General features: G+C 54.2%; 22 protein-coding genes, 2 long non-coding RNA genes, 1 other non-coding gene and 2 pseudogenes across 41 annotated transcripts; 15 read left to right on the top strand and 12 right to left on the bottom strand.

The window, feature by feature from the left end:
• Positions 1-10,445: 10,445 nt before the first annotated feature.
• Positions 10,446-11,166, bottom strand: LOC119248635 (40S ribosomal protein S3-like; annotated as a pseudogene).
• Positions 11,167-27,019: 15,853 nt separating this feature from the next.
• LOC119248634 (interferon lambda-3-like) lies at positions 27,020-29,111 on the bottom strand. Its single transcript, XM_037515507.1, has 7 exons — positions 29,054-29,111; positions 28,372-28,599; positions 28,072-28,313; positions 27,755-27,832; positions 27,377-27,520; positions 27,201-27,284; positions 27,020-27,118 (listed from the first exon to the last, which is right to left on the bottom strand). Exons 1-7 carry the CDS (start codon positions 29,109-29,111, stop codon positions 27,020-27,022), a joined length of 933 nt encoding a protein of 310 aa, XP_037371404.1.
• Positions 29,112-36,331: 7,220 nt separating this feature from the next.
• Positions 36,332-38,505, top strand: LOC119248633 (interferon lambda-4-like). The gene is made up of 6 exons (XM_037515506.2): positions 36,332-36,398; positions 36,602-36,777; positions 37,207-37,278; positions 37,374-37,523; positions 37,753-37,827; positions 37,938-38,505. The coding sequence occupies exons 1-6, from the start codon at positions 36,332-36,334 to the stop codon at positions 38,034-38,036; spliced, it is 639 nt and encodes a 212-aa protein (XP_037371403.1). The 3' UTR covers positions 38,037-38,505.
• A 662-nt stretch (positions 38,506-39,167) lies between these two features.
• On the top strand, positions 39,168-41,260 carry LOC119248632 (interferon lambda-3-like). The gene is made up of 7 exons (XM_037515505.1): positions 39,168-39,225; positions 39,680-39,907; positions 39,966-40,210; positions 40,449-40,526; positions 40,760-40,903; positions 40,996-41,079; positions 41,162-41,260. Exons 1-7 carry the CDS (start codon positions 39,168-39,170, stop codon positions 41,258-41,260), a joined length of 936 nt encoding a protein of 311 aa, XP_037371402.1.
• A 16,766-nt stretch (positions 41,261-58,026) lies between these two features.
• Positions 58,027-59,442, top strand: SYCN (syncollin). The gene is made up of 2 exons (XM_037518149.1): positions 58,027-58,427; positions 59,270-59,442. The coding sequence occupies exons 1-2, from the start codon at positions 58,033-58,035 to the stop codon at positions 59,277-59,279; spliced, it is 405 nt and encodes a 134-aa protein (XP_037374046.1). The 5' UTR covers positions 58,027-58,032; the 3' UTR covers positions 59,280-59,442.
• A 737-nt stretch (positions 59,443-60,179) lies between these two features.
• On the bottom strand, positions 60,180-63,057 carry NCCRP1 (NCCRP1, F-box associated domain containing). Its single transcript, XM_037515504.1, has 6 exons — positions 62,760-63,057; positions 62,235-62,297; positions 62,105-62,156; positions 61,497-61,592; positions 60,845-60,983; positions 60,180-60,718 (listed from the first exon to the last, which is right to left on the bottom strand). Exons 1-6 carry the CDS (start codon positions 63,055-63,057, stop codon positions 60,578-60,580), a joined length of 789 nt encoding a protein of 262 aa, XP_037371401.1. The 3' UTR covers positions 60,180-60,577.
• A 12,348-nt stretch (positions 63,058-75,405) lies between these two features.
• PAK4 (p21 (RAC1) activated kinase 4) lies at positions 75,406-118,064 on the bottom strand. 4 transcript variants are annotated; one of them, XM_037516527.2, is made up of 10 exons: positions 117,925-118,064; positions 87,143-87,216; positions 85,671-85,929; positions 82,588-83,043; positions 81,940-82,377; positions 80,672-80,805; positions 80,313-80,439; positions 78,639-78,764; positions 77,965-78,099; positions 75,406-77,498 (listed from the first exon to the last, which is right to left on the bottom strand). In XM_037516527.2, the coding sequence occupies exons 3-10, from the start codon at positions 85,872-85,874 to the stop codon at positions 77,343-77,345; spliced, it is 1,776 nt and encodes a 591-aa protein (XP_037372424.1). In that variant the 5' UTR covers positions 85,875-85,929; positions 87,143-87,216; positions 117,925-118,064; the 3' UTR covers positions 75,406-77,342. The 4 variants fall into 4 exon arrangements, with proteins under 4 accessions (XP_037372424.1, XP_054553141.1, XP_037372425.1 ...); XM_054697166.1 differs by lacking the exon at positions 117,925-118,064 and adding an exon at positions 117,035-117,555; XM_037516528.2 differs by lacking the exon at positions 117,925-118,064 and adding an exon at positions 95,227-95,419.
• A 7,206-nt stretch (positions 118,065-125,270) lies between these two features.
• On the bottom strand, positions 125,271-248,930 carry ACP7 (acid phosphatase 7, tartrate resistant (putative)). 2 transcript variants are annotated; one of them, XM_037516520.2, is made up of 14 exons: positions 248,893-248,930; positions 234,585-234,769; positions 142,247-142,539; positions 135,150-135,350; positions 134,717-134,899; positions 133,731-133,854; positions 133,433-133,495; positions 133,212-133,326; positions 133,005-133,112; positions 132,865-132,922; positions 132,717-132,784; positions 132,515-132,586; positions 128,450-128,587; positions 125,271-127,025 (listed from the first exon to the last, which is right to left on the bottom strand). In XM_037516520.2, the coding sequence occupies exons 3-14, from the start codon at positions 142,365-142,367 to the stop codon at positions 126,960-126,962; spliced, it is 1,317 nt and encodes a 438-aa protein (XP_037372417.1). In that variant the 5' UTR covers positions 142,368-142,539; positions 234,585-234,769; positions 248,893-248,930; the 3' UTR covers positions 125,271-126,959. The 2 variants fall into 2 exon arrangements, with proteins under 2 accessions (XP_037372417.1, XP_054553139.1); XM_054697164.1 differs by lacking the exon at positions 248,893-248,930 and adding an exon at positions 237,830-238,124.
• FBXO27 (F-box protein 27) lies at positions 175,670-181,922 on the top strand. The gene is made up of 5 exons (XM_037516522.2): positions 175,670-176,021; positions 176,146-176,257; positions 176,337-176,432; positions 180,301-180,436; positions 181,120-181,922. Exons 1-5 carry the CDS (start codon positions 175,670-175,672, stop codon positions 181,321-181,323), a joined length of 900 nt encoding a protein of 299 aa, XP_037372419.1. The 3' UTR covers positions 181,324-181,922.
• On the bottom strand, positions 233,153-233,259 carry LOC119250580 (U6 spliceosomal RNA). Its single transcript, XR_005126321.1, has one exon. It is a non-coding gene; the product is annotated as a U6 spliceosomal RNA (small nuclear RNA).
• FBXO17 (F-box protein 17) lies at positions 234,347-245,793 on the top strand. Its single transcript, XM_054697165.1, has 7 exons — positions 234,347-234,401; positions 234,686-234,800; positions 239,613-239,978; positions 240,486-240,597; positions 242,456-242,551; positions 243,408-243,543; positions 244,904-245,793. Exons 3-7 carry the CDS (start codon positions 239,630-239,632, stop codon positions 245,045-245,047), a joined length of 837 nt encoding a protein of 278 aa, XP_054553140.1. The 5' UTR covers positions 234,347-234,401; positions 234,686-234,800; positions 239,613-239,629; the 3' UTR covers positions 245,048-245,793.
• Positions 243,840-249,732, bottom strand: MRPS12 (mitochondrial ribosomal protein S12). Of its 2 annotated transcripts, XM_037516526.2 has the most exons (4): positions 249,662-249,732; positions 249,416-249,564; positions 248,893-248,960; positions 243,840-247,203 (listed from the first exon to the last, which is right to left on the bottom strand). In XM_037516526.2, the coding sequence occupies exons 3-4, from the start codon at positions 248,939-248,941 to the stop codon at positions 246,833-246,835; spliced, it is 420 nt and encodes a 139-aa protein (XP_037372423.1). In that variant the 5' UTR covers positions 248,942-248,960; positions 249,416-249,564; positions 249,662-249,732; the 3' UTR covers positions 243,840-246,832. The 2 variants fall into 2 exon arrangements, with proteins under 2 accessions (XP_037372423.1, XP_037372422.1); XM_037516525.2 differs by lacking the exons at positions 249,416-249,564; positions 249,662-249,732 and adding an exon at positions 249,243-249,406.
• SARS2 (seryl-tRNA synthetase 2, mitochondrial) lies at positions 249,438-257,134 on the top strand. 2 transcript variants are annotated; one of them, XM_037516518.2, is made up of 16 exons: positions 249,439-249,757; positions 250,923-251,018; positions 251,777-251,806; positions 252,349-252,489; positions 252,569-252,623; positions 253,129-253,192; positions 253,421-253,526; positions 254,194-254,241; positions 254,484-254,592; positions 254,892-254,937; positions 255,013-255,100; positions 255,182-255,291; positions 256,029-256,122; positions 256,222-256,314; positions 256,398-256,463; positions 256,549-257,134. In XM_037516518.2, the coding sequence occupies exons 1-16, from the start codon at positions 249,494-249,496 to the stop codon at positions 256,684-256,686; spliced, it is 1,548 nt and encodes a 515-aa protein (XP_037372415.1). In that variant the 5' UTR covers positions 249,439-249,493; the 3' UTR covers positions 256,687-257,134. The 2 variants fall into 2 exon arrangements, with proteins under 2 accessions (XP_037372416.1, XP_037372415.1); XM_037516519.2 differs by lacking the exon at positions 254,194-254,241 and having other exon boundaries at positions 249,438-249,757.
• Positions 257,135-258,834: 1,700 nt separating this feature from the next.
• On the top strand, positions 258,835-260,951 carry CCER2 (coiled-coil glutamate rich protein 2). Its single transcript, XM_037515502.1, has 5 exons — positions 258,835-258,910; positions 259,140-259,180; positions 259,329-259,416; positions 259,736-260,232; positions 260,862-260,951. The coding sequence occupies exons 1-5, from the start codon at positions 258,835-258,837 to the stop codon at positions 260,949-260,951; spliced, it is 792 nt and encodes a 263-aa protein (XP_037371399.1).
• Positions 260,952-261,239: 288 nt separating this feature from the next.
• On the bottom strand, positions 261,240-269,233 carry NFKBIB (NFKB inhibitor beta). The gene is made up of 6 exons (XM_037516517.2): positions 268,997-269,233; positions 263,551-263,656; positions 263,118-263,469; positions 262,412-262,500; positions 262,058-262,318; positions 261,240-261,407 (listed from the first exon to the last, which is right to left on the bottom strand). Exons 1-6 carry the CDS (start codon positions 269,173-269,175, stop codon positions 261,312-261,314), a joined length of 1,083 nt encoding a protein of 360 aa, XP_037372414.1. The 5' UTR covers positions 269,176-269,233; the 3' UTR covers positions 261,240-261,311.
• Positions 269,234-269,512: 279 nt separating this feature from the next.
• On the top strand, positions 269,513-285,625 carry SIRT2 (sirtuin 2). 2 transcript variants are annotated; one of them, XM_037516515.2, is made up of 16 exons: positions 269,552-269,619; positions 270,429-270,475; positions 273,094-273,142; positions 273,403-273,516; positions 275,794-275,835; positions 275,979-276,085; positions 276,202-276,258; positions 276,700-276,768; positions 281,368-281,497; positions 283,272-283,331; positions 283,599-283,654; positions 283,779-283,855; positions 283,932-283,983; positions 284,545-284,615; positions 284,758-284,824; positions 284,917-285,625. In XM_037516515.2, the coding sequence occupies exons 1-16, from the start codon at positions 269,604-269,606 to the stop codon at positions 285,070-285,072; spliced, it is 1,170 nt and encodes a 389-aa protein (XP_037372412.1). In that variant the 5' UTR covers positions 269,552-269,603; the 3' UTR covers positions 285,073-285,625. The 2 variants fall into 2 exon arrangements, with proteins under 2 accessions (XP_037372413.1, XP_037372412.1); XM_037516516.2 differs by lacking the exon at positions 270,429-270,475 and having other exon boundaries at positions 269,513-269,619.
• On the bottom strand, positions 279,196-309,343 carry LOC119249289 (uncharacterized). Its single transcript, XR_005126124.2, has 3 exons — positions 309,154-309,343; positions 304,074-304,152; positions 279,196-279,576 (listed from the first exon to the last, which is right to left on the bottom strand). It is a non-coding gene; the product is annotated as an uncharacterized LOC119249289 (long non-coding RNA).
• Positions 285,974-293,302, top strand: RINL (Ras and Rab interactor like). The gene is made up of 12 exons (XM_037516514.2): positions 285,974-285,980; positions 287,909-287,997; positions 288,201-288,360; positions 290,305-290,407; positions 290,754-290,826; positions 290,911-290,975; positions 291,187-291,339; positions 291,425-291,826; positions 292,161-292,478; positions 292,697-292,828; positions 292,949-293,112; positions 293,194-293,302. Exons 2-12 carry the CDS (start codon positions 287,948-287,950, stop codon positions 293,248-293,250), a joined length of 1,677 nt encoding a protein of 558 aa, XP_037372411.1. The 5' UTR covers positions 285,974-285,980; positions 287,909-287,947; the 3' UTR covers positions 293,251-293,302.
• Positions 297,423-298,082, top strand: LOC119249287 (dr1-associated corepressor-like; annotated as a pseudogene).
• On the top strand, positions 307,734-321,317 carry HNRNPL (heterogeneous nuclear ribonucleoprotein L). 7 transcript variants are annotated; one of them, XM_054697144.1, is made up of 13 exons: positions 309,898-310,167; positions 312,130-312,248; positions 312,758-312,995; positions 313,123-313,210; positions 313,723-313,817; positions 313,898-313,970; positions 317,163-317,234; positions 317,346-317,626; positions 318,668-318,789; positions 319,012-319,213; positions 319,801-319,858; positions 319,950-320,045; positions 320,612-321,316. In XM_054697144.1, the coding sequence occupies exons 1-13, from the start codon at positions 309,913-309,915 to the stop codon at positions 320,668-320,670; spliced, it is 1,758 nt and encodes a 585-aa protein (XP_054553119.1). In that variant the 5' UTR covers positions 309,898-309,912; the 3' UTR covers positions 320,671-321,316. The 7 variants fall into 7 exon arrangements, with proteins under 7 accessions (XP_054553125.1, XP_054553119.1, XP_054553118.1 ...); XM_054697150.1 differs by lacking the exon at positions 309,898-310,167 and adding an exon at positions 307,734-307,791 and having other exon boundaries at positions 317,163-317,626; positions 320,612-321,315; XM_054697143.1 differs by having other exon boundaries at positions 317,163-317,626; positions 320,612-321,317.
• Positions 321,318-323,102: 1,785 nt separating this feature from the next.
• On the top strand, positions 323,103-331,507 carry ECH1 (enoyl-CoA hydratase 1). The gene is made up of 10 exons (XM_037516508.2): positions 323,103-323,227; positions 323,605-323,812; positions 323,969-324,057; positions 329,425-329,549; positions 329,632-329,680; positions 329,854-329,918; positions 330,460-330,530; positions 330,620-330,691; positions 330,916-331,066; positions 331,188-331,507. The coding sequence occupies exons 1-10, from the start codon at positions 323,176-323,178 to the stop codon at positions 331,290-331,292; spliced, it is 987 nt and encodes a 328-aa protein (XP_037372405.1). The 5' UTR covers positions 323,103-323,175; the 3' UTR covers positions 331,293-331,507.
• A 1,021-nt stretch (positions 331,508-332,528) lies between these two features.
• On the top strand, positions 332,529-337,070 carry LGALS4 (galectin 4). The gene is made up of 9 exons (XM_037518147.1): positions 332,529-332,573; positions 332,848-332,936; positions 333,740-333,944; positions 334,332-334,466; positions 335,954-336,007; positions 336,171-336,200; positions 336,458-336,546; positions 336,680-336,845; positions 336,924-337,070. The coding sequence occupies exons 1-9, from the start codon at positions 332,529-332,531 to the stop codon at positions 337,068-337,070; spliced, it is 960 nt and encodes a 319-aa protein (XP_037374044.1).
• A 21,999-nt stretch (positions 337,071-359,069) lies between these two features.
• On the bottom strand, positions 359,070-366,775 carry LOC119250421 (uncharacterized). The gene is made up of 3 exons (XR_005126288.2): positions 366,740-366,775; positions 361,623-361,830; positions 359,070-360,231 (listed from the first exon to the last, which is right to left on the bottom strand). It is a non-coding gene; the product is annotated as an uncharacterized LOC119250421 (long non-coding RNA).
• LOC119250420 (galectin-7-like) lies at positions 363,787-365,829 on the top strand. Its single transcript, XM_037518146.1, has 4 exons — positions 363,787-363,806; positions 364,175-364,263; positions 364,977-365,178; positions 365,716-365,829. The coding sequence occupies exons 1-4, from the start codon at positions 363,792-363,794 to the stop codon at positions 365,827-365,829; spliced, it is 420 nt and encodes a 139-aa protein (XP_037374043.1). The 5' UTR covers positions 363,787-363,791.
• Positions 366,776-372,808: 6,033 nt separating the features above from the next.
• CAPN12 (calpain 12) lies at positions 372,809-383,260 on the top strand. The gene is given in 24 exon segments (XM_037518145.2): positions 372,809-373,045; positions 373,578-373,647; positions 373,821-373,939; positions 374,082-374,215; positions 374,925-375,096; positions 375,804-375,878; positions 375,953-376,038; positions 376,110-376,184; positions 376,797-376,960; positions 377,042-377,250; positions 378,421-378,432; positions 378,644-378,659; positions 378,662-378,685; positions 378,688-378,756; positions 378,759-378,849; positions 379,070-379,112; positions 379,208-379,267; positions 379,729-379,786; positions 380,110-380,180; positions 380,264-380,326; positions 380,538-380,616; positions 382,826-382,942; positions 383,033-383,091; positions 383,180-383,260. Coding segments are annotated over 24 exon segments (2,130 nt in total). The 3' UTR covers positions 383,207-383,260.
• Positions 383,261-383,684: 424 nt separating this feature from the next.
• Positions 383,685-450,639, bottom strand: ACTN4 (actinin alpha 4). Of its 4 annotated transcripts, XM_054697142.1 has the most exons (22): positions 450,404-450,639; positions 409,066-409,180; positions 408,755-408,874; positions 406,881-406,967; positions 405,786-405,873; positions 404,107-404,185; positions 402,991-403,072; positions 402,165-402,250; positions 397,668-397,760; positions 396,249-396,479; positions 395,619-395,766; positions 392,096-392,246; positions 389,600-389,708; positions 389,354-389,494; positions 389,097-389,279; positions 388,870-389,004; positions 387,887-388,066; positions 387,050-387,196; positions 386,091-386,171; positions 385,748-385,813; positions 385,040-385,198; positions 383,685-384,930 (listed from the first exon to the last, which is right to left on the bottom strand). In XM_054697142.1, exons 1-22 carry the CDS (start codon positions 450,563-450,565, stop codon positions 384,772-384,774), a joined length of 2,802 nt encoding a protein of 933 aa, XP_054553117.1. In that variant the 5' UTR covers positions 450,566-450,639; the 3' UTR covers positions 383,685-384,771. The 4 variants fall into 4 exon arrangements, with proteins under 4 accessions (XP_054553117.1, XP_054553114.1, XP_054553115.1 ...); XM_054697139.1 differs by lacking the exon at positions 385,748-385,813; XM_054697140.1 differs by lacking the exons at positions 385,748-385,813; positions 402,165-402,250 and adding an exon at positions 401,065-401,150 and having other exon boundaries at positions 450,404-450,638.
• A 5,404-nt stretch (positions 450,640-456,043) lies between these two features.
• Positions 456,044-465,766, bottom strand: EIF3K (eukaryotic translation initiation factor 3 subunit K). Its single transcript, XM_037517999.1, has 8 exons — positions 465,605-465,766; positions 464,454-464,552; positions 462,698-462,818; positions 461,385-461,459; positions 458,664-458,730; positions 458,484-458,561; positions 457,207-457,332; positions 456,044-456,112 (listed from the first exon to the last, which is right to left on the bottom strand). Exons 1-8 carry the CDS (start codon positions 465,661-465,663, stop codon positions 456,081-456,083), a joined length of 657 nt encoding a protein of 218 aa, XP_037373896.1. The 5' UTR covers positions 465,664-465,766; the 3' UTR covers positions 456,044-456,080.
• Between the last annotated feature and the right edge of the window lie 1,021 nt (positions 465,767-466,787).

The following is a 466,787-nucleotide window of genomic DNA, read 5'->3' as shown; positions in this document are numbered from 1 at the left end:
TGGGGAGCCCCTGATTGAGGTGGAGGCAGTGGAGGTATAGGAAGAGGCTGGACTACTATCAGAGGGGCGCAGGAGTCTGGCGGTGTTGGGGGGGTGGAGTGGGGGTGGCGAGGCTGTGTGCCTGGCAGAGGGGAAACTTCCCCTATAGGTTTAAGCACATTCCATGAACTCATTTTATGTCAAACATTCCCTTGAGTACTTCTTTTTTGATGATCCCCATTTTATTTACTTTATTTATTGCAGAAAGCAGTTTCCTGGTTTTATTAACAACACACACACACACACACACACACACACACACACACACACACACACGAGCTGGCTATTCGTTCTCTTTGCTACACAGCCTGGCGTTGGGTCTGGGGGAGGGTCGCGGGGTTGGGGGGGCTGGCGGCTCCCTCCACAAAGGCCTTGGAGGAGACCGTGCGTGATGTCTGCGGACTAAGGTTTGTTGCACACCAGCCGCACTTCCAGCTCCTTGACACGATGCACCAGGAACTTTGGGAAGCCACGGGGCTTTTTTCTAGTTGCTCCCATAACCAATGTTAGGCTTCAAGATCTGGTGCTTGAACCTTCTGCGCATCCATCGATCCACGGATGCCTCTGGGTTTCCACCAGCTATGCTTGATTTTGATGAGTCGGTCTGACTGGTGCTGAATGACTTGGCCCTCTTTTTGATGATCTGGGGCTTCCTGAAGGGTCCGAGGACAACCTGTGATGCCGAATGGGAGACGACTGTGCCGAGGTTCATCATTCCCATTTTCCCAGGGGGAAACTGAGGCACAGGAAGTCAAGGTGAGCTGCCTGAGGTCCCATAGCTGGTTAAAGGCAGAGCTGGGGTTTGAACAGATTCCCTGGCATTTACTCCACATTCTATACACAGTCAAAGGAGAAGCGGGGGCCTCTGGCAACCCTAGGCATCTAGTTCTGAGGGGCTGCCCGGGGATTCAGCAGTGAGGAAAGCTTCCAGAAGCAGGCAGAGTCGGTCTGGGTGGTGCCATCGCCCTCTGCAGTAGCGCCAGCTGTGTAGCAGGATGGAAGTAACGTGCAGGCACTTCATATTTCCACACCTTTCTTGTTTTCTTGGTCTTTATTACATTTTAGAAAGACAGGTTTATAAGAAAAAAGAGAAAGGAAAAGAGGCAACTGCAGTCACAGGCGGGCAGGAGAGCTCCTTCTTGGTGCTTAGGTGCAGAAAATGATCAATCACATTGTGCAGATCGTAACACAGAATCACAAGTGGGCCGTGAAAGACGCTCTAAGGTTTGACCCTGCACCTCCAAGCTGAACCCCATGCCTCCCTCACGGGAAGCCACTTTCATGCATTTGCTGTATCACAACAAAGATGGAGCTTTATAATTTGTGATTTTGTGTGTATACATGTGTTGCCAATTTACATAAATGGGATTGTGCTATAAATCAACTCTATTTCTTCTGCTTGTTAAAACAATACTATTTCTTTTTCTTTTAAAGATTTATTTATGCATACAAGAGCTGGGGTGCAGGCCAGAGGTGTGGGGTGTGAGAGGATGCACCAGAGACAGAGCTGGGAACAGAACAGGCAGATCTACTGAAACACACTGCTGAGGGGAGCAGGGGCTAGACAGGAGAGGTCTGCTGTGCCATGTGGGTTGTTCCCTGGTGGGGGATCAAATTTGTACTGCAGTAGCTGTGGACAGATTCTTAGTGCTGAGACTTAACCCCTTGTGCCACCAGGAAGGCCCAAAACGATGCTCTTTTATAAGATCTCTCCACAGAGTGGTGGACGTCAAGTTCTCTTTTTTACCCACTGCATTGTATTCCTGGTGTGCACAGCATTTTTACTTAGCTGTTCCCCACGAGGTAGACCAGAGGTTGCCTCCAGCTCCCCCACCACAAGGCTCATATGTGTGCTCTGAGGGAGGTTGTCCGGGCTCTACAATGGCATAGCTGCCAGCGCGCCCACCGTACCCCTCGGCTCATCTTCCCCGCTCCCTCACAGACATGTTGAACAGTTCCCATACACGACCATAGCTTCCCCGCCCCCTCATGTCTGTATCTTTCCGCTTCTTCTTCTGAGGTCTTTCTTCTGCCTGCTTGCAAAACAGACCAGAAGCACTGGGATTAATTCCTGCGGGGCAATTCTCTACCAACAAAGGTCAGGAGCCGGGGAATAAATACAACTGCTTCCCCTTTCCTCAGTGGGTTGGTTTGAGTTGCAGTCTACGTGATTCCTAGAGTTTCCAAAGGGTCCCATCCAGTGAACGCTAGTTGGCCGAAGCAGTAACTCTTTGTGGGGGGAGGTGGTGGTGTAGGGTGTAGGGTGAAGAATTGCCAGATGCCTAGGGTGCAAAAAATCAGGTGGTGCTCGCTCTCAGGTTTGGCCAGGTGCCTGGGGTACCTCATTGGTCTCACTCTAGGCCATACTCTGCAAACTTTACTGGGTCTTTTTTCTTCCAGTTTGCATTTCCCCACTCATTTGTACTTCTTGGGGACATCTTCACTGACCACCTGTGCCCTTGCTTCAGAGACATGCTTTTGGGGACCCCAAGTAAGATGTATGTGCAGGAGTAGGATTTTGGGGTCACAGGGTAGATCTGTACTTATAATATTGCCTAATCAGTGTTCTTTGCCAGAACTTTCCTCATTGATGGACATGTTCTGTATCTGTGCCATCCGAGGTAGAAATCCCCTCTTATCTGTGGGGGAGATGTTCCAACATCCCCAGTGGATGCCTGAAACCACAGATGCTACTGACCCCAATATGCTCTCTACTTTTCCTAGATGTACACATCTATGATAAAGTTGCATGTATAAATTAGGCACAACAAGGGATGAACAACAACTAACAATAGAACAATTGTAGCCATGTACCATTATAAGAGTTAGGTGCTTGTGGGCTCTCAAATTTTTACTGTACTAAAAATTTCTACCTATTATGGTTGATCATGGGTGACTAAAACCACAGAAAATGAAAGTGTGGCCAAGCCGTGGACTATCTAGCAACCACGAGTCACGTGGTGGTTAAGCGCTTAGAATTTGGTTAGTGCAATGGAGGAACGAATTCTCAGTTTCTTTCACTTTAAATACGGCAGCTGTATGTGTTTGGTGGTGCAGGTCTAAATACTCATCTACTGTTCTCCTAAACAGTCGCACCCGCTTCCCATCCTCTCGAAGTACCCAGAATTCCCACCTCTGCAATAGGGTGACTGCCTCAATCCTAGATCTGATTGAGATGAGGTCCTCAACCTTGACTGTGCCCCAACACAAATAGATGAGACTTTTGAGGCTCTGGAAAAGGCAAGCAAATTTTGCATATGCAAGGAATGTAAATACTTTGGGGCCAGAGGGAAACTACCCCCAACAATACTAAATGCGTATGCCAGGGTCATCCTGGTGGCGCAGGGGTTAAGGCTCAGCATTATAAGCTATTGCCAGCCACTGCAGCGTGAGCTCGATTCCCCAACCAGGGAGCTAACCCACATGGCATAGCAGACCTCTCCTGTCTCGCCCGCTGCTCCCTTCAGCAGTGTATTTCAGTAGATCCACATGTTCTGCTCTCCTCTCTGTCTCTGGTAAATCCTCTTACCCCACACGCCTCTGGCCTAAACCCCAGCTCTTGTATGCATTAATAAATAAAATAAATCTCTAAATGTGTATGTACCAAAGAGCAGAACTTAAAAATACATCAACCCAAAACCAGTTGAACAGAAAGGAGAAATAGAAAAATGCAAGTTATAGTGGGTAGTTCAATATCCCTCTTCAGAATAACTAGACAAAAAATCAGCAAGAATTTTTTGTATACTAAACAATACCATCAACCGAGAGAATCTAATTGACATTTTCAGAACATCCCACAGAATAGCTATAGAGTTTACATTTTTTCTCAAGGACACATAGAACATTCAACAGATAGGCCACATTCTGGGTTACAAAACTAACTGCAACAAATTAAAAAAAAATTAAAATGATATGGAAAATATTCTCTGACCACAATGGAATCAAACTAGAAATCAGTAACAGAAGGGTAATAAGAAAATCTCCAGGCATTTGGAATTCAACAATGTACTCTTGAATACCCAATGGTTCAGAGAAGGCTCAGGGCAAATGAAAATTACATTGAGCTGAATGAAAATGAAATCATGACATTTAAGAATTTGTGAGATATAGCTAAAGCAGTGTTTAGAGAGAAACTTATAGCACTAAATGCTTCTATTGCAAAAGGAGAAAGGTCTCAAATCAACAGTATAAGAATTCACTTCAAGAGATCAGAAAATGAAGAGTAAAATAAACCCAAAGTCAATAGAAGGCAAGATTAAAAAAAAAGAGTAGAAATCAATGAAATAAAAAACAGAAGAACAATAAAAACATTTAATAAAATCAAAAGCTGGTTCTTTGAAAATATCAATGAACTTTTTGCAAGACTGAAGAATTTTAAAAAAGGAAGACATAATGACCATGAGCAGAAAGAGAAGCCATCATTACAGAGCTCACAGATGTTGAAATAATGAAGGAATATCACAGGCCTCCCTGGGGGTGTAAGGGGTTAAGATGCAACCTATGAAGCTATTTGAAGCCACTGCAGTATGAGTTTGATCCCCAGTCTGCCAGGGAGGTACCCACATGGCGCAGCAACCTCTCCTGACTCGCCAACTGCTCCCCTCAGCAGCGTATTTCAGTCAATCTGCCTGTTCTGTTCCCCACTCTGTCTCTGGTGCATCCTTTCACCTCCCTGCACCTCTGGCCTGTACCCCAGTTATTGTATGCATAAATAAATCTTTAAAAAAAAGGAATATCACAAACAAGTCTATGCACATGCATCTAAGAACTTAGGCAAAATAGACACACAATGGAATACTACTCAGTGGTCAAAAATGATAAATTCATGCCATTTGTGACAACATGGAGGGAGCTGGAATGAGTCAGAAGGAAAAAAAGATTACTATAGGATGGTTTCACTTTGCAGAATATAGAGAAACTAAACAGAGGGTCAAAAGACAAAACTTGGGCCTCCCCGGTGGCGCAGTGGTTGAGCGCTGGATTGCGAAGCTGCCCGCAGCCTCTGCAGCACTGGTTCGATCCCCGGCCACTGGACGAGGGTCCCACATGGCGAGCAGACCTCTCCTGCTGCCCACTGCTCCCCTCAGCAGTGTACTTTGTCAGTCTGCCTGTTCTGTTCCCCGCTCTGGCTCTGGTGAATTCTCTCACCCTCCCGTGCTTCTGACTGTACCCAAAGCTTGTATAAATAAATAAATAAATCTTTAAAAAAAAAAAAAAGACAAAACCTGCAAGCTGACCATACATCTGAGGCACACAGCAGAGAGGAGGGCGGGGGAGGGGGTTAAAATGGGAGGGAAGCGCACTAATGACTTTGGTGATGGATAATGCAACTGCATTAAGGGGAGAGTCCAAAAATCAACAACAATGTAAGAACATAAATTAATTCATTAAAAACAACCCCACAAACTAGCAAAGCCCACCTAAGATGTTATCTATAATCTATATTATATATTATAAATTAGACTAAATTAATAAATTAGATTACATATTATAGAGAATCAAATATATTTGATTCTAAATGTGTATGCACCAAATCGTTATCAAATTAATAATGGGAACAATCTCATTAATTATTTCAAAGATTTAATCTGCAATTAGAAAGCTACTAGAAAGAAATCTTCAGGCCCAGATGGTTTCACTGTAGAATTCTACCACACATTTAGAGAAGAATTAACACCACTTTTTCACGACCTCTTCTAGAAATAAGAGGCAGCACATTCCAATTCACTTAATGAAGCCAGAGTAACCCTCATTCCAGCACCAAAGAACAAAAAAAGTAAAGAAAAAAAGGAAACTGTAAACCAATCTCCCTCATAAATATAAGCAAAATAAAAAAACCTTAAAAATTAGCAAACTGTAGCCAGCAATAAAATTACATATACAAAGTCATTATATATGCAGGAGAACTAAAAACAGGGGTTCTAAATGGGGCCTGCAGGCCTCCCTGGTGGCGCAAGGGGTTAAGCACAGCACTGTGAAGCTATCCACAGCCTTTGTAGCACGAGTTCCATCCCCAGCCAGGGAGGTGACCCACATGGCGCAGCAGACCTCTCCTGTCTCCCCCACTGCTCCCCTCAGCAGTACATTTCAGTCAATCTGCCTGCTCTGCTCCCCACTCTGTCTCAGGTGAATCCTCGCATGCCCCGCACCTCCAGCCTATGCCCAGTTCTTCTACACAAAATAAAAATAAATCTTAAAAAAAAAAAAGCTAGATACGAAAGGACAAATACTGTATGCGTCCACTTACAGGAAATATCTATAGGGAAATTCATGCAGACAGAATGTAGAAAAGCTGGTGCCCAGGGCTGGGGGGGATGAAAAAGGGGGAGTTATCACTTCACGTGTACAAAATTTCAGGTTGGGTGTTGAAAAGTTTTGGAAACAGATGGTGAGATGGTTATACAATATTGTGCATATACTTAATGCCACTGAAGGGTACTTTTAAAAATGGCTAAATGGCAAATTTTATGTTATCTATATTTTAAACAAAATTAAGGGGAAGAATGGTAGGCTAAAGTGAATAAAGATGTTTTAAATTTAAAAAATCATATACCATGACTGAGTGGAGATTTAGTCTATTCATACACCACCAGTTCAATATTTGAAAGTCTGTGGGTGGAACCCACTGTATTAACAGGTTAATGAAGAAAAATCACAGGATCATATCAAAGCAGAAAAGGCACCTGACAAATCTAAATCCATTTCTGATCAAAAAACTCAAAAACCAGGAAAATATTTGCAAATCACATCCCCGACAAAGACCAGTACCTAGAATGTATTTAACCCTCTCAAAACTCATCAAAACAAAACAAAAATACCCGGGCCTCCCTGATGGCATAAAGGGTTAAGTTGCAGCACTATGAAGCTATTCGCAGTCACTGCAGCACAAGTTTGATCTCCAGGCAGGAAGGTGACCCACATGGCACAGCAGACCTTTCCTGACTCACCCGCTGCTCCCCTCAGCAGTGTATTTCAGTCAGTCTGCCTGTTCTGTTCCCCACTCTCTCTCTGGTAAATCCTCTCACCCCCTGCACCTCTGGCCTGTCCCCCAGCTCTTGTATATATAAATAAATAAATCTTAAAAAAAAAGTTAAAAAAGAAACCTAACTCCAAACAATCCAAGGAGAAAATGGCCAGCAGGGACAGGCATTTCCCCAAAGCTTCTTAACAATTGGCAAATGGACACAAGAAAAGTTGTCCTTAATGAAATGCAAATTAAAATGATGATATACCATTGCCCACCGATTGGAATGACTAATACTAATACTAATCCTGATAGAATAAAATGCTGGTGAGGATGCAAAGAACACTGCACTCTCAGACACTGCTGGCAGGGACATAAGATGGTACAGCCCCTCTAGATAAGTTGATGGTTTCTTAAAAAATTAGATGCACACATCTACCATTTATACTGTCAACTAAAGATAATCTCAACAATAATTAGACCAAAAGCTTATTAGAAAACCAAAGTGACGATTTGAACCCGGAAGCAATCCAATAGATTTACTCTGTGAGAACTATTCAGTAAACACGTTTGAATTTAGTTAAATAGGCAGGAGTGAGTCATTGATGTTGCAAATACGATTATGCTTGATAAGAGGGGCTTCTCGTTCTAAATTGTCTTGACCTCAAGGTGTACAAATGTTAGCCAGAACAGAGTGCAGAATTTATTTTTTTTTTCCTTGCTGATGAATATACTGCAGAGAGGCAAAAGCTGGTGCTGTTAAATCTTTTTCTTTTTAATCTGAAAAAACTGACTTTACCTTCAAGTTACAGATTCCTGCATTCAGGAGGGAGCCTGTGAAGATAGCTTTGCCTGCTAGATCAGAGGTAGAGTCCCCAGGAAATTTCACAATATGTTTACATGACTCAACAATCGCACTCCTGGGCATTTACCCTTGAGAAATAAAAATGTATGTTCACACAAAAAATGTGCTATGAATGTTCACGGTGGTTTTAATCGCCTATTGAACTATTTAATGGGAAGTGACGTAACATTAGCAGCCCCAAACTAGAATTTATCGATAGGTTCATCAACCTGTGAATCGTGAAAGGTTCCCCACTGGCACCTCCATCCAAGGGAATATTACTCAACAAGTAGGAATGAACTAGCGATACACACCACTTGGTTGGATTTTAAGCGCATTGTGCTGAATGGTGAAAAAAAATCTCAAAAGGTTAAATACTATGTGATTCCATTTCTGTAACACCCTTAAAATGACAAAATTATAGAGTTAGAGAACAGATTAGTAGTTGTCAAGGGTAACGAAAGAAGAGGGAGGGTGTGATTCAAGGGGCGTTTCTTAGTGACGAGGAAACAATTCCGTATCGTGATTGTGGTATTTATACATGTGATAAAATGTCACCGAATTATACACAAAGACCCACGAAAAGAAATGAGTGTGTGTGGAAGTTGGCGAAGTCCCAGAAAGGTCTGTAGTCGAGCTAATTGTATTGTGACAACGTCAATTTCCTAGTTTCCAGAATGTGTTCTAGTTACGTAATAAGGGTTACGAGGAAACTCTAGTATTTCTGTGACTTCTTGTAAATCTATGATATTTTAAAATAAAACTTTAAGTGAATAAAAATGTACCAAAAGAAACCAAAGATCCATGCATGCACATTTTTCCATTCAGCTTGTAGACTCCCGCCTTTTCCCCTTACCGAGCCCCCACCTCTTTCTCATCCTAGCCTTCTTAGCTAGCCTTGGTTCACTCACAGCTTTCTCCACACACTTACATCACATGCAGATTCTTAGCACATACTCTTGTTGGTTTTACAAAAGTGGCCTCAAATCATATAGAATAGGGGCCTCCCTGGTGGCTCAATGGGTTAAGTCTCAGCACTATGAAGCTATGCTCAGCCACTGAGCCGTGAGTTCGATTCCCGGCCAGGGAGCTACCCACATGGCGCAGCAGACCTCTCCTGGCTTGCCCACTGCTCCCCTCAGGCATGTACTTGAGTCAATCTGCCTGTTCTGCTCCCCACTCTGTCTCTGGTGAATCCTCTCACCCCCCACACCTCTGGCCTGTACCCCAGTTCTTGTATGCATCAATAAATCTTTTTTAAAAATCATTCAGAATACATTTCCCTGCACTTTGGTTTTCTCACTTTGCAATGCTCATGGAAAAAGACCCAACTAGTACTGGGTGGACTGGGTGAGTCCAGGAGAAGGGATACAGGGTACAGGGTGCCATTTGGGGGATGAAGGAGCCAAGGCAGGGGACCTTTGAGCGGACCCTTGCTTGGCCCCCTTCCACCACCCACCCTTCCCTCTGGGCCTGCTGTACCATTCTGAACTCTCCCCTGTGTCTCCCAGGACCCCACTGCAGGGGTGCAGGCATCTCAGGGGCACTCCTTATCCTCAAGAGCAGAGTATGGGGTTGGTGGGCACAAGGGGGCACTTATTTCAGTTGGGGGTAGAGGAGGTAGACTGGCTGTACCTGCTTGTCCAGCAGAATCTTGGGTCCCACACCCAGATCCTAGCGCCAATGGCCCCCCATCTCCCACACAGCCTTCTCTGATGCGCCTCCCCACACCCTGCCTATTGCTTCCCAGCAGGTCTGGGTCATCCTGCTGCCCCTTTACCTTGTCAGCTACGGGTCCACAGCCCCACTGCTACAGAAGGCTGGGCGGCTGGACGGACAGACAGGCGTGGCTCAGGGATGGTGGCTGGCCTCACCTAATGTTGCCTCTTAACTTCTGGCTGTGGAAATTGTTAATGCTTCTCTGCAAGTCTCTGTCTTCAACATTGGGTAACTCTGCTTCAGGTTTTGATTTCACCTTTTTTTTTTTGTTTTTTTTTTTTTAATTTTTTTATAGAGGCATGTTTTATTTATTTATTTGTTTGTTTCTTTGTTTGTTTATACATGCACTGGGTACAGTCAGAAGCGCGGGAGGGTGAGAGAATTCACCAGAGCCAGAGCGGGGAGCAGAGCAGGCAGAAGGACCGAAGTACACTGCTGAGGGGAGCAGCGGGCGGCAGGAGAGGTCTGCGCGCCATGTGGGACCCTCCTCAGGTGGCCAGGGAGCAGCCGGGGATTGAACCGGCACCGCAGAGGCCGCGGGCAGCTTCGCAACCCAGCGCTCAACCGCTGCGCCACCTGGGAGGCCCTTTTTTTTTTTTGTCTTTTAAAAAGAGTTTATGAGGGCCTCCCCGGTGGCACAGCGGTTGAGCGCTGGGTTACGAAGGTGCCCGCAGCCTCTGCAGCACCGGCCACCGGTGAGGGTCCCACATGGCGCGCAGACCTCTCCTGCCGCCCGCTGCTCCCCTCAGCAGTGTACTTTGGTCCTTCTGCCTGCTCTGCTCCCCGCTATGGCTCTGGTGAATTCTCTCACCCTCCTGCGCTTCTGATGTACCCGGTGCTTTATAAATAAATAAGTCTTAAAAAAATAATAAAAAGATTTTATGAAAGTTCCTTATAGAGCAACATCCAGTTTCCACATGCAGCTGCCAGGGAGCCCCTGTTATGCTGTGGGTACTGGCCGCGGGCACTGAGGGAAGTGAGGAGCAGCTTCTCATCTTTGGGCTCTACGAGGCTCATGTGGCAGGGCAGGTTCTTCAGGACCAACCTCACCACTTGGGTCCGAGGTGGCATAACCTCTGCTCTGATGCCCAGCATAGCAGTCTCAGCAGCTCGTGGCACCCGGAGGGGTCCGGGTAGTAGTTCGCAGGCGCCCCACTGGGGTCATCAGAACACCCACAAACTTCATGGACTTAGCCTCTGGCCTTGGAGTTCCCCCAACACCACGACCTCGCAGCCTTTGGCCTGGCTCACCATGCTGAACCCCAGTAGGTGCCCCCAAAGCAAGGCCTCCTAGGAGTTGGTAATGCAGGGACTCTGCCTGGGCAATGGCACAGAGACCTCCCGTGGCCACCTTCTCAGCAGAAAGCTCAACAGGCCCTCAGGGAAGCCAAGCCTCTTCTGACCCACGGCTATGAATTCCAGAATCCCGGCCTTTCTCACCAAGAACATTCTGAGTCTTGGTGGCTAAGATAATGATGTCTGTCCTGGTTGGTGTAAATCGATTCAGCTCCAGAGTAGCGGGAGTGAGAAAATTGTTCAGCTCAGCTTTGAAGATGCCACCATCAAGAAACTTCTCCTCCTGGGGAATCTGCGCCGCCATCTTGCGGCTGCGCCTTGAGAGGAAAAGGCTGTCTTGGCCTTTTATTGCTCTCAGCTGTTCTTTGTCTGCTCCCTATTTGGTGTCTCATATACATTCTGGTCTGTTTCCATCCTTTTATCCACATCCCTATGGCGCCTGGGTCCCAAGGGGCTGGCTTAACTTTGCTCAGTGTTGCCCAGATTTGGCAATTAGGGACACCTGGGCAGGGGGTGCTAGTTTAACAAAAAAATAACAAGACTTCATTGAGTGGGAATTATGTCCCAGGCACTGTTATACTTATGTGGGCTCATTTAATCCTTCCTATGACCTTGGGAGGTAGATATTAAATCTATTATCCCCATTTTACAGATGTGGTAACTAAGTCGTCAAGAAGATGCTTCCAAATCTCCTAGTCAATGGTAGGCAGAGCTAGGAGTGACCCAACTTCCTTAATCTTTAACATATCACTTGGGGATATTATTAATATGCAGATTTATGGCACAGTAGGTAGGGGGCAGGGCCTGAGATCCTGCATTTCTCACTTCCCAAGGTGATGCCAATGGCCTGTGGATCACTTTGAGGAGCCAGAGTTTTCGCCAAGTTACTACTGCTTGACGTTGAGCAGTGGTTCTCAAAGTGCAGTCCTTGGGCCAGCTGCATCAGCTTTACCTGGAAACTTGTTAGAAATGCAAATTCTCAGTCACACAATCAGAAATCTGGGGGTAAGACCTAACAATCTTATGTTTTAGGAAGATCTCCACCTGAATCTGGTGCAGATAAAATTTTTGAACCTCTGATAGAATGCAATGATTAAAACCAATGAAATAACTGGGATGGCAGTCCAGACATCAGTATCGTTAGACTTCCCTAGGTGTTTGTAAAACAAGCAAGGGCCATAAGCCAGGGGATGGGCGGTAGGGGCGTCTCAGCAGCTGATGTAAGCAGAGGAAGTACAGCCCTTGAATTTGGAATTTGCTAGTAGGGCTGAAGCAGGGCTTTAAAACTCCAGGTAGGGACCTCCCCTGGTGGCGCAGTGGTTGAGTGCTGGGCTGCAGAGCTGCCCGCAGCCTCTGCAGTGCCGGTTCGATCCACTGGTGAGGGTCCCACATAGCACGGAAACCTTTCCTGCTGCGCCTGCTGCTCCCCTCAGCAGTGTATTTTGTCAGTCTGCCTGTTCTGTTTCTGGCTCTGGTGAATTCTCTCACCTTCCCGTGCTTCTGACTATACCCAGTGATTGTATAAATAAATAAATAAATCTTAAAAAAAAAAAAAACCAGGTAGGCAGTGACCAGGATATGACACATGGAAAATGAATCTGAAAGAGAAACAGAAAAGGCCAGATCAGGGAGCCTGGACTCTTTTAGAAATAGCCTTCTGGACTGGCAAGTTCCAAGAACCCTTGGAATGGTGGGAAGGGAGGAAGTGAGTCACTCCTATTTCTTAGAGAAGGTGAGGGCCACAAAATAAGGGGGAAGATATTTTTAAGAAATTGGGGCATGGTGGAGGTTTTCTTGGAACTTTAGGAAACACAGGTAGGATTTTTTTTTTCTGGTGCCAAACAAAGTAGATGGGTTTGGATGAATTGTCTCAAGCACACCCCATAAAAAAGAATAACGGCCTCGGTACATGATCGGTGCTAAGTGCTTTATACCCACGATTACATAGCTGTAGGGTAAAGAAAATATCAGGCTTTTCTGCCCTTCCGCCATCAGGATAGATGATGGATCCTTGTCCTGAATGCATGCCTGATGGCGGGCACCTGGAGTAGGGTGTGGGCATAGGAAGATGGGATTCAGCTGAGCTAAGACTGTGCTTTTAAGGGCGGCGTCACGGGGGGACGCCAGCAGCAGCAGCAGAAGCAGCAGCAGTAGTAGAAGCCGAAGCCGAAGCCGAAGCCGAAAGAGAAGCAGAGAAGCAGCAGAACGAACGCTAGAGAGCCCAGATAGAGTGAAGACTTGCTGGGGGCTGGGAGGACAGCCAGCCTCCCGGCCCCCCAGCACCCCTGCCTGCCATATGCCTGGTGAACCCCAATAAAAGACCTGCAAAAACCACTGAGGACTCTGACTCCTCCTTTACCCGGTCTGCATGGGATCAGAAAACCTGCACTGTGTCCGGTCCGGCCTCTACAATAGCCTCCCCTGATCTCCCTATGCAATAAGTATTCCTCTTTTCCTGATGGTGCAATTGAGGCTTTTTGTAACCATCAAGTCACCCTTGACTTCTCTCTCTTACTGCTTCTGTCGGTCTCACATACACACCCACAGTATTTTTTAAAAAAAGATTTATTTATTTATGCACACAAGAACCGGGGCACAGGCCAGAGGTGTGGGGGGTGAGAGGACTCACCAGAGACAGAGTGGGGAACAGAACAGGCAGACTGACTGAAATACACTGCTGAGGGGAGCAGCAGGTGAGCCAGGAGAGGTCTGCTGCGTCATGTGGGTAGCTCCCTGGCTAGGGATTGAACTCGGTGCTGCAGTGGCCACAGACAGCTTCATAGTGCTGCGCCTTAACCCCTTATGCTACCAGGGAGGCCCCACCCATGCTATTTTTCAATTCATCAGCAAACCCTGTTTTCAAGCATTTCCAAACCCACTCACTTCTCTCCCTCTGCACGCTCTCCATCCTAGTCCTGTCTACCACTTGCTGCCTAGAGGATCCCAGGCTTCATTCTTGGTTGCCCGGAACTCACCTGCCCTCATCTCTTTCTGATAGAGCCAGAGATCATATTCAAATGATCTCCACTGTTCAAATCCCTCTCAAGGCTCCCATCTCGCTCAGAATAAAAGCCAAACTTCCTGCCATGTCTTTTGAAATCTGACCCCTCCAGGCCTTCTCAACCCATCTCCTTCTTGGCTCCCCCTCCTCTACCACATAGCCTCCTTGCCATCTCTTGAACAAGCCCCTTCCTGCCTGGATCCATCAGGGCTCTTAGTTGCAAACCACAGAATCCACACTGGATGGTTTGAACAGTGAAAACATCACGTTAAAGGCTTTAGGAAGCTCAGCGATTACCAGAGAGGGCAGAGGATGAAGCTAACAACCTGGAATAATCCCCAACCATAACACAAGGCACTTCTGGGGGACGGAGAACCCGTAACCTTGCTTAGAATCTCAGATTGTCAGGTTTGAATTCCAGAAATCTGATTCTGAGGCTGGAGCCTTCCAGCCTCCCAAAGAACCAGAGACTTTTATTGCCATGGTCACCGAATGACTCTCCATTTTTTTGTGGCCTCCTCCTCTTGCGACTCACATTTTTTTAAAACATCAATCCTAATATTTACTGCATATTTATTATCCCCCAGTTCTGTCCTTCATGTTATTTAATTTCCACAATTAGCCAATGAAATATTATCCCAATTTTACAGATGAGGACATGGAGGATCAACAAGGTAAAGTGATGTCAAGGTCAAATGATTTGTAAGTGGCAAAGCCAGATGTCACGTTCCTTCTCTGCATCCTTACTTGACATTAGAATGCATATTTTGTGGTAACAGGTTTATTGAGATATATTTCACATACCATACAATTCACACATTTAAAGTGTAAAATTCAATGGATTTTTACATATTCGCAAAGTTGTGAAGCCATCCACATAATCAATTTTAGAACATTCATCACCCCAAAGAGAAGTCCCGTATGCTTTATCAGTCACCCCCATTTCCTTCCACCCCACCCCTACGCCCTTGGCAACCACATCTTTCTGTCTCAATGATTTTGCCTACTCTACACATTTTCTACAAATTGGATAAATACAGTCTGTGGTCTATGGGGTCTGCTTTCTTTCACATAGTGTAAAGCTGTCAGGGCTCATGAGCGAGGTAGCCTCTGTCAGTACATCATTTCCTTTCATGCCTGATAAAATTTCACCGTATGGATTTATGACAGTTTGTTTAGCCATTCATGATTTGGTGAGCTTTGGGTCTGTTTCTACTGTTTCAGCTTAACAGTGAGCCAGAGACTATGCAGCTCAGCAGGAAACAGCAATTATAGGCCCCAGCAGGAATGCAGCATCCACAGGGCTGAGGAAAGAGGTAACACCTATAGGACCAAGGAGAGATTCAGAATCTATAGACCCGGCCACCCCTGGTGGCGCAGCAGTTGAGCGCTGGGCTGCAAAGCTGCCCGCAGCCTCTGCAGCGCAGGTTCCATCCCCGGCCACCAGCAAGTGTCCCACATGGCACGCAGACCTCTCCTGCCGTGCCCACTGCTCCTCTCAGCAGTGTATTTCATCAGTCTGCCTGTTCTGTTTCCTGATCTGGCTCTGGTGAATCCTCTCACCCTCCCGCGCTTCTGACTGTACCCAGTGCTTGTATAAATAAATAAATAAATCTTTTTTTTTTTTTTTTTAAAAAAAAAAAGAATCTATAGACCTCGGAGGGAAGCCAGTATCTATAAGGCCAGCAGGGAGCCGGCACCTCTAGATCCCAGCAGGGAGTCAAGCCCTGGAGCGCTCAGCCAGGAACCTAGGCCTGTGGGGCTCAGTAGGGAGGCAGTGTGTATACAGCTCAGCAGACAGCCAGCACCTCCAGAGCTCAATAGGAAGGGAGCGCCTATAGAGGGAAGCAGGGCAAAGCAATAATAATAGGACCCAGCAGGATTCAGAAGCCACAGGCTCAAGAGTGAGCTATCAATTACAGGCCCAAGGAAGGACTCAGACTCTATAGCTCTGAAGGTCGCCAGCACCTATAGTGGTCAGCAGGGACCCTGCAAATATATAGCCCAGGAAGGAGCCAACACCTATAAGCCCTAGTTGGGAGCCAGCACCTTTAGCGCTCGGCAGGGAGCCAGCACCTATGGATCTGAGCTGGCATCCAGCACCTATAGGGCCCAGCAGGGAGCCAGCACCTATAGGGCCCAGCAGGGATCCAGCACCTATAGTGCTCAGCAGGGAGCCAGCACCTGTGGATCGACAGGGACCCAGCACCTATAGGGCCAAGCGGGGGGGCCAGCAATGTTGAACTATGCAGGCACCCTGCACCTAAGAGCAGAACAGGGAGCCAGCACTTACTTACATAGCTCTGCAGGGAGCCCACACATATAGAGCCAAGCAGGGAGCCAACGCCTTTGGAGCTCAGCAGTAATGTTGGGATAATACTTCATGAGCTAATTGTGGGAATTAAATAACATGAAGGACAGAATGGGAGACAATATACATCCAATAAATATTGGGATTGGTGAGTCACAAGAGGAGTCACAAGAGGAGGCCACAAAAAATGGAGTCTTTTGGTGACCATGGCAATACAAGGGAATTTTGCTCCCGGCTAGCAGTGGAGAGCTGAACCCCCTCCCCAGTTTGTCCTTCCTCAGAGCCTTCTCCTCAGTCCTAGGTTACCTTTACTAACCTCCCCATCTTCATAGTTACTCTCCTAGGAGAGTAACTCATAGGTACTCTTGCCTAGTATTTTTTATATTAAAGAAGGATATAAAAAGGGTATTAAATGCATCAATATCTTAATATTCCTTTATATCAGACTTCCCTGCTTAGTTTTCTGGGAGGTCTCCATCTCCTGTGTGCACCCAGGCTGATACAGCAACCAATACAGGCTGATCAGACAGAGATGACACATGTCCTCTTCCGGCTCCTGCCACCTGAAATGGCCTTTCTCCAAGTGTTGGCACGGCTTACTACTTAATCTCATGCTCTGCTCAAAGGGTGCCCCAAGTTAGTGCTTGCACCACGCTATTACTTTTCCCTGCTTCGTTTCCTGTATAGCTCTACTCAGCACTTGAAAATCATATATTTATTTGTATGTCTGTTTATTTTCTCTCCCAACCCACATAGAAGTGAGCTCTGTGAGAGCAGGGACCGAGTTCATCTTGATCTAGTTGAATTCCCAGAATCTAAAACCATGTCTGAGATTTTAAACCATAATTCCAGATCTTATTTCAACAGAGATGAGTTTTTTTTCCTGTTATCACACGGATTTCTGAGACTTTTTTTTACAATGTTATCAAATATTTCAAGTCAGGGTTCTATCAGAGAAACAGAGATACCAGGATTCTATCTGTCTGTCTGTCTGTCTATCTAGAGATGGATATATTACAAGTAATTGGCAGATGTTGGAGCGATGGTACAGTCCAAGAATTTCTGCCCCCTTAGATTTGCTCTTAAGACTTTTTATCCAGATTTTCTGGAATAATCTACAACTGATTTGTAGACTTTAACTGCATTGACAGAATACCTTCACAGAAACATCTAGATTTGTGTTTAACTGAATAATTGGAAACTATACTCTAGTCAAGTTGATACATAAAAGTAACCGTCACCTCAAGGTCTAATTTACACATTTCTCACACACTGCTGATGAGTCTTAACATCTGTATATACTTGCGTTTTTCCTTCCCTGGGCATCGTGAGATCTTCTTTCTGTCATTACAGATTAATTTGCATTTTCTTTTTTCAAAAATTTTTTAAAAATATTTATTTATTTATGCATACAAGAGCTGGGGTATAGGCCAGAGGTGTGGGGATGGTGAGAGGATTCACCAGAGACAGAGTAGGGAACAGAACAGGCAGACTGTCTAAAGTGCACTGCTGAGGGGAGCAGCGGGTGAATCAGGAGAGGTCTGCTGCTCCATGTGGGAAGCTCCCCGGCTGGGGATCGAACTTGTGCTGCAGCGGCTGCGGATAGCTTCATGGGTTACGTCTTAACCCCTTGCGCCACCAGGGAGGCCCTAATTTGCATTTTCTAGGAAATTATAATAGTAATTTTGGATGAATGATGATGCACAGTGAAGTGAAATCACTTGCCAAGATCACACAGCTAGGAAGTGACGATGCTGAGATTCAAATCCATACCTGCGATCAGTCCAGTAATGTATCCTATAATCACCCATGGGGAGGAATTGTTTGGGACCAGAGAAAGTCAACTCCTTGAGGACAGGGGCTATCTCTTCCTCAGATATTCTGATTTCACTCTCCCCTGCCCCTCAGCCCTATATGACATGGGGGCTTTAACAAATGCTAAAGCTTTTAATTATCTCTACTCTGTATGTTTCCCATGTCTCTGTCTGCCTGTTTCCATTATATACTGATTCTTGACAAGTGACTCCAAATAACACTATTCATTATTTGTTTAGATTCTAAGATGTGGTGAGTCATTCTCTTGGGCTCTGCTGTGTGGACTCAGCAGGCTGTAGTCCGTTGTGGGCTGACTGGGCATTAGGGCGGCTGGGTGCTCTTAGGGCTGGGTCTACCTCTCCTGGTAGCCTTTCCTCAGTCAGCATCTTGCCACCATAGGGTGGCAAGCGCACCTCCAAGAGCCCAAGCCCCAGTGCACAAGCACTCAGCAAGCTTCTGTGTTAATGCCCCATTGGCCAGAGCCTGTCACGTGGTCAGTCACAGTGTGGGAGGGGCTTTTGGGAGGTGTGGTTCATCCTGGCTACTAGGTAAATCCACCCCCCTGCTCTGGGGCGCCCTCTTTCTGTGAGGCAGTGTAGTTTGCTGAAGCCAGATGTCCTGGCTCATAACTTGAGTCCTTCACTTCTTTGCAATGTGACCTTGGCCAAATGACTTAACTGCTCTGTGCCTCAGAGTCCTCACCTGTAAAATGGGTTAATACTAATGTCGTTAATAAGATTTGAGGATTAACTAAGTGTATGTATTCAAAATACTTGAATCAGGGCCTCCCTGGTGTTGCAAGGGGTTAAGACACAACCTATGAAACTATCTGAAGCCACTGCAGCATGAATTCGATCCCCGGCCAGGGAGCTACCCACATGGAGCAGCAGACCTCTCCTGACCCATCCACTGCTCCCCTCAGCAGTGTTATTTCAGTAGATCCACCTCTTCTGTTACCCACTTTGTCTCTGGTGAATCAATCCTCTCACACCCCACAACTCTGGCCTGTACTCCAGTTCTTGTGTGCATAAATAAATAAACCCTTTTTTCAAAATACTTAAATCAAAGTGCTGTGAGATAGCACTCAATAAACCTGCCATCATTTTCATTTTCCCTCTCACTGCTGCTGCTCCTGTGTCCTTTGTGAGTTACAGTTTGATTCTCAGATCGGAGACTAGCTACAAGACAGAGGTTTATTTCTCTCCTGTTTAAAACAAATCCAGAGGCAGGACCAGTGTTACAGCTCCCCAGGGTGGTGATGGATGTCTAGGCTCCTTTGAACCTTCTGCTCTGCCAGTCCTAGGATATGGAGTCCATGCTCATGGTTATCTTGTAGCTCACGGTGGCTGTGGAGCCCAAGCATATTCAAAGCAGAAATCACACAGAGAAATCACACAGAGAGGCCTCCCTGATGGCGCAAGGGGTTAAGACACAGCACTATGAAGCTACCTTCAGTCATTGCAGCACGAGTTTGATCCCCAGGCAGGGAGCTAACCACATGGCGCAGCAGACCTCTCCTTACTTGCCTGCTGCTCCCCTCAGCAGTGTATTTCAGTAGATCCACCTGTTCTGCTCCCCACTCTGTCTCTGGTGAATCCTCTCACTCCGCCCATCTCTGGCCTGTACCCCAGTTCTTGCATGCACGAATAAATAAATCTTAAAAAAAAATCATAGGGAAGGAGTGATGGGTAAACAGGGCATCTGTCCACTTTCTACTTTCTTTAGTAAACTTTCCTGGAAGCCCCACCCACTAACCTAGACTTTTTTTGGGTCTTAGCTAGCCTCACTGCAAGGGAGGTTGGTAAATATCTTCCCCACCCAAATGATCTGTTTGAAATCAGAATTAAAAGTACTTTGACAGTGGTGAAATGTATGTTTATTCTGTTACTCATGATCAGTTGTAAAACCAACCTAGGACAAATTACCAGAAACGTTTGATACCATTTCCTCAAGCCTGGGGCTTTTGATGACTTCAAATGTGGGGAATGGATTTATGCCTGCTTTGCTTAAACTTAAAAAGCTCCCTGTCCAGCTCTTGCTGATCCTCTGCACCAGCATCTACAGGTCTGCCAGATGGCTGTCACTTGGTTCTGCAGCCTCTCCTATTGTCCACAAAGATTTTCTGTACAGGATCAAGTTTCTTAGTAAATGACACTGCTGCAGCACCCAAGTTCCCCCTGAAATGGACTGAGATTGCAGACTGAATGAGAGAGGAATCTGAAGAGTCTCTGAACATCGGGGTGATTCTATTACTTGCACTCAGCCCGGAGATGCCAAAGCCGCTGCACCACTGTTCAGCTTCCCTGGTAAATCCCTTTTATCTGGGCAACTTGCCACCTGCCATTAAATCAGAGATCTGTTACTAAAGTAGCAGAGAATGGATATATCCCAGGCTTCCTACACTCTTTGCCATACTCCTAGCTAGATGGTGAGGGTAAGGGTGTGGAGAATAACAGATATGTCAGATTGAGAAGCATTTCCCACTCTAATGTAAGTTCTATGCGAGCAAGGATTTCTGTGTGTTTTTGTTCACCGCTTCCCGAGTGCCTCGCACAATGCCTAGCACACAATAAGCACTCAGTAAGTGCTGAATGAATGTGTTTCTGGCTAGCACTCCAAGGAGCAGAAGAAAACTTATAATTGCTTGGAACACGGTAAAGTTTTCAAAAGAAATACTTGTTGTTTCCTCTGATTTTTTATTTTGAAAAATTTCACTGTTAACAGAAAAATTATAATAGCACTCATCTACCCTTCACCTAGATTCACCAGTGTTCACATTTTGCTTCTCTGTCTCGCCCACTTAAAGTAAGTTGCAGATGTCTCAATACCTCATACCTAAAGCGTTCCTATGAATCTCCTAAAAACAAGGACATCCTCCCACTTAATCACAATTCCTAAAAATGTTTACATGAAAGTAACATTACCAACACTATATGACCCTGTATGCATTCCATTTCCAAAAGTATCCAGTCAGTAGCTTTGTTATTTAAGTGCATATACATATTCAAATCCAGGTTCCAGTACAATCAAGGTCTCTGCCTTGCATTTATCTGTCAATGTCATGTCTATTTCTTTTTTTTTATTTTGCATGGAAAAACTGGGGTGTAGGTTAGAGGTGTGGGGGGTGAGAGGATTCACCAGAGACAGGGTGGGGAGAAGAACAGGCAGATCTACTGAAATACACTGCTGAGGGGAGCAGCGGGCGAGACAGGAGAGGTCTGCCGCACCAGGCCACAGTGGTGACAGCATCAAGATGTCATGTCTCTCTCTGTTCTTCAATCTTGGAACAGTTCCACAGCCTTTTTATTTTATGTTCTTCTTTCATGATATTAATGTTTTTTGAAGAGTCCAAGTTAGTTGTTCTATAAAATACGTTGGCTTGGTTGTTTTAATTCTTCCTTCATGATCTAAATTCGGGTTAAATGCTTTTGCCAAGAATAATGCACAGATGATGTAAGATGCGGTGGCCTCAGTGCATCACATCAAGAGGAACAGGATGTCAGTTTGTCTCCTTTTTGGTGACTGGGTTAAGGTGGAGTCTGCCAGATTTCTCACTGTAAAAGTTTCTTTCCTTCCTTGTATTATTAAGTCACCTCTGGGGTGATACTGGCACTATGTGAGCATCTTGCTCTCCAACTACTTTTCACCCAAACGATTTAGCATCCCTTGATGGTCCTTATCTGAATGAATTGTTCCATTGGTGGCTATAAAATGTCTCGATGATATGGAAATACCAATTATGGTTCTAGTATAAACAGCCCAGATTTTCCATCAAGATAGAAAAATCTTCAGCGTTCTTGACAACAGTGTAGAAATAAATTTCTCTTGCTTCTTTCTTGAAATCTTTTTGTACTTAAATTCCCCCACAGTCTGAATCTGTCTGTATGTTACCTTTTTTCTCCCTATTGCTTTCTCTCTCTTGGCTCAGAATTCCTTGCAAAAACTGGCCAGGAGTCCACATATCCCACTGTTTGAAGAAATTTTTAAGCTCAAGTCGACAATGACACTTCAGGACCACAGATAGCTGCTGATGATATTATGATAATGCTAGTTAGCATCTATTGAGCACTGATGATGTGCCAAGAATAGTCTAAGTGATTTACGTGTATTAAATAACTTTATCTTTCAATAACCTTATGATCTATTTTTATCCTTATCCATATTTTAAAGTGAGATACAGAAATGTTAGATGGTTTGATCAAGGTCACTTGCATATAAATAAATTTAGGTATATATATATATATATATATATATATATATATATATAATGCAGTAGGGGGTTGGGAAGGATTCCACTGCACGAATATTCTTCCTCACCTTATCAAATAAAAGTCTCCCCAGACTTTGCTACTGGCAGTAGTAATGGATCAGTGAAGCTGGGTACCAGATTGTAGGCGTTAAGCAAAGGATTCAAGTGAAACGTAGGAGATTGAGAAGCAAAGGTAAATTTGTATGTCAGTTATACCTCAATAAAGGCATACATGAAAAACAGACAAGTTTAAGAAATGAAAAGACAAAGCCACAGGCAGGGAGAAAACATTTGCAAAACAATGATAAAGACTTTTTTTGTCCCGAATATATTTTTTTAAACTTGCAACTTGACAGTAAGACTAATGATCCAATGAAAAATTGGCAACAGTTTTAAACAGACACTTCACCAAAGGAGATATGTGGATTGCAGATAACAATATGAAATCCTGTTCAATCAAATTCACCCAAGAATGATGGAGGGGAAGGACCCCATCAAGAATGCCATGAGAAATTTTTGTTAGGTTTCAAAAACTGGGTCTCTTTTATCTATTTTAGAGATAGGGCATTAGGGTAAAGCTTCCTCTCTAATGTGACAGACCACATGTTAGAATTTTTTTTAAAAAGTGATGATGCAATGATTTAATATTGAGTCCTTACCCTGTGCAGGGACTGTGCCTTAACATTTGACATGATCGGGGCCTCCCTGGTGGTGAGGGGTTAAAGACAGTGCTATCGAGTTATCCGCAGCCTCTGCAGCATGAGTTCAATCCCGGGGCCGGCCAGGGAGCTACCTACATGGCACAGTAGACCTTTCCTGTCTTGCCTGCTGCTCCCCTCAGCAGTGTATTTCAGCCAGTCTGCCTATTCTGTTCCCCACTCTGTTTCTGGTGAATCCTCTCACCCCCTGCACCTCTGGCCTGTACCCCTCTTGTATGCATAAATAAATAAAACTTAAGGGAAAAAATCTTTAAAAAAACCACAAAAAACATTTGACGTGATTGAATACATTGAACAAACACAACCATCCCACAAGGATATAATAATATACTATATGCTATACTATATATACTATCATATGTTATTTGTACTATTATATAGCTATTATATTGATTGAAAATGACTTAAATGACTTGTTCAAGATCACAAAGTAAATGAGAAGTTGTGATTCTAAGACTTCTCTGATTTCAGAGCTCACTGTTTTTTGTGCATAGAAGAACTGGGGTGCAAGCCAGAGGTGCAGGGGGTGAGAGGACTCACCAGAGACAGAATGGGGAGCAGAACAGGTGGATCCACTGAAATACACTGCTGAGGGGAGCAGTGGGGAGACAGGAGAGGTCTGCTGCACCATGTGGGTAGCTCCCTGGCTGGGGATCAAGTTCGCGCTGTAGTGGTGATAATGCTGTACCTTAAAACCTAGGCCACAAGTGCTCACATTTTCAACCACTGTGACCGTATGGTCTCTTCCATTATGTGCTAATTGCTTGGCATATATTACTTCTAATCCACAAAAGAACCTCTGGATATACTTAGGTATCACCATCATCTCTGACCTTTGAGATGACAACTCTCCCTCAACATGCAACTAGACGCCCTGATACCCTCCCACGCACTTCAGCCCATGCTCCTTTTACGAGGCCTTAACTTCTAGAAACGTAAGCATGGAGCTATGGCTTCCTCACTTAAAGCCCTACAACCACACCTTCTGTATCCTTCAGCAAAATCCAAGAGCTTTAAAGATCTGACAGGCACCAGAGGGACTGGCCCCTGCCTGCTTGGCAGTCTCGCCCCAGCCACTCCTCTCTGGATTTCTGGAATCCAGCACACACCTCCCTTCTTCAAATGCTGGCGATCAGCTCCCTCCCCAGTGTGAAGTTCCCTGAAGGCAGACACCTGTGGGTCTGTAGCCCCAGCACCTGGCAAATGGCAGAAAATACCCTGCCAGGTAAAGCGAGGGCATGAAAGGGTGCGTGGGTGGATGGATGGATGTACTTTCCAAAGAGAGGCATCACTAAGTCATTTTTAGTAGAGAAAACGAAAGTCCAGAAGGGCAAGTCTATTCCTAAAAGTCACCAGACACATAAATGCTCCATCTAAGTCTCAAATTCAGGTGTGAGTCCAAAGTTGGGCTTCCCCCACTTCACCCTGCCTGGAATGACTGCTCGTGCTCGCAAGTGTAACACCACTTAATAAATAAAACACATTCACACCAGGAGGAACAGAATAACACCACAGGCACACAGCTTACAAATAAGAGGGCACATTAATAACAGGGTCCAAAAATATCACAATAACTGGGAACTTTTGACATTTGTGGTCCCCAGAGGCTCAGAGGCTGAGATCTGCTCAGATCAGGACAAAAGCAGATTCATAGAATCCAAAAGAGGCTTGAGGTTTAAAATCAGAGGCTCAGCCCTGTTGTGCTCAGAGGAACACAGGTAATGTCACAAATAAAACTGGCCGGAGGTGGCGTGAGAATCGCTGGCCGATCAAGCATCAAGGCTCTTCCGTAGGTATTTTAGGGTAATGGCTCCTATGGAAATATTATTGCTCCCCAGGTGTGGAAAAAATACACACACCTCTGTACCCAGAGCAGGAGGGTCTAAGTGCAGCCAATGTGGGCAAGATTCTCCCAAAACTCAGCACCTAGGTCCTCCCTGGTGGTGCAGGTGTTGAAGACACAGCTCTATCAAGCTATCACCAGCCACTGCAGCACGAGTTTGATCCCCAGCCAGGGAGGTGACCCACATGGCACAGCAGAGCTCTCCTGTCTTGCCTGCTGCTCCCCTCAGCAATGTATGCAGTAGATCTGCCTGTTCTGCTCCCCACTTTCTCTGGGGAATCCTCTCACCACCCCATACCTCTGACTTACACCCCAGTTCTTGTGTGCATAAAAATAAGTCTTAAAAAAAAAAAGACTCAGCACCCTTGGGACCTGCCTCGGGCAGAGCTTCAGGTCCCGGGAGGACTGAGTGGGATCACAGACCTTCTCCAAGCCCCTAGCAGCCTCAGGTCCCAAGGGAGCAGGCGCCGGAGATTGAAGGTGACTGTGGTTTTGGGGCATCCTGGTGAGTCTGAACCCTGGCAGGAGGCAGGCAGGGCTGAGGCAGGAATGTTCTGTCTCAGAACGGCGCAGGTGCAATGACAGTCTATGGACTCGAACAAGGAGAGTATTATTCAGCATCCTAGCGGCATGATGTAAATACAGGAGGTGTAAAAAGCACAGCTATTTCTCCTGCCGGAGGCAGAAGAGAGATTTGCAGAAGTCAGAACGACTTCGAGCATGAGAAGGAAGGACCTCACTTGCTGAACCTGACACATGGGGTCACACACGCAAGGACCAGAATGAGACCTTCAAGAACAAAGGACGGAACTCTCAAGCAGCCTCGAAGAGGGACCTCAATCCCACCACTGCAGGCTACTGAACCCCCACCCCACAAAAAAAGTTCTCAATGAATTGGAAGCAGATTCTTCCAGAGCCTCCCAATAATAACCCAGCCAGGGGGCCACCCTGGTGCGCAAGGGGTTGAGACGCAGCCTGTGAAGCTGTGCTTAGCCACCGCAGGATGAGTTCGATTCCCCGGCCTGAGAGGTGACCCATGTGGCGCAGCAGACCTCTCCTGCCTCGCCCGCTGCTCCCCTCAGCAGTGTATTTCGATCAGTCTGCCTGTTCTGCTCCCCACTCTGTCTCTGGTGAATCTTCTCACCCCCATACCTCTGGCCTGTACCCCAGTTCTTATATGCATAAATAAATACATCTTTAAACAAACAAAGAAAACCAAGGGGAAACAGTTTCTAAGGCCACAGGGCCGGCTTTCTTACCCACAGTGTCCAGAAGTCCCAAACAAAAAGCTGCTCATTCAAGATGGCGCCGTCCCGTCAACGAGGCCTGGAGCTCCTGGCTCCGGAGAGCAGGAGGCTGGACTCCAACTCACAGCAGCTGGAGGTGCTCACAGGTGTGGCTGAGATGACACTGGCAGCCGTAGTCAGGGGGCGCAAGGCTAAATGTTGCTTGCTCCAGACAGGCACCCTTGCTCTGTACCCCCAGTGGGGCTGCTTGCCTGGGGTGAAGTGGTGGGGGGACCACCCACAACCATCACTCAGGGCCCTGTCAGCAGCCTGAGCACAGTAGGGCCTCCCTTGGAGGGCGGGGAAAATGCCTGCCATGGGCTGCCCATTGTGGCCTCCAAGCAGCTTCTGGGGCCTCCAAGCAGCTTCTGGGGACCGGTACTGGAGCCCTGAGGGGGTGCTCAGGTGCTCAAACCCCACTAGTGCTGGCAGGCAGTCTACCTGGCGCCCAGCTGGGCCTGCAGAGAGGTCCTACAGGCCACAGGATAAGATGGTGCCCCCCGGAGGCAGCGAGTGGGGTGGTCGCCGGAAACCCCTGCTCCGGCTGCCCACAGGCAGCCACAGGCCAATCCAGACGGGGCGGGAAGCCGTCCCTGCTCTCACAGCACCCCCCACCCCCAGCTCAGCCTTGGAAAGAGCAGGCTGGTGCCGCTCTGCGAATCACTCCCCCGCCAGCCCCGGGCCCGCTGCACCCGGGGGGGAGAATGAGAGAAGCAGGACGGGCTGCTTTGCAAAAGAAACGGAACACAAGCACCACCTGAGCGTCCTGCCCACTCTTTATTGGCACATTTTTACAAAAGTAGAAAAATAAACATTTTCTGTTTTGAGGGTGAGCGCGATCATAAATACATAAATAGTGATCCGAGGCAATAAATAAGAAGATAACGGGGCGTCAGTGACGTCCAGGGGCGCCCGGGGCGCGCGGGGTCTCGGCTAGACGCACAGGTCCCCGCTGGCCACGCACGGCAGGTCCCGGCTGAGCAGGCGGAAGAGGTTGAAGGTCACGGAGGCCTCCAGGCAGCCCGCGGACTCCTGAGGAGACAGGGCTGGTGAGGGGGGCCCCGCCTGGGCTCCCCGGCCCCGCCCCGGGCAGCAGCACCCTCGGGCGCGTCACCTTCCTCCGGGCCTCCCGGAGCCGCTGCAGCCAGTGGTGGAGGCGGCCTCGGGGCCGGGCGCCCGCCGCGGGCTGAGCCGAGAGCTGCGGGCACAGGAGGGGGCGTGAGGTGGGGCCGCGCCAGGACGGGGTCCCCCGCCCCAGAGGCAGAGCCAGGCCCGGGCCCCGGCACTCACGCAGGCCCGCAGCTCCGCGTGGACGTGGCGCAGCGTGCCCAGGGGCTGGTCCAGGGCGGCCCCCGGGGAGGAGCTGGCCAGGCCGCCCAGGACCTCCAGGGTCAGGGCCACCTCGGCCTCCAGGGCCACGGGGCGCTCCCACACCTGACCGGGGACACAAGCGGGTGGGGGGTGAGGGCAGGGCCCAGGTTGCAGGACAGGGCGCGGGGCAGTGGGGGGGAAGTCGGGGGACAGCTGAGAGGGCTCGGCCATGGGCGGGTGAGGGGCGGGGGTGCAGGGCGGGCAGGCAGAGGGCCCGGAGGGAAGGCCGGGTTCGGGGCACCAAGGAGCCAGGGTAGGGGCCAGGCGAGGGCGGGGCGCCCGGCTCTCCCAGCTCACCTGCAGCTGCCTCAGGTCCCTGGTCCTGGGGAAGGGGCGGGAGCCGCAGCTGCAGTCCCTCAGCAGCAGCCTCTCTTCCTGCAGAGCCAGGGCCAGGTCAGCCCAGGAGGAGGGTTTGGGGGGCCCCCTGGGGCTGGGAGGGGCCGCCCACAGCAGGAGGGAGGGGGCTCCCCCCAGGGGGCAGGGCCCTGCCTGCAGCCGGCACCCGAGGCAGCCCAGGAGGCAGGGTGGGGGGGGCAGGGCGCACCCCCTGCCCAGCACTGGGGACCCCCCCAGGGAGGGGTGCCGAGCCCGCAGCAGGGGCCGGGCACGCTCACCAGGGCATCCTTGGCCCTCCTGAAGGCCTGCAGCTCTCCTGGGGACAGCGACCTGAACTGGGCCATGTGGCAGCCCCTGGCTCCCGGCTCGGCCCCCGAGGCCTTGGGGACGGGCCCCGCCGCCGTCCCGGGCAGCTCGGGGCCCGGCGGCGGCAGCAGCAGCAGCAGCAAGCTGGCCACGGCCGCGTCTGTGCGGCGGGAGGAGAGACACGAGGGGGTCAGCGTCAGGGCTGAGGGGGCGCCTGGGGGGCGGAGGGGTGTCGGGGACACCACGGGGGGCTCACCGAGCTTCATGCTGGCGGCCGGGCTCTGGGGCGCAGCGGTTGGGTGCTGGGGCTCCTCGAGGCCGCCGGCGGGGTCCGGGGGCGTCTGTGTCGGGCTCGGCGGGCGCCTCCTGCCTCGGGCTCCGGCCCCGGCTCTGGCGAGGAGGCGGCTCTGCCCGCGTCTGGGCGCTGGACTCCGCGGCCCGAGGATGGCCGCCCGGGCTCCATGCCGCGGCTTTTAGCTCGGGCCCGGGGACAGTCCGCGCTGAGGTAGGAAAAGGGAAAACAGACACGTGCTCACCTGCTCGGGGCGCCCCGGCCGGGAGAGGCCCGAGCCGCGGAAGGGAAAGCGAAACTGCGAGGACTCACACCTGCGTGGGGCGCACCCGAGAGGCCAGAGGCTGCCCGGGCCCCCGGGGGGTCTCGGTGTCTTGAGGGGCTGGTCCGGGAGGCGGGTGGGAGGGGCCCGGGACCCCCCTGAGTGTGTGTCTGCATCCAGAGAGGGGATGAATGTCAGGGGCCTTGCCGTCCCTCGACCCCAACCCAAGCCCTTCTTCCTCCATCACTCTCCGCAGAGGGAAGACAAAGGTCCTGCGCTGCGAGCACCCTCGGCCTCGCACACACAGAAGCGTTGCCGCGCCAGGGGCCTGAGATGCCCGGGCACCCGGCAGCCCAGATCGCTCTGTGCCCGCGCGGGGCCTGAACTGGGGGCAGGTCACATGGCATCAGCGGTGCCCCGGGGCCATTGACAATCACCTCGGAATTCCGAAGCCTCATGTTGGGTTTCCTTACAGTTTAGTGGGGTGGTTAAGAGCAGGGGCTCTGGTGGTGCAAGGGGTTAAGTCGCAAAGGGGGTCTCAGTGTCTTGTGGGGCTGGTCCAGGAGGCGGGGTGGGAGGGGCACAAGACATGCCTGAGTGTCTTTTCTTTCTCCTTTTTTTAAAATTAATTTATTTTATACAAGCACTGGGTACAGTCAGAAGCGCGGGAGAGTGAGAGGATTCACCAGAGCCAGAGCGGGGAACAGAACAGACAGACCGACGAAGTACACTGCTGAGGGGAGCAGGGGGCACAGCAGGAGAGGTCTGCTCGCCATGTGGGACCCTCACCAGTGGCTGGGGATCGAACTGGCGCTGCAGAGGCTGTGGGCAGTTTCACAGCCCAGCGCTCAACTGCTGCGCCCGGGGAGGCCCTTTTCTTTCTCCTTTTAAGATTTATTTTATTTATTTATGCATAGAAGAACTGGACTGCAGGCCAGAGGTGCAGGAGGTGAGAGGTGCTCTTTTCACGAGCAATTCCTCCCAGTTTGGAGCCAGGCTGTGTACACCTCGGTGGCCTGCTTTTTAAGTCTTGCCATTGTCTCTCATTTACGTTTCTCCACATCTTTAATTATACTGTATCAGTGAGGGCCCCAGCAGGAAACAGATGGCCAATCAATTTAGGGTAATTTGAAGTTGGTTTTAATTTTGGGAGTACTTACAAAGGACTTGGATAGTAAAGGGAAAGAACAAGAGGTAGTGCAGGCCTTGGGTCCTGAATGGGGGGGGTCCGTGAATCCAGGGCCTGAAGGAAGAGGAGCAGGGAAGGAGGGGTTACTTGACCTGGAAGGACAGTCAGTACCGGGTCCAGGAAGCAAGTTTTGATGGCCCTGCAGTTTGGGGAGAAATACCCTGACTTACTCTCCTTCCCACTCCCCAGCCCTCCTGCCAGGCTCCCAGCAGAGGTCAAAGGTCGGGCTCCTGCGGCCCAAAGCAGGGTGGAGAAGCAGGAAGAATCTGGAAGGGCAGATGGAAGACATCCTACAGGTACCGCTATTAAGACTTCCATTCTAACTGTATCATTTACTAACCAATCCCTTATTGGCACATACGGTGTTATTTCCAGTGTTTTCTTAAAGTCATGGTTCTCAAAGCTGGGGTGGAAAGGGTGGGAGCAATTTTTTTTTTTATTCTCATAACAACAAAATGAACATTGAACTGAAGGTTTTCTTTGGAATAAGTCCAACTCATCAGCTTTTGGGTTTTTTCTTTCATGGGTCATGCTTTTGGTGTATCTAAAGAGTCATCACCAAGCCCAGTCCTCTAGATTGTAGAATATGTTCCAAGAGTTTCATATTTTTCACTTTCCATTTGACTTCCATGAAACATACAAGTCTGTGTCTAGATGCAAGTGAATGTCTAGTTATCTCAATACCTGTGATCGTAAAGATGATCCCGACTTGCCTTTGTTCCTTTCTCAGTGATCAGTTGACTCTCTTTGTGTGGTTCCATTGCCCTGCTTCTTTTATTTGTCTGTCTCTTTGCCAGTACCACACTGCTTTGATTACTGTAGCTCTATAGTTTAGTTTCAAAGTCAGATAGTGTTGACCCTGTAATTTTGTTCTACTTTAGTATTGCATTAACTACTCATATTCTTTTGAATCTCTTTATAAACTTCCAACTTGTCAGTATCCACAAAAAAATAACTTGCTGGAATTTTAGCTGGCTTGCATTGGGTCGATGCATTAAGTTAGGAATAACTGGTGTCTTGATAACATTGAGTCTTCTTATCCGTGTCCCTGGAATATCTCCATTTTTAGATCTTTGATTTCTCTCATCAAAGTCACATCATTTTCCTCATATAAATCTTGTTTCTATTTTGTTAGATTTGTACCTAGGTATTTCTCTTGGGGAGGGGGACTCTAATAAAAATAGTATTTTAAGGGGCCTCCCTGGTGGCGCAGCGGTTGAGCGCTGGGTTGCGAAGCTGCCCGTGGCCTCTGCGACGCCGGTTCGATCCCCGGCTGCTCCCCGGCCACCAGAGGAGGGTCCCACATGGCGCGCAGACCTCTCCTGCCGCCCGCTGCTCCCCTCAGCAGTGTACTTCGGTCCTTCTGCCTGCTCTGCTCCCCGCTCTGGCTCTGGTGAATTCTCTCACCCTCCCACGCTTCTGACTGTACCCAGTGCATGTATAAAAACAAAACAAACAAACAAACAAATAAATAAAAACATGCCTCTATAAAAAAAAAAAAATAGTATTTTAAAATTAATTTCAAATTGCTTGCTGCTGCTGTACAAGAATGCAAATGACTTTTGTATACTAACCAGGTATCCTGCAATCTATCTTGCTGCAATCACTTATGTGTTCACAAATGTGTTCTTGAATGCATAACATAGAATACATAGTCCCATGAAGAAAACTGATTGTATTGAAACAGTTACCGAAACATAAAAATAGTTTCACACAGGGCCTCCCTGGTGGTGCAGCGGTTGAGCGCTGGGTTGCGAAGCTGCCCGCAGCCTCTGCAGCACCGGTTCGATCCCCGGCTGCTCCCCGGCCACCGGAGGAGGGTCCCACATGGCGCGCAGACCTCTCCTGCCGCCCGCTGCTCCTCTCAGCAGTGTACTTCGGTCCTTCTGCCTGCTCTGCTCCCCGCTCTGGCTCTGGTGAATTCTCTCACCCTCCCGCGCTTCTGACTGTACCCAGTGCTTGTATAAATAAATAAATAAATAAATAAAAATAAATCTTAAAAAAAAATAGTTTCACACAAAGTAATATATACGTCTCTTTACTAATGCTTTAAGTAATAAGATATAGCAATTGGGCTTTTTTTAAGATTTATTTATTTATGTATATAAGAACTAGGGTGCAAGCCTAGTGGGGGTGAGAGGAATCACCAGAGACAAAGTGGGGAGCAGAACAGGCGGATCTACTGAAATACACTGCTGAGGGGAGCAGTGAGCAAGGCTGGAGAGGTCTGCTGCACCATGTGGGTTGCTCCCTGGCCAAGGGGTTCAAACTTGTGCCGCAGTGGCTGGCAATAGCTTGATAGCACTGTCTTTAACCCCTGCGCCACCAGGGAGGCCCAGAAATCAGCTTAATAATTACTCTTCTTTGGAGGTAACAATGCGAATCAATGGTATTTCCAGACGCATACCACATCTGTAAATGCTATGAAAATCTGTGCCTTCTTTTAGTGACAGGTTCTGTGGACTGTCATGGCTGTTGCTGACATTCACAATGGAATGAAATGCTAAATTTCAGTTAGAGGTGGATGAGGATAAAGATGTATCTTTTCCCTATGCAAGTCCACCTGCCCCTGTATCTTTTTTTTTTTTTAAGATTTATTTATTTATTTATACAAGAACCAGGGTACAGGTAAGATTCGCGGGAGGGTGAGAGGATTCACCAGAGCCAGAGTGGGGAACAGAACAGGCAGACTGACGAAATACACTGCTGAGGAGAGCAGCGGGCGAGAAAGGAGAAGTCTGCCACGCCATGTGGAACCCTCGCCGGCAGGCCAGGAATCGAACACGCCGCAGAGGCTGCGGCGCTTCACAGTGTGGTGCTCAACCACCTGCGCCACCAGGGAGGCCCCTGCCCCTGAATCTTATTGTGACACTAGCCGATGAACCCTCGATTAAACTCGACCTGCAACAGTTACATGAATTGTATTGACACAGGAAAATATGTAGAAAGAGCAATACACGTGGTGGAGTGCATTCACATTTAGAAGTACTCACATCAACAGCAATTCAATGGAGAAAAATTGCCTTTTCAACAAACGGTGCAGGGGTAATTGGACATCCATCAACCTTCTTTTAAGTCTCACACCCAAAATAAAAAGTAATTCAAAATGAATCACAGGTTCAAATGATGAGTAGAAAACCATAAACCTTTCAGAAAAAAATATGAGGGGCCTCCCTGGTGGCACAGGGATTAAGTCTTAGCACTATCAAGCTATAGCCTGCCACTGTGGCATGAGTTTGATCCCTGGCTAGGGAGCTACCCACATGGCGCAGCAGACCTCTCCTGTCTCGCCCGCTGCTCCCCTCAGCAGTGTATTTCAGTGGATCTGCTTGTTCTGTTCCCCACTCTGTCTCTGGTGAATCCTCTCACCCCGCCCCCACCTCTGGCCTATACCCCAGCTCTTGTATGCATAAATGAATAAAATACATGAGAGAGGGCCTCCCCGGTGGCGCAGCGGTTGAGCGCTGGGTTGCGAAGCTGCCCGCGGCCTCTGCAGTGCCAGTTCGATCCCCGGCTGCTCCCCGGCCACCGGAGGAGGGTCCCACATGGCGCGCAGACCTCTCCTGCCGCCCGCTGCTCCCCTCAGCAGTGTACTTCGGTCCTTCTGCCTGCTCTGCTCCCCGCTCTGGCTCTGGTGAATTCTCTCACCCTCCCGTGCTTCTGACTGTACCCAGTGCATGTATAAACAAAACAAACAAACAAACAAACAAACAAATAAATAAAAGCATGCCTCTATAAAAAAAAAAAAATACATGTGAGAACATTTTCAGGACCTAGGGGTAGGGAGAGTTCTTAGGCTTGACAGCAGTGTTCAGTCCATAAAAGGAAAGGTTGATCAGCTGGACTTAATAAAAAAACATTTGCTCTGTGAAGGCCCACACGTTCAAATGGAAAGATGAACTAAAGAATGTGCGAGATTATTTGCAAACCACCTATCTGATAAAGTATTAGTATCTTGAAAAAAAGAGCTCTCAAAACTCAACAGTAAAATATTAAACAATCCAATTGGAAAACAGATAAAAGACGCAAAGAGACATTTCAGAAGAGAGACGCATAGATGGGAAGTAAGCACATGAAAATATGTTCAACACCGTAAACCATGATAGGCAGGTTGGATTACAACCACGATGAGCTATCACTCCACGATGATCAGAAGGGCTAAAATTTGAAAAATTAATTTTTTAATTAAATGGGGGTAAAATGCAGAGAAATTTTGGTTATGGCTGACATGAATGGTATGAATGTCGAGAGGTACAGACACTCTGGGAAATTGTTTTCAGTTTCTTAAAAAATTGAACGCACAACTATGCTATTCCCTAGTAATTGCACTCCTAGGTATTTATTCCACAGAAATGAAGACTTCCATTCGCACAAAGATTTATTTTTATTTATTTATGCATTCAAGAGCTGGAGTATAGGCCAGAGGTGTGGGGGCGGTGAGAGGATTCACCAGAGACAGAGTGGGGAGCAGAACAGGCAGATCCACTGAAATACACTGCTGAGGAGAACAGTGGGCGAGACAGGAGAGGTCTGCTGTGCCATGTGGGTAGCTCCCTGGCCAGGGATGGAACTCCTGCTGCAGTAGCTGCGGACAGCTTCACAGTGCTGAGACTTAACTCACTGCGCCACCAGGGAGGCACCCAAAAAAGAATAAATTCTTGATACACCCAATCATCTGGGTAAATCACCAAAGAATTATGCTAAGTGAAAAAAGCCTAGTCCAAAGGTTATGTACCCTGTGATCCCATTTATATAATACCTGAGATGATGAAAATATAGAAAGGGAAAGAGAGAGCAGATTAGTGGCTGGCAAGGGTTAAGGAGGGAGTGGGCTTGGCCATCGACAACGTCATGGGGAACTTTGTAGTTTGTAGTGATGGGGTTTTCTGTATCTTGACTGTATCCTGTTAATATCCGAACAAAATGATGTCAAATGAAAGTTTAGTCGACACAACTATGCACCTTGGGAGCTATAGATCTATCACAACATATTTTATAAGGCAGACAAAAACACATCCCTAATTGATTTATAATGGGGTATCTCTGGCGAGAGCATGGGAAGCAAAAGAATAATCATTGGGATAAGTAATTTTATCACTAGTATTTTAATTTCTTACGAGGAGAAGGAATTAGACCCAAGTGATTAAAAATTAAAACAACGAACTAATTAGATAAGGGGAAATACTAACACTTTTTTTTTTTTAATTGAAATCAGTGGTAAATTTATTTTTTTTAATATTTTATTTTATATAATTCTTACATCATTTTTCATTTTTGCACAATGTATATATTATCCTTTTGGTTATATTCCCCATACAGTTGCACCCCCCCTTATTTTGACCCTAGTCCTTCCTCTCCCCTTCCCTCCCCCTCCCCCCCGTGGTGTGTCTCTGGTTTATAGTTGCTTGTTGATTTTGATTTTCACTTTCTTAATTATTCTTTTTCCTGGTCCCTTATTTAAGTTTTCTAGATCCCTGCTATGAGTGAGACCATCCGGTATTTTTCTTTTTCTTTCTGGCTTATTTCGCTGAGCATGATCCCTTCCAGCGCCATCCATGTTGCTGCAAATTGCATGTGTTTATCTTTTTTGAATGCTGAGTAATATTCCATGGTGTATATGTACCACATCTTCTTGATCCAGTCATCTATTTTTGGGCATTTGGGTTGTTTCCAAAGCTTAGCTATTGTAAACAGTGCTGCTATAAACATAGGAGTGCAGGTGCTCTTTGGAATTGATGTTTCTGTGTCCTGTGGGTAAATACCTAGGAGTGGAATTGCTGGATCCTATGGAAGCTCTATGTTTAGTAGGTCCAGAAATCTCCACACAGCTCTCCACAGTGGTTGGACCAGTTTGCACTCCCACCAGCAGTGCAGGAGAGTTCCTTTTTCTCCACACCCTCACCAACATTTGTTGTTGCTGAAATACTAACAGTCTTATAACTGGTATGGTAAAATACATATATATATTATATATATAGATACACACACACACACACATATATAGATTTAATAATAGACGAAGGTATTCAGAGAGCTTGACAAAGACCCAGATGATGAAACACAGAAGGAAGAAGGGGGGAGGGGAGAAAATCAAGCCGAGAAGGAAAGCTAATGACAGTCAGATAAATATGAACAGACTGACATGTGATAACAAGAAAGTGCTGAAAGAGAGGGTCGGAACAGGCTTTATGAACCCACAGGGCACACACTTGTGTGGCACCTCTGCCAGTTTTATTGCAAGAAAAGGAGAAAAAAAAAAAAAGTGTGTTTCTCATTCATTCCTGGAGAGTAAAAGGAGACAAACAGAAAGACAAACATGTGTCAACAGATGCAAGGCTTGGCTCGGAGCGAGGCCTGGAGCGGAGCCCTGGCTGGCCGGTGCCAGGTAAAGTCCTCTGGCCGGGCCAGTGGTGACGTTTGGAAAGGAAGACCAAGGCAGGGTAGTCCCGCCACTCCCCATTTCTTACCAGGCACAAAATAAAAGCCACCATGGAGGGTGTAGGCCCCACTGTGGAGGTGGACCCCACTCCGGACACCACAGGGACAGTGGAAGCAGGTGCTGCCGCAGCACGGGACATCAGGGAACAGCACAGGTGAGGAGAGAGGACAGAGGGGTGAGGGGGAGCGGCTGGGGCCCAGGCTGGGTCCCCTGCGGGTGCTCAGCACTCTGAGCCACAGTCTCTGTGGAGTATAAACTGAGGCTGGGGTTGGAATGGGGGGTCTTCCCCTTGGCCCCCTTGAGATCCGTGCCTCCCGCAGGTGCAAAAATGGGGAGCAGTGGTGGAGCAGTGCTGACCTTGGGTGTGTGCGTGTTGGTGATGGTGGGCCTGGAGGCAGACCCCAACTTGCAGGCGCCCAGGCACTGCCTCCTGTCCCACTACCGCTGGCTGGACCCCTCGGCAGTGGCAGCCGTCAAGGCGCTGAAGGACCACTATGTAAGTGGTGACCACGCCCTCGGCACCCACCCACCCCTTCCGCCGCCCACGCCCTGCCCCTGGGCCCTCCTGGTGCAGACACTGGGCCGGGTCCTGAGCGACCCTTGCTTCCAGGCATCCGGCAGGCCCCGCTCAGTCTCAGGGCTCATAACTGATTGGAGGAGAATTTCCCTCCGGGCAGCTACCTCCCAAGGCCGCCCACACCCGGCCTTTGTGCCATCTAAGGAAGCCAGTCTCGGGTTCCACTGCCTGCGGGCGTGGGGCATAGCAAGGAGGGCTAGGGGTGCATTGCATCCCCCTTTCGGGCGGCGCCCCGGGAGCCCCCTGGGGCAGTGCACCACAAGCACAACTGCCCCGGCTGGTTCTGCACGTCGTGCCCGCGCTCCAGCGCCCGGCCCAGCGCCCCAGCCTCACAGCCCTGTCCCGCAGGAGGCGGAGATGCTGAGCAACGCGCCCCGCAACTGCTCCTTGCGCTCCAGGAGGACTCCTCCCCCGCCCTCGGTGAGCCTGCGACCTGGCGGGAGGAGGGGGGTGGGGGGTGAAGGGTGGGGGACGCGGGAAGCGGGGTGCCCTCTAACTCCCGCCGGTCCCCGCAGTCGTGCGCGCGGCTCCGCCTGGTGGCCCGGGGCATCGCCGACGCCCAGGCAGTGCTGAGCAGCTTGCGGAGCTCGAGCTGGGAGCCGTTCCCGGGCACCGGCCCCACGCTGCAGCTGCTGGCCGCGGTCCGGAGGGACGTGTCTGCCTGCGTGAGTGCCCGCTGCACCCCGCAGGGCCCCCAAATCCGCCGGCTGGGTCGGTGCCCTGGGGGTCCTGCCTGCCGGGGACTCGGCCTTCTGTGACCCCGGGGAAAGCAGATCCCATGGCAGCTGGCGTCCCTCGTGCCCACCACCTGGACTGTGGTCTGCGGCTGGGGGGCCCGGCGCATGGGGGAGACCAGGTTCGTTCTTCCTCACTGACCTCGAGTTTCCCCTCCAGCTCGAGCTGGGCCGTCCCGGCTCCTCCAGGAAGTTCCTGAGGACATCGAGGAGGAAAACGAGAAGGGGCAGAGCCGTGAGTGGCGGAGCGGGCAAGCCCTTCACAGCAGGGGGCGCTGAGTGGGAGGGACAGGTCCGCGGAGCTCAGCCTGACTCACCCTGCGCCCCATCCTTTTCGGTTTCCAGGAGTCACGGGGATGTCAGGAAGCCACAGTCATCTTCAGCCTCCTGCGCCTGCTCACGTGGGACCTGAAGCTGGTGGCCCATTCCGGGCCCTGCCTCTGACACCCCTCCCGGCCAACTCCCTCGGCAAACCCCGGCACTGAAGCCCTGCAGGCAGGAGGGAGAGGCCGGCCCTCAGCTGCCTCGTGCCCAGGCAGGTGTTTCCACCTCCTCTGAGGAGCCCACAGGACTGCAGCCCTGCGGCACTTCCACTGGCCCCTTGGGCGTGGAGGACTCCCTGCGGAAGGAGGTCTCTGTGGGGAGCACTGGCAGCAAGAGGCTCTCTGAAGCCCTCCCCTGACAGGTGCCCTGGGTTTGACCCTCCCCTGCCTCTTGGCTATTCCGTGAATCTGTGTGATTTGGGAGCTTCCCTCTGGGGCAGCCTCCTTCCATGGAAAGAGTCAAATGTGACTTGACTTCTTTGGATTCTGTTACTTGACTTCTTTGTATTATTGTTGTTATCATCATCGTCATCATCACCATTATTATTATTATTGTATTTGTGAAATTCCTGTGTATAATTGCATTTGTGTTCTGGTGTTAATTTATTTTATTATTAAATATTATTGCATTTTCTTGGGTTGTTTCCTGTGTGATGTTTTGGGGTAGCTCTCATCCAAAACTGCTGACAGGGACATCAGGGGGGCTGATGTCACTTCTGAACCTGCTGCCACTTCATGGAAGCCTCCATGCGCACTGACTTCGGAGCTTGGGGTCCTCTGCAGTGATAGCACCTGGCTCCCCCGGCCCAGGGATGGCAGGTGGGGTGTTCCTCCAGCCAGTCGAGGCCGGAGCGCTCCTCAACCTGGTGTCCAGGCAATGACCACACCATAGTCGCACCAGCACCGTCTCATTTCCACGCAGATCTGTGAGCCCCTCACCTGCCCGCCTCTCTCCACCATGACAGGCCTAGGAGGGGCGGAGCCACATGGGACCCCAAAGGTTTGGGCTCCAGAGCCCCTGCTCTTTTTTTTTTTTAATTTTTTTTTTATGAATACAAGAACTGGGGTATAGGCCAGAGGTGGGAAGGGGTGAGAGGACTCACCAGAGACAGAGTGGGGAACAGAACAGGTAGATCCACTGATATACTGCTGAGGGGAGCAGCAGCCGAGAGAGGAGAGGTCTGTTGCGCCATGTGGGTAGCTCCCTGGCCAGGCATTGAATTCATGCTGCAGAGGCTGCGGACAGCCCAACATGAGGCTTCGGAATTCCGAGGTGATTGTCAATGGCCCCGGGGCACCGCTGATGCCATGTGACCTGCCCCCAGTTCAGGCCCCGCGCGGGCACAGAGCGATCTGGGCTGCCGGGTGCCCGGGCATCTCAGGCCCCTGGCGCGGCAACGCTTCTGTGTGTGCGAGGCCGAGGGTGCTCGCAGCGCAGGACCTTTGTCTTCCCTCTGCGGAGAGTGATGGAGGAAGAAGGGCTTGGGTTGGGGTCGAGGGACGGCAAGGCCCCTGACATTCATCCCCTCTCTGGATGCAGACACACACTCAGGGGGGTCCCGGGCCCCTCCCACCCGCCTCCCGGACCAGCCCCTCAAGACACCGAGACCCCCCGGGGGCCCGGGCAGCCTCTGGCCTCTCGGGTGCGCCCCACGCAGGTGTGAGTCCTCGCAGTTTCGCTTTCCCTTCCGCGGCTCGGGCCTCTCCCGGCCGGGGCGCCCCGAGCAGGTGAGCACGTGTCTGTTTTCCCTTTTCCTACCTCAGCGCGGACTGTCCCCGGGCCCGAGCTAAAAGCCGCGGCATGGAGCCCGGGCGGCCATCCTCGGGCCGCGGAGTCCAGCGCCCAGACGCGGGCAGAGCCGCCTCCTCGCCAGAGCCGGGGCCGGAGCCCGAGGCAGGAGGCGCCCGCCGAGCCCGACACAGACGCCCCCGGACCCCGCCGGCGGCCTCGAGGAGCCCCAGCACCCAACCGCTGCGCCCCAGAGCCCGGCCGCCAGCATGAAGCTCGGTGAGCCCCCCGTGGTGTCCCCGACACCCCTCCGCCCCCCAGGCGCCCCCTCAGCCCTGACGCTGACCCCCTCGTGTCTCTCCTCCCGCCGCACAGACGCGGCCGTGGCCAGCTTGCTGCTGCTGCTGCTGCTGCCGCCGCCGGGCCCCGAGCTGCCCGGGACGGCGGCGGGGCCCGTCCCCAAGGCCTCGGGGGCCGAGCCGGGAGCCAGGGGCTGCCACATGGCCCAGTTCAGGTCGCTGTCCCCAGGAGAGCTGCAGGCCTTCAGGAGGGCCAAGGATGCCCTGGTGAGCGTGCCCGGCCCCTGCTGCGGGCTCGGCACCCCTCCCTGGGGGGTCCCCAGTGCTGGGCAGGGGGTGCGCCCTGCCCCCCCCACCCTGCCTCCTGGGCTGCCTCGGGTGCCGGCTGCAGGCAGGGCCCTGCCCCCTGGGGGGAGCCCCCTCCCTCCTGCTGTGGGCGGCCCCTCCCAGCCCCAGGGGGCCCCCCAAACCCTCCTGCTGGGCTGACCTGGCCCTGGCTCTGCAGGAAGAGAGGCTGCTGCTGAGGGACTGCAGCTGCGGCTCCCGCCCCTTCCCCAGGACCAGGGACCTGAGGCAGCTGCAGGTGAGCTGGGAGAGCCGGGCGCCCCGCCCTCGCCTGGCCCCTACCCTGGCTCCTTGGTGCCCCTGACCGGGCCTTCCCTCCGGGCCCTCTGCCTGCCCGCCCTGCACCCCCGCCCCTCACCCGCCCATGGCCGAGCCCTCTCAGCTGTCCCCCGACTTCCCCCCACTGCCCCGCGCCCTGTCCTGCAACCTGGGCCCTGCCCTCACCCCCCACCCGCTTGTGTCCCCGGTCAGGTGTGGGAGCGCCCCGTGGCCCTGGAGGCCGAGGTGGCCCTGACCCTGGAGGTCCTGGGCGGCCTGGCCGGCTCCTCCCCGGGGGCCGCCCTGGACCAGCCCCTGGGCACGCTGCGCCACGTCCACGCGGAGCTGCGGGCCTGCGTGAGTGCCGGGGCCCGGGCCTGGCTCTGCCTCTGGGGCGGGGGACCCCGTCCCGGCGCGGCCCCACCTCACGCCCCCTCCTGTGCCCGCAGCTCTCGGCTCAGCCCGCGGCGGGCGCCCGGCCCCGAGGCCGCCTCCACCACTGGCTGCAGCGGCTCCGGGAGGCCCGGAGGAAGGTGACGCGCCCGAGGGTGCTGCTGCCCGGGGCGGGGCCGGGGAGCCCAGGCGGGGCCCCCCTCACCAGCCCTGTCTCCTCAGGAGTCCGCGGGCTGCCTGGAGGCCTCCGTGACCTTCAACCTCTTCCGCCTGCTCAGCCGGGACCTGCCGTGCGTGGCCAGCGGGGACCTGTGCGTCTAGCCGAGACCCCGCGCGCCCCGGGTGCCCCTGGACGTCACTGACGCCCCGTTATCTTCTTATTTATTGCCTCTGATCACTATTTATGTATTTATGATCGCGCTCACCCTCAAAACAGAAAATGTTTATTTTTCTACTTTTTGTAAAAATGTGCCAATAAAGAGTGTGGACAAGACGCTCAGGTGGTTGGGGTCCTGTATGTTGTCTGCGTTCCTTTTCTTTCTCTCTCTTTTCTTTAAAGATTTATGTATTGGGGCCTCCCCGGTGGCGCAGCAGTTGAGCGCTGGGTTGCAAAGCTGCCCGGCGGCCTCTGCGGCGCCGGTTCAATCCCCAGCTGCTCCCCGGCCACCGGAGGAGGGTCCCACATGGCGCGCAGACCTCTCCTGCCGCCCGCTGCTCCCCTCAGCAGTGTGCTTCAGTCCTTCTGCCTGCTCTGCTCCCCACTCTGGCTCTGGTGAATTCTCTCACCCTCCCACACTTCTGACTGTACCCAGTGCATGTATAAACAAACAAACAAACAAACAAATAAATAAATAAAACATGCCTCTATAAAAAAAAAAATAAAGATTTATGTATGCATACAAGAACTGGGGTACAGGCCAGAGGTACAGAGGGTGAGAGGATTCACCAGAGAGAGTGGGGAGCAGAACAGACAGATCTACTGAAACACACTGCTGAGGGGAGCAGCGGGTGAGTCAGGAGAGGTCTGCCGCGCCATGTGGGTAGCTCCCTGGCTGGGGATCGAACTCGTGCTGCAGTGGCTGGCAGTAGCTTGATAGCGCTGTCCTTAACCCCTGTGCCACCGGAGAGGTCCAGTCTACTTCTTGAAACATTTTCTTTACTCACCCACCCACAGTGCAAACTGCCACCTCTTCCACGCCGTGACTGCTGTAAATATTGCTGCAATGAACGTGCGGCAGGAGATTCTTTCCCAGGGAGTGTTTTCATTCCTCAGGTACTCAGAAGCGCAATTGCTGGATCAGATGGTAGTTTTGTTTGAAATGATCAGGGAGTCTCTATGCTATTTTCCACAGTGGCTGCACCCTTTCCGTTTCTGGAAAGAAACCCCTAAATTGTATAGGCTCAAGCCCCATTAATCCCGGATCCCCCCTCGTAAGTGGGAACAACTGGAATCCATCATTCCGTGCTAAGCAGAGTTTGAATAAAGTCTGGGCAGTTGTTACAAAGAGAGGCTTAAAGTAACTGGATTAAGAGACTCTTCCGCTGCCTGAGGTCCTGGCCTGTCCGCCCCACACCAGCTTGGCAGGGGGCCCTTAAACTTTCATCCAGGACCCCTCTTTTTGCGCCACATGCCCAAGGGCAGGCATTTTTTTTAAAAAAGATTTATTTATTTATGCATACAAGAACTGGGGTACAGGCCAGAGGTGTGGGGGGTGAGAGGATTCACCAGAGACAGAGTGGGGAGCAGAACAGGCAGAATGACTGAAATACACTGCTGAGGGAAGCAGCAGGTGAGACAGGAGAGGTCTGCTGCGCCATGTGGGTAGCTCCCTGGCTGGGGATTGAACTAGTGCTACAGTGGCTGTGGACAGCTTCATACTGCTGAGACTTAACCCCTTGTGCCACCTGGGAGACCTCAAGAGCGGGCATTCTTAACAATTTTCATGGCAGCCTTGCAAAGCTTCTCTGAATAAAAGAAAATACCTAGAACAAAGGAATCCAATTTTTATTGTAATAGTTATCAAAATATTTTTAAAACTCTGATAGAGTAATTTATGGGCTTCTTCATTAATGCATTAAATAAAAAGTCACTCGTGGCAGCTTTAATAGCTATGAAAACTTAAGAGTAGAGAGGAGCATAAATGATATTTCAAGATGTCTGTGAGAAAATAACATGATATGAAAATACTTGTGCTGTATTTCAGGACAAAGTCACAAGGGTTGCTAATACTCCTGCGCTCTGCTGCCTGCGTTTGTAACACATGTGTGGTAGACGGCATAATGTCCCCCAAAGGTGTTCCTGTCCCCTTCCAGGAGACTTTGTGGGTATGATTAAGTGAAGGATCTTGAGATAGGGAGATTTTTTTAAAAAAAGATTTATTTATTTATGCATCCAAGAACTGGGGTACAGGCCAGAGGTGTGTGGGGGAGTGAGAGGATTCACCAGAGACAGAGTGGGGAGCAGAACAGGCAGATTCACCGAAGTACACTGCTGAGGGGAGCAGCGGGCGAGCCAGGAGAGGTCTGCTGCGCCATGTGGGTCACCTCCCTGGCTGGGGATCGAACTTGTGCTGCAGAGGATAGCTTCACAGTGCTGTGCTTAGCCCCTTAGCCATCAGGGAGGCCCTGACACTGGAAGATTATCCTGAGTCTTCCAAACACATTCTGTGTAATGACGTCGGTCTTAAAAGGATGGTGGTCTGTGGGGGAGGTGGCAGCACCAGGAGCAGAAGCTGGAACAGCAGCTGAGGAATGCAGGTGGCCTCCAGAAGACAACACAATGTATTCTCTGAGTGTGAGTGCTCCAGAAGGAACCAGACCTGCAGACACCTCGATTTTAGATTCCTGATCTCCAGAAGGTCAGAGTACAAATTTGTGGAACATTTTTATTTTGTAATTTAAAATTTGTAATTGTGAAAAATCAACATAAAGTGTACCACCTTAGCCACTTTTGCTGTACAGTTCCGGTATATTCACGTTGCTGTTTAAGTCACCTCCTCCAACATTTTCTCATCTTGCAAAACTGAAACTCAGTGCCCATTGCACAATTCCCCATCTCCTCTCTCCCCCCAGCCTCCAGCAACCACCGTTCACTTTCTGTGTCCAAGAATCTGCCTTCTCTAGCTCATCTGGTATTTGTCTATTTTGCAAGTGAATTATTGCCCTCCACATACTGTCCTAAGGCTCATTTATACTGCAGCATGGGTCAGAATTTCCTTTCTTTTTAAGGCTGCATAATATTCCACGGCATGGGCATACCACAGCTTAAGCATCCATCACAGGAAATGGAAAATGTGGGTTGTTTTAAGCTACTAAATGTGTGCTACTTTGTTCCAGGAGTCATAAGAAAATAATCTATGGGGGGAAATGTCCAATTTCAGGTAAAGTTTAGTAAAAGTGAAGATGATTTTTTTTTTTTTTTTTTGGTCCTGACAAGTTCATTTCCTGCCCTGAAATCTTATGCTGGCACCCTCATCTGCACAGGGGAGCCTACAGCTCACACACCTAGGATCCTGTTTTTGGGGAAGGCAAGAGGCCAGTGTTATCCACCCAGTATTGAAGGCCTGGATCTCAGTGAGGCTGTTGTCATCTGACCACAGGTGCACAGAGGATGCAGGAAATGTAGCCCAAAGCAGTCTCCACCTTGGGTTCTGAGGAAGGAGGAGCAAAAATGATTTTGGTGGCTAAGGCAAGCCAGCCGCCAGATTCCCTCAGGGGACTCCTGAGGTGGGCGGGTGAGACCACAGAGAACTCAGCAAGTTTCCTGGAGAAGCTTAAGACCCCTGAGGCAGGTGGTGGGGGGTTCAGTCGTGGGTGTCAGGCAATGCAGTCTGGCCTCGGCATGATTTTGCTGTGTAAACTTGGCAAGTGTCTTAACCTCTCTGAGCAATGGCTTCTTGGTTTTCAGGGTGAGAAAGAGCATGGTGACACACTGGCTCCCGTGTGGGGAGCCTCCAGGACAGGGAGGTGCTGGGGGGGCATCGTCCCTGTGCTCACTTTGCAGTGGCTGTTCCCACTCCTTGGAATGCTGTTCCCGGAGGTCCTCAGGGTCCCCTCTCTCCCTCCTTCAGATCTTCGATCAGATGTCAGCTTCTCTTCCGGCCTCACAGCGTACAACCCCTCCTGCCCTCCCTCCAACTCTGTCTTCTCCAAAAAACTTAATTGCTGACGTCATATCTAATGACACACATTTAATGCTCCAGCGGGTGGACTGGCAGTGCCACGAGGGGCAGGGAGGTGGGTGGGCTCTTTTCCACAGCAACGCGGCAACTGCTCAGCAAATATTAATACATTCTCGAGCCAATGATTGACTAACTGAATAAATAAATACGGGAATTCATTGGTCACACTTAGTGGGTTCCTTTGAGAACCTCACCTGTCCCCAGAATCCTAAGCAGGCACGTGCCTTCTCGTCCCAAACTGGTGTGTGTTGGGGTGCGGGGGTCACCTGCTCTTTCTTTACATTCTGCTGTCTCCGCCTCACTGACCACCTCTCCCCAGCCCACAGCGGCCTCTCCCCGGCTGGTTCCCTCCCCTAAAGCAGTCTCTTCCTGGAAATGCTTCCTGGGTATCTCCTCACTACTTGGGTAGCCTGCAGAAAGGTGAGCCCCCATCTTCAAGCCCACCCCATCCTGGCACTTGTGACACTCCCCCTTGTGGGGCTGAAGCGGCTCCAGCCCTGAGAATTGCCCTAATTGGAGGGAGGCATCAGTTTCCCTCCTCCAGGCTCACCTGGCCCGGCCCGCACAGCTCCCCCGAGCTGGCACTTCCCCTTGCATCGCTGTCAGTCAGCCATGCCCGCCTGCCTCGCCCAGCCGCCTGTCTGTCCAGCCTGAATATTGCACGCGGAGCAGAGGCAAGAATATATCCAAGATGGAGCAGGAAATTCAGACACAGTTGCCGACAGAGCGGCGGACCCGGGCCGGGGGTGGGGGAGGGTGGAGACGGGTACCAGAGGGTCAGACAGACAAGACTGAGCAAGAGCCTTCGCACCAGGCCCAGCAGGTGCCACATCCTCCTGCAGTGAAAGAGGCTCCAGCCAGGAGCCTGAGGAGGGTGAAGGACACCTACGTGCGCCCCCACTGTGGCTGCTGGAAGCCTCCGTGACCTTCAACCTCTTCGGCCTCCTCAGCCGGGACCTGACACGCGTGGCCAGCAGAGACCTGTGTGTCTGAGCTGAGACCGTCGCCCCTGTGCTGCCTCTGAGACATCATTTACGCCCCAACTGCCTTTCCTGGATTATTGCATACCAATAAGCCCCCCAAAGATGCTTCATCTTGTGCTTTTTGTACAGTGTGTGAAAATAAGCAACTGGGGACACTGACCCTGCCGGTGTGTGGCTGCCTAAGGGACTGGCCCCTGAGGGTGTGGATGTGCGAGGAGGGGAGAGACGGGTGGAGGGAGAGGCTAGACGGGTAAAGGGAGAGGCTAGGTGCGCTTTCAGCTGCAAGTCCCAGAATTTTCATGGCAAGGCTTTGAACAGCACAGACATCATGCCAAGTTGCAAGATGTCCAGAGGGAGGTCGTGTCAGGTCAGCGGGAAGACGGCTTTATATGCATCTAGGGTCTGTGTCTGCAAGTATTTTTAAGAATATATATCAGGGGCCTCCCTGGTGGCACAGGGGTTAAAATCAGTGCTATCAAACTCTCGGGGCAGCCACTGCAGCAGGAGTTCAATCCCCGGGCAGGGAGCTACCCACATGGCGCAGCAGACCTCTCCCGTCTTGCCCGCTGCTCCCCTCAGCAGTGTATTTCAGTCAGTCTGTCTGTTCTGCTCCCCGCTCTGTGTCTGGTGAATCCTCTCACCACCCCCCCCATACCTCTGGCCTGCACCCCAGCTCTTTTGTGCATAAATAAGTAAATCCTTAAAAAAAAGAATATGTCTCAGACTCGTGTCTGCGCTTTATCCACTTAACTTCCTGTTGTCTACACCTGGGATGACTATTGTCCAGACACGGGACAGGGAGAGAAGAATTAGAACACAGCACCAAAAAGGCTTGACCAAGGAAGTAGAAGGAAAATCGGGCAAGCTGGGGCCAGTGAAGGAAGTTCTATGGAAGAGGAGAGAGAGTTGTCTGGGTCAACTACTGCTGGTAGACCAGACAGCATCAGGCTGAGAGCTGACCAAGAGGATGTGCTGTCCGGAACTGTGGTAGCCACTTTGTGACCATGAGGAAAAAACTAGTGTGAGGACAGCAGGTCTGAAAGATGAGATGAACCTGGATCACTGATATCATTAGTGTGATTTTCTGAATCTGCCAATTCCTGATCAATCTTCCCTGATTATAATATGAGATTAAAATTCCTGACTGTTTAAGCAAGTTGAGTTGGGGTTTTCCTAATGTTTAAGCAAAGAAAATGCCGATTAATGTATTTACATCTCATACACAATAAGAGGATACTATATGTGCTCAACTCTACATGAGGTGACAATATTTTACATACACAAGTACTACAAGTACTGAGAAAGTTAGCAAGCATACACCAAAGTCCCAGGGATGGAAAAGAAACCACTTTTCTAGCAGGTTCTCAGAACCATGGAGAGCAGCCCAGGGGCCCTGCCTGCTCAGCATTGTAATCTGGGTCTTATGGGGGTTCCATCTGGCAAGCCCTTTCTGTGAGTGGTGTGATGTGTGTCATTTTGGGACCATCACCTGAAGGACTCATGCATGCCTCACCTGCCCTTTCTTGTCATCAGAGACTGGCAAAAATCCAGCACTGGCTGCTTTGTCGACCTGGGTGAGGACAGTGACATGCAGAGCCCCAAACTGACCTGTGATGAGCGTGTGGAATGAGAAATAAACCTCTCTGGGTATAAACCCCTGAGATTTTGGATTATCTGTTACCACAGCAAAATACAGCCTGGCTTGATTGATAGGTTCCTTGTCACCACCCTTTTGAGAGTCTATGAAAGGTTCAAAAAGGGGTAGTAGCTGTGATAGGTATTATTTTTATTATTGCTACTGTTACTATTTTATGACTATAGTTGCTGGGCAAAGTCACTGGGGGCCTACCTGGTGGCGCAGGGGTTCAAGTCTCCGTGCTATCAAGCTATTGCCAACCATTGTATCACAAGTTCGATCCCCAGCCAGGGAGCTACTCACATGGTGCAGCAGATATGTGCTCCTGCCTCACCCGCTGCTCCCCTCAGCAGTGTATTTCAGTCAGTCTGCCTGTTCTGCTCCCCACTCTGTCTCTGGTGAACCCTCTCACCCCCCCACACCTCTGGCCTACAGCCCAGCTCTTGAATGCATAAATAAACACATGTTTTAACAAAAAGTTATTAAAAACGGTCACTGGGTCAGAACCTCTCTCACTGCTTTGGGATGGGGCCATTGCTACAGCAGAAGAGGGGAAATAAACAATCCTAAACAACAGAGTAGAAGGAGAGGAAGAACTAGCCGTGGAGAGGGAGGAGGAGAAGGCCAGCTACTGAAGGATGGAATGAGGTGGATCTGCAGTCACTGGAGCTGGCAGGTGCAGCAGCCACTACTGAAGTTGGGGGCCCCAATACTACTTTGTGGGCAGAATAATGGTCCTCCACCCATGGCGGGGGGCAAAGCCTGCTGCCAGCTGGCCAAAGAGCTACCTGCCACAGCAGCTTCAGTGGCAGAAGAGAGAAAAAACCCACATGCATTGCTCCTCTTTAAAGGCTCACAGCTGAGTCCCACCCCCTCCCCGGTGGCCCCCTGGCTACCAGGGCAGAGTTCAGAGGCACAGCCCAGGCATATTCCCCTCCAGTGCAGGTGGTTCTGAAAGTCAGGGGGCAGTTAAAAATTGGCTTTTTGGGGTCTCCCTGGTGGTGCAGTGGTTGAGTGCTGGGCTGCAAAGCTGCCCGCAGCCTCTGCAGCACAGGTTCGATCCCCGGCTGCCTGCGAGGGTCCCACATGGCGCGCAGACCTCTCCTGCCGCCCGCTGCTCCCCTCGGCAGTGTGCTTCGGTCCTTCTGCCTGCTCTGCTCCCCGCTCTGGCTCTGGTGAATTCTCTCACCCTCCCGCGCTTCTGACTGTACCCAGTGCTTGTATAAATAAGTAAATAAATGTTAAAAAAAAAAAAATTGGGCTTTTACCTCCCCAGTGGCGCAGCGGGTTGAGCGCCGCCCTGTGAAGCTGTCTACAGCCTCCATAGCGCTGGTTCGATTCCCAGCTGGCCAGGCAGATTCCCACATGGCGCAGCAGACCTCTCCTAACTCGCCCGCTGCTCCCCTCAGCAGTGTATTTCAGTCGATCCACCTGTTCTGCTCCCCAATCTGTCTCTGGTGAATCCTCTCACCCTCCCGCAACTCTGGCCTGGACCCCAGCTCTTGTGTAAATAAAAATAAATCTTTAAAAAAAAATTGGCCTTTTATTGCTCTGGCCATCTGGAGGGCCTGGGGGTGCAAAGCCCAGTTGCCCTGGGCTGCTCCACACCCTGATTTTAGAGTATATCGACACTAGTCAATCTAATTCATCCCTTACCTTCTGGAAGTTCTCACCCCAACTTCTTCATAATCACCTTGGTTCCCTGGAAGCCTCCAGGCAATGCCTAGTCGCAGGGATCTGTTCCCATAGTTCCATCTCCTAGGGAATATTGGAGACATTAGGGTAAGTCATTATTTTCATTTCTTATTTTACTGTAACAAATTACTACAAGCCCTGATTGGTAAAATAACATGCCATAAAATTTACTACCTTACTTACTAAGTGTGCAGTTCAGTGCTGATGCATTCACTTTGTTGTGCAACCATCACTAACATCCACCCCATAACTCCTTTTTTTTAAGATTTATTTATTTATGCATATAAGAACTGGGGTACAGGCCAGAGATGCAGGGGGGTGAGAGGATTCACCAGAGACAGAGTGGGGAACAGAACAGGCAGACTGATGAAATATACTGCTGAGGGGAGCAGCAGGTGATACAGGAGAGGTCTGCTTGCCATGTGGGTAGCTCTCTGGCTGGTCGGGGATTGAACTCATGCTACTGAGGCTGCAGATTACTTCACAGTGTGGTGCCTTAACCCCTTCCACCACCAGGGAGGCCCACACCCTACAATTCTTTCCATCTTGTCCAGATGAAACTCTATACCCATTAAATAATAACTCTTGTTCTCCCCTCCCTATGCCCAGCCCCTGGCAACCACCATTCTACATTCTGTCTTTATAATTTTGATGACTGTGAACACCTCATACAAGTGAAACCAGACAGTATTTGTCTTTTTGTGATTGACTTCATTCACTTAGCATGCTGTCCTCTAGATTCATCTGTGTTGTAGCTTGTTGCAGAACTGCCTTCCTTTTAATGGCTGTATAATATTCCACTGCATGCATGAACCACATTCTACTTTTCTATTCATCTGCTGATAGACACTAGGTGGTTTCCATGTTTTAGCTACTGTGAATAATGCTGCTATGGCTGTATAATATAGATGGTATCTGGGCCCTCACACCATGGAGCCTGACGGCTTGGGAAGCCACCACTTCACATAAGAGAGAACACTCTTCATTTGTAGTAAAACCCAATACTACTTTGTGGGCAGAATACTGGTCCTCCAAAGATGTCCATGACTAGTTCCTAGTCCCTGTGAATGTGTTATACAATAAGGTGAGGGGCGGATAAGACTGCAGGTGGACTAAAAGCCCTTAATCAGCTAGCATTAAAATTTGGATGTGATTCTGGAGTATCTGGGTGCTCCTTTAAAGTGGGTGAAGGGGCCTCCCTGGTAGCACAAGGGGTTAAGACACAACCTATGAAGCTATCCACAGCCACTGCAGCACGAGTTCGATCCCAGGCCAGGGAGCTACCCACATGGTGCAGCAGAACTCTCCTGCCTTGCCCGCTGCTCCCCTTAGTAGTGTATTTCGGTCAGTTTGCCTGTTCTGTTCCCCACTCTGTCTCTGGTGAATTCTCTCGCCCCCCCCACACCTCTGGCCTGTACCCCAGTTCTTGTATGCATAAATAAATAAATCTTTAAAAAAATATAAAGTGGGTGAAGGGGTAGGAGAGGAGGCCTACCCGGAGTCAGAGGGGGTGATTTGAAGATGCTGTCGTGCTGATTTTGAAAAAGGAAAGGGCCAGGAGCCAAGAAAGCAAATAGGGCCTTGAAACTAGACAATGTAAGGACATAGCTTCTCCCCAGAGCCCCCAGAAGGAAGGCAACCTTGCCAACATCAAGTTTTAGCTCCGTGAGACCCACTTCAGGCTTCTGACCTCAGATCTGTCAAATAATAAATCTGTGTTGTTGGTTGCTAGAAACTACTAAGTTTTTTTTTTTTTTTAAAGATTTATTTTATTTATTTATACAAGCACTGGGTACAGTCAGAAGTGCGGGAGGGTGAGAGAATTCACCAGAGCCAGAGTGGGGAGCAGAGCAGGCAGAAGGACCAAAGTACACTGCTGAGGGGAGCAGCGGGCGGCAGGAGAGGTCTGCGCGCCATGTGGGACCCTCCTCTGGTGGCCGGGGAGCAGCCGGGGATCGAACCGGCGCTGCGGAGGAAGTGGGCAGCTTCGCAACCCAGCGCTCAACCGCTGCGCCACCAGGGAGGCCCGAAACTACTAAGTTTTTAATCATCTGTTATGACAGCAATAGAAAATGAATACCCAGTAGATCCAGGCTTCTCCTCAATCATTCTGTCTTTAAGGTCCCTGATTAATAACAATAATCAAAACCAATACCGACAGTAATAGTCCACAACGAGAGCAGTTTCCACATGTCGGACACAGTCTCGAGCACAAGACACTTATTACCTGATTAATATAGGTGTTAATTATGAAATAAGTAAGCCACACAAAGAAGGTGAAAAACAACTACAAACGTGGGAAAAGAAAAAAAAAGGCTGAAAATTAGCAAGCCAAACATCTATGTCAAGTGTTAGGACAAAGACAGGACCATAAGCTCAAAGAAAGCAGAATGAAGAAATAAAAGCTAAAGGCACAATAGAAACGAATACTACTAATCATCACAAGTATAATAAGATCAAGTTAAAAAAAAGAAATATACAATAGAGAGGTTCTGAATGTCAGTAATTTGAAAAGATGAATAAAATGGTTGCAATTATTACTCAAAGCTAGCATAGAAACAAAGTATCAAACCATCCAAAGGAGGAAATCCTGCCATTTGTGACAGCACGGATGGAACTTGGGGAGCACTGTGCTAAGTGGAATGAGCCAGACAGAGAAAGACTATATATTCTCACTTAGATGTGGAATCTGGGCCTCCTTGGTGGCTCAAGGGCTTAAGCATAGCACTGTGAAGCTATCCGCAGCCGATCCCCGGGCAGGGAGCTACCCACATGGCACAGCAGACCTCTCCTGTCTCGCCCGCTGCTCCCCTCAGCAGTGGATTTCAGTAGATCCGCCTGTTCTGCTCCCACTCTGTCTCTGGTGAATCCTCTCACGTGCCGCACCTCTGGCATGCATAAATAAATAATCTTTAAAAAAAAAGATGTGGAATCTGAAAACAACAACCCAACTCATAGAAACAGTAGACTGATGGGGGGAGGGATGAGTAACTGGGTGAAGGGGGTGTCCAAAGGTAAAACTATCCAGCTATAAGAGAAGCCACTTACAGCATGGTGCCTCTATATAGTTAATAACACCCAACTGTGTGTGTATATATATATATATATATATATATATATATATATTAAGATTTATCTATTTATGCATACAAGAACTGGGTGAGAGGATTCACCAGAGACAGAGTGGGGAGCAGAACAGGCAGACTGACTGAAATACACTGCTGAGGGGAGCAGCGGGCAATAGGAGAGGTCTGCTGCACCACATGGGTCGCCTCCCTGGCCCCAGATCGAACTCGTGCCGCAGTGGCTGTCGACAGCCTCATAGGTTGCGTCTTAACCCCTTGCACCACCAGGGAGGCCCATTACAAGAAAATTTCAATTTTCTTACAATTTCCCATTACAAGAAAAAAAGTAACCTGTGAGGTGACGGATGTTGATGAGACGTGTGGTAATCACTTGCCATACATGCAACTATCAAATTATGATGTGAGACTTAGCACCTGAAATGAAACAAGGCTGGAAAGCTGTATAAACGTAGGCAAAAGTTTGCATAAACTTTCTAAAACTTGAGGGAAAAAGGAAGAAAAAGTGAATTTAGCATTGACCAAACCAGGCATTAAAAGGAAACGTCCTCCAGACAAGCGTCCAAACCAGAAAGCAAAACTCGGTCTGCAGGTACCAGCCCCTCCTGACGAGGAAGGTGACGTAAGCAGCGGTTGCGTCACTTGCCAAAGTCCGCACGTCACCGGCGGGGCGGAGCTGGGATTTGAACCCTCAACTCACGCACCTGCTCAGTGACTCTCTGCGCTGTGGCGCCACCTCGCGAGCCCCTGCAGGCTCCCGGCACCTCAGCTGCCAGCAAATCCTGGCCCCACGCCCGGCTCAGTTTCGGGTTTCCTCAGAGACCCTGCTTCCACCCTGGCCTCCCTCTGACATTTTGCTCGAGTTTCTCTTTCAGTCCCCCTCTTCCCCTGCGCCTCCCTGGCCGGCTCACCTCCACCAAAGTCCCGCCACCAGCTCCAGGTGGCAGCCAGTTTGGAGTTTCTCGCTTTCTGCCCATGGGAGGATTGGGTGGGTGGGGAAGGGCCTCCCGCTGGCCTCCAGCTGTGGGACTTCCCCCTGGAGCTCCAGGGAGGCGGAGGCTAAGTCTCCCCTGGAAATGCAGGCGAGGGATCTGCTGTTTAACGGGACCCTTCCTCCCCGCTGCTCCCTGCCCGAGGCAGGGGTGTTTGTGGCTGGTGAAGGCCCAGTAGCTGGAACCTAGAACCTTCCAGAGGAGGCACTTCACCTGGGGCAGGTGTGTCTGGGAACATGATCTTCAGTCCTGTCCTTGGCTCCATGCTGACTGACTTGTCTGTGTTGGAGAAGGTTCCAGTTCCTGCCGGGCATCTGGGTTTCACACATTGTCTTGGGAAGCTCCATTTGGCATCCCAGAGATGTTCCTTTTTATTGCACTTGCATTTTTTTTAAAAGATTTATTTATTTATGCAGGCAAGAACTGGGGTATAAGCCAGAGGTGCGGGGGGTGAGAGGATTCACTAGAGACAGAGAGGGGAGCAGAACAGGCAGATCTACTGACATACACTGCTGAGGGGAGCAGCAGGCAAGACAGGAGAGGTCTGCTGCACCATGTGGGTAGCTCCCTGGCTGGTGGCAGGGATTGAATTTGTGCTGCAGTGGCTGGCGATAGCTTGATTGCACTGTCTTTAACCCCTGTGCCACTAGGGAGGCCACAGATTTTTTTTTTTTAATTAGAAGTTATAGGAAATACACTTGACAGCCACTGAGCAAACTGGAATATCAATACAGAAAATTCTAGATGTAAAGAACTACCAGCGACACAGGCAGTCTTAAAGATCAAAGTCCTTAGTAGTGGTTCCCAAATCTCAGGGGGCACCAGAATCACAGGCTGGTGTTCAACGTTCTGGTGGGTTCTACCCTTAATGGAACTGCGGGGGCTGGGGTGGAGCCGAGAAGGTACATTTCTAATAAGCTCCCAGGGGTTGTTGGTGCTGTTGTTCTGGGGACCATCCTTTGAGAACCACTGTTCCCAAGCCTCCTGGTTTGGGCTGTTTTGGAGGGTCAGGTTAGCTCTTAAGAATTATGGACGAGGGCCTCCCCGGTGGTGCAGCGGTTGAGCGCCGGGTTGCGAAGCTGCCTGCAGCCTCTTCAGCGCCGGTTCGATCCCCAGCTGCTCCCCGGCCACCGGAGGAGGGTCCCACGTGGTGCGCAGACCTCTCCTGCCGCCCGCTGCTCCCCTCAGCAGTGTACTTCGGTCCTTCTGCCTGCTCTGCTCCCCGCTCTGGCTCTGGTGAATTCTCTCACCCTCCCGTGCTTCTGACTGTACCCAGTGCTCGAATAAATAAATAAATAAATCTTAAAAAAAAAAAAAAAAAAAAAAAAGAATTATGGACGAGGGCCTCCCTGGTGGCCCAGGGAGTCTCAGTGCTATCAAGCTATCACCAGCCACTGTGACATGGGTTCGATCCCCAGCCAGGGAGCTACCCACATGGCGCAGCAGACCTCTCTGTCTCCCCACTGCTCCCCTCAGCAGTGTATTTTAGTAGATCCTCCTGTTCTGCTCCCCACTGTCTCTGGTGAATCCTCTCACCCCCTCCCTGCACCTCTGGCCTACACCCCAGTTCTTGTATGCATAAATAAATAAAAATAAATCTCAAAAAAAAAGAATTATGCGCTAATGATCCCATTCCGTGACAGTATTCCACACGGTTAAGGAACTCTGCTGCAGGGTGCAGTTCGTGCTGATCTGAATTTTCCTGGTTTTATGCAACAGACAGCGTTTCGTTTAAATTATGTGCCGCCGGTAATGTCTTTATGTTCAGGGACCTACCCTGATTGAGAAAAACACCCCCTTTTTTCTTCTAGTGGCACTTCCATGAGTTGACCAACCTCTTTGTGGCCTGGTGAAAAAATGTGGAATCAAGGTGGTGCACTTTAAGGAGAGGACATTTTTCTTGTTATACAAATCAGAATCTATCAGCGTATATATTTTAAAAAATCCCTGCCCTTCCTTCCACTTCCTTCCCAGCGTCCTTTGCACTGGCCCTGTTAGCACTCCTTCGGGTTCTGTTTGAATTATTGATTTGCTGTCTGCCTTTCTCCAGGGCTCACGCGTTCCTCAAGGGCAGGACATGGAAGAAAGGGCAGCTATTTGAAGGAAAAAATATGTGTAATAAGATGTTTATTTTTTTTACTATTTGTTGAGTTTGTGTTAATAGCTGTTTCTGGATGAGGATGCCAGGGTGTGTGTGTGTGCGTGTGTGTGTGTGAGACAAACATGTCATATGGGGCCTAGGGTTTGCATGTGTGAAGTTTCGTAGGGTGTGATTGCAGTGGTTGAGGACTTGGGGCTGGTGGGTGCTGGGCTGTGTGTGATTGTCTTGGGGGGCATGTCTGAGGCTGCATGTCACACTGTCTCCACTCTGTACAGTTCTTTGGGGTTCGCCAGTGGGCATCAGTGCCCGGAGGTAACTGACTTGGAGGGGTGTCCCCAACCCCTTCCCAGTGTGTACCTGGGATTGTGGACACTGTGCTGCCACCCTGGGCCCTGCTGGGTTCTCTCTGATGCCAGCAGTGCCCTGAGGTCCCATGGGCTCCCCTTCCTGTCCCTGGCTCTGCCTCCCCATTCCATGTCACTGTCTGTGTCTGCAGCTCATCGCCCTCCTGGGGGGTGGGGCCCTAGGTGACTGCCCCTGATCAGCTGACCTGTCTTTGTCTGGGGGCCCTTGCAGAGCTGGAAGGGAGAGGCTGGTGTCCCTGAGGTCAAGGAGGCCCTCTGGGAAGTCAGCGGCTGGAGATTAGATATCACAGGGTCAAGAGAGGAAAGGAGAGAGATCTAGGTGTGCTCTGGAGCAGAGCCTGGCTTAGAATCCTTACAGGAGTCAGAACAGCACCTGTTTGTGCAGCACCTGCCGTGTGCTGGTTCTGAATGTCATGCTCTGTATGTTTACATCGTGGGTACTCAGTAGTGTATATAAAGTACTTACATTTGTAAACTAGCAACCATGTAGATTGTATTATGAAAGCCATTGTATGATGTTAGTTACCCTTTATAGAATAAAGCCATTTTCTATTATCCTCTTGAAGGCTGGAGGAAACTGAAGCTCAGAAAGGTGAGTTCACTTGCCCATCGTCACTCAGCAAGCAAGGTGAACCTCCTCTCAAGTGTTTCCAGCCTTGAGTCTTACCCACTGCCGGGTGCCTGGCCACAGAGAAGGGTGGCATCTGGGGGGGGGGGACCGGGAGGGAGTAGGGTTAGCTGAGTGCAGCCTTGTGAAGGGGCTTCCATAATGACAACGCTGCAAACGCTGGCATGCACTTAGCAAGGGGCCTCGCTCCGAGCTGCTACTGGATTATCTCATTTGCTTTTTATACCAGCATCCAGCGCTGAGTACCTCCGTTGTGGCCACGTGGCTGAGAGGTGAAATCCTTTACAAAAGCTCACGGAGGAGCTAGGATTTGGCCCCAGGCAGTCCGGCTCCTTCTGCTGTTTCTTGATCCCCGAATATCCTTTGTAATCTTCACAACAATCCTGGAGTGTAGGAAGACTTGAACACTTGTCAATCTGAGCAGCTCATCCACTCTTGACCTCGATCTTGTCTGGCAGGAGGCCAGAAGCTCCCCGCGGGGTGCCCACCAGCCTGGGGCTGCACCCTCTGCCCTTCCTCTGGCTTGTTTAATTTCTCTTTGCTGATTAGTAAGTGCTGGTTGCAGGTCACAGGAATTGTCTGTTGTTACCCAGATGAGTTTTGGAGTTGTTTGGGGTTGTTTTGTTTTGTTGTTGACGATACAAAAGTTTTAAGTCTCGTGCAGTTCAACAGGTCTTCTGTTTATTTCATAGACGGAAGATTTACAGCCCTGATTTAAGAAAAATCTCCTGGACCCTAGTGAGTGCGAGGTGGGGGCTGGAAACCTCCTTTCTCTTCGGCTCCCACTCTTAGGCCGCTCCTCTGAGAGGGGGAGGGTTGCCTGAACTCTTGTCCATTTGCAAGCACTCTTTATATATTACAGTTGTGAACTCTGTTCTCCCAAGTGTTGCAAAATCTACATGTCCCCGGCTCCCCCTCCTTTTGTACATCGCCTTGCACAGGTGTTATGCAAAGAAGTCTTGTATTTAACAGATTGGGGGGGCACAGCGTCCCTCCCCATTTCTGCCCCCCCCCCTTTCCTTATCTCCAGCTTCTTCATTCCCAAGGTCCTGCATCCGGCAGGCAAGGGAACCAGCCCAACCTCCCTCCCCCTTCGCGCCCCGCAGCCTCCCCTCATTTGCAAGGCGAGTGGTTCCCGTCCTAGTCAAATGCCTGCCTGCACCTGTTGCCCCCACGCGCGCTCCAGAACGCGCGGCACCTGGCGCCAGGCCCATCCCGCTGAGTTGCCCTGAAAGCTGACTCAGTTGCATGCAAACCCCGCCAGGGCGCTGGGCTCCCCAGCTCGCCAGGAAGGTCTCCCCGCTCGCTCGTGGGGCGGGCGGCCCGCTCCCCCGCCCCCTCCCCGTCCGTCCGTCCTTATCTCGCAGCTTCTCGCTTCCCACGGACGGGCGCATAAAGGCGCGCGGGGGCAGGGCCCGGCAGTGCCGCCATGTCCCCGCTGGGCCCACTGCTGCTGGCCCTGGCCTTGGCCGCCGTGCCCGGCGTCCGAGGCGGCTGCCCCGCGGCCGCCGACCTCAAGCACGCGGACGGCACGCGGACGTGCGCGCTGCTCTTCGACAAGAGCGACCCCTACTACGAGAACTGCTGCGGGGGCGCGCAGCTGGCGGTGGAGCCCGGCGCCGACCTGCCCTTCCTGCCCTCCGACTGGGCCAACACGGCCTCCTCGCTCGTGGTGGGGCCGCGCTGCGAGCTCACCGTGTGGTCCCGGCGCGGCAAGGGCGGCAAGACGCGCAAGTTCTCGGCGGGCGCCCACCCGCGCCTGGAGGAGTACCGCCGCGGCGTCTTCGGGGACTGGGCCGACTCCATCTCCTCGCTCTACTGCAGGTGCCCGCGCGCGCCCCCGCCCCGCCCCGGCCCCGGCCCACCCACCCTGGGCTCACGCTGGCCCAGACTCCCCAGCCCCCGACCCAAGCTGGGAGTTCTGGCCGTCCCCTTCCTCTCACCGGCACCCCCTCTCGCAAGCACCCCCGGCCCCCAGGCTCCTTGGATCCCACAGACCCACCTCTGCCATTGCCCAACCCCAACTCCAGCGCCTCCTCTGAGATGGCTCCTCTCCAGCCGCCCTGAGCCCCCGGCTGCTTGCCCACCCACTGGTGCACTTCCCAGCCGGGCCAGACTAACTCTGGGTGGCCCGGCCTGCCTTGGAGATGGGAGTCATCCACCCCCTCACCTTTGGGCCCCCAGAAGCAAAGCCAGCCCTATCCTACATCTGAAATCATCAGATTCCAGCACTTCAGGCCTCAAGATCCCAGACCCAGTTCTGGGAACCCCCTATCTAGCCCTCTGCGCCCCCCACCCCCACCCCCCAGTCCCTCTAGATCAATCTCCATCTCAGCCCCAGAAACCACCTTCAGAGCCCTTGTTAAAGTTCTGGAGCCCCAGGCCCCAACCTTGGTGGGCCTGAGCCTACTCTGTGCACACATATCTACGCTCACACACCCCGGGATCCTAGATCTTGCCAAAGCACCCCTCAAAATCACCCCACTTACCCCATTTCTCCCAAGAGCTCTAAAAGCCCCAGCCCAAGCTCCCAGGCAGGATGCCTACCTAGCTCCTGACCTTGGAGCCCAGCCCCAGCCCCCTGCCCCATCTCAGACTTCTAGAACCTCCCACACTCTGGATCTCTGAGCCCCTGGCACTCCCTGATACTTTTTATTTTGTTGCAGATGCTACTGATGCCTTAGAGCGCCCTCATCTGTCCCCCCCAGAGTGCTGAGCCCCTGGGGGCTGCTGGAGTCCCCGAAGCCCAGGAGCGCCTTTCTGTCTGTTTTCCCCACTGCCTCCCCTGCAATACAGCCTTTGTAAAGTTGTCCCTGTCTGCCATCTGCTTGTGATTGGGACCAAGTCCACACAGAACCGGGCCAGAAGGGATGAGGACACGGTGGCCGGTCCCGGGATTCTGCGTGGGGTTAGGTGTGCCCCAAGACACCCCCACAGTCACGTGGGACTTGCAGTGGTGTCCTGGGTGACTGTGAAGCACTGAAATGCTTCCCACCCCTTTTGGTAGCCCTTCCCTGCCTGCCCTCCAGCTGCTCTGGCCTGCCAGGGACAGACCACCTCTGCCTTCATGCAGGGGAGAGCAGGAGGCCTTCAAACACCAGACCAGATTCGGGCCTGAGCCTGCGGTGTGATCTGCCCAGAGCCCAGGGCTCACGGGCTGTTAAATACTTTCAATCTCCCCAATTGGCACGTTTCTGAAACTGAATTTGCAATCTGCCCACTGCTCCCCCCCCCCCACTTCCAGGCTGATGTCTCCTGATGGACGCCTCGGGCTGGGGCCTCTGGAGGAGTTAGAGAAATGAGGGGACTAGCTCAGGAGGATGACAGCTTGGGGATAGAGGGGGGAGAGGAATTCAGGGCGATTCTGAGAGTTAAGAGATGTGGGAGAAGAGGTCAGCAGAGATGCCAAGAGGCCGTACATTAGGTTATGTGAAGAGATCAGCGGTCAAGGAAGTGCAAAGGCCCCGGGGTTGCGAGGCGCTGGAGAATCAAGGACTGGAAAATGTGCCCAATGGAAATGCACAGAGTGAAGTTCTAAAGACTGGAGACCAGGGAAATACTCAGCATCCTCGGGCACTTGTATTCAGTCAGTTCTTAAAGATTTATTGAGCACCTACTTAGCACTGACTTAGGAAGAAGAGGCTACTGCCCTCCCAGAGCTTGGAGATGGCAGGGCAAGTGGCAGAGTCATTCAGTGATATGTGAAGATGTCAAAGTCACCAAGGGCCAGGCAGGGTTATACGGGGCCTCGAAGGTGGTGAGGGATCTAGGAACAGCAGGAACGGGGAGGCACTGAGGGAGCACAGCAGAGGCAAAGGCTCAAGGAGGTACTATGGGCTCAGGGGTGCTTAGGGAACAGGGAGGTGCTAAGGGTTCAGGGAGGTGCTAAAAGTCACGGAGTTCTCAGGAAAGAGGGGTGCTAAGGATTCGGGGGGCCGTCAAGGGGTGGGTAGAGGGGACGAGCGGCCAGCCAGTCACTCCCTGAGCTGCACAGACACCGAGGAGTTTGTCGCCCTTGTCCGCAGCAGCCCAGCAGGCTCCATCCGGTTCTTGGTCTTGTGCAGGAAGTGGACGAAGCGCACGCCGGAGCCATACTGGCGGAACACGTGGGACACCTAGGGCAGCACCCGGGGTTCGAAAGAAGCCCTTATCAGGGGTCCTGGGCCCCACTGGCCTCCAGCCTCCCGCTGTGAGCTCCTGGGACGTGGACACAAGTCTGGGCCCTGGGCTGGGAGTCTCACCTGGAGCCAGCAGCCCTGGGGGTCTCGCCCAGAGGTCCGAGGGGCCACGTGGTGCTGGGCGATGATGGAGCGGCGGTCAGCGGCCAGCAGCCACACGTGCAGCTCGTAGACGCAGACGTCCAGGTGGCTGTTCTCATACCTGGGTGGGTCCAGGCCTTCAGCTGCCAATATCCCGGGCCCGACCCCGGGCCCCAATCACCTGACTGGCATCTACTCTGTGCCCCTGGGCTGGGGAGTGCTGGCAACACAGCAGTGACTGGGACAGCCCCACGCCTGCCCTCCCGGGGTTCAGAAACCAGTGTGTATGGGGGAGACAGGTCACTGGGCTGTGGGAATGGTCAGGATGGGGAGGGGAGTCCGCAGCCTGGAGCGTATGGAATCTGACCTAGCAGGTAGTCAGGGAAGGCTTCCAGGTGGAGGCCGCGTGTAACTGGCTCTTAGAGGACAAGGAGGGAGTCCTCCCTAGAGCACAGAGGGGCAAGTGCGCCTGAGGAAAAAGAATGGCTTAAGCCCGGCACACCTCAAAGCCGAAAGGCTCAGAGATTCAGAGAGAAGGGGCCAGAGCGGGTGGGGGGCCTGGTTCCCAGGGAGCAGGTGCCCCTGGGGAGGAGCTCAGTCTAAGACAAGCTTTGCACGCTGGGGAGGCACCTACCAGTCCATGACCGTGATGTCCGGCTGCTCATCGTCCAGCAGCTCCTCCCACAGGCCCTCGGCCAGGAGGTTGATGCACTGCTGCTTCACCGTCCAGCTGTGAGGGGCGTGGGGAGGCGGGTCTGGGGCCTGCTGGGATTGCAGGGCTTCTCCCAGGTCCTCCCGGCCGCGGGCTGCCGTGTAGGACTCAGCTGCCGCCCGCCCCTCTGAAGAGCTGCACTCTGAACCCCGTGTTGCAGGGGAAACCAGGTTCAAGAAGGAAAGCGACTTGCCTGACCAGGTCAAGCAGCAAAGAGGTGGCAGAGCCTCCATCCCAATGGGGCACGGGTGGCTCTGAGCCCGAGGGACACCGCCTCCCCGCCGAGCAGCAGCAGGGCTGTTAATGCTGGTGGCGGGGTGACCCCTCCCGAGGAAGAGTCGAGAAATGGGAACAGCAGCTGCTGTTGCCTGGACACCTACTATGTGCAAGCCAGGACCTACACTGTGTGTTTCCTGAACATTCTGGCTCACGACCAACCATTCACAGAGCAGAACACCGAGGCCCAGCGGGGCAAAGTCAGATTCCCAGGTCCCCCAGCGAGGCAGGCCACAGGGGTCCCCGCCACGCACCTGAGGTTCTGCTGGAGGTCCTCCGTGCCAATATACCAGCCCTGGAAATTGCCTGCGGGCGCGGGAGCAAGGGGTGAGGACAGGCCGGTCTCCTCCCCCCTCCCCTCGGGGGCCTGCGCCCGGGGCTTACCCAGGCTCTCCAGAGGCTGCTGGGTGGGGCCGGTAGGGGGCGCCGGCTCATAAATGTTGATGCCTGAAGTGACGGGGGGGCGGGGGGGTAGCATCAGCTCCACAGGTGGGTGCCCCCTGCACCTCCCCAGCCCCGCCCCGGGGCGCGCGCTGGAAAGGCAGGAGCCCGCGCTCTACCGACCGGGCCGGACCAGCCGGGCAGGGCTGCATGAGTCAGGCGGGGAGGGAGCCCCGGGGGCGCAGAGGGACGGCGCGCACGGGGGGAGGCACCGCGGTGAGACAGGCCGGGAGAGGCGCCGGCGGAGACGAGACTACGCGGGCAGCAGGAGGGGCAGCAGGAGGGGCAGCAGGGGGGGCAGCGAGATGGCCAGCCGGGCTGACAGGGGGAGACAGGGCCGCGGCGGAGACAGGGAGCGGCAGGGGGGAGGCGGGCTGGGGGGCGGGCAGCGAGAGCCACAGGGGGCGCGAGCCTGGGGAGGGACCGGAGCCGGCGTCTGGCGTCTGGGCCGGCCGGGCCGGGCCGCACCTTCGGGGTTGGGCGAGCGCAGCAGGTTGCGGTACAGCGGCCGCCGCAGGTAGAGCAGCTTCCAGGTGAGGCGCGGGGGCAGCTCCAGGCCCTCGCTCGGCGGCCCCCACTCCTCCAGCAGCAGCTGCCGCGCGTAGGCCTCCGACGGCGGCTCGGGCTGGGGGAGCGCGGGGGGCTCCGGGGTCATGGGCGACGGCGGGGGCGGCGGCGTGGGCGGCAGGGGGGGCTCCTGGAGCCCCGCCAGCTCGCCGGCCTGCCCCCCGCCGCCGCGCGCCGGTCCCTCCTGCGCCGCCGCCATCCCTCGGGTCTGGGTGAGGATCCGGCTCCTCCGCGGGGCTCGGGGTTCACCGGGGCGGGGCGCGCGGCCCGGCCTTTAAGAGAGGGGTGTGCTGGGGGCAGGATCGGCTCCCAGGCCCGCCTCCCTCGCGCCCAGGAGGCCAGGTCCTCTCCTTCCCGCAGGAATCTGGGGCCCCCAGCTCCCGCCTCCCTCAGTCCCCTCCTCTCCCCAGAAGGCAGGAATCCAGGCCCCAGCCCCTCCTGGTTCCCAAGCCGCCCGCCCCAATTTCCCCAGGGCCACCTGAGGACCCGGCGCTGGCCCTGGAGCGGGGTGTGACAGATGAGCTAATGCCAGGGCTCCCGCTGGTAATGAGGCCCGTCCACCTCATTAAGACTCGGCATGGCAGGATTAAAAGGTTAACTAATGAAGGCCTCTCCTGCCAGCGCCCCCACCTTCCCCCCAACTCTGGCCGTGACTGTGAGCAGTAGAGGGGAGAGGTCCCGCCTGGCCACTTCCTCCTCCTCCCCACATCAAGGAGACACACCCTCAGGACCCTGGCATTTCCTGTCCTGGAAACCAGGCTGCCGGGACAGACCCGAAGCCAGAGATGGGGAGCCCCAGAGAAACACTGAGACAGCAGCAGGGAGGGAAGTGGCAACGCCCTCTTGCTTTCCAGGGGGCCCTGCACCCCTTCCGGGAGCTGGGGACACCGATGTCGGGACTCCTCCTAGGTCATAGGGAGTTAGGAGTGAGGGGTGAAGCAATGTGGAGGCAGGAACTAGGGGTGCAGAGGAAGTGGGGTGGCGGAGGAACCTGTAGGGTTAGATGCCCATGGCCACATCCCGCTGTGCCTCACACCGGCCAGGTGAGCACAGGTGACAGCGCCCCGGCAGCGCTTCCTGCCTGCGCGGTGTGGCTGAGGGCGCCCACAGGTTCACTTGTCCCCTAATGACTGCATGGAGGCAGCTGCTATTACTGGCATTTTATAGGTAAAGAAGAAAATGACAGTACAAGGCCGTGGAGCGTGCGCCGTCCCGTGCACTCCGGGACCCATCTGGCCTCGCTCACCCACCCCGAGTGCTGCTGCCGTTACCCGGCTCCCAGGGGCCCAGCCACAGGCTTGCACGGTGCGTCCTGCCCCGGATTCCTGCAAGACACACACTCAGAGCCCGGCTCACACCTGGACGGGGTGCCCGTGCCGCGGAGGGCTGCCTGCGTGCCAGGCGTTGCTCTGCCCTCTTAAGCGGAGTCGCTCACTCCCTTCACGAAGCCTCTGCACGCTCCCTGGAGAGCAGACATTCCTGTTATACCCATTTAGCAGATAAGGAAACTGAGGCACAGAGCGGTCTAGTTACTCACCTGAGGTTGCACAGCTGGTAAGTTCGATGAGATGCACAGACAGGGGTGCAGATGCAGATGGCCCGGAGAGAAACACGGACGCACAGAAGTGGACAGAGGACGAGACTCTTTTTTGATCCGTGTTAGCTCGTTGAAACGCACGGTCACCCTAGGAAGTGGCACACAGAGCAGAAGCTGGCTCCCCAAGTCCCTGACGCCCTGGAGGCTCCAAACTAGCGCTCACAGAGCCCAGGACACCCCTAGGGCTAGAGCCCTTCCCTGGCTACCCCAGCTCGCAGCCCCGGGCCCATGAGGGGTCACCTGAGCCCCTAGCCCCACGGGAGAAGGAGGGGGGAGGGCAGCCCGGGCCAGAATCCAGGGCAGGGAGTGGCCTGAACCACGCTGTGGATGAGGAGCAGCGCCCCTACCTGCCCCGGCCTGCCAAGATGCACGCATCCTCTTCCTGGCCGCCCCCTTTCTCTCTCTCTCTCTCTCCCCCCAATCTCTCTCTCCCCACCCCACGCAACCCCCCTCTCTCTCTTGCTGCGAGCGCGCGCGCGCGCACACACACACACACACACGCAGCCAAAGGCGTCTCATGAGAGCCCAAAACCAGCCCGTCACTCCCCCACTTGAACCTGCCATAGCTCCCCTGTGCCCCAGGAGGGCAACCCCAGCTCTAGCCGGCATGGAGACCCTGGATTTCCAGGCCCGGCCTCCAGGACTGCCCACCCCCCCGCCCCTTGCTGGGATTCTGCTCATGAACCTCTTACTGCCTGGAACGCCCCCCCTTCACCCCATCTCCACACCCAGGTTCCCATGTCGGTGTCCCCAGGGGCTTTTTTTTTTTAAGATTCTAAGTCATTTCATTTTAATCGCTCTTTTTTTTTTTTTTAAGATTTATTTATACATGCAAGAGCTGGGGTACAGGCCAGAGATGCAGGGGAGTGAGAGGACTCACCAGAGACAGTGGGGAACAGAACAGGCAGACTGACTGAAATACACTGCTGAGGGGAGCAGCAGGTGAGACAGGAGAGGTCTGCTGCGCCATGTGGGTAGCTCCCTGGCGGGGGATCAAACTGGTGCTGCAGAAGCTGCGGACAGCTTCATAGTGCTGTCTTAACCCCTTGCGCCACCAGGGAGGACCCCCCCAGGGGCTTTTTTTTAAAAATGTGCATCTTCAAGTCCCTCTCCCAGGAGTCTGATTCAGTTCCTCTGAGATGGCTTTGGGAGCTAGAGTTTGGGGCACACCCGTGCCCGCACCCCACTCTGTGAGAAATACTTCTGTGCGAATCTGAGTCATCAGGGTCACAGCCTGGGCTCTGCAAAGCCAAGTGGCTTCAACCTTGGAGCTCAAATTTCTTTTCTCTTCCTTCCAAGAAGCAAAGGCCCTAGAGACGGACAGTCTCTGACAGGCAGCTCTCCACACAGGCCACGACCTGGGTGACAACACAGCGCCCCGCCCCCGCCCCCACGAGCCAGCTCTCTGCTGTCACCAGCGGTGGTGACTGCACTTTGGGACCAGGGTAGCAAGTTCTTATAAAACCAAGCACACGCCCACCTCCCGGCCAGCGACCCCACCCCATTAGCCATGAGGAATGACAGCGGCCTCTGTCAGCACCTGAGCTGGGCACAGCAGGTTGCTCCGCACCCAGGGCAGCCGCATGCCTACAGCAGGCGGTGGAAAAACCGGGATGCGCACACGCAGCCAGCAGAAGGTGAGGACTGTGGAAATAAGCCACTACCTGGAAGAACCAAGAATCCCACCGTCAAAAACCAGGCCAAAAAGAGTGCAGATGAGGGCTTCGTGTCCACAAAATCCTGGAAAAGGCAGGAGGAATCTGGACTCAGAGAGCAGGCCGCTGGAGGCTGGCACTGGGGCGCACGGCGGAGCGGCCTCTGGGGTGACAGAGGGGACTTCGGCACTGCGTGATCTCTGTCAAAGCACAGGAAAGGGTACATTTCACATGGGTGTATTTCACTGTATTGTAGAAAAAAGAAAAAGTGCAGGGCGACGCTACATTCTAATAAGGAACTCACTACAAGCTTATTAAGCAAAAAGAGCAGGAGGTAGGACAGTGCAAAAACAAGGATCCAGGGCCTCCCCGGTGGCGCAGCGGTTGAGCGCTGCATAGCGAAGCTGCCTGCAGCCTCTGCAGCGCCAGTTCGATCCCGGCCGCCGGCGAGGGTCCCACATGGCATGACAGACCTCTCCTGCCGCCCGCTGCTCCCCTCAGCAGTGTATTTCGTCAGTCTGTCTGTTCTGCTCCCCGCTCTGGCTCTGGTGAATTCTCTCACCCTCCCGCACTTCTGACTGTACCCAGTGCTTGTATAAATAAATAAATAAATCTTTAAAAAAAATAAAACAAGGATCCGTAGCTCCCCGATGCCCTTTCACCTCTTTCTCTTTAACAAATACTTATTAAACATCTACAGCGGCCAAACCCTGTGCACTGAGGACCTAATGGTGAAAGGTCAGAGTCCCCCCTGTGGCTTCTGGCCTTGTGTGTGTGGGGGGAGAGGGGTTGGCCTCAGTGAGGCAACAACTAACTAGTTAATTGGCAAACAGCTCTAAGTGCTTTGTAGGTGAAGAACAGGCTGTGATGACAGAGAAGGGCAGTGGGTGGGAAGTCTCTTTTAGCTGGGGTGGTCAAGGAGGGCTTCTTGGAGGAGGTGACCTGAAGGAGGAGAGACCTGAAGGAGGTGAAAGCGCTGGCTATGTAAAGGGCTGGGGGCACAAGCCCTGAGGTGGGATTAGTGGAGTGTGTTTGGGGACCAGCAGGCAAGCCAGTGTGACTGGAGAGAAGGGAATGAGAGATCAGAATGAGGATGGAAGGATTTATGCATGTACGTGTAATAAAGTCTAAGTGAAACAACATAACTGATCTCTCACTGAATGAGGGGAGGGGCAGGGAAACAGTAAGGATGGAGATGAAGAAGGATGGGACTGGGCAGGAGGGATGGGGTGGTTAGTGCAAGACAGAATCAGAGAGGAAAGACTTGACTGACTTTGAAGATTTAAGCGATGGGCAGAGGTGACACTATTTGCAGAAAGGGGAAGAAGAGGCCAGAACAGATGGGGGTGGGAAGGAGGCAGGAAATCAAATACTCTATCACATATGTGTTAAGTCCTGGGCATCCAAAGGGCCGATGCCAGCGGACATCTGGATGTGTGAGGCATCTGGGTGCTGAGGGGTCAGGGCTGAGACACAAATCTGAGCGGCCTCGCCACACTGACAGCTGAGGACTGAGATGATACAAACCAATACTAGCAAGCATGGAGTGTGAATGTGTATTAGCCAAATGCACCCTCTAAAGTAGGTGTTATCGTTAAACCCACCTTACAGAAGAAAGAAATAAGGCACAGAGAGGTGAAGTGACTTGCCCAAGGTCACACAGCCAGGATAAAGCAGAGCTGGGATTTGAACCCAGGCCAAGTGGCTTCAGAGATTATGTCTCCAGGAAGGATGGTCCAGGTTAGGGTCTAAGCGCCTCATGCTTGTATCTGGTTCCTGGGTGAGGCGTCTCACCAGCTGACTCTCACCAGCCACCTGACCACAGCCCTAAGATCCTTCCCACTACCAGAGGCCTCGGATTAGGTTCTAGTTTGTAGTCATATTTTCAAGTCATTGGGTTGGTCCTGATCTACCTCAACATAGTTCTGCCCCCTTTACATCCCAGCAGCTCCAAAATCCATTCATGATTACAGGTTGCCAGGAAGAGAAGAGCCGAAGCTGGTGCCAGGTACCTGCCAGCTGAGACTTCACACTTGTCCATTGGGCCATCTGCCCTACTACACTGGGCATTGGTGTCCCAGGGCTGCCACAACAATTTGGCCAAACTGGGTGGCTTACAACAACAGAACGGGGTTCCCTTATAGCTCTGGAGGCCAAAGGTCCCAAATCCAGATGTCGTCACTCCCTGTGGAGGCTTGAAGGGAGAATCTTCCTGACCTCTCCCACTGTAGGTGGCTGCCAGCATGCTGTGGCTGGGGGCCGCAGCACTCCCATATCTGCTTCCAATGACACTTGCCCTTGAATTTGGGGCCCACCTGGATTATCTCAAATCCCCAACCTAATTGTACCTACCAAGACCCTTTTTCCACACAAAGTCACATTCACAGGTTCAGGGAATTGGATGTGGACATAGCCTTTTGGGGACCACTGTTCAAACCACTCCCTCTTAGTGAGCAGGAGTAAGCTTGGGGGGGAGGGCAGGAGGCCCTTTGGTGGTTCTCAACTTTGAGTGAATCAGATTGTCATGGAGGGTTTGCTGGATACGCAGACCATGAGCTCTGAGTTCCTGGAAGTTCTGGGATATGAGCCAAGAAGTGATATTGATGCTGCCACAGACCTGGGGCCCACACTAAGAACCACTGCCCAGTGGTTAGGAGCATAAGGCCACCGAGTTCTACAGTCACCACCCTGACTTCCCTTCTTCAGGCCTGTTTCTCATCTATAAACTGGGGCTAGAGCTTCCCACAAGGCCACCTGAGGTGGCTCACACCCTCCACCTCACTCATGGTGCCCCATATTTTTTTTTTTTTTTTATAGAGGCATGTTTCATTTATTTATTTATTTATTTTGTTTGTCAGAAGCGCAGGAGGGTGAGAGAATTCACCAGAGCCAGAGTGGGGAGCAGAGCAGGCAGAAGGACTGAAGTACACTGCTGAGGGGAGCAGCGGGCGGCAGGAGAGGTCTGCGCACCATGTGGGACCCTCCTCTGGTGGCCGGGGAGCAGCCGGGGATCGAACCGGCGCCGCAGAGGCCGCGGGCAGCTTCGCAACCCAGCGCTCAACCGCTGCGCCACCAGGGAGGCCCTGGTGCCCCATATTTTTGCTGGTCTTTGAGCCTCCAATTTCCTTCCCACCGCAGGGCCTTTGCACATGCTGTCCCTTGTGCCCACAAGGCCCTCCACTCCATGCTTCCATGGCTGCCTTCATCTCCATTCCTTCACAACATACTCACTCTTCTGGCTTTGTTCTACCTCAAAATAGATGTTGGTGATTGTCCCTTATGGGTACCTAAACAGCCCCACAGCCCCATCCCCACCCCTCACCCCTCATCATGGTGAATTTCCCACCCCCTGCTGGTCTCTCACACCGCACCCAATTCTTTCTGCTGTGCCTCAGGATGGTTTGCAAATACCTGTGAGTGCGTGGATGTGCTCACTTGTCATGGGTGGTGTCACCCCGTGGGAATGTCGGCCTCAGCAGGGCAGGGCTGGGGTGGGTCTGTTTACTGTTTGTGCCCAGTTCGGGTTGATAGACTGACAGCTCTGTTTGCTGAGGGAAGGCGGGTTCCCAGCCCGACCAGGCTTTGTGTGGCCAAGGACTCACATCACTTTTGTACCTGCCGCCCCACCAGGGTCACAGCCAGGAGGGTCCAGTCCTGCTGGTGGGGCGGGCCCCGGAGCTCTCCCCATGAGGGCTGTGGGGTTTGGGAACCCAGCCAGGTCAGGAGGGGCTGGTGGCTGGGTAAATGCGAGCTGAGGGGTGCTGCCTAAACCACAAGGATCCTGAGGAGGTGTCTTACCCTACAGGGGGGGACTGCAGCAGCAGCCATGAGTTGGGGTAGAATGAGGAAAATGAGGGGCAGAGAGAGATATAAAAGAGAAAGGGGAAGATGGGGGGCAAAGAGAAGCAGAGAATGGAGAGGCTGAGGCATTGAGATAGAGACTCAGAGACTGGGGTGGGGTTGACCTGAGCCAGGGGAGGTCCAGAGGGTCAGAGGTGTCCAGACACCCAGAGGTGTTCACCTGGGCAGAGGGCAGGTGGTGTCCAGAGGTAGGTGGGGAAGAGGCACAGCAGACGCCTGGCACATGCATTAGCTCCTGTGCCCGTGTAAAGTGTGTGGGTAAAAGCTGTGTTAAGTAGAAAAAGCCAGGCGTGGAAGGGTGTGTGCATGATGCTAATGTGTGCGAAGCAGGACACACATCTGTAGGTGCGTGAGGTATTTCCTGGTGCATGTAGAAATTTCTGGAAGGTGGTAACAAGAAACTTACACTGGTGGCTGCCTCTGCGGAGGGGAACAGGGAGGTTGGGAATGTGGACGGTGGGAGACTGACTTTGTATTTACCCCTTGGGAATCTTGCAATTCCCCTTGGGAATCTTTTAGATTTTGTATCATGCTCTGGGGCTACCTGTTTCAATAATTAGTAAGATTAAAAGGTAGGATGAAAGAGAGACAGGATAAAGGTGCAGGAAGGAGGCGGGGGAGGAAGGGAGAGAGAGCGACTCTAACCCAGCAGTCGCCAAACTTCTGTAGATGCTTTTGGTTTCTGGGAAAGATCCAAACCCCGGGTGGGACCCTATTAGCGGCACCATCTTCTCCTTGAACAGCCATCTCCCCTCTAGAAGGGGAGGCCGCCTGGCCTGGTGACCCCCAGCAGCGACGACCAGGCAACCCTCCCACCACCTCCGGTCTTCGGCATGAAGCAGGATAGCCAGCACCTGCCAACTCCCCACAGCTGACGAGAAGGGCCTGGTCACAGCTGCCTTCACCTCACAGAATCAGAGATGAGCTCACGGAAGGAGAGGCCTGCGCGGGTCACCCGGCCAGGGAGGGCCAGGCCTCAGTCCCCGGTGGCTCACCGGCTGTGGGGAGTTGACAGGTGTTGGCAGGTGCTGGAGAGGTACTTGCTTCCTCAGAGGGCTGCTGGGAGGGTTGATTTTTATCTTTTCTCCACAGCCGTGTAAGCTGAAGTCCAAACATGTGGGTCTCAGCAGGGCCGTGCTCCCTCTGAGAGCTTTGGGGGAGTCCTTGGCCTCGTCCAGCCCCGGGTACTGCAGGCCTTTCCTGGCTCGTGGGCACATCCCCCCACTCTGCCTCTCCTCCACAGGCCGCCTTCTTTCTGGGGGTCTCGAGCCTCGCTCGCCTTTGTGCACACCTGCCACTGTGCTTACGGCTTTCTCGGGTACACCAGGCGCTCTCGCCTCAGGGCCTTCACCAAGTCACACCTGCGAAGACCCTTGCCCCAAATAAAGTCACCTTCACGGATTTCTTAGGACGTATCTCTTTTTTCTTTTGGTGGGTTCTGGGGGCATCCAACCTACTACTGGTCCAACGAGGTAAAACTAGGAGTTTTTGTAGTAAAACCCCCAGCACAGTAAGATTTTTATGTTAATCAAGACCTTGATTTTGCTTGGACCACAAGATACTGAATGAGTTGCCCATCTTTAAGCCTCGAGAGCTTTCCCATGAAAGTGAGTAATTCTCCAGGAAAAAGCCCAGAACACTGGCATCACAGGAGCTATCTCCTGCAAGGCCTGAGTGGCAGCTGCCCTTCCGAGAGGCCGGCGCCCACACTGCCCCGCCCGCACCAAGCCAGAGGCCTGCCAGCCGGCCAGTGAGCCACCGGGGACTGAGGCCTGGCCCTCCCCGGCCGGATGACCCGGGCAGGCCCCTCCTTCCGTGAACTCATCTCTGACTCTGTGAGGTGAAGGCAGCTGTGAGCGGGCCCTTCTCTTCAGCTGTGGGCAGTTGGCAGGCGTTGAAGCTTGAGGTCAACAAGACTCAGCGTGGACATCTCTGCCATTCTCTCTCCGCCTGCCTGGCTGCTCGTTAGAACGACCTGAGTGAATTTTTGAAAACACCTGCGGCCAGGCCCCAATCTACAGCCTTTGCTTTTTGAACAGGTCTCAACCCTCCCTCCCCAGGCCCCTGTCCCTTCATTCATTCCCATTCCCTGTCTCTCCCTCCCCTATACGGTTTGCTATGAAAACAGTCTCTCGGTCCTGCACCCAGGGGCTCCTGACCACCATCTGTCATGCACACACCTGGGTTGGCGTCAGTGCTTCAGTCTCCTTTTTCCAGGTGTCCCTGTGGAGGGGGTTGGCTCCCCCTCCACAGGCACACGCAGCTGCACTGGCCGTGGCTGCACCACCCCTCACCACCCCCACCCTCCCCACACCTCCCCCCACCCCCCGCCTCCCAACCCCTCCGCTCTGCTTACTGCTGGCTCCTGGCTGGAGGCCCTGGCTGCCTCCTAGGCTGTGGGGCCCTGGCAGCCACTCCAAGGACCACATCTCCGAGTCTGTGAAGGAAAGGAGGGCGTGGGAGCCGTGGCTCCCAGGGCCTCCCACACAGACACCCCAGCACAGCAGCCGTGCCGGCCGCCTGTGTGTTTCTCACAAACCTTTTCCCTCTGCAAAGCAGCAGCGGCAGCTCCTACCCACCTGTGACCACGCAGATGCTTGTCTTTTTCTTTCTCCATTTCCTAACAAGGCTGTCCTAAAATATACAAAAAATAAACACCTCAGCTGTGAGCACCCCATGCAGGCGCCCTCGTGGTCCCGAGTGAGCACTTCTTGGGAAGTCGCCCTGGTGCGAAATTATTGGGAGGAACACGTGCGCAGGAAGTCACCTCACTGAGTCAGGCTTAGGATTTGGACCAGACTCAGTGCCGAGATGACAGCGCCACGGAATTTCCGAGCTGGCAGGCCGTGCTCACCCGTTGCCTCCGGGGCTTTTCCTTCTGTACGTCACCTATTTAAATCCATTTTCCTGTGAGAGTTGCTCTTTTTCTGCTTTAAAAAAAAAACAACCAGGGCCTCCCCCGTGACACAGCGGTTGAGCACTGGGTTGCGAGGCTGCCCGCAGCCTCTGCGGCGCTGGTTCGATCCCCGGCTGCTCCCCGGCCACCGGAGGAGGATCCCACATGGCGCGCAGACCTCCCCTGCCTCCCGCTGCTCCCCTCAGCAGTGTACTTCAGTCCTTCTGCCTGCTCTGCTCCCCACTTTGGCTCTGATGAATTCTCTCACCCTCCCGCGCTTCTGACCGTACCCAGTGCTTGTATAAATAAATAAATAAATAAATAAACCAACTCATTGGTGCTTCACTTTCCGAATATGTTCTCCCATTCTGAAATCTATGACATTTGCCCATGATGGCCTTATTCAAAAACAAGTTTTCATATAATTTTCTTTCTTTATAATTTTGGGGTTTTGAGAAGTCCTTCTCTGGGGCCTCCCTCATGGTGCAGTGGGTTGAGCACTGCGCTGTGAAGTTGTCCACAGCCTCTGCAGCGCAGGTTCAATTCCCAGCCAGCCAGGGCGATACCCACATGGCACGGCAGAACTCTCCTGCCTCGCCTGCTGCTCCCCTCAGCAGTGTCCTCGGTCCATCTGCCTGTTCTGTTCCCTACTCTGTCTCTGGTGAATTCTTTCACCCTCCTGGGCCTCTGACTGTACCCCTGTTCTTGCATAAATAAAATCTTTAAAAAAAAAAAAGTCCTTCTCTGCCCTCTAGGTCATCAAGCACTTTCTTCTATCAAGCTAGCAGCTTATCTTTCTTTTCAGTCATTTTTATTTTTTTAAAGATTTATTTTTGTTTATTTATTTTTTTTTTAGAGGCATGTATTTTTATTTATTTGTTTGTTTATTTGTTTATACATGCACTGGGTACAGTCAGAAGCGCGGGAGGGTGAGAGAACTCACCAGAGCCAGAGCGGGGAGCAGAGCAGGCAGAAGGACCGAAGTACACTGCTGAGGGGAGCAGCGGGCGGCAGGAGAGGTCTGCGTGCCATGTGGGACCCTCCTCCAGTGGCCGGGGAGCAGCCGGATCGAACCCGCGCCTCAGAGGCCGTGGGCAGCCTTGCAACCCAGCCCTCAACCGCTGCGCCACCGGGGAGGCCCTATTTTTGTTTATTTATGCATACAAGAACTGGGGTGTGGGCCAGAGGTGCAGAGGGTGAGAGGATCCACCAGAGAGTGGGGAGCAGAACAGGCAGATCTACTGAAATACACTGCTGAGGGGAGCAGCGGGCGCGACAGGAGAGGTCTGCTGTGCCATGTGGGTAGCTCCCTGGCCAGGGGTCAAACTCAGCACTGAGACTTTAAGCCCCACGCTGTCAGGGAGGCCCCCACAGTCATTTTTAATCCATTGAGAGAAACGCTGCCTGGCAGAGCTGGAAGAAAGGGAAGGTTTCACATCTTTCTGGTAGCCAAGGGCCCAGGGTGGCAGCTGACTGCAGGAGATGCAGCCAGTGCAACCGCAGGACCTTTATTTTTGATTTTAATTTAAATAACCGTACGTACCAAGTGGCAACTGCCCTGGCCAGCACAGATCGAGGGCTCCCTTTTGTTGCGGTCACACGTGGGATTCAGTTTCATTTTCTCAGTAAAAGGAACCAATTTCCCCAGCGCCATTATTAAACAACCTATTTCACGCCGCTGCTCTGTGGCGCCGTCCTCGCCATCTATTAAGCTCCTGCATGTGCTTGGGCCGGCCTCTGGGTCTCTGCTCGTTGCCTTTCAGTCAGACTATCCTGGGAAAAGCCAGTGACTCCAGTGAACAGCAGGGGTGGAGAACCATGATTCTATAGGAGCAGAATTTTTAGCTAGACTTTTCAGTCACCCATAATAATGATATTTCCCAGCCTCCCTTGCTGCTGGGTGTGGCCACATCACTGAGCTCTGGCCAATGAGGCAATGGCGCAACCTCTGGGTCAGGCCCTTACAAGGAAGGGCGATGCCTCGAGTCCCATCCTTGTCTAGTGGAGGCGGCAAATCCCTTGGGCTACGTGGTGGGGGCCAGAGTCCTCAAAGCAAGATGGAAGGAGGCTGGGTCCCTGCTGACGGGGAAGGGCAGCCTCCCACATTCCTCGGCCTTCTACACGAGGGCGACCGTGGAGATAAAGGCAGCATTAGACTCACCTGGAAGCTTGCTAAACTCCAGCTCGCAGGGACTTCCCCAGGGTTTGAACCTGCCTGGGCTGGGGCCTGGGGATTTGCATTTCCGGCCAGTCACCAGGGCTGCTGCAATCCTGGCTCCGCTTGGGGAGAAGCCCCGCAGGACCTGTGCAGTGTGGTCTCTGGAAGCACTTGCTGTGGCTCTGCAGCTCAGGCCCCCCGCCCCAACACCTCCTGCTGCCATGGAGCCGGCAGTCACCGCGGAGCACCCAGATGGTGCACGAGCTCCGGGTGGAGCACATCCTCTGGTGCCACCTCCCTGGGTGCAGCTGCCCTGCCACACTCACCCTAGAGCTGCCATGGAGGCTGGGAGCCCGAAGCACCTCCAGGCCCGGGCTCCCTGGCCAGCTGCGACCCTCAAGTCCTGCCAGCGTTGGCCATCAAGGGGGCGTCCTGGGTGAGGCTGGAGGAAGCCCCTCTGCCAGCCCGCAGCAGAGCTGGTGGACTTGGGCACTCAGGCAGCAGTGCCACTGCCACTGACCAGCCCCTGGGGAGAGGCTGCCTCCTGTCATCACTTCTGTCCGCGTCCCCAGCCTCTGGCTCCTACGACCTTGCCGCCTCAGAAACCAAGCCAGGGATCAAGTCTCTTGTTTGAAACAACCTGAGGGTTTGGTCCCCGGGGAAGCCCTTCTGTGAGGGCAGCAGCTGCGGGAGGGGCACTCCCAAAGGGGTGTGACGGTGACTGAAGGCAACACCAACAGCCCAGTCGCTGTGGAGCGCTGGCTGTCACTGCTGATCCGGCCTGGAGGCGTGGGCTCCGAAAGAGTCGGTGGCTCCATTTTCCTATCACCTTGAGCAATCTGTACAAGGGAGGAATCCCGCGATCCTTCGGTCTGTGGAAGTCAAGCTCAGAGCTTTTTGTTGGGGGGTCATTTGGGTCTCCCTGGTTTTCCATTTCTCCTTAAGCCGACGTTAGCATGTATTATCTGAGCGCATTCACCCAGGCCTCGAATGCGCTCAGAGGTTCAGGTACAGGCGGATGCTCGACCCGGCAGGCTCAAGTCTGAATCTCCATCCAGATCCCTGCGCCTCCCACGCACCTCCTGCTGCACACCAGGCCAGGGGGCGCGGACCACCTCTCCAGCTGGGCCCTGAAGAGCCCCCCGGCTAGTGTGCCACACTGCCAATTCATCAATATCCACTCCCCAGGGCAGCTTCTCCCCAAGCACTGCACCCAAGATAAGCCACTGCCGCTGGAGCCCACCGCGGTCAACTGGTGGTCGGGCCGCGTGGGCGCTGCTGGGCTGGCTCTCTCCAAGCCGAGGCGGCCTCTTCCTGCCCACAGGTGAGGTGTGACTGGCTGGATCTGAACTCCCCCAGGGACCCCCCACATCGGCACCAGCCCTAAGCAGGCTGGAGTCCCGCAGTAAGTCAGGACTCACTTGCCCAACCCTAGGCCTCTTGCCCCTAATTCTCACCCCCAGATGGTTGGGACAGGGGCCTCTACACACAGCACACACACAAAACAAGAAAATGTTTTAATTGTAAAACTAACTTGAGGGAGGGGAGGGCGGGGCCACACCGAGGGGGCAGGAACCTGATTCTTCAAGCAGTGGCTCTGTCCCTGGTGCCACCCTGCCGGGCAGGGACCATCTGTCCCCCAGTGAGGACAGAGGCTCGAGTGTTACAAAATGACAATATAAATAGACTTCTAGAAAAGAGGAGGCTGTCCAGGTGCAGTAGTCATTTTCTGTAGAGGCTGGGGGGTGGGTGGGGAGCCCCAACACCTGTGTCCCCATCCAGCCACAGAAAGGGGGTACAGGCTAAGGGAAAAGGCCACTCTTCAGACATTCATGATTGACCCCCACAATGGCTCAGGGGAGGGGGGCTGTCATTAGGTAAGGTCGCAGAGACACCCACTTGCAAACGGGAGGATAAGGGAGCTGGATCTTCCGCGCGGGCTCACGCACAGGCTCACGCACACACACATACACACAGGCGGGGACACAGGCACACAATCTCTTTCGTAGTGTTCTCTTGGCCCCGGGTGGCCCCACACGGATTTCCAGTGACGGGAGGACCTCCTGCCCTTTCTGGAGACAGAAAACACAGGGGCTGGCCTCTCCGGAGGGTGGGGGTCCCGGGAGCCTCACTTGCTCCCATGAGTCCTTGTGTTTCAGTCACAAGGTCAAGCCCGGAGTTCAGTAGTAGGGTCCGCAGGCCCCCAGCAGGGAGGGTGGTGCCACACGGAGTGTGGTGGGGGCGGGGGCCTCCTACTGGCCTCCGGCAGGGCGAGGGTGACCCCAGGGGCTCTTTGGTTCAGGATGGGCGCTGGGCCTCATCTGGTGCGGTTCTGGCGCATGAGGGGCACGATGCTGGCGGGCGGGCCTGCTTTGGCCAGGAACGGGTGCTTCAGCAGCTCAGCCGCCGTGGCCCGTTGCGCCGGGTCGCGCACCAGCAGGCGGTCCAGGAAGCCCTTCAGGGATGGCGATACCTGTGGGGGTGGCGGGGTCAGAACAGAGTGCCGGCTCTGGGCTGAGTGCCAGCCCGTTTGCTCCTCTGTCAGAAGGCGCATCCGCTGCCCAGGCTGGGACGGCGGGTCTGCCTGGAGCCCGGCTGCGGGTCTGGCTGCCCGCACATGTTCAGGTCTGCAAGGAGCTGGCGGCACCGTGGCCCTGAGCAGCCCTTTCTCACTGGGAAACCCTTCCTCCAGGAAGGCCCTTTCCTGGACCTGCGACGTGCGTGTGGATGGCCTGGCAGCATAAGCACCACCTCTGGGGGAGGCTGTGGGCACAAGGCCCTGTTTACAGACACTTGAGGCTGGGTGGTAGGGGGAAGAGCCATCAACACCCCATTCCTGCCTATGCCTTGTGCTCTGCCGGGGCGCCAGGCCGGATGGCACCCAGCACCCTGCCTAATGTGTGTTGTTTCCCTCACACCAGCTGCCCGCAGGGGCGCACCTTGTGCAGGTTCTTCAGTCGGGGTGGCAGGTTGTCCCGAATCATCTTCATGGCTTTGAGAGGGGGCTCATTGAAGTAGGGGGGCTCCCCATCCACCATCTCGATCACCATCACCCCCAGAGACCAGATGTCCACCTGTGGTGGGAGAGGGGCAGTGAGGCTGAGCTGCTTGGGGCCCAGGGCGGGCAAGCCTGGGGAGGCCGGCTCTCAGCTCTGGAGGCCCTGGGGCCGGAACACCCTGGCGCCCACGCTGCCACAGACCCCACCCTCCTCGCCCTTTCCTGAAGCACAGGCTCCGACACCGCCCAATGTGCGGTAGGAATTTGGCCTCCAGGTGGTCAGATCTCCTGGTTTTCCAACAGAGTACAGAAGTGGGGGGTTTTGTGCCAGTCCCCATTTTCAAAACGCTTCTGTGGGAACACCATCAGCTGCACGGGCCGGGAGCCTGCCAGTCTGTGACATCCACACCAGGTCCAGGGCATCTGTGCTGGGCCTGCTCTCTGTTCCTCTTGCGGAGCGCTGGCCCGGCTCAGAACTACCACCAGAACGGAGCAGCGACTGCGTGCACACTGTTCCTCTTCCTCGCCCACAGAGTGGTCCATGGTACCCCATTCCCCTTGCTGAGCCACCCAGTACTCGAGTTGCCCCTGCCCTCAGGGCTGCCCCTGGCTCACCTCTGGCCCATACGGGAGGCGGGAGATGAGCTCTGGGGCCATCCAGTAGGGCGTGCCGACCAGTGACTTCCTCCGGGGCACCTCCTTGCTCACCTGGGCGCAGAACCCAAAGTCTGACAGCTTCACCTGGGGGAGGGTGCAGGCAGCAGGGTCAGAGGTGCCTGTGGGCAGGGGGGGGAGCAGGCAGCAGAGGCGTCCACCCATTTAAGTCCTTGGCTTTGGACATGCTGGGTTGCCACTGTGCAGCCCAGAGGTCACACTCAAACTACCCGGAGCTCCATCACCTCCTGGCAGGGGCCCTCGGGCATGTCACCCCCCAAGACCACACCAAACGCCTTCTTGACAGGACTGCTCCAGAGATCCTGGGGGAAGGGGCCGCGTTCTGGAGGGACCACAGGCTGGGCAGGGTTAGGCTAGGGCTGGCTCCCTGGGCCATGGAGGATGCGCGTCAGGTGACAGATGTCAGGGGACACAACGCCGCCCTGAGTGTCTGAAGGGGACAAAGCCATCCTGAGTCTCTGGAGGGCACAAGGCCCCTCTGGCCAGAACCAAGGAGTTATACCTTTTTGGAACCGTGGGCCCCTTTTGGATTCTAGCTCTGGATCTCCCTGCCCCTCCACCCTGAGGTAGCTCAGCTGCAGGAGTGCCCATGATCCCACGCGCTCACGGGTGCCCCCCAAACATAGTTGAGTCACCTTGAAGAGCTCACGAGCCCCCAGAGAAACAGAGCCCCTCTCTGTACCTGCTGACTTAACTGTCCTGAGGAGGAGCGAGTGAACCCCAACAAGAATTTGGTGAGATGAGGCTTCTAAGGTAAAAGGGAGGGAGGGCGAGGGTGAAAGGGGCACAAGGGGTAGTGGTGGGGAAGAATAAACTTCTACGCTAGATCTAGGGATCAGGGAAATAAAGGCATTTGATTCATTAAAAAACAGAGAGATGGTGGTGACATGGACTTGGGCGACGGCGGTGGAGGCAAAGGAGAAACGGGCTGACTGCAAAGATACGTAGGGTCCCAGACCGCTGGGACTCAGAGCTGAGGAGCTGTGAGAACCAGGCAAAGTGGGGGCGTCACAGACCCAACGATTATTGGGGAGACTGTGCTCATGCACTGCGGTCGAGGACTCTGGGGGGACACAGGCTGGGCGCGGAGGACGCCTCCTGCCCAGTGACTGAGGACTCGCCATGCGCCGGGCCCCGGGGAGCTGGCCACAGAACCCTGCTCATGGAGCTGGCATTCGGAGGGGGCAGAATTTGGTGAGAGTCAAGGGACCCCCCCACACTAAAAGTCCTGTCGACTTCTGGAACACAAATGCAGGTTCTGGGCACGTGAGGCTTCAGTCGAGAAGACAGAGACAGGAGCGGAGCCCACGGCCCACTCGGGCGGTCGCCAGGAGCAGGCGTCACGGAGGGAAGCGTGTGGCCAGAGCTGCGGCCGGTGCCCAGGTGCCCTCGCCCGATGCTGGGCCCAGGGCTCCCAGTGTGCTGTGCCCGGAGCAGCGCCCCCACAGCTGGGCTACCCAGTGACTGGGTGAGTGGCCCCCACTGACCTGGACCCGACTCTGGACTGTGGTGTGGGAAACAAAAACCTACAGCTCCCCAAGCCACTGAATTGGGGGTCAGAGTCTAGCAGCAGAGGGGAGGCTGGAGTGGCACCCAAGTCACCCCACATCTCACCCTGCCATCGTGGGTAAGCAGGATGGAGTCGCTCTTGATGTCCCGGTGGATGACGCCCTGGGCGTGCAGCACGGACAGGGCCTGCAGCACCGCCAGGCACACGGCGGCAATCTGCTCCTCGTTCATCCTGCGGGGTACCAGGTAGAGGCGTCGCCCTGGGCCCTGGGGGACAGCCCCGCCCTGGGGGACACAGTCCCGCCCCTGAGTGTTTGAGGGGGACAAACCCACTCTGGGTATCTGAAGGGCACAAGGCCTTGCCCCTGGGGCTTGAGGGGGACACAGTCCCCTCCTGGGGGGCTGGAGGGGGCTTTATCCTGTCAGTCGGTTGGAGGAGCCTGGGGGTCCGGCTGCTGAAGTACCTGGTGTGGGTAACGATGTCAGTGAGGGCACCTCCCTCCAGGAACTCCATCACCACCCAGAGCTCGTCGCCCACCAGGTAGCTGTTGTACATCTCCACCACATTCTCGTGCTGGTAGTCCCTCATGATCACCACCTGCGCACAGGCCGGTCAGTGTGGACGAGGACGGGGAGCGCCAGCCGCCCTCCTCCGGGCCTGGGCCCCGCCACACGGCTTACCAGGGGCACCTCCACTCCCCCCACTCCTGCTGACTGCCGTCCTGGATGGCCTCCCCCACTGCACTGCCAAAGCCAACAGACCTCAAAGATGGCGCAAGGCCTGACACCTCCCATCTGGGAGTGCTCCCCACCCCAGGCACACACATCTTCTGATCCTGAACTCTGGCCAGCCCTGAGCTGGTCTCTGAGTGGTCCTGGGGCTGGACGGGTGTTGGGAAGGCGTGTCTAAGCACAGGGCGGGGATCAGGCCAGCAGTAGCCAGGCCTAGAGCAGGTGTGGGAAGGAGGGTTCCCTGGGCAGGAAGGTCTAGCAAGGCCCTCAGGCCCATGTTAGAAGTTCATGGGGCAGCTGGAGAACTATAATATTGGGGGACAGGGTGTGAGCTATGGGGTGCAATTGAGTGCTGAGACTGGGAGGCACGAGCCAGAGTCTGGCCCTCAGGAGTGACATCCTCCCAGGATTCCTGTGTCTGGAGGGGGCTCTCTACAGGTATTCCCCTCCGGACAGTGAGGGAGTTGGCCTCTATGGCCTGCATCCGGCAGAGAAGCTGCTGAGAGCCAAAATCAGGGTGGACAGAACCCAGGGGCCTGGCCTTTATCCGAAGGCACCAGGGGGCGCTGTAGGGACGAGTCAAGGGGGGTGTGGGAGGCCAGCAAGGCACTCTCCTGGCTGCCACTGGGGATCTCAGAGGGGCGGCCAGGGCTGCCCAGGCAAGAAGAAGTGACAGGCTGGCGTGAGGCTCAGGGAGGGTCCGCGGCTCTGGGCTGGGCTGGTGGGGCATCTGTGAGACAGGAACCCAGAGGAGAGGTGGGTTTGGGATACTTGATGGGGTGACAGGCACAGGGCGGGGATGAAGGGAATGAGGGCCGAGGAGCTGGACAGAGATGTGGCCCTGGGTCACTCGGGGACAGAGAGACCGCCTGGTGTGAGGACCAGCCTTGGGAACCCCAGCCCTGGAGTGCTCTTTCCTGTCCCCGGCCCAACGGGCCAGAATCTGGTGGAGGGACAGCGGAGGCCGAGGCGGGGGTGAGGGGAGGTGCATGGGGCGCACCTCGTTGAAGAGCAGCTCGCGCCTCTGCTGCTTGCGCAGGTCCATCTTCTTGACGGCCACCAGCCTGCCCGAGCTGCGCACGGTGGCGATGCACACGATGCCGGTGGAGCCCTCGCCGATCTTGATGAAGTTGTCCAGGTAGGAGCGGGGGTCACCGGGGTCCACCACCAGCTGCAGGGCCGCCCGGAACTGCTCGTGCGACACTCGCTGGGGTTCCCGCTGTGGTGAGCGGGGGCCGGGAGGGCCAGGGGCAGGGGGGCCGGTGGGGGCGGTGAGGATGCGGGCTGGAGGGGCCAACTGGGGCTCAGAGGCGTGGGGACCCAGCACTCCAGGGCTGGGGGGGCCGCGGGCTCGGGTGGGGGGCCGGGAGGAGGAAGACTGGGGGACAGCCAGGCTCCCTGCGGATGGCCCATTGGGGGTCATGTTGTGAGGCTCCCCCTGCAACAGAAAACAGAGGTGACTGTCAGTGGCGGGGCGGGGGGCCAGCTCGGCTGCCTGAGCAGGAGGGGCCCCGGCTGTGGGACAGACACACGGTGGGTAGGATGGAGATGGACAGTGGGCGGGGAACAGGGTGGAGGTGGTGGGTGGAGCTGAGGAAAGTCTTGGGCGAGCGGGCAGTGCGGGTCCTGGGGCAGGGAGATCGGTTACCTGCGTGCCCCGGGACGGGTGGTCCGTGTCAGCCCGCGGGTACGTGTTAAAGGGCCGGCCAGCCACCACTTTGGCCCCGCTGGCCAGACCGGCAGGCTGGGCGGTGCCGACGTCAGGCCCTGAGACTGGGCGTTTGTCCCGGGAGGACTCCTGGGGCCCTCCTGCGCCCTCCCTGGAGGACTTGGGCCTCTTCTCCGGCCCGACTCGCCGCCGGTCACCACCGCCACCGCCCCCCTCGCTGTGGCCAGGGGCCCGGTTGTGGCCGCCGGCCTTCTCTGGGCCTCCTCTGACCACGGCGGCCTGCTCCGCGGACATCCCGTTTTCCTGGCGGGCGCGGGCGGGCGGCGGGCTGTCTCTCCGCAGGGAGTTGGAGCGCGTCACCGACATGTTCTCAAACTCGCCGAGCAACAGCGTGAGGGCCCCGTCCTTGGCACCTTTGCTGCCCCGCACGATGGTCTGGGGTCCAGGACAGTGGCCAGGTGGGGGTGGGGCAAGGAGGGGGGGACACAGGACGTGCGGCCGACACAGACGGACGAAACAACATAACACACACACAGAGACAAGACAGAGACGAATGAAGAAATGCCATGGGGTGATGCTGGGGCTGGATGGCCCCTGGAGAAGCGTGTCCCCCCCACCCCTGTCTTTCTCCTGCTCTCCAGGTTAGTGGGGAACGTCCCTGCTCTTTGGGGTGGGAGGGAAGGAGAAGAGAGATCACACCACCCATCGTCAGCCCTGGAGAGATGCAAATTAAAGGGTGCTGGGGCCAGGGCTTGGCTTGGCACTTCCTTTCCTGCAGCCTGCCAGGGTTAACCCCCAAACCACGCTCTCTGTTCCCCTGGAGGCCAAGGGTGGGGTACAGGGAGAGTCAGAAAGGACTGGGCCCAAAGTAGAGGGTACCAGGAATGGGGCCAGGTAGTGGGTCAAGTGTGGCCACATCAGCCAGGTCTCACCCTCCGCAGCCATCACCCTGAACCAGGTCACGCTGCGACTTCCCTCCCTGACGCCCTGAGCACTGAGGCGCAGCCGCCAGGTTGCCCTGCTTCCCGCTCAGCGCCTGGCCCCCTCACTGCTGTTCAAACGCACCGGGCCTGCTCCCACCGCAGGGCCTCTGCACTGGCTGGCTGTGGGGCTGGAACATGGCCCCTTCTGGCTTGCTCCTGCCCGTCCTCCCTCCTTCCGATATTTGCTCTAAACTCAGTTTCTCAGAACGAAGCTTTAGCTTCACTTTGACCCCCTGAAGTCTAAAACACAGACCCTAACACCTTCAATTCCCCTCCCCCCTTCTTTATCTCTAGAGCATTTAAAACCAGCTGCAGAGAGCACACAGCTGTCTGCTTCCTGCAGCAATGTTCTCGATGCAGGATGGTTTCCTCCTGTCTATCTGTGCTCCAGCTACATCTCAGCACCCAGAACAGCAGCGTCTGGTGCGCAGCAGGTGCTCAGTACACATTTCTGAGCCAGTGAGTGAGTGAGGTGGGCTGGGGAGGGCTGTGCGAGCAGGGACCATGTCCCACCTTCTGCTGTCAATCCTGGGCATGAAGGGACACCGAGCCCGGGCTGTCTCTGATGTGCAGAAAACAGGGATCCCATGAAATCCACCCACAGGTCATGGTGGCCACGGGGGCCTGGCCCCTGCTTCTCCTGGGCCTCTGCTGTCGGCCCAGGGCCCAGTGAAACAAGCCACACACCTGGTGGGACTGGGAGCTGCAGTAAGAGGCTGAGAGGTCCCGTGGGCTAGGGGAGCCCTTGGAAAGACTGGAGAGAGTCCCAGCCAAGGGCTGTGAACATGAGTGCCCACAGGAGGCCCAGGACAGTGCCAGCCACATGGCAGCTCTCTGAGAACTAGGACCAGAGGCGCCCTCCTTCTGGTGGACACGGACAACCAGGGTTCAAGCTGGCAGCCAAGCAGGGTCATGGCAGCAGTCGCGCCAGGGAGGCCTACCCAGCAAGCCAGCAGGGGTGGAGCCGTGTGGGCTGGGTGGGGCTCGAGGGCCCAGGAGAGCCAGCGTCTTGTCTGGGGAGGCTGCTGCCCCTCAGTTTCAGCTGATTAGTCAGGACAAGCCAAAAATACAGGTTTGGATGCAAAGTCTCTGCTCTTTCAGGCTGTATGCAAAAGCGCCTTGCATGGGACACACGGCAGCTCAGGGGGCAGCCAGATGGAGACCCTGGTGGGAGGGCATGCACACTTCTGTCTGTGCCCACCTCCTGACCAGAAGAGGATGAGTCAGCCAAGGCCCGGCCTCAGGCGCTGAGCACGCTGCCTGCCACGCCCCTCTCCACCCCTGGGAACCACCCAGGCTCCACTCCCTGGCCAGTGACCCTCCCGGGTTCCCAGTGCCTGTGGGATAAAGTCCACACTCCCAGGCTGACCACATAGGCTGGGTGTGGCCTCACCCCACAGGCCACGCCTGGGCGCCGGGACCACAGACACAGGAAAGGGGTTAAGAGCATGGGCCTTGCAAAGAGACCTTGTTTAAATCCCAACTCTGCCATTTTGCTCAAATTGGCAGGAAAAACACCCTTTCCCAGCCCCAAATTCTTCATGTGGGCCGACTCCTTCACTTCCTGTGGGCACTCATGGTCACAGCCCCTCCCTACCCTGCCTCAATGACTCCTACTTGGCCCTCAGAGCTCAGCTCAGGTATCACCAGCTCTAAAAAGCCAGTCGTGGTCTGGGCTGGGTCAGCTCCCCCTCTGGCCTCCCCCAGCCCAGCATGCACCATCTGGGTAAGGACGGCGCCCCCACTGCAGCGGGGGCACTGTAGAGGCCCCAGGACAAGGGCATGGTGCTGGGGACAGGAGGCACGAGGCCCCGGGAGAGGGGACCATCAGAGGGCTGGGCTAAGTGTGGGCCTCTCAGGACCAGCACTACTGTGGAGAGGCCAGGGAGGGGGTCACTGGCTGCAGAGATGAGTGAAAGGCCAGCATCAGGGTGAGGAATATGGTGGAGAGTTGGGGTGTCTGGAGATCAGTAAGAGGAGAGGTCGGTGAGGAGGTGCTGGCTGCAGGGTCAGGTGAGGTTAAGGGCTGGGTCACTCTGGTCAGTCTGGTCCAGAGCAAGCAACAGGGTGCGGACATACCTTGGGGACCCCTGGCTGGATGGAGGTGATACAGGCAGGGTCAACGAGGGGCTTGGGCCGGCGAGCTGACTCCTCGATGAGGCTCTGCCACTGGCGGGGCAGCCCCGTGAACTTCTGCTCATGCTGGTCAAAGCCCGTATGCACGCGGTGCTCGAAGTTGGATGGCGCTGAGATTTCTACCCGCTTCTTCTTCTTCCCAAACATGGCGCTGAGGCTCCGAGCACCGTGAGGGCGCAGACTTGGGTTCTCACCAGCGGGCCTACAGGAGGGGAACACTCACTAGAACCTGCCTATTCCTCCCTACTCCTTTGGTACTGTCCCTGTCTCCACCACGCTTCCTTCCTCCCTGGATCCCCTGCTCCCCGGGCACACTCCTAACACCTGGGTTGGTAGCTCCCTCCCCTGCTCAGAGTCCTCCTGTGGCTCCTTGCAGAGGAGAGCTGACTACTCCCCATGGCCACCCCCTCCAGTGACCCACCCCAGGCCCCACTACGTCTCTGCTCTCATGACCCCTTCCCTCGCACTGGCTTTCATGCCCCAGGGCCTTTGCACTGGCTGTTCCCTCTGCCTCGAACAACCTTGCCCAGTTTCCACACATGGCTGCCTCCCCTCCTCCAAGTCCCACAGCCACTGGTAAGTCCCTTCCTGACTATCCCGAGAAAAAGGGCCCCCACACCCGACTGTCCTCCCACAACACCAGCGCCACAGCATGTCTAGCTTCTGGGCCTTATGCAGCTCACCCTCGCATCTGTGAGGGCAGCAGCTCCACCCCCTCACTAGGTGTCAGTGCCACAGGTCCGGTTTTCCCATCCCCCCACGCCCAGCATGGAGCCTGACAGTTGGTGACTGGTTCCTGAAGGCCTGGCATAGCCTGCCTGATCTCCCAGCCTGGCAGCTGGGCGGGGAACACCGCACACCTTCAGGGCAGCCTTCAACGCTGGCTGCTGAGCCCCTGTCCCATGTGTGACCCCCCGGGGAAGCCCCAATGCTAAGGCTGCTTTACAGATGCGGAGGGAGCCCAGGCTCTGAGGAGGGCAGCTCCTCCTGGAGGCCACTTCGGGAAAAGCCACTCCTAGCAGGCCCTAGTGGACACACTCCATCTGGAGGGCTGTGGTCTTAGCTGGGTACTCAGGACAGATGAGTGTGACACTCAGTGAGTGTCAGTCACAGAGCAAAGGGGCTGAAGGGGGGCCACGCTGCCGGTGGTGTCCCTGGGGAGGGCCGGAACGGGGTGGGCAGGGAGCCAGACAGCCAGAGAGCAAATCTCTGCTGCTCACTCCCTGGGAAAGCGCCTTCACCTCTCTGTGCCTTGGTCAGCCCCCACGGGGTGGTTGGGAGGGCTGAGCTGGCCGGGCACAGCGGGAGGGCGGTGGAAGTCTGCCATTCTAATGAGTAGGATTCCTCCAGCAGTGTCCGGTAGGGCCCAGGCCCCCCATCCCTGCCCCCCCCCACAGGCCTTGAGTCCCACAGACCTGGTCTGATGCTGGCTATGCTAGAAATGCCCTTGGGCAGGTGACGTCTCCTCGAGGGGCTTCGGGTCACTCATCTGTAAAACAGAGAAAACCCGCCATCAGTACTCACGCACTCCTGGGTGCCTAGTCTGTGCGGGTGGCGGGGACAGAGAAGTAGCCCAGGCAGCCTCTGGCCCCTGGGGCAGCCAGTCCAGAGGGGCAGACAGCCCTGGCCCTAGGCCGTGAGGGAGCGCCAGGCCCAGCCTGGAGGGACGGGTGAGGGAGGGACGAGACTGAAGGGCGGTCGGGCAAACGCAGGGTGGAGGTTTCTGTCTGGTTCACGGCTGGCTCCCAGCGCCTGGCACCATACCCAGCGGCACAGGGCGAGCCCCACCTAGCAAGGATGCTCACAGGCGCGTCTGGGATGTGGCCCCTCCAGCCCCCGCTTCTCCATCCAGACTCCTTTCCGGTGGGAGCAGCTCAGGAGGGAGGCCGAGGAGCAGGGGGCTGGCCCAGAGGCAGGACCGTAGTGGGCAGCCGTCCAGGAGAACCGGTCTGGCAGCAGGAGCCCAGTGGGAGGCGGGCGGGGACTTAGCAGCCAACCTGTCTCAACTGGTCCAGGCCTCTCGGCCACCAGGTGGCCAGAGCCAGGTCCGGCTCAAGCTGGCGAGGGCTCCCCCAGAGGACGTCCTGGACCCTGGCTACTGGAAGGCCCTGTTGTCTCTGCCTCTTTTCTGACCCCAACCAAGCCAGAGGCCCCCTCGGTGTCTGTGCCCCATTTCAGTCCCCTGAATGTTCCCTCCCCCCTCCCTCCCTCCCAGACTCCCGCAGCTGGCTGGCTGCACTGTTAGTTCTGCCCTACCCTGTTCCTGTTTTCTCCATGCCCTCGCATCTGTCTCACCCTACGCCCCCAAACCCCATCTTCCCTGATCTGTCACCCTAGATCTGAGCCCGTGTCCTCCCAGATGAACCCCTTGGCCAGGGCTCAGCCTCATTCCTCCCACTCAGTTCTACCCAAACTCCTTCCCAAGGGGGGGCACCAAGGGAGCCTCCAGACCCCAGGAGAGAGGCAGGCCGGGGTAGGGGGGAGCTCCAGGTTAAGATGGTACGGGCGGGAGGCAGCCTAAAGATGGGGCAGCGGACCCAGAACTCCCACCCATAAGCCCCCTGGATACCTCTGCAGAGTTGCCAGCACCGGGTCCCTGCAGGGGAGGGGGTGGAGGGGCACACCTCCGGATATCTGCGGGGGCCGCCCCTTCCCTCTGGGCACTGCATGGCGGGCAGGACAAACAGAGGAACTGACCATGTTTATAAATGATCAGGCGGGCGCCCCGCCCTGGGGCAGCTCCCAAGCCCCAGCCGGCGCCCTTTCCCACCAAGGCCCTAGGCTCCTCCTGGGGGCCACAGAGGGGAAGGGAGAGGAGCTGCTCCAAAAGGAAGGCGCCTGGGCAGGCAGGGGGCGGGGCGGAGAGGAGCCGCGGTTCCCAGGCAGGCCCAGAACTTGGGAGCCAGAGAGCCCAGTGCCGGAAGGCAACCCTGCCGCCCCTCCCAGTGCCACCTCACTTTCTGCATCCCGGAGGGGGAGAAAGACAGCCCCGCCGGGAAGCTCAGGGCACCACTCTGCCACTCTGGGCCTCGGTTTCCTTCTCTGGTGCGAGGGCGGGCGCGGCACTTGCTCCCTGGAGTCCTCGGCAGCAGTGAGAGGAGCCAGGGCGTCCAGAGCCGGCCCGTGGCCTCCACACAGCAAGGCGACGCGCAGGATGGCCGGGTGCCCAGTCACAGGCCACACTTCCTGCGCCCTAATGCGCGGCGACCCTCTTCGGAGTACGCCACCCAGAGCCCCTCACTGGATCCGCACACCTGACCCAGGAGGAAAGGGCCGTGACAGGACGTGTGTGGACAAGGAAAAGGAGGCACAGAGAGCGCACCCTACCTGCCCAGCTCACACAGCCTGGTAGCAGGGTGGCTGGGAGACGCCGGGCCTGTGGCAGAGCCAGGGAGGCTGAGAGCCGCGTCCTTGGAGAGTCGTGTGTACCGGGCCCTGACGGTGCCCGCGTCTGAGCCCAGCTTTCCCTCACCATCACTTGTGAAACAGGTGCTCTCATTACCCCAATTCACACACGGGGAGACTGAGGCCCAGAGGGGGGAACCCCTTATCCAGGACACTCAGGATTCGAACCAGGGAGTTGTGGCCCAAAGTCCTTCATGCAGCAGCGGGGCGATTGTGTTGTCATCCTTGTCACCCCAAGGCCAGTCCTGGCCTCCTGCTTTCTACCCTGTCTTACCATCTCTCTGTCCACACCCAGACCTTGCCCTTCCTCCTGCCCTGCCTCCTCCTGGGGTCCTCACCTCTGTCCAATCTGTCCCAGCCTCAGGGAGGCAGGAGGCAGCACGGAGTGGGCCCCCGCCCTCCGCAGTGGCTCCTTATCCACCTCCACAGCCTTTGACGTGACTGTCTGCAGTGGAAAAGATACACAAACACCACTCCGCTCCACAAATGCAGCTCACCCCCAGTACTGACCGCCGCCACCAATGCCGCCACCTCCTTGAGGGGACCCCAGGGTTCCAATGCTGAGTCACTCCCTATGGCTTCAGTGGAATGGGCCTTCTCACGTCTGTTTTGCAGATATGGAAACTGAGGCTCACCAAAGGACATCAAATAGAGCCGGGCCAGGAAGAGTATCCAATCCACTCCAGGGTTTACATCCTAAGGCCTTTGCTGCTGCCCAAGATTGCCCCAGTGGCCCACCAGGCCCGTCACCGCCTGCCTGTCGTCTGCCTGTTGCATCTCTGCCCTCCGCCCCTCTCTCACACGGGCCTCACGCTTGGCTTTCAAACCCTAGATATGGCCCCACTTCAGGGCCTCTGCACTGGCTGGAGCCCCACCAGCTAGAACTCTCCTCTCACCGATGTCCATGGGGCTTCCTCCTGCCTCCATCCTCTCTGCTCCTGTCCAGCCCCTCCCTACGCCCCTTCTGCACCATGGCACTCACCATATACATGCCTTGCTTCCCCGCACCTCACAGACTCTGCAGGCTTGTTTCTGTGCCTTAACAAGTACAGATCTGTGGCAGCCCAGCAGTGCAGGTCGTCGGCACCTTTCCCCCGTAGCACGCGCTCACCTCCTGTCTGCCGTGTTTAATTCAAGTATATACAGTGCCTTTTGGACACAACGCCCCTGCGCTCCCAGCTGACTGCCATGTGCAGTCAGTGTAACTTCACATGCACGGGAAAGCAGTGAGGGTGTCGCATGGCACGCTGTGCTGCCGTGTGGACTTTATCGGGGTGGCCTGGACTTGAACCCGTAGGATCACGGAGGTGAGCCTGTCTAGGTGTGTTAGCTCCTCAGTGTCTACCTCTCCCACGAGAATGGCAGCAGAGCCAGGGCGGGGCCGGGCACACATTAGCAGGTCCCTCCCTCCCCCCAGACCCTAATGTCCATGGCATGGCCCACGGCAGGCACTCAGGGATATTGGCGCAGAGCCAGGACACCTGCAGCTGCTACGCTCAGCCACTGCCCAGCACCTGGGAGCCCTGGGGGTTCTTATGGAAACTGGGGGGAAACACTTAAAGGGGGTGAACAGTGACCCCAGAGAGACAGCACACAGCCGGCAGCCACCAGTTGGGATACAGACACCTCCGAGTTAAATCCCCAAAGCAGGCCATCTGCATCCGACTCGAAAGCATTTGTTTCCATTTAAAAAAAAAAAAAAAAAGGACACCTTTTGAATTATTTAATATATGGGACAGGCAGTTTCCAACCTGTCCCGGCTAAAGCTTCAGATTTTCCAGTCAGTCCTGCGCTCACTTGTCTAGCCTCTGCCGATCCACGAGAGAAAACAGTGGCCTGCCAAGGAACAGTCCAGGCGGATGGCAGAGGTGCCTGCGACACAGCTGGAGCCAGGGACCCGAAGACGGGGCCAGAGGCCTTTCATACTCGCCACCATGGAACTCTCTCTCGGCCAGCAAGGGTTACGGCGGGCATGTGTCCCCGGCCACACGCCAGGCTCCTGCCGCTGGCTCTGCTGGCCCTTATGCCATCAACCTCACCTCCCAGCTATTGAAGTCCCCTCCCTGCCTCAGTTTACCTCTACCTCCTTGGACTGTGCCTGATGATGGAGGGGGAGTCTGGCTAACCTTCTTGCCCTATAGGAGGCGTCTGGCTGACCCCTCCAACACCCCTCGCCACTCCCCCCACACCTTCTCTGCTCCTGCTGTCCACCCGCATGACCTCACTCTCCTATTCAAATCTCTCTTCAGGCCTCCACACCTAGTTCCTCCAAGGCACCCCAAGGGGCCCGGTTTCAACTTCTGACGGATACATGCTCAAGCCCCCTCCCTAGCAAACATCTGCTCTACCCACAAATGACCCATCACCCCTATGTCTACCCACTAACGCTGCTGAGGGCTGGTCTCTGCCAAACCCAGGGCTAGGGCCACAGTAGCGACCAAAACAGCCAGGAATGTCCCTGCCTGCGGAGCTCCCATCCTAGGGGAGGGCGACAGCCCATAAATGAGACACAACAGAAACAGATCTAGTGAGTCAGGGCAGTGCTGAGGAGAAAAGCAAAGCAGAGATCATAACAGTCTTGAGGCTAAGGGGAGCCCAGAACTGTGCATGAGGTGGGCAGGGAAGGCCTGCTGAGAAGGGAACTCAGGCAGGGATCTGAGGGGCCGGGGAAGGGTAGCCCACGATGCCTGGGGAAGAACGCTGGGTGTCGGGAAAGGCCAGCGCAAATGTCTTGAGGAACAAGCTTGATGTGGGGGTTAAAGAGAGACAACAGGCCCCAAATGGAGTTCCCTGTGCTAAGCCCCATGTAAACAGCGCCTTAATAGCTAACTTCAGTCTCCCCCAAAATGGAACCCCTAACTGAGCAAACTGGAATGATCTGGTCAGCACCTGCTGCCTGACTTGGGAATAGCACGATGACAATTTGACCTTTAACGTACTGTTGCATCTCTGTTGTTTCACACGGTCAGAGAGCAGAGAGGCGCAGAGCGGCTGGGACAGCATGGGGCGGCGTGTGACAGGAGAGCAGAAAGGTGACAGGCAGATCATTTGGGGACATGGGGCCACTTGCGGGAACCCTGTTTAACCCCGGTGAGAGGGAAGCACAGGCGGTGGCCTCAGCTGTATGTGCCCCCACCATGAGAGGGGGTGGGAGGGAGTAGGGAGGTGGTGGAGGCGACCCCAGCAGGTGAGCAGTGAGGGTGGGACCAAGTGGGGGCCGAGGAAGCAGCGGCAGGCTCTGGGCTGGCTACAAAGGTTGAGGACCAGCACTTCTTTTTTAAGAGCTGTAGCCTGAGCTCCCCAGGAGCCGGGCTTGGTCTGGACTTGCCCTTGACCACATCCGCAGCGTCTGGCACATTCTGGTACTCGGTCCATTCTCTCCCGGCCCTGAGCCATCACCTACCATGCTACACAGTTAGGGGTGTGTCCCCCGCTGCCCCCCACGGAGTTGGCGGCTGGGCACAGGCAGGAACCACAGTTTGGCTGGGCACGCTGGATCCCAGCAGGTCACCCCTGGGCGGCAGCCAAGTGGATGGAGGGGGCCGCACGTTTCCACTGACTCTGGCCCAAGCCTTTACCAGGCACGCAAACCAGGCCACGCTGACCCTGCAAACAGTCCTCGGGTGGGTGGGTGGGTGGGTGGAGAATCCTCTTCCTTCCTGTTTCCCAAACCAGGAAACTGAGGCGCAGAGAGGGGAAGTCACTGCCTAGGGCCTCCCAGCGTTGGGCTACATAAGTGCCCACCCTGACCCACAGCGGCCTTGTCGACGCTCCCTCAGCCTCCTGCTTCCTGGCACCTTTGCCTCCAGCCAACACTTCTGTCTGGAAAGAGGACCCCAAAGGTCTGTGAGATAAGAACAAGGACAGAGCCAGCTCACCGCGATGGTCAGAAGCAAGCTCGGAAAGACCGCCTTGGTTCAAAGGGAACTGGATGAAATGTTAAGCATAGAAAGCCTCCAAGGGTTTCCCAGTCCATGCAACTCCCCAATGGGGCTTCACAGGTGCTGCCTGGTGGGCCGAGCCCTCTGCAGAGCCTCGGCTCCTCCCTCCCTCCACTCCAGCTACGGCTGCCTTCTTTATAGTCCTGGACACATCCAGACTGTTGCAGCCTCAGGGCCTTTGCACCAACCATTCCTTCTGCCCAGAGCTGCCTGGTTCACTTTTTCTTGATACTCAGTTCTTAATGCAAATAAAGCCTCAGAGATGTCTTCTCTGAGCTCCTCACAAAATTTGCAGCTCTGCTCTTTATTTCTCTGGCATTTCCTACCTCTGGGCATCAGAGACCAGTGACTGTCAGGTCCCTGCTGCCCGTCCTCCACGAGCTTCTCCGCTCCCAGAGAGGAGGGGCCTCTGTCTGTCTTGTCCTTGCTGTACCGCTGTCAGGCACACAGTAGGCATCCATAAGTATCTGTGGTACATGCCATTACAAAATGATGAATCTGGACCCTGAGGGGACAAGAGGGCAGAGGGGAGGGGAGACAGAGCCCCCAGGCCCAGCCCGCTCAGTCTCAGAAGCCTGACCATGAAACCTGGGCCCAAGTCTTGAGGCTAAAATGATGAGTTAGTGACCAGTCTGATGTGTCCCTTACACAGTGGCATCCCACTGTGAGCCTGTCCCCAGGCTCCCCACCATGGGAGACCACCCCTGGGAATCTGAGCAAGTGGGAGCATATCCGGTCTTACAGGCATGGGGCAAGGCAGAGGGGGTGGTGGTGGTCGTCGTAGTGGGGGACTCCCACAAGGAGACACGGACCTCCAATCCCCTGGCCTTGGGAAGCAGGGCTGGCCATTGGGGGTGAGGACCTGTCCTGCTGTCCAGGTTCCAGCCAGAGGCGGCTCTTCCCTCCCCCCGCCAGGCCTCTGCACACACAACGTCTGTGCCAGGACCTGGCAGGCAGGTGGTGGTGAAGGGCAGGCTGCCTGGCCTCAAGGACTGGCTCCCCCACGCCTAAGTTGGGTGCCCTTGAACCGGTGACTCCGCCTCTCTGGCCCCTTGTCCCCAACTGCAACCTGGGGGTAGTGATAAGGGCACTGCTGGGCTCCTCGCCTCCTAGAGATGCACAAGGTGGGGGCGGCCACCACGGGGTCCCGGGAAATGAGACTGAACTTCATTCATTCCTCCTGAGGCAGGGTGGGAAGCAAAGAGGGGAGGCGGGGCAAAGAGGCTCTGGAGCCCCCTCAGGTCCCTGGAACCCAAGCCCAGGGATGGACGCACATGAGCACCAGCCGCAGAAGCACCCAAAGGCACACAGGCTCCAAGGCACACGCACACGGCCACGCAGAAACTCCACGCAGCAGCCCCCCAAACCCGGCAGCACCCGGGAACACGGCAAGGCGGGCAGGAGGAGAACATCCTGTTTTGAGCCTCAGTTTTCGCCTCTAGAATGTGGGTCCAGCAGCATGTGCCCAGCAGCATGTGCCAGGGGAAGCAGTGGGAGGGAGTCCTCAGAATGAAGGGCCGGACACTCAGGCAGTCCACAGATGGCTCCCAGAAGAAGCCAGGTCCCGAACCCCTGTCCGCACACTGCAAAGACCCAACCCACGCACCCCAGAACGGGGACTCCGACGGAGACCCCCAGTCCAAAGACACACGACGCAGACCTCAGCCCCCACCTAGAAACGCAGGCACACGAGTGCACATGCGCGGCCCCACACAGACTCACCTGGAAAGGTGCGCCCCAGCAGCCCCTACGCACGGGAGGAACACTCCCTGACAGGGTTAGCCACAAGGTTCCAGAGCCACACTCTGGAACAGCGAGGGCCCACGGCACACCCAGGCCCACCACGGCAACTTCAGGGTCACTCAGAGTGCCCCAGGGAGGCACCTCAGCACCAGCCCACGCAGACTGGCCCCCCAGGAATGCGCGCCCACTGATGCTCAGGGGCCTGCGCCAACACCGGCAAGCCCAGCAGACACCTGCCACGGGACACACAGAAACAGAGCCACCGCCTCTGGCCCCAAGAGGGTGTGGCCCCTCGCACACGTGCTCCTACTGGCTCCAGTGACCAGGAGCCCTGCGGCAGGACAGCCCTCCCCCACGCCAAGCACAGCCCCACCCCCTGCCGCCTGCGGGCCGCCAGCTTGCCAGCTCACCGCCACCATTCTCTTCCCTCAGTCCTGGGCCCTTCCCTCGGTGGGGAGGGCGGGTGGAGGCTTCAGCTGGGAGAGCAGGGAGTGGGGATCAAGACGCTCGATGTGGGTGATGTGGGCACCCACTGAGGAGAGCTGGCTGGGCTCTGTGCCCCGGCCTCTGGCAGCCGAGTGGTGGTGACGCGGCCCTGCCCTGGCAGGAGTTGAGCTTGGAGTTGGCTCTAGTCCCCGGAGGGCGGAGGGCGGAGGGCGGGCGGAGGGCAGGGCAGGCAGGAGGGACAGAAGAGGCGGGGCTGGGCAGGGAACTCCAACCGCAGCCCTTGCCTAGGCTTGGTCAGCCCCCACCAGCGCTGGCCATGCCTGCGCACCTCACCCTGGAGTCAGGCTGGGGCCCAGGGGCCAGGCAAGCAGTGGAGACTGGGGCGAGCGGAGCAGATGCTAAGAGTGGCTGGCAGGCAGGTTTGAGACAACAGGTGGGCTGGGTGGTGGCGGAGGTGGGTAGGGAGGATGGGTGGACAGGTGACAGGCTGACAGGTGGCTAGAGATCTGGAGCTGGCTGTGCTCCCTTCTCTACAGCTCCCTCCCCAAGGCTGTGATTCCAGCAAGGGCTCGGAGAGGGTGCCCACGCACCCACTGGAACCAATCTGAGACTTGCACCCTAGCCAGGTAGGGGGGCAGGATGGTGGCGATGTCAGTGAAAGCATCAACTCTAGGTGTGTGAATGGGGCTGGGAGATGTGGAAGGATCGTGGGGAGTGAAAGGTGGGGTGCACAGGCTCTGTCTTGCCAGGATGCAACAAACCTTCAGAAAATAAGTGGCTCAACTCTAGTCTGGGCCACGTCCTTCTCTGAGCAATGACACCCATGAAGTCACTGACCTCACCAGTGCCCTGACGGGACAGGCACTTTATCAGGCCCATTTTTTTTTTTTTTTAAGATTTCTTTGCAGTTTCTTTGTACTAGAATATTTCTCACTCGGGTGTGGAGCTGAGGTACTGTGTTCCAAGATTAATTTCTTCTTTTTTAATTTTATATATTTTTTTACATCATTTTTCATTTTTGCACAATGTATGCATTTTCTTTTCTTTTTTAGATTTTTTTTTTAAAAAAGACTTATTTATTTATTTATTTATACATATAAACACTGAGTACAGTCAGAAGCGCGGGTGAGAGAATTCACCAGAGCCAGAGCGGGGAGCAGAGCAGGCAGAAGGACCGAAGTACACTGCTGAGGGGAGCAGCGGGCGGCAGGAGAGGTCTGCCACCATGTGGGACCCTCGCCTGGCGGCCGGGGATCGAACTGGCGCTGCAGAGGCTGCGGGCAGCTTTGCAACCCAGCGCTCAACCGCTGCGCCACCGGGGAGGCCCACAATGTATGCATTTTCATCCTGGTTCTAGTCCCCATACGATTCCCATCCCCCCTTATCAGGCCCATTTTTAAGGGAAGAAAGTGAGGCCCAGAGAGGTTGAGTGATCCACCCTAAGTGCCCAGCAGGGAGGTCAGGGGCCCGGCTTTCAAAAAGATAATCTGAACCAATGCCTATGCCCTTAACCAGTAGTTCTGAACTGGAGGCTAGCTTGCTCAGGACCCCCATTCCAGAACAGAAGCAGCAGCTCAGAGAGAGAGAATCTATAAGGGGTGTGCTGGCCCCACCCCACCTTCACGTCACACCTCCCTTCCCTTCAGACCTCACTTCCTCTGAGAAGCCTTCACTGGCCCAGTTCCCTGGGTGAAATCTGTTTCTTTCTTTCTTTCTGTCTTCCCCACAGCTGGGAGTCTTGGGGGGTGGGGGGCAGGAAAGAGGGGCTGCCTGGTTCATCCCTGTTCACCCTATAGGACCTACCCCAGACACCATCTCCTGTAGGAAGCCCTCCCTGACACCCCTCTGGCTTCACCCCAATGCTTACCCCCTCACCCCCAACCCAGGGCTCTCCACAGGGACCACGGGGACTGCAGGGTCTAAGGGCCTGGAAATCCCAGCTACCTCCATGCTGTCACCACCTGCCCCCACAAGCTGGGCTCCCATTGGGGCAGGTCTAGGTGACCCCAGAAATCCTTAATCCCAAGCACCCCTCCCCCACCGGGTGGAGCACCTGTTGGGCTACAGCCCACAGCAAGCCAAGTAGGGCGGGCTCCCCAAACCGGACAGGCTGGTTTGGGCTCCAGTGGGGAAGACCAGCAGGATTGGGCAGTTCTGGCCAGTTGTGGAGAAACTAGGTCCCAAAGGGAGGGACAGGGAGAAGAAGGGAGAGGGAGAAGGGAGGGTACACCCCTTCTCCAGAAGTCTCCTTGGGGTCCTCCGGGCGACAGGCCTCAGGGACAGGAAGAGGTCAGCCCAGGATCCTGTCATGTGGGAACCAATCTTTATTATAAGACTTAAATCTAAACGCTCCCCAGAGACGAAAGCAGCGCGCTCCTGTGAGATGCAGCACTCAAACCTCAACCACACACCGCACCGACGCGCCAGCTCCCCTTCCCTCCCAGCCTCTGTCTCCGTCCCTGTCTCCAGAATAGAGCCAGCGGCGCCAGAGGGTAAGCAGTGACAGGCTGACCTCCTGCCCTGCCCCAGCTTAGCCTCAAGTTTTGGGCTTTCCCCTTGTGAGAGTCAGGCACGTGTGTGCGCGCACACGAGCGCACACTTTAGAAAGCAACCACACATGGCAGCACGCCGCACACGCACTACTTTGCACCTTGCTGTTTTCAGGAACATGCCTTGGCACTAGGGCTCGCCTGGCCCAGGGAGGAGCCCGGCAGCCTGCAGCGGAGATTTGGATGCCCACTGGGCCTGGCCGGAGCGCTCCTGGGGGCACACTGAGCACACAGGGGCCGAGGGCCCAGGGCATGTGCAGAAGGAGCATGTGCAGTTGGAACTGGCCAGATGCGGTCACAGCACAAATGCCGCCCATGGGGGGGGTGGGGGGATGAGGACGCGAGGATCACACAACGCTGAGAACAGTGACCCGCGGGTCCACGTGGACGAGCATCCAAAATGATGTTACACAGAAGGAGCCAAACGTAAAATACAACTCATTTGTTGAGATGAAGTTTAAAAGCAGACAAAAAGAAGTTAATGCTGTTTAGGGGTGCATGTGAGAGAAACGCCAGGCAGCGACTGTCCCCTATGCTTCGGAGGAGCAGCGTGTGATTTCCCTTATGTGGGGACCTGGGATGGACAGAAAACAGATTCAAGGTTACCAGGGGCCAGGGAAAGAGGATGGGGGCGGGGGCGGGACCTACTGTCAGGAGAGGGGGCTGCCTCTGGGATAGAAAGGGGCTGGGGGGGTGTCCTGGGGATGATACCATGGTCTCTTCACTTGGAGGGGCCACATGGCTCCCCAAGAGTGGCTGACTGCTGCATATTCATGCTGGATGCAGTTTTCGGGGTGAAAACTGACCAGCTGACCAGTGAGGCTATGACTCTGAAGACCAAGGGAAAAAGGCAGATCCACGTCTTAGTGACCTCTCCAGGCCTTCTTGATCTTTGCGAAGCACTGCCCCGCCGTTTCAGCGGCTGCCTGGAAGGGCTGTGAGGCCTTAAACCAGCTCCCCGAGGGCCTGATCGCTGGTTTCCAGCCTTTTGCTCTGACAAACGGTGCAGCGATGACAGAGGGCGCGGATGTCATTTCACAGATGTGCCAGCCTGTCTGGGCCCAATGCCTAGAAGAACCGCCAGGTGAAGCTCGGCGGCAAAGGTGCTTGAGAGGCGGCAGCCCCCAAAGTCCGGGGATTGTCAAACTGGGCCATCACAGCCCAACTTGCCCTGGCATTTTTCTACTTAGCCAGCGGGCACCCTCTCCTATTTGTAAAAGCTGTCAGAATTCCTTCTCTGCCAGGGGCCTCTGCAGAGCCTTTGGCTATCTGCAGGGTTGGGGAGACCTCTGTAAACCTCGCCTGACTGTCCCTTTCCTGCTGAAAGCCACCTCTGTGCCAGGCTCTTGTGCCAATCTGGCCTCATTACCCCCAGGCATCCCCTTTCCCAGCTCCAGCAACTTCCTGGCCACATCGACAGACTCTTTAACAGGATGCCAAGGCAGGTCCCTCGTGGGATGCCTGGGCCAGGGCAGGGATGCATGGGTTGTTGGAGCCAGGCCACAGGCCCGCCGGGGGAGCAGAGGCAGGCCCTGTGCACAGGCAGCAACTGGAAGTCGTAACTCTGGCTGCCCTGTTGGAAGATGAGCGGGAGTAGGGACAGGTGACGAGTGACAAGACAGCAGCGCTGCTCCAGGCGATGACGGAGGCAGCCAGGAGGGCTGGGCACCGAGGCAGGGGGCAGACTGGAACTCTAGCTGCCAAGAAACAGCATCACTTGTTGATGAATGAGACACAGGGGTGAGGACGAGGCAATGCCAAGGGGGAGCTCGCAGCTGGGTGAACCACTTTGCACACGAGAGCCCGAGACAAACTCCCTGAATGCCAGATCCCAGGCTCCAGAATAGTTCAATTTTGAAAAAGCAGCAGCCAGTGGGAAGACCCTCTCTGCCCCCGGAAGAAGATCATCAGTAGTTACAGGATTAGGACAGGGGGGTGAACGCAGGTCGGTGAGCTGGGCAGGGCGTCCGGAAAGAGACCCAAGCTGGTTTTTATAACACGGACATTTCCCTCCATCGTGGTAAAATACACACCCTATTTATCATTTTCACTATCTGAAAAGCAGGCAGTAGCATTAGATATATTTACAATGTTGCATAACCATCTTCACTATCTATACCCCGAAGTTTTTCATCCCCCCAACAGAGACTGTACCCATGAACAAGACGTCCCCCTGCCCTCCCTCCATGGCCCCTGGTAACCTTGACTCTGTTTTCTGTCCATTCCAGGTCCCACAGAGTGAAATCACACAGTCTAGCTTCTTTCACTAAGCTTGACATGCTCGCACTCCAGCCACCCTGTAGCACGTATCCAAGGTTCATTCTTTTCATGGCTGAGTAATACTCCACCGCTGTATGCACATTTGTTTATCCACTCCTCGTCTGCCGAGGAGGAATCCTGCAGTTGTTTCTGTCTTTTAGCTCTTGTGAATGATGCAACTATGAACCTTGGTGTATAAATAACTGTTCAAGTCTCTCCATTCTTTTGGGCATCCATCTAGGAGAAGGCTCGCAGGTCACACGGTAGTGCTATGTCTAACCTTTTGAGAAACTACTGAGCTGTTTTCCACAGCCACTGTACCATTTTACACGCCCACCAGTAAGGCATGAGGGTTCCAATTCCTCTACCACCTCACCAATGCTTATTTTCCATTTCCCCCCCCATTTAAAATTTTTTTTTAACTTTAAAATTAAAATTTTTAAATTATATATATATATATATTTTACATCGTTCTTCCTTTTTGTGCAATGCATGCTTTCTCCTATCAGGTGTAGTCCCCGCAAAAGTCCCACCACCAAGTCACCCGTGCCCCATCACTACAGTCCCTTGTGTGAGAACACATTCCCTGCCCTGTTTTGATCCTTCTCCCTCCCCCTCCCCACCGTGGGTCTCTGATTAATAGTTACCTGTTAATTTTGTTTTCTAATTTATTATAATTATTTCTTTTTCCTGGTCCCTTATTTGGTTTCCCTACATTCCTCCTAGAAGTGAAACCATCTGATATTTTTCTTTTTCTTTCTGGCTTATTTCGCGGAGCATAATCCCTTCCTTCTCCACCCATGTTGCTGCAAATGGCATGAGTTGATCTTTTTCATTGCTGAGTAGTATTCCTCTCCCCATTTTTATAGTATTCATTCTAGTAGGTATCAGGTGGCACCTCACCGTGGTAACTTATGAGCTATTGCTCTTATTGAGGTCATACTGGTTGACAACCCTGTACACGATTTAGCGGAATAGGTTCTCATGCTTCAGACATGTCACGTGGTGATTTATTCTTAACAAAGAAGCATAAACAATTCAATGAAGGAGAGAGCCATTTTCAAGAAATGGCGCTGGAACAACCAGACATCCATCGGTGAAAGGAGAACCTTGATCTAAACCTCATGCTTTGCATAAAATATAAACTCATACAGTGCACAGACGAAAATGCATAGTTTTAAAACTTTTAGAAAACAAAAAAACACCTTTGGGATTTGGGGGTAGGCACAGCATTTGTAAGACTCAACGCCAAGCATGACCCACAAAAGGGAAACTTAATAAAGCAGACCTCACCAAAATCAAAAAGTTCAGCTCTGCCACACAGGGCTCATGAAGACAGAAAGACAGCTGCCGGCCGGGAGGAGATAGCTGCAGCCCGCATCTGACAAAGGACTAGTATCTAGAAGAGCTACAGAACTCTCAAATCTCAAGAGTAAAAAAAAAAAAAAATACCACCCCAAACAATCAAATTAGAAAATGGGCAGAAGACATGAAGAGACATTTCACCAGAGAGGATTCACAGATGGCAGATAAGTACATGAAAGGATGTTCAACATCATTAGCCATTAGAGAAATGCAAATTAGAACCACAGTGAGTTATCATTACAGGCCCATTAGAATAGCTAAAATAAAAAATAGTGACGACACCGAATGCTGACGAGCATGCAGAGAAACTGGATGGTTCGCGCTGCTGGTGGGAACGGCAAGCGGGGCGGCCGCTCTGGAAGACACCGTGGTGGTTCTTTACACAGGCAACTTCGCTGCTGCCTGGCAAGTGCACTTCTGGGGTGTTTGTCCCAGAGAAATGGAAATTGATGTTCACCCTGGATGCGAATGTTTATAGTAACTTTATCACAGCCCCAGACTGGGAACCCCCCAGAAGCCCTTCAGTGGGGGACAGGGCAGACGAGCTGAGGGACGGCCATGCTGGGAAAGCCTATCAGCAACGAAGAGGGAAGAACTAGAGACACGGCAGTCGCCTGGATGGATCTCCGCAGAATTATGCTGAGTGAAAAAAAGTCAACCTCCAAAATACGGTATGATTCCATTTGTATAACATTCTGACAATGACACTATAAATATGGGGAACAGAAAGGTGAGTGGGGCCTCCCTCGTGGTGCAAGGGGTTAAGCATCGCACTATGAAGCAATCCACAGCCTCTGCAGCATGAGTTCGATTCCCGGCAGGCCAGGGAGTAACCCACATGGCGCAACAGACCTCTCCTGACTTGCATGCTGCTCCCCTCAGCAGTCTGCCTGTTCTGTTCCCCATTGTTTCTGGTGAATCCTCTGACCCCCTGCATCTCTGGCCCGTACCCCAGCTCTTGCATGCGTAAATAAATCTTTAAAAAATAATAAAAAAAAAAAAGGTGAGTGGTTGCTGGGAGTCAGGCCGGGCCAGTGAGGGGGTGTGGCTGGGCTGCATAAAGGGTTCAGGAGGGACCCTGAGCTGACTTGTTCCTTACGGTGACCACATCAAGGGCAGTGTCCCGGGCTGCTCTTGTACTAACTATAGTTTTATAAGACGGTACTACTGGGGCAACTGGGTAAAAGGGTACAGGGGGCTCTCTCTTTATTATTTCTTATAATTGCAAATGAATCTATAATTATCTAAAAAGAAAATGTTTAATTAAAATATTAATAATTTATTTAAAATGCCAGACCCCGTCCCACCTTTTAGCCCTTGGATATGCGGTTCACGTTCCTTGGAATACCGTTTCATACACTAACTCCTGCTCTTCTTCCAGCCCTCAGTTCAGATGTCTTCTCTTCCGGGAAGCCTTCCCCGATTTCCTAGGCTGGTGCCAGGGCCTCCCACAGTCCACTGGATTTCCCCTATTTCAGCTGTGACACTCTGGCCTGTGCTCGCCCAAGGATACTCTGGGCTGAGGCCTCTGGGTGCTGAGTCTGTCTCTCACTGATCTGCAGGTGCCATGATAGCAGTGATCACCAGCTTGTCCTAGGTATTGGCCAGCACAGGGCTGGACTCAGAGGAGTTATGCAGTGACTATCTACAGAACGAATGAATGAATGGCCACAATTGCAAGAAACACTGCCAGCTACCAGTCATTAAGGTTTTGATGTGCCAGCTCTCTTTTGAGCGCTTTACATGAATGAAATAACCTTCATACAATCCCATCTTACAAATGAAGAAGCTGAGGCCAATGGGGAGAGGGAGCGGTCAACATGTCCAAGTTCCCCCAGCTAGCAGGTGAAAGCTGGGAGGCAAACCCAGACCACCCTCGGGGATTAGAGCCTTTGATGCCATCTTCTCCCCAGACCCTCTCTGGCTACCAGGGCCTCAGGGAAGCAGAGCTAAGGGGCAGGAAAGAGGAGCTCCTTGGCGACCCAGTCCCCAATCCATTCCCATGTGTGTCTGTGGGGTTGGGGGAGGCTTACCTTCCTCCAGCAATGTCCCTCTATGACAAAGACAGACAGGGACGGCACCAGACACCCCCCCCCCACCCCGACAATACGTGCTCAGGAAGGCCCCTTACTCCTCAAGGGCCTGATGCTGAACCCCACGTGGCCACCAGCAGGGATCCCCTAGGACAGGGAATGCCATTTCCATTCCAGACAGTGCTCCAACCCACTGGGGCAGGGCTGCCTTCATCTGGATGGAGCGGGAGCTGGGGGCTGGCTGACCCATGCTGGGGAGCACCCCTATTGGCACAGGACTTCATATGTCCACCCAGATAAATCTCAAGAGCAAAATACTGAGCGCGGGCTGCAGCCGAGCGCTGGCGATGTGGTACCATTTGGCGTTCTAAGACCTGCAGGGCACATGGGACACTACGGAGGAGGCGGCCTGGGTCCCGCAGGAGAGCACCAGAGCTTTAACCCGGGCAGCAGTGCTCGCTCGCTCTCTCTCTCTCTAGCTGGGCATCAGGGACATCATCGGGGGAGTCTCTATCCCTTTGAGGGCATCTGGAATCTCTCCTGATTCATAACAAGAGGCAATAATTAAGCAGAAGAAAAGAAGGCTGAATTGATTTGACAAGGCTGGAAAGCGCACACGAAGGCGGGGGCTTTCAGGAGCCAGGCGGCTTGCCTTCCTGGCCTGGGTGCTGGCTACAGGGCATCTGCTTGGTAATTATCTGCGGGACCTCAACACGGAGGTTTCAAGTACTTTTCTATACACGTCATATTTTTTTTTATACATAAAAAAATTATTTAAACAGAATATTCATTTTCACTGTATTCTATTACATCATATCAATATGCACATTGTTTTATATTTTAATATTGATACATTTATTGTGCCACATGAAAATACCTTTCTAGAAGTAGAATTTCTAGGTATATTTTATTTTATTTTTTTAATTTAAATTTTATTTTTATATTCCCCATACAATTACAACCCCCTTATTTTGACCCCAATCCCTCCCTTCCCCGCCCTGCGCACGTCATATTTTACACTACGAGGCAGGGAGCGCCAGGGATAGCAATTCTGACAGCTGGATACTTCCTCTGACACCTGAGAGTGCCTGCCCACTATCTCTCTCCCCGCCCCCCTCCAAATCTGTCCATCTCTTGAAGCTGCCCCCCACCCCCCAAGCTGGCTACCATAATCAGAGCAGCCACCCTCATGGTCCCCTGCAGCTCTTGGCCTGTTACCTGCAAGGAAGACAAAGACCTGGAAGCAGCCAGCCCTGCAACCCTGACTCAGGCACAACCCCCAGGTCTCTCCACATCCGGGGCACGCCAGGCTCCTGCGTGAATCACATTTCCCCGGGGAGCTTTCTGGCCACAGGACCATCCCCCTCCACAGCGTCCCTGCCCTGGCCCGCAGTGTCCCTGCAGGGCACACACACAGCAGGATCCGGTTCTGGATGCCCAGGCAGGACATACTCGGCTGTGCCTTGCGCTGGAGACACAGGTGAGGTCAGCTACAATGGCTTACGTGCTGGCACCAGGCTATGTAAATCAAGGCAGTGAGCTAGGTGCTATTAAGGCCCCAGAGTTGTCAAGGAGGAAGTGAGGCTCAGAGAGGGGAGGTGCCAGCCCAAGCTCACACAGCATTTATCAGGGTCCCAGGCAGGTCTGACCCTGGTCAAAGTTCACTCACTTAACTCCTGTTTGTTCTCTGATGTGTTCACACCCAACTGTCCTTTATCATGCGCTCCATGTGCACCAGACACTGGTTTAGGCACTGGCAACCCAGCAGTGAGTAAGACAGCCGAGTGGGGAAGACAACACGCATGTACACATAAAAGCACATGATGAGTGGGAAAGTGACGGGGCAGCTCTGAAGGGGTGACATATGAGCAAGCCCAGGGGGGAAGTGAGGGAGCCAAGTGGGGACTTAGGGAAGAGCATTTAAGGTGGTGGAACAGACACTGCAAAGGCCCCCGGGATCGGAGTCTGCCTAGTTCCAGGATGTTGGAGGTCTGCGGCAGGGAGGCTGGTGCGGCTGAGGTCGAAGAGACCTACACGAAAATGCAGAGAGCAGCAGCAAGAACCACGCCCTTTCTGCGCGTTCCTGCAGAGTCTGACCACAGCCCTTGAGTCAGTCCCAACCGACAGTCCCAACGTGCTAGGGAGGAGGAAGCAGGCGGGAGCGATGGGAAAGCTTCCCGGGGCAGCCCAGCGGGCCCAGGGCAGAGCTGGGGCAGGAGTCCAGCCTTGCGCCCAGGGCAGGCTGAAAGGGGCAGAGTGGAGGAGGGATGTGGGGCCTCAGGCCTAGCAAAGCAGGAGCCTAAACCCTGCAATTGTGACAAAGCTTCCCTGCGGTCTGGGGACTAACAGCCCCCTGTTCATAGGCTGTTCCAGAACCTCTATCCTGCCCACTTCTGCTCTGTCTGGGGAGCAGACTAATTGGCATAACTGAAGAATTTTTTTCAACCTACTCACTTTTTCAATTCAGGTAGAATGATTTTCAGTCCCCCGGATACTGTTGTTGGCCCGATGCTCGGGTGAAGCACCACCTATGGGAGCAATGGATCCTGGATATGAAGGAGCCTCGAGATGCAGGCGCCAGTTTGCAGGATGCACGGGGGACAGAGGAACACATGACAAGACACCATGAGGCCGCACCGGCCAGTCCAGACTGCAGAAAACTCGAGAGGCCCGAAGACCAGGGCCTTTCATAAACCACCCAGAGAGCAAGCACCTCTGCGCTGAAGGTGGGCACCCTACAGCCCACAGGGGACCCGGGGCCAGCAACCAGAGGAAAGCTTGGGCCTTGTCTGGATTCCAAATCAAAGGAGCAACTGAAAACGGTGCCGGCCAGCTGGGGAAATAGGACATTAGGGAACCGTCGTGTCTTTCCCTGTGACAATGAGATCCTTCTCTCGCGCAGGAGAAATGTGAACTATCTGTAAGCACGTATGTGGGGACTGCTTCAAAGGAATCAGGGAGACAGGGGTGGGGTACAGACTAAAAAGCGTGGTCACGACTGCCAAAAGGGGGTACAGGGGCGGACGGGGACGTGGGGTGGGCACGTCAGATGGTTGTGAGGACGGGTGAATGTTTCCATCACACAAAGGTTTTCTACCTTTTACAAAAGGAAACGCAACCTAGTCAGAAGAGCAAAGAATTCGGGATGGCTCACTCGGTGAATCTTAATTACTAAATGCAAACTGCTCCCGATAACTGCGCCCGCGCCCAGACGACACGGAGACGGCTGCTCTGCTCCGCGTCACCCTGCCACACCGCCACGCTCGCACACTGACTCAGGCATCCTCGGGGAGGCGGCAAGAACCCTCCTCCTGCTGCTCCAGAGGTGGGAACCGGGAGAGCTCTCTGGGGCTCGGGCCTGCCCTGAGGTCACAGAGGAAGCTGTGTCCTGGCCTAGTGAAGGTGGGGGGACGGGAGGCGGGTTCTGACAAGGCAATACTCACATGTCCGCATAAATCTTTGCTTCAATGAAACCACCGGCCACCCCAAAGGAGCCCGAAATGTTAACTGGCAACAGAATGCACCACCAGATTTGGGGACCCATGGAGGGGCCTGGGGCCCCGGCATCCGTCAGGGACTGCCTGCCTGGACAGTCTTTCCCACAGAGGTACGCCGCCCCCTCCCCCACGCCAGGTGCAGTGACGTCAGCATCCTTCCCGTCCTTGTCCTCGGCCTGTAGAAACCATCTCCCCTCTGCGGCTTCAGCGGGATCTTGGCTCAAAAGAGGGAAGCCAGGGAAACTTCTGCCAGAGGCGGAGGGAAGCTGAAACTGAGGGCGGGAGAGAGGGAAAGAAAAGAGGCACAGGAAGAGAAGAGAGAAGAAAGGGCAGCGGGGGACAGAGATGGCCACGCAGGCGAGGCCTGGCGGCCCCGGAAGACAAGACCATGACAGAGGCGGCAGGCCCGTCAGAGGCCTTCCCTGAGTCTCAGCTGCCTCATGTGAAAGAAGAATGAGCCGTAACTTCCCACAGGCCCCATCTACTTCTGGGGGACACGGCTCCCCCCATGTCAGAGGCCCACAGAGTGCCATGAACACCACGTGCGCAGAGGCTCTGACTGGCTCCCCATCACACCAGTGCCATGCAGGGCCCCGCAGCCAGAGGTTGAGATTTCGAAGGTCTGGGCCATGCATCCCCCCACCCCCAGGTGATTCCAACGTGCAGTCAGGGTGAACATGGGATGGGGGGAGTCAAACACAGTCCCAGACCTGAACTCGGGGCCAGGAGGTGGAGGGGTGCAGGGTGTGGTAGTGAACTGGACTGATGAGGCAGGGGCGGGAGGGAGGGGCAGGGTTGGCGCCCAGAAGGTCCCTTGCTGCCTGCCCACCCTCCCCCACCTCAGGCCCCTGGGAGTCTGGGGACTGCTGAGGAATGCGAGGAATGAAGCCATCCCTGGCACCGCCATCTCCGGGTTCTGCCTTACACACTCCCAGAAGCCCATTCTCCATCCAAATCCTGAGAGGCCTCAGCCATCATCAGTCCTCCTGATGCAACACCCACCGTGGAACGCCAGTCCCAAACCCCTTTCCCCTAGGATCCCCCGCCACGCAAATGCTGAAGCATGGGGCTCAGCCCACGGGTTCCCCTCACAAAGAAACAGTTATGCACAGTGGAACAAGGGCTGGCAGCGCTTGTCACCTGCTCTGGTGGAAAGGGCAGTCTGAGAAGGCTTCCTGGAGGTGGTGCCCATGATCCAAACAGTACATGACGTGAGCTCTGAATCAAGGCCAACCAGAAGGGCAGCAGGCAAGCCAAAGGGTGCAGGTCCGGTCACCAGAGGAGGGACTGTGCCTGGGCCTAGCACTGGGTAGGGGGAGTCAAGGGAGGATTTCAAGTTGGAATGGGTCTGCTCTAACTTTGCTGGCACTTACTGCCCCTCAGTCCAGCTGGCCCACAGGAGGGTACTGGGAGGGCTCCAGATCCTACTACCCCCACAGGGTGGGAAGGGGCCCTGGCCCTGCCTGCCATGCTATGAGGAGACCCCACTGGAGCTGCTTCCCACATCCCTGAGCTGTTCCCTGATAATTAAACCGTAAGCTGATTAGTCAAGGAAAACCTTTAATTAGCCCTTGAAATCGGTCAGGAAAATTACAACCTCTTCTCAGGCGCCCTGCCCGTCCTCTGCCAGGGCCCAGGGGCGGTGCCAGGAGGAAGCAGGGAATGGGGGAGGTGGGTTCCTGCCTCTACTGCGAGAGCCCCACCAGCAAGGCCAAACTGAGGGTGTAAGGAGGGGGTGGGGGAGAGGGGGGCTGACTGCCCCTGCCTCATTAGGGCCCCAGGAGGCAGGCAAGGCTTTTGCTGGAAAAATCTGATGCTTTTCTGAGACATCAGAGGAGACGTAAATAAGTGGAGCACTGCACCGTGCATGCGGACGGGGCGGCGCAGTGCCACGTCTGAGCGTGATAAGAGACTTGTCTAATATTTACGTGGAAATTCGAAAGCCCCAGGGGCCAAGATGCCAAGGACTTGTTCTCCCCACGACCGACCGAGACTAACAACGGCAGAAAAGAGGATCAGGCGGTGCTGATGCAGGACCAGGCAACAGAGCAAGAGAGGAGAGAGCTGGGGTCTACCGGGGGTGGGGGGAGCAGGCACTGAGGGGAGTCAGCCTGGCTTTTAATGAATGGGATTTGGAAGACAGTGGGGTCCAGGTAAAAATATGCAACTGGATGCCTACCTTCCCCTCACACACACACTACTGCAGAAGCAGTGATGGCTAAGTGTGAAAAGCAAAACTATATGACTATATAGAAAATGAATGAGAAATTTCGCTACCTTAAAAATCAAGTACTTCGGTTCACCAGGGACAAAACAAAATGAAACAAAACGAAGACAAGCCACAGACGGGAGGAGACCATCTTCAGAAACAAAGGCTTTCGCCCAGAATTTAGGGTTTGACTGAGGACTCTAGAGTGAACAGGTGCTGGGCCCAAAGGGAAAAATGGCAAGGGGCTTGACCTGCCGCTTCACAGAGGCGCCCTCCCCAACCCCCCCAGTGAGGCACTGGCTGGAGCTGCACCACTTGATGGGTCGCCAGGGAAATGTAAAGGAAGCCGTGGCTCTGCAGGGCACCTGCTTGCCGGCCCTCCCTGCGGGTGCCACTCTCATCCTCCTCTGTGAAACAGGTCGGGTGGAACAGCCAGAGCTGCCTCCAGGGGGTCCAGGAAGGCCTGGGCAGAAGCGTGGGAGCACTGAGTGGGGCATTGGGCCTGGCACGCGCAAACCCTCAATTAGTCTCCCTATTATCCATGGAAGGAGTAAGGACTCTGAGGGCCCCAGGTCACTTCAGGCCTCTCCTGCTCTAAGCAGGGGTGTCCCAGAAAGCTGAAAGAGTCCAAGAGACAGGCTCCAAGTGGGTAGCAACTGGGCCTGTTTATCGCCCACTGGGAGCCTGGAGGTCACAAAGGGCCAGGCAACCGGGAGTCTTGGTGGGGGATGGGGGGACAATCATATTGCTACTTCTATGCCAGACCTGGGATAAATACTTAGGAGTAAAACTTGTGAGATGTGCTCGACATCCTCAATTCTACAGAGGAAGAAACTGAGGCATCGAGAGGACTGAGTGGCTGTCAAGTCAATTCCAGGCCAACTGGAGAACTGAACCCTCTTCTTCAGGTCCTCAAAGGCCCAGCACTCGCCCACCGCCTCTGCCGATCTTGTTCATCCGCCAAGTGGCATTTCCTCCTCAGGCAAGCCTGCTCTGTGCCCAGCCTCACTCCATCATACACTCCAGCAAGAATCCCACGTTCATTCTCATTCAGTCATTCACTCATTCATCAGACAGATGAGGACACGATCCCATTTATGTAACGTTCAGAAGCAGGCAAGCTGGCTTCATCCGGGGTGCCACCCGGCAAAAGCTACCTGGAAAAGCAGGACCTTGGTGACCCCAAGGTCAGAGAAGCAGTCTCTAGAGGGGTCATGATCACAGAGTGAGGGGCTTCTGGGTACGTGTGCTGTCACACAGACCCATGTGACTTTCCTGCAGCACATCAGCCTTCGCCATGACGGTGGCATGCACACAAATCTGCATATCTACACACACACACACACACACACACGCACACGCACATGCAGGTGGCATTTCAGTCAGATAATCTGGGGCCAGGCTGCTGTGGGAGATTTGATGGGTGGAGGCAGGGCTGGGGAGGGCCCTGCGGACAGCAGAAGAGGGTCCCCAGGGAGAGAGGGAGCAGGACTGCTTGGGCGCAGGGGAGCCCTCCCGCAATGTCCTACTTTCTCCTCATTCCTTCCAGGCTGCTGAGGGCAGGAGGGGGGGGAGGCGGCCCAGGATGGCTGCGCTTCCCTGGGAGTGGGCGTGGCTGAAACTGGCCTGGGGAAGCAAGCCCGAAACCTCCACACAAAGCCACTCTCTATCAGGAGCTTCCAGGGCCAGGCAGGGATGGGGGCAGGGGGAGCCTGGAGCCATCCACCTACCAAGGTGTTCCCCTCAAAACTTCTGCTGCCGCCTACCTCTAATGAAGACATGGGAGTGGGGTGGGAGAGGGGGGAGCTTATAATCCCTGGGCTTTAGTGATGGGGTACAGAGGGCATGTGTCATAGGGGTTAGCAGCCCAGGTCCAAACCGCAGCCCTGCTGGCTCTGTGATCCCAGGCAAGTCTCCCAAGTTCTCAATTTCCTCCCCCATGAAAGGGGTGATAGTAAGAGCCGTGTCTTGGGGCTGCTGGGAGAACAATGCCTGCTGATCACCAGACAGCATGCACCGGGCTGGCACTAGCCATGCACGGTCTGGGAACACTCAGTACTGTGTGTTCTGCCTGATGGTTATGTATTTACAGGCTCAAAACAACCAGATGAGGGGGGACCATCATCACCCTCATTTTACAGATGAGACATCAAGGCACAGAGAGGTGAAGGGGCTGGTCTGGGGTCACACAGCTAAGCGTGGCCAAGCTGGCTCCAGAGTCCCTGCGGGCAACCTCGATGGTGTCACACAGGTTAAGAGCCCCAGACTGGAGCCGGCCGGGCCCGGGTTCCAGCACCAGAGCTGTCACTTCTTGGGGTTTCCCATCCTGTGCTCAGTTTCCGCTTCTCAGAGAAAGTAAAATTACCACAAATAACTCCCCCACCCAAGGAGACCCGGATGACTTTAAAGTTGACTCACATGAAAATCAGAACCCTGGCGGCGGTGAAGGCACCAGGGAGCACCTGTCCACGGCTGAGCACGTGAGGACACCCCGGCACCACAGACACCGGGTGGCACGTCAACGAGCACAGCTCTCTAGGCGGGAGGGCTCGTGCACCGCTAACGGGGTACACACCCCAGAGCCCGGGGTCCTGGGGACCCTGCTCGGAGGAGGGGCCTGCAGGCTATCCTCGGGCGCCCGTGCCAGAGGCTCCTATGTCCTGACACCACCAAGGGTAAAAGACTCCAGGGCGGGCCGGGGAGTCCAGCTCCATCCAGTAAAAACGACGGCAGGAGCACGAGCAGGAACAAATGTCACCAGCAGAAAGGGGCCACCTCAGGCAAGCGGCTGGGCGGGCGAGATGCCCTTCCGTGCTGTGCACGGCTTTTCAACGATTATTTAGGGAAGGAAGGTAATACCTGCAGAGGGAGCAAAAATGTGCCTTCTTAAAATTAAAACATTAAGGAAAGAGAAATGAGGCTAATAACACCTCCTCCCGGGGGTCTCTGGGCAGAGCCGGGTGAGGAGGCACATAAAGCACACAGCTGGCGCGGCAGCTGGCCCTGAGGGGCAGGGGCAGGAGCCGGAACCGCTCAATGATTAAGTTCCTGCAGACCAGGAGTCTGCTGGTGCCAGGCGACCGTGCTAAGCACCTCACAGAGGGACCCCGCCCATCCTGCCAGCGGCCCCCAAGGGAGGTACGATCACCCCCACTTTTAGGTGAGGAACGGCAGGCCCAGAGAGCCTTCCCCAGGGGCGCCCAGCTAGGGGGGCAGGCTGAGGCGTGTGTGGGCCGTGTCCCATCAGGAAATCTGCCCTGGCACCTGAGGACGGCAGCAGATCACCTTATGCCCCGGGAAGGGCAGGGCAGGGCTACAAGGCCCCAGGAGACAAGCAGCTGTGAGTGGTGGCCACAGGTGTTCCCCTGGGACCTGGGGAAACGCTCGTCTGACCACCCCGCACCCCCTCCTTGCCTTCCTGTGCTAGCTGGCAGACAACGGGCCCCAGCCCCGGATGGGAGGCTGAGGTGGGAAGGGTCCGTTTCCCTGGCTGTTACTGGGAAGGAGTCTGCTTCCTGCTGGCAGCATCTGTGGCCGCCCGGGCTTGCGTGATGGGAGAAACAGCTGCTGGGGACACCCCGGCCGGCGTCTGGCCAGGAAGTCTGGTTCACTGCGAGCCGACGGGACAAGGAGGGTGGAGGCAGAGGACAAGAAAGAGAAGAGGGGCCCTGGGGGGGGGGCCCTGAGGGAGACAGAGACCCACCCAGCTTGAACAGGTCCCCAAGGAGCTCCCATCCAAAGAGGAGCCTGGGTCAGAAGCCTTCCAATCTCTCGCATTCCCCGGCGGGAGCCTCAGCAAGCACTGACTGCAGCCCGAAGGCCTGGAGGTCAAGTCCTGCCTCTGCTCCTCGCCTGCAGTGTGACCTGAGGCAAGCCACACACCGTGCTGGGTCTCGGTTTTCTCAACTCTTCCATGGGGATCACAGTACAAGCTGGGCAGGCTGTTGTGGGCATCCCATGAGTTAATACGGGTGAATACTCACCATCGCAGCCGGCACGCAGGACCTGCTTCCATCACCGCCACCCCCATCCCGTCAACCTTCTTTTCCTGCCTGCCTATCACCGCAGCTTCCCCATGATCTGTTCCCCACATGGCAGCCTGAGTAATCTTTGTAAGAGGGAAACCAGATGTCGCTTATAGTGCTCCAAAGACTGCCCACTGTCACACTCCCTCCTCATCCATCAGCCCCTGCGGTGTCTGTCACATCCTCCCGACCGCCCGCCCTGACCTCACTGCCGATGCTGCCATTCGGGTCTCCTGGATGGCAGCGGGGACTGTCCCAAGTTTACTGAGACCCCAGGGCCCTTGCATTTTCCACTCACTACCTGTTCTATTCTTTCTGTTACAGGGCAGGGGGAGGGGCAGCCCAAACCCCGCAAACCTGCCTATTCTACATGGGTTCTGCCATCCGCCGCATCAACACAAAACATAGGAGACTTTAATGGGAAGGAACTTTAATTAAACTAGGAAACAATACAGGTAAGGCAAAGAGTCTAGTTTCTAAATGAAGCACCCAAAGTGACCCGTCCCCTCGTGGGTAAAAGTCCATCCATATGGGATCGGTCCAGAACAAGGCCCCAAAGCCTGCCCCAAGTCTAAAGCATCTTCCAGTGGGGACCCACAGAAAAGGGTCACAAACAACCAGACAAGCCCGGAAGGAAAAGAGCAAAATCAACACCAAGATAAAAGCTGCCATGGTCACCTCCCCACGGGTCTCACCCACATCTGTGTCACCCAGTCCATGACCAAAAGACAAGCACAGTTTCTTCACGTGTCTCCTGGCTCCATCCTGCTTCCTTCCTCAGTCTCTTCTGCAGCTTCTCCTCTCCCTGCTCAGCTCCACCCTCCCTTGGTGGGGCAGGGAACCTGGAAGTTCCCCCTTTCCTGGGGACCACCCTGTTACATTTCCACCTCCTTTTTAGGCCTGGCTCACTCTGTCTTATCACTCAGATGTCCCCTTCTCCAAGAAGCCCTCGCTGACTCCACAGGCTGGGTCAGGTGCCTCCTGCTCATTCCCAGTGTCTGTGCCTCCCCATCCCTGAATAGACCCTCTGCTTGTACCTCCCCAGGCCAGCCCAACCCCGTGGGCCGTCACTGTCTGGGGACAGGTCTGTCTCCTTTCTGGATTTTAATCCATGACGGGAGGACAGAGCTGTGTGGGTCACCACTAAGGGCAAGGTTTTGCCTGTCCCTCTGCTTCACCTCCTTCCTCAGTGGGCTTGAGTCCGTACACTTGCCCTTCCCAACTGTCAGTCCCAGGAGCGGCCCCACAGGGAGTCTGGTCAGAGTTGCAGCCACAGCCCCAGATGCCCTGGGGAACAGCCCCGGATGCCCTGGGGAACAGAGGCCAATGCCCCGAGGAACAGAGATAGTCACCTTCCTCAATCTGCCTCCCACTGAGTGTGGGGGTTCAGTGGGTGTCAGACCTCAGCTAAACCTGATTCAAGAACCAGGTCCCCAGCTTTCCCAGACCGCCTTGTTGGGGAGGCGGCCCACCATCTCATGGCTGAGTAAATCATTTCAGCAAGAACCACAAACTCGCCCAAAGCCGGACGCAGAGCGAAGGGAACCCCTGGCCCACCAGGAAGCATGAGGAGGCTACTTCAGTGACTTCTAGGAAAGACGGGGGCCAGCATTTCCACCACCCGGCATGCCCAGGAGATTCTGGACACAGGGAAACATGTTCTAGAATAGTCAGTGCAGCACTGTTTGTCGAAGTCCCATTGGGGAGCCACTAAATGGCCCCAAAAGTGAACAGGTAACTCCTATGAGGCTTAGCACAAAGAGCTCATGCTCAACAGCAGGGAAAGCAAATGATCTGTCCTCGACCTGGACTCATCTGCGTGGAGAAACAGCCAACTCTGATGTTGAGCAAGAAAAGCAGGTCATTTACCGTGATACCATTTACCTGCAAACACTGGGGTAAACACTGGGGTCAACCCTGGCGGGCCCCCAACCACATGCACCAGGTCTACAAGCCTGGGAAGCAATACTTCCAAAAGTTCCCAGGACGTCTGACCGCCAAGGGTGGGCAGTGCTGAGCACTCTGCTGTATGGCTGGCGGTGCGTTCACGGGGAGGAGCAGCGGGCCCGCAGGAAAGGGGCCCCCCCGATCCAGCAGGGCACGGCAGGCCCCTCACTGTGTCCGCAAAGCGTCCTGACCCAGGCAGGATGCTGGAGGCGTGGGGTTCTGCTATAAATGAAAGCTCTGCTTTTCCACTAGTCTAAAAGGTATCACGAGGAACAAAGTTGGCAAAGAAGCAACCACTGGCCCAAGGTCCCACAGCTGGTGAGTGAAGACCCAGCAAGTACCTGAATGTGGGTCCAAAGGCCCTCCCCTTCGGATCTGTGCACAGCCCTGAGATGCAGGGCTAGCTGGGCTGGGCTGCCTGGCAGTGTGCCCACTCACTGACCCTGCAGAGCCAGGTGGGGGTGCAGCAGCCAGTAAAAGCCAGGCAGTGGGGGAGAGGTCCCTCCCCCACCTCTGAGGCCCTCCCCAGGTAACCAGAGGAGGCAAGCTTACACTTTGCCTCCACACAGCCATTCTGAGGTAGCTACCATCATTATTCCCACTTTGCAGAGGAGGAAACAGGTCCAGAAGAGTTCAGCAACTTGGCCACAGTCACCAAGCCTGTGCGGGATGGAGCTGGGTGCAAAGCAGGCATCCCTGCAGTACCACTGCTCTCCGAACTGCTCCCTAGGACCGCCTCACAGCAGCAGGCACAGCCAGCTCATCTGCCCCTCCACCCAGCTGGGTACCCTAGGGGTCTCACTGACCTCTCACAGGTTACATGTTGCCTACCGACCCCCAATTCTGCACCCATCCCCTGGCCTCCACTTGTGTGCAGGGCCTTTGCACACACTGCCCCTTCTGCATACACTGTGCCTCTTTTCCCATTCTCCCTACTTGCTTGGGGGACTTTCCCAGGGATAGAGCCCCCAGCCCAGGTCCTGGCTCCCTGACATGTCCTCACAGGCTACGTGCCATTGGCTGGGGGTTTGCTTGTAGTCAGCTCCTGCCAAGGGACACTGAGACCTGGCAGAGGCCTGGGGCTGTGTCCTGTCTACTGCTGCAGCCCCGGCATCCAGCAAGATGCCCAGCATTCACCCGTACCCCCCAAGCATCCACTGTAGGCCAGGCAGAGCTTCATGTGGGGGTTCAGGGAAGGAAGAAGCCAGAGAAATTCCTGCCCCCTTGGGTCCCACATTCTAGTGGGCCCACTGGGCCCTGAGAAATGAGCAAGGGCAGGGCACCGGGCTGGGGAGAAAACAAGTAAGATAAGAGTGTCAGAGGGCAGTGCGAGCTAGCATGGTCCTGGTCTGGCTGCAGGCGAGTGACTGACTGGTGAGTGAGGGAGGCGGGGTGTGGAAGGATTCCTGGCAGAGGCAACAGGAAGGTCAAAGACTTGGTGGGAGGCAAAAGCACACAGAGTTGAACAGCAAACAGGTCTGCGTGGTTGGACCTTTGAGGGGATGGGGGGAGCAGTAGGAAAAGAGGCGGGAGCCTCTGAGGACCATGATTGGCGCCCAGGGGCTTTACTACAGAAAGACACCCTCTCCAGCCCGTAGCCCACCAGATTCACTTGGCCTCTGGGCCACCCACAAACACCCCATTCCACAGGCCTAAGGAACCACTCCTACCAGATCACACCCTCTCAAGTCAGACAATCTGTTCCTGCCCTGGGAGTGGCTCAGCCTTGCCCTGCTTCCAGGAACAAACCTCAGATCTACAAAGTAGCAATTCAGGGCTGGAGCTCTGGAATCATTCAGACCCAGCTTGAAATCTGCCTCAGCCACTGAGCCAAGTTCTCCAAGTCTCCCTTTCTCTGCCTGTAAATTGGGTCTATGTAGTACCCACCTCACCAGGTCGTAGACCAAGCGCACAGGGCGCTGAGCACAGTCAACCGCCACTGAAGATCACATGACGACGATTTGAGAGGCAACAGCACAGCAGGACTCGGGGCACAGAACTTCCGACCTGGAATCCCTGTCCCACAACCTAAGAGATGATCCTGGGCAAATCACTGAATCTCTTCTTAGCACCAACTCTCTGAGGTTGTCGTGAGGAGTAAGTCGACATAAAGCATTTAGAACGGGGCCTGGCACATAGTCAGAGCTTTATGAGTGTTTGCTGTTACTGCCGTGATTTGTGGGAGCAGGCTCCCCTCGTCCCCACCAAGAAGCACCTTTGACCTCTCTCTGGGGCGTCCCCGCCCCTCCTCCTCCGTAAGAGGCCCCACGTGGGTGGTAACTTTAAACCCTTGGGGACCTCATCAGTCTGCCACCAGAGTCTGACCTTCGCCCCCTTTGGCCACGACCCACCTTGGATTCCACGGAAGATGCCCCCCCAACCGAAATCTCATTCATCTGCTCCGCTGGCGGCCTCAAACCTCCCCCGCGCAGCCCCACGGCCGTGACCTTTCACTCCCACAGGCGCCCCCTCCCTTCGACGTATTACTGTTGACCCCCCCTCTTCGGACACTCGTCCCGACCCCGCTCCACCAAGTCCCCACTTCAAATTTCCAACTTTGCAGTCCCCGTCGCCACGCCCCCACCTCAGCAATTTGACCTCTGACCTCCGCCATGCCTCCCTCCCCCCCGTTAGGGGTGACCCCCGACCCCTCCGACGCGACCCTTCCCCCTTAGGTGAACTTTGACCCCAGCGGCCCCGCCCCCAACGTGCGTAAACGGTCTCCCAACACCCTCGCCCGGCCCACCCCAATCCTCCGGCCAGCCCGCTGGTCCTACCAGCTCGGTGCCGCAGTCGCTCGCGACCTAGCTGCTCGGCGCGGAACTCGGAACCCTCGCGGCGCCCTCAGCTCTCTTGCGCCGCCGCCACCGCGGCCACTGCCGCCGCCATGTTGAATCCCCAACGAACATCCGGGGCTTTCCCCCCTCGCCGCCCACCAGTCCCCATAGCAACAGGACTGACCGGGCCGGGGGCAGGGCCCGCTCGGGGGCGGGGCTGGGTGCCAGATAGCGCCCGCTCCAGCCGCTGATTGGTGCAGATTGTCCAATCGGAGGCCTTCGCACGGAAAATGCCAAGCCGGGATTGGGAAATTTGGAAAGGGTGCCGGGAAGCTGGCGCTCGCCCGGGCGCGCTCGGGTTCTTAAAGAGGAAATGACTCTTCTGGAACATCCTCCCCACCTTGCCGCGGAGCGGGCTAGGGGGTGGGGGGCAGACACTGGTGACAATGGCCCAGAGCAGTTCTTAAGCACTTACTGTGTGCCACATGCGTGGCCAAGGGCTTCCCCAGCCCTGTCTCGCTGAATACTCAGTACAACCCTATTGTATTTTTTTTTAGAGATTTATTTATTTATGCATGCAAGAACTGGGGTACAGGCCAGAGGTGCGGGGGTGTGTGTGAGAGGATTCACCAGAGACAGAGTGGGGAGCAGAACAGGTGGATCCACTGAAATACACTGCTGAGGGGAGCAGCGGGCGAGACAGGAGAGGTCTGCTGCGCCATGTGGGTAGCTCCCTGGCCGGGGATCGAGCTCGTGCTGCAGAGGCTGCGGACAGCTTCATCGGTTGCATCTTAACCTCTTGCGCCCACAACCCTATTGTATTATTAATGCCCATTTTACGGATAAAGAAACCGAGACCCAATGGGGCCAACTAGTTGGCTCAGGCACACGGGAAATAGTTTTGAACGATGAGTCCAGACCAAGACACTATTTGTTTTTATTCGTTTCCGTGGTTTTTAAAAAGCAATTAATTAGTCAACAACACAAAAAAGCAACAAGAGCCTCATAAACGAAACTCGGACTTCACTCTGAACTCCAGCCAACTAGCTAGCTCTTCCAGAAAAATATCAGCAGCTCTTCCACATCAAGGTCTTTGCAGCGGTGGTTCATTCGGTCTGGAATACTCTCCCGCCCTGGGATTCTGGCTCCTCCCTCCCCTTCTGGAGAGTTTTACTCAGCTGCCACCCACCAGTGGGATTATTGCTGCCTTCCCTAAGGAAAGCAGCAAACATCTCTCACACATGCTTCCAACCACCCTCCCCCCCGTTGGCTTTTTCTTAATTTCCATTGCTCTAATCACCTTTAACATACTAGATAATCAGCTAATTGTGTAGGTACAGGTTTGGGGGTGTCTCCCCTGCTGGAACGTGGGCTCCAGGAGATCATGGATTTGGGTGTTTTCTTCACTGTGCTACCCAGTGTCCTGGCATTATTATCAGAGGCTCAGTAAACATGTGTTAAACGATGGGCCAGAGGCATAATAATTCCACCTGCTTAGAGATACTCTTAAATATTTGGTGTGTACTTTCAGTTGCAGTACATCGAATTGCACATAGTAGGTATTTAATTAATGTCTGCAGAAGCAAATGAATGATTACGCGATGAGTCTTTTTTTGTTTATTTACTGACTTTAAAAAAACAAAACAGTAATGCATTTATAAAGACTTTTATATCTTTGGAAAACAAGATTATAAACATCACCAGTATCTTTCCATGTCATTAAGTATTCTTCAAGAACATTAATTTTGATGGCTGCGTAAGATGCCATCCTACCAATGAACTCTAATTTGTTTAACCTCTCTTTCTTGTTGAACAGCTGAACTGTGATAAATATTTTGCTATTATAAATAGTTCCCGGCTAGAAAATCCAAGCAGCTAAGTGTTCGGGCACATCGCTAATTATTTCCTTTGAAGATTACCAGAAATGAAACTGCTGGGTCAAAGGAAATGTACATCTTTGAGATTTAATAATAGTAACTGTTTCCATGTTTCCAGCATTTCTATGCACCGTGCATGGTGCTACGCCGCGTAATTTGAACAGGGGCTATGATTGTCCCTGGTTTCCAGAGGAGGAAACAAGCTTCAAGGCATAACTTCATGGACTCAAAGTCACACTCGAGGATGGGGTAGAGGCGGGACTAGTACCCAAGTTGTGACCCGGGGCAGGGCGCTCGCTGACTGCCCTCTGCTGCCTCCCCGCGGCCTGGGACGCGCATTGCCTAACTGTGCTACTGGGTTCCCATCCGCACTGCCTCCAGCGGTGAGGGGAACAGGCCCTTTGAAGTACCCTCGACAGCATTGCACATTCTTGTTTTTGTGCTCTTTTGAAATTATCTTGGCTTACAGAGTCTCTGTGTTCAAAATAAAGACCAATAGCTGAGATGACAGCACTTTATTTCAGGTCACAGTGATGGGAAGGGTCAGATGCAGCTTTTGCCTCTTTAGACCCTGCACAAACTTCAGAGCATGAGACTCCAGAAGCCCCTTGCAGCTTAGTCGGATAGACCAGAAGGGTAAATCTAATTCTAATCAAAGAGCAAACCCTTGGAACAAGCCTGGTGATAAACTTGCACCCAGGATTTCCTCAGGACTGACAACCAGGCACCCTCCTACTTTCCATGCCTGGGACAAGAGAAATCAGTCCCCAAAGAACCTCTTATGGAAGAGGGTAGAAGGCCACGACCCTTGAAAGATGGAAACTGGGGGTGAAGATGAGTAGTTTTGGGCCTCATACAAGGATAAATTTCAGTACATCAAGGGAAAAGATAAATGGGTCTATATAGATGGCAAGCAAAGCTTTTTGTCCTTCATATGTAAAGAACCTCTACAAATCAACATGAAAGGTGAACATACAGTAGAAAATGGCCAATAAACATGAAAAAACTTAAAAATGTAGTGAAGGAGAAAAATGGAGTTGGTGAACAAGAAATTAATGAAGTGGAGATTATTATACAGATCCCAGTTTTTTTCCCCTTGGACTCTCAAAAAAACATTTTTTAAAACATTATAATCCAGGGCCTCCCCGGTGGCGCAGCGGTTGAGCGCTGGGTTCTGAAGCTGCCCACGGCCTCTGCGGCGCTGGTTCGATCCCCGGCTGCTCCCCGGCCACCGGAGGAGGATCCCACATGGCGCGCAGACCTCTCCTGCCACCCACTGATCCCCTCAGCAGTGTACTTCGGTCCTTCTGCCTGCTCTGCTCCCTGCCCTGGCTCTGGTGAATTCTCTCACCCTCCTCCTGTACCCAGTTCATGTATAAACAAAAACAAACAAGCAAATAAAATAAATAAAACATGCCTCTATAAAAAAAAAAAACATAATCCATGCTCATGAGACGACAAGGGAAAAGTCATTCTCATGCCCCACTTGTAGCAGTATGATCTGGGGCCAGGTTTTCACAACACCCATCAAGAGACTTAACCCTTTGATGCAGCAATTCTATTCTATGAATCGTTCTTTAAGGAAAAGGAAGCCATAGTCAATGTATAGATGGGAAGATATTTATCATTAATGTCATTTTAGTCAATTTTTTTATCTTGTGTTTATTTTTTTTTAAAGATTTATTTATTTATACAAGCACTAGGTACAGTCAGAAGTGCGGGAGGGTAAGAGAATTCACCAGAGCCAGAGCGGGGAGCAGAGCAGGCAGAAGGACCGAAGTACACTGCTGAGGGGAGCAGCGGGCGGCAGGAGAGGTCTGCGTGCCATGTGGGACCCTCCTCTGTGGCCGGGGAGCAGCCAGGGATTGAACGGGCGCTGCAGAGGCTGTGGGCAGCTTCGCAACCCAGCGCTCAACCGCTGCGCCACCAGGGAGGCCCTCATCTTGTTTTCAAACGATTGATGTGTCATATTTAACAAATTGTTGCACATTTAGGTTGCTTCCAGATTTTGCATTGCTTGCTATGGAGGACTCGCTCTGAACACTTTACCTATCCCTAATCTCACCTAATCCTCCCCCCTTCTCTATTAGATGGGTCCTTAGTCCCCAGGCACAGCCCCATCCCCAACAGAGGAGGAAACTGAAGCAGGCAGGGAAGTGGAACCAAGTTCTACCATCCATAAGCAGCTTTGCTGGAATTTGAACTAGGACATCTGACTTCAAAGCTGATGTATTTAAAGGCTGTTCAACTTCATTTAATAAATATACTCACTGAATGCCATCTGTGTGCCAAGCCTGTTGACTGATGATAATTGCAAACATTTATTGAGCCTTTTCTATCCAACAGATCCTACTAAGCCCTTTACACATACAACCTCTTTTTAAACCCCCCAACAATCCTATGTACAATTGTCCTCCCCCTTCTACAGATGTGCAGACTGAGGCCCAGAGAGGTTAAGTAATTTCTCCAAAGCCACACAGGCAGCCTAACTTCAGGGTCTACGCTCCAAAACATTCTACTTCCTTTTCAGAGATAATAAACACATGAATAAGTAAATACATAGAATAAGATGATGAGCAGAGTTCAAAATGTGTCAGAGATACGCCCATGCCACCATCAAAGGAATGTGGAAGACATAGGACCCAGCAATCCCACTCCTAGGTATTTACTCACAGGAAATGAAAACATATATTCACACAATGACTGGGCCAGGGATGTTCACAGCCGTCATTTTCTTAATTGTCCCAAACTGGAAACAACCCAAAATGTTCATCGACTGGAGAACAGATAAATAACTTGCTGTGTATCCTTTTCCTGGAAACATACTTGGCAATAAAAAAAAAAAAAAAGGGGAATGCCTGATCTGCAGGATGGCACCGATGGATTTGCAAATGCATTAGCATCAGCAAGAGAAGCCAGTCTCAAAAGGCTATATACTCTCGCGCAGCATTCTGGGAAGGCAAATCTAATTTAAGGTAACTGAGAGCCGGTTTGTTGTTTATGTTTCTCACATAAATTCAGTCCTGCCTCAGGGCCTTTGAACCTGCTGATCCTTTTGCCTGGATGGCTCATTTAGGTCTTTTTTTTTAAGAATTTATTTATGCATACAAGAATTGGGGTGTAGGCCAGAGGTGCGCGGAGTGAGGGATTCACCAGAGACAGAGTGTGGAGCAGAACAGGCAGAATGACTGAAACACACTGCTGAGGGGAGCAGTGGGCAAGACAGGAGAGGTCCTTTGCACCATGTGGGTTGCTCCCTGGCTGGCCGGGGACCGAACTCGTGCTGCAGTGGCTGGCAATAGCTTGATAGCACTGTCTTTGATCCCTGTGCCACCAGGGAAGCTCTCTTCTAGGTCTTTACCTAAAACTCCTTTGGTTGCAATATCAAAAGACGCCTTCGTCGGCGACGCCTTCCTGCACACATCTATATTACCATTTACTGTCCTACACTTCAAGCGTATTTTCTTCACAGCGCCCATGGTGACTTCTCTCCCTTCTCCAGCAGAATCAAGCTTCAAAATTCAAAAACAGAAACGTCCTCTTGGCCCCCATGTTATCTCCAATGTGTGGTTCCCAGAAGGTGCAAAGTTCCTTCGTGGTTTCTAGTTGCAATCAACAGAAGCCGCTCCTGGCTGATTTGAGCAATGAAGCACTTTCAGAAAGAAGCATTTGGTGCTGAAAGATTCCACAGCCCTGCTGCTCTCCTGACCACCGTCTTACTCCCTCCCCAGCCCACCAGGCCAGTGTTAGCAGGGCCTACCTCAGCCTCGCCTCCCAGAAGCCTCAGCGTCTCCAGGCCCCGCCAGCTGCCCCTTCCGGTGCTTGTCACTTATCACAATGTCGCAATCAGCCCTTTGTGCCCGTCTCCTGTGTGCCCGGCAGTGGGAGCCACAAGGGCTGAGCCTTCACACGATTCACCCAAATCACAGTCATCCCTGCTATTTGTTCCCGGCTCCCTCGGCGTCAGGTGCTGTGCTGAGCATTTTACCTGTATGGTTCCTTCCTTCCGCCATGCCTTGTTCACTGAGCAACTGCTATGTTACGGGGTGACTGGGTTCTGGGGCTGCAGGGAGAACAGAGCCAGCAGATGCACCTGGGAGCTCACATTCTGAGGGAGATAAAGGCTAAGTGATGGAGCACGTAGCCATCCAGTAGGCCGCCGCGTCCGAGGGACTGAAGGAGGACAGAGGGGGAAAGCGGGTGAGGGAAGAAGTGGGGGTGCTGTCTTAACAAGGTGGTCAGGATAGGGGAGATTAGAGCAAAGACCTGAAGGAGGGGGAAAGGGAGCCACGTGGGTACCAGGGGTGAGGGCCCGGTCAGTGGGGTGTGGGGGGACAGTGGGGTATGGGGGTCCTGCTGTCTGAGGCCAGTGTGACTGCAGCGGAGCGGACAAGGGGTGAGTTGTGGGCGATGAGGGCAGGAGGGAGGCGGGCGGATCGTGTGGGGTGGACATTGGGAGGACACTGGGTTTTAGCCCAGGGAGATGAGGCACTGGAGGGTTCAGGCAGGGGAGGGACCCGAGGGGACAGGACCCTTCGGCTGCATTTGGGGAGCAGACTGGGGGAGGGGAGGGCAGAGACCAAGCAGGGGGTGAGAAACGGCGGGGACAGGACCAGGGTGGGGGCCGTGGTGGTGGGGGAAGGAGACAAACTCTAGGTGGATTTTCAAGGCAATGTCAACAGAATTTACCAGCTAATTGAATATGGGACACGAAAAGGAAAAGAGTCAAGGACAACACCCAGGATTTCCACCTCATTTAATGCCAAGGCCACCTCACAAAGTATCCACCATCATTCTTCTGTTACAGAGGAAGAAGCGGGGGTCCTGAGAGGACCAGCGACTTGAGTCTCATAGGACGAGCCATTTGCTAACCGCTCTCTGAGCGTCAGTGTTGGTCGACTGGAGAGCAGGGAAGAAACAGGTGCTGTGCCGAGCCTCCCCCCTCCCTCTCCTTATTTCCCTCCCCTCCCCCTTCCCATTTAATTGAGCAACTACTATGTTACTGGATTACCAGGTACTGAGGCTGCAGGGTGCACAGAACCAGCAGCAGCACTAGGACCTCACATTCTGATGCCAGAGCTGAGATTTGTGCCCACAGGCTGGCTGGCCCCAGTGCTTAGTTCCAGTGCACTCCGTGGAACCCACCCCGGGATGTTCAGTCTCCCCCACAACCTCGGGCAGAACGAGCTGCCCTCTTGGCTACCAGCTGTCTCTGCCTGCAGTGTGCACTGGGCGGCCCCCAGCTGGAGACTCCAGGGGCTCCGAGCATCCTTCCAGGGCATTCCCACATCGCTTGTCATTATGTTGGGTAACCGTGTTCCCTGCCTCCCATGGGGCATGGCCAGAGCTGAGTCATCGCTGTTCTGAGTTGCCCAGCTGGAGCCTGGCATGTACCGGCCTCCATTAAGGCAACAAATATTTATTAAGCATCTGTCTTGTGCTGGGGCGGGCCCTGGGCACCGCCCTCCTGGGTTGACAATCCGGTGGGGGAGACAGACCCACCTCCCGATGGTGATGGCCCAGAATGGGCAGGGGGTGGGGGATGGGATGGGGAGAGCCCAGGGCCCCCACCCAGCCAGGGGAAGGGATCTGGCGGTGACGGACTCATGAATGAACAAGGTGGCCTTGGACTCCCCGCCCTGGGGACAGGCCACCCTGAACAACTTAATAAGAAAAGTAATGAAAGAATTGCAGCAACTAAGAGCTAGAAATGAAGCTAAATAGGATGGGGTGGAGCGACTGTGGCCATGTTAGCTGCTCAGGGAAGGCTGAGGCCTGAGGTGAACAAGGAGCCAGCCCAAATGGCCTCAGAGACAAACACGCCTGCTGTGAGAAAGCAGCTTTTAGAAACTCAAGGAGCAGAGAACCTTGGGCTGAAAGGGGGGGGTATGTGTGGGAACAAGCTGTGAGGAGGCCGAAGCTGGACAGCAACAGAGGTGATGTCAGCCATAGGGCTGAGACCCCCAGGCTTCCCTGAGGGAGGACCCCTCAGTCCTGGGGCCAGAGCTTGACCTTTGCCTAGAACTCCTAGGATCACATCACGTGTGTCACCTGTGCAAAGCACTCCTGTGGCTCCATCTCAGCCATGGTAAAGACACGGCCCACTCTCCAAGAGGCCCTATGCCATCTGCCCCATCACCTGCCTGCCCTCACCTGCCTGTGCTCACCTGTCTGCTCCAGCCACACCGGTCCCCTCATTGATATTGCAACAGGGCAGGCACGTTCCTGTCCCAGGGCCTTTGCACTGGCTGTTCCTCTGCCTGGAAGGCTCTGCCCACGGAGCTCCTCCCTCAGGCCCCTTCAGATCAGAAGCCACCTTCTCAGTGAGGTCTCCCTGGCCACCCTGGCCCCTTCCTGTCCCCTTCCTGTCCCCTGCTTTTTCTGAGCACTTATCAGTATTTACCCTTTGTGTACTTTACTGATTGATTGGGTTTGCTGGCTGACGCCCAGGTAGAATGTCAACCCCATGCGGAAAGAGATCTCGGTCTTGTTCACAGCAGTACACGGAGGGGCCCAATGAATAAAGGCTGAATAAATGAAGAGGGAAGGAGAGGAAGGAGGAAACCGGCAGACTTGTGAGCTCTTCGGGCTATTCAGCTGCCCCATCCAGATAAGTCAGTGCCAGGCTGGGAAACTGAGGCACGAAGGGACACAGGTGACATACGTTGGGTTATGGGGACCACTGGCCTAGGGCCAGCCCAGGGTGAGAAAGTCACTGACGCCCCCTGCTGGACAGTGGCGTCATGGCAGCTCAGCCCCCGCTGCGTGATTCGGCACTGGTGATGCTTCTCACATCTCCCCACAAGGTCCGGGGGTACACAGGAGGCATCCCCAGTAGAAGTGCAGAGTCCACGGAGCCGTAACTAGAAGCCTCTTTATTCCTGAGGCCGTGGGCACCCGGCCCAGTCGCTGCTATGCAGGAGGGCAGGGCTGTGCACCCAGGACCTAGCCCGCCTCACTCTGTGCCAGCACACCTGTCCTCCCAGCACAGTCAGCCAGAGGTCCACCTCTCCAGGAGGGGAAAGCTGCCCCACGCAAAGGGGGCGGGGCTCAGGAAGGCGGGGGAGTCAAGGCCTGCCCTGACTCCCCAAAGAGCAGTGTCTGGGCATACCAACCAAGGCAGCAAGACCTGGTTTCTAATAAGGACTGCCCCCGTCCCTAGAGGTACATCATCCGGCCGAGCAAGGGTCTCACCACCCAGATGTCATCCACAATCTTCCCATCCTACAAGGAATGAAACCAGAGAAAGTCATGAGGACTAAAAGCCCAGAATGTGGGGTAAGAGCTCAAACCCCAGCTCTACCTCTCTCTGATGGGCTGTGTGGCCTTGGGCCAGCTGTCAGACCTCTCTCAGTTCTCATCTGAGCGGTGGTAATGGCAGTAACAGTCCCTACCTCTCAGATGGTGTGGGGATTAAATGGAATGTTTGGAAAGGCTGAAAGGGAAGGCAGCAAATGGCAAGGATTGTGTGAGTGTAGGGCCCTACTATTTTATTTTTTTTTTTTTTGTGGGACCCTCGCCGGCAGCCAGGAAATGAACCAGTGCTGCAGAGGCTGCAGGCAGCCTCGCAGCCCAGTGCTCAACAGCTGCACCACCAGGGGAGGCCCCACAATCCTACTATTTTAGAGCAAACCCCAGAGTCAGGTGGAACCTTGCTTAATATCCCAGCACAGCCACTCCCCATGGGGCCTTATGCATGTGATCAGAGACTCTAACCCTAACTTCCATATTCCATAAACCAGGGAGAATATTCCACAAACCAGGGGGAACTGAATGAAATAATGAGTAAGAAAAGCCTGCCCTGGTGTGTGTCCCACTCTGCAAATGGTTACATGTCATAAAAATAACCTAGTCTTGGGCCTCCCTGGTGGTGCAGCGGTTGAGTGCTGGGTTGCGAAGCTGCCCACAGCCTCTGCAGCACCGGCTCGATCCCTGGCCTCCGGGCGAGGGTCCCACATAGCATCACCCTCCCACGCTTCTGACTGTACCCAGTGCTTGCATAAATAAATAAATAAATAAATCTTTAAAAAAATAATAATAACCTAGTCTTTGGGGTGAGATCCCAGCTTTGCCAGCCTTTGGCTGTGTGACCCCGGGAAAATTACTTGCCCTCTCTGAACCTCAGCTCTCTCATTTGCAAATGGAAAGATAATCGACACCTACAGGATTGTTGTGTCAGTTCTAATAAAGTGTCGAATCCAGCATCTGGTACATAGCAAGTGATCAATAAATCATAGCTATCATTATCTTAAAATTAAATGGCAATAATAAAGAAAAGTGAGGCCTGATTATTTGGGGCCATCTAACCTTAAATCACCCGTCCCCCACACACACATTATACCACCCTCTTTTTTCTTCCCCTCCTTCATGCTGATAAATACCTTGAAAATTTATGTGTTTCCAAAACTGTTCTAAGCACGTTACATATACTAAGTCATCCACCCCCTATATCATCCTGTGAGACAGAAACTACTGTCATCCCCATTTCACAGATGGGGAAACTGTGGCTCAATGAGGTTCAATGGGTAGCGTGAGGTCATCCAGCTGGTAAGAAGCAGAGGCAGAATTGGAACCCAGGATTTCCTGTTCCAGGGTCCACATTTTAACCATGAGGCCCCAACACCTTGGTGCCACCCCTGCTGACCTACCTGGTCATCTGACACCTGCTGGATGTGGACGTGGGTCCCGTTGAGGATGTGGAGCCGCGTGTACCCATACTCTCTCACCCGCACGGCGCTCCAGGGCCTCGGGAAGAGGGTGAAGGGGGTCAGCAGCTCCTCGCAGCCCTGCCGGAGACAACTGCTCAGACCCGGGCCTGGGGCAGGCAGAGGACCCGCAGGAAGGCAGAAGAGTCTTCGTTCAATGAGTATGTATTCTAAAATGAAGACTGCTGGGTCAGCCCTGCTGCCCCCGAGGAAGACAGTTGGTTTAGATTTGGCCTCGATGAGGCTCACAATTGAGTGTTTTGACCCAGCTGGGCTGACTGTGCCCCTGCCTTTGAGGTCTGGATGAGATTTCATTGTAGAAGTTTCTGTAAAAGCCTTGAGCTGGAAGCCACCCAAGAGCCCATCAATGAGAGTCAGTTAAATAAATTATAGAATAGGGTCTCCCTGGTGGCACAAGGGGTTAAGTCTCAGCACTATGAAGCTATCAGCAGCCACTGGGGCATGAGCGCGATCCCCAGCCAGGGAGCTACCCACATAGCGCAGCAGACCTCTCCTGTCTCACCCACTGCTCCCCTCAGCAGTGTATTTCGGTCAGTCTGCCTGTTCTGCTCCCCACTCTGTCTCTGGTGAATCCTCTGACCCCCTCACACCTCTGGTTTACACCCTAGTTCCTGTATGCATAAATAAATAAATCTTTTATAAATAAACATATAGATTATAGAATGGCCAGCACAAAGCAGGGTAATGCAGAAAGATGGCCAAGATGGACTGTTAAGGGGAAATGACAACTCACAGGCTAGAGGAAATAAGTGGGTCAGAATGCTTTTAAAAATCACCCACGCCTGCAGGACAGGGGCTACTCATTAGCGTGGTAGAAAGTTAGGCCAAATGAGCAGAGAAGACGAGGGAGCTGGGAAAAAAACACCAAACTGATAGAAGCAAGAATCATCGGTGGATGGTAAGACAAGGGGTGAAAGCTGGCGGGAGGACAAGATATTTACATAGTCTCAGAGTAGCTTTCCAGGAGACACGTGCTAATTACAAAAAGGATCTGAACAAGTATCTTGTCAACTACAAAGCAGAAAAGAGAAACTCTGGTGGAGAGTGGCCAGACACCCCTCTAACCAGCTGATCAAAGTGGACATTATGAGTAATGAGACAGGTCAACACCTCGTGCGCACAAGGGGAAACTGAAGCTTCCGGGGCACACGGCTACAGGTGCATGGAGAAGAACACGGTATCACTTCTGTGGATTCTTACCAAAATGCGTAACTTCGATCTAATCACAAGCAAATATCAGGCCAAATTGAGGGCTCGTCTACAAAGCCACTTTGCTGTACTCTTCAAGTGTTTCAAGGTCAGGATAAATGAAACAAGAGTGGGGAAATGTTTCTGATGAAAGGAAGCTAAAGAGACAAGACACCCGAATAGAACCTGTATTCTTAGACTCACATCTGGGCCAAGAAAAGAAGTCCTTGCTTTGATTGAAAGGACATGAACGGGGCGCTGGTTAAATGTGAGGTTTGTAGATTAGGTGACGCCATGTGAGCAATGTTAACTACTGGCTTTAGATTTTACACTGTAAGAATCACCCTGCAGGGGCCTCTCTGGCGGCGCAAGGGGTTTAGGTGCAGCACTATGAAGACTTCTGTGGCCACTGCAGCACGAGTTTGATCCCCGGCCAGGGAGCTATCCACATGACTCAGCAGACCTCTCCTGTCTCCCTGCTGCTCCCCTCAGCAGTGTATAGTGCCTGTTCTGCTCCCCACTCTGTCTCTGGTGGATCCTCTCACCCCCCACACCTCTGGCCTCTGGCCTGTACTCCAGTTCTTGTGTGCATAATAAATACATCTTTAAAAAAAAATTACCCTGCAACTTACTCTTCTTTGATCTGAAAATAATAATAGTAACAATAATAATATATTTACCTAGAAGCAGAGGTGAGAGAATCAGAGATTAAACCAAATGTGGTTAAATGTCCACATTTGGGAAATCCTGGTAAAGAAGAGATGGAAAGCCTTTGTATTCCTTTTGCAGCTTTTCTGTCCATTGAGATAATTTCAAAATTCAAAAAAAAAAAAATACAAAAAACCTAATCCGTGCTGAGAAAGGTCAGAATAGCACTCACCTATGTGCTAGAGGCATCATCTGGGGCGGGTGACATTCTACTCCTGCCCCCAGTGTTGGCTGCACAGAGACAGGCAATGCCAGGGGTCACCCTCAGAGACCCCAGTGTTTGGAGTTTTCATTGGAGTTGGAGGCACTGGAGTTTTCAAGCCTCCCCAGGTAATGCTAACACGCCCCAAGATTGAGACACACCAGGCTCTGAATCATGATCCAAATTGCTTTTACCAGCAGGCAATGCAGCCACACATCTCCATCAAGACAGCGGCTCCCTGGTAGCTGCACAAAACATTTTTTAAAGGCCACTCAAGAGGCAGGACACTGGAGAATGGGGCCATGAAGAGGTGCAGACAGCTGGTGTTCACCTTCTCCCTCTGTACAGTCTGATTTTTTTTTAGATTTCTCTATTTCTGCATACAAGAACTGGGGTGTAGGCCAGAAGTGCGGGGGGTGAGAGGATTCACCAGCGACAGAGTGGGGAGAACAGGTGGATCTACTGAAATACAGTGTTGAGGGGAGCAGCAGGAGAGTCAGGAGAGGTCTGCTGCGCCATGTGGGTATCTCCCTGGCTGGGGATTGAACTCAGGCTTTATCGGTGATAGCACTGAGACCTAACCTGTAGGCCACCAGGGAGGTCCTGTACAGTTTGAATTTTGATCACAAGTGGTTCTGACTAATTTGTAAGACTGAGCTTAAAAAATTAGCCCTCTCCCCTTGTCGAAGGGACAGATGCCAAGGCTGGGGCAGGGCAAATACAAAATGCTCCTGGGGACCCTGACAACGTGGCACATTGAGAGGACACAGGAGCCAGCCCGGAGAGTTCTGGGGACCCTAGTGGAGCAATTGATCAGCAGAGCAGTGACAGTAGTACTGAATTCTAACCCATAGGATGAAATTAATTAGCCATGCATTCACATAGGCCTGAGTCAATAACCAACTGACCAAAGAAATGGGGTGCAAGGGAGAACTCATCGGCACAGGAGGCAGCTAGTGAATAGATCTAGCAGGGATGATGGCAATAGGAGTTCCCAGAAGACAAGACCCACTGTGCGATTCAAACATTACTGACTGAAAGTGTGAGGAAAAAGAGGACATGAGCGAGACCTGAAAGTCTCTCCCCCAAGATATTTATACATTAAAAAGAGCCTATAGGGGTCTCCCCTGTGGTGCAGCGGGTTGAGCATAGTGCTGTCAAGCTGTCTGCAGTCTCTGCAGCACGGTTTCAATTCCCGGCCAGCCAGGGAGATTCCCACATGGTGCTGCAGACCTCTTCTGCCTTGCCTGCTGCTCCTCTCAGCAATGCTTTCAGTCCGTCTGCCTGTTCTTTTCCCTGCTCTGTCTCTGGTAAATCCTCTCATTCTCCCGCGCCTCTAAATAAATCTTTAAAAAAAAAGAGAGAGCCTATAATAATTGCACCCTCTGGCACTGAGGCCATGGCACCCTGCAGCTGTCTGGCCCAGTACGCATGAGGTGAATCTTAGTGTGAGACAATGCACAAAAGCCGGATCGAGGGGCCTTCTGCAAACACCACTGGCCAGGCGTCTTCAAATGTATCAAGGATAAAAGACAAGGAACTACACAGCCAGTGAGAGATTATAAATACCTTGTGGATTCCTATGACAGCTAAGTCGTTTCTGTAGCGTCTGCTTGGGGCTGTAATGATATAAACCCTGTGCTCTGGGCCTGTCAGCAGACCAGGCCAGCCCCCACCCCACCCCACCATTCAGTGCCCTTGTGACTTTGATGAGTTATCTGCGATCTGAGCCTCTGTTTCTGCATCTGTGCAATGGGCACGTGACCAAGCACCTGACCTCCCGGGTGGAGACTTAGTGCTGGTGACAGTATAAACCTCCAGCTGGCACCAGGTCTCCCTCAGCAGAGAGCCAGAGAAGAGAAGCCAGGGTCCCGTCCCAGGCTGCTTACAGCAGATCCTGTGATGATGTGGACAGGACCTCGGGGGTGGGTGTAGGGTGTCTCCCAGCTGCCGTTAAACACCTGAAGAAGGGACAGGGGTGGGTTACGGTCAAGGTCAGGGTTAGGAGTGGTCACATCTATCATGCCAGGGGGCCTGACCAGGGTCGACTGACCCCAGTCGTGCAGGCCCTCGGGCCATCCTGCACCTCACCTGGTAGTTGTAGATCGGCCACAGTCGCTCATACGAGTGCTCGTGAGCCCACAGCTGCAGGTCGACCCCTGAGACAGAGCAAGAGCGGGGGGTAAGGCCCCTGGATCCCCAAGGGCCGGGGGGCAGGCCTGGGCTGGGGGTCACTCACCATACTTGTAGAAAAGGTCCTCCAGCCCAAAGAACTTGCCTTGGAGGCCTTTGCGCACCTGGGCAGGAAGCAGAGAACGGGAGGGGTGACTGGGCTGCCTGCAGGCCAGGCTCTCAGCGCCACCCCAGGAGGGTCCTCACCTTGCTTTCGTGCCGGGTACAGTCGTCCAGGTCAGCATTGGAACAGTACATGGGCCTGTGCCCCATGGTGATGATCCACGGCCGGCTGGCCCTGTTCTTGTTGGCTTTCTAGAGAGAGCGCCTGAGTGACCGACTGGAGGGAAGTGAGGAAGGCAGGAGCCGGGGTGGGGAGGCAGGCCCCAGGGGCTACAGGGGACCCGAGTTTACCTGCAGGTCACTCTCCAGCCAGTGGAACTGTCTCTCTACCAGGTGGCGGCCGTAATGGAGGAAGAAATAGACCTCAGTGGAGAAGGAGATGATGTGCGCGGGGCCCACATCCCAACTGGGGGGGGGGAGGCAAAGGGCAGGGGTCAGAGAGGGGCCTCCTCAGCATCCCCTGTCCTTAAGGGGCAGGAAGCCAATTCCCCAAGCCCCTGCTTTAGCATTACCTGTACCACAGCCCTTCGTTGTTCCCTGGCATGCTGAAGCGAGCCTTGTAGTTGGAGAAGTTGCTGGATAAAAAGAAGAAAAATGGTTGGAGGGGAGGGTCTGGGTGCCCCCCATCTTCCCTCCATCAGACCCCGAGTCTGGCTCCTCCCTCCTCTCTTTTCTCACCACCACAAAGGACCATGCATTGTGAGGAACTAAGGTAGGACTCTAATAGGAAGGACAAGTCCATTGCCACTGACTGGCCCGCCCCTGAGGTCCCTGAGGCCCCGCCCCCAAACCCCAGGCCCCGCCCCTCACTAGCGCTCCTCGTGGTTCCCAGGACAGGTCATGTAGGGCAGGCTGGCGGCCACGGGTTCGATGAGTCGCATGAACCTGTCCCCGACGCGAGCATTGTCCTGATCCATGTTGTAGGCAAAGTCTCCTGGGGCATGGGGAGTGGCCGGGGAGGGGCAGGGAGAGAGTGAGCACCCAGAATTGAGAGACCTGGTGGCTCAGGTGTGAGCTGAGCACACCTTGGCCTCTGGGCCCTCAGGTTCTCAGATCCCTACCTCACACCCACGTGGATGTACACTTGGAATCATTTCCTGAAACTCTGGTCACCGGGACCCATGCAGCAGCATGCTAGGGCCCTGGGCCCTGACCACAGCAACGCCCACCTCTGCCCCCCACCCAGCCCCCTCCCAGAACAGCTGCATAAGGTGGGACTGGTTTGGTACCAGGCACCAACTGCTCTCCATGTTTAATCACCTGGACCTTCAAATCACCCTCCGACATGGGCCTCATCTTATCCCCACGACAGATGGGGAAACTGAGGTCCAGCGGGGTAAAGTGCTCACCAGAGGTCACAGGGCTGGTGAATGAAGACCGGAAATCAAAGTCTGGGAGTCCCGAGTTTTTGAACCATGGGTGCCCCCACGGCCATCTCTATGCACCGTCTCATTCCCTGTCCCCTCAACTCACAACAGCAGCACCAGTCACAACTCACACTCACGTAGCGCTCACAACACCCCAGGCTGTGCCGACCGATTTCTCCACAACTGTCCTAGGAATTCTGAGGGAGCAGCAGCTTGAACCGTATTAATCCCCAGGAGAAAAGCAGCGTGAGGGGTTCTAAGCATCCAAATCAGGATTTTGGCTTGACCAGACACCATCCGAGCTATTCTCATCACCTCACACCAGCACCCCCACCCCTTCATAACCACACTGGCCCGAACCCCCATCCTCCTGTGCGGCCTCCACCCGCCCCCTGGGTTCCTTTAGGTGCACCCTCGCCAGTGGCTCACCCACATGGAGAACAGCATCGTACATTCCCTGCTGAGCATCCCTGCGCAGCCGGGGCAGGGCCTTTGGGTTGTCAGCCCCCAGGTCCCCAAACACAGCCAGTCGGGGGCTCCAGTGGGGCCCATTCTTCAGGGCCCTGAAGCGAAAGCGCCGGCTCCAGCCCTGAGGACTGCCGCAGCGGTAAACTAGGGGGGAAGGTCATGATCAGCAGGGTGTGCGCAGGGCCTCCCCTCCACCCCACTTCCACTGGTGGGGCAGTCAGTGACCTGACCTGGACCCCTGTCCTGTCCGCCTCACCCCAGGTACCCACCTCCTTCCACTGCCTTATTTTCATCCCAGGGGCTCATCACCAGCCCCGCCTGAGCCTCCCAGGGGTAGTAGCTTCTAGTCCATTTCTCTTCCTGTCCCCCCCACCTCAACCCGGGACCCTCTCACCATACTGGACCCCGGGCAGCAGCCCCCGCAGCGTGACTCGGTGCATGTAGAGCTTCCGCCGGAGGATGCCCCCATCCACGAATGGACTGACGGCGCCCTGGGCCCGGAAGGGCAGGGGTCCTGACGGCTGCAGCCCGAACTGCACTTCTGAGTGGGCTGGGACCCAGGTGGTCCAGGTCACAGTCATGGAGCCTGGCTCCCCTGGGGAGAAAGAGACGGAGGGGACCGGGCATTGAGGCTGGGCAGGGGCAGAGGGAGGGCAATACCTCGAGAGTGAGAGACTCGGGAATATTCGGTAGTTAAGGACCCAGGTTCTGGAGCTACTCAAGTTTGACCCCCCCCCCCCCCCCCCCCCCCGCCACCACCACCACTTCCACTTTCCTTGGACAAGAAGTGGCTTTGCCTAACTGATCCTCAGCTTCCTTATCTGGAAAGTGGAATAATAATAGTGTTTACCCTATAGTGTTGCCACGAGGCTTAACTGAATCAATACAAGAAAAACACTTGAGGCCTCCCTGGTGATGCAAGGGGTTAAGCACCGCATTGTGAAGCTGTCCACAGCCTCTGCAGCACAAGTTTGATTCCCGGCCAGTGGGCTACCCACATGGTGCAGCAGACCTCTCCTGTCTCGCCCGCTGCTCCCTTCAGCAGTGTATTTCAGTCAGTCTGCCTGCTCTGTTCCCCGCTCTGTCTCTGGTGAATCCTCTCACCCCCTGCACCTTTGGCCTGTATGCATAAATAAATAAATCTTAAAAATAAAGAAAAAAAAACCACTTGAAACAGTGCCTCGCACAGTCCTGCCTTGCTTAATGATGCTTCAGTCAATGACAGACCACAGATACGCAGCAGTCCCAGCAGGTGATACCATCCAGCCTAGATGTGGGGTACCCTGCACCATCCAGGTTTGTGTGATTACACTCTGTGACAGCCACACAATAAAGAAATTGTCAGATGAACAAGATTGTCTCCCTGAACAATGATAGTGAGGGTTATAGAAGAGAATGGATACTATTATTAATATCATTATTTATTGTGTGCAGGCCTTGTGGCAAACATTTTTTATATACATGATATCATTGAGGGGTTGTAAACTCAGGTGTCTAGAGGCCAGTTAGGTAATAGAAACAGGGACAAAGTTCATTTGTAAGGAGTGAGGCAGCAGGGAGTGGTGGAATGTGTGGCAAACAGTAGCCTCTGTAGAATCTAAAAGGGGCAGTCACCTATTCAGTGATAGCTGCCACTATCTGTCAATTTCCATTCTTTTTTTTTAAAAGATTTATTTATACAAGAACCGGGGTACAGGCCAGATGCACGGGAGGGTGAGAGGGTTCACCAGAGACAGAGTGGGGAGCAGAACAGGCAGACTGAGGAAATACACTGCTGAGGGGAGCAGCGGGCGAGACAGGAGAGGTCTGCTGCACCATGTGGGATTCTCACGGCCGTCCGGGATCGAACCCGCGCTGCAGAGGCTGCAGACAGCTTCACAGCACGGTGCTCAACCACCTGCGCCACCAGGGAGGCCCTCAACTTCCATTCTTTATGTGGTGTTTTTGAATCCCAGGATATAGGTAGACAAATCCATACTTTCAAGAGATAGCTTCAGAGTCATAAGTGTTAGCAACCAAATCAAGGTTTTAAAAATACCCTGTGGTACAGTGTAATGTTAAGAGCATAAGTGCTTACTCCAGCAATGGGCCAATGCATCCACATAAGGTTGTCCCTTGCAGCAATGTGTGTGACTGCAAAATGCAGAAACCAAACCGAAACGTCCACACATGGGAGGGAATGGATGGATAAACGGCATCATACCCATTGTGCGGAGTACTATGCAGCTGTCAAAAAGAGGACAAGATCTTGGCACTTATATGGAATGTCCAGACCATACTGCTAAGAAAAAAGCAAAGTACAGGGTCCTCCCTGGTGGCACAGGGGGTTGGGATGCAGCACTATGAAAAAAGCAAAGTACAGGGTCCTCCCTGGTGGCACAGGGGGTTGGAATGCAGCACTATGAAGCTATCAGCACTGTGAAACTGTGCACAGCCACTGCAGCACGAGTTCACTTCCCAACCAGGGCGCTGGCCCACATGGCGCAGCAGACCTCTCCTGTCTCACCCACTGCTCCTCTCAGCAGTGTATTTCTGTCAGCCCACCTGTTCTGCTCCCCACTCTGTCTCTGGTGAATCCTCTCATACCCCACACCTCTGGCCTGTACCCCAGTTTTTGTTTGCATAAATAAATATATCTTTTAAAAAAAGAAAGACAAAAACAAAGTACAGGAGAGCATCTCTTGTCAGCCACTCTTCATGGGGGAGGATATAAGAAAAGACCCAGATATGTGCTCATTTGTAAAAACTGGGTACTGAAACTGAAGAGATGGATTGTGTAGCTGGGGTGGGCAGGAAAGGGTTAGTAAGAGGGGTAGGAAGGGAGTTGGAGGAATGAGGAGGACCCTTATCTGAGTCTCTCTGACTGCTATTACTAAAGTAATGCTGCTGACTTCCTTCACACTCCCTCAAAATAAATTAACAATTAAAACCACCCAGGATATATGTGTGTGGCAGTGGGGAGGGAAGTGGCGTGGAGTATAAACACTAACAAATTACATAAATATACTAAAAAATGAACAAGGTGGTCACATTGACAGGGGTGGGGAGAAAGTCACTGTGGGAAATAATGATGCGGTAAGACTCCAAAGAGGAAGGACAGAAGCGCCACTGTTGAGTCTGCACTTCTCACGGGGATGCTGGTAGGCGACTCTAAAACCATTTGATGCCTCTCCTAGCACTGAATGAAGTCCATTGTGAGACAGGAGTGAGGCTTCTCAATACTGGAGGAAAAAGTTACTGCCTTGAAGGACTGACATCAGAGGCCCAAGTAGGAACTCACAGATACAGAAATACAGGTGAGTGAGGCATATCAGCAGCACCCATGGGAGGTCTTGATGGACAGTAGTTAGGATTCAGGGCTCTCTCTCTCGACACATACACAGAACCCATCTGTGTCTGTGAGCAAGGCTGGAAGCTCTCACGCCTCAGTAGCTACAAGCACACCCAGCGCTCGGATCATAGCTTCTTTTTTCTTGGTTTGTTTTTTTACATTTTGAAAGGACAGCCTTATTAGGAAAAGGAGAAAGAAAAAGAGGCACCTGCCAGTCTCAGGTGGGCAGGAGCCTTGTATCTTGCCAGAGCAGAAATTATATTGATTCAGATCTAAGTTTCTAAATCCCCATTCTCTGATGGAAAGAACCAAGCTTCTTGGAAAAGTGAATGATTCCAGATATGGAACAGGAAATACACAAGATAAGCCTGGAATAACGTGTGGTACCTGCAGGTGAGGCAGAGCTCAAGAAATGATGGTTGAAGAACCCAAATCCAAAGACCAAATCCAGGATCATTTGAGCCACAAGATAAAAAATGATAACCCAGGGCCTTCCTTGTGGCACAAGGGGTTAAGCACTGCACTATGAAGCAATCTTCAGCCTCTGCAGCACGAGTTGGATCCCCGACCGGCCAGGGAGCTACCCACATGGCGCAGCAGACCTCTCCTGTCTCACCCGCTGCTCCCCTCAGCAGTGTACTTCAGTCAGTCCGCCTGTTCTGCTCCCCACTCTGTCTCTGGTGAATCCTTTCACTCCCCACATCTCTGGCCTGTACCCCAGCTCTTGTTTGCATAAATAAATAAATCTTTTTAAAAAAATGATAACCCAGGGAATAAAATCCATGGAGTCTAGACCTATGGAAACATACAATAAACAAACAAATAAATGGTGGGAGGAGAGTCAGCCCTTCCTTAGAAGGGCTTCCTTAAAATTTCAATTAGATGGAGAGAGGAAATTAGGAAATGTAAAAGTCATAATTAGGCGAACACCACACTAGTTGTGGCAGACAAGATCCACTTACAGATGCTGAAATTAGTGGGCACAAGTTCCGGGAGAAATATAATGTGCAAGATATTCACTAACCACATAGTCTTAGTATCAATAAAAACTTTGGTTGTAATAATAATTTTTTTGTTGTTGCTCATAACCACTGCTTTAAAACTACTCTTAGTATTTTTTTATTAAATTTATTTATTTATGCATACAAGAACTGGGGTACAGGCCAGAAGTGTGGGGGGTGGTGAGAGAATTCACCAGAGACAGAGCGGGGAACAGAAGAGGCAGATTGAGTGAAATACACTGCTGAGGGGAGCAGCGGGCGAGTCAAGAGAGGTCTGCTGCGCCATGTGGTAGCTCCCTGGCCAGGGATCGAACTCACGCTGCAGTGGCTGCCGATAGCTTCATAGGTTGCGTCTTAACCCCTCGAGCCACCAGGGAGGCCCTACTCTTAGTATTTTTATAGAATGAATGAGGTCAACTAAAATGTAACATCCACTGTACATTTTTTTTTGTTTTTAAAAGTATTGTATTTTTAGTAGCCCACTATACCTTTATATTAAAAATTAATGGACTTAAAAAAATTTACTAGCTACAAAGGAAAGCATAAAAACTGCACCGTGGAGAAACTCATCAGTCTTCTCCTTGAACCTCACTATGAAGGTCAACATCACCGACCACGCCCACACTGATCGACCACACCCACATCGAGAACCCTCTGCCGCCAGACAGCAACACGGACTCACCGTCACCCCTGTGATGTCTTATGTAATCCAATCCTGAGAAAATCTCAGACAAACCCCAAGTGAGGGACATTCAACAAAATAAGTACTCAGAAGCACTCAAAAATATCAAGGTCATGGCGAAAGACAAGACTAAGGAGACAGGATGACTGAATGCAGTTGGTGGGGGGGGGGGGTCTGTACTGGATCCTGGCACAGAAAAAGGACATTCCAGAAAAACTGGTAAAAGTCAAACGAGGTCTGCGATCTAGTACTAGGATACAGTCACATCCTTGTACCAAGATAATAGGAGACGGCAACATTAGGAGGAACTGGGGAAGGAAGATAAAGAAACTCTAATATTTTTGCAAATTTTCTGTGAAGTCTAAAATTGGCAGGAAGGTTTGAATTGTAAATCAAATATCATGGGCTCTTGAGCCGCCTGTCAGGGTTCAGATTCCAGACTCTGGGACCTGGGGTCACACAGTTCATCTGTCTGAACCTCAGTTTACTCTCCTGCAAAATGGGAATGCCGATAGTAGCTACAGCTAAAGGTCCAACCGGAGGTTAGATGAGTTATCCAGCTGAAGCTCTCGGGGAGAAAATATAGTAAGGAACACAAGCTCCTCATCATCCCATTTTACAGAGTCCACGTTCACCTGGCCAGCAAAGGCCAAAGCCAGTTCATTCATTCCATGGCAGATTCCACATGGCAACTAACCTTTAAGAAATGACCTTCTTTTAAAGTGTGAAGGACACCAAAGAACTAAGAAAGACTGAGGAATTGTCATGATAGGGAGGCACATGGCGATGAGATGCGATCTGGGATCCTAGATTAGGATAAAGACATTAATGGGAAAATGGGTAAAATCCAAATAAAGTCCACAGTGTTCAGTTAGTGATATGATACCAGGGTCAATTTCTTAGCTTTGACCTTGGATGCATGAGATTAACAATCGGGAAGCTGAGTGAAGGGTGTACAGAGACTCTACCATCTGTCGACTCTTCAGTCAATCCTAAATTATTTCAAAATAAAAAAGCTGGGCCTCCCTGGTGGCGCAAGGGGTTAAGACGCAACCTATGAAGCTGCCCTCAGCCTCTGCAGCACGAGTTCGATCCCTGGCCGGGGAGCTACCCACCTGGCGTAGCAGACCTCTCCTGACTCCCCACTGCTCCCCTCAGCAGTGTATTTCAGTCAATCCACCTGTTCTGTTCCCCACTCTGTCTCTGGTGAGTCCTCTCACCTCCTGCACCTCTGGCCTGTACCCCAGCTCTTGTATGCACAAATAAATAAATCTTTTTAAAAAAAACACTATGAAATTCTATGTAAAAAGTCTTCCTTTTTCAACCAACATGGTCTGCATTCAACCAAATTTTCTTTCTATACATCATCCAAAGCACAACATCAAGGCAGACCGGAGCCGAAGCAGACACACTCTGGCAGTCTCCCGTTAAGCCAGACATCGAAGATATTTAAAAAGATGTAAATCACTGTCATTCTCTTCACTCAGTTTCTCTTGTAAAATGTAGGGTTTTTTCCCCTGAAAAATGACATTTCCCTTACAACAGAATGGATTTATTGTGAATAATTTTAAGAGACTTAATAAATATTCTTAACTGTCTCAGTTTTACTTTCTAATGTGGCAAATATGGTGGCTATAACTCACATGACTTTGAGGTTCTTAATAATTCTGGGTACTGCTCAGGAGTCCTGAGATAAAAGCATGGAAATTGATGGTAGGTACGTTGTAAAAACATACATTTGTAGAGATTTGAACCTGGGACTATACAGTGGTGTAAACCAACTTTACCCCACGGAACCCAATTGTAGGAAAAGCCAAACCAAACCCAAAACAAGTGCACATGGTACCTCAAACTAAGCTCTCTTTTCCCACTTGCCAGGTAAAATCACATTTACTCCTCACCATGAGGTCACACTAATACTTCCCTGATTTCTAGACAAAGAGGTGAGACCAGAGAGGTTAATTCACCTGTCCTATGACACACAGCAAGTAGCAAAGCTGCGAGTCAAACCCAGGCAGTGTAGGGGCAGAGGAAGCAGAGACCCAGATCTTCCCATCACGGTGCCTCCCCACTGCCTGACCAATGCTCAGGAGGCAGCCTTGTCGGGAGGAGGTGGCAAGGGCTGAAGGAAGGGTTGAGCAATCTAGTTCTGACATCAGTGACTTGGTTGGTTTCTGCCACAACTGATTTTGGAGCTTACTGTCCACCAGTGGTCAGGTCCTGGGGACACAGAGAGCGACACAACTCGCAAGGACAACAGCAGACCCCTTTAGAGAGCGCACATTACAGGCCGGGCACCAGAGTCATTTCCAGCATAGCCACATGCACTGCTGCTTGTGATCCCCACTTCACAGAGGCGGACCGCTGAGGCTCGGGACCACAAGCTTGACCTCGGGTCTCACGGAAATGTGGGTTCCTGAGCTCCCAGCCAACTAGGCCTCGCTAGGAAGTCACAGGGAGGGGTGACAGACACTTACCTGGGTAAGACAGATGAACTTGTTCAGGGACAGCACTGGGAGGCTCTGGGGCTCCCCTGACGCCCAGGGAGAGAAGGAGGAGCAGACAGCAGCAGGACCAGCAAGGATGAAGGGGATACATGGTAGGGGGAAGGTGGGGGGCAAAGCGGGGGGAAGGGGAAGGGTCCAGAATAGGTTGGAGTCTCAGAGCCACAGCAGGAGGCAGCTGGGAGGATGGGGTGGAGGGGGTCAGGCAGGGTCACAGGGAGGTTGGCAGGACTGGAGGGAGGTCTTCGAGAGGCGGCTGTGCAGAGCTACAGAGCAAACAAAAACAATGACCAGTGCTTGGCCTTGTGGGTTAAGTCTTTTGCATAGATTAAGTCATCAGAGCCTCACTACATTCCTATGCGCAGAAGCTACCCTCAGCATCGCCCCATATCGCACATGAGGAGGGTGAGCAACCGGGTGATTCAGTCGCACAGTGAGGATGGGATGAGGCTGGCTTTCAAGCCAGGGTCCCCTGGGGGCTGCTCGCTCTGGGTGCACGAGGCTTGGGAGGGTGGATGCTCTCAGCTTCGGAAGCTGCCTTGGCAAACCCATTTTCAGCTGATGTTAGCACAGCCCTCGTTTTTCTGCCCTTCTCCCTAGATCTCTAACCTCCGCCCAGCTCGCTGGGACCTCACTCTCTCCTTCCATTGCGGTCCCAGCGAACCCCATGCCCCCGTCCACAGATTCCTCAGAATTCCACCCTATCTGAAGAGGTGCCCCATTCCCTGGCTCCCCTCCCCAGCATCCCATCCTGCCTTTGGTGACCCCAATCCTCCCACTCCATCTCCACCTGCGCTCCAGCTGTCTCCCCCGGTCCTGCCCGGCCTACCCACCCCACCCCCCTTCTCCCCTGTTCCTGCCTGGCCAGCTCCAGTTCAGCTCTGGCAAGACCTGCCCCGGCAGAGCCAGGCTGGACTCTCAGTCTGGAGGCCAGTCCAGGGTGGGGGCGCCCTCCCGGACCCCAGCTCACCCTCGGGGGCGCCAGCTGCCGGCGCGCGGCTCGGGCCAGCACAGTGCTGGCGGTATTTATGAGTGTGAAGGCGCGGAGGCCTCCCGCCGCCCACAGCCGTCCCAGCCCCGGAAGAGCCTGCTGTCTAGAAGTGACGGCCTCCCCAGACAGCCGGGGCCCCGGGTCCCACAGGTCCGGCCGGTCCGGGGTGCCCCACGCCCACCCACCCCCGGGGCGGGGCAGGAGGTTGGAAGGGGGACCCGGGAAGGCCTGGTACGCAGCCACCACCTCCACCTCCGAGCTGGCCACCAGGTGAGCATCGGGACAGGTAAGGCTGCGCGCCTCTCAGAGCGCCCCACCCTGCCGCTTTGGAGCCCCCGGGGCATGGACAGCGGCCCCCACTCGCTGCGCAGCCAGATCCACGCAGGTGTGCCGGCACCTGCGCCCTGGACCCAGGGGATTCCCCCCATCGCGCGTCCTCTTTTCGCTCCATCTTGCTCCTTCCTCCCTCTCCAAGCTTAGCCCCAGGACTCCGTCAAACCGAAAACAAAATTAAAGCCACAAAGGACAGCGCCCTGAGGGTGAAGGGTGGGGGAGAGGAACTGATCCACCGCCCCGGGCCTCGGTTTCCCCACCAGTGAGTAAAATGAAGGGGGTGATCGTGCAGACCCCATGGATTCTGAGGCTTAAACGCGTTGACACAGGGCATTTCACGCTAAGAACACGGCCTGGCCCAGGGCAAGGACAGAAGAGCCAGCTGTTCTTATCGGCAATGCCTGAACTCGGGAAATTGCCCTGAGGTCCAGGTGAGAGCCAGAGAGAACTTTGCCGTAAACCTTTGTGATCCATTTGAAGGCTGTGAGTGGCTGGCCTCAAATTATGCTGGGGGTGGGGGGGCTAGGGGAGGGGGGGCTGTGCATTCATGGAGCAGCAGGAAAGTCTGAGGGGCCACAGTTTTCAGCTGTTCCCCCTTCCTGTTTGCAGAGAGAAAGGCCCCCATCTTGGCTTTGTAATTCAAAAATAGCAGTGTCTGCAGGTTGGGGAAACAGATTTCAGAGACTGAGAATGGGGGTTTCGAGGTATTGCACAGCGAGGATTCCCCCTCCCTACCTTCTGGAGTCTGATTACAGCTTAAATTAAAATAAATAGAGGCTGCAAGTCAGACTCAAATACCCTTAACCCCCTCCCTCCCATCCCTGCCAATTGTACCCTCTCTCTAGGTTGAGTTTTCTGGTGGTCTTGCCTTTGCTGTTCTTAACCTACTTTGTGCTAAATGTCCCTACGGGCAGGCTGGCCAATCCTGGCTCAGAGGCACACTTTTGCATGCATAAAATAAATACACCCAGTTACAAAGGAAGCCCATGCTGTTGAATTATAGATCTGCAAATTTTTTTCAAGATTTGTGATGCAGTAACGCATGTGCCGCTATTCATGTCTTAAACTGCAAGATCCCTTGGCAGGCCCCAAAACAGTGGTAACCTAGAAGTTTGGATGAGTGTGCAGATGTCAACAGCCATGGGCTTTCCTCAAGATAAAGCCAGGAGTCTGCTTATAGTCCCGCAGTTGGCCCCCCGACTCTGCCTGCCACCCCCCGACAGAAGGACCTGCTATATTTCAATTACACCAGCAATTCTTAAACTATACCCTTTTAAAAATTATGTGGTCACCCAAAGACCTTTTTGGATACGTGGGTGAAAGCTATTAATATTTACCACCTAACAAAAGAAAGCTGAGTTTTTAAAGGATTAGAATACGCATGCACGCCTACCATTAGTCATCATAGGGCAGTGAACCTTTGGAGAGTAAGAAGGACAAACACATCTCTGTATTATAAAAAACAGTTTTGACCTCATTAACCCCCCTGAAAAAGGTCTTGGGAACTTTCAATGGTTTCCAAACTGTATTTTGACTTAAAAGTTTGTAAAAGCAAAGAGGCAATTGTTTTTTCCCCCGTTCATGTAGCCCTTAACTTCCATCCACCAACTCAGGTTGAAAAAGCACTGGAGAGGCCTCCTTGGTGGCACAAGGGGTTAAGTCTCAGCACTATGAAGCAATCCGCAGCCAATGCAGCCAAGTTCTATCCCTGGCCAGGGAGCTGAACCACAGGGTGCAGCAGACCTCTCCTGACTCACCTGCTTTTCCCCTCAGCAGTGTATTTCAGTCAGTCTGCCTGTTCTGCTCCCCACTCTGTCTCTGGTGAATCCTCTCACCCCTGTCCCCCCCACAGCTCTGGCCTATACCCCAGTTCTTGTACGCATAAATAAATAAATCTTAAAAAAAAAAAAGAAAAGAAAAGAAAAATAAAAAGCACTGGAGTCTCCGGGTCCTGATGCAGTGGGTGAGGCCCTCCAGTGCCAGGTTACATATCCACCCCTGCTCATACACACGCCCTCCTCTCAGCATGGCCACAGAAATATTTCTAGTTTCTCCTTTTAGATACCTTTGCATTTTGGGAAATATACATCTACTCTATTTCTTATTCTACTTCTCAGAGAAAACAGCATCTACTCTGGGGTCAGGTTACCTGCAGTGAGATCTAACTTGAGCATTGACCAGCTTAGGCAAGTTATTTAACCTCACTGTTCTCAGTTTCCCCATCTGTTTAATGGGGATAATAATACAATCATCATGGCTTAACAAGAGGGATTCTGAGAAACGAGTATTAGGTGATTTCGAGGTTGTACGATTGCCATGGAGTATAATCACACAAACCAAGATGGCAGCACCTACTTCACCCAGAGGCTACCTGGTGGAGCCAATAGAAACCACCCCTATCTATGTGTCCGTTGTTGACTGAAATGTCATTAAGTGATGCATGACTGACTAGTTACTACATCATGCAGTTGTTGTGAATGGAGATAAGTCACAAAGAACAAAACTCAGCATAGAACACGTGCCATATGCATCCCTTCCAGTCATTATACCCAAGACATCTGGTCTACCCACAATGTAAGGTAAGGCTATAGGCACTCACTTCTCCAAATCATTTTCAAATTATTTAATCCTTTTCCATTATAAAATACCACACACACATATATATATATAGACAAGTACCTGAAACATAAATATTTCACTTAACAAATTATGACAAAGGGAACACAGCTGCTTAATAATCACCAAGGTAAAAAAGTCAATCTTAACTCGCTCTCTACAAGCAATCTCCTGCCTCCTCCCAGACACCAATTTCTCCTCCCCTCACTCTGTGAAGGCACCCACTGTACTGACTTTTACTTGCTTTAGGTTTTACCACCTAAGCGTGCCACCCTGGATCTTGGTCTTTAACATTCTAGAGTAATTTTTGTTCTAGTACATTCATAACATAGGGTGAACATGTAAACACAATTTTCTTGAGTAGAATGGCTGGGCCAAAGGGGATATATATGTTTATCTTTAGTAGATCTTACCAAAGAGTTTTCCAAAGTGCTTCCCAAAGTGCTGGGAATAATTTCTTCTCTTCCCTCCAGCCATATTGTAGCCTTTCCATTGCTCCACATCCTTCTGACTATCGGCATTGTCAGGTGTTCTATTTTTAGCCATTCTGATGGATGTGCAGTGGTAGTTCATTGTAGTTTTAATTTGCATTTCCCCAATGAGTAATAAAATTGAACATTTTTCCATCTGCATATGGGTCTGTTGGATATTCTTTTTCATAATGTGCTGTTCAAGTGTCTTACCTGATTTTCTGTTGGGTTGTCCATTTTTCAATGAATTTGTCCTTTCTATGTTCTGGACCATTTGTTAGTTGTCCCTACTGTAAATATTTCCTGCTCACTTTTTTCATTCCCTTACTGTCACTTTTAAATGAAGGTCTTAATTTTAGCACAGTCTAAGTTCTCAATCCCTTACTTATGGTTATTTTTACATTATTTTAAATAAATACTTCCATACCTCCAAAGCATGCTAATATTCTCTTGTATCATTTTCCAAAAGCATGACCATTTTGTACTACATTTAGGTTGGCAATCTATCTGGAGCTGATTTTTATATATGGTGTGAGGTAGGGTTTTTCATTTGATGAAAATAATACTCATGGCCAATAAAATAAATGGGTCTACTTTCTTAAGGAGACCTTTTTTTAATATTTAATGTTTAAAATAATATCATTATGAAAATAATATCATTTTATTACTGAAAAATAAGCAAGTTAAAAGAAGCGGAGAGGTTTAATGGTTCAGGGAACTGACAAGCTTGGATTTGAATCCTGACTTGGATTTGAATCCTGGCTTGGATTTGAATCCTGGCTCTGCCACTTCTTGGCTGGGTAACCTTGGGCAAGTCCTACTCTGCTCTTAGCTTCTTTGTCCTAATCTCTAAAGTGCATATAGCAGCGCCTACCTCACCAGTGCTTGGGAAGATACAGCATGTAAAGCCTGTAATACAGGGTGGGGCACAAAGAAAGAGCTCAATTAATAATTGCTGGAATTATCAACAAAGGACTTCTCATAATTATTCTGTATTCATTTATCCCTAAACTTCCTCTGATCAAAGTGGGTACCCCTTCTTGGAGCATTTTTTCCTTGACCCAAGATCTGGATTGAATCATGGTCATACTATGGTCCAGTGTTATTTCAATGTTTTATTCTAAACATTCTTTTACACTGGCTGCATAATATTCCATTATGTTGTATACTTCAACCTTCCTGAGAAGAGAAATGGTATTAATGGGTAAAAGCCAGAGCTTTGGAGCCAAATGGCCCCGGCTTAAACCCAGCTCCACCCTTTAGTAGCTATAAGTTCTTTGCTTCAATTTTCTCAAATGCAAAATGGAAATGATATGCCATACTTCATAGTTGACATATTTTAGAGAGTTGCTATGAGAATAGATGAGTGGATATATGTAATCATGAACTAAGTAAGAACTGTGCTAAAAATAGCATGGTGTAAATTGAGTCTTTGGAAATCTTTTTTTTTTTTTTTAATTTTCTAGAGGCATGTCTTATTTATTTATTTATTTGTTTATTTGTTTTTGTTTATACATGCACTGGGTACAGTCAGAAGCGCGGGAGGGTGAGAGAATTCACCAGAGCCAGAGCGGGGAGCAGAGCAGGCAGAAGGACCGAAGCACACTGCTGAGGGGAGCAGCGGGCGGCAGGAGAGGTCTGCTCGCCATGTGGGACCCTCCTCCGGTGGCCGGGGAGCAGCCGGGGATCGAACCAGCTGCAGAGGCTGCAGGCAGCTTCGCAACCCAGGGCTCAACCGCTGCGCCACCGGGGAGGCCCTGGAAATCTTGATTAGAAAGATTTCAGGGTTCATCATAAAAGATAAATTGATTGATGAATAGCTAGAGGAATCGATAGGTATGTGATACAGCAAGAACAGTAACATGTCCGAGATAGATTCCAGGTGATGGAGATAGGTGTGTTCTTTGTAAAATTCTTTCAATTTTCCCTTGCATTTGAATTTTTTCATAATAAAATATTGGGGAAATTATTTGAGGGGATCCATGTAGCTGTCATTCATGGTCATGGTGAAAATAAAGCAGAAACTGATTCCTGAGCCCTTGGTTAGTTTCGACACACACTGTACGTGCAATACTTCACTTAACGGCCCTGGCAATCTATAATGCGGACTTTGGGGAGGCCATTTTACAGACGCTGAAACTGAGGCTTACCAAGGCCTTGACACTAGCGGAAGGGCAGAAAAGGAGGGATCCAGAGGAGGTGAGTGGTAGAAAGGCCAGAGAGTGGCACACACCTTAGAGACAGCAACCTGGGCCTACAAGTCTTTGGGTCTCACCTGGGCAATGAGCCTCATTATCACAGCTGCCTTGTATGGAGGGAACACTCCCCTTGTGAGATCTCATGGATCCTGCACCCCTGATAATAACCACATTTCATAATGGAAAAACCAAAGCTAAGAGATATTGAGCAAATTAGTTAATATCACACAGCCTCTAAGCTGGGGCTAGGCCCCCAGTATGTCTGATTTGAAAATCTGGGATGTGGGCATTTTTTGGAGATTTTTCTCCAGTTAGAATATCATCTATCCAGAAATACTGTCAGCTCCCCCTTCAAATCTATCCAGAATCTGCCTACTCCCCTGCTTTCTCCAGCCTCTGCCCACCATCTTCCTGGAGTATCTCAGCAACCTGCTCCTTGGTTTTCCTGCTCCCCTCCTGTCCGGTCTTCCCAAATGCAGAGGGAGTTTGCCAATATCTGAGTCAGATTTCATCCCTTCTCCAGGGTTGTCCCGTGGTTCCACGTCACTCAGGATAGAGCCTGATGAAAGTCTCCGTCTCCCCACCCCCCACCCCCACCAAGGCCTACAACACACAATCTGCCACAGCCTTGCTTGCTCTGCTGTAGACACAGGGGCTTCCTCACTGTTCTAAAACACAGCAGACTCATTCCTACCTCAGGACCTTTGCAATGGGGGCTCCCTCCACCAGAAACAGTCTTTCCCAGAGGCCCAGGTGCCTTCCTCCTTCCTGCTTTACCCAAAAGTCACTTCCTCAGTGTGTCTCTCCTTGACTTTCTAACACAACGATCTACCTCCACTTAACGCTCCTAACCCCCTGCACCAGGGATCTGCAAACTTTTTCTGTAAAGGTCAAGCTACTAAAGAGCTTAGGCTTTGTGGACCATGTGATCTCCAGCACCGCGACTCAAATCTGTGGTTATGACACAAAAACAACCACAGACAATACATGACCCAGGGAGCCTGGCTGTGTTCCATAAAAACTTCATTTATGAACACTGAAATGTGAATTTCATGTAAATTTCACGTCACCAAGTCTTCTCTTGATTTTCTTTTCCCAATCATTAAAAATAAACAAAAGAGGGCCTCCCCTGGTGGCGCAGCGGTTGAGCGCTGGGCTGCAAAGCTGCCCGCAGTCTCTGCAGCGCCGGTTCGATCCCTGGCTGCTGGCGAGGGTCCCACATGGCCCGCAGACCTCTCCTGCCGTGCCCGCTGCTCCCCTCAGCAGTGTATTTTGTCTGTCTGCCTGTTCTGCTCCCAGCTCTGGCTCTGGTGAATTCTCTCATCCTCCTGCGCTTCTGACTGTAACCAGTGCTTGTATAAATAAATAAATCTTTAAAAAAAAAAACAAAAACAAAAAAAGTGAAAGACAAAATAAATTAATAAATAAAAAGCATTCTTAGCTTGGGAACCATACAAAAACAAACATAAGCTGATTGTGCCAAGCCCTGCCCTAAGCTTACCCTTCCTGATATTTGCACATGACATTCGTCACCTAACAGACTGGAATAGTTACCTATGTGATAGGTTGGTTGTCTAGGTTCTGCACTAGACCGTCAGCTTCAGGAAAACGGGGATTTTGTCTGTCTGGCATATGGCGGCTGCACAGGAAAGTTGTGTTCAATGATTGCATGCATGACCGAATCCCACCGACAACTGGAAACATGAGTCTGCCCTTTTCTGCCACACCACCTTCTCTCCAGGGGTTACCATCGCCAGCAGCCACAGAGGACCCTGCTCCTGCGGGAGGAAACTGACTAAGTGCTGAGGCCAAGAATTTGAGACTGAGAGGAAAAGGCAAGAGGACACTTCCTTTGATCCCTGCCTTTCAGCTCCATGAGTTCATTCTGACTGTGATGTCACAGGTCAGGCGACCTGTGAGCCACTGCATGTGAGGAGCGTGCCTGGGGCACAGCTCACTTCCTGAGAGAAGCCACCGGCCCGGCATTACGGCAGGAAGGAAGGGTGACTCGCCTTCTTGGATATAGAAGCTTCCCATGACGGACCCAGGGCAGCTTCCTGGACACTCAGTCTCCCACCCACCTGCACTTCGTCCTCGTCATCATGGCTGCTGTTGGTTGTGTGCTCACCATGTGTCAGGGGCCTCGAGTGTGACAGCGCAGACTCCACGCCCTTCCTTAGAGCCCCATCTTCTAGAAGAAGAAGCTAAGGCTCAGCGAGGTGAACCTGCTTACCCGTGGAGGTCACTCACGCTGAGGAAGCAGAGCTGGGTTCACGCCGGAGCTCTCTGCCTCCCCGGGCTGCACCACCGGGCTCACTGCTTAATGCGCCCCTCTGCCCAGAGACATCCCCCATCACTGCCTTGATTTCAGGCCTCAAACTCAGTGGCAACTGCCAATCACAGGGTGGGAATGACAACTTCATAGACCTGGAGCAGAATAAACCAAAAAAAATAGGAGCACTCATCACCCAACTATTTACTACACCTTCGCTTGGGTACATTTTCCACTGGAGTTGCATCAAAGGGTGGAGGCAGATTTTAAAGCCAATGCATAAGGGATAAAAGCCGATGTTACTTAAAATAATCTTCATAAAAATTCTTCAGATGTCTTTTTTAAAAAACACATTTCTAAAGTACTCACTAGACCCCAGCACGCTCTTCTTTTTTTTTTTTTAAATATTTATTTATTTATTTATACAAGAACTGGGTACAGTCAGAAGTGCGGGAGCAGGAGCAGAACAGGCAGGCTGACGAAATACACTGCTGAGGGGAGCAGCAGGTGGCAGGAGAGGTCTGCGTGCCATGTGGGACCCTTGCTGGCGGCTGGGGATCGAACCAGCACTGCAGAGGCTGGATCGAACCGGCACTGCAGAAGCTGCAGGCAGCTTCGCAACCTAGCGCTTAACCACTGTGCCACCAGGAGGGCCCCCCCCCAGCACACTCTTCTAAGCGCCTTGTGCATCGGGGAACAGGGCTGTGAGGTCGGGGTTTTATTGCACCTATTTCACAGATGAGGAAAGCCGAGCACAAAGCTCCTGTCACCGAGTCAGCCACCACACAGACCTTTTATTTTGTACCAAACATGGGAACTGATCATTGAACTGTGATTTGGATAAAGCTTGAGTTGAGATTAAATTCTAAGAACAGGGCCTCCCTAGTGGGGTAGGGATTAAAGTCTCAGCACTATCAAGCTATCAGCAGCCACAGGGGCCTGGGTTGGATCCCCGGCTAGGGAGCTACCCTCATGGCACAGCAGACCTCTCCTGTCTCCCCTGCTGCTCCCCTCATCAGTGTATTTCAGTAGATCCGCTTTTTCTGCTCCCCACACTGTCTCTGGTGAATCATCTCACCCCATCCCCCACACCTCTGGCCTGCACCCCAGCTCTTGTATACATAAATAAAAATAAATCTTTAAAAATAAAAAAAGAAGGTGATTCATGGTCATCCACAGTCACTCCTCAGGGCAAAAATCAAAACAAGGGCCTCCCTAGTGGCGCAAGGGGTTAAGACACAACCTATGAAGCTATCCACAGTTACTGCAGCACAAGTTCAATCCCTGGTCAGGAAGATGACCCACATGGTGCAGCAGACCTCTCCTGACTCTCCCGCTGCTCTCCTCAGCAGTATATTTCAGTGGATCCACCTGTTCTGCTCCCCACTCTGTCTCTGGTGAATCTTCTCACCCCTCACACCTCTAGCCTGTACCCCAGTTCTTGTATGCATAAATAAATCTTTTTTTTTTAAAAAATCAAAGCACAACATCCCAGTGGCAGTTGACATGTTAGTGGATGACACAGCCACAAGTATCCCTTGAGTCAGAGGGTCCTATTTGGACTGGCTGCCTCCCAACCCTGTAAGCCAGCTCACATCTGGATGGAGATTTCCATCATCCTGGGGATTTCCCTCATGGGTGTCCCGTGTCAGCTCTCTTATATCCCTGATCTCAATTCTTCCTCTTAGTAATGTTTGAGTTGTTGGAGCACAGCCTATACCTTTTTGGGGAAGGTTTCTTGGGAGATAAAAATTTCAAAGTTTGCAGATCTAAAAATGTCATCAACTGGGCCTCCCCGGTGGCGCAGCGGTTGAGCGCTGGGTTGCAAAGCTGCCCGCAGCCTCTGCAATGCCGGTTCGATCCCCAACTGCTCCCCGGCCACCGGAGGAGGGTCCCACATGGCGCACAGACCTCTCCTGCCACCTGCTGCTCCCCTCAGCAGTGCACTTCGGTCCTTCTGCCTGCTCTGCTCCCCGCTCTGGCTCTGGTGAATTCTCTCACCCTCCCGCGCTTCTGACTGTACCCAGTGCTTGAATAAATAAATAAATAAATAAATAAATAAATCTTTAAAAAAAAAATGTCATCAACTTCCCCGCTTTGTTGACAGTTTGGCAAACTACAGAATTCAGGAACAGAAAGTATTAATAGTTTTCTTCCAAATTCAGAAGGTGTTGATCCTTGTCGTCTGGTTTGTAGTATTGCTCTTGAGAAGCCTGAAACCCATTCTGTTTCTTGATCCTTCAAAGATGAGCAGGAGGAGGTGGATAACTATCACCTCTCCCCATCCCTAAAGCTTATTAAATCTTACTATTGGGGCCTCCCTGGTGGTGCAAGGGGTTAAGTCTCAGCACTGTGAAGCTATCCACAGCCACAGCTGCATGAATTAGATCCCTGGCCAGGGAGGTGACCCACAGGGCACAGCAGACCTCTCCTGTCTCGCCCGCTGCTCCCCTCAGCAGTGTATTTCAGTGGATCCACCTGTTCTGCTCCCCACTCTGTCTCTGGTGAATCCTCTCACCCCCGACCCCCAACACACACACCTCGGGCCTGTATCCAAGTTCTTGTATGCATAAATAAATAAATCTTTTTTAAAAAGTTTATCACCAGGGTTCTGAAATTTCCCAGTAACATGTCCTGGGAAGGGTTTCCTTCTTATCAGTGCTGGTGGGCACAAGGAGGGCACAGTAGAAGCAGGGATATCAGTGAGGAGGTTGCAGAGAAGGTCCAGGAAGGAGACAAGGGTGGACAGGACCAGGTATGACGGGAGCGTAGAGATCATAAGAAAGTGATCATGTTCTGGATGGATTTTGAAGGTAGAACTGATAGATTTTTGATGTTAGATTAAATGGAGAATGAGAGACAGACAGGGACAAGTCCAAGGCTTTTGTCTTGAGCCCCTGGAAGGAGAAGTTGCCTTTCACTGAGATAAGGAAGACAGGAAGATTTGGGTGAGGAATTCAGGAATTTGGTTTCCAAGATACTAATTTTGAGATCCTATTAGTCATCTAAATGGAGATGCCAAGTAGATGGATAGAGAGTCTGGAGTTCAGGGGAGACACCAGACTGGGGAGAGAAATTTGGGCACCAAGAGCTTATCAATGGTATTTAAGGCTATGAGACGGAACGTGAGCACCAGCTCGAAGAGGGGAGCACAGACGATCAGTCTTGAAAGACCGAAGAGGAGCAGCCAGTGGACAAGGTGTCCTGAAAGATATGGGGGATAGGAGGGAAGGAGTCCTGAGCCATGCCGGACACTGCCGGTGGACCAAGGACACTGTAAGCAAGAATTAAACTTTGCAGGGGCCTCCCTGGTGGCACAACGGGTTAAGACGCAACCTATGGAGCTGTCCATAGCCTCTGCAGTATGAGTTCGGTCCCCGGCCAGGGAGCTACCCACATGGTGCAGCAGACCTCTCCTGTCTCACCTGCTGCGCCCTTCAGCAGTGTTCTTTGGTTGATCTGCCTGATCTGTTCCCCACTCTGTCTCTGGTGAGTCCTCTCACCTCCCACACCTCTGGTCTCTACCCCAGCTCTTGCATGTACAAATAAATAAATCTTTTAAAAAAAGGAATTAAACTTTGTATTTCCCAATGTGGAGGCTATGACTGGTGACCTTGGCAGGTTACTGATTCATTCTTAATGGCTGTACGTGATGCTATGTTGAGGATACCTTGTTTTTTTTTTTTTTTTTTACTTAAGATTAATTTTTATTTATTTATGCATACAAGAATTGGGTGTAGGCTAGAGGTGGAGGGAGGGGGTGAGAGGATTCACCAGAGACAGAGTGGGGAACAGAACAGGCAGATCCACTGAAATACACTGCTGAGGGGAACAGCAGGCGAGTCAGGAGAGGTCTGCTGTGCCATGTGGGTAGCTCCCTGGCAGGGATCGAACTCGTGCTGCAGTGGCTCATAGTGGCCTCATAGTGCTGTGACTTTAACCCCTGCATCACCAGGGAGGCCCTGCATTTCTAATTCTGACAGGTGGAACCAATTGACACCCCTACCAACCATGTGCACCACCCTCCCAGGGTCTTGCCAAAACAAGGTGGTATCCATCTTTTTGTTTTACCAGTTTGCTTTATTCAAAAATGGAACCCTGGTGGTGCTTTCATCTACATTTATTTTGCTTCAAGTCAGGCCTGCTACCTTCTTATATATTTAAGAGCTATTTTTATTTCCTTTCTGGGAACTATCTGTTCACATTCTTTGTGCATTTTCTCCCTAAGGAAATGTTAGGAAAATTCCCCCCTTTGTGTGTCAGACAATTTGTATTTTTCCATTTTGTTAGTGTTCATGCTGAACTGATAAAATTATCTATTAACTCCTGACTTTGAAACATGAAGATCTGGGTTTTCTATCCCAATACCCTTTCTCTGCCTTGCATGTCATCTAGAATGAAAACTAATGCCACTGTTAGTTCATCTAATGCTCCTGCAAACACAGGCTCCTGACCAGCAAGTTTCCCAGGTAAAACCAGGATGATCTAATCACATCTGATAATGCTACTGGAAAAGAATAAAAAATGATCAAGAAAATGAGGGGCTTCCCTGGTGGTGCAAGGGGTTAAGTCTCAGCACTATGAAGCTATCAGCAGCCACTAGGCACTAGTTCAATCCCTGGCCAGGGAGGTAACACACATGGTGCAGTAGACCTCTCCTGGTTCACTCGCTGCTCCCCTCAGCAGCATATTTCCGTAGACCTGCCTGTTCTGCTCCCTACTCTGTCTCTGGTGAGTGCGCTCACCCCTTGTACCTCTGGCCTATACCCCAGTTCTTGTATGCATAAATAATAAAATCTTAAAGAAAACTACACGAAGGCAAATTTGCCTCCACCCCATCAGTGAAACCTTTGCCCTGAGTGGGTCTGACCTCAAAAGATGGGCAAGGACCTTCGAAAGTCTGACTTCCTATTGTACAGTGTGTTTGGAGCTTTTTTTTTTACTACTTTTCAGAATAAGTAATGCATTCCCAGGGCCTCCCTGGTGGCACAAGGGGTTAAGCACTGCACCATAGCCTCTGCAGCAAGAGTTCGATCCCCGGCTAGGAAGCTACTCACATGGCACAGCAGACCTCTTCTGTCTCCCCTGTTGCTCCCCTCAGCAGTGTATTTCGATCAGTCTGCCTGTTCTGCTCCCCACTCTGTCTCTGGTGAATCTTCTCACCCCCTGCACCTCTGGCCTACACCCCAGCTCTTGTATGCATAAATAAATAAATCTTTAAAAAGAAAAAAGAAATGCATTCCCCTCTCAGCCCAGCATGCATGCATAGCTGTGTCACTATTATATAATTGAAAATCTTATATAACATATACAAGATTCACAAAGCAGTGAACGCGGCAGTGTGGCTGAGATTGTATATTCTACTAGGTCTCTCTTTTGTTTTTAAATCCCTGCCCCCAAAGTCCATTTAATTGATTTCAAGGTCTTACTAGATCCAATGCCTCCCTTCTATGACAAAGACATATTTAAACATTTTCTATACAGGCATTTTTAAATGACTGCTTTATTCAGCCCGAGTGAGGTGTGATTTATGTTGCAATTATAATGAAATGCGCCCACTTCAAATGTGAGATTCGATGAGTTTTGACAGTTGTATACCACCCCAGTCAAGGTAGAGAACATTTCTGTCACTCCAGGAAGTTCCTTTGTGCCCTTTCCAGTCAATTCTCACCACCCACCACCCACCCCCTGGGGGAACTGCTGTTCTGATTTTTTTCACCATAGATTAGTGTTATAATAAATATTTTTATATGCTCCCTTTACTATCCTGAAATGAAGTTTATGGAGACTATAACCTACCCACATACACAATTTTTTTTCGAAATCAAGATAATGCCCTTATTGTAATGTACAAAAAGGATAAGAAGAAAGGAATTTGTAAAACAGTAATGAAAGACTCAGGCCTGATTAAGCTGCAAGGCAAAATGCAGGGGTTGGGGGTCTACTCTGGGGGCAGAAGCTTCGCGAATGCTGTCTACACTGTCACCAATGAAGATACACAGGAACCCTGTGGTTGTCATTCAGAGAACAAAAGGGTAAACAAGGAACACACTTCCTTTGTCTCACCCAGTAGTTGCGCTCCTGGAAAATTTTAAGCTTTGTTTACGAATAAAATGGCAGACGGTGCCGGGCTCGGGTAATTATAAGCAGATTCTTTACCTCCAAGAAGGTTTCACGGGACACGTGTGGGCTGCCTGTCTGGGGCGCCAGGAGACACCTCCAGGATTTGCATCCTGGCCCCCTGCCCAGGAAGTGCCGGGGGCTGCCCCTAATCGCTAGGACAACAAAACCTTCCTCTGGGCTTATACTCCAGGAATGAGTAGCTTTTGCAACGTCTGTCCTCCCTCTCATTTTGGGAGATCCTGGGTTTAAATCTTGGTCTTCCTTTGGTGGAGAGAGTAGGTCAGGGAAGAAGAGGATGAAAGGAGCTGGATCACCCAGCCTGAACCCTGATTGAGTTCCCAGCCCACTCACCCATCCACCTGGCCCCACCTGCCTCTTCCCTGTAGAACCTTCCAGAAGGTTCTGAGCCAGGGTCTCTCTCAGTGCCCCAGGGTCGACAGATTCCCCAACAAGTTTCTTTTTCAGGTAATGTGCTGACCCACTTCTATCCCTCTGGTCTTCTTCCCAGGCCCTTCCCTTACCTTTCAGGAAGTTCCTCCTCTATTCCTCCACAGACATTTCCGTGAAATCCCCAGGGGTTCAATGAAATCCCCCAGGCCTGAGGATGCAGGATGCAGTCCTTTGGCCAAATCTCTGGACCAGGGAGTGGGGCCAAGGCCCCACTTGAAAGGGGACATTTGAGGTAGTCCCACCAAGGAGCTAATTTCTCCATCATTTGTAGTGGCTTTGGGCTCAGTTCTTAACCCCTCTGGTCCTGCGTTTCCTCAAAGAAAAGAACAAGGGTGATGGTCATACTGGTGTAGAGAAAAGTATCACTCAACAGGTCAGGTAAGGTGACCGAGGCCAGCAGCTATGTGAGACCAGGTAGTGGAGCGGGTAGAGAATCTCTGGGAAGCTTCTGAGGAACAAAGAGCTGGGCAAGGGGCTCGGATGGAGCGAACCTTGGGGAGCCCTAAGGAAGCGTGTTCCGGAGGGCAGCAGGGCCAGTGCAAAGGCCTGAGGTGGAATCTGCCTGTTCTAGTCATAGACTGTGAGGGTGAGAACGAGGAGCAGGGAGGTCTCAGAGGAGCTACTTCCGTGGTGTAGACAGGAGATGAAGGTGGACAGGACCGGGGTGAAGGCTGTGCTGGGGAAAGCAGGAAGCAGTATTTCTGGATCAATTTTGTGAAGCTGGAAGCAACAGCATTCGCTGAGTGCCTGGATGTGGGTGTGAGAAGATGGAGCACAGGGCTGGGGCAGCAGGCAGGACCAGGCTGCCTGGCACAGCCTGGGGCACAGTCCCCATGGAGTCCCTCGTCCCGGCTCCAGAGGTCTACTCTTGGGGCGCCTGAGTCCTGCGGTGTAAGCGGCCCACACAGCTGCTTTCCAATGTCCCAGGCATCATCTGAACAAAGCAAGCAAAAGAGCAGGAGAGGGCCCGTGGCCCCAGGGGGAGGAGGAAACCTAGCCCAGCAGAAGGAGAATCTTCTGTGCGTGCACACGGTGCGTGGACTGGGCCTGCTGCTTTCCACCACCTCCTCAGTCTGAGGCCTTGAGCAAGAGCTTTCTGAGCCTCCTTTTGTTCCCCCTAAAAGATCAAAACACCCATTGTTGGGGAGTCTAGTGAGGTCATCACTAGAAACATGCACGCCAGACCCGGCGTGTTGCACGAGCTTCCAAGTGTCCCCTCCCACTTGCCTTGTGCTCACCTGCTCCCCACTGAGTCTCCTGGCTGCCTGGGTTGACGCAGTTCCCCCGAAGAAGGGAGGTGGGAAGAAGGGCCTTCTGCCATCCATGAGGCCACTGCTAGGTCCAGAGCGGAGGTGGATGGGAACTGGGCACTGTGGCTGTGGCCTGCTCCCCCTCCAGGATGTCTGAAAAACAGCCATGCACATTTCCACACCAAGACACTCAAACCGTGTTTATCCCACACCAGATGCCACTCATTGTAAAATTTCTATCTTATCTCACAGGAGGTGAGGGTCGGAGCTTCTGATAAACAAAACTAGACAAATCTCCCTACAGAGGCTCAAACTAAGCACGCATTTACATCTGCAGCCTTAAGACCCCAAACAGTGTGCCTCCCTGGAGGCCTAGGGGTTAAGTCTCAGCCCTTCCACCTCTAGGGCCGGAGTTCCACCCTCCCCCCCAGGGAGTTGACTCACATGGCACAGCAGACCTCCTCTGTCTGGCCCACTGCTCCCCTCAGCAGTGTATTTCAGTAGATCTGTCTGTTCTGCTCCCCACTCTGTCTCTGGTGAATCCTCTCACACCCCCACAACCCCTCTGGCCTACACCTCAGTTCTTGTATGCATAAATACATAAAAATCTTAAAAAAAAAAAAAAGACCCCAGGCGGGATTCTCTGAATTAGCCTGCACTCTCTTTTATCATTATAATTGTAATTATTATAAAAGTGTGCTTTATTATCAGGTTAATTTAAATATAACCAACAACGCTGACCATACTGTAACCTGCATCCACAGCCTTGGCCAGAGTTCTTCATTGAACAGACATTTGTGGTCTGGTTTGGTCCAAGAACAGTTAACAATCAGCTTATGCAACAATATAGATAACTTGAAAAAAGTGATTGAGGAAGACAGGGGCGCTCAGCTCAGCCTGCTCTCACCTGCAACAAAACCTCTTTGTAACTCACCCAAACTGACTTCTGTGGGAATTCTTTCCTGCCTAGAAGTCAAAAGCCTTGGGGTGCTCAGCACCCAGGAGCCCAACAGAGGGGGTTGCGAGAAGCGTACTGTGGGGATTTGCCACAAAGGAGATGGCCCTCCAGATGTGCACCCCAGATGTGCTGCTCCTCAAGATCTAACCCAGTTGCCTGGCCAGAGGCATAAAGACCGGCTGAGCAGTAGCCACGCATCGTTGTCCTGGGAACGTAATGAGGATGAGGATTCAACAAACAAGCTGTGTGTGTGTGTGTGTGTGTGTGTGCGCTCACGTGTGTGTGTTGGTGTTGTGTGTTGGTTACTCCAGCCTAAAGTTCAGGAAGACTTTGCTTCTTTCCTAGGAGCACTTTTTTTTCGAACCCACAAAAAGGAAGATTACATTTCCTTAAAACACATTAACCTGGGCCTCCCTGGTGGCGCAGGCTGTTGAGCGCTACTTCATGAAGCTGTCCGCGGCCTCTGCAGTGTGGGTTCGATCCCCGCCGGCCGGCGAGAATCCCACATGGCGAGCAGACCTCTCTTGTCTCGCCCGCTGCTGCCCTCAGCAGTGTATTTCATCAGTCTGCCTGTTCTGTTCCCCACGCTGTTTCTGTTGAATTCTCTCACCCTCCCACGCACCTGGCCTGTACCCTGGTTCTTGTATAAAAATAAATAAATCTTAAAAAAAAACAAAAATATGTTAACCTAAAGTCTAAACAGAGCATCAACACCCACCCTATCCTTGCCCATCAAGGTTTAGCTTATAAATGCTCGAGACACAGCTTATTTCTTTTCACCTAAATGGCCCTTTGTCTGAAATGTGTGCTCTTGCCCCCTTGTCCAACTGAGGGTCGTTGTTCAGCAGATTTGGACTGACCATCAGGCCACGGTCCTTGTGGGCTGAATTGCCTACATCTCTCTGCTATCTGGGAAGGTCCTTAATTTCTGCCACAGAAACCATCATTCATGACCTCTAAGTCTCTGGGCCAGGAAGGGAAGTCAGACTCTGAAAGGAAAGGCCGGTGTCTTCTCCATAATCGGCAATGGTGAGACCTCTTTTCTTCTGGGTGATGGTGACGTGACCCCACAAGATTGGGGGTCCTCCCGGGATTGGGCTCCCCAAGTTCAGTCTCAGGCTGTGCTAGGGGCAGGTGTACACGAGACCTTTTTGGCTTCCCTTGTCCTCATTGGGGGCAGCAGGTGGAAGGAAAGAGTGAAGGTTGAAAGACTCTTGATTTGCAGGAATAAGGGCATAAAGAGTGTTAGACCCGGGCAGAAGACGTGTTCTCTATTTTTACTGTGAAATTCCAATCGGCGGGCCTCCCCGGTGGCGCAGCGGTTGAGCACTGGGTTGCAAAGCTGCCCGCAGCCTCTGCAGTGCCGGTTCGATCCCCAGCTGCTCCCCGGCCACCGGAGGAGGGTCCCACATGGTGCGCAGACCTCTCCTGCCGCCCGCTGCTCCCCTCAGCAGTGTACTTCGGTCCTTCTGCCTGCTCTGCTCCCCGCTCTGGCTCTGGTGAATTCTCTCACCCTCCCGCGCTTCTGACTGTACCCAGTGCTTGGATAAATAAATAAATAGATAAATAAATAAATAGATAAATAAATCTTTTTTAAAAATCCAATAGGGGCCATTTAACTGGACCACAAGAATTCTCACTTGCTCCTTTTCCTGCATTCTCTTATTCAGACTTGCATTGTGGCATGTGACGCAGCCCAGCAGACCTTTGACAGTCTCCAGAAGTGGGTTTGTAATGGTTTGATGGATGAGACAGCGTCACATGTGACAGGTGAGCGGGGCTGGCAAATGGAGTTTCTTGATCAGCAGAGACAGGAAGAAGAGTATGCGGAACAGCGCGCCTGCCTCCTCCGCCTGGGGAGGCCTATGAAATTAGCCAGAAATGACACTGGCAATAAAGATCACGTAGAGACAACTTTTGGGCTTTCCAAAGACTCTTCCTAGCCTGGGTGGAATGATAAACACATACGTCAGTTTCTCTTCTCTAGCCATTATTCAAAGATTTCATTGGCAAATCACGGTAAGTCAACCTGGGTCCACAAATTTTGTAACATGTTTTTCTTTCTTGTTTTTTTGGTCTGAAAGTTTATTTTTGTTTTATTTAGTTCATCTGTTTGTTTTCTCTATTTACTACATATGCGTGTCATTACAGTATTTGTGTTTCTGTCTGGCTTATTTCACTGAGCATAATACCCTCTGGAGACATCCACGCTGTTGCCAATGGCACGATGTAACATACCTTTCAATCAAATCTTGCCTATGGCAGGGACAACACAAAATAAATGTTTGCCTGGGACTCCGCACCTCCTCAGTGTGGCTCTGCAACCCAACCCCAATTCTCCAGCAGATCCTGCTGGCTTGACTTGGAAATTATCCAACGCCCTGCCCTGGTCCCTGCACCCTCCTCTGCTGATACCTGCATGATGGAAGTAAACTTTTTATCTGGGCACCCTACAACCTCTTGCCCCGGTCTGTTCCCACACGCAATAAAGGGCGCCTATGAGCACCTAAGTCAGGTCAATTCTCTCCCTTGCTCAGAGACTTTTCTTTTTTTCCTCTTTTTTTTAAGATTTATTTATTTATTTACACAAGCACTGGGTACAGTCAGAAGCGCAGGAGGGTGAGAGAATTCACCAGAGCCACAGCGGGGAGCAGAACAGGCAGACTGATGAAATACACTGCTGAGGCGAGCAGCAGGCGCAGCAGGAGAGGTCTGCGCGCCATGTGGGACCCTTGCCAGTGGCGGGGGATCAAACCGGTGCTGCAGAGGCTGCAGGCAGCTGCTAGCGCTCAACTGCTGTGCCACCAGGGGAGGCCCCCTACTCAGAGACTTTTCTATGCTCCTTCTCACTCATGGGAAAAGACCAAGTCCCAACCCTAGCCCATAAATCTTCCACAATCCGCCCCTACCATCTCCCTGAGTGTATTTTCTGCCACTGTCTCCTCTGCTCACCTCTGCTCTAGTGACATAGACTTCCTTGCTCCTACCACAGGGCCTTTGCACTTACTGTTCTTCCCTCCAGGAGTACTCCTTCCCTGGATAGTGACAGGTCAATCCATTACCTCCTCATTATCAGCTCAAAGGTCAACTTCTCAGAGAGGCCCTGAGTACTTTCCATCCCCCTTGTGAGCTTCATTATGTTTTCTCGATAGTATTTGCCTGTCCAGGGGCTGGGAAACAGTGGATGCTCAATAAATCCCTGTGAAATTCATGAGTGAACTGTGCCAGATCCTCACACTTGCATTCAAACTACATTCTGCACGGGCGGCTGCATGGTGACAGTTATGGGCCACGTCAGGAGATCATTGTCCAAAATGGGATTAAATTTGATGGCCCACATTTAATTCAGGAAAAAACTGAGCATCTGATAGAAGACAGTGACTTGCCCAGTTCAGGAGGGGGTGCTGGGTGTCTCTGAATTCTGGTGCTGGACTACCTCAGTGGAGGGAATTGGGGTAAGGGTGGATGTTGTACTTGCTGCCCTGCAGAAGTAGGTTTCTGGTGAGGATTCTGTCTCTGGCATGAGAACGGGGAGGTCAAGGGATGGGGAGGTTGAAAGTTGCAGGGATTACCCTTGGATGATGCTATTTCCTTTGAGCTCTTCCATCTGAGAACCTGGTGGCGGTGGCGGTAATAACAATGGCAGTAGTGACAGTGCTCTTTCCAATCCCAGGTACTTTGCTGGACATCCTAGGGAGACCTTCAACTCCACTCAACTCCCTGTAGGTTGAGGTACTGCTACCACCCCTTTTCACAGGATGAAGCTTTGGATCACGGGAGGCTAGTATCCTGCCTACAGTCAAGGGCTGAACCTGGGTACCTGGCCAGCTGACTCCTGAGCTGACCAATACCTGCCACATGGGCATCTGGTCAAGGCAGTGATGGAATGGAGTTTGCCTCAACTCGAGCTTGTTCTCCAGGCCAGGTAGAGGCAGGTGTACTGAGTCCCTGGCCCTTCCCACCAGCAACCCAGGAACCCAGCTTAGAACCTAGAGGGATTGTTAAGAGTGGATTCAGAAGCCACCATTGCCAGGTTGCTAATCCATCCCTCACCCCCCCCTCCTGCTCTTCCAGTCTCATCCCCGCTGCCAACCGCCGTCCTGGGAATGATACACACTTTGGGCTTTTTTCATTTTTTCTACATATGTTCCCTGTTTATCACACAACACTGATTGAAGTTTGGTGTCAGTGATTATTGGACACACCAACCTGCAACTTCACTGCTGGTTTTCTGGACTTGCTGTTGCGCTGGTCCCTGCTGCCGCCATCTTGGTAGGTCACGTCTTCCTGCATATCAAGGCATCACTCCTCTTTAATGTCTTCAATGTTTTATCCTTTATTTCATAAAGTGTTGCATACCTTTTATTGGATTCTTTCTGAGTCACTTTAAAGTTTTCATTGCTTTTGTAAACTTAAAGTTTTGTTTGTTTGAATTTTTAAAAGATTCCTCATTGGGATACGTTGTCAAATTTGTTACCTTCACCATTTAGGACATACCACTCAGTAATGTTAAGCATGTTCATATCATAGTTCAATCGATCTGAAGAGCTCTTTTCCTCTTGTAAAACTGAAATTTGGTACCTATTTATCTATCAATAACTCCCCATAGCTCACATCCCACCAACCATCATTTGATTTTGTCCATGATTTGACTATGACTAGGTAGCTCATCTGTGGGAAATTAAACAGTATTTGTCTTTTTTGTGATGAACTTTCTTCACTTAGCATAATGTCCTCAAGGCCCATCCATTCGGTAGCATGTTGTCAGAACTTCTTTCCTTTTTAAGCCTCTGTAATGCCTCACCGTGGGAATATACCACCTTATGTCCATTCATCTGCCGATGGACACTTGAGTTGTTTCCATCTTTTGGCTATTGTTGAGTATTGCTGGGATGAACATGAAAGCAAAAATATCTCTTCCAGACCCGGCTTTCAATTCTTTTGAGTACTTATCTAGAAATGGAACTGCTGGATAGTATATAAAACTTTAAAAACTTTTTTTTAATTTTTTTTTTTTTAAATCTTTAAACTCTGTTTGTTTATTTTTGTGGGACCCTCGCTGGCAGCCAGGGAATGAACGGGCACTGCAGAGGCTACGGGCAGCCTCGCAGCCCATTGCTCCACCACTGCACCACCAGGGGAGGCCCTAAACTTTAAAAACTTTTTAATTTTAAACATTCACAAACACAAAGTTAATTAGAATAGATTCACAAACTCTGATGTCCGTGATCCCTAGTTCAACCATTATCAACAGTTTGCTTTAACTTATTATTGAAATATCATATTCATAGAGAAAAGTATGGCCTCTTTGAGCCACTTGGAACTGGTTTTAGCCAGTTTCAACTGGTTTCATCTGGTTGAGCCAGTCGGAGCCAATGTCATTGGTTTTGGTGTCAGTTGGTTTTGGTTTCAGTTTCTTTGAATAAATTAGAACCAGTTTAAGCCTTTTTCAGTTTGAACTGGTTGGAACAGATTTTAGGGAATTTGAACAGGTCAGAAACATTGTCAGCCTTTTTGTTTTTTTTTTTTTTTTTTTTTTTTTTTTTAAATGAAAGGGGAGTTGGCTTTCTCTTCTCATAAACTTTTTTTTTTTTTAAAGATTGATTGATTGATTGATTGATTGATTGATTGATTTATACATACATTCATGCAAGCACTGGGTACAGTCAGAAGTGTAGGAGGGTGAGAGAATTCACCAGAGCCAAAGCGGTAAGCAGAGCAGGCAGAAGGACCGAAGGACACTGCTGAGGGAGCAGCGGGCGGCAGGAGAGGTCTGCGCACCATGTGGGACCCTCCTCCGGTGGCCGGGGAGCATCCGGGGATCGAACCGGCGCTGCAGAGGCTGACGGACAGCTTCGCAACCCAGCGCTCAACCTCTGCGCCACCGGGGAGGCCCATTGTCAGCCTTTTTGAACTGGTCAGAACTATTAGAACTTGTCAGAATCCGTTTCAGTCAGTCGGAGTCAGTGTAAGTTGGTTTCAGTGTAAGTTGATTTGAACAAGGCAGAACCAGTTACAGCCTTTTACAGCCATCCGGAATCGGTGTCAGCTGGTTTCAGTATTTTTGTAAGAATTTGATTACTGAAATCAACATTTATGATATGACGATGACGATGAACCACAATCATGTTTCCTCCAATATACTCTTCTCAGAATTAGGGACTTTTATTTCTTTTTGCTGTGGATACATTCAAACAAATCTGGGTTCAATAAATTATTTAGTTAGTATTGGATTACCAACCTACCGCCTCTGGACACAAAGCAACTTTAAGTAAATATATTTTTGATAAATGAGTTCTGCCTGAATGATTTATCAACTTAACGTGGACGTGTCCTACAATAGCAGAGAACTATACCTGCTTGGTATTGGGACCTTCTATTGCAGGCTGAGAAAATGAAGGCAAAAATATAAGTTACTTCCAATTGGAAGTTAGGAAGGAATGAATATTTGCATCAATTGGCAGTGTGTGACTCAACTAACAAAAGATAAAGTAAAAGCAATAAAGATAAAGTAAAAGCAATAAACCCCCTGGTGGCACGGGAGTTAAAGACACAGCACTATCAAGCTATCGGCAGCCACTGCAACATAAGTTCGATCCCCAGCCAAGGAGATAATCCACATGGCGCAGCAGACCTCTCCTGTCTCGCCCACTGCTCCCCTCAGCAGTGTATTTCAGTAGATCCACCTGTTCTGCTCCCCACTGTCTTTGGTGAATCCTCTCACCACCCCCACACCTCTGGCCTATACCCCAGCTCTTGTATACATAAATAAAAATAAATCTTTTAAAAAATGCGATAAAGACCCAAATATGTAACTTGAATCTGCATTTATGGAAATGATGTACGTCTGCCGAATAAAGGGGGGGAAAATGACCAGACTTAATAGATTTTACTTAACTTTAAGTCAGCTTAACATTAAGCAAAATTTTTTTTTTTTAAATAGAGGCATGTTATTTATTTATTTATTTGTTTGTTTGGTTTTTGTTTTGTTTATACAAGCCCTGAGTACAGTCAGAAGCACGGGAGGGTGAGAGAATTCACCAGAGCCAGAGCGGGGAGCAGAGCAGGCAGAAGGACCGAAGTATACTGCTGAGGGGAGCAGCGGGCGGCAGGAGAGGTCTGCGCGCCTAAGCAAAAATTTTTAAAGCTTATCATCTAATGGGGAAAAACTAGCAGTGAAACAATAGCACCATATAATTAATTGTGTTTCCAAATAGAGATAATTGGAAATTATGTATCCTCCAACAGAATTACATAAACTAGATATATTTCTTGCCCAAAATGGCTTTTACAAATATACATTAAACACCCTGTGTGCCAAGAATGGAATATGAATCTGAAAAAAACTTAAAACTAAATATAATATAAAGGGAGAGAATAAGGAGGGGGAAGGGAGCGTGTTAACATCGGATGAGTTCAACAAGACGTTGAAAGGTTCTGATTCAATCTGATGGTTATGAAAAAAGCAAAAGATCAAGAATCCCAGCAAGCTCTTCAAAACCAATAGATGGATCATAAATACACAAAACCTTAAATGAGAAAACAATGAACAACACTAGAGCAGTAACCACCTAGAAATCAATTTGGCTAAAGGCATGTGGCTCTTGGGAATCAGTGTAGTGTTCTGACTGTTTTGACCAGCTGCTGCTACAGGGTTACTACAGACAATAGCCACGAAGATCTGTTTGTCCCTCTGAGAACTCAGAAAAAAAAAATCTCATTGCCATCTCTCTTTCTTCTCCTCCCCAATACTCCAGCAGTTGCTCTCGCCCCATACCAACTGCAACAAACCAACTGAAACCAACTGACACTGGCTCACTGGCTCCTACTGGCTCAGACTGAAGCAGGGCCAGAGAGGCCTCTTTTGAGGGCTGGAGTCCCTTCGTGGTGCAGTGAGGGCTACAAGAGAGGCCACAGGGTCTGAGACCAGAGAGCCACCAAAAAGTCCCAAAAGGCAGAAAAACCAAAACCAAGAGCTACAGACTAACAAAGGACAGTGTCTGAAGAGAGGACAGGTCACTGTCTGTGGGTTCTCACCCGCACACACGATCGCAAGAGACCTCAGCCTCCAGGAATAACCACCATGGAGTTTATTTACAAACAGGGGAAATAGCGCACTCGCTGTACCCACAAGTGGTGGCTCCCTCACCCAGGGACCAACAACAGAACAGCTCTTTGAGATGGCAGGCCCAGGGCCTTTGGTGTTCCTGTCAGGCAACGCCAGAGACAGGCCCGAGGCCCAGCCTGTGACAGTGTCCTGCGGCTCCTCTGCCCTCCTCGGAGGGCGTCTGCTGGATGCTGCTTTTCTCCTTTCTTCGGAGGCTGGAATCATCTTCTTTTCTTCTTTGGGGACCCTGGTCCTTTTCTTTCGGGCTGGGGTGGTCATCTCCTTTCCTTCTGGGGCCTCTCTTGTCCTCTTCTCTCTTTGGGGGCTCTGGCAGTGCTCCCCTTTTTCGGGGGGCTCTCTTCGCTCCCTCCAGCCGTGGTTTATATCCTCTTTCACCACAAGTCCAAGTGGACATTTAGCCACAATCAGCTCACAGCTTGCACCTGATTGTTCCATTACAAATGGCAGTTACTGAGCTCTGAGGAGCAACTGCCACAACTGACTTATAGTGGGGCAGCAGGGTCAAAAGGACACCACTGTCCTGCCGGCTCCCACCACTAAGATGGCTGGGTTCTGGTAACGAAACCGGCTGAAACTGGTTTGGACCAGTTCAAACTGGCTGACACCAGTTCTGACCTATTCAAACTGGCTGAAACTGGTGTAGACCAGCTTAAACTGGGTGAAACCAGTTCTGACGTGTTCAAACCAACTGAAAATGAAACAAACTGACACTGGTTCTGACTGGCTCGAAATGGCTGAAACCGGTTCTGACTTGTTAAAAACAACTGAAACTGTCTCAAAGTGTGCCAACTGCTTCAGACTGGCTCCAAACATTCTGACTTGTTCAAAGAAACTGAAAACACTGAAACCAACTGACACTGGAATCTGACCTGACCTCAGGTGCCCTCAAGGTAATTCCCACCCTCACTTCTTCCATCTCTGATAAACTTTTCTTTCTTCAACAATATTGCTGGGAACCACACAGCACTTAGTCCCCCCGTCTGGTTTATTTCCTTAACCTTTGGCCCCTACAGCCCATCACATTGTTGGACGTGGCTGTGCACCCCACTTCTCACCCCTACACAGTATTGATTTCTCCATCTGTGGTGGGAGACATCGATTTGTAACTGGTTTGAGTCTGTGCTAAATAAAGCTGCAGTGAACATTCTAGAATCTCTCTTGATGGACACACATTGCTCATATCCAGGAGTATAATTGCAATCGTGGAGTGGACATGCCTTCAGATCTAGGAGGCGCTGCTAAGGAATTTTCCAACCTTATCTCCATTCCCAGAGCTCCTCTGGACTGGTCACGGTCTTAGTAACACTGGGGTTTTTGTTTGTTTTGGGTTTGTTATTTGTTTCTAGCCATTCTGGTGGGTGTTTAATGTCTTGTTTTGCATTTCCCTGATGATTAAGGAGATTGTACACCTTTTCAAGTGTTTGTACAGCTGGTGGTCAATCTTTTTTGTAATCTATGTTTCCACCCAGTCCCCCCACTGGATTATTTTACAGCAACACCAGACTTGGTATTTTTTTCCTCCAAAAATGCTCTAAAAGATAATAAGGTCCCTGCTGAGTACCAGAAGGGGCTGGTTGGGTGGTGGTGCGAACAAAGGAAAGAGGGGGCTCAAAGGACTCTGGTGGAGGATTACCAGGCCTTTGGAGGTGGGTGTAGTGTGATAATATACAAGTGCAGAGGTGTGAATCTACACCCCTAAAACATACAGGGTAGTGTGAATCAGCCTTACCTCAACAAACATAACTGAAAAAATAAATAGCGAAAAATGAATAAAACACAGAAACAAGTAATAAAGAAAATTTAAAAAGTCTCGCTCACCCCCCTCCTTTTTTTATTTTAAATATAACCACCATAGGACGGATGCACTCAAAGAATTATTCATTTATTTTTGAATATAGGGGATTACTTTTTAATTACATTTTCTAAATGGGCAGTTGCCAACATGTGGTCATTGCTGGTTGTGGCCAATGAAGATGTAGGGAGCACAGGCTGAACCCCACATTGGGAATGTTCACCTGGTCTGCTATTTGGGGTATTGGGGCTAGAGAGTGTGGCCAGCTGAAGGGGTGGCTTTCCCAGGGAGGAGGTGGCCCCTCCCCTCCTTCCAGACCCTTCTGCCCTTGTTACAGGGCAGGGAGAGGGGCAGCCCAAACCCCGCAAACCTGCCTATGCTAAATGGGTTCTGCCATCCGCCTCTGCCAAAAGGCAAGCACAGTTTCTTCACGTGTCTCTCGGCTCCATGCGCCTCCACCAGGCCCCCTTCTGGCTCTCCATCCTGCTTCCTTCCTTCCTCAGTCTCCTCTGCAGCTTCTCCTCCACCTGCTCAGCTCCACCCTCCATTTGGATGGGGCAGGGAACCTGAAACCTCCCCCTTTCCTGGGGACCACGCTGTTACACCCTTCACCCTGCTGAATTGTCCTACGCACTGCTGTCCCTCAGCTTCTGGGTCCCTCCAGTTCCTTCCTGCTCCCTCAGCCTCCATGTCCAGCCCAGTTCAAAGCCTGCTAGGTGTTGTTATAAATAGAAATAGGCCCCAGGGGCCTCCCTGGTAGCACAAGGGGTAAGACACAACTTATGAGGCTTTCCGCAGCCACTGCAGCACGAGTTCAATCCCCGGCCAGGGAGCTACCCACATGACTCAGCAGACCTCTCCTGACTCACCCGCTGCTCCCCTCAGCAGTGTGTTTCAGTCAGTCTGCCTGTTCTGTTCCCCACTCTGTCTCTGGGGAATCCTCTCACCCCCCACACTCTGGCCTGTGCCCCAGTTCTTGTATGCATAAATAAATAAATCTTTAAAAAAAAAATAGAAATAGGCCCCAGATGGAGTCCTTCATTGGGGGTGAGGGAGGAGGGGAAGGGGCTAGGAGGGAAGAGGGCAGGAAGGCAGAGGGGAAGGGGAAAGAGCACAGTCCTCACCCAAACTTAATACCTATTGCCTTTCAACCTCTCCCAAAAGTGTCATCCAGCACCAATCAATCCGGCTTACTTCTGTTAAAAAAGAGACAACAGGCCCCAAACAATCACTTGTGCTAAGCTTTTAGCCTGGTGGTGTGGAATTACCACCAGGCTAAAAATGAATGAGTCCAGTTTGAATGGTTTGCCCTTCTGAAAGCAGAAGTTTGTTTACTCTTAGCCACCCCGCAGCCCCTTGGCACAAAGGGCCCTTTGGCAGTTGAGTTTATTTCTTGGGAATCAAAACCCAGGCAGGCCACTCCTCTCCACTCCTACCAACGGTGGCCTCTGGGGAGGAGAGGCTGCTAGGAAGTGACAAAGGTGGAGACTCTAAAATGCCCTGGGGATTATTTATGCAACCCACCTCCCTGAGGTTCAGGAATTTTCAAGTTATGCAAACTATGCAAACCAGGCTGGCAAGTCCCCCCCACCCCTTCCAAGCATCCCAATCACATCTCCGTCTGAGAGATGCATCCCCCACCCAACCCTCCCTTCGCCACTCCTGTCAACCTTCTGATTTATAGCAAATAATTTTTCATGCTGCCTTTACTATGTTGAAATGACATCCTTGGATAATGAAATCTACCTCCACAGGTTATTCTTAAAATGTTTATGAAATATCCTAACTAGAATGCCAAGGTGAAAGAAAAGGAGAAAAAATACAGAATTTCGAATTTTCAAAATCCCTGGAGAATTGGTTATAAGTGCAGATTTCATGATTTAAAAATCTCCCCAGGATGGGGGCTTCCCTGGGGTTAAAGACAGCACTATGAAGCTATCGCCAGCCACTGCAGCACCACCCATTAGATCCCCTGCCTGGCCAGGGAGCAACTCACATGGCTCAGCATGTAACAGGGTGGTCCCCAGGAAAGGGGGAGGTTCCCTGCCCCACCCAAGGGAGGGTGGAGCTGAGCAGGAAGAGGAGAAGCTGCAGAAGAGACTGAGGAAGGAAGCAGGATGGAGCCAGAAGGAGACCTGGAGGAGGCGCATGGAGCCTAGAGACACGTGAAGAAACTGCGCTTGTCTTTTGGTCGTGGACTGGGTGACACAGATGTGGGTGAGACCCGTGGGGAGGTGACCATGGCAGCTTTTATCTTGATGTTGATTTTGCTCTTTTCCTTCTGGGCTTGTCTGGTTGTTTCTGACCCTTTGCTGTGGGTCCCCACTGGAAGATGCTTTAGACTTGTGGCTGGCTTTGGGGCCTTGTTCTGGGCCGATCCCATATGGATGGACTTTTACCCACGAGGGGACGGGTAACTTTGGGTGCTTCATTTAGAAACTAGACTCTTTGCCTTACCTGTGTTGTTTCCTAGTTTAATTAAAGTTCCTTCCCATTAAAGTCTCCTATGTTTTGTGTTGATGCGGCGGATGGCAGAACCCATTTAGAATAGGCAGGTTTGCAGGGTTTGGGCTGACCCTCTCCCTGTCCTATAACAAGCAGACCTCTCTTATATGGCCCACTGCTCCCCTCAGCTGTGTATTTCAGTCAGTCCTCCTGTTCTGCTCCCCACTCTGTCTCTGGTGAGTCCTCTCACCCCCTGCACCTCTGGCCTATACCCCAGCTCTTGTATGCATAATTTTTTTTTTTTTTAAAAATTGGGGATTTCACTTCCTTACAGGCATGTGGAACGTTCTAATAACATTTTTCTTTATACAACAGCACCTCCAGTCTGGCTCAAGGGTTTCAACTACCCTCCAGCCTGTCAGACCTGGGAGAGGGGATTCCAGAATGCACTTTCAGTTCTTAGATGTATGTAACTGCAAGAACAAACAAAGATGTCCTCCCAGGAGGAGAACATGCAAGCCACTGATCAGGTATAAGGAGGCCAAAGTGGCTCAATGTCTACCTTTAATCCTGCTTGAAGTTTTTAAGTCTTTTTAAAACACTCTTGGAAATGGATACAGTTTTCCTATTCCCACAGCTTGCACATTAGCAAATAATGGATTAGGGTTTTTTTTTTTAATTTGTTTTTAAGATTTATTTATTTGTTTGTTTGTTTGTTTGTTTATTTATTTATTTATAATTACAAGAACTGGGGTGTAGGCCAGAGGTGCAGAGGGTGAGAGGATTCACCAGAGACAGAGCGGGGAGCAGAACAGGCAGACTGACTGAAATACACTGCTGAGGGAAGCAGCAGGCAAGACAGGAGAGGTCTGCTGCGCCATGTGGGTAGCTCCTGGGCTGGGGATCAAACTCATGCCTAGTGGCTGCTGACAGCATCGTAGTGCTGAGACTTAACCCCTTCTGCCACCAGAGAGACCCCAAAATAATGGATTGTTATGGACAGAAAGGTTGAAGTTCTCAGTCTTGCTTCAGATTTCTGGGTGGGGGGTGGGGGAGGCATGTGGGTAGGAGTTCGAGATGAAACTGAATTGTCTAGGAGTTTGCAGCCTCCTTCACTTCTGGAAATATTTGAAAACCTCATTAGTCAGAAGTTTGTGTGCATTGAAAAGACATTAGGGGGCCTCCCCAGTGGCGCAGCGGTTGAGCGCTGGGTTGCGAAGCTGCCCGCAGCCTCTGTGGCGCCGGTTCGATCCCCGGCTGCTCCCCGCCCACTGGAGGAGGGTCCCACATGGCACGCAGACCTCTCCTGCTGCCCGCTGCTCCCCTCAGCAGTGTACTTCGTCATTCTGCCTGCTCTGCTCCCTGCTCTGGCTCTGGTGAATTCTCTCACCCTTCCACGCTTCTGACTGTACCCAGTGCATGTATAAAACAAACAAACAAACAAATAAATAAAAACATGCCTCTAAAAAAAAAAAAAAAGAAAGAAAAGACATTAGGCCTATATAATAATCAATCTATTTCCTAGAATGTATCTCCCAGAATTAAGGTTCTCCCTCTGCTGTCCAGCCACCCAATTTGCTTAAGCAGACTTGTCTATTTTCCCAGAACATTGCTCGCCTTCTAGGGAAACACTAAAGCTCAATAGTTATGTTTTCTGTGACCTATGTGCACTAGGCTGGTTTAATGCTTTTAATTATTTCCCTTAATTATTTGTTAATTTGTATTATTCATTGGATATATTAATTTAACTTTAATTCTTTCCCCAACACTATATAACTTGCTTATTATGGCTTCTGTTCAGCATTCCTCTCTCTCCAGAAGGTAAGTTTCAGGTGGGCAAGAATCCATGTCTGGCTTTATTTGCTGATATTTAAAAGTACATATGGGGCCTCCATGGTGGCGCAGTGGTTGAGCGCTGGGTTGCGAAGCTGCCCTCAGCTCTGCAGCGCCGGTTCAATCCCTGGCCACCAGGCGAGGGTCCCACATGGCATGACAGACCTCTCCTGTTGCCCACTGCTCCCCTCAGCAGGGTCTTCACTCCATCTGCCTGTTCTGCTCCCCACTCTGGCTCTGGTGAATTCTCTCTCACCCTCCCGCGCTTCTGACTGTACCCAGTGCTGGTATAAATTAAAAAAAAAAAAAAAAATCTTAAAAAAAATAAATAAAAGTACATATGATGCTCCTGTCTTTTTAAAAAAAAAAAAAAATGATTTATTTATTTATGCAAGAACCGGGGTACAAGCCAGATGCTTGGAGGGTGAGAGGATTCACCAGAGCCAGAGCAGGGAACAGAACAGGCAAACTGATGAAATACACTGCTGAGGGGAGCAGCGGGCGAGACAGGAGAGGTCTGCTGCGGCATGTGGGACCCTCGCCGACCATCCGGGATCGAACCTGCGCTGCAGAGGCTGTGGACAGCTTCACAGCGCGGCGCTCAACCACCTGTGCCACGAGGGGAGGCCTTGTCTGGTCTTTATTGTTCAAAGTTGGTATAGAGGTGAAAAGCAATAGTTATGGACCAAACTCGTGCGCTGTCACAGACCAGCTGTGTGACCACAGCAAGTCACTTGCCCTCACTGGGCCTCTTTGCTCCCCTGCAAAATGGAGTCACCACAGGGACCCCAAGTGCCAGGAGCACATTCCACAGAGGGTGGTGACTCATGCATTGGTGAGCGCGCTCGTTGGAAATCGAAACTCTTGGGGCTTCTGCTTCATCCATTTGCTCTTGGGAACTGGGGACAGCACTGGCCCCCTTAAAGGTGACGGGAAGTTTTAAGGGCGTTAGGGCTTCGGGTCAGGATGCGGCCGAAATAACAGTGGCTGGGCGCAGGCCCGGCAGAGCCATTCCAAGGGGCGGGCCGGCGCGACCACGACTGACACCGGGATCCCGGCGGTCCCGCCTCCTTCCCTTGTCCCTGGAGCCAGGGCGGTTTTGGTAGCAGCCTCGCGCCCGAACCCCGCGGCAGGAGTGGGTTCCGGAGAGGGGCGGCGGGACTGGCAGGCTTGTAAGTGGGGGGGGTGGGGCGCGGGGCTCTGCAAAGGTAAGAAGCAAGGGGCTGGGCAGGCGCAGGAGGAGGAGCGGCTCCCTAGCCAGGAGGGCAGCAGGCGAGGGTGTGTGGGGCGCAGGGAGGCCAGGCCCGGCGCGGGGAGCCCGGCTGCGGGTGGGCGAGGCGCAGCGGGCGCGGGGCTGGAGGGGCGCTGGGCGTGAGGGCTGCGTGGGCGGCCGCCGGGCGGGGTGGCGAGGCCGGGCTGGGGTGCTTGGAGGCGCGGGGAAGAAGGCTGGGGCCGTGGCCTCGCGCGGCTGGGGTTGCCGGCCGCTGAACTGACACTGTCCTTCGCTGCAGTGGCCGCCCGGCCTAGCGGGGGGACCATGGGCGCCTCGGCCTCCAGGGACCAGCCCGCCGGGGTCCCCGCGCCGGATCCCGAATCCGAGGAGGTGCTGGACCTGAACCAACTGCCGCCCGAGCTGCTCCTGGCGGTGCTGAGTCACGTGCCCCCGCGCGCGCTGCTCGGGCGCTGCCGCCGGGTGTGCCGGGGCTGGCGCGCCCTGGTGGACGGCCAAGCCCTGTGGCTGCGCATCCTCGCCCGGGACCACCGCGCCCTGCTGCCGCTGGCCCGCAGCTGCCTGCCCGCCGTGCGCGACGCCAGGCCCTGCCTGCTGGGCCGCTTCTGCGAGCGCGCGCCGATCGGGCGCAACCTCATCCGCAACCCCTGCGGCCAGGGTGCGCGCCCGGCGGGGCGGGGTGCGCGGGAGGCGGGGCCCGCGCGGGACCCCCCTTGAGCCCGTGGCTCGGGCGCACTGGCCAGCTGGCGAGGATTGGGGTGCAAGTCTGTGTCGCTTTACAGAAGGTCTCCAGAAATGGATGGTGCAGCACGGCGGGGACGGCTGGGCGGTGGAGCGAAACATGTCAACCGTGCCCGGGGCGCCCTCGCAGACCTGCTTCGTGTCTTCCTTCAGGTGAATGTCCCTCACCCTCCGCGGGCCGGGCCCGGGTGAGGAGGCCCGCCCTGTACTCACTCTTGTCCCTCCTTGCTAGCTGGTGTCGCAAGAAGCAGGTCTTGGACCTGGAGGAGGAGGGTTTGTGGCCAGAACTACTGGACAGTGGCAAGATTGAGATTTGTGTCTCTGACTGGTGAGTGTGCGGGTCAAAACAACGCTTTGCCAAGCGCCCACCCCATGCGCCGTGACCTTGGCGTTAGACCTCATGACAACTCCTTACAGATAGGCTGAAGTCCACGAGGTGAATGACTTAACCATGATCACAGCGTGGGTCATTAGCAGAGTCCACACCCTGCAACCCTCTTCTCACACACCCCCCACCCCAATCTGGAAGATGCCAGATTGAATTGAATAAGAGGCCTTGGGTCCAGTTCAGTCTTCTCTTTTTTTTTTTTTGGTGGGACCCTCGCTGGTAGCCGGGGATCGAACCGGCGCTGCAGAGGCTGTGGGCAGCCTCGCAGCCCAGCACTCAACCGCTGCGCCACCAGGGGAGGCCCAGTTCAGTCTTGTCTCAAGATGCTTCTTGCTTTATGGAAAAGGCAGTATGGGGTCAGATTCTGAAGCCAGACCTCCCAGGGGTCAAATCCTGACTGAAGGGTTGTGATCTTGAACAAGTCAGAGCTGGTCTCACCCAAGATCAGGTTGCTTGCCAAGCTCATACCCAGCGCTTTATGACCGTGAGCTGCCTCAGTGCACTTTCTGAACCTTGAACCTGTGGGAAAGTGTATTTCAAAACCTCAAGACTTTCCAAGCGTCACAAGAAATTAAGAAGTTCAGAAAGGGCGGGTAGGTTTTACTGACGGGGTTCACACATCTAGGGCTTGACAAGGACCTGACATTAGGCTCAGACCCTTATGCCTCCAGCACTTGAACTCTGTAGTGCTTGTCTCAAAACTGGGCTAATTACAGATATTCCACAGGATACACAACTCAGATAGTTCTAAGGAAGGCATTTTCTAGATTCTCTGGAGTTATAGGTTGCTGTTCTAAAATTAACCTTTCCTTGTTTCTCCTCAGAGTCTTTAGTTTTACCAAAAGAAAAAGAAAAGCCCCTCTCTGTGGTGTGTGGTCCCCAGAGGTAGCCTACTGGACACACAGCAAAGTGACCATCTGAAATTTGGCCTTTCCAAATGCACTTTGTCAAGGTCCCCTGACTTCCTCCCCTTCCCTGTCCATCTCATTGAGAGATAAATTTGCAGTAAAATGTTTTTCGTCACTTATCAAGCTATTGTGACGTTTGTGTTGTTTGGAGCAATGGTCTACCATTTGATTGCAGTAATCAGTGGTTGCCAATGTTTGCTGCACATCACCCGGATGTATTTAAAGCTCTCGCTGTCCAGATTACACACCATCTCAATTAAACCAGGGCCTCTGGTGGAGTCAGCCTTTTAGATTTTTGAGAAGTTGAGAGCTGACTGCAATTAGAGGACACACTCCCCAAGACTGCCTTCACTTCTGAGACCATGTGCAAGTTTCGGGAGTCCCTCAAACTACCCTCAGTTTCAGGAATTCACTAGAAGGACCACAGAACTCACCGTAGACTGTTATAAGACCCTAGTTTATTCCAGGGGAAGAAGCGCATAGGGCAGTGTCTAAGGGATGCATCGAACATGGATCCTCCACCCCTGTCCTTTCTCCATTGAATCTGGACGAATTACTGCCCTGGCATCTGTGTGTGACAGAGACATGGCATATTGCCAACCAGGGAAAGCAACCTGAACTTCAGTGTTCAGAGTTCCTATTGGGTTAATGTCAACATACGGGTCAACTGCATCCTACATCACATGATTGGTCTTTCTGGAGCAGGTAGCTTCTACGGCGAGTACATTTCAGTGTGGCCAGCCCCCCTCAAATCACATTGGCAGAGTGTGCAGTGTGACCCCAGGTCCCCAGGCAAACAAAGATAGATGTTCCTGGCAAGCACAGCATCCCAAGTGCCCAAAAATTATTTCCCAGAAGCTGAGGGCAAGGATTGTACCATTGGGCTAGGCTCAGTCCTTTTCTACACAATATTTTTAAAACATTCTAAGATGATTCCAATCTATAGCAAAGCCGGAACCATTAAGTGGGTAATAATTCAATCCTAAAGAAGAAATGTTCACACTTAGAGCTTTATGGTCACAGGAAAAATCTTAAATTTCTTTTTATATCCTTTGTGTGTGTGTGTGTGGTTGGCGCAGAGCAGTATGAAAGGGTAATCAATAAGTCTTCAGTACATAAAAATATATTAATATTACATTAGGACAATTCTGTGGGAGAAGCAGAATGGACATCTAAATCTAAGAGGCAGAATGATGTGAAGGCTTGGTAAAGGAAGACAATTGTGCCTTTATAGTCCATCACTTTTTAAAAAAAATTTTATTTTTTATTTTATTTTATTTAATTTTATTTTTTAAAGATTTATTTTTTTATTTCTTATTTATTTTTTATACAAGCACTGGGTACAGTCAGAAGCGCGGGAGGGTGAGAGAATTCACCAGAGCCAGAGCGGGGAGCAGAGCAGGCAGAAGGACCGAAGTACACTGCTGAGGGGAGCAGCGGGCGGCAGGAGAGGTCTGCGCGCCATGTGGGACCCTCCTCCGGTGGCCGGGGAGCAGCCGGGGATCGAACCGGTGCCGCAGAGGCTGCGGGCAGCTTTGCAACCCAGTGCTCAACTGCTGCGCCACCGGGGAGGCCCTAAAAATTTTTTTTAAATGTATTTTTGTGTAGAACTGGGGTGTAGGCCAGAGGTGCGGGGGTGAGAAGATTCACCAGGGACAGAGTGGGGAACAGAATAGGCGGATTTACTGAAATACACTGCTGAGGGGAGCAGCAGGCATGACAAGAGAGGTCTATAGAGCCCATAACTCTTAAGTTTTTAAGATTTTAACTTACAACATCAATAGCATACCTATCTTAGATGTGGCACTCAATGAATTATCATAATAAAGTGAACACATTTGTATTACTAGCACCCTAGTCATGAACAGAACAGAATGTTCTAGCAACCCTACCACCCAGTATCTCTCATGCCCTTTTTTCCATCACTTCCCACCTCAGGGTAGCCTGAATTCAGAATCCTGAATTCTGTTTCTATAGGTAAGTTCGGCCCATTTTTCTACTCTCTCTCTCTCTCTCTCTCTCTCTCTCTATATATATATATATATATATATATGCAGTTATACAGTATACATTTTATATCTGACTTCTTTCAATAACATGTTAGTAGATTCATCCATATGTAGCAATAATATGCAGCTCAATTAGGTTAATTTCATTGCTGGACAGTATTCTATTCTGGGAATTTGCCATAATTTATCTAAGAATGATGAAAACTGGATGTTATTTTTTCAAATGCTGGGTATGCCATCTGATACTATAGGTTCCCCGATCCTCTTACGTGGCTGATATGAAAATTTTACTATTATTTTTTTATTGAAGTGACACTGCATTGTAAGTTTCATGTGTACATCATTGAAAAGCAGTTTGTGTCAATACAACATTAACTTCACCTCTAAAGGTCCAATCTATCCTTCACCATGTCCCCTCTGCCCCAGTGACCCCTTCTTAGTAACCACTAATTGGTCTTGTAATCTAAAATTTTGTCTTATTTAGTTCATCTGTTTGTTTTCTCTGGATACCAAAAATAAGTGAAATCGAAAACTGTATTTTAAAATGTCAACATTCTATATATTGGACCTTATATCTTTTGCAACCTTTTAAACATTGAATGAGAAATTTTAATTGTCACTTCAATAATAAGGGAGGAGGTGCTCTGAAGGCCACTGCTCAAGGTCAGTGCTTCTAAATGAAGGTGATTCCGACCTGCTGGGGAGCTTGTCGGATGTGGATTCTGATTCATAGGCTCTGCGGTGGGGACGAGCTCCTAGGTGACACCAGGAGCTAGTCCAAGGACCACACTTGGGATTCACATACAGAGGGAAGCCCTTTGGGTGGGGCAGGCAGGCACCAAAGAGCTGGGGTGACAGGTGCAGTCTTCATAGGCCTCCCTCCTCCCGTAGGTGGGGAGCCCGTCACGACAGTGGCTGCATGTACCGACTCCTTGTCCAACTTCTAGATGCCAACCAGACCGTCCTGGACAAATTCTCGGCTATGCCTGATCCCATCCAGCAGTGGAACAACCATGTTTACCTTCAGGTGAGTCTCTGACAGGGGCATGGGAAAGGATGGCAGGGGCCTGTGATGGTTACCTGAATTGCTAATCACCCCAGAACTTAAGCAACTTAATGGCTTCACATCAACAATGGTCTTTTTATACTCTGTCTATGTGGTTTTGCTGAAAAGGGCCCAGTTGCAGTCTCTCAAGTAGTTGTGTTCAGAGAGAGGATGAAGCTAAAGAGCAGAGTGGTGGTGGTGGTAGGGTGTATGAGTGTGTCCGCGCGCGTATGCGTGCGCGCGCATGTGCCCACGCACGGGTGTCTGCACAGCTGTTGGGTTGCTGAATCTCTCTTCATCTCGTGTCGGAGCTATGACATGGCTGCCTAGGCCAGGTTGAGCTTCCTCACAACATGGCGGCCTCGGGGTAGCTAGACTGCTTATGTGTTGGAGCCACTGTGAGGATTCTAGAGGAACTTTTTTCAGTAGCCTTGGAAATCATTTGGCAAAAGTCACTCCACATCCCTTCTACCACACCCTTGGATACAAGCACATCCTCCCAGGTTCAAGGAAACAGGATTTAACCTAATGGGGAGTGGCATGATTCTAGAAGAAAACATGGATCAGGAGATGGTACAGCATTCATGAAAACCCCCATCTGCCAGCCTCAGTGTTTGAGGGGAAGATCATGGGACAAGGCAGCTGACCCCTTACTCTGCTTATAGGTCTCCTATGTGTTCTCCAATATCAAGACGGGCGTCCGCTTCGTGTCTTTTGAACACTGGGGCCAGGACACGCAGTTCTGGGCTGGCCACTATGGAGCTCGTGTGACCAACTCCAGTGTGATCGTGCGGGTCCGTCCGTCCTTGTGTGCGGACAACTCGACGTGCCTTCCAGGAGCTGAGACCATTGGCAAGGTGCCTCACTAACCAAAGGCTCCCTGGCATCCTGGGAAGTCCTAGGTTCAATCCAAGGTCCTGCTGGGCCCTGTCTCCAGCTTCCAGAAACTTCTGGAAGAAAATTCTTCTATCAGATCTACCTACTGCTGCTGCTCCAGGGACGCCCCCTTCTACTGAGTGGAGACCCACAGGTGAACACAGGGGGATGCTGGTTCCACAGAAGATGCCTAGCCCTCCCCTCAGAGGCCCTGTGATTCAGCCTCAGCCATGTCCTCTCTCTGCTTCAGCGGCTGTGTCGGTCGCTTCAGGGAAGCTATCTTTCTATCTCAGCTAGACTCTCGCTTGAGGTTGATGGAGTCTCAGCCACCTTAGGTGGTGAACTTAACCTCAAGAGCTGGGATGAGCTCTGACAGCCGTACATCTGCTAACTCAGAAAATGTTTGCAGTTAGACAGTTCTACCCACTCTGACTTCTATGAAAAAATGAGGTCATCCCCCGATCCTCAAGGACCCCCATAAGTGTGTGGTATGTAAAATTATATTTTATATTTTGAATTTTTTTTCCAGACCTTGAGAGAATAATATATCAGCTGCATGTATCTGCCAGTCACATGTAATAAATGTATTATTTTGCACAAAATGCCTCTGATTTTTTTTTAAGATTTATTTTGATTTATTTATACATACAAGAGCTGGGGTGTAGGCCAGAGGTGCAGGGGGTGAGAGGATTCACCAGAGACAGAGTGGGGAACAGAACAGGCAGACTGACTGAAATCCACTGCTGAGGGGAGCAGCGGGCGAGACTGCGGGAGAGGTCTGCTGCGCCATGTGGGTAGCTCCCTGGCTGGGGATTGAACTTGTGATGCAGTGGCTGCGGCTGATGCTTAAGCCTGCACCATCCCGAGGCAACTACCTCTCATCTTTTCAATAGAAATGCGATGTCACTGTTTTAGTCACAGCTGGATTCGGAGTAACAGACAGTCCCAGTTGAAGAAGACACCAGTCCAAGGGGCTTTGCCATAGAAGGAATGGAAGAAGTAGAGTATTTTCCCAAGTCCTGAGGAAATCAATTCAGACAGAAATCAATCAGGGCGTAGAGCCTCAGGCAGGCAGTGGTGTACTATTCTAGCGACAGCCTGCTTGCCTTTCTAGCCATGAGCATGAGACAGGACCGCCTGGCAGGCCCAGGGCATGTGCCTGGGCTCGCTGCCAGTGGTTGGATGAGAAGCTCTAGGTGTCCCAACACAAGGCGGGCAAAGTGTGCCTGTGTCTTCTCTGTGCCTGCCTCGCGCCCGGCCAGCCCTCATCCCCACCCGTGTGTGCACGCAGAGATGTACGCTTCGCCAGCATTGTAAACAAGGGGCTGTGACCTGGAAACAGACCGGAAGATTACTGCCCACCAGCTGGAGTGTGTGGCCTTGGGGTAAATACCGCTTTGGACAGTTCAGCTCTAGGGGACATTTTGGGTCAACTGGGGGAATCTGATGTAAGGACTATGAGAGATACATTGACAAGAACTTGGGGGAAAATCAATTGAAAGAAAACAAAACTCTGCAGCACAAGTTCAATCCCTGGCCAGGGAGATACCCACATGGCACAGCAGAATGGAAATAGGGAGACAATTGCCTGAAAAAACACTATGATTTAATTTTGGTATAAACACACATACACATGCCTGTGGTACTGTGTGTATATATCAGGTTGAGAAAAAAAAAATGCCCCACGCTCTCTGCATTTCTCCTGAACTCTCAAACCACTGCCACACTCACAAAACTTGTGACACCAGGGCCTCGCTGGTGGCGCAGGGGTTAAAGACAGCGCTATCAAACTATCACCAGCCACTGCTGCATGAGTTCGATCCCCAGCCAGGGAGCTACTCATATGGCACAGCAGAGCTCTCCTGTCTCACCCGCTGCCTCCCTCAGCAGTGTATTTCAGTAGATTCACCTGTTCTGCTCCCCATTCTGTCTCTGGTGAATCCTCTCACCCCCCGCACCTCTGGCCTGTACCCCAGTTCTTGTATACATAAATAAATACATCTTAAAAAAAAAAAAAAAAACTTGTGACACCAGATGTGTGGCGTTTTGCCCACCAAGCAGTGCTCTGGTACTAGCTGGATGTTCCACAATTCAACTCAGCTCTGACACTATCTGCCCAGGGACAGCACCAGATCCCAGGTCAAAGGATCAGGCCCGTGAGACTGGGGCTCCCTCACTTGAGGTGCCCGTCATCAGTCTTACCCACAACTATCTTGACTATGAATAAGAGGTTCCCACCATCTCTAGATTTGATTATTTGCCAGAGGAGAAATTAGTTACACGTACTAGTTAGAAGCTATGATAGAGGATACAGATGAGCAGTCAGCTGAAGACAGACACTAGGGGTGTCTGTGGAGTTGGGGTGCATCACTCTCCTGGGACTGATGTATTCACCAATGTATTAAAACTGAGGTCAAAGGGCTAACTTGTTCCCGGATCTTAGAACACAAAAGGAAAAAAATCTTTTCTGTGAGGCTTGATTTCCTAAATAGAGCCTAGACACTTACCAGCAAATGACCCAGCCTGAACAGGCAGAGACATAACTTTGAACTGCCCCCCAAGATGGTCAATGCAGAGAGGGGAGCTACTCTGAGGCAAGGGCCCACCAACTAGAATTTAAAACTCCAGTTACTGGGGTCTCCCTTGCGGCGCAAGGGGTTAAGCACAGCACTGCGAAGCTGTCCGCAGCCTCTGCAGCACAAGTTCAATCCCTGGCCAGGGAAGATACCCACATGGCGCAGCAGACCTCTCCTGTCTCACCTGCTGCTCCCCTCAGCAATGTATTTCGGTCAGTCTGCCTGTTCTGCTCCCCATTCTGTCTCTGGTAAGTCCTCTCACCCCTGCACACACCTCTCGTCTGTACCTCAGTTCTTGTATGTATAAATAACTCTTTAAAAAGAAAAAGAATTTGAACTGCAGGTTTTAGGGTTTCTGCAGTGATCTCTGGGTAGTGGTACAGATGGAGGCCAAGAGTAGAAGATTGAGGATGGAGGCATCACAAGACCAGAAACTGGAGGTGGGGTAAAAATGATGAACATAGTTGTTAAACCAGCTCTAGAAATGAAAAATCCTCAGGTACCAGCTGCTATAGCGAGTATCAGACTGTTATAGACAGTATCTGGAGGTACAGACCAGAAGAGGCAATGCGGAGATGGGGGGGCACTTACTGAGAATCCCTGGTCCTCACAAATCAACCTAGTGACACCCGAGAAGTAACTGAACAATAGACACATCCACAAGGAGCAAATCCCTCCCAAAAAGAAGACAGCATCAGCCCTCCCGTGGCCTCTTTGTCTTTCCCCTTTTCCTAATGGATCTGTCCTTTTCAAATGTAACCTCCACCTGCCTTTGTCTGTGCAAACATCTTTGTCTCCTGGGTAAATTGTATGAGTGCAACCGAAAGGGGAACTCTGCCGAAACTTTTGTCAGATGTGACCCAAGAACCCCACGCTTGAACCCCATATTGCATCAAGACAACATCAGCATGACTTTGCTTATCTGTATTTTTGCTTCCTGGTTTGCTTATCTGCATTTCTAATGGGGGTGTGTGTGTGTGTGTAAACACGTTGCAGACAAATATAAAGCAACCTCCAATGCAGTTTCTCTCCCCTTCCAAAAATAACCACATTTGGAAGGCATCTTTGCTGACATGGTTTTTGTTTGCTTTGTCGTAGGTAGGAAGTTCCAAATACAAACAAAAGCAGAGGACAGAATGTTATAGCCCCCCCCCCCCCCCCACACACACACACACACACACACGCACCAGCTAGCTTCCGCAGTTATCAACTCACCACCAGTCTGTTAGGGGGAAACGGATGTCCTAAAGCTAATCCCATACAGGCTTTGTGGACTCCACCCCCACCCCAGACCAAAGCCATCAGGACTTTGGGAAAGACAAATCCTGTCACCACCAAAGGGAAGGTTGCTGGGACCTGAGGGTGGGGTTAAGCAGCCAGGTTGGGTATAAAACCAGACACGTGGGCTTTGGGGGGCTCCCTTTTGGCTCTCTGCCAGCTCGCTGCTCTCTGCCAGCTCTCAGAGTACCACTGGGTTTCCAGGTCAGCGGATCAGGTAGGACGCATTAAAGACTTTATTTCCCTATTTTCTCCCTGAGTTGTACATTTCCTCATTTCCCCTTCCCTTGTAAATAAACCTTTTATTAACCTTTTGTGTGTGCCTGCAGTGGAGTATTAATAAGTCCCTTTTGGGCCTCCCCGGTGGCGCAGCGGTTGAGCGCTGGGTTGCGAAGCTGCCCGCGGCCTCTGCAGCGCCGGTTCGATCCCCAGCTGCTCCCTGGCCACCGGGGAGGAGGGTCCCACATGGCGCGCAGACCTCTCCTGCCGCCCGCTGCTCCCCTCAGCAGTGTACTTCTGTCCTTCTGCCTGCTCTGCTCCCCGCTCTGGCTCTGGTGAATTCTCTCACCCTCCCGCGCTTCTGACTGTACCCAGTGCTTGTATAAATAAATTAAATAAATAAATAAAAATAAATCTTAAAAAAAAAAAATTAAAAATAAGTCCCTTTTAAGCGCGCGGGTGAGGACCCACAGCCAGGCAACCTGTGTTATATCGGGGATGCTCTGTAACAAGGCCTCTGTTTCTTCTCTTTTTAAAATGTTTTTGGGGGCTCCCTGGTGGCGCAAGGGTTAAGACGCAACCTATGAAGCTATCTGCAGCCACTGCAACATGAGTTCGATACCCGGCCAGGGAGCTATCCACATGGCGCAGCAGACCTCTCCTGACTCACCCGCTGCTCCCTTTGTTACAGGGCAGCCCCGATACAAAACGGGGTGCCTGACTGTGGGTCCTCACCCGCGCGCTTAAAAAGGACTTATCAATGCTCTACTGCAGGCACACGCGAAAGGTTAATAAAAGGTTTATTTACAAGGGAAGGGGAAATGAGGAAATGTACAGCTCAGGGAGAAAAGTGGGAGACAAAGTTTTAAATGAGTCCTACCCGATCCGCCGATCAGGAATCCCAAATGGCGCTCTGAGAGCTGGCCGCCAGCCAGGAGCCCTGAAGCCAGGAGCGGTAGCGTGAGCGAGCCCCCAAGGCCCACGTGTCTGGTTTTTATACCAACCCTGGCTGCCTAACTCCACCCTCAGGTCCCAGCCATCTTCCCTTTGGTGGTGACGGGATTTGTCTTTCCCAATGTCCTGATGGCTTTGGTCTGGAGTGGGGGTGGCGTCCACAAAGCCTGTATGGGATTAGCGCAGGACATCACTTCCCCCTAACAACCTTCAGGGGTGTATTTCAGTCAGTCTGCCTGTTCTGTTCCCCATTCTGTTTCTGAATCCTCTCACCCCCAACACCTCTGGCCTGTACCCCAGTTCTTGTATGCATAAAAAGATAAAAAATAATAAAATGTGTTTTTACTTGGAAGCAATCTCAAACTTTCAGAAAATCATAGTATTTTACTGTAACAAGGCAATCCCCAGAGTATCCCTCATTCTGCCTGATAACAGTACAAAGAGCTTTCTTCCCCTGAAACATTAGGAGTATGTACTCCAGCTTGAAGCTTCACCAACATCGCTGCAAAATTTGTATTTTCTACAAATAAGGACATTCTCCACTTAATGGCAGCACCCCCGCATTGAGATCCTGAACGGGAAATCGATTCAGTTATTCTGGGCAGAACAGGGTTCCCTGATCAGAGCTGGCCTTTCTCCTCAGCAAGACCTGTCTGCAAGGTTGACCCTCTGCTGGCATCCGGGAACTTGAACTTCGGAAACTTCCCCACCATTTACTAACTTGTATTTAGACTGTTTGGACAAGGAGGGGTTAATGCTGAACACTGACTTTCCTTCTGGAAATCTGGAGCTTTGGTACCTGCCTGGCAGAGGAGGCCTGGTGGCTGATCCCCAGTGAACCCCTCAGGCTCCAAAGACCCAAGTCTGGGGCCTCCCTGGTGGCGCTATCTGCAGCACAAATTCGATCCCCAGCCAGGGAGCTACCCACACAGTGCAGCAGACCTCTCCTGACTCACCCGCTGCTCCCCTCAGCAGTGTATTTCAATCAGTCTGCCTGTTCTGCTCCCCACTCTGTCTCTGGTGAGTCCTCTCACCACCCACACCTCTGGCCTTGGATGCATAAATAAATATATCTTTTTAAAAAATTAATGAAGAGCCAAGTTTCAAAGGAGCTTCCCTGGAGATCACCCACAGGATGTTCGCCTCTCCTTGCTGGGGAGAGTAGTCCACAATACTGGAAATAGTGTCAATGATAGTGAGACAAAGACTTCATTAGATAATCAAGTGAGGATTCCAAGCTGGAAAGCAGACCCACAGATTTTACTCTGTGAGAGCTGTTCCAATAAGCACAAGTTGGAATTTAGTGTATGTAGGTAGAAGCACTGACATGAAAAATGTAATTATTCCCCACAAGGGGCCTCTGGTTCTAAGTTGTTTTGACTTAAAGATCCACTGATGCTATCTATTCGCAGAGGAGGGTAATGCAGGGATTTAACCTCTTAGTTTTCTAAAGAGTGCTCTGTGGAGGTGCAAAGCCTGGTACCCATCATTTAAATCTTCTCTAATCAGGCTCCCTGGTCATTAGTGAAGTTTAAAAAGACTGGCTTTGCCCAAAGGCAGCAGATTTGCATAACTTTCCCAGACTTCAAGTCTGTGAAGATAGCTTTGCTCTCTTGCAAAAGCCAGAGCAGGGCCCCAGAACCTTCTACAGTATGTTCACATAGCTTTAACCTGAGTCTTCCCTCTTCTCATCCGGTTGTGCATCCTGAGTATATACTGAGTCCCTCGGGTCTTTCTGGCAAACACACACACACACACACACACACACACACACACAGAGAGAGACAGAAAGAGAGAGAGGACATTGGTGGTTGTACTGACCCTGATTAAAATATCCCTACAACATTATTTGAGGGAAAGGGAGAGGAGTCTAGGAGGCCATGAAGTTACTGAGCGGTAGCTGCAAGTTATCTAGTAAGTCTGGGGTGATGATAAATAAGAGTGTATTTGCTCCCGACTCTAGGTGGGAGAAGGGGCCAAATTTCCCAAAGACGGGCTTTCAGGTGGATCAAAAAGGTTAAATGTGGGCCTCCCTAGTGGTGCAAGGGGTTAAGATGCAGCCTATGAGGCTGCCCGCAGCCACTGCAGCATGAGTTCTATCCCGGCCAGGGAGCTACCCACATGGCGCGGCAGACCTCTCCTGTCTCACCCGCTGCTCCCCTCAGCAGTGTATTTCAGTCAGTCTGCCTGTTCTGCTCCCCACTCTGTCTCTGGTGAATCCTCTCACCCCCCACACCTCTGGCCTGTACCCCAGTTCTTGTGTGCATAGATAAATAAGTCTTTGAAAAAAAAAAAAAGGTTAAGTGTTTGCACTGCTTTCTCCCCCTAGTGAAAGGACTAAAGGTTAAATCCATCCCCAAGACTGGATCACAGCTTTAGATAAGCCAGAAGAAAAGCGAAAATTCCAGTTCTTTTTTCAGCCTGGAGGCTGCTGCAGCACCCCCTCTCCCATCTCCCACCTTAAATGCCTTTAGCCTCTCCCTCCCCACCCTATTCACCCAGGCAATCTGGACAGCTGTGAGGTTAACCCTGTAAATGCTGAATTTACTGCTTGGGATTTAAGTTAACTTGCACTGAGGAAAAGAAAAAGGGAAATTTGAAACATGACTATATTCATTTCATCTGGACATATGAAAAAAATGATAAATTTATATATATTTATAATTCAAGAGGTTTTTTATCTGTTAATTAGGGTATTGGGCATCTGAAAGGACCTTCCTGCCTGGGCAAGAGGCTGCCCTTCTCAGGGCTACCATCACTGCAGATGGCCAGGCTTTGGGTTTGCCAGCCTGGTGCCAGCCTTCAATATACAAAATGACCCACCCGAACCCTACCCCTTCTATCTGACCCTGTACCCCAAAAGGCAATGCTCCTTTGCCTGCCTCATGTCAGAGCAGGGGGCAGACTATTTGGGCCTCCCCTGTAGCCCAAACCCTGCTGACACTGAGCAGATGAACCATCACATAGGCCTCTACCTTCCCCAATCCAAATTCTGCAGAGCACCCTAAAAATGCTCTTGCAGTTTTTCAATAGGCGTCTCACCTCCTCTTGAACCAAATACCATGTGTACCAACATACCCAAGAGGGACCCCAGAAGCAAAAGTCCAAAACTCATACCTATAAGCAAGGCCTGACTCTATGCCCATATAAACTGCAACAATAGGGCCTCCCCTGGTGGTGCAGTGGTTGAGCGCTGGGCTGTAAAGCTGCCCGCAGCCTCTGCAGCGCTGGTTCGATCCCAGGCCTCCGGGCGAGGGTCCCACATGGTGCGCAGACCTCTCTTGCTGCACCCACTGCTCCCCTCAGCAGTGTATTTCATCAGTCTGCCTGTTTTGTTCCCCGCCCTGGCTCTGGTGAATCCTCTCATCCTCCCTTGCTTCTGACTGTACCTACCCAGTGCTTGTATAAATAAATAAATAAATCTTAAAAAATAAATAAATAAACTGCAACAATATAAACATGAGTTTGTTTACACCACCCGTCCACCAGAACCTATGACAGGAGAAGCAAAAGGAGCAGGGGGTGGCGGAAGCAGTACAACCCAAACTGAAGTTTCAATGCATGACTTAATCAGTGTTCATCCAAATTAAATCCTGCCACGCGTCTGTTATTGTTCTGTGCTTTTAGGTGACCACGCAAGGAGAAGACCCTTAGGCTGGTCAATCATGGGTATCTAATCCCTTATAGCAGCCAATTCAACAAGCAGTGCTGCTTGGGGTCACGGGACAGTGCCAAGGTGGGCACCAGTCACTGGCTATGAGTTCTCAATCCAAGACCACTCAGCCTCAGGGAACAATAGCGGGCTTACTTAATAAACAGGAGAAACAGTTTCCACGGCCACAAGTGGCCATCTGTCTCACCCCAGATAGTGTCCACAGTGTCTGGAAGTCCCAAACAAGAGCCACTCATGAAAGAAGGGACTGTCCCATCAACAGCCTGATGCTCGTGGCACACAGGCAAGCAGCAGGCCAGGATCCAACTCACAGTGGCAGCAAGAGGTGTCCCCAGGTGGGGCTGCTGAGATGATACTGTAGCAGCCTCCAGCCACAGTCTGAAGGCCGGGCTGGACAGCACTGAACACTGGACCAGACAGCAATGGAGGCAACACCACTGGGAGGTGGTGCCAGATGATCGAAAGTAGCAGAGTGTGGTCACCTATCAACAGTGCCAGACAGCACTGGCCAGGAGTGCCAGTCACTACTGGTCACCAAGGAATGGTGTCAGAAACACCAGTGTTAACAGCTCTTTGTGACTTGTTAGCCTAAACCAGCAACAAACAGCTCTTTGAGACACCAGCCAGGGCTGATGGTGCTCCTTGCATGCAATGCCAGCAGCAGGCCCTCTGGGAAGATGTGCTTGATACTTCTCTCCTCAGAGGTCAGCTGCTGATCCTCCTCCTTCACAGGCCAGGAACAGAAAGCCTTAGCCAGCTCCTCTTTCAGCGTCCCCCACCCTACAAACCAGATTGGGCCATTTTCAATCCTAAGCAACCGATTGGACTATTTTGCACCAATCATTTGCATCAGCTCATTTGCCATTTTCAATTTGATAATTAATTAGCTGAGCTTGAACCTGATGGGTCCATTCTAGGGTCCAGGCGCCAAATATAAAAGGGAAAACTTGGTGCTTGAACAGACCCAACCTGCCCCAAGGAACCAGCTTCCATGGTGTGGCAAGCATACTGTACCCAGTGCCCCTTCAGCAGGGCGGGTGTGAAAACACCACGAGGGGTGAGTGGGGGTAGCCTACAGCAGCACTGAGACAGGGGGCCCAGCTGCTCTCGGGTGCGCTCCTCTGTGAGCGTCATATTGGCCTGGGACTTCAAGGGCCTCTTTACTGCCTGCTGCTCCAGGGAGCCGTGGCACTGGAGCTGGCCCCCTGGGATGCCGTGCTCCCCTCTGCAGCCCTGAACCAGGGGCTCCAGGGCTTGGTGTGCCCTTAGCACTGAACACCGAGCCCTTTTTAGCTATGTTTTAGGTCTCGTTTGCACTGTTGCACACTCACACCTAATAGATCAGGCCCTGGAACCCCTGTGGATATTACAGACCCCAACAAATGGTTCCAGAGACCTCCTAGGAGAAAGACTTCACCAGCTAATATTGGCTAGACCAGGACTTACACTGGCGTGCAAGTAGGGCAGGACCAGAAGAGAAAATTTCCAGCCTGGTTTCATGAAGGCAGCTAGGGAGGGGTGTTAAGGGGAGAGTCTACCAAGAGGGGCCAAGGGGAGCTGTGGCAGTGTCTTTGGGCTGGACTCACAGAGGCACACATGACGGTCCCACACTCCTTCACACGTCACGTCTCAGCAGCATCTCAAGTCTCCACCCAGGGGTGTTCGATGTGGCCTGCTAAGGAGTTTTGGTGACTCTCGGCTCAGGATTTTCACTAAGGGTGCATGTGGGACCCTCATTCCTCCCTCCTCCAGGAAATGGTGATGCCATCGTGAGTCAGGACATAGTGCCTCTTGTGCTGGCGTGGAGCCCAGGGTCAGTGTGGTGGGCAAAGGCATTTGAACAGGATGTCAAGGCAGGACTGACCACCTGTTCAAACAGGACATTGGCCAACTCTTACCCTGCCTGCTGGGAATGTTGCTGACTGGAGTGCCTGGGTGTGTGGCACTGGGGGAGTCTCTCCACTGTGGACTGGTGTCTCTTTGTCCCACTAGGTGCAGTTTGTCACCTGACTCCAACTCCCTCACCTTCCTCCAGGTGCACAAGATTGATGAGGTTCCATTAAACTGGGTCCTGGGATGGCAACCCCACTAACTCCCCGACCACTGGCAATATTTCCTGGGCCAGGCCTCCCTGGTGGCACAAGGGGTTAAGCACAGCACCATGAAGCAGTCCGCAGCCTCTGCAGCACGAGTTCAATACCCGGCCAGCCAGAGAGCTACCCACATGGCACAGCAGACCTCTCCTGACTTACCTACTGCTCCCCTCAGCAGTGTATTTCAGTCAATCTGCCTGTTCTGCTCCCCACTCTGTCTCTGGTGAATCCTCTCACCCCCTGCACTTCTGGCCTGTACCCCAGTTCTTGTATGCATAAATAAAGAAATCTTTTAAAAAAATTTCCTGGGCCACAGCTGGCCCCATAGGCACCATTAGCATCCTGACTCCCTGCAGAGGAAGGATGTGACCCAGCACTTGCTAATCCAGTGCTTGCTAAGAGAGCAAAAGAAACCACAAGGCAAAGGAAACCAGAGTAGAAAAGCTCGCTTCCAGCTCCTCTCACTTTGCACACAGTCATCCACTTCTGCAGCCTGCCTGGCTCTGCCCTATCCCCCTCAGGAAGTGCTTTCAATAAACTTCGCTTTTCTTCAGTCTCTGTGGATTCTTCTATAGACCCCGTGGAGCTCACCTAGGCCCCTGACCCCTGCCGGGAGACAGATCAATGGCCTTCAAGGGACGCCAGGGTCAGGGGGTAGAAGAATTCACCAGAGACTGTATGAAAAGTAAAAACGGCATTTATTGATGACCCTGCTAGAGAAACATGGGGTGAGAGAAGTTTGAAGCACTTCTTAAACTCTGAACCTGTGGGCTTTTTGAGATTTAGGACACAAGGCCTCCCTCATGGCACAAGGGGTTAAGACACAGCACTATGAAGCAACCCACAGCCTCTGCAGCACGAGTTCAATCCCCGGCCAGGGAGCTACCCCCATGGCGCGGCAGACCTCTTCTGTCCTGCCCACTGCTCCCCTCAGCAGTGTATTTCAGTCAGTCTGCCTGTTCCCCCACTCTGTCTCTGGTGAGTCCTCTCACACCCCCCCCCACACACACACACCCTCCCCGTACCTCTGGCCTACATTCCAGTTCTTGTATGCATAAATAAATCTTTTTTTTTAAAAAAAGCTTAGGACACAGGTCTGCTGGCTACTCTCTACCAACACAAGAGCGTGTCTTACGACATTGGATCTGGCCATAGAGATCCCTCCCCCTTTTCTCTCCACCCTCCACTTCCCCTTTGGTAGTCTCAGTTCTGCAATACTTTTCAAGGATTTGTTTTCCTCCATTCCTTTGCTTTGCTTCTTTATATTCCACACATGAGTGAAATCATCTGCTATTTGTCTTTCTCCTTATGACTTAATTTTGCTTAACATTATTCCCCCCAGTTCCATCCATGCGTAGCCAACAACAAGATTTCATCTACTTTCATAACAGCAGTACTCCATGGTGCACCCATACACGTGTTCCTGATTCACCCACCTGCCATTGAGCACTTAGGTTGTTTCCATAGTGTGGCTATTGTAAACGGTGCCGCAGAACATAACGGCGCATGTGGCCCTTAGAATTAGTGTTTTTGTATTCTCTGAGTAGATACCTAGGAGTGGGATAGCTGGCTTATAGGGTGGATTTATTTTTAATGTTCTGAGAAATCTCCATACTGTTTTCCATAGGGGCTGGGCTAGTCTATAAGGACTCCTTTTTCTCCAGTCTTTCTGATATGAGCATTATCATGGGCGTGAAGTGGTATCTCTTTCTTTAAATTATTTTTTAATGATTTATTTATTTATGCATACAGGAACTAGGGTACAGGCCAGAGGTGTGGGGGTGAGAGGATTCACCAGAGACAGAGAGGGGAGCAGAACAGGCAGACTGACTGAAATACACTGCTGAGGGGAGCAGCGGGCGAGACAGGAGAGGTCTGCTGCGCCATGTGGGTCAGCTCCGTGGCCGGGAATAGAACTCGTGCTGCAGTGGCTGCCGATAGCTTCATAGTGCTGAGACTTACCCCTTATGCCACCAGGGTGGGGCCCTTTGTATGTGTTTTTTTCAGAGAAGTATCTCTTTAGTTCTGCCCTTTTTTTGATTGACAGCTCAATTAATAAATAGGCAAATAACTAGAACAGACATTTCTCCAAAGAAGATATATGATAAGCATATGAAAATGTGTTCAACATCATTAATCAATCATTAGAGAAATGCAAATCAAAACCATGATGAGATAGGATTGCACTCCCGCTAGGATGACAATAAGCCAAAACAGGAAAAATACAAATGTTGATTATGTGGGAAACTGGAACCCTCACACATTGCAGGTGGAAATGTAAAATAGTATAGCTGTTAAGGGAAACAGTTTGGCAGTCTTCAAAAAATTAAACATAGAATTACCATATGACCCAGCTACTCCTCTCCTACATATATACCCAAGAGAACTGAAAACAGGTGTTCAGACAGAAATTTGAACTTGAATGTCGATAGTAGCATTATTCACAATAATTAAAAAAGTGGAAATAACCCAAATGTCCATCAACTGATGAATGGATTAACAAAATGAGATAAAGTATGTTGTGGAATATTACTGACCCCTAAAAAGGAATGGGGTGAGAAATTAGGTATTAATTCACGCTATAATGTGAATGAACCTTGAAAACATTATGTTCAATGAAAGTTGAAAGTTGAAAACATTATGTTCAATGAAAGTTGAAATTCTATGATTCCATATCTATGAAATTCCCCCAAATAACACAAATCCAGAGTTAGAAAATAGATTGCTGGGAGGGGGCAATGAGGAGTTGTTGCTCACAAGTACCATTTAAGGGGTGATGTCTGGGATTAGATACATGGATGGTGGTACAACATTGTGAATGTATTAAAAGACACTAAATTGCAAGTTTTTAAATGACTAAAATGGTCAATTATATACTGCATGGCCTTTGCCACATAAAACATACCCTTAGCTCATGAGTCACACTCATTTTTATACAAAAAGAGAAGAAACACAAACTTGGCACCCCAGGAGGTGCATTGTTGGGCAAAGACATCAACTATTCCTGGGAGCTTTCCTCTCCTCCCCAGCTGAAAATAAGAGAGATGCTTGGTGTGGCCTTTTCAAGCTGCTGGAATTCAAACCCTGAAGCCCATCCCTCCACTGATCACTCCGGACAGCCCCCCTAGCAACATGAAAGGTCACCTCTCATTCAATATTGTAGAGGTTGGTGGATAGTCTGATCCATGACCCGGCATTTCTATGTATAAGAGGTTGCTTTACCAAGGAAAACAGATCTACTCAAACTGCACTTCCCATCCAGTAAGAAGGGGGAGAAGGAGAAGTATATAGGCAATAGATTTCATTTTTAAAGATTTACTTATTTATGCATACAAGAACTGGGGTATAAGCCAGAGGTGGGGGGTGAGAGGATTCACCAGAAACAGAGTGGGGATCAGAACAGGCAGATCTACTGAAATACACTGCTGAGGGGAGCAGTGGGCAAGACAGGAGAGGTCTGCCGCGCCATATGGGTAGCTCCCCGGCTGGGGATCTAACTAGTGCTGCAGAGGCTGTCAATAGCTTGATAGTGCTGTCTCCAACCACTGCCCCGACCAGGGAGGCACTAGATTTTGTTTTTAAGGAAATGAATTGGGAAACGCACATCATAGCTTGACTCACACCAGTGGCTTGGTCGGTGAGGTCATATAACATATGATTCCCTTTGTTCCACCAGCAGGATTACCTTGTCCTTCCCAAGCAATTCTGATTCTCCAGATAAAAAAGATATCCACTGTGCCACCTGGGTCCTGCCTTTATCCATGAGGCAACCACATCCGGGAAGGATCTGAGCAACAGTCCGCACATGGACTACCGTCTTTATTCATCACCACTAGTGATCGTCAGCCAGAGCTGCTTTCTTCTGTGGCCCTGTCTGCTTAACCCAAAGCCCTCCTGCCACACCCAAATTCCTGGGCCCGCAGCTCACTCACCAGCCAATGAAATTCAACTCTTCTATTTTCCCAAGTTCACTTGCCAAAGCGTGCCCTGAGCCCATTCCCCCACCATTCCAGGGGGGCAGATCTGAGTCTTGGGCTCCTGCCACCTGCTAAACAAGCTCTGGATTCAAGTCCTTATCTTTCCCAATCCTCCCAATCCTTCCCAATCCTGCTTTCGGCCTTTATGCACTCTGGGCAGAGGAGCCCCTGGTGTCTCTGCCACAGTAAGTTGCTCTCATACCAGACATGTTGGAGTTTCTCCTTAGTTCTTTAAGGGGAAAATCCCTAATTAACTTGTATATTTATTACAAATTTTTGTAGGCTCCTTATATCAGTTCATCCTTATGACCCTAATTGGTTGCCATTTTTTTAAATTATAAATGAGGGCCTCCCTGGTGGCTAGGGGTCGCTGTGCTATCATCCCTAAGTCCTGAGTTCTATTCCCACTCAGGGAGCTACCCACATGGCACGGCAGACCTCTCCTGTCTCGCCTGCTGCTCCCCTCAGCAGTGTGATTCAGTAGATCCGCCTGTTCTGCTCCCCACTCTGTCTCTGCTGAATCCTCTCACCCCCCACACCTCTGGCCTATACCCCAGTTTTCTACACACACAAAAAAATTTTTTTTATAGATTTATTTATGCAAGCACTGGGTACAGTCAGAAGCGCGGGAGGGTGAGAGAATTCACCAGAGCCAGAGTGGGGAATAGAACAGGCAGACTGACGAAATACACTGCTGAGGGGAGCAGCGGGCATGGCAGGAGAGGTCAGTCATGCCATGTGGGACCCTCGCTGGTGGCCGGGATCGAACCAGTGCTGCGGAGGCTGCAGGCAGCTTCACAGCACAGCGCTCAACTGCTGCACCACCAGGGGAGGCCCTACACAAAAAAATTTTTTTAAATAAAATAAAATTATAAATGAATGCTGAATTCTATCCAAGTTTTTTCTCTTTTAATTTGATAATAGGAGGTATTACATGAATACATTAAAAATAAAAGTTGTTGTCAAATTGTCAGGCAAGAGAATGGAGTGATGTTCTGTCACCCAGACTCCCTCCTCAGGAGGAAGGCGCCCCCTCTGCCAGCTACCAACAACGTTGGTGGCTACCAACTTACTGCCAGTATCCGTGTGGGCAGGCCTCACTGAAGCCCCATCTTCCACAAGGTTACCCCCACTCCCAGGGCAGCCCACATCCTAGGTCTGCATAACATGGGGGGACAACAGCCTGACCCCACGCCTCCTTGGGGGACAACCCAGAAGGGTCACCCCAGCCCCAGCTTCTGGGAGGGCCAGCCGAGCTCCTGGTCACCCTAGAGAGCCTCCCAGCAGCCATCTGCATGTACCGCGAATCCCCAACTCAAGAGTCTGTTTCCCGGGAAACCTTACATGTCAAAAACCGGGTGTATGTATGTGTGTTTATTTTTAAACCTAAATAAAATAAATACCTTATGTGTCCACCAACTAAGCGCTGAAATAGCACATTGCCAGTAGCTTGGAGTCTGCTGTGGTCCGTCCCCCTCCATCCCACTCAGAGGTAGTCAATGTGCTGATTTTTGTAAATCTTGGGCTTTTCAAGTGTTTATATCTATGGATAAACGTATGTGGTTGCTATATATGTATCTCTGTATCTCTGTTTTCCATATATGTACATACAGCTTTGCTGCTTTTGAGCTGCACATAATTATCCTTCTGTGACCTGCTTCCTTTGCTTCATGTTGATGTGAGATTCACTTGTTCGGATGGAGCCAGCTCTTTTTTTTAAAGGTTTATTTATTTATGCATACAAGAGCTGGGGTACAGGCCAGAGGTTGGGGGGTGGTGGTGAGAGGATTCACCAGAGACAGAGTGGGGAGCAGAACAGGCAGACTGACTGAAATACACTGCTGAAGAGAGTAGCGGGCATGACAGGAAAGGTCTGCTGCGCCATGTGGGTAGCTCCCTGGCCGGCTGGGAAGCGAACCTGTGCCCCAGAGGCTGCGGACAGCTTCACAGCGCTGCGCTCAACCCGCTGCACCACCTGGGAGGCCCCTAATTCGCCTGTTCTGTTCCCCACTCTGTCTCTGATGAGAGACAGAACCTCACCCAGCACCTCTGGCCTACACCCCAGTTCTTGTATGCATAAATGAATAAATCTTTTTTTTTTAAAAAAAAAAGGGAGTCCCTAGAACAGAAGTTTCACCTTTCAGGCTGTGACCCATGATAAGTCATGATCAGCACTAGTTTGTTGTTGCTTTTTTAATGAAATGTTAATATGATAGGAAACAGAATATAGTGCCGAATAAAGAAAACACTGCCACAAGGTCTGTTACTTATATGTGTGCTGATGGGTATGAAAAATGTCCCACCTGCGCCATATCCAATCCAACAGTAATCCTGCTTTCTGCCTTCAATGTAGGCCGAATTCACCCCACTTCTGCCATCATGTGGTCCCAGCCAGGATCACCCTTCACCTCAGTTATTACTTACCTACCCTGCAACAGCACAGCCCTGGCAGAGTGTGCCGCACACAGTGGGTGCTGCACACAGTGGGTGCTGCACACAGTAGGTACTTGTCTCTGAGCTAACTGGGTCCCTTCCTGTGGAGGTGGATGGGGCAGGGGTAGACTCTGAAGTTGCTTGACCAGCCTCCCTCCTCTGCCCCCTCCTGCACTCTTCACCCCCTGTCTGTTACCTGCTCTCCCCCTGCCTTCCCTCCTGCAGCTCCAAGGAACACTGGGGTCTGTAAGAAGTTGAGCCCAGACTTGTGGGTTTTCAATACTGAGGGGAGAAAGCCAAGCCAGAAAAGAAAGCTCAGTTTCCTTTCTCTCCCACTCCCCAGACTCGACCCCACTATGACTGAACCGATGCAGGAGTTACAGGGAGAAGTGGAGGAACATCACCAGCTACAAAAGGACAGCAGCAAATCCCTGTCAGGGCAGCAGAGGCTTGAGGCACAGGTGAATAACAGAAAATACTGTCCTGAAGGAGGAACTGGTCCTACTGGGTGGTCCAAGGCGGTCTTTAAACTTCGGGGTCTGTGCTGGTCATGCAGGAGCTGGGGGAGGCTCAGGCACAGTGGGAAAGAGGCCAGACCAGATCACAGCAGAATTAAGAGCTTCAAACCCCACTGAGACCCCCATGGGCAGTTGGAGCAGCAGCAGGAGCTCCCACCAGGAGGGCCCAGGCAGCAAAAGCAGGGGCTCCTGGGCAGGCCTGGCCCGCTGGTGGGGAGCAGGGCAGGGAATAAGGCAGCTTTAGGGTCTATCCTGTAGGTAAAGCACTGTCAAAGCTGAAGAAGGATGGAGAGAGGGAGGAAGAGGGAGGGAAGGGGAGCAAGAGGAGGAAGGGTAGGGAAAGAAGGGGTGAGGAGAGAGGGAGAGTGCAGGGGGAGGGGGGAGTGAGGGGAGAAGGGGAAGAAGGGGGGGCCTCCCTGGTGGCTCAAGGGGTTAAGATGCAACCTATAAAGCTGTCCACAGCCTCTGCAGCATGAGTTTGATCCTGGCTGGCTTGGGGACAGGGACCTTTGGGGGCCATCTCAGAGCTACCTCTGATAACTGTGGACTAAGGGAGCTACCCACATGGCACGGCAGACCTCTCCTGACTCGCCCGCTGCTCCCCTCAGCAGTGGATTTCAGTCAGTCTGCCTGTTCTGCTCCCCACTCTGTCTCTGGTGAATCCTCTCACCCCCCCCCTCATCTCTAGCCCCCCATCTCTAGATTTAAAAGATTTAAAAAATCTTAAAAAAAAAAAAAGAAAAGGAGGGGTGAGGGCAGGAGGGGGAGTGAGGGCAGTAGGTGCAGAGAGGAGGGGAGGCTGAGGGGAGGCTGAGGGGAGTGAGAGGGGATGGAGGAGGAGCAGGAGGGTGTAAAGAAGAGTAAGTGCTAAACCCAGCAGCCCCAGACCCTGCCACCCTAGACTGCTTGCAACACCCCCCACCCCCTCCTCCTGCCCCCCAACATACACCCATTCCATTGATACAGTCGTGATTGCTGATCTAGCTCAGGGACAATCTCCTGCTCCCCAATTCCCCAGGGCCCTCTGAGACCCCCTGGTCATTGCTGGGTTACCACCGGGGCAGGAGCAGAGCTGGGGAAAGGGGTGATAAGAGAGGCCATCAAGGCGCTGGAAGGGATCATGCTCAGCGAAATAAGCCAGAAAGAAAAAGAAAAATACCGGATGGTCTCACTCATAGCAGGGATCTAGAAAACTTAAATAAGAGACCAGGAAAAAGAATAACTATAAGAAAGTGAAAATCAAAATCAACAAACAACTATGAACCAGAGACACACTTTGTGGGGGGGACGGAGAAAGGAGGGATTGGGGTCAAAATCAGGGGGTTGCAATTGTATGGGGAATATAAAAATAAAATTTATTAAAAAAAAAAAAGAGAGAGAGAGAGAGAGAGAGGCCATCAACACAGGACGCCATGGAACTAGTTCCATGGGCTGTGATCAGGCCAGCCAGCAGGACTGGGGAAGGCAGGCAGAAGGGGGGGCAGGGAGGGGCAGGAGGCAGCCCAGCTGTGAGCAAGCTGGGGAGCCCATGGACTCCTGGGATTTCACTGGCTGAGAGATGGCACATATATGATAACGATACCCCTGGACCTGGGATGCAGGCCAGGGGACCAAAACTTTATAGCCCAGGAAGCTCTGTTGTTATGGTAACTATTTTTAAAGGGCTCAACAGAATTTTCTAGTTTGGGTTTTTTTTTTCCCATGACTAAAAGTCAGAGCTCCCATTCCAGTCCCAAACCTTTGGCCAATAATTAGCCTCACCTCACGAGTAAAATTTGCCCTCCGAGTGCCTTTTACAGTCCAGTTGTCAGAAAGGCTTACAATTGACTACACAGAGAAAGTTCGTCAACTCCATAGAATTAATAGTTTTGTGTTATATTTAAGAATCATCTGGGAGACTTGGTATTTAAAGCATTTATGATGTTTCAGAGAATTTGGCATCGTCGACGATGTGACAGATACATCCTGTACATGTTAAGTTTTCCAACATAAAGTGGGGAATTGAGTAATTCATTATTTTGGACTTGCAATTTTTCACTGACATGTGAAAACGGCTTTCACTCAGGGAGTCGGTGGGACTAGAATGTTGAAAAGTCTTGCTACCTTTATAATTTATTGTAAGGGTTAAGGACTTGGGAAGGTTTTGTTTCTTAGAAGCTTCTGTTGAGCTTCTGCAGAAAATCGAACAGTTTAAATTTATGAAAGCAGAACATTTAAGGGAATTTAATTAACTAAGATACTAAATGGGATGTGAGTCTGTTGAAACTAGACTTGGTTGAGCATTAATCAAAGACCTGCTGGAAGTGACTGTTCAAATTTTCTAGGTTTATAAATAGAATAATAATTGGAAGTAGAACTTTGAAGCTTGAAGAAGACAGTGTTTTTAATTGGTAGTTTAATACACTGAAGATTAACTTTGAACATGAAGCCATCATTCTTTTCCAGGCACAAGTCTTTCCCAACAACACCAGAGAGCTCATACGCAGCTGTCCAGAAGCTAGCCCCTCACCAGTGTAAGTTTTTCCTTGAAGAAATGGTGATAGAGGGGCCCCCTCAGTGGTGCAAGGGGTTAAGTCTCAGCACTATGAAGTTACTGGCAGCCACTGCTGCATGACTTCGATCTCCTGCCAGGGAGGTGACCCACATGGCGCAGCAGACCTCTCCTGTCTCGCCCGCTGCTCCGCTCAACAGTGTATTTCAGTTAATCTGCCTGTTCTGCTCTCCATTCTGTCTCTCGTGGATCCTCTCACCCCCCACCCCCCACATCTCTGACCTATACCCCAGCTGTTGTATGCATAAATAAATAATTCTTGGGAAAAGAAAAGAAATGGTGACAGATACAGCTGACCCCCCAAATCTATCTCCCCTTAGTCCACAGTTATCAGAGGTAGCTCTGAGATGGCCCCCCAAAGATCCCTGTCCCCAAGGGGTGTTCGTGCTGATAAGGTTAACTTAAACTGAGTCCTGAGCTAGTTGCCCCAAGCCCAACCACCAGCAACATTTGTAACAGGGTGGTGCCCAGGAAAAAGGGAGGTTCCAGATTACCTGCCCTACCCAAGGAAGGGTAGAGCTGAACAGGGGGGAGAAGAAGCTGGAAAGGAGACTGGAGAAGGAAGGAAGCAGGATGGAGAGCAAGAAGAAGACCTGGAGGAGGCACATGGAGCAGAGAGACATGTGAAGAAGCTGCGCTGGCTTCTTGGTCCTGCACTGGTTGAAACAGATGTGGGTGAGAGACCCGCGGGGAGGTTGCCAGTGGCAGCTTTTATCTTGGTTTTGATTTTGATCTTTTCCTCCCAGACTTGTTCTGACCCTTTTCTATGGGTCCCCGCTGGAAGGTGCTTTAGACTTATGGCAGGCTTTTGGGCCTTGCTTTAGGCCAACCCTCTTTGGCTGGACATTCACCCATGAGGGCATGGGTAACCTTGGGTGCTTGATTTAGAAAGCATATTCTTTGTCCTTTCTGTATTGCACACTAATTGTATTAAAGTTCCTTTCCATTAAAGGCCTTATATGTTTTGTCTTGATGCGGCAGATGGCAGACCCTACTTAGAGTGGGCAGGTTTGGAGGTTCTGAAGTACCCTTCTCCCTGCTCTGTAACACATTCACCCCCGTCAGCACCCCAACCACCAGCAATATTTCCTGTCCCAGAGTCTTAATGCAAAGTTTCTGCTCCTTTATTCAGAGAACAGGATGTACCCAGCGCTTGCTAAGTGGGCAAAGCCAGAAACCACAGGATCAAATATAAAAGCTGGACCCCGGCCTCTGCCCCAACACAGTCAAGCTGACTCCCGCCCTTTCCTCTCCTGGAAAATACTTCCAACAAGACTTGGCTCTACTTCTCACCTCCGTGGATTTGTCCTTGACCCTTCCTCCCCAAAACACACCCAGCACATGCCCCTCCCCTTGGGTATGGGCTGGATCTTGCTCCTGACAAATAGAAAATGGCCAGAGGGATGGAATGTTACCTCCAAGGTAGGTTACCAAGGACTTCTGTCTTCTTGTCTTTCTCACTTAACCCTAGTCCTATCTCAACCACAGCCCTCTCTCACTTGCTCAGGGAAGTCAGTAGCTGTGAGCTGCTGCAGGATTAGCCTCCCCCATAATGTTTAGAGAGGCGGTTTCCAATACTTGTCACCTTGCTTTGTGGCGCTAAGGTCAGTTAAGGCCCTGCAGGCTTCAAGAGAAACTGTTACCATTACCTGAAAGAATGAAGACTGCCTAGATTTAGGGTCATCTCCAGAAATAACCTTTTTATCAGAGAAACCTATAGAAACGCAGGACACATCTAAGCAAGGCTTTGTCCCCTCTTTGTCTCATGAAATCCCTCACCTCTCTCCTAAATAGCCCAGGCCCCACCCCATTCCTTAGCCCAGGTTTTTAAGCCCAGGACATAAACCTTCAGACTGTTCCTTTTACTCTAGAATATATAGGTCTGCAAATTCTCCATAAATATGTAATTAATTCTGACCTTTTTTCTCCTATGAATCTGTCTGGTGTTAACTTGTTTATTTGACCAGCTTCAGAAAAACCCAGAGGAGTAGGGAAATTACCTCCCCCCCACCCCACCCCCCCAGAAGGGATCGGAGCAGCCAAGAAGCAGGCCTGTGAGCTGGGATGCTGCTCCACTGCCTCCAGATGGCTGCAATCCCAGCAGACACACTATTTGCATTTTAGGGAGACACCTCAAGGCAGAGGTACCAGATTTCTGATCACAGGGAATGTAAGATAATGAACACTTGTTGTTTAAGACAGGCAGGTTTTGGGGGGCGGGGGAATGGGGTAAATTTTTATACAGCCACAGCTAACGCAACAGTAATAGAACCTTAGTCAGCGTTAGACACCCAGAAAGAACGCCTACATTTCCCAAACTCCCTTGCAACCAGATACGGTCATGTGGGCGTGGCTATATGGGTTGGGCGTGGCTTAAAGGGCTGGGGCGTGGCTTAAAGGGTTGGGGTGTGGCCTATTGGTGTGGCCGGGGTGATCTGACCTCACAGACACTACCACCACCTAGAAGGAACCAGGTCTTTGACTGACACATGGAGCAAAGCCATTTTATCAGCCTGAGAGAAACAAGGAGGGCAAAATAGACATTTACTTTGCCTCTCTATTAGAGCAACTAAACCTCAGCTTTTCCAAAACCCCACATAATCTTTTAATCAATCTCTCAATCAACTCCTTACTTTTTAAAAATTAGCCTCATTCTGATCGATGATAGGCAAGATCTTACAGTTTGGTGTGCTCAGGACATGTTTTCAGTATTTCCCCCCAATCATATATAATCATTAGCTGATATATACTCTCTGCCACAAATCATCATGCCATACATCCATCATTCACACAAGCACCACGCTCCCCTTTCCTTGCCCACAGGGAAGTGTTGTTTAAGAAGGCGACATTCCTACCTTTCTTTTCAAATTCTCTCTCACGGGCCAGCGGCCCTCTGAAACCCTGAGGATTCTCATGTCTCAGCTGGCCAGCTTGACAAAAGCCTCCGGCTGCCTTTCTTCCTAAGCCTGGCCCTTCAAAGGAAAACCTGGTTATAGAGACTTATTTGACAAACACGGCTGCCTTGAAGAAAACTCCCCTGGAGGTATTATTTGCATATGATGAGCCCACAGTTTTCAGAGAGTCCCCACTGTGTGCCGGCACCAACAGGTAACCCCATCATCCTTAGTTCTCCAGATTCAGCAGAGCCTCTCCTGCGGGGTGAGTCAGCTTCACGACATGAGGCAGGAGGAGTTCACAGAGGGGCCAACTCCGGAAGGAACCAATTTACAAGCTCTGACGTAGACAGAGCCTTAGGAAACCTCTGCCAGACTGGAAGGGGCAGCTGGGGATAACTGTGGTTCCTCTGCTCACAGATGGGCACAGCCGAGGGTGGCAGCTTCCCACTCCGGCCTGGGATCCAGCTCCTCCCTTTCCTAGCTGAGTTGTCTTCTCCTGTATCTTGGGGATATATGGTTGTCAATGTGGTTAGATAAGTAATGTCTCTACGTTAGTCCTTAGCCCAGACCCTGACACAGAGGATTTTAGAGCCTCAGATTCCAGAACATCAGTGTAATAAGGCAACTGTGATTAGGAAAGATCCACCCTCCAGGGTAAACTGAATAATGGTCCCCAGAGTGACCTAGGCCCTCATCCTAGGGATCTGTAAATGTTACTTCGTGAAAGGGAGGGAGACGATGGTAGATCAGCTTGAGGGTCTCTATATGTAGTCACTGCTTTCTTACAAGGGAGGCTGAGGGGGATTTCACTGCAGGGGAGGAGAAGGTGATAGAACAGAAGAAGCAGAGAAGGGAGTGAGGCAGTCACAAGTCAAGGGAAGCCAGTGGCTTCTAGAAGTGGGAAGAGGCCGGGCAGGATTGTCCCCTAGAGTCTCTGGAAGGACTGCAGCATGGCTCACACTTTGATGTTCGTCTAATGAAACTGGTTTTGGACTTATGAGCTCCAGAGCTATAAGAGAATCAGTATATTTTGATTTAAACCACTAAGTTTGTGGCAATTTGTTATAGCAGCCATAGGTGACCCTACAGGGAGAGGATGCTTGGAGATATACCTGGGCAGAGGGACAGAGGGAGTGAGCACATTCCATGCTCCATTCCCCTCATCAATTCAAGTACCAGCTGCCAACACACCTCCAGGCCCAGCAGGGACACCACCCAGGCCCTGTAGATGGGGTGCTCTCCAGGTCCATTAATATTTTCTTGGGGATCACATGATATATAAAATGCACATACATGATACATACATATATAGTATATACATATATGTAGTATATACACATGCTATCTATAAGGTATACACACACCTACAGAGTCATATGTAAAAGGCGTATATAAAAAATGCCTATGGGGGCCTCCCGGGAGTGCGAGGGGTTAAGCACAGCATTCTGAAGCAATCTGCAGCTACTGCAGCACAAGTTCGATCCCCAGCCAGGGAGCTACCCACATGGCACAGCAGACCTCTCCTGTCTCGCCTGCTGCTCCCCTCAGCAGTGTATTTCAATCGATCCACCTGTCCTGCTCACCATTCTGTCTCCGATGAATCCTCTCACCCCCTGTACCTCTGGCCTGTACCCCAGCTCTTGCATATATAAATAAATATATCTTTAAAGATAAAAAAAATAAAAGATGCCTATGAAAGCTAGTCTCTTCTTTCCCAGGCTTGTTGAGATACACATGTAAGGTATTAATTTAAGGAGGACAACATCATGATTTGAAAATATGTACATACTGCCAAATGATGAGCACAGTAGGTGTCCTGACCCCCATCACTCACAACCTTCCTTTGTTATTCAGAAGATTTCCTGCTCTCTGAAATGTGTTTTCCTTGTAACTTTAAGCCCTTCAATCTGCACATCCTCATCATGTAGATGTGTCTATGATTAGTTAATTGGTCCTTTATCCATCATCACAAAGAACTGAGATTGGCAGTTCAGAGCTTGAGGTTTCCTTGTGCTAGGGGCTTGCATCACTGTGGTCTGCAGGGCCAGCCTTGGGCTAAGTGCTTTGAAAGGATTATCCCAGGAGCTGCCACCACAACGCCCACAGGGCCTGGCAGGTAACATGGCAGGTGACGGGCCCAGGCACAGCACAGCATTGGGCAGGAGGGGGGGCGGGAGGTGGGGGGTGCTAACTATGGGAGACCAGGTGCCCCATGTCATGGCCTCTCTTCTGGCCACTTATTGCCACCTGAGGGCTGCTAGGTCTTCTCATTTCCAAGGGAAACTGGACAATTATGTGACATCATTGCTGTGGTTTTTCCATGTTTGCTACCAAAGCACCATTTTTAAAACTCAGCACAAAACCAATAACCACAGGGCAAATGGGCAAATGTGATTAACAGACTAATAATGGGAAAAGAACTGCAAATGACTCTTAGACACAGGAACAGATGATCAGCTTCCTCATCAACACCCACACAGAAAGCCAAAGTAAAACTGGTGATTTAGCATTTTTCACTTTTTGATCAATTTGTTAACTTTTTGAAAAAAAAATTTTAAGGATTTATTTCATTTATTTATGTATACAAGAGCTGGGGTGTAGGCCAGAGGTGCAGGGGGGTGAGACAAATCACCAGAGTCAGACTGAAATACACTGATTGACTGAAATACACTGCTGAGGGAAGCAGTAGGCAAGACAGGAGAGGTCTGCTGCGCCATGTGGGTAGCTCCCTGGCTGGGCATCAAACTCATATTGCAGTGTCTGTGGATAGGCCTCATAGCTCTGAGACTTAATCCCTTGTGCTACCAGGGAGGCCCATTTTTTGGTCAATTTGTAACATTTGATAACGCCCTGAATTGGAAAGGCGTTGCTTGGTATTTCCAGTCTCTGTGGTTGATGAGACTAAAAGGTGGAGCTAAATACTGCTTCATAACTTCTGGCATGGCCAGATAAAAATAATAACAAGGGGGAAAAAATAAGTGCTGGGGAGGATGTGAAGACATTGGAACACCCATTGCTGGTGGGAATGGAAAATGGGGCAGCCATAGTGGAAAACCATTTGGTTGTTCCTCAAAGAGTTAAACTTAGGGGCCTCCCTGGTGGCGCAGGTGGTTGAGCACCACACTGTGAAGCTGTCCGCAGCCTCGACAGCGCCGGTTCGATCCCGGCGAGGGTCAGCGAGGGTCCCACATGGTACAGCCAGCAAGGGTCCCACATGGTGCAGCAGACCTCTCCTGTCTCGCCTGCTGCTCCCCTCAGCAGTGTATTTCGTCAGTCTGCCTGCTCTGTTCCCCGCTCTGGTGAATCTTCTCACCCTCCCGTACCTCTGGCCTGTACCCCAGTTCCTGTGTAATAAATCGCTAAAAAAAAAAAAAAAAGAGTTAAAATTATCGTAACCACATGACCAGCAATTCCACTCCTAGGTGTATACCCAAAAGTATTGAAAACAGGGATTAAAGCAGACATTGTAGATAAATGTTCACAGCAGCTTTATCCACACAACCCAAAGAAAGATGCAAACCAAGCATCCATCAACTGATGAGGGCGAAACAGGATATAACACCATCATGCGTCACTTAAGGACCTGGATATGTTCTGAGAAATGCATCATTGTGCAAACATCACAGAGTGTAATTACACAAAGATGGGGTAGCCCACACACTTAGGAAAGATGGGACAGCCTTTCAGATGTGCAGTCCATTATTGACTGAAATGTCATTAAATGACATATGACTGTGTTTCAGTAAAACGGAATATTATTCACCCCTAAAAAATGAACAAAGTACTGATATATGTGACCATGTGGATGAACTCTGTAAACATTGTGCTAAATTGAAAGCATCCAGACATATGAGGTATATATTTTAAGATTCTACTTACATGAACTATCTAGAATAGGCAAATTCATAGAGACAGAATGTAGCAGCTTGGGGGAAGGAGAGAATGGGGATTGATTGCTTAATGGCTACAGAATTTCTGCTTGAGGTGATGAAAAATTGGGGAAATCGATAAGGGTGATGGCTGCAAAGTGCTCTGAATGTAACACCACTGAATCATATACTTAAAAGGGTTAAATTGGCAAATGTTCTGTTAAATATTTTTCACCAAAATAAAAAAGTTGGAGTTTAATTAAGCCATACTGACTAAATAGTTTGGATTTAACAGGAGAGAAATAGGTCCTTTGAGAACAGAGAGCTACAGAGCAGGCATGCCAGCCTGCTCTCTGTGAGAAGATGCTCAGAAATGTGACTCTGAGGAAAAGCAGGCCCCGGTCATAAACAAACATCCATCTGCTTGTTCTGAGCTGGTCCTATGGACAGTCCTGAGTAATGATCTCTGAGTTTGTAACCATGACTGTTGGAAAATCAAAGTGACTCCATCTTGTAAGGATGCCATCTTGGGCCCATGACCAACAATTGCCTTATCCTGGAGCAGCTCCTGAGGAGATAGTCAATTTCCCCATTGTTCGTTCTTGTGTATTAACCTGAGCTGGTGATCCATACACAATTCTATTAATCTCAGAACAGGGATGCATGTGGCAGGTTCCTCCAGATGTCTGGCATCATTCATTTACACAAAAATGACCACATGTAGGGCCCCGTTGGTGGCTCAGAGGTTAAAATCTCAGCGTTATCAAGCTATTGCCAGTCACTAAGGCATGAGTTCAATACCTGGCCAGGGAGCTGACCCACATAGCGCAGCAGACCTCTCTGTCTCGCCCACTGCTCCCTTCAGCAGTGTATTTCAATTGATCTGCCTGCTCCGCTCCCCACTCTGTCTCTGGTGAATCATCTCACCCCTGTACCTCTGGTCTGCACCCCAGTTCTTGTATGCATAAATAAAAATAATAAAGCTTAAAAAAAAATGACTGGGCCTCCCCTGGTGGCGCAGTGGTTGAGCACTGGGCTGCGAAGTTGCCCACAGCCTCTGCAGCACCGGTTCGATCCCCGGCCACCGGCGAGGGTCCCACATGGTGCGCAGACCTCTCCCGCCGCACCTGCTGCTCCCCTCAGCAGTGTAATTTAGTCGGTCTGCCTGTTCTGTTCCCCGCTCTGGTGAGTTCTCTCACCCCCCCACGTGAGAGAGGTACCCCATGCTTGTATAACCGTACCCAGTGCTTGTATAAATAAATAAATAAATCTTAAAAAAAAAAAACAAACCCTGACTTAAAAAAAAAAAATGACCACATGTAGGAAGCAGGTATAAGACACCCTGCCAGGTTGGGTGGATCCCAACCTGAAGGATCCCGCCTGAAAGCGAAATCCTGTCTACTGGCTCTGGTGAGCAGGACCCCAGTATATAAATTGCCCTGAATAAATGTTAAGTGTGATTAATGGATGTGCCTGCTTTGTTCTTCAGATTCAAATTACCTTCTCAATTTGCGAGAACTTACTCATTTCCACAGCTGCACACATGACTTAAGTTGGGCGAGGAAAATCACACTCCCAACAGGAAAGAATACAAATGGGAATTGCAATAATAAACAAATTCAAATCCATAGTATCAGCACATTGGTGAGATGTAGCTGTACAAGTAATTAGTTTTATAATCATTATCATGTCACATGATAGCTGTGTCTATTTGTTAAGGTATTTGCAACATTTGCAAGCATCTGATATTAGATTTGTGGAGGGTTTAAGTAATTGCATGGGAAGGAGTGTTTAAATGGTTAGGGAAATCTGATTGAAAGCAATAACTGTATAATCATTTTATCAAAGAACAAAGATTAGTTAGTATTCCTGTCCATACACAAGCTCGATGGTTGTGAGAGAATCTAGCAGCTTGGAAAAATGGCTGCTCGCATACATTACTCACAAGTAATGAGTAATTTTGCAGAAGCTAACAAAATTTTATGCACATATTTTTTAAAGTATCACTTTTATATTGAGAGATAATCCACATAACAAAAAAATTAATCACTTAAAAGCATATGATTCAGGGGTTTTTAGCATATTTACAATGTTGTACAATCATCACCTCTGTCTAATTCCAGAACATTATCGTCACCCATCCTCTGCAATTCCTCCAGCCCCTGGCAATCACTGACCTACTTTCTGCCTCTCTGACTTTGCCTTTTCCAGTCATTCCACATAAATGGAGCTACAATATGTGACCTTTGTGGTTGTATTCTTTTACTTATCATAACTTTTACAAGGTTCACCCAGGTTGCAGCATGGATCAGCACTTCATTCTTTTTTATGACTGAATAATATTCCATTCCATGGCATGGATATGCCACATTATATTTATTTGTTTATGGGCACTTGTGTTGTTTCCATCTTTTGGCTATTATGAATCCTACCGCTATGAATATTATGTGTAAGTTTTTATGTGGGTGTGTTTTCATTTCAGTTCAGTAGATACTTAGGAGTGGAATGGTGGGTCATATGGTAACTCTTTTCAACTTTTTAAGAAACTGCCAGACTGTTTTCCAAAGCAGCTGCACATTTTATATTCCCCCAGCAGCAATGTATCGGGTTCCAACTTCTTCATATCCTCAGCAACACTTGCTATTGTCCCTTTTTAAAATTATAGCTAGGAACCTAAGTTGGGACCCACTTCTAGAAATATGTTCTGTGACGGCACACATTGTATATGGTGGCTATATCTGTAGTAACAAAATACTGAAAATACCCAATATTTCCAATAGTAAGGGACAAGACAAAAATCGTACATCCCTGCAACAGAGGGAAAGAAGGAAAGGGGGAAAAAGAGTGATATGGAAAGACTACCAAACTATATTAAGTGATAAAAGCAAAGTGTCTAAGAGCAAACACAGTATGTTATTGTTAGTTTTGTACTACGGGAGGGGCAGGTGGGAATAGGAACAGAGATGGTGTGCGAGCGCTCGCCCACATGCTTAAGAACACAGGACAAGACCCAAAAGCAGACACAGAGAAAAATTAAAAAAAAAAAAAAAAATTAAAGGGATTTATTTACGTGGGAAGTGAGAAAAGGGAGAACTAAGAGAGAAGAAGGAAATTTACTGGCCAGCACATAGCCCGAGGATAACATCGGCAGAGTAGGGCACAGGGTGCAGGCAGAAGGCAAAAAGAGAGCAACCCTCCTTGGTTCAGTCTTTTTAAGGTCACCATGGAGGCTCACCCCTGTCCCTGCTTCTCAGCAGGCCCACTTCAGGGAGTAAGGGAAGCTGAGTCTGGAAGGAATCCCCTTCTACCAGCAAGTTGGTTATGAGCGCCACCCACTGGCTGGGAGGCCTCACCTCACGGTGCCTCCTATTTATAGCGTGTGTCCGCAACACCTTGTGTAGTGCAGGTAATTCTGCAAAAACATGTCAGAATTGAGGGTTAAATTGTGTGGCCAAAGGCAGGGGTGAAGAGAAAGTAATCTTGCATTCAAAACTTTTTTATACTTTGGCATTTTTATGCAATGCAAATGTACCATACCCAAAATAACTGCAAAGAGAAACTTTAAAACGCTGAAAACTAAATTAAATACATCTATAGGTGTGGTATAACCAGAAGCCACCAGACTGAGACCTCTGCATTGTCCAGGGTGACCCTCACACCCTATGGAAACTGACCACACCGTGAGAAGACCATGGGGCTCCCCAGGGTCACTCAGTCATCAGAGGTATCACCTGGAGATTAGTTTCACCCCAGAGCCTGTTGTCTCTGCATCTTAGGTTTTACTTACACACTCTCATTTGTATAAAGTGCTGACTTCAAATAAAAGCAATCGGCTACTCCAACAACAAAGTGGGTTCATTCAGAAACAGAGAACAGGGGGCCTCCCTGGTGGCGCAAGGGGTTAAGCACCGCACTGTGAAGCAATCCTCAGCCTCTGCAGCATGAGTTCGATTCTCCGGCTAGCCAGGGAGTTACCCACATGGCGCAGCAGACCTCTCCTGTCTCACCCGCTGCTCCCCTCAGCAGTGTATTTCAGTCAGTCTGCCTGTTCTGTTCCCCACTCTGTCTCTGGTGAATCCTCTCACACCCTGCATCTCTGGCCAGTGCCACAGCTCTTGTATGCATGGATGGACAAATCTAAAAAAAAATAGAGAGAGAGAAAGGGTAGATTTGAAAATGTTCTCACAAGAAGACCTGCGTGCAAATCTCTGGATCAAAGGCAAACAGCCAACCCCTTCCATGACCTCTGAAGGGCCCACTTTACAGTTCAATTTCTAACTGTTTGCAGGTAACTTTCTTTTTTTTATGATTTTATTTATTTATGCACACAAGAGCTGGGGTGTAAGCCGGAGGTGCAGGGAGTGAGACGATTCACCGGAGACAGAGTGGGGAACAGAACAGGTGGATCCACTGAAACACACTGCTGAGGGGAGCAGCGAGCGAGACAGGAGAAGTCTGCTGTGCCATGTGGGTAGCTCCCTGGCTGGGGATCAAACTTCTGCTGCAGAGGCTGTGGATAGCTTCATAGTGCAAAGACTTTACCCTTTGCACCACCAGGGATGCCCTGCAAGTAACCTTTTTTTTTTTTAAAGATTTATTTATTTATTCATACAAGCACTGGGTACAGTCAGAAGCGCAGGTGGGTGAGAGAATTCACCAGAGCTAGAGCAGGACCTGCAAGTAACTTTTTTAATGAGAATTCTGCATAGGCAAGTTTGCCTACCTAAAATTTTTCTCCACCTATAATGTGAAGTGATTGACGTACATCACTTCAAGGCATACAGCAAGATGGTTTGCTCTAGATATATTGTGAAATGATGACCACAATAGATTAACATCCCTCTCCTCAGATAGACACAATAAAAGGAACAGAGGGAAAAGGGGGAAATTCTTCTTGTGATTAGAACGCTTAGGATTTATTCTCCTAACAGCGTTCCTATATATCAAGCAGCAGTGTGAGCTCAGAGTTTGTGTTGTATGTTACGTCACAAGTACTTATCTATCTGGTAACTGGAAGTCTGTACCTTTTCAGCCCCTTTCTCTAATTCCACCTCACTCCACCCTCTGCCTCTGGTACCACAAATCTGATCTCTTTTTCTGTGTGTGTGTGTGTGTGTGTGTGTGTGTGTGTGTGAGAGAGAGAGAGAGAGAGAGAGAGAGAAAGGGAGAGAGAGAGAGACCAAAAAGCACTTAATTTTAGGATGTCAGTGTTTGGGGATACTGTCTAATCACTTGGTTACCAGTGTGTCTGCCAGAATTACACACACACACACACACACACACACACACACACAGTGGGTACGCTTTTCCCTTCCAAAAGAATAAGCTATCTATTGGGTGATAATTCTGGACTGTTAACCAACTTTCAAATTGTTTTCCTGCAGACCCCCCTATGTTTTTTCTAATTTATCTGAAATAAACAGGTATTATTGGGCCTCCCCGGTGGTACAGCAGTTGAGCACGGGGTTGCAAAGCTGCCGCAGCCTCTGCAGCACCGGTTCGATCCCCGGCTGCTCCCCGGCCACCAGAGGAGGGTCCCACATGGCGCGCAGACCTCTCCTGCCGCCCGCTACTCCCTCAGCAGTGTACTTCGGTCCTTCTGCCTGCTCTGCTCCCCGCTCTGGCTCAGGTGAATTCTCTCACCCTCCCATGCTTCTGACTGTACCCAGTGCTTGTATAAATAAATTAAATAAATAAATAAATAAACAAACAAACAAACAAATAAATAAGCAAATCTTAAAAAAAAACAGGTATTATTTATTAAAATAAATTGTATAATGCCTATAAACCTACATAATCCATATAGTCCGCATGTGGCTCACAGCAGGTGCTTAATAATGGAATAAATTTTAAAAAATCACTGCTACAAGACCTCTCTTGTCTCACCCACTGCTTCCCCTTAGTAGATTTCAGTCAATCTGCCTGTTCTGTTCCCTGCTCTGTCTCTGGTGAATCCTCTCACCCCTTCTCCCCACACCTCTGGCCTGCACCCCAGTTCTTGTATGCATAAATACATCTTTTAAAAAATCACTGCTACAACCTCTTATCCACAAACATAAACTTTCTTCATACATTAAGCCCTCGAGCTCTGCCAGTGGTAAGACCTGGTAACCCAGTTATTCATAACTTCTCTTCCACTAAGTGTATGCTCCTCACTCCACTGGCTTTGAAGCAGAAATATCATGCCAGAAACACTGCAAACACCACATATGCATATGACAGGAACACTATATGGTGTATGCATTCTGGTGCCTTCAATAAAATCCAGAACCAAAACCATCTAGTCCTAAGCCTTTCAAAGGAAATGTGTGTGTGTGTGTGTGCGTACTGAAAATGCCACTAACAGTACAGTACTTTTTTATAAAAAAAAATTTATTTGGGGGCCTCCCCGGTGGCGCAGCGGTTGAGCGCTGGGTTGCGAAGCTGCCCGCAGCCTCTGCGGCGCTGGTTCGATCCCCTGCTGCTCCCCAGCCACCGGAGGAGGGTCCCACATGGCGTGCAGACCTCTCCTGCCGCCCGCTGCTCCCCTCAGCAGTGTACTTCGGTCCTTCTGCCTGCTCTGCTCCCCGCTCTGGCTCTGGTGAATTCTCTCACCCTCCCGCGCTTCTGACTGTACCCAGTGCATGTATAAACAAAACAAACAAACAAATAAATAAATAAAACATGCCTCTATTAAAAAAAATTTATTTGTATTTATTTATGCATATAGAACTGGGGTACAGCTAGAGGTGTGGGGGGTGATAGGGCTCACCAGAGACAGTGGGGAACAGAACAGGCAGATCTACAGAAATACTCTGCTGAGGGGAATAGTAGGTGAGACAGGAGAGGTCTGCTGCACCATGTGGGTCAGCTCCCTGGCCGGGGATCAAACTCATGCTGCAGTGGCTGGGATAGCTTGATAGCACTGACTTTAACCCCTGTGCTACCAGGGAGGCCCATAATATAGTACTTTTACAACCCGAAGTAGAAGACGCTTCAAAAGATAGTTGGTATGAATGACAGGTGACATTGGGACATGCAGGACCTCACACCACCCTCACGATGGCGCTGTGGTGCCTTACAGGAGTGGACCTGGGAAACCAAACTCCCTTCCTTTGGGTGTAACCCCTGAGCACACTCTCCTGCCCACTGGACAACTTTCTGGGCATCGATTTCTTAGGCGTTCTCGAGTGGCTTTCATGGGGTCACGCATAGAAAGCATGGAGCTCAGTGCCTGGCATAAGTGAGTGGGGTGTGTGTGTGGGGGGGGGGTGTCATTGAGGTTGGCAGTGATCAACTAGTGGATGGGACTTGCCGTTGTCAAGATTGGCTATGGGAGGCCTGAGTCACTTAAGGTCAATCAGTAGGAACTGTGAAGGCATGAAGACAGAGGTCAAGGACAAAGTGGGTCACGGTCCACTCTAAATGCTACTGAACCTGCAGACTAATTCCTTTGCCATTTAGGATGCTATGGCAGGGGGCCACTGTTGTTGCACCGAAAATTTTGGGCGGTGGAGATTCAGCTTAAGAGCAGGCCGGGGTTCACCTACCTGACACAGTGTAAGTAAGAGAGACCCCTGTGGAGAATCAAGTGCTTCCAACCCGGTCAGGATGGAGACGCAGCTAAGCCATTTGCTGCTATGGACAGATGGGCGGGAAAATGTTTTGTAGGCAAGAGGCATTAAATGAAAAGGAAACGCAGAATTTGGGGAGAGGGATGGAAGGCCCCAGTGGGAACCATTTCCACCAGGGAGAATCCTGAGGAGATGGAACTCACTCGAGGAGGTGTCTGGAGAGCAGCAGCTGGTAGCCAAGTGGGAGAAGTGCAGACTCTTCTAGGGACGGCCCCCAAATCAGGGAGCCCGGGGGCCGGGCTGCAGCTGGGCCCTCCCCCTGGGCGCCCGCCGCGCTCCCAGGCCCCGCCTTCCCCCTGCCGGCTGGCTCAGATCCGCCGCCCCGGGCGCTGCGCTTCAGCCACCCCGGGAGAGGACCGAGGGCTCAGACCACCGGCCACGGGGCTCCCTGGGCGGGGCCGGTCCCGGGGAGCCCCCCAGCTGCCTCCCATAGCAGGGTAGGAACGGGGATCTTAGCCCGCCGCCACCTCCAAGCGGGCCTCCAGGTGAGCGCCGGGACAGGTAGGGACCTGTGACCTGTCCCCACTTGCAGCAGAAGCGCCCAGGGCCGGGCCAGAGGGGCGGGACCACAGGCAGCCTGTCCACCCCCCCCCACCCCGCCTCCCAGCCCCTATTGGGGGGGGGGGCCCTCGTCCGCGCGCCCCGGCCCAGCCTCTGCCCCTCCAAGTCCAGAGTTACACAGACACACCCTTGAAAGCCCCTGATCGGATGGACGGGCTTTTGCTCTTGAGCCGGCCCTCTGCCCCCGCGCCTCTCGGCGAGGCCACCATTAAGCAAGGCGCGCCCCGACCCCGGCGCCGCACGTGCTGGCGGCGGCGGGTGCAAGGCCGGGCGCTTCCTGGCGTTTGTGGGGTTCGTGTCCGCGGGCTGGCAGCCTGCGAGCGAAATCTGTGCATCAGCCTCAAGGCTGGTTCTTGATTTAGCAACTCGGGCACTGGGTGTTCTTCGCGGCGGCCGCTCCTCCCAGGTTAAACTATGTCCTTCTGACTTCTGCAGTGTTCAGGGGTATTTTCTACCCCTCCGGATCGCCCCTCACCTTTCAACAGCAATTGTTTACTCCCACTTTTGAAAGCCGGCAATAGTACCAGCCCACTTTTCCAATGAGCAACATGATTTAAACGTCCCAGTAATACAGGAGATCAACAGACAAACAGGAGAGGCGGGAACTTGGCATGAAAACAACGGTCCTTTAAACGATCCCTCTGGATCCAGCCAATGAATTGTTTTTGTAATGAGATTATTTTTCCAAAATGGCAAAAGGAACTTGCGAGGGGTGGCGTGGCTTTTAACCTCTCCTGCCTTTTATTCCTCTGGCAATTACCTTTCAGGCTTTATTGCAAATTCGTGGTTTGTTATTTCTTAGTTTATCAACTTTTGGACCATGCCCTTGAATGCCTTGCTACTATCTCCGGCCTCCCTCTTCCCTATGGAATTGCAGAATTTCTTTTGTCTACTGCTACTTTTGTCGTGTAAAATAATGTCTGTAAACTTGTGTCTCCTTCTATTAAATATGTATAGTGCCAGTTGACCCCTTTGTGTAAGGCCTGGCTGAGGAATCTGCTTTAAAATATTTTAATGGTTCTATTTATTTAAATACTATTTTTAATCCTAGTGAGCTCTACATATACATATGGTTTGCAAGTCAAAAGGGAATGTCCATCTTTTTTCTATTTTGAAATATAATCTCTTCAAGAAAATGGAACGGCCCAGGCAACGTTTTCCATTAAAACTGAGGTGACCTGACTCACTTTGGGAGGCACCAAAGACCTTGGGACTTGGGGGGATCCTTCATGGCCTGAATGAATATCAGATTTCTCAGTGTTAAGTGGGGTCATGCTGTGTGGCTCCAGGGCCTTCAGCCTTTCTTAGAAGTCGCCTGTGGAGATATTTGAGTTCAGAGGGCGCCTGTGTAAACATGACACTATGTAGACTGCATGGAGATGTTCTTATTACTGTTCTTTCCGATTTTCTGTGATGAAATTTTCATGATCAAAATGTAGGGTAACAAGGCTGGGAAAGCAGGATAGGACACGCACACAGCAGCACAAATCCAACAGTTTACTCCCCTTGGGGGTTCAAATCCCCACTGGCCATTTACTTGTCAGGTGACCTGAGGGCCCTCCTCCAAGCCTCAGTTTCCCCAGATGAAAAAGTGCCTACTACCCATGGGGTTGTTTGTGAGGCTTCAGTGGGATTCCACGAAGCTCTTCCTGCGTGCTGAGGAGAGCAGGGTCAGTAATAGTCATTGTTATTATTCTGCGAAGGATTTTTCTTAACTACACAGTCAGTTCACCTGCGCACAGCGGCTGTTACCATCACAACAGCCGCTGGGCCCCGACTTCTACTCTCTTATTAGTGATAGAGTTTGAACTTGGCATTTGCTTTTTGTGCTTTGTTTTTAAAAGATTTATTTATTTATTTATTTATTTATGCATACAAGAACTGGGGAATAGGCCAGAGATGTGGGGAGTGAGAAGATTCACCAGAGACAGAGTGGGGGGCAGAACAGGCGGATCTGCTGAAATACACTGCTGAGGGGAGCAGCGGGCGAGTCAGGAGAGGTCTGCCATGCCATGTGGGTAGCTCCCTGGCTGGGGATGGAACTCATGCTGCAGTGGCTGCAAATAGCTTCATAGGTTGCATCTTAACCCCTTGCACCACCAGGGAGCCATTTTCCATTCTAAGGTAATTGGTACCATTTTCTGTCCTACGGTTAATTTAGTCACATTACTTCCCGAGCAGTGACCCTCTGCCTGCGTGGTCTCTGCTGCGTGATTCCTCCACTGGGAGGTGGCGATGTGGGCGCAGCAGCGGACCCAGAGCTGGGCCTTGACGGCCTGTCACAGCCACATCCCAGTGGCAGCTACCCTTGTCCAGGGCCAGGCATGGGTCGCATTTAATTTTCTCTCGAGAGGCAGGAAGTATTAGGCAGTGTCTCCTCCAAAACACTGGGTCCTGTGCATTTGGGAACCCAGACTTTCTGAATGCGAGGTGGGTCATAAGGGAACCCATTCTGTGCAGGCCACCGGGCTTCCCTGGGGCTGTGGAGCAGCGTGTACTCAAACGCATGGATATTTCTTCAGTTCTGCCACCAACTGAGTCTAAGAAAGACTCAGTTTTCAGCACTGGTGGATTTGGGGACTTGTGGGTAGGGGGTGCGGATCTGCCAATTTCCCTTTTTTCAGAGGGGAAACCTCACACTCAAAGGGAAAGCAGTTGCCCCAAGGTCGTGGCGATGTTCCCGTTGGGCTGGGGCTGCACCCAGAGCTGACTGTAGAAGGAGCATCTTTGTGCCTCTTCCCAGAGCCGCCACCCTACCAGCTCCCACCAGCAACTCCCAAAACCAACATCCCTTGCCAGCCTCGGATGCCCTCCAAGCAAGAAACATCAGTGCTGCCTCCCAGGAATGACACAATGCCTGTGGAGAATTTTCCAGAGTGCTTGAGCCAACGAAAGCACTCCACGAATGTGAATTATTATTATGATTTGCACTAAGATGAAATGAGACTATTTCCTTCTTTGGCTTGTGTGGTCAATAGCTTGCCTGACAGCATTAGTGTTTTTTAAGTTGCAAAATAGAATGTCCATATGGAATAGTGCTTAAGCTATGGATACACTAACTAAACTCTGCTTACTAGCCCTCTCTCTGCCCCCACCCCCCCACCCCCCCGCCAGTGGGAACTACTGTCCTGGCATTTATACTCATTTCCCTACTTAGCATTTTTTTTAAAGATTCATTTATTCATGCATACAAGAACTGGGGTGCAGGCCAGAGGTGCAGGAGGTGAGAGAATCTACTAGTCGGGAACAGAACAGGTGGATTGACTGAAATACACTGCTGAGGGGAGCAGCAGGTGAGTCAGGAGAGGTCTGCTGCACCCTGTGGGTTGCTCCCTGGCGAAGGATGGAACTTGCTACAGAGGCTGCGGACAGCCTCATAGGTTGCCTCTTATTCCCTTGCACCACCTGGGAGGCCCCTACTTAGCTTTTCTTTACAAGCTTTTAATACCTATGTGTGCATGCATTAAAGATATTGATGGGGCCTCCTTGGTGGTGCAAGGGGTTAAGCACTGCACTATGAAGCAATCCGCAGCACAAGTTCGATCCCTGGCCGGCCAGGGAGCTACCCACATGGCGCAGCAGACCTCTTCTGTCTCGCCCGCTGCTCCCCTCAGCAGTGTATTTCAGTCAGTCTGCCTGTTCTGTTCCCCGCTCTGTCTCCGGTGAATCTTCTCACCCCCCACACCTCTGGCCTGTACCCCAGTTCTTGTATGCATAAATAAATCTTTTAAAAAAACTTTAAAAATTTAAAAAAATAAAAGATATTGATGCATTTAGCCTGTTCGTGAACTTACTGAGCATAGAATTCTTAGTGGGCAGAGAGAGGGGCACCCCAGTGCCCCCTGAATTTTCATGTTCTAAGGGATTCTGCCACATAAAGACAAAGCAAACACTCAGTGTTTAAGATGGTCAATAGAACGACTGCACATAGAGAGAGAAGAAGAGAAAGGATATAGTTTCCCAGTGAAACACCCAAAGTTACCCATCCCCTCGTGGGTAAATGCCCAGCCCAACAGGGTTGGCTTAAAGTGGGGCTGTTGAAGCCTGAAAATTTGCCACAAGTCTCAGGCACCTTCTGGCAGGGAACCACAGGAAAGGACAGAAGGGGCAAGTCTGGGACAAAAGGAGCAAAATTCAAATACAAATCAAGATAAAGTTAGCCATTGTCAGCCTCCCCATGTGTCTCTCACCCACATCTCTTCCAAGTATCTACCTGTCTCCATTCCACGTGTCACCTCCAAGCCCCCCAAGTCTCTCATGCAGAACCATTAGCATGAGTGTCTAATTTATCACCCCAAACAGAAATTTTGGAAGCACTAGGAGTCACTATTCATAATTGCCCCAATTACCCGGGACACCCCAGGCTGCCCAGATGTTCTAGGAATCACTCTGCAGGTACCCTGTACCTGGCATTTTTCACCCAAAAATGATGCTTTTGAGGTTCATCCATGCTGTTGTATTTGTTGTGAACTTTTATTGCTACATAGTATTCCATTAATGAGTCCATTCATTTATTTATACACCCTACACTAGCTGGACAGCTGGGTCATTTCCAGGCTGCAGCTGTTAAGAACAATGCTGTCATGGATATTCTAGTATGTTCCCTGCTTGGGGGTCGAATTGCTGGGTCCTGAGGCAGACACATTTCCAACTTCTGTTAAAATTCTGACTGTTTTCCTAAGTGGTTACACCAACTTATCCTGCCCCCGCCCTGCTCCCCAGCGTGTGTTTCTCATTGGTAGCATTTGAAGTAAGTTGCAGTGGCATTGCACTGCCTTGTTTTTCTGTTGTTTGTCTGAATGGAAAGCATATTCTTTATTACCCAGGATGTGCATTACATTTTTTTTATTTTTAAAGATTTATTTATGCATACAAGAACTGGGGTACAGGCCAGAGGTGTGGGGGAGTGAGAGGATTCACCAGAGCCAGAGTGGGATACAAAACAGGCAGATTGACTGAAATACACTGCTGAGGGGAGCAGCAGGCGAGCCAGGAGAGGTCTGCTGCGCCATGTGGGTAGCTCCCTGGCCAGCTGGGGATCGAATTCGTGCTGCAGAGGCTGCAGATAGCTTTACAGTGCTGTGTTTAACCCCTTGAGTCACCAGGGAGGCCCTGCATTACATTTAAATTCGACTATGCCAGAAAGCCGATCAGTCCCTTCCCTTCCCACTTCACCCCTGGGTAACTGAGGAGGGCGATAATTAATGACAGAAAGATTCCGAATCATCTCTTTCTGTGAATGATGAAAGGCGGTATTCAACTCACTATGTATTCTGTTTCACTGCTCTAACCACTTTTTTTTTTTAATAAGATATCACATCCTTATCCTTTTTTTTTTTTTTTTTTTAAGATTTATTTATTTATTTATACAAGCACTGGGTACAGTCAGAAGCACAGGAGGGTGAGAGAATTCACCAGAGCCAGAGCGGGGAACACAACAGGCAGACTGATGAAATACACTGCTGAGGGGAGCAGGGGGCGCGGCAGGAGAGGTCTGTCACACCATGTGGGACCCTCGCCGGCGGTCGAGGATCAAACCAGCGCTGCAGAGGCTGAGGGCAGCTTCGCAGCCCAGTGCTCAACCGCTGACCACCGGGGAGGCCCTGCTCTGACCACTTTTAATATTTGTGCTTTCAAAAGACGATTCCTTATTTCCTTTTTTAACTTGAAATGTTATGCTTCACTTCTATTTTTATTTTGGCAACTTCTGACTTCCATGCTCTGAAGCAAGGTGCACTTGAGCTTAGCCATCCCCACCTTTTCTTTTCCATCTTTTGTCAGTTACCTGTTTACTTTCACACTGTCAAGGTTGTTAACATCCACAGTTTGTTCTATTACCATATTTAAGTCTTACCTACCTTCACTGGAAATTTGGCAGGGGAGGTGGGGTGAAGGTGGGGTTGACAACTTTATTTAGCTGTAATTTACATGCCAGAAAATGCAGTGTACAATTCAGTGACTTTTCGTGAAGGTACAGAGCTGTGCGGCCATTGCCACCACTGTAGACTGTTTCTACTATTTTCACCTCCAGAATACCCTTGTGCCTGTGTGTGATCATTCCTGGCCCCATGTGCGGCTCCAGGCAACTACTCATATGTTTTCTGTGTCTTTTTTAAAAAAAAAGATTTATTTATTTATGCATACAAGAACTGAGGTACAGGCCAGAGGTATGGAGGGTGAGAGGACTCACCAGAGACAGAGTAGGGAGCAGAACAGGCAGACTGACTGAAATACACTGCTGAGGGGAGCAGCGGGTGAGACAGGAGAGGTCTGCTGCACCTTGTGGGTAGCTCCCTGGCCAGCCAGGGATCGAACTCACTCGTGCTGCAGAGGCTACGGATAGCCTCACAGTGCTGGGCTTAACCCCTTGCACCACCAGGGAGGCCCTGTTTTCAGTATCTTTAGCTACTGTTTCCTGCTCCTATTTCATCCGCCATACAATACACTGTCTTTTGTGGAGCACACTGTTAGGGGTTCATTCACATGGTGGCATGTATCAGCACTTCATGGCCTCGCCTGAAGGATTCCATTGTGTGGATGGATTCACCACATTTGGCTTTACTCATTCATCAGTTGAGGGACATCTGGATCGTGTCCGGTGCTGCCACAAGCATTTGCCATCCCGTCTTTGTGCAGACATATGTTTTCATTTCTCTTGGGCAGATAATCTTGTAGAATTGTTGGGTCTGCTGGTACATTTGTTTAATTTTTTTCAATGTTCCATCTATAAAGAAGCTGCCTTCTGTTTTCCCAAGTGGTTGGGCCATTTTACATTTCTCTAGCACACGTGTGAGGGTGCCAGTGTCTCCACATCCTCACGCATCTTTTGAATGACACCCACTGGGTGGGGTTGGGGGTCATGAAGTGGTGCCTCACTGTGATTTTAGTTTGCATTTCCCTAAGGACTAATGAGGAATAGAGCATCTTCTCATGGGCTCATTGGCCATTATATATCTTTTGTTTGTTTTTTAGATTTTTTTAAAGATTTATTTATTTATGCATACAAGAACTGGGGTACAGACCAGAGGTGTGTGGGGGGCGGGTGAGAGGATTCACCAGAGGCAGAGTGGGGAGCAGAAAAGGCGGATCCACGGAAATACACTGCCGAGGGGAGCAGCGGGTGAGACAGGAGAGGTCTGCTGCGCCATGTGGGTAGCTCCCTGGCTGGGGATCGAACTTGTGCTGCAGTAGCTGCGGATAGCTTCATAGTGCTGCAGTCTTAACCCCTTGTGCCACCAGGGAGGCCCGGCCATCATCTTTGGTGAAATATCTGTTCAAATATTTTGTCCACTTTTTAACTGGTTTGTCTTACTATTGAATTTTGAGTGCTTTTTATATATTCTGGATGCAAGTTACTTATCAGATATATAATCTACAGATACTTTTTGCTAACTTACAGCTTGTCTTCTCACGTTCTTAATGGTACCTTTTGACGGCAACCATTTAAAATATATCTATCAGGTTTTTCTCTATAATCCTATTTTTGGTGTTGTACTTAAGAAATCTTTTGTCTAACCCCAAATCATGTTTTTCTCAAGTTTTTTTTTTTAAGATTTATTTATTTATGCATACAAGAGCTGGGGTACAGGCTAGAGATGTGAGGGGAGAGAGGACACACCAGAGACAGAGTGGGGAACAGAACAGGCAGACTGACTGAAATACACTGCTGAGGGGAGCAGTGGGTGAGTCAGGAGAGGTCTGCTGTGCCATGTGGGTTGTTCCCTGGCCTGCTGGGGATCAAACTTGTGCCGCAGAGGCTGCAGATTGCTTCATAGTGTGGTGCTTAACCCCTTGCACCACCAGGGAGGCCCCTTTCTCTGGTTTCTATCTAAAATTTTTAGTTTTAGCTCTTACATATCATTTTGAGTCTGCCATTGTATATGGTGTGAAGTGAAGGCCTAAATTCACCTTTTTTGCATGTAGATTACCCAGCACCATTAGTTAAAAAGCCCATTTCTATGCCAATTGAGTATCAACAGATCTTAAGTGTTCTTGTTAGGGGGAGAGGTTGCCTGAACAAACTCCACAAACAGGTTTTATGGACCCCACCCACCCCAGACCAAAGAGCTCCAAGATACCAAGGACTACAAACCCCATAATGTCATCACCACCCAAGGGAGGGTTGCTGGGACCTGGGGGTGGAGTTAAGCAGCCAAGCTTGGTATATACCCAGACATGTGGGCTTTGGGGCCCGTTGGTTTCCCCTCCCCCAGCTTTAAGTGTGCTATTGGGGTCCCAGCTCAGCGGAACTGGTAGAACACATTCACCAATTTCTCATGAGTTATTCTCACGAGAGTTATTCTCTCTTTCTCCCTGAGTTATTCTTTTTTTTCATTTCCCTTTTTGTAAATAAACCCTTTATTAACCTTTTAGTGTGTGTCTGCAGTTGAGTCCCATTATAAGTCACTTTTAAGCACACGGGTGAGGACCCACAGTCAGGCCACCCCATTTCACATTGGGGTTGCCCTGTAATATTCTCAACCAAAAAGAAATGGCAATTATGTGATCTGTAATGGTGTCAACGGTGTCAACGCTACAGTGACAGTCATATTGTGCTATGTAGAGGGAGCAAATTAATGCACTGTTCATCTCCAGTTCACAGACTGGTGCGTGGCAACTGTGTCTCAATTTTTTAAAAAGACAATCCCCCCCAAACCCCCGCCATGAAAACTGCTGTAAGGAGAATGCCCCTAGGCTCTAGGTCACATGGGCTCCTTTTTCCTGCACTTCATCAGACCGTTACACCATGGAACCTGGTCAGTGTGTTGCCATGTCTGGCCCCATGACTTTTTAAACAAGCTTTTGTTTTTCCTGCACTTTCCCATTGCTTTCCAACCCCCCCCCCTTTTTTTAAAGATTGATTTATTTATGCATACAAGAACTGGGGTGCAGACCAGAGGTGCAGGGGGTGAGAGGATTCAGCAGAGACAGAGTGGGGAGCAGAACAGGCAGACTGACTGAAATACACTGCTGAGGGAGCAGCAGGGGAGACAGGAGGTCTGCCTCAACATGTGGGTCACCTCCTTGGCTGGCTGGGGATTGAACTCGCATTGCAGAGGCTGTGGATAGCTTCACAGTGCTGTGCTTAACCCCTTGCGCCACCAGGGAGGCCCTCAGCCCCCCTTTTGAGAGATGCATTCTCCCGTTTCTAACTCATCCAGGCTATTCCTTAGAATCATTTTTTACTTCTTGAAGACATGCTTCTTTTTATAATGTCCCCTTCTTGTTTTGCTTTGAGTATATCCTCAATTCCAAGGGTACCCAGCACCAGCTACATAATTGGCAGGGCCCAGTGCAAAATGTAAAGTAGGCTCCTTGTTCAGAAATGAATCTGAATTTCAAGTTAGCAACAGCTGAGCATTAAATTCAGAGCTCCTCAGTGTGGGGCCACGTGTGACCTCACAGGTCACCCGCCCTTGAAGCCTGTGTCCACACTAGGCCTTCTTTTTCCCCTTTACGTCCTTTGAGCCTCTGAATTGTCTGCTTCCTTTAGGGTCAGTTTGCCCATCTACCCTAATGGGTCTCTTTCAGATTGCTTTGAACATCCGGGGATCCTTGCTTGTCCAATTATATTTGCAAACAAGGGGTTGGTAACTTTTGAAAGTCACTGGCATGAAATGTTGGGCTGTTATAAATATAGTTTGCTTTCCCACTGGCCACCTGCCCAGTGGGACTGAGAACCCTATTCTGTGGGCCTCGCCTGTTAGGGTAGCACAGAAGAAGTCCATCTTTGCTGCGAGCCCACCCTCAGATGCTGAAGTGAGACCTGTACTCGCCAACACCCCCGGCCTTTCCAGAAGCTTCATGCAATTTTTTTTAGAGAACAATCAACCAGTGGGCCAATCGGCAGTTTTTGCAAAGTAGGACTAACCTGTGTCCTCTGCCCTCTCACCACTGACCTATGCACCTTCCCCAAGCTGAGCCCCTTCAGCTCCAGAGTCTCTGCAGGTCTTGTCCACACTCCATGTTCTGTCTAACTGCTGTTTGTTAATGGATCAACCTTTGCTTTTTGTTGCTGGCCACTGCCCTGTTGCCCTTGTTCCATTTCTTTGCTGTGCATATTCGAGGATGCACTTTGTGTTTTTGTTTTTGTTTTTGTTTTTGTTTTAAAGATTTATTTATTTATTTATTATACAAGCACTGGGTACAGTCAGAAGCGCGGGAGGGTGAGAGAATTCACCAGAGCCAGAGCGGGGAGCAGAGCAGGCAGAAGGACCAAGGTACACTGCTGAGGGGAGCAGCGGGTGGCAGGAGAGGTCTGCGCGCCATGTGGGACCCTCCTCTGGTGGCCGGGGAGCAGCCGGGGATCGAACCGGCGCAGAGGCTGCGGGCAGCTTCGCAGCCCAGCGCTCAACTGCTGCACCACCAGGGGAGGCCCAGAGGATGCACTTGGAATGGGAGATCAGACTCCCACATCCCAGCCCCCCTGCTCTTCCGACTGCCGTGTGACCTAATGTGGATCATGTCACCACTCTGAGCCCGCTTCCTCATGGTGTGAAAAGCAACTAGGATAATAATACAGAAATCATAAAACAGCCATCCCAGTCAGCTCCTGGCACTGCACATCTTTCTTATGTGGCCCATGCCGCGCTTTAATTTTTTATTGCATTGCGATCATTTAAAAAGTGGGCGAATTCATACTTTAACATAATGTAAAAATGCTTGATTTTACTTTCCAGCCATTTATATGTCTTATTTCCATTTTTATCTTTCTGTGAACAAAGCAGTGACACACACACACACACAAACAACATAATAAAAATTGGGTGATTTCATTAAAAAACTAAGTTTTCTAGTCTCTGCGAAAAACTGGAAAACCAGGTCCACCTTCGTGGGCAGTACATCTGCCCGAGTGCTGGCACAGCCTGCAGACGGGGTGGCCCTGACTGGCCACAGTCTCTTACCATGCCCGGTTTTCTTCTACCAAGTGACCTCATTTAGGATACTGCTGTCCCTTGTAGACATATGAACTTGGACTTGGGGTTACTAAGATGCTGTTTTGAGAGCATCCAGCCCCAACCAGGTATTGGTGAGCTATTCATACGCGGTCAGCCAGCGCAGCGGGGTGAGCGGGGCTCACATCCAGCCCTGATCTGCACCATGTGACCCCAGGGCTGCATTCATCCCACCGACTCCTGCAGGTTCGTACAGGCTCAGATTATTAAGCGCTCAGCTAGCCTTCTTGAAGAGAATCTCACACCCAGTCATTAAACACATAAATAATGTTAAAGACCAAAAGATTGCGAGCAACTGGGGAGATCTCCACTGGGCTAAGGCTCTTGTCCTCCAACCCCCAGAGATCCGCAATAAAATGATTTGATCAACCCCTAAAAAAACAAATCAGGATAATCTTGTTTTATTGATAATTTTTATGCAGCCATTAATCGCAGGGTAGAAAGGACACCAACACTAGAGTTCAAGAGCAAAGAGTTAAAATGAATAACGGGGGATGTCAGGTGGAGGGAAATCTCCCAAAGGCAGGGAAAGGAAGCCATTTTGTCTAAAATTAAAAAGACTGACAATACCAGGTGCTGGCAGCTGCCACTCTCACGCATTATTGATGGGAACGCAAATGGCACCATCATGTTGAAAAAAACTCCTGGGTGTTTTCTTGTAAAGTGAAATATCCGCTTACCCTACCATCTAAGAATTCCACTGCTAGGACTTGAGAACATATGTCTACACGCACACTTGTCCATAAGTGTTCATAGAAGCATTATGCCTAAGAGCCACAGCTGGAAACGACCCAAACGTCCCTCGTGGTGACTGGATAAGCAGATTGTGGTTTATCTGTTCAATGGAATACTACGAAAGTAACAAAAAGGCGCGAACTACAGGTTACCATAGGCAACAACAGGGTGAGTCGTGCAGACTTTATGCTGAAGGAAGGGAGAAGCAGGGAGCATGTGCTTACGTATATCTGTCAGGGTGCAATCAGAAGACTGAAACCACAAAGTAATTTGAAGGGAGATTGTTGAATATACAGAATTATTCATTGCAGCAGGGGATTAGAGTAAAAGGGATTACAGTAAAAGAAATAAAGACTAACACATATAGAAATGGCAGATTTAGGGGGCCTCCCTAGAGGCCTAGAGGTTAAGTCTCAACGCTGCCACCTCTCCGGCCAGGGAGCTGACCCACATGGCACAGCAGACCTCTCCTGTCTTGCCCGCTGCTCCCCTCAGCAGTATATTTCAGTGGATCCACCTGTTCTGCTCTCCACTCTGTCTCTGGTGAGTCCTCTCATCCCTGCACCTCTGGCCTACACCCTAGTTCTTCTACGCAAAAATAAATTTTAAAAAAGAAGAAAGAAATGGCAGCTGTAAGCAGCAGCCACGGCCCTGAGGTCTAAGATTGCTGGACAAAGATCACAGTGTTAAGACAAGGCTGCAGATGAGCTCCCAGAGACGCCCACCTTGTTAGTTGTGGTCAAGACTTGGCCAGGGCTCACCAAAGAGCAAAGGCATCCCTGCCATGCAGCACGCCTGGAACTCGCTGGAAATCCACCCTCTGGAACTTGCCAGAAGTCAGTTCTCTAGGATGCTGGGGAAAGCAGGTCCCAAGGAGGCCGCAGGGTGCCCCCAATCGCCCACACTGGAGAAGGGGCACCCTGCTAGGGTGGGGCGGCAGCTGCCTGCCCCAGGGAACCAGGTCTGACAGCTGAAAGCAAGCCCCTGTCCTCCTGCAGCGTCTCGCTGGCACCCTCTACTGGAAAAACTTCACAGTGCCAGGCAGTAAAGGAAAAAGACTCAAAAGGCCAAACTCCAATTTCCTAAGTTGGAGCTGCGAGGCAGTAAACTGTGTGATTCCATTTATATGAAATTCTGAAAAAGGTGACAGGAAGCAGAGTAGTGGTTGCCTTTGGGGGGGGCGGGAGTGTCTCACTGGAAAGGGGAACCTTCTGGAGGGACAAATGGCCGGCGTCTTGGCTGTGGTGATGGTTATACTTGAAATGTGCGCGTTTTATTGGATGTCAGCTACACAGCAATAAAGATACATTTTTAAATGGCACCCTTCTGGGGAACACCTGGCATATGTGCAAATATAAATGTAAAAAACGTGGACAGGCAGGCAAAAATGCACCCCAGATCCCACCAGTGAGATGCTTGGGCTTAACGGTGCCTATGTCTACACGGGTGTTGGCTGGAGTTTTGGGCACTGCCTTGGCAACTTGCTGGCTTGCATTCCCTGAGGGCTTCACATTCAATGAGTGCAGAAGGTGGTTGGCAGAGTCTGGAGGGGACTCTGAGGTACATGCGTCCACTCCCCTTGCCCCAAAGTGAAGCCACAGAGGGCATCTCACTTGAAGTTCCTAATCCTTTCAGATGATCAGATCCTCACCCTAAGAACTAAAATCGATTAGTTTTTATTACCATGGGGTCTTCTTTTTAAAAAAAAATTATTTATTTATGCATACAAGAACTGGGGTACAGGCCAGAGGTACAGGGGGTGAGAGGATTCACCAGAGACAGTGGGGAGCAGAACAGGCAGACTGACTGAAATACACCACTGAGAAGAGCAGCGGATGAGACAGGAGAGGTCTGCTATGCCATGTGGGTAGCTCCCTGGCTGGCCGGGGATTGAACTTGTGCTGCAGTGGCTGCAGATTGCTTCACAGTGCTGTGCTTAACCCCTTGTGCCACCAGGGAGGCCCCAGGGTCTTATTTCTTAAGTCCTAGACATAGGAGTACTCGGCCTTCTCTGTTCCCATCAACTCTGATGTAGACTCATTAGTTGTCCCACAGAACAGACAAGAAAGCAAGCTCAGAGCTCAACCACATGCCTGAGAAAAGACCGTCCGGGGAGAGAGCGGGACTCAAACCCAGGTCACTTGTCCCCATAGTGGGGGCTCTCCATCACTACCTCCCTGCCAGGGCTGCAGCTGGGGGTCCTGGAAAGTCCCAGATGCTTCCTACCCAGAAGCATCCTTGTAGGCTTTACAGATATTGGATGTTCATTAATTGGATTCCGCCCCCTCCCCAGTGATGATATTATGAAATATTTCAAGTTCACAGAAAAGTCAAACTAATGATAGTCAAGCAACACTGTCTTCTAAGAAAGTGAGGCAGTGACAACGCCTACTGAATTATTACTGACCTTGGGAAGAGCTGATTTAGTCCTCCCAATTCCTAACAGCACATCATGAGTGAAATGTCATTTCAAGTGCAAAAAGGTGTAAATGTCAGATCACGTTAAAGCATGATCATAAATATAGAAGTGTGGCATGCAAGTTATTCTAGTGTGTTACCAGCTGATAGAGAAAATCATTTAAAAACCAATTGAGGGCCTCCCCGTTGGCGCAGCGGTTGAGCGCTGGGTTGCGAAGCTGCCCGCAGCCTCTGCAGCGCCGGTTCGATCCCCAGCTGCTCCCCGGTCACTGGAGGAGGGTCCCACATGGCGCGCAGACCTCTCCTGCCGCCCGCTGCTCCCCTCAGCAGTGTGCTTCGGTCCTTCTGCCTGCTCTGCTCCCCGCTCTGGTGAATTCTGTCACCCTCCCGCGCTTCTGACTGTGCCCAGTGCTTGTATGTATCAATCAGTCAATCAATAAATTTAAAAAAAAAAAAAAACACTTTAAAACCAATTGAAATGAAATCTCGAAAATTAATGAAGGCAAAATTAACAGCAATTAGGCAATAAAGTAAAAGCACTGTATAAAATGAAGTCTAATGAATTGTGAACCTTAAAAGTGAAATTACTGTATTTGTTCTTTATCATAAGTGTATATTCTGGAAGAAAGAGGCTAGCTGGAGAGACCCGGGGAGACAGGGGAAAGCCGGAGGAACTCCAGCCGTGCAGCGCCAGCTGTTGCATGCCTGGGTTCCAGCTGTCAGGCTTTCGATCACCCAGCCTGGCCACTGCCTGCCGGCAACCACACAAGAGCCTCTAGACAGCTTAGCTGAGCCCGTCAATCCCCAGGGCCGTAACGGTACTAAAACAACAGTTACTGTAAATATACTGCAGCAGCCAACCAAGCGTGTCCATCAAGGATTCAGCACATATTCAGCTTGGTTTGTGCAAAAGTCTCCAGTTACTCAAAGACCTCAGTTCCTCCACAATTTCACAAACTGCTGAGGAGAGAACTAAGCTAACTCTACATGGTTTCCAAGGGTTCTTGTATTTTGAAATAGCAGCATCTTTTGTTTGTTACCTTTGGGGCGGACTTTATAACATTTTTTTTTTAAGATTTATTTTATTTATGTATCCAAGACCTGGGGTACAGGCCAGAGGTGTGGTGGTGAGAGGATTCACCAGAGACAGAGCAGAACTGGCAAATCTAGTGAAACACACTGCTGAGGGGAGCAGCAGGTGAGACAGGAGAGGTCTGCTGCACCATGGGGGTCAACTCCTTGGCCAGGGACTGAACTCGGGGGTTCTTTTGTCTTTTGTTGTTTTGTTATTCTTTTTTTTTTTTAAGATTTTATTTATTTATTTACACAAGAACCGGGGTACATGCCAGATGCGTGGGAGGGTGAGAGGATTCACCAGAGACAGAACGGGGAACAGAACAGGCAGACTGATGAAATACACTGCTGAGGGGAGCAGTGGGCGCAACAGGAGAGGTCTGCAGCGCCATATGGGACCCTTGCCGGCCGGCCAGGATCGAACCAGCTCTGCAGTGGCTGCTGACAGCTTCACAGCGCAGTGCTCAACCTCCTGCACCACCAGGGGAGGCCCTGTTTTGTTATTCTTTTAAAAAATCTTCCACTTGGTTGTTTTTTTAACATCCTTTTGTCTGTCCATGGAGTACCCATTCAACGTTTATTACTGTTACCAATTTTTGTAAACTATTTAAAGCAAGCTAAACATACATGGAGCCAGCTCTCAGATCAAGAAACAGAAGGAAAATGCTTCCGAAATGAATATAATTCTGCCCCATCAGAGATGTTAGTGCCGCCTAAAACTCTTGGTAGAAAACTTTTTTCTCTTTCAACCCATATATTCATCGCAAAAGGAATTGAGTCTTTGACTACAATCTCAAGACGCGAAAGATTCAGATTTCAGGATTTTAAATAAAATACAATCTAGGTATCACACCCACAAAAATAAACAGCAGTCAGAATAGCTAAAACTCCAAAGCAAACCAGTGTCCATCAACAGGTGAATGGATAAACAAGATGGAGTATAAACATACCGTGGAGTATTATTCAACCCTGAAAACTAGGAAGGCTATTTTGCAATGCGTTATAGCGCGGATGAACCTGGAGACTTATACCAAGTAAGCCAATCATGAACAAGACAAATATTGTACTATTCTGCTTATAATTTAGCGAAATCATAGAGACAGAAAATAGGACAGAGGGTGCAACAGATTAAGGTAACCAATAACCACTGGAGGAGAAGCACAGCTGGGGGTAGAGAGAGCTGCTGTGTCACCAGGTGGGGAGAATTCTGGAGGTGATGGTAGCGCATCTTAAATACAAGTGATTCCATTGAACGGTCCACCTCAGAATGGTTAAGATGGTAGTTTCAGGCTATGTCAACTTTATCACAATAAATAGGATGGAGAGAAAAAAAGAGAATGAGCCCCGTGGAACAGGCAATAAAAACAGTCAACTAGATTTCTGATTCTTTAAAGAGCATGGCTTAAAAACAAAGCACACTATTCCTGCATTATATTTACTAGGTTCACGAATTTGCGTGTCATCCTTGCGCAGGGGCCATGCTAATCTTCTCTGTATCGTTCCAATTTTAGTATATGTGCTGCCGAAGCGAGCACTATATTTACTAGGTTCAAAGGAGAGGGATTTTTTGCCTCAGATCTCGCAGACCGCAAGCAGAGAGTGAGGATCTGAACACAGATACGTCTACAGTTGGGGTGCCCATTGGATCTTATTGGGGGTTCTGGGGGGGCAGGACAGTTCTTTGCGGGGGGTCCCTCTACCACACAGTGGAGGTGACTGCGCATCAGGCCCTCTAGCTGGAGCTGCCTACAGCTTGAAATGCAGTGGCTGAATCATTTTATTATTTTTGCAGCTCTGGGGATTGATGGGACTCAGCTAAGCAGTTCTTGGCAGTCGGTGGTCAGAGACTTATTCAGTCCCATATCTAGCAGCTGGGATGGAGACACCCCCAGCAGCTAGAGCCCCTCAGGCATTTCTGACCCTCTTCAGGCGTTCTCCCCAGGTGAGGACGTCGGCACAGCTCGGTGTCAGTAGTGGCGGCTGCGGGCACCACCCCCGACTGTTTTGGCTTCACTTGGTAGCTTACGACCAGCCACAGTGTGCGTATTTATGCCACAGAAACCAGCAAATGCTTGTTCTGGTCCTGGCTGCCCCTTCCTCTGACTAGCCACGTGTCTCCTCAGAAAACCTCCCAGTGGAGAGTCTGAAAGCCCCGGCCACAGGCCCTGCTGGATATTGATTGTTCTCCCAAGCGGTGACCATAAATCCTTCCCTGAACAGTGCAGCGGCGGGTGGTTTCTGACTTTGGTTTTAATTCTATGGATTGGGCTTCAACAATTCAAAAGTATGTTCCTGATTTGAGACGCGGAGCGGTTATCACTTCATCGAGTGTGACAAGAGTTTCGTGAAGATGATAAAGTGTGCAGCCTCGGGCACATGATTGAAAGTGATTTGTTATCACAAAAAACACACCTCAGTAAGTGCTCCAAGCCAACCCCCCGCCCGAGTTCATGGTTAAGCATTTCACAGGACACTGCTGGACTCGGGGCTCCGAGGGCACACCCCACCCCCACCCCCCCAGAGCCAGGCGAGGTGGTATCTGCTTTTATGACATGGCCACAGAGCCCTTAGCAGCGTCAGCTAGAAGCTGAAGCATCGCCAGGGCCTGCCCACGTCAAGGCCAAGGGTGCAGACTTCACCTCTTGGGGAAACTGGTCAAGTGCTGGAGAACAGCCAGGTGGGTTGTTACCGTGTTACTATTTGGGGAAGAAGCGATCCGCCAAGCGTGGTGGGTCCCCAGAAATGCAATGCAAGTAGGATCCCCCAGTCACTGTGACAACCAATAACAACCTCCCTGTACGGCAAACACACAACCCCCAAATGCACAGTCGCAGGAATGCAATACTTGTCCCCTACTTACCCAGCTGGGCGGGTGTGGTGGCTCCACAGCCCCTCAGCAGAGCACCCCCAACAAGCGTTTTGGATATTCAGGGCTCACAAGGCACCTTTCTCGAAGGTCAGTGCTCCTCGGTGAAGTCTGGCTATCCTCGTGTGAGGGGGTCACCCCAGCTCTGAGAGTCCCAGGTTTCCAGTCACCAGCACATCCTAAGGAGAGCAGACCCCGAAATACACTCTGGTGAGTTGCATGTCCGTGCCAGGCAAGCCGTGGACTCGCCTGCAAACTGAAGCTGGTTATTAATGCGACTAACCACCCCCTAATCCCTGCAGCCTGTCTCCCCATCAGTTATTCTGCAGTGGGGGGAACGGGGTATTGAGCCATATTCCTGGATCCTTTGACTGATAAGGGCTTATTTCTTTTCTTTTTAAAATTTTATATATTTGACATCATTCTTCATTTTTGTACAATGCATGCTTTCTCCCTTCAGGCGTGGCCCCTGTGAAATTCCCGTGCGCCATCACCACAGGGCCCTGTGCTCTTCCCTCCCCTGTTTTGATCCTTCCCCCTCCTTCTCGATAAGAGCTTCTTTCTTTTTTTTTTTTTAAGATTTATTTATTTATGCATACAAGAGCTGGGGTACAGGCCACAGGTGTGGGGGGTGAGAGAATTCACCAGAGAGACAGAGTGGGGAGCAGAACAGGCAGACTGACTGAAATGCACTGCTGAGGGCAGCAGCGGGCGAGACAGAAGAGGTCTGCTGTGCCATGCCTGGCCGGGCATCAAACTCGCGTTGCAGAGGCTGGGAATAGCTTCATAGGTTGTGTCTGAACCCCTTGCGCCACCAGGGAGGCCCCAAGGGCTTATTTCTTAACAAGTCCTTGATCCATTTATTCAAACATTCACTGACATGAACCGAGCGCTGACTGGCATTCCGTTACACCAGGAACACGAGGTCATGGAAGCCCCTTAATCCAGGGCGACCACAAAGGGCCATTTTGCCCATCCCATGAGGGGACGACGTACTCCAACTTCAGTGCTTGGCACTGTGGCTTCATAACGTCCCCATAAATGTCACCAGATGAAAATATAATGGCTCAATGGTTGCTCCTGCCTTTTTTATGATGTGTAATAACAATCGTCGCAACTAATATAATTTAGTGTCAAATATTAAATTAATGGCACTCCTAGTTAGGACACACCAGCAGCTTCAGTGCTTTACTCGTTTAATCTGCACAACTCTATGAAGTAGCTACTGCGAACGTTCTCATTTACAGAAGGGGAAACTGAGGCACACAGCACTTAGTGAGGCAGCCCAGGGACTCAGCAAGAAGCTTGACTGGGACTTGAACCCAGCAACGACACTTCATGGGGGCGAGGCGGGGGAGGAATGAAGTGACTTGCTCACTAGTCTTGGCAAATAAGAACTTCCGCTGTGCCTCAGTTTCCTCATCTGTGAAGTGGGTTTCCAACGTGACGATGCATGCGTTCAACCAGTGAACACCTTTCCTGGGTGTCAGGCACCGGCGTGGATGCTATGACAGATAACATGCTACAGAAATGGTAGTTCTGTCCTTGCTATGGCAGCGTGGTTCGGGAGGCAGGCGGTGATGGGGCATGTTGCTTGTGCTTTGATGACATGCGCTATGTCTGGAGGTAAGAGCTGTAGAGGGGGGCCTCCCCGGTGGTGCAGCTGTCCGCAGCCTCTGCAGCGCGGGTTCGAGTCCCGGCAGGCCAGGGAGATTCCCACATGGCGCGGCAGACCTCTCCTGTCTGGCCTGCTGCTCCAGAGGAGCAAGGGTGCAGGGGGAGGAAGTGGAGAGTCCTGAAACTGAAGGTAAGGTAGCCGGGAAGGTTCTCACTGAGAAGGCGACCTGTGAGCAAGGATGTGAAGTATGGGGAGGGGGGGCAGAGCAATCAGCTGGCTCCATGGGGAGGGAACAGCCTGTACAAAGGCCCTGAGCTGGGGAGGCTGGTGTGGCCGGGATAGAGGACAGGGAGGAGACAGGGCAACTCCTGTGGGTCCCGAGGAAGGACTCGCCTTTGCCCTAAGATGGAGCCCCTGGGGGCAGGGGCATCACACATGACCTGGCTACTTGTGGGGATACCTGGGGGAAGTGGGGAGACAGTGGTGATCCAGGAGAGAGGGGAGCAGGATGGATGAGTTCCCCCAAAGGAGTGAGTGTTCATGTCAGAGACTTGGCATCTCAAGGTCAGAGGCAAGAGGAAGGTTCAGCCAAGGAGAGTGAGTAGGAGCCACCGGGTTGGGGGTCGTCAGAGGGGGTGTGGTGGCTGGGAGGCAAGTAAAGTGGGAGTGAGCCCCATGTCAGGTGCTGCCGACACAGTCCAGGAGAGCCAAGGCCCAACTGAACAGTGAGGACTGGTTCAGCACCAAGGGGGTCATCAGTTGCCCTGGCCGGGGTGGGGTGAGGGGCAAAGGGTAGGCAGCAGCACATAGGCTGCTGGGCCTGTGCACGTTTGCTTCTCATCACTTGTGGGGTTTTTTTCTGCAAAATAAAAAAGCCAGGGGAGAGTGAAGATATGCAAGAAGGCTGTGGGCTAGGGGCTGGGGAGAAGGCGTCACCTTGCTGTCTACAGAGAGGAAGAGGGAGGGGGTAAGAGAAAACATAATGTGATGGGGGGGGCAGTAGGTCCCCACGTGAGGGTCGTTCACAAACTTGAAGTGAGACGAGGGGTTGTGAGTTCCTCAGCCACTTCCACCGTGAGGGGGCAGACGCAGGGAGGCGCAGGGCTGGATTTAACCAGGGCCTGCCCACGGCAAGGCCAGGGGTGTGGACGGCACTTCCTGAGGGAAACTGTCAAGTGCTGAAGGGACAGAGACGGCTTATGTCCCCGTGTTACTGTCTGGGGAAGAATCGATCCGCCAAGCACGGTGGGCCCCCAGAAACGGAATGCCAGTAGCATCCCCCAGTCACTGTGACAACCCATAACAACCTCCCTGTACCCCAAACACACCCTCAAATACACAGTGCGGAGTGGCCAGCAGATGAGGCAGGAAGTGGGGTCTTGACCGACTTACTCTGATGTTCACATTCATCATCTACCCTCTTGGAAGGGATGGGGGCGGGGGAAGGGGGCTGGACCTGGCTCTGAACCAGGGCTCGCGCAGGTAGAGGGCCGGGCACTAGGGGTTCTCACCCAAGCACTCAATGGCAAGGCCACTCGGGAATGACAATGGGGTTTATTTGACAAACAAATAAACAAAGAAGCAAAGAATTTCTAAGGCCACAAGTGACCGGCTAGCTCACCCCAGAGAGTGTCCAGTGTCCAGGAGGCTGGAACAAAAGGCTGCTTGTACAAAATGGCGCCGTCCCATCAACGAGGCCTGGAGCTCATGGCGCACCCACAAGCAGCCGGCCAGGGTCCAACTCACAGCAGCTGGAGGTGCTCACAGGTGGGGTCGCTGAGGTATCCCAGCAGCAGCCCGCAGCCGGTGTGAAAGCCAGGCTAGACAATCCGAAGCAGTGGACAGCTCTCAAAGGCGACCCGGACTGAGGGCCAGTCATCTGCCAACAGTGCTGGACAGCACTGGCCAGTCGTGCCAGTCACCAGAGGCAGTTTCAGAGGCACCAAGTGCTAGCAGCTCTTTGTGAGTTGTTGTTCACCAACAAGAAACAGCTCTGTGAGATGCCAAGCCAGGGCCCATAGTGCTCTTCGCAGGTGATGTCAGATGCAGGGCCGGACGGAGGAGCAGAGGTTGGGTCTCGGTGGTGGTCTTCAGCTTCTCTTCTTCCCTTAGAGGTCAGCTGCTGACCCCTCCTCACAGGCCAGGAACAGAATGCCTAAGCCGCCTGCGGCCCTGCCTTATAGCCTCTTTCAGTCTTCCCCCGCCCCTGCCCAAGTCTGATTGGACCATTTTCAATCCCATGCAGCTGATTGGATCGTTTTGCACCAATAAGCTGAGCTTGAACCTGATTGGTTCATTCTACAATCCAGGTGCCCAATATTAACTGGAAAATTTGGTGTTTCCACAGGCTCCACCTGCCCTGACCTCGGGGTCAGCTTGTGGGCTGGACCACCATGACGAGGCACGCAGATGCCCCTTTCGTGGGGCTCACAGTGAGGCAGCCAGGTGGTGGAGGGAGCCTGCAGTCGCACTGGGACATGGATGGGAGCTGCTAGGACTCGGCTAGGAGCCCACTATGTTGGCCCTCGCGCCTCTCTACTGCCTGCGACCCCGTGCTGCTTCTGCAGCCCTGAGCCAGCGGCCACGGGGCTTGCTTTTGCCTCCTCTGCCAGAATTTACTCCAGCACAGGGCATTTTTGCCACTGCAGCCTCAGTGGGCCTGCATGTCCGCGGCAGCATAGAGGGAATCTCTGCCAGCAGCTTGAGCCCCCGTGGGGCCTTGGGTGATAAAATGTCTAGTGTGCTTCCCCTAAGCAGCACGGTTCTGCAGCCCAGGGCAGGGGATGGGGCTGCTGGTGGGGCTCTCAGAGCGCCCCTGGGGGCTGCTGACACTTGCGTACTCCCTGGGGGAGTGGGGGCAGGAGAGCAGTGGCACCAGCAAAGCTGCATATCCCGACTTAGGCAGGGAGAGCCAGTTTTGCCCAACAGCCTATGCCTTGGGGATCCAGTTTCAATGAGAGCAAGGTGGTAAGTGTTCCAAGAAAAGACTGAAGAAATAGATTTCGCTGAAGACTGGTCGTGATTTCCAGAGGCCCCGGAATTGAGGGATGGGGTGGAAATAGTTTGCACCGCCTCCGTGGGATTTTTGGGTCCTCCTGTGCTTATGTTTAGGTGCACACGATCAGCCGGACGCAAGGGCGCCGCCCAGAGGTGGGAGATGTGGTTAGCAGCCCTGGCGGGGCCAAGGTCGGCCAGGGGTCTTTCACTGGAGGGAAAAAGGTGGGGACAAAGGTCTCTCCATCGTCCCTGGGAGCCAAGCGCAGGAATCGAGTGCCTGGTTTCCGCGTCCCCTCCAGTCTCCACGTTGCCCCCTGCACCTGGCGGGGGCCGTGGGGGGCCTTGCATCGGGAGGACAGGCGGGGGCCGGTCAGGCTGCCCTGACGCGCCCACCCCTCCACCTGCAGGGCCCGGGCGGCGGGAGATGGGCGCCAGGCCCTCGCGGAGGCGGCTGCCGGCGGACCCGCCCCTCGCCCTGGACGCGCTGCCCCCGGAGCTGCTGGTGCAGGTGCTGAGCCACGTGCCGCCGCGCGCGCTGGTGACCCGCTGCCGCCCGGTGTGCCGCGCCTGGCGCGACGTGGTGGACGGGCCGACCGTGTGGCTGCTGCGGCTGGCCCGCGACCCCAGCGCCGAGGGCCGCGCGCTCTACGCGGTGGCCCAGCGCCACCCGCCCCGCGGCGAGGACCCGGAGGAGTTCCCGCTCTGCGCGCTGGCCCGCTACTGCCTGCGCGCGCCCCTCGGGCGCAACCTCATCTTCAACTCCTGCGGAGAGCGTGCGTGCGGGCCCGGGCCGAGCAGCGGGAGGGCGCGGCCGGGGCGGGGGGTGCGGGTGCAGGGAGCCCCCCGCGAGCGGCCTGGCCCGGGGGGAGGAGACGGAGCCGCCCGCGCAGGGAGCCGGGCGCCCGCCGCGAAAGGCGCGTGGCAGAGGCCGTGGGAAAAGTGGGCGGCGCCAGGGGCTGGCGAGAAGCCGATTGGGTGCCGGCGGGGGCGGGGCTTGAGCTGAACGTCGCGGCGTCGCGACGGGCGGGGCGCAGAGTAGGAGGAGCCGGGAGGCTTTGGGCGGGGCTAAGATCCAGGGGCGGGGCTAAGATCCCGGGGGCGGGGCCGGGGAGGCCGGTGCAGAGCAGGAGCCGGCGTGGCCCAGCAGCCAAGGGGATGGGCCGGGCCTGTGTCGAGATCGGGAGGCCGGAGCTGGTGGGAGGGACAAAGTGGGGAGTGGCGGGGGCCCTGGGCGAGCTGGCAGGCAAACCCCCCGAGTGCAATCCTGCTGTACCCCACAGAGGGCTTCAGAGGCTGGGAAGTGGAGCACGGCGGGAACGGCTGGGCTGTGGAGAGGAACCTGACACTGGTGCCCGGGGCGCCGGCCCAGACCTGCTTCGTGACTTCTTTCGAGTGAGTGACTGATCGGAGGAGGGAGGGGAAGATGGGCTCCCCCCACCCCACCCCCCTCGCCCTCACCCACCTCCAGCCTCTCCCTCATTTATTCAATTAACAAATATTTACGGAGGACCTGCCAGGTGTCAGGCAGTGTTAGCTGCCCGAGACACACGGAAAACGCTGCAGGATCGGGAACCTGCTTTTTTTCTTTTTGTATTTGCATTTTAGATGTAGGGCGGGGAGACACTGAACGCATAAAGAGAAAATACTAATATCACAAAAAGCCTTTAGAGGCTTGCTGTATGCCCGACGCTTTATATATAACCCTCAATCCTGATAACCACGCTGACGCGGACACTTACTGTCTCCACTTAATAGGAAACTGAGGCACAGAGGGTAGCGGACATCTAGGACGTGGGGGAGCTGGGATTTGAACCCAAGTGGCTCCAGAGCTTCCGGTTGTGATAAATGCTATGAAGACCTCAAAGCATTTTGATTCTCTTATCCTCATGCCCATGCGTGTTCCTTGTGCTCTCTCCCCAGTCAAGCATTCCCAAGGAGCATTACCCAGTTTTCTGTAGCGGCCAATATATTGGGAGTGCAGCGATCATCTCACTGCTGTTTGTTTCAGTTTACAAATAATTCAGCATCTCTTCATGTGTTGCTTTTTTTTTTTTTTTTTTAAGATTCCCTCTTTTCTACGTTTCCTATTAGGAGTCATGTCTTCATCTTGTTGATATACAAGAATTCCTTGCATGTTCTCGATGCCAGTCCCTTGTCCACCCATTAGAGCAGTCTTCTCCCTCTGTGCCACCTGTATGAACTGTGCCCACGGTGATTTTTATTCAGTAGTCTCATTCTTTTGTGATCCACTTCGTCTTTTTTGCTTCAGTTTTTGTTTTTGAAATTTTGTTTAAAAAGTTCCTCCCCCTAGATCCTAAAAGTATTCTTCCACTGTCTTCTGTGACCGCCTTATAGTTTTACATTTAGACCTTGGATCCACCTTTGAGTGTGGTGTGGGGTAAGAAACAAGTGCACCCCCCCCCCCACCTCCATATATTCAGTTTTCTCAACACCATTTTACTTAAGAATCCACCTGTCCCCCATGAGATGACAGTGCCACCTCTATCATTTATAAGGTTCCCATACACCCCTAGAGGTTGTCCCTGTGCACTGTCCTGCCCCATTGGTCAAGTTCTGCCGGTATTACACTTCTAGCACGGTACATTCAAAATAGTGGAGGACGGTTGGCAAAGGTGGAGGCAAACAACAGGGACACTGCCAGGCTCCTGGGCCAGTAACAGTAGGGAAGGGTCATTACCCCCCCATCACCACCACCCGATGGGGTAAGGGGAGGAAGCTGTCACACAACCATGCAGAGAAGACAAAGGAGAGGGTGCTGAGGGCCTCTCACTGACAGACCCAGTCCCACAGTGAACCCTTAGGAGGGAGCCAGGGGGGTAAATACCCCCACGCCCTCCTCTCCCTCCCATGGCCTGCTGGAGCTTCCTGCTGGTTGACTCACTAGCAAGTAGAGAGTAAGGGAGACCAGCCCATACAGGCATAGAACTTGGTCCTCCATCATTTAGGAGGTTCCAGAGTTCCCGTTCAGATGTCTGGGATGTGGGTCTTCATTTGTCCTCATGTCCCAGTCCCCACAAATGTTAGGGGCAAACCTGCCTACAGGCCAGCCTCCTGTGGCCCAGAGGAGGGTGGAGAATAGTGGGGGATCCCAGAGGTCAGTGGGGATGCCCACCCGTCTTACAAACCCTAAACACATGCTTTAGACAGGGTTGTCAGGCAAGGCTTCTTGGAGGTGATTCCTGAACTGTGACTTGAGTGACAGGACTGCTCCCCCCATGACCCCTTCCAGATGGTGCTTCAAGAGGCAGCTGGTGGACCTGGTGATGGAGGGGGTGTGGCAGGAGCTGCTGGACAGTGCCCAGATCGAGATCTGCGTTGCTGACTGGTGAGTGAGGAATGGAGACCTACCCTGGAGCACAACAGTGTGGGGGGCGGTTCTGCAGAAGGGGCTCATCTCAACCCCCATCAGCCCCATAGAATAGCCATGGTTCTGTGCCCCCTTCAGAGGGAGGCCGAGGGAAAGAGGAGAAGCCTTGCCCTAAGGGTTGCACAGCCAGGGAGGGGTGGAGCCCCGACAAGCCCGGAGCCCCCACTCTGCACAACACCCTCGGCCCAGCAGGCCCTGGGGTTGTTGACATGGGGGCTTGATCTGAAAACGACCCCTCACCCTCCATCCCCACCCCTACAACTCAGCCCTGGCCTGAGGGCTCTGGATGCCTCTGGAGGGTTGGGCACTCTGTGCTGACAGCTGAGGCTCAGAGGCGACAGGGTTGGGACAGGATGAGCACTAGTTGGCTTCAGAGTCTGCTCCTCCCCAACGAAACATTCTTCAAGGTGCTTGTGCTCCTCCACAGGGAGCCCAGTTTATTCCCTGGGGCTCCAGCTGCTCTCCAGAGCTGTGGCCATCCCACCATATCCAGGTTCCCACCTGCTGTAGGCTCCTCCCCTAGGTTGTGGCTCCTCTCCAGAGCACACCACCTCCCCCGACCCCCAGACACACATGTGACCTAGAGCCTCTAAAACTGGGCTCTTTCCCCAGGCTCCTCCCCCAGCCCTGGCTCCACCCTCCGAACCTGGCTCCACCCCCTGAAGGCCCAGGCTCCTCCCCCAGGCTTCCAGGTCTGGGGCTCTCTCTGTGCCGTGCGGGTATGTGTTATCATCAAAGCGCAGGGAGCCCAGCCCGTGGCCCAGAGACCTGGGCAGGTGTGGGGGGGGGCATCAAGGCTCACCACACCCGGCAGGTGGGGCGCCCGAGAGAACTGCGGCTGCATCTACCGGCTGCGGGTCCGCCTCCTGGACGTGTATGAAAACGAAGTGATCAAGTTCTCGGCGTCACCAAACCCGGTCCTGCAGTGGACTGAGAGGGGCTGCCGGCAGGTGGGTCAGGCTGTCCCTGTTCTCAGCCCTCACTGAGTATCTGTTGTAATCACAGCTGACAGTCCTGCGCCTCACATGCCAGGCCTGGTTCAAGTTATCCAACATGCATTTACTGAGCACCTCCTGTGCGCGAGGCACGGGGACGCAGCGGTGAACCAGTCCTCTATGCCCTCCTAGAGTTGGGGAACAGAGCCGCTGGAGGCAAGTGACCCAGAATCACACTGCAGCGTGCAGGGCGGGTTTCATGCCCAGGCCGGCTCCCATGCTGGGAACCTCTTAGGTGCTACTTTCTACTCCTCTCACCCACCGCCCCTCACCCACCACCCTCCCAAGGCAGGCTCAGCAGTGGGAACACCCCATTCCAACTAGTCAGATCACTAGTCTCCCCTGCTTACAGCCCTCCCCGGATACATCTGCAAGTAAAAGCCCAAGTCCCACCCACGGCTAGAGAAAGGAATGGAAACACACCACTGAGGGGAAGAGGCCGGGAAAGCCACCTGGTGTGTGACTGCGCAGGGTGGAGCCCCAAGGCCCAGCAGTGACAGGAAGGGAGGAATTGGAAGTGACGGCTGAGGCATGGGAGGATTTTTTTCCCTGTGATGATGTAAATGTTCCGGAACATTCTGTGGTGATGGCTGCCTAACACTGTGAATATACTGAAAGCCATTGAATTGTACAGCTTCAATTTTGTGAGGCAAGTTTTATCTCATTTTTCTTAAAAATTTGCAAAGGGCCTCCCTGATGGTGCAGGGGTTAAACACAGCGCTATCAAGGCCAGCCGGCCAGGGAGCTGACACACATGGTGTGGCAGACCTTTCCTGTCTCGCCCACTGCTCCCCTCAGCAGTGTATTTCACTACATCTGCCTGTTTTGTTCCCCACTCTCTCACTGCCGACACCCCTTATCTTGTATGCATAAATAAATTTAAAAATTTGCAAAAGGTACAGTGGTCAGGTGACCTACAGTGGTCAGGCCCCATTACTTTCCTGACCCCGCCTACTTCTCCAGGCCTTTGCATGGACTGTCTCTGGTATGGAACATTCTTCCCCCAGATCCCCATGGGCTCCTTGCCCTCCTCCAGGTCTCTGCTCAAATGTCCCCTCACTGGGGCCTTTGCCAAATCACTTGACAGCCCACCCTTCCTCCCGCAGGGTCCCCTCTGTCCCTTCCATCTTCAGGTGTGAGTCCCCGAGTTACTGTCAGCTTGAGGGGGGTGGGACAGGGTCTTTACGCTGCCTTCTTCACTGCTGCCTCCCCAGGGCCTAGAACAGAGCCTGGTGCCCTGGGAGGCATCTGTCTGTTCAGGTGGAGGAAGAGGAACCCACAGGTCCTCAGCCGGTCGCGCCCCTTCCCCACGCAGGTCTCCCACGTCTTCAGCAACTTCGGCAAGGGCATCCGCTACGTGTCTTTTGAGCAGTACGGGCGGGACACGCGGTCCTGGGTGGGGCACTATGGCGCCCTGGTGACCCACTCCAGCGTGAGGGTCCGGATCCGCCTGTCCTAGCCCACCAGCCTGATCCGGCCTTCCGGGAGGACCTGCCTTCTGCACGACACTGGGGACATTGAGGGTGCCTCTGCAGTCAGGAGCAGGGGCTGCCCGGAGACTTCGGGGGACCCGCGTGGTCTGTTCCCCATATGCTGCCCGGGAACCCTCGCTGGGTGAAAAACCAGGGCCCAAACTATGCTGCTCACAGCGTTCTCAGCTTCCTGGGTGGGGGCAGAGAACTGCTTTCGCACATGTGTCAACGGAGCACAGATGGAAGGATAAACCAGGAACTGTAAGCGAAGAGAAAGCTGCCAACAACCTGGCCGTGGCTCTTACCTGCCACCCCTAGATAACAGGCTGCCGGCAGGAAGCAGAGGCAGCCCTGACCAGCTGTCCTGGAGGGGCAACTGGAGACATCGAAGGAAGCTCTTTCTGCATTTCTGGAGTCTCTGGGGTTCAGCTGTGAGGCCCATGCAGCCCCCACCAACACCTTCCCTTTGGCCCAGACTGTTTCTTTCCAATTTCATGAGGCCAAGTATCCACTGACCCCTTACACAGTCCCCCATGGCTACCTCCTGCTCCGCCCATGGGGCAGCTCGCCTCCTGCTGGCCATTACCTCCTCCACATTCAAGTCCACATGCACAGGGGCTCCAGGAGCAAGGCCTGCTGGGAAGGAAAGCTCTCCTGTTCTGACCCCAGGGGCCCCGCTACCTCCCCAGCTGGGCACAGCAACCAAACTGGCACAATAAAATTGGTGCTAAACATGTGGTGATGGGGGTTTTCATCTGATCCATTTACTTGCCTGCAGCAGGCTCTGATCCTGAAAGGCCTAGTGGAATGTTTCCAAAAGCGAGAACTTTAGGGGGTATGCTAAGCCCGGGGCTCAGAGAACCAGGAAGTTGCTGAAAGTGCTCATTGGGTTCTCTACAGTTCTCCCAACAGCTCTGGGACATGCATGTGACCTCCACCGTTCAGTCCAGGGAGGAACAGACTCAAGGCTGAAAACAGCCTGCCTGAGGCAACTAGGCCAGGAAGCAGCGGAGGCAGGACCCAAGTGGGGCTCCAGGCCCAGACCTATCAGCACAGCTCCCAGCTCCCAGGGGCAGAGTACATGATCAGGTGAGGCCAGTTTTACTCTTGGTTCCATTTTCCAAAGGAGGAAACAGGCCCAGCAGGGGGAACAAATAAACCCCATGTCACGGAACAATCAGGAGGAGGCAGGCGTTGAAAGGTGTGGGAGTCTGAGACCAGCACAGGCAGAGGGCTCCCATGCGGGGATGGCCACCCCATTCAATCCTTTCAACATTCCTTTGTCACCAACATTACAGCAACTGCTATTTTTCAGGAGGAAGCTTGCCAGGCCTCCTGACTCCCACCTTTAACACAATAGCCCCCTGCACGCGAGGTGAGGCCTATACAGCCTGTGTCATGCAAACATGACAGAGGAGTTACTGCAAGTGGAGCTATTTTTGGTGTAGGAAACAAAGGCCCAACAGGGATGCCAGTGGCAAGGGCCACCGTGAGGGCCCACAGCACTAGGGGTCCACATGACCACCTGGAGAACGTGTTTATTGCAACCCCTTCCCAGCAGAGGGCAGGCAGTACAGTGTCTTGTCCAGGCAGAAGTGTACCCCATGACAACACATCCGGGCCCTGACAGGCCAGTCCCGATGGAGGAGGCAGAGCCAGGATTTGATCCCAGGAGTGGCTGCTGCCAGAGCTGGACTTGCTTTCCAAGGACGCCGCAGGAGCCCAGGGAGGCAGGTTCTGTTCCTACAAGCCCCGCCCGCCTGGTCCCACGGTCACTTCTTCTTCTGCACGTGGCCACAGTCATACTTTCCTCGCACGACAGTGAGCTTGACGCCTGGCAGGTCCTGGGTGCGGCCACCCTGCACCAGCACGACGTGGTGCTCCTGCAGGCTGTGGCCCTCCCCGGGGATGAAGCAGACGGCTTCGTAGCCTGTGCTAAGCCGCACGCGGCAGCACTTGCGGTTGGCCGAGTTGGGCTTTTTGGGCTTGCGGATGAAGGTGCGCAGAACCACGCCCTTCAGCTGTGGCCGGCCTTCCGTAGGGCCTGGCCGGGCCGGCGCCCACTTTGCAGGCCCCCGGCGGTGCATCTGGTTCAGGGTGGCCATGGCACGGGTGGCCCAGGGCCGGGGGGCGAGGGCTAGGCCTGCAAAGACAGCCGGGAGGCCGGATTAATGCCGTTTAAACACAGTGATCAAAACAAGGAGGCTCAAGCTCTGTCAAGTGCACAGTGCCTGTGTCAACTCATGCCCCCCCACCACCACAAAGCCACTCTGTGGGGTGTTCCAGGATGTGTCCTTCTGTCACACCCACTTCCAACATCATGAGCAGATTCGCCAGCGGAACCTTCAAAATTGGTCACAATCCACCTCTTTCTTCTTCCTTCGTAGCATCCAACAGGTCTGTCCATCCTCACCGACTCTCCCCCCAGTATCCCATCCTCCGCCTCCCACATCTGCAAAGACAGCCAGAGGGGCCCTGTGGAAACCCACATCAGAGTCCATCCCTCTCCTGACCCCAGTGGTGCCACCTCACTCAGAGTCAACGCCGAAGTGCTCACTGCACCCACACAATCTGCTCCCGTTCCTTGCCTGACCTCATCTCCCCCGACGCCCCCTCCCTCACACCAGTCTGCAAACACACCAACAGAAAGGAGCCCAGCATGGCTGCGGTGCAGTAAGAGAAAGGCGGGTGGGCAGGCAGGGTGGAGGGACTGAACCTTGAACACCAGGAGTGTGAGCTGTAGGCCCACTTAGGCACTTGTCTACCTGCGCCATCTATATCTGTGTGTTCAGCCAACCTCAGAAGTCAGCTGGCTAAATCCCCGGAAGTAGGACCTTCAAATACACAGGGGCAACTGTAAGGTGTACAGACTTTCAACTGGGGGAGGGGGAGAAGGAGGTAGGGGAGCAGCTTACATAATGCCCATGAAGTTCAAGTGTCAATTGTCTCTTTCCAAGGCAGATCAACAGGATTTACTCATAGGATGTGGGATGTAAGAAGGAGCAAAGGTAACTGGATTCTTTGCCATGCACCCAGGATGACTTGGCCTCCACAATAGAGACTCAGGAAGGATTGAGAGAGCCTTGGGCTGTGCCCTCTTAGAGCTTCCAGTCCAGGGCTGAGGTCCATCCTCTGTCACTTAGCGAGGATGACTTTTCACACTCTCCTCCATACCTGGTCTTGGCCTTACTGTCACTGCATGTCTCACATTACAGCAGAATCCTCAAAGGGGCGGAGACCTTCTTAGAAATCTCTTCCTAGTGATACGCCATTGAACGAGACTCCTCGCCTCCCTGTGCCTTGAGTCCTCATCTGTATGGTGGCACCATAACCACATCTCCCTCCTCAGCACAATATGGGATCCCAATGTCAACAAACTCAGGTGGCCCAGGCCGGGAGGGGGTTGGGGGCAGGCTATTTTGCCCAGCCCTGTGATACTTAATCAACAGCAGACGGATGGTGCTGAATAAAGGTTTGCAGACTGAGTAAGTGAATCAACACAACAATCACGGCCCATGAGAAGCATCTGATGTCTGCAGAAGGACCAAGTTCTGCCTGGTACACTCTAGGCTCTTGAAAAATACTGAATGACTACAACGCTTTGCCTGGGTGTCTCATCCACGCTGGGATTTAAAATAAGCATATACCGGAAAAAAACAACCCTTAGGCCAAATTCCAGAGTAGCCTCGATGCAACTGCTTTTCCCATCTTGCCCTTGCAGTGCCAGCTGACTTAAAACCCCGGCTCTCTCCGGGAGGCGGCAGCAGCTCACAAGCCCCAGAGGGGTAATCCTCATCCAGCCCCGTCTCTGCAGCCCAAGCACCCCACTCACCATAACTTAGGGACGTCTTGAGGCCACGCAGAAGGCCGGACCAGGACATCCCGCCGCCTGCAGCGTCCCTGTGTAAGGGGATAAGAGACTCAGAGAGGGAGGGAAAGTGGTCGTTCTCGAACGAAGGTGCTAATTCTCCCCGTCCCGCCGTCGGCGGCTTCTGGATAAATCTAAGGAATTTCCTCTGAAGGTCTAACCACACTGCTGCCAACAGAAAGTCCTTCCATACATTTAGCTCGCTCTGAATAGGTTCTCGGGCACCTGCCCCGCCCGCCCGCCCGCCCGCCCGCGTACAGGAGTAAAGGGGAAACTGAGGAACCAACAGGCGAGGAGCCCAGGACTCCACTGACCTCGCTCCAACCTTAACAGGGTCCCGCAGACACGCTGAAGACCTCCTCCAGTCCCTTCCGGGGGTTATCTCGGCAGGGATTGGCTGGGTCTGCCTCCCGCGTCAGCTGAAGGGGCGGGGCCCAGACGACGATTGGACAACGACAGTATCAATCTCGACACGGGCGGGACTTACGGGACCACAGCTCTGCAATTGGTCTAAACGCAAAGAGGGTGGGACGAAGAGTGCGTGACTCCACGTCCCCTATCCAAGATGGCTGCGTCCATAGCACGACGTTTGTGGCCTTTAGTGGCTGGTCGGGGGCTCCGGCCCAGAAGTTGCGTCTGCAACCAGAGCCACAGGAGGGATTTCGTTACGGAGAGACAAGACCGGAACCTTCTGTACGAGCACGCGCGCGAGGGCTACAGCGCGCTCCCTCACCTGGACATGGAGCCGCTGTGCGCATGCCCCGAAGAGGCGGCCCGCGCCCTGGAGCTCCGCAAGGGGGAGCTGCGGCCGGACGACCTGCCCGCGATCGTGAGTGCGATTGCGCGGGACTGGGGCGCTTTGCCGATTGGCTGTTGTCCTTACGGACCCGCGGGCTTGTGAGGTCCTCTCCAGCAGGGAACAGGCTTACCCGTGAATTTTAGTTCCTACCTGCGCTTAGCCCGTGTTGTGCTTGACAGTCATGTGCCAGTTGCCCTCTGAATGCCAGGGTCCTAATCTCTAAGACACGCCTTGTGCACCTGTTCCGTAAAGCGTCCCGGGAAACTGGTCTGCCCTGGGAACTTACTATAGTACCAGTTCCTCTGTGCTCTGACCTCATGCCAGCCTTACCCTAAGGCCACAAAGGAATATGGGGGGGCAGGGATGTGAATTGGAGAGGTGGACTCCTTCACCGACCCCACAGTAGCTGGCAGTTAAAGAGGGCTCGTTCATGAAGGCATGGTTCTACTGAACAAATATTTTGGACCACCTGCTATGCCCCAGGTGTTGAGAATCAATCAGTGAATGATAATAATTATTATAGTTATACATAACTATATTAATAATATAGCTTTTAATAATAGCTCGCACGTATATAACCCTACGTCCTGGGGAACTACAACCGAAGTCATCAGCTGGGATGCTGAAGCTCGTGGGGACCCCAAAACCTCCCAGCTCTCTCTTGGACCCCACTACTGTCTTGTTCCTAGTGCTTTATACATATAAAGTTTCGTACATATACATGTAAGTTTCACAGCAACCTCATTTTATCAGAAGAGACACTTAAGATTCAGCTCCGTGTCACCCCTTGGCATCAAGGCCCTTCCATCTTCTCCCTCTGCATCCATAGGATAATAGCCTCTTCAGCTTTCCTCAGGATCCACATCCAGGCCAAGGATCAGGAAAGACAGCCCTTTTGAAGGCTTATCGGGAAGGAGGGGGCCCAAGAGTCCCACTCACTTGCCCTCATAACCACTGGTCTGGGCACCTGGGAGTGATAACAGGACAGGGAAGCAGTCTGCCTTTTGGGCAATTGTGTGCCCAGCTACACACAGGGAGTTCTAGAACTGAAGGGAAAGAGGGGAGAACAGTCATACCAGGGACAGTGAGGGGTCTTTGCCTCACCCCACTGCAGGTCCAGGTACTCACTAGAGGAGGCGCCAGTTTGCAGGGGACAATGGCCATTTAACCCCCTTCTTCCTGTGTCCACCCCCAGATCTCCACCTGGCAGGAGCTGAGACAGCTGCGGGAGCAGATCCAAAGCCTGGAGGAGGAGAAGGGGGCTGTGGCCGAGGCTGTGCAGGCCCTGCTGGTGAGCCTGGGGTTCTGGCTGGGTGAGGGGTAGCAGCCAAGATGCTCTCAGCTGCAGGTAACCAGGCATTTACCACCTCACGTTACAAGTCATCCAGGTTCAGGCTTCCCTGGGGTGGATGAATTAGCGGTGCTCCCCAACATTGCCAGCTCAAGTTCTTTCCTCCCTCTGCAACATCACTTCACTAGACTGATTTGACCTCAGTTTCCCCTCTCACAGCTCCAAGCTGGCTGCTGTAGCACAGCATCTTGTGTGACTCAGCCACCAGAGGCAGGAAATTACTTCTGCTCAAGCACAACTGGTACTTGAGCACCTGTTGCCAGAGACCAAAGACCTTCCTGAAGCATCCAGCAAAGTCCCCTCAGGTCTCATGCCCAGGTACCCCATACCCACACCAGGCATCAGCAAAAGGACTGCAGCTACTTCAGGGGGCTCAGATATTGAAGGGGCCGGTCCTCTGGGCCCACATTCTCTGAACACAGACTGTGTTGGGAGCAGTCAGGGGTCTGTGGAGAAGGAGGGAGGATGGCAAATGGTCTTGAGCTACACAGCCAACAGCATCTGTCACCAAGGGCTTCAAAACTATCACAAAAATAATAGTGGATGTGTGTATCGCGACCGTCACGTGCCAGGCACTGTCTGAGCATGGAGTTCAGATGCCCTGGTCCTGTTTGAACTTTCACGCCTCTTTTTTGCCTCCCCCTCATCTCCTCCCCATTGAATCTACCTAATCACTTTCTCTGTCTCTCTTCTACCAGGTAAACCAAGACAACAAACAAGTGCAGCAGGTACTACAGGGAGTTGATGTCCTATCCCCACTGGGAGTGGGCAGTGTGAAGAAGACATCTGTCATGAATCCTCCCCTATTTGTGGTAGAAAATCTAACTCAAACAGGGTGAAGGAGAAAACCAGGCACTATGATTCATGAAACTAAAATGCTAGCTTCAGGTACAGCTGGATCTAGGTCCTGGCTCCAGATATGGTTCTGCTTCCTTTATTTTCTAGATCAGCTTTCTCCCCTTGGAGAGGGGAGAGGCAGGGTCGGGTACAAAGAGGCCTACTTCCCTGACAGCTCTAGCCATGGTGCTGGGACTGGGTCATGTGCTGGCCTTTAGGCCTATCAAGGCAATGGAATGTAGGCAACCTGAGTGATGTTCCTGTGCATGTGCCACGTGGTGGCGAGGGGAGGTTCTCAAAAGGAAATTCAGGTTGTTGGGCCAAAACAGGCAACAAATGTCCACCACAGCAGTTCTGCAAGCAAGGGTCAAGGTCACACTAGTTGAGGGACTGCCCACCCTCTCCCAGGCTGACCCGATTGCCCTGCCCCCAGGACCCCAGGTATCAGAATCTACGGGCACACGGCCGGGAGATCCGAAAGCAGCTCATGCTCCTGTACCCCAAGAAGGCCCAGCTTGAGGAGCAGTTCTACCTGCGGGCCCTGAGGCTGCCCAACCAGACCCACCCAGATGTGGTAAGCGTCATGCCGGGCAGCGGGGAGGCCAGGGCCTACCCAGGGCCACCTTCCCCTGACTCCTGCTGTCTCCCTGCAGCCCGTCGGGGATGAGAGTCAGGCCCGTGTGCTCCATGTGGTCGGAGACAAACCAGGTGGGCCACCCCCCAGGCCAGGGGTCGCCAAGTTGGGGCTGGGAATTGCACCCCTTAGAACTCCTGGCACTGCCATAGGTAGCTCCATCTTCCTGCCCCTTTGGGGATTTTGTCTGCAGGGCAGGTCCCCAGTTCTCATTGTCTCCCCTACACCTCACGGGCTTTCTCTGTCTTCTGTGTGTGTTTCTATCTCTCTGACCCCCTCGTCTCCCTGCACTTTTCCTCCTGGCGTCCTCCCTTCCCCGCGTTCCTTTCTCTTCTGCCCATCCTCCTCGGCCTTCGTGCTCCCCCTTCCGGTCCCTCTCCGCCGCCATCTTCATCCTTCTCTTTGTCTCTCTCTGTCGCTGCTTCTCTGCTCCTTCTTCCTCTCCCGCTGTCTCTTCTAGCCCTGACTTCCTCTGTCGGCCTGCCTTCCTTCCCATTGTGCTTCTAATCCTCTCTGTTCCTGCTCCCCGTCTCCCGGCCTGCCCACCCCCTCACCCCGTTGCTTTGCATTCACATCCAGCTTTCTCCTTCCAACCCCGGGGCCACCTGGAAATCGCCGAGAAACTCGACATCATCCGTCAGAAGTGAGCCCCCCTCCCCCGCCCACCCCCGCGGCCCAGGCCCTCCCCGCCCTACCAGCTGGCAGCCGGCTTGTCACTTGGGGCTCTGTGTGGGATGTGGAACCACCTGGGCCTCGCCCAGCATGAATGTTTGATGCCCGGCTTCTGCCTGGCAGCTGGGCCTCTGCCCCCGGGGTGCTGGAGTCCCCTCTTGGCCCACATGCACTTGCCTGTCTGCCCATCTGTCTCCAGACGCCTGTCCCACGTGTCGGGCCACCGCTCCTACTACCTGCGTGGGGCCGGGGCCCTCCTGCAGCACGGCCTGGTCAGCTTCACACTCAACAAGCTCGTCCGCCGGGTATGCGCCAAGAGGGGAGGGCGGCCTGAAGGTGGGGGCGTTGAAGCTGATTCTGAGGGTTCAAGGCAGGGAGGAGAGAGGTGACCTCTGCCCCAGTCCATTTCCAGAGCTTTATGTGTATTAATGACACGTTAAATGAGGAGGTGCTATTGTTACCCCTACTTTAAAGATGGGGAAATTAGGTCCTGGGGCGGGGTAATTGACCCAGGGTCTGGCTCGTATGTGGCTCTGGCCCTAGAGCCTGTGCTGTAACCACTGCCCATCACCACCTGCCTGCCTGTCTGGGGGTTGCAGCTGCATTGAAACTAGAGGGCCACTGGCCGCGGTGAGGGCCTCGGACTTTCCCTAGGGCACTAGGGAGCCACAGGAGGCTATAAGCAGGGGACAGATGTGGCCAGATCTGTCCTGCTGAACATGTCCAGCTGCCCCATGTGGGATGGACTAAGTGAGAAAACCACAACATCATCACATAGAAGGGCCCCAGGGACCAGGACCCTATGGCCAGGGTGATTGCACACCCTGCGCTAGCCTCCTCAGTGTCCCCTGAAGTACAAGGGACTGTGGCATGATGGGGGCGTCACTGGACCCTACACAGTGTTCCTTCTTGAGGCCCGAGTTGGGGTCTGCTGGGGTCCTGGCCCTGCTCAGCTCACCCCTCCCCTCACAGGGATTCACCCCCATGACGGTGCCAGACCTTCTCCGGGGAGCCGTGTTTGTGAGTGAGGGCCCTGTGCCGCCCACGCCCTGTGGTGTGTCAGGCCCGGTTCTTGGGCCCCGTGGGAGGCCATCCTAGCTCCCCTGCCACCTTCCTGGGGCCTGGTTGAGGGGGTCAGCTCAAAACAGGGAGGCCAGGCGATTCCAGATGCTTCCCAGGGAGGAGCAAGGGGTGCATCTGCAAAATGGAGACGGCCCAGGTGGCCTGCCCCCTGACCTCTGCGGCCTGGCCTCCACCCCCAGGAAGGCTGTGGGATGACACCAAATGCCAGTCCATCCCAAATTTACAACATCGACCCCTCCCGCTTTGAAGACCTCAGCCTGGCCGGGACAGCAGAGGTGGGACTTGCAGGTGAGCATGCCTGGGGCCAAGAAGTGGTGTGAGGTCACCTCCAGTGTCTTCAGGGCAGGAGGGGTTGTGGGGGGCAACCAGGATCATCTAGGGTGGAGCTGCCTTCCCGGGGTATCAGGAGCCCCAGGGCTGATGTGTGTTGTACAGTTACATAGGTTGTTGACTGTGTAACAAAACAGGGAAGATGGCCACACGCCCTGCCGTGAGGTTGCACCTGCCAGAGCGGGCGCCTTTTCTGGTTCTCTCAAAGCCTCCCTGCGCCTGCACGGCTGACTCTGTCCCGTCCCTCCTCCTCCCAGGCTACTTCATGGACCACGCCGTGGCCTTCAGGGACCTGCCCATCAGGTGACCGCCCGCTCCCCATGCCCATCTGCGACATTCCCTCGCCACCCCCTGACCTCGCCTTCCCCGCTCCCCCAGAATGGTTTGTGCCAGCACCTGCTACCGCGCGGAGACGCACACGGGGAAGGAGCCCTGGGGGCTGTATCGAGTGCACCACTTCACCAAGGTGGGCACTACTAGGACTGGGGCAGGGGAGTCACCCCACTAGCCAGGGCTTCCTGACTCCTGTGCCCCTGCCCTGACCCAGGTGGAGATGTTCGGGGTGACAGGCCCTGGACTGGAGCAGAGCTCGCGGCTGCTGGAGGAATTCCTGGCCCTCCAGATGGAAATCTTGACAGAGCTGGGCTTGCACTTCCGGTAGCAGCGGTGTTCGGGGCAGGAAGCGGGGGATGCTGATGTAGGGGGTGGAGCAAAGTGGGGAAGGACTGACTAGGTACCCCCACTTCTTGAAAATCCTCACCACCTCTTCTCCCTCTGCCCCCATCTTCCTGTTCGGGCTGGATCTAGGGTCTCAGCCAGCCTGTAACGCCCCCATGGGTGTAGAGGGTGATAACAGCGGTGTCAGCGGCACAGGGCGAGCCAGTGTTGAGACCCAGGCCCCTTCCCTCTTGTTGCTCCCCATCTTTAGGGTGCATGGACCAGGGTGGCTTTGCACATCCACTGGGAGGGACAGAGCAGGGCGCCCCCTTCGCTGTACGGGCATGGCTGACCCCTGTATTGCAAGCCCCGTGCCCGCTCTCACCCCATCAGTCACCCTGGGCTTTCAAGAGATGCTGAGAAATGGGGACTTTTTTCTGGGCCGCCCATTACAAAAACTGGGGGTGCTATTAATAGGAGGTGAGAATGGCCACCTGGAGGCTCAGCCACACAGCCTTCCTCCTCACCCATCAGCCCCTTTCCTGCCTCCTCGAAGCACATTCTCCATCGCCACCGCCTCCTCCTCTGCCACTCTGTGCGCCTCCTCTTTCCATCCTCTGCCCTCTACTTCGACTCCTGCTCCCATGCACTCTGTTTCCTCTCTTCGCCTGCCTCCATCCCCACCGCCCTGCCCTCTCCCTCACTGACCTGCGCCGCGTCTTTGTCCATGGCCGCAGGGTCCTGGACATGCCCACCCAGGAGCTGGGCCTTCCCGCCTACCGCAAGTTCGACATCGAGGCCTGGATGCCTGGCCGCGGCCGCTTTGGCGAGGTGAGACCGGATCCCGGTGGGGACGGGGGACGGGTCTGCCCCCTCAGCTGATCCCCTCAGTCCACCCCACTGCCTCCCCCCGTCCACCCCGCACCCCAGGTCACCAGTGCTTCCAACTGCACGGACTTCCAGAGCCGCCGCCTGCACATCATGTTCCAGACAGAGGCCGGGGAGCTGCAGTTCGCCCACACGGTGAGGCCGCGCGCCCCGCCGCCTCCGCCCCTCCGCCCCTCCCCAGCGGCCAGCGCCCGGGCCTAAGCATGTGTCTCTCCCAGGTGAACGCCACGGCCTGTGCTGTCCCTCGTCTCCTCATCGCCCTCCTGGAGAGCAACCAGCAAAAGGTGAGGGGCACCAGGAGCCCACCGGGAGAGGCGGTGGGTGGGGACGGGGGCAGTGGCAGCCTCCTGAGACCTGCTCTGTCCCCAGGATGGCTCCGTCCTGGTGCCCCCTGCGCTCCAGCCCTACCTGGGCACGGACCGGATCACGGCGCCGACCCACGTGCCGCTCCAGTACATTGGCCCCAACCAGCCCCAGAAGCCCAGGCTCCCGGGCCAGCTGCCTTGAACTGAGAACGCATCCCCATCTGCCCACACAGCGGGCGGCCCCTCCTGGAGCTCCGGGACCCTGGACTCCTGGGGACTGTTCCCAAGCCCGTCCTGATGCCTGCAGTTCTCAGCAGGCCCCGGGCTCCTGCTTCCCCACCTCCTCGGTGCAGTCAGCAGCGCTGCTGTCATGGGGAGCCCCCGCCTACACGGGGCAGTGGACGTCTGGGGAATTGAAAGTTCTATGGATGGCGGGGCCTCCCCAGTGGCGCAGCAGGTTGAGCGCCGCACTGTGAAGCCGTCCGCAGCCTCTGAGCGCGGGTTCCATCCCGGCCAGCAGGCGAGAATCCCACACGGTGAAGCAGACCTCTCCTGTCTCGCCCGCTGCTCCCCTCCATCTGCCTGCTCTGCTCCCCGCTCTCTCTGGTGAAGCCTCTCACCCTCCCGTGCCTCTGACTGTACCCCAGTTGTTGTATAAATAAATAAATCTTTAAAAAAAAGAAAAGAAAGTTCTATGAATGGAGAGGGGGAGGAGAGACCTGCAACCCTCCTTCCTTCTCCCTCCCTTGGGTGCTGAGCAGAAGTCCCCAATAAATGGTCAGAACAAAGGCCTTTGGGGGTCTGTGGGAGGTGCCCTGGCGGGTTGCCAGACAGTTGCTCGGGCACTAAATCCACCAACAGTCTATGGGCACAGGGCTGGCTGGAAATGTCCAGAGCACATGGTGGGTGACTGGGGGGCCTCTGGGACAGAATAACATCTGGCACTGGCCCGGCCCCAGCTCCTGGTGGGGTTCTGATAAGTGGCATGGCCCCGTGGAAGCCAGAACTCGCTCCTCCCCATCCCAGCACACACACTAGGCTGCCGGCGCACAGGCCACATCCACAGCCCGTCTCCTCTCACACCTCTCTCATCCACCTCTGGTCCATCAGCAAATCCTGGCAGCTCCACCTTCAAAGTATTTCCAGACCTGACCTCGCTTTCTAGGTCCCTGGCCCCAGGGCCTGTCCACTGCTACCTGTTTGGAGAGGTCCCCCAGCCTCTTCCTTCTCCCTACATCCCCTTCCCTGCACCCCAACATACACATGGAGCCGCGGGGACCCCATGGACACCCGGGTCAGGGCCCTGCTGAGCCCTCCCATGACCGCATCTCACTCAGGACAGTGTCTCCGTGTCCGTGGGCCCCAGGCTCTGGAGGACCTGCCCCCGCTGTGCTCTGGCCGCCCCCACGTGCCTTGCGGTTCTGACACAGCCTTTCCCAGGCCTCTGCACTTGCTAGTCCTCTCCCCGGCCTCTCTTCCCCGCCACCTGATGACTCAGGCCTTCGCCCAAATGTCACCTCCTCAGAGAGGACTTCCCTGACCACCACAGCCTGAAGAAAAAGCCCCAGCACTCAGTCTCTACACCCACACTGGGGCGTGACTCACCGGGCACCCCATCCACCTTGTGTGGATTTGAGTGTTGTCGCTCTTCCCCTTCACAAGTAACCGCTCCGAAAGGGCAGGGAAGTTTGCGGGGCTCTTCACGGCCGTGGCCCCAGGGTCTAGAAGAGGGCCCGGCACGCCAATCAAAATGGCGGGACGGAAGCAGCTCCAGCGGAGCAGTTAGCGCGGGGCACTGCCCATGGCCCAGCACACACGGTGAGTTAATTAGTCCTCACCACAGAGCCTCGCCTCTTCAATGAGGAAACAGGTTTAGTTAATCAATGGTCCCGGGAATGAGCTGGTAGTGGCCAAGCTGGGACTCGGGCAGAGCCAGCTACACCCACTGAAGGAGTGTGTTTATGAGACCCATTTTCCAGATGAGGAAACTGGGGCCAAGGAGCGGCCTGGGGTCGATCTGTAAATGGCCGGCTGGATTCGAATGCAGCCCTGCCTCCCAGTACTGTACTAAACTCAGCAAGTCCTGTTTCTCTGGGCAGAGGAGCCCCCATCCTTCCTCTGTGCTGGTGCTCGGGGGGGCTGGATGACGGAGGGGTGCGGGCACAGGGTGTGGGTCCCCATGAATAATTGAGGGTCTCAGACAGGTTGCCGCCTGGCAGCTGTCGCCCAGTTGTGGGCCAGGAGAAGCTGGCGCTGACGTCACTTCCACCCCTGCGGGGTCCCAGCGTGGGTTATAAGGCGCTGCCTCCGCGGCCCGCACATCGCTGGACCCAGGTCAGGAAGCCCCAGCATGCAGCGCCACGGCCCCACCTCCGTGCTGCTCCTGCTGCCACTGTCCCCGCTGCTGGCACTGCTGCTGGGCGCGGGTGAGTGCTAGAAACCTGGGGACGGGGCCCCTGGAGTGGGTCCCGAGAGCAGGGACTTGTGACCCAGAGGAAAGACTGTAGGGGGTGAACTTCCAGGTGGGAACAGTGCACCTGCTAGAGGGGCTGAAGGGCCCGTGTGGTGCTGGGACGCCTTGGGAGCTGGAATCAGCACCAGGGACAGCTCCGGGGTCACCCACCCCCACACCATACCCATCTCCTTCCTCCACAGCCACTGCAGCTCCCTTGGCACCAAGACCTTCCAGGGAGGAGGTGAGTGTGGACCCCTTGCCCTGCCTCATCTCTCTGGGGCTCTCCCTGCCCAACCCCCATGAGCCTCATCTCCTCGCTAACCTTCCAACTGCTCTCATTCGCCCATCTGTTCCGCCCTCAACCTCCTCTCTGACCCTTCACCCCCCAGCTGACCCGCTGTCTGGCAGAGGTGGTCACAGAAGTGCTGACGCTGGGCCAGGCTCAGCGAGGACCCTGCATGGCCCTCCTCCACAAAGGTAAGGCCTGGCTCCTCGTTCCTCTCCAGAGCCCCCACCCCACCCAGGGCTGCCTGGAGGAAGGCGTGTCCTCTTAGCCCCAGCACCTCTAGCCTGAGCCAGCACAGCCTGCCCAGTGCATGCAGTCTGATGGGCCAGGGCCCAGCCCCACCCTTGGCGCTCCAGGCAGGGGTGCAGGTTGGGGGCAGAGACGGTCCCGCAGCACTTAACCTTCCTCTCCCAGCCCCAGGGAGTCCTTCTGTGGGACCAGGGGCAGACCCCAGAACTCTCCAGATCTGTTTCCTGATAGCTGCACAAAGCACTCCTCTCTTTGTGCCAGAGATGTATGAGACAGAGCCCTACGGCTGTGTGGCCAGCGAGGAGAAAGGCCTGCTGGCTGGGGACGTCAAGAAGCCGGAGGCTGGGGAGACCAGGCCCAGCCAGGAGGTGAGGGACGAGGAAGAGGAGGAAGCAGCGGCGAGGACCCACAAGTCTGAGGTGCGGGAACAGGCCATCCTAGAGCAGCTGCACAGCCGGCTCCGCCAGGAGGAGGAGGAGGAGGAGGAAAAGAAAAGGCCTGTGGAGACCTTGGAGGGCCTGTGGAAGCGGCCCCTGGAAGGAGGGGGCCTGCAGAAGCGGGTGGCAGAGAAGGCCAGCGACGAGGAGACAGCCCAGTTCGAGGCGGAGAAGGGCATGCTGGGTGGGGGCCGCGGCCTATGGCCGGGGGCTGAAGGGGGCAGAGGAGAAAGGCATGAGGATGTGCTGCACCCCGGTCACCTCCACCAGCCAGAGGCTGAGGCCAAGCTGGAGGAGAAGGAAGAGGCGTCTGAGAGGGAGGTGAGTGGAGGCGGCGGTAGGGGTGCAGGGTGAACCAAACGGTCAGTGCAGTTACTAGCAGACAGCCTCTGGTGTTGGGCCACAAGCAGCAAGACCGCGCACGGGTGGGCCTGGTGACTAGACCCGACAGCAGCACTCAGTAGCAACATCCAAATGGCTGCTCCCCTCGGCCAAAGGGCTTCCACACCGAGTGGCTTCCATTATCGTCGCCAAGTGGCCGCCATCCTTGCAGAGAAGTGTCTGCGCCACCATTGCTGGTCCCTGGCAAGCAAGTCGGCCACATGAAAAGTGGCCGCCATGCCTGGCCCACTGGGCCACAGAGGGACACCACTGCCGGGGCATGGGGAGTAAGACTCACCAGGACCGGTGGGGTCACCTGATAGCCAGCCTGTCATAAATGGGCCGTGGTGCCCCCGGGGCGGTGGGGGGGGCACCTCTGCTAGTCCCGTCTGCTGCTGGCGACGGCGGCGACCACAGGCCTCAGAGCTGGGCCGTACTGGCCAACATGACACTTCCAGGATCACGGCAGCCCCTGTGCTCACATGCCACCATCTCTAGGTGCCCCTGTGGCACCTGACAGGCCCGCCTTGTATGGTGGGTGCTGACCAGCCCACTTCCGATCCCCCCAGGAGCAGGATGTGGAGCGGCTGCGGCACATGAGAGATGAGCTGAAGAAGGCGACAGAGATGCTGGGGCAGGAGCTCCGGCGGGAGGGCTGAGCCCTGGCCCCTGCTCTCCTTCCCCACACTATGGCTCAGTACTGTGGACCCCCGGCGCCCCCCCTCACCTGGCACCCCACTCCACTCCCCTTCCTGCCAGGATGGGGAGAAGAGGGCACCTTGGAACAGCTGGGGAGAGGGGCAGGGCTCAGACCGACTCAGGAGCACCCCTACACCCCCGGCGCCCACTCCGACCCCTCCGAGTGAATAAAGCACACAGAAAACCACCAGGGCTGAGTGTGCGGCGCGCGGCGGCAGCAGGCCCGGGAGGGACGGGAGGACCGCAGAGGCGGCCGGCGGCCTCGGCTCTGGTTGTGGGACTGGGATTTTATTAAACCGGAAATGCTATTAACAAAGAAGTCAGATGGGGTCGTCGGGGAGAGGTTTTGCGGCTGGGGTGGGAGGTGGCTGGTTTTGGCTCTGGCCACTGTGGACCACGATGTCGTCGTATTCATCCTGGGGGCAGAGGGGGCGAGGCAGAGGGGCTCAGGCGGCTGCCACCTGGCTGGCTGCCCAAGTTCTTCCCCTCCCACACCCCACGACCTGGGTCTGCCCGAAGCCCAAGTCCAGCCGCTCATGGTTCAACTTGCCCGCTCCTGCTTCTCCAGCTTCCCCTTTCAAGGCCTGCCCCGCGGCCTGTGCGCTCCACACGGCAGCGGACTCTGGCCCCTGCCACCCACATCCTCCGGCAGCCACTGGGGCACCCTCCTACCCCTCCCTGCTGCCTTCACCCCAATTCCTCCGCCCTTACCATTCAGCCTCGTCCCAGGCCCGCGGTCTCTGCTGTCTGCTCACCTGCTAAGCCTCCCCGCCGCCGGCTGAGGCCTCTCCCCACCGCCGCCCGCTTTCTAGTCCCCGGGGCCAAGGTCTTTTCTCTGCCTCTGCCTGTGTCTCACCTCTGCCGCTGCCTTCCCTTCCCCACCCCCGCGGCCACGTTCTTCCCGCCGCTGCCCAGGCCTGCCCGGCTGCTGCCCCTCTCCCAGGCACCGCCGCCCGCAGCCCTAGGCCTCAGCGCACCACCCGACTTCAGTTCTCCCCCGTGCCCCCTGTCATTTACCCTGACCCCCGGCTGGAACCCCCACCCCCCGTCTTTCCTCCGGACTCACGCCCTCGTCCTCGCTGTCAGTGTCGCTGCTGCTGGTGCAGGGCCCAGACTTGTCGTCCTCGTCCTCGGGCTCAGGGGCGCCGTGCGCGCGGAGGAGGAGGGCGAGGACGGGGTTGGGCCGGAGCGTGGCGCTGCCCAGCGGGGTGCGGCCGCCATACATGCGGGCCGCAGGGTCGGCGCCTGCCCTCAGAAGAAGCTCCAGCACGTCGGCTGCTTGGGCCTCTACTGCCAAATGCAGGGGGCTGCGGCCACACGTGGGTTCCTGCCGGGTGCAACAGAGAGGTCAGGGGAGGCCCCACCTGGGCTTGGGGACCCCACCCCCATCCCACCACGCGTTCTCCCTCGGGTGGCTCACCGGTTTGTTAAGGTCCGCCCCCGCCTCCCGGAGCAGTCGGACCATCTCTGCGTCTTTGTGGATGATGGCCACATGCAGCGGGGTGTGGCCTGGGGATGGAATGACGGGTGTCAGCGATGGGGGTGAGGGGTCAGTGGAGTCCCAGAACTCCCAGGTCTTGAGTAGTGGGCTTGTAACAAGCGGGGGAGAGGACAAAATGGGCCCCAAATACAGGGTCTAGGGAGGTCTCAGTCCCTTTGTGGAGGCGCCTGGTCCCAAGGAGTTGGGCTCAGAGGTGAGGGAGCTGGGACTCCAATACCAGGGACTGGATCGACGGGGTCTTTTTTCCCATGATTCAGGCTGTCCCTGAACCCCGAAGTCAACCTCAGGAACCTGGCCTGCCAGAGTGTCCCAGAGGGCCTGCTCCATGAGGTCCCTGATGGGCCGGCACCTGTGGTTTGCAGGGCGGACTGCGGTCCACGACGTGTTGGGCCTTCTGGTTGGGGACCTGAGCCCAAAATCTGGATCTTAGTAGCGTCAGGCCTGCAGGTGACAGGTCTGGGTCCCAAATGGTCTGGGGTTTCCAAGTGGGTCCAGGTGTCCAATCTGGGGTCTGGTGGAATTCCTTGGTCCCTATGCCTAGGGCTGAGTCTTGAATCTGGGGAGCCAAGCCCTGAGCCAGGAGCGAACACGCTGCCTGGAAGCCCGGATGACCGCGGACCCTCACCTTCGTAGTTTTCAGCCTCCAGCTGCAGTTTCCAGTCCTCCTCACTCTCATGCTCATCATCTTCCTTCTCCAAGTCGGAGTACAAGGCAACAGGGCTGTCTTCGGTGTCAGGGGCATGGTCGGTGTCAGGGGTGTGGTCAGAGCCCTGAGAGAGGTAGGTGCTCGGGGGTCCCCTGGGCCCCCGGGGGCGGGGCTGGAGCAGCACGTTAGCACAGGCGTGCGCCCCCATGCGGCAGGCCAGGTGCAGCGCTGTGTGGCCACCACGTTCTGCCACTTGCAGCCTGGCGCCAGCCGCATACAACTTCTCCACTGTGGATGCCTCCCCCAGGATGGCCGCCAGGTGCAGTGCTGTCTGCAGGAACAGAGGGCAGAGGTTAGGGGCGGCATGAAGAACCCTGGCCCTAAGTCCTATACTCTCCCCAGTGCTGCTCACCTGGCCCAGGTCATTCTGCAGATCCAGGTACTCAGTGCCCGCAGCAAAGCCTAGGAGGAAATCCAGGAAGGGCTCGTGCTGATGAATCACCGCCAAGTGCAGAGCTCTGCGGAGAAAGGCAGGGGTCAGAGGACAGAGGTCCTTCCTTCATTCAACAAGCATGGCGCATCTACGGTATGCGCAGCATTCGGACCGGTTCTGGAGCTCCCTGCCTGGCACCTGGGAGGGTCTGGTCAGAGTTAATCCAGCCAATTTGTTTACTTGGTGTTTAATAAGTGGGACTTCAAGTTTCTCCCACGATGAAGTAGTATGAGGTGACTTCTTTCCATCTGAATCAACCAAAACCAACCAGACATGAAAAGGACACGAAAGAAGAGTCTGCAAGATGCTGGGCCCACAGTGACAGCCGATGTGCTGGGGGCACGGGAGACAGGCAAGACGCCCCAAGGGCTATCACTCACTGGGTGTGTGGGGTGGGGCGTCGGGAGTGGGGATGCTGGCAGATGGTGCGGAGATGGAGCTGAGGCTCAGGAGAGCAAGGCAGAGTGTTGGAGAAGAGAGGTCACACAAAGAGGCCCCCCAAAAATCTGAGAGGGACTCCTCAAGTATTGGTTTTCTTTGAGGTCATGCAGGAGTTGAATTCAGGAACACCCCTCGGAGAGGCTGTGGAAGTGCCCAAGGTGGGGGAAATACAAAGTGACTAGGCAGAGCCGCCTCCTATGGGTAAATGAGTGAGATTCTTTAAAGGGGGAAAGAAGAAACGTGCAAAATGGGAGGGTGCCGGCCCTTGTGGAGGTGGAGACTCCACTGTGGGTGTCCTGCTCTGCAGAGGCTCTAGCACCAGCTTTCCAGGATGTTGGTTTGTGCAGGGTGATGTACGCAGCTGTAAATCCAGGTTACCAAGTAGTTGGGGGGATGGACTCTCCCAATAACCCCCCAATTCCACTCTGGACAATTTTAAGTTTAGGGTTTCTCAGCCAACTCCACAGTCTTCAGAAGAATCATCACGCAAATTTGGAGAAAAGACCACCCAAAGGGATTAGACATGTGTCCATGGCTCACATGTGTCCAGGTCCAGGAATAGTGCCTATTCCCACAAACCAGACTAGGAAAAACCTGTAATTCGCAGGTCATGGGGTAGAATATTCTGGAAGGTCAGCGCTCAGTAGTGAGAGAAAAAGGTGCCCTAGACAAAGCACTCAGGACTCACCAAACAAATCACAAAAGCAAAACCCAAAAAGATCAAACCACTTGCCATTTCACTGCACCCCAGTACAATACTCAAGACCATTTCACCCAGCCCACCAAGGTAAAATTCACAATGCCGGGCATTTAATACAAGATATAGGGTAGGCAAAGAAGCAAAAAGACATGTTTCATGAGAATAATCACTTGAAACAGACCCAGAAATAACCCAACCATTAAAATTCACAGACAAGTACATTAAACTGTTCATTTCAATTGTATTCCATTCATTCAAAAAGTTAAGTAAAGACAAGGATGATAGGGGCCTCCCTGGTGGTGCAAGGGGTTAAGCACCACACTATGAAGCAATCCGCAGCCTCTGCAGCAAGAGTTCCATCCCCGGCCAGCCAGGGGCAAACACACATGGCACAGCAGACCTCTCCTGTCTCGCCTGCTGCTCCGCTCAGCAGTGTATTTCAATCAGTCTGCCTGTTCTGTTGCCTACTCTGTCTCTGGTGAATCCTCTCACCACCACCCCGCATCTCTGGCCTGCACCCCTGCTCTTGTATGCATAAATAAATAAATATTTTAAAAAGTAAACAAATGAACATGGATATATTCCAACTGGCTTATAGAGTCTAAAATTTGAATTTCATATTGTTTTCATTTGCCACAAAATATACTTCTTCTTTTGCTTTTTTCTCCAGCCATTTAAAAATGTACACACCATTCCTAGTTGACAAAAGTAGGTGGCTGGCTGGATTTTGCCTGGAAGCAAGTTTGCCAACCTGTCTTTCAAAGCAACCACAAAAATAAAAACCATACAGTTAAAGCTAATAAATCAACAATAGAAATACAATGGGAATAAATCTTACTTCTACCAAAGGAAGGAAGAGAAAAAGGACAAAGGTAAATAAAGAAGAAATAGAAAACTGATCTGGAGATGAAAAACTGAAACATAAGTATATCTATAATTAAATGTATAATTAAAAGGCAGAAAGGTTGAGGTTGATTAAAAAAACAAAACCCAACTATATGCTGCCTACAACAAACATGCTTAAAATAACAATATTTTTAAAATAGGTTAAAAGTGGGGCCTCCCTGGTGGCATAGCAGGTTGAGCACAGTGCTGTGAAGCTGTCAGCAGCCTCTGTAGCACAGATTCGATTCCCAGATGGCCAGGGAGCTACCCTCATGGCACGGCAGACCTCTCCTGTTGCTCCCGCTGCTCCCCTCAGCAGTGTATTTCGTTAGTCTGCCTGTTCTGCTCCCCACTCTGTCTCTGGTGAATCCTCTCACCCTCCCGCGCATCTGGCCTGTACCCTGGTTCTTGTATAAATAAATCTTTTTTTTTAAAGATTTATTTATTTATTTATACAAGCACTGGGTACAGTCAGAAGTGCAGGAGGGTGAGAGAATTCACCAGAGCCAGAGCGGGGAGCAGAGCAGGCAGAAGGACCGAAGTACACTGCTGAGGGGAGCAGCGGGCGGCAGGAGAGGTCTGCATGCCATGTGGGACCCTCCTCTAGGGATCGAACCGGTGCTGCAGAGGCTGCGGGCAGCTTCGAAACCCAGCGCTCAAGCGCTGCGCCACTGGGGAGGCCCAATAAATAAATAAATCTTAAAAAAAAAAAGTAAAAAGGTGGGGGGCCTCCCCAGTGGCTCAGGAGTTAGTCTCAGCGCTATCACCAGCTACTGCGGCCTGAGTTGGATCCCCAGCCAGGGAGCTGACCCATGTGGTGCAGCAGACCTCTCCTGTCTCACCCACTGCTCCTACCAGCAATGTATTTCAGTCAATACATCTGTTCTTCTCCCCAATCTGTCTCTGGTGAATCCTCTCACCCCCTGCACCTCTAGCCTACACCCCAGTTCTTCTACGCAAAGAAAAATAATAATATCAAAGAAGATTTCAGAACAAGGACTACTGGGAGGGAGAGGTTATTTCATAATGATCAAGAGGTCAGTTAAGAAGAAGACATAATCATTCTGAACATTAGTGTCCCTAATAACAGAGCACATTAACCAAGCAAAACCTAATTAAAAGGGCCTCCCTGGTGGCGCAAGGGGTTAAGCGTCAGTGCTATGAAGCAATCTGCAGCCACTGCAGCACCAGTTGGATCCCTGGCCAGGGAGGTGACCCACATGGTGCAGCAGACAGGTCTCACCCTTTGCTTCCCTCAGCTGTGTATTTCAGTCAGTCTGCCTGTTCTGCTCCCCGCTTTGTCTCTGGTGAATCCTCTCACCCCCTCCACCAGCACCTCTGGCCTGTACCCTAGTTCTTGTATGTATAAGTAAATAAACCTTTTAAAAAAAACCCTAATTTGAACTACCAAAAGAAATAGACAAATCCATGATTATTAATGATTTCAATACCTCTCTCAATAATTGATAGCACAAGCAGACTGCAGCCGATTGAACAATACTCTAAATCAACACAACCTCTTATTGACCTTTAGAGAATACTAGAACAGGAGAATAGACATTATTTTCAAGCGTACACACAATACTCTAGGCCACCTTCTGGATCATTAGGCAAGACTCAATAAATTTAAAAGGATTCAAATCAGACACAGTATGTTCTCTGTCCACAATGCAGATAAATTTAAAAATGAACAAAAGAAAGATGTTTGGGAGACTTTCTAGATATTGAAAGTCTTCCAAGTATCTGGATACAAAATAACATATTTTTTTAAAGATTTATTTATTTATGCATAGGAGAGCTGGTGTACAGGCCAAAGATACTCGGGGTGAGAGGATTCACCAGAGACAGAGTGGGGAACAGAACAGGCAGATTGACGAAATACACCGCTGAGGGGAGCAGCGGGCAAGTCAGGAGAGGTCTGCTGCACCATGTGGGTAGCTCCCTGGCCGGCGATCGAACTTGTGCTACAGCGGTTACAGATAGCGTCATAGGTTGCGTCTTAACCCCATGCGCCACCAGAGAGGCCCCAAATAACCTATTTTTAAACCATCAGTCAAAGAAGATATCAAAAGAGAAATTCAAAATATGAATAAAATGAAAATTAAAAAATCTATCAGAATTGGTGAGATGCTACTAAAGCAGGACTTTGAGAAAATTATAGTGGGCAACACCTATATTAGAAAAGAAGAAAGGTTTCAAATCAGTAATCTCAGTTTCAACCTTAAGAAACTAGAAAATGTAGAAGAAATTGAAAACAAAGTAAGCAGAAGGGGGGGAGGGGATCAGGACAGAAATCAACGAAATTGACAGCCAAAAAGGAAAAAAAAAAAATAATAAAGAAACCAAAGCTGGTTATTTGAGATCAGTGTTCATTGAGTCACTGAGGATACATCAGCACAGGAAAAACCAGGTAAAATTTCTCACTAGGGCCTTCACAACTGTTGTTCCTTCTACTTGGAGTGTACTTCCCCGGCTAATCTACTTGTCTCATTTCCCTGCATTATTTTTCAAAGAACTTATGACCTTCTAGCATACCATTTTTCATTTCTTCCTGTTTCTTTCTGTCTCCTCTCCTTTCCCTTCTAGCTCTGTCTTTTCTCCTCTGTTTCTTCCCTCCTTCTCTTAGTCTATCAGTCCTACTTTCCTTCTGTCAGTCTGTCTATATATCACTAGAATGGACACTCCACAGGGCATTCGCTACTGTCTGTTTTCTTCACTGATCCACACCAGCACCTAAGTCAGAGCCTGGAACCTGGAAGAGTTCAAAAAATAATGTGTAAAATGCCTCCCTGCTCTCACAGAGTTCATAGTTTCTCTTTGAATGTAAGATCTGAAGATTAGTCAAAAAATAGTAATTGACTAATAAGTAGATATTCTAGTAGAAGCATGTTTTAAAAAAAGAGTTTTGAAAATTACTGTTCAAAGGTGGTGGCTTAGAGTGAAAGACTACGTATTATATTTTGGAAGTCAAATGTAAGGCTCGTGTCAAAGACGATATTTGGAGGTTGGCGGTCAGGAGGAGCCTTCCTGAGTTACTCTTTTAACAGAGGGCTCAGGACTCGGGTCCGGAAAGTCACTAGAGTTTTTGGCATCAGTAGATAGGGATGTGGAACTCTGAGGACCTGAATCCAAGAAAGGAAAGTCAGAAATGATTGGGTTATGATGAGCGTTGGCCAGGAGACTGCTTGTAGTAAAGGTAGGACTTGGGGGCTAGAGGTCGGGAAAGCAAGCATCGGCAGTCACACTGAGCAGTGAGAGGATGCCAGGCGCGGCTCAGAGACGAACAGGGAGTCAGATGTGGGATCGAGGACCTGGCAGGGCAGGCTAAGGCTCACTCACGTGTCCCCATCTTCATTGACGTAGCCGAAGACTAGGGGCGCCCACGACAGCCCCGGGCCCAGCTCCGCGCCCAGTCCCGGTCCTCCAGGGGCCGCAGCGTCGGGACCCAGAGAGCCCAGGCCGCTGTCGCACCATTCGTCCACGTCCGCCGTTTTCTCCAAGCACGCGACCCCGGCCATGGCCCCCGAAGCTTCAGGGGCCCCGCGGCCGCCCGCCTGTCGCTGGGCTCTCCCCGGAGCGTCGGCGCTTCCGCCCCGCGGGGAATTCCCCACCACGCCCCCTGAGTCAACCAATCAGAGCGTATCAAATAGCACACGCCCCGCCCCGCTACCACGCTATGACCAATCCGAGTATTCAGAAGTGCTGAGGCCCTCAAGCAGGTCCCATCACATTTTCCGGACGCCCGTTACCCGTTAGCACTCTGGGACTCGTAGTTCAGCCTTGGCCCGTCGGCTGCATCTAACAGGGCGCGCTCTCACAGCGCGTACGCGGCCGCGGTGGCTGCTGGGAGTTGTAGTTCCCCGCGGTATCGCTGCCCCTCCTGCTTCCGGTGCCGTCACGGGACAGAGCAGTCGGTGACAGCCCCGAGGGCCCCCGCCCCGCACCCATGGCCGAGCCGGATCGTGAGTCGGGGGCCCCGGTGGGAGGGTCGGGCCGCGCCGGGGCCTGGCTGAGGGCTGCAGGCCCCGGGGCCCGAGGGCGCGCGTGGAGGGGCAGGAGGTCCGGGACGCGTGGGGCGGTGGAGTGGGATTTGGGGATCCGTTGCAAAGTGATCTTTTTTGTGAAGTCGGTGGGTTTCTGGATCGCGAGGCTTTAGGGCACCGTTTGCCACGTCCCCCAACTTACTAACGATCGCGCGTTTCACGCACTTTGGTTGCTGAGGACCCTCGTTGCTAAGAACTTAGGTTGCCGCGATCCTGGTCACTAAGGGTACCTGGTTGTTAGGGGAAACTGTAGAATCCTGGGGGACTCCCTGGTGTCCCTTCGTAACTCTTCCCTCTGGTTCCTGTACCTCTCCTAAACGAACCCACTGCAATTCCTCTCCCAAACCCTCTTCCAGTTGGATAGCTCTTATCTTCGCTCTCCCTTTGGAAGTCCCTCTTCTTGCAAACCTCACCCTCCTTGCACACACACGCACATACTACTGTGACCTTCCTTACTCCTCCAGGCGCTCCACCATGCCCTATATCTTTTACTCTCTCTTTCCTCTAAACCTTCCTGTCCTAACCTCTTGCTCCCTAACCACCTCTCACCCCAGCTCTCTCCACCCCAGTAAGATCTGCTTTCTCCATCCCCATCTTTCCTGTCTTACCAGCACTCTCCAGCCCAATATAACTAGGGTCTTCTTGCCCCGTCCCCTGCTTTGAAGTTCTTCATTCCTCCTTAACCATTCCCCCCACTGTAACCACGTCTGCTCCCCCTCCTCCCCCAGCCTCTGACCCTCTGGAGACCCAGGCAGGGAAGGTGCAAGAGGCCCAGGTGAGATGGGGGGAAGGGTGGAGGGAAGGTGAGAGGTGGACTTGTTCCCACGCCCCACTGGGGGGAGGTGGCAGAGGGGAGACAGTTACCCCCAGGGCCCTCAGCTCACTGCCCTAACCCCTCACCCCACACCCCTGGGATGGTGGTTCGGCCTCCTGGGAATGATGGGTTCTGGGGACCATCATAGAAAGGTGTGCAGCCTCAACCCCAGATCTGCTCTCCCAGACTTTCCTCTTTCCTTGCCACTTGCCCGCCTCCCCAACCTCATTAGTGCCGGGTCTGGGAGAAGCAGATGTCCGATTTGCTCCCTGGACTCATGGACTCGTGACTAGAAAATGATGAGGAAAGCGGCTTAGGGTTCAGTGTCAATTGTGGGGTCACAAAAAATTCCCCCAGCCCCCTTCCCTGGAGGGCCACACAGGCTGGTCTCAGAGCCACATCGGGATACAAACACATGGTGGAAAGTAAAGACTTAGAATTTCCACAGGCAGGATGAGAAATAGTGTTCCGTACAGAGGACCCAGCGGGAACCTGGTGCAGGACCTGGGAGCAGGAAAGAGTGGGGTGTGTGCGGTAGCTTTTGCGGGGGGGGGGGGGCAGTGATCCACTGGTTCTATTCCTGGTTAGCACCCTGCCTCTTTCTCCCCCATTGAGCATGCCACTTAATGCTTTATGGGCAAATTCTCATTTCACCGTCCCGGCATCTCTGTAGTCGGTAAGGCCGATTGTGGGCATTTTACAGATGAGGAATCTGATCAAGCATTAAGTAACTTGGCCTCCATCCCTCAGCTAGAAGAGCAGGGAGTGGTCCGTGACTCCCAGACACTTCAGGGAGAGGTAATAAGGCTGCCTCCGAGAGGCTGGAAGACCCTCCCAGCACCTCCAGCTCCCCCTTAGGCCGAGTTGCCCCATGTCCTGGGCAGGGCCCTTGAGTCTGTCCAGAGAGCCTCGACGTCTGCTACCTGGAAACAGCCGCAGACTTGGGATCAGTGTTCAGAGCTGGGCTCCGGGATCATGGCGGAGGGCACAAGGGTTTCCCGTCAGGCCCGGGCTTCTCCCTCGCCTGGCTTCCAAAGCATGACCACTGTCGAGAAAAAGGTTTCATGTTAGAAAGGGCAGCTCAGTCCAGAGGAGAGAAATCCCAGGGTGTAAATTGCAGCATTGTCTGTAATAGGGCAGCGCTGGAAGCCACCCAGCCCGCCATGAGTAGGGTTAAATGAACTATGGTGCATCTTTACAATGCAACACTGTCGCTACTGGAGAGGCCCAGGTGGGCGTACAGTTGCACCATGGTCTGGCTCATTTCTGGAAAAAGAATGAGTTTTACATGCAAAGGAAAATCTGGAGTAATTACTGTTTTACTGTTAATAGTGGTTATCTTGATGGGGGTGGGCGAGGGAGTGAACGAGGCAAACACCCCAAGTGAATGCCTTGTCTGATACTTATTTGCAAAGCTTATGCAATCTTAAAAAGCAGTCACAGCATTTAGATCTCTCTGGAAGGGACGGTTCCTATTCAAAAGGCTGGGAACCAGATGGGGAGTAGGGGGAAGGGGTGACTGGAGGGGTTGGGCACATGAGAGTGAGCAGATCCTGGTCTCGCAGGCAGCAGGGATAGTGGGGGACAGTGGCAGAGAGTTCTGGAGCGCCTCCCAGGTGCCAGGCCCTGTCCTCCAGGCTGGGCATCCCGTGGTGAACAGGAAAATCCCTGTGACGTCATGGCAGACTCCATGGCGTTTGTGACCAGATGATTAAACCGGAGAAGCCAAAGAGAAGGCCCTTTGGGGTGAGGGGAGTGGCCCAAACAGGACAGGCTGTCACTCAGGACAGTAGAGTAGATGGGAGGAGGCCAGGGCCTGGCTGGACCAGGGGGCGGCGAGAGCACATGTCCGTTGGGAAGGCAGGCAGGTGGGCAGGGAGGCATCTGATGGACTGGGAGGTGGAAGTTGAACTGAGATGGGGCCCAGGGGAAGAGCAGGTTTGGGGGACATGTTTAGCCCAGCCTGGGGTGTAGTGGGAGTGAGGGGTCTGGGGGAGTCCTGGATCTGGGGACAGAGAGGTGGCATCATCTGTGCCAAGGCCAGTAACCAGGGCAGGTGGAGAGCAAGCAGGGGGCCAGGACCGAGTCTGAACCTATGCTTGGGAGCCTGGCTGAGGGGGGAGAGGACAAAGGAAATGGAAGGGCCGGAAAGGTGGGTGTCTGGGGCTCTCGGCAGGAGGGCCCAAGACAGTCACAGGATTGACTTGGGTAAGGAAGACGGCAGTGGCCCGCAGGGACAAGAGGGGTGCAAGGCCAGGCGGTGGGCATCTGGCGTGTGACCATAGCCCCAGTGGGTGGATTCAATCTTTTCACCCACCATAGCCCCTGAGGTGGGCCCTGCTGAGCAGCGCGCCTTCCCAGAGCACTCACACGTGCAGGGTGCACCTGAGGAGAGCGGGGCTGGGTTTCCATGCAGGCCGCCTGCCCCAGAGCCCACACACCACCCCCGTGCTGTCCCTCCACCGCCCCTCATAGCCTCAGGCCCACCCCCCAACCAGGGCCTTTCCCCAAACCAGTGGCACCCCCACCTCCCCCACTAACCCCACTTGGGCCTGGTCACCCCACCCCGCCCCTTCCAGGACTCAGATTCCGACACTGAGGAAGGAGCTACTGGCGGAGAAGCAGAGAGTGAGTATATTCCCCTGAGCATGTTCATGGGCGGGGGAGCTGCTAATTCAGGGGGTCTAGGGGACACCCTTCACCTCCAAAGGGTGACACTTAACGCGTGTAACAGGGGTTCCATGCCAGCTCCTGGAGGCCCCTGGCTGGCCAGGCATGGAGCCTGTAGTGTGGGAGGTAGGAGATCCCCGGGCTGAAGAGGGGTCCTCCGGGCATCTGTGCACCCCAGCTGAACACCCACCGGCGCTGTCTCTCCTCTCCATGGCCAGTGGACTTCCTGCGGAATTTCTTCTCCCAGACGCTGGGTCTGGGCACCCAGAAGGAGCAGCTGCTGGACGAGCTCACCCTGGAAGGGGTGACCCGCTACATGCAGAGCGAGCGCTGTAAGTCCCTGCCCCGCCGGGCCGCACGTGCACACTCACAGCGGGGCGTGTTGACCCCGCAGCTAAAATCCAGAGCTAAGCGAGGCTGACGCAGGCCGCCCACGCTGCTGTCGCCGCCCTAACCCTTTCTGCTGCTGCTCTTCGGTGTCCGGGCAGAGGCGGCGGCTCCTGGCGGCTCCACATGCGAGTCCCGCCAGCCTAGCAGGTCTGACTGGAGAGAGCATATTCCTCCCAAGCTCCAGGTGTTTGTCCAAGCAAAGAGCAGAGGTGGCGCCAGTCGGCCCAGGTCCGGTCACCAGTCGGCCCATCACCGCGCCTCTGGCCAGGCCTGGGTCGCATCTCCAGGGACTCAAGGCTGCTCTGATGCCCAGGCCTGTTTGATAGGGTGCCGGTGATAATGTTCGTGACCCCCACCCAGGGCTGTTAGGGGTTAAATAATTCCATACAGAGGTAAGTGCCTGGAACAGGGCCCGGCACAGAGCAAGAGCTATTAGGTGTTCCCTGCGACTGTGATGGCAGGCGGCTTGTTTCAGGTGCCCACAGACGGCACCTCTTGGCTGGGTGACTGTGTAATTAATACTTCTTGCTGCGAGCTGAGGTCACCGTGTCTGAGAAAGCAGGCCCGCGGCAGTCTTCGCCTAGAACAATCGGCCCTTTGAGGGTCCTGAGCAGTCTTTTGTTGAAGATCACTTCTCCAGTTTCCCTGACTCCAGCTGCTGCCGTCTCCCTCCTGGGGCAGCCAGGCCCCCCGCCCTGAGCCCCGCCTCTCCCGGGCAGGCCAGCCGCTGTCTGCAGCCATCTTTATCCCTGCAGTTAACTCAGGCGGTGGCTGCAAAGTCAGTTCTTTCTGTCCTCCTGCCCCTGGGGGTGGGATTTGTGCCTCTGAGGGGTAATAATAAAGAATAACAATTAATCCAGCTTGATTGTCTACCAGGCACTGAACTAGACACTTTACAGGTGATTTCTCCTGTGATCTCCCCACTATACCTGGGAGATCATTACAGGAATAATCTGGACAGGGGAGGAAACTGAGGCTCAGAGAGGTAGTGACAGCCGGTGAGAGGCAGTCACCACTCCACCCAGACCCCCTGTATCCTGAGCACAGGCCCCTCCCGCAAAGCCCCCACTGGGCCTGGTCAGGCTTGGTCGGGAGGGAGGCATCGCCCAGATGAAGCCGAGGACAGGCCTTGGCCTTCATTCACCCTTGGAAAGGACACCCAGAGACACGGGTTCCCAGGGCCTCCACTTGTGCGTGTCCATCAACTGACAGGCAGGTGCCAGGGCCCCCTGGGAGCAGGACCGCCCGCCAGCAGCTGAGGAAACTACTGCTGTTTCTGCAGGGCCCAGGGTCTTGGGGAATGATTAGACCCCAACTACATCTTCCCATCTTCTTTTTTCCCCCTTTTTTAAATACATGTTTGTTTTCTGCCATCCTATTTTATGGAAGCTGTAACCATGGAGGAATAAAGTGTTATTAATTAATCAATCAGGGGTCCCAAGAAGTTTGGGTGCAAAGAAGAACAGCGATGGATGGTGGTTGTTCCATGCAGGGTGCCGATCGATGCTTTGGGGAATTCATTTATTCCCCAACAGCCCTGCCAGGCCGCTGCCCTAGTGAGACCCACTTCACAGCTCAGGCAGCTGAAGCCCGGGGATGGGGGTTTGATCTCAACTAAGACCCCACAGCTGGCGAGCAGGAGAGTCAGGATTGTTCGTTGAGTGTGGGCTGAGAGGGGCAAATTTGGGGTCTTTACCTGAAAATTACCCCCAGACTTCTGGGGGCTGATGTGTCCATGATCGTGGTGCGAAGAAACACGAGGCAGGAATGCGTGTGGTGCCAGAACAGAGGCGCACCGAGACGGCTTCCCAAAGATGAGGCGCTGCGAGAGGTTGTTGAAATACCCTGCAGCTCTTCCAGGGGAGTCCCCACCGCGCCCCCCCCCACCAGCCTTCTCACTAAAATCTCATGCATTTTTGTCTAAATCTAGTTAGGAGAGAAACCTCTCTCCAAGTGGCCTTTACTCAGAGCTAAGTTGGTGCCATTTCAAACAGTCCATGCTGTGTCCCTGTGTGCTGGCTCTTGCACCCCTCAACTGTGTGGCCCCTCCCAGTCTGAACCTCAGTTTCCTCATCTGTGAAATAGGCAGGTTAGCACCATTCTCCTCCCGTCAGGCATCCTGCCCCAGGGCCTTGCCTGAATGCCTCGGGGCCTTGGCGGGTGTTAGCATAGAGGGCGAGCAAACCGTGTCACGTGACCCACAAACTCCTCTCCTCCAGGTCGCAGGGTCATCTGTTTGGTGGGAGCTGGAATCTCCACATGTAAGTGCGGCCCCCCACCCTGCCCCAGCTGCCAGCCCTCAACTTGGGGAGCCACTTCCAGGTCCCAGGAGGGGCCATGCGGGCCCTCGCCTGGGAGGATGGCTGTGGCCCCTGATCTAGGCCTCCTACTCACCCTCCCCCAGCCGCGGGCATCCCTGACTTCCGCTCCCCATCCACGGGCCTCTATGCCAACCTGGAGAAATACCATCTTCCCTACCCGGAGGCCATCTTTGAGATTGGCTACTTCAAGGTATGGCCAGGCAGGACCGCCTTTGGGGAGTGGGGAGGGACTGGGGTCACCTGGCTGCCGCTCTCAGCTTACCGCAGCATCTGGTGCCCACCTGCGCTTGCCTTTTTCTCCCTCAGAAACATCCAGAACCCTTCTTCGCCCTTGCCAAGGAGCTCTATCCTGGACAGTTCAAGGTGAGCCTTTTTTCTGTTGTGCGCGAAAGCATGGGGAGGTGCGGGAGGCCCCGCCTGGGCTTCAAGTTCACGGGCTCTGCACTCAGCCTGGGCCCAGTCCCTGCGCCCCTCACCCACCCTCTTGTGCCCTTGGACCTACGTTTCCAGCTGCACGTGAAGCCGGGGATAGAACAGGACAATGGTTGCTGCGGGGCTTGAGTGAGTTAGTAATACTTGTAAGAACCCAGACTCTGGAGCTTTTGTGTGAACCCCACCTCTGCAACTTACCAGCAATGGGATTTACAAGATAGTCAACCTCCCTGGGCCTCGGATCCTTGCTGCAAGAGAGGCTAGGTTGGTCCCACCCTGGTGGCGGGCCCCGAGGCAGACAGGCCGGGGCAGCACATAGCTGCGGCCCTAACTGTCCTCTGTTCCCACGGCCCTGCGCTCGCTCCCCTCCAGCCGACCGTCTGCCACTACTTCATCCGCCTGCTGAAGGAGAAGGGGCTGCTCCTGCGCTGCTACACGCAGGTAAGTGGTGGCGACCCTGGGGAGAGGGGACAAGTGCCCTGGCACCTCAAGGAGAGACAGAGCTGCGCCCCTCGAGCTTAGACAATTCCTTCTTTGTCACGTGACCTGCAGCGAGCCACTTCCCCCCTCCCTGCCTCAGTTTCCCCTTCACCCTCTCAGGTCTGTGGTGAGGGGACAGTGAGCACCACTCACCTGTGTACTGGGGGACGCCATTTGCACCCTAGATTTAATATTTGTTAAGCTCTCCAGCGAGTGACATCAAGGTGACTCCATCTAACAAAATCCACCTATGAGACAGTTTCCTAACTGGTGCTAGGGCGGGAGGGAGGGGCATCTTTAGCTTGCAGAGACATCTTGTGTGTGCTGCGGGCCGTGGCTCACAGTGTCAGGCACTTAGCCAAGGGCCTCGCCCTGGGGTGCTTGGATGAGGGGGCTAATGCTGTCAGCTTCTGGATGAGTAGGCAGATTTGTGGGGTCTCATGTCCCCAGCAGTAAGAATGTTTGTGCCTCTACCTTTGTTTTATTTATTTTTTAAATTTAATTTAATTTTGATACAAGCCAAATTTTAAGCCCATGAAGGGATGGTTAAGCGCACAATACGGTGTTGTTAACTAAAAGCACAATTAGGTGTGCCGGGTCTTCATCTTGCATAATTGAGACTTTATGCCATCCCCCAGGCCCCATTCCCTCCACCCTCATCTACCTTTGACAGCATTTTGAAATTACACGATGTGCTATAGCGGCAATATCATTCATGCTGCAAATCACACCCCAGAGCCCGGGATTATAAAAGAGAACAGGAATGCAACCCTGTTCTGCTCCTCCTGCACCTGCCTGTTTGAAGCCTGCAGCCTCAGGAGCTGCCACTAGGGGGCGGAGGCAGTCCTTTTTAGACCCAGGTTTCTCTGCGGGGGCAGGTGTTCAGGCCTGGGACTGCTCGCAGGGCTGGAGGAGGGTACGTTCCCCGCCCCCCCAGCCAGAGGTAGCCCCAGCTTAGGATGAACCTTTCCATTCTTCCCAGAGAGTCAGTTTTATTCATGGGACATGGCTCAGGCGTGAATCAAGTAGTTCACCTGAAGCCAAGTGCTTTCTGCACCCGAAGTCATAAAACCCTCGCCATGGCCCTGCTGGCGTCCCTGTCTGTCAGCTTCTGTCACAGCATTAACCTAGTGCCAACGCAGCGCTGGCAAACACCCCTGCCCCCTCCTGGAGTTGGTCCCCTGATGGGGGGAGAGAGAGACAATGGACAAGAAGGCTAAGTAGCAGATGGTGAGAAGCCAGGGAGCATGGTGGAGCCGAAAGGGAAGCATTGTGTGCGTGTGTACATGTGTGTGTGTGTGTGTGTGTGTGTGTGTGTGTGACAGGCAAGAGCACACGCACTAGAGAGAGATCTGTTGGGGGGAGGGTGGAGGGGGGACCCACACAGAGAAGGGGACAATTAAACAAGGACTTAGGATGAGAGGAGAGAGCCATGGCACCCTCTGAGAGTGCATTTCAGGCCAAGGGAACAGCCAGGGCAAAGGTCCTGGGCTGAGCCTGACTGGCATGTTCAACACCCCCTAGAAGCTGGATCTGAGTGAGTCAGGAGGACTGCAGTTGGGGAGGATGGAGGAGAGGTGAGAGAGGTGCCGGGTTGGATCATACGGGGTGTTGGGGGCCAGAGGGAGGGTTTAGCTCCTGTGAAACAAAGCCCCAGGACAGCCCTAAGCAGGGCAGGGATACGACCTGACCTAGGTGTCCCCAGGGTCCGTCTGGGGTCAGGCTGTGGAGGGGGAGGGAGGAGGGAACAGAGAGCAGGGAGGAGGCCGCGGTGATGGCCCAAGCCAGAGAGGAGGGAGGCTGGGCCCTGGAGGCGGCAAAGCAAGCAGGTTTGGAAACTGGTTTGAAGGTGAGCCAACAGGGCTGCCGAAGGAAGGACGAAGGAAGGACGGATGAGAGATGACTGGGGCGAGAGCGAGGAGGCGGGACGAGGGCAGGTCTCAGCCTGAAGCGGGTGGTTTTCCTCAGCTGGCAGGATGTGCAATGGGGGGTGGTAGGCAGAGGCCTGCCAAGGCCAAGCTGCCCTCAGACACCCCCATGGAGGTGCAGGCGCGCAGTGGAGGCAGGGGTCTGGACTTGAGCTAGAGAAGCAGCTTTGGACACAGTCTAGACTCCCCAGACAGGAGGAGATCCCGGGGGTCCCTGAGGGAGAAGCCAACCCCGGGGGGCTCAAGGCGCTGCGTGCTCCCTGCCGGCTCTGCCCAACCACAGAGACAGCTCACCCTGTGCTCCTCCTGCAAACCGGCAGGAATGCTTGCTGGGGTCAGCGTGGAACGGGCAGGCGTCGCTCCTCCCTGAGATACTTTCTGAGAGCACTGACCTGCTCGTGCGTCGTCAGGATGGCACAGTGCACAGAACAGAACAAGACAGAAAACAGTTTTCCACTCATATTTCACGAAACCATTTTTTTTTTTCCAAACTTGTCACCCTTCTCAGTCACGTTTTGAGTCACTGACCCAGTTTTCTGGAACACATTGTCCCCGTTTGGTTCTGAAGGGTGACCCTGTGGCCCTAGAAGCTATTTTTATCTGAAGACACAAGTATCCATGCAGACAGGCCAACAGCCCTCCTGCTCACCGCAGTCGCTGTGGCCGCCACAGCGCAAGGCCCGGTCTCTGGTGCGCGCGTGCTCTTGCCACCGTACCAAGGCTCTGTTCCTGCCTTTGTCTCCCTTAGCCCCCGAGCTGCAGGCACCTTCCACACCCACACGGCAGCTTGTGGCTTCGTAAAAGCTGCCGTCCATGACAATCAGTCACCCGGCGACATGAGCTGGGGGAATAAAAAAATGAATCAAAAGATTTCAGATGAAAATCCCGAGTTCAGGCTCCTGCTGGAAAGTGGGGTGAGCCGGAGGCACCCCAGCTGGCTTGACTGGGTGCTTGGCTGAGCGGGGTGGCCACTGCCCACCTCTGCCCTGTGTCCACCTCTGCCCAGGCCCTTTCCTGCGGGACTCCCTGGCCGGATGTTAGTGGCTGTGTCTCATCCTGCTCCTTGTACCTCGGCAGACGACTTCCTTGGCTGGTGTGTTCCCACCCCCCGCCCCCCAGCTCCCCTCCCTGGAGGCCACTGCGTCTCCCTCAAAGGTCTTCTGGGCTTAGGCGAGCGAATGCACACGCTCACAAACACTCTCCCCACCTCCATGCACGCTGCTTTGCACGTCCGTCTCGGAGAGATCGTCTCCCATCAGTCCATATAGGTTGAGCCTCATTCTTATTTTTTTTTTTAAGATTTATTTATTTATACAAGCACTGGGTATAGTCAGAAGTGCAGGAGGGTGAGAGGATTCACCAGAGCCAGAGCGGGGAACAGAACAGGCAGAATGACGAAGTACACTGCTGAGGGGAGCAGCAGACGCGGCAGGAAAGGTCTGCGCGCCATGTGGGACCCTCGCCCGGCAGCCTCGAACCCGCGCTGCAGAGGCTGTTGGCAGCTACGCAACCCAGCGCTCAACTGCTGCGCCACTGGGGAGGCCCTGGCCTCATTCTTTTGTGTGTGTTTGTGGTTTGCACAGAGGCCCAGGCGCCCCTCTTATGTGCCCTGCAGTGATCTGTAGGAACTGTGCTTTCACAAATGCCGGGGAAGTCAGTTAGTCGACTGAATGGAATAACAAAGACAAGACGAAAGGGGCACAGGGTAGGGGTGCCAGGGGGCAAGCTGCTGAGAGTGCGAACAGCGACTCTTTGCAAGCTGAGGCGACCAGCTGATGGCTGGGGGGGGGGGGGGCAGCGAGGCCTCGGAGCCATCTGCCCTGGAAAGGAAACCCTTTCTGTTGTTCGTGGGGCCTCTGGGAAGCTTTGTTGGTTCAGCTGTGGGCCGCACGCTACAGACTACAGCCGTCTCTGTGTGACAGCTGCCAGGCCCCCGTCAGCCCCTGCCCCCCCCCCGCCCCCAGCCCTCCTCTTGGGCAGACAAAGGCTGTCCAGAGGGGGCTGTGTGCTTTAAGAAAGTGAGAGGCCATTGCGTCCCTGTGGGAGGGAAGTGTTCTGGCCTGATGAATAAGGAAAGTGTCTGTGTCTTAACAGAACACAAGTCAGCGTGTCATCACCGTGAGAGGGGCCGTAGGGAGACACCTGACCGGCCAACAGGAAAATGGCGCGTTGCAGCCTAGGGCATCCTCTGGCGCATTCATGTCTGCTCAAGCGTGGCCAGGGCTGCCAGATGTGGGTGTGCGGGTCGGGCACTGTAGCAGAAGGCCACACCTGAGGGGGGCCCATTTCCAGGGGAGACCCTGGCGAGTGGCACTGGAGTATCTCGTTCTCACAAAATGAATGCTCCAAAAAATGGAAGCAAAGCATCCTGGTGTGCAGACAAATGCCACTTGGTCTGGCAGCAGCTCAGGGCCGGCCCCTATGACAGGAGTTCAGCCCTGCCTTTCAGTGTCGGTAGCTTTGACCCCCTCAGTGACACCGTGGGAACGCACAGAGTTTTGCAGACCCACCCTCCCAGGGCTGCTTCCGCCCTCCCTCCCCTCACTGTCCTACTTGCTTCTCACTGAGCTGCTTCCTGCCCCCTGAGGGGTGCAGTCCAGCCCTGACCCGCTCCTTCCATCCTTCCCTGCAGAACATAGACACCCTGGAGCGAGTGGCAGGGCTGGAGCCCGAGGACCTGGTAGAAGCCCACGGCACCTTCCACACGTCGCACTGCGTCAGCCCCCTCTGCAGGCGGGAGTACCCGCTCAGCTGGATGAAAGGTGAGTGGCCTGAGGGCAGGGTCTGACCACTCGGTTCTGTGGTTCTGTGTAGTAGAAAATGGCAGCCCACGAAGACTTGAGGTAGCAGTGGGAGTGCGTGGCTCCCAGCACCACCTCAGCCAGGTGATCGTGGAGGCCGACTCCAGACTCGGTTCAGGCGGTCACACTCGGCCAGGCATTCACTGACAGGTGTCAGTCTGCTCTGTAAAGATCACAAGGCCCTTGCTCGTTGTCCTACTGCTCTGACCCATGTTACGCCAGGGGCTCATCAAACCACATGCAACCGCACCCCAAGAAGAGCCTTTCCCACAGCTCTTTCTGAGATGCAGGGATCCTTCCATATCTGCACTGTCCGATATGGCCGCCGCCGGCTGTGGGTGGGCATGAGCACCTACGATGTGGCTGGCAGGGCCGGGGAACCCAAGCACCAGCTTTCTTTCATTTCTATTCATTTAAAAAGCCACCACGGTGGGGCCTCCCCTGGTGGCGCAGGTGGTTGAGCGCTGCGCTGTGAAGCTGTCCGCAGCCTCTGCAGCACCGGTTCAATCCTGGCTGACCGGCGAGGGTCCCACATGGCGCGGCAGACCTCTCTGCCTTGCCCGCTGCTCCCCTCAGCAGTGTATTTCATCAGTCTGCCTGTTCTGTTCCCCGCTCTGTCTCTGGTGAATCCTCTCACCCTCCCGCACATCTGGCCTGTACCCTGGTTCTTGTATAAATAAATAAATAAATCTTAAAAAGCCATGGCGGCTCCACCTGCCATACTGGACAGCATTGTCTGGAGCCCAGGCCCCTGCGTGCCCAGCAGGGAGAACCACACCGCACAGTCCTTGGAGCGTGAAGCCAGCCCAAGCCGGGTCAGGGGCGATGGCTGGGGGCTTCCCCTAGGGGTACAGAGTACAAGCCACACTCCCTGCTCATGTAAGGGCAGCGGTCCCGAGAAAGAAGACAATCCAGACAATGCACATTTCTGAAAAGCCGGTGGAGCCTATTTCTGACACCCTTTGTGCTAAGTAAGAAGCCACTTATTTCTGCCGTGGAAACCATTTCACAAAGGCCCTGGTGTCCGTGGGAGACGAGGACAGCTGTGGCACGGTGGCCGGGCCCCCGGACCGAAGGTTCCTGAATAGCCCGACTGCCCGCAGCTGGGGGGACCGCACAATGAACATCACCCCTGTGTCTCACCCCCCGTAGCACCACACGCACCCACACAATAGCCTGCGGCCAGCACAGACGTTGTAAGCCACAGACTCCAGAACAGTGCTCTGTAAATATCTGTGGAGGGCATGAATGCATGGTGGAATGAACAAGCTGGGATTCTGTGGGCTGCAAGTGACAGAGATGCTTTCAAGCTTCCCTAATCAATAGGCAGTAAGGAGCGGGGTTGCCCTGAGGGTGGTTGGGGCCGGGGGCTGTCTCAGAGGAGCCAAGAGTGGAAAGCTGTGGCTCTCCACCCCAGGATCAGCTGCATATTCCTCCCCCCAGGCCTGGGACCCACCAGGCCTCTCTGACCTGGGGTGACACAGGGCTGCTCTCTGAAACCCACTAGGTGAGCCTCTTTCCTGAGTCCAGATCCCCCCGGGGGGCGTTGGGGGACCAGTATCTGCTCGTTTGTTTGTTCCTTTGTTGGTTTACTCTCTAGTTCAGTAGCTACAAGCTCAGTGCTGGGAGCCACCCCCCTCCCCAGATCCTAGGGGGTGGAGGGAGGTGGGGCACTTCTCGGAGGAGCAGGACAAAGGCCCGGGCAGCCTCTCACTGTCCTTCTTCCCCCGCCCAGAGAAGATCTTCTCCGAGGTGACTCCCAAGTGTGAGAAATGTCAGAGCGTGGTGAAGCCAGGTGAGCCTGGGCCCAGGGACCCCTTTCTCACCCCCTCCCAAAGAGAACACGCTCCCCAGCCACCCACCTCGGCCACCCCGTCCCTGAGCAGCACCCGGACCCGTCCTAGGGGACAGTGGGTTCTGTAGCCCTGCCTGTCCCCTTGGCAGCTCCCGCCCCCCTCACAGGTCTGCCTTCCGCTGCTGCCTGCTCCCTGTCTACCCCCCACACCCCACACCCCCGCCTCACTGTCTCCTCTGTCTTGGCGTCTGTCCGTCTCCACCTCAGACATCGTGTTCTTCGGCGAGAACCTCCCAGCGCGTTTCTTCTCCTGCATGCAGTCAGTAAGTGCCCCTGCCACACCCCGCTGGGCCCCTGTGGGCAGCCCCATCCCCACTAACTGGAGGGGGGCAGGGGGAAGGCTGGTGGTGGGGCCGGGGTGGCCCTCACTGGCGCTCCCTGTCACAGGACTTCCAGAAAGCGGACCTCCTCATCATCATGGGCACCTCCCTGCAGGTGCAGCCCTTTGCATCCCTCATCAGCAAGTAGGTTGGGGTCGGGGCTGGGAGGCTGGGGACTGGGAAGCCAGGACAGGTCCTCACCAAAGCTGCCTTCCCCCAGGGCCCGCCTGTCGACCCCGCGCCTGCTCATCAACAAGGAGAAGACTGGCCAGGTGTGTGGGCTCCGCTCATAACCTCCCCCTCACACGCCCCATGTCCCACTAGCTTCCTGGGGAACCTGAGGACCAATCTCTAGGGAATCCCAATTCTTTAGACCCCTCATCTCAGATCCAGGGATTCTGGAATCTGGAGAGGCAGGTTCCAGGCAGACCCAGGTTCCCTCACCCTTTGGAGTAAGCAACAGAGGCCTGCCTCGAAGCGGCTTACACCAGACAGGAGGGTGGTGATTCCCGGGGCTGGAAAGTAGGGGGCGCAGCGGCCTGGGTCCCAGCAGGGCCCCACCCCAAGCAGGACCTGCCCCTCCCGGGAAGGAGGTCACCTCAGCAGGCAAAACATACATGTCAGACACTGTTCTGCGTGCTCCCCATGCATGAGCCCACTGCCAACATAACCCTAGGAGGGGTGCCATGCTCACCCCCACTCTACAGCTAAGGAAGCTGCGTTCAGAGAGGCGGGGTCACTTGAGCAAAGTCACAAACTGGGGTGCAAACCCAGGCCACTGACTCTAGGATCTGCGCCCTAAGGTCAACCCCCCACTCCTCCCTCCCCTGCAGACTGACCCCTTCCTGGGAATGATGATGGGCATGGGAGGAGGCATGGACTTCGACTCCAAGAAGGCCTACAGGTGGGGTCTGGGCCTGCGGTGGGGGTGGCGCCTGCAGGGGACAGCTGCAGGGGAGGGGTGGGGGAAGGGTACTGGACAAGGAAGAGCTGGTGGGGGCCGGGAACAAGCCGTGGGGGCCTCTGACTCTCCCACCTGCCCGCAGGGACGTGGCCTGGCTGGGGGACTGCGACCAGGGCTGCCTGGCCTTTGCTGAACTCCTCGGATGGAAGGTGAGAAGCCCGGGCCACCCAGCCCACCCTGAGCCCGGGCCCTGGACTCTATTATGCCCCACGGTGACCTCTGTGAACTTTGCCCCCCGCAGAAGGAGCTGGAGGACCTTGTCCGGAAGGAACATGCCAGCATAGATGCCCAGTCAGGGTCGGCGAGCTCCAACCCCACCTCTTCAGCTTCCCCCAGGAAGTCTCCACCTCCGGCCAAGGATGAGACCAGGACCCCGGAGGGGGAGAAGCCCCAGTGACAGCTGCGTCGCCCAGGCAGACACCCTGCTCCCCTGGGACATCGCCCGCCAGCCCCGGCCCCTCTAACTTGCTACTCAGAACGTTTCCCCAACCTCTTAACAACTCCCTCCCCAAACTGGGGTGCCAGCCCCCTGGCCCCAGCGAATCCCTCACATCTCTGGGGCTGACTTGGGCAGCTCACCTCTAACAGCTGCAGCCTCTCACCACTCCCTTGGACAAGGATCCAGCTCCCCTAACTTCTAACTGCCCCCAGAGGCCAGAGGGGCCTCCAGACTCACAACTGTCCCAAGACAGGGGCGCAGGCCCCCACACTCTCTACTGCACCTAAGGGCTTGAGGCCAAGTGGATGAAATCTAACCCACCCTGGGTGGGGCCAGGGCCCTGCAACATAGCTCACACTCAGTGGGGGGTGCTGAACCTGAAGGCCTCCCAAGTCTCTGCCTGCAATTCCCTGTGCGGGTGCTGGGCCCCTTCAACTGGGGACCCACTTCCCAGCAGGGTTGGGCAGATGATGTTGCTTATTGGAAATGAATAAAAACAAACAACAACTAACAATCAGCTGCCTGGCCTCTGTTCCTTTCTGGGTGCACAGGGAAGCAGCTGGAGGAGGGGGTTAGTCTCGAGCCACTAAAGAAACCAGAACCTTTGCAGGCTTGTGAGAGGCAGAATGATGGGTTCTGGGAGGGGACCCCTGGGGCTGGGGAGCCTCAGGACTCTTAACTCTGCAGCCCCAGTCTGCCAGGGTCCCTTCCTCGAAAGCCCAGTCACCTAAGCCCTAAGCCCCCGGAAAACGAGAGGAAGGTAGATACCCCAGCCCCGCCTCTTCCCCCTGCCAACACAGCTTCCTCTCTCACTGCGACGAGGTACACTTTCACTTCCTGATACTCCGGGCCTCCCCTCGGAACAGGTAGGGGCCCCCAGGGACCCAACAGCTGGCATCTTTACTCCTCTCCCCGCTGCCTCCCTTGGGTCCCCAGCAGCTGTCGCCTCTCCCCCTACCCTGCACCTCTTCCCTTCTCCCCTCCCAGGGACCCAGGCAAGCACCTGCCTCCTCCCTCCATGCCTCACCCCTGCGCAGGGCACCTGCTCTCCGGCCCCCACCCCTCCCTTCCTAAAACCCCTGACTTTGGGCAGCAGGCTGACTGTTTTATTTAGCTGTTTATTACCTGTGCTTGTTGTCCTGTGCCCACCCTAGGTCCTGCTCTGAGGCAGGGGTCTGGCCTGGCCTGTCACCCTTCCCCCAGGCCACTGGCACTGACTTCTAGGCCTGCTCTTGATAAATATTTGTTGGGTACGTGTGTGCATGGACCCTCCCCAGACCCAGGCTGCCTACTCCTGAGGCCAGTACAAATAATCAGAGAAGCCACCTTCAATGATAACCCCTGTGGGACTCGCCCCAACAGTTGGGGTCCAAAGCATGGAGATATGGACAAAGGGACAGATGCGTGAGGAAGTAAAGGGTGTGAGATGTCAATGGCAGAAGCTGGGCGGTGGCAGGTGGGTGGGGGGATCACATGGATGTGGCCTGGAAACTTTTTTCAGTTTTCTGAATGCCAGAAAAGTTTCATTAGAAAATATTGGTGGGGGGACCTCCCTGGTGGCACAAGGGGTTAAGACACAGCACTATGAAGCTATCCACAGCCAGGGAGCTACCCACACGGCACAGCAGACCTCTCCTGTCTCGCCTGCTGCTCCCCTCAGCAGTGTATTTCAGTAGATTCGGCTGTTCTGGTCCCTGCTCTGTCTCTGGTGAGTCCTCTCACTGCCCCCTCCCCACATCTCTGGCCTGCACCCCAGTTCTTATATGCATAAATAAACATTTAAAAAAAAAGAAAATATTGGGGGGAAATATTTGAGAGTAACTTCATAGTCTGGGAAAGGAAGAAAAAGCATCTGTCAAGTTCAAGTGCCTATGCTGAATGGCCGAGCACCATTCCTGGCACTGGGTTTGGCTTTGGGCTGTTACTCAGCTGGTCCACGTTGGCACAATGGCACCAGTTGTTAAAATCAGAAATGCTATTTCTCTCCCACTTGCTAAGTAGCTGTCATTTTGAATCCTTTCCATCTCCCCCCACCCCAAGACACACCAGTCTCCCTTCTGGGGTCCCCAGAGCTTCCCACCATCCAGCGAGTAAAGAATTTACAGTTGGTCCCACAAAGAGGCTTGGGTCCATTTTGATTTGTCAGATGCTTTGCCATAGGGTTGTAAATGTATTTGTTTAAGATTTATTTATTTGGACCTCTCCAGTGGCGCAGTGGGTTGAGCCCAGCGATGTGAAGCTGTCTGCAGCCTCTGCAGCATGGGTTCAATTCCCGGCCGGCCAGCGAGATCCCCACATGGTAAGGCAGACCTCTCCTGTCTCGTCTGCTGCTCCCCTCAGCTGTGTATTTCGGTCCTTCTGCCTGTTCTGCTCCCCACTCTGTCTCTGGTGAATTCACTCACCCTCCCGCACCTCTGGCCTGTACCCCAGGCTTGTATAAATAAATAAATCTTTAAAAAAAAAAGATCTATTTGTTTATGCATACAACAGCTGGGCCAGAGGTGGGGGGGGGGAAATGGGTGAGAGGATTCACCAGAGACAGAGTGGGGAGCAGAACAGGCAGATCTACTGAAACACACTGCTGAGGGGAGCAGCAGGCGAGACAGGAGAGGTCTGCTGCGCCATGTGGGTCAGCTCCCCGGCCAGGGATGGAACTCAGGCCACAGTGGCTGCTGATAGCTGCATAGTACTGAGACTTAACCCCTTGCACCACCAGGGAGGCTCAGGGTTGTAAATATTTTTGATATTACCCCTGCGTTGGAACAGCCTTGCACCTTATCTTCCTCCCCACCAGTGTTCAGACCATGACTCACTGGCCTCCCACATCCTGAGCATGGCCAAGCCAGATGACAAGGTTTCTGCAGGTCCCAGCAACGGGGAAAGGTGAGGGCCGCTGGGTCTGGGTCATTCTCATCTCTTGCCCCGGGATCGAGAAACTCTTTCCATCAATGCCCACCCCTAACCGGACTCAGAACCCCATCTCTGACCCTTTGCCCCTGGACTGTTCCTTCCTACATCTTTGACCCCACCTCAGTGCCCAACTGCCCAGCTCTGACCCCTCGTCTCCCGGCCTCTGCACGGCCCAGGCTTGTCCCATCACAGATGAATGGAGCAGCCGAGACCACCTTAGGGATCCTGGGGACCCCAGAGCCAGTCCTTCGCCTGCAGAGGACACAAGGGGTGTGGCAGATCCCTGAGTTTGATGCCTCGAATGCAGAAGCCGTTCTGGAGCTGTGGCCCCCGGGGGTAAGTACTCACAGTGCGGGACCCTCTCTGACTCCCCCCCATGACACCATGGATGGGTCAAGACCCTGCTGGCTGCTAGTGACGAATGCGACCCAAGGCAGCCCAAGCCAAAAGGCTGCTTATTAATTCCAGGGACTGAATCCCCCAAAGAAAAAGCAGTTTCAGGAATGTTAGTTCCTGAGCATCAGGCCACTGAGACATTCCTCTTCATTCATTTCTTGGCTTTCGGTCCCCACACTTCTCGTGGGGGGCTTCTGAATGCTTGGGGCTGCAAGGAACATGCTCCTGTTCTACAGCCACTCAGGCACACAGGCGCGGTCACTCTCACAGCCAGAAAGGCTGCGGCTGTGGTTCAGCAAGTGCAATGCACCGAGGCTTGCCTCGCCGTGCTCCTGGCTGCCCCTGAGCCAGCACAGAGGGGAGGAAGAAGAAGAAAGGCAGCACCAGCTACATCTGTTTCTTTCACCAGGAAAAGCAAAAGCCTTCACATTTGATTCAAAATATAAGATGGGGTAGCAATATTTTTTTAAAGCTCACCTGGGAGCTATACAGCCACAGGCAAGAACTCATCCCTGTGTCAAGCAGTACCCACTGTCCGGCTGGGGTCTGAAAGAAATAAAAGCTAGGGCCTCCCCTGTGGCGCAGCGGTTGAGCGCTGGGTTGCGAAGCTGCCCGCAGCCTCTGCAGCGCCGGTTCAATCCCCGGCCACCGGAGGAGGGTCCCACATGGCGCGCAGACCTCTCCTGCCGCCCGCTGCTCCCCTCAGCAGTGTACTTCGGTCCTTCTGCCTGCTCTGCTCCCCGCTCTGGCTCTGGTGAATCCTCTCACCCTCCCGTACTTCTGACTGTACCCAGTGCTAGTATAAATAAATAAATAAATCTTTAAAAAAAAAAAAAAGAAATAAAGGCTAGATTTGGATACGGTAACAGCTGCCTCCTGGCGGGGCGGGGGGATTTCTCCGTGTGATGGCAGAGATGGCTGTCCTGCAGCACCACGTTTACCAGGTTAGCAACCCTGTTGTAAAAAGAGACCTCTTTCCAAAGAGCTCCAGCGAAAATCTTATGGAAGATTTTCATTGGCTGAGCTTGGTCTGCATGCCCATCTCTCAGCCAATCACAGTGGTCAGGGAGTATTGTCATCCCATTGGCTAGGCTGGGTCTTGCACCCACCCCTGGCTGGGGCTTACAGGTGGTAGTCCCATTGGCAGGGACTGGAAATAGGGAGTGGGTTTCTCAAAAGGAAATTTGGGGGTCTCCCCTGGTGGCGCAGGCAGTTGAGCGCAGCGCTGTGAAGCTGTCGGCAGCCTCTGCAGCATGAGTTCCATCCTGGACAATCAGCGAGATACCCACATGGCGCAGCAGACCTCTCCTGTCTCACCCGCTGGTCCCCTCAGCAGTGTATTTCAGTCAGTCTGCCAATTCTGTTCCCCACTCTGTCTCTGGTGCATCCTCTCACCCCCAGCATTTCTGGCCTGTACCCTGGTTCTTGTATGCATGAATAAATAAATCTTTAAAAAAAAAAAAAAAAAAAGGTGGGCCTCCCCGGTGGTGCAGCAGGTTGAGTGCAGCTCTGTGAAGCTGTCCGCAGCCTCTGCAGCGTGGGTTCGACACCTGGCCGGCCAGGGAGATACCCACATGGCGCAGCAGATCTCTCCTGTCTTGCCCGCTGCTCCCCTCATCAGGTCCTACTGCCTTTTCTGCTCTCTGCTCTGTCTCTGGTGAATTCTCTCACCCTCCCACGCCACTGGCCTGTACCCCAGCGCTTGTATAAATAAATAAATCTTAAAAAAAAAAAAGAAGGCATAAAGTATAAAAAAAAAAGAGGAAATCTGGGGTGTGGAACCAAACATTAGGGACATGGATGTTAGGCAATTCAGAGTCACAGAGAGGTCCACACATCCTCTTCAAGCTGACCTTTGTCTCCAATCCCCCTCTCTACCCCCAGAGTTTCCTGGTCATAGGACACAACCCCAACCAAGTTCTGGTATTGAAAACAGGATATTCACCAAGGAAAATCAACACCTACCAGATCCAGAAGCTTCCCGGAGGTGAGGAGTCTATTCCTGAGTTTCCAGTCCGCAGTACATTCACCACCAAGAGAGGTCACCTTCTAAAACAGCTCCCAAATCTCCCCAGTCCTCTCCACCTCCAGCAGCCTCGTCTATGACATCATCATCTCTTGGCCAGACCTCGCTAGTCTCTATTCCCACCCTCTCTTTCCTGAAATCCATTCTGCCACAGCAGCCTAGTGGTATTTTCAAACATCAATCAGGTGTTATGCCCAAGTCTATCGAAGGGTGCAACACCCTCAGATAAAGAGAGCTGGGAGAACCCCAGGGAAGGGGAGGTTGCCACCCCTCAAATCTTCCTTGTCCCTTCTTGATCCCTTTCCAGGTGTGACTCTGGAATCCTCCAACCTCTGCATGCCAGACCTGCCCCATCTCCTGGCCTTCCTATCAGCCAGCAGGTACCTTTCACACATCAAAAGGGTTAAGAGGGGAAACCTGCCTAAGACCCACCAACATTTCAACTACTCCTTATCTTTCCTCAGGGATATTTTGCCTAGAACGCTGCTCCTACCCCCTTCCAGTCTAGGGCCTGGAGACCAAACCACAGGTGAGGCTTGCTTCTCTCAGGAAGAGAGAAGCCAAAATCCAGCCTGGATGGCATCTGGAGGCCGGGACTACTAGGCTTGAGGGAGCATGGGGGCTGTGGGCCAAACCACAGCTCCTCTGCTAGTGCATGGTCATGAGGGTTCCAGGTACCCTGAAGGAACCAGGGCCGGCCCCTCGGAAATCAGGGACATTTCATTTCTACCGGCCCCCAGACTCTCTGCAGACTGACGGCGACCGACCCAGCAGCTCAGGAAGGGTGCTGTCCATGGTGAACAAGCTCTACCTGGATACCCATGGACAGTGGGAAATGCAGCAGATACCCGCAGAGGCCCCCTCTCCAGAGACCACCAAGAAACCCAGTCCAGGTCAGCTGGGCAGGCATCTGGGCTCCCAGGGATGAGGGAGCTGCTGCTGCCGATCAGGGGAACCTCATCCTGTCCTCACATTCAGCCCCCAGGAACCCCACCCCTCACCGGGTGTCCTGGGTGGAAGGCCCTCTCAGCCCGGAAGAACACCCTCCTGGGCCAGCTCTGGCCAGCCTGGCAGAGCAGGAGGAGAAGGAGCTTGACATCTATAAGGATGAAGAGAAAGGCTCCGAGGACGTGCTCACCCGCCACGTGCGGGCCCTGGTCAGGGCACGGAGCAGCTACGTGGCCAGGCAGTTCCGGGGCTTTCGGGCACGCCTGACCTCGGAGGCTGGCCCGCACAGGCCCGGGGACCCAGCCACAGAGCTGCTTCAGGATATGCGCCACCTCCTTACTGACCTCCAGGACCACTTAGAAAAGGACCCAGATGCCAGGGCTGTCTTCGAGAGCAGGGGGATTGGCGTGCCCCAAAAGGATGAGGATTTTGGTAATGAGAGGACTGGGAGGGAATTTAGGGTCACTCCCAGGACCCCCAGGGATTCCTACTGGCCTTCTCTTGGCCCTACCTCTATGTCCGCCTCTGGCTTCTTTCTCTCCACCTCTCCTGTTTCCTTCTCGACTCCAGACCCTCCATACAGTCACTACTCTGTTCGCCACTGCTCCGTCTCACACTTGCCACAGACAGCACCCCTTCCCCACCACGCATGCGCACGCATGTCCACACCTGCCGCACTCATGTCCACACCTGTCAAGGCCCTGGGCGGGCGTGGGTCCACCTGGGCCCACCTGCCGCCCTTCCCTCACCCACCTCACCCCCGCAGGCCCCGCGGTGGAGGCGGCCCTGTGCCGGGCGGTGTTGGCACCTCTAAAGCCTGTCCTGTGGATGCGACTCCGCACATTCCGCGCCCCGGAGCTGCGACGACTGCGCAGGCGACAAATAGCTCTGAGGGCGGGGGCGGGGCCTCCTGGTGCTCAGGGGGCGGGGCCTGAAGGGCAGGGCCCCGCCTCCACCCTGCGGAACCGCATCCACGCGCGCCTGGAGCAACTCCACGCTGCCTGCGCCCCACGCCGCAAGGTGGCGCTACTGCTGGCTGTGTGCAGAGACATCTACGAGGGCCTGGCTCCCGGCGACCACCAAGGTAAGGGGCCTGCATCTACCGGATGTGGAGTGCCCTGAAGGTAGCCGGAGTTGGGCGACCGTGCACACGAGGGGACACGGTAGCATGCGGTAAAGGGAGGCCTCCACGCGGGCCTGGGGATCTGGTAAGAGGAGTTTTCGTAACCAACTAGTGGGGGTCGGATGGAAGGTATCTGCACGACCCCCTCCACCTCAGAGTCTGTACTTGGGCTCCCCCAGAGCCCCTGGGGGCCGATGCCTTCTTGCCGGCACTGACTGAGGAACTGATCTGGAGTCCGGATATTGGGGAGACTCAGCTGGACGTGGAGTTTCTCATGGAACTGTTGGACCCTGAGGAGCTCATGGGAGAGGGTGAGCCCAGATCCCCAGAATGCCTGGAACCAATAGGGAGCGCCCAAGTGTGACCCGCTCCCCAAACCACCTCACCAAGACAACGTAGAGCTAGGCTGACCACCCTCTACCTGCCCCTAGCTGGATACTACCTGACCACGTGGTTTGGGGCGCTGCACCATATTGCCCACTACCAGGAGGACACAGACCGCGCGCCTCAGGGGCTCAGCAATGAAGCCCGTGCCTCTCTGCGCCAGTGGCACCGCAGGCGCACGCTGCACGGACAGGGCCACGCAGAAGCCAAGGTGACCACCCAGCCCAAGGGCAGGTGGAGGGGAGGGCTGGACCTGTTGCCTCTCTGACCTGGGCTTCCGCCTCTCCCATAGGATGACCTGCCCTTTGAGGAACCATGGGTAGTAGAGACTGTGCCCAGAGACCAATGAAGATTCAGGGGTCTCAGACCCTCTGATCCTCAAGCAAGATCCTTGAGCACCAACTATTTTTTTTTAAAGATTTATTTTTTATTTATACAAGAGTCAGGGTACAGGCCAGATGCGCGGGAGGGTGAGAGGATTCGCCAGAGACAGAGCAGGGAACAGAACAGGCAGACTGACGAAATACACTGCTGAGGGGAGCAGCAGGCGCAACAGGAGAGGTCTGCGCGCCATGTGGGTTGCTCCAAGGCCGGCAGGGATCGAACTGGCACTACAGAGGCTACGGACAGCTTCACAGCGCTGCGCTCAACCACCTGTGCCACCAGGGAGGCCCACGAGCACCAACTTCTAAGCCCTGTGGTTTAGAGACAGCAAGGAAAGAGGGCGCTGGGGAAAAAGGAAGTGCACCCACATCTGGGCCTTTGCAAAGGCTGTTCCAGCTTCCTAAAATGCCCTTCCCTAATATCCACGCTGCCCCTTCCTTCCCTTCAGCAGACCATCTCAGTGAGCCTCTCTCCCAGAGTCTCCTAAAACTGCAACTCCTCTCCCTTCTCCTTCTCTGTTGAAGGTAGAATAATGTCTCTTGAAAGATATCTACCTCCTACTCCCCAGAATCTGTCGATGTGTTACCTTACACGGTAAAGGGGACTTTAGAGCTCAGATTTTCCTGGATACCGATGGGCTGAACATAAAACACATCGCCCTCATAAGAGGGCAGGAGGGCAGAATCAGAAGGAGATGTAGCAAGGTGACGTCAGCAGAGGCAGAGGAGTGACATGGCCGGGAGCCAAAGAATTCAGGCACTTTCTAGAAGCTGAAGTACATAGGAATGTACTTTTCCCCTGGGAGCTCCAGAAGGAACTCAGTCTTTGATTTTAGGCCCCTGAAACCTATTTTGGACTTCTGACACTCAAAACTGCGAGATAATAAATTTGCGGGCTATTTAAAAACATGCATGTTGTGATTTGTTACATTAGCAACAGGAAGCTAACACACTCCCGTGATCTTGGTATTTTCCCATAGACGTTATCACTTCCTAACATATTATACAATGACCAAAACGTAGTTATGTCTCAGCCAGCAATGGATCCCGTATATGACAGCTGTCCTCATAGGCTGCACCAGCTAGGATTGCATAATCACATGCTATATGACTTTGCACAGCGACAACAGTGCCTGATCACGCACTTCTCAGAACATTCCTTTAGAGAAGTGACTCATGATTGCACTTATTTATGGTGTTAATGTCTCATCTTGTAAAACTGAAACTCTACGCTCAATGAACACGACTCCCATATCCCCTTCTCCAACAGGCCCTAGCAACCTGTTTCCATGATTCTGACTACTCCAGGTATCTCATGCGTGGAACCAAACAGTATTTGTCTCTTTGCAAAGTGACTTTTTTTTTAAAGATTTATTTATTCATGCATACAAGAACTAGGGTGCAGGCCAGAGGTAGGGGGATGTGTGTGAGAGGATTCACCAGAGAGTGGGGAACAGAACAGGCAGGCAGACTGAAATACACTGCTGAGGGGAGCAGCGGGTGAGATAGGAGAGGTCTGCTGCACCATGTGGGTAGCTCCCTGGCGGGTTGGGGATTGAACTTGCGCTGCAGAAGCTGAGGATAGCTTCACAGTGAGGTGCTTAACCCCTTGCGCCACCAGGGAGGCCCGCAAACTGACTTCTTCTACTCAGGCTAATGTTCTCGGGGTCCATCCATGTTGTAGGAGGTGATAGAATTTCCTCCTTTCTCCTGACAGACCAGCTTTCCATTGTGTACACTGACCACGCTGTGTCTGTCCTGTCATTCACCTATACGTATTTGGGTGGCTTCCACATTTCGGCTGCTGTGAATAATGTTGCCATGAACACGGGTGTGTGAATATCTTTTTGAGATCATGGTTTCATTACTTCTGGAACTAGAGAAGTGGGATTGCTGGGCCATATGTTCATTCTGTTTAATTTTGGGGGGAATCTCTAAATTGTTTTCTGTAGCAGCTGCACCATGTTATACTCTCACCAGCAACGCACAGGGTTAGGGTTTGCATTTCCTGATGATCAGTGATTGGGGCGCCTTTCTATGTGCCTGTTGGTCATCTGTATGCCTTCTTTGGAGAAATGTCTAGTGAAGCCCTTTGCCCATTTCAAAATTGGGTTATTTAGTTGATATTCTTGAGCTGTAGTTCTTTATATTCCAGATTATAACTCCTTATCAGATATATAGTTTGCATAATAATAATCAGGTAACAAAGAACCACGTATTAAGGTGGTCTCCAAATTCCTATTGCCAAGGGACATTGTAGGACACACTGCCAGTGTACAGGACACAAAGTCATGCGTGACCCAGCGCCTCTTCCAAGATGCCCTCTTGGATTGCTCCACCAGTGAAATGGAGAAGTACTATTTAGAGAAAAACATACACTCTAAGACGTTCACCAAAAGGAAATCACCTAACAATGCATTTCTCAGAACTGCCCATTGTGAAGTGACACACGGCTGATCTTTCTTCTGTGGGTTGCCCTTCCCTCTATTGATTGTGACCTTTGAAGTACAAGAGTGTTTTATTTTTCTTTTGACTCTTTCCACTTGATGACCTGAAGGAGTTACAGTAGCCCCAGACCCCAAATTGTGACTTTAGACAAGGTGTGAGGTGGTTAAATTTGTGACAAGGGACAAACAGGAAATTCTACTCATTGCAAGGAAATTCTCACTTAAGCATCAATGAGCCAACGCACTTATGACCATGAACCTGGAAGTCCTTGGTCTGGTCTTTATAAGAAACTGGCCTATGATCTCACCCTGGTCCCCCCGTAGCTGAATTACTGCTCCATGTTCTGGGTGCTCAATAACAGCACCATTGCCAGCAAATTTCTTTTTTTTTTTTTAAGATTTATTCATTTATGCATACAAGTGCTGGGGTACAGGCCAGAGGTGCGAGGGTGAGAGGATTCACCAGAGACAGAGTGGGGAACAGAACAGACCGACTAACTGCAATCCACTGCTGAGGGGAGCAGCGGGCGAGACAGGAGAGGTTTGCTGTGCCATGTGGGTAGCTCCCTGGCCGGGGATCATACTCATGCTGCAGAGGCTGCGGATAGCTTGACAGTGCTGTGCTTAATGCCTTGCGCCACCAGGGAGGCTCTGCAGGCAAATTTCTAATTAAACACCTAGTTTCTTTTTTTTTTTTTTTTAAAGGCATGTTTTTATTTATTTATTTGTTTGTTTGTTTGTTTGTTTGTTTTTGTTTTTGTTTTTTATACATGCACTGGGTACAGTCAGAAGCGCGGGAGGGTGAGAGAATTCACCAGAGCCAGAGCAGGGAGCAGAGCAGGCAGAAGGACCGAAGTACACTGCTGAGGGGAGCAGCGGGCAGCAGGAGAGGTCTGCGCGCCATGGGGGACCCTCCTCCGGTGGCCGGGGAGAAGCCGGGGATCGAACCGGCTCCGCAGAGGCCGCGGGCAGCTTTGCAACCCAGTGCTCAACCGCTGCGCCACCGGGGAGGCCCAACACCTAGTTTCTTTTTACCGAGATCAGCAGCAGCCACTTGGTTAATAATAAGGGTTTTCCTGCCTTTTCTCGGTTGAATTCTGATGTGGACATCATGCCCAGCGCTAGGAGAAAGTAGCTCATCACCCTTCCTTGCGTCAGCAAAGGGGAGCAAAGAATGGAGATGGTCCCAGTGGACACAGGACAGGATCTCCTGGGTGGGAAGGGGGCAGGAGCAGGGCATCAGGAAGTGAGGGGGCTCCATAGGGAGGCTGCTGAGTCCAGGGCAGCAGTTCTCTCACTGGGGCATTATAAAAAATTAAAAATCGGGTCTTCCCTGGTGGCGTAGCTTTTGAGCGCTGGGCTGCGAAGCTGCCTGCAGCCTCTGCAGCGCCAGTTCGATCCCCGGCCACAGGTGAGGGTCCCACATGGTGCGCAGACCTCTCCTGCCATGCCCGCTGCTCCCCTCAGCAGTGTATTTTGTCAGTCTGACTGTTCTGTTCCCCGCTCTGGCTCTGGTGAATTCTCTCACCCTCCTGCGCTTCTGACTGTACCCAGTGCTTGTATAAATAAATAAATAAATCTTAAAAAAAATTAAAATCTCTGTGCCTTAAAGAAGCAATCAGCAGGTGGGCAGCATGCAGGCCCCAGACTGGGTGGCTGCAGGCAGTGCGCTGGGCCCGAGGTGCCCCGAGATGCCGAGCAAGAAGAAGTACATCGTGCAGTTCCTGCTGGTGCAAACCAAGAAGATCATGCTGACGGACGAAGAGATTGGGAAGGTGGCAGCAGCCGTGCCTGTCATCATCTCCCGGGGGCTGGAGCTCTTTCTGGAGTCACTTTTGAAGGCTTGCCGGGTGACGCAGTCCTGACACGCCAAGACCACAACCACATCCCCCCTGAAGCAGGGCATTGAGTTGGAACAACAATTTGACTTCTTGAAGGATCTGGTAGCCTCAGTGCCTGGCATGCAGGGGGGCGGGGAAGACAACCACATAGACAGGGACAAGGGGAACCGCAGGGGCGGGAAGCCAGGCGGCAGCGCCCGCAAGGATGGCAGCATGGGAAGCACAGGCAAGGACAAGAAGCTGTCTGGGATGGACTCAGAGAGGGAGGATGAGTCTGAGGACACGGACACCAATGGAGAAGAGGAGCCACCACACGCCCCACACCAGGCCAGCCACCCCTCTGCCCCCTTGCTGAGCCCCCTGACACCCTTCATGCCTTTCACCTCGACTCTGCCTCTGCCCCCACCACCCCCGGGTCCCTCAGCCCCAGATGCACAGGATGACGAGGACTGTGACTCCTAGCGCCCTCTGCCCCCCAGGCCACACCCCCTTTTAGTTGGTTTTAGTTGCTCTGGGAAAGGAGAGAAGGTAGAGTTGTTCTTAAATTTATTTAAAAAATTCATAAAGGGGAAAAAAAACAATCAGCCACTACAGCACAAGTTCGATTCCCCAGCCAGCCAGAGAGGTGACCCACATGGCCTCCCTGGTGGCCTCGGGGTTAAGTCTCAATGCTGTCACCCAGTGTTCGATCCCCGGCCAGGGAGCTGACCCACATGGCGCAGCAGACCACTCCTGTCTCGCTCGGCTCCCCTCAGCAGTGTATTTCAGTAGATCCTGTTCTGCTCCCCTCTTGTCTGGTGAATCTTCTCACCCCCGCACCTCTGGCCTACACCCCAGTTCTTCTATGCAAAAAATATTTTTAAAATTGCCAAAAGATTTAGATAGATATTTCTCCAAGAAGATACACAAATGGCTATTGGCACATTAAAAGACAGTAAACACCACTAATCATCAGGGAAATTCAAATCAAAACCACAATGAGATATCACCCTACGCCCATTAAGGAACACAGTTAATTTTGCCTATTGATTTTTGGATCTCCCCAGCATACAACTAATGCTTAGTACCCTGCCTGCCACAATCTTAGAAGGTAAAGATTGCATCAGCACCCCCTTTTTTCCCCCCAAAGATTTATTTATTTATTTATTTATTTATTTATTTATTTATTTATACATACAAGCACTGGGTACAGTCAGAAGCACGGGAGGGTGAGAGAATTCACCAGAGCCAGAGCGGGGAACAGAACAGACAGACTGACGAAATACACTGCTGAGGGGGGCAGCGGGCATGGCAGGAGAGGTCTGCGCACCACATGGGACCCTCGCCGGAGGCCAGGGATTGAACTGGCGCTGCAGAGGCTGCGGGCAGCTTCGCAGTCCAGTGCTCAACCGCTGCACCACCAGGGGAGGCCCAGCACCCCTTTTTATAGACTGAGACTCCTGATATAAAGAGACTGCCCCAAAGCCACATAACTAGGAAGTGGCCGAAACTGACTTCAGACCCCAGCCATCGGGTTCCTGAGTATGAACTCCCTAACCACATCACCTGTGCTGAGAGGCTAGGGTGAAAGATCAGCTCCCCAGGGGCAGGAATTTTGTCTTTCTTGCTCACTGTTGACTCCTCCATGCCTAGAACAGAGCCTGGCCTAGAACAGTGTGTGGGTCAAACACAAGCTGCCCCAGGACGTGCCACAGAGGCACGCTGACCATTCTGAATGGAGAGAGATTGAGACAGAAGATCCAAGGGGCCTCCCTGGTGGCACAAGGTTAAGTTGCAGCACTATGAAGCTGTCTGCAGCCACTGCAGCACGAGTTTGATCCCTGGCCAGGAAGGCCTCTCCTGACCCGCCTGCTGTTCCCCTCAGCAGTATATTTCAGTCAGTCTGCCTGCTCTGCTCCCCATTCTGCCTCTGGCAAATTCTCTCCACCCCCACTCCTCTGGCCTGTACCCCAATTCTTGTATGCATAAATAAATCTTTAAAAATAAATAAATAAAATTTTAAAAAGACCGAAGAAGGACCTTTTTTTGCCTTATTATCTCTCTCCCTAAAATTAGATTAGACTTCTCTCTGGTGGCCCTGGAGAAGAGGGACCCTGTTATGCCCTTGGGCTTGCGAGGTCTATTTTCAAGGCATCTGTAGAGTCCTACAAAACCCCCTCCTGTAAGCTGCAAAGCTCTTTGTCCTGCCTCCCCCCTCCCAAGTTCATTACCACCTTTCTAAAAACTATATACTCTCACTGGAATGCCCAGATCATAGCTTCTACAATTCTATGTATGGACCTCTGTGCTCACATATTTAAAAGTTTGTCTTTTGCTAAGCTCTCCTGTCAATTTAATTAGTTCCAGCCACAAGGATCTTGAGGGGTAGAGGGAGACCAGCTTCCTCCCCAGAAACAGTGCCCAATAAATACTTGTTCAATGAAGGAATGAATGAACTAAAGACTGAACTTTCAATCAATTAGTATTAAGTAAGGGACATCATGGCACAAACAACTTTGGAAAATAGCTCGGCACTTCCTTAAAAAGTTAAGTAGAGCGCCTTCCTGGTGGCGCAGGGCTTAAAGACAGGGCTACCAAGCTACTGCTAGTCACTGCAGCACAAATTCGATCGCGGCCAGCCAGGGAGCAACCCACATGGCGCGGCAGACCTCTCCTGTCTCGCCCACTACTCCCCTCAGCAGTGTATTTCAGTCAATCTGCCTGTTCTGCTCCCCACTCTGTCTCTAGTGAATCCTCTCGCTGCCCACCCCCCACACCTCTGGCCTGTACCCCAGTTCTTGCATGCATAAATAAATAATAAATCTTTTTTAAAAAGTTAATAAATATCCACCACCGTATGACCCATGCAATCCACTCCTAGATAAATCCATTCCTGGAGGAAAGAGACGTACACCCACACGAGGGCTTATACACCAAAACTCCTAACACTTGATTTGTAATTGCCCCACATGGAAAGGCCCAGATGTCCATCCACAGGTGACTCTGTAACCAGATTCCCGGACATTCATGCCACAGAAAAGCACTTCGAAATGAAAAGAATGAATCATCCTTCAACACGGAGGCATCTCAAAATTACAATATTGAATGAAAAAAGTCAGACGGGAGAGTACACACTAAATAATCTCATTCTAGAAAATGCAGAGGAACTATAGTGACAGGAAGCAGACCAGTGTCTGTCTGGGAGGTGTGGAGGTAGGGGGAGGGCTAGAGGTTTGCAAAGAGGCAGGAGGAAATGGGCGGATGGGTATGTCCATTATCTATGGTCATTATCTTGATTGTGTAGGTGGTTTCACAGGTTTGTACTTAAGCCAAACCTCATCAAATTATACCTTTTAAATATGTGTGGTGACTTGCATGTGGGTTTCATCTCAATAAAGCCGAGGGAGGGAAAAGTCTCACGACTGTTCTGCACCTGAGAATTTCCCCTCTAGTGGGCTGGCTTTATCATCAGCCCCTCAGGACATCTGAGTTTTCAATCTGAGGCCCAATAGACCAGAAAGCTATTTCCGTTTGGAGCCGTGAAGAGGCTTAAAAGAAACAGAGAAAGCTGGCCTACTTCTGCTTTCTGCCCGCACCTTTCTCTCCCGGGACACTGAATCCACAGGGGACCAATTTCCTGAATGGGGAATAGACAAATGTGTCTGCATGGAGGAAAACAAGACGCCCAGCAGGTGGCAACAAGGCTGGCTCCCCAGTAACAGGTGGGGAGGCAGAGCCGGCAGGTAAAGATGCTGAGGGTGGGGGCCTCCCTGGTGGCACAGGGGTTGAGACGCAGCCTGTGAAGCTATTTGCAGCCACTGCAGCACGAGTTCGATCCCCAGCCAGGGAGACACCCACATGACGCAGCAGACCTCTCGTGTCTCGCCTGCTGCTCCCCTCAGCAGTGGATTTCACTCAATCTGCCTCTTCTGTTCCCCACTCTGTCTCTGGTGAGTCCTGTCACCCCCACATTTCTGGCCTGTACCCCAGTTCTTGTACGCATAAATGAATGAATCTTTAAAAAAGAAAAAAGATACTGAGAGTGGCTGCAGGGGAGGGTGGCTGTGGTTCCCAGGAAGCTGGAAGGTCAGGGTCACTGCTGGGGGCGAAGGAGGTGGGGAAGTGGAAAGACACGAGGCTTGAGGAGAAGCTCTGCTATGTCACCTGGGAGAGTTAAGGACCACGGACATCAGGAACGTTCTGGGTGGCACAGTGGGTGCCACCCCGAGTACCTGGTTGAATGTAAGGCAAGAAGAGTCAACACGGACACCTATTTTTCTCCAACCACATTCAGCTGCAGATGCAAGCAGCGATAGGTGGAGCTGTTGGGGTTCAGATGGTGGGGTTTGGTGTGTGAGGTTCTGAGAAAGAATTTAGTAGAAGTTTCCATTCATCAGCACACAGCAAGGTTATTGAGGAAAAGGCGGGGTGGGGGGTGGAGGAAAAAGAGACACCTGCAGACACACTGGTGGCAGTCTTGAAGAACAAGAACTGCATTTGCCAGGACAAGGCGTGTGCTTTTATAAGATACTTGGGTGGGATTATTGTGGAAATTATCGCCTTGGGGTCAGATTGGTTGGTCTTCGAAGATCAATAATCCTCTCTGCCCCCACCTCTGTCTGATAATCTTTTTTGACCCTCCTCAGATTCCTGGAAACTTCCATAGCCACGTAAGTCTGAGTCTAAGATTCATTCATCATCCCTACCCCCACCTCTGGTGTTGTCCTTATGAGACCTTCCACCCTACATTTTCCTACTCTAAGGTTCCTTCAGAGTCTTAGAGTTAACAAGGATTGTGGTTTTGCCAGATGAGTGTGGAGGAGAGGGGGCGGTGGCAGAGAATACACACAAGAGGGGTGTGATTATGAGGGCTGGTCAAGGAATTTAATGCGTGTGAAGACAGGAGAGGCTGAGTGGCAGTGGAAAGGTGGCAGGGCTCATGGATTGTTGGAACTAAACTTCCAAAGGGAGAGAACTAGAAAGGTGGGTGACAGGGGAGGGAAAGATGCATGAAAGTGAGGTTCTGAAGACACTGGTTATTGAGACAAGGCCTAGGTGTGACGGGAAGGAAGGGCTGGAAGGATGGACAAAATCACTGGGAGGGAGGAAATCTAGGAACCTAGAGGTCAGGATTGTCCGAGGATGGGCCTCCCTAGTGGTGCAGGGGTGAAACACAGTGCTATCAAGCTATCGCCAGCCACTACAGCACGAGTTTGATCCCCAGCCAGGGAGGTGACCCACATGGCGCAGCAGACCTCTCTTGTCTCGCCCGCTGCTCCCCTCAGCAGTGTATTTCAGTCGATCTGCCTGTTCTGCTCCCCACTCTGTCTCTGGGGAACCCTCTCACCCCCACACCGCTGCTCCGTACTCCAGTTCTTGTATGCATAAATAAATAAAATAAACCTTAAAAAAATAAAAATTTTAAAAAAGAGTTGGGTCTTCCAGGCTATGTCTAGTGAGAGGTGATTTCTAGAACAATGTGTCTCATTCAATAACCTATTTTCTATTCTTTTGCTATTAGTTTTATCATAGGAGAAACAGACAAAAGTACAAGATATACCCTTACTAGGCTTCCTCCTAGCAGCTGTATTAAGGTTTCAACGTGGGAAAAGCCTGCAATGGGTGAATTGTTACAAAGCCAAAAGGAAGCCTTTCCAGGGCCATCACAGTACCCTATGCTATCCTTAGGGGGTGAAGCCGCTTTTGGAGGAAGGACCCCTATGACTGATGACAATGGCACTTGTCAGAGCTGACTTCTGTCCCAAAACCTACTCTGCCTTCACCCTGGAGTATGGAGAAGACACCAAGCTTTTGTTACACATAACCAAATATTTAGGAACCACCCAAATGCTCACTCTCTATAGAACAGATTAACTGTGTTCTACACCTACAGTGAAATACTATACAGCAGTGAGCAATACTGGAAGCACTATACAGCAGTGAGTATTCTCAACATCATAGATGAGTCTCAAAAATATAATGCAAACAATATAATTCTATTTTTACTAGCAAAAGTGTCCCAGACTGGGAAAATAAAAGATTGTTTTGAAAACCATACAGAAAAGCAAGGACATCATAAACACAAAGTTCAGGATGGTGTTAATGTCTCAGTGCAGAGATGGTGATGCAATCCAAGAGGGACCAGGAGCAGGCCCAACGGGGTTGCTAACGCAGGGTTAAGCTGAGTGAATATCAGGGTATATTGTCACGACTTTTAAGCAATGCTTTGGTTTGATATATAAAACAAGAAAAACAAACATGATGTCATCCTGAATCTGGGTAACAACTAGAACCAGGAGATTGTAGGGGGTGGGATCCAAGGCATGTCCAAGCACACCCCTCCACCCACCCCTACATTGAGGCAGTCCAGATGAGTCACAGCCCAGAAAAAGAGAGAAAGCAAGCCCAGAGGCAAGCCCAACACTGAAATGTGATCAATCAATGCTTGACAGTTTCCACCGTAGAACTGCATTGACTGAATGCCTCATTTGCATAAAGTGGGTCTGGTCCCGCCCCCTTTACCTATATAAGCAGGGCCCATGTTCAGGCATTCAGGGGAAGTGCCCTTGGAATTTGGGTCCTCCAGGCTGCAGTGAAGTCCCTAAAAAAAAAAAAAAAGTACGGGTACAACAGAGTTGTAACTTAACCAGAATTGGCGATCATGGTTAACAAGTTTACATGCATTGTCTAATAAAACTTTTAAGAGCAAAACCAGAAAAGAGTGGCAGTTCTAGATATAAAATGATCTTCCAAAATAAGCAAAGAGCAGAAACATTTGTATAACATGTGAAAAAATGAATGTATGTAAGTATTTACTGGTAGGGATGTAGGATGTTTCCAGAAGGACATTCAGGGAATCGGTAGCCGTGGTTGCCTCTAGAAGGGAAATGAGGAGGAGGAGGACAGAGGGAGTGTTCACTGCAAATTCCTTTATATGTTCCATGTTTGCACCATGTTTCATGTTGCCTAATTTTTTTAATTAAAAGAAATTTCAGGGCCTCTCTGGCGGCACAGGGATTTAGTCTCAGGGTTATCAAGCTATAACCAGCCACTATAGCACAAGTTCGGTCCCCAGCCAGGGAGCTACCCACATGGCGCAGCAGACCTCTCCTGTCTCACCCACTGCTCCCTTCAGCAGTGTATTTCAGCACCTGTTCTGCTCCCGACTGTGTTTCTGGTGAATCCTCTCACCACCACCCCCCACCTCTGGCCTACACCCCAGTTCATGTATGCATAAAGAAAATAAATCTTTTTAAAAAAAAAGAAAGACATTTTAGTGTTTTCAGAAAAGGAACTGACCAGGAGAACCCCCATGTCCATGTGGAGGAGGCTGCTGGGGTGTTTAAGAGTAGTTAAGATTGCCCCCAATGGTCACTGGCATAGACAGCTAGTCCTGGGGGTCTAATAAAACTTTTAAGAACAGGTATGTGTCCAAGGGAGTCTCCTTTAAAAATGCTACCTCGGGCCTCCCTGGTGGTGCAGTGGTTGAGCGCTGGGTTGCGAAGCTGCCTGCAGCCTCTGCAGCACCGGTTCGATCCCTGGCTACTCTCCGGCCACCAGAGGAGGGTCCCGCATGGCGCGCAGACCTCTCCTGCCACCCGCTGCTCCCCTCAGCAGTGTACTTCGGTCCTTCTGCCTGCTCTGCTCCCCGCTCTGGCTCTGGTGAATTCTCTCACCCTCCCGTGCTTCTGACTCTACCCAGTGCTTGTATAAATAAATAAATAAATAAATGCTTAAAAATACATTTAAAAAAAAAAAAATAAATAAAGTTGGAAAATGACAATTACTAATTTAAAAAAAAAAATCAAATTTTAAAAAAAAAAAAAAAAATAAAAAAATAAAAATGCTACCTCTCAGCTGGGACCTTGACCATCACTGACGGGTCCCACAGTTGGGGTTTTAAATCATGGGGCACTATGACCTCTTGTCCCACTCAGTGGGCTCTACTGAACCCTCCCATTTCAAGTCTACCGTCCCCAGCCAGTTCCATGGAATCAGCTTCTTCACCGTCTTCCTTTTCCTGCCCCACCTCCCAAAGCCTGTTTCCCACACCCACATCCTGCAACCTCAGGACTCAGATCGTGGCCTGTCCCTCTCATACCCCTTCAATGGCCCCACCTCAGTATTAAAAGCCAATTCTTCAGGGCCTAAGAGACCCTTCTCCTGAGCCGTCTGGCTGCACAATTCACTCCCCACTATAGTTCTGGACTGATTCTGGGAACACGCCAGGCACATTCTCATCTCAAGGGCTTTCATTGGTTGTTGTTTTTTTTTAATTTTTTTTTTTAAATAGAGGCATGTTTTATTTATTTATTCATTTATTTGTTTGTTTGTTTTTGTTTATACATGCACTGGGTACAGTCAGAAGCGCGGGAGGGTGAGAGAATTCACCAGAGCCAGAGCGGGGAGCAGAACAGGCAGAAGGGCCGAAGTACACTGCTGAGGGGAGCAGCGGGCGGCAGGAGAGGTCTGCGCGCCATGTGGGACCCTCCTCTGGTGGCCAGGGAGCAGCCGGGGATCGAATTGGCGCTGCAGAGGCTGCGGGCAGCTTTGCAACCCAGCGCTCAACCGCTGCGCCACCGGGGAGGGCCATTGGTTGTTGCCTCTGCTTGGAATGTTTTCCCCCCAGAATCCACTGGACTTCTCCCCTCTCCTTCTTCATCCACTTCTCCTTCTTTGCTTTATAGTCTCCATGGCAGTTATCACGATCTGATACTGTGACGTGTCCAATAATGATGGGGAGATGTGTTGGGAGATGGAGTTCACCCTGTGTGAATGTCACAGAGTGTAATTAACACGCATCTAGGGGAGAGCCTGCCACACACCTCGGCTAGAAGGCGAGACTTCACAGTCCATGCAGGGCGTCCTTGGTATGTCAGAGCATGAATGTGAACAGTGTGTTATTGTCCTGTGTTATCATCCATCTTTTCACTAGAATGTAACCCCCAGGAGGAAGGGGGCTCTGATATCCTGTTCGCCATTTTACCCCAGTTACCCGGAATAGTGTTGGCTCAATGAATATCTGCTGAATCTATGACTTCAGGGTAGGTCTTTAGCAGGATTGAGATCATTTCTGGTCAAAAAGTTTCCAGATTCGAGTGAGGAATCAGAAATTAAACTAGGTATTTTCACACAGGGTAAGAGCAAAGAATTTATCTCCCTCTTTGCTTGATTTTAACTGGGGGTGGGGGGGCACTACGCTAGGGTCTCACAGGTGCCATTTGAGCCTTAGTTTGTCAGAGAAGGAGCAGGCATCTGGGGAAATAAGAGGAAAATGCCAGGGAGAAGTCAGGAACGAACTTTGGGTAGAGGAACACAAGGAAAGCCACAGTTTGTCTCAGGTCAGGAACAAGTAAAAAGGGGGGTACACTTGGGATTTAGATGGGCCTGTGATATCAAATTATGCCTTGGGGGCTGTGAAGGAGGGGGAGGGACTTGCTCTTTCAGAGGTCCCTTACTTTTGATTTTCAACTGGTCTTTCCCTCTCTGAGCTTCAGTTTTATCTAATTTGTAAAAAGGAGGTTCGTCTCTGAGGTCACCTCAGCTTCCAGACATCCCCAACCCTCAAAACCACACTGGACAGGTGCTATTACCTACCTCCTAATGGATGAGGAAACAGAAGCCCCCCCCCCCCGCCAAATTGAATCATTTTCCTGAGACCACAGAGTTAATAAGTGCAGCCTCCATATTTGAAGCCCGGCAGTCTGGCCCCAGGGCTTAACCCCCACTGGACACTGCAGCCCCCAAACCAGAGCGGCACTGAAGTGCAGTGGTTACGCGGCTCTGACGGCCGACAAATCTTGTCCTGCCACCTGCAAGCACTGGGGTCCCGGCGTTAGTGGCCCGTGCCTATTTCGCCATCTGCACAACGTGCGCCCCAACTTTTACCTCAACCCGACACAACACTTGGCCGACCAAGAATGAGGCACGATTCCCAAACAACTGAGCGACTCTTTGTGAGAGAAAGGGGGCGGGGTTAAGAGGCTGGGGTATTTGGGGACAAGGCACAAGGAGCCCCAAAGCGGAGGCTCCACAGTTTTCCATTCCTTTTTTTTGCCATATTTTCTCCATTCTACCGCCGAGCAGCTCCTCAGTCTCTCCTCCAACCCTCCCCACTTTTTTTTCCAGGCTGAAAAAGAGGTCGTGGTCCCTTTAAGGTCCGCCCCTCCCTCCCCCAAAACTTCCCAGTGTCTGCTCTCTTTTCGATCCCGGACGGCCGGCCAGGCTCGCCGCCGAGCTGGTAGGGGCTGGGGGCGAGGGGTGCGGGAGGGGTGCGGGGGGCTCGGTGGGCGGCGCCACCCGCAGATCGCCGCGGCCGCCCCAGCCGGGGTGGGGAGGGGCGGAGGCCGGGGCCGCGGGGGTGCAGACCGCCGGGTCCCCCGCCGTGGGCGCGCGCGGGCGGGCGGGCGAGCGGCCTGGAGCGTGTCGCGCTGGGGACGGTCCCGTCGCGTCCGGTCCGCGCGCGCCGGCGCGAGGGGCGTCCGGGCCGGGCGCCGGGGCGGGGAGGGGAGGGGCCCCCTCCCCCTTCCCTCCACCGCATTCCTCTGACGTCGGGACCTCGCGACCCCGCCCTTCTGGGGGCCCGGCCCCGCCTGCTCCCGGCGCGCGCGTCACGTGTTGCCGGCGCGACGCCGCCCCCGTCTCGGGGCGGCCCTCCTGGCGGGGCTTTCCCGGCGTGACCTGGAGCCGCTTAGATCCTGGTTAACCGGCCCCCCCGCCCCGCCCCGCCCCGCCCCAGCCAGGCCTGTCCCCGTCTCACGGCGCCACCGACCCCGTTTCAGCGTTCCCGTGAGCACCCGATGCCGGCAGCCCCCTTCTCCCCCGGGTGGAGAGGTTCCCCAGCAACTTTGGGGGCCTCCCCCGCATTTCCCACGGCTCCACCCTCTAAGTGGAGCGTCCCGCTGCAGGCCGCCCGACCACATTAGCGCCCTGAGGGAGGGATGGGGTGGCCCCAAGCCACCCTACGCCACCCCTGCAGGCCCCTGGCGCCGACACCTCAGCGACTCGCCTGTGCAGAAGCGCGCTCGGCGGGGCACTGGGCCGCGCCTGGTACCGGGCGCTTGGCAGGAAGACCACCTCCCTCAGGCCGAGGCGGGCACCACGGCTCCCTCGCCCACGCAGGGAAGAGACAAGGACCGAACCGGTGGCGACCCAGAGTGGTCAGGGCCGTCGTGTGAACCCCCAGTGATGGGGGCTGCCGTGGAGGACGCGGTGGCGGTGGCCTGGGCCGGCAGTGATAAGAGAGGCTTTTCAGAGTGGGCCGAGACTGCAGGGGCCAGAGGAATGGCCCCCTGGCTCTGGCTGGGCGGGGAGCAACGTGTCCTAGGTGGAAGGGCCTGCACCGGGCCAGATCGCGAGGCGCGGGAGGTCCTCGCACGTGCGAGGAGTGATCGTGGCTGAATGTAGAGATGAAGGGGTGGAATGACGTCGGCCGCTGCACGCGGCTGCAAGACAGCAACAGCTAACAATTTTGCATTGAGCAAAGGGTCAAATTTGCGCTGAAATTCTTGCGGCATTGTGAGGGCTCAGAGGGAGGGAGGCTTGGGCCATGGTGACGGGCACGGGAGACGCACTGGCATTTGCCCCTCGGCGCAGATCTAACCTGACGCAGCACGCAGCCGTCACTCAAATACTAGGGGTACTCCAAGGCCTCGCTTCTTAACAGGGGGACCCCGCCTCCAGAGGTTCCTCAAAGCATATTCGCACATGCGTCTTCGCCTCCAACCCTCTCCTAGGCTGCGTCAAAGAGCCGACCCACCCGGGATGGGTTCCCCTCTTTCACCCAATCAGAGACTTCCAATGATCCTGTGGTTTGTTGAGGGAACTCTCTCCACTTCCCATTGATTAAGCGGGTTGAGACGCAAAAGACGGGCGCCTGCAGTAGCCAATAGAAAGCGGCAAGAGGGAGGGGCTTCTTTGTCTTCTTGCGGAGTGGCGCGGGGAGGTAGTGGTTATGACTGGACGACTAAGGGATTTCAGTTTGATGGACTAGCGAGGCAACCAGTCAAAGTGGGAAGAAGGCGGAGCTTTCAGGGGAGTCGGGAGCGCCACTCACCAGGTTTTCCCGGGGAGGCCAGGCAATGCCAGAAATCCGACCTATCAAATTGGAGTTTATTTTAAAGAGGCGGGGTCGGCGGAATGACTGGCAGGAGGCGCTGGCCTATAAGGAGCGTCCCAGACAAACGAGGGCGGGCTCTCCTGCAGAACGGCGTGCGCCTTGCCCAATAGACGCGCGAGGCGTGCGGAGGCTCCCCCTCCCCCCGCGGCGGGACCAGTGGCTCCCCCTATCGGGTGGGGGCGGCGGGTGACGGGCGGGTCCCTCCCCCAATGAGAGGCGGGGGGAGGCGGGTTCTGAGCCGCCATGTCGCGGAGGCTGCTGCCCCGGGCGGAGAAGCGGCGTCGGCGGCTGGAGCAGAGGCAGCAGCCGGACGAGCAGCGGAGGCGGTCGGGAGCGATGGTGAAGATGGCGGCGGCGGGCGGCGGAGGCGGCGGTGGCCGCTATTACGGCGGCGGCAGTGAGGGCGGCCGGGCCCCTAAGCGGCTCAAGACTGACAACGCCGGCGACCAGCACGGAGGCGGTGGCGGCGGCGGAGGAGCCGGGGCGGCGGGCGGCGGGGTGAGGCCAGAGCCCTAGGCTCCGGGGTCGGCCGGGAAGGGAGGCAAAAATCTCCCACCTTGAGGGTATTTGGGGGGGGGGGTTGTTCTCTGCGCACGCGCTCCGGCCCTCGCGCCGTTGACGGGGTGGGGGAGGGGCAGGCGTTGGGGAAACGGCGGGGTTTGTGCGAGGACAGGCTTCTGCGCGTGCGCGCTATTCTGAGCGGGGTGCTGGGGGCGGAGGAAGCAGCTGGCGCTGCAGACGACTTAGTGCGCAGGCGCGAGGGCTGGGGGGCGCGGGCACGCGGCCGGGCCCCCCCTCCTTTTTTTTTTTTTTTTTTTTTTTTGTCTTTATCATTTTGCTGGCTGTCCCCCTGCGCAGGCGCGCTTCTTCCGCCCGGGCCTCGTGGGCGGTTGGGGGGAGGGCACCGCGCGAGCGGGAACGGGTGGGCGTTGGCCCCTCTGCGCCTGCGTGGGCGCTTCTGTCCGGTCGCGGTTTAATCCGTAGCGTCAGGAGTTTTGATACATCGGTTGAGTTGCTTGAGGGTGACCCCCCCCCTTAGAACAAAGTCAGTCCCCCTTTTTGTGGAATGTGAAAACCGGAAGACTTGTGAAGGACTTCCCCCCCCCACACACACACAGCCGTTTGGGACTCGAGCCAAACTTTGGCGCCATGACGTTTGCTTCATTTCTGGGGGTTCAGCGGGTGCGGTGGGCTTCATAAACCAGAATGTTCCCAGAGGGTGGGCGTTTGGGAAGGAATTGATGCTCCGAAAATCCACCACAGTTGCCCCGCCTGACTCGGAGTCCGTTCTCTATGCCCCAGGGGTCCTTCCCTGCAGCCGGTTGGGGGTTGGTGGTGGTCTCTGCCTGTGACTGACCCCCATTTGAACTTGTGCCATTCCTTCTTGCACACATTTGGAAGATCTCTCTGAATTTATGAGCCGGGGAGAAATAGATACCATGATTTCCCGTGGATAGGGGTGAGGTGATTTGCGTAGGTTATGCAGGTAGTGAGGGGCAGGGCTGAGATAACTGAAACTCCAAACCTCCAGCCCTGTAACCGTCACCGTCAGGCTGGGTGTGCCTTCTGTGGTTTGTATCGTTCATTCCTGAAATAGAATCCACTTCTGCCACTCACTGTTCCATGGGCTTCTGCCTGGTGGTTCTCACATAGGAGGTTGGGCGGAGAGCCCAGGAGAAGTAGAGAAAGTTACTTCCATCCGGATTGCCAGAGGCTTCTGGGTGGGTAGAAAGATAACTGTCCCTGGGAAGGGAACCACTTTGCTTTTTAGTGGTATGGACTGTTGGGGTTTCTCCTTTCTACAAGACTATTCTCCCCCTGGTTCTTCCTTTACTAGTTTAGACTGTTTTCCAAAGCAGATTTTGCAGGAGAGGGATTAAAGGCTAGAAGTGGTCAAGAGTGGCCTGGCCGCCACAGCTGCTGGAGCACATGCTGTTCTATCCCAGCTGGGCCTGGGGAGGGGTGGTTAAGAACAGGAGTGTTTGGCAAGGTGATCATGGTAGCTTGCTCCACTAGGGAAAGGGGAACGGGCAGGGAAGGAGGGGGGCAGAAGCAAAAGGCATGCCTTAGAGAACGGTCAGGGCCATCCTCCTGCCAGCTATTTTCCCCCATGTTTTATTAATCTCTGGGAAGAGAGACAGGCCCGGGAAGGAATGTGAGCTGTGGGGAGGTATGTGTGGTTCTCATTCGGACATTATCAGAAGCTATATAGCAAGCACTAGTAGGCAAGTGAGCAAGTGATCACCCACTCAGGGCCCTCACTCTGCTGGCCAAGAATCCCATTGGGGTGATTGCCTTGAATTGCACCCACCCCATCCCACCCCGCCCCAGCTGCCTGCCCTGTGTGTCCTTCCTGGGTGACAATTCAGCTGTCTCATCTGGGTCCTCAACAGCACTGAGCCCAGGGGGCCACCATATTGTACAACAGGAGTGAAGTGTTGTTTTTGCTTCCTTTCTCAGGAGAACTACGATGACCCGCACAAAACCCCGGCCTCCCCAGTTGTCCACATCAGGGGCCTGATCGACGGCGTGGTGGAAGCTGACCTTGTGGAGGCCTTGCAGGAGTTCGGACCCATTAGGTACTTGACACAGCCCAGAGGCCAAGGTTTGGGTATACCGAGAAGAGACTTCTTGGTGTCCTACAGGTTCTTGGTTGGAAGTGACTTGGCCTTTTGGTCCAGGATTCTTTGGCCAGGTCCTGAGTCTTTGATTTCGGGATAGACCATTTTGTTGTGGGTCAGGTTCTAGTCCATTCTCTGTCTCCTTTTTTCTTTGCTTCTTTGATCTGTTTTCTAGTTCGTTGTCCGCATTCTCTCATTTAGCAAGTACTTATTATTTGCCAGTCTGATGAGCAGAGTAATGGGGAAACCCAGGAGCTTTTTGATGACACTGTACTCATTCAGGTGAGGGAGGGCCAGGAAGGAAGGCCTCCCAGAGGAAGTGGTGCCAAAGCTACACCTTTTGCCCAGTGAGCCACTGGCAAGAGGTGTTTAGATCGGGTTAGGAGTTGTCGGTCTGCGGGAAATGGGAGGCCGCCTTATTCTTGTCTCCAATCCCAAGAAGACTGAGCTCTGTGTTCTCTTTGCAGCTATGTGGTGGTGATGCCGAAAAAGAGACAAGCGTTGGTAGAGTTTGAAGATGTGTTGGGGGCTTGCAACGCAGTGAACTACGCAGCCGACAACCAGATCTACATTGCTGGCCATCCAGCTTTTGTCAATTACTCTACCAGCCAGAAGATCTCCCGCCCCGGGGACTCAGATGACTCCCGGAGCGTCAATAGTGTGCTTCTCTTCACCATCCTGAACCCGATCTATTCGATTACCACAGTACGTGCCTGCGCGCGGTCCCTTTTGGCTCCTGTGCACGTGTCCTCCTTCCCTTTGTCCTTCTTCCCTCCCCTGAGCCAGACTGATCTGCCAGTGCCCTTCATCTCGCTTACCTTTGCTTTCACAGGATGTTCTTTACACTATCTGTAATCCTTGCGGCCCAGTCCAGAGGATTGTCATTTTCCGTAAGAACGGTGTGCAGGCCATGGTGGAATATCCTTCACGGGGAAACAGTCTGGGCTCCACAGGGGTCCAGTCTTAGAGCCAGTGTGTTTCTGCTGCCTGCTTCGTGCCAGGTCCCGCACGGGGCCCACCGTCTGGTAGGGGCATCTGTTAATAAACAGAGATAGTATGAAAGGTCAGTGAAGGAAAGGACAGGTTACCAGAGGGGTAGAATTAGAAAGGGCGTCGGGCACAGTCTTAGCGGGAGGTGATATCCTTTCCCAGAGATGAGTCAGGCCTAGTGAGAAGCACGCAGCTGAGAGTGGAGCGGATTGGCCGAAAGACGGATGCTGCTTGGCCTGGGTTGGTGTGAGTGCAGGTCACGGAGGAGCTGATGGGTGAGGTCTCGGGCACTGCTCCCGCCGGTCACCAGAGAGGCCGGTGCTTGGGCAGGAGCAGGCCCATCGGCGGCACAGGCTGACTGCAGCTGCCTTTTCCTCTTCTGGGATAACTCGAAGCCCTTCCCGAGGAACCGTGATCGGGTCTTCCTTAATGTTACTCACATTTGACTCTGTGCAGAGTGCCCAGCGGGCTAAGGCCTCACTCAATGGGGCTGATATCTACTCGGGCTGTTGCACCCTGAAGATTGAATATGCAAAGGTAGGTCTGGGAAGTGCCTGCCCTTTGTCAGCTTCAGGTGCCAGGCCTGGCTGACCTCACGCTTTGTCTTGTGCCCGCAGCCTACACGCTTGAACGTGTTCAAGAACGATCAGGATACTTGGGACTACACTAACCCCAACCTCAGTGGACAAGGTAATCCTGACGGCCACTTTGTTCTAAACACACCGCTCTGCCTTCACTACGACTAGCGCACTTCACAGACCTGGGCACAGGGTTATGTAATGCCATTGGGCTCCCTGTGGATGAGGGGGCTCTTGGGGGCCAGCTCTTGGGAAAGACACTCCAGTGGGAGGGTGGACGATGGGCCTCTGTAGGTCCCAGCTGCTGCTTGGGGCCCTTGGGCGTGGCTGAGGGTGCAGAGCCAAGGCAGAGGCTGGGGCGGGGTGGGGAGCAGGGCCTCGCCGCCATGCTCAGGCATGGTGGTGGCTGACCCACCAGTAGCAGCTCCCCAGTGGGTTCTGCTGCTTCCCTTCCAGGAGCCTGCCTAGGGTCACTGACTCCCCATCCTCCCCGGGCCAGGAATGATGCTCTTGCTCGCTGCTATTAAGAGGGTGTGCTTGTGGGACTGACACACGGGGGTCGGGGGGTAAGTGCTCCAGGGCCCTTGGTGCACAGCCTTTGAGCTTGTGCAAGTGAGACACCCTGGATTGAAGCAGGGCGGACACGCCATACCTCATTTGTAGAGGGAATGCAACATCTCTGCGGGGGCCCAAGTGGACAACCCCCTTCCTAGAATCTGTCAAGAATGGTTTGTCTTGGATAGGAGGGAGAGGTGGAGCATTGCCTTTGAATCACAGCGGCACCCCCTCAGCAACACCGTCCGTCTCTGTCCGTCTTGGTCTGATACGTCGGACTAGGCCATGGGCTGAGGGAGGAGGCTGGTCGCTGACATCGCACAGGCCCCCTATTCCTAGGCAGGCCTGTTTTGCTCCCCCTTGCAGCGGGGGTGGGGTGGGGCCTGGCTAGACTCTCCCCAGGACCCTCACAGTGGGCGCTGTGGGCCTGGCTGCCCCTGCAGAGGTCAGAGGCAAATTGGTGACCGAGTGAATGTACCAGAGCGGGCAATGGCATTACATGACTGCTAACAGAAACATGGCAACCAACCATTTCTTCTGCAAGGAACATAAATAGAAGATGTGCAGACCGGCAGGGGCTAGTGGCAGGGGCTGGCTGTGCATTGGTTTTGATGCCTCTCAGCTTTGGCCGCCCCAAGGCTGGGAGTAAAAAAAAAAAACGAGAGCTGATGAGGTGACCTGGAGTGAGGGCGGTGCTTCGCCACCCCCTCGGGAACCAAACTTCAGCGGCTCTGCCTCTGCACATTGCTCACCAACACACAGGGTAGAACCCACTAGCTCTTCCTGGAGAGAACAGAACATGCAGCCTCCACCACGTCCCCAGAAACAGCCGCAGACTTGAGCTCACTACATCAAGAACACCACACCGCGCTCCAAGGAACAGCTCCAAGCACAGAGACAGAGGCAGACAGAGACAAAGAGAGAAAGAAACGCAACATGGCAGCAGACACTGCTTTTTTACTAAACATTAAAAAGAGGTCAAAATCCAAGCAAACTCGAACCCGAGAATGTACACAGAAGTAGGAAACACAGAGAACAGAGCTCTCCCAGCCAGCCGGCGGCGCTCTTTTCGGAGAACGTTTCATAGACTGAAGTAGAGCCCATGGGCCTCCAAGACAAATCCTCTCTCCATTCCTCGCCATGTGGGTTTTGTTTTTGTTTTTTTAAATCCTTTGGTTTGGGGAGGGCCTTCTTTTTTTCTTTTCTGTTTTGATATTTTTATTTTTTCTGCAGTCACCGGCTGCCAACATTATCTGCACCAACTGGAGATCAGAAACAAAAAAAAAAAAAACTTAAGCCACAACAAAAAAAAAAAATCAAAAAAAGCCAAAACAGACCTAAAACCAGACAGCCAAACAGCTCAGAGGTACACAGTTACCTGCTGGCGGGTAACCGGGCGCGCTCCCAAGGCCCCAAGCGCGGGCATAGTGGGGCCACTGGCACACTCCCTCACCAGGAGACACGCACACGGAGCGCTACACAGCAGAAGCCCCGCACCACCGCACACAGTGAGGAGTGACTACACGGAGGGACACTTTCCACCTCATACACCTTTATTTTCCATTTTTCTGATATCTTCTGAGGACAGAACATCTGTGAGCCATTTTGATTTAATCCAAAACATTGACTTTTAAAGCGATTCTTTAAAAAAAATTGTAGCGGATGTGTACCGTAACTTGTATTTATGACTGTAAAACCATGTGATGCAGGGTCGCAGTGTATGTTTGATGGGACGCCATCTTTCAGAACTGTGCTAACTCACTGTTGAAGCGTCCAATGGTAAGAGAAAATACAGATTTGTTTTTTGTGACAAATGGACATTGTACTCTGTACTTCTGCTGTAAGTAGCCCTTTTCCATCTTTGTAATCACTGATTGTTGAAAACAAAACCCAGGCCGGGTGGCAGGAAAGGGCAGTGGTCTCGAAAACCTGGGTTTTGGAGTCAGCCAGACCTGGGTTCAAGTCCTGGCGCAGCCACTCCCTTGCTTTGTGACCCTGGGCCGAAGTGTGGTTTTAACTGCTTAGTTAACTGCTCAGTTTCCTTATCTGTAAAATGGGGCTAATAGAACCTACCTCATAGGGTTGTTGTGAGGAATTTACGAAGCTGTGATGTCTGTAAAGCGCTTAGCACAGTGTCTGCCACTAAGTGCTAGATCACCGGTAGCGATTATGAAGGGGGGGTGGGGGGTGGATCTGCGCGATGTTGGGGTCTGAGAATGTTCACGCTTTGTAAACGACTGCTCATTGAACGGATGCTGATGTTCCCTGTCCTTTTCCACATGCCGTCCTTCCCGGTCTCCGACTGGCTAGGTGGGAGGGTGACCGGGACCTGGGGTGGAGGAGGTTGGGGTGGGGGCTGGGTCTAGAGCTCCTAGGACCTTAGAGGCCAGATTTTATCTTTCTACCCTCTTCCGGGTTATTTGCTCTTAATCTCCTCTCTCTTAAGTGGGAGTTACTTTAGAAAGCTGTTCTTGGTCTCTGTGACATATCAGCTCCCCTAGCAGCTGCACGTTCCCCAGGATGCTTGAGAGCTGGGCCAGGGCAGGTGAGAAAGAGCCGGGACTCATCTGTGCAGAAGAACAGCAATCCCCTTCATGTGGGCTTCATGCCCACCTGGCTCAGGCCCCAGGAAGGAGGGTTTGCAGCAGGGTCAGAAGAGCTAAGGGACTTGGAGGTTAGTCTGTGGAGTCAGAAGGGAGACACCCCTTTCTTGCCCAGGCTGGGCTCTAACTGTCTTGTCTATCCACAGGTGACCCTGGCAGCAATCCTAACAAACGCCAGAGGCAGCCCCCTCTCCTGGGAGATCACCCCGCGGAATATGGTGAGGGCAGGGGATTCCCCTCCGTGGACTCCCGTGGCTCATGTGCCCCTGCCCACCACCCGCCGCTCAAATTCTCACCCGTCCTCCCTCTCTTTCCTTCCCACCCCCCAGGAGGGCCCCACGGTGGGTACCACAGCCATTACCATGATGAGGGCTACGGGCCCCCCCCACCTCACTACGAAGGGAGAAGGATGGGCCCACCCGTGGGGGGTCACCGCCGGGGCCCAAGTCGCTACGGCCCCCAGTATGGGCACCCCCCACCCCCTCCCCCACCACCCGAATATGGCCCCCACGCCGACAGCCCTGTGCTCATGGTCTATGGCTTGGATCAGTCTAAGATGAACTGTGATCGCGTCTTCAATGTCTTCTGCTTGTATGGCAATGTGGAGAAGGTGAGCTGCTGCGGGGGCCGCTGCTTTCCTGGGAGGCCCTGATCTGGTGGTGCCCGTCAGTGGAGCGGGGGCAAGAGCCAGGGGGACCTGGCTGAGCCAGCCAGTCCGGAGCGGGTAACTTGCTTCATTGAGCCACCAAGCAGATAGGTGGTTTGATCCTCGCTGTATGAAGGTTTTTTTTGTTTGTTTTTTTGGGGGTTTTTTTTTAATGTTAAAAATGTTTCTGTCAGAAGCAGTAAGATGTTAGAATTTGTTAAAACAGACGCTTTGTAGAGTAAGAATTTCTTCTGGAAGGTTAGCTGCTCTGGCAATCCTGGGGCGGATGGGTTTCTTCCCTGGGTATCCTGGAGACCTGGGTTTGCCGCCCGGGTTTGGCCTGCTAACATGAGGGCGGCCGTGGAGACACGTGGAGCGTGCTGTGCTGCACACCGGGCGCCGTGGAAATCTCTCTCTTTACGTGAATTGATGTGTTCAGCTGGCACAATATTCAGGGAGGCAGGTGGGGGGCGTGAAGGCGTGGAGGATGAATGACTCCTCGGGTTTGCAGGCTGTTCTGTGGAAGCAGGCCTCGGGGCCGGAGAGCCTCTGTTCAGATCCGCCTGCGTTTCCGTGCTGCGCCCCCGCGCGGGGCAGGGCCTTCCTGTGTCTGTAGATACGCGCGTCTGTGTGTAAGAGGCCAGGCACGGGGCCTCCCCGGTGGCGCAGCAGTTGAGCGCTGGGTTGCGAAGCTGCCCGCAGCCTCTGCGGTGCCGGTTCGATCCCCGGCCGCCAGCGAGGGTCCCACCAAAAAAACAATTAAATTAAAAAGTATATAAAAAGAGACCAGGCATGGCCGCTGTGCTTTCTCACCCTGCCCTTGCGCCTGCAGGAAAGAGCCATGTGGCTGTGTTGCCACCAAGGTGGGCCTGGTGCCTCGCCGCCTGCGCACCGTGAGAAAGCGGAAGCCTGGGTCTAGAGCAGGACTCTTGCTCCTCGCCCACTTGGAAGGGCGGGAGACGGGCCGCTGGGCAGGGAGCTGACCGGGGCTCCTCTCCTCCCCAGGTGAAATTCATGAAGAGCAAGCCTGGGGCTGCCATGGTGGAGATGGCGGACGGCTATGCGGTGGACCGCGCCATCACTCACCTCAACAACAACTTCATGTTTGGGCAGAAGCTGAATGTCTGGTAGGTGCCGGGTCTCCCTGGGCTAGGGAAGGCCAGAGGGACGACCCAGCAGAGGAGCCCAGTGAGGCGGAGATGAGGCTGGGAGGGGCTGGGCTTGGGGGTGTTTCCTTATGTTCCCCCACAGCAGAGGGAGAAAGCGTGCCGCCTCCGCTGGGGGTAGAGGCGCTAAGCGCCTTGGGGAGTTCTGGAGGTCTGACGGAAGGCCCCGCTCACCTCCCACAGCGTCTCCAAGCAACCAGCCATCATGCCCGGCCCATCTTACGGGCTGGAAGACGGGTCCTGCAGTTACAAAGACTTCAGTGAGTCCAGGAACAACCGGTTTTCTACTCCGGAGCAGGCAGCCAAGAACCGGATCCAGCACCCCAGCAACGTGCTGCACTTCTTCAATGCCCCCCTGGAAGTGACCGAGGAGAACTTCTTTGAGGTGCGTACTGTGCAGCTGGCCCCCACCACGGCTGTCCCAGGGGGCTGTTCATTTTAGTCTCCCGACAGATGTCTACGAGTGTTCCTCTGCCAGGCCCTACGGTAGGTGTTGGGCACATGGGCCAGGATGGCCACGGGGGCAGCACTCCTAAGCATCCTCCGCTGGTAGTTTGCGGTGCTCCTTGGCTGGCCAGGACGGCTGGTGGTCGCTGGGTGGGATTCCTCCCCGCTTGGACGGTTAGAGTCCATTCTCTTGACATCAGGCTGGCCTTCCGGTGCCTAGCTGACCCAGGAGAGGGTCCTGCTTCGGGGTGGTCAGGGGTGACTAAGGCAGTCAGGGAGGGAGAGGAGCTGGATGTGCACCTAGCCCTGCCCCCACTGTTGCTGTCGCCAGCACTCCACCTCCACCCCCACCCCCAAAAGAGCTGAAGTCCAGGTGTTTAAGAAGCCGTTCTCAGTGCTTGCGGGGATAGGTCGTGGGGCATCTTTGAGTGTGATGACGACCTAGAAACAGTCCAGAAGCAGCCGGGCCCCGGGGCGGGCACTTGCGTTCCGGTGTAGCTGAAGGGCCTCCCGTCTCCCCTGCAGATCTGCGACGAGCTGGGCGTGAAGCGGCCATCTTCCGTGAAAGTATTCTCAGGCAAAAGTGAGTCTGCTGCCCCGCCTCCCCCCGTCCTGCTTCTGAGTGGGCAGTTTTTTGGTTTCCTGCTCACGGCAGCCTAAAACTCTCTGGTTAGGTGAACGCAGCTCCTCTGGGCTGCTGGAGTGGGAATCCAAGAGCGACGCCCTGGAGACTCTGGGCTTCCTGAACCACTACCAGATGAAAAACCCAAGTGAGTGTCTGTGGGTCCCGCAGTCACCCCCGCTGCCTAATGGGTTGACTGGCTTCAGGCCAGAGCTTTCCTTCCCACCGGTAAAGTAGGGCCCCAGGAGCGGCTGTGTTGTCACCCACAGAGGCTGGTGGGACCTGGTCGCCGGGAGAGCACCTGATGTTCCCCATGGGAGGGCCGGCCTGGCTGCCACCTCCTCTGCCAGCTTGGGAGTTGCCCTCCAGGGCACAGGCGCTGTCTGCGTCACAGGCTGCCAGTTAACGCCCACAGTGTCAATTGCCGGGTCTGGCTCAGATAATAGCCAGCGAAGGGGCTGCTCTGGGCAGCGGGGAGTCCCTTGGGCGGGCTTCATGACAAGGGAACTAGGCCCAGACGGGGTTCTGCGTGGGCCTGCGAGGAGGGAGGGAGGGAGGGACACCTGGGATATAGTCCCGTCAAGTCTCGCTCTGGGCGGTGTCTGGGAGCCCTGTTGCTGACCTGCAGGGAATGAGAGATTTGTGCCAAATGGGCGAACTGGGCAGGGAGAGCCTCCTGAGAGGGTCCCGACCGAACCGCGCTCTCTCTTGCAGATGGCCCATACCCTTACACCCTGAAGTTGTGTTTCTCCACCGCTCAGCATGCCTCCTAATCGGGTGCCTACGAAGAGTTCCATCTGAGCAGGAAGATATTTTTTTCTTTATGCGGTTTTTTTTATTTTCTTTGTTTTGGGATTTTGTTTTTTGTTTTTTTTTTTTGGCCGAAAATTCCTGTATTCTTTTTTTTTTTTTTTTTTAAATGCTAGGTTAGTAGAGGCTTAACCATAATGGAAATATTAAAACTGAGAGTCCGAAGGGGAGGGAAATGGAAAACTGATATCTCCCAAAATTAACCTTTTTGAAGGTTTTTGAAAATTATTGTACAAGTGATTTTATTTTCCTGTTCATACATCTGTGCTGCGCGTGTACTCTTGGCACATTTCAATAAAATTGTTTGGAAAAGAAAAAGCGGTTTCTGGGATTCCAGGGCGTGTGTGCTTCCCTACCACTCCCTCTGATAAAGAGGGACTGGCGGGCAGGCCAAGACACAGCAGCGGCCTTCGGCCTTGAGAGGGAAGGGGTGGCCAGGCCGCAGACCCACCCAGCACAGGAGACTTGGTCTCATACTTCACAGGCTCCTCCAAGCAAGCTCAGTCAAGCTACAGTCACTTCACAAGTAAAAGGTTGAAAAATAAAAGACTTGGAGATTATAAAGTTTAAAGCTATAATCTACAAAGTAGACACTTGCTTTTTTTTTTTTTTGTAAGACTGAAAAATAAAACTTCAGAAAGAAAAGTTTCTCTCCAGTCCCTTTAATGCATTTTGATTTTCCCCCCTAGTAAAGATCACATGACAATCAAGTTGTGTGTTCGTACTTTAAAGACACAGCTTTGTGCTAGAAGCGTTGTGTCTAGAACCATCTTTGTCCCTGCGGAGCTTGGAGTGTGCATGTTGTCACTTGGTTCCAGTTTCTTACTGCTGCAAGCCCCATTGCTGTGAGGTCATAACAGATATCTTAGCCACCTTCCTTAAAAATGATCTGGAGATACTTCCCGGCCACTGAAATTGCAGTGTGGCAGTAGGTACCCCACAATTCTGGTGAATGGGAACTTAGGTGTGTGGTTGGGGAGGCCAGTCGCCTGCAAGGAACCTGCTTTAAGGGCTGAGCTTGCTGCCAGGACAGCAGGCTGCTGAGGAGCTGATCAAAACCACCACGGTGTTCCCTGTTCACTTGAGAAAGAACCTGCTTTGGGAACTGAGACACTTAAACCTGGGTTACACATCTGCTGAACAGATTCCTTCAGGGGAGCCTGGTGGACAGGATCGACTGCAGTCACCCTGTAGTCAGAAACTTACAAAATTTGAGATCTGTTTTTAGGTGGGGAAAAAGTGAACTTCCCCACTTTTCCAAGCACCACTTTAATCTCCTTCCAGAGATAGTCTATGCACATAGTATATCACAGCTATAACCATCTTTTAAACATGAGCTGGTCGTTAAAACTTCTTTCCCAGGCCTCCCTGGTGGCGCAGCGGTTGAGTACTGGGCTGCGAAGCTGCCCGCAGCCTCTGCAGCGCCAGTTCGATCCCCAGCCACCAGCGAGGGTCCCACATGGTGTGCAGACTTCTGCCGCCCGCTGCTCCCCTCAGCAGTGTACTTCGTCAATCTGCCTGTTCTGTTCCCCGCTCTGGCTCTGGTGAATCCTCTCATCCTCCCGCAATTCTGACTGTACCCAGTGCTTGTATAAATAAATCTTAAATATATATATATATAGTAAAAAAAAAAGGGATTAAAAAAACAAACTTTTCTTTCCCATCTTGCTACCTAGCGCTTTCAGTTTCTCTGCAGAACTAACATTTCTCTTGATGGCTAGTCCCTGGTTCCAATTTTTGAAAGTCCACATGACACATGACAAAATATTCCCTGCAATTCTATTCCTCCAGAGATCGACCTTCGTGAACATCTCCCTATATAGCACTTAGGCAGTTTTGTAGCACTTTTTATGCTCTTGAATTAATGGTTTTTTGGAAAGAAATTTAACATTTTAACGGACTGGAGGGCCACAAAATCCCCCCTCTTCAGCACCCTTGATCCCAGAGACCTCGAAGTAGTTTAATGACTTCCCCGCGCCTGCGCCTTCCTCTCTGCTACGGAAACTAGTGGGGGGCGTGCAGGCGCGGGAGTGGGGTTCTCTCATCGGCGCTTAATACCGGCGCATCTGTATGTGCACTCCTTTCCGCGAGCAAACTCCGCAGCTAGGTGACACATTGCCTGTAAGTTCACGTCGCGATTAGCAACTTGCAGGGCTGTGGTTATTCCGCGATTAAGCCCTCGGACACTCGGCCGCCGCCAGCGTGCCACAGCGCCGTGGTAAACTTTGTACAGCGACGCGCGGTGGGCACGAAGGTCCCGGGCCGGCCTCCCACTGGGTGAAAGGGCCCGTCTGAGCGGCTCTGCCAGTCCACGGGCACCCGCGAGGCGACTTCCGGTTGCCCTTACTAAAGATGTCGGGGGCAGCATCCCGCGCTCTCACTACAGCCTCGGTGCCCTCACCCGACATGGCGGCCTCCTGTCCCCGCCCCCTGGTTTCCTCCGTCTGGGGACAACAGCTACTCTGGCGATGGCGGCGGCAAGGGTGGCATCTCGCAGACTCCACGACCTGCTGACGCGACGTGAGTCACCTCGACCTCTGGGGGTCCGCGCACTGTCATGCTGCCAGCGACCGTAGGAAGGGGAGGCCCGTCCCGTGTCACATCGAGTCCCAGCCCTTCCGCTCACGGGTCCGTGGGCTCCCAGCCGAATTCTATAGGCCCCCGTTTTATAATGCGGTCCCTGACAGCTCAGTGTCCGAGAGCTGGGGTCAGGCCCACCATCAAGGGTCTGAAGTAGTTCTCAGAGCGAGGCCACTGATAAATGAATGCACCTGCGGTCTTCTGTCTCCCTGCTGGCAAACAGTTCTCTAAGGAGTGTGTGTTCCCTGCCCGCCCTCTGCTCTTGACAGTGCTGTCTCCTTCTAGGGTCACCCGAGACTCCTCCTTTATCTCCCCAGGTCTGACTTCCCCTTCCCGCCTGGGTCTCAGCGTTGGCCTTCAGGCCATGGGCTCTGCTGCACAAGAAAAGGCTTCCAAAGCAGCCCCGAGTGAAGCCCCAGACCACAACTATGAGTCCCTTCTAGTGATGTCTGCCCAGAAACACGTCCTACATGTGCAGATAAACCGGCCTGAGAAGAGGAATGCCATGAACAAGGCCTTCTGGAGGTCTGACCTGCAGATCCTGGAAGCCTGCCTGCAGGAGGAGGGGGCTGGGAGGGGTGTGCAGGGCAGATGGACAGGCGCATCTGTCCAGGGGGACCTGGGTGAGCAGCTGGGGATTCCCACCCTGAACACAGCCCTTTACTTTTTGCCCTTTCACAGGGAGATGGTGGAATGCTTCAACAAGATTGCAGAAGACGCAGACTGCAGGGTAGTGGTAATCTCTGGTGCAGGAAAAATGTTCACTGCAGGTACTAGATCCTTGCCACACCCACCCCTACTCCTGGGTATATGGCAGTGCTTCCTAATTAGACTTTTTTTTTTTTAAGATTTATTTATGCATTCAAGAACTGGGGTGTAGGCCAGAGGTGCAGGGGGTGAGCGGACTCACCAGAGACAAAGTGGGGAGCAGAACAGGAGGATCTACTGCTGAGGGGAGCAGCAGGCGAGACAGGAGAGGTCTGCTATGCCATGTGGGTCAGCTCCCTGGCTGGCCTGGGAATTGAACTTGTGCTACAGAGGCTGAGGATAGCTTGATAGCGCTGTCTTTAACCCCTGTGCCACCAGGGAGGCCCTCCTAATTAGACTTTTAAGCAGCTTCTAACTTTGACTTTCATCCTTTCAAAACTTTTAAAACATTCAAATACAGAAGTTAGTGCAATAGATCACGACAGGCTCAGAAGTTTGGGTTTCCATCCTGGATTTGTGACCTTGAACACGGCCCTTGACTTCTCTGTCTTGTGTGAGCGTGTCAGTGACATGTGTTAGAATAACACGCTTAAAATAACGTGCTTCGGCACACAAGCTGACTGCCGGTTGCCTGCTGGGTCTTTTGATTGTTCTACAGGTCTGTTCTTTAGATGGGATCATTTCCTTAGGCCACATTCACCGACACCCGGGTCATCTCTGTTCTGCTGTTAAACCCAACCAGTGATTTTTTGAATTTCACATTCTGTTGTTTTCAGGTCTCAAATTTCTATTTAGTCCTTTTTTAGACGTTGCATTTGTTCTAGCAGCTGAGTTGGGATCTGCTTTAACTCTCTTATCAGGCTGGGTTATACATGAACCAGAGGTTCAGACAGAATCCAGTCTCCTCTCTGGTTCTTTCCTTTCTGGACGTCACCCCTCACTTTCCAGCTACTCGTCCAGGTCACCCTGGACTCTGGCCTCTGGTTCTCCGAGCACAACACAAGACTACCCTACCAAGTCAGTCATGTGGTTCCAGTCCCTTCTAAGCGGCTAACTCCTGGGTGCCATCAGGCAATTATGTGTATCACCCACAACGAGGGCACGTAGCTGTCATCTGTGGCTGGTACTAGAAGTGGAGCCTCACGTTAATTTCTGCACAGGGACCCAGCCCGATGCTGGGAACCCAATTCTGAGACAGCCACGGCCCTGCCGGCGTGGAGATCCCCACTGCGAGGGGAAGACAGACCCAAACCATCTGTTTCCTCTGTTACATGGCTGCTATGGCCCTTATTTTCTCTCTACAACTCTGTTTTCCTTTCAGTCCACAGTGTCACTCCAGCCCCCTTCCCAGCCCCCTTCTGGGTGCAGGGACCTGCGGCTTCTGGCCTCTGCCCCCACGAGCTCGGGTAAGGAGGGAAGGTGAGGGCTGACCTGTTCCTGCAGGCCCAGCACCTCGCCTGTCAGCCCCCAGCGGGTGGTGGCTATCTTGCCCCTTATCAACAGCAAGAACCTGAAGGCCCGAAAGAAGAAAGTGGACTTAATTAGTAGTGTGAATGAGAGAATGAAACTACTAATTTAAAATACATAGAAGTAGCCCGTACTTATTTGGCTTTCTCGGAGCATCTAAGTACTTTACACAGAGTGATTCATTCTCACCACAACCCTACGAGACAGCGGCAATGATCCCCATTTTATAGGTGAGGAAACTGAGGCCCAGAGTGAGGGAGAAGCTCGCCCAGCTCTCACAGCTTATGTGGCAAAAATGGGATTCTCAGGCCTCCCTGGTGGCGCAAGGGGTTAAGCACCGCACTACGAAGCATTTCACAGACTCTGAAGTACGAGTTCGATCCCCGGCCAGCCAGGGCACATCCCACATGGCACAGCAGACCTCTCCTGTCTTGCCCGTGGCTCCCCCCCTCAGCAGTGTATTTCAGTCAGTCTGCCTGTTCTGTTCCCCACTCTGTCTCTGGTGAATCCTCTTACCCCCTGCTTCTCTCGCCTGTACCCCAGCTCTTGTATGCATAAATAAATAAATCTTAAAAAAAAAAAATGGGATTCTCAAGCTCAGGCTGCCTGGTCCTCGCTCTTGACCAGCCGATGATAACCTGGTGTGTGGCCTGCTGGTTCAAAGCCAGGGCTGCGGCCTGGGCACCCACCCCTTCCCCCACTGCCACCTGGGTACACCCCTCCAACCCCTCTGTGCCGAGGATTCCTCCTTGGAAGAAAATGGAGAGAACCTCCTCGGGTTGCCATGAGGACTAGGTTAGTAAGTGTAAAGCGTTGGGTACCCCAGCTGTTAGCGTGGGTGCTGGGAGGAACCACCGTGAGCTTAGCACTGAGGAACACTTAGCACTCACAAGGAATCCAGATGGGGGGCTTCTTTGCAGTGGGTAGTTCTTCCTTTGGAAGGGGACAGGGGCCTTTTATTTCCAGGGGTACTGATGTCAGTTTCTGTAGCTCAGGGTGGGGCGGGTAAACCAGAAAAGCCAGCAGGAGGAGGTGTGGCAAGGTGTGGGGCCCAGCCTGTCCTGGGAGACCTGTCCTGGGACCGAGCCCGCCCCTATACCTGGCGTGGGGGCCAGCAGTGCCAGCCGGTGATCCAGGCGGCCTGGCCCCTCTGAAACAGAGAGGGTAGCTGTGATAGTCACATATAGTCACGTGCCAGGCACGGTGCTAAGGGCCTGGGGCCAGCGGGAGTAGGGGGGCCTGTCTCCTTGAATCTTTGCAGCCCCATCTGCTCTGGAGATTTTTTTGTTTTTTTCATTTTAACAGGACAGGTTGATTGGGCCTCCCTGGTGGTGCAAGGGGTTAAGCGTCAGCACTATGAAGCTATCCACAGCCACTGCAGCACGAGTTTGATCTCCGGCCAGGGAGCTACCCACATGGCGCAGCAGACCTTTCTCGTCTCCCCGCTGCTCCCCTCAGCAGTGTATTTCAGTCAGTCTGCCTGTTCTGCTCCCTACTGTCTCTGGTGAATCCTTGCACCCACCACACCTCTGGTCTGCACCCCAGCTCTTGTATGGTAAATTAAATAATTTTTTTTTTTTTAAAGACAGGTTTGTTAGGAAAGGGAGAAAGATAAAAGAGGCACCTGTATAGTCACAGGGGGGCAGGAGAGCTGCCTCTCTGGAGGGCTTTACCCTCATTTTACAGAAAGGAAAGCAGGCCCAGTGAATGCAGTGACACATCGGGCAGTGCCATCTGGCCTGTGTTTAACCCGCACAAATTCCACTCGCCCCGAGCCAGCAGCACTGCAGTCGGGTTGCCTAATTACACAAGCCATGGAGGCAGCTGGCAAATCAGAGAATCGGGTTGTGGCCAGATGTGGGAATGCATTTGCTGGTTGTGCAAGGGCATGATTTAGAGAGCAGGTGAAAGGTCGAGATGAGAATGATTCACTCACAGAGGGAGAAAGTGAGGGGTGAGTCTGAACTATCCTGCAACTCAGCCTCACTGTCCAAACCTAAGTCATCCCCTTGGCTCACGAGGTCTCACACACGATGGGCCCCCAACACCTCTCTGCCTTTGCTCTTCCCACTGGCCCCCCTACTTGCCCAGACCAGGGGCATTTTTCTGCCAGGGCCTTTCCACTTGCTCTTCCTGGCATTTGGAGCTCTCTAGTCCCAAATAACCCCATAGCTGAGCCTCCCTGGTGGCACAGGGGGTTCAGTCTCAGCACTATCAAGCTATCCCTGGGCAGGGAGCCACCCTCATGGCACAGCAGACCTCTCCTGTCTCACCCGCTGCTCCCCTCAGCAGTGTATTTCAGTCCATCTGCCTGTTCTGCTCCCCGCTCTGTCTCTGGTGAGTCCTTTCACCCCTGCACCTCTGGCCTGTGCCCCAGTTCTTGTGTGCATAAATAAATAAATCTTTAAAAAAAATGTAACCCCAGGGCTTCCCCGGTGGCACAGCAGGTTGAATGCCGTGCTGTGAAGCTGTCCGCAGCCTCAGCAGTGCGGGTTTGATCCTGGCCGGCCAGCGAAAATCCCACATGGCGCAGCAGACCTCTCCTGACTCTCCCGCTGCTCCCCTCAGCAGTGTACTTCAGTCAGCCTGCCTGTTCTGCTCCCCACTCTGTCTCTGGTGAATCCTCTCACCCTCCCGCGCCTCTGGCCTGTATAAAAATAAATACATCTCAAAAAAAAAAAAATGTAACCCCATAGCTTCCTCCCTCTCCTCCAGATCTTCACTCAGAAGTCACTTTTTCAGGGAGCGGATCCCTGACCACCCCATTTAACACTACAGCAGCCCTCGCTGCACGCCTGCACACACACTATTCCACTTCCATCTTTTATTTTTCTGTTTAGCCCTTATCACCTCCCTACGAAACATGTTCACACTCACTCATCTCCCCCAAGAAGGGCAGCTCCAGGGGGGGCAGGGATTGCTGTCTACACTGCTCACTTACAGAGCGCCTCATGGGACTGGATCCCCTGCAGGCCCTGGGGCTGCACTCTGGGGCCAGAAGACAAGTCCTCTGCTTGGGGAGGGAGTTCCCCTCCTAGACAGGAGCGAGCACTAAATGACAGACACGCGCAAGGGAAGTGCAGGAGATCAGGAGATAAGGCAGGAGGACAGGCGAGTGATCGAGTGATCGCTATTGAGACAGGGTGGCTGAGCAGGCCTGTCTGACGTGGTGACCTTTGAGCTGTGCCCAGAATAATGGAGTCAGTCTTGTAACAACCCCAGGGGAGCTCTGTTCATGGCAGGGAGCAGTAGGCACAAAGGCCCTGGGACAGGAACGTGTTGCAGCTTTGGAACAAGTACCGGAGGCCCGTGGCCCCAAAGGAATAGTTGGAAATGATGTTTGTTGCGGCGCCGGCCAGGTCTTGGCAGAGACCTTGCATTTTATTCTCGGTGGGATGGGAAGCAGAGGGACAGCCTGGAGGCGTGTGGGGAACAGACAGTGCAGCAGCAGTGGGTGCTGGGGAAACGCTGTGCAGGTGCATAGAAGAAGGATGAGTGGAGGAAAAGGAAGATCTGGGATTGCTTTAAAGCTAGAGCCACACAACGTGCTACGTCTCTGGCCTTCCAGACCAGGCGACATCGCGGCCACCAATTGCTTTGCTGATGCCAAAGCCCTGACCACCCTGGTGCCAGCTGCGTGGCTCTGGCTGTGGAATCCCAACGCCACTGCTCACTAGCCCGCGTGAGCCTGGGTGAGGGACTTAGCTCCTCTGCTTCAGTTTGTTCCCCTTCCCCAAATTAGGACCCCCGTCAAGGACGTGGTGAGGATACAGGGCTGACGGAGTGAACGCTAGCTTTTCCTGACTTCACAGCCCACACGCCCTCCCTCCGTGAGCTCCGTGTTGCCTCCTGCACTGTGGTGGTTTTGGAGTGTGGCATCCATCTTGCCCCGGAGCAGACTTCTGCTTGGGGTGGTGGGGGGCCCTGGGGAGCGAGGTGAGCCTTCTCTACCTCCACACCAGGCATCGACCTAATGGACATGGCCTCGGACATCCTTCAGCCCCATGGAGAAGACGTGGCCCGCATCAGCTGGAACCTCCGTCGTTTCATTACCAAGTACCAAGAGACCTTCAGTGTCATTGAGAAGGTGATGCTGGGGGGCTACCAGGGCACCCTCGGCCCACTCCTCCTGGGCCAGACCTGACCTCGCCCCTTCTGTTCCCTTCCAGTGCCCTAAGCCTGTGATTGCTGCCATCCATGGGGGCTGCATTGGCGGAGGTGAGTCTGCACCCACCCGCCAGCCTGGGCTCACTCCGGCTGGATGCTGATTGGCTGCTGCCCTGCTGCCTCAGCTTTGTTGCTATATAGACTTTGTTCCAAGTTGCAACCCCAGCATCTGGGAGGAGGGCTTGGATCTGGTGATTGTTGACTGTCCCTGGCCTCTCTCCCAGGCGTGGACCTCATCACCGCCTGTGACATCCGGTACTGTGCCCAGGATGCGTTCTTCCAGGTGAAGGTGAGCCATCATCCTGAGCTGCTTGCTCTGGTCCTTCTTAGAGCTGCCAGGGAGTGGCAAATCCGGGGGGTGGGGGGCAGAGCAGGGGTGCTGTGGGCCAAGGGGTTAGGGGTGGAGGGCTTGGAGTGAGCCTGGAAGGCTTTCATGGAAGTTAGGCAGCACTGAACCTTAAAAAGACTTGGCCACAGGAAGTCAAGAGTAGGTCACACCGTCCTGGTGAGATCAGGAAGGAGTTAATGTCTGGGGGCAGGGATGAGGCTGGGGGTGCTGCAGGGCTGGTGCTGGAAAGGGCCCACCTATGGCGTCAGGTGGGAGATATTTCTTCGGGAGATAGATGTGGCTGACCCTAAAGAATTGGGAAGGGCCCTGCTTGGATTCAAGCATTTACATGGGAATGGGGAGGTGCACTGGGGGGCAGTCTCTAAGGTGGAAGTGGAGTGGGGCCTCTGCATAGATGCAGAATTTCACTGGCACCGACACTGCACGGGGGGCCACACTGGGCAGAAACCGGGCACTGACACGATTGCTGTCCACCCTCTAGGAGGTGGATGTGGGTCTGGCGGCGGATGTGGGGACGCTGCAGCGCCTACCCAGAGTCATCGGGAACCAGAGGTAGGTGGAGGGAGCCTGGCGGAGGGAACTGCAGGACACTCCCAGACCAGGGATGGCTTCAGCCCCCTAATATCCTCGTCCTGTTGCAGCCTGGTCAACGAGCTGGCCTTCACCGCCCGAAAAATGATGGCTCACGAGGCCCAGGAATGTGGGCTGGTCAGGTAGGGGTCGCGGCAGGTGCTGTGAAGACCTCAGGGCAGCTCGGAGGCCCCAGAGTCCCGCTGTGCCCTCACGCACAGATTCCCAGTGACTCCTCGCTGGGTGATGGGGTTTTTAAAATTCGGGCGTCTGGTGCCTTGCTCTGATGGGTCACTTTCACTGGCAGGAAGGGGGTGGAGGGGAGCCCATCACAGACCGATTGAGCCCCCACCCCCTTCATCCGCAGTCGGGTGTTTCCAGACAAGCAGGCCATGCTGGACGCCGCCTTTGAGCTGGCGGCCGAGATTTCCAGCAAGAGCCCGGTGGCGGTGCAGGGCACCAAAGTCAACCTGGTCTACTCGCGCGACCACTCCGTGGCGGAAGGCCTCAACTACATGGTGAGCCCCCGCGACCCCCCACAGCCCCCTCCAGCCCTGAGCAGCCAATCAGGGCTCTGCTGCGGGTGCGCCCCTATTGTCGCTGGTCCAACTCCTCGCCCCTGTCACCCGCCCCGCGCAGGCGTCCTGGAACATGAGCATGCTGCAGACGGACGACATCGTCAGGTCCGTGCAGGCCGCGATCGAGAAGAAGGACCTGAAGGGCGTCCCGTTCTCCAAGCTCTGAGAGCCGTCGCGCCCGGCCCCGCCGCTCCTCGTGCTGCTGTTTGCGCACCCCACGTAGCGGGGACCTGCCCGGGGCCGCCACCGCGGTGCCATCCCTGCCAGTCTCCAGCTTATCACTTTACAACACAGATGTCCTTCCCCCTACGGCCTTATCGTTCCAGTAACAATAAAGCGATGTAGCGCACCTGGCGCCCTTCTTGGAGAGACAGGACATGTGGAAGGGAGCCACGGGCAGCGGGGCACTCCCCGAGACGGCAGGTGGCCCACAAAACGGAGGGGTGGTGGGGAGGACGGGCCAGGCCAGAGTCACGCGAGTTGACCTGCGAGGCCACAGGCCCGCCCCACCCTTGCTGGAGGGCCACTCCCCGCCTGGCGCCCCCGGACTGCCCTGCAGAGCCGGGTCGGCTGCTCGAGGCCGGGGAGAAGCCACCGCTGCGGCTCCTGGGCCAGCGGCCGCGGTTCTTTACTCTTCGGGGTTTCTTGGCTGTTTAGCATGCCGCCTGCAGCCCCCGCCCTGGAAACTTGGAAGCGCGCGGGGGGCTCTATTCAGGGCCTGCTGTGTGCTGCTGTCTCCTCTGAGCATTGAACCTAGCGGTGGCTTTCCAGGGCGGTGTGAAGGTGGGACAGCCCCATTTTACAGATGGGCACATTGAGGTGAAGGTCCTGCCCCAACGTCACAGTCAGGAAGTGGCAGACACAGGAAGCCAGAAATCAGTGCTCTGAGTCACTCCAGAGACCACACAAAGGGGTAGCACGGGCATGCCAAAAATGCAGGTGTTTTCCCAATGCTGGCAATGTCAAGAGCGCCTTGATCCTCCCTGCTTCAGCTCATTGCCACTGCCCAACTGTTGGGGATCATGCCATGCCCTGCCCTGCCCTGCCCTGCCCTGCCCAGCTGACCTCACCCACCCTCTGCTAACAAAGGATCTGATAACGCCCTGGTGGGGCCAAAGGTCCCTGCACTTCCTCTTTGCATCAGTCTGGAAGTGGGGGTCCTGATCTGAGCCCCCCCGGGTGGGTCCAGATGAGCTGGGTTCTGGCTAGTTACCAGAGAGGCTACAAAGAAAGAGACTAGGGGGTGCCCTGGGGAAACCTGGAACCTGGCAACGGTGGAGGGCCCCGTGAACGGTGACCTGTCAGCCCCGCCCTGGTGCGTAGGTATAAGAGGCGCCGACCCGGCCGCGGTCCCCACTCCCGCAGCTCTTCTCCCGCGACCGGACACCAGCCCAGCCTCCAGATGGCCTACGTCCCGGCACCGGGCTACCAGCCCACCTTCAACCCGGTGAGGCTGCGGCCCAGGCCCTGGCCGAGCGCCAACCTGACCACTGCCCCCCACCCGGCCCTCTGAGCACCCCCACCCAGGACCTTTGGGTCTGTTATGCCCAATACTGACCCCAGTGCTGGATTTGTTCCCGGCCTGACATCTGGGGGTCCAGGCCCACGCCTAACTCTCACCCCCTAGCTTCCTCTCCTTGCTGTAGGGGCGTGGGGGGTACTTTTTTTCCTCAATGAGGGAGAAAGCCTGCAACAGCGCCCCTCACCCGACCCTTCCACAGACGCTGCCTTACAGGCAGATCATCCCGGGCGGCCTCAGGGCCGGGATGTCCGTGTACATCCAGGGAGAGGCTGACGATCACATGAAGAGGTGAGACCTCCCCGTGCCGGGCTGGGCTGAGGGGGGACTGCTAAGGGGGGTGCTTCCCAGGGGAAGCGGGGAGGCACTCTGCGCATTGCACTGACCAGCCTGCTCTGGGGAGGCCAGGGCTTGGTGATCAGCTGAGGATGGGGGGGTCCTGGGGACTGGGAGGGGTCAGGGAGGCTCACCCTGGGAAGTGGTCCCAGAGTTGGCACGTTGGATGGAAAAAGGGGAGTCCCCTCCCAGCTTGTCACTTACTGGCTGTGTGATGGGGGAAGCGACTGTACCTCTCTGCGCTCTGGGGTTCCCGTCTTTATAACGGATCTGTCCCCAAGGGCATTCCATGCGGACAGGGCAGGCAGTGCGCAGGCCCCCGGACAGGGGTGCGCCTGCCTTGTGGGAATATCTCTGGGGATGTTGGCGTGAGGGGGTGTAAGCCCAGCTCTGACTTGGGTGTCCACCGGGCCGTGGGACCACGGGGAACAGGGCCTGCAGTGGCCGGGGAGGGATGGAGGCCCGGACTGATAAATGTAGGGTTCCTAGACACAGGCCTGGCGCATGGCGAGAGCCGGGCAAACGGGGGTCCCGGCAGCATCCTGCTGAGGTTGGAGGAGGGGAGGAGGCAGCCTAACAAGGCAAGGGGGTGAACAAGGAGGCTTGAGGCCTGGAACTTAGGGGTTCGGCCCCCATCCCTCACTTGGGTCCATAGTGCCAGTCCCCTATCTGCCCCCAAATCCCGGGACAGGGGGCTGTGGGGGAGGGCCCGGCCCTGGCAAGCGGGGCCAGGGGAAGAGCCCTTCCTGCGCCCCCAGGTTCTCCGTGAACTTCACCACGGGGCAGGACCCGGAGGCGGACATCGCCTTCCACTTCAACCCCCGCTTCGACGGCTGGGACAAGGTGGTCTTCAACACCAAGCAGGGCGGCAAATGGGGCAGCGAGGAGAAGAAGAGGAGCATGCCCTTCAAAAAGGGCGCCTCCTTCGAGATGGTGTTCATGATCTTCCAGGAGCACTACAAGGTCAGACCCAGCTCCCCTCTCCCCCCCCAATATCTCAGCCCAGGAGACAAAGGTTCAGAGAGGTGATGTCACTTCCCTGCGGTCACACAGCCTCAAGGTGTCAGGCTAGGCCTCGAACCCCACTCGTCTGGTGCCCGGACCCCAGCTCACACCTTATTCCTTCCCAGCCTCACCCCAGACTAAGTGCTCTGTTCTCTCGCCTCTGCTAATCTGCGAACTGATCCTTGACTCAGACTTGGCCTCCGAGCTGCTCACTCTGAGGCCAGCTCAGCTGACCCTCCCCCAAGGCCTTTGCCCCCAAGGGAAAGATCCCTATTCCCTGCTTCCTGGCTTGACCTCCCCAAAGTCACGGCCGGGGGCTGCTCTGACCTCACCCCTGCCCTCCAGGTGGTGGTGAACGGAAGCCCCTTCTATGAGTACGGCCACCGGATCCCCCTGCAGTTGGTCACCCACCTGCACGTGGATGGGGACCTGAGCCTCTACTCCATCAACTTCCTCGGCGGCCAGCCCGCCCCAAGCCAGGTGTGCACGCTCTCTGGCCTGCTTCCTCCCAGAACCCCCACATCTGCTTATTTCCTGGTCGTCTGCTCTGTCCCAGTCCCTCCGGCGGGTGAGGGGACGTCCCAGCAGGGACCGAGGGAGACCACAGTGGGATCAGCGGACACCGTTGGCCACGAGAGTCAGGGCAGGGACATACAGGGGGTTGGGAGAGTGCAGAGGAAGGCTTCCTGGAGGAGGTGTGGAGTCAGGAGGCAAAGGAAACCCACAGGGATCGCAATAAGTTCGCAAGCGGTAGCTACAATCATGAGTCACCAGAAAGACTTCCTTCAAATCACAGTGAGCTCCCGCTACACACAAAAGAAGGGCGATTCTGAGTGGCACCCACAAGCCCTGGTGGGTGAGGCTGTGGAGGGGCCCCGCCCTTTCCTTGCAGGGTGCCCAGAATGTCTGGGAAAGCTGAATAGGCACATGCTGTGACCTGGAAGCTCCAGGCCCAGGCGCACAGGGACAGACGGCCTCAGACACAGGCCCTAGAACCACCCCCCACCCCTCTGTACTGCAGCCGAGGCCCCAGACACCCCAGCCTGAGCGCACCCTAGCATCTCGGCAGGAGAAGTGCGCTGACCACCAGCCCCACTGGAGAGTGTGGGAACCGAGGCAGGCCCAGGGCCACTGAGCTGACAGGGCAGAGGGTGGGCCCAACACAGGGGGCGGGTCCGTGCTGGACACCACACTGACGGGGAAGCTTCCAGAAGGCCTTCATCCCTAAGGGCGCCACCGGCCTGTGGGTGTTCATGTGGCCCTTTTGCTTCTTTAACATAGTTAAGGAAGAAAAGCAACAGCAGAGCTGTTTCCACTCGCTGGCTGCGCAAGGCAGGCGGGCGGGAGGGCGCTGGGGAGAGCGATGGCTGCCAGCAGGGGAAGGCGCTCCTGGCGGAAGATCCACCTGAGAAGGGGCAGATGAGAGGGAAACCGACAGGCAGGGAGACAGAGGCCGAGGCGACCCGCTGAGAGGCTGAGCCAGGCGAGGGCCAGGCGGGAAGTCTGGGGTTCCCAGCTGCCGCCCCTCCCCGCCGTGGTGGTCTGGAGGGTCAGGGAATGAGGGGGGCGAGGGGGGGCACTGGGTGGATCTGGGATGCCCCGGGTTGAGGGGGAGGAGAGGCGGGGAGGGTCTTGGGACACCAGGGAGGCCGGAGGGGCGGGGTGGCAGGGTGGACGGGCCCTGTCCTGAGAGGGTGCTGCGAGGTGCCGGAGCTCCCTACACGGTGGGTCCCTGTCCACTAATGCGCCCTTGGAGGCCCCCTTGGCAGCCCCCAGGCCCTAGTCTGGGTCCCACCCATCACCTCCTCTCTCTGTGCCCACAGGGACTCGCGGTTTGTCCGCCTCATCCAGTAAGTGCCTGCTGGCAGGGGTGGATCTCCTCTGGAGATGGGGGGCAGTGACTGGGAGGTCCTGGGCAGCCCGAGGACCCCCCTCTCACGACCTCCCCCTCCCCCCCGTCTGCGCAGGGTCACGGGCACACCCAGATGCCAAGCAACCCCCTACCACCGAGCAATCTGCCCGTAAGCTGTGTGGCCGTCGGTGGGGCTGGGGGTGGTGAGAGTTGAGGGGGTCGGTGAGATGGGACCCCCCGTTGCACAAACCCAGCACCAAGAGAAACACCTGCATGAGTGGGGCGCTGCGCCTGTGACTGAATATGACAGAATCATCTTTTTCATTTCACAGACCATGGAGGGACCTCCAGTCTTCAACCCAGTAAGGCAGCCGGGGGGTGCAGGGGAGGGGCTTGAGGGGCAGCAGGAGCCCTGGGCAGGGGCCCCTAGTCATGGGACCCCCTGAGAGCGGGGTGGGGGTTGGGGGGAAGCCCAGACAGGACGGGCTGACGGCCAGGGTGGGGCGCGACGGCGTCTGGGGAGGGCTCCTGGGTGGAACAGGCAGCCCGCTCTGAAAACATGGCCTATACTGGCTTTGGGTGACCTGAGAGTTGACGGGGCCCCATATTCTCTCCACAGCCTGTGCCATACACAGGGAGACTGCAGGGGGGGCTCACAGCCCGAAGAACCATCATCATCAAGGGCTTCATACCCCTCTACGGCAAGAGGTATGCGATGGAGGTTGAGGTGGGAACCTTCGGGGCCCCCTCCCCAGACCCAGGGTCTGGACGCTCGGCCTCTTCCCTTGGGGAACCAGAAGCTGGACCCCCACCTGACTCCCACCTTCCTCCCTGCCCCTAGCTTTGTCATCAACTTCAAGGTGGGGTGCACCGGAGACCTGGCTCTGCACTTTAACCCCCGCCTGAGTGAGGGCACCCTGACTCGGAACAGCTACCTGAGAGGCTCGTGGGGATCAGAGGAGAGAAGCAGCACCTTCAACCCGTTTCGGCCCGGACAATACTTCGACGTGAGTAGGGGTCCTCCCCCCACCCCCACCCCCGAAGCCCCTCCCCGGGCCTGGCCTCACACCACCCTCTCCCGGCAGCTGTCCATCCGCTGCGGCCTGGATCGCTTCAAGCTCTACGCCAACGGCCAGCACCTCTTTGACTTCGCCCACCGGCTGACAGCCTTCCACACGGTGGACACCTTGGAGGTCCTGGGCGACGTCACCTTGTCCTACGTCCAGATCTGACCCCGGGGTCCTGATGCATGGGGGGGTGGGCATCCTGCTGACGCCCTTGGAGCCCTAATAAAGTGTCTCGCTGCCTCATTCACATGTGCGTGGCCCCACCCCTCCCTCTTGCTTCCTCCGTGGAGCTTCCCGGAGACGTGGGGACACAGCTGCACGGGCAGGGGCAGGTTCACGGAGACAGCAGATTCCAGAAGTTCAGAAGTAGCCACGGGGACTCAGACCCTGGTGGGCAAGGCTGTCTCGGGGGCACTCCTTAGATGGTAAGAAATTGGGGTCAGCTGACCCCAGAGGGCCACCCAGCCTTTACCACGGGGCCTGGGCATCGCCTGACCACTGGACACCACCACCCACTCATCCCAGTGCCCGCTAGGATGCCAGCGGGTGGCGACTACATATGGCCGGTGTCCTGCAGAAGCAGGGGTGTGGGGGGAAGTAAGCGAGGGAGACAGGAGAGACAGAGGGGTCAGTCCCAGGGAGTTTTCTCTCCTCCTCTCAAAGAAGCAGCGATAGTGCCCTCTGCAGGCCAAGGCTGGGCTGTTTTTAAACTTGGTTCTTTCCAAAGACCCCAGGTGACTGAAAAAGTGCCCCAAGGGGAACATTTTAAAGTGGGTGGGTCAGTCCCTCCCGAGAAACCACATTCCGGGTCTGGCCCTACAGAGCCAGTGACCTTTGCCTTGGGTCAAAAACAACTGTGTTAAGAAACCATCCAGCAAACCTTTGCTTTGAACTTTGTTCTGCATCACGAGGACTGATGAGGGACTTTTTGCCAGAGGATAGAATCACCAGCTGGTGATGTCAGAACAGCTCAAGTCTGACAACGATAGTTACTTTTCTTTTTTTTTAACTATACTTCCGGGGTCATTTTTTCCTCCTGCATCTGTGCTAGTCACTGCCCCCCACCCCACCAACGCCCTAAGCTCTTCCTGCACATCTGCTCCTCCCTTTCCCCCAACCCCTCTGGATACTGATGGAGGAGAGAATAGACAATCTAGAGGAGGCATCAGGTGACTAAAACCTGACTCACACAGGAGGTGGGTGTGGAGGGGATTAAGGTGACCATTAACCCAGCCAAAGAAACCAAGATCCTTAGGGCCAGTGCCTTATCACAGGCATAAGGCCCGAGCAGGCATCAGGCGCTGTCGGGAGTGTCCGGAGCACAGACCTGAGGGTAAAAATATAGAGACTGGGGCCTCCCTGGTGGCGCAGCAGTTGAGCACTGGGCTGCGAAGCTGCCCACAGCCTCTGCAGCGCCAGTTTGATCCCCGGCCACTGGCGAGGGTCCCACATGGTGCGCAGACCTCTCCTGCCGCCCGCTGCTCCCCTCAGCAGTGTGCTTCGGTCCTTCTGCCTGTTCTGCTCCCCGCTCTGGCTCTGGAGAATTCTCTCACCCTCCCGCGCTTCTGACTGTACCCAGTGCCTGTATAAATAAATAAATCTTCAAAAAAAAAAAAAAGATATAGAGACTGGGCCCATCCTGGAATTTCCGGTCTCTTCCAGATTCTTATGGTTATCCAAAATCAGCAGCAAACAGGCCACTCCACAGAGCAGTGACCCCTCCCGAAGAGAAAAGACTCGACCAGTGCAGTCTGTGCCCTGGATCAGGGCAGCACTTGCTACCCACCCGTGACTATGCAGGTGCTTCCTGTCACCAACTCTCTCCTCTGCAGGGCAGCAGTCTTCTGCCTGCCTGTGCCCTGTACCAGGCCAGGGCTTCTCCGCATTGACCTCCCTCAGCGGAGGCCGCTCTCCTCAAGGCCACCCGCCTGCAACCGTGCAGGCCTCTCAGCAAACCTGTCCCTTTTGGGGCAGCTCTTCCTGCCCGCTTGTGTCATGCAAGTGTCCTTCATAATCCTGTCCCTTCCCTAATAAACCTGCCCTTTAAACATAACTAACGTCTCTGCCTCATGGAGAAACTCGCCTGGGAAACTTGCCCCATGCGCTGAGAGGGGAGCTCTGGGGATACCTTTCCCAGAGTGAGCCTGAGGACCCCGCCCTCCAAACTCCAAAAACCTCATCAGCAAGCAGTCACTGTTTCACTAAGTCCAAGGTTACTTCTTGCTGTATCTTGCCAGTCTGTGCTTTTTGGTTCTTCATATTCCAGAGACAGGTGTGACCAGGTGATCTCGCTCCTTCACTTTTATTCTGCATGTACTTGTATAAAATTATGCAGAAAGTAAAATTTGCCATTTTAGCTTTTTTCTTTTTAGGTTTGAAATCCCCCATAGACCATCCCTTGCTGCTCAAGCCCCACCCCGGGGCTGCCTGACTTCCCACAGCCCCCCTGTGATTAGACCGCCCGTGTCCCGTCCCCCACCTATGCTCGGCTGTTGAGAGCCACGCAAGAGCACTGCACGTCGTACAGATTTGCGAGAAGAGATGCTGCTGCATGGGGGCAGCAAGCAGATCCTTGTGCCACGTGTGGCAAGAGGGGGTGGAAAGCCTGGTGGTTAGACCCTGCTGTTTCCAGTTCCCTCGTCTGCAAAAGGGGGCGCTTGGGCCTCCCCGGTGGCGCAGCAGTTGAGCGCTGGGTTGTGAAGCTGCCCGAAGCCAAAGCCTCCGCGGCACCGGTTCGATCCCCAGCTGCTCCCCAGCCACCGGAGGAGGGTCCCACATGGCGCGCAGACCTCTCCTGCCGCCCGCTGCTCCCCTCAGCAGTGTCCTTCGGTCCTTCTGCCTGCTCTGCTCCCCGCTCTGGCTCTGGTGAATTCTCTCACCCTCCCGTGCTTCTGACTGTACCCAGTGCTTGTATGAATAAATAAATAAATCTTTAAAAAAAAAAAAAAGAAAAGGGGGCGCTTGAAGACCCCACCCAATGCAGCTGCCCGCTCTCAGGCATTTGCCCCCTTCACAGTCTCCTTGACTCCCGTGTCCCTGGTGTTCAGGGAGCTGGAAGGCCGGATGCCTCGGGGTGACGGTGGGGTGAATCGGCTGCTCTCCACCCACAGCCTCCATCCCCAGTGTCTGTTCCGGACCTTCCATCCAGCGGTGGGGCAGGCGTGAGGGGCGGGAGTTGGGGTGAGTGTGAAAAAGGAGGGGAGAGCTAGGTTGTTCTGCTCACTACACCCTCCCTCTGCCCCGCCCACTGGGGTACGCATGTCCCCACATTAACTTGTACCCCAGAGTCATAATCTCGAATGTGGACACAAGCCAAACACCCCCATGGGCTGGCGCTGCAGCCTGTGGTCAGACAGAACGTGGTGGTGCTGACGCTCGCTACAGCCTGCGTGGCCCTCACTGTTGTGCCAGGTGACAGAAGCCAGAACTACCGCGTGTCTAGAAAATGTCCACACCGCACACCCCGGGAGACGGGAGAGAGACGGGCCGGCCCTGGGACAGGAACCAGGCCCAAGACCAGCACGAATGGAGGAGGAGGAGATGGAGCCACAAAGACTCCCCAGAAAAAGATTCAAAGGAAAGAAGCCAAGAGGCCGACACCCCGGGGAGGCGAGAGCCTGGGAGGGTCGCCCAGCAGCCACAGCCCACCCTCCGCAGACACCCCAGCGCCCACTTTCTCCTTTGCCACAGAGGACCCCGGCCAGGCCCAGCCCCTCCCCGAGTCAGCTCCAGCCCGGGGTTCTTCCCCCTGCTTAGCCTCAGCTCCCAGCCCCCCGCTCACCGAGCTCCCTGCCATGGCTGGGCGGGACAGGCAGCATGTGGAGGGCGAGGCTGCGCAGCCTTAAATAAAAGTGGGGCCAGGTGTGGCCGGTCCTGCTGACTCACCAGCCCTTTGCACGCCCACCACCACGCCTGGAACAGACAGCGGCCTGGGGCCAGGCTGGCACAGCACCCGCTTTGGGGGGGCCTCAGATCGCCCCAGCTGAGGGCTCCCGGGTGCACGCCCATCCTAGGGCTAGGGCGCAAACAGTGACCAGGGCAGCAGAGGCGCTGAGCCGCCCCAGCCCTGCCAGCCAGAAAGCCCTGGTGCCCGTTTTTGTTCCTTTGCTTGTTTTACATCTTAAAAGGACAGGCTTGTTAGGGAAGGAGAAAGAAAAAGAGGCACCTGCACAGTCACAGGTGGGTGAGGCCCCATTTTTTTAGTGAAAATTGGGGCCCAGAGACCAAGCAGGCGGCCGGCCCTCTCCCCGCAGGCTGCACTTGCTGCCTAAGGCTGGGCTGAGCCTCCGTCCAAGCCCCGGTTGAGGCAGCTCCTGCCTGCGGTGGCCGCAGCTGCTTTTTTTTCTTCTCCTTCTCCTGATAAACCTGTCCTTCAAAAATTTCCAAAAACCCAACACCCCCAAAACCCAGTCGATGTTTCTGTCATGTAACATGACGCGGCAACAACAATCATCACCCAAAAGGGTCCCCTGGGGCAGGATTTGGGTGAAGGTCAAGGCCTCGTCCTTGGGGCCTAGCGCAGAGCCTGGCACACACGAGCTCAGGGAAGCCAGGCAAGAGGGAACAAAAGATTAAAGCCGCCACTCACTGAGCCCCGGCTCTCCAGGACAGGAAGTGGGGGCACCAATCACCCCATTTCATGGGCAAGGAAGCTGAGATCTAGAAAGGGAGGGCCCCCAGGGCGCACAGCCTTGTCTCCCCGTCTCTGCAGGGTTTACGTTTCTGGGTTCTGTCATGCCCTGGGCTGTCTCCCCAGCACCACTTCCCAGAACTGCTACCATCTCCCTCCTAGATTTCAGGTCTGGGGGTAGAGGGGAGAGGAATCCTAGTGACACCGGGGGCCTGACACCCCCTCATCAGGAGAGAGGGTTCTCAGACGTGAGGAGGTTGGAGATCAGACGCAGGCAAGCCTCCGAGATGGCAGCGAAGACCACCCACTAAGCCGAGCAGAGAGTGGCTGCTGCCTGGGCTGGACAGTGGCTCTTGTTTTTATGGGGGTTTTGCATAGTAGGGGAATAGTCCATTGCGTTCTGGGCAAGGGTGGGGCTCTCCTGGCATCGAGGTACCACCCATTTCCCCTTCCATGAGGTTTTCTGCCCCTGTAGGTGTGGCACTGGGTATTACGGCGACATCACAACATGTTGTGGGGTTCCTTCGGGGTCAGATGAGGTGCCCCCCCCAAGCCACTCAGATCAGTGTGGGGTGTGCAAGTGCTTACGGAGATCTGTCTGGCCCACCTTTCTTGTTGAGATCCACCCCACTGAGGCAGGGACAAAGTGGGGCTCTGCCAAGTTATAAAGGGGTGGGGGCGGGGGTGATGGATGGTTCTGGTGGATGGACCCAGGAGGATGGGTGGCTGAGCAGAAACCCTCCCCAGCAGCCTTGCAGCTGCCCTCTGTGTGTCTGTCTCCCCATTCCCAAACCCCAATAACAGGATAATTCCAGGCTAACTTTAACGTCAGGTATCAGATTAAGCCAACCTAGTCTTTTTGAGACTTCTAGAGCTGACCTTTGCCTCCTGGATTTACCCTGATCCGTTACATCACTGGGGTGAGATGGGAACTGTGCCTTGTTTTCGGTGTCTATGAGCCCACTCACCCTAGCATTTTAAAAGCTTTTGGTATTTTGATTAACACCCCCATTTAGGGCCTCCCTGGTGGCGCAAGGGGCTAAGACGCTACCTATGAAGCTATCTGCAGCCACTGCAGCATGAGTTCAATCCCCAGCCAGGGAGTTACCCACATGGCACAGCAGACCTCTCCTGACTCGCCCGCTGCTCCCTCAGCAGTGTATTTGTCAGTCTGCCTGTTCTGTTCCCCACTCTGTCTCTGGTAAATGCTCTCACCCCTGACCCCGCACCTCTGGTCTGCACCTCAGTTCTTGTACACATAAATAAATAAATCTTTAAAAAAAAAAAAAAGAATTTGGGTTCACAGTCAACTCTCTTCAGTGTTAAGGTTTTACCTGAGTAGGGTGTATCCAAGACCTTGTTTTTTCCAATTTGGGGACAGAGTGGGTGTTGTGGAAGTATAGTATAGGATTCTCCCCAGGTTTCTGGATGAAGAATAAGTTTTCATAAGTGCCAGGAGAGCAGTTATGAAAACCTGTGGGATGCTCTAGTCTGATAGAAGCAAACTTATGCAAAATAGGTAGGTGTTTAAAATGCCAGTCCTGGGCCTCCCTGGTAGCACACGGGGTTAAGTCTCAGCACTATGAAGCTAGTGGCAGCCATTGCAGCATAAGTTCAACCCCAGCCAGGGAGCTACCCACATGGCAACATGGCACAGCAGACCTCTCCTGTCTCACCCACTGCTCCCCTCAGCAGTGTATTTCAGTTGATCCGCCTGTTCTGCTCCCCACTCTGTCTCTGGTGAGTCCTCTCACCCCACCCCCCGGCCTGCACCCCAGCTCTTGTATGCATAAATAAATCTTTAAAAAAAAAAAGTTACTGAAACATAATTCCTGGCCACCCTCACTTCAGTTTTTCCAAATGGTTACCAGAAGACACATGTGACAAGTGAAGCTTAGTTGTAGCAAACATGGCCAGTCTTTCCCATAAGCACATCAAGAATAAAATATATGCTTTTAAGATTGACTTCAGCGGCGCCTTCACAACGAGACTCAGATTGGGTCTCCTGATGGTTCGCCATGATCTATTAGACGTGCCTATAAGTACCTGTGTCTTAGGGTTCATTCTTCTCCTTGAAGTCCCAAAATGTACTGGGGTCTGCTGAGCTCCCAAGATTTGCTATAAAGAAAAACAGTCTTGTTGGATTTATGCAAACAAACATTGACAAGTACTACTAATACTTACTATGAATTTATATTTTGGAGAGAAAGAAAAATGTTCTAGTTAACTCATAAAAAATGTGATTTGTGGGGCCTTCCTGGTAGCACAAGGGGTTTAGATGCAGCACTATGAAGCTATCCGCAGCCAGGAAGCTGCCCACATGGCACAGCAGACCACTTCTGTCTCACCCGCTGCTCCCCTCAGCAATGTATTTCTGTGGATCCACCTGTTCTGCTCCCCACTCTGTCTCTGGTGAGTCCTCTCAACCCCTACACCTCTGCCCTCCATACCTACCCCAGTTTCTATGCAATAAATAAATCTTAAAAAAAAAAAAAAACAACTTTTGGCTTTTACATAGACTAATCTGGAGTTGTTGTTCCTTTTTTTGTTTGTTTGTTTTGCACATTTTAAAAGGACAGGTTTATTAGGATAAGGAGAAAATAAGAAGCAGCTGCCTGGTGGCAAGCGGGCAGGAGCTGCCACCCCTGTTTTGCAAAGAGAAAGTTTTGTCTCACTCTAGTTTCTTACATCAAGTTTATAAAGTTCTTTTTTGACTCCAAAACGAGTAGTTATTTTATGTTAACTTTCACTCACTCTTCTAGAATGTATATCTATTTCAAATGACTGAATGACCAATTATGGACCATTTTGTACTGATGCAAGTTAGTAACATAGATGCACCTGAAGGAGCTCTTGCCCCAAGAGTCCAGAACCATCCCACGTGAGACTGGCATAGGGTTGGAGTCCATGGAGGCTTCGCAGCCTCAAGAAGGTGGGAAGGGAGGACTTTTATCTCCTGTATGTTAGAAGAATGAAAATTGGGGATGTAACCCAAATTGAGGATTATCTCCAGAAATAACCTCTCCGGCAGCGACATCTAGCTCTAGGGCGAGGTGAGCATCTAGCCACAGAGCGCCTGGCCCTGTCACGTGAGGCAGCCTCTCCTACCAGACTCCTCCCAGGCCTGCCCCACCTGTTAGGTCAGAATAAATACCCTTTTCTTTAAAAAAAAAGATTTATTTATTTATGCATGCATGCATACATACAAGAGCTGGGGTGTAGGCCAGAGATGCAGGGGGGTGAGGGGATTCACCACACACAGAATGGGGAGCAGAACCGGCAGATCCACTGAAGCACACTGCTGAGGGGAGTAGTGGATGACTCAGGAGAGGTCTGCTGCGCATGTGGGTAGCTCCCTGGCCAGAGATCGAACTCGTGCTGCAGTGGCTGCAGATAGACTTAACCCCTTGCACCACCAGGGAGGCCCCAGGATAAAAACCCTTGTATTGTCCTATTTACTTTAGGATTTACATCAATATAGATTCTCCACCCATATGTCATTAAACTTTCTTTTTTCCTACAAACCTGCTGTCAGTTTGATTGCGCTACCAGGCTGAGAAGAACCCAGAGGGTAGAGGGAAATTTCCCCTGTACCCCTCAGTCTAGTGGTCATGGCAAGACCTGCTTCAGGGCTGGGCACTGCTTACTCTTGGCTGGCTGCTGAGTGATCCTGGGCCCCCTGACAATAGCAGGCAAAAATTAAACTTTTTTACTACATCAGCCATCTGGATCTCTCCCTTCAGGGACCCAGGGAAATGGGACTGTCTTCTCAGTTCTAAAATTAAGAGTTGGGTGTCCCTGGTGGTGCAGCGGGTTGATCGCAGCACTGTGAAGCTGTCTGCAGCCTCTGAAGCACGGGTTCGATTTCTGGCCAGCCACGGAGATTCCCACAGGGCGCAGCAGACCTCTCCTGTCTCGCCCGCTGCTCCCCTCAGCGGTGTCTTTGGTCCATCTGCTTGTTCTGCTCCCCGCTCTCTCTGGTGAATTCTCTCACCCTCCTGCGCCTCTGACCTGTACCCCAGTTTTTGTATAAATAAATAAATCTTTAAAAAAATAAAATTAAGATTAGCCGGAAAAGAACAGTGGAACTAGTTCTTTGAATGTGGCCATGTTTGCTTTGGTCCCTGTGGTTGAGGACTCTGGTTACTGAGCGCTTCTCCTCCCAGTGAAGGTTTTCCGTATGTTTGCAGCGGTTCATGACCACCTATTAGTTCTCTGCTTTTGGCGCGTAGGTGAAAACTGGCAGTGAGCAGTCGCTGGATCTTTCAATGTTTATGTGAAACAGGGCGAGGCGGGACCATGTGGGTCAGAGGACAGTGCCCGGGAGCCGACAGGACACTGCGGGTCTCACCTACAGAGTCCCAAGACCGCTCAGGCTCAGGGGTAAACAAACAGGGGAAACAGGTGCCTCCTGGGTGGCACAGGCGGTTGAGCACCACACTGTGAAGCTGTCCGCAGCCTCTGCAGCATGGGTTTGATCCCGGCCAGCCGGCGAGAATCCCACATGGCACGGCAGACCTCTCCTGTCTTGTCCGCTTCTCCCCTCAGCAGTGTATTTCATCAGTCTGCCTGTTCTGCTCCCCGCTCTGGTGAGTTCTCTCACACTCCCGCACATCTGGCCTGTACCCCAGCTCTTGCATAAATAAATAAATATTTAAAAAACAAACAAGCAAAAGGGGAAACAGTTGGGAAGGCCTCAGGTGGCCACTAACTCACCACAGTTAGCATCCGGTGTCCAGAAGTCTCGAAGAAAAGCTGCTCGTGCAGGGAGACGCCATCCCACCACAGAGGCCTGGCGCTTGTGGCCCGGAGAGCAGGAGGTCGGATCCAACTCACTGCACCTGGAGGTGCTCACAGGTGGGGCCGCCCAAACGCTGCCGCAGCAGCCCACAACCACGACCTGCAGGCCAGGCTGGACGGCAATAGCCCAGGTACCAGGCGGTGAGAAGCAGGGGGCAGGCCTCAGAGGTGACCCAGAGTGCCAGGCGCCTGTCAACGGTGCTGGACAGCACTGGCCAGTAATGCCAGTCACCGAGAGAGGGTGTTGGACGCCAGTGTTTAACAACGATTTGTGAGCTGCTGTGCCACACCAACAACAAACAGCTCCTCCAGACACCAAGCCAAGGCCAGGGGGCTCCTTTCAGGCCGTGTCAGGAGCAGGACCTGAGGCAGGAGTAGCAGCCAAGTGTCATCAGCGCTTCTGCGTTCGGTGATGGCTGCTGGACTGCGCTTCCTCCCAGGGAAGGCAGGACCCACCACCCACACGCCTGCCTACCCTGCTTATATCCTCCTGCAGGGCCCCGCACCCACCCCACCCCCTCCCCCTACAAGCCTAATTGGACCATTTTCAATCCTAAGTGACTGACTGGACCATTTAAAACCAATCAGCTCGGGCCTCCCGGTGGCACAGCAGTTAAACGCCGGGTTGCAAAGCTGCCTGCGGCCTCTGCGGCCGCGGTTCAATCCCCGGCTGCTCCCCGGCCAGGAGGAGGGTCCCGCATGGCGCGCAGACCTCTCCTGCCGCCCGCTGCTCCCCTCAGCAGTGTACTTCGGTCCTTCTGCCTGCTCTGCTCCCCGCTCTGGCTCTGGTGAATTCTCTCACCCTCCCGTGCTTCTGACTGTACCCAGTGCATGTATAAACAAAACAAACAAACAAATAAATAAATAAAACATGCCTCTATAAAAATAAATAAATAAAATAAAACCAATCTGCTCATTCTCACTTTTTTTGATCTAAATAATTAACTAATGACCTGGGCTTGACCCTGATTGTTTCATTTAGCTCCCACCTGATGGGTTCATTTTGCGCTCCCCAAATATAAAAGGGCAAACTTGGTGCCTTGGGGCAGCCTCACGGGGCGGGTGGGCTCTGAGGGGCCACATGTAACAACACACAAGGGTGGGGGTGCCTACAGCAGCACGGGCTGGGGACCCCAGGTGCTGCAGGATGGACTTCACCAAGACCCCCACTTTGGCCAGCACTCCCTGGCCTCTCTACTGCCTGTGGTGCCACTGGGCACCATGCCCCTCGCTGTGGCCCTGAACCTCCTAACTGTTGCCTCCTTTGCCTGATTTTGCTGCTGCACAGGACAACCCAGCTTCTATGCCCCCCAAGTGGGGCCGTGTGCCCTGGGGCAGCATGGCAGGGAAACCCTGCTGCCCTCCATCAGCCGGCACCTGTGAAATGCCAGTCTGCCCGGTGCTTCTGAGGTCAGCCCTAGAGCCCCAGGGGGTGGGGGGCTCTCGCGTCCAAACCTAGCTAAAGGGAGGGCATCAAGCCCAACCTATTGAGGTGGGCCTCACCTACCCCTACTGCAGCCTCTGCAGGTGGCATGGGGGAGCTGGGAGCTGCCCAGAGGCAGTGCTTGGGAGCCTGGGGGGAAACTCCTCTGCCCCTGGACGTGCCACTCAGAACCAGCTTGGCGGGCAGGGGTGCCTCAGGCAGAAAGTCCGCGGCCTCTGAGGCCCTTAGTGTAGGGCCCCAGCGTCAGTGCAGAGCAGCCCTTGCTATCCGGGTGCTTGGGCTCCTGGGGCGGCCGCTCCTGAGGCGGCCCCGTATCTGTGCGGGGCTGGTTTCCCGTGGCTTGAGCGGCCACTGGTATAATTATCTATACTCGAGTGCATTTGTGGCGCTCTCCCCACCTCCCTGCTTAAAGTCCACGCTGTCAGAACCCAGAGGAAGGTCAAATTGAGAACGTAAAGAAGTATCTTGATTAGTTTCAGGAACTTTCTTAAAAAAATGGAAAAACAGGGGGGGCCTCCCCGGTGGCGCAGCGGTTGAACGCTGGCTTGCAAAGCTGCCTGCAGCCTCGATCCCCAGCCAGGGAGCTACCCACATGGCGCAGCAGACCTCTCCTGTCTCACCCGCTGCTCCCCTCAGCAGTGTATTTCAGTCAGTCTGCCTGTTCTGCTCCCCACTCTGTCTCTGGTGTATCCTCTCACCCCCCAAAACTCTGGCCTATACCCCAGTTCTTGTGTGCATAAATAAATAAATCTTAAAAAAAAAAGAGAGAGAGAGAAAACAGAAATAAGCTCTAGGGACCATCTTGCATCCCAGAGCCCCCTGAGCACCAGCCCTGGTCCCCTGCACTCCCTTTGCGCTCCAAGGTGAAACAAACTTCAAGATGAAACAAACCAAGAAAAACTCACCAAGGGGCGCAGAGGTGGGAAAGGGACAGCACGGGGACAGGTGTTCCCAGCTCAGCTGCAGCAGTGATAGAAACCCCCAGTTTTCCTGAAAGAGGTTCAAGAAATTATCTTGGGTACTGAAGAGGTGAGCGTGTTCACACACTGAGGATGGTGACCCACCTCGGCACCCTGAAATCTCAGGCATCTCTGGCGGCAGACATTTTCCCTTTTGGGTCACAAAGCAGCTCACAGAAATGCCATGGGGTGCAGACAGCCTGCGTGGTCTCAGGAGCCTGGCAGAAGCCCTACCCCAACAACCCGTGGAGGGAAAAGCACCCCTTGTTCCTGGAAAGGAGGAGGAGGAAGTTCCATCCAGATTTGCGGAGATTTTTGATGAGGCTTCCAAAAATGAAGCAAACCCACTGGAGTCAACTTCTGAAGAAGATAAAAGTCGAAGAGGTTCCTGGGAGCTGGTATTTTATATTGACTGCTGTTTCAAATTTTGCCCATGGATCTGATAACATCAAGATCTCTAATTTTTGGGGGGCTTCCCCGGTGGCGCAGCGGTTGAACGCTGGGTTGCGAAGCTGCCCGCGGCCTCTGCGGCGCCGGTTCGATCCCCGGCTGCTCCCCGGCCACCTGAGGAGGGTCCCACATGGCGTGCAGACCTCTCCTGCCGCCCGCTGCTCCCCTCAGCAGTGTACTTCGGTCCTTCTGCCTGCTCTGCTCCCCGCTCTGGCTCTGGTGAATTCTCTCACCCTCCCGCGCTTCTGACTGTGCCCCAGTGCTTGTATAAATAAATAAATAAATCTTTAAAAAAAAAAAAAAAAGATCTCTAATTTTTTTAAAGATTTATTTATTTATGCATAGAACTGGGGTGTAGGCAAGAGGTGGGGGGTGGTCAGAGGATTCACCAGAGACAGAGTGGGGAGCAGAACAGGCGGATTGACTGAAATACACTGCTGAGGGGAGCAGTGGGGAGACAGGTGGGGCCTGCCACGCCATGTGGGTAACTCCCTAGCCGGGAATCAAACTCATGCTGCAGTGGCTGGTGTTAGCTTCATAGTGCTGAGACTTAACCCCTTGCGCCACCAGGGAGGCCCTATAAGCATTTTTTTTAATTCAAAGAATAATCAAAACCAACCCAAATGATTTCCAAGAGAACATTATCCATCATCATTTTGGATGGCAAAGTTGGCTTAACATCTGACAGTTTAATTTAAAACAAACATGTCTTTAGAGTTACAGGATTAGGTAGAGGACTTCTATTTTACATGGGTTTGCCAATCAAAGTAAGCTCATGTTATATGATCCTTATTGAAAAGAGCAGATTGTTCCTAAACCAGAAGAGCAGGCTGCATAGGAGGAAAAACTATGCCCGAAGCTATGCCTAGTGGTGCAAGGGGTTAAGTCTCAGCACTGTGAAGCTACCCGCAGCCTCTGCAGCATGAGTTCCACCCCCAGCCAGGGAGCTACCCACATGGCGCAGCAGACCCCTCCTGTCTCCCCGCTGCTCCCCTCAGCAGTGTATTTCAGTAGATCTGCCTGTTCCATTCCTCATTCTGTCTCTGGTGAATCCTCTCACCCCCTGCACCTCTGGCTTACACCCCAGTTCTTGTATGCATAAATAAAATAATTCTTTCCAAAAAATAAAAAGCAAAAAATAAAATGATTGACTTGCTTTCCTGGAGTTTCTGTGATTGGTCTTAAGGAACACCAGAACCTAAATGGAGTCATTTGCGCTAAGGCTCTCGCAGGGAGCACGGGGAGCAGACCCTTGGGTGCCTCCCATTTGCTGCGGCGTCAGGCACGTCCCAACCAGTGGCCCAGCCCTGCAGAAGCGGCAGAGGCACCGGCCGGAGGAAGGAGGCTGGGCGGGAGAAGGGCGGGGCTCTGGGATGCCCTCCTTGGCGTCCAGCCTGACTCCAGCGTCTCTTCCATCCTTGCTCACCAGAGGACCCCAAGACCGCAGCCTTCCCGGTGACACCCGAGGGGGAAGAGGCAGTGGGGCGCCCATGCTCGCCAGTTCACCCCCGACCACCTGGGATGTTCTGGTTCAGGCTGGCTGGCTGCCTCTTCCTGGGGGGGCGGGTGGGGTGGAAGTAGCCGCGACGGCGCGGGCCCCCAACCCTGCGCGATCGCTCTGCAGCGGGGTGCTTCTCCCCGTGGGTGGAGCCCCGCGGGCCGGCAGCGCTCCAGCTCTGAGCGCCGGCTTGGGGTTCTGGGTCTTGGGAAAGTCCCAGCGCGCCCCTGGTGGGGTGTGCTCGGCTCCAGGGCTGGAGCCCGCCCCTGGGTGACAAGATCCTGCGCCTCCAAGAGGCAGTTTGCACTCACCCAGGCGCAGGGGGCGCGCGCCGCTCCCCCAACTCGCCCGAACCCAAGCTGGGGCGGGAAGACCCGGCCCTGCCTCCTGCCTGGGACATTTCAGGACCCATTTTTCTGCCACCTGTCGACTCTTACTGAAAACTTCCTGCACAAACAGCAGCATCCCTCATGCCCCCACGCGGCCTTTGTCACTTGGCAACAGGTGTGCTAAGTACTCCATGCCCTTGGCTGCCAGGCCTGACACTCGCGGTGTTGTCTTCTCTAGCTCAAACGACCCAGTGGCCTCGCCCTACAGCCGTCCATGGCTTTCTCTCTTTTAAAATCTCCATTGTGATTCTAAAATGCATGCTTGGGCCTCCCCGGAGACGGTGGCGCAGCGGTTGAGCGCTGGGTTGCGAAGCTGCCCGCGGCCTCTGCAGCGCCGGTTCGATCCCCGGCTGCTCCCCGGCCACCAGCGGAGGGTCCCACATGGTGTGCAGACCTCTCCTGCCGCCCGCTACTCCCCTCAGCAGTGTACTTCGGTCCTTCTGCCTGCTCTGCTCCCCGCTCTGGCTCTGGTGAATTCTCTCACCCTCCCGCGCTTCTGACTGTACCCAGTGCATGTATAAACAAATAAAATAAAAATAAATAAATAAATAAATCTTTAAAAAAATAAAAAATAAATAAAATGCATGCTTGGTTATTCCAGAATTTTCAACAAGAAATTTAAAATTTAAAATCACCCACCAATTCACCACCAGGAGCCATGTTAGTATCCCAGCCTTTTCTCTTCACGTCTATTTTCTATACCAGTGTGTACACTCTCTAGATTTCTTTTTTTTTAAGATTTATTTATTTATGCATACAAGAACTGGGGTGTATTTCATTCTACATATTTCAGGGAAAACTGGGAAATACATCCAAATATTCTGAAATGTTGGAAAATTAGCATATATTACCTGTAAGAACTCTCTCAATAGCGAGCATTTGCCTGGTCCCTACTATGCCTTAGTCGCTGTGCTAACCATTCTTTCCAGCTTCATCACCACCCTCTGGGAGACACTTATTATCCCTATTTTGCAAAGGAGGCATCTGATGCCTGAGGAGTGACCTGCTCGAGGTCAGACTCTACTAGAGCATGGGAAGGGGTTTCCACCGCTGGATACAAACCATGGTTTTGAGTTGTGTTTTGTTCCTTAATATCACCTTGCTAGGAAGTTCAATGTACCTACTGTGACATTCGTCCTTTTTAGGGGGACAGCTCCGGGAATCTGGACAACCCCTTGTGGCTGTGAGACCACCATAAAGGGACAGGCCCATCTTCCCCTCCAGCAAACCCCACAGTTCTCTGCTCCCCATAGTTACCCAGCAGGCGTTCTCGCCCTAAGTTTTGCATAGAACGTCAGTCCTCACTTTCACTTATTTTTTTTTTTTAAAGATTTATTTATATACACAAGCACTGGGGTATAGGCCAGAGGCGTAGGAGGGTGAGAGGATTCACCAGAGACAGAGTGGGGAGCAGAACAGGCAGACTGACGAAATACACTGCTGAGGGGAGCAGTGGGCAAGACAGGAGAGGTCTGCTCCATCATGTGTGTCACCTCCCTGGGTGGGGATCAAACTGGTGCTGCAGTAGCTCAGCACCTTCATAAGTGCTGAGATTTAACCCCTTGCGCCACCAGGAGGCCCCTCTCACTTTCACTTCTGACTGGTCCAGTGACAAATGGGAGATTCCAACCATTCCCCTGGTGGGATCTGGAGAATCTGCTGAAGCTCCTCACAGAACTCGCAAGGACATTGTACTTAGTAGATTATTAGTTTATTATACAAGAAGATTGTGCAGGACCCGCAAGGCCATGACACAGGAACTCCAGGGAAGGCGTGAGGGGAGGAGGCTGGGTTTCCCTCTCTCTCTCTCCACTCTCCCGGCTGACCCAGAAGCCCTCCCCAGCCTGACATTTTGGGATTTTTCAGGGGACCCATTATATAGGCGTGATTGATTCAATACTGGATATTGGCAATTGATCTCCAGCTCATATTTCCTCCGTGGAGGTAGAGGTGGGTGTGACTCTTAAAATTCCAGTGCTTTAAACACAGGTAGGTTTGGCTGGCAACCAGCACTCATTTGTGTGTAATCTAGGGAGTTTCCAGAAGTCGCCTCGTGAGCAAAACAAAAACGCTCTTTCTTTTGCTTTCTTATTCCTTAAGAAATTCCAGGGCCTCCCCAGTGGCACAACGGGTTAAGATGCAACCTATGAAGCTGGCTACAGCCGGCCAGGGAGCTACCCACATGTCTCCCCGCTGCTCCCCTCAGCAGTGTATTTCAGTCAGTCCACCTGTTCTGCTCCCCACTCTGTCTCTGGTGAATCCTCTCATCACCCACACCCCACCCCACCTCGGCCTATACACCTCTGGCCTGCACCCCAGCTCTTGCATGCATACATATAAATAAATCTAAAAAAACTTCCAAGGGCCTTAGGAGCTCCTGCCTGGGCCAGGAACAGACCTGTATTTATTATAAATCTCCACATCACATAAGATCACAAAGATTTCCCGTGTGCTGTTTTCCTAGTTATATAGATTTCATATTATAACTGTCATGAATAACACTGGGGAGGGGTGGCTTCAGCCGAGGGGGGTCGCAAGGGAAAGAAAACTGGGTCCCCAAAAGGCGGCAGAGCCCTGACTTCACATCACCTCACACTTTGCTTCACGGGCAAGTCTGGCGCCGCCCGGGCCTCGCGCGCCTCCTCGCGACGACCGCCAGCTACAGCGGCCGCCACGACGGGCGGCCGGTCACCCCACAGGCCGGCTCCAGGCTTTCAGCCCGGGGGTGGGAGGGAGGAGGGATCACCCCAAGGGCGAGGCTCCGGGCTTGGTGGAGCCCTGGACCGCAGCGTGTGCGCAGGGCTGAAACCCTGCTGGGGAGCGCGGGCGGGGGGTGGGGGGTGGGGGGGCTGCTACTGAGGGGCTCCTGGGGATCTGGGCGCCCGCTGTCCCCCTCCCCCTCCAGAATCACTCGGGCGGCGGTCTCCGGGAAGCAGACGTGGAGGAGGCGTGGGAATGGGGATGCGCACCGCTTGGGGACCCAGAAGCCCGGCCCTTCGCGGGCCTCCGGCCGGGCTGCTGCCCGGCGCTGCCTCAGCGCGTCTGCCCCGGGGGCGCACAGGCTGGGACCCATCTCTGCTCAGCAAACTACAGGATCCCCAGCCCCGCCCGCCCGGGGGCGGGTGAGCCGCGTGCAGGCGCCCAGGGGCCCGGGGAGCGCAGGCGGAGGGGCAGGCAGGGGTTAGCCCTGCAGCGCCGGGGAGATACTTCAGGGCCAGCTCCGCAAGGTTGGGGTCTCCAAGGGACCAGGCGTATGGGGAGGGCGCGCTCCCTGGTAGCCGAAAGATGGCTTTTAGAACCATACATGCATTGCACCTTTTTATTTATCTTCTTTTTTTGCACCTTTGCATTAAGTACAAGCGTCTGCATGAATGCCTGAGGCGGAACCTAGATTCCTCTCCATCGTACAACCTTATCGTGTCTTCTATGCCATCATTTTTTAAGTCATTACAGAAATTTCTTTTTTTTTTAAGATTTATTTATTTACACAAGAACTCGGGTGCCGGTCAGAGGCCCGGGAGGGAGAGAAAATTCACCAGAGACAGAGCAGGGAGCTGAGCAGGCAGATGGACCAAAGGCACTGCTGGGGGGAGCAGCTGTGAGGCAGGAGAGGTCTGTGGGAATCGCCCTGGCTGGCCGGGAATCGAACCCACGCAGCAGAGGTTGCAGACAGCTCCACAGCGCTGCACTCAACCCACTGCGCCACCGGGGAGGCCCATTTGCAGAAATTTCTGTAATTTTTTTATGTTTCCCCATTACCCACCCTTTTTCCCTTTCTTCCTCCCCTTCTCCCTAAACCTCCCAAAACTCACTTAGTTACCAACATCTGGTAGTTGATAGCTACCTTGCTGTATCAGTTCTTCCCCTTTGATTCCTTGTTTTACTCCCAGAGGTGACCAACACTGGCAAAGAAGAAAATAAACAAAAAAGGAGCAATGCACGTATTTTTTAAAAAGCGTCTGTGATCTTCCTCTGGCTTTCTTTGCCACACGTAATTCCCTCCAGCCCCTCCTGTTTTGCTCCTTCCATCTACATTTCAAGCTCCCACTATTTTCCATGTTTCCTTCCAGCTGAGAAATATTCCGTGGGTGGCCGGACCACCTCTTCCTGATTCAATCCTCTACCCGGCACTTAGGTTTCCAAATCCTAGCTATTTCAATAACACTGCAGGGCCTCCCTGGTGGCGCAAGGGGTTAAGTCTCAGCACTATGAAGCTACCCAGCCCCCACGCCCCGCCCCCCCCACCCAGCCTCTGCAGCACAAGTTCGATCCCAGTCAGGGAGGTGACCCACATGGCGCAGCAGACCTCTCCTGACTCGCCCGCTGCTCCCCTTAGCAGTGTATTTCAGTCGATCCACCTGTTCTGCTCCCCACTCTGTCTCTGGTGAATCCTGTCTCCCCCTGCATGTCTGGCCTGTACCCCAGCTTTTGTATGCATAAAGAAATCTTAAAATTTTAAATCTTAAAAATTTTAAAAATTTTAAAAATTAAACATTAAAAAAATAAAGGTTCGGGGCCTCCCCGTTGGCGCAGTGGTTGAGCGCTGGGTTGCGAAGCTGCCCGCGGCCTCTGCGGCGCTGGTTCGATCCCCGGCTGCTCCCCGGCCATCAGAGGAGGGTCCCGCATGGCGCGCAGGCCTCTCCTGCCGCCCGCTGCTCCCCTCAGCAGTGTACTTCGGTCCTTCTGCCTGCTCTGCTCCCTGCTCTGGCTCTGGTGAATTCTCTCACCCTCCCGCGCTTCTGACTGTACCCAGTGCTTGTATAAATAAATAAATAAATAAATAAATAAATAAATAAATATAAAAATAAATAAAAAAAAAAATAAAGGTTCGCTCTGTTCAGAGCACTCATTCCACAAACTGTGCCAAACACTGCCCCAGGCCCTGGGGATGCTGGGGTGACCATGACAGATGAGGTCCCTGTGTGTCCTTAAGTGGTCTCTTCCTGCAGGGTAAGGGCCTTAGAGGGTGACCCCCCCTTGGCCATCTCACCTGGTGTTGGTGACTTGAGCCAAGGAGGTGTGGCTAGTTTCACAGCACTGCTGAGTCTCCACGTGGCTGTCAGCGCTTTTAAATGCTGATGCCTGGGCCTAGCATTGAAATGATGCAGGACACAGTCCAAAAGTTGGTCGGTTACAAATCCTCCTGGTGGTTCTGAGAGCCAGACAGGAAGAGAAGCACTTAACCCCAGTCATAACCTGGAGCTGTCATCAGGCTGACCGCCTCCCTCAGGGCCTGGCCTCCCCTGGGCCCAGCCTGTAGCTAACAGACTAATAAGAGACTCTGCCCCCAGACTCCCCCCTGTAATTTGTGGCAGCCATCCCCCTCATCTGCCTGCCTGCTCAGCAGTTTCCTGAGAGGGGGTTCCATCTCCACGGAAGGCCCTCTGGGGCTAAATGACAGGGGCTGCTCCCCCAGTGCAGGCTCTCTGGGGGAGGCGCTGGTGTGCTGGCCCCAGTAGGGGGCGAAGAAAGCCGTTGGCTGGGACTAAGTCAAGTCCTGGGCTAGGCAATTTTTCAGACGCTTTTTAGGAATGTCACAAAAAAGCAAATAAAGCTCCACTGCTGGCCCCGCCTCCAGAGACGGGTGGACTCGGGGATGGTGTTTCTAGTCTCCAGGTGAGGGTGATGAGCGGCACTGGCCGGCGGCTTCCTGGAGGGACACTTTCCACTGCCAAAAAATAGTAATTGAGGTTAATCAACGTTATTTGTTTTTGCTTTCATTTCCCTGGCCCAAGGAGTCGCTCTTCAGAAACATCTCACTGCTGACGCTCTTCCGTGCCTTGTCGTTGCAGGCCTACAGCCAAGGCTTCAGTCCATTTGGAGTTTAGTTTTGGTGCGTGGAGTTGGGGAGCGGCCCGGCGGCCCCCTCCCACTGCAGCCGTCTGGTCTACCCGGCCACGGGCGCCAGACAGCGAGACTTCAGGCCCAGAAGGGCAGAATGACCTGAGGCGCCTGCTGGCAAGGATGGTTCTGGGGCCTCAGCTCTGGAAGAAGCTGGGGTCAGCTGGGCCTTGGAGACCTCCCAGCCCTCACCCCTGGGGTTCAGGGTCTCACCTGTTAGCTTTGTCTGAGGAAGCACCACAGAGTCCCATCACCACACCACCAACTGCAACGCCTCTGGGCAGTGAGCTCTCGTGGGGCTTGTCCTGCAGGAGCTGGGGCTCGGGGTGGGGGTGGGGGGCAAAGCGAACCGAGGAGACAGGAGAGAGAGACGGGCCAGTCCCTGGAGAAAAGGGCCAGGACCCAGTCCAACAGCAGGAAGGGCCCAGCGCAGAGAGAAAGGAGAGGCGCGCAGAGACGGAGAAACACAAAGAATTGATAGAAAAATGTTCAGAGGGAACCCCCTAAACGAGGCACCTGGAGAGGGGAGAGCTCTGGGATGGGCTGGGTCAACCCAGAGGCCAGAGCCCTGACACTTCTACAGACACCCCAATACCCACTTTCTCCTGTGAAACGAGACCTCAGCCAGGCCCCTGGCCCTCCCCTATGCTCCAGTCTAGACCCCCCAAGCCCCAGCCCAGCCCGATGCCCTCCTCCCCAGCACAGAGCTCTGAGCCAGGACAGCTGGGGGAGGGCAGAGGGTGGGAGGGTGTGGCTCCGGAACCCTTAGTAAAAGCAGGGTGTAGCTGGTCCTGCTGACTCACCCCATCCCTTTCCATTATACCCCCCCAGCATACACATCTGGAACAGACCCTGGTCCTGGGGCCACGCTGGCACAACACCCGATTCCTAGGGCCTCTGGACGGTGTGCCCCTTCGAAGTTCCCGGGTGCAATTCCTTTCTCTTTGGAGCTGCAGTAGGGACGGCCATGACGATGGTGGTAACAAGCACAGCGGAGAAGGCCCAGCCCGCCACCAGCAGGCCAGCTCCACCTCCCTGCTGCCCTCCAGAGACGAGACCCGTCCGCACACTGTTCATGGGAGAAGCTGGGGCTGGACACGCAGACCCCTCTCTGCCTGGTTAGTTGCTGCCGCCTGAGGCCCACACACTTCTCTACCCAACCTCCAATTTAAGTGTCTCCACTGCCATGATCATCACCCCAAAGGGAGCCCCTGGCAGGACTGTGCCTGAAGGTCAAGGCCGAGTCCCCATCACCCACCCTGGGCTCAGATAATGCATCCAGGATTGGAGAAATCAGCCCTATTTGCAAATCAATTGGCAAGGCAGGCGGTAGGTAGGAGAGAAACACAAATCTTCTTGGGAGACTAAGACAGGAAATGAAGTTATGGCATTTGGGGGGACCAGGGCTGAGAACAAAGGATTTTGATTTTAGTGGCTGTGAAGTGGGGTGGGACAGACCCTTGGCTGGCGTGCTCCAGGCGGGGCGTCATGGGTACTTCCTACACCAGCGACCAGGAGGCTTTTCTGCAGACACCTGGAATTTGGGGTCGGTCTACACACCTCTGCCTCTGGGTACCCTCTATTTCCTGTGCACTCCGGCTCCCAGCCAGCCCTGGAGTTCCACTCCAGGTTGTGCTGAGCCTCCCAGACCAAGTGTGTCCAAGGGACACGGTGCGACCCCCACCCAGGCGCACATAGGACCCTACAACCCAAGACCCCAGCCTGGGAAGAGAGGGGAGGAAAGCTGAAGGATGGTCCTGGGAGGCAGGGAGAGGGGGAGACGAGAACAAAACAGATTTCCCGCCAGCAACCTAGCAGTACCCCCCTTTCCAACCCTCCTACCTCCACAATCCTGCTGCACCCCCAGTCCTGCCACACCCCAAAGGGAGAGAAGAGGGCCAAAGCACAGACAGTCTCTGACAGGAAGAGTCTTGGGTGGAGACCAGCAGACACAGAACCTGCTGTACTACCTCCTCCCTCCCAGGCCTCCCAGGCCTCCCAGACGCTTTCTACCGGCTTACCACACAAAGGGGCGTCCGAGATGGGGGTGCTGTTGGGGGAGCAAGCACCTCGAGAGGGGGGCGGGGAAGCTGCATCTAGATGGGTGCAGCATTTTGCAGAGAAAAGGTGAGTCCCAGCCCCACAGTCAGGTGGGGGTGCCCCCCCCTCAGCAGGAGCCAGGCCTATGTGTCAGGGAGCACCTCGAGGGAGCACCTTGTAGGAGCATCGTGAGGGAGCACCACAAGGGAGCACGGGGAGCTGGAGCTGCCAGCATCCCCAGAACCATGGGCTGCACTTCTGTTACAAACAAGTGTTTCCATTTTGGTTTTTGGTCTCATTCTGTATACTGCTACTCATCTTATTCCGGATTTCTCACTGGAGCTGGGGATTTCTTCACGTTCTGCCAACCTGCATGCCCAGACTTGACTTGGTGATAACAATCTGTTATCAGTTTAAATTCTGGTTCATTTCTCATAAGTCACTATGCACCTCCCTGAAGATTTCTCACTCGCTTTTGATGACTCTTTATATCCATTCGGGAATCCCATTTGGCGGAGCGTTCTTTTCCATTTTAAAATAATTAGTGACTGTATTTTCCCAAAGGTCTTTTTTTTTTCTTCTTTTCTTTTTCACAGTGTAAAAGGAGAAAGACAGAGAGGCGCCTGCAGTCACCTCGCGCAAGAGAGCTGCCACCAACACTCTTTATTCACGAGCTGACACCTCACTTCTTAGAACCTGCTGACTTGAAGAGAATATGGATGGGTTTTGACAAATGTCCAGACCTGAGCTACCAACACCTCCATCCAGTTTCTTCCAATTCTCCAAAACAGCCAGGCACTCATACAACGTGATGTCTCCTCCTAGATGTTTCCTCACCCCCAGACACGATACCCACGAGCAGCCATTCTCCACTGCTCCCCCATGACTGCCACTCAGGCCCCTTTCAGCCCCCGAGGATTCTTTTAAGGACATTTCCTCTGGGGTCACACAGTATGTGGCCTTGGTGTCTGGTTTCCTTTTCAGCCCAGTGTCTCCAAGGCTAATTCAGCTGCAGCCTGAATTAGTACCTTGTCCCCCAGAGGCTGAACTCACCTCGGTGTTGGGGATGCCCTCACTGGGGGGGCAGCTGGGAGGTACCAATGCCGGTGAACGATGACTTGTTTCAAGTGGAGAGAGTCTCGATTCCCTGCACACCACCCGTCACGGCTGGAGACAGGTTAGGTCGGTCACTGGAGTCTCCACGGTTGGTCTTGGAGGAGCTTGTGTTGTTTCCATAGCGTCTTCACTCTCTGTCTGTCTGCTGTCAAATCCCTCCTGTGGGCAGGCGATAGGGGAGTCTTTAAAAAGGTCAGGCTCGGGGCCTCCAAGACTATATATTTTTTAAAAGATTTATTTATTTATACATACAAGAGTTGGGGTACAGGCCAGAGGTGCGGGGGTGGGGTCTGTGTGAAAGGATTCACCAGAGACAGAGTGGGGAACAGAACAGGCAGCTTGACCAAAGCACACTGCTGAGGGGAGCAGCGGGCGAGACAGGAGAGGTCTGCTGCACCACGTGGGTAGCTCCCTGGCTGGGGATCGAACTTGTGCTGCAGAGGCCGCAGGTAGCTTTATAGTGCTGAGACTTAACCCCTTGCACCATCAGGGAGGCCCTCAAGACTATATTTTTTATCGTTGAAAAATACAGGCTAGGGCCTCCCTGGTGGCGCAGCGGGTTGAGTGCTGTGCTGTGAAGCTGTCCGCAGCCTCTGTAGCGTGGGTTTGATTCCCAGCCAGCCAGGGAGAAACCCACATGGCGTGGCAGACCTCTCCTGTCTAGCCCACCGCTCCCCTCAGCAGTGTCCTCCGTCCATCTGCTTGTTCTGCTCCCTGCTCTCTCTGGTGAATTCTCTCACCCTCCCGCGCCTCTAACCTGTACCCCAGTTCTTATATAAATGAATCTTAAAAACAAAACAAAACATTGTATTCTAAATAAGAAATATACAGGCTAAATAAAACAGGCGAAACCATCATGACAGGAAACAGACTGATATCAGAGAGGTGGAGGGTGCTCTCAGAAGGATGACAGGAATCAAGAGGGTCAGATTCCAGCTGCAGAGTAAATTATTCATGGGGTGCATGCATGGCACGCAGCTGTCCTCAGTATGTGGTATTGTGAAAACTGGAAAGTCACTAAAATGGTACATCAACTCACTGGGATGGTCATTTTTTGTTGTTTGTTTTAATTTTTATTTATTTTTGCATAGAAGAACTGGGGTGCAGGCCAGAGATGCAGGGAGTGAGAGGATTCACCAGAGAAAGAGTGGGGAGCAGAACAGGCAGATCTACTGAAATACACTGCTGAGGGGAGCAGCGGGTGAGACAGGAGAGGTCTGCTGCACCATGTGGGTAGCTCCCTGGCCGGGGATCGAACTCAGGCCATATCAGTGAGAGTGCTGAAACTTAACCTAGTCCATGGTCATTTTGCAGTGTTTCCAAGTACCCAGCCATTGTGCTGCACACGGAGAACTAACATGTCAATTATCCTTCAAGTAAAAACAGCTCTGAAAACTACCTGCTGCAAACAGCCATGACTTGCTCAGACAGTTCCATGTGAGGAACTGCCAAGGGGAAGCCCATCACCTCTGAATCCTCCCTGGACATTAGAGTGGACATTCGCCCATCCCCACCCCCACCTGGAATTCCACATGGAGCCTGAGAGTCACCTGGTCTTCACCCCATCTTGTTCTGCCAGTTGTTCCAGAATGTTCCCAGAGGCAAAGGATCCAGGGGAGATAGGCCATGGGGAGGTTCTCATGTCTTCTCAGTTTCTGTCTCCTGGAAAGCTCTTCAGGCTTCCTTTGCCTTTTAAGCCCTGGAGGCTTTGGAAGGTTCCGGATTGATATTTCCTGGTCATTTGCTTCGGCTTATGCACTTTTGGGAAGAGAACCCAGAGGGGGCACTGCATTATCCTCAAGAAAAAGTCCTCTGTGAACTACACACATTCACTACTAATTTGAAAATGAAAAACCAGAAAAAAGTTCCTGAAAATGTCTCTCAAGATTTGACAGACAGGTTGTCAACCCTGAGACGAAGAGGCTGTCAGGAAGGCAAGTCTGAGCTGGGAGAAATGAAGAATAACCCACAAGGGCTGAATTGCACACGTGGGCCCAACGCCGAGCCCGCGTGGACTCGCAGAACGTAGGGAAGACCCAGGCCGGGGAGGAACCCGGAAAGGCAGAGGAGGGGGTCCAGCAGCACGCTCAGCACAGAATGGGGGCCCGGTGGAGAGCGCTGGACGCCACCCTCTGGACACTCCACCCCCGGTGGTGTCGGGCCCGGCCCACTGCCCGTACCGAAAGCCCCCAGGCGGCCTTGGACGCGGCCCAGGTCGCTGCCAGCCGCAGGTCCGCTCCACTATGGCCCTGGCTGTGGCTCTCTCATAGGCATCCCTTTTCTTCTCTGCAAAGTGGGGGTGCATGCTGCCTTCACTAAATGCAGCTCCCCAGCCTCTGTCTCTGAGGCACCTGCTCCCCCATTTGTACCCCCCATTCTAGGCACCCCAGTGTGAGGGGCGTGGAGAGAGCCTGGGAGGCCTGGGGGCGGAGGGCGGTGGAGCAGGTTCTGAGTCTGCTGGCCTCCACCCAGTTTCCATCCCCTGCGCCCCAGGCCTCTTTCCCGCCTGGGCTGGGGGGGCATGGGCGGGGCGGTGAGGAGGTGGTGGAAAGGAAGAGGAGGCCGGCTGGGCTGGAGGAGGGATTTCTGCTCAGCTACCCACCCTCCCTCTTCCCCGCCTTCCAGAAAGATCTGCCATCTCCCCACAACCCAACCCTTTCCGTCTGGATGCCCAGTCTCGGGTTGTAGAGCCCACATGCCCCCTCCTTGGTCTGGGGGGTGGGCTGAGGACTCCCTTCCACTCCACCTCCTTGTCCTGAAACCTACCGTGGGCGGGAGGCGGTAGCAGCTGTGGGAGGCGGATCAGGAGACTCACTAGAGAGGAGCCACGGAAGACGCGCGGGGAGACAGTCAGGGCCCAGAGCCCAGGGCATCACGGAACCCAGAATCATGAGCCCTGCAGAGTCCTGGAGACAAGGCTGTGCACCCTGGGGGCCCGCCCCTTTCTGATCTCAGCTTCCTTGCCTGTAAAATGGGGTGACCGGTGCTCCCCTCTCTGCCTGTCCCTGGAGAGCCGGGGCTCAGTGAATGGCGGCTTTAATCTTTTGTTCCCTCTTGCCCGGCTTCCCTGAGCTCCTGTGTGCCAGGCTCTGCGCTAGGCCCCAAGGACAAGGCCTTGACCTTCACCCAAATCCTGCCCCAGGGGACCCTTTTGGGTGATGATTGTTGTTGCCACGTCATGTTACATGACAGAAGCATCGACTGGGTTTTGGGGGTGTTGGGTTTTTGGAAATTTTTTAAGGACAGATTTATTAGAAGGAGGAGAAGGAAAAAAAGCAGCTGCGGCCACCGCAGGCAGGAGCTGCCTCAACCGGGGCTTGGACGGAGGCTCAGCCCAGCCTTAGGCAGCAAGTGCAGCCTGCGGGGAGAGGGCCCGGCCGCCTGCTTGGTCTCTGGGCCCCAATTTTCACTAAAAAATTGGGGCCTCACCCACCTGTGACTGTGCAGGTGCCTCTTTTTCTTTCTCCTTCCCTAACAAGCCTGTCCTTTTAAGATACCCCAAAGGATGGGCGTGCACCCGGGAGCCCTCAGCCGGGGGGGATCTGAGGCCCCCCCAAAGCGGGTGCTGTGCCAGCCTGGCCCCAGGCTCCTGTCTGTTCCAGGCGTGGGTGGTGGGCGTGCAAAGGGCTGGTGAGTCAGCAGGACCGGCCACACCTGGCCCCACTTTTATTTAAGGCCGCGCAGCCTCGCCCTCCACATGCTGCCTGTCCCGCCCAGCCATGGCAGGGAGCTCGGTGAGCGGGGGGCCGGGAGCTGAGGCTAAGCAGGGGGAAGAACCCCGGGCTGGAGCTGACTCGGGGAGGGGCTGGGCCTGGCCGGGGTCCTCTGTGGCTGGGGTGTCTGCGGAGGGTGTGGGCTGTGGCTGCTGGGTGACTCTCCCAGGCTCTCGCCTCCCCGGGGTGTCAGCCTCTTGGCTCCCCTCTGTGGATTCTTGCGTTGAGATCCTCTGCTCCCCTCCCCACCTCTCCCCTTAGCGGCTCTTTCTTCTCTCTGCTTGGTGTTGATCCTGGTCCTGGTCCTTTTCTCCCGGGGGCTGACCAACCTCCTTCTCTCTCTTGTCCCCCTGGTTCACTCTGTGGGCCCCGCATCTCTGCTCCTGCAGAACGTACCCCACAAGACCTCACTGCCTGAGGGCATCCAAGCGGGCAATGTGATGCGAATTCGGGGCATCATTCCTGACAAGGGGAGCAGGTGAGCCTCGGGGCCCAGAGGGTGGTTCCCGAATTTCATCTGACCCTGAAGTCTCAGCCTAAGAGGCGGGCACCAGGGTCTTGGCATACCCTGGCTACACAAGCCCTTCTGGAATCTGATGTCTTTGCTAATTTGCCCACTGACTGTGTAGCTGGGGTCTCTACATCTCCCTAAGAATCTGGGGGTTCCAGGGCGATCTCAGAGTTCCTGCTGTAGTCCTCTAACTTCCCATCTGAGCCCGAAGAATTCTAGAAATAGGCCTTGCGATCTGGAGGTGCTCTGGTTGTCTGCAAAGACTTGGTGATCAGTCCTATGACCGCCTGAGCCTAGAACTTCAGGGTCCTGGGGCCCCGGGGTACATGACCGGATGGGGCCCCAGTACTGTCAGTCCTCTGGGAACTGGGGATGCGCTGGGAATCTGGGAGCACTGGCCACGACTCTGGCAACTTCCAGACCGTTTGGAAATAGGGGAACTCAGGTCACTGCACAGTGACCCTGCCAGGTGGGGGGTCCAGTCCCCTAATAAGTGTTTGGCCGCCAAGGACCTGGGCTCCCTGGCCACCAGGCCCCGATCCCTTATTCCACATGGTGCAACGTGCCCAGGTCCTGCTAGGGGGTTACTCTGGGGCACCCCAGTCCATGGCCCCAACTTGGGGTGGGTGGGTCTCAGCCCCCAAGGTCCACTGAGGCACCTCTCTGGCCCCCACCTGTAGGTTCTACGTGAACCTGCTGTGCAGCGATGAGAAGGACAGCGAGGCCGCCCTGCATTTCAACCCCAGACTGGACGAGTCCACGGTGGTCTTCAACTCCCTGGAGCGGGGCACCTGGGGCAAGGAGGAGCGAGGCAGGGGGATCCCCTTCCAGGGCGGGCAGCCCTTCGAGGTGCTCCTCATCGCCACCCAAGATGGCTTCAAGGTGAGTCTCTGCCACAGGGGTGGCGGCCAAGGGCCAGGCCCCACCTGCCAGTTAGGGAGCTGCCCCCCCGGGTGGAGGTGGGTGGAAGGCAGAGCCACGGGGCAGAGGGTAGGGCATCCCCAGTCACGTCCCAGAATTCCAGAAGGGCAGGTGTGTGGGGGGCAAGAACCAGGCACCTGAGCCAAGTGCCCCAAAGGGGTGTGGGCCTGGCAGGGAGGCCTGAAGACGAGCCAGCCCCGCCCTGCTCCCTCATCTCTCCCGGGAGAGGTTGGGGCTGGGTGGGGGCAAGGCTGGGGCGGGAGACGCCACCCAGAAACACGCCCAGTCTAGCGGGGGCCCCTGCAGACGCTCCCCTCACCAGGCCGTTCACCACTTTAGTCTGGGCTTGGGCAGGGGACGGGGTCCCCGAAGTCCAGGTGATAATGTGACCAGCGCCCCCCCTCCGCGGGGGCTCGGACAGGCCCGGCCAGAGGTCAGCGCCCGGGGAGCGGGGTGCGGGGGGCGGGGGCGGGCGCCTCACCGGGCCTCTCCCCGCAGGCCGTGGTGGGGGACCAGGAGTACCACCACTTCCGCTACCGCATCCCCGCGGCCCGCGTGCGCGTGCTGGAGGTGGGCGGGGACGTGAAGCTGGAGTCCGTCAAGATCTTCTGAGCCCGCCCCGCCCGAGGGGGCCCGGGGATTTGGGGGGCGGGGGGAGAAATAAAGTTTTCCAGAGCCTCACAGCGCGTCGCGTCTCCGTGCACACCTGGGACGCGGGTCAAAGGGAGCCGACGGGCCTCCCCGGGGGCGCAGCGGTTGAGCGCTGGGCTGCGAAGCTGCCCGCGGCCTCTGCAGCGCCGGTTCGATCCCCGGCCGCTGGGCGAGGGTCCCACATGGCGCGCAGACCTCTCCTGCCGCCCGCTGCTCCCCTCAGCAGTGTACTTCGGTCCTTCTGCCTGCTCTGCTCCCCGCTCTGGCTCTGGTGAATCCTCTCACCCTCCCGCGCTTCTGACTGTACCCAGTGCTTGTATAAATAAATAAATAAAACTTAAAAAAAATGGGGGGGAGCCGAGCGCGCCGGCATCTCCGAGGGCGCTTCCTGCCCTGGGCGCCCGGGGAGGGTCGCCTTGCTTGGGCGGGGGTGGGGGGGTGGGATTGGGGGGGTCTTCGCTCCTCTTCCCGCCGCACCCGGCGCTCGGAGGAGAGCCCATGAAGTTTGGGGGGGCTCACGGGACGCTTTAGTCGTTCCCCCGCCCCTGACCCCCATCTCCGGCCTCCAGACCGTCCCCTCTGCAAGCAGGGGACGTGTCCCCACCAATCTGTCCCCTTGGACACTCCAACCTCGAGGGGGGTGCGCGCCCCTCCTGCTCACCGCCCCCTCGCGTTCTCGGGGAGCCAGCACGCGGCTCGCGGGGTGGGGCCGGCAAGCGCACGGGGCGCGCCCTCCCCGCCCGACAGGCGCCCGCACCCCGGGGCGGACGCGCACGAGGAGGCCGGTGGGGGCGCGAGGGGCCGGGGCGCGCCAGCCCGACGCCCACTCTCCCGCCGGGGCTCACCCTCGGCCCCGAGCCCCCCGTCCTACCTGAGGGGCTCCGGAGGAGGAGGGGGCGCGGCGCTCCCGCCGGGTCGGGGTCGCCACGTAATTACGGGGGTGGAGAGAGATGCCCGGCCAGACGGCACCCCAGCTCGCAGCCTGCCTGCGGCGGGGCGCTTCCCCCGGGGGAGCCCGCGGGGGGGCAGCGCCCCAGCTCAGCACCCGCTGGGGCCCCAGGTGCAGGGAAAGTCCCGCCGCGCACGAGAGGCGGCCCCGCCCGAGCCCCGCCGCGCTGGGCGCACGGCGCCCCCTGGTGGCCGGACGGCGTCGCGGCCCTCGCTCCCGCGCCGGGGCGCCCGGGGGTTCCTTGGCTTGGCCCGAGGGGGAATGTGGGTCCCTTGGACACCGGTATTGCTGCATCTCTGTTCCTCAGAGACGCTGGTTTGTCACTTTCTTTTTTTCTTTCTTTCTTTTTTTGTGGCGTCCCCCCATGTTTTTGTGATCAGGGTATTGCTGACCTCATAAAATGGGTTTAGAAGGATCCCCTCTTGGACCTCCCTGGTGGCGCAAGGGGTTAGCAGCCTCTGCCTCACGAGTTCGATCCCGGGCCAGGGAGATACACACATGGCACAGCAGACCTCTCCTGTCTCACCTGCTACTCCCCTCGGCAGTGTGTTTCAGTAGAACGCCTCTTCTGCTCCCCACTCTCTCTGGTGAATCCTCTCATTCCCTGCCCCCCCCCACTTCTGGCCTACACCCCACTTCTTGTATGCATAAATAAATAAAAATAAATCTTAAAAAAAAGAGCTTCAACTATTTATCTCTGCGAAACACCAGACTTCATTCATTAGCATGATGAATGTTGGAGACAGGTTTTCTTACTCATGAGCATGGTGGGGGCTTAGCATGGGCTGTTTTTGTGAAATTGGTAGCATGCCATGCTCGCCAGAATATTTCAGACACTTCCCACCCTTGTTCGAATGGTGTGTAAGCATCTGGCGAGCCTTCCTCTTTCACCGGCAGGAAACCCAGAGAGCTCTGAGTGATCCTGTGTCAGTCAAGTCACTGACTGCAGCTGTAGGGCTAACTGTATATGGCCCCAAGGAGGAGGTCAAGTTCACCTCAAGTGAACCTTTTATGAAGGTGAGTGCAGAGCACCTAGGACAGCCTGCAGGGACTTCAGCCATCGGACTCACGGAACAGGTTATGGGGCTGTTTTTGTCCCTTCTTCCTGCCCTTCATCCCAAGAGTGCTTGTTTCCGACTGGTCCAGGCTGGTCAAACCTCAGCTCAGCTCCCTCTGGGGGGCTTCGTCTTCCGGCTCACCCACCCCTGATGTGAGTCGGCTTAAACCAGCTCAGCAGTGTTTAGGCTTCCATTCTGCTGAGAACTGGAGGCAACTGTCTCCCCCAGACAACCTCCCTGCTAGGTCATGTTACAAGAATTTGCAAAAGGAATTCCGACATACACACAGACATTTCATAAACAAGCAACGCTCAGGACAGTGGTCAAAAAGGAAACTAATCAAGCGATCCTCTTGCCTTGTATGAATCTCAGGACAACTCAAGGCAGATAAGGGAAAGTGTCCCTTACGCTCTAACCACTAGTGGGGATGAACTGATAGCGTTAGAACATCATCGGGGTGCAATCCCCCACTCATGGCTGTAGGCGGTGAGCAGCTGCTCTTACATCCCAAATGCTGAGACCTCCTAGAGGGGTCACCCGCCAAAACACTGAGCCTGCGGGTGGTGAAGCTTCCTGCTGCAAATGTCCATTCACAGGGAGTGCGGGAGACAGAGGCGTGGGCTCAGTGCCACTAGGGGGCGCATCAGCCAGATGCAGGCTGGGAAACTCCAGGAACATGCTCATGATCCTCAGCAAAATGTTGTAAAGGAAAAAATAAAAAAGAGACTCCTCCCCACCCCACACATTGAATATAGGATGGAAAAAAAGGGATTTAAGAGTTATGTCAAGGCCCTCTCTGGTGGCGCAAGGGGCTAAATCTCAGCACTGTGAAGCTATCTGCAGCCACTGCTGCACGAGTTCGATCTTTCAGCCAGGGAGCTACCCACATGGCGCAGCAGACCTCTCCTGTCTCGCCTGCTGCTCCCCTCAGCAGTGTATTTCAATCAATCCACCTGTTCTGCTCCCCACTCTGTCTCTGGTGAATCCTCTCACCCCTGCACCGCTGGCCTACACCCTGGCTCTTGTATGCATAAATAAAATACATCTTAAAAAATAAAAAGAGGCCTATCCAGCAATGGCAGCGAACCTACCTTCTTTAGTTCCTGATTCAAGTGAAATCTAAAATTTGATGACATTTATGAGACCATCAAAAAGGTGGGTATCACCAAATATCTTTAATGATATTAAAGAATGATTCATTTCCTTGGTCTAACAATGGTTTTCAGGTTATGATTGGAAAGCTTTTGTTTTTTAGAGACATGTGTTGAAATATTTACTGCAGAAATGTTTGGAATTTGCTTCAAAATTATTCCAGCGGGGTGGGGCAGGGTGAGGTGTGAGGCTGAACCTGAGTTCACAGCTGCTGGGTGAGGCTGGGTGCTGGGGTTACGGGGATGCACCCAACCATCGTGTCTACTTTTATTTAAGTATTGTATTTTCTGAAATGAAAAATACATTTTTCAGAGCAGCGTCTTACGGGCATTCTCCCGAGGTTTCCTCTTTCCCTGAACATCCTGTTTCTAAGATTCAGCCACATCACAGCTGCAGTTCAGCCAGTGTAATCTGTGTCGCCTTCCCATGAATGGCTAGAGTACTAGCGCCTCACTTTGTTCACAACAGCTATTTGAATTGTCTCTTCTCTACTATCACAAGCCCGGCTGCTTTGGACATTTTTGCACGTGTCTCCTGGAATTCAGGTACCTGCGTTCCTTTAGGTTAAACAGACCCGGAAGTGGAATGGCTGAGTCATGGGGTAGGCATGGGGTAGGCATTTACTGAGCAATGCCACCTGGTCTTCCACAGTGTTTGCACCTACTCCCGCCTCTCCATCAGCCATTCTGTTGTCCACATCCCTGCCAACACTTGGAATTTTCAGATTTCTTTTTCCAAATCGAGTGGCTACAATGCTATGCACATGGTCTAATTAGCTGAGCTGAGCTTGTTTTCATATGCTTATTGGTCATTGATTCTGCGCTAGCTTATTCATGTCATGTCTTTTGCCCACAGTCTAGTGAGTCAACTGTTGTTTACTTTCAGAAATTTTTCTATATTCTGAGTACTAACCCCTTGAGATGCAGCAGTAGAATCTGTAACCCAGCCCACTGATGCAAATCCTCCTCTTGCCACTGCAAGAACCTGGGCAAACACACAACTTCTCTGTCCCCTTCAGTCTCCTCATCAGTAAAATCTTCTTGCAGACTGATGTGTCTCCCGCACTCCAAAGGCAAACTCATATTTTAAGCACCAGCTCTCAATATCTTGGTATTTGGAGATGGTGGTTTTGTGAGATAGTTTTAGGTGAAATCATGAGTGGGGTCCCCATGATGGGGTGACTGCCTTTATAAGAGGAAGACACACCAGAGGGTTCTCCCCACCTGCCTCCCCACCCCCAGCCCACAATAGCAAGATACCGGGGAAAGGCTGCCATCCACAAGCCTGGAAGACAGCTCTCTCAGCAGACCATGAGGGTGCGAGCACCCGGAGCTGAGACTCGCCAGCACTGAGAAATAGGTGCTCATTGTTTAGGCCCTCCCCACCCCACCCCACCCCACCCCACCCCACCCCACCCCACCCCCAGTCTGTGGTATTTGGCTACAGCAGCTGTTGCTAAGACACCTCTCTCAAGGTTCAGGCGAGGACCAAATGGGATCCTGTTTGTGAGGCGCTGAGAACAGGGCCTGTGGCCATCACAGGACGCCCTTGATAGACAGCCGGCATTTGCTGTTGTGAGTGTAACAAACACCTGCTCTCCCCTGGGGACTGGGTCTTTCGGTTTCCTTGAGAGTGTTTTAGGCAGAACCATTGTTCTGATGGCTCAAATGCAGGAACACTTTGCCCATTAGGTAGGGAGGCGGGGTGGGGCCTGCTAAGCGGGCAGCCCTCCCTTACTCCACGGCTGGGTGGGGTCCCTTCCTCCGTGGGGGGCTGATGTCCTAGACACTCGGGCTGGTCCATGGCAGCAGAAATCATGCCAGCTGAGATGGGAAGGGTTTCTTTGGCGGCGACTCTAACAAAAAACAAATAATAAAAAGGGGGAAAGACAGGAGTGTTTGGCCCCTTTTGGACATCCAAACGGAGGGCCGGGAAGCTCCTGGCGGTCTTGTCAGTCTCCGCATCTCCTGATTTGCTTCATCCCGCCTTGTCCTCGTTCTCGGGCAGGGCCTCCCGCCAATGTGGCCGAGACAGAGGCAGGCCGCCCCGGAACCTCAGCGCCCCAGCTTTGCGCCCCAGGGAAAGAGAAATCCTAATCCTGGTCCCGCGGGGTGTGGCCAGAGGCTGCGACGCTCCTATTGGCTGATCCGAGTCCGACGCGCCGGCCCTGGAGTTGGGGGGAGCAGCCAGCCCTTCCAGGGCCCTGCGGGACCACCGACACCCGAAACATCATGGGGGGCGCCGATTCCAGAAAAAGAAGTAGGGAGGGCTGCACTCGCAAAGCATCAGTCACCTGGGAAAGCATGGTGGGACTCTGGCCATAAAAGAGGTGATGTGGGGGTGACCATCAAGGGGACTGCCCCTGGAGCCGGGGGTGGGGGGTTGGCCGGGGCTCCCCCACATGGCGGCCAGGGTGCGAGGAGCCGGCAGCCAGGAGGACCTGCTGACCAGCGGCCGGAAGGCGTGGAGCATGGCCACGCGAGCTGTTCACGTCCCTGCCAGCAGTCAATCAGGTTTTATGAAAAGTTCCCTCCCCCTAGTAGTGGTACTTTGGGGCAAAGAAAGGGGAGAGGGCTGTGACCTCGTGGGTGGGAATTTGCAGAACATAGTTGGACGCTGGAGGTGACGGGGAAGAACAGAGGCGACAGGGGGTGGTGGTGGGACCGCAGGATGAGGTCCTAACCCACGCGTGTCACCCTGTTTTGCGCTCATCCGCTTGGGCTTCTGGCCTCACAACAGCCCTCCAGGCGCGCGCTCCAGCAGGACGTCCATTGTTGAGACGAGGAGACGCAGGCACAGGGAGGTTCAGCCACTGGCCAAGGCACACAGTTCTAAGGGGCAGGCCACCCCGGCCCTCTGGCTCCCAACCTGGTACATGTTGATACATATTGTCAGCTGCTCACACTGGGAGGGGGTGACAATTCTACAGAAAGAAAATCTGTTTTGGGCCTCCCTGGTGGCACAAGGGGTTGAGACGCAACCTATGAAGCTGTCTGCAACCACTGCAGTGCGAGTTCGATCCCCGGCCAGGGAGCTACCCACATGGTGCAGCAGACCTCTCCTGTCTCACCCGCTGCTCCCCTCAGTAGTGTACTTCGATCAATCTGCCTGTTCTGCCCCTGCCTCTGGTGAGTCCTCTCACCCCCCACACCTCTGGCCTGTACCCCAGTTCTTGTATGCATAAATAAATAAATCTTTAAAAAAATCTGTTTTACAAGTCCCTTGTAGTGGCTGCAGCTGGGGCTCAGACAACACCTCTTGGTTGACTGGAAGGAAGCCAGAGGGTGCTACTGAGGTGGGGGCTGCCAGACACCCCCACTGAGGGTGGAAGGTCGGCCTGAGGGCATGGAGGAGTTACCAGGACAGAGAGGTGTTGCTGGGCAGTGGGGCACTCAGACAGGCGCAGAGGAACAGGCACACCAAGAGGCAGAGAGGCAGAGACAGACAGACACAGAAGACGGCCCCCCCAACATGACCTCCTTCTGGGCACTCCCACAGCAGCGGGCGGTCCTCCCTCAGCTCTGCCCACCTTCCCTCCTGCTGCTGGCCAAGCCCATTAAGGTGCTACTCTGGCCACAACTGAAGGCCCCACGCCCTGGGGAGGAAACCACTGAAGAGGCGTCCCTGCTCCCCGGCACCCCAAACCATCAATTAGTATTAACGAGGGAAGGATCCTGTCTGCCTAAAGACCCCCAGCAGGACTCAGATGGTGGGGAGGCCCCGCCCCCGTGACTCAGGAGGTTAAAGGGCCCGGGGCCACCCCGCCAGCCGCAGAGTCCAGATGGCGTGTGGCAGCGGGAGGGTCATCATCCAGCTGGTGAACGAGGAGGCAGGGCCTGAAGCCAAGGGCCCGAAGCTCTTTCGGGGCCAGAGCTACGAAGCCATCCGAGCAGCCTGCCTGAGTGAGGGGATCCTGTTCCGAGACCCCTACTTCCCTGCCGGCCCTGATGCCCTTGGCTATGACTTGCTGGGGCCAGACTCAGAGAAGGCCAAAGGGGTGAAATGGATGAGGCCCCATGTAAAGTGTGGCTGGGGGGTGGGGCTGGGGGCCGGGTGGAGGGGGTGCCGGAGGCTAGGTGTGTGGGAAGAGAGGGCTGGGGGGCAGGTTCCTAGGTCTGGGGGAGGAGGGGCTGGGGGACCTGGGCTCTGGATCTGCAGGAGGACGGGGCTGAGGGCTGGGCTGCTGAGTCTGTGGGAGGAGAGGATGGGGGGCTGGAGTTCTGGGCCTGAGAAAGTGGGGGGCTGGGTTCCCGGGTCTGAGAGAAGATGGGCTTAGGGAGCTGGACTCCTGAGTCTGGGGGAGGAGGGTTGTTGTGAGGTGGGCTCTGAGCAGGCTCAGCCATCCTGGGTCCAGGGAGCCCAGGGAGCCCAGGGAGCCCAGGGAGCCCAGGAAGCCGGCCGCCCGCACAGCGGCTTTACAAGCCTTTGGTGGGTCGGAGGCGCTCATTACCCCGGGGCAGTGAGGGCAGGCGGGGACCCGCCATCTGACCTCCAGCTGCTCCTTCACTCCCTTTCCTGGGCTGAGGCCTGCACTCCCCCGTCACCCCCAGGAGTTCTGCACCGAGCCCCAGTTCATCTGTGAGGACATGAGCCGGACAGACGTGTGCCAGGGGAGACTGGGTGAGGCCGCCAGCCCCTCCTTCAGGCTCAGACCCGCAGCCGCAGCTGGGTCCCTCAGCCTCACCCTCGACCCCCCACTTCCCTGCCCTTCACCCCCCCACCCCCCATGTCTCTCCTCCCCTGTCTCAGTCTCCCTCTTTCCATCCTTGCCCAACCCTAGCCTTTCCTCCCAGGTAACTGCTGGCTGCTCGCGGCCGCCGCCTCCCTCACTCTGTACCCCCGGCTCCTGTACCGGGTCGTCCCGCCTGGACAGGGCTTCCACGAAGGCTACGCAGGTGTCTTCCACTTCCAGGTAAAGCGCGAGTCCTTTGTTCATGCCTCAGTTTCCCCCACAGTGACCCGGATGTGCCTTGGACTCTGGGACCTGGGCAGGTGCGGGGTCAGGGCAGGGTCAGGGCTGGAAGCTGAGCCCCGGCCTGCCCCTGTCCGGCCAGCTCTGGCAGTTCGGCCGCTGGATTGACGTCGTGGTGGACGACAGGCTGCCGGTGCGCGACGGGAAGCTGATGTTCGTGCGCTCGGAACAGCGGAACGAGTTCTGGGCCCCCCTCCTAGAAAAGGCCTACGCCAAGTAAGGACCCACCCCACCCCCGGCTGTATCCCGCGTATCCCAGCCAGAGGCCCCGAGCTACAGGCGACCGTAGGCCCCTAACTTCCAGGACCCTCTAGACACCCTGCCAGGGACCCCAGACAAGCCACAGCCCCCGGGGCCCTAACGTCACACCGTCCCTCCCAATCACTAAGACTCCCCGTCCGCCTTTCACACCAAACATTCCCAGAGACACTCCCAGACGCCAGATTCTCCAGGAGCCTGAAGCCTCGCGCACCGGGCGCCGGAGCCACCGAAGCTAACATTATCTCCTCAGGCCCCTGAAACTGTAGCCAATTTCTCCCGATCCATGAGGAATGCAAAGCACCCGCAAAATCCTGGGTGTCATCCCCGAGGCGCTCCAATCTTTCTGTCCCCATCTTGGGGCTTCTGGAATCACTGACAGAGCAAGGTCACCCCCTAAGAAGCCATCTTCCTGGGACTCAGCATTTCACACAGTGGCCAGGACGCCCAGGCTGCTCACACAGCCCTCCCCGGGGCCCTAGACCACAGGCCCAGTTTCCAAGGGCTTCCAGAGGCCGCCACTGTCCTCCACCTTGAGAGTCTGAAATTTCCAGGGATGGTCCCTGGGACCCCACCCTCAGAGACAGAGCCCTCACCCCAGATCTCAGGGGTTGTCTGAGTTGCTTGCACATGCCTCAGGCACCCCAGCCCCGCCCTCCTCCCGCAGGCTGCACGGCTCCTATGAAGTGATGCAAGGCGGCCACATGAACGAGGCTTTCGTGGACTTCACGGGTGGCGTGGGCGAGGTGCTCTACCTGAGGGGGCAGGACACCCCCGGCCTCTTCACCATCCTGCGCCATGCCCTACTCAAAGAGTCTCTCGTGGGTGCCACTGCCCTGGTGAGTCAAACTTCCACGGAGACCCCCACGCGGACCAATGACAACGGACTGGGGTGGGGGGTGTCCTGTGTTCTCCTATGCTTTCACATCAGCTTACTCTCTCGCGGATCAAACCCCAGCAAGGAAAAAGGAAATGTATTTGCTGTCATAACTCACCAGCTTCAGGCACAGCTGGATCCAGGTGCTCAGAGGATGTTGCAAATGTATTTTTCTAGTCTTCTGGCTTAGCATCACTCCCAGGCACACTTTCCCCTCACGGGTGCAATAAGGCCCCCCCATAACTGCAGGTACCTCCCACCTATGAGAGGCCAGCAAGGGGTGGGGTGGGGGAGGTGTGGTTAAAAAAAAAAAGGCTCGGCTTGCACTGTATGTTCAACTTTGATGCAATCACATATTCATTCTTTGATTCTAACTCAGTCACTACCTCTGGCCTGCTTCTCGGCCTCTTCCTGCTTTCTGCCTGCTTCTCTGCCTCCGCCAGCTCTCCTCTTTCCATCTATTTTTGTGTCTTATGGCGGCTCCCCCTCTCTACTCCTCTCCCCTTCACTCACCCACTGTCATGCCCCCCCGACCCCTGACCCCTGTGCCATCAGTCAGGTGCTCTGCTCGAACCCTGCCTTGATGGCAGGAGATCCAGGGTGGGGGACAGAGCAGCAGCTCCCTCCGGTCCCCCACCGTGGCCTCCCCATGCCCTCTCCTCCACCCAGAGTGACCGGGGCGAGTACCGCACAGAAGACGGTCTGGTGAAGGGACACGCCTACTCAGTCACGGGCACGCACAAGGTGGGCACCTCCAGGGGCCGGCTGGCAGAGGGGGGAGGTGCCGGGCGCTACCCCCGCTCACCCGCCGCCCTCAGTTGCTCCTGGGCTTTAGCAAGGTGCGGCTGCTGCGGCTGCGGAACCCGTGGGGCCGAGTGGAGTGGAGCGGGCCCTGGAGCGACAGGTGAGATGGGTCTGGGCTGGGGCTGGGGGGTCGGCCCCACCTGCCCACCCCTCACACCCCAGTCTCCCCAGCTGCTCCCGCTGGGACGCGCTCCCCACCGAGTGGCGGGAGGCCCTGCTGGTGAAAAAGGAGGACGGTGAGTTCTGGTGAGTTGGGCGGCGTCTGTCTGGCCTGGAGAAGGGGCCGAGGCCGAGAGGCTGGGGCGGGGGTGGTGAATCCTGTCTGAAGGGCCGCTGGGGCAGGAGCTCACGGGCGGGCCCTTTAGGGAGAAGCCGTCCCCCTAGGTGGTCATGTGGGGGTGTTCTGTTTGGGGGAGGTGAGGAAGAGTCAGTGCTAATATTAGAGAAGGCTGGGGGTGCAGTGATCCTCAGAGGGGTGAAGACGGAAGGCAAGTTGACAATATTTGGGGGGCATCTGTGGATCTGGGCTCCTTGGGGGGCATCTGTGGATCTGGGCTCCTTAGAGACGGAAGGCAAGTTGACAATATTTGGGGGGCATCTGTGGATCTGGGCTCCTTGGGGGGCATCTGTGGATCTGGGCTCCTTGGGGGGCATTTCTGAGGACTTGAGGAACCTGGGCAGCCTGGAGGGCTCTGATCTGGGGGTCATTTCCTGACACATGGCATTATTGGAGGATTGGAAGGTTACTGGCACTATTTAAGAAGCTGGGGGAGCTTTGTAACTTGGGGGTCACTCCTGGGGCTTGAGCTGCTTGGGAGACTGGGGCGGCGCTGGGGCTGACCGCTGGCCACTGTCCAGGATGGAGCTGCAGGACTTCCTCCGCCACTTCAACACGGTCCAGATCTGCTCGCTGAGCCCCGAAGTGCTGGGCCCCAAGCCGGCCGGAGGTGGCTGGCACATCCACACCTTTCAAGGCCGTTGGGTGCGCGGCTTCAACTCAGGCGGAAGCCAGCCCGGTTCCGGTGAGACCTTGAGGGGTTCTGAGAGGCGAGCGAGGGGGCCTGACGCAGTCCAGGTAACCCCATTTCTTTCTCCAACACCAGAAACCTTCTGGATCAATCCCCAGTTCCGGCTGACGCTGCTGGAACCTGATGAGGAGGAGGACGAGGATGATGTGCCCTGGGGGGCCGCCGGGGGGCGAGGGGGCCGCACCCCCAAGTGCACGGTCCTCCTGTCACTCATCCAGCGGAACCGGCGCTGCCTGAGGGCCGAGGGCCTCACATACCTCTCCGTGGGCTTCAACGTGTTCCAGGTAGGCCCCAGGTGCAACAGAGGCAGTGGAGGGGCAGGGGGGAGCACAGGTGAAGAGGGGTGGGGGGAGCACAGGTGAGGAGGGATGGGGGAGCACAGGTGAGGGATGGGGGAGCACAGGTGAGGAGGGACAGGGGAGCACAAGTGAGGAGGGATGGGGAGCACAGGTGAGGAGGAGCAGGAACACAGGTGAGGAGGGATGGGGGAGCACAGGTGAGGAGGGATGGGGAGCACAGGTGAGGAGGAGCAGGAACACAGGTGAGGAGGGATGGGGGAGCACAGGTGAGGAGGGATGGGGAGCACAGGTGAGGAGGGATGGGGAGCACAGGTGAGGAGGGATGGGGAGCACAGATGAGGGATGGGGAAGCACAGGTGAGGAGGGATGGGGAGCACAGGTGAGGAGGGACAGGGGAGCACAGGTGAGGAGGAGCAGGAACACAGGTGAGGAGGGATGGGGAGCACAGGTGAGGAGGGATGGGGAGCACAGGTGAGGAGGAGCAGGAACACAGGTGAGGAGGGATGGGGGAGCACAGGTGAGGAGGGATGAGGGAGCACAGGTGAGGAGGGATGGGGAGCATAGATGAGGGATGGGGAAGCACAGGTGAGGAGGGATGGGGAGCACAGGTGAGGAGGGACAGGGGAGCACAGGTGAGGAGGGACGGGGAGCACAGGTGAGGAGGAGCAGGAACACAGGTGAGGAGGGATGGGGGAGCACAGGTGAGGAGGGATGGGGAGCACAGGTGAGGAGGGATGGGGAGCACAGGTGAGGAGGGACGGGGAGCACAGGTGAGGAGGGACGGGGAGCACAGGTGAGGAGGGACGGGGAGCACAGGTGAGGAGGGGCGGGGGAGCACAGGTGAGGAGGGGCAGGGAGACAGAGGACTAGAGGAAGGGGGCTGAGGGTGAGAAAAGCAGAGCGAGCTGAGGGGGAGCCCGGAGACTGGGGGTTCTGAAGGGCACAGAGGCGGAGAAGGGCAGAGGGGGCGGATGTCAGGAAGGAGGCAGAAAAGCCGGGGCTGAGGATCCGGGAGGGATCAAGGTGCAGGAAGGCGCTGAGTACAAGCGGGAGGGAGCGGCCAGGGAGGGGCGGGGAGGGGCGGAAGGGCGGGGGCAGGGAAGAAAACGGGGGTGGCCGCCTCCCCCTGACTGCCCTGGCTCTTTCTCCTCACAGATCCCGGAGGAGGTGGGTCCCCTGGGGCCGGCTCCCAGAGTCGCGCGCGCCTGAGCCGAGCCGGGGCTGGACGCCCGCGCCGGGCGCAGCGGGCTCCGGGCGGGGTTCGGGGCGCGGTGGGCTGAAGGGCGGGGGCGGGGGTCGCGAGGGCGCGGGGGCGGCGGGTCGGGCGGGGCGCAGTGGGGCGCAGTGGGGCGCCTGCTCACGCCGCCCCGGCCCGCAGCTGCTGGGGCTCTGGGACTCCCGCGCAGCCGCGAGCTCCTGCCAAGCTGCTGCGCGCCGACCGCTCGCCCTTCTGCGCCCGCCGCGACGTGACCCGCCGCTGCCGCCTGCCCCCGGCCACTACCTGGTGGTGCCCAGCGCCACCCGCCCGGGCGACGAGGCCGACTTCACGCTGCGCATCTTCTCGGAGCGCAGCCACACCGCCGTGTGAGCCCCCGGCCCAGCTCGGCTCGGGGCCGTCCCCAGGCCAGGCTGGGGTCCCGCAGGCCTGCTGGCCCCACCCCACCCCACCCCACCCCGGGACCCTCACGATTTTGCCTAGACACGCCCCCTTCACCCCTCCCACCCCATTCCTCAGCAGAGGCCCCCCCAGCTCCACAGCCCCAAGCGGGGTGATCAGCCCCTCTCCCTCCTCTTGGTCTTGCAGGGAGATTGATGACGTGATCAGCGCAGACCTGCAAGCCCTGGCGGTGAGGGGCTGCTGGGGGGGGGGTAGGCGAAAGAAGGGGGGAAGGCAAAGACTGAGGGCCCCTCTAGGCCAGAACTAAACTCCCCCACCCCGCAGATCCCCTACACTCCCCTGGAACTGGGGCTGGAGCACCTGTTTCAGGAGCTGGCAGGAGAGGTGAGCAAGGGAGAGACAGGGCTGAGGGGTGTCCTAGGCCCCCCTCATCCTGGAGGTCTCATTTTCTTTTCGCTAACACGACTCCCCCCACCCCCACCCCCTCATCACCGTTATTTCCTCAAAATGCTGACAACTCTGGCTGCCTCAGGGCCTTTGCCCAGTCTGAACTTGTGCCAGGACCACCTTCTCTCACAGAGTCGGTTGGGCGTTTAAGGGCCCTGCTGGCGCTTGCTCTGAACCTCCTTCCGCCAGCAGGTCATTTGCCGCCTGGCCTTGGGGTCCTGCAGCCCAGTCGCCTACTCTGGGGTCCGGTCGCCCTCTCCCCTGGCCAGCTGCTCTGAGAGGGCAGGCTGGGCTCTGTCTCCGCTGTGCCCCCAGGCTGTTTGGGGGGGGTGCCCAGAGCGGTTTGCAGGAGGGTGGGCCGCGGGCGGGGCCTCACCGAGGGCTCTCTCCTCGACCAGGAGGAAGAACTCAGCGCCTTTCAGCTCCATATCTTACTAAGCATTATCCTGGAGCCTGGTGAGTCGGACCACAGGGGACCCCAACAGAGCCTGTGTGTTAATCCACAGAGCTGTGGCATTCAGAGCGGGGAGACAGTGCTCCGCCTGGCGGTGCTCCCCACCCGCCAAGTCCTCAGGCAGGACTCACGGCCACTCAGGGCCTCTAAGGGAAAGGCAGGGGATGGAGCTCCCCGAGTTCAAATGCCAGCTCCGCTGGTTCCAGCAGAAACCTGGGCCTCTGAGCCTCAGCTTCTGGAAGACAGGGACGCGATCCAGGCCGCTTGCAACGCTGGCCAACGTGCAGGGATGGGCGGGTTTGGGTTTTTGGCTTTCCCCCTGTAGCCAGGTCCCCCAACCGGACTCCCAGAGAAATCGGGCTCAGAACCTGTGAGCAGCTGCTGCGCTGTTTTGGGGTACGATGGGCCTAGGTAGGGAGGGTGGGGTGTTGGGGGCTCCTTCTGGGGACCCTGAACCTAACCCGATGCCGCATCCTCAGCATGGGCAAAGCCTGGCCCTGCACCACTTCCAGCAGCTCTGGGGCCTCCTCCTGAAGTGGCAGGTGAGTGCGGGGCGATGCACCTTTATTAACCGGGACACAGGTGCTGTGGGCCAGCCAGGCCCCAGGGGAGGGGGAACTGGACCCCCCACGCGTGGATGGAGCTGCTGGGACAGCCCTGCCCAGGCACCCCTCTGTGGAGCCTCCAGGGCCGCTCAGTAGGGCCGAGGTGGAGAGCATGGCTCTGTCCTGGACTGACCGCACCTCCCTCCAGGCCACATTTGACAAATTTGACGAGGACGCATCCGGGACCATGAACTCCTGCGAGCTGCGGCTGGCCCTGAGCGCGGCAGGTGTGGACACAGGCCCGGGGGCCGTGGGCTGCCGCCCCTCCTACTCCGCCCTCCTAGAGTCCCTCCCAGCACCCACCGTCTGCGTCCATCCACAAGACCCACACCTCAGCTCGTAGTCGGCTCTTGACAGGGACTGAGGGGCCCACTGGAGACCCTCAGGACAGGAGAAGGGGTGGACTTGGGAGCTGATGGCTGCAGCCTGGCCCCAGGGCATCATGGGAGAAGGTCCTGGATCCCTTAACTACCAGCTTACTCCTTGGGTGGCCCTGGCACGCGTCTACCTCCCAGAGCCTCTGTTACCCTCCCCATAAGGGGGCCAACCCACAGAGTGGCGGGGAGCAGCCCCCACAGGGCCTGGCCCGGGGAAGGCAGCCTCTGTGCCCGCACACACAGCCTCTGTGCCAGAGACAGGCGGCCAGGAGCCTCAGCCGAGAGGCTGAATGTTTCCAGGAGAGGGAGGTCTACCCTGTGCCATCTGTGTGGGCGCCCAACACCCTGATAAGGACCCAGCAACGCTTTTCTTGTGCCCCAAAGCAAGTCGGGAAAGTCTGAGTGTAATTTGCCCCGGTTTGTGTGGAGGGCGCTGGGGGCAGACATGAAACTCCCAGCACCCCCACTTTCTGCCACTGCCAAGTGCAGGGGGGTACCCCAAGGGAGGTTAAATGTCCAGGAATGTGTAAGCCCAGAAAAGGGGAGATGGAGGCAGAGAGGTGACATCTGGGCAAAGACCTGAGGGAGGGCATGAGCCTGGGCAGGCTGGGGAAGAGCCTGCAGAGGGACCTGCCCGTGCAGAGGCTCTGCGGTGGGAGTGTGTGCACGAGCAGGCTGGTGTGGCAGGAGCTGAGGGCGCAGGGCACCCAGTGGTGGCGATGAGGACGGGCACCTGGCATGTTGAGGGCAGGGGTCTGTGTGGATGGAGCCAAGTTGGGGGCCAGGGGGATGGTCAGAGAGGAAAAGCTGGTGAGGCTGCCTGAGGACTTGCATGTTTGCAAATATTGTCAAGTGTGAGGAGCAGCAGGAGGCAAGTGCTGGGGGCTGGAGCTGACTGGCAAGAGGAGGTGCTGCTGTGTCCGGGAGGGGCCAGGGGACGCAAGCTCCTGGAGGCCCAGGAACAGGCAGGCAGTCTTGGGGTGGGGGGCCTGGCAGGAGAAAGAAGCTGCTCCACAAGCATTCCGCCCATACCCACTCTGCTCCGGGCCCAGGTGACCTCACACACTACCAGTCCAGGGACAGACCGGAATGGTCGGCCCTGGGGGCCCAGAGGAAGTGCCCCATGCTGCCTGCTGGGGGTATCTGAGAGGGCTTCCTGGAGGAGGAGTGCATGACGAGTAGGAAGGGGGCAAAGTCCATGCGGAGGAGTGAGAGGTGTGGGCTGCAAAGGCCACCAGGGCCCATAGACCGAGAGGGGTTTCACGAGTACTGGGAACAAAAGGCAGGACCCACACGGGCCAGCACAGGGAAAGCAACGGAGGTGGCGCTCAGTTTTCTCAGACAGGAATTCCAGAGCGGACAGCTGAGGGGCGCTTAGCTCCTTCCCGGGCTCTCCCACCTCCTGTGTGCGAGGCCCCCGCACAGCAGCCTTCCACCTTCCACCTCCATCTAGACAACAGGTGATGGTCAGAGGGAGTGACCTACGGGAGGCCCAGGACCCGGCTGCAGGCCTGACCTCGAGACAGCTGGCGGCACCTCAGACAAGCCACATTGGGGCACATGCTGGGTGTTAAGTGGAGGGACGCACAGAGCAGGGGCGGAGATGGGCTTCCGGAGGTGGCGGAAGCCCATGTAACGACCCCAGAATGGTGTCTCTCCGGCACGGGAGACCTTGAGCCTCCGCCAGTCAGCTCCGACCTGGAAGAGCACCCACTGGTTTCGGCTTTTAATAGCCCATGTGGAGAGCCCTCATCCGAGACGATTTCTAAACACTAGAAACTGGCTGGAGCATGAAGGAATTGCCTTTGAGTGGGTCTGACAGAAACGTTCTCTACCCTGTGCCGAGAGCCCTACAGGGAACACCGGCCCCCATCTTCTGGGGTCAGGGCTGCCATAGTCACCCTTGACAGGTGGGAAAACTGAGTCCCCCAAAAGCGAAGGAGTCGCCGGGGGCCAATGGCTGGGATTGGAGGTGGGAACAGGCCCGAGGTGCCCAGCATCTTCCCCGGGGACTCAGGGTTTACGGGGGCGGCCCAGGCTCAGAGGCAGCCTCCCCCAGGCTTCCACATGAACAACCAGCTGACCCAGACGCTCACGAGCCGCTACCGGGACAGCCGCCTGCGCGTGGACTTCGAGCGCTTCGTGTCCTGCGCAGCCCAGCTCACCTGCATCTTCCGTGAGTGCCGCTCCAGCACTGGCGGGCAGAGGGAGGGGCTCCCACGGCAGGGGTCTGGGGTGCTGGCACTCACTCTGCCCCTCTGCGCAGGCCACTTCAGCCAGCACCTGCTCGGGGGCGAGGGGGTGGTCTGCCTGACGCACAGCCAGGTGAGCCTGGGCTGGAGGGAAAGGGGTGCGGGCAGGCGGCGGGGGGGCACCCCACCGCCTCCTCAGGCCCGCTGTGTTCTCTCGCCAGTGGATGGAGGTGGCCACCTTCTCCTAGGAGCCCAGCACGGACCAGCTGCTGCCAGAGGCCGGAGAGCTGCCGTGGCCCATCTTTCCCCTCCCCGACCTGACCCGGGTTAACTCCACACGGTGGGGGATCTGAGCAAACCACCCTCCTCTGACCCCTGCACCCCCCTGCCTGGCAGGGGGCTGATGCTCTGGCCACGACTCAGAGCATGGGCTCCGGAGCCAGCCTGCCTGGCGTGACCTCTGGCCCCACCACTCACCAGCTGGGCGGCACTGGGCAAATCACTGCACCTCTCTGTGCTTTGCTCGCTCGCCTGCGGAGGGGACGGTAACAGCACTTTTTTGCACCGGCTACACGAGACAGTCCACGCCAGGTGCGAGAAGCGGGCCTGGCTCGGAGGGGTGCCCACGAGCCCGTGTTTCTTCCTACACGCTACGGGCGCCCGCGCCTGGCCTGGCCCTGGAAAGGTGCCCTGCCATCGCCTGACGCCGGCGAGAGAAAGAGCGGACGCTTCAGGAGTCCTTCTTAAAAATATTATACGTGTTTTATTTCCTTCCCCAGAAGGGTGGTTTACCCAGAAACCAGAAAAAAAAAAATCAGAATACACTCAAAAAAGGGGGAGAGGGGAGTAAGACCAGCAACTAATAGCCAGGCCAGCAGCCCACCCTCCGCGCCCCAGGAGGGCCCCCAGAGACCCACACCCTACAAGCCAACAGCCAGAGAACATCAGCTGGGGGGCGGCCGTCAGCTACGTCTTCATTATGAGAGCAAGAGGCAGCAAAGCTACGTTGCTAGGTGAATATATATTTATATAATAAATCCGTAAATTAATAAAGTAAATAGTAATTCTCTGAAAGTTTTTAAATTTTTTTTTTGTTTTTTTTTGGTGGTTTTTTATTTTTGCTTTTTTTGTTGTTTTTATTTTATTTTTATTTTTTTGGTCCCTAGAAATATGGGATATGCAAGTCCAGACGAAGCAAAGTGGGGCTGGTGTGGGCGGGTCGGTGGGGCCCCCCCCGCGGGAGGGGCGGAGCTGCACCTATTGACGAGGGGGGGCGAGGGGCGGAGCCGCGGGGCAGGCGGGGCAGGTCCTCTATCCTGGCGGGTGGCTGGGGCGCCCTCTGCTGGGCGCCCTCTTCCTGGACAAGGCACGTAGGGCTTTGGCCTGGATGTGGGAGGCCACGACGGACCTCACGGGCAGGGGAAGGGACGGGGTGTGGAGAGCATTTCCAGGGCTCGGAGAGGACCTGCCTGCCGCGGGGGTCCACTTCCCTCCGCACAGCTAACAGAAACGACCACACATCATACATATTTACCGGACCAGAGAGCTGACCGCGCTGGGTTCCCTCGCCCCTACCTGGGGGGCTCCAGAAGCTCCTGGCCAACCACCGAAGAGGGAGGAGAGAGCCTGCCCCAGACCCTCCCTGCCCACCCCCCACCCCCCCACAAGGACTAAGAGAGGACTTTGCATAGATACAGAGTCGGGGGGGTCTGGACCAGGGAGGTCCCCCAGCGGGGAGAGGGACAGAAGAGTTTCCCAGCCCCACCGGGAGGCTGTGATGAGGGTGTTGCTCGGGGTGTTTCCGGCGGGGGCCTCACAGGTCACTCTCGCCGTACAGGGCCGTGGAGAAGGACTTGTAGTCGAGGGCGCCGGGCACGGCGTCGGGGCCCTGGTAGGGCGCCATGCGGGCGATGCAGTACTCGGCCTGGTCGGGCGGCAGCTCTCTCCGCAGCTCCTCGGCTGTGATGAAGTTCTGGGGGCGGCAGGGCAGGACTCTGGCCACTGCCCTGCGCACCAGCCCCCCCCGGCCCCTCAGTTCCCCCCCGCCCCGGTCCCCAGCGCCTCCACGGCGTCTCGCTCACCTTGTCCCCCGCCAGGACCTTGAAGGAGGCGATGACCTGGTCGGCCGTGTCTGTGTCAGTGGTCTCCCTGGACATGAAGTCGATGAAGGCTTGGAAGGTCACCAGCCCGCTGTGGTTGGGGTCAACCACGCTCATGATGCGGCTGAACTCGGCTTCCCCCTGCGAGGCGGCAGTGGGTGGGGACGGCGTTGGAGTGGGGCCGGCAGGTGGGGCCTGGACCGCGGGTGCTGCTCTCCCAGGGGACTGAGCCGGGAGAGCAGGCCCGCCCTCGGTGCCCCCGCCCGGTGCCAGCCTGCCTCCAAGGGCCTCCGCTCCCCGGCCAACCGCCCCACATGCTCCCCCCACATTTTGGGGAAGTGGGGAGTTGGGGGTGTGTGTCCAACAGGTCTACTGCTCCTCAGCCCTAGGCTCACAGGTTAGCTCTGGAGGGAGGGTGAGAGAGAAAGAGAGAAAGAGAGAAAAGGCGGGGAGAGCCAGAGGACTGACCCCCTCTCTCTGGAGGCTTTTAGGAAAGGAGGTGGGAGGCTCAGGGAGTCATCGGAGGGACCCCAGGCCAGCAGTGCAGCAGAGGGGAGGCGAGGCTGCTCTGGCGGAGGAGTGTCCCCGAGGACGAGGACGTGGAAACTCTGGAGGCGGTGAGGGAGGGGGAGGCGGCACGAGGAGGAGGGAGGAGAGGCGCAGCAGCAAGGGGAGGCAGAGGCCGCATACCAGGCTGTATCCTGTGGAGATAAGCAGAGCCCTGAAGTCATCGGAGTCCATGCTGCCTGTCTGCTTCTGCTCGAGGACGCAGGGACAGCAGGAGGCCAGGCCCAGAGCAGCAAGAGGGGCCGCCCCATGTGCACAGCGGGGAGACAGGACAGTGGTGGGAGCGGCCGAGATCAGGTAAGGGGGAAGGTGTCCGAGAGACAGGGCAGGAGGAGGCAAGAGCGCCGGTGAAATGGCAGACACGATGGCGAGGGGTGGAATGGCAAGAGGGAGGAACAGAAAGAGAGAAGGAGAGAGAGAGAAGAGCAGTTAATGCCACAGTCCGCTGGGGCCCTGGGGCGCGTACCTGCCGGTCATTCTCCACGTCGTAGCCCAGGCTGATGAGGCAGGCCTTGAACTCTTCCGGCCCAAGCGCCCCGCCGTGGTCCTGCCGGGCCGTCCGGAGGCAGGTGTGTGGGAGGGATGGTGTGGAGACCCGGCGGGTGCAGGTTGGGAGAGGGGCCAGGGTCACATGCAGAGGGCGGGGGGAGGGGACACACGGGGGAGGGAAACACAGCGTTAGAGGCGACGAGAGGACAAGGTGATGGCCGGGGCAGGTGGAGCAGGTGAGGGGCGTGGGTCTCTGACCAGGGGGACTGTAGCGCAGTCAGAGGCCCCCACTGCCTCCTCTGGGCCAGAGCAGGGGCCAGAGCTGAGTGGTGCCACACTAAGGACTGAGTCCCAGGACTTGGGGAAGGGAAGGGATCTCCCCCCGCCAGGATTTGGGGTGGGAGAGGAGACTGCACTCCACCCTGCGGACTTCCTGGGGTGTCAGGGTCCCTGCCTAACTGCAGAGCTGAGGCTCACGGTCCTGCCCATAGCAGTCAGGCAGCTGACATATCAGGCCCAGTGGGGTGGGCCCAGCGCAGGTCCTCAGGGCCCTTCAAGGGGCTGCCACAGCAAGTCAGAGCTGAGAACACGTGTGAGTGTGAGCATGAGAGTGTGTGTGAGAGCGTGTGTGTACCACGGTCACCAGCCAGGTCTCTGATCTCAGCTATGCAGGACTTAGCCTGTCCCAGGGTCTCCCTGGCAGGTTGTCAAGGACGCAGTCCCAGAAGTAGGGCTTGGGAGCCCGTTTTCTCCTTCTGTGGGGAGCTGTGATCAAGGTGAAGCACCTCTGCACCCCCTTCGGTGACCGAGGCCCCACCAGCCCCGCGAGTGGTGGCTGATGCACAGCAACTGTGTTGTGAACACGCACAGACATGGAGACGAGGGCAGGACGGGAGGGCGGCGGGAGAGAAGAGCCAGACAGCAGAGGGCGCTCACCTTGTCGAAGTGGTTGAAGGAGGCGCGGAACTCCTGCATCTGCTCCTGGCTGATGCCCTTGGCGTCGCGGGTGAGGATCTGGTTCTCTACCTCGTTGATGGTGCGGGCGATGGTGGTGAGGAGCTGCTCCCAGCCCACGCGGATGTGCTGGGGGGAGCGAGGGTATGAGGGCTCTGCCCACCTGAGGGGCACGGAGCTGTCTTCTCCTCACAACGCGGTGGGGGCACAAGGGGACCTCAAGCCAGGTGCCCCCAGTGTTCGCACACACAGTCCTGCCCCACGCACCCCGTCCACATCTGCACAGGGACACAGACGTGGCGGTGCTACCTCCGCCAACCAGCAGGGTCCACACCACCAGGCTATGTCCCCGTGATGGCCTGGAGGCCAGGACCTGGACCTGTGCCAACCTGGACCCGCCCCTGAAATTGCAAGAGTCTTGCTGGGTGTGTATAACCACTGACTTTCTGGGGAGATCTGGGGTATGTGTGGGGGGGGGAGGTCAGTGGACGTGCACGGTGCAGTTACTGCCACCACGCACAGCTCTGTGCTATCAGTCTGCCGGCCACCGGTCCTGACACTGTCTCGCCCCGGCGGGGGCAGCAGCAGCACCCCCAGCTCCCCTGCACCGGCCTGTGCCGGGTGCTCACGATGGTGATGGAGCAGTGGCAGCAACCCGGTTCTCACAAGCGTGGAACCCTCTGATGTGGTCTCTGGTCAGAGGGGAAGAAGACGGAGGAAGCAACAGGCACTTGCCCTCCTGGGCACGAGCCGTGGGAGAAGGGAGTCTGGCCAGAGCTGCCCCGCGCCGCCCGAGCAGGGGGAAGGGAGCCTGCGCACCTCCATGGTGTAGTTGGTGTGCTTGTTGTCGAAGATGAGCGCCTCCTGGATGAGCTGGTGCTGCTGCTCCAGCAGGTCCAGGTTCGGTTTATAGTCCACGATGCTCAGCTCGTACTGCTTCAGGTGGCTCAGCTGGTCCTCCAGGGTCCCGTGCATCTCGATGGAGATGCGCCCGATCTCCTGCACGGAAGAGGCCGTTGGGGGAGGCTGGTAGGCTCACAGCCACAACCAGCCATCCCGGGGCCGGGGACCCTCCAGCCTGGGGCCTTTACCCAAGCCCCCCTCCTGAAGCGTCCGTGCAAATGCTTGACAAGCCTGCCCCTGCCCACGCTGAGCTCCCTGGCCCCCGGGGCCAGCAGGCCATCTGCAGACAGGCCTCCCCAGAGGGTGATCCACCACAGTCAGAGCTGCAGTCAGCTCTGGGTCCAGGCCTGGATGACTTCAGAACTGGGGCTCCTGAGCACCAGCACCCACACCTGGCTCCCGCTCTGCAGATGGCACCGAGGTGGAGGCTGGATGCCCACGCGTGCCAGGCTTGACGGGGGTTTGAGATGGCCCTCCGCTCGCTGCATGTGCCAGAGTGTGGGTGGGCACCACTGCAAGGGGCTGGGTGTGAGGGGTAGCAGTGAGCAGGTGCCAAAGTCAGAGCTTGGACCATCTCAGCCACAGTGTGCCCAGCGCTCTCTTGTGGCCAGCACAGTCACCAGGGAGAGCATTTGCTGAGGATTCTCATCTTAGAGATGAGAGAACAGAGGAGCAGAGGTTAACTCTGCCAGGCTCATGCCCTCGGTCAGGGCAGAGGAGCTAGAAGCCATGCTGCCTGACTCCGCAGCCGGAAATGCTCTGTTCTGCTCTGCCACGTCCATCCATATCCTTTCGTTGGCCTTCCAAACCCCACCAGGCCTTGGAGGCTCCCGGCGGGTGAGCTCGGGGGCTTATTCTCCACTCTGCCCCAGGAGGGTGTGCCCAGTCACGGCCCTCACCTCCATCTTTGTCTGGATCCAGGGCCCCACGATGTTGGCCTGGCTGGCAAACTGGCGACGGAGGTGCTCATTGGACTGCTGCTTGCTCTGCTCCTCCAGGAGGGCATGGTCCCGCTTTGGCACCAGCTGCTGCACCTGGAGTGGGATTCCACCGGCAGTCAGGGAGGGGGCCCCCGAGGCCCAACCAGCCCTGCCATGCCCCCGCCCTGCCGTCGGGCCAAGCTTACCTTCTCCCACTTGGAGTTGATGATCTGGGGGGTGACGGTGGTGTAGGGGTTGCTGCCCAGCAGTTTGATGTGGTTGCTCTCGGCGATCCTCTGGGCCTCCTTGTGGATGGCGAGGATTGCCTCCCGCTCCCTGTCAGCGTCAGGCAGCGTTGACTTGAACTGGTCATGAGCTGAGATCAAGCCCTGGGGGGAGGAGAGGGAGTGAGGGGCAGCCCGACCCCCCCGCAGTCCCACACGAAGGGCAGGTGGGGGCGGACCTCGATCTCCTCGATGGTGTGGACGATGAACATGTCCTGGAGGTCCTCCATGGCGCTCTCCATCCAGTTGTTGAAGGGGGCTGCCCGCTTGGCGTATTCCAGGTGCAGCTGGTCGATGGTCTCTAGCTGCTTCTCTGTTTTCTGGGGTGTGGGGAGGCACAGAGACAAAGAAGGAAGGTCAGCCGGTGAGCGGGAGGGGGTGAAGGGTGGGGGCATGGGGCTCTGCAGGTGGCATTGCCCCCTCACCTCCAGGGCTTCCCTGCGACTGTGGGTCAGAGAGCCCAGGGCGTCCCACTGGTCGCAGATCTTCTGGCACCGGGTATTGACGCTGTGGGAGTCGTAGTAATCCAGCTCGCTGTGGGCAAGGGAGAGGCAGTGAGACCCAGTGGGAAGCCAACACCCCCGGTGCCCAGGCCCAGATGTCAGGAGAACCAACATTTAAGGACATTAGTAAGCAGTCCCCCCTCCTCTGGCCCAGTGCACCCAGGGTAGGAGGAATTCAGGGGAGGAGGTAACTGAGGGGCAAGGGGTGTCGTCCTGCTCATTTGCTTTGTGACCTGCTCTGCTCTGTGAACTAACTCGGGGCCCAGAGTGCCTTCAGCCGTGCCCGTGACTGGCTGCTGGCTTCACCTCAAGACAGTCGAGCAGAGGGCACTGGTTAAAAGATTGGGCTCTGGAGCCAAGTTTCCTACAACTGAACTCCAGCTCCATGATTCTGTACGTGTGTGACTCCAGCCAAGTGAGTTCTGCTCTGGATACCTCAGTTTCCCCTTCTGTGAAATGGGATCATTGTGAAGACCAGTGACTTAATGCCCATAAAACACTGAGAATCCAACTTGGCACCCAGCAGGTAAGACAGCAATAGCTGTTCATAAAAGGTTGGAAATTAAATGATTATATATATAAAAAAAACACATAAAAGTAGCTTATCATCTCATTCCAAACAATTATATCCATAATAATTGCCTAGGATATAGATATTATTCAGATGACTGGGGTTTAGGCCACTGGGCTTCCCCATGCTTCCAGGCCCTCAATCCCTTCTCATCAGCCCCAGGACTTCCACCTCCCAGGGCCTGACCACTTGGACACTCTCAGTCACAGGCTTCTAGGGAGGCAGTATACAGGCAGAACCCTGGGGGTGGGTGAGAGGTGGGGAGAGAAGGGAACAACTCGGGGATCTGGGGTCAGGGATCATCCCGTCTGCCTGGCGAGCCCGAAGGTCAGGCAGAACAGAGAGCTGGGGAGCAGGCTGGGCTGGGTGAGGAAGCCAGGCCGTGCTCCACAGCAGGGCTGGTGGGTTCCCCGCCTGTGTCCACTCCTTCACTGTGTGACCTTGGGAAAGCCTCTGTGCCTCTCCCCTCCTGTGTAATGGAATTGTCGGGGACTGAATGAGCCAGTTAGATTTCCCGGTCACCATTAATGAGCACTGCGGGCCAGCTACCCAGGTTCATCCTGGTCAGCCCTTAGCCCTGACTCATCTTCAGGGGAATGGACAGCACCCCAATCAGCTCCCCCTTCCTCCCCTCCAGGGCTGTCATCCAGAAGCTACTTCAGAGTCCTGTTCTCTGGTCCGGGTAATGGGTTTCACATGGCTGTTCCCTGGGGCCTGAGAAAGAGGCTGGACTAGGATTTATTCCAAGTCTATTTCCTACCAGCTTCCAGGGGGCTCTCTGCCAACTGGAGCACCCGCTCATGTCCACTCCCCAACTACCCCTTTGGACATCTGCATCAATGGCCTCGCTCGCCTGGACCTGGATGGGCCAGATACCGGGGCTCAGTACTAGGAGAGGAGCCAACAGGACACTGATTCCAGGGTAGTGAAGGGGAACTTCTGCTTCTGGGTGAGCAAACGGGGAACCCCAACGCCAGCAGACAATGTGGAAGGAGGGAGCCAGGGGCACAGGGGTGGAGGGAACTGGCCCTGCCCAGCACAGGCTGCACCAGGCATCAAGGCTGGGCCCCAGCCGCGAAGGAACAAGCAGGCTCCAGGCAGGCTGCGGTGGGGCAGAAGCGCGGTGGAAAGGCCAGCTCCAGCCGGGGGGTTCTATTCTGGAGGAGACGGCTATTTTGGGCATTCTGCTGCCCCTCCGGGGCCTGCAGATTTTCCATGAAGTAATTGCCTGGGCCTCCCACTCCCTCGCCCTCCTTGCTGCGGGCCGCTGCGCTGATGGAATAAGGAGCCCATTCACTGGCGCTGCAAGTTCAGTGTACTAATTGTGTGCACGAGTTTATCTGACTGGGGCGGGGAAGGGCGGGCCAAGAGCCCGGCTGCCTGGAAGCTCTTACAATAAGTGTATTCTGAGCAGGAGAGGGAAGGGGCTGGGCAGAACAATGGGCTCACTGTGCAGGCCGACTGGGGGGCTGGAAGGTGGAGGTAGGCTGCCCACCCCATCAGGGGGCCAGGGGCCTCCTTGGTGTGGCAGGTGGGGTCTCAGGGACCCCTAAAGCCTGAGCAATCAGGACAAGGGGTCAGATCACCCCGCTCCTGCCAGAAACGCTAGACTCCTCTGTTTCTTATGGGTGGGAGGCGGGGGCGGGAGGGGGGGTTGGTTATTAAGACAAAATAGGCAAAAAACACCATCCCATACGGCCTTCCTGCCCTGGCATCTCAAAGGAGGGGGTGGAAGGGCTGGGAGACCCCACTCTGGGCCCTCAGGCTGCCCTGGGCTGCCGCTGCCCCCACTCTGGGCTGGGCACTGGGGGAAAGCGGGCGCCGGCGCCAGGTGAGCCCGCACGTACTTGAGTTCCTGGGCGATGGCGGCGATCTGCTCCACACGGTCCTGGTGCGCGGCCAGGTCGCTCTCGAAGGCCTCGTGCTTGCGGATAAGGGCTTTGATATCCGACAGGGTGGCCGTCTCATAATCCCGCTGCTTCAGCATGGCTTCCTTCCCTGGGGGCGTGGGGTGCAGGGAGGCACTTAGACACCAGCACAGAGGGAGCCCAGGCAGGGCAAGTGGTCCAGAGCCCACACCCTGCCTTGCTGAGGATGATGCAGTGAAGGCCAGAAACTTGCAGCACGTTTCTCCTGTCCTATAGGGACCTCTGAGCCCCACTATGTCGTGGATGGCGCTGGGAGACAGGTACCCCACTCAGCCTGTGTACCCTTTACTGGGAGGAAACCATGAGAACGGGGCCGTGCGAGCTGGCTGGGCAGGCAGACACCCATCGTGTGTGTGTGGGGGGGTGATGGCAGAAGCAGCTGGGCTGCGGGCCAGGCCTCAGCAGCTGGAGGTGCTTCCAGGAGCACAGCCCCGCACTTGCCCCCCAGCACTTGGGCCAGGCTCTTTGGGGTATGGCACTTCTATGGCACTTGTGCATGGCCCACACTGTCCTAAAGGCTTCTGACATGCAGTGAGGCGGGGCCCACTGTCAGGCCTTTGAAGGAAGGAAGGGAGAACTGTTATTAGTCCTGGAGCCTGGCTAATTACACACTCCAGGACAGAAGCTCAGCCAGGCCTGCAAGCGGGCTAAGGTGCTGCAGACAACAGAAAGGAAACGCCAGCCAGGAAGGTTGCTCGGACCCTCACTTCCTGAAGGTGCTGCTTAGGAAAGCCACCTCCACTGGTCCCTCAAGGGGCAGCTCAGAAACCATCCAACCACCCACTCCTCTGCTGGGTGCCAGGGGAACTGCCCCACCAGCGCAGCGACCAGGAGCAGTGGACGTGGGGCAACTCGCCGTCTCTCCCCGCTGCTCCCTCACCTGGGAAACAGGTCGATGCCAGCCCCTCATCTAAATCTCAGCGAGGTGATGTTCAAGGAGGGTGGGCACAGGGCCATTCCCATCCGCACCTTGGCCACACCCCCAGGACAGGCATTGGCAGGCAGGAGGCGACGGCCTGAGAGACTGACTCCTCGGCCCTGCACCCCAACCCTGGGGCAGGAGGCTTAACCACAAAGGCTAGCTTGCAATTTCCTCCTCCAAATTGCTTTCTCCCAAGGGTGGGAACCAGAAATAGTAGGTTACTACTTCTCTGCCTCAGCAGAGTTTCAGCAAGTGAGCTGGCAGGGGACCAGCGGGAGAGCCAGGAGGAGAGGGCCCTGGCTGGGGTGGCCTTGGATTCAGGCCCAAGAGACTTGCTTCTGATTTTTCCTCAGACAATCCACGACCCTCCACACAGACCCTCATGCCTGCAGGTTGTAGGAGGAGGAGGTGGGAGGGAGGCACAGAGTGACGGTGGCTCCCCCAGCCCTCTGGACCACGCCCTGGCATGAGGAAGCTGTGCGGCTGGCTCTTGGCCGGGGGTGTGGAGCCTCCAATTCTGCACAGTCAGGTGGTGCAGAGGGAGAGGCCGCAGGTCTGCGGACCGAGTGGGCAGGCTGCCTGGGGCTCCTGGCTGAAGGGAGGGGCAGGACCAGGTGCCAAAGTACCTGAGGGAAAGGGAGCGGGGTCAGGGGGGACATTGCTGAGCCAGGTGGGCCCTGGCCAGAGACTGGGGGCCAACTCCCCCTAAACACCATAGGTGAAGGCCAGCCTTCACCTGGTTCTCGGGGAAGGAGCCCTGGTGGGTCCTCACACCCACTGCAACCTCAGGAAACCATCTTCCCAGGGCCTTCTAGAGTCCCGGGTGAGACATGAGGAGCTGACAACATGAGGCAAGAGGCCCCCAGAAGGGAAATCCACAGGGATGATGCCGGGGCCTCTTTCCTCTGTGGAAAGACACAGAGACACAGCACGTGAATAATGGCAGGAGAGCTCAGTCCTGTGTGGGACATGGGGGTGACCAAGTCCACGTATGTGCCCAGGTGCCTCTGACAAGAGAAATGCCAGAAACTGCTGGGCTGAGTCCAGCAGGGACCTTGCCCGTGTGGGAAACCACCTTGCATAAGGAGGTTTTTGTAGATCGAATGGTGAACTGAACGGTGACTTCTGCACCCCCACCACCAGGATGGCACTGCAGCAACACCCTCTCCCCCAGGGTTGGGAGCTAGAACCTCCACAGGAGCCATTTCTGCGAGGCCTAAAGAGGGTGCCCACATCCCTGACCTCCCCTTCTCTTTTCTCCTCCATGCAGTCTTTCCTTGGCAGCGGAGGGACTGGGGTACCGGGTACTGCTGGGGATCTGGCAGCTGTCGCTGGAGAGCAGCCAGCCTGCGCTAATGTGAGGACAGCGTCCGCTGGGCTGCAGCCAGGGACACGAGTGACGTGGGCCCGGGTTGGTGGATTACTCAAAGCCCTGCGTTAAAATGCTGGTAGGGGTGGGAAGGGCTCTGGATGGGCACCTCTGGGTAGGTCTCAGCATCCAGACAGCCTTGGGCTGCTGCCCAAACAGCCAGGTGGGTGGGAACTAGAGGGCCTCCTAGAGGCACCGTGAGCATCTCATGGGGCGTGTGGGGGTGGGGGACAAAGAGCCACACTAAGCCACACAGGGAAGCGTGAAGTCAGCTGGGCAGAGTGGAGGCAGAAGTGTGTGTGTGTGGGGGGGGGGGGGACAGGGGTGCTGTGGATGGCTCTTGGTTTTCCCAGGCACTGGCAGTTTCTGGAAGGCTTTCAGGTCTCTGGGATGTGGAATCTCAACCATGGTAAGGATCCCGACCAAGGGCCAGGAACGTGATGGAATTCCACATCCGAAGCCAAGGGAACGGGCAGCTGCAGGGCTGCTGAGAAACAGGAGGCACCAATGCCTTTCTGGGTTGAGCCATCATGCGGGGGGGGCCAGGCCTCTTGGAAGGAGGTTCTGGGGCAGGATGGGAGGTGGGAGAGTTCCCAGGGTGGCCACACTGCGGGGTGGTGGCTGGCAGTCAGGCAGCAGGCCCAGGAGGTGGCTCCCTGGTCTGGCCTTGAGGACTGTGCGAGTGAATACTGTGCTCACCATGGGGGTGGGAGAGGGAAGGCACATGGCTTGAACACGGCCTGCCTGGGCAGGGAGGGCTTACCTCATGCCGCCCCGGCCCGGATGGGATTCTGCCCTCAGGGAAGCCCGGCAGAGCGGATGGGGGCAGGGCAGGGTCATTCCCAAGGAGCTGTGGGGGGCTCGGCGTTTTCCATGACTGGCCTCTGCCGAGCAGGAGGAGACCCAGCCACAAGTAATTCTGAGGTCAGAACAGCGTGGACAACCAGAAGGACCCAAGCCCAACATTGTTCTTTGCAGCCTGCAGCCTGGAATTGAACGAGCCCTAAGCGGCCTTTCTGACCACACGACTCCAAGCAGCAGGAGTGGACTGACAGAAGCAAGAGGACTGACAGAGGACTATGTGTGTTGCGCATGTGTATGAGAGAGAGAGACATACACAAGGAGAGGAGCAGGCGCTAGGAGGGCCATACCGTCCGTCCAGGCCTCGTGGATGGAGGCCTTTTGCCGGAACTTCTCTGCCAGGTGGTCGAGCCGCTCCAGCCTGCGGATCTCATTCAGCAGCCACTCCTCATAGCCCTTCTCAGCCTGCTCCAGGTGCTGCCAGCCATTGTTGATGTCCTGGGGCAGAGAGAGGGAAGGGTCATTGCAGGGGTGCTAATGGGAAGGCAGGAGAAACAGGATTGGGGTCGCGCCCACCCTGACTGCCACATCCGCGTTCAGACAAGGCCGGCACGCGGCAAGGATGACCAGCGCTTTAGGGTTAAATGAATGAAAGTCGTGGTGGGGCTCCAGAAGCCAGATGACTGTCCCAGAATATCGTTCTGCCCCCAAGAAACAGCTTCAAAGCATGTGACAGTCCTGGAGCCTTCACGTGCTATGGTTTGGTTTGCAGGTGAGTGTAAAACCCCAGAGCGTGATGGTGGTGGGGAGGGCTACAGGCAGTGCATTCCCACCCCACCCCACACCCTGACGTCTGTGCGTCAGGAAACACGACATTGGCCAACAGCGAGCCCGGGCGGCCAGAGCCATCCTCTGCCCTCAGGGCTGGCGTGTAGCTCCTGGGGCCGGCTCAGGAGGGCTGCAGGGAGCTGGTCACTCACCGAGACCATCTTGCCCTCAGAGGGCATGAAGGCGGGCCGGTTGCTGAGGCGCAGCTTGGTCTGCAGCGTGTTGAAGTTGATCTCCAGCTGGCACTTCTCCTGCACCTTGGGCGGCTTGTGGACGCGCCTGTAGTCCCGGAAGTCCTCCAGCTTCTGCTGCATCTCCTGGATCGTCTTCTGGGGCACACGGTCCTCCAGCCAGGGGATGGTGCGCCGGATCCACTCCAGGAGCTGTGAGCCCACAAGAAGCCAGGTTGAGAGGCCCAGGGGGACCCCGTGCCCCATGAACACAGTGCTGCTCTCTGGTCGTGTCCTGCCTGCCTTTACAGTCAGTCTCCCTTCTCAGATCTCTCTCGTCCAGGAGGCCCCCATCACACTTCATCCTGGACCCCACTGCTGGCCTCGCCTCTCGGCTCCCTGCTTGCAGCCTGTGAGAGCCCCGGGCAGGGCCCGCAGGGGCCGGCTCACTCTGGGGTGGGCGGTGCCATGCACAGGGCCCAGGACATACATAATTCAAAAGTAAAAGTGATAAAGTAATGTGGTTTTAGGAACCACTCGTGTCTTTGCAGGCGCGCAGACACGGTGTAAGCAAGTAAACACAGGCGGCCTCAACGAACGTCCAGCTCGGAGAAGGGGTCCCCAAGGCTGACCCTGGCAAAACGAGAAATCCGAGCACCACGTTTCCGTCTTGATGCACGGTGCCCACTGCCCTTTGTGTTGGTGGTGGAGGGGGCAGCAATTCTTAGAGTCTTTTAACCTTTTCTTGGTGTTGGAAATCATGGTGGCAAGAGGTGATAGCTTTTATTTTGTTTTTAAACATCCTTCAGCTGGGAAAGCGAAAAGCTGGCCACGTTAGGTTGGCTGTCGGATACTGTTGCTGAGTTTCCCGGCCCCTGATATCTCAGACTGGGAGGCACTGGTGTGGGAGAAAGTCCAACTCCTGCTCTGGGGAGTTTAAATGCTTTCATTTTTCAAAAAAAAAAGAGAGCCTCCCGAAGAGAAGCATGAGTACCCACATTCCCAACTGACTGGGGTTCAGGCTCTGGACTGGGGTTACCGCCCAGGTAGCGGATGTGCACCTGACCCGCTCCAAGCCTGCTTCCTCCCTTGGAAAAGGGGACACTACGAGCTCCCTCCTCACCGGGCTGCTGTGGAGACAGCAGAGCCGGCTCCCTGAAGAGCCGGCACAGGGCCTGGCGTGATAAGCTGTGGTCCTGTCCCTCCCTGTGTTGGTTCTTGACCAACCCAAAAGGTCGAGCTGTCTCTGTCAAATCGTGCCTGTGGGGCCCATCCCTAGCAAGGCTCACTGCCACATCTCCTTCCCCTTTTGCAAGATTACATCAGTTATGACCAAGGTAACAGAGGCGACCAGACCCTCCAGCTCCGGGGACCGCGGGGTCGGGGCGGCAGTGCACTTACGTCACTGGCCAGCTTCTCGTAGTCTTCCATCAGGTGCTCGTTCTCCTGATTGACAGCCAGCACCTTGCAGATCCGGTTGGCCGCAGTCTCAGCCTGGGGCAGGGGAGTACACAGGTCAGGGCCGCCTGGGGACTGGGGACCCTCCTGCCTGAGACAGGCCCATCCCTGTCCAAGGACAGCCGGCTCGTTCAAGGCCCACAGGCACTCCAGGAGGAGGAGAGGAGAGGAAGCACAGCTCCAGCAAGATGGCACCCGAGTGGCTGTGTCCCAACAGGCCTGAGCGGCCTCCCACCACTCCCTGTACACTCTCTTGGCCTGACCCCTGGAGGTGCCCAAGGATCAGGGAGCCCTCCCATGGTGGGGAAATGGGCTAAGAAGCCCTCCAGTGGCCCACAAAGAGGAGGGGGGACTGGGTGGGATTCCTTGGAGGGAGGCTCCCTGGAGCGGGAAGGTGGGCTTTAGGAAGCCAAGAGTTAGAGAGCTGTGAGAGCTGGCAGGTGGGGGTGCTGGTGGCCCCCAGAGCAGCCTTGTGGTCAGTGTGCAGGCAGAGCAGGCCTGGCTCCTCTGCGTCCTCCCCACAGAGGTAGAGGCTGGCAGCTCACTGGGGAGAAGTTGAGGTCTGTGGGGCAGAAGCGAGCCAGGGCTTCGGAGAGTCGGGAGGGGTGGGGACAGTGACAAGCCTGCCCCAGACTACAGGATGGTGTCCTGCTTGTCCTGTCGGGGGGTGAGGCATGGAGCAGAGGCAGAGGGTGAGGGGTGCCACACGGGAGAAGAGAGACCAGATACCTTTCAGGAAGCACAGAAAGGGTCCAAGAGGAGTTGAAACGGCAACAGAACAGGAACAGAAATAGTGAGGAGGGTCTACAGAGTGGTGGGGAAGGAAAACAGAGAGGCTTGGGGATGGCTCCAGACCTGGCTAGCTACAGGCAGCGACGCCCAGCCTCTCCCCTCCACACGCTGCTAGGCTTGGGCGGGGAGATGCCGAGGGGGCCACTGGAGGCCCATGTGTGTACACACATGTCACACACACACACACACACACACACACACACACACACACCTGCGTCATGCTGCAGGACACAAGCCAATGGCCCCAGGAATGCTCCCCGGACGTGAGGCTCCTGAGGGATTCCGCCAGTGAATATCCAGCCCCAAGAAGAATGGGAAGCAAAGCCAAGCTCACAGCTTGTGGGAGTCACAGAGGTTAGTCCCTGGTCCCTAACTTTGAAAACTGACACCCCAAGCTGAGATCCACCCTGCAGTGCAGACCCAAGGTTTTCACTGTGGACTTCCTGGCACCCAGCTCCGGGCTTGGTGTGTGTTTTAGGTACTCAGGGCTGATGGGTGAGTAAGTGAACAGAGGAGGAGGAATAAACTCTCAGAAGAGAATGGGCAAGCTCAGCGCTGGGCATCTATGAAACTACAATCCCAGAGAGCGTCTTTTAAGAGACTGGACCGAGTCTCTGGACAGCAGCAATAAAAAGCACTGCCGGGGCCTCCCTGGAGGCGCAGTGGTTGAGCGCTGGGTTGCGAAGCTACCCGCAGCCTCTGCGGCGCCAGTTCGATCCCCGGCTGCTCCCCGGCCACCAGAGGAGGGTCCCACATGGCGTGCAGACCTCTCCTGCCTCCCGCTGCTCCCCTCAGCAGTGTACTTCGGTCCTTCTGCCTGCTCTGCTCCCCGCTCTGGCTCTGGTGAATTCTCTCACCCTCTCGCGCTTCTGACTATACCCAGTGCTTGTATAAATAAATAAATAAACAAATCTTTAAAAAAAAAAAAAAAAGGCACTGCCAGGCTGTCCTTGAAGTGGACACAGGCTGGGGGAAGCCTGGTCCCCCTCAACCCTTGGCGAACGGGCAGTTCTCGACAGCCTGACCCTGTTTCCTCCCTGACAGGAGAGGACTGGTCACAGCCTTCTGAGCCCAACTGCCTCAAAAACCTCCAAATGCTTGGGCCTGGGCTTCCCTGTAGTGCCTCCCCCACAAAGCCCTCAAGGTCACACTGGAGGTCAGCCCTGAGCACAGGAGGGCAGTCTGGGCAGAAGACACTCTGTGAGGGTGTGCACTGGCCAGGGGGGTTAGCTTGGGGCCGCCAGGGCCGAGTCCACTGGCAAGAGTGCTGTTAGTGGGGTCTGTGGAGAGCCACTTCCCTCGCTGCCCAGCCGCCTTCCCACAAGGGTGAGGAGCCCCTCCACGCTCCCTGCCCTGTCCTTGGGCCACATTCCAAATACAGGCTCTGGCCATGCACCGAGCAGGTGGTGAGAGGCCAGGAGACAGGCTCTCTGGTCAGGGGTCATGGAGCACTGACAGAACAGGCCAGGCGCTGTTCTAGCTGCCAGCTGCAGGCGCTCACTTCATCCTTACAACAGTCCTGAGATAGGGCCTCCCCTGGTGGCGCAGCGGTTGAGCGCTGGGTTGCGAGGCTGCCTGCAGCCTCTGCAGTGCCAGTTCGATCCCCGGCCACCAGCGAGGGTCCCACAAAACAAAAAACAATCCTGAGATAGGCCCCACCACATTCTACAGGTGGGGGGGGGGCTGAGGTGAAGTGACTCCGCCAAGGTCACACTGTGCGGGAGGCCAGGGCAACCATGGGCTGGCCTGGGCTGGCCAGTGGCTCTGAGGAAGGCAGCCCACTGGCCAGCACTGCCCAGTCCTGAGGCACTTCAATTTCCTCCTGTTTTAAATAGGGCTGGCACAGTGGTCTGGCCCTGGGTGTGCAGGAGACCCTCAGTGCTCAGCACTCCCCATCTGCCTGCCCTCCGGCGCCGCTAAGACCAGACACCAGAAGGCAAGCAGGGGCTGGAGGTACCCTGGCCTCCATGCAGGGCTCTCTTCTCTTCTGGAAGCAGGGGGCCTGACAGGAGCAGTGGGGGCAGCATGAGGTTGCCCAGGCTCAGGGGAGCCACCAAGGGCAACAGACGCGACTGCTGCCTGCGTCAATGGCTCGGCGAGCAGGTTCAGAAGTCAGAGCTGCTCGTGCCGAGCCTTCCTGGGCGGTGGGGAGGGAAGCAGCAACCCAGGCGGGTAGAAAAGTTGGTGCTCTGGTGAAAGGGGTAGCAGGCGGATGTCCAGTGTGGAGCACAGAAAGAGAGGGACTGTGTGGTCAGGGGAGGGTTCAGATACCAGCTCTGCCATTTAACGCGCTGCTAGGATTCAACTGTCCTGCCTGAGAAACTGAGGCACAGCTGCCCACCTCGGGGTGCTGCCTCAGCACTGGGCTAGCAGGCTCAGCGGTGGCACCAGAGGCCCCATGATCACCAGAAACTGGCCCTGACCATGTCAGTTCTCAAGTGGCCATGGGCTGCAGGGTGCCAACCCATAGCTGGGCGGTGGGGATGACAGGGATGGTGAGGGCAAGTGTCCAGCCACAGCAGCGAAGGGTGCTCCTGCCCCAGCTCACCTTTTGAGCCCCCGAGAAAGCGTGGTAGAAGCAGGACACGTAAGTCATGATGGCTTTCTCATCTGGCCTCAGAGTGCCTACAATATCTGCACAGAGAAAGAAAGAGAGAGAGAGGCAGGAGAGAGTGAAAGAGGCAGGGAGGGCGGCCAGGGCCGGGCCCGAGGCTCATGCGGGAGGAATAGCGCTTGCTCTGGACTGGAAGCCAGACCCCGGCTCCGGCTGGGTGGCCACATCTGGCCCAGGTGTGCAGAGAAGAAGGGAGTCTGAATAGCTGGATTCTTGTGGTAACCAGGCCGGGATGGAGACACACTAGCCATCAGCTCTAGAAAGGAAGCCTGTTTTGGGCCGGAGGAGTCAAATGCTAACTTATCTTTCTGAAAATGGAAAAGACACCGTGTCTTTACTACCTTAGCAGAAACTCCCTAACAGTCTCCTGGGGTCCTAGAGAAGAGCCCAAGCTCTTCAGCCCCAGGCTGCAATGGGTCCACATGCCCTGACTTGTCACCTTCTCCGAGCTCGTGGCTCGCCTCTCCTCCACTCTCTTACTGCTCCGTGGTCATTCCATGAATAACTCAAAGCTCACTTCTGCCTCAGGACCTTTGCACTTGCTCAACTCTCTGCCTGGAACACTTTCACTGCAGACCTTCATCTGGCAGCTCCTGCGCAGCACTCCACAGGCCTTCCCACAGTGCCCTTCAGGGGCCTCCCCTGAAGCCCCTGACGACGAAGTCCCCAAACATCTCTATCCCAGCATCTTGCCCCATGTTCTCTACTGAGCTTATCACTACCTGAAGTGACTCTGTGGACATGCCTGTTGTCTGTCTCACTCTCTGGAACAGGCTCTGTGAGAGCAGGGGTGCTGCCTAACTGGGCACTATATCCTCAGTGCCTAGAACAGAGCCTGGCGCAGACCAGACTCTCAACAGACAGTGTGTGCGAGGACTGAGTGGGCAGGGATACCAAGGAGTCGGGGGGGTGGCTTCCAGTCTGAGAGAGGCCACTGCCGTCTGCAAGAGAAATGAGGTGAGCATGGGAGGCGAGAGGCAGCAGTGGCATTGGGCAGTGGCGGCGAGGTGGGCCTGCCTGGCCCTGCCCGGTACCTTCTGCGCTCCCGAAAAGGCATGGTAGAAGCTGGACACATAGGTCATTATGGCCTTCTCGTCGGGCCGAGCCGTGTTCACAATGTCTGCAAGTGAACGACAAGGGTTAAACTGCCCCAGTGGGGATGGGGAGGGGGGCTCGTGGAGACCCAATGGCTCCCAAGGCCACAGACAACCAGGAGAAGTACCCTCAGAGCTGATTCAGAGATCCCTGGAAACTCCAGTGGGCTCAGCCCCTCCATGCCCCGTGATCTCTAGAAAGGCCAAGGCTGTGGGAACTGAGTTAAAACAAGGCTACTTCCTTTCTCTGAGAATGGCCTCAAGGGGCTGCTGCATAGTCAACCCCCAGGGCCACCGGAGGCCTGGGTCCTGGCCGGGCGGGGGGGTGCATGGCTGGGAAATGGAGCAAAGCCGGAAAAGGGAAACAAAACGCCCCTTACGGAGGGCTTGGACTCCACGCCTGCGGCAGGCAGGGCAGGCAGAGGCCCGGACCATTTGCTGGAGTCAGTCTCAGCCCCGCCACCTCACACCCCTCTGGAAGGGGTGGGACTCAGTCAAGTCCGGCCCTGGCAAGGGGCCTGGGCCCTGGCCCAAGCAGCAATCCCCAGAGAGCTGATGGTCTTCAAGCTCTCTTTCCCGATCCCTCAGACATGAGCGTGACTGGCCTGCTCAGGCTGCTTCCGCTCTGGCTCTCTGGATGACACCAATGTCCCCGGTTCACCCGGATTCAATCTGGCATCCTCGCCAGCTCTTGCCAGCTCCCTGAAGTTCCCAAGAGACAGGCCCACGAAACAGGGTGCTGACTGAACTAAAGGGATGTACTCACCCTCAGCATCCAGCATCTTGGGGATGTCTAGGTATTTCTCAGCCACTTCAAAGGCATTGTTCAGGTTGGTGACCGGGTCGTCCTGGGGGGAGGGAGCGAGAACTCAGCAGGGGCGGGGTGCAGAAACAGAGGGGACCTGGGGCTGAGGGGCAGCGAGGGATGTTGGGAAGAGTCCTTTGGGCAGGATTCACCCGGGGTTGGGGGGAAGTGGGGAAGGACAGCAGCTAGATAAAGGCCATTCCCGCCTGAGGGAACACTTCTGGGGACCTTCAGATAAAGGACACAAGGTACAGGCACGCTCTTCTCTACCCACATCCCGCCATCCAGATCCCAGAGCGAGTCCTGCTCCGAATCCCAGGAAGCGTGGTCCAGAGCTGCGCGAGCACTGGGATGGGGGAGTAGACCCAGCTTTCCATGCCACCCCCACGCCATCTCCCAACCACTGACACGGCCGAAGCCCACTTCATTCTGACCCTCCCTTACGAGCCTTCATTGCTGTCTAGCAGCAGCCCCTAGGCTTGACCAGCTGCACGCGGGCCGTGCCCCCCGCCGGGAATGCCCTCTCTGGTTCTAAGTGGCCACCTCCTCTAGAGGCCCTGCCCTCGCCACGCCAGCCCAGGTCCCCGACTTTACCCTGCAGCCTTGTCTGGCCCTGTCCCTCCTCATCCCCGTTGAGCCTGAACACACGTGTGGCCTCGTGTGGCAGGTCTGCCCTGAGCACACTGTGCTGTGCACCCCCCTCCCCCCACATCGGAGCTCCGGAAGGACAGGTCTGGGGCTCACACGGTTTACACAGGCAAGCACTATCAGGACCCTGCCCAGGGAATGTCTGCTGACAGTGACTTGGAATTCCTTGCCTCTCCCCCTAGGGCAGAGGGCAAATGATTCCAGAATCTGGGAGGTGAAGGAAAGAGCTGGAAGGCATGGCTAGCCCTGAGGGCAGTTGCAAGGCCATGAAGAAGGGGAGAGTCCCTGAGGGAAGCAAGGGTGAGACCCCTGGCACAGGCTCTCTCCCACCTGCCCCTCAGGGCAGAGTCCAGGTTTGGATGCCGCAAGGGATGTCCCAGAGGAGGAGACTCTGGTGTCTGCGGGCTGCTGCGGGGGCGGGACACCTACCTTCCTCAGCTTGTCATACTCAATCAGCTCTGGTCTATGCCGGTGGATCAGGGCATTGAAGGCAAGGCCGTCCTTCCAGCTGGGGAGGGAAAAGCAAGGTTACGGGGGCCTCTCAGGGTCACGGGCCCAGGCCTCAAGAGGAAGGAGCAGTCCCGGGTCACTGAGGGTGCTCCCCACTGCCAGCGCTACAGGGAGACGGCGTGGCAAGTGGCTGTGAGCATGACTGCCAGAGCCAGGTGGTCTGGGGCCAAATCCCAGCTCTCCTACTGGCGGCCAGCGAGACCCCACAACCTCGTTTCTGAGTCTATAAAACAGGGATGATGAGGGTACCTACTTCACAGGGCTGTTGTGAAAATTAAAGAGCAAATACATGAAACCCTCAGACCGGTGTCTGGCGTGACAAGTTCTTTCTGATTGCTGGCTGCTGGGACGGCCACGGCCCGCTGAGCCCTGGCAAGTGAGACCCCAGGGCCACTGTGGGAGGCTGTCTGCACAGCGTGACCTCAGCGCCCTGACTGGCCTGACAAGTGGGCCCGAGGGTCTCTATTAAGAAGAAAACGATGGCTGCTCAGTAGCTGGACACGGCACATTATTCTCCCCGAGATCCTCCAAGGACCCGTGCCTCCCAGGTCAAGTTTAACGTCACCAGCTCAGAGAGGCCGCCACGACGAAGGCGGTCTCCTAGTTACCTTCCACCACCTCTTCCTGTTGTCGTCTTTGTACAACACTTCTCACTGCCTGAAACTGTATAGCTGGTTTCTTTTGCATTGTAAACTAGTGGTCCCCCCTCTGCTGTAGTGACTTTCCAAGGGTGGGGCCTTTATTTTGCTGCAGCCGTAACCCCCGTCTTGGCTTACAGCAGACACTCCACAGATAATTACTGACTGAACAAACAAACGAACGAAAAGTGCAGGGAGGACCAGCCAGTCGGTGGCAGGAAAAGGAAGGAGACACACAGAGGAGACCCGGGGAGGAGCCATGGGCTATTAACGACAGGGCACAATGGAAAGGTCCCTAACATCCAGTGCCAGGGCCCCGGGAGAGCCTGAGGGCCTGGCAGGCCCTCTGTGCAGCCTGTGAGGCCCTATTCTTCATTCCTATGTGTGCCCTGTCCTGGTCCTCCACCCCAGGGGGACACCAGAGGCTCAGGGGGTAAAGTCACAAGGCCAGGTCAGAGCTGACCTCAGGGCCACCCCTAAAGCCTACACACCCACACTGCCCGCTGCCGCCCCCTGAGTCCCACACGGCACTGACCATGCTGGTCTCAGGTCACTCCCCTCTCCCCCTGGGAGTGCAGGGCCGAGTCTTGCTCAGTTGGCAGATACAGAGGACATTTTCCCCGACACTACATTCACTGGCAATTCTTAGGGTGGGTTCCTACTGAGAGGTCAGCCTAAAGGAAGAGCTTTATTGCTGCTTCTGAGAGTCACCCTGCTTGGGAAGAAGACTTCACAAGGTGGACAGGAGGCCCGGGCCTTACTGCCTTAGGCCCAGGCTGGCAAGGCAACTGCCTCCTCCTTGGAGAGATGGAGGGCCCTTCCAGGGATGGGTTCCCTGAGGGCCAGCATCCACCCCCACAACAAAAACACAGGACAGGAGGGCAGGTGAAGGCAGTGGCTCAGGTCCCAGGAGAAGAGCGGTGGGTGGGGGAGAGGCTGGGCAATGCGATGGGCGCTGACCTTATGTGGAAGTTCTGCACGTTCACGTTCTTGTACGGGGCCGTCTTTCTCTGGCACCACAGAAGCAGACCTTCCTTGGCAGAGGTCTCTGCAAAACACAGGGGGCTGGTAAGCACTGGCTCCAAATAATCTGCCGAACCCACACAGTTGAATGGAAGGTCCAGCTCAGAGCCAGGGGTCGGATGACCTGGGCAAAGGGCCCACGGCAAGGCTGCAGCACTGACAGTGCCTCCTGGTTCCACCGTGCTCTGGTCTCTGCTGGTGGCCCTGCAGATCTGTGTGCACAGCCTGAGGGAACAGCCATCTGCCTGGTCACCCAAGAAGCAGCAATGGCAGGGCAGTGCCAGGTTTCTGAGCATGGAGGCTGTGCTCTTAGTGGCCAGAACTCGGAGCAGGCCTGGCAAGTCTTTGAGGCTGGCCTCAGCCTCTTCCAAACAGTGAAGACAGCAGTGGGACACACATACCTTCTCTGCCCACCCAGGGTCTCCCAGATCAGGCCACTGCTTCAGGGGAGGGGAGGGGGAAGCACCTAGGTGTCCCAACCCTGTGGACAGCTCTGGCCACCCCTGAAGCCATCGCCAGGAGCCTGCTCCTCATGCTGGTCCTGGGGGCTTTTCTCAGCCTATGGTGTATACAGGCACTTGGAGGAAAGAGAAACAGCTTATTGCTGGGGGGTATGGGGGGACGTTAGGTGCACTGTACCCCGGTCTACAGAGACACAGACCCAAAGGTAGGGGTGTGACAGTCAGGAGAAGCAAGTCTGGCCAAGTCTGTGTCTATTTGCTTCATGATTCAGGTTTGTTGACTGTAAAATGGGGCCAACCAGACCTGCTTCATAAGGGTGGGGTGAGGATCCCCTGAGATGGGGGCCATGAGAAGGAGAATGCTCAGGGTAGATGCCCGAGCTGGCAGCTGCAAGGCCCCCTCCTCTGTCACCTGGACCAGTGGTTCCACTGACCAGTACTGTGCAGGGCTAGGTCCTGTGAGAGTCCCAAGTGTGAAGTCAAAACGCCCAGAATCCTGACAGAGTCCATCCCGGGTTCAGGGGGAACCAGGGTGTGGAGAAAAGGCTCCCAGTAGGCGCTCGGCCCTCACCTTCCACGGAGATGTCCTGGATGGCAAACCTGAGGATGATGGTCCAGATCATTCCCAGGGTCATCTTTGCGTTGCCGTCCACGATCTCTGCATGCAGGGGAGGGGGCGGAGGGTGAGACAGTTGCTAAAACCAGAGTGAGGCTCCTCAGGCCCCAGGTTATTAGCCTACAGGTCTGTCCTGCAGCCCCTTCAGAGGAAGAAGAGGTCCCTCGAACCCTCTGGGGAGCACCAGACAGAAGCCTCCATTCAGGCCATCCATGCCGTGACCCCGGGTGCCAGGTGCGCAGGGCTGGGAGAGGGGCACGGTTATCAAGGAGGCCACAGCTCTTGGGCAAGTTCAGGCGAGGGAAGAAGACAGCATCTCCCGTGAAACACCCACCCACTGCTTCTAGGACCAGCCACTGTGCCTCCGACCCCTGTCCCCTGCCAGGAAGCCACGATCCTGCAGCTGCCAGGTCATGTGGAAGGTTGGGGAGGGTCGGGGAGGGATGGGGCCCAAGGCCCTCAGGTGTGGCTCCACAATGCTGTTCTGCGTGCCGAGGTCGACGGCCACAGGGATTGGGAATGAACCAGCTTGGGCATGAACAGAGGACATTTTTAGACTGAGTTTTTCTCCAAATGAAAAGTGATGAGGGCCACGGGTCTCTCCTCTAACCTCTTCTGTGTTTACAGGCTAATGTTTGAGCAAAATAAATGCAGCTGTGAGAAGCAGAAGGCTGGAGTGGAGCCAGGAGGAAAGATCCAGGCAAGGACAGAAAATCTCATTAAATTCTGAGGTTTTGATTTAAGTTTTTTTTTTTTTAAATAGAGGCATGTTATTTATTTATTTATTTGTTTGTTTGTTTGTTCTGTTTATACAAGCACTGGGTACAGTCAGAAGCGCGGGAGGGTGAGAGAATTCACCAGAGCCAGAGCGGGGAGCAGAGCAGGCAGAAGGACCGAAGGACACTGCTGAGGGGAGCAGCGGGCGGCAGGAGAGGTCTGCGCACCATGTGGGACCCTCCTCCGGTGGCCGGGGAGCAGCCGGGGATCGAACCGGCGCTGCAGAGGCCGCGGGCAGCTTCGCAACCCAGTGCTCAACCGCCGCGCCACCGGGGAGGCCCTTGATTTTTTTTTTTTTTTTTTAAACACCAATCCCCCAATGGTGGCATGTGAGGCTTTGGCACCCCTCCTTGAGGGGTCCCGGGTGGGGGTAGAGCCTTGGAACTCAGTACTCATATTCTGGCCTAGGGTCTTGGCCAAACTTTCAGAGCCCTGTCATTACTCGTAATTAGTTTTCTTTGTTTTTCTAAAAGCTGGGACAACATGGATGTCAGGGCGTCAGAATCCCTGCTCTGACTAATGAGTGGAGCTGCGAATCGAGGCTGAGGGGGAGCTGCTGAGGGGGACCAGGCCTCACCTACTCTCCAAGAGTGCCTGAGCTCAACCCTGGGGGCCTGACGAGAGCGCACTGCTGGATGGACAGCACTGAACGGGGGCACCGAAGTCCCAGCCAGTCCCGGCGGGGTCCTGGACTGGTCAGAGGTCAACTCCCCAATCCACACAGCCCGCAGAGTCTAGGCAATGACCTCTGGACTTGCACCCCTTCCCTGAGCCACTGGCCTGTGCCTCCCCTCCTGCCCACAGGTGCAGGCAGGGCTGAGGTGCTCCCAGCACAGAGAAAGGCCACATCACATGCCTGTCGGTGCCTCTTAGGCCCAGCACAAAGAGGGTGAGCAGGCACCCAGGATCCAAGTCAAAGCCCTTCCCCCCTCAAGAAGGGGCCCAACTCGCCCTGGATTTCCTGGACTAGGACCGAACTGATCTGGCCGGGGTGGGACTGGGAAGGGGGCAAGGAGCCTGCAGGGCAGGGACCGAGCGCCCCAGGAGCTCACCTTCCGCCCCGATGGAGACCAGCTTGACGCCCTTGCTGGCGATGAAGTCCAGTGCCTTGTTCACGTTGTTGATTTTGTGCACTCTCATCTTGCCCCGCTCCGGCTTAGGGAGCCGCTCCCCTGAGAGCAAGCAGAAGAGTTAGGGTCCCCACGGCAGCTTGGACCTGCCCGCCAGGCCGATGCCCAGACTTGCTGCTAGTGAAGCCCATTCTCCTGCGGTAGCCATGGGACCCGGGGTGGCAGCCACTCGGGACCCGCCGTGACAGGCACCGTCCCAGGTGTGGTCACACCTCGTCCAAAGGGAGCCTCACCTGAAATGACCTCCAGCAGGAGCATGAGCTTGAGCCCGTCTCGGAAGTCCTCGTCGATGTTCTCGATCTGGGTGCCCGCCTTCCGCAGGTGGGAGTTGCACCAGGCTGTGAAGGTCTGGGGAAGCAGAACACAAAGCGCCCAGAGGCTCAGCTTGGCGGCAGGGGCTCTCGGGCCACATACCCGGGGCCAGGCCTGTGTGGACACTGGGCCTGATCTCTACGGTCTGGGCAGGTGACTTGGAGGCTCCAGGTTGTTCGCAGATCTGCCAGGTGAGCACCCAGACTGAAACTCAGGTCTGACAACCTTGGAGCAAGGGCTGGCAGCAGCGAGCGGCCCCCAGTGGGGAGACAAGGTGCAGGTCCCTGCCCTCGAGGAGGCCATCTCCCCACTCGGGACCCGTTATGGACACACAGGTGACCCGGGGCAGGAAAGCAGGTGGAAAATAAGGGCCTCAAGTCTCTCTCTCCCCCGCTCTGGTGGGGGCAACAACTAGCCCCACCCAAAGGCCAGAAGCACAGCTGCTTGGAGCCCCATGTGAGCACAACATAATGTGCTCCCCACAAGTCAACTGTCCTCTACTCTCTAGAGACCACTGCGTGCACCTGGGACGGAAGGGGGAGGCCGTGCCCCTCCAGCCCTGGGTTATGCCGCCATCCCCAAGGAGTCTGAGGATCGCAGGGCACGTGGACACTGGGACACAGAAGGCACTTTCGGGCAGAGGCCCAACTCCAAACAGGACACCAAAGGGCACCCAGGCTGCTGGTGGTGACCAGTCAGTTATCCTGCTGCTGCTGGGCACATTATCAGGCACCAGTACCAGGGAAGCAAGACAGAAAGGAGGGTGTGGATGTGCCCGGGGGCCTTCTGGAGAAACAGTATGTCTGAGAAAAACCAGCCCTCCACACCTCTGTTTCTCACAGGAGCCCAGATAACTCTCCCTGCCTCATCAGTCTGCAGGGGGCAGCGTGGACGTGCGCAGCCAGCCAGGAATGTGCAAGGGCACACTCCATGCCCAGGGTGCAAGCAGAGGCCAACTGGGGGTCTTGCAAAGAGCCTCTGGCCAAGCACCGTATGTTGTGACAACTGTCACCAGTCAGGCTCATTCAGGGACTCAGCACAGGCCCCTCTTAGACAAATAGGCCAACTAATTAACACTGCACCAGTGAGAACCGGCTCAAGGTTTCCTTCCAAACCCAACGAGGGTGACAGTCGGCAGCCCAGGTCACCCCACCCGGCCCTGCCAACATGAAGAATAGTTCCTCCGCCTGGGAGGCAGAGAGCTGCCCGGCCACTTGCCTAGGACGCTGTTCCCTCAGCCGAGGACACCTCTGTCCTGCTCCTGCCTCACCTGAGCCCTCAAAATCAGCCCCAGGAGAGCAGCCAGCCCCATCCAGAGAGGTGCAGATCTCAGCACAGCGCCTTCTCCCCAGTCTCTAAACAATTGTGCATTGTCTCCTGTTTCCCCAAAGCACACGTGAGCCTCCAAGCAGGTTCTCATTGGGGGATACACGAACCCACCTCCCCACACAACCTCAACTTCAGACACACCGTTGGCCAGGCCGTTCCCACGGGCAAGCTACCTGACCCTCCTTAACACCGTTTCCTCCTTTGAGTCGTGGCCATGAAGAAATGGCCCAGCCCACGGCCCATGGGAGGGCTGGAGGCGACGCTGTCCGTGGACAGCACATCAGGGGCTTAGGAACAGCCATTCTCTGTGTCCCCGGGGATCTCTCCCGCCAGCCCCCGCCACCCACTGAGTGCTCTGGCTCACCCGCCTGCATGGGCACACAGCCCTCAGCACCTCCCTGGCCACATTCACCGGTCGCTGGATGTCACATGCATATGTACAGGCCCCTGGGGGCAGGAGTCAGCCTCGCCTCACATGCCTCTGCAGTGCCCTAAGCCCAGATGGCACCAGACCAGGCACCTTGGGGAGCAGAGGGCAGTGGCAAGCTGTGCTGGGGCAGGCAGGCACTGGGGGTGCTGGGCCCTGCTCGTGCCTGTGCCTGGAGGACTCTGGTGGGCAGCAGAGCGAACAAGCACACTCCACAGCTGAGGGTGCAACAGGGCAGCTTCCCGAGGGCAAGAACCCCCTGCCCGAGGCACTTCTGGGGGCCTGCACGTGTCTGAACAGCACCCCGCAGTGGAAGGGCACAGGCCTGGTCTGGATGCCAGCTCCGTAGCCTGTCCTGTGTTTCAGCCAAGTGATTTGAACTACTTGGGCCTCAGTTTCCTGCGCGGTAGGACTTATCAGACTCTACCTCCTGTAGTTGCTGGAAGGATTAAGCCGGGAGAGATGCTTTCAGACATCCGACAGGGTGCTTGTATTAAAGTCAATGCCAAGCGAGTCGTGGGCACATAGGCACATATGGTGCTTCCCGCCCACCCCTGGGCTGGGCTTGGCGCGGAGATGACATTGTGGGAGATCTGCTCAAAGCGGCACCAGCGGGCCTCCCAGGTGGCGCAGCGGGTTGAGCGCAGCGCTGTGAAGCTGTCCCCAGCCTCTGCAGCGCAGGTTCGATTCCCGGCTGGCCAGGGAGCTACCCACATGGTGCAGTAGACCTCTCCTGTCTCGCCCGCTGCTCCCCTCAGCAGTGTGTTTCAGTCAGTCTGCCTGTTCTGCTCCCCACTCTGTCTCTGGTGAATCCTCTCACCCTCCCACGCCTCTGGCCTGCACCCCAGTGCTTGTATAAATAAAAAAATCTTAAAAAAAAAAAAAGACAGCATCGGCGCCAACCTTAGAGGCGCCAGAGAACCCTCGCCACAGCGGGTCTCCTAAGGGTCTGGTCACCAGCCCCACCTGCCCTGTCTCTGCACCTTTGCTCATCTTCTCGGGGTGGGGCTTGGAGTTTAGAGAACTGGCTTCAAATTTTGCTTCTGTCATCGAGGCAGCATGCCAGTGGGGCACCCCTGGCAAGCCTTGAGCCTCGAGTGCCTCGCTGGCAGGAGGGATGGGGACAATCACCCCTCCTCTCAAGTGAAGACTAAACAAAGCAACGCAAGCAAATCACTTAGCAGCCGCCTGGCCAGACAAGGCTGTGTTATATACATCTGTCAGAGGAAGGTCTATTTTTAAATCAACGCCGTGCACCGCTGTCTCTCCACTGGAAGCGGGCACAGAGCCAAGCAGAGTTCTGAGCAGGTGCTTGGGGGAAGGCCCTCCCGGCTGCAGAGGTAGGGAGAGGAACAGCAGCTCCGGCCCCTGAACGACGCCCTCACTCTGTGTCCTCCCTGGCCCTGTTTTCTCCTTCTGGAAGATCAGCGGCATCTACTGTCACTGGAGGCTCAGGAGCACTGCATCTGGACTTCGTGAGGCTACCCCTGAGGGGACCGGCTGGCCACAGATGGCCACCTCTCCATGCGGTGTGGCCGGGGAGCAGGAGCTGGACTTCGAACAGGACATTAAAAATTCATTGCTTTTTCTACTGAGTTACAAAAATAACATTCTGCTTCAATGCCTCCTCTCCCTGCCGGGTTTAGACTGTGATGTGTGGGGTGGGTAGTGTGGGGGGTGGTTTCTATAGATGGAGGCCTCGTTGCCCACGGCACCCCCTCCACAAATCCTCACAGCGAGAACGACAGAGCCCAACTGCTCTCACCAAGTCTTGCCGAGTGTCGAGCCGGGGCTGGGCCCGGGCACAGTGAGCGGCCTGGGACACGGCCTGCACTTAAGGGACTCCCCCTCTGCGGAGGGAGCTGTTTCCGTCACTGAAGCACCTCCCTGACTACAGAAGTAACACCCCACAAGGTGGCTGCTGGTATTTTACAGAAGAGGAAACCAAGATTCTGAGAGGGGCCGCATCCGGCCCACAGAGAGCCGCATGCCTGGGACAGACTGGCAGCTGGTACTCTGGCTCCAGCGCCCATGCTCTGCCCACCTCTGCCCCACTCCCAGAGGGGACCTGAGGGGAAGTTGCCCTAAAGGGGTGACTCTCGAACTCTGACTTGTGAATGAGTTGTTCAGAAAAGCAGGGTGACTTTCCAGCTAAGTGGGACCCCACAGGGAAAGGCCCTCCTTCCTGTAGGAGGGACAGTCTGGCTGGGGGGGGGAAAGGGAGTGAGGAAGAGCAAGCTGGGCCACCCAGGCTGGCAGGCCAACCTCCAAGGTCACACTGGCTGGCGCTGCGTGGAAGCCGAGCCAAAGGCACCAGGGTTCAAGTGTGAAGACCAGGAGAAAATGCGGGTACAGGGCCTGTGAGAAGCTTGGCAGGAGGAGGAAAGCAGGAGCCACACGGGAGATGCCGATGGTTGTGACTAAGAAATGCAAGCTGGAGGGTCCAGTGTCACTCAGGAGGGCCCAGGGCCGCCACCTCTGGTTGGGGCGAGGGGAAGGACAGGCACAAAGCGTTGGGTTTTCTTGTCCAGGGGCACCCCCTGGACCCTCCACCCCCTGGAGCCCTCTGAGCAGTGATCCAGTCCCTGGCGCCTCACCCAAGGGGGGCTCAACACCCCCACCTGACAAAGCCCAACTAGGAGCCCCTATTAGAGAAGAAGCAAAACACAGAATTTCGTTCTGATGGTTGGGGGGGAGCATGCCACAGGTAATTATGCTGTAACTGCTAATTGCTAGTTCTGACACTTTGCACATGGTAGCTCTTTAAAACCTCCAGCCCTGTGACAACATGAGATGTTATCAACGCCATTTTACAAATGAGGAAATCGAGGCAGGGAGAGGCTGACTGGCTCAGGGCCACACGCCTAATTCACAACGTCTGCGTGGCGCGCTAGGTACTGATCTGACAAAGCAGATCCAGCAGAACTGAGGTGAGACGGGCCCGCCCCTCCGCCCCGCACCGGGGGCAAGCTCAGAGTGCCTCCAAGCCGAGCCTGCTTCCCACAGGTGGCCTGGCCCAGAGAGAAACCGACCAGACAGTGCCAACAGGGGATGCCGTGCCCAGCCTGCCCCTACCATCCTGTGGCGGGAGCTCGCACCAGCCCTTGACCTATCTAGGGAGAAGGAAGGATGTGGACTCGTGTCTTTGAAAAAACAAGTGAAAAAAAGCAGAGAAGGGCCTTCTGAACTTGCTCTGCGCGCTGGAAGCCAGCTGAAGTCTTCTCTCGTTGCTAAAATAGCACAGGGTGGGGAGCAGGAGGAAGGAGAGAGAAAGATGAGCTTGTTGGTTTGTTCGGGCACCACTGTCACCACTCCCTGTGCCCAGGACGGCTTCCAGGGGCCCCCCCAGCTGTTTCTGCTTTGTCACTCTGGGCGTGGGGGGAGGGGGAGGAGGGCCAGCATCGCAGACCATAAAGTCCTTCCTGTGTCACAGAGCCCCCCCCAGAGGCCAGGATGTGGGGTGGCGGGGTGAATGAATGATGGACATTGTTCAGGAGGTGACCTAAGCTGCCTGGAATGTGGCGGCAGTGGGCTTTAATGAGGCATTCATCGGTGACTCCCTCCCCCGCAGCCAGAGGTAAACCCCTCCAGTCTGGGGCAGTCACCGAATGCGAAATCAAGGGCTGAAGACAGACTCAGGGGTAGCCCAGGGGAGACCCGAGCTCCCGAAAAGAAAGGATCCTAGCGGGATGCGGCTGACCCAGTTGAAAAAACTTTCCTTCCCGATGACTTCCTGTTCCAAAACAGCCCTTCTCGGTACCGAAGGGGCAGGTGGTGTGGAGGGACAGGCCTGTTGGAAGCTGGAATACACTGGCCCAGAGTAAAGGGCATCTGGGGCCTAGAAAGAGGCTGGTGAGTCCCCGGGCAGGGAGGACAAGGGCGCGGGTCCAGGGGGGGCTCCTGGCCCGGAGTTGGGGGCCGTGCCCCCCACCGCATGGCCGACGCGCACAGGTGGATCCCATCACCTCTCTGCTCGACCAGATTTTAGGAAATAGTAAATAGTGCTCCTGAAAGCAGCGTCCTCCTGAAAGCAGCGTCCCCCGCCTTCCACTGTGCACACCGCCCACCCGCTTAGCAGGTCACTGGCCACAGCCCGACCCAGAAGGTCCAGCTCCTCTCTCGTCCCCAGGCCCGGAGCTGCCGGGAATCGGTCACTGTAAACTCCCCTAGGGGGCTCGGAGGCAGGACAGGGAGGGCTCCCTAGGGTGCTGGGCTTTTTCAAACCTCCTCTCTGCAATACCGTGTTGGGTTTGCCGCTCCGCTGGGGCGTCGGCTGCTTTGAGGGGGAGGGCGCCGTCCCGCCTGCTGAACTTGCACATCGCCTGCCCTGGCCCCTGATGCTGCCCATGGTTCCAGTGGCCACGGGTCCCCAGAAAGGGTGTCTGGGGCTTGGGCACAGGGGAGGGACAGCTATTTATTCCACAGGTAGGCATCCACCCTCCTTATCACCTATCTGCCAGGCTACTGCCAGGCCACAGGCAAGGCCTGGCCCCAGGGGGGCATCTTTTCAGTTCCTGAAAGCAGAGATGGCTCCCCTGGGCTTCATCACCAACTGTGAGAGTGCTTTCAGGCCCCGACCACTGAGCCTCTGGAATCTGGGTTACCGGTGGCCCAGGCGAGAAGGCAATCACCCTGGCAACACCCGCCTGGATTCATCCAGGGAGTCCGGGAGGCTCTGGAACAGTCTGAGATTGCACATGCGAGCACTTTTTTGAAGCTGCCTGGCCTTTATCAGATTCAAAGGAGACGAGAACCAGGGGCTGGGTTGAGAGAACGGAAAAAGAGCTGGTGGGGATGACACACCCATAGTTTAGACGGTTGCAGCAATGTGGGCCTCCAGCCAGCCCCCAGCATGGTGACGACAGCCTGCCAGGCCGGGATCCCAGCTCCATAGGCAGCCGGGGCAGAGCGGGCGTGCTGCACGCCTGCCCCGTGACCACACAGCCCAATTTGAAAGCAATTACAGGGAAATATGGAATGCTTACGTCCCGGCCTGACGTTGCCTTATTCGGAGTTGTCTCGGCCTACATGAAAAAGCTCTGACTTCCCAGGCGGAGAGGTATAAATACCGAGTAGGGCAGCGAGCATTCCAAAGGCCCTGCGTGTCCATCCAGAAACCAGCCCATTCCCCCAGGCCCTCCCAGGAGCCAGCGCTCCCACCTCAGCCAGTCTGACAGCTGTGCATCACTGCTGGGACAGGCCAGCGTGGGGATGTGGTCCCTTCCTCATGAAAACACTGGTCTAAGGCTCGGCCAGCTCTTTACAAGGCTGGTTGGTTCTCACAATTCGGGACTTGCCTCAGGGGCCACCCCAGAAGGCCCCCCTCACCTTGTCTCACCACCAGAGTCAGTTTTATTCACTGCACCTAATACCTCCAGAAACTATGCTCCCTGTCCATAGCAGTGCCCCTGTCCTGTTTGCTGCAGGACCCACACCTGAGGGCTCACCAAGCTGCTGGCGGCACTTGGGGGGCTGACACAGGTGACCAAACCCCTGGCCACCCAGCCCCCAAATGGCAAAGGGATGTGATTATCAGGTCTTCTTGCTTCTAGAGATCTTTCGAATCATAGCTATAAATCAGAATCCCCTGAGAGCTTTTCTGGTTTTCTCTCCCTCTTCAAACATTTATATTTTGAGATGGTCTCTGTTGTCTTCAGTCACGGAGCTTTGAGGCGACGTCACACAGCACTACAGGGGCAGGCGTGGGTTCTCTTTCTAAACGCATGCAGAGTTTGGAGAGTCAGCATTTTTCATCGTGCTGTAAATCGCATGCCACAAAATGCACCCCTTTGTCGACGTCAGTGGGTTTCAGTGTGTGCGTGAGGTTGTACATGTGCATCACCCCAAAACTCTTAAGTTGTCACGCCCTATCTCTCCAGCAAACACTAAATGTCTTCCTGCCTCTCTGCACTGGCCTGCCCTGGACATTTCTTCTTAATGGAACCACACAACGTGAGGCCTTTGTAGCTGGCATGGCGCATGTGCCAGCACTTCGGCCCTTTCTGGCTGCATAACTGTCCATCACAGGGGCGTGCTGCGTTTGTGTGTCTGTTCCTAAGCTGGTGGGTGTGAGGGTGACCCCCAGCCTTGGCTGGAGTGGGGCTGCACGCGCTTCCCACGAGCGTGTGCCTTGATGTGTCACTTCTCCCGCGTGGCCCCCCGAGTGTAGTTGCTGGCACTTATTGTCACGCTGAGTTTCACCATTTGGGGAACTGCTGGGCTGCTCTTCAGAGGCCACACATTCTACATTCCCACCCATCTGTCCCCACTTGGTCTCTGACTTTTGGGTATGGCCACCCTCTGGGCTAGAAGTCCCTATCTGGCTGTGGCTTTGATTTGCATTTGACCTAATGGTGCTGACCATCTCATCACGTGCTTGTGGAGCACTTGTATGTCTCCTCTAGAGAAATGTCTACTCAAACCCTTTTTTTCCGAAGCTGGATTATTTGGCTTTTATTGTTGCGCGGTAAGACTTCATTACATATTCTGGAAACAAGAGACCCCCATCGAGTATATGATCTGCCAAGACTCATTCCGAGAATCTCATTTTCTTAATAGTGTCCTTTGAAGCAAAGTTTTTCATGTTGATGAAGTTTATCTATTTTTAGTTTGGCTGCTTGTGTTCTGGGGGTGAGATCTGTAAAACAATACCTACTCCAAGGCTGTAAGACATATGCCTATGTTGTTTTCTTCTAAGTTTTACAGTTTTGGTGCCTACATTTGGGTCTTGGATACAGTTGGAGTTTTGTGGCCTCTGCACTATTTACTGGAAAGTCTGTCCTGTCCCCTAGGAGTGCCTCACACCTTTGTTGAAAGCCAACTGACAATGAATGTATGGGACCAGGGAGCATCTTTAAAATGCCAGGCCATCACACCAGGCCAAGGCCAGACTCCCTGGAGCTGGGGCCTGGATAAGGACATTTTAACACAAGCTCACCAGGTGAGTCTCATGTGAAGATGGGCTTGAGAACCACCTCTTGGCTCCACTCTCCTTGTTCTAGAAATGAGACTGAGGCAGAGGTAGAAGCAGGGAGCACTTGCCACTGGATTTTTGAGTCTAAACTGGACTCTTGGAATCAAGAAGCAGGGGACAGGCAGCCCGAAGCAGGGGAGTGCCCGAATCTGAGCGTGTGTCTGTCTCCTGAGTTACCCCACACACAGAACACCAACCAGTCAACCCAGAGTTACTCAGATTACATCCCAAAGAACTGGGTCCTCCCCTCACAAAGTCCACAGGAAGATAAGAGTCGGGACTAAAGGCGAGTGGGGCCCACAGGGTAGAGCCCAAAGGCAGAATTCAGCTCTCAATGAAGAGCTTTTCAGCAGGAAGAAGAGATAGGTGAGGTCCCCCTTGAAACAGCCACCTTTAAAAGAGGAAACCCTCACTCTAAAGGCGGTGGTTAAATTAGGGCAGCAGAAGAGGCCAGGGCCCCTTCCTCCGCCTCCTCTGGACCCAGCTGGCATTTTGCTGTGAAACGATCGGGCACAGGGGGCCCCTCACCTGGAGAACAGGCAGCCTGAGCTACAAAACCCCATTTACTTTCAATGGCTTACAGCTAAGCTCAGGTTTCTGGGAGGGAGGGGAGATTAAAGATCATCTGGTTTAAACTTTGATCCTTCAAAAAGATAGCCGAGCGAGCCAACTCTGGCCTTGAGACTATGTGGCCTGGATCCTACTGGCAGGGGCCCGAGAGGTCGGGTCTTTAGAATTAGCACTAATTGGGACCAATTGGCCCATGGACTTGCTCACCCAGATAACAGGCGCTTGGCATTTGGGGACAAAAGTCAGAGGGGCCACTGAGGTGACTCATCCAAGGAAATCCCCAACAGAAAAGAAGTGCAAAGGGCACGGCACGCAGGCTTCTGGAGGCGAGACAAACCTTTCTCCCTCCACTCTCCTGGCGGGCCACTGCTCTCCTCTGGGAAGCTCCACGCTCCACGCAAGAGGCCTTGCCAGCAGAGGGCCACCACGCAGGCCTGGCAGTGATCTCCAAGAGCCACACAGTGTCACCTCTGACACCTCCAACTCCTCCTTGGTGCTCCTTTTCCTTTTTCCTCTCTTGGGACATTCTGACTCAAGGGTTTGCCCTCTGCCCAGTTAGTCAGCCGCCTTCTCTGGCTCTGGCAAAAGCAGGGGGTCCCCTGGGGGTGGGTGGCATGGCTCGGGTGGATCCGGGAGGGTCTGGCAATCTGTGTTCCTGACACGCTGTGGGCAACAGGAGCCGGGGACAAGGTGCACAGACATGCACTGGGCTCAGGCTCCACCCCGCGGGCTTCCCACTCTCAGGGCTGCAGGGTGACCCCTCTGAGAAGCAGGGGGGCTAGAAGGCCTAGAGAACACAGGGCACTTCCCTGCAGGATCAAGTCCCCTCACCGCTGAGTGGCCCAGCACTGGGCTGGGGGCCCAAGGAGGTGCTGGGCATTCTCAGCCCGCCTGCCCTGCCCAGCGCCTGCTCTTCGGGGCTGGCACCCAGCAGGGCTCACCAGCACTGGATGAGGGGTGAATGAATGCATCAGTCAATCTGGGAGGTGTCTAACTCCAGAAATTCCAGGCTTGGTGCATGGAGCCTGCAGGGGGCAACTGGTGGTGTTCGGAGTTACCCACTCTTGCCCTCAGCCGCGTGTATGCAGGCAGTGGCTCTACTCCTGACACCCGGATGGTGTGTGTATGAGGGGGGGGGCGGGGGCAGGGACACAAGATTACTATGGGGAAAGAAATCATTCTGGATTTGGGAAGATCCCCCCACCCCGGTTTTGTTTTTTGTTTTTTTTAAACCACATTCACCCCATTTCAGACCCCTTGGACACACGAGATAGATAATATTTAAAGTGTCTTGGGAGGATTTAAAAAAAGAAAAACCAAAATAAGGTGCTATAGCCAAAGGGTAATTATAGGATTGGGAGGAACCAGTAAAGAGCGACTGAAACCTCTGACTCATAATTGCTCCATTAAAATGGTGAAACCGTTTGCCCTGGCAGAATGTCAGAGCGAGACTCTCACCCTGGCCGCCCCACCTACGGGCCTTCCTGGGGCTGGCACCGGGGCCTGGCCAGACCACACAGCAGTCATGAGGGGCGGCCGTGTCCAGGAGCTGCGTGACGTCAGAGCAGAAGGGGCCCCCTGCCCTGCCGCAATGGGGGCAGCCCTGACTCCTGGCTCTGGAACAACTGAAGAGTGGCTTGCTCTGTCTGGGGGAGAGGGGTTTGAGAAATGGGGTACTGTCATGAAGGTGTGGGCCCAGTTTTCCAGGGAGGGACTCGGGGGTCCTGAGTCCTTACAGAATGTAAGAACGGGGTTCCAGCTCAAGCAGCCCCGTTAAAGCTATTAAGGGGCTGAACCTTAAGCAAAGACAGGGTGAGGCACACGGCTGGCGGACCCTAACACCACTGAACAAGTGACTCACATTTACTGAACACTTACTGTGTACCAGGATTTGTCCTGAGTGCGCCACACTTTACGGATAAGGCTCTGAAAGCTGATGCCTCTGCCCAGGGCCACGCAGCTGCCAGCGTCAGAGCTGGGACCCATCATGTCTCCTAACTAACCTCAAGTCTGGCCAAGGCTGCTTTCCTCTTCTGTTTCCCGCTCTGTCAAGCCCCACGTGAGGCACTTCACATAGTTTCTCTCTTTTGATTTACTTTAGGGAAGACATGCAACCAAAAGCCATCCAGGAGGCCCCTGGCCAATTCCTTCAGCCACAAGCACCAGGCCCCATGAGTCATGGGGGAGGGAGGATGGGTCAGGTGACCCGCGAGAATCAGAGCTATGCTGAGGTGGCCTGGTTACCTTGACATTCCTGCGATTCTGCCAAGGTAAAAAAGTAACCCGAGCAGTTTGCCTTATATGGGCACAATGACAGATTTCAACTCCACAACGTGTTAACTGACCCTGCACCAAATCCGTTCCCGGACTGCACAGGGGACGCCTGATAAAGCCTTTCTGAGAGTGTAGGAAATAACAATTTATGACGGCGATCCAGTGACTCATAAAACAAAGGTGCAGCCCAACTGCCATTGTGTGCCTTGGGAAGGGGGCTAGGGCTCCAGGCGAGGCGGCGACCTCCCGCTCTTTCCCACACGTGGCCGGGGAGGCCTGCCTGGACCTCTCTGTGCACAGGGCCTGACTCGACGCAGGGCCTGGAGGAAATCAACCTCAGGCTGGAATGCAACAGCCAGTCCTGCCTGGGTCCCGAGAGCCCTGACTGGCTACTTTGTCCCAGAGGAGCCTGAGAGAGGGGGCAGGAGCTACGGTGGGACGCACAGCTGTCAGGTCGGCAGGGAACAGAGCTTCCTGGACTGTCCGTGTCAAGGGAACAGAGCGGTTAGGTCTGAGTGGCCGGCACCGCACAAGAACCGAAGAAGCCTGCCTGGCCGCACAGAATCCGGGAGGGTCATCCCAGGTTCACCCAAAGTACTGGCATCAGATAACCCCTTCCAAGTAGTCAGTCCCTGGCTCCCCAGAAGGGAGATATTCACTGCTCTGAGCCTCTCCCAAATTTTCATCCATTCACTCCAATTTGACAACGTATTGGGCATCTGAGCACTGGATCAGATGTTTCTGCTCACCTTCCAGTGCAGGGGACAGGGCAGGGTACGCTTGACAACGAGGGGCTAATAACACAGGAGAACGTAACCACGAGTAACTGGAGAGGGGGGACAATCAGGGAAGGAAATAAGTCCAGCCAGTCAAGGAAGACCTCCCTGTGGAGGTGACATTTGAGCCTGAACAAAGAGAAAGTGCCAACCAGTTGACTGAGGAGGGAGAACCTTCCAGGAGCAAAGGCCCCAGGCAGGAACAGGCCTGATCATGAAGCGCCTCTTAGGCGATGAGGTAAGAGGTGAGTCTTACTCTGAGGCCAACAGGAAGTCTTTGGAGGGTCACACCAGGGAGTCACAGGGCCAGATATGTGGCACAGAAGACCACGCCCCACCCGGCCATCGGGACGGCAGGGTTACGGCGACAAAGATGGCGAGAACTGTGATGGCACAGCCGGCAGGCCCCGCGAGCTGGTCCAAGCGTCCTCCTCTACACAGTCAGGTGGGCCAGGGCTACAAGGGCCTGTTAGCCCACAGCGCGAAGCGACCTCCAAAGTACAGGCCCGGGGCTCACCCCCTGGCCATCTTCTTTAGGCCTGAGGGTGAGCCATAGTGAATTTCCCAGAGGGCAACAGCAGGGGCCACTTCCTTGTGGAGCCCTGAAAGTGAGCAAGGGGTGACTTTTCAAATGTTCCTTCAAAAAAGCTCTGCCTGGGGCCTCCCCTGGTGGCGCAGCAGTTGAGCACTGTGCTGTGAAGCTGTCCGCAGCCTCTGCAGTGCCGGTTCGATCCCGGCTGGCCGGCGAGGGTCCTCCATGGTGCGGCAGACCTCTCCTGTCACACCCGCTGCTCCCCTCAGCAGTGTGTTTCATCAGTCTGCCTGTTCTGTTCCCCACTGTCTATGGCGAATCCTCTTACCCTCCCGTGAATCTGGCCTGTACCCTGGTTCTTGTATAAATAAATAAATCTCAAAAAAAAAAAAAAAAAAGAGAGCTTTGCCTGGAGGGGTGCCAGGGTGAGCACACTCCCCCTACTCAAATTTAACCTCAGAAACTCTTTTTATCTCTTTTATCATAAGGCAGATCCACATGAGGCAGGCTCCATTTGAGAAACGGTCGTGCTGTTTAAAAATATCATGGCTTTAAATCTTAAATCCTCCATGCGAAATCTATTCCAAATGGTGGTGGCCCCTTCCACAGTAGCCCCTGTATCCCACTGGATCGAGGGGAGGACAGGCCTCTGTCAGGCCAAGCTGTGGACAGGGAAGAGGAGTTTCTGGTTGCACTGATGTGGAACCCCCTCCCTTGCCCCCCCTGCTAAAGCCTTTGATCCTCTCTGCTCTGTGGGTGGCGGGAGGCTGGGGGAAGGCAGACACCACATGTGCTGCTGTTCCTTCCAGTAGGAGAAGGCTGGGGCCTGCTCCCTTCTGTAAGGTGGAGCAACAAACAAAGGGAAGATAAGAAGGCCCTATCCCAGAGTTCCCCCAGCCCCGTGTCTGGCCTGGGGCCACAGACGAGCCTCAAGGGGAAAACCAGAGGAAAGCAGCCTGAGCCCAGGCAGACCTGTCACAGCAGGCAGCCACTCTCCTCCTGTGGGAGCCAACCCCAGCCAGAGATCTCCTGAATTTCCTTGATGTCCTGTTCTCTCCAACAAGAAAACAAAGAAAAAAGGAACAAGAAAAGGTAGAAAGTAAGAAATTCTCAGTTTGTTGAACTAAACATAGACTTGCTTTCAGGTGGCTTCCCTTCAAGGGGGGCCCGAGAGTCAGAACAAGAGAAGAGAATCTCAGGCCCAAGCCTGGAGTGCCTGTGAAGAGGCTGTGCAGAGATGGACATGGAGCCAGTGCTGCAGGGCCTGTGAGCGAGGACAGGAGAGGTCAGGTGACACCCGATCCGGCCCTGAAAGAGGAGCTCTGTTCTGATAGGTGGTGACCTGGGAAGAAGGTTGTTCCACGAGCAGGAACTTGAAGAGCAAAAAACACAAACTTGCAGAAATCTGAGGACCCCAAGGGAAGGTGGCAGGGGATGGTTCCAGCTGGGTCCAAAGGTAGAGAGGCCAAAGGACTCTGAACTTGTTCTTTGGGCAGCAGTGGTGGGAGATTTCTCAGGATGACCTGGTTAAAGACAAGTCTCAGAAAGAATATTCACAGAGCCACAGAGATGAACTGGGAGCCTGGAGCGAAGCCAGCGAGGAGGCCACTGGGGGAGACCTGGACACACAGACTAGCTAGGTGGGAGCCAGCATCAGAGCGCACCCCACAGAGGCAGGGGGCAGTCACCCTCACAGGGTGGTTTCCCGGGTCACCCTGCCCCAGTGGCAAGTGGCGGCACCGAGTTGCACCAGGCAGAGTGACTTTGGAATCTGCACTGTTACACACGAGCGTGTGGCCCTGAGTTGGGACAACAGTAGCAGGGGGAGGAAGGTGAAGACTCCAAGGGGTCTGTGAGAAAAATAAGTCAAAGTCCGTGCCATTACAGGGGAGGAGTCAAACGATGACCCCCAAGTTTCTAAGTTGGGTGACTGATGGCGGGCCAGCGTGGAACCTGCATCTAGAGAGCCCAGAAGGAGGGTCTGGAGAAGGGCTGGGGACCAGCTGAAATGGCAGCACGTGCTGCGCAACCAGCAGCCACCGAGAAACTTAGGTCTAAAACTTGGCCAAAAGGTCATTTGTTCACACATGCGCTCGCTCATCACTCATGCAAATGGCTCCTGAGCTTCCCTCTGCTGTAGCAGGCACGGAGCTGGCACCGGGGCACAGGAAGGAATAAATCAACATTCCTCCAAAAAGACCTCAAAGTCTAACAGGGACAGAGACATGTTAGTAAACATGTTGCTCTGGAGGGTGATAAATGCGTCGGCACCAGAGCCCGGAGCGCTATCCACGCTGCTGTGATGGGGAGGCGGGGAGGTGAACTCCTCCAGGCAAAAGGATACTGTGAAATGCCCACATTTAAAAGGTGGGCAGAGGGAGAGGACTCAGAGCCCTAGACCCAGGCGGGAGACTCGGAGCAGTAGAGAGAAGGTGATGTCGAGCAGGCCAAAGGGGAGGGGCGGCTGGGTTTTTTCTTAAGCCACAGTCCGCAAGCCCAGTATAACAGTGTGTGATTATATAAAAATACATACACATTTGTATCTATTAGGAAAACATACTGCAATATTTATGGGTGATGTCTGAGCTTTTCCTTTAAATACTTGGGGAAGGGGTGTTGGGAGAAGCTGATGAAACAAGTTTGGCAAAACGCCACCGCTGATACGGGGTGACAGGCCCATGAGGGTGCTTTCCGTAACTGTGCGTGCTCCTCTGAAAGGCCTGTGAAGTGCAGAGGGGTTGAGAAGAGAGTGGGGACTACGGCCTGCATCCCAGCACTAACACAGCACCTGGCATACAGGAGGTGCCAAATACTTGCTGATTAGGCAGTGCGGCTCACACACCCTCAGGGGTGTCCCTGGCGATCTAGGGGGCCTCCTCGGGGAGATGTGCGAGCTGCGAAGCATTCCAGAGCAAGGAAGCAGAATCTCAAGCAGAGGCTCACACAGCTTTTTTAAACGCGTGAAGGTCAATATCCAAGCACGTTTCTTTTTCCCATAAGAGAGCCCAGCTTGCGGGCCAGGCAGCACCACCCTACTTTCTATTTTCCTACAGAAGAGAGCCTCAACTGCTCAGAGGCAAAAGCTGACCTCTCCCCTCACCCTGCTGCAGCTTCAGGTTCCCCCTAAGCTCCCCTTCTCCCATTATCCAGCAAAGGCCTCTGGGCAAGCGGGACTTTCCAAAGGCGTATTGATAAGCACACCTTCCTACCCTCCGGAACAAGCCACCTCTTTCTTGCTTTCTCCTCTCCTGCAGAACAAAGTTGCATTTAAAGGGAGAAACAGTCTCAGGTTTTGTCTCCCTAATAGAGAAGGTCCCAGGGGCCTGGGCTCAGGACACAGAGTGGCTGATTCCCCAGCACCCTCACGCTCACACGGCAGGAGGGTGATGTGCAGGGACACTCTAGACAAAGCCCAAGGCCAAGGCCGCCAGCGGACAACAGGGCGGCCCCTGTCTCTCTGGGCCCTGTGGCCTGGAGAGCACCGAGGAGCTATCGAATTCTGCTCCCCCACACCGCCTAGCCTCTCTCTACATTTTCCATGGTGCTGAATTCTCTGCCAGAGCCCCATGAGTAACAATGGCCGCCAGAGATGGCCCGGGCTGCGCTTCCTGTCCAGGACCCAGGACTGTCCTGCCATAAGCGGCATCTCAGGAAGGCGGCCGGCCAGCTCAACCACAGGGCTCTGCTTTCATGTTTTCAGCCATCCCAAGAAAGAAAACATTTTATTGTCTTTTACTATATAAGTTAATTTGACCTACAGGTAGCAATTTCCATAAAAAAGGCACAAGTTAAAAAAAGAGAGACAGAAAAGGTCTCCCTGTGTTTGGACACTGTCATTTCGAAGGGCAGGGCCCTGCTCTGTCTCTAGCCTCCTCGCAGCCCCACAGCGCAGCTCGGGTGAGTATTTGCAAGAAAAAGGGCAAGTTCTGTTCCAAGGACGGTCTTGAACCTCTCCAGGTGACAGGGTCACCTCCCCTTCTACCCTCACTCGAAAAGCATCCAATCTGCATCCCCTAACTAGCAGGCCCCGCAGAACTCTGCAAGGACAGCTGGCCGCCCCTCCAGGTCTGGAAGTGGCCCAGGGAAGAGCCTCTACGACCTTCCAGAGCACACAGCTAGCTTTTTGCGGGAACTCGACTGGCCTGCCTTTGTGGCTGGGCCTAGAGAGTGACAGTGGCCTCTTTCTCAGAGGAGGGACTGAGGGTGAACAATCTCTGCCCCAACACCAGGCAGAGGTGCTTCCTGTGGGAGACACTCGGACGAGTAGGTGGACGAATGGGAGGTGAGTCCACTCTACTTGGCTGGCTGGCCACTCAGCCACTCATTCAGTATTCACTGGCTGCATACCTGTCACTGCCAGACATCGCCCCGCAGGACAGGCTAGGGACGTAAGAGTGGACAAAGGAAATTCAGTCTCTGCTCTCGTGGCCCACACAGCCTCACGGGGGTGGGGAGAGCAAAGGATGGTTTGAGTTAAACGGAGAAGTGGAGGTAACAGGTGAGGCCCTGAGAGAGAGACGGGAGCCAGGCTGCAGCGGCCAGCCAGCTGACCCTACACACCGTACACCCTACAAGTAGTGGTATAAACTCCCCACAAACAGTACTACAAAGTCAGACCTAAGGAGTGTGTGTGGTGCAAGGGCGGGGGGGGGGGGGCGAGGAGCTGGAGTGGAAAGAGGGCGCCACAGGTAGGAAGGCGCAGGGCGCAGAGTGGCAGCTGGCGTGCCAGCAGCGTGGTGGAGCGGGCGGGGGAGGACAGAGCACAAACCCTGCAGGGCCCAGCGGACCTCCAGATCTGATCCAGAGGGGGCAGGACAGAGATCAGGATTTGAAGCCGGATATTATCTTGGCTCCCATGTGGAAAGCAGACTGGAGGGGCCCAGGGGTTTTGGCCCTCACTTTGGCATGGGTGTGGGGCCAGGCTGCTTCTCTGGTGCAGCCCCCGGAGCTGGAGCACCTGGTCATGCTCCGGCAAAGGGACAATGAGGCTGCTTCAAGGAGAGCCGTTGGGACCTCAGGGCTTCCTGAGATGAAAAGCTACAATCCGGGCCTTTCCGGGCCTGTCTGTGGTAAAGAGCAGAAGGGCTGCCTGTTTACCTTCGACATCCGGCCCCGGAGGCCCTGCCCCGGTGGAAGGCTTCCCAGAGGGAAGGACGCATGTGGCGTTCTGTAGGACACACAATACCTCACCGAGCTCCGCAGGGGCCCTGTGGGGCTACCTGCCCCCGCCCCCCCCCCAGCAAACCTCCAGCCCACTCACAGGACACGCCACCTCTCCAGGCTGCGCTTTCTCACCCAGCAACGACCAGGGTCTGCAACCACACAACAGGCGCCCCATCCATCTCTGGGGTCTGAGATGACCAGGGCAAGAGAGCTGCCTCTTTCCAGGAATCTTATTTCCAGGTCGGTCCCCCCTCCCCCAATGCTGCATGCTTACATATCTAGCACCTGAACTTGCCAGAACTCACTCTTCAAAGAATAGCTGACATTAAGATTAGACATCACCAGACGGTTCTACTGTCTCAGTTCTTTGACTGAAGCTTCCCAGTTGAAGAAAGGTTCCCTGCTACCCAAAGCCCCGACCAGTCACTCCTACTGCGGTTCCCATCCCACGAGAGACCTCAGAAAGACCACCCAGCCCCCACCCCATTAGACAGAGTCATAGTTAAAACTGATCTCTATGATGAGTCAGACACACCCCCAAACCATGGCCTCGACGAATCTGATCACCTTGGGTAGATACATTCCTGGTTCTGCTTTGGAGGTGGGGAAACTGAGGCTCCCTTGCCCAAGGGCCTTGGGGCAATAAGCACAGGGCCAGCATCTGAGTCTCTGGCTTCAAGGCCAGTGTTGGTGAGAAGTCGGGGCAGAGGCACCAATGCAAGGGAGAGACCCTGAGAACGCGCCCGAGTCCCGCTATGGTATCCGTGCTGCCCAGCCTGCACCTCGGGAGCCCCCACTCTCTGCTGTGGGGCCTCTTGTCTGGGCAATGAAAAGTCGGACCTGACCTTTTATCAGGAAACACCTGGAAGGGGCTAAAACCTCTGCCCAGCACTGTATCAGCCAAAGAGCATGGACGCGAAGCTTGGGGCGCCGGAGGCCTCCCCTCCCGGTCACAGAGAACAGGGCTGAAGATGACAGAGATCCTCCCTCTGGAGAGGGATTTCTAGGCTTATTAAAAAGCAACAAACTCGAGAAGGCAACATCCCAGCCAGGCTGGCTGTACTCTCACCGTATGCTTTTCAGACCAGGATTAATTCTTTGGCTGGTTTCAGACCTTCAATTTCAAAAATATCTAGTTTGTGCTTGTCGACAAAGGAATGTAGCTGGGCACCTCCCACCAGCAAGCGAAAACACCTCCTACTGCCATCACCTGTTCGCTGAGATCAGGCCATATATAGGCAGACAGAATCGGGAGGCCTGTCCAGAGCGCCAAGTCATCCTCCAACTCCAGCCGCCATGGAGACAGCCTCCCCAGCCTGTCCCTCACCAGACGTTCGTTTCCAATCGAAGATGCTGAGGTGTGGGTCACTGGCGCCCAGACTGGCAAACCTCCAGGTCCCTGAAGCAGGGAAGTCACCACCCCTGTCTTCTTGCCACACCCCAACCTCCAGGACCGAGATGGAGGTGCTCTGACGCCATCTGATGCTGGAGCCCCAGGGTCATGGCGAGCCCTGGAGTTGACTACTTTGGGCTCTGAAGAGTAGGGACAGAACCGGCCCTGACGTGGGAGAAGGGACCTTATTGGCGTTCACTGACTGGGGGACCTGGGGAAGTCACAGAGCTGCCCTGACTCCCAGCTTCTTCATCAGCATCAGCCAGACCGAAGGGGAAGGCGGGGAAAGTGTTTTGTCCTCTAAGAGCGGCTGCGGCTGTGTTCCTGCCTGGAGAAGCACAGGCTTCCGGGGCACCCCACTCAACTGGGTGCCCCGTGGGGGCAGTGCTGGTTCTATCAGGGCTTTTTTCCCCCCCAGACAGACATCTATTGCCTGCAACAGGACTGACCGGCACAACGCAAGGGTCTGTGCGATCGAGGCTTTCTCGCTGCGCTCAGGAAGCTCTGAGGCCCTCGCAAAGCAGCAGCCTGCCGTGGCTGCTGTCACCCCTCTGGCCTCGCACGCCGCCCTCCCCACTGGGCTGCAGCACCTGTCTCTTCTGGGTCGTCCCCCCAGGCGCCTCAGGCCCTCTTCTCCCTGGCTGGCTCCTGCTCACCCCTCTGAGCCGCATTTCTCCACACCCTCTCAGAAAGGGCCCCCCGAGGGGTCTTGCTCAGTCTAGGGCAAGCCCCCCACCACACCCACTTCAAAGGCTCTGCTCTTCTTCACAAAAATAACTAGTTTATTACACTAAGGACTGGGGATTTTTGCTCAGTGGGGCTAGTAGCGCCAAAGAGGCCCTGTTTTGTATCAGAGCTGTCCTCTCCCGTCCCGCGCCCCAACCCTGGCTGCAGGCAGCACGAGGGCGGCAGGGGCACTCGTGGCCGCCCAGGACTGTGCCAGGGGTGCACTCCGGACAGGCGCTCGCGGGCGCTGTGCAGTGGACGGCCCTCGGGCCAGCCAGCACCAGTGATAAGACAAGGACGAGCGGGCTTCTCCCCTGTGTCCACCAACGGCTCTACCTCTCCCCCTCCCCCTCTATCCCAAACCCACAGATCAAGGAGCAGAACCTCGTGTCACACACACCTACGCGGCCCATGGGGCTGGCAGCGGGGCCCCCTTACAAGATCTCCTACTGCTCTGGTCTCGACCCTCAACGAACCCTGGGCTGCGCAGCTGGGAAGAGCTAGAGACGTTCTCATCCTAATGACCGTGGGACAGTGCGGCTCTGCTGGGGGGATGCGACGGGCCGGCCAGGGCCAGGCGGCTGCACTCGCCTCTGCCAGCTGCTCTGGGTGGAAAGGCCTTTCCCTTGTAGAGAGTTTCCATCCACAGAGAGGCAGTGAGCAATGCAAAGCATTACAACCATTTTTCCTCCAGCTATTTCTAGGCATACAAATAACATCTAAAGACTCGAGGCCAGCTTGAGAAAACAATCGAGTCAGGAAATACTCAAACCAGTGTGGAGGCAACAGAGCCCAAAAAAGTTAAAGTGGAGGGCGATGCCTTTATGGGGAGTTTCCTGGCTGTTCCCAGACAGTTCCAAATGCAAACTTTGAGAAGGACCCTTTCCTGTGGGGGTATTAATCCAATTAAGGGGGCTCAGTGGAGCTTAGAAGAAATAATAATTTTTCAAAGGTGTTACCTTTTTTTAAAATTTTTTTAAAGATTTATTTATTTATGCATACAAGAGCTGGGGTACAGGCCAGAGATGTGGGGGCGACAGGATCCACCAGAGACAGAGTGGGGAGCAGAACAGGCAGACTGACTGAAATACACTGCTGAGGGGAGCAGCGGGTGAGTCAGGAGAGGTCTGCTGCGCCATGTGGGTTGCTCCCTGGCCAGCTGGGGATCTAACTCGTGCTGCAGAGGCTGTGGATTGCTTCATAGTGTGGTGCGTAACCCCTTGCACCACCAGGGAGGCCTGGTCTTTTACTTTTCTCCCCCAAACGTCAACAAGAGCACTACATACCTAGCGGAGCTCATCCTGAAATCCATCAACTCTCCCCTCAGTAGCTTGTGCTGTGTTCTAGCCTTTGCGCCTACAGAGCTCAGAATCGGTCTCTTTCACGAAACTTGCGTTGCCAGCTTCTTCCAGAAGTGAGACTGAAGTGACCGGTGCTAAGTGACTATTTCTGCGACACCTGCCAAACCAGGCTTTGCTCACCAGGTGACCGTGTGTGCCCGTGTATGAGAGTGCTTCGTGGGGCCTTCTAGAACAAACAAAACCTTTCCCATTACTTTTCTTCAAAGGCGCAGGGTGTTAGATGGTAAACCAGTGTACATAAGGTGAGGGGAATTTTGAGAGGTCAATTATCTAAGGTAGGAGGGAAAAGGGAAGATTCTAGAGATGAAAAACCATGGATAAAGCAACACCCTTCCACTGCCATTCCTATCAACCACCTTTTATCAGAGCCGTGGAGGAGGAGCAAAAGAAAACAACCGATTTTCTCCTTCTGGGTTAAGAGGATTAAACAGCAGCAATCCAGGCAAGAGGAAAAAAGGAACTAAAAGAGGCAAAAGACTGGATCAGACCATGTAAAGGTCCAAGGTCAGAGGTCACAAATGGGTGGCTCTTGGGGCCAAATAGGTCCCATTTTGTATGGCCCGCACAGCACAGTTTTTTGTTGCTGTTGATTGTTTTAAGTTGAATGAACTGCCCCTTCAAACTCTGGATTTCCAGATTCATGGAAAATGAAATTCCAGACTCTCACTCCCACCTGGCCACAATCAGTCGAAGCTGAGTAGCGGCTGCTGGCCCTGTCACCAACCGGCTGTTGTCACCTGCTGTGTGATAATCCAGGACCGCGGGCCCTCAGCTCCAGAAGAAAAGCAGGAACACACTCACATCCATTCAGCTCGCCATGGCCCAGTGACAGGCCCACCCACACGAAGTGACAAGACAGAGCCTGCACAGTTGCCACTGTCCTCACTATTTCTGAAAGGGGACTGAGGACCAAGTTGCCTGGGCTGTTTCCAGCCTCCTTCGACCTCCACCCCACCACAGGCCCACAGAGGACCAGAACTCACAAGAGAGTGTCACAGGGCCCCAACTCTCCTGAGTGGAAGCACCACATTTCCTGGGAGACCTAGGAGACAATCTCCGGGCCCCTACTCAAATGGTGGGGCTGGGAGGCTGGGATGGGGCAAATGGAGGAGAAAGGTGTGGTCTGGAAAATGTCAGACACCAGATAGACTTGCTCTGTGGGCACGACCCCCTTCAGCCGCCAGCTCTTTCCAATGGGTGGTGAGAGTGAACAGTTAAAGATCAGAGAGCACTGAAATTTCCCTATGTTGAAGACCAAGTCTAGAGATTTTTGGCAGGGCTGTCATCGCCTCTCCCTCTTCCCCCCAATCCTTGCTTCAAGCCACCTCATGAGGCTTCTGCCTGTGGAGCAAGTGAGGCAGCATTCCAAGAGCCCGCTTCTAAAGCGTCCCCAAGAAACAAAATCCGAGGGCTACAACCAGGACGGTGAGGGTGTCAACCAGCCTGTCAAAAAGTCATAAACCTCACCAATTTCATGAGGCCACAGAGGGCTCAGCTTCCTGGCAGACACCACCAAATCGTGGTTCCAAGTACAAGGGGCAACTCCAGAACGAGCAGCAGCTTGAGCGATCAGAGGGCAGCCATCTTGCTAGGCATTGGCTGTGGTTGCTGCCACCATACTCTCCACCAGCTCCTCCCTGTCTGTCTCTCTGTCTTTCTCTCTCAACCCCCCCCCCCAAAATAAAAACAGCAGGCGCGCAACTTTACTAGTCCTCTACCCATCCACTCAAGATCAGACTGAGCCACCTAAGCTTTTCCCACGTAGAAATTCTAGCAATACCATTGATTGGGGTGGGGGTGGAAATCTGCAAACTCTGGTTTCTGGGAAAAGGCATCCTGCCTGCCTACATCAGCCACCCCTTTCCAGCAACATGCTCCAAACTAGGAGAGTTTGTCACTGGGTCCCAAGTGACTCTTCAGCTTTGGAGAACTTAAAAAACCAAGAACCCAAAGCTCAGGACTTACTGGAGGTCGATTTCTAAGGGAGCACTGACCACCTGAGCTCCAAGGCACGCGCAGGGCGGCGCTGAGCTTCCCCCCTGCACCAGGAACCGCAATGGCAAGGGCCCTATTTAAGGCAGCAACCAACGCCCACATTCACACCTAAATGTCACCCCAATACTCGATTCACTCCCATCATTTAATTCATTGTCTGTCTTTCCTCCCAAAGGTAACTGTTAACGAGCACAAGAGTCAGGTTGCCTTTCTTTCTCACCATATCTCTACGCTTAACGTAGTGTCTGGGTAATAAAGTCAGTTGAGGGTCTCCCTGGTGGCTTTAGGGGTTAAGACTGTGAAGCTATCCGCAGCCACTGCAGCACGAGTTCGACCCCCAGCCAGGGAACTACCCACATGGCGCAGCAGACCTCTCCTGTCTCGCCCGCTGCTCCCCTCAGCAGTGTATTTCAGTCAGTCTGCCTGTTCTGCTCCCAACTCTGTCTTTGGTGAATCCTCTCACCCCCAACACCTCTGGCCTGTACCCCAGTTCTTGTCTGCATAAATAAACAAATCTTTTTTTAAAAAAAGTCAGTTGAGTGGAAAAAATAATAATAATAAAGAATACTAACAGATCACAGGATGTGAACCACAGGAAACGTGCCTGGCTCTCCTATTTAATCCTCGAACTTCCTTCTGAAGCTGTTAGGATGTTTTTTAAGGAGGAGAGGGTGTTGGGGGAGGGTGCTCCAAACTGTATCCTGAGCCTGCACTACCATTTCATCAAGAAACTGGACTGTGCAGAGCATGAAACAAGACACCGCATTATAACCTCATCTGAGTAAATCACCCGTGGTTTATTTGGAATTCTAAGGAACAGGCACCTCAAAAGACATAACTCTCCTTAAGCAGGCCTGCATCTTCTTAGGGCTGTCTCCTGCCGCATAAATAGTAAGCCAGCTTGCATATTTCGCATTAATGTCGACGCAGGGCTGGTTCGAGTTTATTTTTGTTGCTTTCATTTTAAGACTGTGTTTATGCCTCTCTGTTAGCCAGAAGGAAAATGACAAGATGCAAAGCTTGTCCTTTTTTCAGAGATGCTCCAGACGGTTCCCGGAGGCACATGGAAAGATTAACAACTCATAGATGCCAACTCACTGGCACTGGGTAGTTTTCCAAAATGGTTTTTGCGGCAGAAACAGATACATTCAACTTGTCCTGTGTCTCGGTTTCCACACATAATGATGGCGTCTCGTCTTCAGGAAAGGATCGGCAGGCAGTGACCTAGTGCCTAACTTAGCACCCTCCTTGTGGGCCACAAACCCCAGTCCAGAACAGCCAGTTACCCAAGGAAGCACGAAACGGGGAACTGCCTGAAAAGGGTGCCTCTAAAAAAGCAGCAGCATTTTGAGGAGCAAAAATAGTAAGAGAGGATTCTTTTAACTTGCAAAAACAAGGGAAGTTGAACCTAGCTGAGAATATTTCAAAGACTCCCCCCACCCCACCGCCCCACTTGGGATTTCTCTCCCGCCAGGCTTCTCAGTCTACTTGCATCTTCCAGAGACAGCGACCCCCACACACATTCACAAACTCATTCTTCAGTCCCACCAAACACCCCCCCCCCCCAAGGCCAGGCCTGGCAGTGACAGCTTCGAACAATGACATCACCCCAGGTTTGCCTCTTTGGCAGGGTCACCAATATTGTTTGCAGTGAATTTCCTGCAAAGGCTCTTGAGGCAGGAAACTAGTCCTGTGCCTTGAGTCCTCCGCCTTTCTGAGCCATCCTGTCAAGTCGAAACAAAGGCTTTTTGTGTTTTTTTTTTTTTCCTTTAAAAAAAAAAAAAAAACAAACAACAAAACTTCCCTGCACTTTTAATGAGCACCTTAATTACAGCTAAAGAATTAGATATATTTACGGATGACCTCATGCCTGCTGATAATTTGCAATTTGAAAGATCTGGCACATCCTTAGACCTGGTTCCTTCTCCTTCACTCCTCCCTGGAGCAGCCAGGTTAATGACTAAGCTTGACCTTCCCCGACAAAGTAGGGCTGCCTCGGTCAGACCCCCTTCCCTGGGCTCCCCGGCAGAGAGGGGCTTATTCCTCCTCCTCCTGAGTGGAGAATGGAAACTGCGCTGGAGAGGGTTGATCTGCCTGGGATAATGATGTAGGAGGGGTGACAGGTTTCTGGGGGGCCCCAATCTAAGTGTCGACAAGTTTTCATTAACGCCCAGGCTAATTTAACCCTGGCACAGTCGAGGGGAAGAACACCGCTCATCTCAGAGGCAGAAAGTGTTTGGATTTGCCAAGTCCCAGTGTCGGCGGAGGGGGGCTTTCCCTGAGCGGCCTCTGCTTCATCTCCTCCGGGTGCGCGAACCCCAACCTAAGGGACAGCTGACTCAGACTGTTGCTTTCCACACTCTTCTGTGTTGAAAGGGGTGTCAACGGCCTGATTTGGAAAGGCACAAGCCCGCGGCCCTCCACAGAGCCCTTCCTGTTGCCAACAATGGGCAGCTCCTGGAAAGGGCTGCCCACCCCCACCCCCACCCCCAGCCAAGTCAGTTGTCCCTCGTTTGTAACGTTTTCCAAATCTGCTGCAGGCCTGCGCCCTGTGAGGGGAGAGGCTGGGAGGCCGACATTCTCCTCATTCTTTTCCCTTATTAGGTTGTGGATTTGATTGCTTTTGGGGGGGATAGGGGCTAAGTTGAGGAATGGCATCAGGAAGTGACCTCGAGAAAGGGGGGCCAGGAAGAAGGAGGAAAAGAAGATGGAGCAGCCGGCGTGAGAAGCACTGTGGGAAGGTGGCCTAGAAGGGGCGCGGCTCGCCAAGCCTTCCAGAAGGTCCATGTGCCAGGGCAGCAGCTCCTGCACACCTCCAGGCCCTGCCTGACAGCACGCCGAGCAACATCCTGGGGGTGACCAGCGGGAAGCCCGTCCTGTTTCGGCATGGCGTTCTACCAGCTGAGAGAAGGTGGTCTTACTGAGGCTGTGGGTTGTTTCTCACTTGAATGAATAAGGATTTTCTTGCCTTAGCTTGGGGGTTGTGGGGGGAGGGGACAAGGAAAGGGAGGGCACCTGGGAAATGAGGCTCTTGGCTGATCCCTCACTTAATAATAAGCTGAGTTACTCATGAAAGAGCCTGTGGCTCATTCAAACAAAACCATTCAGGCCTCACAACTGGGAACCAGAAGCCACCTCCCAGGTAACGAGGGCCAGATGGACCCAGGGGCTGGGGAGAGGGCGACGTTATGTCACCTGCAGTTCAAGTGCGTGTTGCCACTTGACAGAGAACGTGTCTTTGAAGTTGTTGCCTGGGTTTAAGGTTCAGGTTTAGGGTTCGCAGCTCCATCATTATGTGTGGAAACCGAGGCAGGGCTGGTCTGATGAGCTGACACTTCAGCAGACCCTCTCAACCTCCTTAAAGAGGTTGGCCAGTCGCTGAAATAACAATATTGAGAAACTTCATTTGCTGAGCACTGACAGTGTGCCAGGAGCTGTGCTGAGCACCTCACACATATGCCATCTCATCAAATCCTAGAATCTTCCTGGAGGAGGAGGGTGGCCCTTGCCAAAGGAGCACACTGAGGCGTAACCTGTCTTGCCCAGGGTCAGGCAGCCAGCAGGGGGAGGAGCTGGGCGCGGAACTTGGGTCTGCCTCCCTCTGTGGGCCATGCTCTGACCCAGGTCCTCTTCCCAGACCACACCTTCCACTACCTCTTGGTGTGGCCACCAGAAGTGAGGATGGAGACTGTGTAGACAGTGTCAGAAGCACCCTCCCACAGAAGCTTCTGCGGTCTCAACACCCACTCCGCACTGTAACTTCCGGGCCTGGGACACCGCCCGAGTCCGTGACACCTGAGCCGTGGCCTCTCGCCCAGCAGGCAGGTCGGGTGCTATCGGCTAACCTGCTGGCTGAAGGGCGTCTCCTCCCAGCACCTGGGTTCTTGTGAGAAACTTTCTAATCCTGAATATTCTGCAACTCCCCCAAATGCTCCCCCAAGAACGCTCTCCCAAATGGGGGCAAAGCAATGTATTCCCCAAATTACAAGTAGCAAGCCTCAAGTTCTCCTCAAAGAATGCCCACTTCTGCCTTTCCAAAGGGGGGAGGGTAAGAAGTACAAGGACTGTCAGGCAGACCCTGCCTGGAGCCTGTGACAAAGAGGCATCTGCCTCCTGCAGTGCTGCCTCCCCAACACAGGCCTTACCGCCCAGGCTGCAGAGACGGGCTCGTTGGGTGACACCTGCCACCTCACCCTCCCACACAGGCCTCCACGGCAAACCCACCGCGCCCAGGTAGTCTAAAAGGTGGAGGTCAGGTTCTAGTGGACAATCTTGGTCACTCGCTTACAAGTATGAGCTGGGCAAAGTCCTGGCTCTCGAGCATCATCTGGAGGGGGAAAAGCCAACTTGAAACCACACAGAGAGGCCTTGGCCAGCTACCCCAACCTTATCTGGTGGCCGGGCCAGAGTGCAACTCAAGTATGTCAATTTTGGAAAAGCCTGTCAAGAGCACTGCAGTATTTGAGTCACACATTTGGCCATGAATTCTGAATGAGAGGTGTGTGCATGCTTGTGTGTGAGTGTGTGCGTGTGTAACACATTGGAGTATTTCCTGGGGTGGGAACTCTGCGTTCCACAAGCCAGCTCCCAGGCATTTATTTAAGGAAAGACAGTACCTGGAGGCTCCGCTTGGCAGGCCGCGTGCACTCGCAGGCTACTCGCTCCAGGCACAGCGCCCTGCCACCCAGCACCAACTGGCCGGCGGCTGGAGTCACCCCCACTCACTTCCGCGATCTCTGCACAGATCGGCTCCCCGTTCAGAGTAGCCACCTGGGCTAGCAGGCAGCATCACAGCCCAGAGGGGCCAGGGGCACACGGCTGGGAGACTCTTGTCAGAAGACAGTTTCTGCTTCTCATTTTCTGAAAACTGCTTATTCTGAAGGGACAGTCCCAAAGCGGAAAGCAAGTGCCTCAAAAGACAGAGTCAGAGCAGACAGCCACTACCCCAGAACCCGCAGAAGACGTGGATTCAGAATCTGGGACCTTGCTACATCCAAGGCATGGCTAAGAGATACCAAGCTTGGTGCCTCAAACCTGGGCCCCCCACCGACGATGCTCCTCAGGGGAAGGAACTGGGTGGACGACTCAGAAGAGGCAGCAAAGGAACATCGTTCGATCTCACACGCGGCCCCTGCTACACCGGCCCCCAGAAACCTGCCCACCCGTGGCAAGGCCCACCCATCCCGTACACTCACCTCCTTTATGAAAGTCTCCATGACTGACCCTGCCTGCCCTCAGTCACCCTTGCCTCTCTCCCGGGGCCCGGCTAGCGAGCTGGGGGCTCGTCAGCGCGCCGCTTAGTGTCCTTCTGAAGCCTCGTGCGGCTGTGCTCTCGCCCCGACTCCACCGCGCTCTTGGAGAGCATGGGCCGGTGGGTCTCCGGTTTCTCTCATGCCCCTGAAGGCTCGGCACGGAGCTCTGCTCTGTGGAGGGGCCCAGCCAGGGCTGTTGTCTGGCTCTGGCGGTCATGTTTCTACCTGAGTGCTGGACTCCAGGGCCCTCGAAGCCCCAACTCATGTTACACAAGAGGCTGGATGGCTATAAAATGCAGACCCGCTTTGGTCAGCAGCCCTTAATTCTGCTCCCCGAGGGACAACTGCTGAAAAGTCTTTCAAAAGACCTTCCAAGTCTTTATAGTGTGATGGGGAGAAGCAACTTCCCCCACCACCCCAAAGCCTTTTCTATGTGCAGGAACAACTTGGAGCAGGTTCAGCGCAGCATAAATGCATAATAAGCCACCCACCATGGAAACTTACAGCTACATCCCAAACATGGGTTAGGACTTAATAGAATCAGACGCATTTTCCATTTGTCATACACTCTGTTCCCCTCCGAATCCATTTACAGAGGGGAAGTTTCAATTTTGTACTTAAGGGGAGACGGGGAAAAACACACATTTATCTCCCCTTCTATACAGCGGCTTAAAAGATGTAACAGAACATGTTCGTGTGGGTATGCTGCCAGCAGAGTGGAAACCTCGCCACCTTCTTTCCAGCTGAAGCAGCCGGGCTGACCACCCCTGACAGGACAGCTCCATGATCACGCACGCCTTCGTATTCTGTCGACAGGGAAGATTTTTGCTGCGGAATCTTACCCAGGGTTAGGGCAGAGAAAACCGTTGGTAAGGTCCAGCCTGTGTTCACAAACACTTCATGATCTGCGACTTATCTTCTTGCTGACTGCTGTATACATCGGGAGTATCTTTTTTTCCCCGAAGATTTATTTATTTATGCATACACGAGCTGGGGTGTACAAGGCAGAGGTGTGTGTGTAGAGGGGGTGAGAGGATTCACCGGAGACAGAGCGGGGAACAGAACAGGCAGACTGACTGAAATACACTGCTGAGGGTGTTATAGAGCAACCCCGATATTAAACGGGTTCCTGGCTGTGGGTCCTCACCCGCGCGCTTTAAAGGAACTTATGAATACTCTACTACAGACACACACAAAAGGGTTAATAAAAGGTTTATTTACAAGAGGAAAGGAAATAAGGAAAATGTACAACTCAGGGAGAAAATAGGGAAATAAAGTCTTTAATGCGTCCTACCCGATCCGACGACCTGGAAACCCAAAGTCACTCCCAGAGCTGGCCGGAGGCTCCGCGCTGGCCGAGCGCCCCAAAATGGAGAGCCCCCAAAGCCCACGTGTCTGCCTTTTGTATCCACCTGGCTGCTTAACCCCACCCTCAGGTCCCAGCCACCTTCCCTTTGGTGGTGATGGGATTTAGAGTTCCCAGTGTCTTTGGCTTTGACCTGGGGTGGGGGTGGAGTCCACAAAGCCTGTATGGAATTAGCTTTGGGACCGCCTTTTCCCCCTAACAAGGGGAGCAGCGGGCAAGCCAGGAGAGGTCTGCTGCGCCATGTGGGTCAGTTCCCTGGCAGGGGATCGAACTAGGCTGCGGTGGCTGCGGATTGCTTCATAGTGCTGAGACTGAACCTCTTGCGCCACCAGGGAGGCCCCCAGGAGTATCTATTGATAGCCTGGAGCTTGGCCACTGTTCTTACCTCCCCTAGTAAAGGCCACGTAACTAGTTTGGCAAGGTCCACCTTCAAATGGGGAGCCATAGCCCAAATGGACTGTGTTCCTGGACTGGCTTCCAGTGGGGTAGGGAAGGATGACCACCTCTGAGCAAAGCAGTCCATGCATCTGTCTTTCTGAACGAGAACTGCCTCAGCTACAGCTCCACCTGACCGCAGGGAATGAGGGTGCAACACTGAGAACATGGAAGAGAGATTTACAGAGAAAGGGTAGGCCTAGCAGGAGAGCCAGTTTAAAAAAAAAATCAGGCTTCCTACTTCAAGAGGGAGACACAACATTTTACCAGAGATGCTTTGTAAATCAAGTGGCCTCTTGATGGGACCGAAGGGAGCTGGAATTTGTTCATGGGGTACAAGTTAAGCTCACTAAGAGAGACACTACAAAGCCGTAAGTACACAGTGCCGTAAAACTCCAGATTCAAAAGTTACGGAGGCTTTAATCAAACACAGGTGTCTGCTGCAGCAATGATCACAGAGATAATTGACGCTTTTGTTTGGTTTAATGTTCTGCAGTCCTGAAGTTTCCACTTTAGAAGTCAGTTCTGGTTTGGCCTGTCCAGGGGCCTGAGAGGAAAGAACTGCAAGGCCAGAGTTCTGGAAGTAGAATATTCTGGCCTCCTGGAGCCTGAAAATACTAAAAAACCTGCAGACTTGAGGTCTCACCATGTCTAACAACAGCGTGCTAGATCTGCCTGTCCCATCTACATGCCCCGTCCCAACCACACTGGCCTCCTTTCTGACCCTCCGGGTCTCTACACATTTTTGCTCCTTCTGCTCGGAACAGCCTGCCCCTAGTGAGCTCCTGGCAGCCTCTTCCTCATTCCCTAGGGAACAGCTAAAATGTCTTGTCTGCAGAGATCTTCCTCTTGATCAAGGGATCACCACACGGTCCTCCCTTCTCCAGCCTCGCCCCAAGCCCTTCCCCATGGCGAGCGCAGAGGCAGTGTAAAATCCCAGTACAGGCTTGAAAGCAACCTCTCGGATTCAGATCCTGGCACTGTCACTCGGGCAAGTGGCTTAAACTTCCGTAGATGCATCTCTGCACCTGTCCTGCAAAGGTAACAACACTTACACTTGCTCACTCATGGGATTCCGTGAGTCAGCTCATGTAAAGCACTCTTCAGAACAACACAAATGAATATGCCAGTGCTGCGATTGGTATTTAAATGAGTCTGCATAATCCTATCTGAAAATCGCCTGTTTTATTTAAATACTTGCTCTGCGACTAGATCTAGAACAAACAGAAATTAGATGGAAGAGACTGTGCATGTGGTCATCTTATTTCCTTGGTGGCCACTGGCCAATCCCCAAGACCCTCCAAACTGTCCACACTGACATATTTGAACCCACAGAGTTTGAACTGTTACTCAGAAATCTCATGTTTAAACTATGCTTGGAATGTTCGATAGGAACATGCATTTATTTTTAGGCAAGAAAGTTGTCTCCTAACCTAACCCTGTGGACCTGGAGCAGGCCGTATTAGGCAAGGACTGCCTTGTGGTTGTTTATTAAAAAGGCCCAGAACTTTCTCAATGCTAAGGTAGCTACTAAGAGGTCTCAGTGCGCTGGGAGTCTTGTATTTTTATGGTCAGAACTTGTTCTCGAGGCTCTGGCAGTGGGCAGGCACCGAGTGAGCACCACTCCCTGACCGAGCACAGCTTTGGGCGGCGTATGACCCATTAACCAATCATCCCTGAAATGATTCACGCCTCTCAATGGCTCTCTTTCGTGGGTTGTCCCTGAGTCAGTGAGTTAATGAGAATTACAATAGAAAAGGAAAATCAGTTTCCCAAAGGAGCCCAGAAGCTCCCGCGCCCCCCACCGCACACACCTGGCCTAGGTACTCAGCCTGCCCCAGGCGGACACGGTGGTGGGTGGCTGCCCGCAGGCCCCACGTCTCTGGAAAAGACATCTTGATACTGACCTTTCTGCTTTACAGAAAGTTAAAGCCTACCAGAATTGGCAACGTAGCACAAATGATTAAATAAATTTCAAAAAACACTGCCTCACAATCCTGGTGATGTTTACGGTCTGGATACCGTCCAGGACTGGTGCGCAGACAGCCTGTAAGAAAGGTTGATTCATCAGACTGCCCTTGAACCAGCCTGGCGAGCTGACTGCTTCCAGACATTTTGAATTCTGAGACTGAGTTTATTTCATAGGCCCAAACTGGAAGATCACACAAGCCTATTAAAAAACACACACACGCAACCAAAAACACAGGCTCTTCCGAATGCAAGCCATGCCAGTCACGGAAGCACTTTATAAAAGCGTTGACTATTTTCATCAGGCACAGAATTTAATGCAAAGATGCTCATTTCCTTAAAGGAAAGAAGGGGTGGGGTGACAGGGAGAAAAAGATTTACTTGCTGTCAGAATTGGGGTAGAAAGGATTTAAAAAAAAAAAATATTATCATGGAATGAAATGCTCGAACTTGGGATTTTCTGGAAACTTTAGAGCTCTTTTTGCCAGTGTTTGTGAAAGCAGGCAAACGATGCAGGCACATTTTGCCCCGCTATCAAGAAGTCACATAGCTGACATTCCAACTCTAAATGCCTAGAGAAAAACACACGGCCCAGTCACAAAGCCAACAGAGGTTTCCTGGTGTGCTCTCCTTTCTTCTTCCCCTCTCACCTGGCACAACACACACCCCTCATGGACAAAATGGGCCACACCAGAGCACAGACGCACACCTGCCCTGCCCTCCCCCACCCCCCAGCATGGCAGCCATGCTCACTGCGGCTGTATTTCTGTGCGACCAGCCAGCAGCATCGTATTTCTCCTAGTAGCCCAGTATTCCACCCCTGGTGCTGCCACTGGGACAGAGGCGCTCCCCAAGACAGCCAGCACCTCAGTTTCCACGGTGACATCAATGCAACGCCTGTCACTCACACCCAGATTTAGACTGAGGGTGGCGCCCTCAGGTGCTGTTACACAGCAGGCACCCCGCCCGAAGCCGCTTCCAGCCCTGCCCTTGGCGCTTGCTGAAGGCCCATCACTCAGTGATGCCAGCTGAAGACGCACACCCCCGCCCAGTGAGACACCCTCCAGGGCAGCCTCTCGCAAGGCTGGTTGCTGAATCACTTCCAGGCTTTCTCTCCTAACCTCAAACTGGCCTTTTCAGGCATCAAAATGAAGCATGTATTTAAAAAAAAAAAAAAAAAAAAAAAAAAAAAAAAAGGAAAGAAATGCATCTATCTGACTTTCTGCAGCGCCCCCGTCATGGGCGGCTGCTAATTAAGACATTCCTAGGGCTGGAGTCCATCAGCACTGCTTAGGAGGGACCATATGGAAACACTACCGCGGGCTCTCTGGGGACTCGGAAAGCAAAGGTGTTCCCTTCGCACGCAGAGGAGGAAGACGGCACGCTGCCTGCCTTCCGCACGTCTCGATCCACCTAGACTGTGGCTTCCACCCCCTCTCAACAGCAGCTGGGGGGGGGGCGGGGGGAGTAAAAGATGAAAGGAAAACCCACTAGAAAGCCAGTGATAGACATCACTCAGCCCCACACCTTTGGGGGAAAACTTTTAAAAACATAAAACAAACCACAATGTCTTCTTTATTCCCGCCCGAAGCCGAAGACACAAATGCTATTGTGCTGCTGGGGTTCTAGCATCCCATCCCATCCTTTCAACAACACCCGGCGCCACGTTCCCAAGATGACTTCGCCGGCTTCGGAGGAGCAGTGACCGCCACTCCCCACTACTTCTGTCCCGTGTGGGTCGTTCCCCTGGAGGACAAAGAAGCGCTTCTGCGCTGATATTTGGGAGAAAAACATTTAAAGAAGACTTTCTTCACTAGGCAGGAGGGCACTGCTTTCCTTCGGAATCCGAGATTCAGATACCCAGACAGCAGCGCGGCGCAGCTGAGTGTCTGTGTATAAGAAAACTGGGGCCTTAAGAAGGAAAAGCTGCGTGACAGGCAAGCATAAACCCACAACTCTTACTTTTAAGTTCCTTACACTCGTTTCTTAAACGACACAAACCCGAAGCAGAGACTAATCCAGTCTCTTTCTGTTGTGAGGGGCACGTTCCACCCCAGGATGGGACGTAGGGGGGACCCGCTCAGCAGCAGCCAGGGGGGTGTGTTCCCAGGAACTCACTCTTCCTGCCACTCAAGGAAATATTTCCCAGGTGAAAGGCACACATGGGAGATTTTAAGGGTTATTCACACCCTGCACTAAACCTTGAATCACAGTGAGAAGGTCATTCCCTTTGATTCTCTTGTAAGCCTTCTGCTGACTTCAAAGAGAAAGTCTCTGTTTAGTAGTTTGAGTCCTCAGCACCTCACCGACACCTGCCAATCTCCTTGTTCAATCTCCTGCCAATCTCCTGAGGTGCGGGCCTCAGGCCCAGAGTGTGCCCCCAGCAGGAGCACCACCTCGCTGGTGCCTGACACCTTGTTTTGTTTTCAGCACCTTTATTTTTGCGGTTTCCTGCTCCCTATACGGCCAGGTAAACTGCGAAGCTTGCCATTTACCATACTTAGGCAAATTTTCCTTCTGAAACTTAAATTGAAAAAGGCAAATGGACTGAAAGGAAATTATGTTGTCTATGTAAGTAGCAAGAAGTACAGGAAAATCACAAATGCCTGAAGTTTAGGAAGTAAAAAGGAGGGAAGGCAGAGATGGACAACTCTGGCTGGGAAACCACTGACCCTTCTGGAAGCACAGGGAGGTCCGTCACCACTAGGGAGATGGGGCGAGGCCCCGGAAGGGAGTCAGCACAGAAACAGGTGGCAGACAGCAAATTCCAGTCCCCTCTCTTTTACATAACACTGCCATCAATTACACCCGAGAACAAGGCCACTGGCTCTTGCAGAGTAACTGCAGCTCAGACTAAAGGGATGGCAACCAAGTTACGCCAAGCGGCTTTGAGAGACTTTCCATGGACATTCCAAGTTAATGCATCTGTTGTTTATGAGGGAGAGAGGGGAATGCGAAAGAACAACACAACCATAAAAGGCACAGCACCAAGACAAATGTCTCAGGGATTTTTATAATGCTGGCAAGACTGCTAGTTGAATAAAGGCCCCCAAGCACGGCTGTAAGGACACTCTGCCAGATGAATGCAGGTATGCAACGACTTCACCTTCCTGAGGAGACAAGACCCTTCCCCTCCCAGACAGGCAGCCTATCAATGTTCCCCCAGTAACACAGATGCTCTGTGAAAACAGAGGCTGGAACTGAAGATGATTCTGTTTCTCTGATTCACTGAACTTCAACACTTCTTGGAACCAGGGACACTGACTAAAAATGTAACTCATAAACCTACTTGAAGAAAAGTGCTACTTGTGCCACTTTTAGATACTTTATAACAAAATCCTGCCCTGGGACTGCCAACATTGTAATTAACTGTGCTTTTATGTTTCAAAGTTTAAACTCATCCTAAAGTAGACTTAACAGGAGCTCTCAAACTACCCAAGATATAAAGACTTCTTTCAAACCTCCAGGGGCCCTAGGATTTGTATCTACTCCAGTAGAAACTTCCACCTACCTTTTCCAGTAGGGCAGCCTTCAGTTACCGCTGCCATTGAATTACCAACTTGCTATCACTAGCTTATTTCCATGAAAAAGGAAGGGAGGGAGGGACCTCAACAAGGTAACAAGAGTGCCTTGTTATTTTGTTTTTAAAAGATTTATTTATTTATTTATTTATGCATACAAGAACTGGGGTACAGGCCAGAGGTGGGGTGGGGGTGAGAGGATTCACCAGAGAGAGTGGGAACAGAACAGGCAGACTGACTGAAATACACTGCTGAGGGAAGCAGCGGGCGAGTCAGGAGAGGTCTGCTGCACCATGTGGGTAGCCCCCTGGCCGGGGATGGAACTCGTGCTGCAGAGGCTGTGGATAGCTTCACAGTGCTGTGCTTAACCCTTTGTGCCACCAAGAAGGCCCCCTTGTCATTTTGTAAGCACATACTTTAAGGCCAAGGAGGGAAACTGAGGAAAGGCAGCTGATGTGACTGATGAGAAGCTGGACACCACCAAGTGAAGGAAACAGGGATAAAGCTGGGGGAAACACTGACCTAAGACACTAGATGTCAGGGAAGAGACAAGCACGTTGATTATTTCAGCTATTCACAAAACTTGAATGAGTAGGTGCTACTAGAGCAAACAGCTGTTGGTTAATTATTTTTGCCCTCCCCCTCTCTCCACAGAAAATAAAAGCAGCACAGATTTTTTTTTTTTTGACGAACACCCTCAGATCTGGTAAAAGACGTGTACAATGATAAGACACTATAAACCGATATGGCAAAAGCTTAAAGTTTGTCTCCACATTCTCAGAAATTCCTTAAGTCTTCGCAAATTAATTCTTTTTTTTTTTTTTTCCCCCTGGCTCCATCCTCTTCATCTGCTAGACGGTACCGTCAGGTAACATGCACCACTCAGTTCACTCAGAAGCGGGGGGCACTGTCACGCCCAAGTCAGCCACCGCACAAGTGTCTGTCTAAGTGGCAGAATCCTTTGCCCCACAAGTTGCAGGCTAGACTCCAACGTGCCCCTGCTCCCCGGTCATGTGGCTGAGGGACCCTGAGGGAGCGCGCCTATGTTCTACCTGACCTTCCGGACTGTCCGCTCAGGTGCGAACAGCACCAGCAGCACCTGGATATTAAGAAGCCACCCTCGTGACCTGGATTGTTTTCCTCTAACGCTTTCATGAAACTTCTCCCACTGGAGGCCAGGCAATGGATGCCATTAAATGAAACCATTTAGGACCAGTTCTAACTGGAGAGTGAGTCAGCCCCTTGCTGCCAAAGCAGCCTCCTTGTTAGTCTCGGAAGCCGGAACTGGGAGGGAGGGCGTTTCAAAACGCAGAGGGCAGCGATCCTGGCCCACGCCCTGATGGCCTAGGATTAAATGAAGCAGCAGGCGCCACTCCATGGCACCAAGTTGGCTCCAATCAGATTTCAACTCTCAAGTTAAAACTCAGGGGTGTACCAGGGCCCTGTACTCAGGCCATCCTCGCATACCTCACTCTTCTCCGCAGCCGCCAGAAACGCCATGCTCCAGAACACACACACGGGGTAGGGGTGGACACCTGAGTGCTGGCTTCCCCCCGTCCCAAGTGGGCAGCGTATACTTGACCCCCTCACATATTTACAGCCTTATTTCTAGAGACAATGGAGTTGTGTGTGTGTGTGTGTGTGTACAGGGACATTATTCAATTTTTAAAACTGCTAGTGTCAGATCCTAAAAGGCAAGCAATTAGAGTAATGGAACCAAATAACAGATGGCAACTTTGGGGCCTCCATCATGAGCCTGAAGGGGGGGAAAAAAAAGAACCCCACTTGGAGGACAGCAAAACACCATCAGAACTTTCAAATAATTAACTCACACCTAATACAGCTTGAGCCAAAGGTCGAGGCAGGAACACTAGGGCCCTGCCGGGAGAGATGTTTCAATGAACTAGCAAGTTTGGCCAAGGAGGCACCTGCTCTTGCTGTGAGGAGAAGTTCTGCAGCAGCTGTCAGGTGACCTCAGCTGTCCCGGAGAGCAGCAGGTAGCAGGCCTACCTAGGCCCCTTTCAGGGAACTATGGCCTAGAACTGTAATTGCTCAAGAATTTACTCAAAGACCAGACCAGTTGTTCCCCCTTCTCCTAGGAGAACACTTGGGGCCTTCGCATGTCAGAACTGTTGGGTAACCTACTTGTCAGGTAATGCCCTGGTGACAGGGGACCCTAGAAGTCAGCACAAAGGCATCTAGGTAGGAGTGAGAACCACCAGGAGCCACACACCTTCTAGCTTGGGCCAACTTTCGCTCAACTCCTAGATTTTAATTCCATGTGCTTGAAGGGCCGACAGCTGCTTTGGACACAAATTTTTAGGCTCTGTGAGTACACAGAGCACACCCAGAGGACTGCCGCTCTGTGCCCAGTGGCTCAGCCTCAGAGAGGCAAGAAGGGCAAACCGTTATGCACTGAATGACACCACAAAGAAGAAACCCAGGCAGCCAGGGTGGGGGGCTGTGGGGGGCGGAGATGTGTGCCTCTCAGAAGGGCAGAACAGCAGACATGACGCTCACGCATCTATGTCTGCACTCCTTCGCCCATTTCAGAAATGGGCGAACCCCTGCCCCACAGTAAGGAAAGGGCACAGGAGTGAAGCAATATTTCCCGCAAAGAACAGCTATGAGCAAATATTTGCTGCGGAGGGTATGAAGCAGGACAGATGAGAATCTGGCCCTCACTGAGAAGCTGCGGAGCAGGCGTTAGAGGACACCACTCCCTCAACCCTGCCTGGTCCTTGGAGGGAGGAGGGAGAATGACACACAGGAGCAAGGGCTTGGGGTTCTGGTGAGTCTCGAGTCCTGCCAGGGCCTGGGTGGTGGCAAGCCTCACCCTGTGTGCCAGGGAGACCATAACTCCGTCACTCCCACAGGGCGTGGAACGAAGCTAGCAAAAGGAGTCACTTGGGGAGTAGCAGACAAGGAGGGAAAGGAAGCACCCCCACCCCCACCACCTTAGGAATGAAAAATGGGGGCTCTCTCTCCCCAGCACCTGGAGCTGGGGAAGAGAGAGTTCAGACAATCTCAAAAGCAACCCAGTGGCCCCCTGTTCCCAATTCTCCCAATTCTCCAAGTCTCTTGGCAACTCTTAACCTTTTCCAAGCCAGCCCTGCCTCAGGGCAGTAAATTATTGTTGAGAGGCAGACCAGATCCCCTGTGCCCCCTCAAAAGGCATTTTTCCTGTCAGTTATCTCAACCTGTGCACCCTGAGGTAGGTGGGGCAGCAGATAAGGACACCACCCGCCATCCCCAACCCCCACTACGGATGAGGAAATTCTAGCAGAGGTTGGTAACTTACCCAAGGTTATACCAGGCCCCGCCCACCGCTGCCCTGGCATAGCTGCTGGCTCACCATTTCCCCTCCAGACCGCAGGCTGCCGTGCCCAGCCCCATGCCCAACTCACACCCTCAAGAGGCTTCCAGTCACACGCTTCACTCTCTTCCCTCAGTTCACACCTCATGTTCAGGAAAAAGCGCCATCAAACCCGCTCTCCAAGTGCCGATACCACCCATCCACCGCCATCTTTGTGGCACCCATCCACGGCCATCTTTGTGGACCGGGACCCTGAGACCCTCCTTATTTTACAAATGACAGAACTGCGCAGGGAGCCCAAGGATCTTGCCCCAGGGCACAGAACTGGTCAGAAACAAATCTGGGGAGGGAGTTCAGGTCTTTGGAACACTCGACCTGCCTCTAACTTCAACCACCTCGCAGCCTCTCCACGCACTTCCAGACAACCCCCTCCGCACACACTCGCGCCCAGCCGCTCAGCACACTCCTCCCAGCGCACCCTCAAAGCGCTCTCGGGCACAGCTTGGAGCTCCATGCTCTCAACCCCCCTGGATTACATCCCCTTCTCCCCCAGCACACACAGCCCCTTCCCCGGGACGCCCATTCTTTCTCAAGTCCCTGTCACTACTCTGGGTCCCCCGAAGTCTCTCCCCCTTCCTGAAGAGCCACCAGAAAACAGACTCAGGCTCAGGCCCTCCACCAGCCCCTCACAAAGGGCTGCAATTCTTGCAAACTCACCTCTTTTTCCCCAAAACTTCTTATTCTTCCCTCATACATAGACATTATCCAGTCCGAGGCTGCATCTCCAGAAGCTCCCCCCCCCCAAATTCCTTTTCCAGTCTCCCCATCACACGTTCCCTTTCTAATGAGACTTTCATTTTCCAAAACTAACCTCCCTCCCAATATCCGCCATTCCGACTCGGCGCTTCCACCATGCCCACCTTCTCCTGGCAGGCCTCTGAGACTTGGCAGAGTTTTTCCAACTTCCATCAAGTCTTCCCAAAAGCCCTCCTCAAAACACTCCAAATATCCTAGCCCCCTTCAGCTTCTCCATTCCTGATCAATGCCTCGTATTGCTCCAACCATCTTCTCCTCTTCCTTTCAGGACAGGGCACCCCAAATAAATCTCACACCCTGAAAAACTTTTTCACAGGTCCCTAACTTCTCCCTTCAGACCCCAATCTAGGCAAACCTCCCTGGCACCCCTACCTGTCCTTACACCCCAAGTCCCACGTCTTTTCACACCTACGTCTTTCCTGGCCCCTTTCTCCTTTCATCTTCCTCTTCTACCCACTACTTTTCAGTCTCCACAGTCCCTTCTTCATACCTCCTACTCCATCTCCAGCTTTCCAGAATCTTCACCCCTTTTGGAACTCCCCCAAACCCGAGGCTCCCACAACTGCAATCCTCTCCTCTGCCCACCTTTCCGAACTCCAAAAAAAGCCCTCCATTCTTCAGCTCCTCTCCAGGGCTTCCAAACCCCTAATTCTGCCCTACCCCACAAATCCGAGACGCCCCCGTTTCTCTCTCAGCACCCAACCCACCCCCCGATGTTTCAATCCCGCCTCAGCCCCCAATACCATTTTAGATTTTCCCATCATCACCTCCTCGGGGTCCCCCAATTCTCTGCCCGGACCCTAATTCCTTCATCGGGCTCCCCGGGTCCATTCTCCGGACTTCCATATTCCCCGCTCGGCCGCCAATGGTGTTTCAGACCCCGGCTCCTCGCTCAAGTTCGCTCCCGTTCCTTTCCAGAACTCCGAGCCCCTTCCCAGGTCCGCCGACTCGGCTCAAGACCTCCCATTCCCGCCGCAGACCCGCCAGCGCCTCCCAGGACCCCGGCCCCGGGCAGCCCCCGCCCGGCCCGGCCCGCCCGGCCCGCCCGGCCCGCCCGGCCGCTCACCTTGCGCTGCTGCTTCTCCCAGGCCGGGTCCAGGAGCAGGTCCCGATCCCAATCGTCCTCCTGGGCCATGTAATCGCCCATGCTACCCCCGCCGCCGGCGCCATTGCCCCCGCTGCTCGGGCCGTACTGGTACGACTGGTTCGCCGCGTGGTAGTCCACCATTCCGCCGCTTCGCTCGCCCACCAGCGCGTCCGCTGCCGCCTCAGCTCCCGCCCCTCTGCCCGAGCCTGTGCCGCGGCCGCTCCGAGGGCTGCAGCCCGCTCTCGCCCCGCGCCTGCGCACTGCCCGCTGCGCCTGCGCACTAACCCTGCGCCGCCGCCCTCCGCGCCCGCCCAGATGCGAGGCGGGCGTCTTTGGGGAGCTTTTGCGCCTGCGCGGCGCCCCCGCGTGCGCGCGCGCTGTCTCCCCCCGCCCACCCGTTGACTCGTGAACGCGCGCGTCGACGTGTGGGCGGGGCCAGGTTCTGAATGATTCATAAGGCGGGTCTCGCCATCAGGCCTTAACCTGCTCAGACGTGGTTTGTGCCCCGTATCAGGCACACAGATTCAGCAAATATTTATTAAACGCCTAGTGTGCCAGGCCGGGCTGTACGTATAGGCACTAAACAAGATGGACAAATGTCCCTGTCCTCTAGTTCCCCCCCCTCCACTTCAGTGAGGGAAAAATCTCATTTTTAAGATCTGTCTCGTCCAAGGTGGTGCTATAGAGAAAAATCAAGCAGGAGTTGAGATGTAATAGAATAGTCAGGGAAGGCTTCGCGGAGGAGGAGGGCATTTAAACAAAGAGCTGAAGAGGAATTCATGAAATGGCCGTGGGCAGATTGGAATAGATATTGGCTGACCAGGATGGTAATGTCAGGGGGAAAAGGCTGTCCTAATTCCATACAGGCTTTGTGGACTCCACCCCCACCCCAGGCCAAAGCCAAAGACACTGGGAACTCCAAATCCCATCACCACCAAAAGGGAAGGTGGCTGGGACCTGAGGGTGGGGTTAAGCAGCCAGGTTGGTATAAAGCCAGACAGGTGGGCTTTGGAGGGGTTCCCCCATTTTGGCTCTCCGCCAGCATCTGGCCAGCTCTGAGTGCCTTTGGGTTTCCAGGTCGGCGGATCGGGTAGGACGCATTAAAGACTTTATTTCCCTATTTTCTCCCTGAGTTGTACATTTTCCTTATTTCTTTTCCCTTGTAAATAAACCTTTTGTTAACCTTTTGTGTGTGCCTGTAGTGGAGTATTAATAAGTCCCTTTTAAGCGCGCGGGTGAGGACCCACAGCCAGGAACCCGTTCAATATCGGGGCTGCCCTATAACAGTAAGATTTTCTATCTTGCAGCAAATATAATTGCACACCTACTGTGCGCCAGGCACTGTCCTTGGGCACTGGCAATAAAGTGCTGATCATGATACATATGACTAGGGGCCTCCTTGGTGGCGCAAGGGGTTAAGACGCAACCTATGAAGCTGTCCGCAGCCACTGCAGCACGAGTTAGATCCCCGGCCAGGGAGGTGACCCACAGGGCACTGCTGAAATACGCAGCAGTGTATTTCAGTCAATCTGCCTGTTCTGTTCCCCACTCTGTCTCTGATGAATCCTCTCTCACACACACACACCCCCACCCCGCACCTCTGGCCTGTATCCTAGCTCTTGTATGCATAAATAAATAAATCTTTTTAAAAAAATTTAAAAAAATGGTATGCATGACTAGTTCTCAAGTGACTCAGGAGGGCAGGGACAGCCATAAATAAGCAAGTAAATAGATAAATAACACTGTCATATTAATAGGCATGTGAATTTTAATACTGAAAGTTGAGCTCCTCCCAGATCCAGTCACACCATAATCATCCCTATTTGAGTCCACGGCCCCTCCATCCTTCCAGCTTTGTGGGCAATAAACCTTGCAGTCATCCATGACTCCTCTTTGTCTTCACACACCACTCCCAGTTCTTCAGGAAATTCTATCACTTCCATTTTCAGAATATATAGATTTCACCCTGTGCCCCCCACCCTGGTTGTGAGTCAGATCAAGCCCCTCCCTTCTCTGTTCTGGACAATCAGTTCACACAGTGCAACTCACAGTCCTGGGGAGGAGAAAAGACTGCAGGAGTCTTTCCTGTCAGCTCCCCCTCTCCCTTCTCTGAGCACCTGCCCTGCTGCTGACCTTGCTATTCCTGGAACACACTAGGCCAGCTCCAGCCTCAAGGACTTGGTGATACCTTGTCACCACCACTGCCTGGGACACTCCCCATACTGGATCCCCAGGGCTCACCACTTCCTCTCCTGCAGGTCTCCAAGGACATCTTACCTTCCCTGACCACCTTAGCTAAAAGAGCACCCCTCACCTCCCCAGCTTTCTCCTTTCCCACAGGTCTTATCACTACTTAACATACTACAGGAATGATTATGTTTATCTGGTCCTCCCCAAGAATGTCAGCCCACGAGGGTGGGGTATTGGCTGTGGCCACTACTGTCTATTCACTGAGGCAGTGTCCTGCACAACATAGCAGCTTAATACAGCCTAACTAGGGCCTCCCTGGTGGCACAAGGGGTTAAGACGCAGCACTGTGAAGCTTTCTGCAGCCACTGCAGCATGAGTTCGATCCCCGGCCAGGGAGCTACCCACATGGCACAGCAAACCTCTCCTGTCTCGCCCGCTGCTCCCCTCAGCAGTGTATTTCAGTCAATCTGGCTGTTCTGCTCCCCACTGTCTCTGGTGAAATCATCTCACCCCCCACACCTCTGGCCTGCACCCCAGTTCTTATATGCACAAATAAATAAGCCCTTAAAAAAATACAGCCTAGCTGAATGAATGGACTTCACACCATGGTGAGGGGTTTGAATTTTACTCTAAATGCAACAGGGAATGAAGGGAGATATTAAACATTGACTAGGGGATTCACAGGGTCCCTCGACCAGCGAGGAGACTGTCACGACATGTCTTGGCCATGACAGCTGGCCAGAGAGGGTAGTCATGACCCGGACCCCGGAGGAGGGGGCAGTGGAAGGATCTGGGAAAGTCGTGAATTGCAAAGGGGTGGGGGTAAGTTGAGAAAGAACAAAGGCTCAAGAGTGTTTTTAGGCTTTGGATTGAGCAACAGCAATGTTCTCGAACTTCACTGAATTCAGGGAAGGACTTGAGGGGAGTGGTTGTCAGGGAACATAAGATGTGTCCCAGTTCTTCCTGGGGACAAGGGTCGGATGACATTGGCTCTCCCAGCTATGGGGCTTGCAAGGCTCTTTTCCCACGTCACCCCAGGGTACCTGAAGGAACCTAAGGGGGAGCACAGGAGGGAATGAGGCTTGGGCAGCAGCCCACCGGTCCAGGGAGGCCAGAGACCCAGGAGTGTCAGCAGTTTCCAGAGCTGGGCTGGGCTGGGGCAAGGCAGCCTCTTCTTGCCCGACTTGGAGAACCAGCCCACACTTTCATGCTGGGTCTGGCCGGCAGGGAAAGGCCACTTGGGCGATGGGCCTCCCGTCCCTCCCTGTCTGCTCCCGGTGCACAGAGAAACCTCTGATACCAAGGGCTGAGACAGGGCCTGGCCCCTCACAATGGGCTTGAAATGAAAGGCTCCCTTAATTGCCAGTTTTCAGGCCACTTCCCAGCAATCACCCACAGCCAGTGCAGTAATAGCAGCCACCGCCTGGAAGTCCTGAGAGCAGCAGGACAAGGGCCAGATGGGACAGGGACGGGAAGAGGCTGAGCAAAGGGCATGAGCAAGGGGCCTGAGTGACATTTTTATTTTTTTTTTTTTTTTCATTTATTTATTTATTTATTTAGTTTGTTTGTTTGTTTTTTGTTTATACATGCACTGGGTACAGTCAGAAGCGCAGGAGGGTGAGAGAATTCACCAGAGCCAGAGTGGGGAGCAGAGCAGGCAGAAGGACCGAAGTACACTGCTGAGGGGAGCAGCGGGCGCCAGGAGAGGTCTGCGCGCCATGTGGGACCCTCCTCCGGTGGCCGGGGAGCAGCCGGGGATCGAACCGGCGCCGCAGAGGCCGCGGGCAGCTTCGCAACCCAGCGCTCAACCGCTGCGCCACCAGGGAGGCCCGTGAGTGACATTTTTAGATCCAGTATGTCTGTACCCCTTCTCGGAACCCCGAGACTGGTCAGGACTTACTAAACGCTGTATCCCATTGTTCGAGCCACTTGAGTGAAACAAAGGAGAGGTGGGGCTGTGTCCTCCCGGGGTGGGACCTGAACACAGCGAACAGCAGCCCTAGGCCCCAGCGAATGTGACAAGACACGCTGGTGATTTCTACGTGCTAAGCTGTTCTAAACCCTGCGTGGATTCCACTCACAGCAGCTGCCCGGGAGGGAACAGTTATTGCTTTCCCCAGCCGGAAAGCTGAGGTGGGGCAAGTTCCTTAACACACCTGAAGCGACCAGGCCCAGGCTGGGGTTTGGACTCAGGCATTCTCCGACCAGGTCTCTGCTGCTCAAGGCTGGCGGCCTGCAGGAAGAGGCTGAGGTGCGGCGTCCAGCTAAAGGTTATGTCCTGAGCTGCCACGGGCGATGCAGGTTGTACTGTGCAAGGCGGTGGGGTCTTGCTCATCTGGGGGTGGGGTGTCCTTTGATAATCCACACAATCAAATGGGTGGGGAGCAGCCGCCCAGTCTTCTGTCCCTCCCCATGGCTAGAGCTGTCTCCCAAGTCCTAGAAAAACACTCCTGTCCCTAGGGTTTGAACACACCCTAGTTCCTGCCCACGTCTGGACCCTAGGGCAAAGGACACGCACCTTGCCCCAGCTCCCCAAGTCAATGCCCTCAGAGGAATGACTGCACAGGAAGGGGGTGAGGGCAGGAGGGGGTAGGGAAGGTGGCCAGTGGGGCACTGCTACCCTCTTTCTACTAACAAGCAGCTTGGGGGGTTAGACTCTTACCCAAGGTTACTCGGCCAGCAGCCTGGACTACCTCCTATGCAAAACGGAGTAACAAGGAGCCCAGCCAGGCTGAGTGAATGAGCTGGGCCTCCTGGCCACCACCACAGAGGAGGGAGCAGGCTGGGACTTGGGGCGTGGGAAAGCGCCTGACTGAAAATTCCAGTTTTCTTGTAAAGTCTCTCCAAACAGAAGAACTGGGGACTAGTTTACAATCTTGGGGATGTACTTCTGAGCCTGAAATTAACAGACTCCAAGAACAGGCCAGGCCAGTCAGACTCTGAATCACGAAGCGCTGCCCCCTTCCACGGCCGCGGGAACTGAGGAACAGAGAGGCAGTCACCAGGCCGGGGACACGCAACAGGTGAGCGGAGCCACCTCCCGGGGAGCCATCAGTACCAGCACCTGCGAGGCCCAGGGGCAAAGGTTGGCCTCTCCCTGGACGGGAACCCTGGTGCCCCCTCCTCCCCCCTTCACCCAGGTATTCAGAGGGAAGAGACCAGCTGCAGGGCTGGGCGGCTCCATTGCATTCACACCCTCCCGCTGACTCACTGCCCCCGCGCCCACTTGTGACCCGACATGTCAAGAGGTGGAGCTGGGGGTGGAAGAGCGCCGCTGGGGCAGGGCAGGGAAGGAAGTCAAGGGGGGCAGAAAGGAGGCAGAAGCCCACTACTGGGAGCCCCAGCCAGGAGGGAGGCGCCAGCACAGGGCGGGCCGGCCTGCTCCTGCGCGCCCTCTGGTGGAGGAAGCAGGGCGGGCACAGACAGCAGGGCTGAGTCCACAAAGCTTTATTAAACGCCTACAAAGTCACTGGGAGGAGGCCATGATGCTGGACACACCTGTTGAGGAGAAGGGGGAATCAGGGCCAATGTGGGGAGGATGGGAGACGAATCTCTGGCCACCAACCACGGCACCCACAATTCTTTAGGGTGGCTGACCGCAAACCCCTTTGGGCCCGTCACCATTGCCAAGGGCAGTAGCTAAAACCCAGAAGCCTGACTCTGGAGTAGAGGCCGAGATTCAAATCCCGGCTCTGCCATGTGCCCGGTGTGGCTCCGGGCAAGTTCGATGACATCACGCCCCCATCTGTACGGAGCCCCCACCGACAGGGCCATGAGATTAACTGACCTGGCAGGAAACTCGCCTTCCACCCCAGGCGAGATGGCGAGCCTGCGCTGGCACCTGCTCCAGCACCTCCGACACGACAGGTGCTCCCCATTCAGAGTAAGGGTCTGCAGTCCCCCAATTGGGGGTGACTGCCCACTCCATCTCCTTCCTCCACTAGGTACCAAACCCTGGCCTGCACTGAGCAGCCACACTGTGCTGACTCGGGGTGCTGAAACAGCGTCACGCTGCATCCCTGTGCCTGGTGATCATTCACCGCTGGGCCCACCCCAGGGAGCCAATGGCTCTTTCACATGCTCGATTTAGCCGAGCCATCGGGTCTGTGTCAGTTAAAGGTGTCAGAAGGTGCTGACCGTGGGCCGGCTCTCTGCTAAGTGCTACTTCTAGGGCTGAAGTGAGGACGTGACCGAGTAAGCGTAAAGAACTAGTGTGCACACAACTATTGCTGCTGTTGTCTTACTTTCTAGATGAGAAAACTGGGGCACAGAGAGGTAGATCACTTGCCCAAAGTCACACAGCTATCCAGCAGAGAACCAAGATCCCCACACCCAGCTAACCCAGACCCCAGAGTCTGCTACCTCCAAGCAGATGCCACGGGCCCAAGGACGCCGGAGGGTCCACAGGAGAGAGCCCCTGAGACCAGTGAAGGCGTGGAGACGCCTGAGATCCAGGGAAGGACACCCAGCACCCTTCGTGGGAGGGAGCCCCAGGACAGAGGCCAGTAGAGTCTGGCCCCTGTCCTTCATGACCCCAGACCTGGTCTTCGAAGGGCACCTCCTGACCCCCACAGCCTGCGGCCTTCACTCACTGTCAAAGTCAATCTTCTCCACGATGTTCTTGGGCTTGATGCTCTCCTCCTGGCTGCAGATGAAGATCTGGCCCGATTCGTCGGCGCTCCAGCCGTACTTGCTCATCCACACCTTCAGCTGGTTGTCTGCGGAGACACGCCGGCCAGAGCGTCACCCCGACCCCTCGGCATCAAGGGGCCTGGGAGTCAACAGGCTGGCACCCGCATTGCCTGGCGGCTCCGGAAGCCACGGGTGCCTTCTGCCTGGCAGGCGATCGGCCCCTTCTCCAGGTGGCGGCAGAGGGCGCCTTAGCAATCCGCTCCATGCCGTTACGAGGCTTTGTCTCCGCTCCTCTCATGATCTATTTCTCTCTCGTCTCCCAGTGAAAGTCTCAATTCCGAGCAAGAGTAGTGTATTCACTCATCGCCGCTTTCCCACAACCACACAAACAGGGTCAACACCTGATCCTGCCCCTCCCTGCTCAGAACCCTCCATCTCACTGCGGGTAAGGACCAACGGCCTCCGGGTCCCAGTTATCTGAAGATGTTGCTCCCCTCATCCCCCAGCCTGGGCCTCCCCCCCCCCCCCGCCACCCAAGCCCTGGGGACAGGCAGAGCCCCGGGCCTGCGCTGCCTGCAGGCTGCCCCCTCACTCCACTCAGGTGACCCTGTCCCCTCCATGCACCCTGCCACCTCCCACCTCTGAGCTGTCCTGCACAAAATGCCACTGGACATGTATGTCCCATCTTATCATCTGCCTTGCTGCCCTTGGAGGGATTAATCTGTTTTGGGGCCCCCCTGGTGGTGCAGGGGTGAAAGACAGCGCTATCAGGCTATCGACAGTCACTGCAGCACGAGTTCAATTCCCTGGTCAGGAAGCTACCCACGTGGCACAGCAGACCTTTCCTGTCTCCCCGCTGCTCCCCTCAGCAGTGTATTTCAGTAGATCCTCCTGTTCTGCTCCCCACTCTGTCTCTGGTGGGTCATCTTGCCACCCACACCTCTGGCCTGTACCCCAGCTCTTGTATGAATAAATAGATCTTTAAAAAAAAGGGAAGAAATCTGTTTTGTTCACTGCTCTGTCTCTGGGGTCTACAGCAGTGCAGGCATTCAGTTCATGTGTGCAGAAAAATGAACAGCTGCTTTATACCAATCCCTTACTTCCTCCCTTGGCTGAGCCTTCAGTAACCACCATCCGGCAAGGCAGAGATGGGTCAGTCTCAGAAGCTGGCTGAGACCCCCTGCCTCTGACCCCCCAACCTCCTAGGCTGGCACCAGGGAGCCAGAGAGGGTCTTACCCGTCAGGTCCCCGAGCATCTCCGCCAGCAGCCAGCGGTCGATGTGCTGGTAAGTGATGCCCACGACATGGCAGATAACTGCAGAAGCCAGGACAAAGAGGGTGAAGGGCCATCCCCAGGCGCCTGCTGCCACCACGCCCCAACTCCACCCCAGGAGTCAAGGCTCAGAGGGGAGCTTACATTTTCGAACTGAGTCTTCAAAGCCAGCTATACCTTCCAAGAGGTCCATGTTTTCATCCAGGGCTTGCTGTGAAAGAACAACGTACACAAACAGGTCACCATAGCACTCAAAACGCTGACACCGAGCATCAACCCACACGCCTGCCGTCCTTCTGAGTGTAACCTTATAACGGACTATTTTTTTTTAAAGACTTATTTATTTATGCATACAAGAACGGGGGTACAGGCCAGAGGTGCAGGGTGTTAGAGGATTCACAAGAGACAGAGCGGGAAACAGAACAGGCAGATCCACTAAAATACACTGCTGAGGGGAGCAGCGGGCGAGACAGGAGAGGTCTGCTGTGCCATGTGGGTAGCTCCCTGGCCGGGGATCAAACTCATGCTGCAGTGGCTGTGGATAGCTTCATAGTGCTGAGATTTAACGCCCGTGCCACCAGGGAGGCCTTACAACGGACTATTTTTATGCCCACTTTAGAGATGGAGAACATGAGGTTCACAGCATTTAAATGATATTCCCAGAATCACAGAGCTGGATTTTCAACCTGGCAGGGGAACCCACATTCCCGAGAGGGGACAGGTAAGAGAACAACCACACTCCCGTTGCTCCTGTCACACTCGGAAAAGGCCAAATGTCTGGGGGCCTCCCTGGTGGCCCAGGGGTTGTCTCAGCGCTATCAATGCTACAGCCTGATTTGGATCCCCGGGCAGAGAGCTACCCACATGGTGCAGCAGACCTCTCCTGTCTCGCCTGCTGCTCCCCTCAGCAGTGTATTTCAGTCAGTCTGCCTGTTCTGCTCCCCACTCTGTCTCTGGGGAATCCTCTCACCACCCACACCACTGTCTGCACCCCAGTGTAGTCAGAGGATGGAAATGTTTTTCTATGCAAAACAAGAAGAAACTTGGGGGAAAAAAAAAAAGAAAAGGCCAAGTGTCCCCTCACGGTGCCTGTCACCTGTGCACGGGCCTCTTCCCACTCACCCCTGCGCCAGCCTCAGGGGCCTCCCCTGCTCCCTGGCCACACCCATCTCAGGCCTTTGCACCGGCCAGTCTCGGGTCTAGAACTCTCCCTCCTGGCCACTTCCCCCACTTCCGTCAGGTTCTACTCAAATGTCATCCTCTCAGCAAGGCCCCCCACAACCCCTGAGGGGGAACAGGCAGCTGCGGGACAACTACAGAGAGCAGCAGCGAGGCAGATCAGGCAGCAGCTGTCCCGGAAGTCAAGTGATGGAAGGGTTTGAGGGACCCGGGCAGGACCTGAGGGGCTGGCAGGGAGGGCGACACAGGCCTGAGAACCGCTAGAACTGGATCTAGCAACACGGACGTCACTGCTGACGTGACAAGAGCGGTGACAGGTGCGCGTGTGCTGGGCCTGCAGAGTGGGCTGCGCTGGGTCCACATAAGCAGGGGAGCCTGCGCACAGGCAACCTGTCCCCAGGGCAGGGAGACCACCAGTCCCTGCCCACCCGGACCCAGGCGGAGGGGCTTCCTGGGGTTTCCAGACCAGACCCAGGCCGACTGGGCCTGCCAGCCTCCCTATCCAGGAGCATGGCTGGAAAGGGGGGCGGGGAACGGGGGAGGAGGAGGGCGTGGAGGCCAAGAGTTTCCTGCTTTAGGCCAGAACCAACCGCAGGCCGGCCGTGTCCCACGGAGGCAGAGAACGGCCGGGAAGGGAGACGCGCCGGGGCGCTGCACAAGCAGGCGAGAGAGAAGGGACCCCCGCACCGGAGGGGTGGCCGCTGGGGAGGAGGGCCAGCGGGCCCAGGACAGAAACGCGCGCCGCCAGCGGCCAGTGCACTGGACACGGTCAAGGGCAGGACAAGTTCTGCTCCGGCTGCTTCTATTTTCCCACCAAAGCAGCAGCTCGGATCACGCGAGGCGGCGAGAAGAGGATGAGAAGGCGGGAAGAGCTTGTCCGGGGCCAAGGAGGGAGCTGGCAGAGGGAAGCAGGGCTAAGAGGGACGGAGGGCCTCGTGTGCTTCGCGGCCCCCCAGCCTCACTGTAGGTTGGGGAGGGGAGGCGTGCCAGAGTTACGCGGGAGGAAGGGAAGCTGGGGGAAGAGGTCAGAGGGTGGAAATGTTTGACCTTCTTGGGCAGCAGAGGGAGCAGTCCTGGGGGAGAAGGCGGCCCGGGCTAGGCCAGGCTGTCGGAACCGCCTGGGGTCACCCAGACCAGATGGATCAGCCTCCGGGAGGGCAGGGCCCCAGTTCAGCATTCTTTTTAAAACTTGTTGGGGGTCCAGGGTGCTGCGAGCACCCATCCAGAAGGGAACCGAGGAGTCACCCCAAAGCAAGAGCTAAAAGAGCGGAGAGGTGGGCGGGGTACAGGGAGTGTCTGGCTTTCGGGGGGCACCAGCAGGGGTGAAATTCTGCAGGGAAAGAGGGGCGTCACCTGGCGCTGGTCCTGATACCAACAACGTGGAGCAAGCAGCGCTGCCTTGGGAGCTCCAGGCCCGGGGGCTTCTGGAGAAGGGCCTGGCAGTGGCATTGAGAAGGCAGGGGGCAAGGCTAAGGGCCGGAGGACTTCTGCTTAAGACTAGGGGGGCCAGAGGAGGGGCTGAGCCTTGGGGGTCCAGGAGGTGGCCTGAGTCTGGGCTCACACAAGCAAAGCACACAGCACGGCCCCTCTGGCAGGCGGCCAGTCTGCTCAGTGAGCACAGGCTCCTCGGAGCAGCCTGCTCCGCCTGAGCCAGTCACCCGTGGCCCCTGCACCCCAGGAAGTTACCCAGAAGGCCTGGAAGTGGCAGGTCTCCAGCAGGTCCCCCAGGTACAAAATCTGTCGGATAGGCCGCTCTTCTTGCTGGCAGGAGCAGGCGTTAAGGGAAGACAGCCGGGTCCTGGATCACCCTCCCTGCCTCCGCCTTCCAAAGCCCCTCTACCCGAAGGTGTGGCTCAGACACCGCCCCAGGAGACAAGGCCTTCAGGCTTCTCCTGCCACCGACACAGGAGGAGCGTGTTCCCTGCAACGCAGCTTAGATGACAAGCCACCCGGTGATCCCGCCAGTGAGGGGGGACCTGGCAGAGGGACGCCAACAGTGGCCGGTGGAGACGGCGTCACTTCGCACAGGGCTGACGCGGAGCACTCTGAGGAGCACCGCCACGCGAACCCAGCAAGAGGAGCAACTCACATCCTGGTGGGGAGTGGGGTGTGCAGACCAGCACCCCCCACAATCCCCCACCTCCTGCCGTGCACACGGTGAAAGGCGCCCACAGCTGCAGACAACTGCTGCCTCCTGCTAGAGAAGCAGCTGGCCGTGGGGAGGGAACCCTGCTTTTCTGGGCGACTCACTGGGCACCCTATTCCTTTCTCCTTTAAGCAACAGAACAGACCCCTGAGGAAGGGCGGGGAGCTCAGTTTACTGATTTCACTGGAAGCCAGCATTGTGCCAAGATGTGCCAGGCATGGAGGAAAAATGAAAGTCTAGGTGACATTCTAGCTTTTTGGCTCCTGCCTGCGGTACTCCCAAGCCCAGCCGCCCCACAGCACGACGACCTCACCCCCTCCGCACCCCCTCCTGCCTCCCGCACGATGGTCACCACTCAGGAACTCTCGGTGGAATCTCTCTGAAACACATATCGACCTGGAAATCTGCAACTTTAAAGTCTCACGGCCCCTGGTGCCCGTCCTCAGCCTGACCCAACTACACCCAACTTGCGCTACCCACTGAGAGCACCGAGCCCCGCCCCCGTCCTCCAGGCTGCCCACATACTGTCCCTCCACCAGGCTCACCAGCCTGCCACTTCAACTAATCCCTCACCTTTCAGATGTGCCCTCCTCCAGGAAGATTTCCCGACCTCGAGACGGGTGTCTCTTCTGTCCCATCTACCTCCACACCCTGATCACCCCAGGGTGTCCTGGCAGGGGTCTCAGTCTCCCCCATGGAGCATGAACTCTGAGAGGGAAGACCTGGGCCTGTGTTTGGGACTGCGCTCGCAGACCACTCCCCAGTGAATGCTGCAGCCCTGCCTCAGGCCTGCCCCAGCCCTGCCCCCAGATCCGGGCAGCGGGGAAGGGGGGAGGAGGGCTCAGAAGGATACATGAGCCTGGTCGATCATGCACTTGCACAGCGTGAAGTCGGTGTGGGGCAGGTTGGTGAGGGCCTTTAGCAGGATCTGGGCGGTGACCGTGGTCTGAAAGAAGGCTGGGTTGAACTGGTACCTGACAAGGGGAACGAGAGATGAGTTAACGGTGGCACCCCCAGTTCTGTGGGCCTCACCAGGTCCCAATCAAGCTGCCCACTGCCTTGGCCCAGAGCTCGGGAGTTGGACCTCCCTGAGTCCTGATCCCAAGTACAGTGGACTCTCCAGACCTACTCCCTGCTCTGTACACCTGGACAATTAATCCCCGGGACCACTTAGTTTGCAGACTTTGTCAAGAGATTCACAAATCTCTTGTGAGATTTGTGACTGCCTGAGTTTAATACCCTGTGTGTCAGTGTCCTCCCTTGAAAAAGGTGAGGATAACATCTCTAGCCACCTCACAAGGGCAACCCAGCGTGAGCTAATACCCACGAAGCCTATGGCACAGCAGCAAGCAAACAGCCAATGCTCCCTCACTAAGTGGCAATCACCCCAAAACAACCTAAAAATAATACAAGTGCTGTTAAGTGAACAAACAAAACAAAAACAAACCCTCAGACAGACAATAGAATGGTTCCCAGAGGGGAGGGAGGGGTATGCAGAGGTGTCTGAATGGTTGGTGGTACATGGTGACTGGGCATTTGGTGGAGGGCATGGTAAGACAGATGCAGTTACTGAGGTGAGAGAATGTATTGGAACCTATGTTGTGTTGTAAACTATGGTTATCTCAAGACACAGGGAAGAAAACACAAGTGCTCTTTCCTCCGTTGTACAGACATCAAAACAGAGATTAGGCCAACAGCAAAAATCACACAGCTGGCAGGGTGTCAGTAAAGCACCAAGGTCCAGCAAATGTCCATCAACAGGAGGAGACAACCAGAACACAGCCACCCACTGGGATAAGACACAGCGAGGACAGGCGAGTCGCAGCCACACAGAAACACAAAGGGAAAGGATGTCACAAACCCAGGGCTGAGTGAAAAATGCCAGATGCCCAAGTGTGTGTGCTCTGTGATCACATCTGTGAGACTGCAAAGCAGACGAGCCTGGCAGAAGATAGGCAGGATGCAGGCAGGAGTAGGGACATGAGAGTATGACACGGTGACCAGGGTGGGGGCAGGGGGCATAAAGCATAAGAAGCAAAGGGTCCAGAGCACTAACAGTTGATTTTTGATTTGGACGATGATGATCCCATGGGTGCTTATTTACAATGCCTTGTTTTTTTTTTTTTTTTTTTAAGATTTGTTGATTTATTTATTTATACAAGCACTGGGTACAGTCAGAAGCGCAGGAGGATGAGAGCAGAGAGAGCAGAAGAGGCAGAATGATGAAGTACTGCTGAGGGGAGCAGCGGGTGGCAGGAGAGGTCTGCACGCCATGTGAGACCCTCACTGGTGGCCGGGGATCGAACCGGCACTGCAGAGCCTGCAGGAAGCTTTTCAGCCCAGCGCTCAACCACTGCGCCACCAGGGGAGGCCCTACAATGCCTTGTTAAACTACGCATTTGGCTTTCATACTAGACTGTACCTGCATTTTGTGACTTTTAAATCACAAAATTGTTAAAACACCACCCCTCCTCCTGTCCCAGGCTCCTTGCCTTCCAAGTCTTGCATTCTCAAAACCAGCCACATTCTGTCCCCAACTCTCCCCACCCAGTGCTGGGAGCATTAAGTACCCTGCTGGCATGGGGGTGGGGAGGGAGGCAGACACTCACAGCTTCAGGACAGCCAGGTTGGCTTCCAGATCATAGGCATTCTCCTTTGCCTGTGTCTCCACATAGCGCTCCAGGGTGGCCAGGTTCTCGGGGTTGTACCTAGCGGAGAATCAAGATGAGTGAGCAGAGAAAAGACAGGAACTGAGACCAGTCATTTGCGGGGAGGGGGGGCACGCCACTATAACCTACACCTCCCTCCCTTTCTCTAAACCCCACAGGAGTTATTGGGCTTTGCTAGGATGCCTCCCCAGCCTCCTAATCAGTTACTGAAGCCTGCATACCTGGCCTCCTGGACCTCTTTGCCACTCACCCCTTCCTCCCCTCCCCAGGTCCCCGCCCTGCCTAGTTTCCCCCAGGCAGCCCTGACCACTCGCAGCTATCGCTGTCTGCTGTCTGCTGTCTGGTTTGTCTCAACTCCTGGAAAGCGTGGCTTGCAGCTCTCTTGGTGCCCTCGGATCCCAACAGAGCCCAGCAATGAAAGATTAAGTTCAGTGAACACGTGTTGAGGGAATGACATGGGGAGAGGGGAGGCCAGATTAAGAAGCACCGAGAGACGCAGTGAGGAGTTTCAATCCCAAATGGAGGGAACTGAGGGGCTGAGGAAGGGAAAGCTGAGCGCAGAGAGGCAGGCCGAAGGACTGTAACAGGTGGTCCCCAGGAAAGGGGGAGGTTCCCTGCCCCACCCAAGGGAGGGTGGAGCTGAGCAGGGAGAGGAGAAGCTGCAGAAGAGACTGAGGAAGGAAGCAGGATGGAGCCAGGAGACCTGGAGGAGGCGCATGGAGCCTAGAGACACGTGAAGAAACTGCGCTTGTCTTTTGGTCGTGGACTGGGTGACAGATGTGGGTGAGACCCGTGGGGAGGTGACAATGGCAGCTTTTATTTTGATGTTGATTTTGCTCTTTTCCTTCCGGGCTTTAGGCAGGTTTGCGGGGTTTGGGCTGCCCCTCTCCCTGCCCTTATAACAGGACGACAGCAGAGACTGAAGGTCCTCCAGGCTCCAGACCTTTGCGGTGTTTCCTTTAACAGCTCTTCCTCCAACATGACAAGGAAATCCCAGCCGAGCCCCAGCCCAGCCTCCTCATCACCCCCTGCGGTCTCCCCAGGAAATCCTCTCCCCCACCCCGCTAGGCTCCTGCCGACCGGGTTCAGACCTGTCGATGCCCTTGAGCAACTTGCCCACGTTGGCTCTCATCTGCTCGAACATCGCCATGACTGCCGCTGCTTCCTACACCCGGGCTGGAGCGGAGGACCCGGGCGCGCGGCGCCCGCGAGGACCGGAAGAGGAAGTGAGGGCGGAAACGGAACCTACGTTGTTGTTTTAACGCCAGGCCGGAGGATGGGCGGGGCGGTCAGGAGGCAGGTCGTCACGGCGGCCACCGCGCTTTCCGGCCGTCACGTGACTTCTTCCCTGCCGGCGCAGTTGGCGCGTGCGCATACGCTCCGCCCGAGCGGGAGCGACGGCGTGAGAAAAAGCTCAGTTTAGGCCAGTGCGCAGGCGCCTTCTGGGGGCGAAGAGGCGGAGCTAAGCTTTTCCCGCCCTCGCTTTCTCATTTCTAGTTCCCGGCACCTGCGCGCGATTCTCTGGGAGGAGACGGATCTGTGGCGGGGAGCGCGCACGCTGCGGCACGCGCGGCCTGGAACTCGCAGAACTAAGCTGTCCTGCGCGTAGTAGTTCACCTGTGCCCGGGGACCGTGCGCTCTCAAGTCCCTTGCGCCCCAGAGCTGGGCCCCTGAGAACAGGTTTCTGAGTTTCCCAAGTTCTGAACCTGGTCCCTGCTCTGCACCCCAACTCCAGGAATAGGGGCCCGCAAAGTTGTGCCCTGCCAAAGAGGGGCGAAGCCATTCTTGGACCTCCCCTTGGATCGTGCCCAGTGCCCACGAGGCTTTAGTAATGTGGGCGAGTTCCCCTTCTGTAAGGTCGTGACCTGTGTGCACAAATTCTGCGCACTGCAGATGTGACTGCACAAGCCTGTGTCATGTGCCCTTTACGGGGCAGGGAAATGCTTTAGACTTGTGGCCGGCTTTGGGGCCTTGCTCTGGGCCAATCCCATTTGGATAGAATTTTACCCACGAGGGGACGGGTAACTTTGGGTGCTTGATTTAGAAATGATCATCTTCTTTGCCTTTCCTATATTGTTTCCTAATTATATTAAAGTTCCTTCCCATTAAAGTCTCATGTGTTTTGTGTTGATGCGGCGGATGGCAGAACCTATTTACAACAGGGGGTTGCGGGGTCTGGGCTGCCCCTCCCCCTGCCCTGTAACAAGTTTGTGCTCTCGGTGTACAGCCACATGAGTGCACTCTGGCATCCACGCATGTGCGTGTGCACTGGTC

Source organism: Talpa occidentalis, unplaced genomic scaffold, assembly GCF_014898055.3.
Source record: "Talpa occidentalis isolate TD23 unplaced genomic scaffold, MPIMG_talOcc4v2.1 talOcc4.17, whole genome shotgun sequence".
In the NCBI taxonomy this organism is placed as follows: Eukaryota; Metazoa; Chordata; class Mammalia; order Eulipotyphla; family Talpidae; genus Talpa; species Talpa occidentalis.
The sequence above is the reverse complement of the archived record's forward strand: the minus strand, read 5'-3'. Positions and strand labels throughout refer to the sequence as shown.

Bases quoted from the DNA above. Each gene is read 5' to 3' on its own strand.
- SYCN (XM_037518149.1), top strand. From the start codon at position 58,033: ATGTCCCCGCTGGGCCCACTGCTGCTGGCCCTGGCCTTGGCCGCCGTG.
- LGALS4 (XM_037518147.1), top strand. From the start codon at position 332,529: ATGGCCTACGTCCCGGCACCGGGCTACCAGCCCACCTTCAACCCG. The intron at 332,574-332,847 runs GTGAGGCTGCGG...ACCCTTCCACAG, and splicing joins ACCAGCCCACCTTCAACCCG to ACGCTGCCTTACAGGCAGAT. The intron at 336,547-336,679 runs GTATGCGATGGA...CCCTGCCCCTAG, and splicing joins ATACCCCTCTACGGCAAGAG to CTTTGTCATCAACTTCAAGG.
- FBXO27 (XM_037516522.2), top strand. From the start codon at position 175,670: ATGGGCGCCTCGGCCTCCAGGGACCAGCCCGCCGGGGTCCCCGCGCCG. The intron at 176,022-176,145 runs GTGCGCGCCCGG...GTCGCTTTACAG, and splicing joins CCGCAACCCCTGCGGCCAGG to AAGGTCTCCAGAAATGGATG. The intron at 180,437-181,119 runs GTGAGTCTCTGA...CTCTGCTTATAG, and splicing joins ACAACCATGTTTACCTTCAG to GTCTCCTATGTGTTCTCCAA.
- RINL (XM_037516514.2), top strand. From the start codon at position 287,948: ATGGCCAAGCCAGATGACAAGGTTTCTGCAGGTCCCAGCAACGGGGAA. The intron at 287,998-288,200 runs GTGAGGGCCGCT...TGCACGGCCCAG, and splicing joins GGTCCCAGCAACGGGGAAAG to GCTTGTCCCATCACAGATGA. The intron at 288,361-290,304 runs GTAAGTACTCAC...CTCTACCCCCAG, and splicing joins TGGAGCTGTGGCCCCCGGGG to AGTTTCCTGGTCATAGGACA.
- CCER2 (XM_037515502.1), top strand. From the start codon at position 258,835: ATGCAGCGCCACGGCCCCACCTCCGTGCTGCTCCTGCTGCCACTGTCC. The intron at 258,911-259,139 runs GTGAGTGCTAGA...CTTCCTCCACAG, and splicing joins GGCACTGCTGCTGGGCGCGG to CCACTGCAGCTCCCTTGGCA. The intron at 259,417-259,735 runs GTAAGGCCTGGC...TCTTTGTGCCAG, and splicing joins CATGGCCCTCCTCCACAAAG to AGATGTATGAGACAGAGCCC.
- EIF3K (XM_037517999.1), bottom strand. From the start codon at position 465,663: ATGGCGATGTTCGAGCAGATGAGAGCCAACGTGGGCAAGTTGCTCAAG. The intron at 458,562-458,663 runs GTAAGCTCCCCT...TGGCTTCTGCAG, and splicing joins TGAAGACTCAGTTCGAAAAT to TTATCTGCCATGTCGTGGGC. The intron at 456,113-457,206 runs GTGAGTGAAGGC...TCTCCTCAACAG, and splicing joins GGAGAAGATTGACTTTGACA to GTGTGTCCAGCATCATGGCC.
- HNRNPL (XM_054697143.1), top strand. From the start codon at position 309,913: ATGTCGCGGAGGCTGCTGCCCCGGGCGGAGAAGCGGCGTCGGCGGCTG. The intron at 310,168-312,129 runs GTGAGGCCAGAG...TTCCTTTCTCAG, and splicing joins CCGGGGCGGCGGGCGGCGGG to GAGAACTACGATGACCCGCA. The intron at 313,971-317,162 runs GTAATCCTGACG...GTCTATCCACAG, and splicing joins CCCCAACCTCAGTGGACAAG to GTGACCCTGGCAGCAATCCT.
- ACTN4 (XM_054697142.1), bottom strand. From the start codon at position 450,565: ATGGTGGACTACCACGCGGCGAACCAGTCGTACCAGTACGGCCCGAGC. The intron at 405,874-406,880 runs GTGAGGGCCGAG...TGTGTTTTGCAG, and splicing joins CCAGGACATCTCCGTGGAAG to AGACCTCTGCCAAGGAAGGT. The intron at 404,186-405,785 runs GTCAGCGCCCAT...TTCCCTCCCCAG, and splicing joins GTGCAGAACTTCCACATAAG to CTGGAAGGACGGCCTTGCCT.
- NCCRP1 (XM_037515504.1), bottom strand. From the start codon at position 63,057: ATGGCGGCGGCGCAGGAGGGACCGGCGCGCGGCGGCGGGGGGCAGGCC. The intron at 62,157-62,234 runs GTAAGCCCCGGG...CCGCGCCCGCAG, and splicing joins GCAGCCTCTGGAGAGCCTGG to GCAATTTCCAGGGCTGGTAT. The intron at 60,984-61,496 runs GTAGGTGCCTCC...GGACCCACCCAG, and splicing joins GACATCACGGTCATGGACTG to GTATGAGAACAGCCACCTGG.
- LOC119250420 (XM_037518146.1), top strand. The intron at 364,264-364,976 runs GTGAGCCTCGGG...CCCCACCTGTAG, and splicing joins ATTCCTGACAAGGGGAGCAG to GTTCTACGTGAACCTGCTGT. The intron at 365,179-365,715 runs GTGAGTCTCTGC...CTCTCCCCGCAG, and splicing joins CCACCCAAGATGGCTTCAAG to GCCGTGGTGGGGGACCAGGA.
- SIRT2 (XM_037516515.2), top strand. The intron at 276,769-281,367 runs GTAAGTGGTGGC...CCTTCCCTGCAG, and splicing joins TCCTGCGCTGCTACACGCAG to AACATAGACACCCTGGAGCG. The intron at 284,616-284,757 runs GTGGGGTCTGGG...ACCTGCCCGCAG, and splicing joins GACTCCAAGAAGGCCTACAG to GGACGTGGCCTGGCTGGGGG.
- PAK4 (XM_037516527.2), bottom strand. From the start codon at position 85,874: ATGTTTGGGAAGAAGAAGAAGCGGGTAGAAATCTCAGCGCCATCCAAC. The intron at 82,378-82,587 runs GTAACCGATCTC...TTTCTGTTGCAG, and splicing joins ACCCGTCCCGGGGCACGCAG to GGGGAGCCTCACAACATGAC. The intron at 80,440-80,671 runs GTACTTCAGCAG...GGTACCCCGCAG, and splicing joins GACATCGTTACCCACACCAG to GATGAACGAGGAGCAGATTG.
- SARS2 (XM_037516518.2), top strand. From the start codon at position 249,494: ATGGCTGCGTCCATAGCACGACGTTTGTGGCCTTTAGTGGCTGGTCGG. The intron at 252,490-252,568 runs GTAAGCGTCATG...GTCTCCCTGCAG, and splicing joins ACCAGACCCACCCAGATGTG to CCCGTCGGGGATGAGAGTCA. The intron at 254,593-254,891 runs GTGAGCATGCCT...TCCTCCTCCCAG, and splicing joins AGCAGAGGTGGGACTTGCAG to GCTACTTCATGGACCACGCC.
- LOC119248633 (XM_037515506.2), top strand. From the start codon at position 36,332: ATGGAGGGTGTAGGCCCCACTGTGGAGGTGGACCCCACTCCGGACACC. The intron at 36,778-37,206 runs GTAAGTGGTGAC...CCTGTCCCGCAG, and splicing joins AGGCGCTGAAGGACCACTAT to GAGGCGGAGATGCTGAGCAA. The intron at 37,524-37,752 runs GTGAGTGCCCGC...TTTCCCCTCCAG, and splicing joins GGAGGGACGTGTCTGCCTGC to CTCGAGCTGGGCCGTCCCGG.
- ECH1 (XM_037516508.2), top strand. From the start codon at position 323,176: ATGGCGGCGGCAAGGGTGGCATCTCGCAGACTCCACGACCTGCTGACG. The intron at 324,058-329,424 runs GTACTAGATCCT...CCTCCACACCAG, and splicing joins AGGAAAAATGTTCACTGCAG to GCATCGACCTAATGGACATG. The intron at 329,550-329,631 runs GTGATGCTGGGG...GTTCCCTTCCAG, and splicing joins CCTTCAGTGTCATTGAGAAG to TGCCCTAAGCCTGTGATTGC.
- NFKBIB (XM_037516517.2), bottom strand. From the start codon at position 269,175: ATGGCCGGGGTCGCGTGCTTGGAGAAAACGGCGGACGTGGACGAATGG. The intron at 263,657-268,996 runs GTGAGTGAGCCT...CTTTCTCCGCAG, and splicing joins GTCAATGAAGATGGGGACAC to AGCTCTGCACTTGGCGGTGA. The intron at 262,501-263,117 runs GTGAGGGTCCGC...TTCCATCCCCAG, and splicing joins GGAGGCTGAAAACTACGAAG to GCCACACCCCGCTGCATGTG.
- ACP7 (XM_037516520.2), bottom strand. From the start codon at position 142,367: ATGTATCCCCTTCATCCTTGCTGGTCCTGCTGCTGTCTGCTCCTCCTT. The intron at 133,327-133,432 runs GTAATGCTAAAG...CCCCCCCCCCAG, and splicing joins AACGAAGGGCTGTGGTACAG to TTGGGATGTGGGCCCCGCGC. The intron at 132,923-133,004 runs GTGAGGACCCTC...CTTCCTGCCCAG, and splicing joins GTACCCGGCACGAAAGCAAG to GTGCGCAAAGGCCTCCAAGG.
- LOC119248632 (XM_037515505.1), top strand. From the start codon at position 39,168: ATGAGGCTTCGGAATTCCGAGGTGATTGTCAATGGCCCCGGGGCACCG. The intron at 40,527-40,759 runs GTGAGCTGGGAG...GTCCCCGGTCAG, and splicing joins GGGACCTGAGGCAGCTGCAG to GTGTGGGAGCGCCCCGTGGC. The intron at 40,904-40,995 runs GTGAGTGCCGGG...CTGTGCCCGCAG, and splicing joins ACGCGGAGCTGCGGGCCTGC to CTCTCGGCTCAGCCCGCGGC.
- MRPS12 (XM_037516526.2), bottom strand. From the start codon at position 248,941: ATGTCCTGGTCCGGCCTTCTGCGTGGCCTCAAGACGTCCCTAAGTTAT. The intron at 247,204-248,892 runs GTGAGTGGGGTG...CTGTCTTTGCAG, and splicing joins CAAGACGTCCCTAAGTTATG to GCCTAGCCCTCGCCCCCCGG.
- FBXO17 (XM_054697165.1), top strand. From the start codon at position 239,630: ATGGGCGCCAGGCCCTCGCGGAGGCGGCTGCCGGCGGACCCGCCCCTC. The intron at 239,979-240,485 runs GTGCGTGCGGGC...TGTACCCCACAG, and splicing joins CTTCAACTCCTGCGGAGAGC to AGGGCTTCAGAGGCTGGGAA. The intron at 240,598-242,455 runs GTGAGTGACTGA...GACCCCTTCCAG, and splicing joins TGCTTCGTGACTTCTTTCGA to ATGGTGCTTCAAGAGGCAGC.
- LOC119248634 (XM_037515507.1), bottom strand. From the start codon at position 29,111: ATGAGGCTTCGGAATTCCGAGGTGATTGTCAATGGCCCCGGGGCACCG. The intron at 28,600-29,053 runs GTGACCTGCCCC...TTCCTACCTCAG, and splicing joins CGGGGCACCGCTGATGCCAT to CGCGGACTGTCCCCGGGCCC. The intron at 27,521-27,754 runs GTGAGCTGGGAG...GTCCCCGGTCAG, and splicing joins GGGACCTGAGGCAGCTGCAG to GTGTGGGAGCGCCCCGTGGC.